The following is a 435,718-nucleotide window of genomic DNA, read 5'->3' as shown; positions in this document are numbered from 1 at the left end:
TTTAATCCTAGCACCCCCTCCGCCCCCCGAGAGATACCATTATCCTAAATTTAACTCTGCAGAAACTGAGTTTCCAAGAAAACTTGTAATTTGCCCAAAGTCATAAATTACTAGTAGTAGCTAAGTCAATATTTGAACTCAGGTCTGTCTGTCCTCAAACTCTTGCACCTTCCATTAAACTTCAGTAAGTTTTACAAGGCAGGAACGGTTGGAAATTCAGCATAAACAATCGCACTGCATAAAGGGAATGGTGGGGATTTAGGAAGAGAGCAGAAGCAACAGGGAAGCCCAGAAAGAGCAAAAAGAATGAAAAAGGAGCTAGGGAGGCTGGTTACTGGTGCGTTCAGTGTAGCAGAGTAACTTCTGCAAGCCGGCATGCCTTTGATCTTTCTTTCTTTTCCAGTAAAGCCTCTTTCCCCTGTGTCCGTTGTTCACTCTGATGTGTTCAAATAAAGCTAGATTATTGAGAAAGGCGGACAGCTAAGGGGAAAAAAAAAAAAAAAAGGAGCGTGACGGCGGCGGTGTGCGCCTGCGCGCTGGCGGCGGCGGCGGCGGTGCCCGGCGGGGAGGGGGTCCGGAGTGGGCCGCCGGACCCAAAACTGAGGGGGACCTCGGGGAGCCCCCTCCCTGGGACCTTGGTGGCCTGATGGAGTAAGAGGGGTCGGCTGTGAGTGTGAGTATCGAGTGGCCGGGCTGCGTTGAGGCATGCCGGAACGGCGGGGTCCTGGTGGTCTGCTCCTAAGGTTTCGGGCTGCAGGACGCGGCCGGGTTTCTGCTCCTGCAGGCTGCGGCGCAGCGGCATCCCGGTACTCCCCTCTCCCAGAGCCCGCGCGGTTTACAGGCAGGCGGTGCTTCTGGCTTCGGGGTACAGATTCTCGCGGGGGCGTTCCGGCTCGGCTTCTAGCCCCAGCAGGAAACGCGCCTGCAAGAACCTTGACCTTTAGGGGAGGCCGCTGACCTCTTTCGGCCCCCGATTCCGCAGGGATCTTGTAGACCCAGGTGCTTAAAGGCCTACGGGTCACAGGCCAGGGGCACCTTTCGACCTCTTGTGACTGACAGGCTCCGTTCTTTTGCCTCCTTCCGTCTCCTCTCCCGGTGGGATGCGTCTTAATAATAGCTACTAATTATGGAGCGTTCACTACGTGTCAGTTTAATATTTAGTCCGAATCTCGGTGCGTAATTATGGGGGAGGAAATGCTTTGCACCCCACTCCCCGTTGAGTCTGCTCAATTTAATCATACTTGAGAGTTAGAGTAAACCATTTTATTGGGAAGTTTGAGATTTCCATGGCTTTTAGAAACTTGGCACTGCCATTCTAGTTAAGGGAAGTTCTCTTACCTGACAGGTGCTTTATCCACCATAATGGTTTATATCGAATTTACTCAAGCCGAAATAACTTTTTTTTTTAAACACTAAGAGCCCAATACTATTCTAAACCCCATGGGAAATCTTAAAGTTTGTCTAAATCCCTGTTCTCCAGTTCGGTTGTGAATGAAACAATGGAAGATAATACTTAGCTTCAGTTAGGATGTATTTAGCACCTACTGCATAAGTGCCAGATACACTCAGGTTTGTCACAAAAATTGATGAGATACTGTAATGGAAAGTGGCTTTTTGAAGCATATTTCAGATTAGGTCACTAAAAGTTTGATGGTAATTTGCTCAAGCTAACCTAGCTAAAGTAAGTGGTGAAATTCACATATGCCAAGGCTCATCATTTTCCTGTTACACCAAGTTAAGTATCCTAAGCATTTTTGAGAAGCAACTACATTGCAGTTTTAGTTTCTAGAGTTAACTCCTGAGTCTAGAAAATGGTAGGCACCTTAAAGATACTAGAACTTCAGAGAGAACTTCAACGTGGCTTGGAAGGTGGTAAGAGGGTGTGTTGGAATCTGATCAAGTTATTTCAGAACCAATTACTTTGATTAAAAGGATGATATTTAAAAAGGAAGAACTGCAAATGGTAATTTTTTATCTGGGTTGGAGCACAGCACATGTAATGTACTGTAGAAGAGGTTCCTGTACAAAGAAAGCAAGGAATAATGGTAGATGCTAGCTGATTTCGTTCTGGGACCAGGAATGGCTCTGTGAGAAATATACATATTGTGTAATACATAATTTGAATATTTTAGTGGGAAGTTTAGGATTAATATGTGTATCCATTGAATAAGAACATGTAGACAGACAAGTTGCATAGGAATACTCCAGTTGCACACTAACCATGCTAAATCTCTAATTGAAACTTTACAGTCAGTGGGTTTTTCTTTCCTCTTAGAATCTTATCTGAAAGAGACTATCAAGAAATGAGAGTTCCTAGGTGTTCATCAGTGGAGGACTGGTTAAATCAATTTTGCATTTGTTAGAACGAACCAGCCCTCTGTGTGCTAATACTGAGTAATAACCAAGATATATCAAGTGAAAAAAAAAGTGCAAAAGAGGCTTTATATTCTGCAACCATTTGTGTGTGTGTGTTTTATAAAGTTTATGTATTTGCATATGTATGTATAGAATATATCTGGAGGTATATTTAAGAAACTGGTAACAGTGACTAGAGTTGCACGTGGCTGGGAAGCAGGAATGGGAAGGGAATAATTTTCTGTATTTAAGATGTATGTGTGTGTGTGTACGTGTGTCTGCACACCAGCACAAAAAAAAGGTGGTTTTATTAAAGCACAAGGACAGGACCGGTGGGTAGAAAGAGTTGCCCTAGGGTCATGAGGCCCATCATATACTTTCAAGGGGGGAGGAGGTTAGGGATAGTGTAAGCCTCCTAGCTATTTTGGAAACAAGGTTTCCAGAATCCTGAGGGGGCTAGCTATTGTTAGAAAAAGTCTTATGTTACTCTTTAGTAAAAACTCAGTTATGAGACCCTTTAGATGTATATGGGTGGGGGATGATTGCCAGCTCGTATGGGGGGGGGGGTAGAAAAATGGAGTTTCCAGAGGAATTTTATATGTTAAAGTAGACTTATGGGGTGGGCTAAAATTGCCTCTTGCCTTTAACAAAGTGTAAACATTGACGCAGCTGAGTTACTAGAGGAAGGTAACTCTGCCTGTTTCAAGGACTGTAGATAGTAGTCATGGGCTGTAGATAGTAAGGAAATTTAATAATTTTTTCTTCTGCCTTTGTTTCCCACATCATGTTTTTAAGAAATTTTTTAATAAAACTTAAAAATATCCAGAAAACTAGAGAAAATACTATAATGAATCTGTGCAAGTTGATCATTTTAAAATCTGTTGTTACATTGCTGTATTTGCTTTTATTCCTGAAATCTCTAAACACTTTAATACATGTCTCTAAAAAAAAGAACATTTTCCTGCGTAAGCCAGTAGCACAATCATACTGAACTAATTTTTGTATATTATGTAATACCCAATCTTTATTAAAATTTCCCCAAATTGGAGGCACTTGGTTGACTCAGAGGAACATGCAATTCTTTTTTTTTTTTTTTTTTAAGATTTTATTTATTTGGGGCGCCTGGGTGGCTCAGTGGGTTAAGCCTCTGCCTTCGGCGCAGGTCATGATCCCAGGGTCCTGGGATTGAGCCCCCCCCATCAGGCTTTCTGCTCAGTGGGGAGCCTACTTCCTCCTCTCTCTCTGCCTGCTTCTCTGCCTACTTGTGATCTCTGTCAAATAAATAAAAAAAATCTTAAAAAGTAAATGCATGGAAAAAGATATATGTTTTCATCAGTAAGCATAAGAAGGCTGGAGTGGCTATATTCATATCAGATAAAGTAGAGTTCAAGGTAAAGTGTGTTGCTAGAGTTAAGGGAGTCGTTCATAATGATAAAAAGGTCAATTCATGACCTAATCATAAACATGTGTGTGTAATACAGAGGTTCAAATACATCAAGCAAAAATGGATAAAATTTAAAAAAGAAATAGACAACAATCAGAGATTTTGGCACTCTTCTCAACAACGGATACAACTAAACAAACAAAAAAGTAAGTATAGATCTCCACCTGACTACCACAGAATATATTTCTTTTCCCAAGTATACTTACAGACCAAATGCTGGGCCATGAATCAAGTCCTAATAAATTTGAAAGGATTGAAATAATGCAGAATATGTTCTTTGGTCGAGATGGGATTAAAGTAGAAATCAAGATGTCTAAAATAACCCACACATACTTGAAAAGTCCTGAAACTTCTAAACCTACGTATGAATGAAGAAATCACAAGAGAGAAAGTAATTTGAACTGGATGATGAAAATAGAATCAGAATTTGTGAGATAACGGTCATAGCTAAGAGGATCCTGGCTGAGGATACATCACAACCTGGTTGAGATCCTGGAAGAGAAAAAGGATACTTGGTAAAAAATGAGGGAATAAAATAAGGACTTCAATTAATAATAATGTATCAATATCCATTTTTTAATTATGACAGGCTATTTTACTAATGCAAGATTTAAATAATATGGGAAACTGGGAGTGGGGTTTAGGGTACTTTACTATTTCTGCAATTTCTATGAGTCTTAAACTATCCTAGAATAAATAGTTTATTAAAAAGTGCTTTAAAGGGGTGCTTTAGGTGCTCAATCTTTAAGCATTTGCCTTTGGTTCAGGTCGTGATCCCAGGGTCCTGGGATGGAGCCCCACGTCAGGCTACCTGCTTGGCAGGAAGCCTGCTTTCCCTCTCCCACTCACCCTGCTTTCCTGCTCACCACCACCACCCCCCCCCCCGCCCTCTCTCTCTCCTTTTTTTAAAGTGCTTTAAAAATTTATAGGATGCAGTTAATGGAATGTGTAGAGGGAAGTTTATAATTTTAAACACCTATGTTAGAAAAGAAAGGTTTAAAGACAGTGGCCTGAAGGTTCTACCTTATGAAGCTAGTAGAGAGCAAGATATTCCCAAAGTATATAGAAGGAAAGAAAGAAGACAACAGAAGCAATCAGTAAAATAGAGAAAGACAAACAATACACAAAATTACAAAGTTAGAAGTTGGTGCTTTGAAAAAATCAATAATGTTGCTAAATCCATAGATATACTGGTCAGAACACAAATTACTAGTATCAGGAATAAAAGGGATTTACCAGAACGATAAGAGGATATTGTAGGCAACCTTATACCAAAAAATGTGGCAACATAACTGGACAGTTTCTTGAAAATAGCTATATACTAAAGCTGTCACAAGTTGAAACAAGATCTGAAGAAGCTTATATTAAAGAAATGGAATAATGATTTAAAAATAACTTCTCATAATGAAAACTCAGGGCCATAATGATTTGATTGATGAATTCTATCAAGTATTTAAAGGAAAAATAACATCAATCTTATATAAAATTACAGAAAACAGACAAAGGGGAGTCACCTCCAAACTCATTTCACTAGGCCAGCATAACTCCAATAACTAAAACCTGATAAAGACATTACAGATTTAAAAGAAAATTGCAGAAGTGTGCCCTATGAACAGAGACCCCATATAATTCTGGGCAAACTATTAACAAACCATAGTACATTATGACGAAGTGATTAAGGGTAGATGGATAGGTATCTGTCTGATAAAACAAATATAGTCAATTGCTAATGGTAGCATCTAGGTGGTAGATACAGGGATATGTGGGAAACTGGGTGTGGGATATTCACTGTGAGATTCTTTCAGCATTTTTGTGCTTGAAATTTTCCAAACTACAGTACAGGGACAAAAGGGAATATTATGAGCAGAAATGTATATTAAAGAGATTTCTCCTGCTACAGTGTAAGGATTAGAAATGTACAGGATTACCTGAGAATAATTTGAGAGAGGATGCTGAGACCATTTAGGAGTGTATTATGTGACTGTTCTTTTTACGTTGGCAGTTTCAAGGTAAATTTGAGCCCTGGGAAAATTTCCAAGCTGTTGGAATGCTGAACTTTTCAATAGTACCAAATTTTGTCTAAGCCTTAATTTTTTTTTACTACCTACCTGCTGAGATGTTTGGCTGTATCACTGCCTCATGCACAGTATGCATGAGAGTTTTAATTATTTTAATTAAAAATTTTTTTTAAGATTTATTTATTTGAGGGGCATCTGGGTGGCTCAGTCAGTTAAGCACCTGCCTTCAACTCAGGTCATGATCTCGAGGTCCCAGGATGGAGCCCTGCACCAGGGTCCCTCCCTGCAGTGAGTCTGCTTCTCCCTCTACCTTTCCCACTCCCCCTGCTTGTGCTCTCTCACTCTCTCTCTGTCAAATAAACAAAATCTTAAGGAAAAAAAATTTTGTTTATTTGAGAGAGAGCGCCTGCGTTCCATGGCTTGATGGCTCCATATCTCCATCCCACAACCCACGCGATCAGGGCCTGAGTTGAAACCAAGAGTCAGACACTTAAGCGACTGAGCCACCCCAGCGCCCCCATGTGAGCTTTTAGTGAACATTAGACTTTCAACATTTACAGAGTGATGATGAGCATTTTTTGCAAATTCCAAAATTTGCAGTACTGCTGCTTTTGCAGCACATAAATTGCTCTCTAAAATCTGATAAAATATATGGTGACATTTTCAGAGACTTTTTAAAACCTTGTTTTGGTGGGCAGCAAAGCAAGATTTATTGAGTGATAGCAAAGTGATGGTACAAAGCTCCCAAGGAGGGAGGGGACCTGAAGGGGTTGCCACCCAAGTTTCTAAGTCTAGGGGTTTTTATGGGCTTGTTGGCCGGCTGTTTTAATCTGTCTGATTAACCCTCCCTGCTCCTGTCATCCAGTCAGGTTTTTGTCATCTATCATATGGGAAAGGGTGGTATAAAATCCTTTTAAGGGTGGTTTCCTCTAGGGCAGGGACACCCTTGTAACTGCCATTAGGGAAGAAGGGCTACGACTGATCTTAGCTCCTTCCTGCTGGTCACAGGGACATTGGATGGGGTGGCAGTCAGGGTTCCTCTTGTCCAGATCAGGGGGTTCCCTGTAGATGTTTGGTTTGACTTCCACGTGAGGCTCCATCTGAACCACTACCATTTGGAGTTTGATGTCCTTTATTGGTTAGTTGTCCTTAACGATGGTGGATATCCTGGATGAGCCCCCATTAGTGTTGCAGGATTTTTTCTCTGGTGCCCACGGTTCTTGGTCACGCCACTTCGAAGAATGAGAAGGTAGACCAGACGGGGTGGTGGGCAGCAAAGCAAGATTTACTGAGCGACAGCAAAGTGTTAGTATAAAGCTCCCAAGGAGGGAAGGGAGCAAAGGGGGTTGCCCTCAGAGACTTAAGTATACTTTTTAAAATATATGACAGAGGCATTTAGGAAGCTATCCATATCAAAATGCTGAAGTAAATGCTTTACTGTATTACACCAGGGTTGTAGTCAATGATTAACTCATTGTAATCAATGATTAACTGTAGTCAATGATTAACGATTTTATAAAAGGAAGAAATAATGAAGATGATTGCTATTATAGTCCTATTTATATAAAGTAGTTGAAGATTATTGAATGTGTTGTTACCAAAAAGATGCATGGAGAATGGCTAAGCTTTTTGAGGAGGTATTGAGCAGTTAGCTAGACTCACTCATTAGCTTGCAGTGATTGTAGTTCATTCACAGAATTTTTATTTTTATTTTTTAAGATTGATTTATTTGTTTTAGAGCACATGTGAGCAAGCCTGGGGGAGGAGAGGCAGAGGGAGAGGGAGAGAGAGAATCCCAAGCAGATTCCCCGCTGAGCATGGAGCCCTACATGGGGCTCCATCCCACAACCCTAAGATCATGACCAGAGCTGAAACCAAGAGCCAGACACCCAACTGACTGAGCCACCCAGGCACCCCTAGAATTTTTTTTTAAAGACATATTTTAATATTTATTAAGCATCATGATCAGACTATTACACTTAGCAGTCAAACCACCAAAAACTACATTAAAACAAAAAAAAAAACAAAACAAAACCAAAAAACCTACATTAAAACCCATTGTTGGAATGCTTTACACTTTCCATAGGACAGAAACAAAAATAACCTGTTATACAATTAGTCGCAATTAGAGTCTTCAGTTTTTTTTGCCTGTACACATGGTATTGTCTGAAACATGGCATCTTTGCAGCAGGTAGGCCCTGCCACCACTGTGCTTAGCTGAGTTCACAAATCTGTTGTAACCTGTAGCTTCCCTGTCACTTCTCTGGCTCTTCTCTCCTGCTAAACTCTGTTTCCTGGCAGTGATTAAAACCTCCTGCCACTGCTGTAGCTACTGCTGCTGCTGAAACCACCATAGCCACCTTGGTTTTGTGGTTTCGCAAAGTACTGACCTCCACCACCATGGGGTCCAGAGCTTCTGCCTCCAAAATTTGAGGATTGATTGTTGTAACCGCCAGAATCATTATAACTTCCACCACCTCTGAAGCTGCTGCTTTCATTACCAAATCTGTCACAGCCATCCCCCACTGCAACCGTATCCACCACTACCTCTACCACCACCAAACCACCTTGCCCACTGAAGTGTCCTCCACGACCAAAGTTGTCATTCCCATCAAAACCACCTCCACAGTTTCCAGAACCACTTCAGCCTCTTGGAATGAAGCACTAACCATCATTTGCTGAGATAGGGCTCTCCTTAGTTCACAGTTGGGGCCATTCACAGCATGGGATTTTGAATGACAGTCTTGTCTACAGAATCATCGTCATCAGATGTTACAAAAGCAAAGCCTTTCTTTTTGCCAGTGCCTTGGTGAGCCATGATTTCAGTCACTTCAGTTTTCTGATACTGTCCAAAATAATCCCTTAGATGATGTTCTTCAGTGTCTTTTTTAATGCCATCAACAAAAATCTTTCTCATAGGGGCACCTGGGTGGCTCAGTGGGTTAAGCCACTGCCTTCGGCTCAGGTCATGATCCCAGGTCCTGGGTTCGAGCCCCGCATCGGGCTTTCTGCTCAGCAGGGAGCCTGCTTCCCTCCTCTCTCTCTGCCTGCCTCTCTGCTTACTTGTGATTTCTCTCTGTCAAATAAATAAAATCTTAAAAAAAAAAAAATCTTTCTCATAGTTAAGTGGGCACTGGGTCTTTGAGACTCTTCTCTTGGGACAGCTTTCTTTGGTTCCACAACTCTTCCATCCATCTTGTGTGGGCTCGCGTTCATGGCTGCATCCACTTCCTCCACAGTGGCATACCTGGCAAACCCAAAGCCTCTGGAGAGCTTGGTGTTTGGATCTCTCATTAACCACACAGACTATAAGCTTTCCCCATTGCTCAGAATGGCCGCTCAGACTCTGATCAGTTGTTTCAAAGCTCAGCTCTCTGATGAAGAGCTTCTGCAGCTGGTCAGGCTTTTGGGAGACTCTGACTTAGACATGACAGTAGTGGGAGGGGAGACTCGGCAGGGTCCATGGGCAGAAAGCAGTAACGAACGTATCTCCATGCCACAGAATTTTAAATTTCTTGTCATGGAATTTAAATTTTTTTTTGAATTTTAAATTTAATATCAATGAAAGATATATTAAGTACAGGAATAAAAACTTTTTAAATTGTTAAATAAATGCAACAAGCTACCAAGTTACACTTTTTAAAAAGTGTTTATACAAGCTATCTTTGGGCTTAAAACTTAGTCTGTTATATGATGACGACATTTGCTAGTATTTTACTATCTTATTAGGGTTGGTGTTATCCTATTCTGTCACTTCTCCCTTTAAGATACAATGCTTGCCAAGTTCCAGAATTTAGTAAAGAATTGGAACCTGGCGGTAGTTCTAATTCTGAGTTAAGGGATCAGTGGGCCACCCTGTCCATTTCCTTGCCTGGTGGTGGACAGTGTGAACAGCTTCATTTTGAGGGGCACAACTTTTAATGCCTTTTTCTGGTCACAGCCTTAACTTCCTGTGCTTATTAAAAAAGAGTGGTTGGTACATGAACTCTTGGTAAGTGTTGTGTTAGGGCAGATAATATAAAAAGTAGGAATGCCAGTGAGTAAAATGCTGATAAGCTTATGCTCAATCAGTGATATTGAATGCAGGAAATCACCAATCACTTGCCTGGGGAAGCAGGAGGCAGCCAGAACTTAGAACTAGCAAATACGACAGCTACCCAGAATAAGCCTTTGAAAGTTGAGAGAAAGTACTTTCTGACCTCTGTTACCAGCTTACTCCTTCCTTAGCTGGGAGCCTTGAAACTTTGTCAGGAGGCCCACTGACCAAAGTGAGGACCTCCCAGAAGTGCTAGACATATCTTTGCTCCATAACCTTCTGGGCAGCCTAGGGGTAGTGGCAAAAATTTGTTCTGTCGCTGAGTACTGTCTTTCTCTTGCCCTGTCTTGCTCATCAGAAATCTGTTAGTTTTTTGTCAGGGTGGAGGTGGAGGCACTGGAAGTTCTCTATGGGATTTAGAGAAGGGATTCTAATTTGAGTACCACTCCCCCAACCTCAACTCAATAATTAAGCTTTGTTTTTTTCTTTAAAGTTTTTATTTATTTGAGTAACCTCTACACCCAACGTGGGGCTTGAACCCATGACCCCAAGATCAAGAGTCACATGCTCCTCTGAGCCAGCCAGACACCTCTAAGCTTTTTTTTCTTCTTCACAGTTTTACAGTATATCATTGTCCTGGAGAGTCTGAGTTGATTTTAACTAAGTCACAGTTCAAATATCTTAAGCATTATTTGTTTTACCGTAATGAATTTTAAGAGATTTGTAAAAAGACTGATCCCTTCCTTATGGTAAGGTCAGGAAGCTCAGATATAACCTATCATCAGACAGCCTGCACTTACTTGTATTGCTGGGTGTTTGAACAGTAAAATGAGATAACATGACAATGTTTCACATAAAGTTCTCTGACACTATTAAACAGTGTTTTCCAGCCTTGAGTTACATAATAAATATTTGGAAAAATATTATAACATTGATATTTGAGATGGGCTACAGTATTATGAGATAGTGATTACTTGGAAGTGTGTCTTTCTGACCTATTTAAGTCACTTTTGAGTGACTACCCTTGCATAGGGATGGGGAGAGCATAGTCAAGTACAAAAATGGAGATTACAGTGCAATAATTCTGCCTTCACAACTGTATTTCTTTTTACTAGTAAGTTATGTGGATGATTCTGTTGTACTGCTTGGGTTTAGAACTTCTTTATATATTGGGGGCAGGAGTCAAGGCAGGAATCTTTAATGAGTGGAGCAGTTGGGTGAAGGAAGAATAGATGTAAGGTCTTGAAGGCTTTTATCCCATTGAGAAGAGATAGCAAAAATGAAAAATAGAAATCGATTAGGACTTGAAGACTAAATACAAGATTCTGAAGGAAAAGAATTAATAATAGGGTTTTTGCCCACCAACGTGGTAATGTATTGACAGAATAGTAATTAGGATGTTGAGAAAAGGTACTTATTATAGGATTTTAAGGCTATTATAGCTAAGAAATATCAGCTATTTCTCACAGTTGTTTGGAGAAAATTTGAAAGATTTCATAGTGGGTATTTTTTTTTTAAGATTTTTATTTATTTGACAGATCACAAGTAGGCAGAGAGGCAGGCAGAGAGAGAGAGGAGGAGAAGGCAGGCTCTCTGCTGAGCAGAGCCTGATGTGAGACTCGATCCCAGGACCCTGGGATCATGACCTGAGCCGAAGGCAGAGGCTCTAACCACTGAGCCACCCAGGGCGCCCCCCATAGGTGTATTTTTAAGAGATATGGGAGGAAAACGCAAGGTCTTTGAAATAAGGACAGCAGTAGTTGAATTTTTATTTACACTTACTTAACTTGTAACCTCTTAAGCATTTCGAGATTACAGAGTTGGGTGGTTTCTATTTCCTTGGCTTCTAATAATTGTTAAGACCTTTATTTTTTTTTTAAAAAGATTTTATTTATTTGACAAACAGAGATCACAAGTAGGCAGAGAGGCAGGCGGGGGTGGGGGGGGGTGGGGTGGGGTGGGGAAGCAGGCCCCCTGCTGAGCAGAAAGCCTGACATGGGGCTCGATCTCAGGACTCTGGGATCATGACCTGAGCAGAAGGCAGAGGCTTTAACCCACTGAGCCACTCAGGCGCCCCGAGACCTTTATTTTTTATTTTTATTGATTTTTAAGAGAGCGAGTGAGAGAGGGAGAGAGCACGTGAGTGAGCAAGCTAGTGCAGGAGGAGCAGGGGGAGGGGGAGGAGAGAGAGAATCCCAAGCAAGACCCGACAGAAGACCCTGAGATCATGATCTGAGCGGAAGTCAGAGTCAGTTACTTAACCTACTGAGTCACCCAGGTGGCCCCTTGTTAAGTAAGACCTTTAAAGAGAGCAGTCGTTCCATCTAGAAAGCTGTGCGCTTATTTGAGTATTTCAGAAAGCTTGATGGAAATCATATATTAACTCAGACTAAGGATGTAGAAGTTAAAAATTCCTTTGTCTTTGGCTGGAATCCCATCAACGTAGTGCTTAAATACTAGGTCTTCTTTATGATTAAATGCTTTGCTAGCAGTCGTATTTTTTTATATTTTTACCAGAATGAAAATGAATTTATTTAATTCATGCAGATTAGAAAACAGAGCTTGTGAAAGGAAACACTAAATAAAAAGAGGGAGTCTTTGGTTCAAAGGTTGATAGAGAATATTTTTTTATATGACTTTATTTACTAGGAGTTGATGCCTTGGCTTTACTAAATAGAAAACACAGTTTGTATTTTTTTTTTTTAAGATTTTATTTATTTATTTGACAGAGAGAGAGAGAGGGAGAGATCCCAAGTAGGCCGAGAGGCAGGGGGAAGCAGGCTCCTTTCTGAGCGAGAGCCTGATGCGGGGCTCAATCCTAGGACCCTGATATCATGACCTGAGCTGAAGGCAGAGGCGTTAACCCACTGAGCCACCCAGGCGCCCCGCAGTTGTATTTTATAGCTCAGTTCTCAGTTGACTAATATGTGAAAACACCATAGTAGCTGTTGCTAATGCCAGAAAGTCAGACTTTTTCATTGACTTCATTGTTTCTAAGTTTTTTTTTTTTTTAAGATTTTTTTTATTTATTATTTGACAGAGAGAGATCACAAGTAGGCAGAGAGGCAGACAGAGAGAGAGGAAGGGAACGCAGGCCTTCCTGCTGAGCAGCGAGCCCGATGCGGGACTCGATCCCAGGACTCTGGGATCATGACTGAGCCGAAGGCAGCGGCTTAACCCACTGAGCCACCCAGGCGCCCCTGTTTCTAAGTTTTTTTGTTCCTGTTTTGCTTTGGTGGTTAATAACATGAAGCAAGTATTTAAAAACACTTCTGGGGCGCCTGGGTGGCTCAATGGGTTAGCCTCTTGACTTCAGCTCAGGTCATGATCTCAGGGTCCTGGGATCAAGTCCCACATCAGACTCTCTGCTCAGCAGGGAGCCTTCTTCCTTCTCTCTCTCTCTGCTGCCTCTCTGCCTTCTTGTGATCTCTCTCTCTCTCTCTCTGTCAAATAAATAAATAAAATCTTTAAAAAACAAAAACAAAAACAAACATTTCTGGACATGGGGGGCCTGGCTGGCTCAGTCCAGTGGGGCATGCAGCTCTTGATCTCAGGGTCATGAGTTCAAGCCCCATGGTGGGCATGGAACCAACTTAAGAAAAAAATAACAACACATTTCTGGACATATCTTCTTTATCACTGTTTCCCCAACTCTTAGAACAGTGCTTGGTGCTCAATAAATGCTTGTTGAATGAAATAAAATATTGCGTGTAAACAGTAAAGTTGAAGTAAACATTAAGATACAGGGGAATTAAAAGAATAATTATGCAGTGACGCTGAGCACCAGAGTGATTTATGTTAATTTTGAGATTTAGGTGATAGTAGCACTACTGGGAGCATGAATAATACTGTATTTATCTCTAAAGGTCTGTTTCTTTGTTGTATTAGCCAGTTGACATTCAGCTTCCTCAAATGGCCAGAGTTTTACCCTATAATCTTATTTTGGTGTTTGTCCTTTGTTACTGAATAAAATTGTTTCAGAAATTCAGGAGTTATATGAAGTGGGTCACAATAACAAGGAAACTGCTGAGTGACCAGGAGAAGTGGAAAGTCATAGGGCTCTTCCTCACTGGTTCTGCCACCATGTTGTCTAGGAGTTACAGGTTAAATTAGGGTAGTTTATAACTTCATTACCTCACAATTTTTAAAAATTTATTTATTTTTTATTTTTAAAATAATTTTATTTATTTATTTGACAGAGGGAGAGATCACAAGTAGGCAGAGAGGCAGGCAGAGAGGGGGGGGGAAGCAGGCTCCCCACTGAGCACAGAGCCCGACGCGGGGCTCGATCCCAGGACCCTGAGATCATGACCCAAGCCAAAGACAGAGGCTTAACCCACTGGGCCACCCAGGCACCCCCATTTCCTCACAATTTTAAGTCCCCTAAGGAATGAACAGGAGAGGAAGCAGATCTCCATTAGAGGCTGGTGGTATGTGTATAGAAGGGAAAAGTGCTGCTTGGGAAGTGAAATTAAATTCTCATGTAGGGTATCTTTGCAGGGACGCAAGAGGAAAATAGGCTAGTGCTAGAGGATTGTAAAGGAGAAAACCTTCTGATCTTAGTCCAAACCCCAGTATTTACTCAGCTCTGTCTCACATTTGGTACCCAAGGTAGTTCCATTTGGGCCAGCTCAACAAATGCTAATGGGGTGCCTGTATTGTCAGACAGTGATTTAAGTGCTAGATTTATACTAGTGAACAAAATACACCAAGTCCCTGGAACTAGAATAAAGAGTAAAGAAGAAATTTATACTATATGAGGTACTAAGATGCTTGCTTCAGGGTATCTCAATATTTAACCACCCCCAAATTTACTGGTTATTTTAAATAAATATTTTATTGTTTCTTAACACTGTGTGGGTTGAAAATGGCTCATCTGCATGGTTCTTTAAGTCTTCCCACTTGGGGACCCTCATTGGCAGCTGGGCTTGGAATACTGACAAGGCTCACTTACTCAACATGGCTTCAGATGGTGCTGGTTGTTGTTGGGGTGCTCAGCTGGGCCTCTGTTCTTTTCCCCTCATCCTCTCCTGGTGGCTTGGGCTTCTCACAGCATGTGACTAGGTTCTAAAAGGGAGTGTTCCAAATGTGCAAAAGCAGGAGCTACAGAGTTTTTAAGGCCCCATCTCAGAAATTACTTTGTCACTTCTACCAAATTTTTTTCCCTTTAGATTTGTTTATTTGAGAGAGAGCAAGCATGGGGAGGGGCAGAGGGAGAGGGAGAACCTTAAGCAGACTCCCTGCAGAGTGTGACCTGAGGTAGGCCTCCATCTCACCAGCCTGAGATTGTGATCTGAGCCTAAATCAAGAGTCGGATGCTCAACTGACTGAGCCACCCAGACCTGCCACATTCTATTGGTCAAAACAGGAAGGGAAAATGAACCACACTATTTGATGGGTGGTGGTGACAAGATCATATTGCAAAAGAACACATGGGGTGGGAGGTAGTGTTGTGGCCATTTACAGAAACAGTCTACTGCAGTGTTATTAAGCATTTAAAAAATAGGGGCACCTGAGTGGCTCAGTGGGTTAAAGCCTCTGCTTTCAGCTCAGGTCATGATCCCAGGGTCCTGGGATCAAGCCCCACATCGGGCTCTCTGCTCGGCGGGGAGCCTGCTAACCCCTCTATCTCTGCCTGCCTCTCTGCCTACTTGTGATCTCTGTCTGTCAAATAAATAAAATCTTTAAAAAAAAATGTAGGAAGCATGCCCAGTGGTCCCATGGATCTCTCTGTTGCTTCAACAGTATTTGGATGAAACACCCAGGGACACCCCTTCTTCCAGTCTCCTACCATTCCAACCTTTTTTTTCCAATCGCAGCCTTCAGAACCATCTTCTAAGCTGTCCCCTGCCTCTAAGACCAGCCAACACCGTTTTTGAGCTCAGCTCCTTATTGCCAATCAAACCTGAGTTCCCAGTTCTTCAGAATTATTCCACCGAGGTGGGGGCTGCTGTCAACCATTCGGTCCACCTGTATCTGCAGGCTTCCTACACCTCCTTCCCTCTGGGCTTGTATTTTGATCATGATGTTGTGACGCTGTGACTTCTGCAGTTGACTGAGAAGTGTGAGGGTGCCCAGTATCTCCTGACGATGCAGAACGTGGGCAGCTGTGCCCTCTGAAAGGACATGTAGAAGCTGTCCCTAGAGGAATGGGGTAAAGCCTTGGACACTGTGGAAGCACTGTGGTCCTGGAGAAGAACCTGAACAAGGCCCTTTTGTATGTGCATGCCTTGGGTTTTGCCCACATAGACCCTAATCTCTGTGACTTCTTAGCCATTTCCTCTACGAGCAGGTGAAACCCACCTAGAAGATGGCCAACCACCGACTAATCTCTGCAGGTTGACTGGCTACTAGTCAATAGATACTGGGCAAGTATCTCTTCCAAAGGCTCACCCTCAAGCATGCCTAAGAGCCTCTCAAGCCCAGTAGCCTCTGAGGGACCCCTTGGTATCTCCCTGGTGTCAGGTCTTCTGCCTGAGCCTCCTCCTGCAGCCACCAGGCAGCTCTTTTTTAACAACCCTGGAGCTCTCTCCCAAGCCACAGACCAAATGGAAACAATAAAGCTTTTGTGCAGCAAAAAAAAAAAAAATATTTATTTATAAATAAATAAAATAATTAAGCAGTTAATAGGAGGATAGAAGGAATGGGGAGTAAAAACAGTATTGTGTAGGTCAGGAAAGGCCTCCTTGGTGAAGCCACATTTCTGATACTGATGGAAACGAGGGAATAAGCTGTGAGGACCATAAAGACATCTTAGGGAAGCATGTTATAGGCGGAGAGAATAGGAAATGTAGAAACCCTAAGGTGGGGAAATCCGTGCTGTGATCAAGGACTAGCAAGGAGGGCAGTGTGACAGGAATGAAGTGATAGAGGCAGTGAGGTGGGGCGTGGAGTCAGAGAGTGAGAGAGGAAATAGATTTTGAGGCCCATGGCAAGGGAAGGACTGGTTGTTGTATGAGTGAGATGGGACTCTGTTGGAAGATTTTGCACAATAACCCGACTTAAATTTTAATAGAATCCTGTTGTGAGAATCCTTGGCTACTGTTTTGAGAATAGACTAAGAGGACAAGAGTGGAACGAGGGAGGCAAGACAGTAGGCTGGTGGCTTGTGAGCGGACAGGTGAGCTCAATAGTGAGGAGGGGTTGGATTTGGGATGTATTTCAACCAGGGACTGACAAGATTTGATGATTGAGGGTGGATATGGGGTGAGAAAGAGGGATCAAGGTTGACTTCCAAAGTTTTTGCTCTAGGTACCCAGAAAACTTGAATTTTCATTCACCAAGATGGGAAGACTGGGAGGAACAGGGTGGAGGTGTGGGAGTTGTAAGACTGGGATTTTTAGCTCTGTTAAGGGGACTCTATGAAGTCATCCCGGGGGAGAAAGGTTACTAAATGTTATTTCCTCATTGCAGGTGTGACGAGTGCTTCAGATCTGGTCACTATGGTACGAGAACGAAAATGCATATTGTGCCACATTGTGTACAGCTCAAAAAAGGTAATACATAGAAGAGGGAGAATCTGTGGCTGTATGATGGATCCTTTTTTTTTTTTTTTCAGAGACATGTGGAATTTGTAGATGGGTAAACAGTGTAGATGGGTTAATAGTGTCTTATTTATGCTTATTTCCTATATCAGAGTCTCATTCTGCCAATTTCTTTCTCTTTAGTGCCTCATAAAGCCAGTAACTATATTATTAAATCTCTACCCAAAATTTGAGGGTACTCAAAAGTCGATAATGGTAACTACTTTAGTTATACCAGTTATAGAGAAAAGACCTTAAAATTCAGTTTATTTGGCATTATACTACTTTCTGATGAACTAAAGATATTAGCATTTTTTTTGTCTGTACCTGCATTCTGTTTTCTGCCTTTGCCTGTGAAAAGTGCCCCAGAGCAGAAGTGGTTTTAACAGTACACTGGATGTCCACAAGGTGGGGATGTTGCTCAAAGAAAAACCACATTTTTAAGCGCTTAAAGAATTTACCTGCCTGTTAGGGAAAACGCACTTTTTTTCTTGCCTTTGTCCTTTGCTTTCAAAGTAGTGCTGCTATCTTAACTACTGAGAAATTGTTTTCTAAGCTTTTAAGATGCTGTGGATTGTCACTGAAAATTCGGAGAACTGGGAAAATTATCATGAACTAGGTTGGGGGGGAGGGCGGGGGTTGAGTGAACCTGGATAAATGTTTGGGAGTAAGATGGTTTCAGAGAAAGAGAAGAGAGATATTGTAGGTGGGATAACAATATGTACAGAGATGCAGGGGTAGAATGGAGTCTAAGAGTTCTAGGAGTTCATGCGAAGGCTTATCAGTTTTGTACTGGGGATAGTGGGACTGCAATAGAATTTGTAATTTAAATGCAGACAGTCATAAAATGTGTTGAATGCCAGACTGAGGGGTTCAATTATGATCCATCCAGTAGGCTGGGGAGAATTTTTTTCCCCCAATTTAGGATTTCTGTTAGTGATGGAACAATCAGTTGAGATTCTAAAACCATGTTTAATAATATAGGGGCTGCCTTTTACAAAAGTAAAAGAACTCTTTTAGGGTTTGTTTTTTTTTAATAGATTTGTTCACATATATTTTTTTAAATTTTTATTTATTTATTTGACAGAGAGAGAAAGATCACAAGTAGGCAGAGAGGCAGGCGGAGAGAGAGGGGACAGCAGGCTTCCTGCTGAGCAGAGAGCCTGATGTGGGGCTTGATCCCAGGACCCTGAGATCATGACCTGAGCTGAAGGCAGAGGCTTAACCTACTGAGCCACCCAGGCGCCCCAAACTCTTCTGGTTTTAAAAATTTTGACCAGGGTTTATGCAGATTTATAATAAGTAAAAATTCCTTATGGCTCCTTTCAGATTGGGGGGAAATGGGAAATTAAGAAGGTGTGAGAAGGATAGGCTGACATTCAGAGGTGTGGTGTCAGATTTTCGTGGAGTAGCAGCCTTGTGTAGTGATATCTCATAATTTTGCCATTTTAAGTCTTTCTGCATTTCTTCTACTCTGGTTTTTGTGTTTGTTTATTTAATAAGAATCACCTAGGATCCTTACTTCTTCTTCTTCTTTTTTTTTTTTTAAGCTTTTATTTATTTGCGGGGAAAGAGTGTGACTAAGGGAGGGAACACAGGCACAGGGAGTGGGGAGAGGGAGAAGCAAGCAGGCTCTCCACTGAGCAGGGAGCCAGAGGAAGGGCTTGATCCCAGGATCCTGGGATCATGACCTGAGCTGAAGGCAGACGCTTAACTGACTGAGCCACCCAGGTGCCCCTCTACTCTGGTTTAAAACATGTTTTCATTTCTTCATATTTTTCCATGGATCATCATGAAAAATCAAGAGTTGGAATTCTCCAACTTGATTTAAGTGTTAAGGTTGATGTGGTCTGGGGAATTAGCAGAATGGGTTAATTAAAAGAGATAACTCTGATACTGAGTTTTAGATTATCAACAACTAATGTTAAAGCAGTGCTTTCTGCTAGTCTCCCAAACTAGTGTAACCCTGATTTCTCCAAATATACTGTGGAGAAGAAAAAGAATCTAAAGTGCTCTAGGTGTGGGGAAAAGCTGTGTACTACATTCCTAAGTATTCTGATACTCACTAATTTATTTTTTTACTTCAATTTTATTTTTTTAAAGATTATTTATTTATTTATTTATTTGAGGGATGCCTGGGTGGCTCAGTGGGTTAAGCCTCTGCCTTCGGCTCAGGTCATGATCTCAGGGTCCTTGGATCAAGCCCTGCATTGGGCTCTCTGCTCAGAGGGAGCCTGCTTCTCCCTCTCCCTCTGCCTGCCTCTCTGCCTGCTTGTGATCGCTGAGGCAGAGGCAGAAGCAGGCTCCCCGCTGGGTGCTCATTAATTTATGGAAGACTGAGAAGCCCTGGAGTTAAAAATACTAAAAAAAAAAATTCTGTTGTATTATTCAATGTTTTATGAATTTGTTCAACTGCCAAATCTTAAAAAAAAAATTTCCTTCCTCCTCTTTCTTTAAAAAAGGGGATTACTCATTAATATTACAAGAACTAAATAGAAGCTTGGTAACTGAGCATTTGGGGATATTACTTTAATTCTTTACCTATGGATCTTTCCTAGCTTATTTTGAAAGCTCAGGTCCTTTATTCTTGAGCTTTTTTGCATTTATTCCTTAGAGCCAGGTGGGAGAGAATTTTGCATGTAAATTTAGGAAAAGATTTGTGAAGTGTCTAAATCAGAAATCACCCTAAAACAAATTTTGAATAGTAACATTTTTATAACTGAAGTAGGATACAGAATTGGTTTTTATATCATAGCATAACTTATTTCAGTGAATCCTGTCTTCATCCAGAAAGGTTTCATTGTAAGAAACAGAACCAGCTTAAATTTAACTCAATAAAAGGGGATTTGGCATATGTAAATCTAAGATTAGATTCTAAAGATCAAACAAAAGGATTCATAATGATTTGAGTAGGTGTTGTATATTGTTCACGGATTTTTTTCATTCTTGATTATGTCACTAATTTGATTAGGCTTTCAGCTCTGTATGTGTTCATTCTGGTTACTGGCCAGTCAGCTGTAGGTGGGGAGGGATCACAAGTAAAGGTGTCCCCTCCAAGTGAAGCATTTATACAGATAGAAGGAAATGATAGTTTTCTTCAGTAAGATTGTCATTTAAAGGAAGTGTTTGGAATCACAAAGCTGTTTGTCACACTGTAGTAGATAATTTAAAGTAAGAATAGGTTACTGGGCTGTTGTATTCTTTTTGACAAATGAATTGTATATAATGAGAAATCTCAGTGCATTAAATGGTTACAGTGTGACGTGGTATTTAAAACCTTGGCTTTGGTGTCATATATTTCAGGGTCTGAGTCCTAGTTTGACCAGTTGATTATGACTCTGAAAGGGCAAGACTGAATATTTTCACACTTATCCCTTCAATGCCTAGCTAGCTCTGTACTTGGTATTTAACAAGCAATGATAAATACGAGTTAGCTTCTGTGTATCCTTGTATCCTTATGGAATTAGTAATATTCCCTCAGCAGTGTTTTTTAGTTCATTTGAGGAAATGTTTGAGGCACTTATCACAGGGCACAGTTAATAGTAATACTCAACAATTACAGTAACCCTTTATTATATATGTGAACAGCCATTCTCTAATTATGGCGTTCTGCCTATACATATGTCCCCGTGACAAAAGGATAGACATTTACAGCTTTTTTAGTTTTTTGAGGTGTGTGTGCATGTATGTGCACATTTTAAGTGAAACTCTTCCCACAGATTCCGTTTTCCTCTCACTAAGGATGGGATGGAGGGGGGCACCTGGGTGGCTCAGTGGTTAAGCCTCTGCCTTCGGCTCAGGTCATGATCTCAGGGGCCTGGGATCGAGTCCCACATCGGGCTCTCTGCTCTGCAGGGAGCCTGCTTCCTCCTCTCTCTCTCTCTGCTTGCCTGTCTGCCCACTTGTGATCTCTCTCTGTCAGATAAATAAAATCTTAAAAAAAAAAAAAAAAAAAGGATGGGATGGAGGTACAGGAGACCCTAGCAGATTTTCAAACAGTTCATTAGAACCAAACAAATCAGTTGCGGGAGAGTGGGCAGTGAAGATGAGGGCATGATTGAGCTGTGTTCAGAGCAGTTTTAGAAAACTGCTGATCAACCACAGGGAAGTTCTGTTATATCCATAACTTCTACCTGGAATTAATATATCCATGTGTTCATTCAGCGAATGTTGACAACTGTATGCCAACCCCTGGCCAAGACTTGATTAAGAGTTGCAGCTTATTTTTGAGAAACTCTCAGTGGAGTGGGAAAGTATGGAGAAAAGTAACCAAATGGTTGAGAAGTTAAGTGATTTCAGAGTTCTTTTTTTAAATAACTTTAGTAAATTCTTTAACTTGGGATAGAATTTAATAAACCCACATAGGTTTTTTTTTAAATCTTTGGCCTCCTAAAGACAATATACTTTCTGATCTTTTTGGAAAGCTATTTAAATAGGTTTTTCTTAATAACTCCTTTATTTAAGAATGAAACAATATAAAAAACATAGCTGAAGAATTACGAGGAACTGATTTCAATGTTGAATTGAGAAGGGTAACCAGGACAAACACTTCTGAGACAAAGAACTTGAACCCCGATTATTGATTGAATAGAAAGAGAGGAATTTCTTTTCCCAAAGCAATGCCCCTTAGTTTAATCTGCTTTCTTTAATTTGAAGGAGATGGACGAACACATGCGGAGCATGTTGCATCACAGGGAACTTGAGAACCTGAAGGGCAGGTATGGGAACGGCTCTCTTCCATCCACTTGTGACTGTTGGGGGATCTGAGTGCTGAGGGTGCCTGCTAGCTTATTTTGTAGTAATCCTTCATGAATGAACATGGTCATATGACAGAACTATCTTCTAGAATTATTAACAACGACAGTGGTTGTTTGGTATTCCAAAAGGATAAATCTTGGTGCGTCTCAAGTGTGTAGAATTCACAGCAGCTCTAAGTAGTAGGTTGCAACAAGGTGGTTGGGGATGAGCTAGTTCTCTAGTTACTGATGAGCTAGGTGGTTGGGGATGAGCTAGGTCTCTAGTTATTACCTTTTCTCATTCCTCTACCCCAGCCTTGAAACTAAGACATTTCTATGTTACTGCCTCAGCAGTGTTACAAATTATTACATTCCAGAAACCTGTAGTGTTGTATAATAGTCCCGAGTCTGCTGAATAGCACTGAATCTCATTAGTGTAAATAAAATCTGGTTACAAACTTTGAATATCTAAGAATGCTATTTTGTGATGCAAAACTTGAGATGTTTAAAGGAAGAAAGTCTAATAAGTAAGCACCTTTAAAAAATTAAATGTAGCATATGTGTATATTCCTTGTCTTTTTTTTTTTCCAATCTATGGTTCTTTTTTGATGTTTTTGATTTGAATTTGGAGATAGTATGGAACAAAGAAACATTGGGAAACTGAGAAATATTAATTTTACTTTATTGCATGAATAATAGATACAAGCTTTAATCGTGATGCCAGGACTAAGTAATTTGAAGTTATTTGTATTTAAAGTAATACAGTTTTAGATTGTTTGGGGCAAATTAATATGTTAGTAAACTTTCAGCGAGTATTTAGCATATTTGTGGAATTTTTCCGTGGTCTCAGGACCTTACTATGTGAAGGTTAGGTCTTAGCAGCAGCATAAAAGAGGGTTTCATTCAGATTTAGTTTGGAGAATCCTTGTCATAATACCTTGAATACATATGATCTTTAACTCATTATCATTGGAAACCTATGAAATAGTCAACCTTTAATTCTCTAAATGGGTATTATCTTAATTACTTAGGCCATTTCCAGCAGATTTCCTGTTGGAATTCACCTTTTTCTGGGCTCTTTACCTGCCACCTGACTGTATTATAAATCAAACGGAAATATATTGAGGTCAGTAAATCTAGTTGTTAGGAGACAGGCACACTTTTATTCCAAGATTAATGCCTTATTTTTCTCCATACATCCACTAGTCAGCTATTTAAAAATTGTTAAAAAGATGTTTGATTACTTAAGATTCATGTTCATAATGAAGACAGAATTAAATGTATAAATAAAAAAGGTAGAAGTCCTCTCAGTCCTATATGCCCCAACCCCCAGTCCTGTTCCATTCTTACAGGAACGTCAACAGTTTGGTCCAAACTCTTTCTGTACGTGTATACATAGATTTCTGTTTCTATATAGACACATTTAGTCTTGTCTTATTAACATAACTGAGCTACATGCCATATACTTCTTGTTCAGTCACTTTTTTCCTCTCTCTACCCCTCAGGTTAACTGTACCCTGGAGATTGTGTGTATCATTTTCAGTTTTTTGGAGCACAGTCAAATGATCAAGGAGAAAGCATTTAGAAGCCTCCGAGTGACAATAAAAATGTCAACCTTAGCATCCAAACTCATTTTATTTAGAGGGGAGCACCTTAGCACTTGGCTTACTTGTAGTTTAGATACGGTACGAACAGGTTTTCTATGGTTTCCTGGCCTATAATAAATTATAAGCATGAGGGCAAAGCAAGTAGCAAGGAAAAACAACTGACAAAACTATAAAAAACAAGATCTCAAAAATCATTTACTTACTTGGAGCACTTACTGTAGTGACAGATGGTGATCACTAGTTTGTACCATAGGGACAAATAATTACTGGTCATCATTTTTCCTTCCTCTCATCAGTTTGTGATTATTTTCTGTGAAATTCATGTTTAATTACTGCTTTTTGATGTTAAAGTTTTCTGTTTCTCTTTATATTTGTATCACTCTAATTTTCAGCTGTGATCTGGTTAAGGAATTTAAAGAGCATATTTTTAAGGTTTAGAATACAAATTTGAGAAGAAACTTCCTTTTTATTTTAATTAAATTTATTTTTATTTCAGTAAGAAATTTTCTTACTTGGTTCATAATTCTGGACATCTGGAGCATTTCTCTCTTTTTTCCTGTGTACTTATTCAGATGTGTGGCCTGTTTCTACAGATAAATGCTATTAAAAGGACACAAACCTTTCTTTATCGACCAGCTGTTGTGGTATAGTTAGAGCAGGCTTAATAAAGAAAAGCTTATGGGTAGAATATCTTAAGGCTTTGCCTTCCACACATGAGAGGAAATTGTGTGGTAACAGGATGGAGTTAATTTTGGCCCTCCTTTAAATGTCCTGAGGACAGTTTTTGCCTTTATTAGTCAAGAAGTAAAGCAGTACATGTTCCCCAGTAATTACTTTATATAGTAATACAAAGCAATAAATATTTTAACTAGTTATTGATAGAGAATTAGAAAGTAGCATCATTAAAATATTATTTAATTTGCCATTTACTTTTTAAATATGTGGTTTCCCTAACATCATACATAGAAGCATGAATGCCTATTGTATGTAGAACAGGTAATACACTTTCCTCCAGACACGGACACATTTCGGTTATAAGAGATGTGGTTGTCCTAATCCATTCTTTCCCTGGATAAATGTGAGTTCTCTCTTTTCTCATTTTGACATTTCTTGTAAAGATTCTCTCTCTCTTTTTAAACTAGAATTCATTTATGTTATACTTACTGCCTTTACTCTTGTGCGCCAGATCTCTTTAGGTGTTTTCTATTAAATATAACTTTAGAGGGTGCCTGGGTGGCTCAGAGGGTTAAGCCTCTACCTTCAGCTCGGGTCATGATCTCAGGGTCCTGGGATCGAGCCCCCAGTTGGGCTCTCTGCTTGGCGAGGAGCCTGCTTCCAACTCTCTCTCTCTCTGCCTGCCTCTCTGCCTACTGGTGATCTCTCTCTGTCAAATAAATAAATAAAATCTTTAAAAAAAAAATATATATATATATATATATACCTTTAGAGCGCTGGTTAATATCCTTTCTTACAAGGAAAGCACATATGTTTTAAAAATCTGTGTTTGGGTATTTGTTACATATCCAACATATGCCTGTGCTTTGGGGATTGCAGAGTGTGTGGGTTTATGATTATGGATGTTTATTTTTAACAGAGTTAAATATTGTCTACACTGCATTCCTTAATATTTTAAACAGTGTGGTCTTCTAGTTATATCTGTAAAGGGAGAGAGATTTTGATGGTTTGAACATAAGAAAAATTTTTTGCATTTTAGAAGGGTATAAGCAGGAATTTTATTTAAGAATGCCTTTAGGAAAGATGTCCTTGGATCTGCAATATATGGTTTAGAGTTCTCTAAGTTTTTATGTAGAAAAGTGGACTAAAACATTTTCCATAGTTTTAGACCTTAAAGCCAAAAAGATTTTCTAACCAGAAAATACAGTTGATTTGAATTTTCTTTTTAACTTTATGTTTTACATTAAAAATAATTTTTTTTAAAAGATCTTATTTATTTCTTTGACAGAGACAGATCACAAGTAGGCAGAGAGGCAGGCAGAGAGAGGAGGAAGCAGGCTCCCTGCTGAGCAGAGAACCTGATGTGGGGCTCTATCCCAGGACCCTGAGATCATGACCTGAGCTGAAAACAGAGGCTTTAACCCCATGAGCCACCCAGGTGCCCCTAAAAATAATTTTTTAAGTGAAGTGTAGTTGACACACTGTTACATTAGTTTTAGGTGCAAGACATAATGATACAACACCCTGCACGTTAGGCTGTGCTCACCACAAGTATGATTCGATTTTTTATGATAGCGTAAACCATCTGTTCTGGGTTAGTTGCAGTTTTAGACTCTTCCAATGCTGGGCAGATTTATACTGATTTCTAACTTCTTTTTGTGTTACCTTGAGAAAAGATTTCTGTTACAAGTAAACACTTCATATGAACTACCATAATTCTGAGGGAAGAGTAGGGGTATCCTTGGCAAACTGGAGGAATTTGAGGATTATTCTTTAGTGGAAAATACTCAGTGAAATAATAGATTTAAGCTTTTTGGAGGATTAGAATGAACTAGAATAATGATATACAGGTTAATAAGATGAGGTGTTTGAGGGTCCCTGATCAGAATTCGTTAAATGAATCTTAATATCAGAGACTGTATTGTATCCAGAGCATTTGAGGTTACAAATTTCAAAAAAGTTAACAACTTAGGAATTTTCTCCATTTTTCTGAGGTGTTTTCCATGATTCTTACAAGGTGAAAATCTTTTAATTTTTTTTTGGAAAGATTTTATTTTTTCATGAGAAACAGAGAGGAAGGCAGAGGCAGGGGGAGAAGCAGGCTCGCGGGACTTAATTCCAGGACTCTGGCATCATGACCTGAGTGGAAGGCAGACGCTTAACCCGTTAACTGAGCCACCCAGGCGTCCACGTTTTGTTTTAATTTACTGGCTATTATTTCTACTTTGTCATGCTAGACAACTGTAACCATATAGTTAGCGTGATGCCCAGAATTTAGTAGGTATTCAGCAAGTTTTTTTGTTTTTGTTTTTTTTAAATGAATGATCAGGTCATCAATAATAGAAACCATCTTTTGGTAAATGAAGTGCTCAGTTTTGAGGTTCTCTTCTGGTTAATTGATGTGAATTCCACCGTGTCTTTTTAGATATATGTGAGGGAAAGAAGGAACAGTGTAGTGCATGTGTGTGTGTGTGTATGTGTATCTGTCTTATCAAAGACAGCATGTCTTTTTGTGTTGATTTTTTTTTTTTTTTAAGATTAGCGTAATGGGGAGAGAACCTTATCAGTGGAGAAAGCATCAACTTAAATCTACAGAACTACCCTTACCATTGTTTTTCTTGCATTTCCTGGTTACCTCCAATAACTGTTCCTCCTTCATGCTTTTCTTTTTTTTTAATTTGCCTTTAGCTGAAAATGGTATTTAAGTTGGTGGCTTAGGTTACCTAGAAGAGTTACTCGTTTTTCCTGGGTGTCTCTCAAGTATCCATGGGATATACATTGTAGTTAGCTTCTGTTGGTAAAATAAATGAGTGAGTGAATGAAAAATAGATATTGGCATAGGAAATGCAAAAATATCACTAGTGTAAACCCAAGAGAAGTGATACAGAGTTAAGCCCACTGAGCCATTATTGAATGGCTGTTACTGTCTGTTCATCACACTTAGGGCCACAGTGTTCACATGTTTCCCATGGCTGCACAGACAGCTGAACCAATCAAGGGATTTCAGGAAGCTAAAAAAGCTGTTAAGTCATTCATCTACTACAGCTCTGGGTGTTGATTTTGGCTTCTTAAACTGGGCAAGTATTTACTATTGACTGTGTAAAGTAAAAGGGAAAAAAAAATCTGCTCAGTTTCTTTCTGAACTTAGAACCCGGTTTTGCTTCTCTCTGAACTTTTGCATTTTCTGAAACTTGAGAAAAACCATTTGCCTAGCACAGCTGTTAACTTCCTACAATTGAAATGCTTTCCATTCCCTTTTAAATAAGCCCTTCTGAAGCAGAATGTAGGTCACATGTATCATACAGACCAAAAAAGTCTGCTGAGCTGACTCTTGTCATTTGCCCTGGGGTCCGGAATCTTCACATTCCAGGCAGAGCTCCCGTTGTTCCGATTTAGCTGCACGTTGGGATTGGCTAGGCTGCCTACCCTTCTCTCCACCCCTTAACTGTCACTGGGAGAAAGCTCTTGAGCCTGGGATAAAATGTCAGCGCTGTCACCAGGCTCCTGAGTGCAGCTGGCATCATGGGTGTGCTCTAGAGCAACTTCTGTTTGCTCTGAGCCCCCTGCCCTGCCTCCCCTTTCACCATGTTTCCTCTGGCAAGATTTTAAGTACAGCAATTCAAGAAGATTTCTCCTCCTAAACTACAGTATTCTGAAGTGTGTTGCCTCTTGATTGCTGGAAAAGAATCTTAACAATCATTTCAAAAATAACTTACGAACAAACTTACTAAAAGTGATGAAAGGAGCATTGAAATTGATTAGCACTAATCTTTCACTGTGCCAAAGTGTTCGGTGTTTTTCAGAGGAAACCGTAAGAGATCTGTTGAGTGTGCCATGCCAGTGGGGAGAATTGAATGTCCTTCATCTCCCTCTTTCCCTAGGGACAGTAGTCATGAGTGCCGAGTGTGTGGGGTCACAGAAGTGGGTCTTTCTGCATATGCAAAGCACATTTCTAGCCAGTTGCACAAAGATAATGTGGATGCCCAGGAAAGAGAAGATGATGGAAAGGGAGAAGAAGAGGAAGAAGATTATTTTGACAAGGAACTCGTTCAGTTAATAAAACAAAGGAAAGAACAAAGTCGGTAAGTAATGATTTTGATTTTTTAAAAGGCTGTCAGAAATAGGATATAATAGAGAATACATTTTCCATCTCTATACTTTTCAGCCTGTAGCTTTCAGACTTACCTTCATTGCAAAGGGTAGCTTGAGGTTGCTGTCTTATGCATAAAAGGTCAGTGGAATCCTTCCTTGAACTACCGTACTGTCTGTTTTTAAAAAAACGAACTCAGGAAAAAAAACAAACAAACTCAGTATTGCCTCTCTATAAAAATTAGCTACAGGTGCAAAATATCTGAAATTTTTATTGTGTTGATAACTATGTATATAACTGTTTTTGTTGGTTCCAATTTTTTTTGGACACCAGTGAGCTATTTTATTTAGTATCCAAAATTTCTAGTGGAAATGTATTAGTGTAGTATTTCTTATTACATTCATTAGGTAAAAAATGTTTTGCCTAATATGAATTAACATGGTGCTTCTACCAAATTTGATTTATCCTTTATAATTTAGTGCTTCAGTAAATATTTATTGAATAAATTTGTTTTTTAAGTATTTTACAGTGCCAAAATCAATATAAGTTTTCCAGCTTGTACTGTGTAATTTGATACCTACATCTATAATTCAGGTATTAGGCTTTTGTATTTTTGCATTACTGAGTTGTGATCTAAAGAGTTTAATTAACGAAGCAGAAATTTTCAGATTTCTTTTTCTTTTCAGTGAAGGAGAGAGCTGGTTAAGTGGTTGGATAACTTTTTAAAGTCTTAGAATATAATAAACATTACAAATTCTAAAATCAAATTTCGTTTTTTTAATTTTAAAGATTCTTTTTGAATACTAGTTTTATTTGGTATATACTTCATTTTTAGTTAGAGATTTAGCATAAAAAGTAGTTTTTCACTGTACATGCTGCAGGTGTTTTGAATAAGTGTTTTGAATAAAGAGACTTTCTTAGTCTCAAAATGTCATAACAGCATGGTTCTTAAACCCCTTTAGTTGCTTTAGTCCTTCAAATGACATTGTTACTACTTTCAGTATTGCTGTAGTTTACTCGTTTTAAGGCTGTTGTAAGTCTCTAAGAGACTAACATTTATTTTTTCCTTACACACTCGTGCCATTATTAGCTTATCTGTATAGATGACTAAAATTAAATCAGATACAGCTTATCTATATAGATGACTAAAATTAAGTCAGAAGGTAAAAGAGCTTCTCAGTAAATTAGACATTTATATCACAGTAAATATTCTTTGAATATTCTGATACCCTTCTTTGGTGATTTGTATATAGTCATCTACTTATTTCTGTAGGAAGTTTTTTTTTCTTTTTTCCTTCCTGAGGTTTTTTGATATAGGTTGCTTTTTCTGGGCTATGGATTTGGCTGCATGCTGTTGTTCCCTTGATCTAGCTAACTCAGGGCCATCTAGGAATTCTACTTTGTGACAGATTTATTGCCCGATTCTCTCATTTCTGGATCCCATAAGTGCAGCCAAGTCAGCCATCCAGTCTCCTTGGATGTCAAAAGTTGTATACTGCTTAGAAACAAAAGAGAAAAACGATTTGGTCAATGGTGCTACAAAAATCCTGCACATGTCTGTAATAACACTTGTCACCTGGGGACTTAGGGTCTCCTGTCTAGAAATGGTTGTGATTCATAATGTCAGTAGATGTTTGAACTTTGAGGTGAATTAACATTTAGTTCCATCTTGTGAAAAAGGAAGAAATTCAAAATTTCCAAAATCTTAGAGACATTAGAAGCTTTTAGAACCAGTTCAAGTTAGTATTGCGTTTAAGTCCGATTAAGAGGAGTGAGCCCAACAGCAAAAACTTAGTTTAGGGATTTCCAGTCTCTCTGAGCTGCAGCGGAGAAGCATGTAGATGCTAGAGTCAGACTGCCAAGGTCCACTTCTCCACCGTGCTGCTGCCTGGCTGTCTTACTCTGGGTAAGCTACTCAGCCTCTCCAGTGCTCGGTTTCCTCATCCAAAAGGTAGGAATAAGAAGAATGGCTTCAGGGCCGTGAAAACTCAGTGAGATTCTCTATATGAAGTGCTTCAGAGGCCTGACAGTTGGTCGGTCCTCAGTATGTTTTAGCTGCTATTACTCTGTGTTTCGAGCACTCACCGCACGCTAAGCCCTATGCCAGGCGCACCATGGGCAGTCTGTAGAGGAAAGTGGTTTTACATCTATTCCTGTGATGGTGACTTAGAATTACCCACGTGTCTGGGGACTCCATGGCTAACACGAATAGTTGAAACAGCTGCAGCTTTATAAAGCCCTCCAGCTCACTGAGCTCCTTATAGCACTGATTGCGGGCGCTGCTTATTCGGTGTGTGCTATTTTACTCCTATTTGTGATCTCACTTTCTCAGCTAGGCTGTAAGCCTTTCAGGAATGGGAACTATACATAAGAGTTCTCTTCTGCTCCAAACAGTCATTGGATGTGTGCCTGGTAAAGTGTTTATTAATGAAGGTGATGATGCAAAGTGAGATCTTAGCATTTAAAATAGGTTAAGAAACTGGGTTTTTGAGAAAGAACCTACAACTGCAAAAATCCATAGTATTAAGAGCAGCTGAACTTAAATTGTATTAACTCTGATAACTAGCCAAAGCCACACATAAAATTGTGCTTCTTTTCAGAAAGGGGCATAATGTAAAAACAGTAATTGGATGATAGGGACAAAAGTCCCAGAACCTGCTAAGAAAAATAGGAGCAGGAAAGGTGGATAGTATAAATGTGTTAGATTTTTAACATTTCTGAGGTGATAGCAGAAACAAGATAACGTTTAATGTCTAAATCAATGGTGAAAAAAAAGTTGAGCTGTATTAAAGATAGGAAAGCAGCCACTGTTAGAAATAAAAATAGACTCTATTATATATTCTAAGTAACTGAGGAGATAGGTAGTGGGGAAGTTTGATGTGCTCTGCCTCTAAAGGAAGCGTGATCATTTCTTTCTATCTCTAATGGAAAACTGTTTCTCTTCCAGACAAGATGAACCTTCCAACAGCAACCAAGAAATAAACTCTGACGACAGGCGACCCCAGTGGAGACGAGAAGACCGAATCCCTTACCAAGACAGAGAGAGCTACAGTCAGCCCGCATGGCACCATCGTGGACCTCCTCAGCGAGACTGGAAGTGGGAGAAAGATGGCTATAATAATACTAGGAAAAACAACTTTCCACATTCTTTGAGGAATAATGGTGGACCAAGAGGCTGCTCTGGGTGGCATAAGGGTGTTACAGGAGCCTCCTCAGCTTGGTTTCACAACCATAGTAATTCTGGAGGTGGTTGGCATCCAAATAGCGGAACGGTAGATTGGAGTCATAATGGTACAGGAAGGAATTCCGGTTGGCATTCTGAAGGAACAGGTGGCTTTTCCAGTTGGCATATGAACAGCAGCAACGGAAACTGGAAATCCAGTGTACGTAGTACAAATAGTTGGAATTATAGTGGCCCGGGAGACAAATTTCCAGCAGGCAGAAACAGAAATCCTAACTGTCAGATGGAAGACCTTGCTATGCTGTGGAACAAGAAATCTAAGTCCAGCAAATACAGTCAGGAGAGATATAGTTGGCAGCGGCAAGAAAGTGACAAAGTTGGTACGGCTGCCGCATATAGAGGTCCTTCGGAAGGATTTACAAGTGATAAGTTTCCTTCAGAAGGCTTACTCAACTTTAATTTTGAGCAGCTGGAAAGCAAAACTTCTAAACAAACAGATCCCATAGCTTCCAAAATGGGTGGGAAGAATGGCAGTATAGGGAGGGACAAGCTCCATCGCTGGACTCCTTACCCTTCCCAGAAGACTCTGGAATTACAATCAGGAATGAAGGAAGTCCCTGGTAACAAGGCAGAAGTGATAGAGAAGCCTTTCTTTGACTTCAGCTTGACAACTACAGGAACACCAGAGCCCCAGACTGACGAAACAAAGAATTCCCCAGTGCTGAAAACACAAAAAGAAACACAGAGTGGATCCCTTACTCAGAAGGCCCCTTCTGACTGCGTTGCTCCTTATGAGGCGGTGAGGGATTTCCCTGTTACAGAAAAGCACGAACAAGAGCCTCACTTAAGTAAGATGCCGTCACTAAAATCCGCACTCCTTCCAATCCCAGTCACCAAGTCAGTTCCTCAAAAGCCAGATTTAAAGAATCCCTCAAAAAACACCAAAACAAATTCTTTTTTTCCTGGAGAACACTCCAATCCCTTGAACAAACCCACTATGGAAGACAGTCCTGGGTCTTATATAACCAAACTGCGAAGTTCATGTCCTCATGTCTTAAAAGGGAATAAAGGTACATTTGGCACTCAGAGAGAACCTGACGAAAATTTCAGTGATACATTACAAAAAGCCAAAGAGGTGCTACAGTGTCATGAGTCATTGCAAAACCCACTTCTTGGCACTTCTAAAAGGACCAGGAACTTTGCAAAAGCAAGTAGGAATGTTGAAGAGTCTGAAAAAGGATCTTTGAAGATAGAGTTTCAAGTACACACGCTCGAAGATGAAAGCGATGGGGAGCTCTCTGACACGGAAAAGCATGGATCAAAAATTGGAACCTTGGGCTCTGCCACTACAGAAATGTTATCCTGCAGCACTCACATCGCTGATGAGAAAGAGGGGGATGACCCAAACGTGAAAACATGCAAAAAACTCTCCACCAATTCATGTACAGCTCATCCGAAAGAACCTGAGTTGCAAATGGCCTCTGCAGCCAGTCCATCCTCTGGCTTACTGCTGGACCTGAAGACGTCTCTAGAAGATGCGCAGGTGGATGACCCCATTAAATCTCACGTATCTTACGAAACAGAAGGTTTTGAGAGTGCTAGCTTGGATGCAGAGCTCCAGAAAAATGATCTAGGTCAGTCCTCAGGCCCTCTTCTGCCTGAACTCAGTAAGCTTGGCTTTCCTGCCTCTCTCCAGAGAGATCTAACCCGGCACATTAGTTTGAAGAGCAAAACTGGAGCACACCTTCCCGAGCCAAATCTCAATAGTGCTCGCCGCATTCGCAACATCAGTGGTCATCGAAAGGGTGAGACGGAGAAGGAATCTGGGCTCAAGCCAACCCTTCGACAGATTCTCAATGCATCTCGGAGAAACGTCAACTGGGAACAGGTCATCCAGCAAGTAACCAAGAAGAAGCAAGAGCTTGGCAAAGGCTTGCCCAGGTGTGTACCTCTTTTTAGTATCCCATTTCTTTTTCTTTTAAACTCACCCTTTGACCCTGGTCAAGGGAATTCTACTTACTAATTAAATGTTTATAAGAAATAAATGTTGTAGATGCCTGGTTGGAGTATCAAAGAGCAATTGCTACTCTGTAACAATAGCAATAGAGTGTTTCCTGCCAGGGAGTTCAGGTCACAAAGAAGCACATCAGCCTCTAAGGAATGAGATGGGGATGCACAAAAACTGATCAGAAATCCATCACTTTAGCTACAGGGGCCAGAGAGTGACAGCATGAGAGAGTGTATCTGTGGATCTGTATCTACCTCTCACTCTTTTTTTTTTTTTTTTAAAGATTTTATTTATTTATTTGACAGACAGAGATCACAAGTAGGCAGAGAGGTAGGCAGAGAGAGAGGGGTAAACAGGCTCTCTGCGGAGCAGAGAGCCCGATGCGAGGCTCGATCCCAGGACCCTGGGATCATGATCTGAGCCGAAGGCAGAGGCTTTAACCCACTGAGCCACCCAGGTACCCCTCTACTTCTCACTCTTAATGAGCGGTGTTTTTAAGTGTCACTATCTTGTTACCTATAAACCGTTACCCTTCTGTATATACTCTGGGCGTTGTATTTGTGATCACAAAATACTTGCTCTTAAGTACTTGTGTGGTATTCTGGTATTCCTAGGTGGAGGAGCTAGACTTTTCTGAACGGTAAAGCAGCATTCAACATAGGTTTGCTGTGTGAAAATCGGCCCGCTGTATTATAATTATACAGCCCTTCAGGCTCAATTTTTATCCCTGTTGAATAGCATATTATTGTGCACCTTTTCCATCACTCGAATATTGAGATTTTAAAGTTCTTGTTCTTAGCCTAGTGCCTGGCACTCGTGAATGCTCAATGAATATTTTTGTTTGTTTGGCTTGGACTTATGAGCTGTTTAAAAATTTTTTGTTGTTGGTTCAGAAAAACTCCAAACTAATAAAACTCCGAATTTTTACTTCCTCAAATGTATTTTCATAACTAGGCACAAATCTCCAATTTAGTACTGGTTACATGGTAGTACTTACGGATGGTTATTTACTTTGTGTCTGGAACACTTACTAGACTGTGAGCTTCTTGAGGGCAGAAATCATCTTATGTATATTTGTAATCTCATTAAGTGGTGCCCCCTCTCCCCTAACCATGTGTGATTTGCGGGCTTTTTCTTTGTTTTTTTCCTGAAGGTTTGGCATAGAAATGGTGCCCTTAGTTCAAAATGAACAAGAGGTCTTGGATTTGGATGGGGAGGCTGATCTGTCCAATCTAGAAGGATTCCAGTGGGAAGGCATTTCCATTTCTTCATCTCCTGGCCTGGCCAGGAAGCGAAGCCTCTCTGAGAGCAGCGTGATCATGGACAGAGCTCCTTCTGTGTATAGCTTCTTCAGTGAGGAAGGTACAGGTAAAGAAAATGAGCCCCAGCAGATTTTTTCACCTAGTAACTCTTTGAGGGCTGCCCAGAGTCAGACAACAACCATGGGCCTTAAGCAGGAAGTGACACCTGTGGCTGCCTCGCTCAGAACAGGTGAAAGGGCTGACAATGTCACGAGTCCAAGGCGACATAGTGCGCAGTTGTCTTCTGACCGAATAATACCTTTGATGCACTTGGCCAAAGACCTGAACAGCCAGGAGAGTTCTACGCCATCTTCAGAGAACCAGAATACCCAGGAGAGTAATGGAGAAGGAAACTCGTTGTCATCAAATACATCCTCAGCCCTCGGAATCTCCAGTTTGGCAGACGCAGCCACAGACAGTAGCTGTACCTCTGGGGCTGAACAGAACGACGGCCAGAGTGTGCGGAAGAAACGAAGGGCCACTGGCGTGAGTATGATTGCCCATGCTGGTTGTAGGGCATTTCATGGGGTGACTTGGCTGTTATAGGAAAGATTTAACTGTTTAATTTTCTCTGGGTAGCTGGGCTCCCTCTGCTTCCTGCTCTGACATAGGTTTGTGAGGCTCCTACTTTCATGTTCTTATCCTATTTGTGTCTTTCACTGAGTAATTCTACTAAGTGGGATGTCATCAAATATGAATGTATAGTACTAGGAAAATATGAAGTCATCTCTAAAACTAGTCTCCAAGCCAGTGATTCTTTGTATCACCTGACTAAGGAGTAAGCCACGTCTTCAGCTATAACCCTATTTTCACCATGCATTCTGAACTGCTGCTCAAGAAAGGCACTCTAGTGTTGCATTTGTAGGCCGTGAGTGCTTGTTAGACCCAGGACTGTTGGGCTCAACGCTAAGGTAGTTTTCATACTACTAGAGTGCGTCTATATGAACAGAGTCTTAGAAATATTTTTAGTCTCTGTTACTCAGTGTTTTGTACCTCACATACCCAGCTTGGCCCTTTCAGAAGCCATTCCTTAACTGACACTACTTCTCTTCTGTCATCTCTGTCACTAATACGGCCTAACCCTTTCAGGAACCCTTTCTGAAAAGAAGAAAGTTATTGGTAGTGATACAGTCTGGAATGTGACACTGGGAGAAAATGGGCTATGTCCTTTATTTTTTACTTATTTTATTTTTAAATTTTATTTTTTTCACCTTCCATTTTTTTATGTTTGCATTTTTTTCCATTTTTAAATTTAAATTCGGTTAATTAATGTGTAATGTATTATTGGTTTCAGAGGTAGAGGTCAGTGATTCATTGGTCTTACATAATACCCAGTGCTCATTACATCACATGCCCTCCTTAATTAAGGGGCTGAGGTAGTAAAGCAGAGTAGTTAAGGGCTTGGCTTGTAGACCTGGGTTCAAATCCCACTTTGCTTTGCTCCTTTGAGTTGAACACTGTAGTGACATTGTTCAATGAAAGTTTGTACTGTAACAAAGCTCATATCTAAGGGCTTGTCATGTAGACTGTGTAGCTTTTTGTTGTAAAGATTCTGTTGGAAAGATTTCCTAGTAAAGTAGAAACTGCCACAGTGAAATGAGGTATATGCATTGTTGGCTTTGTCCATACTTCTTTTTTTTTTTAAGGTCTTATTTATTTATTTGACAGAGATCACAAGTAGGCAGAGAGGCAGGCAGAGAGGGAGAGGGAAGCAGGCTCCCCGCTGAGCAGAGAGCCCGATGCGGGACTCAATCCCAGGACCCTGAGATCATGACCTGAGCCGAAGGCAGCGGCTTAACCCACTGAGCCACCCAGGCGCCCCGCTTTGTCTATACTTCTAACTAAACTTTGTTTTACCAATGTGAAATGCTTTGCCTTAGCCCCAGTGCTTCACCACCTCTAGGATGCTAGGAAGGTGCTTGACCTCAGGTTCTATTCTGGGGGTTTTTTGTTGTTTTTTAAAATTTTAATTGATTTTGGGTACCTGGGTGGCTCAGTGGGTTAAAGTCTCGACCTTCGGCTCAGGTCATGGTCTCAGGGTCCTGGGATCAAGCCCCACATCGGGCTCTCTGCTCGGCGGGGAGCCTGCTTCTCCTTCTCCCTGCCTGCATGTCTGTCTACTTGTGATCTCTCTCTCTATCAAATAAATAAATAAATCTTAAGAAAAAAAAAAAGATTAAAAAAAGATTCTAATTGATTTAAAGGAGGGAGGAAGAGGGAGAGAGCTCAAGCTTGCGCACAAGCAGGAGGGACAGAAGGAGAGGGAGAGACAATGCCCAGGCAGGCTCCATGCTGAGCACAGAGCCTGATGCAGGACTCAGTCTCACAACACCGAGATCATGACCTGAGCTGAAACTTGAAGTTGGACGCCTAACCGACTGTGCCACCCAGGTGCCTGTTTTATTTAGTTTTTTAATCATGTACATTCAGCTAATTTTTTAGTTCAGACCTTGTGCATGAGATTCCTAGTGTCCTGTTAGAGATGGTAGTAATAATGAAGAATATTGTATAATGGTCTTAGAATTGTTTTTTTTCCCTTCCTGGGTAATGGCCTTTACACATTTAATATTACTCAGTTTTTTTCTCTTCTCAGGATGGATCTTCTCCCGAACTCCCAAGTCTTGAAAGAAAAAACAAAAGAAGGAAAATCAAAGGAAAGAAAGGTATAATGTGAAATATTCTGACAGAAATTGTTCTTATAGCAATCAGCCTTTTTACACCTGACACAGAGTATAGCTTGTGGTTATCAAACACTCATCCCCCATTTATTATTATTTTTTGACATTTTTGTTGTCCTGCTTAAGGGCATAGAAAAGTTTGATTTTCTACCATATCCAGTTACAGCTATAGGAGAAATATTTGATGCCACATAGACCCATAAGCTAATTGAGTTCAGTATAAAGTCAGAAAGTCTCATTGGTCTTTTTCAGTGATGGAGAGGAATAGCCATTTAGTAAAGATATTGTCTTCTCTTGGTAGTTTATAGCCATTTCTCTCAATTTCCATTTCTGAGATATCTTTGTTGCTTCTCTTACTTGAATTGAGGGAAGTTGTTAGAGTCGCTCTCTCATGATATACTTCTATGATACTTGCTTTTTCTGACTCTGAACCCTTTCTGGTGTAAGGGTTAGTGTGGAAAGTAATTGGATGAACCTTGGGTGGTTGGATGTGATAGATAAGGTAGGATTTGAGGATGACCCCAGTTTCTGGCTGAGGTATCTTTGGGGATGTTGGTATCATTTGTAGAGCTAGAAAAGTCCATGAGAGGAGCAAGTTGAGGGTCGAGGAAGATGACAAGTTCCCTTTTGAATTCTTTGAGTGAAAGGATCTTAGAGACACCTCAGTAAAGATATCAAGGTAATAGTTGGGTATGTGGATTTGGAGTTTAGGGTAGAGGTCTTGATTTCCTGAACAGGAAGGAGACAGACATTTAGATGACAAATACATACACGTGGTAGGACAGTTTACTTAAAGTAATTTAAATGTACTATTTTGAAGCTATATTTTCTTCAGGACATTTTCTCTAATAAAGTTAACTATTTTATGTTAGCTAAGAGACTAGAAAAATATGAATTGGGAAGAGAGGGGAAGCCATTCACATCTGGAGTCTAACCTAAGCAAAAATCATAGGGAAGAGGGTGGTAGATAAAGGAAAAATGGGAAATGAAATGTACAACAGTTGCTTTGCCTGGGACAAAGATTTCACTTGGGAGGGAAGTGGTGGAAGATGGTGATAAGGTAAGATGGTACTATGTCGTGGCAAACTTGAACCTATGAGTTACTTCCATCTTACCAATTCTCACTTTTGGGTTGGCTCTGACATCAGTCTTGACTATGTGATTTGTGAGATTGGATGAGTCTCCAGTGACCTATTGGAGAGAAAATAAAAGTTTCTCCTAGAGAATTGCTATAGTTCTACCTTCTGAGGAAGCTATCTTACTAAGAAGAAATCTCCAGTATTAACTGAGCCTTATGGTTTCTCTTGGCAGAACGTTCTCAGGTTGACCAGCTGCTGAATATTTCTTTGAGGGAGGAAGAACTGAGCAGATCCCTGCAGTGCATGGATAACAACCTTCTGCAAGCCCGGGCAGCCCTTCAGGCGGCATATGTGACGTTCAGAGGCTTATGATGCTCAAGCAGCAGGTAACAGCTGATGGAACATTAATGAGAACAGATCATCTCTAAAGTGGATTTCAAACTGCCTAACCAGTTACTTTATTTTTAGATAACTATGGAGATGAGTGCGCTGAGGACCCATAGAATACAGATCCTGCAGGGATTACAAGGTATTCGGAGAGCATCTGATGGATGGATCCTCTGTAGCTTGTTTATTTCTTCATTGTCTATACAGGGGTATTGAAGTAGTCATGGACAAGGTCGTATGTTTTCTCTCCTGTCTCCTTGCTTTTGGGGTGATTGTACACCCCAAAATGCTTAGCAGCGGGGGGCAGTATGTCGCAGAAAGAGCCTTGGTTAGGAATCAAAAGACCTGGGTTCAGATCTTGGCTCTTCTATTAGTAACTATATGACTTTGGGTAGGTCACTTAAATTTAAAAATGGAATACTAATGCCTGTTCTGCTGTGTCCTTGTTGGTCGTTATAGATTTTATGACAACATATTTCAAAGAATTATCAGGGACTTCAGAATTCTCTTGTAATGTTTAGGAATACAAATTGGCTCTGAAATGAGTGATTTTTCAGAAAACATTTTTGCATTTATACTTACGTATGTTTCCCGTTCTAGAAACATATGAACCTTCCGAGCGCCCAGACCAGGTTCCTTATAGCCTTCCACGAGAGCAAAGGAACAGTAGATCTCAGACATCTGCTGATGCCACACTGCTGCCTACTCCCTTTTTCCCAGTTTTTCTGGAGCCTCCATCTTCGCCATGTCTCCGTCGTCCACGGAGTCCCTCTCCAAGTAACCACATCTCCTACTTTCCAAGCTCATGGCAGTGTTCCTGCTCCAGACTCCTCAATTCAGATTAAACAAGAACCCATGTCTCCTGAACACGACGAGGGTGTGAATGCTGTGTCACAAGGCTCTTCTGGCAATGTGTCCAAGGAATTACCACAAGCTAATAGTATGTAAGCTTTTCTGTGGGTTAAGGGCAACCCGGAAGTGGGTCTAGGGCAGTTTAGGTCAATGATGTAGTCATATTTGCCCCATTAAAACGGAAGTTGCTAGAATTAATTTTTCTTGATTTCCTTCATTTAGGAAGGATTGCTTATTTATTTTTGAGAGAGAGAGAGAGAGAGGTGTGTGTGCTTGTGGTGGGGGAGGCACAGAGGGAGAGAGAGAATCTTTTTTTTTTTTTTAAAGATTTTATTTATTTATTTGACAGAGATCACAAGATCACAAGTAGGCAGAGAGGCAGGCAGAGAGAGAGGGATGAAGCAGGCTCCCTGCTGAGCAGAGAGCCAAATGTGGGGCTTGATCCCAGGACCCTGAGACCATGACCTGAGCCGAAGGCAGAGGCTTTAACCCACTGAGCCACCCAGGCGCCCCAAGGAGAGAGAGAATCTTAAACAGGCTCCATGTCCAGTGCAGAGCCTGACTCGGGGGTTGAGCTCATAACTGTGAGATCAGTACCTGAGCTGAAATCAAGAGTCCGTCACTCAACTGACTGAGCCACCCAGGCATTTCTATGACGATTATTTAAACATCAGTAATTTTCCCTCAATTTCCCTTAATTGGGATTACTAAATTGACTTTGCATTAGCACCTAAAAAGTTCCATAATGAGGATTGGTGCAGAATTATTTTTTTTGTAAGATGAGTGGAGTTGAAGTTACTCAGTCAACTTCCTAGATAAGCTATATCCTCTGAATTTCTTAGCACTTACCTTTACCATTTAAAGGCAAGGCAGGTTTAATTTAAGCCTGAGAGAGGTGCTCATGATGAAAGGCAGAGGACAATGGAGTTGGAATCATTAACAACTTGAGTGGTTTTGAGAAATAGCCAGTTTTTACTCTTTTCATAAACTACACCCACCTGGTCACCATTTGAGAATAACTTCTAAGCTATTTTTAACGTTACCTGAAGTTTGTATAACTGTAGTGGTGCTATATTGACAGTTCAAAAATAAACTGGCACTGTGTGATCTGAACAGAAAAAGTCTGAAGAATTACCCTAGATTTTGCTACCTGTTATAACACTAAACTAGATATCTACCTTGAATGTATATTATCTTTCATCTGGAATTTTGTTGCTGTTGTGTGAGTAGTATTCAATTTTTTTTTAAAAAATTGGCAAAGGAGTATTATAGTGACTTTTTAAGCTAAGATTTTTTAAAATGTCTTTTATTAGATTTCTTCCTCTGCAAAATAATTCATGTTCACTGTAAAAAGATTGAAGACTGGGCACCTGGGTGTCTCAGATGGTTAAGCATCTGCCTTCAGCTTAGGTCATGATCCCAGGTCCTAGGATCGAGTCCCCACATTGGGCTCCCTGTTCCACAGGAAGCCTGCTTCTCCCTCTACCTCTCTCTCTTTCTCTCATGAATAAATAAATGTATTCTTAAAAAAAAAAAAAGATGTAAGAATAAAAATTAGGTGTTATTTTGTTATATATTATTTCAGTCCTAAATTATAAATGTTTGTGTGTTTATCCATAGACTTTATACAAAAGGAAAATCATAGTCTGTTATAACCTTTTTTTACTTGATTTCTCATGATCATTTTCTTTTTTTTTTTTTTATTATTTTTTTAAGATTTTATTTATTTGACAGAGAGAGAGAGATCACAAGTAGGTGGAGAGGCAGGCAGAGAGAGAGAGAGAGAGAGAGGAGGAAGCAGGCTCCCCACTGAGCAGAGAGCCCGATACGGGGCTCGATCCCAGGACCCTGGGATCATGACCTGAGCTGAAGGCAGAGGCTTTAACCCACTGAGCCACCCAGGTGCCCCCTCATGATCATTTCCTGTCATAAAAATAATTTATCTGAAATACTTTAATTTATAGTTGAATAATACTTGAGGAGTTGCATAATATGGATACAGTTATTTATAATCTTTGAATATTTGCTTTTTATCTTTTTTTTTTTAGTATTCTTTGTAACACTACATTGTGTATGTCCTTGAGTATGTCTGTGATTATTTCATCAGTTTAAATTCCTCCACATGAAATAATAACTAAGTCAAAGAAAATAGACATTTTTAAGTCAGCGGACTTTTTAACTACTGTTATGTAGCCACACTGGCTGATGTACTGGTAAAATAGCATTGTGAAAACATCGGAGAAATTAAGGTTAGCTGAGTAGATATTTAAATGTCTACCAAGAATAAAACATGATGTTAAATATGTGAACATGTCAAACAAGAAAGAAAAGAGATTGGTAGAAACAATCTGTGCCCATAAAGAGTTGTTTTTTTTTTTTTTTTTCCCCCCATGAAGAGTTTTTGTGTGGTATAAGACATGCATGTTATTTGTGAGATCAGTGCAGGGCCAAGTGTAGTAAGTGCTATCGTAGAAATTTCTGTAGGTTATGGGAAGCTGAGGGGTGAGATAACCGCTTTAACAATTGTAGCTTTGTTCACATATCACTGAAAGGTCATTATTTGATAGAGATTCAATCGTTGATAAATAATGGCAGTTTATGGGCGCCTGAGTGGCTCAATGGGTTAAGCCTCTGCCTTCGGCTTGGGTAGTGATCCCAGGGTCCTGGGATCAAGCCCCACATCGGGCTCCCTGCACGGCAGGGAGCCTGCTTCCTCCCTCTCTCTCTGCCTGCCTCTCTGCCTACTTGTGATCTCTCTCTTTCAAATAAATAAATAAAATCTTAAAAAAAAAATGGCAGTTTAAAATGATAAACAGCAGACACAGAAGAAGATGCAATAATTTTTTTTTCCTTCTCAATTCAGGCGAGAATAGTGACAGTTGTTCAGTCTCTCCACTCATCACTGCAACATTGTCCTTGTCAGAGGTCACAGAAAGTTTCCACGAGCCCAGCCAAGAACTGAAGTTTCCACGGAGCAAGGAAACACCAGGAACAGAGGAAATGTGCCCTCTTCCCAACCAACTGATCTTCCAGGCATAAATAAAGAAGAGAAGAGCCAGTCAAAGGCAACAGCGGGTCTGAGGCCCTGTACGAGTTCTTTTTCCAAGATTGTCGTTTGTTTCTGAAACCCCCGTAGAGAGGGAGCCCCACTCTCCAGCTGACAGCCTGAGCAACAGGCAGAGTCTACCTTGACATCGGCTGAAACTCGGGAAACAAGAAAAGAAGAAACTTAGGAAGAAGAAAACACTTCGGGCTGCTCATGTTCCTGAGAACAGTGATACTGAACAGGATGTATTTACTGCTAACCTGTAAGGAAAGTAAAGACTGGAAAGTCAACTAAAGGGGGAAGGTGACAACCTCCACCTGGGAAGATAGCAGAACTGGCCCAGAACAAGAGAATGTCAGGGATGAGCCAGATAGTGACTCGTCTCTGGAAGTCCTAGAGATCCCTAACCCTCAGTTGGAAGTGGTGGCCATTGATTCTTCTGAATCTGGAGAAGAGAAACCAGACAGCCCATCTAAAAAGGATATTTGGAACTCCACAGAGCAAAACTCCTTAGAAACGTCTCGTTCTGGCTGTGATGAAGTTAGCTCTACCAGTGAGATTGGCACTCGTTATAAAGATGGTATCCCTGTAAGGTGAGGATGTTGTGCCAGTCCAGTCAGAACAGCTTTTACCCTTATTCGTTTCTTAAAAGATAGAACTTTTGATTATGAATTACTGTTTAAATGAATCAGATGAAAAGGAAATCAGTAGAGATTCTGGGTATGGAAGAATCAAACCTTGCCAATGGAGATTTTCTGCTTTCTCATTTGTGTTGTAAATATTTACTGTACTTACATTTCCTTTCATATAGAAATCCCAGGTGGAAAAACTGATTGCTGTGTTGCCCATTTTATGTCAGGAAAATTTAAGTTTTACGGCCTCCTATTCACAGATGCTAAAAGACGTTTGCTATTATTTTGTAGTGTGGCAGAAACTCAGACCGTGATCTCCTCCATAAAAGGCTCAAAGAACTCTTCAGGTATTGGTTATTCAGCTTCATTTAAATTAGCTACAGAAAAAGAGGCTTGTAGATATTAGGGCCATGGTTTAAGTAAGCCTATAGAATGGTGTTGGGGGGGTGATTGTCAGCAAGAGGATTGCTTTGACCAGCAATTATGGTATCTGTAAATCCCAAATCTGGCCTTTTTAGTTTCTTATTCCCATCTGTCCTATCTGTTCAGCTAATGACTATTAAGGTTGCATTGCCTCCCCCGGGTTTTTGCTTTGAGAAGGAACTGCATAAAGAATAATGTCTTATTCAACCGAACAACTTGGCAGCAGAAGAAAGGATATGGAGAGAGATTTGGTACTTTCCAGGTTCACTCAAAAATTAAGTATCTATCTTTTCTCCTACGTGAGAGACCTTCTCTGCCTTCTCTTGTTATAAAGTCTTTATAATGAAGATCATTAATGAAAAATGTGTTTTGCTAGGGGAAATAAGTTTTAAGGAGAATCCAGGGACCACTATAATCTGTAATGGTTTTGATTTTTTAGTATCTTTTCAGACAAAAGCAGGCACGTCTCTGAAACATACTCTTGTTTTCCAGAAATATCTTCCGAGCCAGGAGATGATGATGAGCCCACAGAAGGGAGCTTTGAGGGGCACCAAGCCGCAGTGAATGCAATTCAGATATTTGGGAACTTACTGTACACCTGTTCAGCAGATAAAACTGTCCGAGCTTATAATCTGGTGGTGAGTTGATAAATCAGTTGGAATGTCTTTGCAGGACTCCAGGCCACACTCTCTTAGACAGTAGAGGAATCCATTTTCTGTCCAAAGATGAGGTGAGTTTTAGACTATCTATAGATGAGGTTGATGCCATGGCTTAGCAGGGTCACTGGGGACTTAGCTTCTTCCTGTCTGTCCATTCTGCTTTCTCTGTTGTCACCTCTTTCTAAAGCTAGTTCTCCTCCTGCTCACAGACAGATTTCAGAAGGCCCTGGGGTTTCTTTTTCCTCCCAACCCTGTAAAAATGGGTCCTATGCTAGACCGTGAACAACCGATTGGCCCGCAGTAGGGCTTGTCCAATTGGGTTCTGGTCCTCGTGTTGCCGATGAGGTCCTTCATGTAGCTGCGACATAATAGGTTAGAATGAGTATCAGGGAAGTATTAGAGGAGGCATTTTTCCTCACAGTTGATTAATTGTCCCAAGTTATTAAGGAGAGCAACAGTATTCTTGTACCCAACACTTAGTATAATCTGATGCTCATTGTCTCAGTTTCATAGAATGAACTTTTCATAGAATGAGTTTGAATTTGGTGTGTGTCAAACTAATTTTGCTTATCAAAGGTGATAGCCAAGAAGCTTTAGGAATACTTCATTGTCAGAATAGACACCACAAAAGCATTTGAATTGCTGAAGTCTTGAAAGTCAAAAGGTTAGATAATGGACCATGAAAATGTGTTCACTCTAGGCAACAGGTGTCTAGGTTCCATTAGGCGAGTGATGGGAAGGGGCAACAGGGACGACAGAAGGAAGGAAGCAGTGGTACCAGGAAATAGAAGTGTAACATTTGGGGGATTGGCTCTAATTCTAAATTGCAAGATAAATGTATGTATGCACATTCTAAGTGGGTCTCCATCTTTGCACAAAGGTAACATTTAGGATGCTCCCCTGTGAAACCATCCCTGGACCACTGCGGCCCGTGATGGCATAGGACACATCTCTGAATGTTGTGGAACATTCATAAGTTGCTGATGAAATGCAGGAACTTATTTGGGAAATCAGCTGCAGTTTGGATTTGTCAGAGCTTTGGTCCTAAGTTGGAGAACCTTGCCCCATGCATTAATTAAAATTCTGATCTATCTTACAGCAGATCGCCCTAAGTATTTTTGGAATGGCTCAGATAACAGAGTTGCAGATATTTAGTTCATGTGACTGTTTACTGGGCATTTAGTAAACAGGTATTTACGGTATATTTATATACCCTTCGTTACCAGGCACTAACCGAGGCACTAAGGATACAGCAGCAAACTGTGTGTTTTGGCATTTTTGCTGTTGTGGAGGAAATGTGTTCTCGAACGCTTATGTATCCACAAGTAATGATCTGATACGTGCTTGACTTAGAGTCGGAAGTGCATTGGTGTCTTTGAGGGGCACGTCTCCAAAGTGAACTGCCTCCTGGTTACCCAGATCTCCGGGAAGAATGCTGCTCTTTACACTGGTTCCAGTGACATACCATTCGCTGCTATAATGTCAAGGTGAGTGAGTCCAGAGAAGTCAGAAATGATCATATTAAGCTGCTCTGGCTGTTATTTACTAGGCAGAGTGGAGACAGATGGTTGATTCTGCCCACTTTCTTATTCTTTGAGCCAATTTTGGCACAGACATACTTCAAAGATACTGCAGGTTGGGTTCCAGACCACTGCAGTGAGGTGTGAACATCATAATAAAATGAGTCAAAGGAATTTTTTGGTTTCCCGGTGAACATAAAAGTTACGTTGATGCTATATTCTGTGAGGTGTGCAGTGGCATTTTATCTGAAAAGACAATGTATGTACCTTAATTAAGAAATACTTTTTTCTCTCCTCCACAGAGAGGGGAAAAGAAGGAAAAATAAAAAAGAAGAAAAAGAATACTTTATTGCTAAACAAATGTTAGCCATCATCTGCGTTTTCAGCGAGCTGTAGTCTTTTTGCTGGTGGGAGGTCCTGCCTCAGTGTTGGTGGCCCCTGACAGATGTGGGGGTGGTTGCAGCATTTTCTTAAAATAAGACCACAGTGAAGTTTGCCTCCATAATCGACTCTTCCTTTCATGAACCACTTCTCTGTTGCGTGTAGTGCTGTTTGATAGCGTTTAACCCCCAGTAGAACTTCTTTCAAAATTGGAGTCCATCCTCTCAAACCCTGCCGCTGCTTTATCAACTGAGTTTACGGAATGTTGTTATTAATCTTGTTGTACCTTTCTGTTGGAGTTTGTGGGTGACTAGATGCTTGTCAGTGACCACTCATATCTCAAAAGGACTCTTCTTTTTTTACTACATTATGTATCTGATTGCCCTATAAAAACTATGAAAAGATCTCACGTGAGTTAACCAGAGGCAACATGAATTTTAACATTTGGGCATATTTACTGTCTTTTTCCTTTATTTCACAGTTTATACGTGGCATTTATATTTGTAATTTTATGGGAGAAAATTGAATAATTTCGGAGACTGACTCTTTATAAAAGAAGGTTGGGAAAAGAGGTCAAAAGCTTTGACAGCCTATAGCTTTTTTTCTTTTTTATTTTAACTTTACTTTCTCAGTGTTCCAAGATTCACTGTTTGTGCATCACCGGCCTGTAGCTTTTATCACCCTAACCCACAGCTTGTCCATCCTTCTAACCATCATGATTTTAACATCTGTTTCCAGTCCTGTCTAAAAGCTATACTTGGGCCTTTCATTGGTTAGTGTCATTCAGTAACAAATCTTGAGTGCTCACCGTCTTACTAGCAACAGGGTCAGATTACCTAGGTAACTAGAATTGCTAGTATAAACCAGGTCGGGAAATTCATGGAAATCATTTCTTGAAAGTGAGATCAAACAGTACTTATTTAACCTGGATATGCATTAGAATTAGTAAAGAAATTTTTTTAAAAAGATTTTATTTATTTATTTGACAGACAGAGATCACAAGTAGGTAGAGAGGCAGGCAGAGAGAGAGGGAGAAGCAGACTCTCTGCTGAGCAGAGAGCTCAGTGTGGGGCTCAATCCCAGGACCCTGAGACCACAACCCGAGCCAAAGGCAGAGGCTTCACCCCCTGAGCCACCCAGGCACCCCAAGAAATTTTTTTTTTAAATGCACATTCCAGAGCCTACTGAATTAGAATCTCATGGATTGAGGAAGAAGCTTGGGGTTCTATATATTTTAAAGCTGCTCAGCTAATTATGGATCAGCCAACCTGGCTTGAAGGAGGCCTGTCTGTTGAAGTAGACAATCAATTAGAGGCAAACACATACATGATTAATAAAAGTGTCAAATATACAACTGTAATCTTTATTTTCCTTTTTAGATGTCAAAGGCAGCTTTCCTTTTGGCTACTTCATTTAAAAGTTTAAGACCCAGGGGCGCCTGGGTGGCTTAGCGGGTTAAAGCCTCTGCCTTTGGCTTGGGTCATGATCCCGGGGTCCTGGGATTGAGCCCTACATTGGGCTCTCTGCTCCGCAGGGAGTCTGCTTCCTCCTCTCTCTCTGCCTGCCTCTCTGCCTACTTGTGATTTCTCTCTGTCAAATAAATAAATAAAATCTTAAAAAAAAAAAGTTTAAAGCCCAGTCCTTTTTTTTTTTTTAAGTTTATTTTTTTGACAGACAGAGATCATAAGTAGGCAGAGAGTGGAGGAAGCAGGCTCCCCGCTGAGCAGAGAGCCCTGTGTGGGGCTTGATCCCAGGTCCCTGGGATCATGACCTGAGCTGAAGGCAAAGTCTTAACTTACTGAGCCACCCAGGTGCCCCTAAGGTCCAATTCTTAGTGTCCTTTGAAGAATTTCTACATTCCAAATTAGGAGCATGAGTGACATTATTAGAGTCGATATTTGTTTATAGGTTGAGGGTCTTTGGCCAGCTCTAAGATAGTCTTCTACAAGATAGAGGATGCTACATTTTCTTCCTCACAAAAATCGTTTCACACTCTGCTGTAAGAAGGATTGCTTTCACATTTTACTTGCTGTTAACCTCTGCTGATTAGGTGTTGTCTACTTTTGTCAGACACGAGAGTGTGTGGAGCAGTTACAGCTGGAAGACCGGGTTCTCTGCCTCCACAGTCGATGGCGAATCCTCTATGCAGGACTGGCAAATGGCACTGTGGTCACCTTCAACATCAAGGTCAGTGTCTGGCGGGAGAACACTAGAAAGTAGTGTGTGTGTGGAAAGAAGGAGAAGGCAGACATTTTCCTGTTTTCTTGTGTGAGAAAACAACAGAATGAGCTGCTACTCAAAAACTGTTATCTTCTGGTGTAAGTAAAACAAGATCCTTCATTCCGTCTGCTCAGGCCTAAGTGTGCCAGGACCAAAAGGTAGCTCTACTAAATTAAACCAAGCCTGATGATTTGGAGCCAAATAATGAGTCATGGGTTTAAACTAGTCTATCTCATTTTAAGAATGACACCATGAAAAATAAGCTTAAATTCTTTTGAGTATGACATTGATGTGGTTTGGAACTGATTTAGGGTTTCATGAGGATAACCTATTCTGTAATGTGAACCCAGTCATAGGTTTGCCTTTTGTTCATGTGGCCTCATTCTTTCCTAATCCAAACGTAAATTCATTTGTTGAGCAAACCTTTACTGAGCATTTGTTATGTGCTAGGCCTTAGGTTAAAGCTTAGGAAGTGAGGAGGGACAAGTTCTTGATAGCCCTATATGCTTTGTTAATGTAGGTGGACTTCCATCTTGGTGGGCTTTAAAGTAAGAGAGATACGATCCAATTTGTATTTTAGAGAAAGTCATCCTGCAGTTGATGATAGGAAAGTACTGGTACTAGTAGAGGCAGGAAGATCATTTAGGAGGCTCTGTCATAGAAGATGATGGGAACGGTCAGTCTAAGAATGAAGAGAAGAGAATGGATAAAAGATGTAAGAGGTAGAGTTGACGGTTTGGTTACTAATGAGTTGTAACTCTATATCCCAAGGTCATCTGGTCATCTTTTTCTTTTCTTTTTTTTTTTTGAAAGTGAGTGCGTGAGTGTACTGATGCAATAGGCAGGCAGAGGGAGAGGGACAGAGAAAATCTTAAACAGGCTCCATGCATGGAGTTGGACGTGGAACTCTATCTCATGACCCTGAGATCATGACCTCAGTTGGAATCAAGAGTCAGGTGCCTCACCAACTGTGCCACCCAGGTGCCTCATGGTCATCTTTTGACAGCATGTTATGGTGTTTATTGTGTTATGCCCAATTACAGTATCATTCATATGTTAGGAATACCTACCAACTCTCCTTCCACACGTGAGCTGGAACCACTGCTTATAAGGGATACAATAAATATCTCATGGCCTCTGCCTTTAAGGAGCTTAAAATCAAGTAAGAACAATCTGGTCCGTAGATAATCAAGTGCCAAGTTATATGGGTCACTTGATAGGAATAGATCACAGAAGGGTCATTAGTGAAAGTTGTTGTATTCTGTATGTGAAGTGTTAAAAGCCTACATTAGATTTGGCTAGGGCAATAGAAATGAAGAAGAAAGAATAGATTTAAAAGTTTTTAAAGGATAAAACTTGATAATGACCTCATTCCTTTTTTGGGAGAGTAATGTTATCAAAGGTGGATAGAAGTTAGGAGCAGGACGTTTGAGGCAGGGTGAGAACAAAAAATTCAAATGGAAATGGTCCCTAACTGGTTAACAAGCCCCAGAGAGGATGGACCTTGACAGAGAGATTTGAGAATCTCTGCAGACATGGGAATTTTGAAGTCTTATGAGGGCTGGGCCCTTTTTGGTTTGGCCACACACCTAGAATGCAGTGCTTCTGAGATCTCAACAGAAAGCCAGGGTTGATTCTCTGTGCCTGGCCCTGAACTCCCACCAGCCTGTCTCCCGAGCACCTAAGGTGGTTGGAGTCATTGCTTAGCCCTGGACACTCCCAGCTGCTGCTTTGTGCTTAGTTTCTGGGAGTTTCACCACTTGTGTGCACCTGAAGTTCCTTTATTTATTTATTTATTTATTTTTAAACTCTTTTTTTTTAACATAATCTCCACCCAATCTCTACATAGGGCTTGAACTCATGACCCCAAGATCAAGAGTAGCATGCTCCACCTCCTGAGCCAGCCAGGCACACTCCCCACACCCAAAGATCCTTTTTAGAAGTTTTGGGGAAGTGGGAGACTTTAGGAACAAGACTGGTATGGGGATGAGGGAAGTAAGTCTAAGATCTGAGGTTAAGGAATGTTTGGGAATTCAGGATGTGACTATGCCACTCCGACTGATGTAAAAGTCTTCTGTAGTTCACTAAATGATGTCATGAGAGATGACAATGAACGAGAAATCAGAAGAAACTGAGAATAACAGAAAGGTAGAGAATGAGAGACTCTTACCAAAATTAGACCTCAGTAAGTAATTCTCAGTGGAGAAATTTGGAAATGTGACTAATTGATTGCAAAATTTTTGATGAGAAAAAAATCAGGGAAAGAGTTTTTGGGTCTAAGGCATGGAAGATATGTTAGAATGTGAAAAAAAAGTTGATCATTTGTTATCATTAATGTAAGGGAAGTGAGAGAAGGCATAAAAAGAGAATCAAGTACTAATTATGATCAGATACGTAGTTTAAAGTTAGAAATGTGTTTATAATGCAAGAGTTTGCTGTGCCCCCACTGGATTGGGGGAGGAGGGAGTCTTGGACACAAAGAGAGTTGGAATGAGAATGGCAGAGGTTGGGAAGTTAAAGACAGGGATGCAGTATGAGAACTTAAGTACAGGTAATAGAATTAGAGAGTTCGTATCAAGGTAGTGATTTGGGTTAGTTGATTTTGACATTTACCAGCTGAGTTTCCTTTACTTCATATAATGGTGGCTTATTTTTCAGAACAATAAACGACTTGAAATCTTCGAATGCCATGGCCCTCGGGCTGTTAGCTGTCTTGCCACAGCACAGGAAGGAGCCCGAAAGCTGCTCGTTGTTGGGTCTTATGACTGTACCATTAGTGTTCGTGATGCACGGAATGGACTCCTCCTCAGAACTCTGGAGGGCCACAGCAAAACCATTCTTTGCATGAAGGCAAGTACAGGGCAAGAGAAGAGGAGTAGGTTGTCTGGCACACATAGAAAGGTTTGAGTGGCATTTCCCTTGTTGTCTAGTGCCTTGTTTAGAACACATCATCTTGAAAAGAGCAAGGAGATTACAGTGCTTGGGTCACTGTACTGTATTTTAATGTATTAACAGAGAGGTGTATTTTATTGTAGAATGTAGATATACTTCAAAGCCCTCTTGGCTATTTCACAATCATTCTGAGGAGGCAGCAAACCCAATAATACATTTTCGATTTATCCCAGTACCTGGTGGTAGAACAGAAGTTTCACTTTAGAAAATTTGAGGAACTTATTATTTTGTCCCTAGTTCATGCTCATCTCAAAGTAGGTTACAAATTAGAATTCAACTATGTGCTTTACAGGTTACAGAGAAAACTCAGACCCTTATACCAAATCTAACTCAATGAATTTTTTTCTTTAAGGTGGTGAATGACCTTGTGTTCAGTGGCTCCAGCGATCAGTCAGTCCACGCCCATAACATTCATGTAAGTTGTGTTGATGTAAAGAAATCTTTAATGGAATGATGGTGAAAGCTTGAAGGATTCCTCAGACCTCCTGCAGTTCAAATTAAAGCACTTTTTCCAGTGAAAAGCTTAATAACAGTCTGTACCTGCATGAGCTCTTGGAAGGTAGTGAGCAATCTGGAAATTCTGACCCGATCAACATTTTTAATGGGGGACAGATTCAAAGTTATGTAAGGTTTAGTTTGTTTCATTTGAACTTGAGATAAATTGAGCAGCTGAGGCTCCAAGAAAGTGGGTATTTTCTGTAGTTTAAAATAGAACAAATAAAAACAGCCAAGAGACTCTGCTCGGGTCCAGAGGCAGCTGTGGGAAGCTCAGTGCCTGGCTATAAACCTGGGGACAGTGCAGCCTCAGGGACTTGTCCAGGTGAATTGGGATGAGAAAAATGGAAATACGTCAACATCTACAAAATACATGCAGATAGAGTTGTGGGCCTTCCCTTTCTGTGACACCAGCTTCTCTCCGTCAGGATGCATTTTGTATATGTTGTATACCTGTATTGTGATAAATGCTTGTGTGAGTACTTGAGCTGTTAAAATTAGTTCAGCTCCCTTATTGTACAAGTAGCTTCGGAATTACGACTTACGGAATAATGGAACCAGAAATCTGAAAAGTCAGAAGGAATCTTGAAAATCAGTCTAGTGACTTGTCTCTTTTTGGATGCAGACTGGTGAGCTCGTGCGGATCTATAAAGGTCACAATCACGCAGTGACTGTGGTGAATATCCTAGGAAAAGTGATGGTGACTGCTTGCCTGGATAAATTTGTTCGTGTCTATGAATTACAGGTAGAATTTAGATCTACTCTTTTGCTTTAACAATTTGGGGAGAAGATCTGCCTGGGTTAGGTGTTAAATTTTTTTTTAATATAGTAAGGTTGAGGGTGGGCCCAGAAATCTGCATTTTTCAGAAGACCTCTAGATAATGAAGTAGATGGTCCGTGGACTACACTTTCAGAAAAATACTCCGAGGCTTGTGGTGAGGCTCAGGTCCATACCGGAGGGTTACAGGCTGCAGCGGTAGTCTCTAAAGCCTGCCTAGTGCTCCGTGTGCAGTTTCAGGTTGGGGACTTTGACACGACACAGAAATTAGTTCTCTCATTTTCAATGGCCAGCGCCGCCTCTGAGGACTTACTAGAAAAATAGTCAGATTACGTTTCTGTGAAAATGCTCCCGTTGCCTCACCATAGTGCCTCGGGTATGGTTTTAATCCTGCCAGAGGCCTCTGTGTTTAATATGCTTATTAAACACAGGGTATGAGTAACCTTAATTCTCTTTCTGTTTTCTTCCTCCACCTAAGTCCCATGATCGACTACAAGTTTATGGAGGACACAAAGACATGATTATGTGTATGACCATCCATAAAAGTATGGTGAGTATTATTAGCCATGTCACATATTGCTTTAGAATATGTTCACTAAAAACTACAAACTGATGATAATGTTCCTCTCTATCACTCCCAAAGATGATATCTGTTTCTGATACGCCTCGTTATTGAATCCTTTATCTTTTGGTGTAGTATCACTGAGAAGTAACCCAGTGATATTGTTGAATATTCTCTTTGCTATATTGATAAGTGAAAATAATTACAATAAAAATCTGATACCCCCATGAAAGAGAAAATAAGTTTAAGACCTGTCCCCTAAAAATTGAGTGGTGCTTTTTCCAGAGCCATTACGATCCAAACAGAACATTGGAATGGAGTCAGGAGACCTGGCCAGTATGGCGAAGCGAAAGCAGTCCTAAAAGTAGAAGCTAATTCACTCAACCCTGCTAAGCCTCGATTTATGTTATTTTTAAATTATGGGGTTGAGGCAGAGTGGATGTTTATCAGATTCTGAGCAGTAGCACCCCTTGTAGCAATGGAACTCAGCTGGCTCCCGTGTAATGCTTAGTGTAGCGTGCCGTGCTCAGGGGCCCGGGGTCCGGGGGCCTCCAGCCCTGCACTGCTGCTCTCAGCCAGGCTCTCAGGAGTGGCTCCCTAAGAAGCGGAGCTTCACAGTACCCGCGCTAGAACATACTTAGCCATGGTAGGACTCAGGGCTGGCTTTGGTTTTGGTTTGTGTTTTCTTACAGCCAGCACAAAGAGCTTTTGACACATATTTTGAGGATGTTTAGTTATTGATTTTTTTGTGTTTTGTTTTGGTCTAATATGAGAAACCACTTTTTCCAGATTTATACTGGCTGTTACGATGGCAGTATTCAAGCTGTGAGGCTGAATCTGATGCAGAATTACCGTTGTTGGGTAAGGAGTGAAACTGTTCTCCTAGCGAGACTTAGGAGTTGCTTAATGCTAGGCTAATTTATAGATCTTCATTAGCATCAATTAAGCATTTTTATATTTGAGCATCAACTTTTTGCCTCCCACTGGAGGACAAGGAAGCTTATTTTTATTGTTTTATTTTTTATTTTTAAAAAAGATTTATTTATTTTAGAGGGAGGGGGAGAGAGAGAGAGCATGAGAGCGAGCATGAATGGGAGGGGGAGAGAGAGAGAGGGAGAGAGAACCAAGCAGACTCCACACTGAGCATGTAGCTTGACATGTGGCTTGATCTCACCACCCTGAGATCACAACCTGAGCCAAAACCATGAGTCGGATGCTTACCCAACTACGCCACCCAGATGCCCCAAGGAGACTTATTTTTTTAAAGCTATTCATAAAATGTTTCCATACTTCTTTCATGAATAATCTAAGATTAGATATAAAGTATGTCTACATATTATCCCCTCAGAGGTCATCCCTCTGGTGACTTTTGCTTGTTTTATTATAAATCAGTACATTTTTACAAAAATATCAATTGTTACCAACGTACAGTTGACCCTTGAACAGTGTAGGGGCTTAGGGGTACCAAACCCTGTGCAGTTGAAAATCCACATATAACTTTTGACTCCCCAAAAGCTTACCTGCTAAGAGCCTCCTCTTGATCAGAAGCCTTACCGATAATACATATTTTGTATGTTATACGTCCTATATACTGTTTCCTCACAATATGGTAAGCTAGAGGAAAGAGGATGTTACTAAGATCTAAGAAGTGGTGCCTGGCTTCTTGACATGTGATTTGATCGCAGGGTCTTGAGTTTGAGTTCCATGTTGGGCCTGGAGCTTACTTAAATAAGTAAATAAAATCATAAGGGAATGAAGATACATTTACAGCACTGGACTATATTTACTGAAAAAAGTTCACATGTAAGTGGGCCCGAGCATTTTGAGACCATGTTGTTCAAGGGCCAACTGTATGTGAAATAAAACGTGGAAGTGCTTATTTTTGTGACCTGCCCACTGTCCTATACTCATGTATTCATGGTTTGGTTTGCTCTTTGGTTTTCTCAGTGAAAGACACAAAATATAGTACAGCAGGATCTAGAATACAGAGGGTTAATTCACCTAGAGAAATGGAGAAAATACCATCTGGTTTTAAGGCTGGAGGGGATGGAATAGTGCTACAGGAAAAACTCAAATTTGCATTACTTTATAGAAATGAACCTGTTAGAATTGTAGGGTTTAAGACAGGCAAGCCTGGAGGGGAAAAACCAAGACAAAGAGTCTTGATGCTTTCTGACTAACAAGTGAAATTGAGAATTGAGCCACATTTTTAGTAAAGTCGGAATTAAAAAAAAAAAAAAAAGGAGGGGCGCCTGGGTGGATCTGTTGGTTAAGCATCCAGCTCTTGGTTTCAGCTCAGGTCATGATGTCGGGGTCGTGAGATTGAGCCCCAAGTTGGACACCATGCTCAGTGGGGAGTCGGCTTGAGATTCTTTCCCTCTGCTTCTCCTCTCTCCCTCTCTCCACTTGCATGCTAAATAAATAAATAAACGAATAAATAAATAAATAAAATCTTTAAAAAGAAAAAACAAAGATTGTTATTCAAGTGATAAAGATTCTCTGTAAAGTCAGGCTTCCAGGGTGTAGTTTTCTTTGTCAGACATATTTATTGTCAAGTTCACGAGTCAGCAGTTCTCAGAATTGTGAAACACAGCCCCTTCAGTATTATAGAGAACTCTTACCCCCTTTTTTTTTTTAAGATTTTATTTATTTATGTAGAAAGCAAGCAGTGGGAGAGAGGTGAGGGTGGGGAGGAGAGGGAGAATCTCAAGCAGACTCCCGGCTGAGCATGGAGCCTGACTCAGGGCTCCATCTCACGATCCTGAAATTGTGACCTGAGCTGAAATCAAGAGTCAGATGCTTAACTGATTGAGCCACCCAGCAACCCCCTTTTATAATAAATGGACTAAGGAACTCATTTTATGATGGCAAGATAAAAAAATAAACGTGGCTTAAACTGAATTTTATGGTAACATGTCCATCAATATTTGCTAACCTTTTCCTCTAACAATGTGGCTATCTGGGTGCCTCACCTTCTCAGTAGAGCAAAGTGTTGAGACTTTCGTCACCTCAAAATATTGGTGATTGATGTGGGTGCATCCAGCTTTGTTATATTTTCTAGCCAAGAATTAAAGAATAAGGGGCTTGCTTTTTACTTCTGCAGTCCATACAGGATACAAGCGAGGACTGCTCTAATTGTGATTGCATGGTTCCTGTACTCTTTCCCCTTACCCTTTCATTCCCTTTCTCCCTAGTGGCACGGCTGCTCTCTGATATTTGGTGTTGTGGATCATTTGAAACAACATTTGCTCACTGACCATACAAATCCAAACTTTCAAACTCTGAAATGTCGCTGGAAGAACTGTGATGCTTTCTTCACTGCAAGGAAAGGATCCAAACAGGTACATGAGTGGGACCAGAGGCCGACCTGGGGTCATTGGACTCCTCAGAGCAGGCAGACCTTTAGGCCTTATTAGAATGTTCAGAATTGCAATAAATAGAGTTTAGGGATTTTCCTTTTTATTATTATTCAGAGATTTGGGGAATAGCTTAATGAGGTTTCAAATGATGAATTAGGTAGTCCTTTTGAGAGTTTTTGAGAAAGAGCCTTAAGAGAATGTTTTTAAATGTTTCAAATCTAATAACTGGACCTGGAGGATTATTACAATATTTTTGTGTGAGATAAGAACTCATCTTTAAGTGCACAGTTTCATATAAATCGCCTTCCATGTATGGAACTTAGAATGTACCCAGGAAGCTGTCCTTGGCTTGAATTTTCTCTTGTCTTACTACCAGCTTTTCTCTCACGGGCCCTTTTCCCTTTATTCCTAGGATGCTGCGGGACACATTGAACGACATGCTGAGGACGACAGCAAAATTGATTCGTGAAGTTTTTTGCCTCCCATGTTGGGAAGTTATTGTTTGAACTAATTTTACATTGGCCCTTCTCAGAGGCCACAGTCTTCCCTTCCCCAGAGAAGCAGGGAAGGAGAAAATGGTTACTAGCCAGGCTTACCACTAGTGTAAGTCTGGGCAGCTCTATGGGATGATAGATATACTTTAAGTTCTTACTGGAGGTTTGTCAGATTTAAACAGATTTTAAGGAACCATACTTCTCTGGGACAGCATGGAACATAGTAATCTGTGCTACTAGTATTCTCCAGATGTTGATTAAAGATACAGATCTTAATTCAATACCCAGTCTGACCCTAATCATATCTATTTTTTTTATTGCTTTTAGTTTGTGATTTTTAGTTTATGTTCTTAATGATGGTTTAAACCGTAGTCCAGCTTTTACGTACAAGTTTGTGCAAATGCTAGATTTTTAAGGTCACTTTTATTTTTTTTAGTTCTAATAACTGGGTATTTAAATTAGAAGCAACTAATTTCCTTAACAATTATGTGCAGTGTGTTTCACTATTCTCTTGCCTTGTAGATGGACAGAGCTGGCTTTATATGCCAAAGGGACACACAGTAGATTTTCAACAGCTAGAGTGACTGCTCTGCTGATTATATTTTAGGAATTCAGCAAATCACATAATGACAGGTCCTCACTGACAGCATTTCCTATCAGACATCTTTGCACATTTGGCTGGGAGTGCTCAGTTCAGGACAGTACACAGAACTAACATCTACCTTGCAATGTTGCTGTTAGGCCCCGGACGCACACGGTGTAGGTATTGTCAGGCTGTTTGAACTGGAGTGTAGCCTTTATTTCCCTTTCCAGTTTCTGACTCTTAGGCCTGTTGTGGGTGTGAAACCCCTTAGTTTGCTCCATTGCCAAACCCTCTCCGTTCTGCTCTCTGGCTGTGCCTAGACTCTTGGCAGCCATCACATACTTCCTCTAGGCTCCCAGAGTGCTTATCCCCCACCTGCAGCACCCAAGATGGGGGAGTTAAGATAAAGCATCTGCATACAGTCTTTAGGATCTCAAGCAGGCTTCTTAGAAACTGATTTCTGAAACTGGAGTCTTGCCTTCACCTCCCTTCTAGCTGGCAAAGAAGAGTAAAGTATGAGGAAGGTAAAGACTCCCAATTTTCCTCTGAGAGCAGCCAAGTTAACACAGCCTAGTGAGACTGCTTTGTTTTTGGAATTTCTCTGGACTCTTGAGAGAAGCTGTAGAAGTGTTGCTTTCTAGCCTTTTGTTTCTGGATTCTCAAAACTATGAAAGAGTCTCTAGAGAGCTAGAAGGGAGAAGAGCCCAGTGCCACATATGAGACTTGGGGATGTGATGCATACTGTTTTCTGGGATTGCAGAGCACACAGGTTTCTCCAGCCCTGTTTGTGTGCACACATCTACTCACAGCTCTTCACTTGGGCTCTGGGGCTGGGGATTTCACCCAGCTTTATGGATGGATTTCAGGAGGGTATGATAGTGAATGCAAAAATAAGTGTGTGTTCTTTTTTTCCAGGAAAGGCTCTAGCAGTTCTTACTGGAACCATAAACAAAGAACTAATCTAGGAGGTACTACCAAATAATGAATGGCCCCACAGACTATTTACTTCTATCCTTATGAACAAGAAAACTTTTTTTTTTTTTTGACCACACTATTGATAGTTGCATCATACTTGAGAGAGAACAGAGCGAAGATTCTCTTGCATAAAATGTATCTGTGCTGTTTCTTTATGAGATTCAGAAGGTTTCTTACCTCTCCTCTCCATTTCTTATAAGGATGACCAGAGCAGTCAGGCTGTTGTGTGGGTTTGGGAAGGGTAATTTCCCAGGAAGGCGTATTGGAATTTATTACTAAACCTGGTGTTTTACTCGGGTCCATAGTGAAGCCGCATTCCATGGTGACTGGGCAGTGTGCTATGAAAGTCTTGCACACTCTGTTGCATGGGTGCCCTTCTGTCCTGCCCGAGGACATGTCTGAAAAGAGGAGAGTGGTGGAGCTTTGGTACAGCAGGAAGGGGTTATGTGAGGTGTTGGGCAGTCGTGGGGAAGGTATGAGCAGACTGATAGAATCAGTAACAACCGATTTGGGTTTAATTTTGGTAGAATTGTGCACGGTCTTTCTGCCTTTGTGTGTGCAGCTGTGACTGTTCCTTGTATGTGTGTATGGGTATGGGCACCTATACTTGTAATACTTTTCCTCATTTCACAAACTTTTTTTTTTTTTTGAAGCCATGGTAATACCGTCTTTCTTTCAAGAATTTGTAAAATTCTTTTACCCCCAGGTTGGTATGTTATCCTAAATGCGTGGTTCTAGCTGTCTATTTAGAAATAAAGGCACCATAAGCATCTTGGCTGCTTATGGTTGTGTTATTGCTTTTAAGAGTCTTGAAAGTTACGCAGAACTTAGGCTGCTTTCTGTCTTTTACAGTGTCTTAACTGAGTCTAGCCTTCCGTCTTCCCTTAGAGAGGAGCTGTGGCTCAGGTTTTTGTGTTGACTTGGTGTTTAGTACTTAATGAAGGAAGGGAAATGTTCCATGACCTGATAAAACCCACCTCGTTTCTTATAAGGGGTTGGAGGCCATTACGAGAATGTTATCCTTAGTTGCCTGTGCCTACTTCTAATGGCCGGAAGCCAAGAAAACCATAGTATCCGTCCTTTGATGTGCATATGATAGCGTTTTAATGACTGTTTACGGCAAACTATCAGTCACTTCGAGTTTTTTCCTAAAGTTTTTAATCAGGTTCAGAATGTGTTTTAACACACTCCTCTGCTGAGGGATAAAGCAGTTACACACATAAGAGCAAAGAATTATCTCCACCTGATGTTACTTGAATTTGAGGGAATGCCATTGCTACTACACTCCTGCTTTTGTGGGGGAAACTGTTTTCCTGCATCAGAAGTTAGCAGTTGAGTGTTTAGCTCCTGACCTACCTATAATGTATAGGCATTATCATTGCTGTTTAAGTGATCATTTGCCTAACAAAGGGGCTTTTTTGTTTTGGTTTTGGGGTAGATAATATAGTAGACACCTTTAGTGACTAGGTATGTGGATGGTGTGGTGGGAGTAGGTGTACAACACTTAGTGGAATGGCATGATATATTTTATGGAAGAGAATTCACTGGAGGGGAGATCACAGTCTATTGTGAAGTGGGATTTAAACAGCACATACCCTCTGGTTTGTGCAAACGACTGTAATTTGTATACGCTGACTTTCAAATTTTGTTTCTGCTGCCAAAAGGAGAGCTCCTAGAACTGTTACGAAGGCCATGCCTGCCACATTGGAAAAACTGTGATTTCATCCCTGCCCAAAATCATCATGATCTTCAGGATTTCAGAGTGACTGATAGGGTAGAAGCTATGGTGGAGGTGATTTGGACTATACTGAGTTCCATGTGTAAGTGGATATGAAATCCTGGTGTAAACCAGACATAGTGCTTATTAGACAATAATCTCTAACCTCACCTCCAGGCCCCAAGTATATGGCCCTGCTGGGTCACATGGCAACTAAAATTTCCTAGATTTGCTTTATAGTTGAAGGTAGTAGCCCAGTTGAATTGGTGGGGGAGGAAGTCAAGGAGGAAAGCTGTTGAAGAGCTTTTCTCCTACTTAAAAGAAATATATGCCCTAGAGCTGCTCCAGTACCCTTGGTATCTGAATTTTTTTATATATTGAATATGGATTAGAAGAATGAAATCAGATGACATTTGACTGCGAAAATGTTTATAAGCAAATAGCTTAGCCTTCTTACATTTTGGTATAAAGCTGTGAACTTCATAACTTTGTAAAGCAAGATATAAAGCAAATTCAAGAGGAAAATAAAGTACTTTTACTAATTGTTTACTTTTGCTACCTTATCTGCATATTAATAGCCAACCCTTTTTTCTCCATGTTGTGATAGACAGCAAGAAGGAAATTGGGTGGAAGGCATGAGATGGCTATAGATATACCACACACCGTGGTCTGGATAAGTTTGGCAAACAGCTACATTTAAGGATTTGTCCAAGGTCATAAGACTGTTAATTAGTTAGTGAAGGAGCTAGGATTAAAACTACATCTTTGGGGTTCAAGATGGCTATGTAAGAAGATCTTGAATTCACCTCCTCCACAGAAAACAAATTTACAGCTATATAAGGAATAATTTTTCTCTGCAGATGACCTGGGAACTAGATAAACAGCACCTCTACAACAAAAGAGAAAAGAGATGCATTGAGACAGGTAGGAGAGGCAGAGACTCAGTCTCCCTCCAGATCCTACCTGAGGTACGATGACCCACTATCAGGAAGGGATCCCATAAATACAGAGTTTTTTATCGAAGAGTGAAGTGGATATGCCTGCACTTCAGGCATCCGGACCCTTGTGTCTGGAACCAGAAAGACAAGCTCCCAAAACACATGGTTTTTAAAATCAACAAGGATTAAGTTCAGGGGAACCATATAACTGTAGAGAACAAAGAACCTGCTCATAAAGGGCTCACACGCCCATCCACTCATCCTGAAATCCACTGCAAAAATAATTTGAAAAGTACCTAGACTACAACTGAGGGAGAGACCCATTTGCTAATCCTAATGTGGCTGTAGGACACTTCTCACTGCAGTGACTTTCTCTGGGAATGGAAGCACTGGCTGGTGCCTTTTTTGCAATCTCATTCTAACTAGCTGGTAACAGAGCTGGTGGGCACCATATTTGGGGCCCTCCCTTTAGCCTGCCAGCACTGGTAAGCATCCTTCTTGTCCCGCTGAACCTATGCAAGCAGCCACACGACAACTGGGCCAAGTGAGTATATTGCATCTGGGCTGGGCATGTTCCATGTCCACCCTCCCCCCTTTGCAACAGTCGTGCCACAACCAGATGGACTCCATAGATAGGTACAGAACATTCCATTCAAGCAGCAGAATACATATTCTTATCAAGTGCACGTAGAACAATTTCCAGCATAGATGAGCTGGGCCGCAAAGCAAGTTTCAATAAATTCAATATTGAAGTTATATCAAGCATCTTCTCCAACTACAATGGTATGAACCTAGAAATCAGTTATAATAAGAAAACAGGAAAAACCACAAAAATAAGGAGATTAAACAACACTGAACAGTCAATAAGTCATTGAAGAAATCAAAGGAGATATAAAAAAATACCTAGAGACAAATGAGAACAGAAATATGAGATACCAAATCTATGGGATACTGCACAGGCCTACCTCAAGAAAAGATAAAAATCTCACATAGTCTAATGTTATAGCTAAAATAACTAAAAAAAAAAAAAGAAGAAGAAACAGGTCCCTGGATGGCTCAGTTGGTTAAGCGGTGAACTCTATAGATTTTAGCTCAGGTCATGGTTTCAGGGTTGTGAGATTGAGCCCCAAGTCAGGCTCTATGCTGGGTGTAGAGCCTGCTTAAGATTCCCTCCCTTTCCTCTTCCTCTCCTCATGTGCACGCTCGCTCTTAAAAAAAAAAAAAAAGGAAGGAATGAAGCCCAAAAAGTAGAAGGAAGAAAACAAATATATTTATATAAAAAATAGAGACTACCAAGATAGGAGAAAGATAAATGACTAAGAGCTCCTTCTTTGATAAGATAAAACTGACAAACCTTGAGCTAGACTCACCAAGAAAAAAAGAGAACTCAAAATCAGAAATGAAAGAGGAGACATGATACTGATACCACAGAAATATGGAGAATCGTAAGAGACTACTATGAACAATTACACACCAACAAATTGGGTGACCTGGGAAAGATAAATTTCTAGAAAAACCTACCAATGCTGAATCAAAAGGAAATAGAAAATCTGAACAGACTGATTGCTCCTAAGGGAACTCAATCAATAATCAAAAACCTCCCAACAAACAAAAGCCCAGGACCAGACAGCTTCACTGGTGAGTTCTCCCAGACATTCAAGGAAGAATTAATACCAGTTCTTAGCAAATTCTTCCCAAAACACGGAAGAGGAGGGGACATTCCCAAACTCATTTTACAAGCCCGTCATGACCCTAATACCAAAACCAGACAAGGATGACACTAGAAAATTATAAGCCAATATTCCTGATGAATATACATTCAAAAATCCTCAACAAAATACTAGCAAGTCAAATTAAACAATGCATGAAAAGGGTCATACCCTGTGATCACATGGGATTTACTCCACGGATACAAGGATGGTTCAACATTTGTAAATAAATTTAACTACATTAACAAAAAGAACAATAAAAACATGTTCATCTCCATAAATGGAGAAAACGTTTTTGACATAATTCAACACCCATTTATGATAAAAAAATCTCAAAAGTGGTGGGTACAGAGGGAACATACCTCAACATAATAAGCCATATATGACAAGCCCACAGCTAACAACGTAGTCAATGGGGAAAAGCTGCAAGCTTTTTCTCTAAGATCAGGAATGAGACAAGGATGCCCACTTTCACCACTTATTCAACATAGGTATCAGAAGTCATAACCAAAGCAATTGGCAAGAAAAAGATATAAAAGTCACCCAGATTGGAAAGGAAGAAGTAAAACTGTCACTATTTGCAGATGATATGATATATATATATATATATAGAAAGCCCCAAAGACCCCACAAAAAAAACTTAGAATAAAAAGAATTCAGTAAAGTTTCAGGATACAAAATCAATATATAAAAACATGTTGCACTGCTAAACACTGATAATGAACTATCAAAAAGAAATCCAGAAAACAATCCCATTTACAACTGTATCGTGAAGAATAAAGTGCCCAAGAATAAATATAACCAAGGAGGTAAAAAACGCATACACTGGAAACTATAAAACTAATGAAATTGAAGACACAAATAAATGGAAAGATATTCAATGCTCATGGATTGGAAGATTAATATTGTTATGATGCCCGTATTACCCAAAGTGATCTACAGATTTCAGTGCAATCCCTGTCAAAACCCCAATGACATATTTCACAGAAATAGAACAGATAATCCTGAAATTTTTGTAGAAGCACAAGAAAGCCCCAAACCCCAAAGCAATCTTGACAAAGAAGAGCCAAGCTGGTTATTCCCTGATTTCAAACTGTTCTACAAAGCTATAGGTATCAAAACAGAATGATACTGGCACGAAAACACAACCAGGTCAATGGAACAGAACTGGGAACCCAGAAATAAACCTACACTTAGATGGACAATTAATTTCTGGCAAAGAAACAAAGAACATAAAATGAGAAGGGACACTCAGATACACAGTGTTGGGAAAACTGATCAGCCACATGCAAAAGAATGAAACTAGACCATTATCTTATGCCAAACATAAAAATTTACTCGAAATGGATTAAAGGCTTGAATGTGAGACCTGAAACCATAAAATTCCTAGGAGAAAACATAGGTGGTAAGCTCCATGACATCAGTCTTCACATTGTTTTTGTGATCTAACTCCAAAGGCAACAGAAACAAAAGCAAAAATAAGTAGGACCCGATAAGTTAAAGGGTTTCTGCACAGCAAAGGAAACCATCATCAAAACGAAAAGCCTGGATGGCTCAGTGGGTTAAAGCCTCTGCCTTTGGTTCAGGTCATGATCCCAGGATCCTGGGATGGAGCCGCGCATCGGGCTCTCTGCTCAGTAGGGAGCCTGCTTCCCACGCCGCCCCTCTCTGCCTGCCTCTCTGGCTACTTGTGATCTCTATCAAATAAATAAATAAAATCTTTAAAAAAAAAAAAGAAAAGTAAAGGTAACCTACTAAAATGGCAGAACACAATCGGAAACAATACATCTGATAAGGGGTTCATATCTAAAATATATGAAGAACTCACACAACAACAACAACAAAACCTATTAAAAAATGGAGAGAAATAGACATTTCTCCAAAGAAGACATTCAGATGGCCAGGAGGCATGTGAAAAGATATTCAACATCATTAATTATTAGAGAAATGTGAATGAAAACCACAGTGAGTTATCACCTCACATCTGTCAGAATGGCTATTATCAAAAAGATAAGTAGTAGCAAGTGTCAGTAAGGATGTCGAGGAAAGGGGACTGTCAGACACTGGTGGGCTAGAAGTCGGCACAGCCACTATGGAGAACAGTATGGAGATTGCTCAAAAAATAAGAATGACCGTGTGGTCCAGCTGTGGAACTACAGAGTATTTATTTGAAGGATACCAAAACACTAATTTGAAAAGATATATACGCCCCATGTTCACTGCAGCATTCTTTGCAATAACCAAAATATGGAAATAACCGAAGTGCCCATCAGTGGGCATGAATAAAGAACCTATGGCGTATATGTATGGCGTACTGCTGAGCCATAAAAAAAGAATAAAATCTTGCTATTGGCAACAGCACAGCTGGACCTTGAGGGTATTAAGCAAAGTGGAATAACTCAGAAGGACAAAGACAAATTCTGTACGGTTTTGCTCCTGCGTGGAATCTAAAACAAAACTCAAGATACAGGAAACCCATCAGTGGTTACCAGAGGGGGAGGGGTTTGGAGGGCAGAGGGTGTGTGGGTGATAGGCACGAAAGGGGGTCGCCGGTAGGGTGATAGATAGTATGCAGACTTTCGGGTGATTATAGTGTATACAGATGTCAAATCACAGTGTCGTATACCTGACACTCCTCAAAGACAAAACCCACGCATACATCTCTGTTCCATTACACTCAGGTGACTGGCCCCTCTGGTGACAGGGCAACCCATTTATTCTTGATACTCTATACACCAACAGCTCTTCCCTTTCCTTTCCTTGTTGATCTTGAGACGTGCCGGAGTGATTCTCATGTTTAAGAAATACCAATTGACACGGTTACCAGGGGGTCCAGGTTCTGTTTGTGTGTGCATAGGTGTCTTTTGTTGTCTTCTGAAACTTGGGCTCTCTGCCTGACAGTGTGACTATAACACTGGAAGCCACTCTGCCCTGCTCTGGCTGATACTCTGAATGTGAGAAGACAAAACACAACTGAACCAGCCATACACATGCCTTTATTTAGATCAACTCTTTTTTCAGAATGCAACTTATGGGTCAGACAGCCCAAAGTACCCAGCCCTCTTCCACTGAGCTTGTTTATGCTGGGCAGGCCCCTCCTGAAACAACGAGACAGAACCAAGTGCTAGTTGGGTTACTGTCCCGTGGGTGGGAGAACTTGAAGGAGGCTAGCACAGGAAGCGTGGAGGGCCACTGCCGGATGCTTCTGTGAACAACCTAGGGCAAGCTAAGGAGAGCATTTGCTTCACAGCTGAGGCCACTCAGATCCTGAGCAAACCTCTCAGCTGGGCTCCCATGAGCTGAGACAGACAGACACTTGGCTCCATGTATGTGGCGAAGGGACAAAATTGTGCTCTCTCATTCCTTAACTGAAGGGTCGATGTGTTTGTGACAGATGGACAGATGCCCTGAGGCCGAGTGGGGAGCGAAGTAGAGGATGAATAAGACAGATGAGGCACATGGAGGCTTGCTGGGGGCAGGGCGGGGCACAGCTACTGTGTCCTTTGAGGTAAGTGGCTCTAGATATATTGGATGAAATGGCAATCCTGAGTGATCTGTAACGGCCTTGGACGAGGCCAGCTCGGTTCAGGCATACATGGTGAGCTGCAGCCACTGAAAGAGTTAAGTCCCAAGATCAGAGTGCAACCAAGGAAAGCGAGCCCAACCCTAAGGGTCTGATGGGGGAGGGGGGAAAGGGACAGTCCCAGCATGCCCAGTCCCGGGAAGATTTTCTAAGAAGCGGTTTAGGGCCTGCTCCCCTTTTTCTACTAGGAAGGTATGTTTTCCAGCAAAAAAACCCTTTAGAATCTGAGACCCCTTTGGAGTCTTCCCCCTGGTACCCATTCCCTATGAGCTTGCCTTTCTGTTCCTTTCCTAGCCCATCCCTCCCCCAGCATTTGGAAGTGAGGAGCACACAGGCCCCAGTCGGCCTCACTGGCTTCCCACCTGAAATTTTAAGGACAGGGTAAATCGACTGCTTCTTTTATGCTTTACCTCTAGAACGTTGAGTTTGATGATACCATCTCCATCCTTGTCAAATGCATTAAAAGCTCCTGTGGGAAGAACGCACAGGCCAGAAGCGAGTTACAGACTCACTTCCCCTCCACTGTTGTGACTTTTCTTCAGAGGACCGTGTACTAAGTGGTGTCCTTTGGCACAAAACCGTGCCAGGCAGGGTATCCACAATCCCCCTCCCTTCACCAGCCCGTCTGAGCTTAAAGCGGGCCTTTGCCTTTGTTCAGCTTGGAGAGAGGAGACTGGAAGGTGGTCAGGCCGAGATTCCTACCGCTGCAGCCGTCCGGCCCCAGAGCACGAAAGGGCGGCCCCCCACTTACTGAACATGCCCTCTAGCCTGACGAAGCAGCAGATGAAGCTGTCGAAGTCGATGTTCATGTGCTTGTCTGCATAGCGCATGGTAATGATGTCATAGAGCTGGCTGTTGAGGTGGAAGCCTGTGGAGGGTGGGGTGGGGGAGGAGGAAGTAGTCTGAGTCCTTGCCTGCATTCTGTCCTGTTCCCTACCTCACAGCCACCCTGTGTCACCAAGAAACACTCCTTCTTCCCCCCACCAATCCTCTGGTTCCACCAGCCCTTGTCCCTGCCCCCGCCAGCCACTGCTTTCCCCAGCACCTGCATCATTGACTGCGTTTCGCATCTCGTAGCTGTTGATGGTGCCGGAATGGTCTGTGTCGTAGTGTTTGAAAATTTTCTGGCAATTGAAAATTTATGGACAGAGGTCACACAATAAAACACTGAATTAGCCCCCCGCTCCTTCACTCCCATGCTTCCTTCTCTTCTCACCTGCCAGGCTTTAATCTTCTTCCAGAGGTGATGGAACTCTTGCAAGTTCAGCCTCCCAGAGCCGTCTGTCTGAAGGAAGGAGGTCAGGGCTACAGGGCACACATAGCGAGATCCCCCTGGACCAGGAGGAGGGGTCCCTGCGACTTCCTCACAGGAAGGCTCTGCCCCAGGTAGCCTCCCATTGCCCTGTCCTGGTATTTAACCCTCCCTTCCTCACCTCTGCAGTCAGAGTTCGTGTCTGCTCTAAAACCCAGGGGACCATTCTCCTCAGGACCATTTTGGCTTGGGCCAGGCCTTTGGCAGAAACCCAGGCCTGAGGTGAGGGCAGAATTTAGGGGCTGGATACAAACCAATGCCCTGCCCAACTGTGCCTCGTCCAACAGCCCCCTTCAGACCAGTAGCCTAGGACCTCAGGTCCTCCCTTAGGCATGGATTTGGGCCTTTCTGACCGCCCCCCCCATTGCCTTGGCCCCCGTGGCTGCACAGGGGCTGATGACAGAGAAGCATGGTGGGGAAGGGCGGCCGGAAGGATACATCCATGAGAGCAATCATGCTACGGCAGGACTCCAGCGTGAACCCTTGTGTCTTCAGGTCCTTATCTGGGAGGTAGGGAGAAGAGTGAGGAGCTTTCTTCAGGTAACTGGACCTCCCACTCCTGCCTGCCCGCCTCCACATACAGTGTGAGCCACTCACGTTTGTTCACCACTGTGTTAAGGATATTCTTGAGCTCATCTGCACAGACCTCCATGTCCTGAGGAGGAAGGGAGTAGAGAATAACCGTTCTAGAGGACAGCTCCTGATGGAGCACGTGGTTTGCAAAACAAGAGCCAGCTGTCCGTGTGTGTAAGGTCTCTGTCACTGCCACGCTGTCATGGGTAGCAGGGACTTTTCCAAGGAAGACACGGCGCCCTCCGCATCCAGACTGTACTGGGCAGCTCAGGGTAGGAAGGCCTCCGAGCCACCCCAGTGGATGGTGGTCTCGGACCTGACTGGTGGACTTCTGTGCTACCCATACACAGCCCCTGCTTCCACCAAAAGCCAAACAACCCCTCCTGAGCAATGGTGAGATAACCAGTCATTTGAGCAGTTAGTGGAGGAGAGGAGTCAGGGCCGGTGGTACTCACCTCGCCTGCTATCTGCCTGAAAATGTTCCGGAATTGCAGCTGCTCCTCACTCTCTTGGTCAGTGTTATCAGGCCGGGGCTGCGGAAGCATAAAGGAAAACTGGTTTCCAGTGATCCGGGAGATGGGCAGACCCATGAAGGGCTGAAGGAGCCAGGGTGCCTACCTAGCCCTAGGTGGCTGCAGGAGCTGGGTACAGCACAAAGGCTTTTCTCCCTGAGCCGAGCCTAGTGAGCTGGAGTGAGACTCCTCTAGGCCCCAGTGACCCTTCCTTCCAGACATGCTAGCCAGAGAGGTTACAGCAGCCATGTAGACGTGTGGACAGCCCCCCGTGTCCCTCTCTCCCACCCCCACCAGCTCGAGCCTCCCCACCATTTTCAGCTTGACCTTCTCAACCAGATAAGTCCCAGAAGGACAGAGGGGACCAGACCATCTGGGTACCTCCAGCCACCTGCGTCATCAGGGTGAAGTCCTCAGAGGACCCCTATTTCACTGCAGGGACACTCAACATCGAGGACGTGGCCGGGGCTTTGTCTGTGGGCTTTGGTCCCTTAGCCTCACTTCCACTAAGCTTTAGATGCCCTCCTCTCCCCACTTCAATAGAATACCCTTCCCAGGGCTCTGCAGGCCTCCATTTCTGAGGTCCACCCCCTTTTCTGCCACTGTCCTCTATCCTCTCACTGTCAAGAGCTCAAGGATACCAGGAAACAGGCGTTGCTCTGTCCTGGGCCCTCTCAAGCTGGTTGCATCTCAGGCTTTGGCTCCCGTTTCCTTCACTGTCCGGGCTGGGGGCTCTCGTGGGCAGACTCAGCCTGTCCCTCCCAGGCTGGGACTGGCTTGGCGTGGTTGCCAACCCCCAAGACATTAACCTAAGCATCACCCCAAATTTTAGGAAAACTTGATGCGAGGAAAGGTCAGTGGGATACATCTAAACCTCCAGATGTTATAGAGACACCCCCCAGAGCCCCTCCAATCCAGAGGACCCCAGTGTGTACTGGCCACCCCATTCATGCCACATGCTCAAAAACCTGTGGGGATTTCTCTTGCTTATCAGGGCTCATTTTGTCTTTGCCCTCCTCTGATTCCTGGTCCACACCCAGTTCCTTGTTGCTGTTTGCTCTGTCCGAAACGAAGATGATGGGCTGGAGAGAAGAGGGAAGTGGGGAAGGGGCAGGAAGGAAGCAGGGGTTACAGGCTGAGCGGGCACGTGGACACAGCCCCCCTCCTGGAGCAGCTTTGTCCAGTGAAGAGAAGAGCAGAGTTGGGAGCTCTTGAACCTCAGTCCAAGCTCCATCCCTGCCACTAGCAAGCTGTCTGGGACTTGGGGAAAGACGCTACGTGTCTCAGACCTCAGTTCCTTAGCTCCTGATGGTGGGAGCTCTGAGGGGTAATCAAGGTTGTTAGCACACGTGAAAGTGCTAAGAATGCTCAAAGCAGCGTGATCTAGTGCAGTGATTTTCAAATATTTTGTAGGCTTTTTTTTTGAAATGGAAATATTGTTCAAATCAAATTTCCCCAGAAGCCCAGTGTGTATGAAGTCATTAAAAACCAGCTGCTCTGCTCGATGAAGAGGGTAGAGCTTTTTTCCCTCGGCACACCCACGTCATCCATGGCAGCTGGGGGGCACTTCCAAGGAACCTCTAGCACTCCGCAGAGGACAGACTGAACAGAGGGCTCGGATTAGTGGCATGGCCAGTGGGGGAGAGGTCGGAACACTGAGCTGGAAGTCCAGCCTTGCCCTCCTGCACAAGAATATCCTCTCTGGCCTCAGGTTACTCATCCATACGTATGGATGACAAAACCTGCTTGAACTTTCCCATAGGGCTCTTGGGGGGAAGGGGCAGGATATACCGATTATAAAATTGTACCACGAAACATTTAAGATGCTGCACAAATATAAGGGATATTTTCGAGACATGCTCATGCAAGTGAAGAGGACACAAGAAGAGTAGAGAGCAGCTGCCATGCTATGCAGATCCTGGCTGGAGACATATGCCCCACAGGGGAAGCCAGAAGAAGGCTAAGCCGACCGAGCTTATGGGGGCAGTGCAGAAGGCAATGGGAAAACCAGAGTCTCTGACCAGTTTCTGAATCCCCATCCGCCTTTCCATGCTATGCATCTAGAACAGCACCCATGGGCAGACTTGTGGAAATAAGCTTCCAGAACTTTGGTTCCCAGCAGGTCCCAAAGCCCCTGTCTTGCCCTGCCTTTCAAGCCAAAGGTCTTGCACAAGCAACTGATGCTTGCAGGGATCCTAGAGCAAGCATGGGTCACAGATGGAGGTGGAATGTATGCCTGTGGACACGGGGTGGCCATGGGCCACCTTTGCTAAGACACACATCTCTGGGCCCAAGTGTGGGTCTGGATAACACAGGCCTTGGCATGTAAGGAGCCTGAACCAGATTGGTGAGAGCAAGAAACTTGGGTCTGGAGCAGACAGACATGGCTTCCAATTTCCCCACTCATTACCTGTGTGTCCTTGGGCAAATTTCTTCACTTCTGTGAATACGTGTAAAATAGCTATAGAAAGGGAATGATGATAGCAGCTACCTTATAGATTCTGTTGTAACAGAAAGCAATGCATGTTTTACCCCCAGCACAGTGCCAAATCTCTGGTAGGTGCTTGATTAACATCAGCTCTGGTGTGTACCAGCATTAGTACTCAGAGGACCTCAACGTTGAATCCTTCCAGGAACCACCATAAACACTAATACTGAACCCTGTCCGATGGCCTATGGTTACTACCTCATGGGCTTGTGGATGCCCAAATGTCAGTCATTTCTGGATGGCACTCAGAGTTGTCAACCCAAAATTCAGAAAGGGTTAGCCATCACGGTAGACCCTGGAGACCATGGGAAGGTTATGGGGTAAATGGAGCAGGGATGTAGGAGGGAGTTTGAATTGCTCGACAACTATAATCTTGAATTCTAAAACCACACAAGGAGAATAGTGCCCCTGGTCCCAGATGACAGCTTTGCTCTGAGACCCCTGAGCTACTCTTAGCACACATAGTCACCATCAGCAATGGTGTCCTTACAGCAGAGTGCTTATAACCAGGATACTTAGGAGGAGATCTTAGAGGTCCTGGTGACTCTACCACAGCCTCCCAAGATCCCAAGGGGAAGCTGTCCAGGTAGCTCTCATTTCTCATTAAACCAGCCTCTGGGATTATGAGGGTGAAGATCTCTTCCCTCTACCCCACTGCTGCCTGGACAGAGCATGCAGAGTCCGTTGGTTCCCATGGCTTAGAGGAGCCTGTGCTTGGAATGGGAGGTCACTTGTCTAGAAGGGGCTTAGAACAAGAGCTTCCCCTGGAACAAGAGTGCCAGCAGTGACTTAGCCTCTCTGGGTATCCTCTTCCACCCCAACCCCAGCAGGCCAAGAAAATAGGAGGAGTGGGGAGCAGGCAGAGGAAAGGAAGGAGGGAGAAGGAGCAGTCCCATCTACAGAGCAGGCGGCTGGCATCCCGAGACCGTCTCCATGGAAACCCTCTCACACCTATCTCACTGTACCATGAGAAACAACCGTTGCCATTCCCCCCAAGAATCAAGTCTTGCTTAGCAGAGCCAAACCCACTTCTGAGAAAGAAGGGGTGCTCCTTTTGGCTTTTGCAAGAGGCCTATTTTCATTGGCTGGCCATCCTCTCCCTCCCTCATAGGAGAGGTCGGCCTGGTGGTGCCCAGAGGACTCTGGGGCCAGATGGCCTGGCTCCCAGTGCTGGCTCTGCAGCCTGGGACAAGTCAGTTCATCTGTCTGTATCTTGGCTTCCTCTGAAAGTGGGAATAACAGTACCAATCTCACAGGGTCATTGTGGGGATTGAGTATACCCATGTGAAGCAACCGAAAGAATGCCTGACACGGGGGCCCAGGAAGGCAGGTTCACACACATGCATGCACAAACACACTCCGTGTCTACCCACTCACCCTGTTACACCCACCTTGGTTTTTTTCTTTTTCTGCATAAGGAAAGGAAACAATAAATGCCGAATAAGTGAAAGTCAAGTTTCTAGAAAACCCAGTGCCTTTTGGCTTCCCTGTGACTTGGTCCTCAGCTTGGGGTGAGGTTCTGGGGACCAGGAATCTGGGCTACATAGAGCCAAAAGAGGCCTGGGAGTTGAAGGGAGGTGAGAAGTGTCTGGGTCCAGAGCCTGGCAGGTGCTCCAACAGCCACTCTGCTTTTATAGCCCATTCCTACCCTGGACACCGCCAAGGAAAGGGGTCTTTTGGCTAATGTTTTGTATTTTTAATTGAAGTTAGTTACTAAAACACCAAAAGAAGTGGCTTACCTAAATTGGCCTAAAAATGAATGTTGTCTGATTTACAGAGTTTGGGTTTTGTTTTGTTTTGTTTTGTTTTCTGTTGTTGTTGTTGCAAACATTTAACATAGAGACTTAATATGGAAATCTAGGTTTGGGGCTTTAAAAAATAAATAAAACTAGAAGGTGTGGCAGGCTTCATGTGCTGGTTACCTCTATGGCAAAAATCTGGGGAGCTGAGAGCAGCTGTTGTCTGCACCTTCCAGATGCCGCAGTCACCACCATTCCCATCGTCCCTCCAACACTGAAGCTTAAGAATCAGTTGAGAACTACAGGCAAATATGCCTGTGTGGGGACATCCAAACCCCCACCTTCCTGCCCTAGTCAGGTGGCACGCCAGCTCCCATACACTCCTGAGTTTGAAATTCCTGGTAAATACACTACTTGGATGATTAGTGTTTTAAAAGATAAGAATAGGGCACCTGGGTGGCTCAGTGGGTTAAGTGTCTGCCTTTGGCTCAGGCTGTGATCTTGGGGTCCTGCGGATTAGAACCATGAGTGTGACTCCCTAGAAGACAGTTTGGTGGGACATTTGCTGTCCCCTTATTGGCCCAAGTCATGCAGAGCACAAACCAGGGCCCAAAGGCCCAAGGCCGGCACAAGACTCCTTAATACAAGGAGACAGGACATATGCCAACTCTATGCTTGAAACTCTGGGATCCCTAACCCTGGGAGCAGGTCTCCGTGTGGCGACCAGGGAAAGAGCCTGAGTCTGGGCTCCAAGAACCTGGATGTCAGTTCCAGCCCTGCCGCCTGTGAGCTTTGGGAACCCAAGGGAGCCATTTAACACCGAGCCTCTCCTTCCTTACTTTAATGCCAGCGATAATAATAACCTTACTATATCTCAGAAATCTTGCAAGGGTCAAGCGAGGTAAGGCATGAGAGAAAGACCTCATAAGATACAAGGCACGTGACTAATAACAACCGTGTGGGAGCCCGTGCTATGCCAGACACTTCACATATATGATCTCACTGATTCCCACTTCACAGAAGCCTTGCAAGGCACCTCTGTTATCTCTATTTTACAAAGTAGGGAACTGAGGGGTTACGTAACTTGTCCCAATCACCCAGCTGATAGGTGGAGGACCCAGCTTTGACTCTGACTCCAGAGCTGGTGTGTATTTTCTGTATCTGAGATGGGCCCTTATAATCCAAGCCAACTGCTGCTGCCCTTGTTGTCCCTTCCCATGGATGGCCTTGACCCCTCCCTCTGGAGGCTCAAATAGCTTCTCCCCTCCAGGACCCTCTTCTGTGCTTCCTAGCCCCTGGGCAGACTGCATGGCCCCAGCACCGCGAGGTCTGTTACTCTAGTCACGACAAACAGAAATTGCAGGAATATGGAAGAATTGCTCTGCATGCCTCAGATGCCCATCTTCCTCTGCCAATACCACCTCTCCCCTCCACCACCCATCTGTCCCCTGCCTGGATCGGGGAATATGACCCTCGGGGCCTTTTCACACATCAGAACCAAACCACTCACCACTGGCCGGTCCACAGAGATGGTGTTTTCAACTTCCCTGTGAGAAACACAAACGGGAGGGATTGTCAGTGTCACCAGGAGTGGGCAGGAAGCACAGAGAGGATTTGCTCAGGACACTCAGCTTCTCAGAGCCAAGTCAGGACTGACCTCAAAGGAACCCCAGGGACTAATGTCTCCCACCACGGGGACCAGCCCTGTGTCGGCACTATCCCCAGCAGCCAAGGGCACACACCTGGGTTCTTGTTGGCTTTGCCCTGAGCGTCCCAAAGTCAAGCCCAGCTACCTACTCATGCCTTGTGTTTCTTTTGGGACAGAGTTCAGAGGATTTGGGCTTTATGAACTCATCTGCAGTGACCAAAAATGCAGGATATGGCCATGCTGGCTTCCCCAGGCCACCTTACCTAAGAGCTCCATCACCCCCAATGCCTCCTATCCCTGTTCCCTACTCTCTTTCTTTCTTCTTCGTCTTCTTTTTTTAATTTTAAAGATTTTATTTATTTATTTGACAGAGAGAGACACAGCGAGAGAGGGAACACAAGAAGGGAGAGGGAGAAGCAGGCATCCTGCTGAGCAGGGAGCCCAATGCAGGAACCTGGGATCATGATCTGATCATGACCTGGGATCATGACCTGCGCCCAAGGGAGACTCTTAATGACTGAGCCACCCAAGCATCCCTCTCTTTCTTTCTTCTTATCACTTATCTCCCTCTAACACATGTATGTATGTGTTTCCCCAGGCCTCGTTGTCTCCTCTTAGAATGTTAAGCTCCATGAGGGCAGGGATTTCTTTGTTCAATTCACTGCCCTATCTTCAGTGCCTAGAAGAAAAGTGCCTGCAACACAGTAGGTGCTCAATAAATACCTGTGGGATGACAGACTGAATGGAGATGTGACCAGTGGCTCAGGAACAGAGAAAGAGTGGTCTCCTGGTCAGCATATCCCAGGACTCCTAGAGGGGACCGGTCCAGCCACCCCATGCCTCCAATCTCTGAAATGGGCTGCATGGGCTTTTAGGGACAGGTGGCGCAAAGGAGGCTGACTCACTCTGAGAGGTTCCTCTTTTCGGAGAAGACTCGGAGGATGAATTCTCCCTCCTGGTGGGGCTCATAGGTGGAGGGCACGATGACGTACTCGCTGGGAGGCAGGCGGAAGCGCTCGGACACCTCTCGCATGTTGATGTAGGTCTTGCTCCTGGCCTTGGAGGCATTGTACAGGAAGAAATCCTTCTGCAGGTGCTGCTTGTTCCCGTGCATCTGACGGAGAGAAGAGCCAAGGGATGGAGCTCCTTGAGAAGGATGCCCTGTCCTGCTCACAGTCCCCCTCCAGGGGTCTCTTCCCGGCTCTGGTCACCCGGTTCACAGTCATGATTAAGGCCTCAAATAGCTCCACATCCCTGGAGCTCCCTACCCCATTTCCTCCTCCTTTTCTGTTGTGATTCGGAAGTGAAAGTCAAGTCTGTCATTCCACCACTTACCAGAACTGCTGCTGGTCAGCTCCAAATCACCTCCAGGCTAGGGAGGGACCCCAAGGAGGCAGGAGGGGCCTTGGCTGGGGTCTGAGGGAGGCGATTCCTCCATCCCAAAGAGGGCAGTCACCCTCAGAATGTGTCCGTGTGGCGGTGTATTAATTGTAAGTGCGAATGTGTATGAGTATGAGCGCGCGCGCGCGTGTGTGTGTGTGTGCGCGCGCGCACGTGTGTGTGTGTGAGATGTGAATGTAAAGGTCTGAAAGCATGTGTGTGACGGTCTCTGGTGGGAGAGAGGGGCACATCGTGACGGTGACAGTCGGGAGATCACCCTGATGCACCCTCTCTGGATTTCGTGACACAGGCAAGACACTCCCCTATCATAGTCCTGCCCTCAAACCCCACCAGGAAGCTTCCCGATGTGCCACGGATGGACACAGGACACCCGGGCAACGCTGTGCACAACTGCTGGCTGCTGCCGCTTCTATACCTCTTTGGGGACCTTGAGGAAAAACAGAAAAAGAAGCTGTTCAGATTCTGTGGATTTCACATCTGCACAGGGATGAAATGCATGCGGGAAGGGAATGCCAGCCACTGTGGAATGCATGCAGAAGCCTGATTTCCCACCACCGATCCGGCCAGCCCCAGCCCCACTCCACTCCTCCATCCCGGGTTTTTTCCTCCTGTGACAAATATCTAGGAGATTCTGACACAAGTGGGCCTGATACCAGGAGTTCTGGGAGGGGACACTTAGTACTGGGGAGGTCCCCAAACCCTCCGCTCAGAGGAATGTATGTGTGTCTGGGGCGGAAGCCGGTCAGCAACTGCACACCTCGTAGATGGCAAAGCCAATAGTGAAGAGGTTGGCCCCCAGCTTCCGGTCCTTCCGCCGGTTCTTCTGCATCAGGGCCACCAGGAAGCTGCAGATCACCTCCGAGTCGTCGGGGTCATCGTCCTCCTCCAGGAGCTTCAGACGGTACTGCGGGTTGGTCCAGAAGGTGTCTGTGCCCCCCAGGAAGGAAATGTACATTCAGATGTGCCTCTCAGGGAACATGCAGGAAGAGGAGTAAGACAGAGGGGTCCTACTGATCTGCTGCCCCTAGCTGCTCAATAAATACAGAAGGAGTGATTCAGGCATTCGTCAAACAATGTGGGGGGAGCAGTGGGTAGCCCACACCTTTCTGCAGATGGACCCCCCCCCCTGCTTGGCTGTGCGGCTCCTCCTCCCTCTCCGAGCTGTGATTGTCATTCTCTGCTGATGGCTTCCCTTTCCTCACCTGCCCTTGAAATGCTGTTGGCCCCTGGGTTGTGGTCTCAGGCCTCTCTCCCACCCCACTGTTCTGCGCCCCCTCTAGGCTGTCTTATCAATTTTGTAACTGTCCCTGCGTAAGGATGATGTAGACCCCAGCGTCCATCTCCACTAGACTCCCTCCGTCCCTCCTTCCCTCCCTTTCTCCCTCCTGTCTTCCTTCCTTCCTCTTCCCTTCTTTCCATCCTTCCACAGATACATGTTGACTTCTAGTCATACCACCAAGAACCATTCTAATCTGTGCAACCAATTCTCTACGGCACGTCTTCACCTGGCTATTCTACAAGGGCCTCAAACTCCCCAGGTCCCCAACTCAACTCCCCTCCCTACAAGCCCACAGCCAGCTCCACCGTAAAACCAACAACATGCCCAATTTTTTCTCCTGTGTGTCTTATGCTGTGACACTGACACCCTCCCTTGGGCTGCCCCAAACTGGGAAACTTGAAGTCACTCTTCAGGGACTCCACCCAATATCCTGTCTCCTGAATCTGCCCTCTTCCCTCGATATCCTCCACTGGGACTTGCTCCAGCTTTCCTCATCTCTGGCTTGCAGCCTTGCAGTTGAGGCTAACTCTGTGTTCAGTTCCAACCCTCAGCATTCGGAATGCAGCACCCTCCTGACACGGTGTCCTGCTTAAAAGTTGTTACCAGCTCCCTACTGCACACTCCTCGGCATGGCAGTTTCCTTCTTGGTAAAATGGGGAGGGTCTCGTAAGATCAGATACCCCCAGGACTTAGTACTGACTCAGTTCCGCCTGGAGCCCTCCTACCCACCCCGAGCCTCTCCCACCTGGGAAGTTGCGGCAGCCTCCAGCAGAGCAGCCCCTCACCCAGCGGCCCTCGTTCACAGACACTGTCCAGGTCTGCAGCTTGTCGGACTCCAGGGCATCAGCCGTGAGGTTGCAGATCTCCAGCTTTGTGAAATGGTAGATGAAATCGTCATAGGACATCCTGAGAGGTTGGAAAAGAGAGGCCCGTGTGGGAGGCTGGGAAAGGTGAGACTCAGGGACAAGCTTAGCACAATCAGACCATTCAGACGAACTTGCGCGTGGTGCCAGAGAGGACCCTGTCTCTCCCCTCTAGGGTGAACACTATCCACTCTCATGTCTCCACCCCATACTACCATCTCTTCTGGTAATGACTCAGTCCTTGGTGGGAGAGCTTGGCAGCAATCCAGTTCTCCAATGGAACCGTGTCCCTCTGCACTGGACCCAGGCACTGCACTGGGAGACAGTTTAGGGGAGGACAATGAAGCAAGCAAAACGGAGATCCTGAAGAAAGTTCCCTTTAAGCTGAGAGCTGAGGGCCACTTAGAAATGATCAGAGTGAGGGTGAGCGTGACGCTGGGTGAGCAAAGGAGAGCTGCCTTGGCTAGAAGACAGCTCTACAAAGGCCAGGGAGCAAGTGCCTGGAGCGGCATGCACCACAGAGGGGCACGGGCGAGGCAGGAGCCACATCATGCTGGCCTGGTCCCAGGCTCAGTCACCGCGGTGACCAGGCTGGCTCCTCGCAGAGACCCATCCTTGCTGGGCCTTGGACTAGAGGAGAATAGGGCCCAGATCTCCTGGGGGCTGCGGTCTGATGGCCTCTTTCCGGGCACTGAGGTTTGAGAAATCAGCTCCCCACCTCATCCCTTACCCTCTGGGGCCCTTCTGGGTTCTGGACTCACCAGAACTCTCCATCCTCAGTGACCTGGTGCTGCAGACGGGCCTTCTCGGCTTTGTCCACAAAGCTCCAGTCCTTCCAACTGGAGGGAAAATGGAGGAATTATGGAAGGAAGAAGAAGGGGAGGCCTGATGTAGGTTGGGACAGGAGTAGCAAGAGAAATATGAAAAAACTGAAAGAGTAGTTCACCTTCTAATTGTAGCAAGCATGAAGCATCAAATTGGAAATCTGATCTGATCCCCTCAGTGTAAAACCCAATAATGGCTTCCCACCATCCACAGGAATAAGACCTTAAATGGGTTTGTAAGGGCTTGATCCTTCTGAGGGCTGAGGTGTTTTTTTGTTTTGTTTTGTTTTGTTTTTAAATCCCTCCTCACGCTTTAAGAGTTGATCTCTGGACATAGAATGACTGGATTCCACTTGGTTTTAGATTTTTTTTTTTTTTTTTAAGTAGTCAGGGAGCCCAACATAGGGCTTCAACTCACAACTCTGAGATTAAAACCTGAGCTGAGATCAAGAGTCAGATGTTTTACTGACTGAGCCATCCCAGAGTCCCCCAGGATTCCATTTAATATTACCAGTACTAGCTGTGTAACCTTGGGAAAGTCACTGAACCTCTCAGTGTCTGTTTCCCCAACTGCAAAAGTGGAATGAGTATTATCATCTATGTAGAGGGTTCCAATGAGCAATGAATGAAATTATGCATGCAAAAGTTTTAGAACAGCACCTGCCCTCTAATAAAGTAACTGAGTTCTAAGAAAAAGACCAAGCATGTAAACATTTCCTTTCTCCTACCACCCCAGGAAATAGCCTGGCTGCGTGTTTCTAAAGGCTAGCTGGTCTTCCACACTCTCCCCAGGAGGGAGGAAATGAAGCGCATTTGTGTTTCAGGCATGCTGAGGAGAATAAAGCTAAACCGGGTTGTCCTTGGCAAGGTGAAGGATTGAGGAAGGGCTTGGGGTCAGGGAATGCTCGAGGGAGAATGGAGGTTCCGGAGAGCAGAAGGAGGGACCGAGAGCAGGGAGGATGGTCTCCTTGAGTGACCTAGAGATGGGCCCCACTTGTCAGCAATCCCTGTGTGGAGGCATTGGTAGGATGTGGGTTAAGCCTGGACACCAAACTATGGGGCTGGAGAACACAGTGAGGGTCCCTGTGGGTGGCCTGGGCCAGTGGACAGCTGATGGGGCACCAAGGGCCTTCCCAAACCAGAGAGCCCAGATCCCATGCCAATCTCTCCCACAACCTTTTTCTACTCTTCCTATCCCACCCAAACTAGGTAAGGGGCGGTTTTATCTTTGGGAGCTTTATCTTCATTATTAGTGGTTGTTTTGTCCTTCCCACTGGAACTTGACATTCACAGGGGCAGGGCCTATGTTTCCCTGTTCACTTCTAAGTCCCCAGGTAGTAGCGTGGGGCCTGCCACCTTTTTGGCACAGAAGAAGTGGGGATTTGTCTCACTGCTGAGGGAAGGAACATGGTCAGTGTCTGCAAGAGGCCGTAAAAAGACTAGAGTCAGCAGATTAGCCCAGTCTCTCCAGGGAGGCTGCCTGTTCAGGGGCCAGCCTCAGTGCCCAGACCTGTGCCTGCTGTCCAGCTGGTGCTCAATGACGCTAAGTGAAGTAGAACCGAGTGAACCAGCAATGATGGCTCCCTGGGTGGAGGTAAGCCCAGAGGCTGAAGAGCACAGGTGCAGCTACTGAGTCCTGCTATGTCCTCTTGGGAATGAAAGAGCTCAAGGGGCTGCCCCGCCCTCCACTCAGTGAAGCAATTGGGAACCAGTGATTGGGTGCCCCCTAGAAGCTCTGTAAATGTTTTTGAGCCATCATATAACTTTCCAGTGTTTGTTATTTTTCCTACACCAAGTTCGTTCCTCTCGGTGATAATTAGCAAGCTCGTTCAGGGGCACTGTGTACTTTTTATGGGGACACTGAGGGAGAGGAAATCTTAGCACTGGCTAGGTACTCTCCAGCTTACCACGTGAACGGTAACACTGTTCCCATTTTACAGATAAGGAAACAGAAGGGAAATCCAGACCCCTGCCTTCAAACTTTGTTTCTACTGGACTTAGCCCACGCTTTCTAGAAAGTTTCCTTTCCAGCCAGTGGCCATCTGTAGGGTCTCTGGATCCCTAGCTCCCCTGGCTCCTCTGTGGGCCCTTCCCTGGAGCCCATGTCCCCTTTTCTCCTCTGCGGATCATGAGTTTTGAGGGTAATTTTAGACCAAGCATCTGTAGTACTCTCATGGTGCGGTATTCAGCGAAGCCTGACCCCAGGCTCTGCGGGCCCCCCTCACCTACCCATCACTCCACGAGCCGTTCCACTCCACCTGGCCCCAGGGGTTCCGGAGCCGCACCAGCTTCACTTTCTCCCCCTTGAATAGGGCCTTGGACAAAGAGAAAAAGCTCTCTTGGTTTGGGCCTTCCTAGAAAGAAGGTTTTCTGTCTTGCCCTGAGAGCTAGGGTGGGGATAGGGAGAGAATCTTGTACAGGGGCTGCCCTGCCAGGTCCTGGTCAAGGAGATTCTGTGGAATGGCAGGGGGAACGTCAGAACCCTAGGGCTGAGTCTGCAGAGGTCAGGGCTTGACTGTCTGCTGAGAAGTGATTTTCCTGGCCATTGTGAGCTTTGGGCGAGAACGGGAATGGTGAATATTGTGGGGCCACTAGAACACTCTAGGTGTCTTTGTTTGAATTAGAAAAAAAAATACACCCTGCTGGCCAAGGAACTACAGACAAATGGCCCCCATAGGTGGACCAATTCGAAAAAAGTGCCCCTTTCTCCAGTCTCTGCCTATCCTTGTGGATGGGGGCACAGCCTCCCCAGGCGTACGCAGTAGTTCTGACAAGTTTCCTGTCTCCAGCCAGATGTCCCAGGAGGAGCAAGATATTGTAACTGTTCACCTCCCAGAGAACAGGAAACACGAGAGCCTGTGAAATCAATTCCATAAAACTAAAGTGATTTCTATTTGTTCCCTGGAAATGTTGGGAAAACTGCCATCTTTAGCACTGAAAGCAAAGATGACCTGAGCACCACCTGGTGGCAAGATCCACCTTGACAGTTCCAGGGGCCCCCTCCAGCCATAGGCTCTGGACTCGGACCTTGAGCAGAACCCCTGAGAGGAGGCAACCCTGCAGAGGTGAAGGGGCTCAGGTAGCTAAGTCCTGACTTCGGGAGGTGACCCAAGTGGCTCCCAAGCCCACCTGCCCTGCCAACCTCACCTCCTCCAGCCCAGTGACCGAGTAGGCATGGCCCTTGACTAGCCCACATGCCATTCTTGTTTCATACTGAACCGGAACAATCGTCTGTGGAGCAAAAACCAGACAGCCTGTCAGGGGTTGGATGGCAGAAGTTCTGTCGCCTCTGAGACAAAGCGCACATGAGATAATTTTCCAGGTTCTGTGAGGACAAGGATTCCTCCACGCTCTGAAAGGGGGCTTCCCGGCCACGCGAGGACCACTGCTGGCCCTTTTAGGCAGTCAAGAAGACATAGCCCAGAAGAGTGGTTTCCCTCAAGCTGGTTGCCCTGAAAAGGTCCATTCTGACCATCGGAGATCCATGTGAGGGTGGGACAATGTCGAGGTAGGTGAGATGACCCCTGCCCCTCGTTTCTGGATCTCTTGGGGTCTTCAAAAAAGAAACAGGACAGATGGAGGCTGTCCTGGACTCAGGCTTCCCCTTACCCTGAGCCCACCCAGAGCTGACTCTTCCCAGCAGAGAAAGGAAGTGAGAAAAGAGGTTAGATGAAACATATAGGTCCAACCTCCTTTCTGTATGTCCCCTCACTTCCTCCAGACCCACCAAGAACAATACTCAAGAAATCAAGAGTCACAGAGTCCAGGGAGGGAATCTGGAGGAGACCAGAAGCAAGTCCTGCTCAGACGTGATAGCCTAAGGGGGCAGGGGAAGCTCTTCCATTTTCAGAAATCCCCAAGGGGCAGCCCCAAGAATGCTTGGCAGAGTGTAGGATCTCCAATGCCCAGGGAGCCCTAGACCATTTCTCTGTGGCTTCACATGAGCTCTGGGAGCCATGCCGGACTGGGCAAATCATGAGCCTTTTCAAGTTCAGGGATGTGGATGGAGCCTGGGCTTTTTGGCACTTAGCCTCTTCCATATCTCAGTCCTTACATGACCCAGACCATGCTGAACAGAAAGGGATAGGGCAGGAGATCCACACGTCCCTCACATCTAGACCTGGGAAACCACTTGAAACGACTCCGTTGGTATTACTTATGCACACTTCCACCGGCAGTCTGTCCCAAAGGATCATCACGACACACACAAAGATGTATTTCATAGGATGTTCACAATAGCATTCAAGATGGGATCAGGAGGGAGACAAACCATAAGAGACTCTTAATCTCACAAAACGAACTGAAGGTTGCTGAGGGTGGGAGGGTAGGGAGAGGGTGGCTGGGTTATGGACATTGGGGAAGGTATGTGCTATGGTGAGTGCTGTGAAGTGTGTAAGCCTGACAATTCACAGACCTGTACCCCTGAAACAAATAATACATTATATGTTAATAAAAATAATTTAAAAAATAACAACCAATACAAGAAAGGGAAACAATCCCATTTTCCAATAAGAGGGTATTGGGTTAATAAACTATAACCTATTGGTATGTTGGCATACCGTACAGCCACTAAAAAATGTTTTAGGAGACACATTAACAATATAATTCATATTGGCACATTAAGAACATAAGGCTAACTGAACAAAGCCTAACTGCAAAGAGGTACATAGACTATGAGATTTTAAAAATAAACATTTAGATGAACTGTATGCAAAGAAAAGTCCTAGATGGATTTTACTAAATACTTAAGAGTTACTACCTTTAGACGAGAGAGAATGTAGGTTAATTTTTCCTCTGTTCTTTTCTGTACGGCTCAGTCAGCATTCTTCAGTGAACATGCATTATTCCAAAAGTACTCGAATATAAGACTGTTCTAGTGAACAAAAACTATTTTGTTTGTTTGCTAGAAGACTGTCTGGCACTCACTAGGAGCTCAATAAATATGTGTTGAATGAACAAATGAATGAACTAGAAGAGGAGAAGTATTTTAGAATACGTGAAGTCTCTCTTGTATTTCTACTTGTTAATTTGTTATCAGAGAAACTGCCAGGACTGCAGGATAGGAAGGAGCTCCCACAGACATTCCCTCCAAATCCGGTCTCTCCCACCTTCTTCAGGAGCCTTGGAGAGGGCAAGATATTCCAACCCAGACCCTTGGGAGGCCCATGTAGAGGTCAGTGTGCAAGGCACTGTCTGTTGAGGGGAGTCTAACACCAGGAGGCCCCGGTCATGCATGCCGGAGGGATGGTCAGTCCTGACAATTGGAGGTGTACACACCCGGGTCGGTCTGTCCTCTGAGCCTCTGGGGAGGAGGTCTGAGTCCCTGAGCTGCGAGTTATCCATATTCCTCACCATCCGTGCAATCAACTCTCCCATTTTCAGTCCAGAAGGAGAGGTTCCATAGGTCATGTTTGTGCCATCCTGAGGCCCAGTGGGGACAGGGACAGACAGTCCAGGAGAAAGAGCGAGAGCAAACAAGGGAGGGCGACAGAAAGGGAAGGAGACAGAATGAAGGAAGGGGACAGACAAGGAAAAGAGGAGAGATAAACGGTGTGAATGGAGACAAGATGGAGAAAAGTGATACAGAAAGAAAATGTTCATCTGTGGGTGTTTAATGCTAGCTGATCTTCCCATGCTTTCAGACCCATTTGGAGTATGGGGAAAGGAAGGAAATTCAGGAATTCTGCTTGGGTCTCTTCCTCAGCGATGGAAAGCACCAAGACTGTTACACACTAAGCAGGCCCCAAGGGCAGGTGTGTTTCCTGGCCAGGAGGCCTGGCCAGTCTACCATCTCCTTCCCCTTGGCCCCAGTCTCGGTTCACACCACTCCACTGCACTGAGACGGTACCTGCTGGCCAAGCTTCTCCCAGGTGACAACACAAAGCCCACGTCCCAAAGCTCGGTGACTAGGAGGCTGTCTTAGGGAAAGGCGGGCGCTGGTCCAGAACAGGTATGTGGTCAGCTTAATTGGGCCGTGTTGGGGCTGAGCAGCACTGACCACAGGAGGCCCTGCTGACACAGGCCTCTGGACCTATTTCTACCTCAAGTTCTGGGCTTGGAATGTCTTTGCCCCATCTCTTTGGTGAAACTCCCCAGAGACGCTTCTTCCCTGAGAAATTTTCAAAGTTGAGAGCCAGTTCCTGCTTCCTAAAACAAAACATCCACCCCATCCCAGAGGAAAGCCCTACGCTGCTCTACATCACATGACGGGCTTCCTGCACCGTGGCTGCTCCTCACCCTGTACCCCACACCCCAGACTTACATCAATGGAGCAGCCCATGAGGGAGCCTCTCTCGATGGCTTTCTTCATGATCTTGTACATGTCTCTGGGAGCATCCTTGATCTCAAAAAACTCGGTCACCCCTCCTGTGAAGTCCTCCATGGCCTCCGTAGTGTTCCCACCTTTCAGAGCCTCATAGGAACCGTGAAGCCTTGGAGAGAGAATGAAGACCAGTCCCAGGTCCCAGCGTTTCAGGAGACATGACCCAGGAGCCATGCCACCAGGACTTTACTCTCAGGTCCTGTGCTGTCTTCTTGCCTAATTCCCCAACAACTCTGTAAGTTAATGGGATGGATACTGTGATTCCCTTTCTTCACGTTGTAGAAACTGTGCTCCAAAGGCTAAGTGGCTTACCCAAGGCGCCAGAGACCCGGAAGCACTGGGACTGGAACCCAGCTATTCCCACTTCCTGGTAGTTCTCTTTCCACCATATTCTATACCCTAAGGAAGGGTTCCATTAGATCCATTAGTAATGGCTGGGGTGGAGCTTCCAAGGTGAGAGCAACATGACTTTATTCATATACTACAAGATCAGGAGGTTGAGCCAAGCCAGACCCTGGGACGTGAGCTTCAGAGATACAATGCTCAGATCCAAGACTTGCAACACCAACCTTTAATTCTGAAGGCAGAATTAAAGTGCTCACGATAGGAGGCTGAATCCAAAGATCTTCTATACATGACTTCATTCTATCCTTAAATATAGCATGTTTAGTTACAGCCATTTAGTTTATGTTTAGTTACAGTCTCGGACTCTGGGTCACAGTTGAACACACACACACACACACACACACACACACCTCCTCTTGTGACAAGACTTTGGGCTGGATTTTACAGCCGCCCCACTCCCCACCTCTAGTCCCACTTCACATCCTTGAGCATTGCCTTACTTAGCATAAGCCTTCTCCAGCAGAGCACTCCAGAATTCATTGCGGTGGTTGGATTTGGTGAAAACCAGTTGGTTGTTGTAAGTTGGCAGGCAGTCATCAATAACCACATCCACCCAGTCTCCGTAGCGCCAGAACTAAAAGCGTCAAGGACAGAGGCACATCGTCAGATCACCTTTGGGAAATGTATCTCTACTCCAACATTCCTTTGAGTCTCTTTGGCAAGCAGCCCCATTTCCTCTGTTTGGCCTCTTGGTGTTTGTCCATACTCTTGGGTTTAGGGTGTGTGCATCCTTCTCTAACTGGACTGTGGCATTCTTGAGAGCAGAAAGTGTGGTACATACCACTTTATCCCTTCCACACAGTCCAGCCCAGTCCTGGGGATGGTAGGTGCTCCGTGCATATCTGAGGACTTGAGATTTTCATTCTCCTGCTCTCCTGGGTCTACGTATTATAGTTTAGGTATCTTAGCTGACTTTAATGTGCAGTCAGGGTTCAGAACTACTGGTCTAGGTGAAGGTGACGTATTGATTATAGATTTCTCGATGACATACAGGTAGAAATTGCTGCTGAAAAAGAAAGATCGACAGGGAAGAGGGAAGCGCCCCAGAATATATTCTGGCTATAACAGGAACATTGTCTAATAATTCCAGTTCTGGATGTTTTGTTTTTTCTTTTAAGGTTTTATTTATTTATTTGAGATAGACCATGAGCTGGAGGGAGAGGAAGAGAATCTGAAGCACACTCCATGCTGAGCGCAAAGACATGGGACTCGATCTCATGGCCCTGAGATCATGACCTGAGCTGAAATCAAGAGTTGGCCACTTAACTGACTGAGCCGCCTGGGTGTCCCTGGATGTTGTTCTTTCTTGAACAAATCAGTTTTAACTGAAGAAGGCCAAATAGGGTTTAATTTCCTTTAATGACATTTTCTCCCTACTGAAAAGAGAGCAAAAATCTACCTGGTTTTTATATATACGGCCCTTGAGTCATAAGACCTTTTAAATATCAGAGGGAAACTGGCAGCTTGATGGCCCAGGAAGGAAACAAAAATGGGGACCTGGCTGCTTTACCCATGCTATGGGGGGGCGGTGGGGGCAACAGGACTGAACCTGATCAGAGGCCTTTTCTGAGGCCTTCAGTGCTGACATATAAGATCAGGAGGAACATCAAGTGATGCTTTGGATTGGTTCTGGGACATTAGGAGCTTCCGGGGCTGGAAACAGGATGCCTCAGAACCCCAGACTCTGCTAGATCCCAACATGTGGAACTTACTTCAGTTCTGGGTCAGCACCAGGATTTGGCTCTCTGATAGGACAATCTGGATCTAGAAAATTTCCAGTGGTTTCATTGAGTCTGGAAATGAAAGACTCACTTATGGGCTGAACCAGAAGCCTGTGCCCAGACTGACCAAACTTTCCTTCCAGGGCCTAGAAAAGGTGAGTGCGAGACTTCATGCAGACCTGCCTTCAAGGGCAACAAGGAAGGGAGCCATAGTCCGGCAGGGCGCAGGTCTTTCCTGTTGTGAACCTACAAATTCCCAATGCTAGTATCTTAGGGACCTACTTGAGAAGGGCTGTGGGTAACAACACAGCAGCCAGCCAGCTGGAGAGGCAAAAATAGATCCACAGGCCAGCAAACAGGATGACTTCCTGCCTTTCTGGGGCATAGCGGAAGGTGGGGGGGTTGGAGGGGGGATGGGCTTAGGGGGCAGAGTAAACAACTGCTTCCTCAAAAGGCCTGAGGCCTTAAGGGGGTCACTGCCCACAGCTAAGGCTGGGAGGGTGGGTGGAAACTTTCCTGAAGCTGCTGGGAGGTCAAGGCCAGGAGGGAGGGGGTGCAGGGGGCGGGGGGGATGGTGGCTGCAGGGGATGTGGATGGCAGCTGGCCCTCTCAACTACACTCCAGTTCCCTCACCTGGAAGTGGAAGATCCCTGCGTAGTTCTTGGTGAAACTCTGATCATGGGGTATGACTCGGAAAAGCAGGCGCTCATTCAGGGTCAGGCAAGCAATAGCTGCGAGAAACCAGCAGTCCCCTGCAGGCAAGCACAGGGCAGAGGTCACCTCCAGGAAAGAGAAAGACCGGATTCCAGCTGATGTTTTTATGTCTTCGCCAAATGAGTTCATTTAGTGTTCACTGTCCTGCTTCCAGAGGTGTCCACCTAGAACAGCCGGCTAGCAGTCCCTGGATAATTCGGTCAAGGTAACTTCTGACTTTTGACTGGTTTGCCTGAAGGTTGTAGGCAATTCCTCCACCTGTAATATAAGCTCACTTCCTTTTTGGACCTCAAGGAAGACAGAGCAGTAGGTCAACATTGGGTCATTCTTCCTAACACCTGTATGAAATCTTTGCAGTGGGAGTACATTTCCCCCCTCGGGGTGGAGCCTGGGCATCTGAGGGCCACCGGCCAAGCCCCCTGGTACTGGAAGGAAAGTCTGTTAGGCAGCTGCCTGGCAACCAGTTTATAGGTGGCACGAATATATTACTCACAGTGGAAGGAGATGGGGACATTCTCTTATTCCCTGAACTTCCTTTCTGGCAGAGTATGGTATATAGTCATTTTGCTCTGTGTGTGTGTGTGTATGTGTGAGAAAGAGAGAGAGAGAAAGAGAGAGAGAGAGAGAGTGGGAGACAGCGAGCACCCAGGGGGCACTGACAGTCACAGAGATGCCCTCTAGGGAGGCTGGTTTAAGTTCTGCAAGGCCCTTGTTTTGCTGTGTGGACCTGATGGCATCCTTGAGCTGGCAGAGGGGAGACCAAGAGCAGTCAGAAGACCTCCTCTCCACTCTGTCCTGCTCCCCACCAAGAAGAAGCAAGCCTCCCCTTTGAAACAGTTTCTGTTCGAAGGTCCAGACTATGAGCTCGCCCAGGGCTCTATAGGCAGCCTTCCCCGAAGTATAGGTACCCAGATACTGAAAACCTCTTCAACCTCTCTTTCTGGGGCCAAATAAGCCAAATTTGTTCCACTGGGTCTTGGATGCTCTTTCCCCTCAAGTTGTAAACTATATCTGTTGATGTTGTCTCCCAACTTTGCCTCACAGAGCTTTCCCGCGGTCCACACTGAAGAGGCTACTTCAAGAAGAGCCACGCTAACCACCGAGACAGAACACTGGACGTGCACCCCTGTGACAACTGTCATCTATGTGGAGACTCCTTTCATATGGAGTGCTGCTGGGGCAATTTCAACAGCAGTTTGGGTTACAGGTGTATTTTCTGTGTGCAAACAGATTCCATACAGATCTCCAGGGACGTGCTTGGTGTGCAGACAGTTTCAGAGCTCTCTTTTAAGGGAGTGGGTACAGTTAGAAGCAAGGTTTTTCTCTTGCGGAGTGAGGTGTGCAAATGGCTTTGAGACTCTAGGGAGGCCTATCTCCCATGACATGAGGCAAAGAACTGATGAGGGATGTGGAAGGAACAGAAAGTAAATGAAGCCATCACCAGCACACAGATACACCGGCATGAAGTAGTGTTCTAAAAACCTTCTCTTTCAAATGCTTTAAGACCAAAACCAGATTACTGTCTCTTCACTTCCTGTAAAGGACCACACCTTTATTGTCCCTTTACTTCCGGTAAAGGGACAACATGTAATCACCCCTTGATTGGCTGGAAAATGACCAGTGACCCCAGGGGACTTGCCTACCTAGATCTCCTTGACAGATGTCAGTTCTGTTGGCTCCACCGATGATAAATCGTGGATTCTCGCATATTTCCTGTGAAACAGAAAGGAAATGACAGTAGTAGGAGCTATTGTTTAGTGAGGCCCATTATGTAAGGTCCTACTGACATCTCACATCGGAACCATTGTGTATACTACTCAGATAAGCCCCCAAACACAGCCTGTGAATTGGACTCCATCATTCTTATTTTTCAGATAAGAAAACCAGGCCTCAGAAAGGTTAAGGAACTTGCCCAAGGACATACAGCTAGTAAGTGGTGGAAGCCAGAAACATGCCTCCTTTTCCCACTGTTCTACATTGTTCCCACACACTGACATACAATCTGCGTAAGGATATACCTGGAGAGAGCAGTGTCATTACCGCCATATTTTTGGAAGGGACAACAGAAAGCATGGCTGTTGTTTTTTCTTTCTTTCTTTTTTTTTTCTTCTATGCCAGGAAAATAAGTGCAGGAAGGAAAATAAAGACTTTCTTGTCAAGATGTGGTAACATAGCTATTTAGAGTCAGCATATATCCCAGGGTCTATAGGACTCAAGAGCTGGAGAGAGCAGAGTAAATATATGTTCCCTGGTCAGTTGAGGGTACTTTTTTTTTAAGTCGTCACCACACCCAGTGTGGAGCCCAACTCAGGGCTTAAACTCACAACTCTGAGAGTTCTAGACCTGAGCTGAGATTAGGGCTCCCCAAGGGTACATTTCTTTACACAAACTAACCCATTAAGCACCACTGCCCGCAGTTTCCGGTTACTACAGATTATGTGCAGTCCACCAGCGGCCAACAGAGGGCGCTCTTGTCTCTCCTTCTATGTCTTTTTTTTTTTTTTTTTTTTTAAGGTTTTTATTTATTTAACAGAGAAAGACACAGCATGAGAGGGAGGACAAGCAGGGGGAGTGGGAGAGGGAGAAGCAGGCTCCCCGCCAAGCAGGGAGCCCGATGTCTCTCCTTCTATGTCTTAACGCTTTGTTTTTTAACTTGGGAATTCTTTTTTTTTTTTTTTAAGATTTATTTATTTATTTATTTGACAGACAGAGATCACAAGTAGGCAGAGAGGCAGGCAGAGGGAGAGAGAGGAGAAAGCAGGCTCCCCGCTGAGCAGAGAGCCCGATGCGGGGCTCGATCCCAGGACTCTGGGATCATGACCTGAGCCGAAGGCAGAGGCTTTAACCCACTGAGCCACCCAGGCGCCCCTTGACTTGGAAATTCTTGAAATAATTGTAGATTCTTTGTTTTGGTTTTAACGCCATTCCTCAGAGTTTGAAGAAATATTGCTATCTCTGTGACCCAGCCCTCCCTCTCTCTGTCTCTCCTTGTGTGTGTGCGCGTGTCTCCCCCCCCCCCCCCCCCCCCCCGCCCCCATGCCCGCTCCCATCATGACAATGAGTTGAAGCTCCCAGTGCTCTGGGATATCTCTCTCCCTACTGGATGGAATGTCTTGCTTAGATCACACCACATGCACCTCCCGTCTGAAACTTAAAGCAATGGAAGGATAAACCCTAAACAAGAATTCCTAAAAAGGTTACCTGTAGGGGGAAGGAGGGAATAAGGCGGTGGGAATAGTGATGGGAGTAAAACTGAATATAACTGAAAAAAGTTTTGACTTAGGAACCGAGTAAATTTGTACATAATTAAAAGCCAAGCTGTGTCTGGCTAGCTCAGTCTGTAGAGCGTTGCTACTCTTTCTCAGGGTGGTGACTTCAAGCCCCATGTTGGGCATGGAGACCTACTTAAAAAAAAACTAAAAAATTAAAAGCCAAAATTGAAGGAAATGAAATTTTAAAAAAACAGTCTGTAAAAGCTGAAAGCAAACTGAAGCAAAGGAGCCTAACTGCATATCAAGTTGGTGACATAACCTTGCACATAAAAAGAATTCTTTCGAGTGACTTAAAATATAGTATTTTGACTCTTTACTCCTCTTGGGATATATCCTAATGTCAAAAACCTAAGCCATAAAGAAATATGAGTCATAAGAAATAATAATAATAATAATGTCATTATTTCAAAACTTTGACATGGATGCTATATGATAGATAAGAATTTATATTAATATCATTAGGTACCAAGATTTTTTTTACCATAGAGAAAATATGTAATATTAAATAATTTAAGTAACAATTCTGCAATGTTAGAGTTGAATTAGATATATAAATATAACTCATGATTTATTTTTTCCCCTAAGAAAATATTTCCTATCTCTCTGCATTAAAAACTAAACAACCCTCCACCAAAAAAATCTCCCCCCAAAATTAGAAGCAGTAACTATCTGGTAATAAAGAGAACATCACAACCAGATTGTGTGTGTATGGGGGTGGTTGTTGTTGTTTTTAAGATTTTGTTATTATTTTTTAAGTAGGCTCCTTGCCCAGTGTGGGGGTAGAGCCCACAACCCTGAGATCAGGAGTCACATGCTTTACTGACTGAGTCAGCCAGGTGCCCCCAGACTGTGGTTTTTAAAAACCATTTCCCACAAAGAAAAGGTAAAACTCATTATTCCAGACAAGACTCCTTCCTCTCTCTCTCTCTCTCTCTCTCTCTCTCTCTCTCTTTTATTTTATTATTATTTTTTAACATTTTATGTACTTGAGAGAAAGCATGCCCATGCGGTGGGGTTGGGGAGGGGCTGAGGGAGAAGGAGAAGCAGACACCCCACTGAGCTGGGAGTCAGAGGCTCGACTGGATGCCAAGGTGTCAGGATCATGACCTGAGGCAGATACTTAACCAACGGATGCAACAGGTGCCCCAAGACTCCTTCCTCTTAAAAAGAAGCCAAGTAAGGTATAGCAGACATGTTTTTTGGTCTCCCCAGTATTTTGCTCCTTGGAAAATACCCCCTTCTTCCAGGATTGTACCTCACCTTTTCACTGGGGAACAGGTCCACAGTCAAATGGCCCTTCTGGTGAGATTTCCCTTCACCCAGCTCTAGCCAAATAGTCGGGGCAATTAGTGAATGAGAGAGACTGGGTCAGGGATGGGCACGTGACCAAATCTGGGCCATTGAGGTAGGCTAAGGCTTTTGTTGTAAGTATAGAGAGAAAAAAAAAAAAACAGTTGGCCCTTGATTTACCCTGGGATGGGAGGCATCGGCCCCTGCACAATCAAAAATCCACATATCACTTTTGACTCCCTAAAAGCTTAATACGGGTAGCCTACTTTTGATTGGAAGCCTTACCAATAACCTAAACAGTCGCTTAACACATATTGTGTATATTATATGTATTCTGTACTATATTCTTACAATAACATAAGACAAGATGAAAATATTAAGAAAATCATAAGGGAGAGAAAATACATTTAAAGTGCTGTACTGGATTTATATATTTCTAAAAAAATCCGTGTACAAGAGGACCTGTGTGTTTTAAACAGGGGTCAACTGTACATTCTTCTGATAGAGTTGCTAAACTGATAGAATGTCAGTCTGAGGCTGCCAAGTGGCACATCTGCCCCTTGCAAAGTTAGTCTGCTTGAGCGTAAAGCCAGCTCAGAGGGAACAGATGGGAATAGGGGGAGAGGAAGGAGGTGATGACGGATAGATAAACAAATGATAGATCTACAGATAGACGCTATTAGGGACTGTGTCTTGATGACAAGGTTTGAGGGCTGGATTTAGGTGTGTCTGAATCCAACATCACCCTTGAACATTCAAATTCTATGAGTTTTTTTTTCTCTTTGGTTTAAGCTATCTTGAGTTGGGCCTCTCCTACTTGCCAGCTGAAACCCTTGACTATTGGATGTTCTGCCCCTGTTATAAGGACTGTATTATATAGTGACTCAAACACCAGACTTGTAGCTACATTTTTTAGTTGTTACAGGTATAGCTTCCTCTCCTTGGGACTATGCATTCAGACGCTGGCTTCACCTATTCCAGGGCTGGCTACTTGGAAAGGTAGCAGCAACTACTAACTACTCTGGTCGTTCATTATCTGTTTGGAGGTCCAGGTATCGGAATGGAGTTACATTTTTTACAGTAGTAGATTCCCCAATATACCACACTTACCTTCAACACTACCTTAGCTATGGTTCACCAAACATGAATTGAGCCCCCAAGTATGTACAGAGCTGGGGGAATTGATACAATACAAATGGGAGATCATCCAGCCTGCCCTCTGGGGAAACCCACAGCCTAGGGGCTCTTAACTGTTTGTCCTCATAAAAGATGTCCGTTCTGTGAGGATCAGTTGCCAAGCTTATTGAAGGTTAATTCATAAACAAGCTTTGGTTTGGCTAAATACCTTCTCCCTACCACCTACTTCTTCCTCTCTCCTTACTTAAAAACACTGCATAAATATCCCCCAGAAGGTCTAAGACCTGCCTATGTTGGGTGATAGGAACAAAAGGTAAATTATCCCAGCTCTGTTATTTTAGCTTGGGGACCAAAGGTTTCTAGCTCTTCCTTTGGTTATAATTTAGCCTGGAGACTGGATCTGTCAATGATGGAGTCCCAGCAATGAGCAACAGATGACCATTTCCTCAGTTCTTGGGTACCATGGTTCACACAATGACTACAAACTTTTATTATTTACCTCCATTGGTAAAATATTTTGAACATGCAACCCTATGTAAGTATTCTTACTGGTTTTAAGTTATATATGTGTATATTGATTGTCCTAACATATACTGTGCATTATAAAATAAATAGAAACATACACTTAAAAAGGTGGGATAAAATAGATATATGTGGACTTCCGGTTTAGTTCCAACATGTGAAGAGCTTGGAAGTCATTGCTCTTGTCCTCACCACAAGAAAAAGCTGAACAAACTGACAATCAGCATCTTTGCTTGGACCCATCAGAGAACTTAGATTGCAGGGCAATCCACCACCCTGCAATATGGACACAAGTGAAACTAGAAATTTACAGCTGAGATGTGCTTATCTAGAGCAGAAGCTGCTGAAACCATAAAATGATGGTAACACTTAACAGGTATTTTGATGAATTTCTGGAGGCTGAGTGTGAACTAGTATGAGAGTGAGAAACTTCTTGAGATCAAACCTGGAACAGTCCTCCTCACCTCCCACCCACACATTCATGGTTTTTTTTTTTTTTTTAAAGATTTTATCCATTTATTTGACAGAGAGATCACAAGTAGGCAGAGAGGCAGGCAGAGAGAGAGGAGGAAGCAGGCTCCCTGCTGAGCAGAAAGCCCGATGTGGGGCTTGAACCCAGGACCCGGGATCATGACCTGAGCCGAAGGCAGCGGCTTAACCCACTGAGCCACCCAGGCGCCCCACATTCATGGTTTTTACTGCCAAAAATCCCACCAAGTTCTCATGGTGAAGGTCTATGAAAGATCCCCCTCTTTTCCAGAGTCTTATATAAGTTGGGGGAAGGACACTGAGTCCCTTCCAGCCCCCTCTAGCCTCCCTTTCTCACCTAAGAAGGGGTGGATGGGAAGAATGCTATAGAGTGGGGAAATGTGTATGAAGGTCACATAGGCCCATTCAAAGATGGAAACTTAGTCATTAGATTATGGAGCACTTCCCCTCCCCCTTAACACCCCATCAACAGGGTTTCATTGTAATAACAGCCACTTAGAGCTGAAGACCTTCAAGGTGCAAACACTGATGGGGAGGACTTAGGAAAGCCCAAAGGCAAGAGGAGGGTGGGGCGAGGGGGCAAAACAAAAATACTAGAGGAATTTGAAGGTCTGGTCCCTGCAGCTATTGGAGGCATTAAACACCACACAACTCCTAGTCAGCCTAACATAAATCTTCACACCAAGGGCTTCTCCATCTCATTTCTTACTACCGCACACAACTTGTCTGGCTTTCAGCAAAAACTACAAAGATTGCCAAAAGGCAAACAAAAATAGTCTGAAGAGAGAAAGCAGAACTAGGGTAGGATATGACACAGATGTCAAAATTACCAGGCAGGAATCATTATTATAATAACCATAATGACTATGTCAAGGAGTCTAATGGAAAAAGTAGATAATGTGCAAGAAAAGATGGGTTAATATAAGCAGGGAGATGGAAACACGAAGAAAGAATCAAAAGGAAAGGATGTAAATAAAAAACACTATAACATATATTTCATCAGCTCATCCACAAACTGGGTAAAGACAAGGAGGAAAAAGCAGTAAGACTGAAGGCGAGACAACAGGAACATCCCAAAGTGAAATGCAAAGGGAAAAATAATGGAAAATCCCAAAGCCCCAAAAACCAAAGCAGAACATTCAAAAACTGTGGGTTAATTTCAAAAGTTGTAACACATGCATAACCAAATACTAGAGGAAAAGAAAGAGAGAAGAAATATCTGAAGTAACAGTGGCCAAGAACTTTACAAAATTAATGACAGATACCAAACCACAGATTCAGGAAGCTCAAGGAACATCAAAGGGTGTAAGTGCCACCAAAATACAACAACATAAAACTGTACTTAGGCATATTGTATTCAAACTGCAGATAATCAGAGACCGAAAAAGTGTTGTAAAAAGCCAAGAGGGGAAAAATACCTTTCCTATAGAGGAACAAAGATAATAATTACAGCAGACATCTCTTCAGAAGCCATGCACACAAGAAAGACTGGATTGAAAATAATTAACTATTTAATTATTAAGTAAGCTCCACACTGGGGCTTGAACCCCTGATCCTGAGATCAAGACCTGAGTTGAGATCAGGAGTAGGATGCTTAACTGACTGAGCCACCCAGCTGACCCTGGATTGAAATATTTAAATTGGTGAAAGAAAAATCCACCAAACTTGAATTCTATATGTAAGAAATTATCTTTCAAAACTGAGGGAGAGGAGCACCTGGGTGGCTCAGTGGGTTAAGCCTCTGCCTTCGGCTCAGGTCATGATCTCAGGGTCCTGGGATCGAGCCCCACATCGGGCTCTCTGCTCAGCGGGGAGCCTGCTTCCTCCTCTCTCTCCCTGCCTGCCTCTCTGCCTACTTGTGCTCTCTGTCAAATAAATAAATAAAATCTTAAAAAAAAACTGAAGGAGAAATAAATACTTTCTCAGACAAGCAAAACCAGAGAGAATTCATTGCCAGTGGACTTGTCTTGCAATACATGTTAAAAGAAGTGCTTCAGGGAGAAGGAAAATGATAGAGGTGAGAAACCTGGACCTACATAAAGAAAGGAAGAAAGAGCTCAGAGAAGGAATAAATGAAGGTAGAATAAAACTTGTATTTTTCTTATTCTTAATCTAAAGATAACTTTATTTAAAGTAATAATAATAACAACAACAGTGTGTTGAGTAATGATAGCGTATGCATAGGTGAAATGAATGAAGGGAAGCCAGGGAGGAACTGGGCATTTTCTGTAATAAAGTGTTAGACTGCATATATGATGGCATAGTGTTATTTGAAGGTGGAATTAGATTAGTTGTACATGTATATTGGAAACTATAGCATAACCATTAACATTAAAACAAGTATAATCGATACACTTAAGAGAGGGGATAAAATGGAATCATGTAGAATATTAAATTACTAAAAAAGGCAGAAGGCGGGGAGAGGAGAAGCAAAGAACAACTGTAACAAATAGAAAACAGTTGCAAACATGGTAGATAGGAATCTAGCTGTATCATAATCACTTAAATACGAATGGTCTAAATCTGCCAATGAAAAGATAGAGATTGTGAATGTGGATAGAAAAGAGACCTGTCTGTATGTTGTCTACAAGAAACTCCCTTTAAGTGTAAAGCCTTGGGGAGCTAGAGAAGGATATGCCATGCTAGCACTCATCAAAGGGAAACTGGAGTAGCTGTATTAATTTCAGATGAAGCCGACTTCATAGCAAAAAATATTAGAGATAAAGAGGTGTGTCACATAATGAGAAAGGAAGCAATTCTCCAAGAAAACACATAATCCTAAATGTGGATGCATCACATTGCTTTGTGAGAAGTCTGGCCGGTCAGCACGGACCTTCCTGCTTAAACAGAAGCAGCGCATCCCTAAGGAGACAGCCTCAGGCGCAAGATTCACAAGGCAACTCTAGCCTCCCACAACCTCCTGTTTCTTAACGGTTCACCACCTTCCATGGAACTCTCCTTGAACTGTGAGCCTCAGGGCTCATAGCCACTCCACTTTCCCCTCCCCAGAACACCTGCTCTCAAGAAGACATGATGATCAATTACGCCTTACTATTTTACTATGCATTAAAGCCAACGCGTTAGCTCTCTTAAAAATATTCACAGGCTCCAAGACCTCTAGACCGTTATAGTAATCTCTTGTTCAGGAATAGAAAATAACATCTCCAGTTTCAGGAGGAAGCAGGAAAGCATTCTGGGGGCACATGGGTCAGAGAACCTTGATGAACCCCTCACTCAGGTCGAGAACCCACGGCTTCAAGGCTCTGGACCACCTGATCTCCTGTCCCCAAGAACTGAGTCCTGCAGCCCCATCCCTCCCATCCCTACCTTTGGCCTTTTCCAGGTGATGGCCTTCATCTTGGTTTTCTGGCTCAGCTCATGGGAGCCCAGGGCCTGAACCCCTGCTGGGAACACACGGTCTTCAAAAAGGCACTTCTGAGCTAGGCACCGTCGTCTGAGAACCAGGAAATCCTGCCCCCCAAACTTGAGGGGCTGTGTGACAGTGCCCTCTCCATTTCTCCTGTCCCGCTCCCTGATCACTCGGTCACAGAAGAACCCTGGCAGCAGGTAGGGCATGGTGACCGCTCAGGGAGTAGAGCTGGGCCTTCACTGTGGCCTCTCTCCCCCTGCACCCTCCATCCAGGCCTAATCCTCCCGTGAATGGGCCGAAGCCTATATAGCTCCTCCGCCCTCAGCAGCGCGATGCAAATGAACACAGCCCAGAGAAAGGCCGTGGTCAGAGTCAGCAGCTTTGGCTGGAGGCCCCTGAGCCCACGGTCAAGGGGCAACACCATGCCAGTGAGAGAGGGAGCCAGCAAAGGGAGTGAGAGAGCCAGGGACGGCCCCAGGACAGGCCATAATGGCTTGGAGACCTGTAGGCTACTTCCACCAGCCTTGCTGGGATTCTTTCTTTAAAAAGAAAAAAATATAATTACCAAGAGGCTTACCCTGCCTCAGCAAAAGACATTCATGCCTTTGACACGGGCGGCCAATGGGATATAGCATGGGGCCTTCCAAACATGCTGTATACACTAATCGTATACGGGCTGCTGAATGCATAGAAGGAATCTGCTCCAAGCCATTGTCTGAGGTTAACGAAGCCTTCATTCTCCCGATGTCCCTGCCCCATCCCCCCAAAGACCTTGACTGGCCATTCAGGGACTCTAATCAGTGGAGGGTGGGTAACTCGACTTCAAACGCAAGTCCCTGTTGGAGTGGGCCCCATGGCAACAAGCAGGCTTCCACGGCCACAAGCTCAGGACCTTTGAGGCAGAAAATGCAGTTGGGGAGGGAAGGCTTCATGTGCGTCAGAATTCCGTTCACAAGAAAGCCCAGATTTTTCAAAGTTTTATCGTGCTTCGATGGACAGCTCGAATGAAAGCTGGGAGGCAATGCGGGGGGACATTGGGGCCTGGCAGTCTCCCCCAGGGGGACACTGGCCCTGTCCTGTCACTGACTCCTGCCAGCCCACACCTATCATGGGCTGGGTGGTCTTTGTACAACCTGCATCGGAATCACCTGGGATGCCTGTTTAAAATGCCTCCAGATTCTCAGGCTTCACCCTGGACCCAAGGATTCAAATATTGTTGGTAGGGGTCTGGGACTCTTCAGTTTGAAGAAGGATCCCAGGAGCTTCTTATGTCCACTGGGGTTTGATCCATGACATTAGCATTACAGAGTAGCGTAATAGCTCAATATAATTTGGGGGTCAGTTCTTTTAAGAAATAAGTATATTTTTATTACATTTATATATGAACAAAATTTTTAAAAAAAAATCAAACAATACAAAAGGTACATAAAGGAATAGCAGTCTCTTGCCCTGCAAATCCCTCTCCTCAGAGACAGCTGCTTTTAATCCTTTTTTTCTTTTAAGATTTTATTTATTTATTTAGAGAGCAAGAGTCGGGGGAGGGGCAGAGAGAGAGAATCTTAAGCAGACTGTGCTGAGTGTGGAGCCCAACTTGGGGCTTGATCTTATGACCCTGAGCCAAAATCAGGAGTCAGACACTTAACTGAGCCACCAAGGCACCCCCACTTTTAATTCTTTTAGCAATTTTTCTGGTATTTACCTCTATATTTCTAAACAATATCTTTATATTATTACTTTTAATTATTGTTATTATTTTTTGAGTCCAGTCTTTTTTTTATTAAAAGGTTTTATTTACTTATTTGACAGAGATCACATTATTTTGACAGAGATCACGAGTAGGCAGAGGAGCAAGCAGAGAGAGAGGGGGGAAGCAGGCTCCCTGCTGAGCAGAGAGCTGGATGCAGGGCTCAACCCCAGGACCCTGAGACCATGACCTGAGCTAAAGGCAGAGGCTTTACCCACTGAGCCACCCAGGTGCCCCTAAGAGTCCAGGCTTTCATCATGGCTCTCTCTTTACTTTTTTTTAAAAAAGATGTATTTATTTATTTATTTGAGAGAGAGAGAGAGAGAGAGAGAAAGCATGAGCACAGTGGGGAGGGGCTGAGGGAGAGAGAAAGAGTCCCCAGCAGACTCTAGGCTGAGCACAGAGCCTGACCTGGGACTTGATCTCAGAATTCTGAGATTGCCACCCAAGCCAAAACCAAGAGTTGGAGACCCAACTGACTGAGCCACACAGGTGGTCTTAATTTATTATTTTTAGAAACTATCTGCAGCATTCCTATTCAGACAAATGAGATTTAATTTTCTCACATTATGCTTTACCCACCATCTTCCCAAAATAGTTATGCCATAAATTTTGGTTAAGTTAGAATTCAGTATTTACTTGAGTATGATTAGTTGTCTATTCACTTCTTAGCTAAGTGCTATGCTGTATTAGATTTCCTCTCTGTAGAAATGTTTCTTTTCTCTTATTCTTTATAATTCTCTGATTTTCTATGTATTTATCAATGCTTTTCCTCAGCAGCAGTTTCTCCAAATACTTAAACTCATCAGGTAACCTAGTGGTTCCACTGCTCTCCCGCTAAGGCCTTCCTTTGCAGCTTCATTCTCCCATACAGGCTGGACTGGCTGCCCTCCAGGTTAGGAGCAGTGGCCTGGGACTGACTATCCCTTTCTGGGTGGAATTCCATTTCCCGGATCTTAACTCTTCTTTGGTTTACTCCTTGATTGGATTGGCAAACAACTTGGAGCTTCCTAAGAAAGTATGTATGGGAGGTAAGTGGCTTGTGTCCTTGCCCAGCTAACTCTGATTTCCACTTTTTTTATATATATAATTTTTAATTTTTTTTATTAACATATGATGTATTATTAGGCCCAGGAGTTGAGGTCTGTGAATCGCCAGGTTTACACACTTCACAGCACTCACCATAGCACACACCTTTCCCAATGTTCATAATGCAACCATCCTCTCCCTACTCCACCCCCCCCCCCGCAACCCTCAGTTTGTTTTGTGAGATTAAACGGTTTGTCTCCCTCCCCATCCCATCTTGTTTCATTTATTGCTTTCCTACCCCCCAAGCCCCCCACATTGCCTCTCAACTTCCTCATATCAGGGAGATCACAGGATAATTGTCTTTCTCTGACTGACTTATTTCGCTCGGCATAATACCCTCTAGTCCCATCTGAATTCTACTTTTGTACGCGATTGAGAATTTGGCTAGGGATTTTAAGTTGAAAAGCACTTCCCAGAATTTTTACGGAATGGTAATTGCTTCTAGCATATGGTGTTGTTGAGAAATATGGTATAACCTGATGAGCATTCCTTTGTATGTGACCTATCATTTCCCTCTGAAAGCTTTAAGGGTTTTCCATACTTCCCTCCTATTCCTCCTTCTGCCAATTCCTAAAGCCACATTTATGTGCTTTGGTATGAGTTTATTTTTTAAATTCTTTGTGCTGAGCACTCAGTGACTCCTTTCAATATAGAGATTTTTGGTCTCAGTTCCAGAATATTTTTATATTATTCCTTTTCATTTCTCTCCCTTTCAATTCTTTCTTTCTTCCCTTCCTTTCTTCCTTTTTCCTTTGTTTTTTTTGAAACTTCTAAAAATCAGATGTTAAATGTCCTCTAATTTTATTGTATTTTCCTAATTTGGTTTGTTCTGCATCCTAGATTTCCTTGATTTTATATTTTAACCCTGTTAATAAAACTTTAAATTTCAACTTTCATAGTTTTCTACTGTATATTATTTATACTACATATTTATATAATGAAAAATTTCAGAATTACAGAAAAGTTTAAAGAACATACATCCACATAGTTTACATTTAGATTCAATAATTGTTAACATTTTATCATCTTTGTTTTACCTATCTATATATGCATATATAGATCTTATTATTATTATTATTTTTTTTTTGCCGAACTATTTGGAAGAATGTTGACAGTATCATGACACTTCACACCTAAATACTTGGAAGTATATATAGGATACAGCAGGCATCTCCTAAGGACAAGAGCACTTCCTACTGATTGTAATGCCCTTATCACTAAGAAAATTAACTATGATTCTCTAATATTATCCAAGATCTTTATCCATATGCTAATTTCTTCCATTGTTCCCCAAATCTTTTATAGCTTCCTTTTAAAAAAAGATTTTATGTATTTTTTGAGAGAATGAGAGAGAGAGAGCATGAGCAGGGGTGAGGGGAGGGGCAGACGGAGAAGCAGACTTCCCGCTGAACAGAGAGTCTCACATTGGACTCCATCCTAAGACTCCTGAGATCACGACCTGAGCCAAAGGCAGATACTTAACTAACTGAGCCACCCAGGCATCCCTATAGCTGCTTTTCTTTGAACTAGAATCCAATTAGCTGCACACATTGAAATTTAATAATTTAATAATCAGATTGGAGGAGCCTGGGTGGCTCAGTCAGTTAAGCATCTGCCTTCAGCTCAGGTCAAGATCCCAGGGTCCTGGGATGGAGCCTCATGTCGGGCTCCCCGCTCAGCGGGGAGTCTGTTTCTCCCTCTGCTCCTCCCCTCACCCCTGCTCATGCTCTCTCTCTCATTCTCTCAAATAAATGCATAAAATCTTTTTTTAAAAATTGTAATATTTTCTATTTTTTAAGGTTGTAAATCAATATAGAACTAAAATTATGCACAACAATAGCAGATGAATTGGTAGAGGAGTTCTTGGAGTCAAAGTGCCTCGTGGTCCTCATACTGTTTGAGGAAAATAAAGCTTTTGATCAATTTCAGGCTTTGTCAAGATGAAATTTATGTTAATCATTTAGGGCAACTGAAAAAACAGAAATAGTCAATAACTTCTGAACTTGTAGAAAGAAAAGAAAATAATAAAACACTTTTTATATTATTTAGGGGAGGGGACAGAGGAAGAGGGAGAGAGAGACTCTTAAGTGGGCTCCACACCCAGCATGGAGCTTGACCTGAAGCTTGATCTCATAACTTTGAGATCTTGACCTGAGCCAAAGTCAAGAGTTAGACACAGGGACGCCTGGATGGCTCAGTCATTAAGCATCTGCCTTTAGGTTAGGTCAGGTCATGATCCCAGGGTCCTGGAATCAAGTCCTGCATCAGGCTCCTTGCTCAGCTGGGAGTCTGCTTCTCCCTCTGCCAGCCATTCCTCCTGCTTGTGCTCTCTTTCTCTCTCTCTGGCAAATAAACAAATAATAACATCTGTAAAAAAAAAAAAAAAAAAAGAGTTGGAGACTTAACTGACTGAGCCACCCAGGCTCCTGGAGAAAACACTTTCAATACATTTTTTAAAAGGCAGAGAGAGGAAAAATGAACATTTAAGAAGCACTATCAACAGAAAGGTTATGGTTAAGATGATAGAAATAAATCCAATATATATCGATGTTCATAATCAGTTTAAATGGACTAAAGCCTTCAGTTAAAAGACAAAGGTTTTCAGATTGGAAATTTTTTTTTAAAAGTCTAAGCAGTTTATAAGAAACACAACCAAGATATGAGGCCACAGAAATCTATAGCAGGTCTATTCAACAGTGAAACACTAGGATTGACTGCCCTTTAAAACTGGGATTCTGTTATTTCCTTATTATTTAAATAAATTTAAAGTAACCAATTCTGTTATCTCCTTTATTATTAACATGATGCTGGAGGGTTTAGCCAGTGCACTAAAACAGGAATTAGGTTGCTGAATACAGTTGTGCATAATGTACTGGGTCACCCTGTCATTATTTACAAATGACCTAACTATACAGAAACAGAACTTACTGACAAATAACTTGGGATCTACAGTTAAATTGTTAGAATTACTAGGAGTTTAGCAAATATATTGGATATAAAAGTCAAATGCATGTTTATGCCTGAGAAATTGAGTACAATTTTAAGAAAGAAGCCCTTTCTAAAAACAACAAAAATAAAAGATGCCCAGGAAGAAATCTGACAAAGGATGTTCAAGACCTTTATGGAGAAAATTATCAAAGAACTTGATTAAAAGGTACTAAAGAAGGGATGCATGGGTGGCTCAGTCAGCTAAATGTCTACCTTCAGGTTGGGTCATGATCTTGGGGTCCTAGGATAGAGCCCCACATCAGACTCCCTGCTTAGTGGGAAGCCTGTTTCTCCCTCTGCCTCTGCCCCTGCCTGCCACTCATGTTTCTCTGTCTCTCTCTGTCAAGTAAATAAATAATATCTTTTTTAAAAAGATACTAAAGGAGACCCAATTAAATGAAGAGACATCCCTTTTTCATGCATAGGAAGACTCAATATTGTCAAGACATGCATTTTTTTCCAGGTTGATTTAATGCAATCTCAGTAAAAATCCCCTCAGGAATTTTTGCAGAACTTAACACCTTGATTCTAAAATTTAAATGGAAAGGCAAAGAGCCAGATAGGGTTAAAACAATACTGAAAAGGAAAAACAAGTTGGGCGTATTTGCTGTACTGCAAGACTTATTGACACAAGGTGTGGAGTTGGTACAAAGACAGATCAATAAACACAAGTAGAACACGGTAGAGAGCACAGAAACAGAACTACACATTGTTAGACATTTGATCTGTTTAAAAAATGACATTACAAAATAGCAGAGAAAGGATTTGAAAAAAAAAAAAAAGGTGTGCTGGGAATTTTAATCATCCACATGGAAAAACAACAAAATATGATCCCTGTCTTATATAAGAAAAATCATTTCTAGATGGATTATAGACCCAAATATAAAGGCAGAAAAATTGTTTCTAAATGATAATAAAGAAGAATGACTTTGGTTTAAGAAAATTTTTAAAAATTTTTAAAATATTAATTTTAATTTTTTTGAGAGAGAGAGCATGTATGCAAGCAAGCAGGGATAGGGGGTAGAGGGGCAGAGAGAGAGGGAAAGAGAGAATCTTAAGCAGGTTCTACACCCAGAGGTGAACCCAGTGTAGGCCTTGATCACACGACCCTGCGATCATGACCTGAGCCAAAATCAAGAGTTGGAAGCTTAACTGACAGGGCCTCCCAGGTGCCCCTAGGAAAAACTTTCTTGACAGAACATAAAAAGCACTAGCTATATAGGAAAAATATATATATAATAAATTAAGAATAACTTAGAACTTTTAATTAAGAGATTTTTTTTTAAAGATTCTATTTATTCATTTGACAGAGATCACAAGTAGACAGAGAGGCAGGCAGAGACAGAGAGAGGAGGAAGCAAGCTCCCCGCTGAGCAGAGAGCCCGATGCCGGGCTTGATCCCAGGACCCCGGGATCAAGACCTGAGCCGAAGGCAGAGGCCCTAACCCACTAAGCCACCCAGGTGCCCCTAATTAAGAGCTTTTAATTAAGAATTTGTAAAATAGGGGCACCTGGGTGATTCAGTGGGTTAAAGCCTCTGCCTTCGGCTCAGTTCATGGTCCCGGGTCCTGGGATAGAGCCCCACATCGGGCTCTCTGCTCAGCAGGGAGCCTGCTTCCCTTCCTTTCTCTCTGCCTGCTTGTGATCTCTGTCTGTCAAATAAATAAATAAAATCTTTTAAAAAAATAATTTATAAAATAAGAAAACCCTTAAAAGAGTGAATAGGCAAGTCACAAAGTGGGAGAAAATATATTTTTTAAAAGATTTTATTTATTTATTTGAGAGGGAGGGAGTGCACAAGCAGGGGAGGGGCAGAGGGAGAGGGAGAGGGACAAGCAGACTCCCTGCTGAGCATGGAGCCCTTTGCAGGACTTGATCCAAGGCCTCTGGAGATCATGACCTGAGCTGAAGTCAGATGCTTAACAGACTGAGCCACCCAGGGACCTCGAGAAGATATTTATAACACATCTAACCAATAAGCAATCAGTATCCAAAGATGTCTACAATTCAAGTTGAACAAGACCAACTCAATAGAAAAACTAGCAAAGACAGGTACTTAATGGACAGCGAGATAACAAATGGTCAAGAAATACATGAATATGAACAGATGCTCTGCCTCATTCATAATCAGGAAAACGCATCTTTTCATACATTCCTTGGCTATTTCTGTCTCTGACCCTCCCATTTCCAGCATTTTACTGCTAAGTTATTTCAGCTTCCTCACTATAGTATCTACAGCTCTGTCACAGTCAGGAGGAGCTGCTGTCTTGTGGAATATAAGGGGAGGCAGTCCTAATTATTTACTGAATTTTCACTTTCACCAGAACTTACCTCCCCCACCCCACCGCACCATGGTACCATCATGACTACTCAGTTGAGAGTGGGCTGACTCTCAATGGGGTACCTCATTTTGCCTTTGATTTACCATCATCATTCTTTATTGATTCACTGTGCTCAGTATGTCATTTACAACATGCCATTTAATCCTTACAACAACTCTATGGAAGAAGGATTTTCTGGTTTTCTATATTCTTTTCATAGATGAGGAAACTGAGACCTGAAAATGGTCTGCTTCACTCTCTCCCTCTGCCCCTCCCCGCAGCTTGTGCTCTCTCTATCTGTCTCTCACAAATAAATAAAATCTTAAAAAAAAAAAAAAAAAGATGACTGGGGGCACAACAAATGACACAGGTAGCTTGTAGGGGCCTCCCACTGTCCAAAGATGAAACAATTTGAACATCAAAAAAATCATGACGTAATGGATTAAAACATGTTGTAATGTTTCCTGCTAATCATACCCTTAATAGGGTATTGTTTTAAGTTGTGATGTTTAAGAATACAGAGAACAGGGACGCCTGGGTGGCTCAGTTGTTAAGCGTCTGCTGTCGGCTCAGGTCATTATCCCAGGGTCCTGGGATAGAGCCCCGCACTGGGCTCCCTGCTCCGCTGGAAGCCTGCTTCTCCCTCTCCTACTCCCCTGCTTGTGTTCCCTCTCTCACTGTGTCTCTCTCTGTCAAAAAAATAAATAAAATGTTTTAAAAAAAGGATACAGAGAACATAGAAATTACAATCCATTCTTGTTATTCGTGGTAGTTATGTTCTATAATGGTGCTGTGAATGCTGAATTAGTGAGTACGGAATCATTGCTCTTGGAGGGAATACAGGATTAGATTCCTGTGAGTGTCTAGCCACAATTTTATCAACCGATGAGTACACATTCTTCAGTGTGTTTCTGTTTAAAGACACCTTATTTAATATATTTTACTGAGTCATTAACTTTGAACTCACAGCCAACAGCACCAAAATTTCAGTGTGAATGACTCTAACACATTTCTTTTCTCCCTAAGGCACACCCTGGCTTTCTTGCACTTAGGAACATAAGACAGCACTTCATATTTTAAACAGAGGAAATCACCGATAAGAAGTGCAAAAAATGTGAAAAACGGGACGCTATGTAGACTATGAAAAGGACACCCGTTTACAGTATGAGAGCTAAGATGAGAAAGCCCAGTGTCACCCTAATTTCATCTGGGAATGTGCCTAGGGGGCGACTCAAATTTTTCACTGCCCCATGCATGTCTGCAAATGACCACAGAAACACCATAAATGCTGATTTTTAGGGTTACAAATTAATTTTAGTGAGTAGGTAAGTTCAGAATCCGTGAATAATGAGGATTGGCTGTATATAGATCATGGCACTGACCTCCCCCGCGTTGGAAAAACCACATTTACAGGGTAAAGTTAGAGATTTATAACTCTTTGATCTAGAACATCTAAAGGAAAGATAAGATTATTCACAAACAAGGAGTATGACTATGTACAGGAAATCTGCTGACTCTATTTCACTATCTTCTGGGTCAGACTAGAGAGAAGGTGCAAAAGTTGTGACCAGGAGATTTCTGGCTAGAAGTAAGGATGAACATTCAGGCCGTGAGAGGTACGCATAGAATATAGGCAGGTTATCGAAGGGGCTGAGGGTGTCTGTTTCCCTTCAAAACTTTGAATTCAGGGAAGGAACCCATCTACTGGAATGGCTGAAAGCTATTACCAAACATCCCAAACCATCCTAACATTTATAAGTTTTTGATAGCAGTTTCAATACTGTGTTCTGGGGGATATAATAAACTTCTAAAAGTTGTGATGGTGATTATTTAGACTTGAAGTTGGGATGAATATGGTAAAGGAAGTGTCAGCTCCTTCTTCTTTTTCTTCTTCTTTTTTTTTTTGCTTTGGCTTTTTAAGTTTTGCTCTTAATTCCAGTTAACATACAGTGTAATGTTAGTCTCAGGTGTACAGTACAGTGGTTCCACAATTCCATACATCACCTGGTATCCATCACGACAATTGTCCTCCTTAATCCCCACCACCTATTTTACCCATCCCCCACCCACCTCCCCTCTGGTAGCCCCCAGTCTGTTTTGATAATTGAGAATCTATTTCTTAATTTGTCTCTTTTTTTCCCCATTTGCTGATTTGTTTCTTAAATTCCACATACGAATGAAATCATATGGCATTTGTCTTTCTCTGACTTATTTCACTTAGCATTATACTCTCTAGCTCTATCCATGTTGTTGCAAATTGTAAGAGTTCATTCTTTTTTTTTTTTTTAAGATTTTATTTATTTATTTGACGTACAGAGATCACAAGTAGGTAGAGAGATAGGCAGAGAGAGAGGAGGAAGCAGACTCCCTGCTGGGCAGAGAGCCCGATGCAGGGCTCGATCCCAAGACCCTGAGATCATGACCTGAGCCGAAGGCAGAGGCTTAACCCTCTGAGCCACCCAGGCGCCCCAAGAGTTCATTCTTTTTTAATGCTAGAATAATATTCCGTTGCATATATACCCCACTTCTTTTTCCATTCATCTATGGATGGACACTTGGGTTGCTTCCATTTCTTGGCTATTGTAAATAATGCTACTATAAACATAGGGGTGCATGTATCCCTTTGAATTAGTGTTTTTGTATTCTTTGGGTAAATATTCAGTAGTGCGATTGTTGGGTCCTAGGGAAGTTCTATTTTTAACTTTTTGAGTAAGCTCATACTGTTTTCCCCAGTGGCTGCACCACGTGTCAGCTTCTCTTAAGCAGGGCACTCTCCAGGTGTTAGCTGGGGCTCACAGATTCTCAGAAATCTGGAACTCCCACTTCATAGCCTCTGAAAGGAGAGAGCCTCTTCCCCCCACCAGCATTCAGGGGGGTTCCAGGCAGTGTGCTTCTGTACGCCTCTCTCCTTCCCCACTACTGTGCTTTCCACACTCTGGTTTTTGGGTGTGCTGGCTCATCCTGTCTGTGTAACTGAAGGTATTAACTTCCTCCCTTTACCAGTAAGTTACTTTTTACTTGCCTCAGGCTTTTCACAAGTTCACAAGTAAAGATGTCTTTGGGTGGCAGGGCACCTGGGTGGCTCAGTTGTTTAAACATCTGCCTACAGCTCAGGTCACCATCCCAGGGTCCTGGGATGGAGTCCCACGATGGGCTCCCTACTCAGGAGGGAATCTGCTTCTCCATCTCCCTCTGCCTCTCCCACCATTTGTGCTTTCTCACTCGCTCTTACAAATAAATAAAATCTTAAAAAAAAAAAAAAAGATGGGGGCGCCTGGGTGGCTCAGTGGGTTAAGCCGCTGCCTTCGGCTCTGGTCATGATCTCAGGGTCCTGGGATCGAGCCCCGCATCGGGCTCTCTGCTCAGCAGGGAGCCTGCTTCCTCCTCTCTCTCTGCCTGCCTCTGTCTGCTTGTGATCTCTCTCTGTCAAATAAATAAATAAAATCTTTGGAAAAAAAAAAAAGATGTCTTTGGGTATCAGGTCAAGTGGAGGGATGACCCTGGGGTATGTGGCCTCTTGCCCTGTTGCTCCCCCCCCCAACCCCACTTTGGTTTCTATTCTGACTCCTTCTGTCTTGTAAATAAACTAGCATTTTTTTTTCTTTTTTTCCCCCCACTAAACAACCATCATGTCCACCTCCAGAGAGAAACTATTCTTTCTGTAATTATTAGAATCTTCCCAATTTTTCTTTAAGAGTTCTCTTCATGAAGAGAAAAGCTAGAGTCTGTCATGCTAAGGATTCATATTTTGTTAAGGACACTTCGCTAAGTATCTATAAAAAAAAATCAAGAGCGCCTGGGTGGCTCAGTGCGTTAAAGCCTCTGCCTTCTGCTCAGGTCATGATCCCAGGGTCCCTGGATTGAGCCACTCATCGGGCTCTCTGCTTAGTGGGGAGCCTGCTTCCCCCTCTCTCTCTGTCTGCCTCTCTACCTACTTGTGATCTCTGTCAAATAAGTAAATAAAATCTTTAAAAAAAATCAAAGGTAATTTTGTAGCGGTGACAAGACCTGACTTGAAAAATGTAATGATTTATTTATTATTTTTGCTATTTTAAAATTTTTATTTATTTAAGTAATATCTACACCCAGTGTGGGCCTCAAACTCATGACCCAGAGGTCAAGGGTCACATGTTCTTCCAATGGAGCCAGCCAGGTGCCCTTATTTATTATTATTATTTTGTGTTTTTTAATTGAAATATAATTAACATACAGTGTTATATGAGTATCAGGCTTACAATGTAATGATTCAACAATTCTATACATTCCTCAATGTTACCTCATTAAGTGTCATCACCATCTATTACCAAACAACAGTATTACAATCTTATTGACTATCTTCCCTATGTTTTACTTTTCATCTCCATGACTTACTTATTTTATAATTTTATAAATTTTACTTATTTTACCTCTTAATCTCTTTTATCTATTTCACTCATCCCCCAACCCACTTTCCTCCTGGTAACCACCAGTTTGTTGTCTGTATTCAAGAGCCTTTTTGTGTGTCTCTTTATTTCTTTGTTTGTTCATTTGTTTTGTTTCTTAGATTCCACGATTGAGGGAAATCATTTGGTATTTGTCTTTCTCTGTCTGACTTATTTCACTTAGCATTATACTCTCTAGGTCCATCCACATTGTTGCAAATGGGAAGATGTCATTCTTTTTTTATGGCTGAGTAATATTCCTGTGTGTGTGTGTGTGTGCATGCGTCTGTGTGTGTGTGTGTGTGTGTGTACACTTGGGTTGCCTCCATAACTTGGCTATTGTAAATAATATGCAGTAAACATACAGGTGCATATATCTTTTTGAATTAGTGTTTTTGTTTTCTTTGGATAAATACTCAGTAGTGGAATTACTGGATCATAATGTATTTCTCTTTTTAATTTTTTGAGGAAGCTCCATACTGTTTTCCACAGTGACTGTACCAATTTACATTCCCACCAACAGTGCACAAGTGTTCCTTTTTTTCCACATCCTCGCCAACAACTGTTATTTCCATGTCTTTTTGATTCTAGCTGTTCTAACAAAGTGATATTTCATTGGTTTTGATTTGCATTTCCCTGATGAAATTGGGCAAGAGTAATCAGTTTCCCAGAGGCCCTGTTCTAGAAGCCATTCTCTTCTCTCTAAGGGTTTGTAATCAAGAAAATTTGGCTCAACAATTGGAAAGTGTTGTATGGTTTGCTTTTGGATTCCAGAAATAGATCATAGGAGGAAGGGCAAAAGGCATCAGTTTGGAGACTCAATGCATGAACCTCTCTAGTACAGGAGGAAAAGCAGTGAGGCAGTATTGGTGAGTGAGTGAGAAGATATTATGGGTGTGCCTGGACAGGTGACCTGGCTGTCCCCTCTTTGAAGAGGGAAATGCTGAAAATGCAGCCTCATCTTAACTAGAATTTTAGCTGGCTTGAATAGTTCTCCCCTTATCACCACCACTACCATCCAATTGTAATATGTACTGATTGCAAAGAAATATTCTCACTGGCTTTCAGTGATTCTGTGCCTCAGATAGTAAAAGCAGGAAGGGCCTCTCCTAGGACACAGTCTCCGTTTCAGACTGCTTAAACCTGGTAAAGATTATGATGTATAAGGAATGCATGGGAAACTTACATCTCCAAGAAGTGCTTTACACTTCAGAAAGTTCTGGAATCATTTCACTGTTTCAATTGCAACCAACTTGTGTGGTTGCCCTTTCTGGACCTTAATCACTTCACTTGTACGTGAGGGGGTGTTGGTGATGGGAGCACAGGTTGAAACAGGTCTTCTGGTGCCCCCAATGTCACACTAGCAATGACAGCATAAATTTTAGGACTGACTTAGCACCTAGAACATAATAGACCCTTACATTATTCTTATTAATATGCAAGTCTAGCTTTTAAGACTAAAATCCACTCATGATTTCACTAAAAACAGCACTTGTAAGGGTTTTTTTTCCCCCCGTCTACAGTTGTATTAGAAAAGGTTTTTAGGGGGTACCTGGGTGGCTCAATCGGCTAGTGTCCAATTCAAGCTCAAGCTCATGTCTGATTTCAGGGTCATGAATTCAAGCCCTGCGTTGGTTTCCACGCTGGGCATGGAGCCTACTTTAAAAAAAAAAAAAAGATTCTAGGAACACCCCCTCCCACTTCTCCCCTCCACCGCCTTGGAGTGCTGGGCTGCCCTTATCTCTTGGTGCTCAACACCCTCAGCTGTGGGTTTTCATTCATCTTCCGCAGCTGATTACCCACTGTGGGCCTGGTCCTTTCTTGGCTAAGTAGGTCTGGAGATGACCAGGAATGGTTCTTGTTCTCAGCAGATGGGGAACAGATGTGTGAAAGCTTGAAAGAAGTGATAACTGAGCAGTGGAGAGAGGGTGAGTGGAGCAGATCAGATAAAAACAAGAAGATCATTCCAGACAGCATAAACAAAGGCCTTGAGGTACAGGATCTGGGAAAAACAAAGCAGCTGAATGCATCAGGCTCCAGGAGGAAAGGGTGAAAATGACATGGACAGGTAGGCTGGGGCCAGCATGGGAGGGCCTGTAGCTCATCTAAGGAGTTTGGACTTATCCTGAAGGCATGCAGGGAGGGGAGAAGAGTGTCACTGAAGATATTCCAACAGGGATGTGACATGTCCCAGTTCTCTGGCAGCAGGGCAGTGACTGGGCTGCAGAATGAAGCTCTTGCTAGTCCTTTCTTCCAAACTGAGGATCCTCAGGGCAGTCACAGGCCTTACCACAGAATTGTTAGGAGAGGAAAGGAACCTTGGGGAACACATAGGATGAGTACAGCATTGGACATTTGATCTCAGGTTAGAAAGAAAAACATGGCTAATCAATGACACCAGGTCCCAGAGTAACTTGATTAAGCTAATGAATAGCACTGGGCCTCAGCTTCAGTGATCTCCTGGGGGTGGGGGCGTGGTGTCAGTTTTCTCCCTGAGCGGGGTTAGCTCCCCTTGCCTTCTGATCCCATAGCAACTGAATGTTCTCTCTTGACAGCCTTCCCTTCAGGATTCTGGAGTCCAGGAGAGCAGGAATTTTTATCTTTCTTTCTTTTTTAAAAATATTTACTTATCGGGGCACCTAGGTGGCTTAGTGGGTTAAGCCTCTGCCTTCAGCTCAGGTCATGATCTCAGGGTCCTGGGATCGAGCCCTGCATCGGGCTCTCTGCTCAGCAGGGCTCTGCTTCCCCTCTCTGCCTGCCTATCTGCCTACGCTGGTCTCACTCTCTCTCTGTCAAGCAAATAAATAAAATCTTTTTTAAAAATTTTATTTATTTATTTGGGATGCCTGGGTGGCTCAGTTGGTTGGACAACTGCCTTCGGCTCAGGTCATGATCCCAGAGTCCTGGGATTGAGTCCCGCATCGGGCTCCCGGCTCCATAGGGAGTCTGCTTCTCTCTCTGACCTTCTCCTCCCTCATGCTCTCTCTCACTGTCTCTCTCTCAAATAAATAAATAAAAATCTTTTTTTAAAAATTTATTTATTTGGGAGGGAGAGGGGGCAGGGGGGGTGGATCTCAAGCAGACTTCCCGCTGAGAGTGGAGCCCAGTGCTGTGGGGCTCCATCCCAGGACCCTGAGATCATGACCTAAGAGGAAATCAAGATCAAGCTTAACCGACTGAGCCACTCAGGTGCCCCAATTTTTGTCTTTCTTGTTCACTGCTGTCTCCCCAGTTGCCCATTTTCTGGCTCTAGCAGATGTTCCCAAATTCCTTGAATTAAGAATAAGAGTCATATGGGAGGTCTGATCAGAGAAGGGAGTGGGGGGGATAGGATTTTCCATCTGATCACAGTAAATGAAACCTGCAGGCTGGAAGAGTTACCTAAAGAGAAGGGATTTTAATCCAGGCTATCATGCCATCTCTCGATGTACTTCCTTCCCTCAGTGTGCCTTTCTCATTTGTGGGGTGAGGTATGTGGACAAAAATGATTACTAGGATTTCTCCTTCTCGCCCCAACATTTTATGCGAGGAAAACAGGTCTTTGCCAGCTACTCCCCTCTTCCCAGGGCTTCTGTGTTGCAGAAAGTCATGGCTATTGACAAACTAAGGAACAACCTCATGATTTTAGCCCAAGAAATGGACTCTTAAAGAGACTTGTTCTGAGAAAAGGATATTTACTTTTATAGGATGAATTATACTGGGTTCCCACTATACAAAGCAAGATGTTTCTCAGAAAAAGAGATGAACAGAGTAAGAATGGACTCGGCTTCTAAGGACGGGGGCCCGCAGGCCTGCAGCCAGGAACCTTCCCCCTCCTGCCCATGCGCACTGCGGACCTCCGGCCCACACGCACTGAGGACCTCCTGCCCATGCGCACTGTGGAGCTGCGGGGAGGTGCTGAGGGCCAGGACTTCTCTGAGGGAAAAAAGCCAAGTCTTTGAGCTACTCACCGGAGGTCTCTTCCAGATGAACTGGATGGGGAACTTCTGGCTGTAAAAGAGAGAGGTCTCATCGGGTGGAAACTCAGGATCCAGATAAAGAACCTTCTTTTCCAGACATTTCTTGTGAAGCTGCTCAAATGTCTTCTCTTTAACTCCAATAATGGGGAAATTGCGGCTGATGATGGCCGAATAGATGCCACTTGGGTTTGTGCCCCCGGCCTCGGTGGTCTTACCTTCGCCTGGCGGGGGAATCGGCCCCGGGGACCTGGGCTCAGCCCCCGTCCGTGGGGCCACAGATGCGCTAATGACGGTTGGCATGGCAGGCAAATTGGGGAAAAAATGTTTTGTTTTGTTTTGTTTTTTCAAAGAAAACAAGGTACAGCTCCCTGCAGGGGAGGGAAGCAACGGCCAAGGGGAAGTTGGAGTGATTCTGTCATCTGAGAGAAAAACGTCCACATCCACATTCGGAGCTATAGCCCGTCAGAAGGTCATCCAGCTTCTGTCCATCCTTAAAGCCGAGTGGTGATCCCGAAGTCGGAGGTTTTCCCGAGGCAGGAGGCAGGAGGATTTCTGGGGGCTCCTGCCGTCAGCTCGCATGGCAGAGGGAGAGGCAGAGGGGAGAGAGAGGGTTGTGTTTCAGGGGCCTGGAGAAGCTTGAGCCAGGAAAACTAAAAATAGACATGAAGGAAGAAGAGGAGTATGAGAGCCAGGGAGGCTCCCGGGCAGCCAAACGACGCATGAGGCAAGAAGGACCCTGCTGGGGACGTTTCCGCGTGGTCATTGAGTGCTGGTGTCGTCAGGAGGCGGAAGGGGAATATTTGAGGAGGTTGGATGCTGAAAAGTAGCAAAGAACTGCTCATGCGTTATTGAGTCGGGACATGGACTTTGTCCACCCATCAGCCACCAAATGAATGGAGAACAGTACTGAGAAAAAAGGTAGCCAGGGTGAATGTGAGATCCTGAATTCTGGGGGAATATTCTAGACATGGTTGAGAACATAATTTTTACTTTCTAAAACTCTAGGATATCAGATTATTCAGCTGGATTTGCATCTCTTACAGAATGTTATGGTGTCAGCATTGGGTGGAGCTGTCTGGGTGGAAAATGCTGCTCAGCAGAGTCCCCAGTTGAGAAGAATGTCTGTCTCTTTCTTGCCCACTTGACCTAGACACCTCTTGTCTCTCCCCACCCCCAAAATAAACACTGGACCAAATTTGCTACAAAAAGTGCACCTGAGTAGACTGTGCAGGCACACCACATTAGGCAACTGAGTCAGAAGTGGAATTGGTTACTGAATCTGGTTCCCTTTTGAGTCCCAGGGGAGGTCATTCCAAAAATTGGTTTCAGGGCTCTCAGATAAGAACACAAGCGGCTCTGGGGAACAGAACTGCCTGCCTGGCTTCCGCTTTGTGTTGAACCCAGGGTAGCTATGCCTGGGCTGTCAGATGGCTACATTCCACTTGTGGCTCAGTGGCCGCTGGTCCTAGACTTGTAGCCCTGCCTCTTCCCACGTGACCAGTCTCACCGGGCCAAGGCTAGAGCTATGAGAGGAGGTGGGGAGCAACTGCTGAAATAGGGAGGATTACCAGGCTCATGATCGCTAGGGCTACAGCTTTAAGGAGACCTGTGTCTGGAGCTGCTGCATGTAGGGACCCTCAGCCTGTTCTCCTGTTTCCTAAGGAAATGCCCAAGGACCTTTACTACTACTCTTGGAGAGGCAGGATAGGGGAGGGCAGCCTTAAGGCTGATTGCCTGGGTTCAAAGTCTGGGCTTCCTGCTTGCTGGCTGTGCATGTGTAACTTTAGGTGAGTTACTTCTTCCTTTTTTCCTATGGCTCAGTTTTCTCACTTATAGAGTGGATATGTGGATAGTCAGTCTGTTATTATCATAAAAATTAAACAACTTGGGGCACCTGGGTGGGTCAGTGGGTTGAGGCCTCTGCCTTCAGCTTGGGTCATGATCCCAGTGTCCTGGGATCGAGCCCCGCATCAGGCTCCCTGCTCAGCGGTGAGCCTGCTTCCCCCTCTTACTCTCTGCCTGCCGCTCTGCCTACTTGTGATCTCTGTCTGTCAAATAAATAAAATCTTAAAAAAAATTAAACAACTTAATTATGTAAAACATTTAAAATAATGCCAGGATTGTCTTAAGCACTCCATAAACGTTGTTAGAGGGGACCTAAATTTGACATTACTTTGGGGTTAGATCAGGCTGGACTAGAGTCACTCATTGGTGCAGAGCAGCCTTCAGTTATGAGCATTTACTGAATATCTCCTGTGAGTCAGCCCTGGGATAGGTGTGAGCTGCTCAGGATCACATGGTCACAGTGTTTCCAATCGGAGCATGCCTATCTGCCTACACTAAAAAAGCCTCTAAAAAGACTGACTTCCACTCTCAAACTCACCCCTACCGTGGAAAGGAGATTGGGGGAAGTTTCCTTTCTTAACCCTCAAACATTTGAGCCCCAGCCCATTGCTCTATACCATCTTGAAATTCATAGCTTCCACCCACATTTTATTGCTTAAGCTTATAAATGAGCTTCCTGTTTGCCCTACAAGACAGTAAGTTCCATGAAGGTGGGATCTGGGTCCCCAGTCGACTTTCAGGGTTAAGCACATAGAAAGCTTTTAATAAATGTGTTGTCTGCCTGTTGAATGAATTTTCCCAATGTAAGGAGAAATTTCTTACCCTTCTGTTTTGCTAATGCAATCAAAGTATCTTGGCTGATTTTGCCCTTGGGGAGGAGTCCTCTCTGGGCCACACACCAGCTGACTTTTTTCTTTCCTTGGCTGTCTCACTAAGTAATTTAGTAACTAAGATGAGTGTGTGATAAGATGAGCCTATTGTTACAATAGGATGGAAATATCAAATGTGCAGAGTGCAAAGTGCTCTTCATTTTGCTTTTTTTTAATCAGTTGCTGTGGATAAAACCTCTCTCAGATTAGCAGGTCTGAAAACAAGGTTTATTCCGCTGCAAGGGTGTGGAAACTCATGCTATCAGGGAAAAACCCAATCTGAGCCCTAGAACAAAGGACAGAGAATGAGCATATGAACAGCTGCACATTTCAATTCCCAGAAGTCTCTTCAAGGATAGAGAACTAGTTTTTATAACATATTTCAGCCAACAGCATGCAATATCTGTGATTGGAATGGTTTCTCTTGACACCAACAGGCCCAGTTAATGGCTTCATATCACTGTCTTTCCATCAATAAATCTTCCTTTGATTCAACTCTATTGGAAGCAATGCATTTGCTTCTAACACCCATCATTCATTAAGTGCCTACTGTGAGCTAGCCACTGCACATAGTTTTCAAAACTTTTAATTTTAGATTTACAAAAGAGTTGCAAGGTCGTACAGAGTTTCTGTATGCCTTTCATCCAGCTTCCCCTAATGTTTACACCTTACATAACCGTAGTATTAACTATCAAATCTAAGAAATTAATGTTGGTAAAATACTATTAAGTAAACTACAAAAGACATATTTTGATTTCTTTAGTGTTTCCACTAATGGTTTTGTTTTTTCTTCTTCTGTTATGATCCAGGATGCTGCACTGAGTTTGTTACCTCTCCTCAGTATCTTCCCATCTCTGCTGGTTCCAGTCTTTGTCTCTCAGGACTCGGGACTTGTGAAGAGTACTCGGCAGGCATGCTGTGGAATGTTTCTCAACTTGAGTTTGATGTTTTTCATTTGATTAGACTGAAGTTATGGATTTGGGGAAAGAATATCACAATGTCATATGCCTTCTCATTTGGGGATACATGGTAGAGATGTGTTTTATCGCAGGTGACATCAATCTTGATCACCTGGCTGAAGTGGTATCTACCAGTTTCTCCAAAGTAAAGTTACTCATTTTTCCTTTCCACACACATAGTGTTACAGGATTGCCGCGTTCTTGTCTCACGGAATTGAAGAATGAATCTTAAGGACACAAAAGGGTGAAATGAAGTGAGTTTGTTAAGTGAAGGGGGGAGGGAAACAGAAAAGAGAAAAAAAGTTCTCTAGAGTGAGAGGGGTCTCGAATGGGTTGCCACTGTGAGCTTTCACTGGCAGTCTTTTTGAGAACTGACTAGGAAACTTAAATCTTCTTGATGTCTCTACCACTGAGCACTATGTTTACTTTTTCTTTGAAGCTTTGTAATTTTCAGTGGTCCAGCTGTAGCTGTTATATAGATATCTTGTCTCTGATAAATGAGACAAACGAGGTAGTCTCATTAATCTCATTATATTCACTTATCTCTGGTTTTGTATGCCTTAACATTTTCCACATCTGGGATTTTTATGAACCTGAATTCCTAGCCCCCTGTGTGAGGCTAGTCATGTAGCTGCCTACCTATCTCTCCCCAGCTAGCTCCAGCTGTCCCTTACTAAGTAAGATACATATTTTTTTTTTCTTAAGTAGGCTCCATGTCCAGTGTGGAGCCCAACATGGGGCTTGAACTCATGGTCCTGAGATCAATACCTAAGTTGAGATCAAGGGTTGGTGCCCCCACATAGAATATTTTAAATCTGTATGAGCACCTTGCAGGTTTGATTAGCATTATTTTACATGAGGAAACTTGAGACATCTGCTGTAATTTTACAGTGAAGTCATGGAAAGCTCACAGAACTTTAGAAATTATCTCTTCTTCAACAAATGGGGAAGCCAAGGCCTGGAGAAATTAAATGACATGGCCAAGATCAGTCAGCTACAGAACCAAGCTATACCCCAGGTTTTCTGATTTCTAGGGAGGGACTTGAATGTGTAACTAGGACTCCAATAATGTGAGCTAGGCTTAAGATCTCTGGATCCTTGCATATAAGTAGTGAGGGCTCCCCTTCCCTTAGCTCTGACTAGAGAGGAATCTAATACCACAGCCCTGCTGGAAACAACTGTCAAGAAGCAGCTGTCGAATTCTGGCTGGCCTTTCTGTGGCACTGTAGTCTTTTGCGAGGCTGGTCATAAGACAGGCAGATCGGATATCAGATGCCATCCTTTATTTCTCCTAGAATGCTAATTATATGGCCTCCACTGTCTGTGGTTAATATGGTAATCTGTTTCTAGTGGAGTTGCTGGTGGCTTTCTATGTCCTGGGCTGAGAAGTTATTTTAGTCTGGAGTGCTGCCCCTGGAATTTATATGCAAGGTATTCAGAAGGTTTGATAGGTGGAAATCTTACGAGACCAGTGCTCTAACTCCTGAGCTACGGAGCCAGATATGTGGAAATCTTAAAAGCAGAGTGGAAAGGTTGATAACTGTCATAGGAATTTCATGTCCCAGAAGGCTGTTAGGATGGTAAATTATGGGTGAAAAACCATAAAGCTCCAGGTATATCTATTTTAACTGTGTTTCCACTGCCTATCATTATGATAATCCAATACGGAGAGAGGTATAAAAAAGTGAAAGAACCCTGCCCACAGACCAAACTGCAGAATTGCAGTCTTCTCTATGGCTCTGGTGATCAGATTCACTGTTTTGTTGTTGTTGTTTAAGGTTTTTATTTATTCATTTGAGAGAGAAAGAGAGTGCACGAGCGTTCGAGTGGAGGGGAGAGGCGTAGGGAGAGGGAGAAGCAGACTCCCCACTGAGCAGGGAGCCCCACACAGGCTGATACCAGGACCTGGAGATCAGGACCTGAGCTGAAGGCAGACACTTAGCTGACTGAGCCATGCAGGCATCCCAGGATTCACTGGTTTTAGTTGACCAGGACACAGGGCTCAGCACAACTTTAAGACAAACTCTTGGCGACAATCTGTACTTTATTCTCAAGGGAGCCTTTAGGAGAATGGCCTGATCTGATATTGGCCCTGGTCGTGTTGACACATGGGAGTTCACCTATTCTGAAGTGAGCTGTGCCCAGAACATAGTCCTATCCATCAATCTCAAGTGCACCCAGCCTCCTTGGACAGAGAATGTCTTGGTATCTAGTCAAACTGGAACCAAATCTTGGGATCACTCTTAGGAACCGATCATTTCAGATTTACCAGAGCCAGGATCTTCTGGGTAACTCAGATCTGGGAAGAGAAGGATGGTGCTCAAGCCGGCCTTCCAAATGCGTGAAGGACTTTCTCTGGCTCCTGTACGGGTCATCTGCCCTAAATAAATGCCCCCATCAACATGTAAACATGTATTCTGTTTCTTAATGTGAAGCCTCCTGAAGGCTCCTTGGTCAGCTCCTGTCGTCAGGTGAGACCTCCATGGTGACACAGCTGCAAAGTGCTGCCATGGCGTGGGTATGGAGGGCCGGGGTGGGGCGGGGGGGGGGGGGGCTGGCTCTCAGAGTGTGACAACTCAAGGGCTTTGCAACTTGGTGTGCATTAAATTGAACACAACCCAAGTAAGTTGAAAACAAAGACCTTTTCATTACTTGTTACAGTAAGGAGACAGGAAGATAGCTCTCAGAGTACTGTCTTCCTGTGGGGTTAGTACAAGAAGCCTTTATTCGGTGTATTAGGGGGCAGGGCAGGGAGCTTATATATATATTAAGAAACTTAGAGATATTCTGTGCTTAGGCACTTTGGGTCAATGGAGCATGCCCAGCAGGTCAACATGCTAGTGCCTACACTGTATGTTCAAAAAATGGCAGAAAACAGCCCATAGGAGATCTTAATATTATAATAATAAGCTACACTTAACTTTAGGAGAATTCAGGGGGGGCTTCTATGGCAAGTCCTCAGCTCCAAACTGGCCTAAACTGGCTCACATAAGAGGCATAGCTGGAGAAACACCAAGCTGAGGAGTCTCCTTGGCGGGCTGCTGGCTCTGCAAGACAAAACACATTACTTCCCTGTTTTTTTCCTTCACCCTCTTCCCTTCTGCTGATGGCTTTCAGCCCTCAGATCTGAGTAATTCCCCTTTGCATCCCAGCCAAAAAGAGGATGGGATTTGTATTCCTGAAGTAGAGGACTTGGCATGGCCCTGCGCTGCTCAGGTGAAGAAGACCTTATCTGAGGAACATTCTAAAGTGGTCTGCAGTATTAGAAACAAGGTAGGTTCTTGTATTAACTCAGTTTGTTTCATCCTATTTTATATGCCATAGCTTACAAGCTTTTACAGTGCTAGAAAGCAAACATTTTAAAGTTGTTAGATATTATAGAGATATGGCCCAACTTTTTGTTTCTTAAATAGTTTAAAACTTCTAGAAAAGTGGAAAATATAGCATAAAACATTCCTATATACCCTTCACTCAGGTTCTTTAACATTTAAACTCATTTTGCCTTTTTCTGTCTCTGTCTCCTTCTCATACATGCAAACATTTTCTGAGCCATTTTGAGAGTAAGTTAAAGATACTATGATCCATTATCCTTTAATACTTTAGTATTTCCTAAAAGCAAGGAAATTCTTCTATATGATTATAGTATAACCCTTAAAATTAGGAAAATAACCATGTAATCAAAAGATGCCATTCAAATTTTGCCAACTGTCCCAATCACGCCCTTTATAGGCCCAGATTCCAGCCCAGGATCACACATTTGTTGTAATGTCTCTTTTGTACCCCCGTCAATCTAGAACATTTCTTCAGACCTCTTTTTCATGGTCTTTACAATGTGAAGAGTACAGGATGTCCCTCTATTTCAGTATTTTGCTGTATGAAAGGGCTGTATTTAACCAGCCCCCTGTTAAAGAACACAGCATATTCCTAGTTTTCCACAGTGTAAATCACACTGCAGTTAGTAGCTCTGAGCAATTTATCTGATTTTTCTGAAGTGGAATTGCTGGGTTAGAGTCTACAGATTTAAAGTTTTGACACTATTGCCAGATATACATCCTGAAAGATTATACTTATTTATAATTTCACCAGTGATGGATGAGAATGACTACTCCCCACACCAGCATCAGCACTGGACATTTTCACTCTTCTTCATCTTGGCCAGTCAGGAAAAGGAAAAAAAAAAAAAAAAACTTATGGGGCCCTTGGATGGCTCAGTTTGTTAAGGGTCTGCCTTCAGCTCAGGTCATGATCAGGGTCCTGGGGGCGAGCCTGCTTCTCGCTCTGCCCCTGCCCCCTGCTCATGATCTCTCTCTCACGCTCTCTTTCTCTCAAATAAGTAAAATCTTTTTTAAAATTCATTTTTTTTTATTATTAATGAGGCTGAGCACCCTTCATGCTTGTTTTGTCTATTTTACTTTATTTTGCAAATTACCTTTGTCTGTTTTTCTGTTGGGCAGTTTCTGATTTTAAACTAATTTGTCAACTCATTCCTTGGCATTGAAGCCTTAAGTAAAGACACATTATGCATTTGAGAGCTTTGTTTCAACCTCTGTGGATGTTATTCAAATTCTTACATGAAATCCCATTTCCTGAGTGAACGTGTCAAGAATTACCCACAACAAGGTAACCAAACACCTGCAGGTCAACTCACCCTGACACAGTGCTCTGGGGCACAGCTGTAGGAACAGGAGGTGGGGGAAGGGGGAGAAGCAGTAAGGACAGAGAACAATTAACACCTAGACTATTTCTTTCCACTCACTGTCTCTAGGTGGCTGTTTCAGTATAATTCTGGGTCAAGGTAGAGCAGTTTACCACTAATTTACTAGTTCTTATTCATTCCTTCCCTCCAAAATATCTGACATGGAAGAATAAATGCAATAAATATTAATCTAAAGATAGGTCTTAATTATTCAACTTTAAATGCTATTAAAAGCCATCACTTATATTAGGTAAAAGTACCCCATTTTCAGGTTCTTACTGTAGGTTGCTAAGGGAAGTATGAAGCTGGGAAACACTGCTTCAGCTAATGTCGCCTTCCTCCTTTCTCCTGAATTGCAAAACTTATTTACAGGAAAATGTAATGTAAAATAATGTAAAATCTGCAAATGTCTATGTGAGCCTATATGTGGTGCAAAGCCCAAATCTCAAATGATATCAGAAAACATGTCCACAAGAAAATGCACAAGGTCTACTATGTCTAGAGGGAAGAATCCTGTCAAAAAAGTAAATCAGAAACAAATACATTCAGTTCTCATTTTTTTAATCAACCAAACCCACCAGTTAACCACTTGTAGCCAATAGTTACCGAAAGCCAAGTAACCGACTGGGCCTCCCGGGCGTCCCAGATATAACATGCTCTTAAGGAACATGCAATCTAGGGGAGGAACAAGATAGACAAGACTGAAACATTAAGGGGCCATCCTTGAGAAGGTGAAGGAGAACACACATTTTAAGTGGAGCAACAGTTTAGAGATGGGCAAAACCACTGCTCATGGTACAGGGGCACGGGCCTGTTAGGGGAGTTAGAAAGGCTTAATGGAACGGTGGCATTTGAGTCGGGCCTGAAGGGATGGTAAGATTTGCACAGGCTGGGGGGAAGGCGGTGGGTATCATGGCCCAGAGAACACAAGGCACAGAGGTGGCAGTCAGCAAGTTGCTCAGTGAAGGACGTGTGAAAATGTGCATTGATTGAGGCATGCTGAGGACACGAGGCTGCCCCACAGATGCTGTGGCGGGCAGCAGGGGTCACCAGCAGCTCCAGAGCAGCAGCTCCCCCATGAGGGACTGGTGTTTTGTAATGTTCTAGCCCATGCCAAACCATACTGGAGCCTAAAAGAAAGGAAACCTCAATAATACCGAGCCTATCTTGATTTAAAAATCTTGATATTTTGTTCATTTTTTTGGCATTAATTTTGATTTTTAAAAATATTGCATTAAAATATCATTTGTTTGGATGATTGCATTTTTCCATACCCCCTTACATTTTTTGCTCAAGGCAGGTACCTCGCTTATCTCACCCTCTTCCAGCCCTGTGTTCTATTTCTGAAGTTCAGTAGTGGGAACATGGGTATTCATTTTATTTTTAATTATACGCTCCAGTTTACTCATGCTACAGATATTCTATGGCTAGTAAACAGTACTTAATAAAAACAACTGATATAAATTAGGATTTTAAGAAGATGAATTATGAACTTTGAAGCCTAAAAAGCACAACAGGGAAAAGAATCCTTTGTGCTTCTGAGTCGATATGTAGGGGAGAGTAACTCTCTGTTGCTGCGGTGTATGAACTGCAGCAGAAAAGGGTTGTTTTGCTCACGTCTAAGTGGGTGAAGGGTAACTGTGTGTTGGTGGGGGTGGGGTACCAGAGGCTGCTGTCCACTTGGAGACAGGTCTTGAGTAACTCAGCTGCTGTAGCCCTCCTGACTCTGCAGGATGGCCTGAGGCAAGCTTCCACAAACGGGCCACACAAGGTGGGCTTGGCCCACATCCCACATACAAGAGACCCATCCAGGGGTACCTGGCTGGCTCGGCTGGTACAGTACGCGACTCTTGATCTCAAGGTTGTGAGTTTGAGCCCCCACTGAAGATAGTTTCCTTAAAATGACAACCACCACCACCAAACAACAAACCAATCAGCTGTCCTCAAAGAGAAGCTACTCATTGGGCCATAGCATTTACCACAGCGCCATGGTTCAAGAAGCAGAGGAAGATTAATGAACTCTATAAATGTCTCAGGGCTATCTGCATTGAGGAGAAGTAGTAGTGTTTGACACAGAGAGTGTAACTAGTGCCTCTAAAAATGCAAAACCTGAAATCTATTCTCATTAGTAAACCGATGATCAATGAAGGACACTTTTTAGCCAGAGAAGTCAATTAGCATGCAGCACAGATCTCAGAAAAGGCCAAGGGCAAGGCTGAAAGGCGCAGGCCGCTTCCCATGCTTGCCCGGGTGCACCACACCATCATCGGACATGGACCTCCCAGTCAGCACCGATGTTCAGTGAGAGCTTCTCCAGCCGCAGGGTGGACATCTGGGCACAATATGTAAACGCCACAGGCTCATCTTTACCATCTAAATATCAAGACAGTAACAGGAAAAGTTTGATGAATATCTAGGAGAGAAAAATCTTTCCTTTGAATCTATAATATTTCTGACTCGGTCATAAAACCTGATACCCCACCTAGGAGAATCCAAGTTAATAGCACTTTTACGCATGGATGTCCATGAATTTTTTTTTAATTTAAAAAAAATTTTTTTTAAAGCTTCTTTGAAAAGAGACACTTTATAATGACAAAGGCAAAACCTTATTCTTTTCACTCCCTCGGAAAAATCATAGCTTCGGAACAGAAAGCCACAGCAGAACAGTTTCCACATAAACCGTTGTCTCCCGTCTTCGGCTGAATTTTTTAAACATTAAACACTCCATCATTTTGAATGCAAGACTGGTTGAAAGGAAATTGTAAGGAACAAAGTGATTTACCTAAGAAATTCAGTAGGTAAGAAATGATACAGCCTTTTAAGAAACTCCATAAACATGGGTAGGATTCTCTGGGGCTTCAGCTATCTACAGTTAAAAATACATTCAGAGAAGCTACAATATTATTTCAAGGCCCAAATAATCTCCCTTAGAAAAATATCCACAGTTTACAGTTCGCAGAAGGCCCAGTTGATGAGAGAAGCAGGATCGTCTTGCTCCCTCTAGATACTAGTATATTTGACCTCCATCAGAAAGTGCAGGGTCCACTTGGCTAAGTGTGCTGTATCAGTGTTAGGACTAATCATTTCTTTGTGGCAGATACTTCCATGTTTATAAAAACAAATGACCTGTTTCCTCACCAGATGAACGGGTAGTCACAGAAGATGGCTGTTTCTTGAGGCCTAGGACAAAGATCTGCTCCACCACACACTTGCTGGGATAATGACCTCTTTTGTCAGCACAACTGGAATAGATAAAAATGGTGTTAGGAAAATGAGAGAAATAAGAATTTGGACTGGTTATTAGGTCAATATCCTAGCCTTGGGAGTTCCCCTCCCATCCCTCCCTATGGAGGCCTGAACCATAAGGCTGTCATGTTTACTAGGATGAAGGGATGCAAACAAACGATTCCCTGTGCCAAGGAATGCCTAACCAGTAGACAAGCCAGTCTCCCTTTAACAGGGCATTTGGAGAGAAACCATCTAAGGACACTGAAGTCTCAAATGTGACTTGGACACTGACTGCAATCAGATTTTAAGAAATCAGATACTTAATGAATTGCTGAATGGGTGGATAAATGGGACTAATCAAAGCTTAAATTGAATTCTCTTTTATTTTTTAAAGAGTGAAGAACAGGAAGATGGAGACGATAAGGAAGAAGGTTCATAGAGTGATTGAAAAATACTTCAGGGAAATTCCAGACCAAGATGGCAACATTTAAGAGGCCCCTGAATTTCCTTCCTTCCATGGATGCACTGAATGTAAAGCTACATGTGGAGCAATTCCCTTTTAGCAATACAGAAACTAGCTGAGTGACTCTTGTATATCGGGTGACTGAAGAAATAGCCGTATCAAATCAGGTAGGAAAGGCTGAAACACGGTAACTTCCACCCCCACCAGGACAGTGCTATACTGTTGGGAGGGGAACTCCCAACTCCCAACTTCTCTCTGAGAAGAGTGAAAAGTTTGGACAACACTTCTGTTGCCCCAGTTTTAAGGCCCCCATCTGAGGTATGGACCCCAACCAATCAGTAATTACTTTAAGTGTATTTGAACTAAATTCTCCAATCAATAGAGATAGAGTTGATGAATGGTTACAAAGTCAAGACCCAACTATATGTTGCCTATAAGAGACCCACTTCAGCTTTAAGGACGCATACAGACTGAAAGTGAAGGTATGGAAAATGATATTCCATAGAAATGGAGACCAGAAAAAAAAAAAAAAGCAGGGATAGCTAATATTTATAACAGACAAAACAGACTTTATACCAGAAATTGTAATCATAGACAACAAAGATTGTTATATAATGGGTCAATTCGCTAAGAGGTTATATAACACTTGTAAATATTTATGCACCCAATATCAAAGCACCTAAATATATAAAGCAGGTATTAGTAGATCTGAAGGTTGAAATAGATGGCAATACAGTAATAGCAGGGGACTTCAATACCTCCACTTTCAACAATGGATAGATCATCCAGACAGAAAATCAGTAAGGAAAACGTGAACTTAAACGGCATGTTAGACCAGATAAATTTAACAGATATATATAGAACATTCCATTCAACAGCAGGAAAATTCATATTGCTTTCAAGAACACATGGAACATTCTCCAGGATAGATCATATGTTAGACTAAAAACAAGTCTTAACAAATTTAAAAAGACTGAAATTATATCAAGCATCTTTTATGACCATAATGGTAGGAACGTAGATACCAATTATAAGAAGAAAACTGGAAAATTCCATATATATGGAGACTAAACAACATGCCCCTAAATAACCAGTGGGCCAAACAAAAAATCAAAAGGAAAATAAGATATTTTAGACAAATTAAAATGGAAACACAATATATAAAAACTTATGGGATGCAGCAAAAGCAATTCTAAGAGGAGAGTTTATAGCAATAAATGCCTACATTAAGAAAAAAAATCTTAAATAATCTACCCTTATATCTCAAGGAGCTACAAAACGAAGGACAAACTAAGGCCAGAGTTACTAGGAGGAAGGAAATAACAAAGATCAGAGTGAAAATAAATGGAATGGAGGCTGAAAAGATCCATAGGAATGATCAATGAAACTAAGAACTAGTTTAAAAAAAATAAAATAGACAAATATTTAGCTAGACTCACCAACAAAAAAAGAAAGAGGACTCAAAATCAGAAACAATATCATTGTATGTACTATACTGGAATTTAAATTAAAAAATCAGAAATGAAAGAGATGTTACATTTGATACCTCAGAAATCCTAAGGATCATAGGAAACTACTATGAACAATTACACACCAATAAATTGGATAAACCAGAAGAAGTGGATAAAGTCCTAGAACATACAACCTGCCAATACTGGAATCAGGAAGGAACAGAAAATCTGAACAGACCAATTACTAGTAAGGATACTGAATCCGTAAACAAAAAACTGCCAACAAAGGAAAGTCCAGGACCAGATGGCTTCACTGTTGAATTCTATCAAACATTTTAAAGAATATCAATCCTTTTCAAATTCTTCCAAAAAATGGAACACTTCCAAATTGATTTTATGAGGGCAGCATTACCTTGATACTAAAACTAACAAGGACAGTGCAAGAAAAGAAAATTATAGGCCAATATTCTTGATGAACACAGATGTAGAATTCCTTAACAGAGGACCACACACCATGATCAAGTAGTATTTATTTCTGGGATACAGAGATGCTTCAACATAGGCAAATCAATAAATGTGATATATTACATTAACAAAAAGATAGGGGTGCCTGGGTGGCTCAGTGGGTTAAGCCACTTCCTTCGGCTCAGGTCATGATCTCAGAGTCCTGGGATCGAGCCCCGAGGGAAAAAAAAAAAAAAAAAAGAAAAACAAAAAGGATAAAAATAATATGATTATTTCTGTAGGTATAGGAAAAGCACTTGACAAAATTCAACATCCTTTCATGATAAAAATTCTCAAAAAATTGGGTACAGAAAGAATGTACCTCAGGGTGCCTGGATGGCTCAGTGGGTTAAGTGTCCAACTCTTGATTTCATCTCAGGGCATGATCTCAGGGTCATGAGATCCAGCCCAACATCCGGCTCCATGCTGAGTGTGGAGCCCACTTAAGATTCTCTCTCTCCCTTTCCCTCTGCCCCTTCCCACTCCCATGCTCATGCTTTCTCCCCCTAAAAAAAAAAAAAAAAAAAAAAAAAGCAAAATAAAGAATGTACCTCAATTTAATAAAAGCTGTCTATGACAAGCCCACAACTAACATCTCAATGGGGAAAACTGAATCAAGATCAGAAACAGGAAAAGGATGCCTACTTCTCACTATTTTTGTTTAACATTGTACTGGACATCTTAGCAAGAGCAATTAGGTAAGAAAAAGAAATAAAAGATATCTAAGTTGGAGAGGAAGAAATAAAATTGTATTTGCAAATGGAAATAGGGAGAAGCTGGTAAAAGGATACAAACTTTCTATTATAAGATGAATAAGGTCTGAGTATCTAATGTATAAGATGGGGACCACAGTTGACAGTACTATATTGTATAACTGAAATTTGCCAACAGAGTAGAAAAAAAAAAGTATGAGAGGTGATGGATGAGTTACTTAACTTGATGGTGGGATTCCTTTTATAGCATATACATATAGTGAATCACCGTGTTGTACACTTTAAATATATTACAACTTTACTTGTTAATTATTTAGTGAAGCTGAAGAAAAGTACTCCACAAATGGCTTTCATCATTAATTTCTTTAAATAGTACCTTAAGATATTAGCTGTTTTTGAGGATCACATATTTAAGAAACCACACGGCTTTTTAGCTGCCATTACCTGTTGATCAAAATTCCTGACAAGAATGAAAACTTCCTGTGCAAGAATTGCTTCTGGTGGAGGTACCGGAACGAATGGCCATCGTCGAGATAGAATTCACCCATGGCAGAATCCTGGAGAGTGAATCATAGAGAACGTGTTTATATAATACCTTACTAGGTTAAAGAATGTCATTCACTAAAGGGACTAAAAAATTTGTGAAAAATTTTATTAAAAAAATTAATATTCAAGCTGTACAATGTAGTCATATAAATATGTACATTCAATACTCATTAGTGAAATAATATGCATAAGGAAGTCACATAAGAGGAGCTCAAAGAGTTAGATCTTGTTGAAAAAAATTTAAACTACAAAATATGGTCAGTGGCATAGGTGGCTTCTTTGAAAATACTACCCTAGAATGTGATGACAGGTCAAGAAAAGTTCCCAGAATGAAACTAAAGTTTAAAAGATTTAGTATATAATGGATGAGATCAGCTATTTTCATCTTTATCCTCCATTTAGAGGATAGCATCTAGTTCCTACCTCCTTTCAGAGGACCCCTTTGGCAAGTCAAACAAAGACACAGCACTCCATATGGCTGTTTATTATTTATTGACAATGCTTGATGTGCTATGGATCTCTTGTATTTATTATGTGGTCTGAGGCTTATAATTTGGCCCAAAAAGAATGTCTAAGTGAAACAGATGGAAAAGCAAGTTTAATTATTCTATATTTGCATAAGAGTATGAATTTATGTTCAGTCCTGTAGAAGAGTAAGAGTTTGTGTTGGTACTATAAGTGGGCAAATAGATAGGATGGGAGTCTGCTATAGGTTTCATTTGGCTCAAAAGATCTTCTAAAAGGACATACAAATTCTGGATCCTTCTGAGCTTTACCCCAGAAGATTTTAGTTGTTTCAGCCAGCTGATGAGAACAGAAGTCATTGTGTGGGGTTGTTGTTCCTGAAATGCTGCAAAGATAACTGCCATCCTTTTATAGGAGACTGACTTTTAGGGCTAATCCATGTGGCAGGCTGACTAGGCCCAATGGGCATTTGGTCCAGTGGTAATCAAGGCCAAGCTGCAGGGCACCAAGGGTCACAGTGCCCCAGAGGAAATTTCTATCATTTCTAATTCTCGGAGTTCTCTTAAGAACAATTCCAAGGAAAGGCAGACAAGCTGGACAATGATTCAGAAATGATTCAAAACTTTGATTTCGAGAAAAACATCAGGAGCACCTGTTCCATCACTGGGGCTTATTATTTTTATATAGTGTCCCATACTCAAAAGACCACTACTCCTATAAATTGATAAAGTAATAACGAATGAGATGTGTAAAGGTAACATTTTCCAAATACCTTAGTGCTTAGAGCCACCTGGAGTCCATATGGGGAATCGGTCATGTAGCCTGTGGATTTTCCTACAGTCGTCTTTATTGGTACTATACTTCCACCTCGCTGAAATACCGGTATCTATAACAGAACAGTACTCTCAGGGAAGGATTATTCATAGAAAGCGATTTCAATGTAGAATCTAAAAATATTTCATTGCATGAGACTCCCATTCTTTGCAAGTATACACTCAGAGGCAAAAGAAATCTGTGAGCATAGAGATGGAAAATATGGAAGTGATAGCATTAAAAGGAAAAGAGTTCAAAGATTAAAAATTGTCCATTTTTTAATTATCAGGGAAACTTCTCACCCTTCATCAATTTGTTATCTATTCTGCCTATCCTATCAGTAGTTCCTATTTGGTATTTTACATTTTCTTTCCTTTTTTTTTTTTTTTGAAAGATTTTATTTATTTATTTGACAGAGAGAGATCACAAGTAGGCAGAGCAGCAGGCAGAAAGAGGAGGAAACAGGCTCCCTGCTGAGCAGAGCCCAATGCAGGGCTCGATCCCAGGATCCTGGGATCATGACCTGAGCCGAAGGCAGAGGCTTTAACCCACTGAGCCACCCAGGCACCCCTAGTATTTTTAATTTTCTTGTCAACACAATACACATGTTTATTTCTAGGGCCCTGTTAAGGAGTGAGTTTTTATGCCTGTTTAAGTAGGCCCACATATATGTACATGTGCATATAAAATATTATAATTTCTTGGTTTCAGAGAGATGACTCTGTCCTTACTACAGTCTATATACCCTTCGTGCTCCCTGCTTCCCTGAATCACCAGGATGATGGACTCAATTCTGAGAGTAAATTTGTGAAACTTCTGTTGTAGAAGCCACCAAAGACACATGAAGTAACTCTAAGCACAGTGTTATAGGTATGGCCCATACCTATGGTTCTTCTGGAATGGCATTCCAGCAAGGAAAGCCCAGTAAATTTCCTGGGTCCCCATACTGTCCTCTGCAAGGAAGCTCTTTGAATCATATGGGGGCTTGTACTTCGTTCTGAGTAAAGTACAAGAGGGAAAAAAGTACAAGAGTATAAATGAAGGTGGGAGTGAAGGTGGAGTAGTCAAGCACCCTCTGCTTGACTCATAGTTGGCAGCAAGAAATAACGCACATTTATCTCCCCCTCATCAACCAATCACTTCTTTTCTTTTTTTTCCCCAAAGACCGAGGTAGTAAATTAGCTAAGTATGGGCTGTGAAGTGGGAGTGGCGGACCTGGGGTCTTATCTGCCACAATCTAACCACAACCCTGAACAAGTAATTGAACTTCTCAGAACGCAGTTTCTTCACCAGTAAGCACAAGGGATTGAAGTAGATGAATGTTAAGGTCTTTTTTAGTTCTGAAATTGATATCTGAAATTGTTTTATTATGGAGATCATACTACTGATAACAGCTTTAAAAAATAATGTCAATATATCTTTATTAATTTGAACACTACTTAGGGCCTGTGGCATTGGTTGTGATTTAGTGGCAAGAGCAGACTTCCCTTCACAGGTTCAGTCCGGATGGGTCCCCTTGACTCTACCATCGTTAACTGACAGCCTTCCCTTGGGCGTAGAGGGCCAGCCAGGGTTACAACTGAAAACTCAGGTTTTGTGACTTGGTCCTACAGGAGGACATTCTGTATGGTGTGTGTGGTGACCACCATTTTTACTCTGCTTTTAGTGTTATTATTTTTCTTAGACATACAAATAGAAATATATGGAGAAGAGTTGTTTGTCCTTGATGTTTCATACTGTGAAATCAGGCTCTATGCGGATACTTTTTTCTCATGTTTCCATGGCTTTATTGGTATAATTTGCATGCTACAACTCATCTATTTAAGGTGTACAATTAAATGTTTTTTGAGTATATTGAGAGTCATGCACCTCTCATTGATTGTGATGTTACCACAATCAATTTTAAATCATTTTCATCATCCCCAAAAGAAACCTTGTACCCATTAGCAGTAATTTGCCATTGCTCCCAAACTCTCTCCCTGCCTCAGCCCTATGCAACCCCTCATCTATTTTTTGTCTATGTGGTGTTATCCAGAACACTAATGTCCCTGGTTCCTTCTATGTAGGCACATGTTACGGACTAAATGTCCGTGTCCCCCCCCAATTCCTATGTCGACGCCCTAACCATCAATGTGACTGTATTTGGAGATAGGGCCTTTAAAAAGATAATTAAGATAATTAAGGTTAAATAAGGTCAGAGAGTCCGGCCTTAATCTGATAGGATTAATGTCTATAAGAAGAGACATAAGAGAACTCACTCTCTCCCTCTGCCACATGAAGACACAGCAAGAAGGTGGCTGCCTATATGTCTGGAAGAGAGTCCTCACTAGGAGCTGAATTGTTGGCACCTTAATCTGGGAAATCTAGCCTCCAGAACTGTGAGAAAACAAACTTCTGTTGGTTAAGCCACTGCATCTGTGGTAGTTTATTATGGCAGCCCAAGGAGACTGATACTGCACAACAGGTAAAAATAACAGCCTGAAAATTACTTACGGTGTCTAAGGCTACCTGGACCTTCACAGTACGTGCTCCTTCCCAATGAGCAAATGTTTTAGAGTCATACCAGACCTGGAAAGGAAGAGATCCTAATGAAAAAGAGTATAAGAGCAACTCTGCTCACAATTTCATTATTCAGCAAAGCATTCATTTTATCTGGATTTTGAATAAGTAGAAGGCTAAAATAAGTATAGTTAAAAAAAAATCTTGAGTAGGGGCACCTGGGTGGCTCAGTGGGTTAAAGCCTCTGTCTTCGGCTCAGGACATGATCCCAGGGTCCTGGGATTGCGCCCCACATCGGGCTCTCTGCTCAGCAGGGAGCCTGCTTCTTCCTCTCTCTCTCTCTCTCTCTGCCTGTCTCTCTGCCTACTTGTGATCTCTGTCAAATAAATAAAATCTTAAAAAAAAAAATCTTGAGTAGAAGTTAGGAAGGACAAATATTTTTAAGAAGATCCCAAAGGAATAACCTAGTACTGTGATGGATTAAGTTCACTAAAAGGCCATTCATTTGTCCATCTGTCCATCCAGAAGTTATTTGTCCAACAACCTACCACATGCCCAGCACTGCTAGGTATGCATGAGTGAATAGAAAGACAGACTTCCTGCCCTCATGGATTTTATTATAGCCTGGTCGTCTCATAAACTTAATGCATTTAGAGTAAAAAAGATGATGGAAGAAAGAAAAAGCAGTAACAAAGAAGAAGAGCACACTGTGAGCAAATAAATTACAAACGAGGCAGGAGAAAAGGAAAGTGTCAGAGAAGGAAACAGATCCAGGAGAAAGACAAATGGAAACTTGGATCAGTACCATAGTTATTTTTTAGCACAGTTCAATTAATAGAGGAAGTTCAAATTCTTATCTGGGATCCTAATCAAGGCGGTTTAGTTGCTGAAGTACCCAAAAGGTCCTATAAAGTAATTTGATAGGATAAATCCTTAAGACACTACCAACAGCAGTAGCATGGAAACAAAAACCTCTTTTTCTCTCTTTCAGCCCAGTATGATTTCTGGCAGCGACAGTCTATTTCACAAGGTCACCTCCTGGGATTACCATATCCTTTCTAGAGCTCCTGTCCCTGCAGTGAAGGTGAGAGGGCTGTGGCCTATCTCCAACCCCAGTGACTCTCAGTTCAACAGGATCCACCCTACCTTGTCTCCATGTATTATCCTTGGCTAGATCCAATTTGCTAATGTTTTGTCAAGGATTTCTGTGTCTGTGTTTATGGGGGATATTGTCTTAGCTTTCTTTTTTTTTTTTTTTTTTTTTTTTTAGATTTTATTTATTTATTTGACAGAGAGAAATCACAAGTAAGCAGAGAGGCAGGCAGAGAGAGAGGAGGAGGCAGGCTCCCCGCTGAGCAGAAAGCCCGATGTGGGGCTCGAACCCAGGACCCGGGATCATGACCTGAGCCGAAGGCAGCGGCTCAACCCACTGAGCCACCCAGGCGCCCCAGCTTTCTTTTCTTATAATGTCTTTCATTTGACAAATTCTAGTAGCTTTAGATAGAGTAGTGAGAGTGAAAGGTAAAACAAACAAACTGAATTAAGTAAGATTTTGAGATTACCTGTCTACCATTTCCAGAACTAACTAGAATAATTAGAATAAGAGGTATATGTATAGGGTGTGTCCTCTGGTGCTATATACAAAGGTCTCCAGCCTTGGAAGGGTAAAACTGGCATAAAGTCCTATATAGATCAGACCTAGTGCTCAGTCACCAAGCTCCTCAGCAAGTATGTACAGAAGGCCTACTGCCTGTCAGGTACCTGTCTAGATGCTGGGGATAGAGAGTGAATGTAATAGAGGAAAATCACCTAAGAAGCCCTTAAGAAGCTAATATTCTAATGGGGGAGAAAGGTCATCAGCAAAACATATCAGTAAATACCATGAATGTTAAAGATGTCAGGTTCTGTGGGAAAAATGAAGGATGAAGTGGGGCTGGACAGTGGGAGTGGTCTGTAATCTTAACTAGGTAGTCACGGAAGGCCTCACTGAGAAAAATCTATTTGAGCAAAGACTTCAAGTAGAGGGAATGGGCCATCTAGAAAAATGGGGAAGAGTGACAATGAGGGACTGTAGGTAGCCCCCTTGCACAGTGTGATGTGGTACTAGCTAACTGGTGAAGTAAAAATATGGCAAGAAATAGCTTGGCTCATCTTCCTAGGGTTTTGAAGATATGAGAGAAACAATCACAGAACACTTTGGGAAACAGTGTTGAACGAATACATTATACAGTCATTGCAGTGTGCTTGCAATGATGATAGGTCATTAATAAAAAGTTTTTGTTAATTAAATTAATTTAAAAATTCATTTGTGGCTATGTCAGAAGGAGAGCTAGCTCTTCTTAATGGGAGCCTACTGCTTTGTTAAAATTGACTTGAGAAATTCTCAGTGAACTGCTAGGCAGGACAATTTATTTAGAAGTTGTTGTACTTAACCTTTTTCTCAGATTTTTACTTGGTGGGGGAAACTTTATCTTCATCTTAGATGAGGGGGAACCCTCATCTAAGAACTACACATTACTGGAGAAACCAAGAGGGAAGAACATAATTGATGAACATTCTGGAGAAAAGCCTGGGTATCCTCCTATCAGTAAAGACAAGTGTACTGGGCTGAATGGTGGTCCCTCCAAAAGTTATACACACTTCCTAATACTGGGAAGGAGTGAATATAACTTTCTATGGTAGCAAATTTGATTAAATTAAGGATCTCAAGATTAGAAGGTTATCTGGGATTATGCAGGTGGGCCCTGAATGTCATAAGTGTCCTCATAAGAGAAACAGAAGAGGAGACACAGACATACAGATGAGAAGGCGTGTGAAGACAGAGGCACAGACTGGAGTGATGTGATGTGGCTCTGTGATGTGGCTACAGAGCCAGGAACCACAAGGACCTCGGGCAGCTGCCAGAAGCTAGGAGAGAGGCATGGAAGAGATTCTCCTTCTGGACCTCCAGAAGGAACTTACCCTACTGACACCTTGATTTTGGGCTTCAAGCCTCCAGAACTGGGAGAGGATACATTTGTGCTATTTCAAGCCACCAGATTTGTGGTAATTGCGGCCTTAAGAAACTAGCACAGGCAAAAGTGTAAAGCTGGATGGACAGAGAACACTTGGGTTGATGTATGGCATATTGCTTCGCCAGTACCTGACAGTACTAAGCATCGAGCATGGCCTGGCTCAGCCACCTCATCACCTGCCTAGACAGTCCAAGCGTATCTTTTTTTTTTTAAATTTAAACTCTAGTTAGTTAGCATGCACTCCAACATTGGTTTCAGGAGTAGAATTTAGTGATTTATCACTTACAAACAACACCCAGGGGTCATCACAAGTGCCCTCCTTAATGCCCATCAGCTATCTGGCCCATCCCCCACCCACATCCCTCCATCAACCCTCAGTTTGTTCTATATAGTTAAGTCTCTCATGGTTTGCTTCCCTCCCCCCTCCCTTTTTTCCATCCCATATGTTCTTCTGTTTTTTTTTTTTTTTTTTTAAAGATTTGATTTATTTATTTGACAGAAATCACAAGTAGGCAGGGGGGCGGGGTGGGTGGGAAGCAGGCTCCCTGCCAAGCAGAGAGCCCGATGCGGGGCTCAATCCCAGGACCCTGAGATCATGACCTGAGCCAAAGGCAGAGGCTTTAACCCACTGAGCCACCCAGGCGCCCCATGTTCGTCTGTTTTCTTTTCTTCTTTTTTTTTTTTTTTTAAGATTTTATTTGTTTATTTGACAGACAAAGATCACAAGTAGGCTGAGAGGCAGGCAGAGAGAGAGGAGGAAGCAGGCTCCCCGATGAGCAGAGAGCCCGATGCGGGGCTCGATCCCAGGACCCTGGGATCATGACCTGAGCCTAAGGCAGAGGCTTTAACCCACTGAGCCATCCAGGCTCCCCCTTCTGTTTTATTACTTAAATTCCACATATAAGTGAAGCCATATGCTATTTGTGTTTCTCTGACTTATTTTGCCTAGCATAATGCACTCTAGCTCCATTCACATCACTGCAAATGGCAAGATTTCATTCTTTTTGATGGCTGAGTAATATTCCATTGTATATATACACCACATCTTCTTTATCTATTCATCAGTCGTGGGACATCTGGGCTCTTTCCATAGTTTGGCTATTGTGGACATTGCTGCTGTGAACATCAGGGAGCATGTGCTACTTCAAATCACTATGTTTGTTTCCTTTGTATAAATACCCAGTACTGCAATTGCTGGGTCATAGGGTAGTTCTATTTTTAACTTTTTGAAGAGCCTCCAAACTGTTTTCCATAGTCAGTCCAGGGACATAGGGGCCTCAAATCAGTTTGGTAACCTTGATGGTAACCTTCTCCCCCTGCCTGCAGAAGCCTGTGGTGATGCTCAAGGACTCTCTCCAGGGTCTGTCTCCTCCTTGCTCTCCATTCCATACCCTCTTTCCCTGGTCTGGTGCCCCAAGTTTCAGCCCTGCCTCTTCTCCTGGCCCCTCTGCATATATCCTTGGTCTGTCTCTGGAGGTTGTTGCAGTTATTCTCCATGGCCCTCTGCTCTGTAGCCCACGGGCTAATCCCACCTCTTCCTGGGGCTCTGCCTAGGTTCAGTGCTGTGGGGTCTAGCAGAGGAAGATGATATTTTATACTGCGATAATAATCAATGACAATAACAAACAAAAGGGCTGGAAGGCTCGCGGAGCATAAAGGGAAGTTGCCACTGTTAATTTTTACCCACTTTGGTGAGTGTCCAGAGACCAGATTTTGGTACCAAAAACTTAGGATTTATTTATTTATTTATTCTTTAAAATATTTTATTTATTTATTTGACACAGAGAGAGAGAGATCACAAGTAGGCAGAGCAGCAGGCAGAGAGAAGGGGGTGGGGGAGCAGGCTCCCTGCTGAGCAGAGAGCCCGATTCGGGGCTTGATCCCAGGACCCTGAGACCATGACCTGAGCCGAAGGCAGCGGCTTAACCCACTGAGCCACCCAGGTGCCCCAAAACTTAGGATTTAGACAGAGCCAGAACCAAAGAGCAAAGTCTCTTTTTACTTATGCTTCCCCCCCAAAGACCGACACCTCTTACAGACTAAAGATTTCTTCCTACTCAAAGCCTCGGTGTGTTTATAAGGAGTCACTTATACAAGCCCAAGTGTGAAGGTAAAGAACCATGCTGACTCTCCTTGGGGTTCTTACCTATTCATCTTTCTCCCTGCTCTTCCATTAAGTTTCTTGACCTCCGAGGTCATGACCTACAAGAATCTTCAGTATTTACCTGAATTGGGCTGTCTTTACAACTGCATGATGCAGAAATCTATTTCCTAACAGGGGCTAATGCATTAGAATGAAGGGAGGAGACAGGAGACATGCAAGATATGTGGCTGTTTGTTATTTATTCTTACCTCGTTTGATCCTGGCAGAAACACATCAACTGTGCTGGCTTTTGGTTCTGTGACTGGATGAACCAATAAAGCACTTCCTGAAAAAAAAGAGAAGAAATGAAGTTGAATATCATTCTAAGAGGTCTGAAAACATCCTTCTCCTTTCAGTGCTTTTGTGGTGTTAGAGACCACTCAACTATGAACTTGGTGAAAGTAGAGACCTTGGTTAGTTGAACCAATAATTCATCAGAGAGATGCATTGTAAGATAGAGGACTGGTGCTCAAAACGGTGACTGTATTATTACTTATCATTTATCCACTTAGGGTATATCAGGATAATAGGGAGGGATCCTGACACAGTCTATCAGTCTCATTCGCACATAGCTGCTAGTGTGCCAGGAGTCTGAAAGAGCCGTCACATTACTCCAGGTACATCACTGTCTGCTGTAAAGTGATTTTGCAAATGGTGAGCCTACAGCTGTTATCCAGAACCATGATTAGCACAGAGTAGAGTATATCCATGGGCAGTTATTAGGAAGGCTGTAATTCTCTTAAAGGCAATCTAGGTTATTAATTTTGTTTTGACTATGGCACCACATGTATGTAAATTTCATCCATTTATGAATTCACTCTTTAATTGTACAAATATTTACTGAGTTCCAGGTGAGTGCTAGGTATTATGCTAGGCTCTGGAGATACAGTGGCAAATAAGACAATGTCCCTGTCCTCATGGAGTTTGCAGTCAGTAAAGACAGATATTATAATTTATTTAGAGTTAGGACAAATACCAAAAAGGCAAAAACACAAAATGGAATGAAATTTATCTAATAAGAGGGACTGAGTTTGACTAGTTAGGTGTAATTAGCTATTAGAAGCAATTCTGGTCAGGGAATTTTTCTCGAAGGGAGCAGCTATTTAAACTGAGACCCAAGAAAGAAGGGAGAGGTAGCACTAGGCTTTTTACATTTTGATTTCCACTTTTTAGAAACAGAATGCATCTTTTGGGTAACTCTCTGTTCAGCTTGGTTTTTGAGTCCTATTTCCGAGATGATAAACTTCCATATCCTGGATTTGGTGGTCAACCCTTGTTTAAAAAGAGGCCATCACCACCACCACCACCAATTACTGTATTTTACCTATGAAATAAGCTCTCAGTCTTTACTGTGACCATCTGGTCTACTGTTTTCTACTTCCATAGGGGTATCATTAGGCTCAGGAGTGGACCCAGAACAAGAATCTCAAATTGTGTCCACAAATAGAATGGATTTATATGAAGTTAACAACATGAGAAGTGAGAAGAGATCTATCATTCCACAGAAGAGAGCTATCATTCCACTAATATACTAAAAATCTTAATGACAGAATTTCTTTTACTTTTATTTTTTAGTTTTCTTGAGACTAGGGATTTATTTTTCTTTAGTGCTCTTATACTAGGAAATGTAACAAAAACATAATTACAGCATTTATCATAACAATAATTAATCAAGAAATGCTCACCCAGCATGTATTCATCTTCTACCCCAAAAGTGTCTAATTCCTCTGGGAACTCTATCCACAGAGGTCTGTGGAAAGAGAAAAAAAATTCTTATTTCAACATCATTAGATGTTTTATTGCGGTTAAATCACTTATAATTTCAATTTTATAATTACTCAAAGGAAATTGGAAAAACCAAATAGCCAAGACTCTTCATGATTTAAGATTTTATGAGCAACTGGTAGGATTACTATATATTTTCTAATGTGAAAAAGCTATTTACTTGCTGAAATGCTCCAATGAAAGATTGAGAATTCTGGTACCCATAATTTTTCCTTCTGATTGTTGAGTACTAAGTACTACTCTGAAGGCAGAATTAAGAGTTCTGTACAAATCAAATGTTTAACACATTCAGCATGGAACAAATTGTTTGTAAAACCATAGTTTATAATGATACAAAATCTGTGCCATGTTTTCATGCTGCCACAGCCTTTCATGTATCCTTAATCATTATCTATTTAAAAGAAAAGAATTGGTATTACTTGTTTTCAAGCAGGCAGTGGTTTTGGAGGGTTGAGAAACTTGTGTGTGTGTGTGTGTTTTTTTTTTTTTAAAGATTTTATTTATTTGTCAGAGAGAGAGGAGAGTGAGCGAGCACAGGCAGACAGAATGGCAGGCAGAGGCAGAGGGAGAAGCAGGCTCCCCGCCAAACAAGGAGCCCGATGTGGGACTCGATCCCAGGACGCTGGGATCATGACCTGAGCAGCTGCTTAACCAACTGAGCCACCCAGGTGTCCCTTTTTTTTTTTTTTTAATTATTGTTTTACACAACTATCTAGGAGGCATCTGGGCTTAAAGGATAATAAAATCTTCAATATCTGTGCATCTGGATATCAACCTAATGGTTCTAATATTTTTTTCAACCTCATGAGTAAAGGGTATTCTTTAGTAAGAGAAACTTACTTTTAGTTTATTCACTAGCCTTTGTAATAATGTATCCCTTTCCTACTGAATAGAAGTAACGAAGCAGTAGTCTCAATCTGGTCAATGTCTAGAATCACGAGGGAAATGTCTAACAAATCTAGATCCTGAGACCTACCCAAGGAGATTCCTAGTATATCTGGAGGTGTGGCCCTGGAATCTACAGTTTTAAAGAGCTCCCCTGGTGATTCTCATCTGAGCCAGGTTTAGGATCAGCTGATCTGGAAGCCTCATTGTATTATGTGTGTCTCTGCATTATTCTCTAACCTAGAAAATTGCTTTTTCACATCCTGCCTCTAAAATAGGATCAGAATATAATTTACACACTGGGAAAAATGTTCACCTCAAACTTGGAATGGTTTAACCCTAAGGTAAGATAGAGCCTAGACTGGGAGAATAAATTATTCTTCATGAGAGGATTCTTGTGGATTAAACAGCAAATTCAGTTACGGTCACTTCTTTTTCTTTGAAAAATCGGTCTCCTCTCAAATATTAACACTTGAATCACAAAGTAGCAAGGGATGTGGTTTTTCTTAGACCTTAACTCTTTGGCCCTGCTCACAGTTGGTGCTCAGTAATCTGAAGGGTACTTGATGAAACACATGGCTTTTCTCTTGAAATCACGGTGTAATTACTCCATTCCCCAATGGCCAGGGGGTTTTCTGGTGTTGCAGGCTGCTGGAGCCCGCAACCGGTGAAGCCTGTTTACCTCATGACCGGCTGGGCTGTCACGTGTGCGCAGTAGAACAGAGAATACCAATAGGGCAGGAGGGTGTAGCGCTGCCTGATGGCTTCCCGGATGAGCCGGGTGTATTCCTCCCCAAAGAGCCAGGGTTCCCGCCGCTTGGTGTTCATGGTGGCGTGGCCACGGAAGAAAGGCTGGTAGGCTGCAGCCTGGTACCATCGCACTAGCAGCTCTGCCTCCGGATTCCCAATGAAGCCGCCTACGTCAGCTGATTAGACAGTGAGAGAGAAGCTGAGTGAGGCAGAGAGGCCCAGTGAGGCAACCAGGCTTCTAACAAACGTTGCACCCAGGTCTTGAAGACTGCCAGGACAAATGTGCTGTATGTGCACTTATAAAATCCCAGAACAACACTGTGGCCTGAAATTAGGGGGCACATATTTAAAAACTTTGCCTGTTTGGGGGATCTGACTATATTCTCTTTGAATCCTCTCTTATCAAAAGGTCTGAGGTTTGGGGAGCCTGGGTGGCTCAGTTCCTTAAACATCTGCCTTCCGGGGTCCTGGGATCAAGCCCCTCACTGAGCTACACACTGGGCTACCTGCTCAGAGGGGAGCCTGCTTGTCTCTCTCCCACTGCCCTTCCCCCCTGCTTGTGCTCTGTCTCTCAAATAAATAAATACAATCTTAAAAAAAAAAAAGTCAGAGGTTTTACTACAAGATCAACATTTCTGTATGTTCCCAAACCCAGAAATTGCAAAATGTTGACCTGATTCATTACGTCTGTGTTTAGTAGTGTGGTGGGGGTTTTGGCAATTGATTTTTTTTTTTTTTTTAAGATGTTATTTACTTGACAGAGAGCGAGCACAAGCAGGGCGAGTGGTAGGGAGAGGGAGAGAGAGAGAGAGAGAGAAGTGGGCTCCTTGCTGAGCAGAGAGCCGGAGGTGGGGCTCATTCCCAGGATCCTAGTCCAAGGCAGACACTTAACCAACTGAGCCACCCAGGCACCCCTTGATTTCCTTTTGAAAGCAGTAGCTCAAGCAAGATAAAAATTGTAGAACTAAAGAAAAACAATCAGAATTAGAAATTTTAGGTATCATTTCATGTTTAGTCCTTAAGCAGGATACATATTCCTTGTATGTGGACCAATGCCATAAGAAAAACATCTATCAAAAAGTGATGTTAGGGGTGCCTGGATGGCTCAGGTGTTGGGCGGCTGCTTTCAGCTTGGGTTGTGATATTGGGGTCCCCCATAGGACCCACATGGGGCTGCCTCCTTGGCAGGAAGCCTGCTTCTCCCTCTCCCACTCCCCCTGCTTGTGTCCCCTCTCTCGTTGTGTCTGTCAAATAAATAAAAAAAAAAAATCTTAAAAAAAAAAAAAGTGACGTTAACTTCTATTCCTACAGAAAACAAGGAGCAACGGGAACTTCATATGCTGAGCACCCTCCATATTGAGATTTCTCATCTGCAGAGAATTACTAGGATTTAGGGAAGGCAGTCCATCAGGGAATCGTATTTTAACTAAATTTATCTTTCCCAAGAGAATATATTTTTTTTAAGTTAAAATATGTCATAGAATTTTAAACCTGCTGAGTAAAAAGCATTTCTGTAAGGCTGATTTCTGATTTGCTAAATTCTTTGTACTCTCCATTTTTCTCACTTTGAAGAAGAAAAGGTATGTTTCAGGAAAAGAAATTCAGTTCTCAAGAGCATCTAAGGAGGAATCAGAAAAAGAGGGAAAGAAGCACTCGGGCTCTCTGATGACTTTATTTCATGTCCTCATTTCAGACAAGACAAACTGGAAGCGTCCTTTCACTTTCCTCATTTTCTTGTTCCCACAGTTATCCCTCCTGGAAACTGCTAATGAGAAGGCACTTATGACCAGCCTTGACGGAAAACACCCTTGCTTTTTATTTTCTCTCACTTCAAGCCTGTAGATATCATCTTACCTCCGCAAAAAGAGATCCCAGTAATGCTGAGGGTGAGTAACATCGGGATAGAAATTTTCAGGTAGCTCCATTCTGCTGTGTTGTCACCTGTCCACACAGCACCTTGGATCACCAGTAACAAGGTATTAAAAAAAAAAAAAAATCACAAATCAGCCCATGCAGTCAATTTCATAGATTCCTTATTTGAAATAGACAAGTTAATATAAGGGAAAACATTTCTTTCTGACCTTAAAATATATAAATCTGGTTTCTGCAATGAAAATATATTAATCTTCTAATGTGAAGTTCTTAAAATCTTTTCACATTTTGTGAAAAATGTTCTGAAATGGCACTTGTTTTTCTGAAGTATAACTCCAGCCTGATTTTAGGAGAAACATTTAAAAAATCAACTTTACTGGGAGCGCCTGAGTGGCTCAGTGGGTTAAGCCTCTGTCTTTGGCTCAGGTCATGATCTCAGGGTCCTGGGATCAAGCCCTGCACTGGGCTCTTTGCTCAGCAGGGAGCCTGTTTCCCTTCCTCTCTCTCTGCCAGCCTCTCTGCCTACTTGTGATTTCTGTCAAATAAAGAAATAAAATCTTTTTTAAAAAAATCAACCTTACTAAAATATAATTTACCATATAATAAATGTACCTATTTTAAGTGAAGAGTTTGGTGAGTTTTGAAACCTGTAACTGTCACCACAGAGTACAGAACCATTTCCTTAATTGTAAAAGATTACATGCGCTTCTTCGTAGTGAATAATCCTCCACTTTACCCAACTGTTGATCTGAGTTCTTGAAGTCTTTTCCAGAATTTCATATAAACGGTAACATAAAACATACTATTTTGTGTTCTAGTTTTTTTCACTCAGCATGATGGTGTAGCTTATTTCTTTTTATTTGATTAATAGTATTCCATATATGGATCTACCACAAGTTGTTTATCCAATCACCTACTGAGGGACATCTGAATTCTTCCCAAGTTTTGGCTATTATGAAGAAGCTGCTATAAACATTTGTGTCTTTGCATGACGTACGTTTTTGATTTCTCTTGGGTAACTAGTTGGGAGGGGAATTGGTGGGTCTATGTTCAGTGTATGTTGAACACTTAAAAAACTCCAGCGGCACCTGGGTGGCTCAGTGGGTTAAAGCCTCTGCCTTCGGTTCAGGTCATGATCCCAGGGTCCTGGGATCAAGCCCTGCATTGGGCTCTCTGCTGGGCGGGGAGCCTGCTTCCCACCTCCCACCCCTGCCCCGCTCTGACTGCCTCTCTGCCTATTTGTGATCTGTCAAATAAATAAATAAAACCCTCCAAACGGGGGGTGCCTGGGTGGCACAGTCGGTTGGTTTCAGCTCAGATGGTGAATTCAGGGTGATGAGATCAAGCCCCACATCAGACTCTGTGCTCAGTGTAGAGTCTGCTTAAGATTCTCTCTCCCCATCTCCCCACAGCACCCTGCCCCCCACCCTGCTTGTGCTCTCTCTCTAATAAATAAAATCTTTTTTTTTTTTTTAAAGAAAACTCCAAAGTGTTTGGCACATGGCTATACTGCTTTTGCAGTATCAGTACATGACCATTTCAGTCACTCTACATTCTTGGCAACAGTTGGTAGTATCAGTCTTTTTAATTCTAGCTATTGTAATGGATGTGTAGTGATGTCTCCCTGTGGTTTCAATTTGTATTTCCCTACAGACTAATAAGGTTGAGCATCATTTCATGTATTTATTGATCATTCATGTGTCTTCTTTTGTAAAGTGTCTATTCAAATCTTTTCCTTATTTTTGAAAGTAGATTATTTATTTTTTAATATTTTATTTATTTATTTGACAGAGATCACAAGTAGACAGAGAGGCAGGCAGAGAGAGAGAGAGAGAGAGAGAAGCAGGCTCCCTGCTGAGCAGAGAGCCCGATGCAGGACTCGATCCCAGGACCCTGAGATCATGACCTGAGCCGAAGGCAGCGGCTTAACCCACTAAGCCACCCAGGCGCCCCAAAAGTAGATGTCTTTAACTGTAAAAGTTCTTTATATATTTTAGATACAAGTTCTTTGACAGATATATATGTATATTGCAGATATTTTCTCTAATCTGTGGCTTGACTTTCATTTTTTAAATATCTTTGAAAGGGTAGAGGTTTTTAAGTTTGATGGAAATACAGATTAGCACTTCTTTTCCTTTTATGGTTCATGCTTTTTGTGTTCTATCCGAGAAATCTTTTCTATCTCAAAATCACAAAGATTTTTTTGTGTTTCCTTTTAGAAGTTTTTTGTTTTAGCTTTTATAGTTTAGGTCTATATTCCATTTCGAATTACTTTTTGGGTACTGAGAGGTAAGGGTCGAGATTTTTTCCCTCTCCTTCCTCCCCCCAACTCCTTATTCAGTGTTCTGACACTGTTTATTGAAAAACTCCTTTCTCCTCTGAATTGCCTTGGCAACTCTGTTCCTAATTAATTGATCATATCTGTGTTGGACTCTTTCTGGATTCTTTATTCTGTCCCACTGATTTATATGTCTATTCCTCTACCCCCTCTCAAAAACAAACAAACAAACAAACAAACAAACAAACCCCTCTATAATTTAAGAGGAGTGGTACAGACTACATAAAGGAGACATCATAGTAGCAAAAAAGATAGTTAACACTTACAAGCCCTTACTGAGCCAGGTGAGTCTACCTTGCCTGTAGTAGCCCACTTGAATCATCACAACCCTACCGGGTAAGCACTATTTAACTTCATTTTACAGATGACATAAATATGGCAAATAGGGGTGGTTCTATTATACCCCCAGTAACATAGTTACTATGTGGTAGAGGCAGGACTAAGCTCAGGCAGTCTGACTCTAAAGCCACTGCTCTTGATTCTGTATAATAGAAAAGAATTTGTGAAGATAGATTATATACCATTAAAGAGATCCACAAAAGAAAAAAAAAGTCTTGTTTTACTAAATCTAGATTAGTCCTGAAGCATTTTTGTCTATCTTCTATCAAAATAGCTTTGGTAGCTATTTTTGTTTTAATCTTCCACAGAAATTTTTGGCTGTTATATGGGCAGCAAAGAAGAATCTTTTCGAGTGATTGTTTTTTTGTTTTTAAAGATACTCTAATAATTTCGCCTTGACTTCAAATGAGATAAAATGATTTCGAAGTCGACACGGTGGTATTCTCATTAAGAAAGAAAGTTCAGGGGCGCCTGGGTGGCTCAGTGGGTTAAGCCGCTGCCTTCGGCTCAGGTCATGATCTCAGGGTCCTAGGATCGAGCCCTGCATCGGGCTCTCTGCTCAGCAGGGAGCCTGCTTCCTCCTCTCTCTCTACCTGCCTCTCTGCCTGCTTGTGATCTCTCTCTGTCAAATAAATAAATAAAATCTTTAAAAAAAAAAAAAAAGAAAGAAAGTTCATGTAAAAGCATGCAGATCTTTTCATGTCTCATATGGTGTTCAGTCAGAAGCGCTCTCTATCAGTCTAAGCTTTTAACACTTGACACAGTAGTGTTCTCTGCAATGGGTCACTTGCCACACTTCGGGGCAGGCTGAGTTTCACACTGAGCACTGAAGGCTAGGCAGTAGGCCAATATTTAAGGGATCAGAGATTACTTAGTATGCATATCTTTTATCATCTTTTTTTAACTGCCACTTAAAAGTGTTTTCATTAAAAACACTTGACTTTTTTTAGTGATTAAAAATGACACTTGTAGAGAACATGGAAAATAGGGATAGGTAAAAAGAAGAAAATTTAAAAATCACTCATAATCACCAAGGTACTAAACTTACTGATTTTTTTTTTTTAAGATTTTATTTATTTGACAAAGAGAGATCACAAGTTGGCAGAGAGGCAGGCAGAGAGAGAGGGGGAAGCAGGCTCCCCGCCGAGCAGAGAGCCCGATTCAGGGCTCGATCCCAGGACCCTAGAATAATGACCGGAGCCAAAGGTAGAGGCTTAACCCACTGAGCCACCCAGGCACCCCTAAACTTACTAATTTAGATTCCTATCTATATTTTTAAAACAAAATCATGATAATATACTACAAACACATTTAAGCATTCTGCTTTTTTCCCCCCACTTATCATGATGTCACAAACATTTGCTCATGCAATTGAGGCTACAATTTTATTTTATTTTATTTTATTTAAAAGATTTTATTTATTCACTTGACAGAGATTACAAGTAGGCAGAGACACAGGCAGGGGTGTGGGGGAAGCAGGCTCCCGGCTGAGCAGAGAGCCTGATGCGTGGCTTGATCCCAGGACCCTGAGATCGTGGCCCAAGCTGAAGGCAGAGGCTTTAACCCACTGAGCAACTCAGGTGCCCTGAGGCTACAATTTTAAATAGTCTTAAAATAGTCTATCATATGCATATATCATATTTTTATAAATATTCCTTTATTTGTATTTTATTTCATTTTTTGCTTCAGGAACCAATGTGGTGAGCATCTTTCTGCACATGAATCTTTGCCTGAGATGACAGTATTTTGGCCTTTTGAAGGGTGCCCCAGGGGCTGGTTTTCAGGGTTGGAAAATAATAATGTCCATAATACAGTAAAGGCTGGATTCTTCAAACTAGGACCTAAGCTCCCAGTTACTTAGGTAATGGGCAGGGGACTTAAAATACTTAAACAACAATATTAATTTAATTTAATTAATTTAACAGTATTAATAACTAAAATACTTAACTAACTTAACTAAACAGGGGACTTAAAATAGCCTTCCTGCTGAAAGGTGGCTAAGTTGAATTAGATCTGCATTAGCTAGTAAAATGAATCCAGTTATAGATGACCCAGACCAGAAGCAACAGCCAGGTCTATTTTAAGTCATGGCTAAGTGAAACAGGTGGTTGAGGGAATGTCTAAGAAGTGTATTTTCCCTGGTTTAGACAAATTGAACAGAATCAGAGATGACCATCCCAGCAAACTGAGATACTATGAAGTCATTCTCCCAGCAACTAAGTGGCCATTTCTTCAATGGGAAATAAGTAACTAAGCTTTATTAAAATAGATGTGTCTCACAGGACAAAAGGCATACTTCAGGGCATGTCACTTGCTACAATCAAAGGCGTGCCCAATTGCCACAAATGGTTAAAAAAAAAAAAAGGCTGCTAATTTAGGTTTAATTCTGATCGTATGTGCCATTCCTTACCATACTTTTGTGATCCAGCAAAGAAAGAACGGGTAAGAACAAAGGGTCTCTCCTTTCCCTTAGATCGTTGTATTAGTCCTTCTGCGGTAGCCATTTGCTACAAAGACAAAGGAGAAAAAATTTCAAAGGGATGATCAGATTAGAGCATTGTGCAGACATCCCTAATAAGCTACTGGACATACAAAAGTAAATAGGTGGGAAGGTAACATGGGAAATATGAAAATAAATCCACCAAATAATTTTCATGATGTAATGAAACTACTCTAAATTCCCCTATTAAGAGTGGAAAATTATCTTTGATCAAAATAGAAATAAAAATAGTAAATAATATGCTAACATATTCAATGCTTATTATAACTAGGTATTTTATAAAATTTTCTCATATAATCTATAGACGTCTGAGATTGACTATTTTCATTGATAAAAAAAAAAAACGAGAACAAAAGACTGAGATTCAGAGAGGTTAAATGACTGGACCTGGCTTACATAAGAAAATTCTCTGTAGTAGTTTGCAGTTATAGCAAGAGACTTTTAAAGAAGTAAACACATACTATCTGAACTGTGCTATGTGTAGCCAGTAGCTCACACTGGAAAATAGACCAGTTGGTGGGAGGGCCACAGGAACATAGTCACAGTGAAAATAAGAAAGAACAATGGATATCAATTAGGGCAAATAATAACTGACTAATGTTTTGGATGTGATTGGCAAATGGAAGACAATTCTACCACCTTCTAATGGGAAGGCTAAGTAGTTAATGAAGGCTTTCTACATTTAAAAACCCGTTTTTAGGGGTGCCTGGGTGGCTCAGTGGGTTAAGACTCTGCCTTCAGCTCAGGTCATGACCTCGGGGTCCTGGGATTGAGCCCTGCATCTGCTCTCTGCTCGGCGGGGAGCCTGCTTCCCCCCAACCCTCTGCCTGCCTCTCTGCCTACTTGTGATCTGTCAAATAAAATCTTAAAAAAAAACAACCCCTATTTTTAGAAATTCTACATCTATGTTCTAAATCTTTTAAAATAAGATTTTATTTATTTGACGAGAGAGACACAGAAAGAGAGGGAACACAAGCAGAGGGAGTGGGAGAGGGAGAAGCAGGCTTCCCACTGAACAGGGAGCCCAATGTGGGGCTCCATCCCAGGATCCTGGGATCATGACCTGAGCCAAAGGCAGATGCTTAACGACTGAGCTACTCAGGTGCCCCTCTATGTTCTAAATCTTATTCCCCTGGTATGAGACTTGCCATTTTAGACATTTGTGAAATTTCATTTAAAAAAAAAAAAAGATTTTATTAGAGAGAGAGAGCAAGAGCACGAGTGGCGTGGAGTGCCAGAGGAAGAGAGAGAAACAGATTTCCTGCTGAGCTGGGAGCCTGACTCAGGGTTCAATCCCAGGACCCTGGGATCATAACCTGAGCCAAAGGCAAATGCTTAACTGAGCCACCCAGGAAGCCCCATTTGTAAAATTTTAAAACATTTGTTTTAATTGCCTTTGTTTATGTATTATACATTGCCTACTTTACTTCAAAAGAAGTTTTGAGGTATCCAATGCTATTTATTAATGACTCCTGTCAAGGAAGATCTTTCATGGTACCATTAATCTCCTAACTCATCAAGATCATTAGAGAAAGAAAAGGGTGCAAAGAAAGAAATAAGTCCTGCATTGGCTACAACCTGGTAAGATCCATTGCAGTCATCAGAAAAGTCACACAAAAAGAAATGAACAACATAGTACGGCTATTACAAATGACTTTCAACCCAAAAGGCGGGGCACATGGGTCCAAGTGGCTTCTTTATGGATGTTTTACCTGATAAAAACCATAGATGTTGTGAAGTTCCCTGTGCTCCCAATTGCCATGATGAATGGCATTCTTCTGCATGGTTAGCTCTGGCCCTCTAAATACGGAGGGCTCATTCATGTCATTCCATATGTAGAGGATGTCAGTAGATCCCTAGGAAATAAATGTCTTCTTTGGTCAATGCAATACTCCTATACTGATGATGTTAATATGAAAGCCACCCTATTCCTCTTGTATACTCCATTTAATTTATTATTACTGTGTTTCTTATCTACGCTCTCTCTTTTGTCCCAGTGCTACAATAAAAGATCCACAGGGCAGGGAATTTTGTTCATAATAAATTCCAAACACCTAGAACAGTAGCTGAACACAGAAGGATCCCGGTAAATATTTGTCGATGAATGAAAAAATGCTGTGTGGTATTGTCTGTGAAATACAACTGCCCAGCATGCCCACTCCAAGACTTACTCTGGCGAACCCTCATACAGGAAAGGTTGTGAATGATGACATTTAGATTCTAGAACATCCATCATCTGCTACAACTCTTAACTAAAGGCAATTAAAGCTTTCCATGATAAGATTCTGCCTTCCTTCTAATACTTTGAAAGATTGTTTTTTAATTAAAGATTTTTATTTTTATTTGCCAGAGAGAGAGAGTGTAAGCGCACAAGTAGGGGGAGCGGCAGGTAGAGGGAAAAGCAGGATCCCTATTGAGTAAGGAACCTGATGTGAGACTTGATCCTTCGACCCTGGGATCATGACCTAAGCCAAAGGCAGACACTTAACCGACTGAGCCACCCAGGTGTCCCTACTTTGAAATGGTCTAGAGTTTGTGTTCTACACAGAATTTTCAATTTAGAGTAGGAAGGGGCTGCTGAGTCATCTAGTTAACATGGTGTTGAAATCCCTTTTATAGACTCCCTGGGCTCTGAGCATGTGACTCAGTAGCAACAAGGACAGGGAGTCCCTCAGGAAGCTCATTCCATTACTTTCTAAAAGTCCTGCCCTTGTAACACCCTCTTAGTGGGCCTGGCTTGCCTTCTGGGATGCCACAGAGTTCATGGGCTTTCTCACACACATGCCAGTTGTTCAAATGCCTAGGGGAGACTCATGTATATTCTTTTGACTCTTTATATTCAACTATTTCTAAACATGTATACTTTTTTTATTAATTGTTTTTACTAACATACACTGTATTATTTGCCCCAGGGGTACAGGTCTGTGAATCGTCAGGCTTATACACATGAACAAGGCTATATGCTTTCTAAATATTTAACTACTTTAACTCCCTTTCTGTAGCACTCTCCAAGTCAGGGGTTGGCAAATGTTTTCTGGGAAAGGCCGGATAACTTTTTCTACTCTGCTGACTATAGGCCTCTTTTTCAATAACTCAACTCTGATATAGTGTGAAAACAGCCACAGACAGTAGAGAAATGAGTGAACATGGCCAGATTTCGCCTGTTAGGTATCCCTGCTCTAAGTTGTTTTCTGTGTCCTAATACACGATACTGAGAACCAGAGTTTAGTGGTTAAGATCGGATGTGAGAGACAAACAGACTGAATTCAAATCTTGGGTCCACCACTTACTGACATGGGTTAACTGAGCAGGGTTCTGTTTGTTTTTTTCTTAAGATTTTATTTATTTGACAGATCACAAGTAGGCAGAGAGAGAGGGGGAAGTAGGATCCCTGCTGAACAGAGAGCATGATGCGGGGCTTGATCCCAAGACCCTGAGATCATGACCTGAGCCTAAGGCAGAGGCTTAACCCACTGAGCCACCCAGGCACCCCTGAGCAGGGTTTGAAACTTGTTCATATATCAATTTCCTCATCTGTGGGGTTAGAATTATAGCTCCAACTTCAGAAGTATTTGTGAAGATGAAATGGTAAAATGTAGAGAAACTGCTTAGCACAGAGTTTGGCACATAGCAAATAATTCAATTTATAGGAGGCATCACTATCCTCTTCAAAATTGGCTGAAAACCATTCTCTCTGGGGTGACCTCTCTGGGGTTCTTAGAATATTTTAAGGATTGATTTATTATTATACCTTTTTAATTTCAAGTTTTATTACACCTTTTTAAAAAAGATTTTGTTTTTTTATTAGAGAGAGAGAGAGAGAGAGCAAAAGCAGGTAGAGGGGCAGAGGTAGAGGGAGAGGGGGAAGCAGGCTCTCCACTGAGCCAGGAGCCTGATGTGGGGCTTGATCCCAAGACTCTGTAATTATGACCCGAGCCAAAGTCAGATGCTTAACTGACTGAGCCACCCAGGCACCCCTAAACCTTACCTTTAATGTCACATTACACTTTGCAAGATATTCTCATAAATACCCTATCATCATCTTTAAATAAGCTATAGAATATTATTTTATGTAAAATTTATGTATTAATTTGAAAATACAAATGTCTTATTAAGTACTTTGATATGTCACAGAGTCTATTATAATGGAGGTAAAAGTCACAGCTTTTGTGCATTTGGTAATTAATATGCCACCTTTCCTGGCCATTAAAGTCTATAATGTGGGTGCCATCCTTGTGTTTTCATCCAAGTATTATTTATCAAGAGCTACTCAATAGAGTAGTTCTTTTTTTTTTTTTTTAAAGATTTTTTACTTATTTGACAGACGGAGATCACAAGTAGGCAGAGAGGCAGGCAGAGAGAGAGGAGGAAGCAGGCTCCCTGCTGAGCAGAGAGCCCGATGCGGGGCTCGATCCCAGAACCCTGGGATCATGACCTGAGCCGAAGGCAGAGGCCTTAACCCGCTGAGCCACCCAGGCGCCCTAAAGTAGAGTAGTTCTATTCAATCATGTTTTTTCTTCTTTCATCCTTCCAAGTAACTAGGAAAGAGCAAAAGAACAAAAACAAACCTGATAAGCAGAGAAAGTGAAAAGACCTGAATACCACTCTCTGACTTTGGGATTGGTGAAATCCAGGTAAGAGGAGAGACCTGTAGAGGCAGAAGAGTAGACTGTGAGAAACAGTGGTGCTCATGCTAGGATGTGTGGTAAAGATGTGAAAGTTGGCTGATCATGGGGCATCTCAGACATAAGACAGATGATGCAGAGGCACCATCTGGCAAGAAGCGAAGGCAGGCCATGCTGGACTCCAGTGATAGTCACTAGACCTCCCAATCTGAGAGGCCCAGGGGAAGGCCAACGAACAAGCATCCATATGGAGCTTGTCCCTCACAGATGGCCCAAGACAGCCCAAGTAAGCATGGCAAATATCCTAGAGTGACCCTTCTGTCCTTAAGAGAACGAAGTGTTCATGAGGTGGTGTAAGGGGAAAGGAATGCATGGGGTGTCTCTGCAGCACATGAATTTGTGACTGAGTGCCAGGATATGACGGAGTGGGGATTCCTCTTTGTCCTCAGGTTACTACCAAGGCTTGAAACTAATAATTTCTGAAACAAAGAATCCAGAGTTGCCGGAAGCCTCTGAGGTCCCTCATGAAAACCTGGAAAGTCACAACTGTGGGCTAACAAGGCTCAGAAAATTCACAGGGAGAGACTGTGAGAACTCTTTTTATTTTCTTCTCCTCTCCGTTTCTTATTCCTTGGCTTTTTATTTTTGTTTGGTTAGAGAAATAGAGTGCTTATTTTTTTATTCATTTACTGATAAATGTATACAAAGCACACTGTACCAGATGTTAGGGCAGAGAGAGAAGAAGGTAATACCCTCTCTTTCTTAATGGTCCTTACACTGTGGCAAGGGACATCTTTAAGAAATGAGGGTGATGGTCATGCAACCTTCATTAATTGGGACTAAAGAAGTGAAATTAAAAAGTGCATAAAGTGCTATCTTACCAGGCCAGCAAACCCCTTCAAAGTCTCCTCCTTCATGATTCTTCACAAAGAAGCCCTGTTCTTTGGCCTTAACATACACTGAGTAGTCAGGATCAATCTTGATGTGGGGGTCACTGATGACCACAAGCTGTCCAGACATAGAGGTTTGAAAAGCTCATCAGTTTCATATGAGTTATAAGTTTCAGGCTTTCATCATAGTTTTGGGGTTCAAACTTTATTCAAATAATTACTGGGATTGAAATATTTTAAGACATCAGTAAAACCCTATCACTTTTCATGCTTATGGAAACTGAACTGGTATCAAAACCAGGCCAGTGTTCTTTTATAATTATTGCTGCCCAGCCAATACATGTTCTCAACATAGCAGTTACTAAGCTTCTGTCTGAGGTACTGGGTGCTATACCTAAAGGAGTCATCCCTGCTCCCTAAACATCTAGAGGCTAACACTGACAAAAGCAAACATTAAAGAAAAGAAAACAAAAACAACCCAAAACCCAATGGTACAGACTTATTTAGGAAGGAGGTTTGAGAAGAGCTGTGATCACAGCTCTGTGTCTTTATTATCGCTATACCTTTCTAATGCCCTCACTTCTGAGTCTAGGGCCTCAAAACTCTTTATTTGGTTAGAACAACATTCTCATCATCCTTCCTCAAGTCTATTCACATTTATTCTACACACTGAAGTTTTTTATTTTATATATTTTTTCTTTTTTTAAAAAATTTTTTAAATTTATTTTCAGCATAACAGTATTCATTGTTTTTGCACCACACCCAGTGCTCCATGCAGTCCGTGCCGTCTCCAATACCCACCACCTGGTTCCCCCAACCTCCCACCCCCCACCCCTTCAAAACCCTCAGATTGTTTTTCAGAGTCCATAGTTTCTCATGGTTCACCTCCCCTTCCAATTTCCCTCAACTCCCTTCTCCTCTCTAACTCCCCTTGTCCTCCATGCTATTTGTTATGCTCCACAAATAAGTGAAACCATATAATAATTGACTCTCTCTGCTTGACTTATTTCACTCAGCATAATCTCTTCCAGTCCCGTTCATGTTGCTACGAAAGTTGGGTATTCATCCTTTCTGATGGAGGCATAATACTCCATAGTGTATATGGACCACATCTTCCTTATACTGGGTATTTACCCTAAAGATATAGATGTAGTGAAAAGAAGGGCCATCTGTACCCCAATGTTTATAGCAGCAATGGCCACAGTCGCCAAACTGTGGAAAGAACCAAGATGCCCTTCAACACACTGCAGTTTAATTCTCCATTGCTCAAACCCTTAAAAAACTTTTAATTGTGGTAAAATATACATAACATAAAATATACCATCTGAACCAATTTTATGTATACAGATAAGTAGAGTTAAGTATATTCATGGTATTGTACAATGCCCAGAACTCTTTCCATCTTGTAAAACTGAAACCCTATACCCATTAAAAATAACTCCTCATTCCCTCCTCTACCCAGCCACCATTCTTTCTGTCTCTATGATTTTAACTACTGTAGGTATTACAGATTAGTGAAAATTATATAGTATTCATCTTTTTGTGAGTACTTTATTTCACTTAGCATAATGTCCTTAAGGTTCATCCATGTTGTAGTATATATCAGAATTTCCTTTCTTTTCAAGGCTAAATAATGCTCCATTGTATATATGTATGTACCACATTTTGTTTACCCAATTGTCTGCTGATGGACACTTGGTCTGCTTCTACCTTTTAGTAATTGTGAATAATGTGGATATGAACATGGACTTATCTGCATGAGCACATCTGCTGAAGTACTTGCTTTCAGTTTCTTTGAGTATATTCCCATAAGTGGAATTCCTGGATCATATGGTAATTTTATTTTTAATTTTTTAAGGAACCACCATACATTTTCTGTAGTGGCTGCACCATTTTCTGTAGTTTTCTGTAGTGGCTGCACCATTTTACATTCCCATGGTTAGTGTTCCAGTTTCTTTACCTCCCCTCCTCACTTAGTATTTTCTGGTTTTTCATAGTAGCCATCCTAATGGTATGAAATGTTATCTCATTGTGGCTTTGATTTGCATCTCCCTAAAGATTACTGATGTTGAGCATCTTTTCATGTGCTTGTTGACTATTTGTATATCTTCTTTGAAGAAATGTCTATCAAGTCGTTTTCCCAATTTTTAATGGGGTTGTTTGCTTTTTGTTGTTGAGTTGTAGGTGTTCTTCATATATTCTCTATACTAACCCCTTATTCAAAAACTTTTAATGTCTCCCAAATGTATACAAAGCAGCCGATAGTAAGTTCAGATTCCCCACTACTCAAACCTTGCACATGCCTTTTCTTGCCAAACCAATCTGTGCATGTCTTTTAAACAACACTGGCTGCTTCAGCCTCTAGCTGCACTGTCTCCTCCCCCTCCCCACTTCTCAGCTAGAGACTCATCCTTCAGGGCTCATCTAAAATGCACACGCTCAGCGTGAGTCCAGCTGGATGCAATCTTCTTTCTCCTAGGCTACTCCTGACCCTGACCTTTCTTTGGCTGTTATATTATTGCCCAATATTGTGGTTGCTATACACCCACCTCTCCCCTACTCACTGTAAGACCCCAAGGAGCTCATCTTTGCATTCCCTTCATCTTTAGAATAGCATTTTGAACATCTGATGGTTTCAATAAATAGTTGCTTGTAAGAACATGGGTTCTGGAGTCAGGCAGATCAGAGTTCAGATTCTTGCTCTACTACTTACATGCTTTTGTGCAAAATACAAAACTATTCTTAGCCTTAGCTTCTTCATCTGAAAAATGGGCTAACAAGATCTACCTTTTAATCTTGGGATGACTGGATAGAATAATGTATTCTCTCAAACTCTCTGGCCCATAGTAAGTACTTGCCAAATGGTAGCTACTTATTAATTGGGAAATTAGGAGAATGGGAATGAAGAATCTGACTCCATTTCTGATTGACTGTTAAGAGCTTTCAAGCCCTTCCATCCCCCCTCACATTCTGCCCACATCAGACAAAGAAAGCCCTAATGCTTCCTCCTTGGGTGCCAGTGGGAAGTTCAAACCACACCAGCCCTGGGCACACATAGGAATCCCCACCCCAGTCCAACCCTCTAACCACTGTAAAAGCTAGCTGTTTCCATTCCCAGATCTCTCAAGCCATCTTCAGACCAGCCTGGGAGTCAGCCCTACTCTCCAGAATGCCTCACTATGTGACTACTTAACCTTTCCAGACCCTGTGGTGTTGACGTGATGTCCTCAATCTTGAGATTGATGCTGACATCAGAACCACATTTTGCTTTTGGGGTATCCATCATATCCCTACAGGTGGCCACAACAAACGGGACTGAAGGCTAGACCCTGTTATCCTGTGGGGCCCTAGACAGCTACGGCAGGGATGATGGTGAGGCCATCTTTCCATCACTGCTTTCCTGTTATCACAGTTGCAATTATATTATAAGGAACTATTTTCATGGCCATTTTTTATCTGGTGGCTCTACTCCACTATTGTGCCAGAGCAAGTTTTTTTTTTTTTTTTTAAAGATTTTATTTATTTATTTGACAGATCACAAGCAAGCAGAGAGGCAGGCAGATCGAGGGGGAAGCAGGCTCCCCGCTGAGCAGAGAGCCCGATGTGGGTCTCAATCCCAGGACCCTGAGATCATGACCTGAGCCAAAGGCAGAGGCTTTAACCGACTGAGCCACCCAGGCACCCCAAGGCAAGTTTTAAAAATTAAACAAGTGCTTTGTAATTAAGAGGTTTCCAAGGGTTGGCTTATTTTACCTTACGGTTTTTGCTTCTGAGCAGCTCTTGCATCCCTTTGGGGTTTGGGAATCTTTTCTTGTCCCAAGTGAAGTACCTTTTGCCCTCGGTATGTTCTATGTCCAGCCACATGACATCATAAGGAATGTCATGTTCATCAAATCCTGCATCCACCGCCTTTACATCCTGCTCATCCTCGTAGTTCCAGCGGCACTGGTGGTACCCCAAGGAGAAGAGAGGGGGCATGGCTTGTGTGCCTGAAAGGGGAAGATGACAACTGAGCTGGCTACCACTACAGTGATTATTACATATTTGATAAACATTTCCTGAATGTCTATAGAGTCTAAGCACTGAGTTTGGTACCCAGCATATCAAGGAGAATAAAACACAATCCTTACACTCAAGAAAGTGACAATTTGGTTGGTGAGGCAGACATGTATATTAACTGCTCCACTCTGAGGTGTAACTGCTGTGTTAAAGGTAGCAGCCTAGTGTTATGGGAATACAGAGCCTGCAGTAAAGTGTGGAGTCTTAAAATACTTCATAGAGGTAGTAACACTTGGTTGGGCCTTGAAGGTCAAATAGGAGGAATCTACCAGAGACAACAGATAGAACACTTAGGCACAGGGAATAGAAAAGACACAGACACAGAGGCAGAGAAGTACATGATAAGCTTCTAGGGTGGTTACACTGTGAGAGAGACCAGTAGAAGATGAAACTGGAGAGAGTCAATTTGTAAGGGGCTTGGTAGTTCACTCTAGGAATTCTAAATCTCTCTCTCTCTCTTTTTTTTTTAAAGATTTTATTTATTTATTTGACAGAGAGAAATCACAAGTAGGCAGAGAGGCAGGCAGAGAGAGAGGAGGAAGCAGGCTCCCTGCTGAGCAGAAAGCCCGATGCGGGGCCCGAACCCAGGACCTGGGATCATGACCTGAGCCGAAGGTAGCGGCTTAACCCACTGAGCCACCCAGGCGCCCCTAGGAATTCTAAATCTCTTATGGGAAATTATCAAAAAGTTTGGTAATATGTAACCTTAGCAGGCCTACATTTTAGAAAAATTAGTGAGGGAGCAGTATTGAGACTGACTTAAAGGGAAAGAGACTAAAGGCAAGAAACACTCAAATTATTATAAAAACATTTACTGATAATATGGAGGACTTCTGGTCAACCACTTGCATTTATCTCCTTTCCCTCCTAAATTCCCAATAAAATCCGAGTAAAAGAAAGAAAAAAAGAATAAAGCTACAAGAACAAAGAGAATGAGAGAGGAGTAATTTCAACAAAATTTTAGAAGGTGGAAGGCAGGGGAGGAAAGGTAACCACTGAGCAAAGTGAGGGAAGCTCTCACCAGAGTGCTTGTGAGGTGGATACTGATGAGAAGAGATCACCCTGCTCCCAGCACACTAGCAGATGGGAGACCATTCCCGACACCCACCCCAATTTCCAACCCTAGTACCAGAGTACTTCTAGGCAGAACCTTATTCAAATCCTTGAAAATTAGAAGGCCCCACATATAGAAATACAATAAAAAGACCTCTGAGAAAACAAAGACAATACAAGAAAACAAAATAAATATCAAAACGTTATCATCAGGGGCGCCTGGGTGGCTCAGTGGGTTAAAGCCTCTGCCTTCGTCTCAGGTCATGATCTCAGGGTCCTGGGATTGAGCCCTGCATCGGGATCTCTGCTCAGCAGGGAGCCTGCTTCCTCCTCTCTCTCTCTTTGCCTGCCTCTCTGCCTACTTGTGATCTCTATCTGTCAAAAAAATAAAATCTTAAAAAAAAAACAACAATGAAAAAGTTATCATCAGTACCTTCGGGGAGATAAAAAAAAAAGATACGGCACCCATGAAATAAGACTAGTATAAGATACTGGGAACAAGGAATAGTCAGAGGATAAGAAAAAGTATGAAGAAATTATAGACATATAACATAAATGGAAGGTCTAGAAGATAAAATTGAGAAAATTGTTCAGAAAAAAAGGGAGATTATAAAATCTGTACAGTTGAAAGAGATAAGGGAAGAAATTGTCAAAAGAATAATGATTGCTTTCCAAAATTGAGGAACACATTTCTCAAGACTGACAGAATCCACATCTAATACCCAACACCATAATTATTTAAAAAGATCTATATATAGGCATTTTATTGTCAAATTTCAGAATTTCAGAATATCAGAAATTTCAGAACATATTTCAGAGAGAAAAGACCTATCATAAACAAACAATTCAGAGTGATTTTCGAGCAAGAAGATAGAAGGTAAAAGAGAAATGCCTTCAAATTCTGAGAGAAATAATTTTCAATCTAGCTAGCCAAATGATCAATCAAGGGTGAAGGTAGAAAAAGAGATGTAGTCTACGGCCATACCACCCTGAACGCGCCCGATCTCGTCTGATCTCGGAAGCTAAGCAGGGTCGGGCCTGGTTAGTACTTGGATGGGAGAAAAAGAGATGTTTTTGTACCTGCAAAGATGCAAAAAGTGTACCTCTAATGCACACTTTCTTAGGAAACTCCCAGGATGACAGCTGTGCAGGGAGCCCAGAGAGAACCCCAATGGGGGCAGGACAGAAAGATCTGGGATGGAAGTCTCTGGGGAGGAAAGTGAAATGAATACAATATGACACTCTTGATTATTTGAAAAGTATAAGCACTAAATATTGAGTTAAGCAAAAATAAAGATGTAACTGTAATGATATTGGGAAAGAAGAAAGAGCGATCTGATTGAGTTAAATCCTCATCAACAGATAATCTATAAACTTAAAACTTGGCTTTCCTTGGACATGGTGGTATATCCACTGTTTCTGAAGCATTTTCCTATAAACTAGGCTTAGAATAGTGTTGAAAGGGGCCTGTAGGTGGGCCTTTACAGTACTTTTTTCCATATGAGTGTCTTTCCATATCTATAAATTTTTGGTCATTTCTTCCATCAAAGTTGGAATCAAATTCTTCCTCCTCAACATGGGCTGGATCGAGGGACTTTTAACAGAATGCAGCAGTAGCAATGCTGCATTACTTTTATTTGTAACAGCTTTATTGAGATATAACTCACATATCATAAAATTCAACCAATTAAAGTATACAGTTCAATTTGGGGGGATATATTACACTACCATTTTTTAAAAAGTGGCAAAAATATATAGTACATAAAATTGGCCATTTTAACCATTTATTTAGGCCTTTTAAATTTCTTTCAGCAATGTTTCATAGTTTTAACCACCTACTTGGTTAGAGATATCCTTAGGTAGTTTATTCTTTTGGATGTTATAAAGGGAATTGTTTTCTCAATTCTTTTTTAGATTGTTCATTGCTGGTCTACAGAAACACAACTGATTTTGTGTGTTGATTACAGACCCTGCAACTTTGGTGAATTTCTTTATTAGTTCTGGTAGTTCTTTGTGGATTCTTTGGGATTTTCTAATATCTTGGATCACATCATCTGTGAAAAGAAATAATTTTACTTCTTCGTTTTCAATTTGGATGCCTTTTATTTCTTTTTCTTGCCTAACTTCGCTGGCTGGAATTTCTAGTACAATATTCAGTAGGAGTGGTGAAAGTGGGCAGCCTTGTCTTGTTTCTGATCTTAGGGGAAAGCTTGCAGTCTTTCACCCCTGAATAGGATGTTAACTGTGGATTTCTCATAAATACCTTTTATCATATTGAGGAAGCTTCCTTCTATTCCTAGCCTTCTGAGAGTTCTGATCATGAAACAGTGTTGGATTTTGTCAAATGCTTTTTTCTGCATCAACAGAGATGATCTTTACATCTTTTAAAGATAAAATGCTTTAGTGCTAAAGCCAGTGGTATGTTTTAATGGAGAAGAGAACATAGAAAAGTTCAGGTTGGGACACTGATTGTCTGAGATGAAGGCAGAGAAAGCCCACAACTTAAAGGGTCTGAGGAAAGCAAATGGAGAGTATTATGGATCAGAGAGTAGAGCACTCTAGCTCCAGGATATTTTACCAAGCTGAATGGGATGAAGGTGGAAGGAGAAACGTTTGCTTCTTGAAAAGCCTGGGTAAATTGTGTATACATTCTATATGGGTGCAACAAATATTAACTTACAGTGATGATACATATGAGAGAGGAATTATAATGGGATAAGAGGCTAGCGCTTCCACATGCAAGTACCTGTAAGGTATGAGTACTGCTTGAAGACGTCAGAAGGCGTAGGTCCTGTCAGCAGAAAGACATCAATGATTCCACTCTCTGACATCCAGTGCACATCAGTTCGACATCTGACCTTTTGCTTAGCTGCAACAGGGCCCATCTGGGTTACCGTGTACTAGAAAAAGAATGGAATGAAGTTCTAAGGAATTTCCCTCATATTGTAATATGTAAGTATCATCCATAGGTCAGTAACAGGTACATATTATTAACTTTCATTGATTATACTGCAAAGGCTTTGGTGGCAGAAAATTGTCACTACAAAGTCCAGAGCTAGAACTATACTGGTTTTGTTTCCTACATGAGCATGGCATACAACCACGATCCATAAGCTCACCTTTACTGCAGGCTCCGTATTGATCTCCACTAGAGTTTCGGAGGCATTGAGCCAAAAAATGCCTAGAGTTCTGCCTAGTTTGTGGGCCAGGAGATAAGGCACTGAACCATAAATACCCATTTTGTCATGTATTTTATATCCATAGACGTCCAGGTTATAAAGACGGTAAGCATCACCATCACTGAAACACACAAAGATGGACTCTCAGTAGTTATAATCACAAATATATTATCAATGAATAGCATAGCTCCAATCTCCCCTGCAAACACTCGAGTCCTATGTATCTTTCAAGGCTCAACTCTTAACACTTCCCTAACCCAAACATGGTTGATATGATTCCCTCCTTTGATTCCTTTAGTCTCCCCTCCTGTGACAATTGGCATGCACAGCCTCATATCTTAGATATCTCTTTCGAATATCTCTCACAAGGTGAGGACTGTTTCCTGTGACTTCTCCACAATAGCAAGAACAGAGCAGATATAATTGGCAAATTTTGTATTTCTCCAATGCCAGCACAAAATGACAGTCTCTTAACATACTTCCACAGTGCTGAGTAGGGAAAGATGGGGAACTGAACTGGGGTGGGGAGGCCAAAGCTTGGCTTGGTGTGTGAGCAACACAGTTTCTGATTCGCTTGTGACTATGCCCACCTGTTGACCAGTTGTGCAAACAGCATCTCAATCCAGCAAACTTAATCAGACTCTTCTTTTTGGTTTGGCTTCCTCTCAGTCTGATACCTCTGGCATTTACTTGTCAATAGTGTTAGTTTGAAATGATCTCCCTGAAGGAATCAAAGGTTACATGAGATGCAACACTTTTCCATTCTCTGGCTCACTGTCCTTTTTTGGTAGGAGACTTTTTCTAGGTCAGTGATTTTCACAGGATATTCTCTCAGGTTCCACAGAGAGGCCTTGAGGAGTGAAAGCAAAACCTGGGGAAGTGGTGTGATGAGGCTATCTCCCCTATTTTAACCACAATTGTTCCGTATTTTTATTTCCTTTGTATATTTTAGGTTCAGCATTACAGTTTTTAAAATGTTCAATTTTTTGCCGAAAAAATTAAGATAAAAATTAAGAACCACTGCTCTTAAAAATCTACAAGCAGTATCAAGGAGGAAAAGGCTAGGCACATAATGGCCCAGGCTCAGACAACTCAAATGTTTTCCCTTCAAAGTTTTCCAGTCTAGAAACCAGAGCATCCTCTAAGAATTTTTCACTTTACCTAGTATTTTTAAGTTGGTGTGAGTCTGCATGTTGCGGGATCCCGTAGAGATGCTCAAATCCATGCAAGGAGAAATCCAAACCAATGGAGGCAGGACCTATAGGGACCAGAATACTGAGTTTTTCTTCTCTGTGGGACAATCAATTAAGGAGACTCATTTACCTGTGACTAGGGATCGAGAGACCTGAACTTGGCCAGATCAGTTAGCAAATCACGTGTGTGCTCTTTCTCAATTAGCAATAATCGTGCCTCGGATAAACCTCATTGGCTACGATACTGCCACTGCGCAAAGCTTGTGTGCCCTTTCTGTAAGATGTTACATTCAGGTACTGTGGGGATGCAAACATGCACAAGGCAAAGTTCTGGTGACTTAGTAGTGTTTCTTTAGCTATGTGCTGAAGCTCTTCATGTCCTCATTTATAGTAAATCTCCTTTCTATCTGTAAAATACGGCTATGAAGTTTTAGATTTTTTTCTAATCTAAAGTTTCCTAAAATGTATTGCATGCTTCTTTACATTAGGAAACAAAGGATATTGAGCAATTTTAATCTTCACTAGATAAAAGACTGGTTGTCTTCTTATGATCGTTTATTCTTATTACATACAGGGACAGTAATGTAAAAAGTACCAGAAAGATCTTTTCTGGCTCCTCCCTGTGATTGTAGATAGGTAAATTTTTTTTTAAACCAGAGACAAAGTCCTTTATTTAACAATTATTTTAGAGATATGGGGAAAAATGCAAGTAACTAGGAGAAATAAGAGACTTAAATTCACTCTTAGGGAAAAGTAGTGGATGTGAAATGGTCTTTATTTAAAGGAATTTATGGAAAAGGGGTGCTATTGAGAAGGTAAAAGAGATTATGATGTTACAGAAAGGAAAGCCCGATGGCCCCCCTACTTATAAATTTTGGACATGTTGTCAGTCCTAATCATTATCCTAGGCTATAGATCCAGATGCTAGAACAGAAATTCTCAAGTTGTTAGGGAAGATCTGTTATCCTACTGGTAGGAGGGAGGAGGAGAGTATTTTTTCCAACTCGATAAGCCCCAAGTGTTTGACCTGTATTTCCTAAGAGACAAACTCCACCCCCACCCCCACTATCACTAAATCTAGTGAGAAATGTCACAGATGGGCATGTGATAAACATGTGAATGATGGGGAGGCCTGGAGAAGGTTGAGAACCAATGGCTTGCAATATTGGAGCTAATGAGCTCTAGAACTTCATTTCTCATCACTTGACTCTCATAAAAATAGAATGTGAAATTTGTGGCTGTCTGATATACTGAGTAGTACTAGCAGTGTGCTGACCTAGGCCCCTAACATGAGATCATCAACTCCATGAGGCCTATACTTCTCTTACATTCCCCACAAAAGGTACACATGCACTCTTTCTCTGTTGCAGTGCATTACTGAAGAATAAAGGACCCAAATCTGAGATTTCTGTTCCCCTTACAGAAATCACTTGTTTGGGCCAAGGCTCAGGGACTTTAGGTAGCAATATTTAGCCATTTTTGGCAAGATCTGTTTTAATACTACAATTTCAACTTTACCATTAACTTTGATATCCACAAATTTTCCGAATTTCTCCTCCCACAGGCCCAGATCGTCTTGGTCTTCCTGATGGCATAAGGAAATTGAGTTTATACACTGCAACAAATGTGATTACCACAATAGCACATTTTATTTGGATTGTTAAAAAACTAGACTGAGAGGGGTGCCTGGGTGGCTCAGAGGGTTAAGCCTCTGCCTTCGGCTCAGGTCGTGATCTCAGGGTCCTGGGATCGAGCCCCGCATCGGGCTCTCTGCTCAGCAGGGAGCCTGCTTCTCCCTCTCTCTGCCTACTTGTGATTTCTGTCAAATATATAAATAAAATCTTTAAAAACAAACAAACAAAAAAACTAGACTGAGAAAATGAGTATCTTTTAAAAGACCTGTCCGTGATGACAGTATTTTTGACAAATTTGATCTGTGTTCTATATAAATCCCAGCAATCATCCTCCTTATGAACTGCAGCTGACATGAATATGACTTTTTATTGTGGTAGACTAGACATAAAATTTACAATTTTAACTATTTATTTTCCATTTTAACCAGTTTACTTATTTTTTATTTTAAGTAATCTCACACCCAACATGGGGCTTGAACTCATGTCCCTGAGATGAGGAGTCACATGCTCTACCAACTGAGCCAGCCAGGGCCCCCCCACCATTTTTTTTCATTTTTTACCATGTTAAAGTGACATTAAGTACATTCACATTGTTGTGCAACTATCATCACCATCCATCTCCAGAACTTTTATATCCCAAACTGAATCTCTATGCCCATTAATGAAAAACTCCCCATACCTTCCACCCCCAACTTGTGACAACAACCATTCTACTTCCTGTCCGTATGAATCTGACTACTGCATATATTGCATATAACTAGAATCATGTACTATCTGTCCTTTTCTATTTTTGCTTATTTCACCTAGTATCATGTCTTCAAGATTCATCCATTTTGCAGCATGTGTCAGAGTTTCTTTCCTTTTTAAGGTTGAATAATAGTCCATTGTATGTATATAACATATTTTGTGTGTGCATACATCTGTCACTGACCCTTGGGTTGCTGGACGGCTTTCGCCTTTTGGCTACTGTGAATGATGCTGCTAAGAATACAAGCATACAAATGTTTGAGTACCTGCTTTCCCTTTTGGATATATATCCATAAGTGAAATTGCTGGACTATATTGTAATTTTATGCTGAATTTTCTGAGTAACTGCCTCACCATTTGACATGAGTATCTTTTTTTAAAAAAATATTTTATTTATTTGACAGATAGATCTCAAGTAGGCAGAGAGGCAGGCAGAGAAAGAGGAGGAAGCAGGCTCCCTGCTGAGCAGAGAGCCCAATGCAGGGCTCGATCTCAGGGCCCTGAAATCATGACCTGAGCCGAAGGCAGAGGCTTAACCCACTGAGCCACCCAGGTGCCCCTGACTTGAATATCTTTACACAGTTCAAAATGATGTGAAGGCACTTGAAAAACACAGTCTTTACAGAAGTCATATTTTTAAAATTCTTTTTTTTCCTTGTAAACGTGTGAGGCAAAAAGTTAGAATCAAATAACTTGAGCCCAAAAGCAAATGTTTTGGATGAGATGAGTACTTCCCCGCCCTCCTTCAATTAGCCAAACCAAATGAGAAGTCAAGACTGCTCAGGTTCACAATCTTTTGATACAGAGCTAATGAATTTTCTCGGCTTTACAAGTTTCCTTTCTTGGCTTTACAAGTTTCATTCTTCCTCTCTGGTAGAATGAAAAAGTTTGCTAGAAATTGTGTGTGTGTGTGTGTATAATGCATGTTTCTTTAAAAAAAAAAAAAAAAGAGCCCTTGCACATTTCTAGGTGTTTTCTTCATAATTACAAGCTTCTATAAAGTGAGCCTCTCTGTGTGTGTGTGTTTAAATCACATCTGAATTCTTAATGTAGGGATTATTATCCTTGGGTCTGTGGATGGGCTTTAGAGTTTGGGAACTCCTTCAAACAGTATGAAAATTTTGTTCTACAGAGATGGTTCATAGCTTTCATCAGATTCTTGCAAGGACATCAATGACACAAACTCACTAAGCTATCTAATTAGAGGTCTCCCCAAAGCTGATTGGACATGTTACAAAACTGTGTAAGGCTATGTCTTAGTTGTCCTTCTCTATTTGAAAATGGGAAAAATATTCTCTCTCATATTCATTAGCACGGGTCAGTTTTCAAGAGGAAGAAGCATGTCCTTACTGCACTGGAAATATTTTTTTTACCATTCCTGGTAAAGGGGTCGGGGTCCTTTGAGGATGCATGTGGCTTTGGATGAAGAGATTATTTCTGGAATGCCCATTTCCCTTAATTTAGCTAAAATAATTTTTTAAAAGCAGACACCAGACCACATATCTCTGCTGCTTACAACCTTTCCATAGTTTTCCTTTGCCCTTAATCCAAAAAGTCCAAAAAGGTCAACGAGACATCGAAGAATGCCAGCTCCATGGTAATGGTGGACTCTGATTTACTTAACAATATATCATCAATTCCTCGAACAGTAACTGGCATATAGGAAATACTCAATGAACATTTATTGAATCCAAGAATTATTACAAGACTTGCCACAGAACTGCCCTGCCTATCTGTCTGGCCTTGTTACACAACACCTTTACTTTGCTCTTCTTTCTCCCACTAAAAAGTATATATATTTTTAAAATTTCTTCAGATGTGCTCCTTCCTACCTCAAGGTCTTTGAATATGAAATTCCCTCTACCTGGAATATTCATTTCCCACCTTTTGACTAGCTAATGTAACTTCATGCATCAGTTTCAGTTGGAAAACCCATTTCCTTCAGGAGGTCTATCTTGAACCTCGTCTTGGTCAAGCTCCTTGTTATATTCTCCTACAGCATTCTTCTGTAACACTCCCCCTGCTTGTACTTGGTCAGTGTCTATCTTTCCCATTAGATGCTAAGATTCATAAGGACAGGTTGGGATTTGTTTTATTCACTGCTGATCCTTCTTGCAGAGTGTAATTTTTTGAGCTGGCACAAAAGCAGGCACTCAGGAATTACCCGTTTTATGAACGAATAAATACATGAATAAACAAAGGAACGAAAGAATGAGATGACAAGGTGAGCAAAAGAGATAGGTGGTCCCATATTTATGCAGTAGAATGTTTATCAAGTACCAACTCTGAGAGGAAGGGAAGAACAGAACCGTTGTATTCCACATCATGATAATGATGGTGAAAGAGATTTTTAAAAAGATAAATCGCTCAATCTAGATTACCTGAGAAGTGTCCGCTGATGTGTCCTCCTTATTTTCTTTGGTAGCTCTGTTTTAATAAAAATAAAATTGTTTCACTCATGGGAAGATTGACAGAATTTTGTTGAACGATGATTTCAATTTTTAAATTTTGAGGACCCATTAATTATATCTTTTAACTTGTTAAAAACAATGTCATTACAAAAATAAGTTTATGAAATCGAACATTTATGTTGAACATCAATCCAACAGCTTGATTTATTAAGAGGTATTTATTTTTGAATAAATAGAAATGTATTATATTTACATATAATACATTTTTATACATTAAACGGTATTCCTATTTTTTCTGTGAATTGTCTACCCATCTGCATTATGTGTTAATTTTTTTAGTGTAAAATAAAGTAGGAATATGGAAGGGTATATAATGTAAGTTCAGAATTAAAGAATAATACGAAAGTGAACAACTGTGAACCCACAAAAGCAGCAGAGATGACTTACTCCTTTGGAGTTTCTGTGTGCCCTTCCTCAAATGTATTATCCACTTTCTTCCCCTGCACTTCGGAGGTAACCACTTTACTAAATTTTGTGAGAAACCATTCCCTTGCTGTTTTTTATAGCAGTCCCACAAGTGTATGAGTCCTCAAACATAGATTTGTACTTGCCTTTTAAAAACTTTCAGAGATGTACTGTAACGTACTTTTTTCACTTTTTGAGGAAATCTTGTTTTAATCTGCAATTTTTGGATGATGTTGAACATCTTTTCATGTGTTTACTTGCCATCTGTATATCTTTTTTTGGTCTGTTCAGCTCTTTTGCACGCTTTAAAGTTCAGTGTTCATTTTCTTATGTTGAATTTTAAGAGTTCTTTGTATGTTTTGGGTAGCAGTCCTTCATCTGATGCATCTTTTTTTTTTTTTTTAAGATTTTATTTATTTATTTGTCAGAGAGAGAGAGGGAGAGAGAGCGAGCACAGGCAGACAGAATGGCAGGCAGAGGCAGAGGGAGAAGCAGGCTCCCTGACGAGCAAGGAGCCCGATGCGGGACTCGATCCCAGGACGCTGGGATCATGACCTGAGCCGAAGGCAGCTGCTTAACCAACTGAGCCACCCAGGCGTCCCCATCTGATGCATCTTTTGCAAATATTTCTTACAAGTCTGTTGCTTGTCTTCTCATTTTCTGGACATTGTCTTTCACAAAGCATTAGCTTTTAATTTTCATGAAGCCCAATTTATCAGTTATTTCTTTCACGGATTGTGCCTTTGATGGTGTAATAAAAAATCATTACCATACCCAAGTCATCTCAATTTCTCCTATGTTATCTTCTAGGAGTTTTATAGTTTTGTATTTTACATTTAGATCTCTGATCCATTTTGAGTTTATTTTTATGAGGTGTAAAGTCAGTGTCTAGATTAATTTTTGAAATATATTTATTCAAGTATAATTAGTAGGTGGTAACATATTTGTTTCAGGTGCATAGTATGTTTTAACACTTCTATACATTACTCAGTGTTCATCATGGTAAGTGTACTCCTAATCGCTTTCACATATTTCACCCATTGCCATTCCTACCTCTCCTCTGGCAACCACTAGCTTACTATATTTAAGAGTCTGGGGGTGTTTTTATTTTTGTTTCTTTTAATTTGTTCATTTGTTTTGTTTCCTATATTCCACATATGAGTGAAATTATTAGGTACTGTCTTTCTCTGATTGACTTATTTCACTTAGCATTATACCTTCCAGTTCCATCCATGTTGCTGCAAATGGCAAGATCTTGTTCTTTTTTATGGATGAGTAATATCCCACTGTGTGTGTGTACATACACCACATATACATAATATACATATATACCTGTATATACCACATCTTCTTTATCCCTTCATCTATGGATGGATACTTGAGTTGCTTCCATATCTTGGCTACTGTAAATAATGCTACAGTAAACATAGGGGTGCACATATCTTTTTTTTTTTTTAATAGTGTTTTGTTTTCTTGGGTATATACCAGTAGCCAACACCATTTATTGAAGAGATTGTCTTTTCCCCATTGTATGTTCCTGCTTCCTTTGTTGAAGATTAATTACCCATATATGCATGGATTTCTGGATTCTATTCTGTTCCATTGATCTGTGTTTTTGTTTTTGTGCCAATACTATACTGTTTTGATTACTATAGCTTTGTAGTATACTTTGAAATCAAGGGACATGTACCTCTAGCTTTGTTCTTTCTCGAGGTTGCTTTGGCTATTTGGAGTCTTTTGTGGTTCTACACAAATTTTAAGGTTATTTGTTCTATTTCTGAGAAAAATTTCATTGGTATCTTGATAGGCACTGCATTCAATCTATAGACTGCTTTGGGTAGTATGGATATTTTAACAATATTAATTCTTCTAATCCATGAGTACAGTGTTATCTTTCCATTTATTTGTGTCTTCAGTTCCTTTCATTATTGTCTTATAGATTGTTAGAGTTCAGGTCTTTCATCTCCTTGTTACCTTTATGTAGGTACTTTATTCTTGATGCAATTGTAAATGGGATTGTTTTCTTAATTACACTTTCTGATAGTTCATTGTTAGCATATAAAAATGCAACAAATTTCTGTATATTAATTTTGCATCCTGCAACTATAGTGAATTCATTTATTAATTCTAGTATTTTTTTTTAAAGATTTTATTTATTTATTTGTCAGAGAGAGCAAGCGAGCGCACAGGCAGACAGAGTGGCAGAGGGAGAAGCAGGCTCCCTGCTGAGCAAGGAGCCCGATGTGGGACTCCATCCCAGGACGCTGGGATCATGACCTGAGCCGAAGGCAGCCGCTTAACCAACTGAACCACTCAGGCGTCCCGGTTCTAGTAGTTTTTTAATGGAGTCTAGCATTTTCTATATATAGTATCATGTAGTCTGCAAATAGTGACAGTTTTACTTCTTTTCCTATTTGGATGCCTTTTCTTTCTTCTTTCTTCCTTTCCTTTCCTTCCCTATTTGGATGCCCTTCCTCCCTCCCTCCCTCCCTTCCTTCCTTTCCTTCCCCACCCGCCCTCCCTCCCTCTTTCCTTTTCTTTTCTTTCTCCTTCTTTTCTTTTCTCTTTCTCCTTCCTTCCTTGTCTTATTGCTGTGGCTAGGCCTTCCGGTACTATTAAATAAAAGTGTCAAGAGTGGGCATCCTTGTCTTGTTCCTGTTCTAAGAGAAAAAGCTTTCGGCTTTTCACTCTTGGTATGATGTTAGCTATGGGTTGCCATATATGGCATTTATTATGTTGTGGTACGTTCCTTTTATACCAATGTTTTTGCAAGTTTTTATAATGAATAGATGTTGAATTTTATCAAATTCCTTTTCTGCATCTATTGAGATGCACTTGATCATGATGTATGATTCTTTTAAAGTATTGTTGAATTTGGTTTGCTATATTTTGTATAGGATTTTTTTAAATTAACATCCATCATGAATATTGGCCTGTAATTTATTTTTCAATGATAAGTAATGTTGGCCTTATAGAATGAGTTTGGAAGCACTCATTCCTCTTCAATTTTTATAATACTTTTAGAAGAACAGGTATTAACTTTTCTTTAAATGTTATATAGAATTCGCTTATGAAATCATCTAGTCTTGGAGTTATGTTTGCTGGGAGTTTTTGGATTACTGATTCAATTTCATTACTAGTAATTAGGTCACATTTTCTATTTCTTCTTGATGTAGCCTTGGAAGACTATGTATTTTACGATTTATCCATTTCTCCTAGGTTCTCCTATTTGCTGGCATGTAATTATTTATCATGGTCTCTTATGATCCTTTGTATTTCCATGGTATTGATCATAACTTCTCTTTCACTTGATTTTGTTTATTTGGACCTTCTCTTCTCCTTGATGAGTCTGGATAAAAGTTTATCAATTGGGGTGCCTGGGTGGCTCAGTGGGTTAAAGCCGCTGCCTTCAGCTCAGGTCATGATCCCAGGGTCCTGGGATCGAGCCCCGCATCAGGCTCTCTGCTCAGCAGGGAGCCTGCTTCCCTTCCTCTCTCTCAGTTTATCAATTTTGTTTATCTTTTCAAATAACCAGCTCCTCATTTCATTGATCTTTTCTATTGTTAAGTCTATTTCATTTATTTCCACTCTGATCTTTATTATTTCCTTTCTTCTGTGAATTTAGGGCTTTGTTTTGCTTTTTGTAGTTCCTGTAGGTGTAAGGTTACAATGTCCTTTTGAGAGTTTTGTTTCTTGAGGTAGCCTGTTTTGCAATAAACTTCCCTGTTCAAACTACTTTTGTTGCAACCCACAGATTTTGGACTATTGTGTTTCCACTTCCATTTGTTTCTAGGTATTTTTTTTTACTTCCTCTTTATTTGTTGACATATTGTTTAGTAGTATGCTTTTTAGCCTCCATATGTTTGTGGGGGTTCCCCCCCCCAGTGTTCTTCCTATACTTGATTTCTAGTTTTTTAATATTGCAGTTGAGAAGTATGCTTCATCATGATTTCCACCTTCTTAAATTTATTGAGACTTGTTTTGTGGCTTAATGTGTGACCTAATCTGGAGAATGTTCCATGTGCACTTGAAAAGAATGTGTATACATGCATATATGTGTGTATAAAGTTCATCTGGTCTAATGTGTCATTTCTTGTTGGATCTTTCCCTTTATCATTAATATGTGATGGTCTTGTTTCTTGTTACAGTCTTTGTTTTAAAGTCTGTTTGGTCACTTAAGCTAAAGCATATTCTAAATGCACTACATTTTTACTCTTCCCATACCATGTTTTATGTTTTTAATGTCATATTTTCTATCTTATTGTTTTGTGTATCCCTTGACTAATTATTGTAGGTCTGATGCCTTTAAAAAACAATTTATTTACTTGAGAGAGAAAGAGAGAGAGAGAAAGTGAGAGAGAGAAAGAGAGAGAGCATAAGAGGGGGGAGGATCAGAGCAGGGAGCCCTGATGTGGGACTTGATCCTGGGACTCCAGGATCATGACCTGAGCTGAAAGCAGTCGCCCAACCAACTGAGCCACCCAGGTGCTCCTGGTCTAGATGGTTTTATTACTTTTGTCTTTTTTTTTTTTTTTAAAGCCTTTATTTATTTGACACAGAGAGAGAGTAGGGGTAGAGGCAGGCAGAGATGCGGAAGCAGGCTCCACGCTGAGCAGAGAGCCAGATGCGGGGCTTAATCCCAGGACGCTGAGACCACAACCCGAGCTGAAGGCAGAGGCCCAACCCAGTGAGCCGCACAAGTGCCCCACTACTTTTGTCTTTTAACCTTATACAAGCTAAGCAGGTGGTTTATTAGACACTTATCTTTACCAGTGAGATTTTTTTCTTTTATAATTTTCTTATTTCTAGTTATGGACTTTTCTTTTCCATTTAAGGAAGTCCCTTTAACATTTCTTGGAAGGCCGGTTTCATGCTGATGAACTCCTTTTGCTTTTGCTTATTTGGGAAACCCCTTATTTCTCTAATTCTGGGGAATAACCTTGCCAGGTAAAGTATCCTTAGTTATACGTCTTTCTCCTATCAGTACTTTGAATACATAGCGTGACTCCCTTCTGGCCTATAAGTTTAGGGGTTTCCTTTGTATGTAACTAGTTTTTCCCTTGCTGCTTTTAAGATTCCCCCATCTTTAACTACTGATACTTCCACTATAATGTGTCTTGGGCTGGGTCTTTCTCTGTGCTTTCTGGACTTGGATGTCTATTTCTTTTACCAAATTAGAGAAATTTTCTGCTATTTCCCTTTTTAAAGAAAAATTTTATTTATTTATTAAGAGAGAGAAAGACAGAAACAGAGAACAAGTGGGGGGAAGGGCAGAGGGAGGGGGGGAAGGGCAGAGGGAGAGGAAGAAGCAGACTCCCTGCTAAGCACCGAGCCCAACACAGGGCTTGACCCCAGCACCCTGAGATCATGACCCAAGCCAAAGTCAGATGTTTTAACCATCCAGGTGCCCCCATTATTTCTTTAAATAGGGTTCCTGTCCCTTTTTTCCCCCTCTCTTCTCCTGGGACCCCATAAAAGATGAATGTTTGTATGTCTGATGTTCCAGTGGTCTCTTAAACTATCCTCATTTAAATTTTTTTTTCTTTTTGCTGCTCTGATTGGGTGATTTACAATACCCTGTCTTCAGACTGCTGATCTGTTCTTCTGCATCATCTAATCTGTTGATTCCCTCTAGTGTATATTTCACTTCAGTTACTGTATCCTTCAGCTGATGGGTTCTTTTAGTATTTTCTACCTCCTTGTTGAAGTTTTCGCTGTGTTCTTAATCCTTCTTCTGAGTTTGGTGAGCATCTTTCTGGCCATCAGTTGCTTATCTCTGTTTCTTTAGTTCTTTTTCTGAAGTTTTGACTTGTTTTTTTCATTTGGAACATATTCTTCTGTCTTCTCATTTTGCCGAAGTCTCTGTTTCTATGTATTAGGTAGATGAGTTACATCTCCTGATCTTGAAGGAATAGCTTTATGAAGAAGGTATCCTGCAGGCCCAATAGTGTAAACCCTCTAGCCACCCCAGTCAGGTGCCCCAAAAGTGTTCCCTATGTGGGCTGCATGTACCCTCCTGTAGTGACTGGGTTGCAGTTGTGCAGACTCACAAATGTGTAGGGCTATCCTCCAGCATGACCATCTGTCAGGTCTGACTTTGACTGCTACGGTCATGCTGGTTAGTGGGGCTAGCCCCTGAGAGACCTGTTTATGACTGTTGTGGATATGCTGGTGTGTGGGGTTGATCCCTGGCATGGCTGGCTGTGAGGCTGGGTTACGACAGCTATGGATACACTGGTGGGTGGGGCATGTCTCCTGCGTGGCTTGCTAAGAGGTCCAGTTGTGACTGCGATAGGTGTTCTAGTTTGTAGGGCTGGCCCCCCTGGGTAGAAGTGCTTAGGAGGGGTTCTGGTCCTAGCTGAGGCTCCCTGCTGCAAGTGCTGGGGTTGAAGTCTGCTTAGGAGGAATTCTGATGCTAGCCAAAGGCACCCACAGGGAATACCAGGGTGCAGAGACACTTGGGAGAGGGTACAGGCTGGGAGGTGGCCTGGGTGGAGAAAATCTGCAGGGGAACACTGGACAGGGTGAGTGGCGCTCTAGCATAGTAGATACAGAGTGCCAGAAATGACACCCACCAACCCTGGGCAAGGTAGAATAGTACCCATAGTGCATCTGTCCCTGGAGGACAGTCCAACAGATTCCTGCCATTCTGGCATATGCCCTAAAATTAGTCAATGGACCTCCTTCACATGTAACCCAGGTGTTTTTCAGGTGGTTACCTCTGTACTGGAACTCAAAGCCAAGTGTGATTGTGCACATGCCATTTGAGAGCACAGTCAGTTTTCTACCCTCTGACTCTCCGGGACATAAGAACTGTTGGTTTTCAAAGCCAGACATTGTGGGCTCTCATCTTCCTGGTGTAGGTTCCCTGGGATATAAGCCTGATGTGGGGCTCAGACCCCTTGTCCCTCAGGGCAGGCCTCTTCAGTTGTGATAGCCTTCTCACTTGTGGGTTGCTGCACTGGGGGTGTGGGACCTGACTAAATCATGTCTCTGTTCTTCTGACCCATCTGGATGTGGTCTTTTCTTTTTATCTTATTGTGTATGATCTGTTCTGCTAGTCTTTAGTTCCTTCTCAGAGATTTTCTTTTTTTTTTTTTTTAAGTAGGTTCCATGCTAGGCATGGAACCCAGTGTGGGCCTTGAACTCACGACCCTGAGAACAAGACCTGAGGATATGTTAAGAATATCAAGTTGCAAAAATCTGGGAATCATTCTTGTCATCAAGCCTGTTTTTACTTGCACAGGTGAAAAGATGAAATATTTGAGAACACTATCTCAGCAAATAAAGCGACCAATTTTCCATGGCAATATATCAACTATTTAGGCAATTAGTAATCACAATCAGGTTTCCTGAAGTTCTCTGTACGTCAAGTAATGTGCAAAAATACCTTTGCTCAAGAGGAATCTGCAGGTGCTCAAAGTACAATTGGCCCAGGGAGTTTATGCTCATCACTACTTCTTCTTCAGACACCAAATCTATCTTGAATGGGTTTGCTGTGATATGACACTTCAGTTCTCCTTTTCTGTCTGTCAATACCAGACTATCTGTATCCCCTGCACATGAAATAAGCCTAGAAAATAAAACAAGAGAAAAACAGGTTTACATGGTTCAATGTGATTCTCAATTTCAATTAATATGTAAATGAGGCACCTGGGTGGCTCAGTCAGTTAAGCTCCTGGCTCTTGATTTCAGCTTAGGTCATGATCTTGGGATTGTGAGATCCAGTGCTGTGTTGGACTCTGTGCTGGGTGAGGAGTCTACTTGAGATTTTCTCTCCCTCTCCCTCTGCCCCTCCCCACCGACCCCAACCCCACACTGCATGAACTCTCTCTCTAAAATTTAAAAAAAAAAATTTGTAAATCAATATTCATGTGACATAGCATAGATAAGACAGTGGAAAGCAGCGACTGAGAACACAGGTTTTGGTGTCAGAAAGCCTGGATTGAACATAGCTCTATCATGCACTAGGTCCATAACTTTGGACAAATTAATCAGTCTACCCAGTTCTCAGTTTCTTCATCTGTAAAGTAGAAATAATAAAAGCAAGAACAAAATAGAGCTTTTGGGGAGAATTAAATGAGATCACGCATGCAAAACACCTGGCAGTGGCTGGCACATAATAAACACTCAATAAATGTTAGCTATCATCATCATTACCTTGGTCTGGACAGTCTAGTAACACTTCAGTGCACTAAACACTTTGCTTTTTTCTCTCATCCCAACCGTACACTCAGAAATTAAGGAGATAACCTAGATTGGATTTTGACCCACTGAGTCCAGTGAGATGGAATCTCTCCTGACTCCCATCAGTCCCCAGTTTGATAGGTAGACTGTTAGGATATTCTGGATCCCCACGAATTATGTAAGCTCAGAGGTAGCATTTAAAACCCCTCAGAGGTCTAGATCTTTCTTTCTCTGGTGCATTGTCATTTTGGTAAATGGTCACATGCCTCTTTAGGGAAGGTGAAGAGGGATATTTTATGTTCTTATTATATCCTTATCAAGTCCTTCTCCGTGGGTTCTAAACCCCACCCCTCAAGCAAGATGCCTGGGCTCTGGAAACTGTCTGGAGTTGGGTGAGAGGTTGTATCTCACTGTTTATCAAACTGAGTTCTTTTGGTTGTTCCACTTTAGTGCATCTATTTCAGTCCAATGCATCCTTTGATTGGGTATTTTGGGTACCATCCATATACTGCTGCACCTTATGGAAACATATTCCCTTGTCTCTACCTACTAAATGCTGCTACTTTCATTCTGCCACCTGGAGTCTCATGGTCTCCAGTGAAATCAGGGAGCCCCCCCCCATCCTTTTTTAAGAATTTATTTATTTGATGGGGCACCTGGGTGGCTCAGTTGTTAAGTATCTGCCTTAGGTTCAGGTTGTGATCCCAGGGTCCTGGGATTGAGCCCCGCATCGAGCTCCCTGCTTGGCAGGAAGACTACTCTCTCTCCCACTCTCCCTGCTTGTGTTCCCTCTCTCACAGTGCCTCTGTTAAATAAATAAATAAATAAATCTTGAAAAAAATCATTTATTAGAGAGAGCAAGCAGGGGGAGGGGAAGTGGGAGGGGGAGGAGGAGAGGGAGAAGCCAACTCGCTGAGCAGGAAACCTCCCATGACACCGTGCTCTCTCTATCCCAGGACCCTGAGATCATGACCTGCACTGAAGGTAGACACTTAAGCACCCAGGCACCCCTCAGGGAGCCCATTTTGATGGCATCATTTCCCACCATTATGTCTCGCTCACAAAAGATATTCACTCACTACAGTGCTTTCCAAATGTTCCCTTACCAATTTATTTCTCAGTGAAGGGAGTATCTTTTGGATCCTCTTAGAGAACAAAATTAGGAGCTAGATGAGCTGTTGAGTATGATATATCCACTTCAACATCTTTACCTCCCTAAGTCTATGGATCATTTCTTCTACTCTGTGCCAAGGAATTTCTGGTATCTCAGCTTCATTCAGCAGAGTCCATAGCTGAACACAGATTATAATTAACCAGCCAAGCAAATAATTAGATCCACTCCCAGCTGTTCAAGCTAGCATATCAAATCTAGATTCTCTGGTACATGTACCCATGTCCGTAAATTTAATGCGGTCCTAAAATTATGTTCCTTCCTTCGGTCTAGGAGCCCCTCAGAAATTATTTCCATCCATATACCAGGTTTTTGCCAAGAGAAAATCTTATAATTCCTTAGGGATAGGGTTTGACTGTAATTAGCTCTTTAGGCATGCTGGACCCGATAGCGGTTTTAAAGGCAGTGAAGGGTGGTGTGAGGCACAAGGAGCACTAGAATCCCTCTGCACAATATATCTTAGGTGAGGTCAACACAGGGTGTCCAAGTAAGGTTGGATCAGCTTTGTTAGAGGAAAAGGAGTTGCTTCTGCTGGAATAGGAGGCTTGATGGAATTCTGAGGTCTGAGCACTCGTTATTCAAATCTTCCCAAATGCTGCTATATAATTTTCCCTTTTCCCAATTAGTGCTCTAAATTCACAGAACTGATGAGGCTGTGAATTAAACTCATGGTCTAACTCAGCAAACCACAGACAAACTCTGTATCTGGTTTTCAGCTATAAGGACTCTGTAATCACAACAGATACGAGAGACTTTTAGGACTGTCATAAAAACTTACTCGGTTTCTGACAAATACCTAAGCTAAGAATTTAAAACCCGAGACTCTACTTTTCTTTGAGTTCTTCAGTTAAATTAATAAGAGGCCACTCAGAGTTTTGAGTTCTTTATGAAAATTGCGTTATGCTACGTCCCTATTGCTTCATCTGCAAGGGCCATACTCTCAATATGCACTTTATTTCAGTTGACCATGGGTAGTAATTTAAGTAACTCTGCCATGGAACGCTGTGGTTTACTGCCAGTTGTATTAATTTGCTAGGTTTGCCACAACAAATGCCACACTGAGTAGGTAGTTTAAACTACAGAAGTTAATTCTCTCAAAATTCTAGAGGCTGGAAGTCCAAGGTGAAAGTGTCAGTGTTTGGTTTCTTCTGAGACCTTTCTCCTTGGCTTTCATCTTCTTGCTGTGTCCTCCCACAGTCATCCCTCTGTCTGTGTTACTTGTGTCCTAATCTCCTCTTCATGTGGGGCACAAGTCATATTGTATTAGAGCCCATCTTAATGACCCAATTTTAACTTAGTTACCTCTTCAAAGGCCATACCTTTTTTTTTTTTTTTAAAGATTTTTTATTTATTTATTTGACAGAGAGAGATCACAAGTAGACGGAGAGGCAGGCAGAGAGAGAGAGAGAGGGAAGCAGGCTTCTTGCTGAGCAGAGAGCCCGATGTGGGACTCGATCCCAGGACCCTGAGATCATGACCTGAGCCGAAGGCAGCGGCTTAACCCACTGAGCCACCCAGGCGCCCCAAAGGCCATACCTTTAAATACAGTTACATTCAGAGGCATGGGAGGTTAGGGTTTCAACAAATGAGTTTGCCGGGGGGGGGGCATGCACATGATTCAGTCCATAACACTAATATCTCATCCTAATGATAACGATGTCCTCGCTATCTCCTAATCCAGCCAAATCAACTAACCAATCTCATATTCCCATCCTGGAGGTTTGTGGCCTATACTCACTTCTGATACTAAAGACTATATCAACCCAGAGTCAATGGTAGATTAAAGAAAACACTCTATTTTAAGTAGAAAATAAGTGACTTAATATGGGGAAATTAGGAGCTTACAACATCATGGGAAGTGTTGTGGTAATAGTAATGACCCATAGAACAATACTGCATAACTGTATGGTCAGTGGAACTTCTATTGCAGCTAGAATCAGGAAGTTGGATAATCAGAAGTCACTATGGCAACTGCTGGGCTCCAGGATCATGCCACGTTAGCTCTGGAGATCAGGAAACTACTGCTCTCACTAGTATACCTCTAGAGAGACATTCTATGGCGGCCAAATCCACAATAGCAAAATGGGAAGCTCAGTTCTGAAATCAAGATCCCTCTAAGTACAAATCATTGGTAGATCCTGAAATATACCAGAAACTAGCTGCACGGGAATAGAAGAGATGGAGGAATATGGTTTTTAGCTTTTTAGTTACTGCAGTAGTAAAAGGCCCTCTAGAAAGAGGTTGGAACAGAAGCAGAATATGCCATATTTACTAAACAAAGCTAGTTATCGCCCTGACCCCAAAACATGGCAATGATAACACAGAAAAAGAGAAGGAGAGATGAATTTGTAAAAATGTTAAAGGATCTACCAGGAAAGCAAATCCTCCAGGATAGTAAAAATAATATAGCGTGACCAATAATATACACACCCCCCCACAACCACCCACCTACACACAAGCATAAAAACAAGTGCACACACAAACTGCGAAGTCTTAAGAAGAGTCTCTCTTTAATTCCTGTTTCCTAAGTTCTTGGCATATAGTAGCAGCTCAATGAATAGACAGACCTATTCTGAATTTATGATGATTCTACTATAATTGAAATAATTTATCCCTATAATTTACTGACTTTATTAAATTTTTATGGAAAAAATAATCTACATAAAACTATGATAATAATATAGTGAAAATTAAAGCATCTGGCATAATCTTCTATTCCCTTGGTGAAATAATATATAAAAGAAATAACAGGAATCAACAGGCAGAACCAAGGTGAAATATCACTGGAAGGTGTGCTGAGAACTGAACAAGATGCTGCAGTGACATGGAAAATACTTTTTAATCCCCAAAGATTTTTTTTTTTCACTTAGACACTGATTATTAATTTATCTCTGACTCTCAGTCAAATTACATGTTAGACTTCTGAGACTACCATTAATTAAAAGTGAGTCAGCCTAACTGTATAAATTACAGTAAGCAAGTTTGGCTAGTGCATTAGATCTCCGGAGCCCTGCCGCTAAATTGAGGAAATTAAATACCTCTGCTTCTACTTGTTCCCAAAGTCAGGTTAATGAATCCTTTTCTTTGTGAAAAGGACAGCAGGCATCAAAAGTTCTCCCTCTCCCCCTTTATAAGGGCCGATCAATCACAGCACAAGAAGAGAAAACAGAATGGATAATATACAAAATGGATAAATTTATTGCCAAATAACTGAACACAAACTTGGCAAATGATGGTAGCTTTGAATAGAGAAAACAGGAGGCACATACAAAATCTGCTACTCAGTGTATGATAAAAGCCCATATTGAGGGTGTATCCAAGTTCTCTTGTTCCTTGGCTTACCTTACAGTGCTGGGCTTGCTTGTGAGTACATCGGGAACCTCATACCTGGTTTTCAGGGGCATTTCCTCATTGATCTTAAGCCTGAAAATATTTCCCTCTATACCATAAATTTCAGCCAGAAGGGGAACCTGGGAACAGATACGGATTAATTTCAATAGGTTGGTTCTACAGTCAAACTGCAATAATTAGAAAATATGTTTGGGGCACCTGGGTGGCTTAGTTGGTTAAGCATCTGCCTTCAGCTCAGGTCATGATCCTAGGGGCCTCACTGACAGTCAGCTTTTCCCTTTGCACCTCCCCCTGCTCGTGCTCCCTCCCCCTCTCTCTTTCTCAAATAAGTAAAATCTTAAAAAAAAAAAAAAAAAAGAAGCTATGTTTGAATTATTATAGGCCAAGTAAACTGGAGAACAAAGGGAATCATGAAGGAAAAAGCTCCCCAAACTTTGTATGTACTTGTTTGGCTGTACCTGGTGTAGAGCAAGAAATACCTTTTATGTGTGCCATGGCTAGGCAAACATGTAATTGTCCATACCAGGACCTTCAGAGATGAAAGAGGTCTCTATTAATAATTATACAGAATGATGGACATAAACTGAAACTGCTTTTGGAAAACTGGGACCTCTGGCCCTGTATCTATGACAAACTGCAGCTATCTTAAGAACTTGATCTTAAAACTAGGACAACTGGATTCCAGCTGAATGGAAGATGAAGGATAACAAGCCACAGAATGGAAAGGAATAGAGAATAAAATAGTGGTCACGTGGGTTCCCTAGGATAGATGATTAAGCCTTGCTGTACTAAAATCAAGGGATTTCCTGTATACCTGGGAATAAGGTCTGGGGAACTTTGTCAAGAGGTTGGAATATTCTCAGCTTTCTTAAGAGGCTGGGGAAGTCTGGTAAAATTCAACTTTCTCAAGAGGTTGAGATACTCTCAGCTTTCTTTCTTTCTTTTTTTTTTTTTTTTAAAGATTTTATTTATTTATTTGTCAGAGAGAGAGAGAGAAAGAGTGAGCACAGGCAGACAGAATGGCAGGCAGAGGCAGAGGGAGAAGCAGGCTCCCTGATGAGCAAGGAGCCCGATGTGGGACTCGATCCCAGGACGCTGGGATCATGACCTGAGCCGAAGGCAGCTGCTTAACCAACTGAGCCACCCAGGCGTCCCTACTCTCAGCTTTCTTAAGAGGCTGGGGAATTTAGGTAAAATTCTGCCTACAGTGGGACATGGAAGCAACAAAGAATTATAGAGAATACAGGAATTGAGAAATAAAACACAAAACATCAAACCTCAAGCGAATAGAAGTGGCTAGTTTTAGGTTACAAAATGAGGCATCTAGATCAGAGATATATGTATTTTTTAATATGCAGTCATCTTTATTTATGTATACACTAGAATCAGACATGGATTTTTTAAGAAAAAAAGTCTAGGGGCACCTGAGTGGCTCAGTGGGTTAAGCCTCTGCCTTTGGCTCAGGTCATGATCTCAGGGTCCTGGGATCGAGCCCCGCATCCGGCTCTCTGCTCAGCAGGGAGCCTGCTTCCCAGCCCCTCTGCCTGCCTCTCTGCTTACTTGTGATCTCTGTCTGTCAAATAAATAAACTCTTAAAAAAAAAAAAAAGAAAATCTAGGATCTCATGGACTTTTGTTTTCCATTCATTTATGTAGTTAGAAAATCCAGTTTACTTGAGAATAATGGAAAAGGCCAAGTCATATCTCAATTTCATATGACAAGTTTTCTCCTCATAGATATTCTGTGGGCATTTAATGAACCTGCCCATTTTTCAGTGCCTTCTGCAATTCCTTAGAGATTTCAATGGGCACCTGACCTATGGAACATTCTATTACTCTACTGACATTTAAGGTAATGGTTAATGGGGCTATGCCTGAGAACTTGCTTTTCTAACCTATGGTTCCCCTTTGATTTATTATCTAATGGGCAGTTTTAAAAAAGGGTCAGATGTGACCAAGCTTCCAAACCTCCATGCTTATCTTACAAAAATGCTGTTTACTTTATAGTTAACTTTACCAACTTTCCCTGCCAAAAAAGGACTCAAAAGTATAAAGTATCACCTGCCAGTGTTAGATGAGGCTCCTCTTCTTTCCCCAAATCAAATTATTTGGGATTCTGCGAGCAAGCAACTCCCAACACAGAGCTACAGTCTTTCTCAAAAAAGCTTGATCAGATAAATATTTTGACAGTTTTCAACCACTCTGCCATATAGCAGTGATTAATAGCAAATCCTTCATTAAATCCTTCATATGATACCAAATTCTGGTTACACTTGGGTACATGTATCGTTACTGTAACATCTGTTCAATGAAAGGCTAACATGGGCATGCTGTGTGACCCTAGTCCAGAACAGGTACACTGTGGTGCAAGTAAGATAGGAAGCAAGGAGACTATCACACTAAAAAAAAAAAAAAAAAAAAAAAAAAGATTTCTCTGGAACTTTGCCTCTTGGGAATAATAGGAAAGTAGTCAGGGCACTTAAGCAGTGACATTACACATAAGAGTGACCAGATAAAAAGTACAGTGGCTGTAGCTACTTTTACAGATAATTCTTAAGATAGCACAATAGTAGAGTAGTAGTGAGCAAAGCATAATTATTTTTTCTAATTTTATTGAGATACAGACATATTGTACAAATTTAAGGTATACACTGGGTTGATTTGATACTTACATATTGCAAGATGATAATCACTACAGCATTAGCTAACAACTGCATTGTATCACATAATTACTCTCTCTTTTTTGTGATGAGGACATTTATGATCTACTCTTCTAGCAACTTTCGAGTATATAATAGAGTATCATTAGTTATAATAACTATGCTGTACAGGAGAATCCCCAGAACTTATTTCATGTACAGCTGGAAGTTACTCTTTGACCAGCATCACCCTTCCCCCGACCCCAATCATAATGTAATTATTCCTTTCATGTCTAATGTTCTTTCGTAAACTTAATGACTTCAAGTGTGCCATCAGAATTCTAAGATTTAAAAATGTGCTCAAACACAAGTATAGTTGAAATTCTGTTAGATTATGTGTTCTCTCCTAAGTGAGACCTGTATTGCCATTGCTCTCAAATTCAACTAACATTTATTTGGCATCTGATATTGTGATGTGCTGTGAAAAAGATGACCAAACTCTTAGAGGGAAATTGCAATTTACAGATGAAATACAGTAAACATAAAACATGCTGTAAGTGCTGAGGGAGAGGGTCAAGGGAATACTGATGATGACTGTAAAGACAGGGGTTCTGGGCTGTCTCTGGAGGAGCAGGACCTTCAGGGACTAGCAGGACTTTGGGGGAGGCAAAATGAGCATGAACATCCTAAGCAGAGGGCACACAGGCTGCCTACCTATGATGATCAACTACACCCCATTTCTGTACTCAGAGATTCTCCCAGTTTTAGTAGCTCTCACATTTAAAAGAATAAAAACAAACAAAGATTGGTCTGTATGTTCTGTTCTTGAGGCTGCAACTCAGTAAAGAATCCTAATTCTATGAGGAGATACTTAATAACCCTGCTTTTACTTTTACTATAATGACCTTTTATAACCAAACACACAAATCAGAGTCAAAGCTCCATTTTGTTTTCATTCTAGCTCAATTAAGCAAATGATTTTTTTCCCAATGGGCAATCCTTTTCAAGGTTGATATTCAGATTCATTCATATCTCCTACCATTACCGACATGTCTTTCATGTTCCAAGCATATAATCTCCTTAGACATTAGTATGCTCTATTTCTATGATCTGGCTCATGTTTTTTTTTTTTTTTTCTCCTTTAATCAGTATGTTCTAATTTTAATTTTTTAAAAAGATTTTATTTATTTGTTTGTCAGAGAGCAAGAGCACAAGCAGGCAGAGTGGCAGGCAGGGCAGGCAGAGGGAGAAGCAGGCTCTCTGCTGAGCAAGGAGCTCAAGGAACCTGGGATCATGACCTGAGCTGAAGGCAGCTGCTTAACCAACTGAGCCACCCAGGCATCCCTGGCTCATGCTGTTTTCATTGACTTAGAAACTTTTTTTTAAACAGCAACAGATTTTCAGAAGTCCAATAAACAAAGCTACGTGGGTTAAAGACAGTGGGGAGTAGCTTGGAGCCCCCACCTTTGAGCCCCTCCCTGAATTGAGCCCTGAGACACCTCCACGGAGCCCTGGGCTCTGTGGGTGACAGTTTAAAAACCACTTCTCTGAGTTTCTCAATTGCCAGTTATTGCCCAATTCTTGCTCATGTCAAAAAGCCTGGATATGAATGTTACATTCTCCTATCTAACACATTAAGAATTTCTCTAATTATTCCTTTTCTTTTCCTGTCTGGACACTTATGAAAAAGTAATATACAAATAAATGATGATATCTCTTCCTCCTGTCAGTGATGACTGTAAATGACAATGAAAAGATATGTTAACTTACAGAAGCTAGACTGTGTAAACTAAAAGTTAGTATGAATACTTAGATCATAGTAGCAATTACACTCAAGTTGCAGCAAGATGGATTTATGTAAACTAAGTGAAGAAATGTGTAACAGAGCATTTTAAATAATGACACAGTATGGATTTTGTTTCCTTAAAAACATTTAAAATCTGTAAATGTCCATCTACACAGAGAATGAGATTAAATCCTCAGAAAAAGGGACCCATTTAGAGGTTCCTTTTAATACTGCAAGTCTCCATTTGGTTTTTCATAAAGCTTTATTTATAGATTTCTTTCTCATAGGCTGGGAAAGAGTATTAATTCTCTTTTTTGTACCTGATTTCTTTCATACGTAATAAAAACAAAACCTGGTAGTCTGTCATCCATAAATTTAGCTTCTTGTTGTTTTTGGCCACATGGGCAAAATACCAGGTTGTATAAACCATGGTGATAGAAACAGACTTGTCTCTGTATTCAAGTAGTGGACTGGTCACAATTACATGAAAACAAAACCTGTTATTTACCCAGAACTGGGAGTCACAACTAGTAGAGACTGACAAGAGTTAACAGAACAGCCCTAGAACACATGTTAAAAATAGCAGTGGGTATTAGGAACGGAAATTATGAGCCGGCCAACTTCTCCTTGATGGATACAGATCTTGCCTTTCCTCTGGCACCAGGTGTCTTCACTATACTCTAAGGAATAGTTCATCTAAAGGGCCTACAAGAGTTAGCAAGTTGTTGATAAACATCTCCCGGGATTCAGAGAAGGTCTAAGAGTTCATTACATTGCCACAGGGCACTAATTGCTCCTTCCATTGTTGCAGCCAGTTGATTTACTGCAAGCACGGATTCTCTACAGAGAGCGCTAGCAAGTTCACGCTGGGCATTAGGCTGTTCCCTAAGGACAGTTAGCCTGTCCAGGTTTGCTTCTGGGTGTTTGGCTAGTTCCCAAATTAGCTGCCTGTTCATGGCCGTTTCTGCAGAAACACTACTGGCTAACAAGTGGTAGTTCTTCTTCATCAGCTGAAGGGGTGGCTGGTTGGGCAAAATCCCATTTCATTGGGCTCAGAGGAAAAGGCAAGGGGGAATCATGGGGGTGCTCAGAGATATCCCTGCATCCTTGGAGATGCTGCCAGAAATGGAGTCTCTGGTGAAAACTCGCCAACAGGCTGCAAAGGGAAATAAATGTGGAAATAAAAGTCATCCATGTCATGAGAAAGCCTCAAAACTGGCAATATAAAAGCAGATCAAAGACACAGGTCTGTTCCAGATAGCCTTGCTAGCACTGTTTTTTTGCTAGACTCAGAGGACAGAATAAACTGCTCTGCTCTGAAGTCACAAGACTGGGTCTTCCCTGTTTCTCAATCTAGGTCAAATTTTCACAGAAAGTAAAAAAAAAAAAAAAAATTGGTAATAGAAAAAAACAGCTCTAAAAAAACAGTCAACATTTTACTGTTAGCTTTCTTTTGGAAGTCTCTTTATCAAATATCTACCTGATTATTTCTTCATCAGGAATAGGCAACATACTATCCTGGGACCCTGTGTGACAAAACTTGGGCAGTTTAACTCACAACTGCCTTTTCTTCAAAGCCTAGATGTCCTGAGCTGGAGACAAGTACACAGGGCCACCCTTCGGCTTGTTCTGTAAATGACCATATCCCAGGAACATCATGCTTGCTACAGATTGAATTGTGCCTCCTCCCCACCCCCATCTCCAAATTCGTATATTGAAGCACTACCCCTCAATATGATGGTATTTGGAGATGGGGCTTTTGGAAAGTGGTTAGATTTAGATAAAGTCATGAGGGTGGGGTTATGATGGGATAATAAGTGCCCTTAGAAGAAGAAACCAGAGAATTCGCTCTCTCTCCACTATCTGAAAATACAGTAAGAAGATGGTAGTCTTCTGAGTCTTCTAAGCCAGGAAAAGGGTCCCGAAAGATACCTTCATTTTGGATTTCCCAGCTCTAGAACTATGGCAAATCAGTGTCTGTTGTTTAAGATACCCAGTCTACAGTATTTTGTTATGGGAGCCTGAGTTAAGACAATGTTGAATGAAGCTCGGTTCTGTTTCCTGGTTGCTTATGTTGGGGGAAGGGATTGAGAAGATTTAAAAAATTAACAACAGATCTTGACAACCAAGTTACTGCTTTAAGAGCTGTAATGGTGTGGGGGCAGGCAGAGATAGTAAAAACACTGTTTGTCAGAATCTGCTGGATCAATGAAATCTGAGAACTGCAACTTTGAGCTGAATATGATCCTCTTAGACTTTGGATTCTGTCTCTCTGAACCTGAAGTAAAAAGCTATCATTCTGAGTAAGTAGACATGTGCAGCTTATTTTAAATCTCCAGACTATACCAATACAATGCCCTAAAGTGAAATCTCCCATGAAATACCCATTACATCCCAGAAACCACTTCAAATGGAAGCTGTTTGTCTATACAGTGAGCTGGATACAAGGTTCAGACAACTTTAGAAATTACTGTCTGGGTCCTCATTGTCCCTACCACGCTGACAGAGGACATGAAATCCTGAGTCCCTCTTAGTCATCTCAACTCCAGGTGACAAGGAAAACATTAAATTGGAATTAAGCCCAGAATTTCAGGGTGACCCCCTAAACCTAGAAATTTGCCTGAGATTAGAGCATGTAGATTCTCTATGCAGCCCCAATATTTCTAATACCTGAACATAAAGTCTGTTCCAAGGGGTCTTCAAAGTTCTCAGTCCTGGGAGCCATGTTGCTGACATCCTGGATAACCCGCCCTTGCTTGCTGGGCTTCTCAACTTCCTTCCGAGCTGTGTGCTAGCTTATGCTGAGATTCTATGGGTTGTCCTGGATTGTCACTTCTTTTCCTTGGAAGGATCTAGATCTGGTAGACTCTGGCTCTGGCACCTGACCGAATGGCATTGTCTCTCACGTTTTCAGGCTCCAAAGAGGCATGTGTGTAGAGAACTGATCTACAGTTTTGTAAAACGTTGAGTGTGGGGATCCACCACTAACTGCGCTGGTATCAAGATGCATGGACATTTGCATTCTGGCCCACAGAGTGCTTTTGCCTCATTTTCTTTGCTTCTTCATGAATCTTCATGATGGTGGATGTTCAGATGCTCAATATACCAAGGGTCCCCAAGGATAGAAAGTGATTCTTGCCCTATCAGGTAGCTACAACTCTCTGGGTTTAGACACAGTGGAGACAGGAAGGAAAAGGAGCAAATGACATCAAACAAACAAACAAACAAACAAAAACCCCAAACAAAAAAAAAAACAAAGAAAAGAGAAAGGTACCTAACATCTGGTGGCAGGCTTAATGACTATGACTCCTGGAAGGTTTCTAGTGGACTCTCTGCATTTCCTGGAGCCAAGTGTTTCTGCTGACACTGAATACAGAGGTTTGGCTGGGTGTCAGGCTATTAGACCACATGCAAATGGCAGGTGGCTCTCCAGGAAGGAAATCAGTGCTACTCCATGTCTTCCCATGAATAGCTATCAAACTATGCTAAAAAAAAAATGATTAGTATAGACTTGGATCAGTTGTAGAGGATCTATGTATGAGGACCTATTGTGGTGGGGGCGAGGGAGAACCATGAGCTGAGAACTCAAAGACAAAAAAATGCCAAGCAAGGGGGCAAATTCCTCCAGAAAAAAATAGGTGGTATAAAAGCAGCACGAAGTTTCAGAGAAAGGTTAACCATCCCATCTGTGTAGTTAAGAGACATGAACTAAGTATATAGCTACCATAATACACTCTTAAGTAACAGGAACTTGGGGACAGGGATAGAGAACACAGAACTATTGATATGATTTTAGCCCTTATTTTGAATTCAGGCAAGAGAAGTATGTTAGAAAATTCCACATTTATGAAATAGTGAAATTTCCTAAAACTTCATAAGGAAGATAGCCTTCCTCAGCATGCAACTGATCCTCCTGTCTGGGAATAAAGTTGGAACCCTTTGCTAAATTAAAGGTCTTACAAATGTTCTAGAGGACCCGCTGCTGTGGAGCAGTTTTTATTCTGTCTTCCCTGAAGAGGTTCCCCAGTGTAGCACCATGGGACGACAGCTATGCCACAGGGAGAGCTCTCACAACTTTGCAGGAAAAGGGGGGATTTCTTCTCAATCGCCTGTTAGGGAACCTAGACTGCATGGCTTTAAGTATGTCCTTTAGTTACATGAACTACCAATTAAGCCAGATTTGTTTGAGATGCCTTAGAAGCATCCGAAGCTTCTAATGAGACAGTGAGGGTCAGGCTGGGAGCATGGGTACTTGGGCACAGCCATACTTCCTGGCTTAGTCCATTGTGCACTTCTTCTGTGACTGGCCCTTCTGAAGTAGCCTGATGACTTGGCAAGTGAGAAAAAGTACTTAATATACTGCTCTCATCCTTTCAGTATGTAATAACCAGGATGATCTGCTAGTGAAGCAGCCCAGGAAGATAGCACATTTGTGACTTAGGTTTTCAACTATATAGTCCCTTGCTCCCCTGAAGTTTGGACAGTCCCTGAATCCATACCTTGCTCATTTGCATGCTCAACTGCACACTGTGTAACAGTAACAGAACATGAGTACTTGATAGAGTTGAAGATGCAGGGGAAAACTTGACTCTGACTTTAAGCAGGTGACTTTCTAGTCACTTTTCTGTATTATGAGGACTAATTAAAAGGAAATAACGTTTGTAAAACATGTAGGAAAGCATATGATACAGAGGCAATGGGTAAGTTAATATTTACATTACTTTTAAAGTAGTATTAGTATAGATACAAAAAGGATGACATTACTTCTTCAACAAAGTTTATTTTTGAAGCATACATAGTTTTAATTATTAGCCTTTGTGGAACTTTACTTCATTCAAACCCAACTTAATATAGGAACAAATAATTCTCTGTAGAAAATACTTCTCTCTCACCTTGGTTGTTTCATTGATGATTCGGAACTTGGTGCTGTCTTTGCCTGTCGTGGCTGAGTCTAGTGATGCCTTATAGGTTGAGCTCCTGGAGAGCTGCTGTTTCTGACGCCTGCAGATATACAGAATATATATACCCAAGAATTATTTGTGACGGTCAGCATCCAAGAGTATATTATCATGTGGAAGTCATTAAAATTCACTATGATGGTAAATGAACTGGGTCCAGACAGTATTAGTACTCTCATAAAGTACTAACAGGAGTACTTTGTTACTAGAGTGCTAATAAAATTAGTACGAATAAGAATAATACGAATGTAATTGCTCAACAAAGCACTGTCTGAGAACGGCATTTCATCCCCTTTATTGAGAAGGTGGGGCAGTTTTCATAGATGACATTTATTAGTTTGTTAATTTCCCTCCCTCCTTCCACAAAATGTACACTTTAATAGAAACTCAATAAATTTTTATGGAAATCCAATATAATCCAGTGACTTTACAAAATGATCAAGAGTTCCCTATAGAATTCCTTCTAAGGTACCTATTCCGAATATAAGTGATCTGATTTTCTTCCTTTAGAGCAGTGTGAATAAATTAGAAATTTGTAACATAGGATACAATTTTTGGTGGTTTCAGGTTTAGGATCACACAAAGACAGATATTCAACAGAAGAATTTTAAAGAAATATTTTCTGAAGCTCTGGGGAAACAGGTAATCTTATACAGTGGTGATTAGGGCATAAAAGCGGTATAATCCCTATGGGGGTGTCTCTGGTAATAGGTACAATTTTTTTTTAAATTTTATTTTTTATAAACATATATTTTTATCCCCAGGGCTACAGGTCTGCGAATCGCCAGGTTTACACACTTCACAAAACTCACCATAGCACATACCCTCCCCAATATCCATAACCCTACCCCCCCCAACCCCCCTCCCAATAGGTACAATTTTAAATGTATTTATTCTTTGATGCAGTAATACCATTCCTGGAAATTAATCCTATAAATACACTTGCAGGTGTAGGAAGTGACACATGTTTAGCTTTTCATTATGGCATGACTTTATAGCTAAAAGATTAAAAACTCAAGGATCTAGGAATAGGAAGGAGAACAAATAAATCATGGTACATCTACCCAATAGAATACTACACAGCCATAAAAAGAGAGGACAATCTCTATACACTCATGCAGAGCTCTTCAGAATAAACTATAAAGCAGAAAAAAAAAACCACAACAACATATATAGGAAGTGACTTGTTATAAGAAAGGCAGTGATATAAGAATATATGTATTTACAAAAAGAAATACTGGGAGGATAAATAAGAAACTAATAAATCTGGTTACTTACAGGGATAATATGTGGAATGGGGTGAAGGGAGACAGGCATGGGAGTAACCCTTTTCAAAGTATATCTTTTTATATTATTTGACTTCTGAAACCTATAGAAGTATTATCTGTTCAAAGATATAAACACTTTTGGGCACCTGGGTGGCTCAGTGGGTTAAAGCCTCTGCCTTCGGCTCAGGTTGTGATCTTGGGGTCCTGGAATTGAGTCCCGCATCGGGCTCTCTGCTCAGCGGGGAGCCTGCTTCTCTCTCTCTCTCTGCCTGCCTCTCTGCCTACTTGTGATCTCTCTCTCTGTCAAATAAATAAATAAAATCTTAAAAAAAAGATATAAACACTTTTAAAATAAGATATGTATTTATTTAGAAATTAAAAAAAAAAAAATGGCGGCGCCTAGATGGCTCAGTGGGTTAAAGCCTCTGCCTTCGGTTCAGGTCATGATCCCAGGGTCCTGGGATTGAGCCCCGCATCGGGCTCTCTGCTCAGCAGGGAACCTGCTTCCTCCTCTCTCTCTGCCTGCCTCTCTGCCTACTTGTGATCTCTGTCTGTCAAATAAATAAATAAAATCTTAAAAAAAAAAAAGAAATTTAAATAAGACAGTAATAAGTGTATAAAGATGAATGTCTCCTGTCTGATGAATTTCTTAATGACTATATTTCCTAACTGACCCTTTCCTTAAAAAGTCTACAAACATTGCAATATTGAAATGTTTTGGTCAGGTAATACATTTCCTCTTCTTACCTGTAGAAAGCAATCTTGTTGCAATCTTTGAAAATGTTTTTATCCACAGCTTCATCTTCAACACTAAATAAAAAGACATTTTAAGAAATTTATTTTCTCCAAAGTTTGTGAATCCAATTTTGTTCCTTCTCTAACTACAGCATGAACTTAGGTAATAAACTTCTGCAATGCAAAATTGTGTTGTGACCATAACATAATATGATAGCCTGTGTGCTGCAGAGTAACATCCTTTTGTAAATCACACAAGGTAAACAACAAAATATCAAGTTCTGGGAATACACTGAAACACTGGAAAAAGAGTACTGTCACTTATAAGGAAGGATTCTTTTAAAATAATGACTGAAGGCTATGACTACAATAATAAAATCAGAAGAAGCAAAACCACAAAAAACCCAAACGAAACAAAAACAATCCACCCACTTATTCGATAAAGTATTTTCAAAATATTCTTACTGAGTGCTGGGCCCTGAGAAAGATAGGAAGGAATGTGTCTGAGCTTCCTATAAGAGCCTAACCAACAAGTACAAATCAATCTGACAAATACTTCAACAGAGGTATGTGCAAGGGGCTAGAATAATAGAAACAGATGTAAAAGGAAAATCTTTTGCTTTTGAACGATGCTGGCAATTAGGAGTCAACGCTTTTTAAAACCAAGTTCCTAGAATAGCTGTTTCTGGAACAGACCATGAATAAGATACATACATATTGCTGCTAGAGAATATGTATTTAAATTAGCCTCCAGTGGCACCTAGCTGGATTACTCAGTTGGTCAGTGAAGCATCTTGGTCTTGGGGTTCTGAGTTCGAGAGCCCCATGTTGGGTATAGATTACTTAAAAACAAAATCTTTAAAAAAATAAATTAGCCTCCATATGATTAAAACAACTATAGACTGTAAGAAGGGGGAAAACCACTGGCCTTCAAGCAGACATGTTGCTGAATACAGCTATAGTCAGCATGTCTACGAATATGTAGGAAACTATGGCTGAACACAAATTTCCAGATAGGAAAACAAGCCCACACAGATACACTTAGCTGTACTAAAAAATTATTTTTTTGGAAGTCATCAAATCCTTCACTGATGCAGTCTTTGTCAGTGTTTCTTTTAATCAAGTCTGCAAAGATTTGAGAAATTTAGTCTTTTTGCTTTCCAGCTTAGTAGAATGAGCTCTGTTAATACAGGAAGATGGGGGTACAGCTGAATATGGAAAGCAACATGCTTGAAATTCACAGGTTACAGTTCTGATCACAACTCTTCTACTGTTTTGTAAACCATCCTAAAAGTATTTTATGAGGAGCTGGAGAATTGAGAAAAAATTATAAAGATTAAGTACGTAAATATGAAACATGCAACTAACAGGTCATTCAACAATCAGTAAAGCCTTCAAAACCAGAATGTTGCTTTCAGTTACTATCTATCCCCTGCTGTCTAGATTCAGCCCCTGCAGGACCACTGGGCCTTTACCTGATTTCCTCTTTCCCAGCAGCTTCCATGGCTTCCCAGGCAATTCGACCCGCTTTCAGCGCTCAGGCCAAGGCCAAGCGCGGTCTTTTTAAAACTATTGGCCGTCTTTCTAAATTATAACCAGGACTTCACCACGGTCAGGTCCTGGGAAATGGAGTCCTCTCCAGGTCCTCAAGGAGTAGTAAATCTGCACTTACTCCTCGGTTTTCCAGGCCAAATTAGCGCTTCTACATGGATTTAGGTGGCCAAATTTTCTTAGTTACGGATGCCCGACGAAGAACTGCTTTCTTGAGGAATCAAAACTGTCTTTGCGGTGGAGGGGGCGTGTACTCAAAGAGCCCTAGAGGAGAAAAGTCAAGAGCGTGAGAAACAAGAAATACAGAGACCGCTTGCCTGACCCAGGCCAAACTTCTGCAGGTTTATCTCCGTGACCGTCACGCCACAGATCCTGAAAACTGACCCACTCTCAGTTTTTAGTAGGAAGTGCCGGCCTGCTCTGCGCTGAAGCTTGGTGTTACCCGGTCAAATTCTGCTTTCCCCTTTCAGGGCTAAATGGTCTTATAAAGGGTGTATCTACTACAGTAGATACAGTTCTGTAAGTGCTTATACTCTACCACTGCCAAATTCCGTCTTTGCTTAAATATCTCCAGAAAACCGAGAACTCACTACTACACGCCAAACAGGCGAACTTACGGCTTTCCCAGACTTCGGCCCCAGCGACTGACTTTGATCTAGAACGGATGAAAGTCTGGGGCGAAGGAGAGGAGGAGAGAGCCAAACGCCACACTGGGGGCCTGCTTGGTCCCCAGACCCTTTAAGGGCCGGGAGAGAGAAGAGCCGACAGAAGCGGAGGCGGCTTTTAATAAACATCCTAACGCTCCAAGGTGACCGGCAAACCACAGGACTACGTCTGCGCTGTACGGTCTAAAACTCACACGAGGTCGTGACGGCTGGCTTAGGGAGGGGCTGCTGGGTGGCCAAACAAACAAGCCCCGGGAGGTTTCGAGGACCCGGATGATCCCGCCCCCAGAGCAGAGCCGGAAGAGGGCGGGGCGAACCGGAAGAAGGTGAAATGCTTTTGGTAGGCGCTCCATGGCTGTGAAGATGGCGGCGGCTGCGTGGCTTCAGGTGCTGCCTGTCATTCTTCTACTTCTGGGGGCTCAGCCGTCCCCACTGTCGCTCCTCGGTGTAGGACCGGCACCTGTCGCCGCTGCCGACCGATCCAAGTGGCACATTCCGATACCGTCGGTGAGTGTTCACTTCTGAAGCAACTGAGCCTGGAGGAGCAAGGGGTGGGGCTACGGCGGCCTTAGGGGTCCATGAAGGTTCCGCTGAAGTCAGTTTCCAAAGGAGTGGAATTGCCTGGAGCGTCTGTGTCTCTGGTTAGCAGGGACCCACCTCCCTGGAGCGGACCGCTGTGCACTTCTGTGGGTAGGTTAGCGGGAGTGCCAGGGCCACTTCAGGAGAGGAGAAGAATGGTGAAATGGTATCTTAACAGCGAAGTCAGAACTTTGAATGCCTTGAGACGGGAAAGTTGATGAAAAGGTGGAGAACGGTTTCCCTTTCAGCTGAAGTTTCACAGAATCCAGTGACCCCGAGTTGCATGAGAGAGATCTGGAAATAGGTGTCTTTCTTTCTTTCTTTCTTTCTTTTTTTTTTTTCTCTGCACTTTTTTGTTACTGGATGATTCTACTTAACGAAGTTGTTTGATATCATTGGAACTTTGGAATGGTTATTCTAAGCTTTGCTGTGTGATTAGGAAGCCTAGGCATTTAAAAAATGTATTCTAACATGAGAATGGCTGAAATGGAAGGAATTTTATTCTAAAATTTGATACGGTAAAGGTATCCTTTCTTTTGGATGATTTACTAGATAGGTTGACCCTTTTTGTCCTCCTACTCCCCTCCTTTAAACCTCATTTGAGTAAGCGCTGTAGTCCTGCGAGCCAACAAATCGGATGCATCCAGGAAATGCCAGAAAGCATTTAGTCCTGTTGAAACCACGGTGGCCTTTTTGTTTCATTCTGCTCTGCTCACTGGCTCTAATGTCGAAATTTCATTTGAGCTTTTACATGGCAAGCATTAATAGCTTTTGTTCATTCGGTGAAGATCTTCAGGTTCTGACTTTTAGGTATTGTTGGTAAAATGGTTACTAGTTAAGTTCATCTGTCTGCTCATAAAATAGCTTATTTGAAGAAATGATTGGGTTATTCTGAACAGTGATTAGTGAGTGAAGGGAATTTACTTGAAGATTTAAGTTGAGATTTCTAGCAGCTTCTATAGTCCTTGCTTTATGGTCTGTTGGGGGAAAATTGTGTCTCTTCACCAAGCTACAAACTTCTGCAGTTTGGATGCGGTTGAATTTTACTAAAAGGAAGGATATTCATGTATTTTTTGTTGTTCTTAAGAAAACTAACTTAAAACATTTTATAAATTTAGGTTTTGTAACAATTATATTCTGCCTTGGGAATTAAAGTGATCTGATGCTAATTATCTTTCTCCTTTATCTTTGCAGGGGAAAAATTATTTTAGTTTTGGAAAGATCCTGTTCAAAAATACCACTATCTTCCTGAAATGTGAGTTTTTGCATTTCATGAAGTTTTTATTTGAGTTTTTAAGTGATCCTTAAACTTTTAAATTACCTAGTTTCTATCTCTGACCTACTCTAAATGTAAGCTTTGAAATTTAATAGTCTGGCACTATCTAGGCATAAACATCTTAGTGTAATTAAGGTCTTTTCACTGAGTAATCTTCGGAATACTTGTGTGAACTTTATTTTCTTCTCTTGTTTTTCTGGTGTTTATACAGTTAGACCAATTAATGTTGTTTGATTGTCTGCATGGTGTTTTAATCTGTCCTGTGTCAAAGAGATATCACTGACTTGGCTTTTGTGTGCTTGTTAGATGTTTACTGAACACATGACTTAGGTTTGTCAGACCTTTGGCTCTAAATGCATATGTTCAGTAAACCTTTGTTTACAGAAGGTGTATTTTCTTATTTGGATCTTTGAAAGAGGAAACTCAAGGCTATTACTGGAGAATAGGGATTATGTAGAACAAAACCAGTCTGTCCACTGAGAAAAACCACTGTATCTGAATCCAGAATATCCCATTGCGTATTAAAGAAAGGCTTCCTTTTATTTTTGAAACTGGCTTTACTTTAGGGAATAAGTGATCATGGGTAAACTCTGTTTCAGGATCAGGGATAAAAGTTCAGGTCATCCATTTGTGCTTCTTTGTCTATCTTTCTCCATGAAAGTGCAAAGTTATAAGTTGTAGTTGGTTGATTTTGTTTTAATCATTTACTAAGTAGTTATTAAAAACCTACATGCTCCAGGCATTGTTTTAGATCGCAAGGAAGTGATAGAAAAGGCCTTCTCTCTTCCTGAGCTTACAGTCTAACAGGAGTGAAGGGGGCCAGTAAAATTTCTATGAAAAACAGACTATGTCTGAAAATACAGTTTCTTGACTAAGGACTTAAATTTGGTTTAAATGAGATTACTGAAACAAGCTGGTCTGTCTTGTGAGGTTGGTGTGCTAGAGAAGACTTACTTTTCAGGATAGCGGTATTTGGTTTTTTGGAATAGCCTGACAGTCTGCACGCTATTCTACCTTTTTATCATCTGTAGTCTTTTCTCACCTGTTTTTTGATCAACTGGTGCTTTGCCACCTTACGCAAGCTGCTATTTTGCAGTGTTTACATTTCGTTTTTGGGGAGAATTTGAGACTCCTAAAAAATTATACTGTGTTTCCTTTTGTTACTTCTCTGTTTGCTCACGTTTACCTTGTCTCCGATTTTATACGTTTAGGGCTATGGTATAGCTTTCCATGAAATTGCCGGGGCCATTTTTGTCTCTTAATGCCATCTATACAAAGTTCTGAATGGTGTCCTTTAACATATAGTAGTATTTTTGCAGCCAAGTCTTTCTGAAGATCTTTTGTTTAGGGGTTTTCTTATTGGCTTCTGTTTAGTTAATAGAAGAATTTGTATGGTTCTTCTGAATAGTTTACAGTGAGATTGCAAATATTCTTTTTATCATTTCCATAAATTTTATTTAGCACATCAGAGTTTTGTGTATTTTAATTGAGCCTTGTGTCACTTGAAAATTAATTTGAGAAAACAATTTAAAACACAAAAGGGAAGGTTATAATTTTAGGTGTGCGCCTTTTGTTAAGAGCCAAAAATAGATTCCTAGATACAGTCATGTTTATCTTTGTCACATTTGCATAAAGCAGGTATCTTGTAGTATATTTTCCATAACGCAGCTGGAATCAAAGATAAACTGACTTCCAGGTGGGACAGCTGATGAGTGATACAGTCAGATTTATGCTCTCAAGTTTTCAGACTAATGCCTTGGCCCCCTAGAATATTGTTTTCCAGACATTGTTAATGAGTTATGAGGCCACTCTGACTTCTTGGGATTCCTTGAGGCCTCTCTTAAGGTGGTTTTGGAAAGAGTTTTTCATTTTTGCTTTTGCTCTTCCTTCCTTCCCCAGGTTTGCTTTTTTTTCCTTAGTTCTTTCTGTCTAGTTTTGATATCTTTCAAGGTGTAAGCCATTAATTTTTCCCTCAGCGGAACTATTTTTGAATACTGCCTTATTATGTCCCTAATGTTACTCCTTGTTTCTCCAACTAGAATGTAGCCTCCTTAGGAGTCCTGTTCTCCAGCCTGACACAGTGTCATGTAGCTTTGTATGCCTAAGTGTTCTGCACAGTAAATATTTGAATGATAATAGAAGACTGGGTTTAATTGAGGACTGCTTTATCGCTTCCAGGTTTTTTCCAACAGAGAACCAGGAATTGAGGTTTTAAGGCATAAAAGTAGCTACACTTAAGCAGGTCAGAAACTTCTTCTGTGAACAATAGTACTTTTATCTGAAGAATATCCACTTCTTTTTACGTATATTATCTTACATTTGGAGAAGAGATGGTCTTTGAATACCTAAAGTTAGCAGGAAAAATAGAATGTGGGGTAACAGCCTAGGAAAAATGCTTTGTTTGGGAATCATCTTTATTCACAAAGTTTTCTTCTTTTATAGTTGATGGAGAACCTTGTGATGTATCTTTGAATATAACCTGGTATCTGAAAAGTGCTGATTGTTACAATGAAATCTATAACTTCAAGGTAAGAAATATAAAATTAACAGACTTCTTGGACTTTAAATATCATCGGGTCCTACCTTATAGAGGAAGGAGTGTCATGTAACTAGGAGGGAAAGAGCTGAAATTAGAATCTTCTGTTTTTCCCAGTTTGCAGACCTACAATGCTAGCAAACTTTTTGGTCTCAACCCTTAAAAATGACTGCATACTCCTGCTCACTTTAGCAGCACTGTAGAAGTGCTGACAGTACTGATTCCCATCTTTGGCCCCCCATTTTGTTCATTTGTCAGTTACTTTTCTTATGGGGCTGTGTGTTCCAAGCCCCTTAGAGATTATTATACATAACCTTAGGGATATCCAAAATCTATAAAGAACTTACCAAACTCAACACCCAAAGAATAAATAATACAATCAAGAAATGGGCAGAATGCATGAACAGACATTTCTCCAATGAAGACATACACATGGCCAACAGACACCTGAAAATTTGTTCAATGACACTCGGCATTGGGAAATACAAATCAAAACCACAATGAGATAACACCTCTCACCAGTCAAAATGACTAAAATGTGTAAGTCAGCAAGCACTGGATGTTGGTGAGGATGTGGAGAAAGGGGAGCCCTCCTACACTGTTGGTGGGAATGTAAGCTGGTGTAACCACTCTGGAAAACAGTATGGAGGTTCCTCAAAAAGTTGAAAATAGAACTACCCTACTACCCAGCAATTATACTACTAGGTATTTACCCCAAAGATACAGATATAATGATCCGAAGGGGCACCTGCACCCAAATGTTTATAGCAGCAGTGTCCACGATAGCCAAATGATGGAAAGAGCCCAGTTGTCCATTGACAGATGAATGGATAAAGAAGATGTGGTATCTACATACAATGGAATACTATTTAGCCATCAAAAAAAAAAGAAATCTTGCCATTTGCAACAATGTGGTTGGAACTAGAGGGTATTATGTTAAGTGAAATAGGTCAATCAGAGAAAGACAGTTACATGATTCACTCATACGTGGAATTTAAGAAGCAAAACAAAGGATCATTAGGGAAAAGAGGGAAAGATAAAACAAGATGAAATCAGAGAGGGAGACAAATACAGAAGATATTTATAATATATATATATGATATAATTTGTAATGCAAATACAGAAGAGACTTTTTTGTTTAAAGATTTTATATATTTTTATTGTTTGAGAGCTAGAGAGAGCATGAGCAGGGTAAAGGGTGGGAGGAAAAGCAGACTCCCTGCTGAGCAGGGAGCCCAATGCAGGACCTGATCCCAGGACTCAAGGATCATGACCTGAGCAGAAGGCAGACACTTAACTGACTGAGCCACCCAGGTGCCCAACCATAAGAGACCCTGTAAAGGGTGACTGTAAGAGTAGTTATAGGGTAACTGGGTGATGGATATTAAGGAGGGCCTGTGATGGATGATTACCATCCATCACATATAAGACTGATGAATCACTGAACTCTATCCCTGAAATTAATAAACACTATATGTTAATTAATTGAATTTAGTAAATAAGCAAACATTTTAAGAAAAGAAAAGGGAATGCCTACTTTGAGAAATGCCTACTTTGAGAATGCCTTCTTTAAGAAAGAAAAGGGAAAGCCAGGATTGGGGGAGGCTTGTTTTGGCCTTCCATGAATCTGTTAGAGATAACATTGTCTTTACCCTTCCTGATGCACAGGTAGTGCCACAAGATCTAATTAATGATTAGCTGTTTATTATGTGCCTGCAGGCCCTTTTCAGGTGCATGGGAATCCTTTGATCTCCTTTGATCTCACTACAGTGCGCTTCTTTGTGTCTGCTCACTGTATAAAATCTATGGAGTAGGGTCTGGATTTTGCAGAGAATAACACTTCAGCTCCCATGTATTGTCCTATGCCCATTTCCCTCGCCCTGTCAGTAAGTTACCCTGAATAAAATTATGCATAAACTGTAGAGAGTTGCGTCCTTCATTTTCTGGTCTCAAAATACCTTCTCAGTTTGTGGAATACTTTATTGTTCCTCCTCCACCTTCTAACAAGCACATATACTAAAATTGGAACAATACAGAAGATTAGCATGGCCTCTGCACAAGAATGACACATAATTCATGAAGCATTCCATATTAAAAAAGAAATTACTATAGTTTTCAGAAAACCTTTTGTTCATGTGGTTTAATGCATTAGAAATTAAAACAGAAAATACAGAAATATGTATTAATTTATTTTACAGTAGCAGTAATAAGTCATTGCATGTTAATACAAAAAACTTTCTTTTAGTGAAAAATAGATTTTTCCAAAAACACAGAAGAGGTATTATTTTGTATTTTTCCAAAGCCCTTTCTTCATTTGATGTTGGATATAGTAGAAGACAGCTGAATTCTTATATCTTCTTCACTCAGTTTATTGTGATGTATTATTTTGGTTGAAGTATATGCACAAAATATGGCCTCATAATACAGATACATAGTTGGAAAAGGGGATGATATTTTAAGTGTTTTCAGATAATTGTAGGTAGTGTTCTTTGATTTTATACCAAAATGTAACAAGTAGAGTTTCTTAAAGGTTGGTGGCAGTGTGGTATCTGAGAGCACATCAGTCAACTTTATTCTTTCTCTTTTGTATTTAAATAAGTTGGTGTGTCATGCACTTTGGTCTTTTATGTATGTCTAATTTTGGTTATTTTGAAAATAGTGCTTGACTGAATTTTATAAATCTTTAAAATATTAACTAATTTTACAATTAAGTTGAAGTGTTTTTTATATATATGTGTATATATATATGTACATATTTTTAAAGATTATACTTATTTGTCAGAGAGAGAGCATGCACAAATGGGGAGCCGCAGGCAGAGGGAGAACTAGGCTCCCTACTGAGCAGGAAGCCATACGTGGGGCTCAATCCCAGGACCCTGTGTTCATGACCTGAGCTAAAGGCAGATGCTTAATCCACTGAACCGCACAGGTGTCCTGAAGTTATATTTGTTAATATCACCCTCCTGTCACATCAGAAACTCCTTAAGTATTAGAGACTTAAGTATTGTGAGGAAAATGCAGTTTGAAAGCTCAAATTTTATCATTGGCAAGAAAACAATACTTTCTGTTGTCTTCCTTGAAGTAACAGCCTCCCTTCGCCCATTTTCAAGAAAGTATCTCCCAAATAACCAAATCTGAATAACCTATAGTTTGTCAGTTATTCTTGGAGGTAAATGGAAAAAGTGGATAGTTCAGGTTATAAGTCATAACAGTTGTAAAGTGTTTTATCTTTTTTATAGTATTTTGCGTATTTCCCATTTTGTCTCATAGAATATTAAAAAATACACACAAAGTCCAGATTTAATAACATTAATAGATTTTACTGTTTGTTAAAGACATTCTTAGTAAAACTGGCATTTTTTTTTTTTTTTTAAGCTGTGTATGACTGACTGCAATGACTGCTGGTGCAATTAGATTTCACTGCCTTGATTCCTGATAAGGGGCAGCAGTTTTACCCATCATTACTTTTGCATTGTCAGTACAAAGCAAATAACCTATTACTTTATTAGTAGTAGTGTGGAATTAGTTTTAGATCTCATTTCACAGTTGACATAGTACACTGTACTTTGGGCACTGAAGATACATGGCTCCAAGATGGATTTTTCAGGACTTTTCCATTCTGTTTCTAGCCTCCATTTATTTCTTTTTTTCCATTTCAAAGATATTCTGTTTTTTAAAAAAATGACCACCATCTAGTTGGTTTTTCAAACCTTAAGGATTTTGAATTCCTGCCTTGTATTAGGGTTTTATATTACCTTTTTTGTGGTGTTGGTGACTGTTTTTTGCTTTTGTTATACAACATTAGATAGGAGGTAGGATGGGGGGAAGGACTGAAGAATTTTAAAGAGAAATGATAGTATGTCCAGAGTGTAGTTTGAAGCATTATTGATCTTTTGCTCTTAATCAATCACTAATTGAATTTACAGTTAAAAACTTCGTACATTTGATACTAGTGATAAACTGGTCAAGAACTTAAGCAGATCTGGTCTTTATAGGTAAGATAAGAACGTAAAAATTATCTCGGGTTGCCACAGGACAGAATTCTGGAAATGACATGCAGCTAGTTGGAGATGTAAAACTGGAGCTTAGGGAAAAACGGGAAAGAGTAGGGATGTAGGTATAGGAGGAAAATTGCAGAACTGATGGATGCAGCCACAGAAATGGTGAATTTTTCTCAGAATATCCACAGTGGGCTATGAATAGCTACAGCAGTTTTGTACTCTATCTTAGCTTATGAGCACAAGTATATCTTTTTGTTGGTGTTGGCAATTTAGTCTCTTAACTCTTGTACATATATTTTCTTGTGACAAAACCTTCTGGACTCTGACATTTTCAAGGTCTTCCTAGAACTTTCAGAACTACTCTTTGTAAGCAGTGGACTAGAATTCTAGTACTTGAGAGTCTAATACTGTTAGATTCTTGGATACTGTTACACAGTTTTTATCTGATGCTGTTAACTTTTAAAATAGCAAATTCAACAATGTGTCTGTCCTGTAAGCAATCTATTTGTTGTCTTCTAAATACCTTCCTTGTGAAAAGTAAGTTGTGTACTTTGTATTTTCTGTTTTTACAGGCAGAAGAAGTGGAGACATATTTGGAAAACCTTAAGGAAAAAAAAGGTTTGTCTGGGAAATATCAAACATCATCAAAATTGTTCCAGAACTGCAGTGAACTCTTTAAAACACAGGTAATATTTAATAGTGGTTGGAGGGAAACAGAAGAGGTGAAATGTGTAATATCTGTATTTTTGGTGATTCCCCATTTCCCACTTCCCAATTCTTTGTTCTGACAGAATTAACTTGCATAGTCAGCCATTTAATATTTATCTCATCAAAAAGAGGATGTGCCTTCCTTCATGTGTAAAAAGCAAATCCCCATTTTTTTTTTTTTTTTTTTTTTTTTTTTTTTTTTTTAGTAAACTTGTTTTTTTTTTAAAGATTTTATTTATTTATTTGACAGAGAGAAATCACAAGTAAGCAGAGAGGCAGGCAGAGAGAGAGGAGGAAGCAGGCTCCCTGCTGAGCAGAAAGCCCGATGCGGGGCTCGAACCCAGGACCTGGGATCATGACCTGAGCCGAAGGCAGCGGCTTAACCCACTGAGCCACCCAGGCGCCCCCCCATTTTTTTTTTTTATGGTAAAAAATTTTTTTGCCATTTTAACCATTTTCAAGTGTGCCCTTGGGGGGCATTAAGTACCTTTGTATTATTGGGCAACTATCACCAGTAGCCATCTCCAGAACTTTAATCATCCCAAACTGACACTTTATAACCATGAAACAGTAACACTACCCTCCCCTTCCATCCCTGCTAACAACTATTCTACTTTGTCTTTATAAATTTCAGTATTCTAGATTCTTCAAAGGAATGGAATCATAAAATATTTGTTTGGCTTCTTGTGAAATGTTTTCAAGGTTCATCCATATATCATGTATCAGAATTTATTTCTTTTTTTAAGTATGAATTGCATATATATACCAAATTTTTTTTATCCATTCATCCACTGATGGACATTTGAAACCCCCAATTTTCAGTTCTCTTGTCATCTCATCTAATTGATATGTTTTCAGAAAAATCAGTGTTTCTAGATTTTACTGCTACAGACCTGAACTCAAAGAGTTGAATTTCATACTTTTTCTTGAGTAAAGGAGAAGAGGTAAATAATGTGTATTTTTAATGCTTACACATATGTAATCATGTAATTGGAATTTATCTTCGAAATTTTTTTTTTCTTAGAAATATGATCTAGCACCAGTTTTTTGATGGAGAAATTATATATTTTATGGGTGTTGAAAATAGTTCTTGTTAACTATAGCCTTTTTGTCCTTACTGTGTTTATTGCTTTGGAATATTTAGCAAATTGCCTTGAAGAGGCAGAGCTCACCAAAAACTAGGTTTTCTGTCCAATTACTAGGAGTAAAGTTGGTTTATAAGAAGACCTTAATTTAATAATTAGTGATTAATAAGCAAATGAGGTAATTGATAATCTAACTATAACAATTGATAGTTCAGTTCTTGTTATAGCTTAGAGTTTATGGATTGGAGAAAAAAGATATCTTTATAATGGTGGAAGAATAAGGAATCTAGAAACAGTGGAATGTTGAGTAAGAGACTTTCTGTTAGTTTTCCAGCCTGGGAGGATTGGTTGGCCTTTCTTGGATTTTATCATGGAAAGCTACCTGTTGTATAGTGTTGCCCAAGGTTCACTTTGAGATCTGCTATAAACTTTCCAGGGTCTTGGCATACACCCCTATTAGTAAGCTTACCTCTCCTCCTCCAGTCTAATGTAACAGAGTTGAAATACATGTTCTAATTTCTCAGGAAGGTAAATGCCTCATCTGCTGATAACTGATAAGAAAGGTAGTTAGTGCAGTTTTTTTTAATAGGCGTGAGTGTGTTGTGGTGGAAGGAACACCTAACTCAGTAGACCCAAGAGTTGAAAATCCTATGTTCAAATCCCATTTCTCCATCTGAAGCTTTATAACATGTAGCCATATTTTTCTCAACTGTAGCAGGAGAGGGAACCATAAGCTCTCTCATACTAAGCATATACCTTCTGTTTAAGGTTTTTTTTTTAATTCTTAAACATCTTTAATTCTTAATAGAAAAATTGAATGGCCAGTTTAGTCTGATACTATTTTTTAGTTCTCAGTTTAGTTTACTCACTTGTTTATGGTTCATTGGAAATCTTTTGTCTGTCAGTGCCATAATTTTTTATTGTTACAATAAGTTTTGCTTTAACCATTTCTGTGGATTTTGAACTATGTTTTACTGCTATACTTCCTTAATTTTAATGTTCTATTTCTTTCATAGAGCTTTTCTGGGGATTTTGTACATCGATTGCCTCTCTTAGGAGAAAAACAGGAGGTAATTGTTTGCATTGTTATGTATTTCTGAGAGTAAAGTAAAAATTCTGAATTAATTTTCTTTTCCTTTTTTTAATGTTTAAAGGCTAAGGAGAATGGAACAAATCTTACTCTTAGTGGAGACAAAACTGTAAGTATAGTAGCTAATTTGGAACAATGAACACATATTTCAGTTTCTTAGGTTTATGTGTTTTGAATCTTATTGATATTGTACCATTTAAAAAAGAAATTTAAGAATGGAAGTTTAAACACAAAATGCTGAGGCGCCTGCCTGGCTCAGTCAGTAGAGCGTATGACTCTTGATCTTGGGGTTCTCAGTTCATATCCCACATTGGGTGTAGAGATTACTAAAAAAAAAACAAAAAACAAACAAACAAAAAACCTTTAAACCCCAAAGTGTTAGTAATGGTTGTTGTGGATAATATGAGCAATTTTTATTTTCTTCTATATATTTCCTGTATGTTCCCTATTTGCTAAAGTCTGTTGTTTTTTGTAATCATCAGCCAATAGATGTGACTCATAAATAGGAAGAACCTTTTAAGAAAGAACCTCAAACTACGTCTAAAGTTATCTTATGATAGAGTATAACTGGAAGACAGTTTGGAAAGCTGAAATAAGGTTGAAAATGATAAATATGCCTTTATTTTCATAATTCACTTTCTAATTCACAATAACTAATTCCTCAAAACTTTATCTCTTAAAAATATAGAGGAAATAAGACTGTTAACCATGTTGGATCATGCTTTTTACAAAACCGATTAAAGTTTTAAATTTTATAATGACTTTATTCAGACATACATATCTTAGAATTCAGCTTTTAAAAGCTATAATTCAGTGTTTTATATAGTATATTCAGAAGTTGTGCAACCACCAATCAGGATCTAATTCCAGAACATCTTTGTCACCCCAGAAAGTCACTGTTTTGATTATAGGAAAGCCATTAGCAGTCACTTCTCTTCCCACCCTTGTCACTCTTGAGACCACCTGTGGTCATCTCATTTCCAGTCTTTCCTTTTAAGTTTTTAGTCAGCCTCTTGATAGCCCAGCCTGCTAACATCAGCTGAGGGAGGGGGGTAGTTATGATCTGTCACAGTTGCTGCTGAGTGCCTTTGATGGTGCCTTGAGTATAGGATCCTATATGAGGATGGATTAGGTCATATAAAAAGATAAGACCTGGGAAAGGAGCTTTTCAGCACCTGCCAGAGAGCTCTGCCACTGGGTTTGAGGGCAGCTCCAAACCGGATCTGTTTTTTCCAGTGGCTGCCAAACTGCTGTTTTTCACAGCCATTACAGTTGTGAGAACTTTGGTTTTAAGGTGTTTGGAAGAGGGATTTGGGATTAGGATGAACAAAAACACCACCAGCTTGTTTTTCTTAATGACACCCAACTGTTTTTCTTAAGGAAACACATTTAGGGTTGGCGCAAGTTTTTAGCTAATTTCTGGACTTGGCAGAAATGTTGATTTGGATCATTTTGCCCATGTTCTTGTTGCTTTGTGGGATAAGTGTCTTTTCATAGGTCCTCATTCTGCTCTTCTGGAAGTGTCTCCCCTTTCCCTGCCCCGATTTATAGTTTATGGAATTTTAACCTAAAGATGAGTTTGGCACTGCAGACTTCATTAAAAATTTTTTTTTTTCTTATTGCTAACCTGGATATATTCACTATCAAAAATTTAGAAAACATACATAAATGCAAAGAAGAAATAATCATCTAATACTACCACACACTGTAGAGTATAAATATATTTATTTTATAATCTTTTGTCTCTGAACATACTTCTATTTATTTAATAATGGGAATCCTACAATATATATTACGTTGTAGCGTTTTTTTAGCTTGGCAGTATAACATGTACTTCCTTCCAGTTCAGTAAATATTATATGACATCATTATTTAGGTCTCTGCAGAGTATTTTATTGTATTCATACGTTGTAATTTGTTAGCAAACGATCCATTGTCAGACATTTATGTGTTTCATTATCTTGCAATTTTAAATAGCATTTCAGTGATTAATTTTGAATATTTAAAAAAATTTTTATATTCTGGTTTCAGAAGACTTCCATGTTGGCATACATGTTGCTTCTATACACTTAAAAGTAAATCCCTTGTAATTTTATTTTCTAGCAGTTCAGTGTGATTACACAGAACAGATATTTACTGACCAAAGTGAGATTATGTTATATATACTGCTATATAATTTTTTGTTTTCACTTACTAGATTGGTACATTGAGTGCTATTTCACTTTTCTAATGGTTGCATACTTTTTCATTTCACCATGATTTTTATACTTAACTCCTGATTAATGTATATTGTTTTGTTTCCAAATTTTCCCTATTATAGATAAGGTCCCATTCCTAATGTGTTGCTATATCTTTGTGCACATTTTTTTTTTTAAAGTAGGCTCCACACTAGGGCTTGAACTCATGACTCTGAGATCAAGACCAAGTTGAGAACAAGAGTAGGAAATGCTCAACTCACTGAGCCACCCAGGTACCCTGAGCACATTTATTTTCTTAGCCTAAATTCCTAGAGATTGAATTGCTGGTTCCAAGTGTATGCACAATTTATAATTTTTAAGTTTTTTTTTTAATATTTTGTTCTATTCTGTATGTTCTATGTATATTTTGTTCTATATGTTTTTATTTTGTTCTATATGTTTATATTTTATTCTAGAGAAAAATAACAGCAATTTATTGTCCTAAGAAAAGAGGATTGAGTTTCCCTCTGTGCTCACAACAATGACTGTTATAATTTAAAACAGATTTTATGCAGTTTGTCAGATTAAATTGTTGTAAATTATATTTATAAAAAATTATTGTTGAAGCTAAACATTTATTTGTATGCAGATAAGTTGTTTATAATTGTGCTTTTATTTGGTCGCCTTTTGTGTATAGCAATTTTTAATGATTTTATTTTTTTATTTTTATTTATTTATTTATTTTTTTAAAGATTTTATTTATTTATTTGACAGAGAGAGATCACAAGTAGATGGAGAGGCAGGCAGAGAGAGAGAGAGGGAAGCAGGCCTCTTGCTGAGCAGAGAGCCCGATGTGGGACTCGATCCCAGGACCCTGAGATCATGACCTGAGCCGAAGGCAGCGGCTTAACCCACTGAGCCACCCAGGCGCCCCAATGATTTTATTTTTTTAAAAGATTTTATACTGTATTTTATTTTTGTTTTTTTTTTTTATTTTTTAAGATTTTATTTATTTATTTGACAGAGAGAGACACAGCAAGAGAGGGAACACAAGCACAGGGGAGTGGGAGAGGGAGAAGCAGGCTTCCTGCCAAGCGGAGAGCCTGATGCAGGACTCGATCCCAGTACTCTGGGATCATAACTTGAGCTGAAGGCAGAGACTTTAACCCACTGAGCCTCCCAGGCGCCCCTTTAAATATTCTCTGCACCCAACAATGGGCTTGAACTCAGAACTCGAAGATCAAGAGGCACATTTTTCATCAACTGATCAGCCAGGCACCCTCAGAGCATAGCATACTTCTAAAATTTGCTCAAGGCTTGAGCCCTGTTACTAATGATTAAAGCTGGCTGGAAGATGACCCTGATGAATATCACAAGTAGTATTTATTTAGAGATATTTAGTCAGATTATAATAAAAAGTCAGAGATTTATCTGTCCTTTGATCATTCTTCCTGAAAATTGGGCCTAAGAGGAGAATACTTTAATAATACTATTTTTATTTATTTATTATTTACTTACTTAAAAAGATTTTATTTATTTGAGATAAAGAACAAGAATGGGGGAGAGGGAGAAACAGACTCCCCATTGAGCAGGGAGCCCGACATGGGGCTTGAGCCCAACACCCTGGGAACATGATCCGAACTGAAGGCAGATCCTTAACCAACTGAGCCACTCAAGGTGCCCCTAATAATTCTATTTAAAGGGTAATCACAAGTTCAGCACCACCTTCTTTTTTTAAAGCTCTGATAAAACAAGTTTTTTAGACAAAGGGGCTTTTCTCTGTCTTTTCTCCCTAAGAAGTATTAATGTTTCTATTAATTCAGTTTTATGGTTTGATTTAAGCAGTAATGTGATATATTTACCATTGTAATGTTTTTTAAATTAGTAGATTTCCTTTTTTAGAGCAGCTTTAAATTCATAACAAAATTGAGCAAAGGGCAGGGGTCCCACATAGCTCCTTCATAGACGCACAATCAGACCCCCCCCCCCCATCTTGCACCAGCCAGTGTGACACATTTGTTACAGTTGATGAATCAACATTGACACGTTATTATCAACCAAAGTCCATAGTTACATCAGCGTTAGTTCCTTGTGTTACACAGCGTTTGTTTTTAGTCAAATGTAAAATGACCGATATATACCATTATAATATAGGGAATAGTTTCATTGCCCTAAAAATCCTCAGTGCTCCCTCTACCTAGTCATCTCTCCTTCCCTTCAAGCCCCTGGCAGTCATTGATTTTTTTCTTTAAAGATTTATTGATTTATTTATTTTGGGGGGGCGTTATGCAAAGAGAAAGGGTGAGAGAATCTCAAGCAAACTCCCTGCTGAGTGTGGAGCCCCACAGGGGGCTCAGTCTCATATCCTGAGATCATGACCTGAGCTGAAATCGAGAGTCGGATGCTTAACTGACTGAGCCACCCAGGCACCCTGATTGTTTTCTGTTGTTGTTTTACTGTCTCCATTGTTTTGCATTTTCCAGAATGTTTTATAGTTGAAATTGTGTGATATATAGCCTTTCAGATTGGCTTCTCTCACTCAGTATTGTGAGTTTAAGGTTTCTCCATGCATTCTCATGGCTTGATAATTCATTTCCTTTTAGTGCTAAATAATATTCCATTACTTGAATGTATCACAGTTTATTTTATCCATTCACTTTTTTTTTTTTTGAAGATTTTATTTATTCATTTGACAGAGATCACAAGTAGGCAGAGAGGCAGGCAGAGAGAGAAGAAGGGAAGCAGGCTCCCCGCTGAGCAGAGAGCTCGACGTGGGGCTCGATCCCAGGACCCTGAGATCATGACCTGAGCTGAAGGCAGAGGCTTTTAACCCACTGAGCCACCCAGGCACTCCTATCCATTCACTTCTAAAGGACAGTTATGAAGGAGCTAATTAATAGTAGTACCTATCATACGTGGTGGTTGTGAGGATTAAGGACTATAATAAATGTTAAACCTCTGTCAGAGTGCCTGGCATATCTTTTAAGATTTTTTTAAGAGTTACTTATTTATTTAACAGAGAGAGACACGGTGAGAGAGGGAACACAGCAAGGGGAGTGGGAGAGGGAGAAGCAAGCTCCCTGCTGAGCAGACAGCCCGATGTGGGGCTTGATCCCAAGACCCTGGGATCATGACAGGAGCCGAAAGCAGACGCTTAGCAACTGAGCCACCCAGGCACCCCTCTTTTAAGATTCTTAATTGGTATTATGTTCTCAGTATTCTGAACTAGACTTTAGACTTGTCAAAACCTGGTTACGAAGTCAAAACTTGGCATATGGTTATTTTTACAGGCTCAGAATAATATATATCCCAGGGTTAGATGGAAACTTTGTCAAATCCTGGAATGTGAGAATTAATGAGTCCCTTCTAAAATTTGTAAGAGGCAGTTTTAAGGTGTATAGAATTAATTAATACCAGAGCAGCTTATTACACCAAACTAAGTTTTATTGGTTAATGCACACATAAGTTGAGGGAAGATTCAGTTAATTATGGGTAAAGGACATGATGTACCTATAACTTTGAAGCTTTAAATTTTTCTCATAAATAACTCCTTAATTTTGTCAGAAAGAGGCCTTCAGGCAGAGATAAAACAATATGTGATTCAGTATGGCATTTATGTTCTTAAGTTACTAAGATAACCTAGTAAATGAATTATAGCTGTAGAATCGTTTAATCTACTTTGACACTTGTGATTTGGGCATGGAAGATAATTTTTGAACTCTTGTTTTGGCCTTTTCTTGGGTTGTAGGATAATTTGAACTTTTGAGACAACCTGTGGCTCCACAGGAAAACACATAAATATGTAAACTCTGTTATCCACTTTGAGGGATTTCATAGATCGACGACACTTACCCAGAGGTGTCTGGGTAAAAGTTTCTTTTAATTTTAAGACCAGAAGATAATAAATTATAAGTCTAAGCAGTGATACCTCCTTTCACACAAGGAAAAAGCCAATAATTTTCTCCTTTAACTTTGTGTTTTAGTATTGTGTTTGTGAGGGTCCATAGTCCGCTAGTAAGTAGGACAACAAATCCTTTGAAAGCTTTTTGCTTGGGCTATGAGTAACTGGTCTTGAAACAGATTCTTCCCAAGTAACTTGTTCTGTATACATGGAGGCCGTTACCTCCACTTCCTTTACTTTGACAGACAATGATTCCACATAGACTAGCCATGATTAAATTTTTGATAAAAATGTGAGTGCTTTTCACTAGAAATTCTGGTAGTCTTGAGAAGGACATTGAACAAAGGAAATTAAATTCAGGTGTTAGTGTTTATAATATAATTCACTGTCAACATCATGGGTGTTTTTTGTTTTGAGGTGATTTAAATCTCCTTACTTTATCTATGTAAAATATAACCAAGTATCCTAGCATGGCTTAATGAAACATTCAATTTAGTGATATTTAGCTGAGGTTTTCCTTGTTAAAAAAAATATGCTAAATACATGATTTTTGTGCATAACAAGATCTAAAATGTCCTGTCATATAATAATTTGTAGTCTGACGTACTTTATGCACTACAGGCCTGTTTGTTCTGTTGTACCTGCTATTTTAATGAATGAAAGTGAAGAACTCAGCTATGTTTCTAGGCACATTCTGGAAGAAGATTTTCATATTGACACATGTTCTTAGTTCTTAAGACTTATAGATTTGATGTCTTTTTTTTTTTTTTCCAGGCAATGCATGATCCACTGAAAACTTGGCAAGATGCACCATACATTTTTATTGTACATATTGGCATTTCATCCTCAAAGGAATCCTCAAAAGAAAATTCACTCAGTAATCTTTTTACCAGTAAGTACATTTTGTTCCTCTGTACCATTCATATTATCTAGTTGTTTCATGCGTGATTAGTAGTGTAAAATTGCTGTAAGGGAGGGAATAATTAAGAATGTTTGTTGTGAGGGTGGCTCAGTCCATTAAGGGTCCTGGGATCAAGCTCCTGGTGGGGCTTCCTGCTCAGTGCGGAGCCTCCTTCCCTCTCTCCTTCTGTCTGCTGCTTCCCCTGCTTGTGCTCTCTCTCTCTGTCTAGCAAATGAATAAATCTTTAAAAAAAAGAAGAAGAAGAAGAAGTAGTGTGTTGTGTACCAGACATAGTTTCAGGCACTTCACTTACGCTTTCTTGTTATGTATTATAGATACCAGATTTCATTTTCCGTCATTTGATCCTCCTGCTTTTAAGATTCTTAATTGGTATTTGTTCTCAGTATTCTCAACTTGACTTGTCAGAACTTGGTTACCAACTCAAAACTTGGAAATTTTTGAATTTAATTGACTTTGTTAAGTTTTTAGTGTCTCAGTTTTTCTTAGTGTTCTCCTTTCTATTCTTATCCAGTTCCTAGAGTCATCGTCTCTTGGAATTTTGTGGTCACTTAACTAACCAGTCTTATTTTCTTTAGTTTCTATTTTATGTTTCTTCCACCTTTGCAGTTTTCTTCCCTCCCCTCCTTTCTTGAGTAGAATATTGAATGAAACAATGATGATGATCATCCTTATCTTGTTACTGACTTTATTGGCACCCTTAGTGCATTTCACCATTAATTGTGTTCACTGTGGACTTTTCAGAATATTCTGTGTTTGGTTAGGATTTTTTTTCCCCCTCATTTACTAAGTGTATTTTTATGCCTTTTTTTTTTTTTATTATGGAGAATGAGTGCTCAGTTTTATCAGATGCTTTAATTGTATTGATTAAAATGATCATGTAGATTCCCCCATTTTTAATCTGTTAATGTGTTGCATTATATTAACCAATTTTTCTAATGTTAAACCATTCTTGGGGGCACCTGAGTGGGTCAGTCAGTTAAGTGTCTGCCTTCAGCCCAGGTCCCTGGGATCAAGCCCAGTGTTGGGTTCCCTGCTCAGCGGGGACTGCTTCTCCTTCTCCCTCTGCCCCTTTCCCACTCATGTTCCCTCTCTTTCTCTCAAATAAATAAATAAGATCTTAAAAAAAAAAAGGAAAAACCCATTCTTGAATTTCTGAGATGCCAGTATTGGTCTTGATATACACACATATATATACATAGCTGACTTCTGTTTTATACAATTTTATTTGGAAGTTTTGCTCATAGTAAGATTGGCCTATAATTTTCTTTTCACATACTGTCATCTATGGGTTTTGGCATCCAGATTATACTAGTCTTATACAATGAATTGGCGAATATCCCCTATTACAAAATTCTGTAGAGTAGTTTTTGTATGGGTAGGATTATCCATTTTTTGACTGTTTCATAGAACTTATAATAGTGTTTTGGCCTGATGTTCTTTTTTTCCTCCTTTATATAGATTTTAAAAGACCGTAATTTTCTTTCTTTCTTTTTTTTTTTTTTTTAAGATTTTATTTATTTTTTTTTGACAGACAGAGAGCACAAGCAGGCAGAGAGGCAGGCAGAGAGAGAGGAGGGAAGCAGGCTCCCTGCTGAGCAGAGAGCCTGACTTGGGGCTGGATCCCAGGACCCAGGGATAGTGACCTGAGCCAAAGGCAGAGGCTTTAACCCACTGAGCCACCCAGGTGCCCCTAATTTTCTTTTTTAATAGTAATTCTTTTTTAAATTTTTCTGTTTTTATTTGAATCGATGTTTTTTTTTGTTTTTAAGAAATTGTCCATATCACTCAAGATTTCAGATTTTATTGGCATAAAGTTATGAGTAGTATTTCTTTTTTTTTTTTTTTTAATTTATTTTTATTTATTTATTTATTTAAATTCCACCTATTTTTTTGACAGAGAAAGAGAGAGATCGCAAGTAGGCAGAGAGGCAGGCGGGGGGGTTGGGGGACAGGCTCCCAGCTGAGCAGAGAGCCCGATGCAGGGCTCGATCCCAGGACGCTGAGATCACGACCCGAGCTGAAGGCAGAGGCTTAACCCACTGAGCCACCCAGGTGCCCTTGAGTAGTATTTCTTTACCAAAAAATCTGTATCTGTAGGTTTTTTCATTCTTACTGCTTTTATCTTCCCTTTTAACTTTTGAAAAAACTTTGTAGAATTGTATTTTACTATATTTTTATCCCAGCAAACCAACTTTTGTTAGTTTTCCCAACTGTGTCTTTCTTTTCTATTTCACTCTTTCTTTTGTTTGATTCAATTTAAAATTTTTGTTTTTTGTAGATTGTTGTGTTGAATGCTTTTAATTCCCAAACCAGAAATGGGTCTTATGCTCTATAGTTATATGGGATATAGCAGTTCTAGGTAAACCAATGGGTGACCCTGCATACTTTCTGGACCCAAGATGTAGGGGTATTCCTGTATTTCTAGGCCCATAGCTTTCTAAAGAATAATAGTCTAAAGCAGCAGTTGCCAGCATTTACTTTCAACATTCCTTCTTGGAAAAGGATGGAAAAGAAGTCCTGTTCCGTTCCACTTCAGCCTCTTCATGCATCAAATCTGGCTCTGCTCCTGGTTTTCCTTAGAATCCTACTAATTTTGGTGATCCCATAGGAACTACACTCCTGACTATCATAGCTTGCTTTTCAGGCCCAGAGTCAAAATGACCATAGCTTCAGTGTCATACACTGTTCAGAGTTTCTGTTCAGTTTTGATATTTGGAGGTGTATATCTTGTTTTTGAACTTATGTCCTTGTTTTGTTTTATCCATCCATTGTTTGGAGATAAGAAGGTACTTTATTTTTATTTATTTATTTTGAAAGATTTTATTTGAGAGTGAGCAAGCACGAGAGAGAAAGCATATGTTGGGGGGTTCTCTGTCTTGCTTTCCTACTTTCTCTCCCTTCTAGCTGGTTTTCTGCGAGCTGGTGGGAAACATTCATCTTTTTATCTCCTCTTTTTTCTCTAATGAGTGTCACATAGTAAGTGCTTAGTAAATTTAGTTTATATTTTGGCATAGAGCAAGTGTTAGCCAAATTTTCTTTCTTTTCTTTTTTTTTAGCCAATTTTTTTTTGATTTAGGTAATAACTGAGACTTTATTAATAAAGGCTACAAGTTCTGAGTTCTAAATGTGCTAGTTCCCCAATAGCATTATTTATGTAGGAATTCTAAGAAACAGAAACATTACATTAATTCACCATTTGAGGAATGGAATATAGAGAGTGGAAATTTCTGTATTAGCTAATATGAAGAAAAAAAAACTTTTGAAGGGAAATAAAACCGTACATTTTCTCATTTTAGGAAGGTGCTTTGTTATCTGATGAAGTTATGGAGTCTCAATTTTATAAGATTACAATTAAAGCCTCCATGACATTGGAAAACATAAACCAGAAAATGTTAGAAATCTGTCTTCAGTGTTCCAGGAATTTCTGCACAAAACCCCAGTGTGCATGCAACTGCCCTGACTTACTTCTCCCATGATGAAAAACAGAATTTACAAAGTGCTTAGCATAGAGTTTCTCAGAAATAGGGAGATTTCCCCAGGGTCCTCACAGCAGCAAAGAAGCTTTCAGATTATGTAGGCTCTTCCACTCCAAAGGAGAGTCTCCTGGCCTTCACTGTGGACTACCACAAGCTGAAGCAGAATCCCTAGAGAAATCTAAGAACTTGATAATCTTGGATAGTAGATGTCCCTCTGGATGGAAGGTTCCTGTCTCCTTTCTTTTCGCATCCCAGACTGCTTCTCTTGATTCAAAAACATGATCAGGTCTGGCTTTGACACAGTGAGACCCAAGAAGAGGGGGTTTCCATGGTTTTCTAACATCGCATCTCTGTATAGTTGCCACTGAGTGTGGTTCAGGCATACCCACTCCTTCTGGAAGAATTCTGTGGCCACATTCCTGAATGTCAGCAGTCCCTGAGAATTGGCCATTTCTTCTTTTGCTTCATCCTCTAGATTCTCTCTCACAGGGTATTTGTGGAAAAATATAGCCAGATTTTCTTAAAGAGCCATATAGTAAATGTTCTCTCTACTACAGCCACCCAGCTCTACCATTGTTGTGTAAATTTGTAACCATAGATAATATGTAAGTGAATGGATGTGGCTGTTTTCCAGTGAAACTTTTTATAAATAAAGTGGGTGACCACATTTGCCCATGTGCTGTATTTTGCTGACCCTTGGCGTAGAGTAAGCAAAGGATATAATAAATATTTACTAATTATTTTGTTTCCTGTTTTATTAAATTAAGAAGGTGTAGGTTTAATAACCAACGTGCTTAAAATTTTTATGATTGCTGTTATGGGGTGCTCCTTTTGTTCATATGAATGTTGGTTTGGGTTTACTTTTTTTTTGTTTGTTTACTTTTAATAATCTCATGTTCCTTTTGCTTGGTAAAAACTAGGAAATTTTTGTTGACTAAGCAATTGTTAGTCTGTCATCACAGACTAACACTTCTCACTTAAGTATTTATCAATCAGACCTAAGATAGTTTTATCAATTACAATTTTAAAAGTTGTAGTTTTGCTTCAGTAAGGTAGATCTGTCTTTCAGATTCTTATTAAATACTTTGTAAAAATTAACCAGTTTGTTGTTGTTAAGTATTTAACGAGAATTAAACATTAATGTAGCAAAGTCCCATAAAATTGACGTAGATAAAAAAAAAGTAATAAATAGGAGAATATAGGTAAGGTTAGATAGAAGACAAAGAGAATAGCAGAAAGAAAGAATGAAATTCTATACTTTTCAAAGCACATCATTGATTTATTGTAAGAAAAAGTACATATGAAATACGTTTGGAATTTAGAGGATCCGGGCTGTGGTTCCAGTTGGGGTTTATGGAAGAAATAACTTAAATCTAGTCTTTTTTTTTTTTTTAAAGATTTTTTTTTTAATTTATTTGACACAAAGAGAAGGAGATCACAAGTAGGCAGAGAGGCAGGCAGAGAGAGGGGGAAGCAGGCTCCCCACTGAGCAGAGAGCCCGATGCGGGGCTCAGTCCCAGGACCCTGAGATCATGACCTGAGCTGAAGGCAGAGGCTTTAACCCACTGAGCCACCCAGGAGCCGCAACTTAAATCTAGTCTTTCCAGGATGTGTGTCTGGGAACGAAGGACTTTTCCACTTAATATACTGTTGGGAGCAGGAGTATGGAGGCCTGTCTGGGACACAGCATGAATCATGAGAACACCTCAGGAATTTCAGAGTGCTCTATAAATGTAATATTCACCAGAATTGAAATGGTTAAAAGTAAATAACCCAATGGAATTTTCATTAAATTTCACCAGCCAAATCTTATGCAATGTTTTTGTTTAATTTCTGCATCCTTAACATTAATTTTGAGGACTGTGTTTTTGGCAGTGACTGTTGAAGTGAAGGGTCCCTATGAATACCTCACGCTTGAAGAATATCCTTTGATGATTGTAAGTGAACTTATGTTCTTAACCTTAACATTACATGAGTTTAACTAAAGATTGTTCATGTTTTGTGTCAATATTCTTCTTTCAAGAATTGTTCCTGAATGGTTCAGAAAACACTGCTTTGTAGTTTTGTACTTCTTACTAAAATATGACCTTGAGAGTGTCAGTAGATGACTCTGCCTCCTCTCATGTGTAGAATGAAGAGTTGATAACTTGTGCAATTTCAGAATTGGAAAGTACCTCAAAGATAATTTCAGATCTCATATTCTGTCTAGAATTCAAAGTGGGGCACTTCTTACCTTCCTGTAGTTTCTGATTGCATTTAAAGTAACTAAATGATGACACTTCATCATGTGTGTGTTTGTGTCTATTGGAATAGCCTCACTGTTTTCAAATTTCCTTTGTTCATATCTTCTTTTCCTTTCATAGTTTTCCCACATTGTGTTTCATTGCCTTTAGGTGTATCTTCACCCTGCCATGTCTTCTTTGCTCTTTAAGTGTTCTCCTCATTTACGTACTTTCAGATTGTGAGCTGAAAAGACACTTTATTTTTTTATTTTTTTTTATTTTACTTTTTTCTTTTTAACTTTTACTCTTTCCTCTTTTAACACTTTTAAGCTAGTTTATCTTAACAATACCTTCATTTAAAAAAAAAACTTTTTAAAATCTTTGTTTTTGTTTTATGTTAATTTTTTTGTTTTGTTTTTTAATTTATTTATTTTTATTTTTATTTTTTATAAACATTTAATATATTTTTATCCCCAGGGGTACAGGTCTGTGAATCGCCAGGTTTACACACTTCACAGCACTCACCCCAGCACATACCCTCCCCAATGTCCATAACCCCACCCCCTTCTTCCAACCCCCCTCCCCCCAGCAACCCTCAGTTCGTTTTGTGAGACTACGAGTCACTTACGGTCTGTCTCCCTCCCAATCCCATCTTGTTTCATTTATTCTTCTCCTACCCTCTTAACCCCCCCATGTTGCATCTCCTCTCCCTCATATCAGGGAGATCATATGATAGTTGTCTTTCTCCGATTGACTTACTTCGCTAAGCATGATACCCTCTAGTTCCATCCACGTCGTCGCAAATGGCAAGATTTCATTTCTTTTGATGGCTGCATAGTATTCCATTGTGTGTATATATACCACATCTTCTTTATCCATTCATCTGTTGATGGACATCTAGGTTCTTTCCATAGTTTACCTATTGTAGACATTGCTGCTATAAACATTCGGGTGCCCCTTCGGATCACTACGTTTGTATCTTTAGGGTAAATACCCAGCAGTGCAATTGCTGGGTCATAGGGTAGTTCTATTTTCAACATTTTAAGGAAGCTCCATGCTGTTTTCCAGAGTGGTTGCACCAGCTTGCATTCCCACCAACAGTGTAGGAGGGTTCCCCTTTCTCCACATCCTCGCCAGCATCTGTCATTTCCTGACTTGTTAATTTTAGCCATTCTGACTGGTGTGAGGTGATATCTCATTGTGGTTTTGATTTGTATTTCCCTGATGCCGAGTGATGTGGAGCACCTTTTCATGTGTCTGTTGGCCATCTGGATGTCTTTGCAGAAATGTCTGTTCATGTCCTCTGCCCATTTCTTGATTGGTTTATTTGTTCTTTGGGTGTTGAGTTTGCTAAGTTCTTTATAGATTTTGGACACTAGCCCTTTATCTGATATGTCGTTTGCAAATATCTTCTCCCATTCTGTCAGTTGTCTTTTGGTTTTATTAACTGTTTCCTTTGCTGTGCAAAAAGCTTTTGATCCTGATGAAATCCCAATAGTTCATTTTTGCCCTTGCTTCCCTTGCCGAAAAGACACTTTAAATGCAGAAGAACGGTTACTCTTGAGCATAGGTCCTTAGGTAGTTTCTCTCTGTGCAAGAGGAGATAATTTTTTTGTGTTAGTATTGAACTTCAAAGAAATGAAATAATAATTCTTAAAGTAGGAGGTAGAATATATATATTTTTTATATAGTTTAGGACTGTGTATTCAAAATTGGCTCTTCGCCCTAATCCTCCTTTTTTATTTCTTACCCATTTGGATGACAGTTTTTCATGGTGATGTGTATTGTATATGTCCTGTTTGGTGTTCTGTGGCTGGCATGGTCTGCCTGCTATTGGAGAGATCTCCTGAGAATCCAGTTTTGGATTGGTGCTGTCATCTTCCTGGGAATGCTCGAGAAAGCTGTTTTCTATGCAGAATTTCAGAACATCCGATATAAAGGCGAATCAGGTATGTAACCAAAGAGTGTTCGCCTGTCTTGTGAGTGATTGGCAGGTAAGATGTGAGTTTTCCTCATGTCAGCAATCGTTAAGTGGGTTTAACTTTTCAGTTTCTTAATTATTAGAATTACTTAAGCATAATCACTATGATCGTAACTTTTGTTTTTAATCTTATAATTTACGGGTTCAGTGATTTAAGAGTGAATTGTGCTGAAAGAGATTCACACAAGTTACAGCAGCACTGGCCATTTTGGTTAAGATTATCACCATTGCTGCATCTCAGTTGCCATGATTTTTAAGGTACCATTATTATATTATACATCTAAGGAGAGAAATAAATACTGCCAACTTAATAGTAAGATGCCATTGACCTACTTTGATTTCAGAGATTTTAAAATATGAGGGAGAAGTACCTCTAAGAATTGGTTAAGCACAGTAATACCAAGAAAATAGGAGGGTGTTTATGGTTCACTGAAGTAAACAGCTAATGACGAATTATTTTGCTGAAGTTTTTTGTGATAGCTTTGGTTCTCTCTCATCAGACCATTTGATTATGAATGATGATGATGTAAGATTACTAATTAGAGCTTTCCCTATCTTTGAAAAGGCTTGAAAGTAGTAGATGTGAAAATAATTTGAAAACTGTGTGTGTGTTTGTGTTTTGTGCTTTTCAGTGTATATGTATTTTTTCAATCTGTATTCCCCAGTTTTTAAAAATGGGAGAAAAGTTCTGTAGGTGTTATAAACTGTCCATGTAGGTGAGGTATTCTGCTGAGGTTTTAGTGAAGTGGGGTTAGGGAGGAAAGGTGATTCAAGCACACCCAGACTGCTATTCACATGAGCAAGGTAAGTGAAATCAGCTTGTGTACTTACTTAGAAGAATTGCAGGAGAGGTATTTTCTTTGAACAGGACTAATCCCAATGCTTATTCTGAAGAGCATTAGTTATCTAGATCCACATTCTGGTTCTAGAGTCACACCTTTTCCCAACCTAGATTATAGTACTCTTTCTTTCTTTCTTTCTCATAGTCCAAGGTGCCCTGATCCTTGCAGAGCTGCTTTCAGCAGTTAAACGCTCGCTGGCTCGAACCCTGGTCATTATAGTCAGCCTGGGGTATGGCATAGTTAAGTAAGTATGGACTTTTTATATGGAAGGACATATTAAAACACTGATTAAATTGAAACAGTATTGTAGGTTCCTATTGTAATTCTGAAAGAATTGATATAAGAAATAGTTTGCAGTAAGACAGGTATCTAAAAAATGTTAAGTGTTTCATTTCACTTCTGAGAACTCGAGCATTTGTAGGAAAATCAGCAATGTAGTGAATGATGTTAAAACATCAAATTTTTAGGGTGAACGTAGAGTGACTTTTAATCTTCAAAATGTTTTTAAAATCAATTTTTTTATGAGAATGTCACTCAGTCTGAAAAAAGTCTGAAAATAATTTCTTTTTCAAAAATTTTATTGAGTGCCTTCTGTATACTAGATATTATTCTAGGTGCTGAGGACACAGCAAGTAAACAAAAGACTTGGAGTTTACATTTGTGGAGGGAGGGGACAAAGATACAGATAAGTAAGTAAATATCTAATATGTCAGTGGTAAGTGATATGGAGCAGATAAAGCAGGGGAAGGGTGTAGAGAGTGCTAGGCAAGAAGTGAAGCTTATAGTTGTAAATAGGGTTGCCAAGGAAGGCTTCACTTAGTGACATTTACACAGAGATCTAAAGGTGGTGTGGGGACCATATGTATACCTAGAGGAAGAGATGGTAAGATGTGGTCAGATTGTATATATATTTTGAAGATAGAGCCAATGGAATTTTCTGGTAGATCAACTGTGTGATGTGAATGAGAAGAGGAATCAAGGATGATGCCAACTATTTTGGTCTGAGCAATGAAAGGATGGAATTTATAAGTTAAGGAGAATCGTAAGTGAAATAAGTTTGGAGTAGAGGCAAAATTAGGAGTTCAGTTAGATAACCAAATAGAGAAATAAAGAAGAGGGGTAGACGTGGGGTAGAGATATGAATTTGGGAGTCATCAGGATATATATGTTTACCTAAAGCCATGAGAATGAGATGCAGTCACTGAGGAAGTAATTGTATATAGACAAGAGATCAAAGGATGGAGCCCTTGAACATTTTCAGTTATTTAGAATTCAGTGAGGTGAAACAGAATTAGAGGAATTTGAGAAAGTCCGTTGTGGTGAGAGGCAAACCTGAAGAGTTTCACGGAGGGAGCAATTGTATCAGGAGGGTTAAATGATGACCATTGGGTTGAACTACATGGAAGACATAAGTGACCTTAAGATGGTTTAGGGAAGTGCTAGGATAAAAGCTTTACTGGAGTGAGTTCAAGAGAGAATAGGAGCAGAGAAATTGGAACTAGCCGGGTATAGAGAGTTATTTCAAGGAGTCTTGCTTTAAGTGGGATTGAAGAAATGGGTTTAACTTTTTAAATTATTCTCTGAAAGGAGTTTTGTTTTCAGTGGGGTTAGGGAAATGGGGTGGGTTTCATTTTTAAAATTATTTAATTCATTTAACAAATATTTGAGGGCCTCCTATATGCCAGGGCCTAGGTTTCAAAAATACAACATTGGGGAGAAAAATCCTTGCCCATATGGACCTTTGCTAGCATATAACAAAAAAATACAAGGACAAATATTACTTAGACTTAGGTAGAAATGATTTAAGGCAGTACATCTCAAACATAGTGCAGTAATGAATCACTTGGAGATCTTGTTATCAATCAGAATGCAGATTCTGATTGAATGGCATCTTGAAGCAGAAGCTGCTTGAAAGACTTCATATTTTGTTGGATTCTGAGCTTGCAAATGTACAGTTTATCTAATGGTTTGCAATAGGATATTTGCTTATATCAAAACTTTTAGATTTGATAATGGTATTGTGTTTATGTATTTAAAAAGTCCTTGTTGGGGGCGCCTGGGTGGCTCAGTGTGTTAAAACCTCTGCCTTCAGCTCAGGTCGTGATCCCAGGGTCCTGGGATCGAGCCCCACATCGGGCTCTCTCCTCGGCGGGGAGCCTGCTTCCCCCCCACCCCTCTCTGCCTGCCTCTCTGCCTACTTGTGATCTCTGTCTGTCAAATAGATAAATAAATCTTTAAAAAAAAAAAAAAAAAAAAAGTCCTTGTTGGTTAAAAACACATGCTGAAATATATACAAATTAAAGATACACTATCTAGGATTTGCTTGAAGATAATATGGGAGGATAGGAAGTGGATGGGGTTTATATGAGGCACAGTTGACTATAACTTAGTGGTTATTGGGATTTGATGTTGGACATAGAGGGGTTCATTATACTGTTGAATGTTTCAGAAGTCTCTGTAATAAAAAGAGTTTTTGTTTTTGTTTTTGTTTTTTGATACAGTAACCAGGGATCAGATCTACAGTTCTAGTAGTTATTAACTTGGTTTAAGACCATATGTTCTTCGGAGTTTTTTTTTTTTTTTTCTTATGTAGATCAAGTATGTCTGACTTACCTCTGTTAAGTTATTGACCAGTATTTTAATTAAATGAATTGCTTTTAACTTATTTTGGAGTTTGTGGCATTGATGCTCAGCTCTTTCTTTGCTTCCTGTTTAGGCCTCGCCTTGGAGTCACTCTTCACAAAGTTGTGGTAGCAGGAGCCCTCTATCTTTTGTTCTCTGGCATGGAAGGCGTCCTCAGAGTTACTGGGGTCAGTACTGCTTAATCGAAGTATTAATGATCAGTTCAAATAACATTGTTTTTGTCTTGAGAGGGTGAATTGGAAAAGTCTGTGGACTTCTTTACTATTTCTTCTAAATCATTTGTAACTCTGATTTTCAAAATGTATATATAATTCGAATTTCTTTTTAATCTGTTAGAACTTCATAAGTTTAATAAGTGACCAGGAGTGAATGCTTTCCCACCTGTCCACAAATTGCTACTTACTTGTTTCCTCCTCCCAGACAGTGGGCTCTCATTCTTGTATAAGTGGCAAAGATTATAATCTTGCTTAATAGTATACTTTTTTAAAAGATTTATTTATTTGAGAGAGATAGCATGTGTGCATGCTTGTTGGGGAGGGGCAGGGGAAGAGGGAGAGAGAATCCCATGCAGACTCCAAGGAGCTTGGAGCCTGATGAGGGGCTCCATCTCATGACGCTGAGATGAGGATCTGAGTCCAGACCAAGAGTCAGATGCTCAGCTGACTGCCCCTCCAGGCACCCTCTCTTTTTTGTTTTAAAGTGATAGTGCTCTTTGCTTAATTAGTACTTGAGTTTCAGAGGCTTTTCTAAAATGCAACTAATTGTTTCACTTTATTCTTAAGAATTATAAAATCATGCCCTTTGTCAGGGAGGGAAGCAAAGCACTAAGTATAAATGATAAATTTTGTCAGAGCTGGATTAATGTGAATGGTCATTCCAGCTGGATTAATAACTACTGGGCATTCTAGTAGTTATTTATTTAAAAATCACTGTCAGCAATAACCCATTAGATTCAAGGTGGTAAATGCTGTAAACTTGACTTACTGAGCTCAGTAAGTTTTGTAATAAATTGCCCCTTAAATAAAACATTTTATGGATACATACTGTTTTTCACATCACACTGTCCTATATGTAATTTCCTTCAACTTTTAGCAACTCTAACCCTCTGTCAATTTCATTTTCTTTCTGCTGCTGCAGTATTTTTCTTACTCATTGGCTCTGATAGTAAACCTGGCCCTCTCAGCAATTGATGCCTGTATTATTTTATGGATATCCTTTAAGTAATGCCCTGATGTCTGGGTAATCAGGGTTATATAAATAGCACCTTATATATATAAACTCATGAAACAAGCAGCATAGTTTCAGGGACAGATACTTGCCTTACATCTTATTTTGGGATGTGCTCTTATTTGTAGAATTATATTGTATTACAGTTCTGGAAATTATAACTATGTATTAATGCTGTAGTACTTTGAAATATGAGAAGGGTCTTTTTAGACTTGTAGCCAGAAATCACAGTGATGGGAGATGATATGTTGGGATGGGGGCTTGTAACACCAAAGCTTTTCAGTGTGGTCACTTCTTAACATGGACCTTACTTAGCATGCTAGGAGCTCTATGGTGGTTGCCTTGTATTAGTAGCACGTTTTATTGTATTGAGACTGTGATCAGCAGTTTGTATGAAATGCTTATAGCTATGTATTCTGTGTGATTATTTGTCAGAAAGGAAGAATGATATAGGTACAAAGTATTATTCCTTATTTTCTTTCAGTTCAAATGCAAAATCATTCTAGATGATTATGTAAATGCAGAGTCATTTTCTGGTTTCTTCGCTGTGCTCTCTAGACATCTTTTTTTCACCACCTTTTTTTCTTTGTCTGCAGGCCCAGACTGATCTTGCTTCCTTGGCCTTTATCCCCTTGGCTTTCCTAGACACTGCCCTGTGCTGGTGGATATCCTTCTCATTGGCTTGTTTGATGGCGGTCCATTTTCTCCCCTCAGAGTTGGGTTTCCATTGATCTTTCTGCAAATGGTTTTTGCCAGTTTCGTTGATCACTCCTTACTTTGGGGAATAGGGTATTTTCAGTCTAACAACCTGGGGGCTCAGGTAAGCAGTTATTTTGTTTTTAATTTTAAAAAATTTCTTCAAGAGTTGGTGACTGCAGCCTGAGAACAAGATAAAAAGCTTTTGGCCTTTTCTTTAAATGAGCATTTCACTTCGGTTTTGGATTTACTTGCATATCTCACTTTGTGTTAGAATCACTGGCCGCTGTGGTCCTGCTCTTTCTTTCAGCCTTGGCAATTAGTAAATGCTTTGAAAATTATGTAAATGTTTTGATTCTTAAAATATAGTTTCAGGAACTGTATGAGGTTGTTTGACTCTCTTAAAATTCTAAGTAGATTCAGCAGATTTTACCCTTATGTAGTTTTAAGTGTTTTATACGCTCATTCAAAAGCTGACTTGGGATTATTTGAAGATGTCACTCTTTGAAATAAATCTTGCTTCATTTACAGGAAAATCAACCAGCAGGTAACAAACAAGCTTCTATTTGAATAATCTTATCTTCCTGCTTTTCAAGAATAAACATTTGTTTATTAGGACTTGGCCTGTTGGAGGAAGGATTCAGGTTTTTGGAGTTTTATCTTTTGAGGATTTTTAAAAATTTATTTTGTTTTTTTAATGTCATTTGGTCCTATGTACAGTTGTGCAATATTATTGTCCTGATGGACTGTGACTATTATGAAAGGCTGAGTATAAATAAAATTGTAATTTTGTGAATTTGAGGGGATTTTCATATATCAAAAGTATTTGAAATTGAAATGTCCTGCATCCAAATGGCCAAAGCTTTTCTAGGTCAGTATCTTTGTGAACCTCTACTATGCATATTGAGAGGAAGAGGAGAGGGACTAGACCATACAAGAAGATGACCCAATAATTAGGTAGCTGCGAGGGCTCTGTTGAAAGGCAGGTATGAGCTTCAGCTCACTTGCTTTCATATCTTCTCCTCATTTTGAAAGTTGAACATAAGAGCAGATAATTGTGTATAGTAGTCATTAGCTCTCCCCTGTCTTTGTGCAGCAGCTTATACCTGAGATAATGACTTGAAAATAGAGAGTTGTTGCTTTTGAGCCTGCCTGTGGTTCTCAGCCAATTGTAATCGTATGGTAATTCATTATAGTTCATGATGGCAGGTTGCTTAGCATGGCACAAGGGGACTGAGTGTAGAACTCTGGGAGGTTGTAGGCATGAATGTAAGACTCTAGACTGGATTAGCTAGGACACCATTACCTCACAAGAAGAAAGAGATGATGATAATTCCTGTTGCTTTGCCTCTTACTCATTTTTATTTCATTTTTCTTCCATTTGCTTCATTTTCTTTGTTTCTCTAGAAAGTTTACTACCTTTATTTCTCCTTTATATTTTTCTTCTCTTTTGCATTCTCATTTTATCCTGGTTCTGTCTTCTCTTTAAGTCTCATTGAAAATGAGGACTTTCTAACTAATGGTGGGGTTGGAGTATTTTTAAAGTTGAGAGTAAGAGCTGTAAGGCCTGGCATCCATGGCTCTGTCATTATGACCTGAGATCCTTAAAGAAATGTAAGGGTTAATTTACTAGCTTACTGTTTTTTTCTGAATGTTGATTTCCTTGACCTGCAAACACATATTTATTAGCTTGACTCAAACAATGAAGCTGTTAAAACTTCGGAGGAACATTGTAAAACTCTCTTTGTACCGACATTTTACCAACACCCTTATCTTGGCAGTGGCAGGTAAGTCGGGACTTGCTTCCTTCTATTTAAATGCATTTCCTTTAGAACTAAGATTCTTAACCTGAGAGGCCTTGGATGGACTTTCTAAAATTACATAGAAAGTTTTGTGTGTTTCACTTAGGGAAGGGGTCTTTCACTTTTGTCACATTCGCGAAGGGGTCTTTGGTTCTAAAAAGTTTGACAACCACTTATTTTAATAGCTGAAAATCAATTACATATAATTTTAACTCTCCCTCTCCTGTCTCCATTCTTTTTCTGAGACTTTCTTCTTTTTTTGAGGCAAATTAGCATTGTGTCACACAGCATTTAGATTTCTTTTAGAAGACATTAATATTTGCTTATTTGGTTTTATTGAAATAAAAAATTTTATATAGATTTTAGATCAGTGTACATTGCTGTTGTATTGCCTTTACATGTCATTAAACATGCATGACATATACGTTATGCACATACATTAGGATAGACTATAGCCCCACATAAGGGTAATTTGCCTGCCTTTTTTGACTTGTGTACCAGGAATAGAGAGGTCTGGCCTATGATTGGAACCAATAATTCTATTTGTCTTACAGTCATTTTATCAACCTTTTTCCATCTGACCAGGCAAAGAAAAATTAATGTTATACTAAAGAGGAAAGGGAAAACAATCATATTATTGATAATGCTGGAAAAAGCCATGTTTCTCATACCCTCTTTCCCACTTCTGAGGGTTGCTAAAGTAGTGAGATGATAAGTAAAACTATTCTTTAAGTATAGAAAGGGTTGACAAGGGTACACATTGTACACTTTGCTTATAGCAGTTGTTAAGTAAATTTGTGTTGAATAAATGTGTTAACAATAAGTGAGAGAAAATGATTGTGATATATTGAGAGTTAGGGATGTGTGGGATTCCCCTTGACGAGAATCAGAGAACGTTTGAGGATAAAAACTGACATTCGTATTCTGACCAGGTTTTTCATTTCCTGTTAGCATCTATTGTGTTTATCATCTGGACAACCATGAAGTTCAGGATAGTGACTTGTCAGTCGGTGAGTTGTAAACACATGCATTTATGAATAGTGTTTTTAAAAATACACAGTGGTGTTAATGATGGTGGTAAGGTTCATACCTTTTAAGAGATTAGGGCTAGATCCCCACTCTGAGGGTTAGAATGCTTTTCTCCTCCTAAAAATATTTTGTATTATCACAGTGCTTGGTATGGTAGGTTTGTTTTGTGGATTTTTTTGGGAGAAAGGACTGATTCTGTATCCCAATAGTGGGAGAGAACATTATAAATGATATCACAGTTTTTCATAACCCAGTCTTGGCCTTAACTAAAAATTATTAACAATAAATCCGAGTCCTAAATGTTAAGTGTGTATGAATAATGCTTATCTGAGCAGAAGCCATGTACTTAAGAGTTGAGCAGAGACTGGCCAGTAACATTTCTTAGGAAGCTAGAGCTAAGCTGTTAAAAATAAATAAACAAAAATGAAACTCTTAAAAAAAAAAAAAACCATAATGTTACTTTCTCTTACCTTGTATAAAAACCTTTTCTAAATATTCTCGGAGCTATAATGAAGTCTTAATGAAGTGCTCCATTCAGTTGGTGCCTTTTCTTGAGCAACAATTAAACATTAGCAGGGAAGAAACTCTGTTCATTCATTTTTTATTCCCAGCACTTAGCACACTGCCTAGCACATAGCAGGCTCCTAGTAAATGTAACTTGAATGAATAAATAACATTCTTGTTCTATGCCAAGGGCTTTGTGAAGAGATAAGATTATGTATAAAATGTACTTCTCCCCCTTTTGGTAGGATTGGCGGGAGCTTTGGGTGGATGATGCCATTTGGCGGTTGCTGTTCTCTATGATCCTCTTCGTCATCATGGTTCTCTGGCGACCATCTGCGAATAACCAGAGGTTCTTGACACTTCTTATTTATATTGCTAACCACTGAATGGCCTTGTCATTTATTTAGGGGTGATTGAATGGGTGACAGTGTCAGGGCCTTGTCAAAGTATAAAGAATATTCACTGGGTCTGGAATCTAGTGAATGGGTTCCTGGGTTCCTGCCCAGCTCTCCTATTTGCATTGTGATTTTTGTCATGGTGCCTCTTTCCACTTCCCTGGGCCCTAGTTTCCTCTTCATATAACGGGAGGGAATTGAACCAATTCGTATGAGGTATTTTTCAATTCTGACATCTGATAATATATGAGTAAATAAGAGTAGATAGATAGTGATACTTGTAATGAAAGTCTCACCTGTCTAGCCTCAGGAAGGAAAGAATAATTTTTATAGCCAGTAACCCAGCTCACTTTGTAACAATAGGGTAAAATAAAAACTTATGTGACAGACTTTGGAGTTAAAAATTTATATGTGAAGGGGCGCCTGGGTGGCTCAGTGGGTTAAAGCCTCTGCCTTCAGCTCAGGTCATGATCCCAGGGTCCTGGGATCGAACCCCGCAACGGGCTCTCTGCTCAGCAGGGAGCTTGCTTCCTCCTCTCTCTCTGCCTGCCTCTCTGCCTACTTGTGATCTCTGTCTGTCAAATAAATAAATAAAATCTTAAAAAAAAAATTTATATGTAAATTTGCTTTGTTAAGCTATTGGCAAATCTCAATTATTTAGGAATTGACTGTCTTTATTCTGTGTATATCCATGTCTTTGGCATGCCCTCCCTTTTGTGTTTAGACAGTTAAGAGCTTATATTACCCAACCATATCACCAAAGAAGGAAAAGGATGAGGTGGCATAACTGAGTGGCTAATTTTATAATCAGACATACCAATAAAAGAATTAGAAAATAAGTAATATCTTTTTACCCCATGAAAATAGCCTCTCTTTTTATTCATTTATTTTTATTTTTTTTAAAGATTTTATTTATTTATTTGACAGAAAACGAGAGAGGGAACACAAGCAGGGGGAGTGGGAGAGGGAGAAGAAGGGTTACTGCTGAGCAGGGAGCCCAATGCAGGGCTCGATCCCAGGACCCCAGGATCATGACCTGAGCCGAAGGCAGATGCCTAATGACTGAGCCACTCAGGCACCCTTAGTGTGTCTTTTTAGTATACATATGTTTGTGTTCTTTTAAAAAAAATTTAAAAAATAGAGTAGGCTTGGGACTGTTGGGGTGAAGGGTAGCACATTTGTAATTTTCAAAGTATTAAAGTCAGAGTGCATTAAATAAAATCTGAAACAAATTGTATATGTACCTCCTAAATTCCCATTATTCAGTTTTTGCAGATCTGGCAGATGAGAATATTCACTGTTATTTTTAAAATGTTACATTTAAGGCTGAATTACTTTTTATGGCTTTTATGTGCTTATGGTCATTAGTTCACCTGTCAATCAGCTTTTTATATTTTGAGTTTTTTTAAATCAGGTTATGGATCAGTTTGTATCGATTTGTAGGAATTCCTTATATATTTTAGATACCAATATTTTGTTCTAAGCATTCCAGATATTTTCTTCTCGTTGATTGTTTTTGAACATTTTAATGGTATTCTTGGCTATAGAAAATCTTGAAAGTATGGTGTCAAATTTGTCAGGGTTTTTTTTTCCTTCATGTATTGTGTATTTTGTGTCTTGTTTAAGAAACTTTCCTGGCTTGAGGTGAATTCTGAAATTATAATTTTTTTCAAAATTTCACAGTTGAACTTTCATTCATCAAGAATTGTTTGACTGTGGGTTCTCTGATTTTTTCCTATCCCTCTGATCCTGCATCAGTAGTATATTGTCTTACCTTAGTTTACTCTTATGTCTTGGTATGTGCCCTTCCCTTAGTCTTCTTTTTAAAAAAATATCCATTGTTACTGGATCTTTGCTCTTTAATGAAATGTTTAGCTTGTTTGTTTAATTCTAGGAAAACCTTTATTGATTTTAATTGGAATTTAATTAATAGGTTAATTTGGGAAATTATATATATTTTTTCATCCTTGAATATGTTACTGCTCTACCAATTTTAGTCCTGTGCTTTAGTCATAACTTTTATTGAAATATTTTTTTAGGGCGCCTGGGTGGCTCAGTGGGTTAAGCCGGTGCCTTCGGCTCAGGTCATGATCTCAGGGTCCTGGGATCGAGTCCTGCATCGGGCTCTCTGCTCAGTGGGGAGCCTGCTTCCCTTCCTCTCTCTCTGCCTGCCTCTCTGCCTACTTGTGATCTCTGTCTGTCAAATAAATAAATAAAATCTTAAAAAAATATATTTTTTTAAAAGATTTTTTATTTATTTGATAGAGAAATCACAAGTAGGCAGAGAGGCAGGCAGAGAGAGAGGGAGAAGCAGGCTCCCTGCTGAGTAGAGACCCCCCCCCATGTGGGGCTCGATCCCAGGACCCTGGAATCGTGACCTGAGCCGAAGGCAGTGGCTTAACCCACTGCGCCACCCAGGCACCCCCTTTTATTGAAATATTTAAAAAATGTTATGGCTCTTATGGATGCAAACCACCCCCCCCACACTTTTTTTTTTTTTAAGATTTTATTTATTTGTTGGAGAGCCCAAAGCAGGGAGAGTGGCAGGCAGAGCAGGTAGAGGAGGCAGAGGAAGAAGCAGAGGAGCAAGGATCTAGGTGCGGGACTCCATCCCAGGACTCCGGGATCAGGACCTGAGCTGAAGGCAGGTGCCTAACCAGTTGAGCCACTCAGGCATTCCTGGATGCACCCTTTTAAAATAATACATGTGGCTTTGGCAAAAATGTAGGAATGTTACTGAATTTTTTCTAATTTTATTTTATTTATTTATTTAAAAGATTTCATTTATTTATTTGACAGAAAACACAAGTAGAGAGAGAGGAAGGGAAGCAGGTTCCCCACTGAGCAGAGAGCCCAATGAGGGGCTCAATCCCAGGACACTGGGATCATGACCTGAGCCGAAGGCAGAGGCTTTAACCCACTGAGCCACCCAGGTGCCCCCTTTTTTTTTTTTAATTTTAAGTAGCCTCCATACCTGATTAGGGTTTGAACTCATGACCCTGAGATCAAGAGTCACATGCTCTACAGGCTGAGTCAGCCAGTACCCTTTGAATGCTATTGATTTTTATATATTTATCATACCCATCAACCCTCCTACATTGTTTTCTCAGTTCTCTCTCTCCCTCTCTCTCTCTCTTTTTTTTAAAGATTTTATTTATTTATTTGACAGACAAGTAGGCAGAGAGGCAAGCAGAGAGCGAGGAGGAAGCAGGCTCCCGGTTGAGCAGAGAGCCTGATGCGGGCTCGATCCTAGGACTCTGGGATCATGACCTGAGCCGAAAGCAGAGGCTTTAACCTGCTGAGCCACCAAAGCGCCCCTCTTTTTTTTTTTTTTTTTCCCTTTAAGATTTTATTTATTTGTCAGTGAGAAAGCGTGAGAGAGTGTGACCACAAGCGAGGGGGAGGTTGGGGAGGTTGGCAGGCAGAGGGAGAAGCAGAGGTTTCTTACGTTGGCTAGGCCCTCCTGTATAATATTGAATCGAGGCATTAAGAGTGGGCCTCCTTATCTTATTCTGACTTTAAGTGCTTAAGTATCATTAGCTTTGGCATCTACTGTTATTTTTTGCTAGTTACTCTTTAATAGGTTATGGGTGTGTTCCCTATGATTCCTAGCTTTTTTTTTTAAGATTTTAATTATTTATTTGCGAGAGAGTGAGCACAAACAGCAGGGGGGAGCACCAGGCAGAGGGACAGGCGCCTGATGTGGGACTTGATCCCAGGACCCTGAGCTAAAGACAGGAGTTTAACCAATTGAGCCACCCAGGTGCCATATTCCTAACTTTTAAAGAGGTGGGGGTTTTTTGTTGTTATTGTTTTTTAAATTGATAAAAGGGAGTTTTACAAATAAGGTAGAATGAAAATAATAGGCAACAGTAAGTACAGAGTGAGTTCAAAGCTAATTGTAAGAATTACCTATATGGGGGCACCTGGGTGGCTGTCAACTGAATGTCCTGACTCTTGGTTTTGGCTTTAGGTTGTGATCTCAGGACCATGGGATTGAGCCCCATGTTGGGCTCCATGCTCAGCGGGGAGTCTGCTTGAAAGAGTCTCTCCCTCTGCCCCTCCCTCTGCTTTCTCTCTCTCAAATAAATAAAAATTAACAAAAAACAGAATTGTCTGTCTGGCAGCTGCTTTGCTGAATCTGTTCAAAGTTGGAAAGGTAAGATGAGGCCTTCATCTTCTCAGTTCCCCACTGGGAAACAGATTTTTAAATCACCTGGTACATATAAGGTCAGGTCTTCTGTCTCTTGACCCCAGATTCAAAGGCTAAGATTTTTTTTTTTTTTAAGATTTTATTTGTTTATTTGACAGAGAGAGATCACAAGTAGACAGAGAGGCAGGCAGAGAGAGAGGGAAGCAGGCTCCCCGCTGAGCAGAGAGCCCGATACGGGACTCGATCCCAGGACCCTGAGATCATGACCTGAGCTGAAGGCAGCAGCTCAACCCACTGAGCCACCCAGGCGCCCCCAAAGGCTGAGATTTTAAAGCACATGAGAATTTACTTCCCTTTGTTTGATTATATATGCTTATAAATGCTTACTATGTGTGAGGTATTATTCTAAGCCTTTTTTGAAATGTTTACTTTTTTCAGAACACCTCTGTGATGTTTCATCATCCCCATTTTCAGATGAGAATACTGAGGCACAGAGAATAAGTAACTTGTATCAAGTCATAAGTAGTACGTGGCTGAGCCTGCACTCATCAGTGTGATGCTTTCCTGCTTCTCTTGCTCGTATAGGCAATCAAGAGCTTTCTGAAGGGGAAGAGTTGCTCGTTTTCACTGAAATAATTTTATGAATGACTCATTGCAGTTTCAGTAGTAAAACCTATAAAATCTAGTTAGTGGACCATTTTTTGTAGTTTTCTAAGTTTTTTCCTTCTGTTCTATCTTTGTTTGGTCAGGTTTGCCTTTTCACCGTTGTCTGAGGAAGAGGAAGAGGATGAACAAAAAGAACCTATGCTAAAAGAAAGCTTTGGTAGTGATAAAATTTTATTTGTGCTTTAAATATTTTCTGGTTTTTAGAAATAGAGTAGAGCAAGTATAATGGTTTGTGAGTATCCAAATCAGGATACTTGGATATAGTTTATTATTTTACACCCGTTTTACACTTGTGTCTCAGTTTGGCCTTTGGTAAATTAGGGGACAGCAAAAATAAGGGTATAAATTTTCAGGTGAAGCTGTGGTAAATTCAGTAAACAGTTGTACATTAAATGTCCAGTTTGCTTACTGGAGGAGCTGAAAATCTGGATTTGAACTTCCTAGCATAAAGATGGAGAAACATTGTTGTATAATTCAGTTTGAGTAAATTTAACATTCTGAATTCATGTTTGAAATCATTGCTGGTCTACTAATATACTTAACCCCATCTACTTTGTATTCGCTTTACAGAAGGAATGAAAATGAGAAGTACTAAACAAGAACCAAATGGAAATAGTAAAGTTAACAAAGCAGTAAGTAGTTATATACAGGCCTTCATGATTTTTTAAATCTGTGCTTTAAGCTTGCTTTATAAAAAGATCTTTTCATATATAATACATTCACATTTATAAAATAGCAAGTGATTCTAAGACCTAGTAATCTTTAACTAGATGGTTTGCTACTATGTCTTGCAAAGGTTCCAGACTAGTCTGATGGTTCTTTTTTTTTTTTTTTTTTTTTTTTTTAAGATTTTATTTATCTGTTAGAGAGTGCACATACAAGCAGGGGGAGTGGCAGGCAGAGGGAGAAGCATTGCTCCCTGCTGAGCAAGGAAGCCCAGTGTGGGACTCAATCCCAGGATTCTGGGATCATGACCTAACCAACTGAACCACCCAGGCAAGCGTCCCTAGTCTGATGGTTCTATTTAGTTGTTTTCATTAGTGGCAGTTAATAGCCCTTTTAATAACCTAAGGTGTTTCTTGTAGTAAAGATCAAGATTTTTTTCATTCAGCAGTTTTTTTGTTCTGTTTTGTTTTAAAATAGTACATGCAGTCTACATTAAGGGCTTTAGAGTTTAATCTCACGCTTAAGGAGCAAAACTTACATGAGGCAAACTCTTAGGTATTAGACCATTGAGAGGAAAGCATTTAAAGACATCATTTTATATTTCACTTACATGGTTTTTTAAAGTATTGGATTATATAGTTTTAAAAATTATTATCAGTGCCATTTGTTATGAATATACTCCTTAAGAATGCCCAAAAGATTAAATTTAAGAATTTTGAGACTTCTATAGATCCTTACTTGGGATGTATTATTTGGGGCATTTTAGTAACAACTGATATTTGTATGTTGCCAGCAGGAAGATGATTTGAAGTGGGTAGAGGAGAATGTTCCTTCTTCTGTGACAGATGTGTAAGTTTTTGAATCATTACCATGAGAATCGTATTTCAGTATTGCTTTTATTATTTAATTGAATGAGCTGAAGAACATCCTAATGAGAATGCTTATAGATTAAATTATTTAAATTAAGGAATATTAAAAATGTTTAAAAGATGTTCAATAAAAATTACAAATGATATACAACCAAAAGTAATTGGAATTATTTGTTCAGATGACATTTCTGCTTAGAAAGTTTTAGTTATCCATCTTCCTAAAATCATTGGGATAATTCTTTGGAATTTTTTAGTTCTTTCCCATGACTGTATTTTTATTTTTTTAATTTAATTTTTTTAATCTTTTTTTTTTTAAAGATTTTATTTCTTTATTTGACAGAGAGAGAGAGACGGTGAGAGAGGGAACACAAGCAGGGGGAGTGGAAAAGGGAGAAGCAGGCTTCCCATTGAGCAGGGAGCTCGATGCAGGGTCGGAGCCCAATGCAGGGCTTGATCCCAGGACCCTGGGATCATGACCTGAGCCCAAAGGCAGATGCTTAATGACTGAGCCACCCAAGTGCCCCCATGATTATTTTTAATTAAATATTGGCTCTGTCACAGCGCAAAACCTGTTTGTTTTCTGTACACTTCCAGTAACCTTCTGTTTTTATATTTGCTTTTATTCCCCTGAAATGGCCATTAATATGCAGATCTTAGATAATTATAAAAAAGGCTTTAAATTGCATTCATAATCTACTTTCCTTTATGAACTATTTATGATGTTACATTGTTCATTTTGGTGTTTTTCTCTCTGCAGAGCACTTCCAGCCCTTTTGGATTCCGATGAGGTTGGTAATCATCATGTGCATAAACTATGGGTCTGATGATTTAATAGGGAATCATAGGTCCTTTGTTCAGGGAAGTTTTATTTGACTCAGTAATGCCCTGAAGAACTATAGTTGATATAGTTGAAAAAGGATGAGAATAGAAATACTAAGATACTAAGAGGAGAACCCACATACTCAAGAATGTTTTCTTTCTATACACTTTCTTTTTTTTTTTTTCCTAGAAAGAGCTTTCTTTCTATCCCCTATTTCTTTTCGTAGGTTACATGGTTAGACTTGAGGACATGTCTTTCATTCTGAATATTAGGTTATTCTAGATTCTCTTAATTTTAGAAAGCCCTTTGAAAGCATATGCCTGATTTCTAACTCATTGTTGTGGATTGACTGCTGAAAAATGATTTGTTCATTTCCCACTGACCTGCTGTGTGATGTAACACACAATATCAAATTCCATAGCAGTTTTGTGTATTGAAATAACTGAGAACTCTATCATGCAGAATTAAACTTATCTTTCTTTGTAACAGTTTGCATTCTGTGGTGTATTCTCCAGTTACCCAAATCTCTTTCTTGAGGGCTTCTGCTAATAGTTGTCCTCAGGGCTTCCCTGTGACTAGCTCTCAGCCACTGCTGTATTTCAGGCAGAGAAGGTTGACTATGTAAAACCCTGTTGGGCCATTCAGGGCAATACAGGTTTATTATAGTTTTTTTGGTGATAGTGACTTTACCCCTCTGTTCATATTTCCTTGTGTGAAAACCTTTCAAGAACTGAGTAAGAACTTAACTATAAGAGAAACAAATTTTAAAGGACTGGGAATCAAAATAGCATCAGACTCTTCAGCCTCAGCTTTGGAAGCTAGAACATAGGAGAACAATGTCTTTGAATTGTGAGGAGAATTATTTTCAGTGTGGAATTGTATATTCAACTAAACTGTTGTAATGAGGGCAAAATAAAGACGATTTTAGTCATGCAGGAAATAAATTAATATCCTACATGTGCTTTCTCAGAAAAGTAGTAGAAAATATTCTTTACAAAATGAGAGAACTAAAAAGAAAAAGATTTGGGATCCAGGGAATAAAGGGTCCAACAGAGAGGCAAGGATAAACTCCCAAGATGATGTAAGAAACTCTGAGAGTAATAGCTGGGCAACAGTCTTGGAGAGCATCCAGTCCACAATGGAAAAGACCAGAGAGCTTCAGGAGGAGTAGTTCTAAGAAAAAAAGTGAAAAGGATAGATTAGCTGATATAATTGATCATTTTGAAAAAAAATTTACAGTTCTAAGTTCAGTATATGTGATATGTGGTATGTGCTTTTAGCAAATGAAGCAAAACAAAAATGAAAAATATTAACTCTAAGGTAAAAAATTATATAAGAAAAGAAATTTAATGGTAGTATATTAATTTTCTTAATTGAAATGGCATACTATAAATACTATTTTTTTTAATAGTATTTATTTGAGAGTGAGAGCAAACATGCTCATGAGCATGGGGGTGGGGAGGGACAGAGGGATAGAGAGAAGCAGACTCCTCCATTGAGCAGGGAACCCAACAGGGGCTCAATTCCAAGACCCTAGAATCATGACTTGATCTGAAAGCAGATGCTTAATGGACTGAGCTACCCAGGGACCCCTAAGTACTGTTTCTAATCGGACGTAATTCTTAACATGCTTTTTATTTTTAAATTTTTTTAGATTTTAGATTTTAGATTTACTTGTTTTTAGAAAGAGCATGAATTGGGAGAGGGGCCAAGGGAGAGAGAGAATTTCCAGCATATTCCCCACTCAGTGCAGAGCCTGACGTGGGGGTTAGTCTCATGACCCTGAGATCATGACCAAGAATTGGATGCTCAACAGACTGAGCCACCCAGATGCCCCTTAACATGTTTTTTAAAAAAAATTATGAAAATACATAAAATCTACCATCTAATTATTCTCAAGTGCAAAGTGTTAATTATATGCACAGTGTTGTACAACAGATCTCTAGAGCTTTTTTAAACAAATGAATATGTAATATTTCATTATGAGCATATATCATAATTTTGTTTATGCAGTCCTATATTTTTGGACATTTAATTTTGAGTTTTGCAGTAGAAATGTTTCTGGCTAAATCTTTGTACACATCCTTGACTTTTTCTTCAAGTTATATTCTTGAATCAGAGGAGGTAAACATTTTCATTAAAGTTTAATCTGAAGTAGATGTTTATTTCTTTCTCTTCTTTGACTCAGAAATACACAGTTCCTTTTAATCTGTGGTTTAATGTCCAGAAACTTAGAGATTTTGATTTCAGTTAGTCTTGGGTGGGGCCTGGACATCTATATGTTTCAATGTTTCAAAATCTTCATAGGACCATTTCTTTCTTTCTTTCTTTCTTTCTTCCTTCCTTCCTTCCTTCCTTCCTTCCTTTCTTTCTTTCTTTCTTTCTTTCTTCTTTCTTTCTTTCTTCCTTTCTTTCTTTCTTTCTTTAGAGAGAGTGCAAGTGGGTTGGGGTGGCAAGAAAGAGAATCCTAAGCAGGCTCCACGCTCAGTGCGGAGCCTGAAATGAAGCAGTGCTTGATCTCACAGACCTGAGATCAGGACCTGAGCAGAAATTAAGAGTCGGATGCTTAACCAGCTGAGCCACCCACGCGCCCCAGTTAGGAACCATTTCTATCTCGCGCCCCAGTTAGGAACCATTTCTATCTAGTTAATGGACACAAGAGTACTTGTGTGTGTGCGCGCGCGCGCGCGCGTGTGTGTGTTTGATCTTTGTAGAAGATATTTGGAACGTAGACCCATTTAAAATGCTTAGAAAAAAACTTTTTCTTTTTTACCTTAGGAACGAATGATTACACACTTCGAAAGGTCCAAAATGGAGTAAAAAAAATGGGAAGATGTGCAGTTGAAGATGGCAGTATCTGGGAAGAGATCAGCTTCTGTGTTAATCTTCTACACTCCTCCATGGAATTAAAGGAGGCAGTGAAACCTGATCTGTTCCTTGACCTTTGTGCATTGGAGCTGGTGAGAGGTGTCAGAACAAGGAGAACATCTTACTGAAAACAAGTTCATAGGATGAGAAAAATCTACAAGTGTTTTATTTGCAACATTGATGCCCCTTTCCTTCCCATACCCTGACATGGATGTTTATGCAACTTACATGTGTTGTTCCTGAGCCTTCTATAATGTTTCAATTGTTTAATCTATCAAACTAAAAAGTTTAACATCTTCTAAAGAACTATGACATCAACGCCATAATATGTAATCTCCAGGAGCAACTGCCTATAATTTTTATTTATTTAGGGAGTTACATAGGTGATGGGGGAAATTGTTAATTATTTTTCCATTTCCTGAGAAGCCAAGGTTATATCTCGCAGAGGTAGTTTGGAGACAAAAAGAGTCCTGACTTCTGGAGCCATGGTTCTGTCGGTGATTTAAAACAAAAAGAAGAGCGCGCAAGAGAGAAACCTGTTACAGTATGATTCAGATCATTTAAAAAAAAAAATCAAGTGCAATTTTGTTTACAAATGGTGTATATTAAAGATTTTTCTATTTCAGATGTACTTTAGAGAGAAATATTAGCTTAACTCTTGACATCTGCTTTTGTGACACATCCCATTGCTGGCAATGTGGTGCACACTCCAGAACTTTTAACTACTGTTTTGTAAGCCTCCAAGGGCAGCAGCATTGTGGAATCCTAGGCAATGCTTTGTTTGCCTTCATGCTATTCACTGGGTGTTGCACTAGATGCAGAGAGGCACTCCATCTAAGTGCTTGTGAGTGAGCGCCCTGCTCAAGGAACTGTACTGCTTAAGCAGGAGCCTAATACAAAGGAAACAGGTCCTTCTGGCTTAACTGAAACAGTTTTTCCTGCATGAAGTAGTGTGGAGGCCCTGGACTGCTGCTCATTCTTTAGGATTGACTGTTCTTATACCTGGTGTTGGTTTAGAGACTTTATAAGAGACATCACAAGGTGATGGGATTCATTTGAAGCACTATTTTCCTGTTTTAATGGTTTTGTCCAATTTTGCCTTCCTAAGATTTTTGTTCTACATAGAAAGTTCATGCCACTTTTTAATATAAAAAATTTTAACAAAATTAATATATCTTCCTCATTTTTTCCCCAGACTTGCCTCTAAAGACCCTTCTTCCTAAACTCTTGTGGAATTTTCCTTTCATGGTTTTTGTTCTACATCATCTAATTGTGAAACCAGTGACCACATGACCACAGTCTTCACTAACTCATTCAATAGTGAAAGTGTTTTAAAATCTCTCTATAGCTGTTTGCTATGGTTATTTAAAAAAGAAAAAAAAATCACCTAGGCAGTATCTCTAAGGAACAATATGAAGGGCTGACTGTATTCTCAGGTTAACCCACTAGCAAAAGGCTAGTGGTACTACTGTGTGTTTCTCTTCTTCCATACTGAAACTTAGCAAGTGAAAAATAGTTATAATGCAGAAAGATGGTTGGTCAAATATTTTTTGATGGTGGTTAGATGTTGACTTAAGACTAGGGGAAAAATCATTGTGTTAAGCAGGAGTGTATAGTAAATTATGTAGACTGGTAATTCTTTCTGCTTTCTCTTAATGGGTTATGTCACTGTGATTAGATAGTGTATCATTTCTTAAAACTGGTTCAGAAGTAATTTGTAGTATCACATAGATCTATTTAGTTCTTAGTCCTTGGGCCTGAAACTATTAGGTATTAGGCCTTCGTCCAGTACAGCAAGCTGGCAATTCTTCAATTTTCGAGGTGTTTATGTGGTGAAAATCAGCCATAACACTTGGTTTATTTAGCAATTTTTGTGTTAGTATTAACACCTTGAAAGTATTTCACCGGATTATCAGAAATAACATTTGGTAAAGATGGGACAACTATCCTAATTTACAAGTGAAGAAACTGCCATTGTATAAAGATGAAGGGGGGGTGGAATAAATAAACTGACCAAGTCCATTTTTTAAAAAATATTTTATTTATTTATTTGTGAGGGAGAGAACACGAGAGGGGGGAGGGACAGAGGGAAAAGCAGACTCCCCACTGAGCAGGGAGCCCGATGCAGGAATTGATCCTGGAACTCCAGGATCATGACCTGAGCTGAAGGCAGTTGCTCAACCTAGCCACCCAGGTACCTGAGGCTATTTTGTTTATTTATTTTAAAGATTTTATTTATTTGCCAGAGAGAAAAACAGTGATGGAACACAAACAGGGGCAGAGGGAAAAGCAGGCTTCCAGCAAGCAGGGAGCCCAATGTGGGGCTCTATCCCAGGCCCCTGGAATCACACCAGAGCAAAGGCAGATGCTCAATGACTGAGCCACCCAAGTACCTATTTACTTTTTTAAAGACTTTATTTGTCAGAGAGAGAGAGATGAAGAGAGGAGCACAAGCAGGGAGAACAGCTGGCAGAAGCAGGCACCCTGCTGAGCAAGGAGCTGGATACAGATGTGGTATTGGATCCCAGGACCCCAAGATCCCAGGATCATGACCTGTGCTGAAGGCAGACTCTTAACTGACTTGGCTCACCCAGGCGTTCTTTTTTTTTTTTTTTTTTAAACTTATCATAGACTCACCCTTTTTTTCATTTACATTTTTGCTTTAGACCCAAATGCTTACTTTTATGACCTACCTCCTATTTCCTGCGGATGTTTGGGGGGGGTGTCAGAGGGTGGGGGTGGGTTTGCATCATTATTGCAGTGGTTTTCCAAATTTTAAAGTGCATGGACTCACTTTGGGGACTTACTAGAGCACAGACTGCTGACACCTACTTCTACTCCCCGCCCGCCCCCCCTGCCATATTCTGATTCAGTAAGTCAGGAATGAGACCCATGACTGCATTTCTAAGAAGTCACCAGGTGGTGTTGATGCTACTGGCCTAGGGACCACACTTTGAGAACTACTGCCCTGGAACAACCTTTAAAAAAGGGTAAGGTTGTGATTATAATGGTAATGCAAAAACCATTTACTGGGTGTTTAGAGTGGGTCAGGAGTTGCTAAGCGCCCACAACGCTGAGTTAGTACGGAACACTACCAACCGTTTGCAGATAAGAAAACAAAGCTTCTGGAGATTGATTAAACGTCACAGTTAATTTCCTAAATGGCAGAAATTAGCTATCCAGGCTAGCAAGCCAAAGCCCGAGTTAACCACCATGCTACACTGCCTGAGGCAGTTTTAAGAACTCCCCCCGCCCCCAGCCCCGCTTTTTTGTTAACCCCATTGCTAGTCGGTTCCATGACAGAGAGGCTCTGGGTCCCCAGTAGAGGTGGTGGCCCAAACGCCACAGCATTCCTCGAAGGCGCGTTAGAAGCTGGGGCGGAAGGGGCGGGGTTTCTGCTGCGGAAGAGGCGGGCTTAGCTCGGCAGGAAGTCCGGTGTTGATGGCTGTGTTGTCGTATGGCCTGTAGGTAGGGTCCCGGTCCAGCATCACGGTTGGCCCTTCCACTGGGCTGGTCCCGGCTGAGGCCTGGCCCGGCCCGACCCATTACGGGTGAGGCTGCTGAAGTGACTGCTCGCCGCCATGCACGACGCCTTCGAGCCCGTGCCGATCCTAGAAAAGCTACCTCTGCAGATCGACTGTCTGGCTGCCTGGGGTGAGCTGAGGGTTCCAGGGGCCGAGGCGGGGTCGGCGCAGAGGCTGTTCCGACCTTTCACAAGGCTGGGAAAGTGGACGGGCATGTGGCTGTATAAACTCCCGTCGGACACTCTCCGAAAGACCTGGGATGAGGGAGGGCATTTACGCCGAGCGCAGTGGGACTGTTGGGGCAGTTCTCCGGAACCCAGTCATTTTAAGTACGTTTACTCTTGCTTTCGGTACAGAGTTGAAGGTTGAGCTTTTCTTATTAGCTGTACTGAGCTTTGGCTCCTTTCGAGACCCAATAAGTCTTCAGTTTGGAGGGGCAAGCAGTGGGGAGTTTTCAACTTGCCCGGGACTTGAACTTGCCCGGATGATTCTCTTGTTTTCTAGATGAAGAACAACACTATTTTAGGGGCACTGAATGCGTTAACACCATATGCCTTTTTTCCTTAGTGATCACTCATCGTTCACTTATTATTATTGTAGGTAACTCACGTTGTTGTTCTAAACTCAGTCTAGCCAAGTGGTTGACTGCATTATATTCAAAGTGCCCAAGCTACTTAACTATGTGGGTAGAAGAGCATCATTCGAGGCTGTCATGAAATCTAACCTATTAAAAATTTGTGTGATCCTCTTGGGATCGGCCAGTACAGAAGCAGGGCCGGCATCTCTTGTATGCTCTAGAATAGAAATGGTTTCAGGGGTCTAAACCTTGACTCTTAATTATGAACATTATGCTTTTAGAGTGGTTGTGTCTGATAACAGTCACCAAAGACCAAACAAATAATTTCAGTCTTTCTTGTTAATGTCCAGGTACTAGAAATAAGGGCCATGAAAAGATGTCTCAGAATGCTTCATCAGATCTTATACTAAGCTATACCCAAGATGGGCCTGATGGAATCTGGTGGTGCCTGGCATCTTCTGCATTGTTTATGGACATTGCCACCCAGGCAGTCTTGCAGAGTTCTTCACAGGCTTTTCAGTAGGGTGCTTTCACTACAGGTCTTCATGTTAATGTGTACAGTCTTGCCTCTAGCAGCCCTGGGCTTCTTTAAAATCATGCTTTCACGGTAAGCTGTCCTAGTCCCTTGGGTTAAGGAGAGAATCTTGCTTCCTCCGAATATCTCAAGAAAACCTCCATTTTCTGTTATTAAGTGCTTAGCAAAGATAAAAAATAAATAGAGGAGAAAAAGAAATTTAAAAAATGAAAGACTTGATGCTGCACAAAGGGACACATTCCCCTAATTCTTCATCAGATATATATTCAATGCCTATATGGCGCAGTTTCTCTGCTGAAAACAAGGATAAAGGGATGAATAAGAAACAGTGTCTGTGCTCCTAGGACACACAGTGAGGGACAAAGTCATAAGAACAGATTATGATACAAGATAAATGATACTGAAGGCATATGCTGCCTATTATAGAAGCATGGAGGAGGGGTACCCAGCTCAGCCTAGGACATATGCTTCTGGAAAGGGTGAATGCAGCTGCTTAACATGCTTTACTTAGCTTGCCATAATCCTTGACTGATACACTGTGGAACTAGTAGTACACGTATCTTATCCTCTCAACAGTCCATTTTGTCACACTATAAAGATTCCCTGTACTTTAGCTTTTCAGAAAGATAGTTTTGAAATGCTAGGTAGTTTTTTCTACATCTCCCAGCCTACAGGAGAAATGCTTATACCTTCTAGGATGCTATGGTAGGTATTGGTCTGCAAGAGGCTATTTACCACCTCTTGACTCAGCTGTTTTCAGACTTAAGCAGCAGTGAATATTGGTATATCTAGTTGTTACCCCTTTTACCTAAAATTCATCCAGGATCCTCCCGAAGCCAGATCACGCAGGGCCAGACAATATTTGAGAGACACCATAATCCATCTCTTGGGAAATGGAAATGGGGATACTGATGATGATGATGATGACTTCTCCCTAAACTCCAGAGTTGTAGAATCCAGCTGCCTTTTCAGCACTTTCAAATGGTGTCTAATGGCATGACCATAATGGTTCTTGATTCCACTCTCCCAAAACACGCTTGTCCCCCTGTATCCCACATCTCAGCAAATGACATTTCTGTTCCCATTTTCTGCTGATGATTTTGGAACCATTCTTCACTTCTCTTATACACCACATCCAGTCTGTCTGCAAATCTTATCTGCTCCACCTCCAGGTAAAGTCTAGAATTCAGTCACTTGTCTCTATCTGCACTATTTCTATTCTGATGAAAGCACCACCTCTGTCATCTGAATTACTGTAGTAGTCCTCTGACAGATCACCCTGTGTTTGTCATTGTGCCACTTTTAGTCTTTTATCCACACAGAGGAAGAGTGATCCCTTGAAAACTGGATCTGATTGCATCTCTACTCAGAACCCTTCAGTAGCTCCTTGTCACAACTAGAATAAGTTCCAAAGTCCTTTCTGTGCTTTCTACATCTGACATCATCAGGCCTGTGGTTGCTTACCCTCATCTACCTCATCTGTGCTCTTAGCTCCTGCTCCGTTCTACTAGTCACACAGTCTTCCTTGTTCCATAACACACAAAGCACGTACCTACCTCGGGGCTTCTGCGCTTATTCTTTTCCTCTGCCTGGCACTCTCTTGCTCTAAATATTACAGAACTCATTCCTCATTTCCTTCGGGTGTCTGCTGAAATGTCACATAAATCAGCAAGACCTTTCCTAACGATGCTATATAAAAGAAAAGGTGCTATTTTTTTTTTTTAAGATTTTATTTATTTATTTGACAGAGAGAGATCACAAGTAGACGGAGAGGCAGGCAGAGAGAGAGAGAGAGAGAGGGAAGCAGGCTTCCCGCTGAGCAGAGAGCCCGATGCGGGACTCGATCCCAGGACCCTGAGATCATGACCTGAGCCGAAGGCAGCGGCTTAACCCACTGAGCCACCCAGGCGCCCGAAAAGATGCTATTCTTACTCAGACTTATCTTTCTTCTTGTCATGGATTGTCACCTAATGCTATTTTATGTTATATTATTGTCTCTCTCCATATTAGAATGTAAATTCCTTCAGAGCTGGAACTTAGTTTTGTACATTGCTTTTATTTGTAGTTCCTGGAATAGTTCCTTATAATGGTATTCATTAAATCTGTTGAATGAATGAATATTAATTGATATTAATAGTAACAGCTTCCATTTATTGAGTACTAATCCTTATTAAACTTTTATGAAATAATATCTCCATTTTACAGAGGAGTAACCTGAGAATCTGAGTGATTTTTCCAAGGTCACATATCCAGTAAATCGTGTCTTATTCTGGACCCTGGTTCCCAAAATATAATATATATTCAGAACCCGTTAAAAAAAAATGCAGATGTGCGTTTGTATCTGTGTATCTGTATGTGTGTCTACACATTCATTCTTCTATTTTCCAAAGAAACAGTAGGATAAAAAGGACTAAGATGGTTGCCTGTAGCAGATGGAGAAAACAGGGAGAGTGGACAAGGATGCAAGCTAGACTTCCTACAGTTTTAGCATTGGAACGACATAGATGCATCATATAATTAAAAAACTGAATTAAAAAATGTGGGTTTCAGGTCACCACTGCAGAATTATTGTGTCAGAATCTCTGGGAACAGCACTATGCAATTTGCATTTTTAGTAAGTTCGGTGATTCTGATGCAGCTAAACAGGCTTATGCTTTAAGAAACACTGTTCTTTGCTCTATGACCTCAAAAAGGGAAGTGACCACTACCTGTTTCATTTCTGTATTCCCTGCAGTGGCCAGCATTAGGCCAGGAATGGAACTGTTTATCACATGAGCTTGGACTAGGTTGTAGTTGGACGAAGTTTCATTAGGGTAATTATGAGCAAGATGGCCCAGCACTTATTCATTCTGCAGGAGGAAAAAAGTCCAACCTTGTGGCTCAGCATTAGGCTGTTAGGAGTTTTCTAGGGCTGATTCACATTTGTTTATGTATATGTTACCCACAGACTACACCGTTTTTGTAGTATGTCCCACTTTCTGATTTGCTGTATTGAATCTTGGAAGGGACTGTCTATTCCATTCTGTGTCTGCTCTGCAAACCTCTCATTCTCTGTGCTTTGCCTCCATGATTGTATTATATGATGACATGTCATAGACTGTGGAGGCCCAAACATGGGTCAGGTCCTGTGGTCACCTGAGCCCCCACCGACTTTTTTTTAATTAAAAAAATTTTTTTTCTCAAAGATTTTATTTATTTGAGAGAGAGAGACAGAAAGAGAGAGAGCAGGAGTGGGGTGAGGAGCAGATGGAGAAGCAGGCTCTCTGCTGAGCAGGGAGCCCATGCAGGGCTCCATCCTGGGACTCTGGGATCATGGCCTGAGTGGAAGGCAGATGCTTAACAGGCTAAAATTACCCAGCGCCCCCCGCCCCGCCCCTGACTTCTCTAACCAAATCAAGCCTCTTCAAGGTTGTGTGCCATGAATGCATCTGGGTAATGTGCTGTTTTCCCTTGAGTGTGAGGCTAAGTAATGTGTGTGTGGTGCTTTTACTACTTAAAGGAAAGTTGTTAAAATACTTTATATGTATAATAAGTGGTTTTTCCTTCTTAGCACCTTCAAATGAACATGTGAAAAGGGTTAAATAAAACCTCAATTAAAAATTTTTAAATTTGGGCTCCTGTGTGGCTCAGTTGGTTAAGTGACTTCCTTCAGCTCAGATCATGATCCTGGGGTCCTGGAATCAAGTCCTGCATTGGTCTCCCAGCTCCACAGGGAGTCTGCTTCTCCCTCTGACCTTCTCTCCTGTCATGCTTTCTCTCACTCTCTCAAATAAATAAATAAATAAATATCTTCAAAAATTTTTTAAAAAAATTTTAATGAATATGTCTGATTCTGTTTTCTGACCAATAGATGTTTGATAAATAACATCTCTTGGCAAGTAAACATTTCAATAAAATGGAAAGTAGACCCTTGAATGTCATGCTTATGAGTTTGACTTCATATTTTGGTAGTGCTCCTGAGGATGTAAGCACCAGTGTGACAGTCTCACAGATGTGCTCTAGGTAACCTACAGCAAACACGGAAAGACACATATAATGAGACCAGTTGAGGCCATCACAGGGGTCCCTGGAGGGACTGGGATATGGCTTTTGCAAGCTACCTTGTAGAGCTAAAATTGATAGGAATTGCAGACCTGAGTGTTAAGATGTGGCTGTTAAAAGAGATAAAGGAAAGCAGGAGCTGGTAGGGATTTGGGGAGCAGAGTAGGGAGGGAAGAGTGGGGAAGATGGTGAATATTCTTTTGGCCTTTTGGTTATAGATTTTTATGTATGTTATAAGTGAGTTAAAAAAAATTTCCACCTCATTTTATTTAAATCTGAAATAGCAGTGGGGGTCCTGGAAATCAACTTCAGTATTACCAATTGCTCAGTGCAGTGATAACTATAAGTAGAATTCTAAGCACAATATCTTTTACAGAGCAAGCATTGTGAACTTGTTTCTTTGTTTTCTGTGTTCTGCTCCAACATAAGTCTCCAACATTCCTTTAGAGCCAGTGTTATTTTTGATTTCTCTTAATGTCATTAAGAGCACATACTGTCTTACTTTCTGTGTCCTGCCTTTGCTTTAAAACACAAGAGAAGTCAGAATCACTATATTTTTTTGGAAGACTGAGGACATCAACCTGGAAAAATGTTCCTGATGTGGCCTCTGGCCTATTTTTATAAATACAGCCAGTGCCTTGCAGACAACCTCTGGCCAACACCCATTCTTTTGACATAGGATGCCTTCATAATTGCATCACAGCCTGTAGTTACATCCTGACGCTTCTACACACATCTTCCTACATGTATGACTCTGGACAAATTACTTATCCCCTAGGCCTCAACTTCCTCATCTGTGAAATGGAGATTTATAAGAAGGACATACCCCAAAGGATACTTGTGAGGATTAATGAAGTAGCATGTGATATGTGCTTAGCGTTTCCGGGAGCACAACACATGCTCAATAAAGTTTATCTGTTTGTACCATTATCCAAGAGGATCAAGAGAGTTTATGAAAGGAATGAATGACCTTTTATAGTGTCCAAAAGCTGAGGAAGTATCTGTACATGCTTAACTTCCCTGAATGAGTTAATATAGATCTGACAGGGTAATTATTTAAACCCTATTGGAGCCTCTTTTAGCATAGACCAGTGTCTCCCAAAATGTAGTCCTTGAACCAGCAGCATTACCGTCACCTGGGAACTTGTTAGAAATGGATGTTTTCAGGCCCACTGTGAGACCCGCTGAATTGGAAACTGAGGGCAGGGTCTAGCAACCTGTTTTAACAAATCCTCAATTAATTCTGGTATATACCAAAGAACCGCTGGGGTAGACCAGTTTTCTTTTTTTAATAAGAACTTTATTGAGATGTAATTCAACAACCATACAATTCACCCAGTTAAAATGTACAGTTAAGTGGTTTTTTAGTACAGTGCAAGTCTTGCCACAGTCAGTCTTAGAACATTTCATCACCCTAAGAAAAACCCCATACCCATTGGTATTTACTCCCCCGTTTTCCTGTAAACCCACCAGCCTTAGACAACCACTAATCTGTTTGTCTCTATAGATTTGGCTACTCTGATATTTCATATAAATAGAGTCATAAAATATGTAGCCTTTTTCATCTGGCTTCTTTCATGTAGAATAATGTCAGGTTCATCCCTATTATATAGGAATGTATCCCTATATAAGCATGTATCCACACTTCATTCCTTTTAATGGCTGGTTAATATTCCATTGTATGGATGGATTTGCGGCATTTTGTTTATCCATCCATCAATTGATGTACTTTTGGCTGTTAGAGATGCCGCCGCTCTGAACATCTGTGTACAAGGTTTTCTGTGGGCATATGTTTTCATTTCTCTTGTGTATATGCCCAGGGGTAGAATTGCTGGGTCACATGACAACTCTATGTGTAATCTTTTGAGGAACTGCCAGACTGTTTTCCAGAATGGCCGCACCATTTTATATTCCTGCCAACAACATGTGAAGATTCCAATTTCTTCACATCTTTGTCAACACTTTCTTTTTATATCTGCTAGACCGTCATTTAAGATAATGAGTTCTGTAAGCTTAATATTGGTAGCACTTCTTATTTTCCCTAAAGTAAAAGCATTAAACCTTTAAAGGATGCCATTTAGTTTTGTTTCTGCTATTAGTTACCTAGTTTCATGTTTACACTATCCATTTTATGATTTTATAAATTTGCATCCTATTTTTGGTTAGTCTAATTTTGAAACACTGAAGGCAAGGACATTTTTTATTCTCTAATATGTCTGGTAATGATACTTTTTTGATGGGTTGCTTCTCAAACATTTCTGGAATATAAATAGTCCTTAGCTTTGCAAAACACCTGCTATCAAAAGAAACTCATTTCCTGGCCCCTTTGATTTCTGATTACAAGCCCCAGCTCAAGAAATAGGGTTTTGCTAAAGCTGACTGACCTTTTTCTCCACTCTTTTCTCTTCCAGAGGAATGGCTTCTTGTTGGCACCAAACAAGGACATCTTCTTCTATATAGGATCCGGAAGGACACTGGTAAGTGGCAGCTCTCCAGCCTCAAGAGAGAGGTGACTTATTACTCATGCAAAAAATTGTGATGGTCAGCCAGTATACAGCTGTGAAATCAGTGATTCCTGGACCTTTAAAAATGATGGGGGTTGAGAGTAGTACAGTGGGAAAGTAGGGAGAAGCATGAGAAAATCTCTGGCATTTTTGTTTTTTTTCTGTTTTTCTGTTCCCCTACCCTGATCTTGTAGGTGCAGTTGAGTATTCCTCCCCTCTTTGCTTGCAGGAGAGTCACTGTCAGAAATAAGAAGTATTACTGATGTGAATAAGATTTTTGCATGAATGATGTGGTAGTAGGAAACAAATTAGGAACAACAACTTTTGTTAACTTTTGAGGGGTGGACTAGGAGAGAGGAGGCCCAGGTTTGGGCCCAGCTTTCCTTCTTCTTGGCCAAATGACTGAGTAGGTCCTTTCCTTTGTCATTTTCCTCTTCTATAAACTGTCTATCTCACAAAATTGTCAGGGTCAGATGCAAGGATTTTGAAAAGTAAAGCTCCAATCAGATGTGACTTTGTTAGTAAAAATGTAGACTAATAACTTAAGTATTTGAAACTTATTTTGTTAGGGTTTCCTCTGTTGAAGGGAAGAAAGCACCGCACTTCCTTTTCCTGATTTTATTTCTATAGTCTCTTTATGGAAAATTGATGGGTTTGGATAATATACATTGGAGCTACAGAGTCTTTAGAAATCTGCTGTTAATGCCAGAGTGTGTTGAACCATATGAAATTGTCATTATTTGGCTATATTAGGAAAAACAAAATTTCATGCCTTTCAACCCAATAAACTTTCTGTAGTAAATAGCTTAAAGTAAGATTGGAAATAGATACTTCCTTTTGGAACCTGGAGCAAGAGTAACATGGGAAAAAAGGGCATCTTCCTAGGGCATGTGGAGGGGAATTTCATTCTACCCATTTTAGGTTCCTTGGGTGGGAACATGTAAATTGGACTGACAAAAGACAGACTGACAAGAGAAAAACAAGTGTATTAACATGTATTACACATACACATGGGAGCACTCAGACATGGGTAACACAGAGGGGTTGTGGTTGGAATTTGGGCTTATATAACATCTTAACAAATGAATAACAAATTTTTAGAAAAGTGGTAAGACAAAGGAAAAGGACTTTGAGTTTCTAGGATGGCAAACTGTTAAAAGGCAGACACATGGGGGAACTAACTAATGGAGTAAGGATGAGTAAGTAAAGTTTGTTAATAGATTGTTCTGGTGTCCTCTCTAGGCTGATGAGGGTCTAGAGCTATCTCTGCTGATTAAATGCTGTCCTTGGTAGAAAGGGAAGGAGGGTCACCTTTATAAATGTGTATGTTCTGTTTTTAGGCAAATTAGAGGGAGGGAGAGAGCCTTTCTTTATCGGCTTCTTCCCAGTTGCCTTCAGCTCAAAATAATCCTTATCCCAAAGTGGCATAATTTGGGGGGATGCTATTCTGCTACCTATCACCAGTGGAGTAGGGAAGAGGAAGGCACCTGTTCAGAAGAGAAACCAGCAAAGGGTATATTTCATTTCTAAGTTTTTCAACTTTCCTTTAAATCAGGGGTCAGTAAACTTATCCCAGAAAGGGCCAAAAAATAAATAGTTTAGGCTTCATAAGCTCTGAGATCTCTGTTGTGACTACCAACTTTGCTATTTCAGCAAAAAGCAGCCATGACCATATGCAAAGGAGTGACGTGGCTGTGTTCCAACAAAACTTTATTTATAAAGACATGTCAAGGGCTGGATTTGACCCCAGGGCAGGACTTTGCTTGCCCTTGCTATAAATTTTAGTTCTCAGGGCCAGAATATTTCTATTTTGTGACACTTATTAGACTATAATTTAAAAATTAAGCTTGCCTTGGATTTTATTCAGCATTTGACAACCATGATTTGACTGTCCACTGTAGGCTCAGATACTGTGCAGGACGGGAGATAAGAGAGCTTAATATTCTTTACCCCAACAGATGAGCAGTTCTTTGTAGCTTCAGATACTAAATGCTATGATAAAGTGATTTGTTTGATAGGTCATTTCTATATAAATGGTAGGGAATTGAAAACTAGACCAGAAGAGTAACTCTCAACATAGTGTAGTCTCAAACTGATAATATTAGTGCTAATATGACTTGGAACCCTGGTGCTGATTGTTCATGCCCTGTGATGGGTTCACCATGGGACTTTTGAGATATTCGTTCCTGGGGCTCAATTTCTGCATAGGTAACTTGAGTAGCAGTGTGACCTGCCTTAGACAATTGGGAATCAGACTCTGATTAGAAACTTGACTTCTCCCTGTATCCTTAGAGAACAGTTCAGTTCTGGCTCAACTCTGGCCTATTTATGGCCTGAAAAAGAAATAGACTTGGGCCTCTATGAATCAGCCATGGAACTAAGTTGGTTCCTAAGTTTGAGATATACCAAACCTAAATTAGGCTGCAACCAGACTGTCTTTCTGAGGAAGGAGAGAGGGGGATAAGGTGTCATGGAGAGACTGGAATTAGGGGTACCTGAGATCAGATGTTAGTCATTTCTTTGAGCTCGGAAATGCTTCTAGGCCTCATTTTACTCCTCTCTTAAACAGAGGCGTTAGATGAGCTCACATCAAATATCTTAACAGCTTCAGGTTTACATCAGTGCCATCACCTTAGAGCAGTTGTTCTCAAAGTGTGGTCGGTGGACCCCACGGTGTCCCCAGGATCCTTTTAGAAGGTTTACCAGGTCAAAACTAAGTTCACAGTGCCACTGCACCATTTTTTCACTGACATTTATTGACATCTGCACTGATGGTAGCTAGAACTGCGGGCCCTTAGCATAAGTTCAGGCCATTGGTTAATGAGCTTGTTGGTATGTAGCTGTTCTCATAGTAGTCGTAGTGCTCTCCAGCTCGCTCTCACTGTGGTTTCTGGTTTGTTTGTTTGTTTGTTTATTTATTTATTAAAAAAAAAAGATTTTATTTATTTATTTGACAGATCACAAGTAGTCAGAGAGGCCAGCAGAGAGAGAGAGGAGGAAGCAGGCTCCCCCCTAGGAGAGAGCCCGATGCAGGGCTCAATTCCAGGACCCTGGGATCATGACCCGAGCCAAAGGCAGAGGCTTTAACCCACTGAGCCACCCAGGTGCCCCGGTTTCTGTTTTTTTTAAACCAAGTTTCACCTAAGGATGTTCTTTGTGCGGCAATAAAATTATTTTATTATATCCTGATCTTTGACAATATTTCTTTTCTCGTTTTTAAGATTTTATTTATTTACTTGACAGACAGAGATGACAGGTAGGCAGAGAGGCAGGCAGAGAGAGAGGAAGGGAAGCAGGATCCCTGCTGAGCAGAGAGCCTGATGCAGGGCTCGATCCCAGGACCCTGGGACCACGACCTGAGCCAAAGGCAGAGGCTTTAACCCACTGAGCCACCCAGGTGCCCCTTGACAATATTTCTTTTTAATAATCTCTGATGTAGTAAGAAGTGCTATGTGCCAAGGTGTAAAGCACAGTGACTGCCTTGAGAAAAAGTTCTTGTTTGAGTTCTGAGCTGAACTGGCCACTTTTTCATGAAACATCATTGTTGTTTAAAAGAATGACTGACAGACTATGGTTTTGCACACCATTTGGGTGGTTGGTGCATATTTTCTTAAAAACCGAACAAAGGAATCTGTCACTTCAAAGAAAACAACTGGAAGTATCTGTGGCTAACAGTCAGGCTAGGGCTTTCAGTAGAAAATTAGAATTTGTGGAAAAATTATATCCACACCATGAACTCGACAGCTTCTCAGTACTTTTCTGATGATATGTGTGTCCTAGAACAAAATATGCCAACATTTGGAAAATCTTTGTGATTCAGTGAACAATATTTTCCAGTGCATGAAGTTTCTAAATCATTCATGAGTAAAAAGATCCATTCAAAGTCTAAGACAGAGGGTGCCTGGGTGGCTTAATCAGTTAAGTGTCTGACTCTTGAGCTCAGCTCAGGTCTTGATCTCACGGTCATGAGTTCAAGCCCCACGTTGGGCTCCATGCTGGGTGTGAAGCCTAGTATTAATTTAATCAAATAATTAATTAATTAATGTGTAGGGTAAGCTAATTGACTTCAATTTGACAAGAAGTTTCATTAATAGGTTTCAGATTCCACATTGTTAGAAACTCCATTTGTCAAGTTTCGTATGGTATCAAAGAAGAAGATGGACAGTTATCTGAAAAAACTTTATTTTTTTATTAATTAATTTATTTTAAAGACTTTATTTATTTGACAGAGAGAGAGCAAGCACACAAGCAGGGGGAGCAGCGGAGGGAGAGGCTCCTCACTAAGCAGGGAGCCCAATGCAAGACTCTATCCTAGGACCCTGGGATCATGACCTGAGCCAAAGCAAATGATTAACCGACTGAGCCACCCAGGCACCCCATGAAAAAGCTTTAAAATATTCCTCCATTTTCCAGTTCTGTATCCATGTGAGAACAGATTTTTGTCATATCCTTCAATCAAAGCAGTGTATCAAAATAGTACAGAAGCAGATGTGAGAGTCCACCATGTTCTATTAACCCAGACATTTAAAAGAGATTTACAAAATATAAAACAGTGCATTTTTTTTAATTTGGAAAAATAGTTATTCATTAAAATGTTATTTATGCTAACATGTAATGGGCTTATTACTAATATTTTAAAATAAGTTAATAAATACAGATTTTTAAAATTTCTCGGTCTTAATTCCCTGGTCTACATTGATAACTACAACCCATGTTAAAGTTTTGGGATTCTCAATTTTTAAGGTTGTGAAGGTGTCCTGAGGCCACAAAGTTTGAGAATCTCAGTCTGAGGTAATTCAGCTTATGAAGAGAATTGTTGGAAGTAATAATAAAGCCCTTTTCAAATATAGAACTAGTTACCAAGCAGGAAGTAGCTGAATTTTTTTTTTTCTCGTGAAATGTAATGGCAGAATACAGGACATGTTTATGAATCTCCCACAACTCCCGAGCCCCTTCATCTCCTCTGCTGAGGGACAGGTGGAAGAAGTAAAACCAGCTTTGGTGGCATGGGCACTTGTGGCTGCCTTGGAGACGCTCCACCGATTTCGGGGCCATGGACCCCACTAGCTGTGGGGAGCAGCTCGGGGTCAGCAGTGTGAATAGTCTTCTTCACAAGCTAGGAGGCAGGTGGCAGAGGATCGGCTCAGCACCTGGGGTTTACAGTCAGCCCTGAGTTTGCTTCTGGGCCGTCTCTCACCCACTGCTACCTAACTGCATGACCTGTCAGGTCCCTCACATATGAATTGGAATAATAATAATATCTACTCCTTGGGGGTAGTTGTGAGGATATTTATATATATGTGTACATATATATAATTATATTTATATATATTTTTAAACATATATGCTCAGTTTGCGATAGCTGCTATAATTATTGTGATAATTATTCTCTTTTTGACCTTTTGGTGACTTTTGAGGCTAACTGTTTTTGTCATCCCCATGAGGCTGGCATCACATTTTTATGGTCTGTAACTTTCTTCCCTTTTTGTAATGTGCCAACCGATATGGCATCTCCTGAGAGCAGCAGTAAGGGTAGACGCACTAAATTACTTTAGCCGAGGGGGATGGTGTTGAGTGTTTGCTCTGTCCCATGAAGCAGGATGTAGGGTAGCTGCTGGGCTTTTGTTGGTCTAGATCTAAGGATGTTTCGGGCTGGGTTTCATTGCTTGGGCTCTTACATTTGACCGTTACTTTTACAAGCACTTAGCCAAGGTGCTGTTTTGTAGGAAAAGACCTTCAGACCCACAAGTACCTTGGCAGCTTCAGTGAGCTTCTGTGGTATGATTCTTTCCGCTAATGCCAAGTCAAGGTGCATGAAACCCTCTGTTCTAAAATGGGAGTTGAAGGCAGCTTCCTGTACTTAGTGAAGACAGCTATCTAGTGTAGATCTCCAGCTTCCAGTCTTTTAGGAATATTTAGATTTCTATAGAAGAGCCATGGGAGCAGCATTTTTTGTTGTGGTTGTTTTTACATGTTTGGAACTGTGAATGTTTGTTTCTTTTCCATAGGTTGCAACAGGTTTGAAGTGACACTAGAGAAATCCAATAAAAACTTCTCCAAAAAGATTCAGCAGGTAGGCAGTGATGATGGTCACTTCAAGAATGTTTGACTTCTGTGAGACCCTGTCAAAGCTAGAACTTTGATAACATTATTTACGAACTCTGAATTCTGTGCTGTCTGTTCTCCCACTTATTAGGGATCTGAGTTCATCTGTCATGTGCCTGAGATCCTCTATAATGAGCAGAAATTGCAATTACACATAAATATCCATCAGATCCCTGTCATTGGCCTAACTCTTTTATTCCCTCTTTAGTACTGTTCTTAAATGAACATTTGTTAAGCCTTGTTGGAAATGTTTAATTGAGTCTAATGATTTGTTCTTTTCCAGATCCATGTGGTTTCCCAGTTTAAGATTCTGGTCAGCTTGTTAGGTAAGAAAAGGAGTTGCAGTTGTATTCCCTGTGTCAAAAACAAAAGCTATGACTTGATTAATCACTCTTTCATGCTTAATTTGATAGACATTGAAACTGACCTGTTCCAAACCAGACATAGCAGGGTACATGGGTATTAAAGGCAAGAGTATCCCTCATAAACTTGAGCTCTGCTGTCTAAGAAATGTCATTCATTCATTCATTCATTCATTGGGCAGATATTTATTGAGCCCTGTTCTAGGCATTGGGGATACCAAATTGAATGAGACATGTTTTGAGATTTATGTTCTGATTGTGAAGACTGAAATGACAGAAAGTAATCTTGATACAGTGTGATAAGTTAACAATAGAAATTTATAAAAAATGTTGTGGATCTTAGTAATGGGAGGGACAACATCTTCTAGTGGATGATTAGGATTTTGGCAGGAAGAGAGAGGGAGGCAAAGCATTTTAAGCAGAGGCCTTGTGGTCTGGCCAATTTAGGATGTGTGGTAGAGAGTGGCACAGTGGCAAGAGATAGGGAGAAACAGATCAAGACCAGACTATTCAGGCCTTGATAGAAAAGCCATAGACTCAGGGTGCCTGGGTGGCTCAGTGGCTTAAAGCCTCTTGCCTTCAGCTCAGGTCATGATCCCAGGGTCCTGGGATCGAGCCCCACATCGGGCTCTCTGCTCAGCAGGGAGCCTGCTTCTCCCTTTCTCTCTGCCTGCCTCTCTGCCTACTTGTGATCTCTGTCTGTCAAATAAATAAATAAAATCTTTAGAAAAGAAAAGAAAAGCCATAGACTCAAGTGAAGGCAGGCAGCGAGGCCTTTTCTTAACAAACCGAGGACTAGAAACTTGCCTCATGCTTTGTACTGTTCAGCCCAGGGCCCAAATGGTGGAATCATTTTAAACTTAGTTTGTAGGTGGAGGGAGAAATAAAGTAACTAAACCTTCATTAGTAAAACTAGATAGGAGGCCCAAGTGAAATTATTTTGCTTGCTTTGCTAGTAAAGAAATCCTTGCCACGAGATTATACCAAATCCACAGAGGATTTCCTTTCTTTACTGAGGCTTCCAGTGGAAGTAGTTTTGAAAGCCTGTTCTTGCACAAATATTGCATCACAAGTTTCCAGACTCGAGAAAGACAGAGTGTGAGAGTGCTTTGGTAGCAAAAGAGCTCTTCTGCATAAGCAGCCCAAATTTAAAGGCACGAAAGTGACCTCTATCATTTTGTCATGTAATTCTGATAACAGACTGGAATAAATCATTGTTAGTGAAACCAAAGATACATCTTCAACCAACACTTGCCAATTGGTTCTTCTCTTTGTTAGTTACTTTTGTGTGTGGAGAATTGTGATAATTTATACTATTGTTATACCTTCTTCCAAATAGAAAATAACATTTATGTCCATGACCTATTGACATTTCAACAAATCACTACGGTTTCAAAGGCAAAGGGAGCCTCACTGTTCACATGTGACCTCCAGGTAAGTGTAGGCAAGATGAAAATTGACTTCGTGTTTTAATAAATATGGTCTTTCTTAATATTCCTACCATTAGGTGGGAAGAATAACATTGATATACCAACCCAGCAGAGACTCCAGAGAAAGTGTTTGATTTTGGATTGTGTTAGAGAAATTTCCCCCTTTGTATGTGGTCAGAAGGGGAAACATTTGGGTTCCCTATGTGTGCTAATTAGAGCACCAGACATCTGTCTTGGCAGGAGGCAACTAACCCATGATAAAAGTCTTTGCCCATGGATAAATCATTAGTGGGATAATCCAGACTTACTGGTATCATGAACATGGGACATTAAATTGACCTTGTTCTGAACAGGTGATTGTATTCTTTGATCTTAGGGGGTTTTTGGTCATTTGGGAAAGACATTTCTTCTTACTTATGCCAATTCATCATCCTTACATTATTAAGAATCTGCCTTACCCTTTTACTCAGCTTTGATCACTTTCTAGTCTTTGTGGTCTACATTGACCCTGCATTGTTTTATGCTTAGACATTTCTTTTCTCCTCCCTCCTTAAAGGTTTGAAAGTGGCTACTGACACATGCTGATCCCTGACCAGCATGTACTGACAGCCATGAGTGGACAAACATTTAAGAAAAAAAGGAGTAAGCGGTTACATAGGTGAAGGCCTTCCCTGGGCTTTTCCTGTGTGAATTATGAATGTCCGAGAGATTTGCCGGGGTTGGGGTCTTTGGCTGGCAGCCCTTGGAGGGGAAGCGCTTCTCAGCCTATTGTTTCTAAGAACGTCTTAGAAAAAAAATGGTGTTCTTCCACTCAGTTTGTCTGGCAGGGGTACTTTATATTACAGGGAATTTTCAGATTAGTAGCCATTTCAAGGCAGAAAATCTCAAATTTAGCTGTCACTCAGTTACAGAGTCACCACATACACCGCCTCATTTGTCCTGGGTGTCTCTTCCCAGCACACAGAGACTGGTGAGGAGGTGCTGCGGATGTGTGTCGCTGTGAAAAAGAAGCTCCAGCTCTACTTCTGGAAGGACAGGGAATTCCATGAATTGCAGGTGAAGTCCCTGTTCCCTGGTCTGTGTTGACTCACAGCTTGAAAGGCTTCCTGTTCAGTAACACTGAAGGTCTGGGCTCTGGTCTTGGAGTTCTCTCCACATGAAGGCTCTACCGTGAGTATGTGGGAACCTATCCATGGCCGCTCGTCAGAGTCTCCTGGTCTTCAGAGGCAGTGGTCATCCAGTTCTGCAGCGCTTATATGGATTGGTTTATTTCAAAGTGGGTTTCACCTTTTCTAAAGGCGTCTAGTCATCCAGTTCATGGGTGAATTAAATTTTTGTTACAAGTGGTTTCTCAGCCTTAAGCTTACAGACTTGTGCTTAGATGAGGGTGATGGTGATTTTGAAGAGGTGGGGTAGAATAGCAGGAAAGTCATGGTTTTTTGTTTTGTTTTGTTTTTTCTTTTAATACCTTTCCATTTGAACTCTTGGTCTCTTTCTTCAGGGGGACTTTAGCGTACCAGATGTGCCCAAGTCCATGGCCTGGTGCGAAAATTCTATCTGTGTGGGTTTCAAGAGAGACTACTACTTAATAAGGGTAAAACTTATTCTTTTGCATATATCATCCATTTACTTGGGGGAGAGGATCATGTGCTTTTGAACTACAGGTCAAGAGACTGCCTGTTTTGGCATAACAGGGTTTGTGTTTGTACGTTTGGCTATTTTTTTATGCTTCTCAGTATCTCTACAAATAGATGTCGGGTGCCAGGCAGCATGAACTCTCAATTCTCTACATAATGAATTATCCACATCATGTATCTAATTATTGGAACAGATAATTAGGGCTGCTTGCCTCCATTCAATAGCATTACCAAGGACTGTCATCTTAAGGCTTTGGTGCGCCTTATAAACTAATTTTAGTATTAACTTATGTATTTTTCAGACTTTGAGTTTTCTGCGCCCTCAAACCTTTTAGTATAGTTATTTTAAAACTTTATTTTTTTTTATTTCAAAAGCCACATATGTTAATATAAAAAAAATAAGGAAATATAGGTAAGCAAAATAAAGGAAGTACAAATCATCCATAAATCCTTCACTCAAAATGATCACTGTTAACCTTTTGGTAGATGAGCTTCCACCTGTTTACAAAAATAGCATGTTATACACATTGTTTTGTAATCTGTTTTTCTGAACCTAAGTGGTAAATATCCATGACATTTTTTTTTCCTCCATTATGCGTACTGTATGTAGAATAGGTTGATATACCATGCATTTCATAGCATAATCCAAATTTCTTATCCCTCTCATATTCCAGACTTGGCAGTTCTAGAAGCCTTTCTCCCCCATCTCCATTTCTCCCCACTTTCCTACCACCCACTGTGTTAGCTCTTCATTATTTATCTAGTTAACATATTTGTTCCATATTTATACTGTTGACTGTCCTGGTTTGATCAGCCTCAGAGTTGCAAACTGGTAGAGGAGTCGCCCGTATCCAGCTGATGGATGCGCAGAGTAGCAGCTAGGCCTGTGGGTGCTGAAAGAAGTCTGTGAGGGCTGGGGATACAGAGCCAGAAGCTGGAGGGTAGGCTCTCAGTACTCTGACTACCTTTCCTCTTCTTGAGGGTACAATCTTTTGAGGGTGGGAAATCTTGGGTTAGGCCCAAGCTATTCAAAAATTACTCATTTAGATCAGACAGTAAAATTCATTCTTTCGGGTGTATGGTTCTAACATGGTTAGAGTCACGTAACCACCACCACAATCAAGATTGAGAGCAGTTCCATCACCCAAAAAATGTCCTCATTCTGCCCCCTTGAAGTCAACCCCTTTTCCTATGCCCCAACTTCTAGTAATCAATGATCTGTTCTTCATCTCTTATAGTTTTGCCTTTTCCAGAATGTCATATAAATGGAATCCTACAGTATGTAGCCTTTTGAATATGGCTTCTTCCACTTAGCATAATGCATTTGACATCCATCTGTATTGTGCATGTCATCATATTCTTTATGGCTAGGTAGTGAGTGGTCCATAGTATGGATGTACTATGGTCATTTATCCATTCATCAGTTGAAGGACAAAGTTGTTCCCAGTTTTTAGCCATTATGAATAAAGCTGCGATAAACACTTACATACGGGTCTTGGTGTAAACATAAGTTTTCATTTCTCTTGAGCAAGTGCCCAAGGAATGGGATTATTGGGTTGGATGGTAAGTATATATTTCACCTTAGAAGAAGCCAGCAAACAAAATGACCGTACCATTTTGCATTCTCACCAGCAGCGAATGAGAGTTCCAGTTGCTCTGCATCCTCACCAGCACTTGACATTGTTAGTTGCCAGCCTAGATGCTTGTCTCTGTGTTAGAGAAAAAGAGAACTGGTTCTATGTTGTGATGACAAAATTTGTCATAACAAACTCTATAATATTTCCTTATGCCAAACAAGGAATATTATTGGCTTCTGTAGGCTCAGGGTTTTATTTGGATTTTTTAGGCCTTGTTCATTCCTCTGGTGAGAGAATGCTGGTTGACTCATTTTGTGTCTTCCTATAGGTGGATGGAAAAGGGTCCATCAAAGAGCTCTTTCCAACAGGAAAACAGCTGGAGCCGTTAGTTGCACCTCTGGCAGATGGAAAAGTGGCTGTGGGCCAGGATGATCTCACCGTGGTGCTCAATGAGGAGGGGATCTGCACTCAGAAATGTGCCTTGAACTGGACAGACATACCAGTGGCCATGGGTGAGAACACCATAGCAGCTGCTTCCCACTCTGGGCTGGGATTGTGTGCCATCCTTGCAGAAGGGAATCCCATTCATGGCTTTCACAGACTGTGGTTTACATTGTCACTTACTCTCAGTTCCCCTTCTTAGAAGTAGACAGGTGTTTAAGGTCATTAAAAATGAGATATTCTGGTCTTTGTAAGAAGCCAGGTTTTGTCCCAGAGGGGGAGAAATTTAAAACTGAGTTATGTGTTTTAGGAAGTGATTGTCTGTTGCCATATATTTTTATTTCTTAGTCCTTGTTTTACTTTCTGTGTAATGGTTTTAATGTGTCCTCTGCCAGATCAACTACATTTGGAAATTAGTGACAATTCTTTATTTATCCCTGTAGTACATGTAACTCAGTATTGATGTGCTTTTGACTTGGTGGGTATTGCTTCTCTTTTGTAGCTTGGAAGTGCAGATTGCGTTTAGATGTCAGGCTCTGGCCTGCACATTAGGTATTTCTGCTCTCACCCTGCCCCAGGCTCTCAGCAGTGGTATTGCCTGGAAGTGTATAACCACCCTCACAGCAATTCATTTTCAGTCAGAGGAGTGAGCATTTTAAAAATAGTTACTGCTGTGGAGTGGGGCATAGAGACATGCCATCTTTAAGGACTCTAGCTGGGGAGGTAAGGATAACATCTTGGATAAAAAGAGAAAACGAGGCATTGCTCAAGGTGTTCAGTTGGATGAGTTGAGATTCAGTCATTTAGAAAGTTCAACTTGCCAGTAAGAAGTTCCATTGCATAGTTAAGGTTGGACTAGACCAGGCAGGGAGTTTATGACTTGGCTTAAAGAAAAATTCCTTGCATTCTAGGCAGAAAAAAATAGTTAAAATAGTTAAAAATGATCGGAAATGTTCCTTTTTGACAGAGCATTAGAGGGACTGACCTGGTTGAAACAGGTGGTCTGAATTACAGAGGAATAAGAGTAGGGCTGGTTTTTAGAGGCCCATGCGAAGGTCAGAGAGGCCAGTAGATTCCTAACTGGTAGAATGTTTTGGTAAAAGCATCATGTTCTAGAGTAATTATTCTGGTTGTGTTCATTGATGAACAGATCAGGAGGAAGATAATCAAAAGGACAGTATTTTGTAAGGCCCAAGATTATGTATATGAACAAGTTTGAGGGGCTAAAAACTTCATGAGAAGCTTTGTGGTCTTCTGTGGGGTGCTTGTGTTCCCTTCAGAAGAGGGGCTATGGTAGAATTGATGGAGATATGTGTAATACGTGTGAAGAGTATGCTTCTCATTCCCTAGTGTGAGAGTTTCTGTTTTAAAACCTTTGTCAGTGTCCAGTGCCTTTGGCAGTGTGTCTTAAAAATATTTCTGTGCCTTAACATACTGAGGAAGGGAAGAGCTGGGCATTCTTTCTAGATAGGGTGGGAGAACCACCATCTGACAAGACGAAGACTGAACTTCTTCAGTGGTGTGCATGTTAAACTTCATTTATACTTCTCTCAACTTTACCACTTCACCTGAACTCCAGTCGTCTTGGACTCCCCCTCATCTGGCCATGATCTCCTGGGCTCTTCTTGCCTCTTCCTCTCTTCTCTTGCCCGCAATGTCCTGCTCACATGACAAGGCCCTGTTCAGTGGCACTTCCTCTCTGAAGTCTTCTGACGTGCAGGCAGAATGAATCACTTCCCCCTTGGTGCTTCCAAAGCCCTTTCAGGTTTATTTCTTTGACAGAGACAGATCAGAAGTAGGCAGAGAGGAAGGCAGAGAGAGGAGGAAGCAATCTCCCTGCTGAGCAGAGAGCCCAATGTGGGACTCAATCCCAGGACCCTGAGATCATGACCCGAGCCGAAGGCAGAGGCTTTAAGCAACTGAGCCACCCAGGCGCCCCAGATTATACTAGTTTTTAAAAATGAGGCCAGCATTAAAGGAGAAGTAAAAAAATCCAATGCAAAGCAAGTTTTTAAATTTTTTGATAAGATGAAAAATATTAGCACAGTAACAGCAATAGCATTCAAAGTGATGAAAATATTAGGCCAGTTCCCTTCTGGCTTTAAAATTTTTATGGTATTTAGAGTATAAACTGTATTAATGTGGAAAACTTTTTGTCAGAAAATACATGGCAGAAATAAATCCGTAGCACATTAGCCACAAGAAGAAACTCTTTGAGTGTTTGAGGTTAAATTTCTATATGATTATTATGCCATCTAGTGGTTGATTTTTTACTTTTTTTCTTTCCTTTTAAAAATTTTCTATTTTAGGGGCACCTGGGTGGCTCAGTGGGCTAAAGCCTCTGCCTTCGGCACAGGTCATGATCTCAGGGTCCTGGGATCGAGCCCCACGTCGGGCTCTCTGCTCCGAGGGGAGCCTGCTTCCTCCTCTCTCTCTGCCTGCCTCTCTGCCTACTTGTGATCTCTGTCAAATAAATAAATAAAATCTTTAAAAAATTTTTTTCTATTTTAATTGTAAAAAAATAAAATCTGTCATCTTAAGTGTACAGTATTTTTTAAGTGTACAGTTCAGTAGTTACATATATTCACATTGTCATGCAATAGATTTCAGAACTTTCTCATCTTGCAACAGTAGAAGTCTGTATCTATTAACCCTTTTCTCCCTCCTTCAGCTCCCAACTTTCAGCTCTAAGTTTCAGAACTTTCTCATCTTGCAACAGTAAAAGTCTGTATCTATTAACAACCCTTTTCTCCCTCCCCTAGCCCTTGGGGCCAACCATTCTACTTTCTGTTTCTGTGATTCACACTCCAGAGACCTCGTGTAAGTGGTAGAAAACTGGCACACTAAGAAGGCCAGCCAGTTGCTTTCTCTGGGAATCACTGAGCATCAGGTGGAGTTTTGCATCTTTTCCCTCTGAAAATCTGAAGCAGAAATAACCTTGGCCAGAAATGTGGAACTCTCTTTAGCCTCATTTTAGGGAAGAAAGAAGTTGCCTTCATCTTGTCCTTCTCATTTAACCTTCTCCCACTGATGCATTGTTAGGGGCAGCTGGACTTTGTTGGCTTGGTTTTGTGACTGATGAGAAAGGGAGCAGCTGAAGGACTGCTTTCACCCAGTCCTTTGGAGGAGATGGTCGGAGTGGGATCAGGTCACTCAGCAAAGCTGAATGCGTCCTTCTTGTGCACAAGATTCCTCTTAGGGTCACTTGGACAAAACAAATTTTTTTCCCTTTGGATATCACAGCATGGGATCCTGGCTTGGTATTTGAGTGTGGACTATTTAGAGATCTCATCTGAATGCAGCATAGAAATGAGAAACTGAAGCAGCCCATAGACCTAAAGCCTGAGACCAGATCCACAACTGGAAGCGTTCTTTTCTTGTGCAGAGCACCAGCCTCCCTACATCATTGCCGTTTTGCCTCGATATGTGGAGATCCGAACATTTGAGCCAAGGCTTCTGGTCCAGAGCATTGAACTGCAAAGGCCCCGCTTCATTACCTCGGGAGGGTAAGGAATTTCCTTTTTTACTGTAGCTGCCATATTATTGCAAAGCTTTAAAATCATAAAGCCTATGCTAAAGCTTTGCTAATATCCTTATTCCTTCATCCAGATCAAATATTATCTACGTGGCCAGCAATCATTTTGTTTGGAGACTCATTCCTGTCCCCATGGCAACCCAAATCCAACAGCTTCTCCAGGACAAGCAGTTTGAATTGGCTCTCCAGCTTGCAGTAAGTATTATTCCTGAGATTTAGATGCAAGTCTGCCTTCCTCATTGTTCTCCAAAGCAAGTGCTTTGGGTTTAGATGGTTATATTTAGTTTGGACTGGTAGAATAAGCACAGAGCTGCAAGTTAAGGGACTTGGATTCAGGGTCTGACTTGGCCATAGAATATCTATGTAACTCTAAATAAATTTCACTTTTTCAGATGGCCCATCGGTCGATGTAGAATGAATGCCAGTTGAAATAATAATAACTCCTAGAATTTAGAAGACAATAAAGTAATTTAATAGATATGGTATAGCCTTGAAAAATTAGACCATGCAAGTATTTAACAGTCATAATGTAAGATTATAGTCTGATTGAATGCAACAACTAGAGGGCTTTTCACAATTCCTTTCAGCAGTAGATCCCGGGGTCTTTGGATAAGCAGGCCTCCTTCAGGTTTCTGAAACCAGCTTGAGTTGCTGCATTCAGTAGGGCTGCACTCTTATATTTATGGCTGCCACTCTTCCCTGAACATTAGCACCAGGTATTGTTCACAGCCATAGTGCCCATGCTTTTGCTTTTGCAGTTCTCTCATTGCTAACACACTCCGTGGAGACTGACTTCTGAGACTTGTCTTATTCTCTTAAATATTCCCAGTGGTGATTATTGTCTGTAGAGAGTAGATTTGATTTTAGGAAACAACCAAGGTCATTCTGATCCTAGACCTTTAAACTGGACAGTGCTAGTTTAGTGAAAGAGAAGAGATTTTTATGAATTTAAAAAGCTTAGTTTTGAGAGTATCTTGTAAATTATTTCTGAGGGGAAAGCAGTGGTCACAAGTTTTGGAATTTATAGTCACATGTGATAGATACTTTTTAAAAAAAAATATTTCATTTGTTTATTTGACAGATAGAGATCACAAGTAGGCAGAGAGGCAGGCAGAGAGAGAGGGGGGAGGAAGCAGGCTCCCCAATGAGCAGAGAGCCAGATGTGAGGCTCAATCCCAGGACCCTGGGATCATGACCCAAGCCGAAGGGAGAGGCTTTAACCCACTGAGCCACCCAGGCGCCCCATGTGATAGATACTTTTGAAGGGCAGCATTTAACTTGGATGTATACATTTTGGATTTAAAACAAAAATCCAGTCTGAATAGTTAGAGATGTTTAGTATCCCAGAAAGATTGTTTTTTTTTTCCTTGGGGTATTTAATTTCAGCATCTGACTACTTTATTTCTAATTTTTTGCCACTTTTAAATTGCCCTCCATTATTTTGTCCCTCCATTATTTTGTTTTCATTTTTAAAATACTAAATACCCATGAGCCCACCATCCTACCCAAGAAAAACAGCTTCCATAACTTATACGTACCTCCCCATCTCATTCTTCTGCCTCCCCTCCAGACACACCATTATCCTAAATTTGTGTTTATTGTGCCCTTTAAAAATATATTTCTTGTTGAAAAAAATCTCAAATTAACAACCTAACCTTATACCTAAAGGAGCTAGAAGAAGAGTAAACAAAACTCCGAACCAGCAGAATGAAGGAAATAATAAAGATTAGAGCAGAAATAAGTGAAATAGAAACAAAACAAAACAGTAGAACAAATTAATGAAACCAGGAGCTAGTTCTTTGGAAAAGATCAGAGAGGACTCAAACAAAATTATAAATGAGAGGAGAAATTGACAGCCCAGAAATATAAAAAGGATTATAAGAGAATATTATGAAAAATTGTATACCAACAAATTGGACAACCTAGAAATATAAATAAATTCCTAGAAGCAGATAACCTCCCAAAACTGAATCAAGAAGAAATAGAAAATTTGAACAGACTGATTACCAACAATGAAATTGAATCAATAATCAAAAAACTTCCAAAAATCAAAGTCCAGGACCAGACAGCTTCACAGTTTTAGAATTAGAATTTAGAATTAGAATTCTAGAATTCAGTTTTAGAATTAGAATTTAGAATTAGAATTCTACCAAACATTTAAAAAAGAGATAATGCCTATTCTTCTCAAACTGTTCCAGAAAATAGAAGAGGAAGGAAAGCTTCCAAATTCCTTTTATGAGGCCAGTATTACCCTGATACTGAAACCAGGTAAAGATACTACAAAAATAAAAGAACTATAGTATCCCTGGGTCAATGTCCTTGATGAACACAGATGCAGAAATCCTCAATAAAGTACTACCTAACTAAATCCAGCAGTACATTAAAAAAAAACATTAACCATAATCAGGTGGGATTCCTTCCTGGGTTGCAAGGGCGGTTCAGTATTTGCAAATCAATCAGGTGATATATCCCACCAATAAGAGAAAGGATAAGAACCAGGATGATCATTTCATTAGGCACAGAAAAAAGCGTTTGACAAAGTAAAACATCCATTCATGATTAAACAGAGAACAAAAAACCTCAACAAAGTAGGTTTAGAGGCAACATACCTCAACATAATAGAGGCCATATATGAAAAACCCATAGCAAATATCATCCTAACTGGGGAAAACTGAGAACCTTTCCCCTAAGGTCAGAAATAAGACAAGGATGTCCACTCCACCACTTTTATTCAGCATAGTACTGGAAGTCCTAGCCACAGCAGTCAGACAACAAAAAGAAATAAAAACATCCAGAACAGCAAGGAAGAAGTTAAACTTTCGTTATTTGCAGATGAGATGATACTCTATAGAGAGAAACCTGAAAGACTCCACTAGAAAACTGCTAGAAGTGTAAACCAATTCAGTAAAGTTGCAGAATACAAAATACAGAAATCTGTGACATTTCTATACCCTAACAAAGAAATAGGGGAAAGAGAAATTAAGAAAACAATCCCATTTACAATTGCACCAAGAAGAATAAAATACCTAGGAATAAACTTACCCAAGGAGGTGAAAGACCTGTACTCTGAAAACACCGTTGAAAGAAATTGAAGATGACACAAATGGAAAGATATTCCATGCTCACAAATGGAAGAATTAATATTGTTAAAATGTCCATACAAACAATTTATGAATTCAATGTAGTCCCTATCAAAATGCCTGTGGCATTTTTCACTAAACTAGAACAGTGCTAAAATTTGTATGTAACCCACAAAAGACCCTAAGTAGCCAAAACAATCTTGAGAAAGAAAAACAAAGCTGGAGGGGAGGTATCACAATGCCAGATTTCAAGATACACTGGAAAGCTGTGATAAAACAGTATGGGGAAAAAAAAAAACCCAGTATGGTACGAGCACAAAAATAGACACATAGATCAATGAAGCAAAATAGAGCTGCCAGAAATAAACCCAGGATCAGATGGCCAATTAATCTGTGACAAAGGAGGCAAGAATATGCAATGAGTAAAAAACAGTCTCTTCAACAAATGGTATTGGGGAAACTGCACAGTAATAAGCAAAAGAATGAAACTGGATCACTTTATTACACCACACAAAAATAAACTCAAAATAGATTAAAGACCTAAATGTGAGACTTGGAAACCATAAAAATAATAGAAGAGAACACAGGCAGTAAAATCTCTGATACGGGCCATAACAACATTTTTCTCAGGCAAGGGAAACAAACACAAAAATAAAGTATTGGGACTACATCAAAATAAAAAGCTTCTGCACAGCAAAGGAAACCACCAACAAAACTAAAAGACAATCTGTGACTGAATGGGAGAAGATATTTACAAATGACATATTCAGTGAAGGTTTAGTGTCCAAAATACATAAAGAACTTACACAACTCAGCATCCAAAAAAATAAAGAATCCAACTACAAAACAGGCAAAAGGCATGAACAGACATTTCTCCAAAGAAGACATACAGATGGCCAACAGACACATGAAAAACTGCTCAATATCACTCATCGTCAGGGAATCACAAACCAAAAACCATAGTGAGACATCACCTCACACCTGTCAGAATGGCTAAAATAAAAAACACAAGGAACAACAAGTGTTGGCGAGCATGTGGAGAAAAAGGAACCCTTGTGAACTATTGGTGGGAATGCAACAGTTGGGAATATACATGAAATTTTCAGACGGCAAGTACATATTAAACTTCGCCATTGACAAAATGTGGAGGCAAATTTTAGCCAGAGGACAGTTCCCTGTGGGCTGGACAAGACATCCCACTGTTGGTCCCTTTCTGAATAGGTGAGATCAGGATCAGGTAGGGAAACAGGGAGCATTAAGAGCGTGAAGAAGCTAAAGAAGTGAAAACAAGTGTAGAAATGGCATGGAGTCCATCCTAACTGGAGTGGAGGGTAATGCTTGAGTGTCTGGGAATAAGCTAGAGAAGGAGGCTGTGCTGGATTCTGAAAGCCTGCAAAGCACCAAGAGGACTTAGACTGGATGCGACCATGTGTTGATTGTGGTCTAAGGGAAAACTGGAAAGACATTTTGAAGGAAGAAATTCAATGTAGTAAAGAGTGGTTTAAAAGAATTTAAGGGGAATAAAGGTTATGGAAGAAACAAAGATAATAAATAGCTGCATTAATTTAGCTCTTACTATGAACTGGACCTTTCCCAGCTGTGCCAGCAACATTAAATCCCCTTCATTCCTTGAGCACGCCATGTTCCCTCTTTCACCTTAGCTCCTTGCACGTGTGATGTCCTTTTCCCTTCCATCTGTTCTGGACTCCCCTGGTTAATTCCAGCTTGGCCTTACACCCCAGGCTGTATTCCTCTTGCTTCCTTCTCGCACTCACCGCTCAGACTAGATTGGGTACCTCTCCCAATTGCTTCTGTCCTCGCTCACCCTATTTTAGTTTTGACTTTTTCATGTTTGTAAAGTGAACTCTAGACTTTATTCAGATTTCACCGTTTTTTCCATTAATGCCCCTTTTCTGTTCCAGTTTCAAATCCCGAAATTACATTGTATTTAATTGTTGTGTGTCCTTAGTGTCCTCTGATCTATGACAGTTTCTCATTCTTCTGTTATTTTTCATGACCTTGACAGTTTTTTTCAGGAGGACTGCCGAGGTATTTTGTAGAAACCCTGTTGCATTTTAATTGCATAGTTTCTTCTCAATCTTGTGGTTAGAATGTCGGGACAAGTCTATGAGGGCAGGTGCCATGTGGTTTGTCTTGTAAACTTGGGCATGCAGATCTCCTAAGATGTTGTCTGATACGTAGTATATACTGAATAAATATTTGTTGAGTGAGTGAGCTCTTACCTATTCTGCCCTCTCACTAGGAAATGAAAGATGATTCCGACAGCGAAAAGCAGCAGCAGATCCATCACATCAAGAACTTGTATGCCTTCTACCTCTTCTGCCAGAAGCGTTTTGATGAGTCCATGCAAGTCTTTGCTAAACTTGGCACAGGTAACACATGAGTTTGGCCTTGGTTGGAATTCATGGAGGGAGGGGAACCTGGAAAGGACAGAAGAGATAGTACTAGACATCTGAGATCAGGGAAAGTTTCTGCTTATCTCTTGATCATCGTGCCTCACAAGATCCTGTGGGTGGCCACAGTGTTATGTATTTACAGTCCGCATCTTGTGCACCTGGTCTCATCCATAAACAGACTTCCAGTATCCCTTTCTTTATTTACAGTAGAGAGGCTAGATCTCTTTCCAGTGGCTTGAATATTCATTACATGGCACCCAGGGCACTCTATGTACATATATCAAGGTGCAGGCATTTTTGATATGAGGCCTTGATTGAAGGTAGTCCTGCAAAAACCTTCTATTCTATAATTAATCCTCATGGGAAATAACAGCTTATTGGAAGAGTGAGGTTGGGGCAGACCACTCCAGACATAGGCAGCTTTGTAAGTGGATCACTAATGAAAACAATAGCAATCCTACTAACACTCAATTCCCACTACTGTTGGTACTCAGCACAGGCTGTGCTTTGCAGTCCTGAACCCCGGGGCGATGCTTTCTCCTTTGAGATACAAATCTTTGAGAATATATTTGCTTCCAATAGAAACCAGTTTCATCAAAATAAAAAGTCTGATCCTGGGTATAGACTTCTTTATGAGACCCGCTACCAAAAATGAATATGGAGGAACATCTTTGCTTTATTTTTACTCTCAGCTTTTCCAGGTGGTTTAACTTAATAGAAAGTATAGTGGGTTTTGAAGCTGCTAAACCAGCCACTCCTCTTTCAGTTCTTTTCTTTAGGTCCCCTGTATAGTTACTGAGGAACCTTGCCTGGTCACTTTAAAACATTAACAAGCTGGGCAAATTTTTTTTTTTTTTAAAGATTTTATTTATTTGACAGAGAGAGAGAGAGATCACAAGTAGGCAGAGAGTCAGGCAGAGAGAGAGAGAGAAGCAGGCTCCCCGCTGAGCAAAGAGCCTGATGCGGGGCTCGATCCCAGGACACTGAGATCATGACCTGAGCCGAAGGCAGCGGCCCAATCCACTGAGCCACCCAGGCGCCCCAAGCTGGGCAAATTTGCATACAAATCAACACCACTTTTTTTTTTCTTTTTAAGATTGTATTTACTGGAGAGACTACAGAGCACACAGAGAGCACAGAGGGAAAGGGAGAAGCAGACTCCCCACTGAGCAGAGAGCCTGATGCAGGGGTTACATCCCAGGACCCTGGGATAATGACCTGAGCCCAAGGCAGATGCTTACCTCACTGAGCCACCCAGGCACCCCAGTTTTTATATTTCTTGAAACCCATATTTAGATCTTGAAATTGAGCCTTAGACTATTGTATTTGTTCAGATACTATATTCATTACTTACTTAGTCAATAAAAATTTTATCAAGCTTCTACCATGGCTAGTTGGAGACTATTCCTGGGTATCAAGTAGTGGGGCGTATATTCTGTTGGAGACGGGGCAGACAGCCAAATAAATGAGCAAATTTATAATATATTGGGACGTGGTAAGCTCTAAGAAAAGTAAAGCAGGGAAATGGAGATAAGGAGTACTGAAGATAGGTATTAGGATTATAATTTAAGATAAAATAGGGAAGGCATCTCTGAGAAGTTAGGGCCTAAAGGAGGCTATTTAATGAACCGGGCAGTTGTCTGGGCAGGTGCAGTGCAGGTAGAAGGAATGGCCAGTGGCAAGGTGATGAGGTTGGAATACTGCCTAGTCTCTTCCAGGAGCAGCCAGATCCATGTGGCTAGAGAAGAGTCGATCTGTATCCTTTGTTCTGCATAAGGAATATAATCCCATTGTGAATTGCCTGTCTCTCTTACTGAGAATTCAATGTGCAGCATAATCCTGGACTCAGTGAACATCGCCCCACAGGCAAATCAGATAAGCGATGGCAGTGGCAGCTGTATCTTTGATCCCGGGCTTCGAGGATAAAATAGGACATGTTGTTTGTCCACAAGGTGCTTACATGTAAAACCACTCAGTGAATCATGGGAATAAATGTCTCCAGGATTGTGGAGAATTAAGTCAGGAGTCTCAAGAGGCAGTGACCGGGCTCTGGAAGATAGAAGAAAAAGCAGAGTGTAAAGGAAGGTGGGCGGAAGGAGACACCCAGTGGTGGCTGAGGGTCTGTAAGCCACAGCCCAGTGTGATGATGGTGGTGCTTGATAGATCGCATGGGAAAGAGATGTTGGGTCTGAATCCTAGAGGACCTTGAATGCTGCCAGGGAATTTGGACTTTGTATTGTAGGCTTCAGGTGACATCACAAGGTTTTAAGTAGAGCGATGTGATTAGAGCCTTGTCTGTAGACACGCACCGTGGTGCGGGAAGCCGCCAAAGGGCAGCGGATGCGCTCCGGGTCCCCAGGAGTTATCTGTGTTCCTCAGACAGCGCTTCTGTAAGGGAGCCACGCGGAATTGCCAACTACCTCATTCGGTTGCCATTTCTCAGGAGTGTCTCTTTCACATTATCTCAGGTTTTGAGGAACACAATCTTCCTGGCTTGGCAGAAATACTGTAGTCAGACACCAGTTTCTTGGGGATGATGTGCGTTCTGGAGGCTTCAAGGCAAGGCTGGGTAGCATTTCTCTTCTGGTCTGCTTGTCTGGAGCTCAGCTCCTTCTAGGAGAAGGACATGGCCTTCTCCTGGCCCCCCAACTTTTTTTTTTTTTTTAATTTGAATGAAAATCATGTTAGGATGTAACATTAAAGTGTTAAAGGAAAAAAAACCTTACTCTAGATCTAGCCTTGACTCTAGTTTTGTGTCTTTTTCATCCAAGCTTTTCCCACATGTGTACATCTCAGTGTAATTATAACAGTATTCATTTTTATAGTTTTTGTTACTTAAAATTATTAGTGTTTTTCCATGTTGCTGTGTGCCCTTCATTATTAAAATTTGTATTGATTGCATTACTGCCTCTTAGTTGACGTAGACTATAGTTCTGCTACTGAAGGAATTCCACATTGTTTCCAGAACTGCATTGTTACAAATAATGTTCCTTATGTGACCTGCTCATTCGGATGTGTCTTCCCCCTCCCATCTTTTAGACTGTTTCCTTAGGGTAAACTCCTAGAAGTGGGATTGGTGGGCCCAAGTGCTTTTCTCCTTATTGAAGTAGCAGTATTTTTTGCCTTGGCATTGTAAGAGTGATTCAGTTTCATAATATAGCAAGCTCTGGGTAGTATCATATAAACATTTTTCTACAGATGTTACTCTTTAATGTACTGCTCTGATTCTTAATGTAGCAGAACGTTTTCCCACTTATATTATTTTCTTGTCAGTTGTTTATGTCTTTTGCCTCTTTATCATATGAAATCCCTTTTTTTTTTTCCAACTTACATTTTATATAATTAATTTATTAGCTTCTTGCCATGTATCCAGCAAATATATATGCCCTAGACTATTGTCTGGCTTTGTTTTAGTAATAGTAATTTGTTTTAGTAATATTCTTTTCTTTATATACAATCCTTTTATTTTTAGGCTATTGATTATTCAACTTTAATGTCTTAGCAGTTTTTCCTTGGGGAATTTTTTCTTCTCCACTTTTAGAGAATTCATGAATTTTCCATTCCAATTCTGGATATGTGTATGTGTGTATGCCTTGGAATGTAGAGTCAAACCATTTTTGTGATGGTTTAGAGAAATACACATGTTATTAGTGCTCAAATTGTAGAAGTGTAGAGCTCATTGACTCTTTATGAACGTGGAGTCATTTAATTAAAAAAATGAGTCTGAGGGTGCCTACCTGGCTGAGTTGATAGAATATGTGACCCTTGATCTCGGAGTTGTGAGTTTGAGCCTCGTGTTCGGTATAGAGATTACTTAAAAAATAAAAAAGATCTTTAAAAAAATTAGTATGGAACTTATTTTGCTGTTATAATGGTCTTGTTTTATTTGATCCTTAAATTGCTGGGGAATCGTGTTTCCCTTCCATGTAGATCCTACCCATGTGATGGGCCTGTACCCGGACCTGCTGCCCACAGACTACAGGAAGCAGCTGCAGTACCCTAACCCGCTGCCTGGGCTCTCGGGGGCTGAGTTGGAGAAGGCACACTTAGCTCTGATTGACTACCTGACACAGGTAGGTATGGTACAGGGCTGTGTGGAAGAGTTCACCTGGGAGTTCCGGTGCCTGCTTTTCTATGGCAGAGAAGGGTGGGCCTTCTCCGATTCCACAGGCATTCTGTAAATGAATGCCTTAGAAGTTACGGCTGGCTGGGCGCATTTCTTTCTCCTTCAGCTCCCTACTCAGTTATACCACTGAGCTTTGATGCTAAATCTTGATAGCAGGAAATGTACCTGATTTCTGGCAAATTTACATGACGCTCTCCTAGGAACTCAGAAGAAGAAATTTTAGTGGATAGAAAATAATCAGTTTTTTGAAACACTCTTTTGGAACATACATACTTGTGGGAAAATACATGCTCTATGCAGGAAACCGGGCAAACACAAAAAAGTATATAGCAAAAGTGTAAAAAAAAAAAAAAAAAAAAAAAGTAAATAAATCTCCTGTAACCCTATAACCCAGAGAAAAGTAACCAACATTATAGTTTGTCCTTCTAGACCTTTGGAGGCATACCTCCTTTATTGTGCTTCACAGATGCTGCTTTTTTTTTTTTTTTTTTTTTAAACAAATTGAAGTGAGCAAGTCTTTTGGAATCATTTTCCCAACAGCATTTACTTACTTGGTGTCTTTGTCACGTTTTGGTAATTCTCACATCATTTCAAGCTTTTTCATAATTAATGAATTTATTTTTGTGATCTGTGATCTTTGATGTCACTATTGTAATTGTTTTGAGATGCCACCAGCTGTTCCCATATAAGATAGCAAATTTAATAAAATGTCTGTGTTCTGACTACTTTACCAGCTGGCTGTTCCCCTGCCTCGCCTGCTCTTTGGGTTTCCCTACTCCCTGAGACACAATAATACTGAAATTAAGTCTGTTAATAACCCTACAATGGCTTCTAAGTGTTTCAAGTAAAAGGAAGAATCGCTGTTTCTCACTTTTTTTTTTTTAAGATTTTATTCACTTATTTGACAGAGAGAGAGATCACAGGTAGGCAGAGAGGCAGACAGAGAGAGAGGGGGAGGCAGGCTTCCCACTGAGCAGAGAGCCCGATTCGGGGCTTGATCCCAGGACCCTGGGATCATGACCTGAGCTGAAGTCAGAGGCTTAACCCACTGAGCCACACAGGTGCCCCTGTTTCTCACTTTAAATAAAAAGTAAAGATTATTAAACTTAGCGAGGAAGACATGTCAAAAGCCAGGATAGGCCAAAATCTAGACCTCTTGTGCCAAGTTGTGAATGCAAAGGAAAAATTCTTTTTTTTTTTAAGATTTTATTTATTTATTTGATAGAGATCACAAGTAGGCAGAGAGGCAGGCAGAGAGAGAGAGGGTGAAGCAGGCTCCATGCTGAGCAGAGAGCCCGATGTGGGGCTTGATCCCAGGACCCTGGGATCATGACCTGAGCTGAAGGCAGAGCCTTTAACCCAATGAGCCACCCAGGCCCCCTCGGCAAAGGAAAAATTCTTGAAGGAAATTAAAACTGCTACAGCAGTGAACATGAATAAGAAAGCAAAGCAAAACAGCCTATTGCTGATTTGGAGACAGTTTTACTGGTTTGGATAGAAATCAAACCAGCCACAACATTCCCTTTCCCCAAAGCCTAATCCAGAGCAAGGCCCTAACTCTCTTCAAATCTGTGAAGGCTGAGATGGGTGAGGAAGCTGCAGAGGAAAAGTTGGAAGCTAGCAGAGGTTGGTTCATGAGGTTTAAGAAGGAGGCATCTTTGTGACGTAAAGTACAAGGTGAAGTGCTAAGTGCTGATGGAGAAGCTGCAGCAAGTTCTCCAGGAGATCTCGGTGAGATTGTTCATGAACGTGGCTCCACTCAACAACAGGTCTTCAGTATAGATGAAGCAGCCTTCTATTGGAAGGAAATGCCAACTAGGACTTTCATAGCCAGAGAGGGGAAGTCCATGTGTGGGTTCAAAGCTTTTAAGGACAGGCTGACTCTTCTTAGGGGCTAATGCCGCTGGTGACTTAAAGTTGGAGCAATGCTCTTTGACCATTTCGAAAATTCTAGGGCCCTTAAGAATGATGCTACACGCCTGCCCTGCCAGTGCTCGGTAAATGGAACAACAAAGCCCAGATGACAGCACGCCTGTTCATAACATAGTTTACTGAACATTTTAAGCCCCCTGTTGAGACCTGCAGCTCAGAAAAAAAGATTCCTTTCAAAATATGACTGCTCACTGGCAATGCACGTGGTCACCCACGGGCTCTGATGGAGATGTACAGTAAGATTAATGTTGTTTTCATACTAACACAGCATCTTTACTGCAGCCCATGGATCAAGAAATACTTTTAACTTTCAAGTCTTCTTTATGAAATACATTTCACAAGCCTCTAGCAGCTATAGATAATGATTCCTCCATACCTGGGGAAAGTAAATTAAAAAAAAATAAATGAAAAATCTGGAAAGGATTCATTATTCTACATCCTATTAAGAACACTCATGATTCATAGGAAGAGGTCAGAATATCAACATGAACAGGAATTTGGAAGAAGTTGATTCCAGCCCTCAAGGATGTCTTTGAGGGGCTCAAGACCTCAGTGAAAGAAGTAACTGGGATGCAGTGAGAATAGCAAGAGAACTCGATGAGAAGTGGAGCCTGAAGATGTGAGTGACTTGGTGCCAGCTCATGAAAAACTCATGGATGAGGAGTTGCTTCTTACAGATGAGCAAAGGAAGTGGTTTCTTGAGATGGAATCTACTCCTGGCCAAACTGTTGAAATGACAACAAAGGATTTAGAATACTCCTTAAAATAGTTAGTAAAGCAGTGGCAGCTTTACTGAGAGGATTGACTCCAGTTTTGAAAGAAGTTCCATGGGTAAAATGCTATCAGCATCACATGCTACAGAGAAATCATTCATAAAAGGAAGAGTCTGTTGATGTGGCATACTTCATTGTTGTCTTATTTTAAGAAATTGCCACAGCCACCCCAGCCCTGAGTCACCAACATTGAGTCAGGACCCTCCACCAGCAAAAAGATTACAACTCACTGAAAGCTCAATGATGGTTGGCATTTTTTAACAATAAGGCATTCTTAAATTAAGGTATATACATTATTTCATTAGATATAATACTACCATACTGTGTAAGCATAACTTTTGTATGCACTGTGAAACCAAGAAATGAATTTGGCTAGCTTTATTGCTATACTTGCTTTATTGAAGTGTTCTGGAACCAAACCCATAATGTCTCTGTGGCATGCTTGGGTATGTATTCATGAATTCAGTTTTTTAAAAATTTATTGGGGCCCCTGGGTGGGCTGATGAAATCAAGATGATGATTCTTGATTTCAGCTCAGGTCATGATCTTGGGGTCCTGATTTGAGCCCTGCGTTAGGCTCTGCACTCAGCAGGGAGTCTGTTGGAGGATTCTTTTTCCCCCTCTCCCTTTGCCCCTCCCCCTGCTCACGTGCATGCGATCTCTTGATCTCGCTCTCAAATAAATAAATCTTTAAAAAAATAAAAATAAAATTTATTTATGGGGTTACTGTTGCCAATGGATATCAAACTAAAGTTCTCTAGCTTACTTTTTAAAAACTTAGCTGTATATTGAGAAAGCCTTTCCCTGTCAATAAATACTCTTCTATAACATGGTTTGTTTTTTTTTTTAGAGGGAGTATTTAGATGTAAGTTTTCTTTTACAGTTTACCATTATGGAGAGATAAGTGAAATTCTCAAGTGAATAATAAAACTAATGTCTCCGTTAAAGACTGTTCACTCCAAACTTTTGTCACACTGGGCTATTACATATTCCCTGGGCACTTACCCAGAGTCAGAGAACTTAGTAAATTTTTTCCCTGTAAGTGTTCTGAAGACCTCTGTAAGGCGTCCCCTGGGCAGACACTGAGAAATACTGCTGGGAAATTGTAGGCCGGCTACCTGTCACCTGCTTTGGGGTTGGTGAAGGTCCCACAGGTCTGGTCAGGCACACATAGCCTCGGCACTTCCTTGACATTGTGCTCCAGTGGTACCCAGCTATGGCTGGCAGATGGCGGGAAGTACACAGACATGCCTCTGTCTGTACCACGTGAGAAACATTCCAGGGGGAGAATGTCTCCTAAGCCTATGGCACTGAGGAAAGCCCTCTATTGCCTGTGTCTTTCTTTGCTTTAGGACTTCGAGCACATGTTTTCCCTGGACCTCTCCGCTGCCATTTGGAATGTCTGAGGTTAGCTGAAACTAGTCCTGTGCCAGAGAGATGGTAGAGCATACAAAACAGAGGGCATTGCCAGACACTGTATAGTACAGACTGGATGATTCTATTTATATGAAGTTCTAGGATAGGTAAAAACTGATCTCTAGTGATAGAAATCAGATCTGTGGTGTCAGAGGTGGGTGGGATTCTTTGAGAAGAGTCCAAGGGAACTTCCTGGGTGATAGGAAACATTCTGTTCCTTGATGGGGGTCATGGTTACATGCATGTACATATGTGTCAAAATGGATTTCATGCTTTAAAAGGGTACATTTTATTGTATGTTACTTATACCTCAAGACAGTTGTTGGGTTTTTTGTTTTGTTTTGTTTTGTTTTTAATAAAAGAACATGGGGAGGCACCTGGGTGGCTCAGTTGGTTAAGCAGCTGTCTTGGGCTCAGGTCATGATCCCAGGGTCCTGCGAGTCCCATATCGGGCTCCTTGCTCAGCAGGGAGCCTGCTTCTCCTTCTCCCTCTGCTTATGTGCACTCTCTCTCTCTCTCCCTCTCTCTCTGTCAAATAAATAAATGGAATCTTTAAAAAATAAATAAATAAACAAAAGAACATCGGGTTTGGAATTAGACCTTAATTTGAAACTTGCCTCAGCTGCTTCTGAGAGATGTAGTATCTGTGCCTTATCTTCTTCATTTGTAAAACGGGGATGACAGTAATGTCTGCATTTGTTGTAGGTTTACAGTAAGATGACGTAAAGTTCTTGACATAGTGCCTGGGATGTAGTAACTACCTGATAAGTAATTGTTACTGGATCTGTGGCAATTTGGCATTCATCTGTTTTGATCCCCAAGAAAAATGATGTGCTAATGTGAGATCAGGGTGGATAGGCATGTGCTGTGTTGGCAGTATTTGGAATTACGTGGTGGCCCAGGTGATAAGGATGATTGAGTCCTGGCCTTAACCCCACATCTTTGGGCCTTGGCAGAAACGAAGCCAGTTGGTAAAGAAGCTGAACGACTCTGATCACCAGTCCAGCACCTCCCCGCTTATGGAAGGCACGCCCACCATCAAATCCAAGAAGAAGCTGTTGCAGATCATTGACACCACCCTGCTCAAGTGCTACCTCCATGTGAGTTCTCCAGGCGCTCGCTACCCACAAGGCTCTGGTCCCCAGAAGCTGGGAAAGGGCTACTTTGGGGGACCTGCCATCAATAAGAGTGACATCTTGGATGATGGCAATCACCCAGCCTTGACCTGACACCTCTGAGCTTCTGGAAATTAAAAGGTTAAGGCAAGATAATTGCCCCGGAATTTGCAGTGGGCTGGTCTTCTCTGGTAAGACGGGTTGATGCTACCGGGTGAACAGGAACAGTGTTTTCTTCCCCCCCATTCCCTGTAGTCCTAGAAAAGGGCAGTTGGCCTTCTCTGGCTTGTGTTCCATCCATGGCCTTCCAGCCTGAAGCAGGCCTGGGCTGGGTAGGGGGTGGGGGTGTCCCTTCACAACACGGTTGCCACAGAAGTCGTGCTTCCTCTGCAGACGAACGTGGCCCTGGTGGCCCCTCTGCTCCGCCTGGAGAACAACCACTGCCACATCGAGGAGAGCGAGCACGTGCTGAAGAAGGCGCACAAGTACAGCGAGCTGATCATCCTGTATGAGAAGAAGGGGCTCCACGAGAAAGGTGGCTGGAGTAGGGGCTCAGCTCTGGGAGGGTGGTCTGTGGAGAGGGGAAACCCACCGAAGTACGAGGACTTTCCCGTGGGCATGTATTTCCTGGAAGAGGCTAATGACTTTTTTGTTGGGCGGGGGCTTCCTGGCCAGCTCTGCAGGTGCTGGTAGACCAGTCCAAGAAAGCAAACTCGCCTCTGAAAGGCCATGAGAGGACAGTGCAGTATCTGCAGCATCTTGGTGAGGCCAACTTTTGAAAGGGAAGGGGGAAAGGATTGTGTTCAAATGGACCTGATCTCCCTCCATTTCTGATTCTGGTGGGTTAGGACTCTCCCTCCCTTGTGCTCACCCAGCTTTGTTTCTCCACTTGAGGTTAGAGTCCCCTGCCCCCCGTGGTGGAATGATGACAGCCCTTTAGCATGTAACCGGCCCAGTAGGGGCAAGTATCCCCTGAGTGACTGGTGTTTGGACAGAACCATCTCTCCTGGAAAGTAAATTCAGGGGCAACCTTTGCACCTGCCTTTGCAGTCCTCTGGTCAGGTTGGGCCTCACCTGCCAACCAATCTTTTCCCTCTAGGCACAGAAAACCTGCATTTGATTTTTTCCTACTCTGTATGGGTGCTGCGAGACTTCCCAGAGGATGGCCTGAAGGTAGGTCACAGGGATCTCTTGGATTTATCTAGTACCACACTGGGTCCTAATTCTACTTAGGCAGTGGTGGCTGGAGGTGCGGGGAGGATTCATGCAGTTTCTCTGGCATTCAGAGGAGTAACCTGGGAAATAGGAGACAATGGTGTAATGTAGAGGAGAGAGACTTCCACAGACGTCGGTAGACCAGCGCCTTCGACCTAGTGTGTCACACGAGATGGCACACAGGTGCCATCTGGTAGACCCTTCCCCCTTCAGAAGTCCACTTGAGCCTCCACTGTGTCCGTGTGTGCATGTGTGGTTGGCAGCACTGCAGTCAGATGGTTCTGCTTCTGGAACCCCGGTTTGTTCCCACAGATCTTTACCGAAGACCTTCCAGAGGTGGAGTCTCTGCCACGGGACCGAGTGCTCGGCTTCTTGGTGGAGAATTTTAAGGGTCTGGCTATTCCTTATCTGGTAAGATCTTTTTTTGGTCTGAACTAAAAACCTTTAAATGTGGGATCCAGGACCACGTGGGACAGTTGGGCAATTCAGTACTGGGCAATTCAGAATGGGGTTTATGTCATCTGGGGACTGGTAGAAATTTAAGGAAGATTATTTCTGCCTCCTCTGAAGAAAGATCTTGGTAGATCAACCTGGAAGTGATACTTTTGATGAATGCCTTCTAAATCTAGATAAAGTACAGAGGGATAGAAGAGAATGGCGTTTGAGAAAAACATCTCAAAGCCATGTTTGTATGGCCATTGATTCAGCCAGGACCATAGGACAACCAAATTGGTTTTAAGTAGCAGAATGCAACTATGTAACTGTAATTGCATGGGCAGATGTGAGAGTTTAGAGGATTATGGGACAAAGTTAATAAAGGAGCTTAGACTACAAATCAAGAAAATAATCCATGGGGCGCCTGGGTGGCTCAGTCAATTAAGCATCTGCCTTCAGCTCAAGTAATGATCCAGGGTCCCTCGGGCTCCCTGCTCAGTGGGGAGTGTGCTTCTCCTTCTCCCTCTGCCCCTCAACCCCTCTTATGCGCTCTCTCTCAAATAAATAAATAAAATCTTTTAAAAAAAAGAAAAGAAAACAATCCCTGATGTTTCTGGGTTGTAGTCCAAGATTGCCTGGTGGTTTTAAAAGAGCTATCGCTTCATTAGGAGACCGTCTGATGGGACCTCTGGGGCCTTAAAAATGTGAGGGAGACAGGGAGACAGAGCTGGGTCACAGCATAGAGGGTACCAGGTAGACCCATGTCTTGCCTCAGGAACATGTCATCCACGTTTGGGAGGAGACAGGCTCTCGGTTCCACAACTGCCTGATCCAGCTGTACTGTGAGAAGGTGCAAGGTCTGATGAAGGAATATCTCCTGTCCTTCCCTGCAGGTACCAGTTCTTGTAGAAAGCCAAGTGGCCCTGGGCCTTAGAGGTGACCTGGGACCCGAGGGTGCCATGTGGCATAGGGAAGCAGAACTTACTCTCCTCTGCGGGGCCCAGGTGGGTGGGAAGTTCCTCAGAGGCGCCAGGGCAGCTAAGTGAGCCAGCACAGGAGACTCAAGAGCTCTTGTCTGGATCTGGGCATCTCTGAGCATCGTCCGTAGGGGAGGGGGAAGGAACAGATTTGTCTGTAAGATGGCAGCTGTGCTGATAAGAAACAGGTTTGCTTACAGGAGCGTTTGTGCAGCTTGTTTTTCTTCGTATCTCAAGCCGATGTTTTGGGGGTCGTGCAGGGACCATAAACTAAGAAAAGTCCAGCTAAAACCCACTTTGGGGGCCCTTTCTGATCACTGTGGTGATATCATGAACCCCATCCCTTTCGTTTGTCTTGATGACCCCATATTGCCGTCCAGCAGCAGCCTTTCATACTGAGCTTGGTTTCCTTTCAAGGCAAAACTCCCGTCCCTGCTGGAGAGGAAGAGGGTGAGCTGGGAGAATACCGACGGAAGCTCCTTATGTTCTTGGAAATTTCGGGCTACTATGATCCAGGCCGGCTCATCTGTGACTTTCCTTTTGATGGTGAGTGTCTGGTTCATGGCCAGAAGCCACTTCAGCAGAAGGTAATGCAAAAACTCATCCTACCCTTTTCCCCAGTTCCCTACTCTTCCCACAAGTCAGGGCTGGAGAAAGCCCCGTGTTTCAGGCCAGGGCTGCAGTTCTGTGCCATCTGAAGACTCACTATTGTACCGTGACTAAGAAGTCTCTTTTGGGTGTGAACCACTTGGCAGTTGCTGGCCAGGTTGAGACCTGTTTCCTGCATCAGCACATGTTCTTGGGCAAGTTCATTATTTAGCAATATTTGTAATCTGGCATCGTTTGTCTGAAAAAGACACACATTTGTGTGATGGATGAGCTCCGGGAGAGCAGAGACCAAATGTTTTCAAATGCTTTCCTTAGCGGGAGTGCTTGGCGCCTTGTGGGTGCTTATTATGCACTTGGTCTTTGGATGAGAGTTCTTAGCCAGTTTAGAAGTGATCACAAAAAAGATAGGATAAAGTACTTTCTAAAATAGCTCCCTTCGCCCATTTCTAATTTTAGCAGTTTTCTCCTTGAAAAAAACCCCAAGTAATACAAATACTTTCACACAGTTGTGTAACAGCTTAGCTTCCCGGCCTGTGCCTACGCAGTGGTGGTGAAGGTTACTCACGCTCCTTCTTCTCCCAGGCCTCTTAGAAGAGCGGGCACTGCTGCTGGGCCGCATGGGGAAGCATGAGCAAGCGCTCTTCATCTACGTGCACATCCTGAAGGACACAAAGATGGCCGAGGAGTACGTTTCTCCCCCCCTTCCCACCCCCCCACCCCACCACCATCACACCGCCCAGTGAGCGACAGCAGGCCCCACAGAGGGAGGAGAGGCGGGAGAGCAAGCTGCCTCCCCTCCACTCTGCCTCCCCTGCTGGCCCCCAGTTGTGGCGCCATCATGAGGCTGCTCCTGCAGGCTGAATCGATGACCTCTCTCCATGTGGCTGCTCTGGCCTCGTCTCACCACTTTCTCCCTTTCAGGTACTGCCACAAGCATTACGACCAAAACAGAGATGGCAACAAAGATGTAAGTAGTGACACTGGCCCCAGGGAGCGTGTGCACTTTCCATTGTCCCTCACAGCACAGCCCACCCCCTCGGGGGTGGTCACAGGGGACCCTGGTAGGAGTGGCTGAGATCCCTGATTCTGCACGTGTGTATTGAGGAGAGGCAGGATGACCGTACATCCTGGTTTGCTCGGGATGGTTCTGGCTTACTGTGATGGTTAGTAGTGTCCCTAACACCCTTCGCTTTCGGAAGAGTCCCAGCTTGTATAATAAGGCCCGACAGTTGCGAGGAGGTGCACTTTTGTGCTCTGTCTAGAGTGCACATGGATTTGTCCGTGTCTGGACACGCTTTTGACTCTCATGCCTGGGGCGTGGGGATAACTGGAATCTAGGCGGTAGAGGCTGGAGTCGCTGCTAAGCAGTGCACGGGCCACCCTCAAAGAAGAATTAGCCAGCCCGGAGTGTTGAGTGCTGTGTTACTGGCCCCAGTAAGAAAGATGGTGTCTCATTTCAGGTTAAGCCTCGTCTGCCAAGATGGGATAGGGTCACAGCCTCAAAGCCAGATTTCTGGGAGGGATCTTTTTGAGTCATTTTGCAGTATTGGTGTTTTGTCAGTAGTATGATGCTTAATAAATGCAAGGCATTTGGGGTTGTTTTTTTTCTTTCTCTCATGAAAAACAGCCCTTAATTTTTTTACCTCTTCAGTTGACTGACTTTACCAAGAGCTTTTAAAATGTGACAAATGATGAATTTTATAGGCTCCAGGGCAGCTCTTACTAGAGCCCAACCCCTCTTATTTTTAGGTGTGGTCATGCTGGGGGGTTCTGGAAGGCTTACCACCAGCCTGATGTATGTGACTTGTGTGAGACAGGTATATCTATCCCTGCTCCGGATGTACCTGTCGCCCCCCAGTGTGCACTGCCTGGGACCGATCAAGCTGGAATTGCTGGAGCCACAAGCCAACCTCCAGGCAGCCCTGCAGGTCCTCGAGCTGCACCACAGCAAGCTGGACACCACTAAGGTCAGGAGCTCTTCTGGGGAGATGAGAGGCACTTGGGGGCACACTCAAGAGAGGACAGGACAGAGAAAGGGACTGAGGTTGGAGAGCTGTGTGGCTTCAGACTTCTCCTCAGGCTCACTTTTGTTCTGTCTCACGCTGTTCCCATCTCTGTTCCTGTCCCTAGGCCATCAACCTTCTACCAGCAAACACTCAGATTAATGATATACGCATCTTTCTGGAAAAGGTCTTGGAAGAAAATGCACAAAAAAAACGGTTCAATCAAGTGCTCAAGAACCTTCTCCATGCAGAATTTCTGAGGGTATGAACCTTCCAGACTAGGGTGGGGTTGTACTTCTTTAGTCTGAGACAGTTACCACATATTCCCCAGAGGCAAAAGCAGAGCTTTGTGTTCCTTTAATGCTGTAGCTCAAACTGATGTCATAAGCAACTTGACAGTTGCTTGCAAGTGTTTCCATTAGAGGTGTCTGTGGGGGCTGGGGGATGAGGCAACACCAGCCTCTGCCTTCGGTTCTGTGTGCTGGACGCTGGGGCTTCTGTCCCAGTCACTCTCCTCTCACAGGTCCAGGAAGAGCGGATTTTACATCAGCAGGTGAAGTGCATCATCACAGAGGAGAAGGTCTGCATGGTGTGTAAGAAGAAGATCGGGAACAGGTGAGCCTCCTTCACAGCTGTGTGTGGGTCCCACGCAGGATGGATTTCTGCCCTTAGCTGATGGGGAAAGCATGGCTCTTGGCTGTCTCAGCCACTGTTACTTCTTGAGCTTCCAGAGAGCCGTCCTGTTGTGTATTGCGGGTTAGCTTTGGAGATTTAAAGACATGCAGCATATGGCACAGGGCTCTTGACTTCATGCCTGTAGAACCCTTACCTTCTGGCACCTAGACGTTGTGATGTAACCAGTGGGTGTGTATGAGTTGTATGTGGGAGAAAGTTCTTATCTTTTGGGGTGTGCCTGTGAAGGAAGAAAAAGATCTTTCCATCTGCTGCCTCATGACTTGAGTAAAATCCTGGGCCGGCATCATTCTGTTTGGTGCATATACTCCAGTCTGTCTCCTTGCTTGCAAAGCAGGGCACTTTGTCCCTTTTCTTACATGAGTGGAAGAATCTTTTTCTTTAGAAAGACCTAACCTGCTGTCTGTTGTTTGAAGTCATCTAAAACTTGCTCTAATGAGCAGAACCATCTCCATCTTCCATGTATTTCACAGTGATGACTTAAGAAGAAGCATTCCCATGCCTTCAGACTTCATGGAGCTCGTGCTCTGTTTGGTTATTTGACGGAGATGGTGGCTGTGTAAATTCAGAAGACCCTAGGGGTGTGCCGTCCCTTGTGGTTAGGGTGGGTCACTTTTGGGAGGGCCCCCGAGTAAGGCACCTTTTCCAGAAGTGGTCTTCTCCCCTGAGCTGTTTTCCTTTCTACAGCGCATTTGCAAGATACCCCAACGGAGTGGTTGTGCACTACTTCTGTTCCAAAGAGGTCAACCCGGCTGACACCTGAGCCCAGCATGCCAGGGACTCTTCATACGGACAGTTGGCTATCCCAGAGTGGGGAAAGAGCACCGGCCTTAGGAATGGGGGGCTGTTTCCACCACCAGCTGTCTCCCCATTTGGACACTCCTGGCTATCTTGAGCCGTGGAACATCTCTGAATTTAATCAGACTTGCGGTCTGGTGTTACCAGCTTTTTGATAGAAAAAGAGATTAGCTACACCTTATATACCATTTGCGTTGCAGGCGGTTTCCAAGAATTTACTACCTGCTTGGACGGGAGGAGGTGGGGAAGGGCATTGTCCTGCCTTTGCACACCAATCACCTGAACAAAGAAAGTGTCTCAAGTGTCTGTAACCGCGAGATTGTTTATGCAGTTTTCTATGGAGACACGTGCAGGCCTTGGTGCTGAGGCCCCTGCGCAGTGGCCTGGCACCTGGGAGGAGAGCCGTCCTAGAGCTCCTCTCACCACACGGGCCGGCCCTGGCTCTCTAAGTGATGACAGTCATTTCTCCATGGTCACACGTCCCCCGTTCCCTGAGTCCTGCCCGTTCCCTGAGTCCTGCCCGCTCGTCATGTCCTGTTCAGTCTCCCTTTCTTCCTCACTGTTGATTTTCTTCCTCAGTCTCTCCCTTCACTGCCCCCCACCAGGCTTTGTCTCCCATTTTCCCCACACCGGGAATAGTTGACATATAAGCAAGGTAAATGAGAGGTGAGGGGAAGTCTCGGTTTCCAGGATACGCTGATAAAACTGATGGTCAGGTGTGTTGTAAATAGGTCCTCCTTGGACTGAGAGCTCTGTGCCTGGAAGCTTAGGAGAGCATCGTCCTCCGTCCCCTGGGGCGAGTGTGACGGTGGCTCTGAGGACGGCTATATGACCTCTGAGGCAGACCTGTGCAGACACACCTGCTCCTGGGTCACCCAGCAGCTGCCCAGGGTAGGGTGGCTTGGTCTCTGTGAGCACAGTGCTTTGTGCTTTGGCATCTTTCCCTTCACAGCTAGTGTCATCTGCTCGCCTCACAGTTGGCCTGGCTGTCCTTCTAAGGCAGCTTCATTTTGCAGGGGTTGGAGGACTACGCTGGCCTTTTGTAGGTAGGTGAGTCTCTGTCACACATAGGAGCGATCAGATCAGGAGCTGACAGGGACGGGAGGTGGGCGTGCTGGTGAGGTGTGTGGCAATGGCAGTGGGAGGTGGCCACGGCTGCAGCGCACGGGTTTGTGAAGGAACTCACTGCCAGATCCCTGGAGCACTTGTAAGGGGCAGAAAACCCCCCTTCCCTGCCCAGGCACTGGACGCACCCAGAAGGAGTGTCCAGCATGACAGGCAGAAGACCTACGGGAGCGCAGGCCCTGCCCCCTGTCCTCCCTGGGGTCTTGCAGACTCAGTCTTGATGCTGCTGTGTTTCTAATGGTGGGAAGGGTGGGTGATGGTGCCCGGCCCTGACAGTGTTTTCGGCTCCTGGCCTTGACAGGCCATGGTTCTTCTTAAACTGCAGCACCACACCATGTTGCGGGTGTGTTGGAGGCTGCGCGGGGGGTGTTGTAGACTCGGCTCCTCCCAGGCACAGTGCCCACAGAGAGTCTGAAGTACAGAGTGCGTGCCCTCAGCATCACTCATGCAGGCAGGGACTCTGCTCAGGTTTGGAGGCAGAGCAATGCTTCGGAAGAGCCATGTCCCACCTGGCCATACCAACCTATGAGAAGCCATGCTGCCCTTGGACCTGTTGGCACCAGCTGGAAGGAGCTTCCACTGGAAGCAGCACAAAAGTCATCGGACCAACCCTCCCTCGGTGCCGCGGAAACCCGCCCCACCCCACCAGCCCTGTCTCCCTGGCTTGCTGTGTTTGTATCTTCCATCCTCACAACTTGTGTGGCACATCTGTTTGAAGCAATAGAATAAAGAATGTGTGTTTTCCTCCTTCTGGAATACATAACCCCATTTTCCCAAACTCCGTTCTTCCTTCCCTCCGTTTGCCCTCTGTGGAGGTATGAGAGACAAAAGCTCTGTAATGACTCATGAGGATCTCGTAATAAATGTCATAAAGTAAGACAACAGCCTATTTGAGTCTCTCCCCACCCTTTTCTGTGAAGTTGGATGGAAATAACAATGAGGAGAGAGCAATTTAGCTAAGAATTGATAAGAATAAGCCAATTAATGATAAAGAAGTCAGAATGACACTTCTGTTCTCTACGTCTTGATCTGTGCCATTCAGCACAGCTAGTGTGGCTGGCTGCCCATAGTGGGACAGTGCGGACATGGAACATTTCCAGCCTCACCAGGTTCTGCTGGACACAGACCACCTCCAGCTAGTCCCAACTCTTACCCCCTGCACTTCACATATGACGGCCTCCTGCCTCTTCCTGCAGCTCCTAGGGACTGGGAGAGTCATGAAAGGTATGGAATTGGTGGGATTGAAGGACCCAAGTATGTTTGAGAAGGTTGGTCCATTTTGGCCAGCACCAGAGAAAGGCAGTCTGGTCCTTCTGTGTCCCCCTCTTTAGCCATCTGTGGTCATCCTGAGTTTTCTTCAGAGGCACAGGGCATGTGACTTCCAGGAGACGGTATCGTACAGCACAGAGCTTGGGATGCCAGATGGCTGTGTGTGCCGCAGCCAAGTCCGTGCTCCCACTCGGGCCCCTCCAGCATGGAGCCTGCACACACCATGTGTAGGTAACACCAGTGCGCTGGCACTCGGCATCTCTGAGACCCCGGCACAGGTCTTGGCTCTGTGTTCCTAGTTAAGCAGAAATAGGCCCTCCCCTTGGGGCCCAGCCAGTGGCAGTCATCCTCTTCTTTTCTAGCAGGTTCTCATCTCAACGTGCGGACAGGGTTCATTCTGGAGTTGAATCACCTCTTTTTTTGGATGTTGTTTTTCTTTAGTCTCCACCTCAGGCCTGGGGGAGGAGAGTGGAGATGACTAAGTCTTGGTTGACGAACAGAAATTATCTCCCAACAGTTCCCTGCCCCAGAGATCTTTTCTTCTGGAAACTGCCTTTCTCGGCCATCCAGACCGCTGTGGTTCACAGACAGTCACGTACCATCTCTAGCCTAAGGCTTACGATGATCAAAAGAGGACTCTCTAAAGCCTTATCTCCAGTAGCATAAGGAGAGGCAGGCCCGCTTTTTAGCAGTCTGTATTGATACCACCTGATGATATCCCTACTTGTTTACCTGGACCATCCAGGCACATCCGCCGATCCAGGAAGAGGGCCCTGGGCAAAAGTGACACAGAGTCATGAGGCTGTGAATTTCCTCAGGATACAGATGGATCCTCCTCCCCTTTGGTTGCAAGGCCTAGTGTAAGTCTGGCACACAGCAGACTGTCAGTGTTTGATGAATAAATGAGGGAGGTCACAAGAGATGAGAAACACACTTGGGTCTAGATAAAACTGAATCAGAGATGTCCATGTTTCTGCTTAAGAGCTGTGGGCAAGGTGGGACTTGAAGGGCAGATGGTTTCAGGACTAGCCGGAGGAGACAAGGCCCTGTTGCAGCATCTTCCATCCCCTTCCATCCCCTCCTCACACCTGCTGTGTCAGCATTGTCTAGAAGGCTTGTTGGAAGTCATAACACCTGGGTTCTAGCCACGCCCACGAAGTCTAATCATCTAGGGGGTGAGGCTCAGATATCTATTTTCCATAAGCAGCCGGAGGATAACCAGGAGCTAGGGTTGGGAATCAGAGTCCCAGTTCCTCAGCCTCTCGGAGGAGGACTGAGCTGTCTTTTGCTTGAGGGAATTGTCACTTCCAATCACTTCCTGGAGCACACCAAACCCCACCTTCAGCCCCAGCAGGCCACCCAACCCTGAGTCCTCAGGAGAGTAGCCAGCTCCACCCTCCCCACCTGGACGTTTCCTGTCAGACCTGAGCTAGCAGTGCGTGTAGCCAGAGGAGAGTAGGGTGGCTCTGGAAAGCACGCAGGGCTTCCAACTGAGAACTGTGCTGCCTGGCCATGCACCTTGGGCCAAGGTGGCTGGCAGGCAAGGGGCTGCCCCTCCTGGGGGCAGTGCTGCTGCGCATGAGAGGGAGGAGGGGACCTCAGTGGAGCCAGTGTCAGGTAAGTTACCTGGTCTTGCCTGGGAAGCGTGGACTGCAGAAGCCCTGTGAAGACTGAGGCCAGCCTGGGATTGGCTTCTGATCTAGGCTGGGACCCACTGGCTCTGGCCAGCCTGGTGGAGTTTAAATTAAAAAGGTTGGCCAAAACCTTGCCTTTTGGAAATGATACTCCTTCCCCGAAATTAGGAATGGAGGGTGAGGTCCTATGATGCTTGCAGCTGTTGACTTTGCCCAGAATGCCCCAGGTTGGCTTAGAGTGCCCCAAGGGGATAGGGGGAAGGGGCTTCCTGGGATTTTGAGGGGTAGCCTCACTCCCAGGAGAGTGTGGTCTGTTGTTAACCTCTCTTGGGCCCAAGCTGTTGTCTCCTTCAGGACTCACCAGACCAGTACAAGTTGGGTGACACCTGGTTTCCCTTCACCTGCCGCCTCCTAGGGGGTGTGGCCTTTGTCAGTGTCCTGGTGGGTGGGGTTGATCACCACTTTCTCTTCTAATCTTTAATCTCTGAGGTCTAATACTCTAGCTCTCACTTAGGCTCCCAAGCTCTTGGCCGGGGCAGGAAAGTGAGGAGAGCTGCCCATTTGCGGTGGTGCGTCACAACCGTAATTAGTAACAGTAGCTACATGTATTAAGCACTAATACCAGCCACTTTATAGAACTTCTCATTTAAAAGTCAGCACAACCCTATGAGATTATAAACCCCTGCATATAGATGGGGCAAATGAAGCTTGAGGAAATCAAGCTATTTGCCCAAGGCCATTCAGCTAAGCCATGGTGGAGCTTAGATTTGAACCCAGCCTGACTGATTTCAAAGTCCAGGCTCATCAACGACTTGTTGAACTCCCAGTGTCCCAAGTCCTCTCTGGTCCCAGGCACAGTGACTTCTGTGACCCCAGGCCAGGCTGCTGCTCTGTGAGGGGATGAGGGAAGCCTGAGCTGGGTACCACCGCAGGGAGGTGATCAGGCCCCCTACCTGGCTTCCCAGAACTGAGTTCCAGAGTTCTATTGTTTCAGCGGGAAACCCACCCATACTATGACCTCCAGGTGAAGGTGCTGAGGGCCAGAAATATCCAGGGCACAGATCTACGTGAGTGATGCCTAATTCCACCCTTTCTCCCCTTCCTTTTCCTGGGGCTTCCCCCAGAGCCCAGCAGGAGCTGGCTTAAGGGGGGGTGGTGGTGGTGGTGGTGGTGGTGGTGGTGGGGGTGTGTGTGTGTGTGTGTGTGTGTGTGTGTGTGTATTTGTGTATTTGGAGAGGGGTAGCTAGTGTTGGCCTTGGAGGGAGAGAGCCCTCCCAGTGAGGGAGCTCCAGGGCAGGCAGGCAGGGGCTGGACGGGAGACTTGTGCAGACCTCTGACTCCTCCTCGAGTCTAACAAGTAGAGCAGTGCAGCCTGGGTGAGCATGTGAGGCTGCTGTTGTCAGAAATCAAAGTCTGTTCTCCAGCTGCTTTTCACGCCAATGCTCACCATAGAAAGGGACTTTGTTGCCCTAATCAGGTCCTTTCAGGGGATTGATTACTCAACAGTCTGTGCGGCCATGTGGTCTTCTAACTGGCTACTACAGCCTTCAATTGTAAGTGGTCCAGATGGAGTTAAGGACATTGGCTCTCCCCACGTCTCCTCATCCCACACAGGCAGCCTCCTCTCCCCCATTGGCTCCTTCCCCTCTTGCCCCAGCCTCCTCCAGGGAACCCTTCCAGCAATAAAAGCTAGACGCTAGGGGCACCTGGGTGGCTCAGTGGGTTAAGCCGCTGCCTTCGGCTCAGGTCATGATCCCAGGTCCTGGGTTCGAGCCCCACCCACATCGGGCTTTCTGCTCAGTGGGGAGCCTGCTTCCTCCTCTCTCTCTGCCTGCCTCTCTGCCTACTTGTGATTTCTCTCTGTCAAATAAATAAATAAAATCTTAAAAAAAAAAAAAAAGCTAGATGCTGAAGACCCCTCCCCCATCCCACCTGCAGTGTCCAAAGCTGATTGCTATGTGCAACTGTGCCTGCCCACTGCGTCCTCTAGCCCCACCCAGACAAGAATGGTGGCCAACTGCAGTGATCCCAAGTGGGATGAGACCTTCCATTACCGGATCCACGGTGCTGTGAAAGTGAGGACCAGCAAAGCGCCCAGGCAGTGGAGGGAGAGACCTCCTCCAGGGGAGGGAGAGGGCTGTCTGCCTTCCCGCCCTGCCTCAGGCTCCCACCTCTCACCTGCCATTCCCAGAATGTTCTGGAGCTCACCCTCTATGATAAGGATGTCCTGGACAGTGACCAGCTCTCCCTGCTACTGTTTGACTTGAGGAGCCTCAAGCTTGGCCAACCATACAGACACACCTTCCTACTCAACCATCAGGTGAGTCCCCCCTGCCCCCTACAACCTGTGCCAGCAACGAACTGAACTCAAAGAGAGGAAGTCTGGCACAGGGTATTGAGGTGACGGCTCCTGGTCAGAACAGGCCAGGCCTCCAAGACAGACCCTCCTCTGTCCTATACCACTGACCCTACAAAGGCTTCCCCTCATATATTTTTTCCCTTAATGGAGCCAACATGTGAGCTCCTTGAGGGCAGAGCATTTTGTCTGTCTTGGCCACTGCCAAACCCACTGAGGGTCCAGCACACAGTCCTAAAGGCATGAAGCCCCTCATGGAGATGTTCTCCTTCCTATGCCCGTGAGAAGCCACGATAATCGTCACCTCTTCTAGTCCCTGGAGCTGAGCAGGGTAGGAGGCCGGGACGGTCTCCGATACTTTTAGAGCTCTTGAAAATGAATGCTCCCTTGCTTCTTTCATGTAGGACTCGCAAGAGCTGCAGGTGGAATTTGTTCTGGAAAACAGGTAAGTCCAAGTGACACCCATGCCCTCCCGTTTACACCAAGAATCATGGACAGCTCCTGTTGTCAATCACCAGGCTCTGCACTGGCCTGGCCTGAGAGGAAATGTCCTAGTCCAGACACCCATTTGACTGTTGGCGACAGGCCCACTCCTACCCCCAAACCTGGCCATGCTCCCCAGGCTCTTCCAGCTGCTTTAGTCACATTATTAGAGTAACAGCTGTCTGGCAAGGAGCCAGATGTCCCATGAGCCCCTCATCTTTTGCAGTCAGGTGCCTGCATCTGAAGTTATCACCAATGGGGTCCTGGTGGTGAGTAGGGAAGGCGAGCTTGGGGCTGTCCAGGGCTGGGGGTGGGGAAGGACTGTGCTGAGTCCACAATTGAGCCTATCATGCCCCCTTGCCTCTGAAGGACACTTGAACCCTCCCGAGAGGGGAAATGTGCTAGGGAGGCATCTCCAGGGACCAGGAGCAAGAAGCTCCCTCAAGTCAGAGTGGACAGCTTGGAAGCCTTCCTTCCTCCCCTGCGCCCTGGGGCCCTTGGCTGCTGGGACGGCTGAAGACACTGCTGTCCAAGCCCCTTTCCCTTCCCCTTTCCCACAAGTGCCACTTCATCTGAGTCCTGGGTGGGGGCTGTTACAGAAGACTCCTACCCACAAGGCACAGGCCCTAGCAAAGTTGTTACCTGGGCCCTGCCCCAGACACCCCTCCTTCTGCTCTGGTCTGGGCCCCGTGGAGGGAGGGCCCTGTGAACTGTCGGCTCCTAGCAGCCTCTACTTTCCTCAGGCTCACCCCTGTCTGAGAATCCAGGGCACCCTTGGGGAAGACAGCACAGCCCCACATCGAGAATATGGTGAGTGTGGTCCATGGCTTTGGGGCTTGCCTTCTCTCCTGAGGGGTGGGGGGACTGCTGAATTCTAGAAGGTGGGTCCAAGGCAGGCAGTTCTTATATGTTTCAGCACTCAAAGCAGACCAAGGGTGGAACGGATTGCTCCTGAAAGTAGTGACTTTCCTGTCCCTGGAAGTGTTCATGCATAGAGGTTGTATCAGTTCGATTACTGCTCTGCCAAAAGCAACCCTGAGTCAGATGGTCAGCTGGTGCTTGGCTGATCTAGGTTGGGCTTGGCAGGAGGGATCTGGCTGTGTGCCATATGTCCCTATCCACCTTCTGTGACCCATGGGCTAGTTGTGTTCCAAAGGTGTCAGCAGTGGCATGAGAGTGAGCCAAATGAGCAGGGGGTTCTCAAGCCTTTGGTCATATCACAGCCACTAACTGACATTTTACAAGCCAAGACACGTCACAAGGCTGTGACCCTGAAGTCGGAGCCCCAGCAACTCAGTTTTGGCCTCTCAGCCTGAAGTCGCATGGCAAAGCGTGGGAGTTCCAGGAGCAAAGAACCACGGCCACTGATGTAGTGTGCCACAGGGGGCAGCCACTCGGGATGGGGGAGGGGTCCGGATGCAGGAGCAGAGCAGAGGCTATGGGGCGGCTAAGGTCCCCTCAGATGCTGAGAGTCTGAGCCCGCAGGCTGAGCCCATGTAATGTTCCAGCACTCACTGTGAGCTAGGCACTGTGCTCAGCATGTCACATTCTTTTATCTTTAATTCTCCTAACAACCCTGTAAAATATAACTATTAGCCTCTTACGAAACTGTGGCTCAAACAAGAAAACCACTTAAGGTCCCGCAGCCTGAAAGTGAGAGAGTCAGGACCAGACGCAGGTGGGTGGCGCGTGGGGGCCTGTCTGCCTCAGACCAGCACATAGCCATTTCCAGCCACAAACCACAGTTTCCTCATATTCTCTAATTCCCACCCATCCGGGGGCATGTCCCGTCTCCAGGTCTCATTTAGTGCCAAGGAGGGTGTGTCGGGCAAGAGATTCCATGTGGACCTCTGTTCCCGAAGCATCTGTCACCTTGGACTGTTTGGGTGTCTGTTACTCTCAAGTCAGGTTTAGGGTCTGGGGTCCCCTCTAAGTGTCATGCACATTTCTCTCCGGGGTTTTACCTCCTCCCCAGAAAGCTGCTTGGAACAGGGTGCGCCCATAGGCCTCCCTCTTTACCTCCTTCCAGCCTAGGCTGGCTCTCCCTGCTTCTCCAAGCCTCTACTTACCCACTTCTTCCTCTCACCTCCTCTGCACACCCTGTGTTCTTGCAAGATCTTATAATGGAAATAAAGGGCAGGACAACTTGTTGCCTATTTGTTCTCTCCCCGGCCACAAAACTTCCCCACAGTGGTGAGCACAGGAGGCAAGAGATGGGGCAACTGCCAGTTGAAGACTGCTAATTAATGTATAATATGTGATAATTATAATTATTATAGAATTATACTTTATATACTTAATATAATAATCTCAAAATCTTCGGCCCCATAAACTCTGGGCAGGGAGCTCTCTCCCTCCCTGCCTTTCCCCCTTCTCTAGGCATTGTGTGTCTCCCACCCCATCCCAGGTTCCCAGTTCTGACCCGGGCAGCTTATAGGACCCTGAGGATCCTTCATGATGCCTTTGCTATGGGTCATAGAAGCAGAGAGTGAGTGGGGTGAGGAGTTGGCATTTCTAAGAGGAAAGAAAGGGGAGTTGCTCTTCAGGGTGCTACCATCATGGACCAGCACCCCCCCCATTCTCATCCCTTCATCTGGTCCCTCACCTGGGCCATCTGCTCCCAGGCTCTAGGCAGATTCAGCTGACAGTGCCTGGGGCCTATGAGAAGCCACAGTTCTTGCCCCTGAAGCCCCCCAAAGAAGGAGGCCACCCAACCACCTTCACCTTTCATGTGAACCCCATGATCAGCTCCAGGCTGGATGTGGAGCTGGGGGAGAAGCTCAGAGTCCTGGAGGTGAGTGAGCCCATAGTCTGGGAAGGCGTGGGTAAGAGAATCAGTCCGGTCTAGGGGGGCGTCCCAGGGCCACCACGGAGGCATGTGTTCCTTTGCCATGCAGTGTCATGAGGGGTGTTTGCTTCTCTGCAGAGTGGCCCAAGTGCTGAGCTAGAGACCCAGACCAGCCAGCTGGGTGAAGGGGGCATCTCGCTCTCTTCTTTGGCCATAGGCCAGGAAGAACAGCGTTTCGTGGCCCTGGGGGAGGTAAGGCTCTCTCTGGATGCCTGAGGGACTCCTGCCTGCTCTGTGGCCCCCAAAAGAGGGCTGGGGGAGGGGCCTGAGAGGGAGGAGGTGAGGATCAGGCCAGCCTGGAGTTTGGTCCAGAACCTCCTGAGTGACAGGGGCTGGGGGGGGGTGGGCGGTGGAGAATCCCACTCCGGGCACTCAGCAATAGGGCTCTTTTCTCTTTCAGGACCAGGCAGTGGTTCTGCAGATGAAGGCAGAAATGAGGTGAGCTAGGCCGGCCTCGGGAGGAAGGCTCTTGGGCTAGGCTGGAAGTCGGGGGGCTCTTCTGCCTCCTCGACTCAGCCTGGGTGGTAGAGGCCTTGTCTGGTTCTGGTGAGGTCTTTCTAAGGGGTTCCATGGAATGTGACAAATGGGTCTGAGGCTCTCCTCCAGTAAACAGTTGCCCAGCACCCCACCCCCACCCCCATCTGAGGCAGCACTGGAGACCTTGACCTGCGCCTTGGCTTTGGCCTGTGTGACGGGGAGCAGGAGTTTCTGGACAAGAGGAAGCCAATCGTGTCTAAGGCCCTGCAGCAAGTGCTGGGATTGAGCAAGGCTCCTGATAGTGGCCAGGTATGAAACGGAGGAGGTGGCCCCCAGGGTCACCAGGACCAAATCCAGCCCCTTTCCATGAGAGGACTGTGTGTCCAAGAGGCAACAGGAAGCCTTCAGGGAGGGCAGGGAACAGAGGAGGAAGGGGCAGGCCTGCTCACCTGAGTGCATAGGCAAAATCAGGAGAGGCAGGACCCCATGTGTAATGAGAGACAAGCAGCCCTGGCCAAGTAAGAGGTATTTAAGTCCCCTCAGGCGGCCATGACAGAACACCACAGACTGGGCGGCTTAGACAACAGACATTTATTTTCTCCCCCGGAGGCTGGAAGTTGAAGATTAAGGTGCCATCAGGGTTGTTTCTGGTGAGGCTTCTCTTCCTGACACGTAGACAGCCACCTTCTTGCTGTGTCCTCACATGGCCCTTACTCTGAGCATGTACAGAGGGTAAGGGGCAAGTTCTCTCTTCCTCTTCTTATAAGGACTCCAGTACCATTAGATAAAAGCCCCACTGGTGTGACCTTACGTAACCTGAATAACCGCCTTATAAGCCCTTTCTACAAACGAAGTCAGCCTGGGGTTCCAGACACATGCATTTCCAGAGGCGGGGCACAGTTCAGTGCGTAACTATAGACAAAGGGATTTGGAAGTGGAGGGTCTGTGGGAACCTGTGGCTGGGAGGCAGGCGGGAAGGCAGTACCAAGGGAGAGAGCTCTAGCGAATCAGAAACAAGTTGGCGGCTTCCTCCTGGCTGCAAGTGTGCTCAGGATTTGGAGCCGTTCCTGGTGCTGACAAGGTAGGCAAGCCCAGGATGGTTCCTTTGGTAATGCCTGCTCTGTGCCCGCTCCCCGCTCTGTAGGTGGAGGGTAAAGAGGGCACAGACCTGGCTTTCAGGGAGCTCTGTGTCCTCCAGCCCTCCGAAGGCACGGTACACTTGCTGAGCACTGGCCATGGAGCATTTCTTTCAAGACAGAAGAAAGGAGGGCTGGGAGAGGAACCAAAAGTATGGGGGCAGAATGAGCCAAAGCATTGTGGAAAAACTGAGCAGCCAAAAAGCTTCTAGTCTGCTCCCACCAGGCACCTCTGATGCTGAAGAAACATCTGGGAGCCTCTCATGTTTGGGGCAGGTCCAGGCTGGTTGGTGGTCTTTGTCATTTCAGCCTAGTGGTTCTCCCCGGGGGGCCGTTTCACCCCCACCCACCCAGAGGACATTTGTCACTGTCTAGAGACATGCTTTTTGGGCATCACTAGAAGTGGGTGAGAAGGAAGCAACTGGCATCTACTGAGTAAAGGCCTGGAATGCGGCTAACCATCCTACAACCTACAGGACAGCCCCCTTGCGACAAAGAATTACCCAGTCCCAAATGATCATTAATGCCAAGACTGAGAAACCCTGCTCTGATGGCTTTGGGTGAAATCCAGTCCAACTTCCAGTTACACATTTTCCTGGTGCCATGGTTAAGAGCCACCTCCGGAGTCCTACCGCTTCGGTTTCATAGCCCATCACTTACCACATGTGTGACTGGGTCAACCATCCTGTGCCTCAGTTTCCTACTCGATAAAATGGGGATCCCACTGGGTTGCTGTGAGGAGGCAGTAAGAGAAGACATATAAGGCTCTTAGACCAGTGTCTGACCATGTAAGCGATAAAGGACAATGGTGGCCAGTGTTGTGATTGTTGTGCTCAGGTGCCTGTGGTGGCTGTGCTGGGCTCTGGAGGTGGAACCCGAGCCATGTCTTCCCTGTACGGCAGCCTGGCTGGGCTTCAGGAACTTGGCCTCCTGGACACCGTGACCTACCTCAGTGGGGTCTCTGGGTCTACCTGGTATGTGAGGTGGGGGCGGGGGGCAGAGTAAAGGAGAGCCCTGAGGGAGCGGGAGTGTGACCAGTGGTCTGGTGGATTCCCTGAGAGGGGGCTGGGTTCCTGCCTCCAAGGGCTCCAAGGGCAGAACGGCCCCACGTTCCCAGGCCTCCTTGAGTGGGTGGGGCAGGGCAGTGGGTACAAGGAATGGAGACTTGGGGTACCCACAGACACACCCATCACTCTCTCCCCTTGCTGGGCCTCCTGGCCCCACTGCCCCTAATGTGCTCTCTATATCCAGGTGCATCTCCACACTGTACCAGGACCCAGCCTGGTCCCAGGTGGTCCTGCAGGGCCCCATTGAGCGTGCCCAGGCTCGGGTCTGCAGCAGTAAGATGGGGGCAATGTCCCCGGAACGTTTACAGTACTATGCCCAGGAGCTGGCAAGCCTGGAGGGCAGCGGCCACAGTGTTTCCCTCATTGACCTCTGGGGTCTCCTCATTGAGTATTTCCTCTACCAGGCGGTAAGAGAAGAGCATATAACAAATATACCTGGCTCCTTCCCAGCCCGCCCCACCAGCACACCCTTCTGCCTTCGTGGCTAGGCTGAGATGGAAGGTTTCAAAGCCAGCTCTTAGGTCTGAGCTCCCCGAGGATGAGAGGCAAGACCCCTGGGCAGGCTGACCACGCTTCCTCTTTCCTGGCCCTAACCCCTGGGAAGGGAGAGGTGGGTCTTCAGTTCTCGGGTCTGTCTGCATATTCGAATTACCTGCACAGGTTCTCAAAAACGCTCAGCCCTTGGCTCCACTTACGGAGATACTGACGGGGGTCAGTCTGGGTTTGAGCACTAGCACACGTGTGTTTTGAAAGTATCCAAAATGTTCTAACCTGTGGGCTAGGCTGGCTGCCACTCCTGCCCACTGGCCAAGCCGCCTGCTGCTGGTAGGGCTGCAAGCCTGGCACGAGCTGGGAGAGGAGAGGAGTCAGAGCCGAGTGAGGGTCTCAGCCCTGGGGGGGGTCTGGCCCACTGGTGTGTGGATATAAATCACAAGTGATTTCTCATGTCTAAGAAAAGAATCCATCCATATTTTTGAATGATTTATTTTTTAAAGAAAGTAAACTGGATTTTTTTTAGTATTTCCTTTAAAAAAGCTCACTGATATGCTTTCTGAAACAGCAAAGAAGTGGGGAGAGTGTTCCCAGTGCCCCTGGAATTGTACAAAACTCACAGTAGCCTTACCTGCACTGCAGCCTAAAGCCTGGCCCTCAGAGAGCTATCTCTAGAACACTGGCCTTGGCAGCCCCAGTCTCTGGTGGGCACGCTGTCCCTTGCAGGTATCGGGCCTTAGGCCATGGGAATGGGGGAAGGGAACTCCCCAAAAGCCAAGTGCCTCCCTTCCTGCCTGCCAGGAAAACCCCGCCAGGCTGTCTGACCAGCAGGAGGCCATCAGCCAGGGCCAGAACCCTTATCCCATCTATGCCAGCATCAATGTCCGCACCAACATGAGCGGGGAAGACTTTGCAGGTGCCTGGGTTCAGGGAACCGGGAAGGTGGAGGCGGTGGTTGCTAGAGGGCGTGAGAGGCCAGTGCTAGGAATGTGCAGACATGAGCCCTAGAGTCCAGTGGGCTTGCTGCCTCCTGCTCTTAGCAAGTCTAGTTCCTGCTCAGGCACTCAGGTGTGAGGGGAAACCTTGGGGTCCTGGTGGAAATCCCCGGGTAACATTCCCTTCTCTCTGGGCCCCCAGAGTGGTGTGAGTTCACCCCCTATGAGGTCGGCTTCCCCAAGTATGGGGCTTATGTTCCCACTGAGCTCTTTGGTTCTGAGTTCTTCATGGGGCGTCTGCTGCAGCCCCGGCAAGAGCCCCGGATCTGCTACCTACAGGGTGAGTCTGGGCTGGAGGGCTGGGGACAGGGCAGGGCCAGGCTAGGCCCTCAGATGGGCTGCAGCTGTGAGGACCCAGGGCCTCGCCTTTCCCCTTAGGTATGTGGGGCAGTGCCTTTGCAGCCAGCATGGATGAGATCTTCCTGAAGATGGCTGGCTCCGGCCTCAGCTTCCTAGACGGGCACAGAGGGAAAGTAAACATCACAGGTAAGGGTAGACACCCTTGATCTCCCCACACTTCTCTTTCTGGCCCCAGGGACCTGGCTGAGGCTCAGAGGATGAGGGAAGGGATGGTGCAGGAATTGGCTGTCTCACTGGGTTCAGAGAAGTCCTGAGGGGATGACTTCTAGCTTAGGGTCTCCAGCTGCCCTAAGGCCTGCGGATACAGTGTGCCTTCGGGTCTGGGGGAAGGCCCATGTCAGAAAAGCCAGCGGGAGGGATGCCTGGGTTGCTCAGTTGGTTAAACATCTGCCTTTGGCTCAGGTCATGATCCATGGGTCTTGGGATCGAGTCCCACGTTGGGTTTCCTGCTCAGTGGGGAGCCCGCTTCTGCCCTGCCTGCCACTCCCCCTGCTTGTACACTCTTCCTCTTTCTGACAAATAAATAAAATCTTTTAAAATATATATTAAAAAAAAAAAAAAGCCAGTGGGAATTGTGAGTGCTCTATGATAAGACCATAGCTTAGAATTCTCTGCTTGGGTTCCAATGATGTCGATTCAGCCCAGTGCATACCCCTCGGGGTTCCCTTGGGCCTCCTCTTGGGCCTGCTTCTTAAGTGTCCTGTGAGCTCCCTGATGCACAAAATACCCTATCCACCTTTCTTCCCTGGATAATGTCTATTCATCTCGTAAGATTTAGCTCAGACCTCATTTTGCCAGGGGGCTTCTCTATTCTCCCCCATCCCTCCAGGCTGACCGAGGGTCTTACCACCAGAGTCCTGTAGCCCTGTGTACACCCTCCATCATTACCCTTGTCTTGAGGCATTGTTACGATTTATGATCTCTTTATGTGCCTCTCCCCTAAGTAGGCCATGAGCCCTGGGGGGCTGGGGCTGGGCCCTATTCACCTTCCCATCCCCCATTCCTCACATAGTGCCCAGCACATGGTACTCCTCAGTTGGTATTTAATGGGTGAAATTCTGATTAGAAGTTGTATGCTCAATTTCATTTTCGAAAGGGGGAAATAAAGGATCACTTAATAAATACAATGCCATAGGCAACTTTGAAAATAGAGGCAACCTGAAAGAAAAAGGTCATTTAAAAGAGGTTCTGGGAAGCAATGGTCTGAGGCTTAGGAGCTGGGGGGGAGGAGGGGTGAATGTGAGGAGGAGATAAAGGGGGTCCGCTGAGCTATGAGGGCCACTGGACAAAGGAGGGCCCCACTTCTCACTGTATTTCACCTTCCCAACCCCATCTAGATGATTGCCAGAAGCTCCAGCTACATGACCCCACATGTCTGCGAACCAGGCTCTTCACCCCCCAGGGTCCCTTCTCCCAGGCTATGCTGGACATATTCACCTCCCGCTTTACCTCCGCGGAGAACTTTAATTTCACCAGGGGCCTCTGCCTACACAAAGACTATGTGGTTGGCCAGGAGTTCACGGCCTGGAAAGGTGGGTGCTGCTCTGGGTGGGGAGCCCCCGCCGCCTGGGGCCTGCGCTGCCTTTTCCCCTAGGGACTGGGCTGTGGGCTCCTGCTGCCCAGTGGCTGAGGGGGAAGGACTGGGATGTCTGCGAGAAGGCAGGGCCAGGGGCTGGGGTGGGAGACTCTGGTGCCATCAGAAGCAGTGGAGGAGAGATCTCTACAGAGAGGGGTCATCCCAGTGTGAAGAGAAGAGCAAGCAAGCATCTGTCCCTGTTGCAGCCACGCACCCTGACGCCTTTCCCAACCAGCTCACTCCCATGCGGGACTGCCTGTGCCTGGTGGATGGGGGCTTTGCCATCAACTCTCCCTTCCCCCTGAACCTGCTGCCCCAGAGAGCGGTAGACCTCATTCTGTCCTTTGACTACTCCCTGGAAGCCCCTTTTGAGGTAAAGTGTGTGGTGGGGAGGAATTGAGGTTCTCCGTGGAGGAGGCCTGCCTGGGCATTTTGGGATTGCCCTTTGTGCGGGACCTGCGTTCCAATCTGCGGGCCTGTACCTTGTGAAGATTTTAGTGATACTGGTCTCCCCAGCTGGAGGAGGGGGATTGCTGAGGCCATGGGATGGAGTGGGATTCAGGAGAAGAGGCCAAAGGTGGTCCTTGGAAGTCTTCCAGCCTGTTCTGGCCCCTGCCTGTTTCTGAAAGCATTCTTGGCTCCTGTCTGGACCTGTGTTGGGGTCTGCTGTCCCTTAGTTACTGTGGTAACAACAGAGCCATCAGCTTCCCAGGGGCGCCTCCAGTGGCAGCTCCCTCAAGCCCTGTGGGGTATCGGACAGGTTCCATCATCTGGATGAGGGATCTGGTTGGGCTGCTGGCTTCCTTCTCCTCCTTATCCTCCTGGGTCTAAGGAGAGCCTGGGATTAGACAATGGATAAAGCCTCTTCCCATGGGACCTTCTGTAAGCATTCCATCTCCACCTGGTGACATTGAAATCAGCCCCTAAGAGGGAGGAAGAAGAAGGAAAGCAGTAGGTGGTTACGGGAGAAAGGACCGTGAGGACGTCATCATTGGTCTGCACAACCACCCCACTAGAGTTAGTCTGTTTTCACTTTGTAAACAAAGAAACAGGCTCAGAGAGGCCGGGTCACCTGCCTGTAGTCATTCAGCAAGCAGGGGTCTGCGTGAGCAAAGGTGGTAGGAAGCGGGGTCAGAAGCTGGCCTTCCTCCCAGGTCTTACAGATGACAGAGCAGTACTGTCTGGACCGAGGCATCCCCTTCCCAAGGATTGAGGTGCTCCCTGAGGACTTGGAGGAGCCCCGCGAGTGCTACCTGTTTACCAAGGCTGAGGACCCCCGCTCACCCATTGTGCTGCACTTCCCCCTTGTCAACCGGACCTTCCGTACACACCTGGCCCCAGGTGAGGGGAGCCCCTGAGCTGGGGTCTGGTAGTGGGGTGTTGTGCTGAGAGCAGACTTCTGGGACAGTGTCCTAAAGCATGCCTCTCGGAGGGCCCGAGCCGGCCACTGCTGCCCTCTGCTTCCGGGGCCTCAACATTCACACCGGCCCAGCTCCTCCTGATGGTCGGGAGAGACAGGAAATGTGGATCCAGCCAGGTCTCTTAGGGCCATGAGGGAAGAAGCTTCTGGGCTGGCAGCTCCTAGCCCCAGAGCGCCCCCAGTGTGGCCTTCACTCCACTTCCCACCCACAGGTATGGAGCGACAAACAGCTGAGGAGAAGGCCTGCGGGGACTTTGTCATCAACGGGTCAGACACTCCTTATGGCATGATGAACTTCACCTATGAGCCCGAGGAGTTTGAGCGGCTGGTGGCTCTTAGCCGATACAATGTTCTGAACAACGCGGAGACCCTGAGGCATGCCCTCCGGCTGGCTCTGGAACAGCGGCAGGCTGGGGACAGGGCTGGGGCCTGACAGGGCTAGAGGGGAGGATCATGAGAGAGGGGAGCGACCCTGGGCTCCAGATCAGGGCTGGAGAGAGAGGAGTGGTAGACGATGAGGGGTTCCTGCTTCCCATATTACAGGGACCCGCTTTAGGCCCTCCAGGCCCCAGAAATCTCCTGCCAAACGGCAGCTTGGCTTTGGGGCTGGGCCCTCCTCATAGGTGTTTCTGGGTGATGATGGCTCTGTATGTCTCTCCGGGGCTCTTGGGAATGGGGGACAGAGGTGATCAGTGCTCATTTTGCACTGGAGTGTAGAGGGGATCAGGCAACAGTCTAGCCCCAGAGCCTGCCCCAAACTTAGAAGGACCTTAAGGGCCCAGGTCTTCAGACCCTCACCAGACCGGGAGCTGTGAGTGCTGAGGCCCAGGTTCCTCTCCTTAAGCTGAGACCGAAAGCAAAGATTCCTCCATCTAACCCACACTTTTGCAAATGGTCAGGCTCCTGGATGCAGGGCTTGTGCTATTATGAATAAATAATTATTATGAATAAAGCCTCCCGGGCTGCCAGTTTGGATCCCTAACTCCATCCTTCAACCTGCTGAGTCTCCTTTGCCTCTAGCTTCCCTGTCCCCCTCACTGCTTGCCATCCATCTTTGCTTAGTCTCCTGAAGGCTGGGGGATAGTGCCCCATCCTGGCGGGGCTGATAGGTGTGCTGGTGTCTCCCTGTTAGTTACTGATGCTTCAGTCTTCAGACTTGGGCCACACTCTCACTTTGTGTACACAGCTGCCACTTCCTCCAAATAGGCTCGCCATTCCCACAGGCTCACTGGGTGTGTCTGGAGGGTATGTTTGTTGAAGAGGGAGCAGAGGAAGTGTGTGCCTTAAGTGTGTGTGCGTTCCTCGTGACGGTGGGGCGGGTGAGCACCTGTCTGTTGGCCAGGGTGGGGCAGTGATAGAGGGTGCCTGGCTGGGAACTCAGAGGCCTGGGTTCCTGCCTCTTCCATGGACACATGCTATGGGCTGCAGCCTTCCTCCTCCATCCTCTCTAGGACAAAAGTCACAGTTGCTCTTTCAGTCAGGGACACCTATTAGAAGAAGCCACACCCATCCCGACTCTAGGAAAAAAATCCTTATTCTGGCTCCCAGCTGGGAGGAAGGTAGTTAGATCTCAGCCTGTATCCCCAGCCTGGCCTGACCAGGGACCACCAGGCCTCCAGCTGGACATGAGCAGGAGGGCTGAAGGAGCCAGGCCTCAGAAGGGCCAGTGCATTGGGCTGGAATGGAGTGGGGGGCAGTTTTGTTCTCTCCTACCTCCTCACCATCACTGCCCTTCAGAGACTACCATTGCTGTCTTGGCTCAGCAATGAGAGGTTTCCTTTGGGGTAGCCCCAGGCTGGCCCCTGAGCTCCCGCTATGGCCCCTGTCATCACCCCTGTTGTGATGACATCCTCAGTAACTTATTAAGACCCCCACAGAGTTCATAACTTAGGACTTTGTAGAGTTCTTAGAACTTGAAGCTCAGAGAGTTCTGAGTACTTAGATCTTCGTTGAGCTCAAAACTTAGAACCTTCAGTCAGTCTGCCTTTAATGCCTCAGATAGCCGCAGGCTGTCTCTGGCTCCCAGGGAGTAGAGATTTCTGTCTGTTTTGTTTGCTGCTGTATTGTCAGTATTTAGAGCAGTGGCTGGCAGGTAGTAGATGCTCAACAAATATTTGAAAATACATGAATGGGATCCTACACTCTAAAGGGATGGATCATTAACCCCCAACCATGAGAAGATGTACATCACTGTCCTCCATTTGTTCTTAACCCATTTGGACCTTTTGGAAAAGCTGATGAGAGCCATGGACCCACTCCCAAGAAAATGCACACACATATGCAAAATTGCCTACAATGAGATCTCTATTTCACTATGTGATCAGCACCCTGGGGTTGGGGCTACTGTTTGCTCTCCCAGGCCAGCAGGTTTTATGGAGAAAGCAGGCATGTGGGCTTATACAGAGCTGGGAGGTACCTTGATTCACACAGAGGTGTAGAAAATGCCACCTTCTTTCAGATTAGGTTCAGGAAGACGTAATAAGATGAGGGTGGGAGAGACTGGTCAGCTGGGGCAGAGGTGAGCTCAGCCAGGGAATGAGGTGAGCTCAGCCAGGGAATGAGGAACCATCACCAGGATTGACTCTGGGAGCCAACCAGATGGAGGAGTTGGGGCTCGAAGATGATCTGGCCAATTTGGCTCCTGCTCCGAGGGGAAGAGAGACCTAAGTCTATTTCTACTACATTTCTGCCCCATTTCCAACCCTGGTGCAAGGGCCAGAAACATGTTTCAAGGTCCCAAGGGTGACCAGGTTGGAGGGATAGGGCCCCCATGAACACAGCTACAGGCTTGATTTGCTCTGAGGCTGGGCAGAAACACAGGAGCAGGGATGTCATTCCTTAACTTCTCAGACCCTCTCAGCAGGCAAAGGAAGAAAAGGATGGCCACCAAGGCTGCCATGTACAGTTGCACAGGTTGTATACTATACAATTCCAGGGGTGCCATTCATACAAAGTGAGGATATGAACTTGCTCTGTGGGGTTGTACCATGTGGCAGCTCTGGGCCCACAGTCTTAGCTCAAGGTGTGTGAGAACAAACACTGGTTTAAATATTAGGCCTCCTGGTTTCTTCAGATAGATCTCTGGGCATTCACAAGAGTCTCTTGCAGAAAAAAAGAAAGAGGTGCCAGGCAGATGTGGGAGTAGGGGGAGGGAAAGGAAGAAAGAAGGAAGGAAAAGGAGAGACAGAGAAGAAAGAGAATCATTTTTTTCTTTCATTGGCTGGCACAGCACTGGGAGGGGGCTTCTGGTGTTGGCAGGTGGCTGCTTGATGTAGATGCCCCTGACCTTCTCCAGAGCTCAGTCCCTGCAGCTAATTGCCTCATTGCTGCTCCATTCTTTTGCTCAGAGTTGACATGAAAACTCCCTCATTTCAGATGGATTCATTCTTGGAGAGTAGGGAAGGAGGATTACTTGCATTACCCGGCATGCATCTGCTTTCCCCCCAGTCCCCACACTACAAGCGGTTGAAAATTCACAGGAACACAGAACAGGGCAGGGAGTCCAGGACTCTTCCCCACACAGCAGAGAGGGGTCTACGCTGGGGCTGTCCTGTGAGTCAGGGAGTCTGGTCACCAGAGTTCCATTTTTTGTTTTTTTTTTTTGTTTTGTTTTGTTTTTTTTTTCTATTAGGACAAATGAGGCACAGGAAATACTAAGCAAGTAAGAGCCCCACACATATTAAAAAATTTTTACTTTATGGGCTGCCTGGGTGGCTCAGTTGGTTGAGTGTCTGACTCTTGGTTTTGGCTCAGGTCATGGTCTTGTGGTTACGGGATCAAGCCCAGCATTGCGTTCCGCACTCAGTGGGGAGTCTGCTGGAGATCCTCCCTCTCCCTCTGCTCCCCCTCCACCCATGCATGCACTCTCTCTAAAATAAATTAATAAACCTTAAAAAAATAAAAACCTTTTACTTTAGTCAGATTTTGGTTTTGAAAAAATATATGCAATAGAAGTCCATTTAATTAGACTTTCTAAAAGTCTAATTGCTAACCCCAGGTGGCAAGCTTTGGGAAAGTGAGTGATAAAAGGGGGCAAGGTTGGGGGAAAAGTCAGAGAAAGATGGAGGAAAAAATGAATCAGGAAGAGGGGCAGTGGAGGGGAGGGGGTAGGCAGGCGGTGGAAGGGAGATGGGACAATTGCTTTTTAGATAGGCTTTGGTTGCTTAGCTGGTGTTTGCAAGTCTTCTGTGGCTCTTTATTCTTTGAGCTCAGAGTAGTGGTCTCTGCTCTGTAATATGGCTGCACAGCAGAATCACCTAGGGAATTTAAACGGTACAGATGTCTAAACTGGGTCTGCTCTGGTCTCCTGCAGGCCATGTGCCCTGTTCTACCCACCCCCATGCAGTCCTCTCGACCTGGGCTGAGGGCGCTAACCAAGGCCCGGATACCCCTTTATCTCTGGTTCAGGCAAGTGCCATCTAAGCCTCCTGTTTCTTGCTTTCTGATTCAATTCTCTTTCTTCCACTATCCCCCTCTGCTAGTATGAAAGTTGTGCTATTTCTGGAGTGCTGATGGTTTTCTTTGTCAATTTTAGTAGAAGTGTGATTTATAAGTAATATAATGCACCCATTCTAAGTATACAGTAAATGTATAAAATTAAGTGTACAGTTTGGGGCGCCTCAGTGGCTCCATTGGTTGGACAACTGACTCTTGATTTCGACTTGGGTCATGATCTCAGGGTCATGAAATTGAGCCCTGCCAGGCTCCACGCTCAGTGGTGGTTGGGGGGGTCTTCTCTCCCTCTGACCCCTGCCCCCAGCTTATGCACTTTCACTCTCTCTCAAATAAATAAATCTTAAAAAAAAAAAAAGATTAAGTGTACAGTTTAATGAATTTTAGCAAATTTATGTACACATGTAACCATCACCACAGTCAAGATAGGGAATATTTTCATCACCCCAAAATGTTCTCTTGGGTTGCATCCCAATTAATCTCCCACCTGTGGTCCCAGTGCCTACTGATCTGCTTTTTGTCATTATAGACCAGCTTCTTCCCTTCCAGAATTTTATTTAAATGTAATCATATAGTGTGTACTCTTTGGGTCAGGTCTCTGCCACTCAATATAGTGCTTTTGAGATTCATCCATGCTCTTGTGTGTACTAGTGGTTTCTTTCTTTTTATTGCTAAGTTGGAATTTTGTGGGTATACCACAGATTGCTTATCCATTCACCTGCAAATGGAAATATGGGTTATTTCCAGTTTAGGGCTCTCATTAAGCATTTATCTTTTTTAAAAAAAAATCTATATATATATATATATATCTATATATATATTTTTTAAAATCTATATATATAAATATATATATATATATATATATATATATTTAAGGTTTTATTTATTTATTTGACAGAAAGAGCACAAGCATGGAGAATGGCAGGCAGAGGGAGAGGGAGAAGCAGGCTCCCCACTGAGCAAGGAGCCTGACCTGGGGCTCGACTCCAGGACCCTGGGATCATGACCTGAGCCAAAGGCAGATGCTTAACTGACAGAGCCAACCAGGCACCCCTCTCATTAAGCTTTTAAACTTTTATTTTTAAAAAGTCAGTCAGTCTCCATGTTCTCTCCCCAAATAAGACAAAAATCTGAGCATGTTAGCACATTTTCTAGTTTCTGCCCTATATCCGACTCCCCAGCGACCCAAACCTTCCAGACTCCCCTGGGGCCCTTGCCTGAATTTTATTTTCAGTGTTTTAGAAACTTCAGAATACATGGGGTGCCTGGGTGGTTGAGTCAGTTAAGCGTCCAACTCTTGGTTTTAGCTCAGGTCATGATCTGAACGTCATGATCTGAGTGTTGTAATGGAGCCCTGAGTTGGGCTCTGTGCTCAGTGGGGAGTCTACTTCCCCTCTCCCTCTACCCCTTCCCCTGCTCATGCACTTTCTCTAATCTCTCTCGCTCTCTAAAATAAATAAATCTTAAAAACAAAACTTTAAAATAGAGATATTTATTTCAACTTTACAATATGTTTTACTGATTTATTTGCTCATTGTTGCTTCTTATAACTCCTTTTTTTCCTTTTGGGTTTATTTTTATTTCTGTTGATTTCAAAACTGAATAGGTATTTAAAGGAGGGTCTATGGCTGGTAACCTTTCTGAGTTCTTATATGTCTTAAATTATATTTTCTTGCCCTAACTTAAGAATAATAGTCTGGATGAATATGAAAGTCTTGATTTAAACTTATATTTACTCAGATTTTAATGCCTTCTTGATTTGGTATCACTGATAGGCAATTTGATATTGGTCTAATTCTCATCCCACTGTAGGTAATTTGTGTTTAACTTTTTAGGGCTTCCTCTTTGTCTTTGACTTGCAGAATTTTCCCTATGATTATTCTAAGGTGTGTCCTTAAAAAAAATACAGGTGAACTCTTTCAATTTCTGGACTCCTATCTTTTTGAAGCTCTAAGAAATTGTCTACCAATTTTATCAAAACACTACTCTTCTTCATTCTCTCTGTCTCTGGAATTCCTTTCAAATGAATATGAAAGAATCTGAATTGAGTCTCTATATCTCTCAACTTACCTTTTACGCATTCTCATTTGTGCTATGTTCTTGAGCGCATTTTCCTCACATGCTTCCCAATTTACGAATACAGTCTTTCTGTGTTTCCAGTCTGCTCCTTATCCATCTGTCAGGGATTTTTGCTTAACGTTTGACTAACACATCTTTCAATTTAAATTCTCTAATAGGATCTTCAAAACTATCTGCTTTCACTGCACTGGTGTGCTTTGCTCCTTTAACTCAGATGGTGTTAACATAGGAATTTTTAAACATTTTCCTGAATATCCTGTGAACTATTTCCTTTGTTGCACCTCCTTCATTGACTTTGCCTGCTTTATATAGTTGGTAATTCTTGGTTGTAATCTCAGCTGTGAGAGGGTTCTTCTATACCCGCTCTGGGCTATGATGGTTCCTGCTCCTCATTGGCCATGCAATTGGTAATGGTGACCTCCAAGTGGCAGTGTGGGGCTGGGGAGGAGGTGGAAGGGGTGCAGGGGCGGCAGCTGGGAGAGCCTTGAGGCCAGGCTGTTTGTAGCCCTTGGCTGATGGTTCAGCCCCTGCAAGGAGGGTGTCCCATACTGCTAAATTCCAACTTGCCATCTTATTTAGGGTTGTCTCGGGGTTTCTGATTTCTTTTTGGTATCACTTTAATATTTTATTCAAGTAAGGTATGTATATGATCTCAATACCTCATAGGTAAAACAATGGTCCCACTCCTGATCTACAAGGAAAACATTTCATAGTATTTTACCACTTTTTGTTTCTATTTACCCACGTATTTTTTTTATTCTGTTATGTTAGTCACCATAAAATATATCCTTAGTTTTTGATACAGTGTTCCAAGATTCATTGTTTATGTACAACACCCAGTGGTCCATGCAATATGTGCCCTCCTTAATACCCACCACCAGGCTCACTCACTTTTGAAACATAAGGAATAACATGGAGGACATTAGGAGAGGGAAAAAATAGTGAATTGGGGGAAATTGGAGAGGGAGGTTTTCTGATTCTTAAACAACTCCCTTTCTTGTTTTGAATCATGGCTTCTGAATTCGTTATATTTATATATATTTATATCTTCTCCATCATTAATCTGATGGGTTTGGTGGTGGTGGTAAATAAAATATTACAAAGGAGAATTTCCAATTTCCCTTCCCAACATTAAAAAAATTTAATGATTTTTAATTACACAGTAAAATTTACTAAATTTCTTTTAAAGAAACAATTTAGGTTAAATTAAAACTGTTGTACATCTTAGATAATGAAGAAATTTTAGGCATTATTATGACATAAAATGTTATTCTATTAATATCTGAGGGGGTTTTTTGTTTTGTTTTGTTTTTTTTAATCCCCAAAGGAACCATCAGTCCAAACTACTGTCCTCTCTTCTGAGGGCTCAGTTGGATCTGACACATCAAAGAGTAAGGAGCCTCCTGGTCTGAGAGCTGCCGGCCGGCCTCCCCAGGGCTCTCCAGAGGCAGCTTGCCTGGTGCTGTGAGGGAAGATGAATCAGCGTGTGACATGCAGCAAGTGTGGCTGGCCTGCTCCGTGTCCTCAGTATGGGCTCATCCCTCTTAAATGGGGTGCTGAGAGCTTTGAGCTGCTGTAAGTGGCCTCTTGGCTGGTCCTAAATGATGCAGTCCTTGCTGCTCCCCCACATTGCCAGGTGCACATAAGTAGCCCGGCTCAGACCTGGGCTTCTTGCTGCCACACTCCTGGGGTGGTGGGGGCTGGTTACGCCAGGCAGAGTGACCAAACTTCCGGTCCCAACCCTCCTGGGGCCAGCGGGGAGGACCCGGTCATCAGGGATGTTTCACAGGACTGGCTTCTTGTCTTCAGCCCATGGATATGACCCATTTCCCTCCCTCCTCCAGGACTGGGAGAAGTTGTCCCACCTTCCTGTGCCCCTGTGTGTACATGTATGTACTTTCTCTTTCTTGTATTAATTGTACCTAAGGTTCTTGGTGCTGGCAGACCTCCAAGAGGTAAGGAAAAAGCCCTTGGCATGGGCGCCACCCAGAGGGTGGAACTCCGATCTCACAAACCCCTGCCTCGCTGAGCTAGAAGATCACTGCCACCACCCAGGGCGCTGGGCTCTTTGTCAAGAGATGGTCTTGGAACAGACCCAGGGCCCAGGCAGGAGAGACTGGCAGGGTGAGCCAGGAGCCGAGGGCTGGGCTTCCCAGACACTGGCTGCTATTCTCTGACATTCTTGAATGGAGACATGGAACCCCTCAGCCTTCTAGGTGGCTGGAAGGGCCTGGGTGTCTGGAGCCCTCTCAGCCATTCTCCCCCAGCTCCCTGCAGACCCGTCGACTTACCCTAGTGTGTGCCCAGTTGGCGACTGTGCCAAATAGGAGACCTGCAGATGGAAGGAACTGCACATACAGACCAAAGGCACCATGTGGCCTTCCTCAGTCATAACATTCTCAAATCACCTGCTAGGATCACGAGCTGAGGCCAGAGCCTTTACACAGGCTCCCTGCCCTGCCCCCACCAGGCTGCCTAGAGGCTCCCAGTTGCACCCACAGACTTCCAAGTTCAGTAAAACCCTCATGGGCCCCTCTCCGGATCTGCCTTCCTCTGAGCGAGAACTACTGCAGGCTGGCTGCTTTCTCGAGTCTTCTGGTGTCCCCTACGCTGGCCTACATGCGACCAGGGCCATGATCCTGAGGCTCCTTGTCCCATTCCCAGACTATGCCTGGTTTCTGGAGCCCTGACTCTGGAACCTAGGCCTGATCCGGGTCTAGACAAACAGCTTCCGAGTGGAACTCCCAGAGACGTCTTGCTTGTGGGGTCAGGATGCCCCTGGGGGAATCCAGAATGGGAGGCAGCTTGGGGTCCAAGGGCCAGAGATCCCCCTTGTTTTGAGGGACAGTATGGCTAGGGGCTTGCCCCCACAGCCTAGAGCAGCCTGAAGTTCTGGTGTTTCCAGAGAACATGGTCCCTTAGCAGGTAGACGTGCCCTCTGTAGTCTGGAGATAGAAATTTGGAAATCACCAACGCCAAGAGACTGGAAGAGATTGTTAAGTGAGTGAATATGGACAGAGGCAAAAAAGGGGGAAAAAAAGAAAGAAGTTTAAGACCAGAGTCATGGGGACTCCAACATGCAGATGTCAGGAAGGTGACCAGAAACAACCGTGGAGAGACACCGGGGTCAGCGTGGGGTCCGGGAAGCCAGGAGAAGAAGGCACTTGAAGTGGGGGAGCATCACTGACAGCTTCACACGCAGCTGAAAGGCCTGGGAGGGTGAGGACTGAGGACCCATTGTCATGTCGGCAATGCAGTTTCCCTGGGGGGCCTGGACAAGCAGTTTGGCAGAGTGGTGGGAGAGAAACCTGACCGGTTCCAGAAAGAATGGGAGGAGACAGGTGGATGACAACACAGATAAATCTTTTGAGGAGCTAAGTTATAAAGAAGAACAAAGAAATGGGGAAGTAGCTAAAGGGATGAGCTATGGGGAGACAACGAAGGATTACTGCATCTTTAGTCACTGATGGGTATGATCCAACAGGGAAAGAAAAACTGATGACGCAAGAGAAAGAATGGAAATTTTCTGGACCAGTGTCCGTGAGGAGGGGAGAGAGAGTGGAAACTAGTGGACAAGTAGAGGGTTGGCCTTAGGAGATAGATGACTGACCTCCGGTTACAGAAGGGAAGGCTGGGGTCACAGGTTGGCTACAGATAGTTGTGGAAGTTTTTTTTCTAAATTATTTCTGTTTCTCAGTGAAATGGGGATGGAGGTCATTGGCTGAGACCTTGGAGGAGGTTTGGAAGGTTTACAGATGGAGGAGGAAATATGACCAAGTGGTCTGAGTGGGAGAAAGAATGGACTAGAACATGGGCTGGACCTGTAGGCAGCACAAGGATTCCCCTGAGGCTCATGGTCATGGTGTTAAAGTGGGACATTCAGCCGTGAGGACGCAAGTGGTCCAAGAGTCGGATTCCTCCAGGGTTGGGTGTTATCAAGTGGGTATAATGAAGCAAATGAAGGGCAGGCAGGTTGAGAGTGGATATCAGTGAATGACTATAATGATGGACCTCAGAACTGATGACTGTTCTTATTCCAGGAAAAAGGGAGATAAACAGCAACAGCCCCCTTTGAATTCCCAGGAGGGACCAGCCCCCAAGTATTTCCAGTTCCAAGCAGGATGGCCAGCCTGTGCCCAACCTGGAAGCCCCCTCTTACCAGCTGAGTGGGGGGTTTTCTGGGACCTATTCCTAACCTCCTACTCTCCCCACTGAGGCCAGTGTCTTGGGCAACCAAGTAAACATTTTCACTTCTTGTCACACTGTTCTTTTTCCTATATGATGTCCAAGGGGAAAGATTTTGACTACTTGTCACCTTTGAGACCACGGTACAGCCACAGACCTTGAGGCCTCCCCGATACACTGGGCCCTGGAGAGGGTGCAGAAGGAGGCCCCCAGAGGCCCTGAAGGCCACATTTCTGACCATCCAAGGACTGGAGGTTTAACCCAATCTACACTGAGCACAGCCACACACGTCCCCCGGATGGCATTTCTCAGTTCTCCCAGACCCCGGCCACCTCTGCAGCTGTCCTTAGGGCCTAGGACCTGCAGCCCAGCTAAAATCCTCCCTTATGTCCATGGCTGGTTTGAGAGGAGAGGGCAGTAAAGTCCCCCTCAGGCCTGTGTAGAATATTGGCCAACCAAACAATATTCACACGAGCTATTCTCATGCCTGAGCAGGATAGATTTAAAACACAGACCTGAGGGTCCGTCTGGGGAGCGGGGTCAGCAAGAGTCAGAGGTTGCCTGGTCACCTGCTCCCCCTTCTAAACTCGGGAACCGCACTTACTGCTTGCCAAGCGACTCCAGATTCACTCTGGCCTGGATGAACCAGCAAACTTCTCTGCCATCTGGGGGGTTGAACCCAGCTTCAACGATGCTTGGAGACCGTGCAAAGTTTCTTTATATCTTATAGTTACTCGTTTACCGCAACTAACCATTTTTTATATTAGAGTGAACTACTCTTGATTGGACCCAAACTACTACACTTTCTATTTCTGGTTAATCAGGCTTTTGCTTTTTTGATTAAAATGAGAAAGAGTTTATAGGATATGATGAAACCCTCTCATTCTGTCCCCTGCCAAATGGGCTCACAGAGCCTTCGTGAAGGATTGCATGAAACACTCCCTGTGGATATGCAAAGTACAAAAGCAATTGTCTTTCTGGGCTAGCAAATTACAGAGACATCTCTTCTGGGTGGATAAAATACAAAATGTGCCCCTTCCTTAATTCTGACCCAGACCCAGGCTAGGGCACCAGCTGTCCATTAACCTTCACCCACCCCTCAGCGGGGTGCCTTTGTGCAAGGCAGAGCAAGGCACAAAGACTGGGGAGAAGGAAGATTGGGAATGGGGAGGTCTAGGGGCAGGATGGATAGGATGGCTAGGGAAGTGGGTGGACTTAAGGGTGTGGACTCAAAGGGTGAGTGTCTGTGCGCTAATGGCAGTGCCTATCACTGGCAGGACTGAACAACCCACCAGATGATTACAACATCCAGTTGTAATCAGCCTGAGTTCTCAGGCATCCCAATATTTGGACGCCATTACTTAGCCAAAGGAAAGGCAGCTGTTGGTCTGGTTAAGGGCTTGTTTCCAGATTTATCCATCAGCTCTACCCCCTAAATTTCTCATAACTAAACTGATTCCAACAGAGTTCTTTCCCCAAGCCCATGCACCTACTCCTTACTTTGGATTTGGCTTTGCAATTCAGGGCTTATTCTACACCTCTCGGTGAGAGACTTCTGCCCCTGGCTCTGAGTTCAGCATCCCCTCACCTCCCTGCCCCTCCACCCACGCCCTCCTGCTTGACCGTCATTGCTTTGGGCAGTCTTTCCAGGCATTTTGTAGATTGAGATTCAAATAAATGTCTTTTAGTCTCATCGAAGGTGAACTTTGCGTTTCTATTACCATTTTATTCTGTTGCTTTTGGACAACTTCCAAAGAGAAAATGCTGAATTTACTGTACCATTTTTAAATCTTATAATCTTGAATTTTGCCAAGTGTGATGTGTCTGAAATAGTATCTCTATGTGGATTTAATTTGCATTTTGAATACTAGTGCAATTAAACGTATTTTGTGTGTTTCCTGGTATTCAGGTTTGCTCCTCTGTGATATGCCTGTTGATATACTCTGCCCATTTTTCTATTATTCTTTGTCTTTGACTGACTTGTATTCATATATGAATATTTTTTTGATCTAATACTTTTTTGGCTAAATACATTGCAAATATCTTCCCCTCAGTCTGTGGCTTATTTTCTCAACTTTGTAAAGTGTCTTTTATTAAAAAGAAATTTTATCTTTTAATATAATTGAGTGTATAATTATTTTCCTTTATGGTTTGCGTTTCTTGTCTAAGATACCTTTTCTTATATATTTTTTAAAGATTTTATTTATTTGTCAGAGAGAGAGAGCACAAGCAGGGGAGCCGCAGGCAGAGGAAGAAGCAGATTCCCTGCTGAACAAGGAGCCCAATGTGGGACTTGATCCCAGAACCCTGGGATCATGACCTGAGTTGAAGGCAGACACTTAACCGACTGAGCCTTCCACACATCCAACCCTTCCTTATTCTGATGCTGTAAGTAATCTAACTCTTTGCTTTTAAAATAAAGGGACTAAATTATGTTTTTTCAAGCACCATTTAGTTCATTTTTTTCTGTTCTGATCTACACTGTCACTTTTCCTATCTAATAAGTGTCCAATATGGGTGTTGCTGTTCCTGGGATCCATATTCTGCTAATGTTTGTGGATTTGTCTACTGTACCAAGACCTAACTGCTTTAATTAATTTATAGTAAGGCAATTCTCTTTCGTGTTCCTCTTTTTTTTTTTTTTTTTTTTGTTTATTTGACAGAGAGAGATCACAAGCAGGCAGAGAGGCAGGCAGAGAGAGAGGAGGAAGCAGGCTCCCTGCTGAGCAGAGAGCCCGATGCGGGGCTCAATCCCAGGACCCTGAGATCATGACCTGAGCCGAAGGCAGTGGCTTAACCCACTGAGCCACCTAGGCGCCCCTCTTTTGTGTTCCTCTTTAAAATTTTCTTGGCTATTGTTTTTTGCACCCTCTATACAAATTTTAGATTCAGCTTGTCAAATTCCATTGAAAACTCTTCTGGACTTCATTTGGAATGTATAGATTATTTTTAAAAGAATTGATGTATTTAGATATAGAATCATCCATGGGCTGCCCAGGCACCCTATCAAGTCTCTAGGTCTAATCCAGTCCTATCTTCACTCTAGTCATCTGTAAGTCCTTTTTCAACAATAAACTAGTAGTTAGGGCACCTGGGTAGCTCAGTCAGTTAAGGATCTGACTTCAGCTCAGGTCATGATCCCAGAGTCTTGGAATCAAGCCAAACATCCGGCTCCCTGCTCAACTGGGAGTCTGTTTTTCCCTCTCCCTCTGCCCCATCCTCCTGCTCATGTTCTCGCTCTTTCACTCTCTCTCTCAAATAAATAAAATCTTTAAAAAAAAAAAAGAACTAGGACTCAATGAGTATGAACTCACTTTTAGCTTGCTACAGATACAGATAGAGAAAAAACAGAAATAATTTTAGATATGCGTATACACATGGCTTGATATATGTAATATACATACAGGTTTATATATACATATATAATATATTAAATAGGGAAAACATTACATACACATACATTTGAATAACAAAATAACCCAGTATTTATAATCCAAAGCATAAAATAAATAATATAAATAAATGATTGAATAAATAAATCAATAGGAGAGAGGAGACAGATCAAAATTTCCTGTGCAGAAGAATTCCAAAGGATTTTTTTAAAAAGAATTTATTTATTTATATGAGAGAGAGAGAGCATGAGCAGGGGTGAGGGGGAAAGGGAGAGGGAGAAGCAGACTCCTCACTGAGCAGGGAGCCTGATGCAGGACTCTATCCCAGGACCCTGGGATCATGACCTGAGTTGAAGGCAGACACTTAACCAACTGAGCCATCCAGGTGCCCAATTCCAAAGGATTTATATGGATACTCTCTGCTGAAAGAAATGGAACCTAGTTCCCTACCCCTTAAGCATGGACTATGTTTAGTGACTAAAGAGTACAGTATGAAAAGGAGGAATCAAATGACTTACAATAGGGAACACTGACAAATGGTTACCTCAGCCTGGTGATCAAGGTCAACAGCAACAATGGAAAGACATGTTGGTGTTACATATCCTAGGTGTGATGTGAGGAAAATGGCACTTAACTCTGTGGTTTTCCTCACCAAAAGCCATAACCCTAATTATGAGAAAAAACATCAGACAGATTTCAATCAAGGGACATTCTACAAAATTCCTGACCAGTACTCCTCAAAACTGTCAGGATCATCAAAACCAGGGAAAATCAGAGAAGCTGTCATAGCCCAGAGGGAGGCTAAGGAGACATCACCAACTAAATGTAATGTCATATCCTAGGTGGAATCTTGGAACAGAAAAAAGACATTAGGTGAAAAGCAAGGAAATCTGAATAAAGTAAGGATTTTGTTAATAATAATGTATCAGTATCAGTTAAGTGTAACAAATGTGTCACAGTAATATGAGATGTTGATAATACGGAAATTGGGCACAAGATAAATGAGCACTCTGCACTATCATCACAATTTTTCTGTTAAAGTTCATTTTAAAAAAACAAGTTTATTCATGTTTCCATGTGGAAATGTGCTTCATGTTTTTCAAATCATAGATTTTTTTAGGCATGTTTTTGTAAATGATTTCTAGTTTATTTGCATCTTAGTGAGAAGATGTTATCTTTATGCTACCTCTGAGACTTTTGAAACTTATCATAAAGCTTTGTTCATGATCAATGTTTATAAATTTTCCATTGTGCTTGAGAACAAAGTGTATTCTCTAACTGTTGTGGCTGGAGGCGGGTCTCTCTATGTCCAACAGACAAACTTGTTAAGTGTGTTATTCAAATCTATATTCCTTCTAACATTTTATATGTCTTATTTCTCTATTAGTGAGAAAGATGTGATTGTGGATTTTTCAGTCTTGTAATTTTTTCAAGTTTTGCTTAGAAGATTTTAAGGCATGTTACTTAGGTACATGCAAGTTTCAAACTGTCATATCTTTGGAGTTAATTATTCCTTTTATATTTACTTAGCAATTCCCCTTACCCCTTAATGACTTTTGTGTACTTCAGTTTTCTTATAATCAGGGTTTGCTTGGTGTAGCTTTTTCTAGATTTATTTTCAACTTTTTTGTGTCCTTATGTTTTTAATGTACCCTTTTAAAAAAAATTTTATTTATTTATTTTTAATTTCTTTTCAGTGTTCCAGAATTCATTGTTTATGCACCACACCCAATGCTCCATGCAATACGTGCCCTCCATAATACCCACCACCAGGCTCACACATCCCCCTACCCCCTCCCCTCCAAAACCCTCAGTTTGTTTCTCAGAGTCCACAGTCTCTCATGGTTCATCTCCCCCTCCAATTTCCCCCAACTCACTTCTCTCCATATTCCCATGTCTTTCGTGTTATTCCTTATGCTCCACAACTAAGCGAAACCATATGATAATTGACTCTCTCTGCCTGACTTATTTCACTCAGTATAATCTCCTCCAGTCCTGTCCATGTTGATACAAAGTTGCGTATTCATCCTTTCTGAAGGAGGCATAATACTCCATAGTATATATGGACCATATCTTCTTTATCCACTCGTCTGTTGAGGGACATCTTGGTTCTTTCCACAGTTTGGCCACTGTGGCCATTGCTGCTATGAACGTTGGGGTATGGATGGCCCTTCTTTTCACTACATCTGTATCTTTGGGGTAAATACCCAGTTGTGCAATTGCAGGGTCATAGGGTAGCTCTATATTTAATTTCTTAAGGACTCTCCACACTGTTTTCCAAAGTGTACCCTTTAAAACAGCTATAGGTGGGGTTTTTTTCTTAGAAACTGTAGACTGACAATCTCCCTTTTAAAAATGTTTTATTGTGATCAACTTCAATCATATAGAAAAGTAAATTTATGTTTTTAAACTGACGAATATAGTCCAGTAACATTTTTTTAAAGATTTTATTTATTCATTTGAGAGAGAGAGAAAATGAGAGAGAGAGACCACGAGAAGGAAGAGGGTCAGAAGGAGAAGCAGATTCCCCACTGAGCAGGGAGCCTAACGTGGGACTCGATCCTGGGACTCCAAGATCATAAGCAGAAGGCCGTCGCTTAGCCAACTGAGCCACCCAGGTGTTCCAAATTTTGTCCAGTAACATTTATTATGATTATTGAGATGATTGGATTCATTACTTCTTATTTCGTGCCCTCTATTCACTCTGCTTTTTCTCAGTTTTTTTCTTTCTGAATTCTTTTTGCTTCTTCCCTCCCCCTCCATTATTTTGGGATTTATATGTTCTGCTTTTATTCTTTTTATAGGGATCCTGAAATTTTAACCTGTTTACATGTTTACCTGTTTAACCTGTTTAAATGAACAAGGTTTAAAGTTGATCTTTTTTTTTAAAGATTTTATTTGTTTGTTTATTTATTTATTTGACAGAGAGAGAGAGACAGTGAGAGAGGGGACACAAGCAGGGGGAGTGGGAGAGGGAGAAGCAGTTTCCCCACTGAGCAGGGAGCCTGACACAGGGTTCAATTCCAGGACCCTGAGATCATGACCTGAGTTGAAGGCAGATACTTAACTGACTGAGCCACCCAGGTGCCCCAAAGCTGATCCATTTTTTCACTCTCCTTCACAATACCATGTCTTCAGAATTCTTCAGCTCCAGTCACAACTTTTGTTTCACTTGTCATTGCTTTGTAATTTCCTTCCTTCTTTTTTTTTTTTTATTCCCCATAGTAGTCATCATCATGATTATTATTTGTGTAGTCAATATTTTGGTTTACCATATGCTTACTAACTTATTTTCCCATCAATACTTCTTTCATGTCATCCTTTGTTCTATTTCCTTCTTCCTGGAGTGATTCTTTAGACATTCTTGGTGAGGGCTGTTGTTGATAGATTTTCAGTTGTTGTCGATCTGGGAAGTTCTTCTTCATTATACACTCAATCCTACAAAATAGTTTGGCTGTGTTAAAATTCTGATTTGGTAGTTTGTATCTCTGACTTTTGAAGATATTTTACATTCTTCTGGCTTCTATTATAGCTATTGAGAAGCCCACTGTAACCTAATTGTCTGGGGGGGTTTTTTGGTTTTTTTGTTTGTTTGTTTGTTTTGTTTTTTGTTTTTGTTTGTTTGTTTGTTTTTCAGATCTTGTCTCTTTTTCCTGAAAGCTTTCAGTACTTTTTTCCTTTATCTTTGGTGTTCTGCAGTTACACTACAATGTATCTAGGATGAATATATTTATTTGTCCTCCAGATTTATGGTGATTCCTGGATAATAGCTTATAATAATAGCTAATATCTACTGAGTGTTAGCTGTACATCAGGCACTATTCAAAGTACTTTTAAATGTTAACTCAGGGGCGCTGAGTGGCTCAGTTGTTAAGCATCTGCCTTTGGCTCAGGTCATGATCCTGGGGTCCGGGGATTGGTCCAAGGATCCAGCCCTGCATCGGGCTCCCTGCTGGGCAGGACGCCTGCTTCTCCCTTCCTGCCCACCCAACCCCCTTCATGCTCTCTCTCTCTCTATCTCAAATAAATAAATAAAATCTTTAATTTTTAAAAAAGACAGAAAAGAGGAATCTGAGAGGAAAAGACCAATAGGGCAGAATGGGGGGGCAGGCTAAGCCCCCCAGAGATAGAGGAAGCCAAGCAGGGGAGGCAAAAGAGTCTTACAAGGAGGTTAGCCCAGTTACATCAGTGGTTCTTGAGACATGCTCTTATTTCTTAACTCAACCTGAAGCTCATGCTACGACTGCCTCCAGACAAATTAATTAGCTGAATAATGTTTGTTTATAGCTCTTCCACGGCTCTTTATTTCAAAATTCCTGAGGCTCTCTTCTGGGTCAGGTACCGCCCCCAGCACTCCAGAACTTGCAATGTAATGTCCCAGGTTCTGAGACACTGATGTGTTCCATTGGCTGACAGACATGGTGTGGAAGACAGATTTACACCTGACAGAAGCTTCCTTAGGTGGGGATCAGCCTTTTTTACTCCCCTGGCTCTCCCTCTCTCTGGGACATGGTAGATACTCAATAAATACCTGCTGGATGAATGAGTGGATTGGCTGGGTCCATTGCTTAGAGAAAGGCTATCTGTTCCGATAGCCCTAGAATGAGAAGGACCAGTGCTTCTTTCCTGCTTGGTCCTGAGCAGTCCTGGATAGGAAATGGTCCTTTCTCTTTTGTCAACAGAATGAATAATCACTTCCTCATGAGGTAAGAGAGCAGACCTGCCTGGGCCTTGATCTTGACATGTTAATTAGTGCTGAATGCTGAAGCATGTGTCATCCCTGCTTCACACGATAGATCTTGGCCTCTGTCTCACCACCCGCTTGAGGACTTTTGCCTAGAACTGAGACTCAGCTGGGCATCAGCTCTGTCTCCTCCTCCATCCCATCAGGTACCCCCTCTCCACCATAATACTGTCATCAAGTACTTTTCTAGGGGAAGGTAAAGGAGAGGAGTAACTGAATCCTTCTTTCCTGGAGTTAAGGTGGGTGAGGGAGGAGCTGAGACCCAAATGAAAATCCTAGAACTAGGTCTACTCCTTCAGGCAAAGCTGGATCCAGGGACTCTCTCATGATCCCCCTTGCCTATACTTCTGAGGGAGAGAGACCATCTTGCAAGTGGTGGTTAAGAACATTGCCTCTGGACTAGATCCTCAGGGAGACCTGAGGACAGTCCCTCAAACAATTTCTGCCTCAGTTCTCTAATTTGTAAAGTGAGGGTAATAATAACACCTGCCTCATTGAGTTTTGGGGGATGAATAAATGTTATATATATAAAGTGCTTTGAATGGTGTGATATATGGCTTAGATCCATGTTCCATGGAGCCTGAAGCTGATACAAAATTAGGTATGAAAGTATTTATTAGGAATGATAAAAGAAATCACACAAAAATACAAATTTTAAAAGGCTGATAAGTGCCAAGGCATCACAAAATTTTTAAAGTAATGTACTATTTAATCTAATTAATTGCCATTAATTAAACTCTGTACCTTTCCTTTCTCTGTTTGGTTGCATATTCTTTTATTCTCTTTGTTCAGCATTGATTTTATAATATCATTTTCTTTAGAACAAATAGAAAGCAATCTTCTCTCTAGCTCGGTTGATTGAAGATTTTTAAGAATTGTTGACCATAGGGTGTGGGGATGGGTAAAATAGGTGGTGGGAATAAAGAAGTATCCTTGTTGTGAGGAGCACTGGGTGTTTTGCGGAAGTGTGGAATGACTACATCACACACCTGAAAATAATATTGTGCTGTATGTTAACTAGCAGAACTTAAATACCAACTTAAAAAAAATTGTTGGTCATATAGTTAATTATCAGTAGTTTGTTTCTGCTTCACTACTCTTCTTTGGTATTGTCACATCAAACTTTAGGATTGTTTGCAAATTTGGGAAAACCTCTGGTTTAGTGACCATGGCTCTGTAACAAGCCCCCACCCCCAAACCTAATGGCATAAACAGCAACCACTTTATTAGGCTTATAGGTTCTGTAGGTCAGAAATTCAAAAAGGGTACAGGCTGGGGGTGACTCAACAGTTGGGCTGGATCCATTTGAAGGCTCATTCGTCCCCAGCGTGGAGCTGGGCTGAGAGGATCTGGAGACAGTGCTGGCGAGTCCAGCCCCAACTCATGGCCTCTCCACAGCAGTTGGTTTCTTCACCGTGGGGCAACCACAGGGGGACTTTGGTGTCTTCCACAGCTTTTAGCCAGAGGAACTGCATCACATTTTATGACCTAAACTTGGAGTCAAGCAGTATGAGTCCCTCAGATCCGATCAGAGATAGTCTGCACACCCCAGATTCAAGAGGAGGGGAATTTGCACCCACTCCCTTCTTGTGGAGGGAGTTGCAAGGTTTTGGAAGAGCAAGAAGGATAGGAGATGTTGTTGCAACCCTCTTTTTAAAAAAATTAATCTGCCACATCTCTCAAGGTTCTCTCATATCTGAGTACTATGGATCTGCTAGTTACTTATAGCACAGGAATATGGTAACTTCCATCTCTTCAGATTCCCATCAAATAAAAGAAAAAAGACATTGCAGACATTGAAAACATTTTCTTTAGGAGAGACTTCTATTTTCATCAGGTGTCAGTGAAAACTAAATCTTTTATCTAGGGCTTTATGTGTTTGATTGGACAAACTTTCCACAGTCTAGTTTCTGGCTTCATATATTTCAGACCTTGTTTGTCTTCCTCCACCTTATCCTTCTCATACCTCAGGACAACCTCTGGTCTCCTACCTCTGTACCACATTGCCAGAGGAGTTGGCACAGTGGGAGATAGGAGTCTTTTTGGAAGCTGTTCCTAAGTCACAAAGGCTAGCAGCAACTTCAGTATACATGAAACTGACTGCAAACCATATAACTGTGTCCCAATAAATAAAAATTAATCGGCTCTCCAATTCACCTTCTCCTTAGCCAGACCCTAAAAATACAGTCACATCAGTGCTAACAGAAGACATGAAAGAATGTGAAGACAGGGGTCTCTACCCATTGTAATTTAAAAAGCTTACTTTTGGAGCGCCTGGGTGGCTCAGTGGGTTAAGCCTCTGCCTTCAGCTCAGGTCATGATCCCAGGGTCCTGGGGTCGAGCCCCGAATCGGGTTCTCTGCTCCGCAGGGAGCCTGCCTCCACCTCTCTCTCTGCCTGCCTCTCTGCCTACTTGTGATCTCTCTGTCAAATAAATAAATAAAATCTTTAAAAAAAAAAAAAGCTTACTTTTGCAAATTTTACTAACCCCTATGAGCGAGCATGAGAACCTATGGCTAAGGTCTTCTCAGAGCCTTGGAAGGGCATGTGCGAGAAGCTTACTCAACATTACCTTCACAGTAAACCCACCTCTGCCTGCCTAGAGTAAGAGTTGCTTAAGTGTCAACTATTATTGTTGGCTCCATTTTTGAACAGTCTTCCCCTTGTGACAGCAAGATGTCTACCATCAGTGGCTCCCCTTCATATCCTGTCAGGTGCTTACCTGGCAGGAATGACAAAGCACCTCATTCAGTATTTCACGTACCAGGATTTCCTTTGTGACAGCTTGAGTCACGAGTCCAGTGAACTGTGCACCACACGTTGCATTCCTGTGGCAAGAGACAGAATAAGACTACCCAGACCATGGGGGCTAAGCGTGGAGAAAGAGCTGCTTCTACAGAGGAGATATGAGAAATTTAAAGGGTCTGTGAACGCAGAATGAAGAAAATAGATGTCCAATTACCGTGAGTGTAGAGCAAACTCTGAGAGGAGAGAGTGGAAGGAAGGGGGAAAGCCAGGGAAAGGGTGACAGAATGGAAAATGGAGGTGTCCAAGCTCTCATCCATCTTGGCAGCTGGGGCGGGGCCTGCCCTGATATGCTCAGCAGACATGCCCTGCCCCTGAGGATCCCATTGGCCTGAGTGAGGAACACGTGGGCTTAGCCAAACCCTGCTATACCTGCTGCCCCTGCTTCAGAATGACCACCCCCAAATACTCTTTGCCTCTCTTCTGTCCTCTTGCCCTGGCCTTTGTCCTTCTTGGACCATCTCTCCCAGTCTCTGCTTCTTAATCACAGCCTTTGCAGGGAGGCTTGGGGATGGGGGAATCAGAAAGACTTACACCAACAACTTTGCTCCCTTGCTTTCCTGGTCCTTCCCCTTTCCCACTTGAGTGTGAACCAAATAAAATTCTAAGTCTTGGCACATTATTCATTTCCTCTTGTCCTTGCCGGATTCTGTGGCACCTCCATAACCCTGCTCCAATAAGGTAGCCACTAGCTACCTATGACCACTCTATTACATTTGAAATGTAGCTATTCTGAATTAAGATATGTTGTAAGTGCTGGGAAAACTGGAAAGCTACGCACAAAAGAGACCCTGGCCCACTTTCTGACACAAAAATCAACTCTAATGGATTAAAGACCTAATGTGAGACCCAAAATCATGAAACTCCTAAAAGAAAATGCAGGCAATAAACTCTTGGATATTGGCTTTTACACTATTTTTTGGAATCTGTTTCCTCCAGCAAGGGCAATAAAAGCAAAACTAAATTATTGGGATGACACTGAACTAAAAACTTTTGCACAGTGGAGGAAACAATCAACAAAACTGAATGAGAGAAGATACTTGCAAATGATATATCTGATAAGAGGCTAATATCCAATATAGACACAGAACAAATACAACTCAACACCAGAAACACAAACAGTTCAGTTTAAACAGGGGCAGAGAACTTGAACAGGCACTTCTCCAAAGAAGACATCCAGATGGCCAACAGACACATGAAAACATACTCAACGTCACTCATCATCAGGGAAATGCAAATCAAAATCACAATGAGATATCACCTCTCATCTGTCAGAATGGCTAGTATCAAAAAGACAGGAGATAACAAGTTCTGACGAGGATGTGGAGAAAAGGAATGCTCGTGCCCTGTTGTTAGGAAGGCAAACTGGTACAGCCACTGGAAGACAGTATGCAGTTTCCTCACAAAATTAAAATGGAACTACCATATAATCTAGTAATCCCACTTTGGGGTATTTAACTGAAGAAAATGAAAATGCTAATTAAAAAGATACATGCCCACTTGTGTTTTTTTGCAGCATCATTTACAATAGCCAAGTATGGAATCAACTGAAATGTCCATCCACAGACAATAGGTGAAGAAGTTGTGGTATACATACATACAATGGAATATTACCCAACCGTAAAAGAGGATGAAATCTTATCATTTGGGAAATCAGATAGATGGACTTAGAGGACATTATGTAAAGGAAAATAAATCAGAAAAAGATGGATACCATGTGATCTCACTTACATGTGGAATTTAAGAAACAAAACAGATGAATGAACAAACAAAAACAGAACAAAATCATAAAGACAGCAAACTCTCTGTTGGGGGACTGGGGGAGGGGCAAAATAGGTGAAGGGTATTAAGAGGTATGAACTTCCAGTTATAAAATAAATAAGTGATAGGGGTGAAAAGCACAGTCTAGGAAATGGGAACAAAAAGATAAGCTTTAAGTGTAAAACACACAGTGGATTTTGAAGACTTAGTATGAAAGAAATGTAAAAGATCTTCTGAATAATGTCATATGTTGCTTACACGTTGAATTGATAATACCTTAGATTTGGGGCTCAATAAAGGCATTATTAAAATTAGTTTCTTCTATATCTTTTTACTTCTTTAAAATGTGGCTAGTAGAAAATTTAGTATGACATATGTGGCTTGCATGACATTCCTACTCGACCGTGCTGCTCTAGACCCTTTTTCCAGAAGCATTCACATACATACCTACCCACATCATTCCATATATAATTTCCAGAACAATTGAGAGTGCCCCAAATCCCATCCAAGGGCCCCAGCCCCAAATTAAGAATCTCTGAGTCGGGAATGTCATGGTTTTTACCAGGCTTAGCATCAACCCCACCGTCACACAGATGGGGAAACTGAGTACCAAGCTCTCCTCTGAGCCCGACCAGCTGAGCCCTGGGCCCCAGTCCTCTGGGAATGGTGGGGGCGGGTGCCTGGCCCTGCTGGCACTGGGGGTTACCTCTTAGAAGGTGATGCTGCAGCCTGCCTCTTCAGCTCCCCCCCGCCCCTGACTATCTGGTGGTCCCAGATAAAGTTCACATCACTTCAGGGAGACGTTAATTCACTCCTCAGTGAGATGTACTTCTCAGGACTCCTACAGTCCAGGGATGGCTCTAGAGGATGGGCAAGCTCCAGGCTAGGCTAAGCCCAGACTGGGGAAGGGGACACAAACTTTGACTCCAGAGGACATAACCCTGGGCTCGGCCACTCACAAGCCGTGTGAATTCGTGAATTGCTTCATGCGTGACCCATTTTGGAAGAAGTTGTTCTTCATAGTTTTCTACCTTTTACGTTTACTTTTTCATTAGATTAGACATCAGGCTTATGCAAACTAGAAATATTTCCCGTTCAGTTATTTTTCACATTTTTCATAGACTATTAGTAATTTTCTTTTTTTGGCCAATTCTGTAATAATACTTTTTATTTTAGTTTTTTTTTTTTTTTAAGATCGTATTTATTTCCAAGAGAGCAAGCAAGCGCAAGCAGTGGGAGAGGCAGAGGGAGAGAGAAAGGGAGAAGCAGACTCTCTACTGAGCAGGAAGCCCAACACGGGACTTGATCCCAGGACCCCAGGATCATGACTTGAGCCAAAGGCAGATGCCCAACTGACTGAGCCACCCAGGTACCCCTGTAATAATACTTTTTAGATCCATTTGTATTAAGTTAACATTAATTCCGTTTCATCTGCCTTGCAAAATAAATCCTGTCGTTCAATTACATAGTGGATTGACAACGAAATAACTGAATTCATGTCATTTTAGGAGAACACTTAGTGTTGCTGCGGACACTGAATAGTTTAAACAGGTAACTTCACCAAGTTTTCTTCTGTAATATTCATAGTCTAAGAGCGTCCTGATTGGTCTCTCTTACCTATATTAGAATGCTTGCCAATTGAGTCTAAAGGAAATCTTCTAAACTCCTAGGATCAGCCAAAGGGAAGGGGAGAGGGTAAAGCTGAGGGTGAGGGGCTTAGAACCAGAATCCACAGCCCCCCTGTAGCACTCTGAATTCTGCTCAGTGCCTGCCACTCTGATCGCCTTTATTACGATAACCAGGATCCTGGCTGCAGAGAGCTGCCAAGGAGGTCTGGTCTCTCTCGTCCGCTCCCATATGCTCAGCCCTCAGCAAGCCCTAAGAGGCTTGCCTGGCTCAGGCTGGGGCTGGGCTGCAGGGTTTCCACAGTTCTGCCCCTACCCTGTGCCAGACCTTCAGCCTCAGGGGAACCAGCTTCCCACTACTGCTCCTAGGACTTGCTCCCCTCCTTGGGGCATCTGCAGTCTGAAAGGGGTGCTCCATCTGTGGGTCCTGGAGCCCTGCCAGAGGTTTCTGGAGATGCTGGTTGGCCCAGCCTCTTGGGGAAGAGGGGAAGATGCTAGGCTAAGGGAGTGACCCAGGGGTGGAGGCCCAACCTGTTTATAGGATTGCGGCTCCTCAGAGGCGGGCAGATTCGTGGCCCCATCCCATTAGCATAGTTGCTGACAGCCGTCCAGGGAGCTGGCCTCTTGGCAGGAGCTGGATCTGAAGTGGAGCCAGAAGGGTTGGTATGGAAAGACTGACAACTAGGGGACCCCCTGGCCATCCTCACCAGGTAACAGTGTTGCCAAGCTCATGGGTATCACTCAGGGCAGGACCTGGGGCCGGGGTGCATTCTGAGAAGCCTGACTCAGTGAAAACCAAGGTGATTCTGGCCTCAGGGGAAGGCCTGGCTCCCAGGGCTGGGGTCTCTGCCCAGGCAGGGGCCAAGGGCGGGAGGCAAAGGGTAAGAGAGTCTGTGCTTGGAAATGGGGAGTGGGGGAGGGGGTGGATGGATGATCGGCATCCATAGAAGGGAGGGCCTGGAAGAACAGAACCTTCTCCCTCTGATCACTGTGAGTGATCCCCTTAGAGGTCCTTACCCTCCTCCCTGCCAAAGCTTGCATACCGCCTCAGAGAACACAGTGGCTGCGTGTCACAAGAGGACACCCCACCAGGCCCATAGTTCACCTCTGCAGGTAGTGGGCCTCCTGAACTGGCAGGGGCCAAGAAACCACCCTGTGTGTCCCCAGAGCTTTGCCAGGCCAAGTCCCCATCCACTGCCAGTTACTCACTGGGCCAAGAGAAGAGGTTGCCACCAGGCCAAAGAGATCTATAGACTGCTAGCCCACTCCTTTCACGTGCTTCTCTCAGGCAGATTTCTCATCCTGTGCTGTGGACCAGGGCCAGAGGGACTGTCTCTTTGGGTCTTCCCTGGTGCCGCTGCCATGAAAGAGGCTAAGTGTGCCAAGCTCACCATCCTGAGGCATTTGCCTCATTCTCAGACTTTGCCAGGCTTCTGGAGCCTTGGCCCTGAGACCCAGGCCCGAGTCAGATCCAGCCAAGTAGATCCAGACGGGTGCTCCTGGAGAAAACTTGCCTGGCTCAAGTCAGGTACCAGGCCATCCTGGGAAACATAGAGAGGGACCCCTTCATTGAAGGACAACACCTCCTGCCCCAGCCCCTGTCAGCCTGAGATCTAGAAGACTTCCCCCCCAAAACAAGTGGACACTGATGAAAATGCCCAGATGCCAGTCTGGAAAGACCCCAAGGCTGCAGGAGCCGGGCGGTGGAGGGGCTGGACAGCTCGGGCTCCATCTGCTCCTCCCATCAGCAGCTGGAGCCCCAGAACCCAGCCCTGGAGGTTTCTGTGTACCTGTGTTCATCCTCATCTCCCTGGAGAAGGCTGGGCATCCTTTTCCTCTGCCTGCTCTAGACCCAGCCCAGGGGCAAAACTGAAGCCCAAGGTGCAGCGACTCTGGGGGCTTGAGTCTGCCCACATGCCTGGAAAGCACGTAGCCCCAGCAGATGCTGTTGGGAATGGTTGAATCCCCGAGATCGGACCCTCAACACCCAACCTTCAAGTCGACTCCCGGGGCAGCCTCAGCAGTGGCCTCGCCCAGCCTCTTTCCTGCTGGAACAGGGGCCTGGAGCCTGTCCCAGCAGCAGGAGCAGGGCGGGCAGGCCAGGCCAGGCATCCGGACTTGCTCTGGGACTTGCCTGCTGCAAGACCCGGGAGCATCGGCTCAGCACGACTCAGGAGATACAGGGCCTGAGGCTGAGCCTGAAGTGTCCACTCCTCCTCTCTACAACCTCCCTAACACAGCGGGTTGCTGGGGGCCCGCAGGGGGAAAGGCAGCTTGCTCATTTTCCTTCTGCTGGTGAAGATCCCATGGTTGGACTCCTGTATGGGCAACTCCAGCCACATCAGATTCGCTTGGGTCATATCTCCGGTGATGGGCAGGGGCCAGCACCGAGCCTCTCCAAAGAGAGGAGGCTGGAGGATGCCCTGGGGTCCCTGCATAGGGAGAAACACTGGCTGAGACTCCCCGCAGGGAGGTACTCCCAGGAGTCTATGGGAAGGGGCAGGGGGCTGGGGAGGGGTGCGGGGAATCCCTGCTGGAGAAGCCCTTCACAATTTTCAGGGTCAGTCATCAATTAAGGCAGGACATTTCAACAGGGGAGGGGAAGACCCAATGCCCTCAGGAGAATCCTATTAGTTAGTTAGTTCAATATCTGTATTGGTCTAGGACAAATCTATGAAATTCTACTGTTTAGATATCCAGAGGGCGGTGGGGGAAAGTTGCATGCTTTTACAAAGGAACAAAGTCCTGGGGAGATAGAACAGTACGGGAGGTGTGAGCTCTGATCTTGAAGACCTGGGCTTGAATCCTATCTAGGTCACTTGCTAACTCTGTGACCTACAGCAACCTTTCTAAGCCTCAGTTCTCTCATCTGTAAAATGGGAGGAAATGAGAGTACTCTCTTAGGAGAGTCAAGAGGATAAATCGATTTGGAATACATAATCTGCTTAGTACAGCACCTAGAAACAGAACAAGCCCTTAATAAATAGTAATAAATAATAATTATCTAGAAACTGCTTACTTTTTTGCTAAGCATTCTGCAGACATTAACACATTTAGCCTCTATTAATTAGTCCCACTATTTATGAGGAAATGAAGGCTCTAAGAGGTTTAGTGACTTGTCCAGGGTCACATGGCAAGTAAGCAGAGGACCAAGGTTTAGATCCAGATATCCCCTTGCCTACTCCACTCAACCTCCCCGAGTAATGACCCATCATTGTATCTATTGTCACAGCCTATCCTGTGATGCTCTGTGTTAGTGATGGTTTTAGAGGTGATGAGAAATGGGGCTTCACCCTGGGAAAAATACCCTGCTAGGGGACAGTGGGCTTTCTGAGGTTGAGAGGCTCTTGGTGACCAGAGAGAGAAATGGGCAACGATGCTCAAATTAGATATGGTGACTGGCTGGAAAGGAACAAGTGGGGACACTTTGTAGCCCACACAGGCTGTGGCCTCGGGGATGAGGGGGAGTCTGGGCTGCCTCTGTCCTTCCCCTGTCCTGGAGTGCACACAGAAGCTCAGAAGCAATTCTGTCCCCGGAGGGTAAGGAGTCCCACATATTCCACCCCCGGTTGGTCTTCCATGCCCTTACTGCTGCCCAGAAAGCCCAGGACCACAGCCCCAAGGGCAGTGGTGGGCGAAAACTGTTTGGTCCCAGAATGCCTGGCAGCATCACTGAGTGTGTCAGGAGAAACCTCAGCACAGAGGGGGTGGGGTTGGGGACCGAGCAGGAGGGACTGAGCAGTCTGTTCTCTCCCTCTAGGGGAAGGCCTCTGCCTGCTGGAGGCTCACGGTGAGGGTCCTGGAGGCACGGAACCTGGGCTGGACTGACCTGTGTGAGTTTCCTAGGCTCCAAGGGTGTAGAGATGACCAGGCCCTGTGGGAAAGGCCCAGGTGGGAACTTGGGGGCTGGGATGGGCTGCCCGCAGTGGCCGCCAAGGTCATGGTAGGAACCATGGTGAGGCCCCTGGAGAGGAGTGTAAGGAATTCTCTCTTACTCTGTTCTCTTAACGTTGGCAGTGAGTGAGGCAGACCCCTATGTGACCCTAGAGCTGCCAACCGTCCCTGGAACAAAGTTCAAGACCAAAACAATCACCAACTCCAGTCATCCTGTATGGAATGAGACCTTCAGTTTCCTAATCCAGAGTCAGGTCAAGGTAAAGGCCCGGACCACCCACCTAAGGACAGGCTGTATCCTCCTATCAGAGCACACTTTTCCTCCAGGGCTCAGTCTGAGACACTGGGGAGGAGGAGTGTCTTTGTTCCCAGCCAAGTGTGCTGTGTGGAAAAGAACGTGTGACCCACCCTGTGTCTGAGAGCCTGATCTCTGGCAAGTTGCTGGTCCTCTCTAAGCCCATCTGTGGAACCGAGGCAGTAAGAATCCCTTCCTAAGGGGGTTGTTGAGGTCAAATGAGATAAAGCGTGGAAGACTCCTAAAACACTGCCTGGTACATATGGTGCCTTGGGGGCAGCAAAGGGGGAAAGTGTGCAGTGGTGGGGAAACATTGAAAGAATTTTATTTTCTATAAAAACAAAAATTAGCAGGGGAAGATGAGGAACTTTGCTGGATTTCCTTTTAATGCTTTTAATTTTTACTATTATTTTTATTTTGAAGTACAAGGTATGGAGGCATAATAATCTTTTCCGACCCTGGGCATCAAGCAAGGGCTCAACAGGTATGAAGTATAGTAATGAGTAAATAATGTGCTAAGTTGCTGTTCTCGGGTCCCTAGAATGTTCTGGAGCTAAATGTCTATGATGAGGACTCAGTCACAGAGGACGATGCCTGCTTCAGGGTTCTCTATGACGTCTCAGAAATCCTCCCAGGCCAGCTGCTCCGGAAGACCTTCTCCCTGCGTCCCCAGGTGAGTGGGGAGTCCCACCCCTCTGCGCCCCGCCTCTCTGCCCTCCAGGCTGAGGAAGTTCCCCAGCTTCTCCCTTCTGCTGGAATGCTGCTGTGTTGAATGTGTTCACAAAAGAGGGAAGCCCCTCCCAGAGATATTTATATTGTAGTAGGAAAGGAGAAGGCTTAACTGACTGTTGCAGACTGAATCACTCATTGCAGAGATTTTAGTCACGGGAGGGAGGTTTCTGGTGGTGGTGAACTTACTGATATCAATCAAAACCTGCGTAACTAACCCTTGGGGCAGTTGGGGGAGGGGGCACTCCGTCACTCCTGCTCACTGCTTGCCTGTGGTGCCCAAGGCCTGCTTTATGAAGGTCTCTGCTTCTTCTCCAGCAGGGGAAGGCTGGGGAATGGGAGGGCGGGTTTCTGGGGTCAGGTCCCTCTCAAGAGGACTAGGGCATCCTTAAGCCTCTTTTGGCTTGTTCTCCTCATGTCCTCCTTCAGCCCTGCCAGGGAGAGAGGCCTGTTCTCTTCAGACTCATCAGCTGTGGCTAACTTGGGTAGGCAGCCCCTCTTTCCCCCAATTCTCAATTCCCACATCTGTAAAGTGGGAAGAAGTGTAGTAATTGCGCCTCCCTGAGCTACTGCTCGAGATGAGACAATGCATGGTCAAAGAACTATGTCACCTCTAAAGATGTATAAATGTTCACGACTTGCTCATCATTGATTTCAGGGACAGGAGGAGCTGGACGTGGAGTTCAAGCTGGAAAAAACGTGAGTAATAATCACACAGCCCAGGGAGTGCCTCAGGACCCAGGCTTTATATAGGGAAATGTTTTTGACCCAGATTCTCTGTCCCTCCTGCCCCCACCCCTGCCAGTCTGGGTGGGAGGGGAGGGGTCCTCTTAGAGCAATGAGGAGAGGAAGGTCACTGCTTCCTTGTCCACACTCTCCCTCTCTCTCCCACATGGCAATCTTCAGAAGCCCCTCCCTCCCCCTGAGTGGTATCCAGGACTTAGGGTCCCTCGGCATCACCCAGGGAGGCCCCATGGGGGCTTGAGACTGTGCTGTGAGGGGCAGCTCAGTATAGGGAGCTTTTGCATTTGTCAGGCTGAGCTCTGGATATTCTGATTTTTCCAGGTCAGACTCTCCAGAAAACCTCATCACCAACAACGTCCTTGTGGTAACCCACCCTCCCCAGGCTTGTGAGGGGGAGCTGAGGGAGGGGCCCCAGAACCAACACTGAGGTTGGGGTTGCCAAAGGGACAGGCAGAGACAGGGCACTGTGGTAAGACCACCCTGGGCCACCCACCTTGGTGGTTCCCCTGGGGCTGTGGTCAGGGGTTGGGGGCTGGGAAGGGCCAGGGCCTTAAGAGAACATGGAGAAAGGGAGACCGAGATTCTGCTGGGGGTAGATTTGGGCCCAAGATTGGATGGCTGAGGGAGGCTCGGGGCGAATTGTAGGTGCTCCCGACAGGGTTTCATTACCTATGATGGACTCCTAGCTCTTAGCCTCAAAAGATGGTGGGCGACAGGCCAGCCATGCCCAGCTGGGGTGTTAGCACTGCATAGCAGAGGCCCAGAGGAAGTTTCCAAAGCACTGCACTTCCAGCCAGGGGCTCTGGGACAGAGTCGGGGGTCAATCGGCTCCTCCTTGAGACAGTGGAGGGTCTCGATCAGCTCTTCTGAAACAGTGCAAGCTCACAACAAGTTCACAGCAACAGGAACAGGTGGTAAACAATGGACTAGAAGCTTTCCACTCAAAGGTCGCCAGCCTGTAACACAGGCATGACCTGGCAGCAGGGCCTAATGCGAAGGAAGGAGGCCTCTACCCTCAGGGTCATACCAGGACCTGCTTGATGGGCTAGTGTTACTTTTACAAATGCACGTTAAAATCGTCATACCTGTGGCAGCTGCTTTTTATCTGAGGTGCTGGAGAGCGGTGGTGGGCAGGTAAACTCAGCCAGTCTGAGGGAGAGAGTCAGTCAGGAGCTGGGTGGGCTGTGGGCATCAGGTGACAGGCATGACAGAGAATGCAGTGGACTCCTTTGGCAAGCTGGTCAGCTGGAGGACAGCTGGGACATTGGTCCATCATCCTGTAGGCCAGTGGTTTGTGTGCTACTGTTTGGGAGCAGTTGTGGGAGAAGGCACTCTCCAGGCTGAGCCTGCAGAGAAACACGGAGAGGAAAGAATGGTGCCTGGGGGTCGGGCAGCCTTCAGAGATCCCCCAAGTTCAGCAGATCTTTGAAAGCTGGGGGGTGCACTGGGCGGAGGTGGGGCTCCCCCCCCGGCTGCTCCAGAATCAGAGGAGGGGGGTGGCAGTTCTCCTTCCGGTCCCACTCTGGTCCCACTTCCTGTTTAGTGTGTGGTGGATTTGGGACAGTGGGGCTCAGGGGGTGAGGTTGAGGGGACCTCAGCCTTCCCTGCTGAGCCCCAGGCCCACGATGTGATCTGCCCCAGGCCCGAGAGCTGTCCTGCCTGGATGTCTGTCTGGACCATGCTGGGAGCACCACCACAGTCACGGGTGAGGCCTACTCAGTGCTAGATGGAGTGGCTGGGACACCTGTGCAGGCCCTCTTTCTTCTTGCTCACACAGCACGAGGGCGACAGGTTCTCGTGTGGACTCAAGGGTCTCCCTGACCTGGGGGAGGGTGTGTTGCAGGAAGTGGGAGTCCCATGGGGGCTGGGGGCCCAGTGGGCTGGGGAGAGCCCATTCCAGAATCCTGGCTCTCATGGTCCAAACTCCCAGGTCTCGCCCACGTCCAAGCAATACTGCCAGTTTCCTGGGGTCCCTGCTTGGATTCCTGGCTCTTGTTCCCCTCATGCTAGTCTGCCCACTCTCTGCCTAGACCAGGGCAAGCTGGAGCTGGAGCTGGTGCTGAAGGGGTCCTATGAAGACACGCAGACATCCGTGCTGGGTCCAGCCTCTGCCTTCCGCTTCCATTACATGGCAGCCCAGGAGGGAAAACTGAGTGCGCGTCTGAGGGTGGGTCCTGGCTTTGCAGCTCTCCCTGCCCTGGGCCAGCTCCAGCTGCTGCAGTCCCCTCTTAGGCCAATGCCAGGCCCCTGTGGCCTCGCCAGCCTCCCCCAGAGAGGCACCAAGCTCTTGGCAGATAGGGAGAATGACCAGGAGCCTGGAGTGGGTGGGGGGACTGCCCTGCCTTGTCAGACTTTGTTTGAACTTTTCGGTGGCATCTGCCTCGATGCTCTTAGAAGAAAACCCCATCTCTGTGCCTCCAAGGCCCTGCATGGCCTGGCCCTTGCCCAGCTCTGCCGCCTCACTTTGTTCTGTGCTCCCCCTCTTTCATGATGCTCCAGCCTATATGTCTCTTCTTGCTTTCCCAACACACCAGGGGCCTTCGGGGTTCTCCTCTGGCTGCTTCCAAGGCTGCCTGCTCTTCCTCCTCCTCCTCTTCTTCCTCCACTTCCTCCTCCTTTGGATCTCAGCCAAGAGGGGCTCTCCTTGACTCCCCATCTTAAATAGACCCCACACACCACACCTTTGGTTATTTTTTCATATCACACTGCTTAGGACTTCCTTTACCACATTTTTTCTCCTGTATAACATTTGCTAACATCTGTTCATTACCTATTTTGTTATCAATTCATATACACAACTCAGAACAAAAAATGTCAGCAAGTATTTTAATAATTAGTCATTATAAGTGGTATAATTATAATAACTGTAAATATTGTGATTATATTATTAGAGAGGGACTGTGTCCATCTGTCTAGATACTCAGTAAGGATTGGTTGAATGAATGCATATTTCCTTCCAGAGCTCTGCAAGTAACAGCTGGAGTTCAGACAAGTCAGCTTGGCATCTCACTGTGCCCCTGAGGTCCTTGGCCGTAGGAAAGGAGGTGACCTTTCACATTCCTACTACAAATGTAAGTGGCCTCAACTGGATGGGAAGTGCCAGTGAGAATAAAGATGGGGAGCCCAGGCCCCCAGGGGATACCCACATACCTCTCAGGGTTGAGAATATTCTAATCCAGTCTCTCATTTTGATTTCAGACCCCAGGAGTGAGGCTGCAGCTCAAGGCTGAGGGCTGGTAAGGGACATTCATATCTGGGGGGGACGGTGTGTGGTGGTCATGAGGCAAGGAGTGCTGAGGAATGGGTGGCCCTTGGGGTTGAGAGCAGGGAAGGAATATGGCAGCTATCCTGGGCTTGGCCAGCCAGTGGCTGAGCTATGCAGTGCCTCCCTGACCTTCGGATCCTCTACTGGCCCAGCCCTAAGGAGCTGGATGTGCACCTGGGCTTCGATCTGTGTGCAGAGGAGAAAGCCTTCCTGAGCAGGAGGAAGCAGGTGGTGGCCAAGGCTCTCAAGCAGGTCCTGCAGCTGGACAGAGACCTACAGGAAGATGAGGTTTGGGAGTACAGGGGAATGTGGGTGCAGTATCTTCGACTGGCCTTAAGGAATTACCTGATCCTCGCCCTCTCTAGACACTCCAGTCAACAGAGATGAGAGTGGCTGTGTGAGGGAGGGCGGGGGGTGGTAAGCTGTGGGGTTCTCACTCCCTTTCGGGCCCCATCCAGGGCCCAGAGCTGTCACTTCCTGGGAGAGGGAGGCGTTGGCTGCTCTTGGTCTAAGACTGACTGCATCAGGCTCTGGCCCCGAGGTCCCTTCCCTCCATCCTGGCCCTGGTTAAGCTGGCCTGTGTCTGTGTCAGTCCAGGTCCCCATTGTGGGCATTATGGCCACAGGAGGAGGTGCCCGGGCCATGACCGCTCTCTACGGCCACCTGTTGGCCCTGCAGAAGCTGGGCCTCCTGGACTGTGTCACCTACTTCAGCGGCATCTCGGGCTCTACATGGTGAGGGGGCCTGGGGACTGGAAGAGCAGAGATGATCGGGTCCTAGAGGAGAATGGAGCAGACACCAGGGGAACCCCTCTATGTGTCAAGAGGGAAGTCAAGAGGGTGTGAGCACTACAGTCCGATGGGTGCCAGGTGGCTTTCTCAAAAGGGAGGAAGTAGGTATTACAGAGGTCCTCCTGTGAGAAGCGGTTGGAAGACACCCATTCCATGCTACCAGAGACGCTAAGGCAGCTGATTCAGGAGGAGCTGGGGTTTGAGTCTCTGCAACACCCCTTACTGGGCAACCGATTTCCCTTGATTCTCAGTTGACTCATCTCCAGAATGGGGTAATAGTAGTTCTTACTCCATATGATTGTCCTGGGGCAGCCCAAGTAAAACACCTGATCTGACATGTATCAGGAAATCCAAGTCAATAGATCTTTTTTCTTTAAACATGATTATCTCATTTAAATCCTCATAACACTCTCTAGGGTGTTTTTTGTTTGTTTGTTTGTTTGTTTGTTTTAATTTTTACTGTCCCTATAGAATAGATGGAGAAATTGAGATGAAGAGGTACTATCTTAACCTCTTACTTAAAGACAACATTGCCTTCCTATATACCCCACCCTGCCTATGATGAGGTGGGACTTCTCACTTTTCGAGATTCATTTCTTTGTGTCTTACTGAAATGTGACTTGAAGCAGTAAAAGGAGAGTAAACTCAGAGGATTTTAGATGACAGCTGTGGGTAAGCAGTCTGCAAGGGCTTCAGGACAGGCCCATGAAGATAGGTGTAGGGTCTAGATCTGTTCTGTACAATGTAGTAGCCACTAGTCCTGTGGTTATGGACCACTTGAAATGTGGCTAGTCCAGATTGAGATGTGGTATAAAGATAAAAATACACAGAGAATTTTGAAGACTTGTTTGGAAAAAAAAAAAAATTATGTTAATTTTTTGTATTGATTACATGTTGAAGTGAGAATTTGGGGGTATATCAAATTAAAATAATACCATTAAAATTAATTTTTATTGCTCTCTTCTTACTTTTTCAAAATGTGGTTACTGGGAAATTTTAGATTATGTCTGTGTCTCACATTATGTTTAAGTTGGACAGCGCTGATCTGAGAGAAAGCCCCGAGACACATTTTCCAGATGGGCAGGGCCTTGGCTGCAGGAGCATCACCTTGGGAGAAGTGGGAGGGGGGAAGGAGATGTCGCAGTGACCCAATCCGGGGCCTCTGCCTCCTGTCATACTGTCCCTTTATTTTCCCAGGACAATGGCCCACCTCTACGGGGACCCCGAGTGGTCACAGAAGGACCTTGAAGGACCCATCAAATATGCCAGGGAGCACCTGGTCAAGAGCAAGATGGAGGTCTTCTCCCCGGAGCGCCTAGTGAGCTACCACCAGGAGCTGGAGCTGCGCGCGCAGCAAGGCTACCCCACGACTTTTGTGGACCTGTGGGCTCTCGTGCTGGAGTCCATGCTGCACGACCAGGTAGAGCACCAATGCTGGCAAGGCTGGACCAGCGTGCACCTGTGGTCCTGGGGCAGCCGCGCGGTTAGCTGCTGCGCATGTGCATTTCCTTCTGGGTGAAGGAGGCTGGGATCTGTGGGGAAAGGACGCAGGGTGTCTCCCATAGTGTCTCAGTGCCTGCTGTACTTTGGGATCCTGCCTTTTTGAGTCAGGCTATTTTTTAGTTCATGGCCATAAAACAGACATTTCTGAATCTCTCAGGAGCTTAGGGACGAGTCAGTGCCAAGGTCAGTTAAGCAAACAGAACTTTCACTATGCTTATGTTGGCAGTGAGATTGCTCGAATAATTTTTATTTTATGAATACTGCAATATAGAATATCTTCTTCTATATCTTCATGGTAGTGTTAAAAGCACAGACTCTGGAGCCAGATTGCCTGGGTTTAATCTCAGTGCCCCTTACTAGCTCTGTGTTCTTTCACAAGTTACTAACTTCTCTGTGCCTCAGTTTTGGCCTCTATTCAGTGGGGATGAGTGAGAATAGTACTTATTTCACAGGCTTGTTGTGAACACTCAATGGTTCTTTGGCGTAGAGTTAACATTATTAGCTATTTTATATATATATATATATATATATATAAATTTTTTTTTTTTTTTTAAAGATTTATTTATTTATTTGACAGACAGAGATCACAAGTAGGCAGAGAGGTAGGCAGAGAGAGAGGAGGAAGCAGGCTCCCTGCTGAGCAGAGAGCCCGATGCGGGGCTCGATTCCAGGACTCTGGGATCATGACCTGAGCTGAAGGCAGAGGCTTTAACCCACTGAGCCACCCTGGCGCCCCTATTAGCTATTATATATATTTTTTAAGAATTTATTTAATTTATTTGAGAGATAGCAAGTGAGAGTACAAGCAGTGGGGAGAGGGAGAAGCCAGCTCCCCACTGAGCAGGGAGCCTGGGATCATGACCTGAGCTTAAGGCAGAGGCTTAACCATTGGAATCACCCAGGGACCCCAGTTATTATATTTCTTTACTGTTTATTGTAACACCATGAAGACCAAACTGAGCAGATAACATTTTTTATAAATTGCTTCTTTAAGGTAAGTTTAGTAAGTCAACTGCTTCATCTTACATTAACTGATACAATTACTGAAATCAGTTCTTTTGTTTCCACTATTGTTTTACCACATATAATTATCTGAATGTTTCTTTTAAAGCACTTGAAACAACTAAAACACACAAAAAAGTATCCTTAACATTCCTTATAAAAAAGTAAACCATCAAATACATTAGCAGAGGAATGATTCATACCTTCCTTATCTTAGGGCATCAGAAGTTTGACCAAGAAAGATTATTATGTAAACTAACCAAAAATGAATTGCATTGGATTTTTTCTTTAATTTTTATTCTTGCTGGTAAGAGCAATGTTCCCTGGAAGTTACCAACCATTCTTATTTTTTATGTATTAGTTTAACAATATTTATTATATAAACAATATTTATCATTAAATATTATAATACTCTTCAGACCTAAGAAAATGCATAAAGCATAAAGAATAATGTAATGAATATGCCCAATCTCACCAACAAGCCTAAGAAATAGAATGTTACAGAAAGACTTGAAGCCCCCTGTGGATGCTTCCCCAGTCCCATTTCCCTCCCACCCCCAGAGGCAACCACCATCCTGAATTTGGGTTTCTCATCACATTTATATCTTCAGTCTGTATACATGATTGGATTATATAATACATAACATATAATTACATACCATACTTTATTTACCTCTATTATATATTTTATTGTATATACCTGTTATTGTACATCCTTAAGAAAAATACAGTGTTACTTGCAGAGATGGTTTTGAACAAGTCTCTTGTTCAGAGATGTTAGAGGTTCTCTGCACCTCGAAGATACATACCCAGGGTTCTGGTTCTTAGCACATTGGGTAAATGCATCTTCAGCTTTCCTGCCTATTGCCAATTGTTATCCAAAAAAGGTTTCATTAATTCACATTTCCACTCTAAGTGTATCCGTTTTTTTTTCTCTACACGCTCTTCAGACTTTTAATTTTTTGTTCATCTTATGGGTGTCATACAAAATTTTATTTTAGCTTTCCATTTCCTTGATTTTTAGTGAGACTGATCATATTTTCATGTATATTTCTCATTGGGACTTCCTCTTCTGTGGATTACCTACTGCAATCCTTTTCCAGTTTTCTATTAATTCACCTCTAAAATTATTTTGTGAAATGCCTTATAGATTTTAGATATTAATCCTTTATCAGTTCTACTAGATTTTCATGCATCATTTTAATATAATATGGTCTATCATTCTTTTCCTTTATGGTTTGTGCATTTAGAGTCTCCCGAGAGAGATCTTTCTCTCTCCTAAAGTTATAATCTCCTATATATTGTTATAAAAGTTTTAAAGATTTGTTTTTCACAATTAGGACTTAGTCTTTAATAGATCTTCAGGTATTATGTGAACACGAACCCAGTTTTATTTTTCTTCCATAGGGATAGCAAACACATTAAACTTAATACCACTTATTCTTTTTTCTCCACAAATCTGCATCACTACTTGTATCCTGTGTCAGCCTTCATATATTCATGGAACTCTCTGAGCTCCCTTCCATTCTAATGGGGCTGATTCTCCAACATGGGCCAACACTGCACTGGTTTAGAGACCCTGGGTTTGTAATGCATGCAGGTATCTAATAGAGGAGATTTACCCCCATTCGCCACCTTGGTTTTTCTCAGCATTACCCTGGCTCCTTCTGGCCCTTTGCTCTTCTATACATGTAATAGAATCAGCTAGTCATATTTCATGAGAGATGTTAGCATTTTTGTTGAGAGGGACCTGGGTGGCTCAGTTGGTGAGGCATCAGACACTTTGTTTCAGCTCAGGTCATGATCTCAAGGTCCTGGGATGGAGCCCCATGTGGGGGTCCCCACTCAGCAAGATGTCTGCTTATCTCCCTCTCTCTGCCCCTCCCCCTGCTCCCATGCACACTCTCTAAAATAAATAAGTAAATCTTTTTAAAAAAGAATTTTTATTGAAGTGGCATTTAATTTTTAAAACCCATGTAACTACTTGAAATATTATTTTATTAATATATCCTATGTATTCTTCAGATCTGCTTTTAAAGTTCACGTTCAGTTGTGAACTTCTGCTAATTCAGTTGTGAATTATTAATGACTTTTCTGCCTGGTGGTGGCAGTTAATTACTATAGAGTTGGGAGAAGCTTGTTTTAACAGTTTACTTTTGAGGTGCTAAAAAATGCAGTTTGATCTGAGGCTATAAATAAGACTTTCATTTAATTACCATTTGATCCTCCAGTAATGACCTAACAAGGTTTAAGGTACAAGGCACAAGGTTCATAGTCATTTTTTTTTAAAGATTTTTATTTATTTATTTGACAGAGAGAAAGATCACAGGTAGGCAGAGAGGCAGGCAGAGAGAGAGGGAGAAGCAGGCTCCTTGCTGAGCAGAGAGCCCAATGCGGGGCTCGATCCAAGCACCCTGAGATCATGACCTGAGCTGAAAGCAGAGGCTTAACCCACTGAGCCACCCAGGCGCCCCCATAGTCATTTTTTAAAAGACAAACTTAAGGTTTGGGGTGTTTTTGGTTCACAAGAAAAAAATCTTGTGGCATGAGCACCCATGTGGCTTAAAAAAATTTGTCTCAATGTTAAAGCTTTTCAAATATTTTCTTTTTAGTTATCATGCTTTATGTCTTAAAGCTAACATTCATTGTATGCTTTTTAAAATAATTCTTTAATCAGATAAATTTAGTGTGTATTTCAAATCTAAGTTTTTTGGTAAAAGCATTTATTATCTCTATTTTATGCCAATATACAGCTCCAAAAGTCATTTTAAATGTCAGAAAATATAAATCCATAAGAAATCACAATTTCATTAATATTATTATTACAGAAATAGTATACCCTGAACTTTACACAGAGTTTTATTAGCCTACACACCTCTAGAATACTGCTTCAGGCTTTGAAAACAAAACAAAACAAAAACATGCTTGTAAAATATACCAGTTACAATCAGTGCTTCTCAAACCATGTCTATCAAACTTTTTTCTTTTATCTTTTGCTGGCAAGCCCTGAACTGCTTAGAAGTTGCTCACCATCCTCAGGACGAAACTCATAGTTTTTCTCTTGTCTTTTTTTTTTTTTTTTTTTTTAGATTTTATTTATTTATTTGACGCAGAGTGAGAGAGAGAGAAATCACAAGCAGGGAGAGCAGGCAGAGGGAGAGGGAGGAGCAGACTCCGGGCTGAGCAGGTAGCCTGATGTGGGACTTAATCCCAGGACCCTGGCACCCTTTTTCCCCTTGTCTTTTCCTGAATTAAGGTCTTACATGTTTTTCTTCAATTCTGGCCAAAAAGGTTTTGGCTTTAGTCCCCCCTGCCCATACAGTACCTAGACCATGTCAACACATCTCCAACACCACACCCAGCTCCCACATCTTCTGGGGACACTTGAGTCATCAGAGCAGTGACCTGCAGGGCTGGGAACACTCATTTGAAAATGGGGGTGGGGGGATGGGGGGCGGGGCTTGGAGCACCTGCCGCTGCTGGTGAGCTATTAAAAGGAAAAAGAATACAGTATTATTTAAGTAATACTGTATTTCAGTATTTCATCTATTTCAGTAGATGGAGGGAGTGAGCTGACCCTTTTTCCCCACGTCAGAAACGGAGCCTCTGGAGTAAAAGAACACATTTCCCCTCGTCTTACATGTCAGAAGAGCAGGCAAACAGGATTCCCGAATCAGAAGACTTTGAGAAGGGAAATCACAGTTATTAATCAAGCTCCCTCCCTCTTCAGTACCCACACACACTCACACCTGTGGGTCTGACTTGTCGCTATGGTACAAAGCGCCAGGGGCTTGAGCTGCATTGGGGGATTTTTCCTGCGGTTTTCCTGTAACTCAGGTCCCACAGAGTACTCCTGCAGAACCTGGGGAGGGGGCGCAGGACGAGGACCCATGAGTGACAGAGGGCTGCGGGAGGAAGGCATACACCGGGGAATGCAGGGTCCTTGCCATGGGTATGGGAGGGGGACTCCTCATTGGGAAGGTGGGGCTAGAATCCTGGGACACACACTTGGCTAATCATCAGAATCATCTGGGGAGATTGAAGAACATTCCTCAGTGGCTTCTGCTGATTCTCAGAAGTAACCTACTCATCTATTTAGCACATTCTCTAGGTAAATCAGTTGATAAGGGCAGATCAGGCTGTTTGGGAACCTCCGAGGTCTAGTTGCTGAGTGAGGTGCCTTCCAGTTCGGAGAAACCCGAGAGAGGGCCTGTGGGTCCGTGCTACGTGTCTCCCTCTGTCAGAAGCAGCCACAGCCTGGGGCAGGCTCTCTCCTAAGGGTGGCTTCAGGCAGCCACCACCATTAACCTTGCTGATGCTGGACATGAACCCTATTGGCATCTCTGGCCCGGGAAGGAACGAGACCTTTCTCTGCCCCTAGAACTCTGGAGTGCTGTCCCAAAAGGCAAACCATAGTCTCTGCCATCAAGGAAGAACTGGGTATTTTATTGAAGAGAAAATTGGAAACAGAGGCAAGAATAAACAATGGGGTACAACTTCATACTGTGCAAAGCAGGAGAGAGGGGGGCAGGTAAGGGAGAGGCAAGGATGCCTGGAAAGCATTTTGGAGAGGCCGAGACTTGGACTGCATTCATGTAAATCTAGAAGGGGCAGCCTATCCCCTGATGGAGCTTATAGTGTATATTGTAAAAGGGGATCCCTGTGTCCTTTCTGGAAAGCAGTGTGTGTGTGTGTGTGTGTGTGGTCTGTGCATCAGGGTCCCCATCCCCTCCACCCTTCAATCCATAAAGATGGGGCCACAGACCACAGGAGCAGAGGTGTCACTCCTGACACCATAGTCCTTGTGAATGGCATTCTCTTGAGATACGCAGTGTGCAACCTCCTTAGCCTTATATGGCAACCCCTGCATTTGGTCAGAATATGGGAGTGGGAGTGAGAACTGGATGGGTGCACCCACCCATGCCATCCAAAGTCCAATGGAGAGCTGCCTCCTCACCCTCAGCCTCTGCCCCCCGCCCCCCACCAACTCCACGCAGTCCTGGTGGAGTTGCTGCCTCTAGGGTCTCCCAACCACATCTAGGCCCTCATGCCTCCCACCCCAGGTGATGGACCAGAAGCTGTCAGAACAGAGAACAGCACTGGAGCAGGGCCAGAACCCTCTGCCCCTCTACTTGAGCCTCAATGTCAAAGAGAACAATCTGGAGACCTTCGACTTCAAGGGTACAATCTTTAGCCCTGCCCACTAACCCTCCAACACATACACACACACACACACACTCATGCACACACGCATACATGCATACCTCCCTGTGCATGGGTCTTTAGAGAATTCAGACAGGGAATTCTTACACAGATTGCTCAGCCTTCTGGGAAGAGAGGCGGTTCTGATGGGCTGATGAGCCAGGCCGCAGAGCTCATGGACCTGGTGGGGGTTGGGGGTGGGGATGTGGTCAAGGGGCTGGGTGGGGGGGGATGGTCAGTCCAGGAGTCAGCCAGGCAGGGAGAAGGCTGGGGCCAGCTGGGGCTGGCTGGGGGCAGCATCTTTGGCCCCTGTCAGAGCTGGGGCGCTCCCCACCCCACTTGCCTCTCATTCCTGCCTCTCACTCCTGTTCCCATAGAGTGGGTGGAGTTTTCCCCCTATGAGGTTGGGTTCCTGAAGTATGGAGCCTTTGTCCCCAGCGAACTCTTTGGCTCCGAGTTCTTCATGGGGCAGCTGATGAGGAAGCTCCCTGAGTCCCGGATCTGCTTTCTGGAAGGTGAGTGGTGGTTACTCTGAAGATTGTGGCTGGTCCCGAGCCAGGCCTCCCTAATTGGGCATGATTCCTGTACTCAGGTCTGGCAGAGTCCCTGGCAGAGGGGGTGGTGGGACAACACTGGGGTGGGGCTGTGAGAGCAGCCCACCTGCCTCCCATTTTGCATCCCCGCCCTCTGTGTGATGGGAGGCCAAATGCTGAGGCCTGAGGCTGACTTTTGTCAGGGGGTTGGCCTTCAGGTATCTGGAGCAATATTTTGTCCCTGAACTTGCTGGATGTCTGGTATGACTTCCTCAGCTCTGACGATACCCGGAAGCAGCACCTCAAGGACAAGATCAGGAACCTGGGTAAGAAGTGAGGCAGGAAGGGGAGCCTGGGCTGAGGCAGCTTCCTCTTCAGATGCTGGGGGAGGGGCACTCTCCGAGGGGAAGCAGGCCCAGGCATTTCCAGGCCTTTCACCTGACCAATATCTGTTTCTCTGAGCCCAGAGGTGTCTCCTGCCTCCTTGAAGACCTCCTCGTGGCTCGAGGCCTCATGGCTACAACCCGGGACGGCACTGGCCAAGGCGTTTAAGGGCTTGCTGACGGGCAGGCCTCTCCACCAGCACAGCTGCAACTTCCTCCGGGGCCTTCAGCTGCACCGGGACTACTATAGCCAGAAAGACTTCTCCACCTGGGCAGGTAAGGGCCCACGCCATGTCTCCCTAGGGAATAAGCTTGGGCTCCCTCGGGGGCGACGGGGACCGTGGTTAGGACTGGCAGAGGACTTGGGGGTGGGTGAGTCATGGCATACCCTTCTGGGGTCGGCCTGCAGAAGGTCTTGGGAAGGGCTGGGGTGGCATGTCCTCACAGAGAGTGACGCCAGAGGACAGAAGGGGACATGGAGGCAATTGCAGTGTGAAGGGTAGAAGACATGTGGCCAAGGAACTGACTGTCAACTGCCTCCCCCATCAGACTGCCCGCTAGACTCCACCGCTAGCCAGCTGACCCCTCAGGAGCCCCAGCTCTGCCTGGTAGATGCCGGCTACTTCCTCAACACCAGCTGTCCCTCCATGTTCCGGCCAGGCCGCAGGCTGGACCTCATTCTCTCCTTTGACTACTCCCTACCCTCGTCCTTTGAGGTGCCTCTGGTTGCCCCACGGGAACCCCAGACACCCTGTGGTCAGGCCATGCTCCAGGGGCAAGCCACTGGGCCACTGACCCTGACCTCCTGGGTCCCCAAGGGGAGGGAAGGGTGACAGGCTCTGACTCACAGACTCCTGCCAGGGCCCTTGGTTGGGAAGGGCTATGGAGGTGCTGGGGCGCTGGGCTCCCAGGACAGGTGGACAGGGAGGAAACACCCACCCAAGAAGAATCTGCGAGGAGATCCTGGCCTGTCCACAACCATTCCCTGAGGGGGTCTCTGGGCACTCAGGAGTAGGGCGGGATGGGGGCAGGAATAGGGCTCTGGTATAGAAGTGGGTCCTTTACTGAGGCCCTCAAGGCTCTGTGGAGTTGCATAACCTAGCAACAGAATCCCAGATGGGAGCAGAGTGCTAGGTCTCTGCCTCCCCTGAAGATACTAACCGAACAACATTGGCCGGCCACTGGACTGCTTCACCTCCCTCTGAGAGACACTGGGTTTCATAACTGGACCACACACAGGCTAGGACCAGGTTGTCCCAACATGGAGCAGTCCAGTTGGGCTGGAGCTCTAGCATTTTCTAGAGCACTGACCTGAGATGACCAGGAAGTAGCCAGTTCTCTCTGGGCCCCCTACCCCCAACCAGGCACTGCAGCAGACTGAGGCGTACTGCAGGGCCCGGGGACTGCCATTCCCTCGGGTGGAGCCCAGCCCTCAGGACCAACACCAGCCACCAGAGTGCCACCTCTTCTCAGACCCCTCCTGCCCTGATGCCCCGCTCCTGCTGCACTTCCCACTGGTCAATGCCTCCTTCAGGGACCACTCAGCCCCTGGTAAGGCATCTCTTCCCTTCCTCCCAAGCCTGGCAGGCCAGACCCTCGGAGGCATGGCCTGCGAGCTTCCCGGTGTTCCCATGGGGGCCAGCGGGCGGAGGGGTCATCAGGCTAGTTCCACACAGTTCTGGACCTGGCAGTGTGCTGGTCTCTGTTGGGGACGCCATGTCCCTGCAGAGCTCTCTGCTGGCAAAGTCACGGTGCTGCTGTCCTGTCCCCACACATCCCTGCTCACCTCAGCTGTACCTGGGCTCCTCTGCTCTCCTGGGGTGGTGTGTGGGAATCTGGGCCTCCAGAGGCCTTCCTGCATCATCCCCATCTGCAGCCATCTCCACCCCTGCTTGGCACCACGTTGTTGGAGGGCCAGGCAGCTGGGACCAAGAGGCCCCCTGCCCCAGGCTCTCAGATTCTCCTGACGTTTCCTGAGATTTCAGTTGGCTTCTCCCTCCTACCCCAGCCCTTCCTTCTCAGGAAGCTGGGCCTCTACTCTAGGGGTCCCTGAAATGTAAAACCTCATCACTATGCCTTCCAGTCCTTGCCTCCTGCCAACTGGTCAGACCTTTCAGGTGGGGAAGCCTCACTTCTTCTGTGTGTTATTCCTGGCTTTCTGGTTCCCGCTCTAATTCCACACCTTCCAGCTTTACCCTTAACAGGCTCAGCCTGCATCTTGGAATTCTCTCTCTCTCTCTCTCTCTTTCAACAAAGACTGCTTCTTACAAAGCAGAAATCCCTTTGGTTTTCAGACTCCTGTTTCCATCATGAGTTTTAAGAACTCTTCACTAGGCTGACTGACTCTGGTCCAGCTGTTTGCTCCTTGCCCGGGAAGGTGAAACAGATACCATGGTGTTGCCTCAGGAGTGGGAGTGCATTGCCACAAGGAAGTGTGGGGAGCAGCAAACCCTTCATATCTCCAAATAGTACCTACTCTCCACATTTCTGTTTCTGGGCAAAGGACACAGAGAGCTGGGGGGAGAGCAAGGAGCCCTTCAGTGAGGAGCAGCCCACCCCTTTGCCCAGCCGCAAGGCGTCCTCCTGCCCAGCTCTGGAGGCCTCTGGGTCCTAGTCTTAATCCCTCTCACCCCTGGGCAGGTGTCCAGCGCAGCCCTGCAGAGCTCCCGGCGGGCCAGGTGGATCTCACTGGGACCGCCTCGCCCTACTACCTGTTCAACATGACCTACAAGGAGGAAGACTTTGATCACCTGCAGCAACTTAGTGACTATAATGTGCAGAACAGCCAGGGCGCCATTTTGCAGGCCTTGAGGACTGCCATGAAGCACCGGGCCCTGGGGGCCAGGCCTTGAGCATCGCAGAATTGAGGCAGCTCAGGGACCCCAGCTCTCTGACAACCCTCCAGGGGCTGGGGGTTTAGCCCAAGCACTGCTGGGTAGGGCCACAGCCCTCACTGGGCTGTCCACCCCTGGGCTGCCTCTGCAGCAGTTCTCACGGCCCAGAAGGGCTGCACGGCACCCCAAGTTCTTCCTCACTTTCATTGCTGGCTTGAGAGGAGCTGGAAGTAAACTCACCAGACCAGTGTGCAGCATAGCTGGTCTGACTAGAAACATGTTCCCATGCAATGACTCTCATGCCGAACACAACAGATTTGGGGTACAAGCTGCCAGTGTCAGACCAGGGGTAGGCAGGTCAGGGCCTGACTGAGAGGTGGCTCCAGACATCAGGAATCACACTGTGTCCTGAGAACCTTTTCTTCGTCCCCTCCTCCCCTTTCCCACTCTTCTTTGATACTATCTTTAAGCAACTATAGTGACCCATAGTCCACACACAACATGATTCATCCTTCTAGAAAGTATGACTCGATGGTTTTTACTACATATTCAAAGAGTTGGGCAAACCTCCCCACAGTCATTTTGAGAAGATTTTTGTCACCCCAAAAAGAAACCCCTCACCTCTTAGATGTCAACTTCAACCCTCCTTCCCCAGCCTTAGGCAACCACTAATCTACTTTCTGTTTCTATAGATTTGCTTCTTGTGGGCATTTCCTATACATGGAATCATACAGTATGTGGCCTTTTGTGTCTGGCGTCCTTTACTCGGTGGGATGTGCTCAAGGGTCATCCACGTAGTAGCAGGCATCAGTGCCTCATCCCTTTCTGTGGCTGAATAAAAGTCCCACACTTACCTGATGGTCACTGGATAATGGACCCTTGGGTTGTTTCCACTTTTTGGTCATTCCAGATAATGGTTCTATGAACAGTTGTGTACAAGTCCATATGTGGAAAGTGTTTTTCATTCTTCTGCATGTCTACCTAGGAATACATTTGCTGGATTATAATGTAATTCTCTGCTTCACCTCTTGAGGGCCTGCCAGCCCATTTTCCAAAGCTGCTGCCCCATTTTTCTATTCCTATCAGCCTTATACTGGGGCGCCGACTTCTCCACCTCTTAGCCCCCACCTGTTGTTGTCTGTCTTTTGATTTCAATCATGGGAGTGGGTGTAAAGTGGTATCTTATCAGCATTTCCCTAATGACTAATGATGTTAGGGACCTTTTTGTATAATCTAGGCCTTTTGTAGATCTTCTTTAGAGAAATGTCTATTCAGATCTTTTGCCCATTTTCATTGGATTGTCTTTTTCTTATTAAGAGTTCTGTATATTTTCTACATACAAATCCCTGACCCAATGTATGATTTGCAATTTTTCTCCTAATCTGTGGGTTACCTTTTCACTTTCCTAAGGCTATCCTTTGAAGCACAGAAGCTTTCTTACTTTGATGGTGCCATTTACACACACACACACACACACACACACACACACACACACACATATATATATTTTATTTTATTTTATTTTTGCTGCTTGTGCTTTTGGTGTTGTATTTAAAAAACCACAGTCTAACCCATGGTTATGAAGGTTTACACCTGTTTTCTTCTAATAGTTTTATGGCTTCAGCCCTTAAACTTAGGTCTTTGATCCATTTTGAGTTCACTTTTGTATATGGTGTGAGATAGGGGTTCAATTTCTTTCTTTGGCATATGGGTATCCAGCTATCCCAGCACCACTTGTTGAAAAGGCTATTCTTTCTCCCATTGAATGGTCTTCAGGGAGGGTTCCCTGAAAATCAGTCACCTGTGGATGTGAGGGTGTATATCTGGACTTATTTCATTGATCTGTTTGTCTGTCCTTACGCTAGACCACACTGTGTTGATTACTGTAGTTTGTAATCAATTTTAAAATCAGGAATTGTGAGCCTTCCAATTTTGTTAGTAGGCATGAACAAGGCTTAAGAAGTTTGCTCGTCACTAAGCTCAAAAGTGGCAAAGCCAGCACTGGAACTGGAAACTTTAAAATCAAGCCAGGCTTGGGGCATGTGGATGACTCAGCCACTTAAGTGTCTGACTTTAAGCTTAGGTCATGATCTCGGGTTCCTGGGATCAAGCCCTGCGTGGGGTCCTGGGGTTACGTGGGGTCCTAGGGTCGGGCTCCCAGCTCAGTGGGAAGACTGCTTCCCCTCTGCCTCCCTCCCTCTACCCTTCCCCCGCTCATCCTCTCTGTCTCTTTCTCAAATGAATGAATAGAATCTAATAAAATAAAATAAAATAAAATAAACCTACATAGGCTTCTAACTGCTATGCCACACTGCATCTTTGGGTCCTTACTTCATAGCATGCCTTATTGTACAAGGAAGAATTAACCTTACCTAAAGAGCGGTCTGGCCTTGGCTCTTGGCTACTGAGAGGGTGATCTCTTCACCCCTCGAATGGCCTACCTGATAGGAGTGTCTTTTTGTGTGCCTGGGGTTCTGGCTGCTGGACAGCCTCACAGTGATTTGTGATGGGAACTCTGAAACAGTTGGTATACATTCTCACCTCCAGAGGAACTGGAATTAAAGCCATGAGCCTGACATCCCAGAGGGATTGGAGACCAAAGGTCAGCCACGTGGGCAGGATATGATTGAGCCCCAGTAAAAACTCTGAACACCAAAGGGCCAGGGGAATGTTCTGTGGGTACTGTCACACACTGTTGCTGGATGGGGGCCACACCACCCTTGACTCTGTGGGGAGGGAATGACTGGGAGCTCCATGTTTATTTAAACCCCTCCTGGACTCTGTCGTGTGCATCTCTTCCTCTGGCTGGTTTCAGTCTGTGTTCCTTCACTAAAATAAACATTAATCCTAAATCCAGAGCTTTCCTGAGTTCTGTGAGTCATTCTAGCCAATTATCCAACCTGAGGTCCCAGGGACCCTGGAATTGGCAGCCAGCTGGCTGGAAATGAGGGTTGTCCTGGGACCCTGAACTTGTGGCTGTTAGTCTGAAGCCAGGACTCGGTCGCATGGTGGCTGTTCCCTCAGGCGGTAGTTTGGTGAGCTCCCCGGGCAGGTGGGGTCAGAAGGCCTGGGCAGACTGGGCAGTGGGGAGGACTATCCCTCAACTTTGCAGCTTGGGTAATGCAGGGCACCTATGTTCTGGGGAGTGAGAGGAGTACAAGTAGGAAAAAAATAATAATAAAAGATTTGTTCCATTTCAGGAACTTTCCCTAAAGCCAGAGAGAGGGCCGAGGAGTTCCATGCAGAGTGGGCTGGGCTGAGGCTTAAGGCCACACCTGGTGCATGAGGGTGCATGTGGGCATATGAGTGTGTCTGTCTCCACCTTCCCCCTCCCTTCTTACCCCATGATGAATTGCTGTTACCCCAGGTTCCCTGACTGCCTGAGGTCTCATCAGCCCATTCTAACCTGAGTGAAGACTGCAACTCAGGCACCCACGGACTCCAAATCAATTGTGCAAGGCTCTTGCTACAGCCTGTGGGCCCCTCCTGGGCCAGGTCCAGAGCTTTCCTCAGGGACAGGAAGGCCCTATAAGCTGCCCCATCACAGTCCCTGGGCCTGTGCTGGCAAGCTGCTCTTTGCCCAGCACAGGTGGTGGCAATGGGAACACCAAACAAAGAGTGAACTGAGAGATAGTTCATGTTCCTGTCATATCCCATTTAACAATGCATAGAACAAATGAGAATAATAATATAAAAGAAAATATTTTAAAAATTGATAAAATTCAATACAAACCCAAGATTGATGAAAAGTTCTTAACAAATTAAGAATAGAAGGACATTCACTTAACCTGATAGGGGGTATCTCTGAAGGTTAATTCTGTCAACTTGGCTGGGTCACAATGCCCGGATATTTGGTCAGTGTTCTAGATGTTTCTGCAAATGTGGGTTTTGGATGAGATTAACATTTAAATTGGTGGAGTTTTTTTTTTTTTTTTTTAAGATTTTATTTATTTATTTGACAGAGAGATCACAAGTAGGCAGAGAGGCAGGCAGAGACAGAGAGAGGAGGAAGCAGTCTCCCTGCTGAGAAGAGAGCCCAATGCAGCACTCGATCCCAGGACCTTGGGATCATGACCCGAGCCAAAGGCAGAGGCTTTAACCCACTGAGCCACCCAGGCGCCTCTAAATTGATGGAGTTTGAGTAAAACTGATTATTCTCCACAACATGGATGAGCCTCATCTAATCAGCGGAAGGCCTTAATAGGACATCTACTGAATCCCCCAGCAAGAGGGAATTCTACTAGCACACTACATTTGGATGCCTTGAAACTCTTCCCTGAGTCTCCAGCCTACCAGCCTTCCCTGCAGATTTTGGACTCCCAAATGCTTTATGAGGCCCAATTATATGAGGCAATTCCTCAGAGTAAATAATTATCTCTCTCCCCCTCTACCCACTCTCCCCCCTCCTCCTCTCTCCCTTTTTCTCCCTCTCTTTGTCATATACATATATTTATATGTGTATCTCCTGTTGGTTCTGTTTCTCTGAATAACCCTGACTAATACAGTATCTACGAGAAGAAGAAAAAATGCCCCGTCCTCCTGAATGGGGAAATCTTAGACTCATTTCCTTATAGTTCAAAAACAAGATAAGGAGTCCTGCTGTCTCCATTTCTTCATAACCTTTTCATGGAGCTCATTCTGCATCTGTGGGCTCGAATCCAGGCAGGATGTAGCTAGCTTTCTGCAGACACAGTGTTGGCCACGCCATCCATGGCAATCAGCTCAAGGCCCAGCTGGGGAAGGGTCTGCTTCCAAGCCAACACATGTGGCCACTCGCAGGACTCAGGTCCCTGTGGGCTGTTGGCTCAAGGCCACCCCTGGTTTCCTATCACTGGGCCTGTCCACAGGGCAGGTAACAATATGGCTGCCAGCTTTGTCAATGTGAGCAAGCAGGGAGAACCACAGAGAGGGTCTGAGGGACGTTCTAGAGAAAAGAGATGACCAAACTCTATGACAGATCAGATTCAGGGGCATCATGGGGGTTAAAGTTCCACAGAAGATGTTGAAGGAGTTTGTAGCCTAAAAGAATGGGGGTGGTGAGCATGGTGAGGTGCTTTAGAAAGGCTTCTGGCCGTGGTGGTGGTGGGCTTGGGTTGAGAAGTCATCCTGTGGTGAGCTACCTCCAAAATCATGTTGTCCACCAGAGGAATGTGCTCAGAACCACAGTCTGGCATTTTTGACCCTTAAACTAGGGAAATGTTCTGGAAGACGGGAGCAACAAATGCCAATGTACAAAGTTCTGAGGAGGTCAGGCCCAGCTGTGGTTTTATTTATTTATTTATTTATTTATTTTTTTAGGTAGGCTCCACACCTAACATGGGGCTTGAACTCATGACCCTGAGACCAAGAGTTGCAAGAGTTGCTACAATGCCCCACCAGCTGTGTTTTTAAAAGGCACAAGAATAGCAAGGATGAGAATGACAAGGCGGCCAGAGCCCACAAAGGAAGAGTCCAGAGGCCAAACCAGATCTCAGACCTTTAGCTCATCACTCTCACCCCCAGATAAAGAAAGTAACACCTGAGGATGTAATGGAACTTGGCCAAAGTCACACGACAAGCTCAGGACACTTGCTGTTCATCTTGTGGTCATTATCCTTCTTTTAGGAATGGTACCCATTTCCTTGTGAGGAACACCCCTCTCCTCCATTCTCAACCCAGGACCTTAGGGCTCTGACCGGCCACCCCCACTCGGGGGTGGGCGTGTGACTGGGCCTGGCAGTCAGACCCACAGAGCAGGCAACAGAGACTGGCTTAGAGACAAGTAGGTGAGGAGCCAGAGAGACACTGAGAGACTTTTTTAGGACTACAGAGATGGGCACTTTCTCCCACTGGACTTGAACTTGGGCAGACCTGAGGCTGAAATGAGTGCCACCATCCGGCCATGAGGAGGGAAGAGCCTCTCCAAGGATGGAGGGAAGACAGAGAGGCCAGGTCCAGAGCTGTGTCAACAGTGTCAAGTCCAAGTTTAAATCAGTCACCCTCCTGACTGTTCAATCATTCATTCTAATATGTTCCTCTCCTCTCCCCCCATTTTTTGGCTTAATCTCACCTGAGTTGGCATTTTTGTGGCCCACATCGTGAATCCTAACTAATGTGTAAGAAACAAGAGTTTAATGGAGAGGAGAATGTTGGGCTCAGAACCTTGAGGTGAAGAAAAAGTAGGCCTTTGCTTCTGAGCAATCAACGAAGAATTTTAGGATCAGGTTTATACCCTGGAGCCACTTGTGCATGTGTGTCCCAGGAGACATGTACGAGGCTCTGGCAGCACTAGTCACGTTCCCCAAAAGCTAAATCCAAATGTCCATCAATAAGGGAATGGAGAAATAAATTAGTATTCTCAGACAGCAGAACACTATACAGCAAGGGCAAATAATGAACTATGAACTTTGATGAACTATGAACCTTAATGAAAAATGAACTTTGCACAGTGATCTGGATGAATCCCCAAAAACAAAACATAGAGTGAAACCAGAAAGTATAGTTGCATTTGGATTAGTACCCAAATATCCAAAACTTAACAATATCTTATTTAGAGTCATACATGTATGTAGTAAACATATAACTGACGTCAGGAGAATGATAAACACAAATTCACATTAGTTGTTACCCTTGCAGGGAAGTTATGATCACTGAGGGGCACACCAGCAGCTTCATCGGCAATATTCTGTGTCTCCAGCTAGGTGGGGGTGGGGGGAGCCGGGGTTGGATAGGGGTGGTGAGTACTTAGATATATGTGTGGGTTTTTTTTTTTTTTTAAGATTTTATTTATTTATTTGTCAGATAGTGGGATAGAGAGAGAGAGCACAAGCAGGGGGAATGGCAGGCAGAGGGAGAAGCAGGCTCCCCGCTAAGCAAAGAGCCCGATGCAGAACTTGATCCCAAGACCCTGGGATCATGACCTGAGCCAAAGGCAGATGCTTAACCGACTGAGCCACCCAGGCATCCTGATTACTTTTGACGTCCTACATGTGAATGTGTAGGATATCTATTCTTTGGTATTATGAAACATCCCATAATAAGAATAAATAAAAGAACTAGGCTCACTACCTGGGATACCATCACAGCTTGCTGTTCTCACAACTGACACAACAACCAAGGGGACCAGCAATGGCCACCATTTATTGAGCATGACCTGTGAGCCCAACTCTTCACGTTTTCTTATTTAATTCTCACGCTAGCCCGATGAGGTAGGTGCTGTGCTGTAAGTTAGGCCGTGAGGCTGGAGGTCATGAAATCACTTGCCCATGGCCATGGAGCCAGTGAGAGGTGGAGCCCAGGTCCAAACCCAGGCCACCTGCAGAACCCACGTGCCACTAAAGCCCATCTTTGGAGGCAGGACAAGCCCCCTGATGATTCTCGCTCCCAGTGCAGAGCTCGGGTAGTGACCTGTCACAAGCCAGGAGGCTTAAAGAATGTCTATCCACCCACAGGCTCTTGAGCTGCTGAATCCATGGCACGACTTGGGTCCTAACTGGCCAGGATTGAGAGGGGAAGTCAACTTGCTCAGGACTGAGGGAGTTCCTGGGACTTGGGAACATCAGTGCAAGAACACAGCAAGTACGGGCATACCAGGAAAGATTGGTTGTCCTAGCACCTTGTCATGAGCAGTAAGCAAGGGCAGAGAATAGGCCCTGACATCCTACAGATGCAGGGAGATGGAGAAAACCCCACCTGACTCTTGACTTTTGGTGTTTTAACCCATTCCCTAGTACAAGACCCAGGCAGTTTCTCGAGCTTCTTCTTTTTTCTATTTTTAAAGATTTTATTTATTTTTTTGTCAGAGAGAGAGAGAGTGTGTGCACAAGCAGGGGGGAGGGGCAGGCAGAGCAGGCATGGGGGGAAGCAGGCTCCCCACTGAGCAAGGAGCCCGAAGATGACATGGAGCTCGATCCTAGGACCCTGGGATCATGACCTGAGTCAAAGGCAGACATTTAACTGACTGAGCCACCCCGGCGTCCCAATGTCTCAGGCTTCTACTAATGAAAAAATTGTATCCCCCTTGTGTAAATGGACAAGGGAAAGCAGGCATGCCTGTCACCTCCTCATGGGCAGAGGGAGATATAGGAAGAGGAGCTAGAAGCATTTGCCTCCCAGCAGAGAGCCACAGAAGGGAGCACAAACTCTTCTCCAGCCATCCTGGGGAGGGGTCTGGTCTAGAGAAATGAACCTGGAGTGTAAACTTGAATAGTGAGGCACCTCGTCGTAGAAGGTGTTAGAAACCACGGGGCACCTGGGTGGCTCAGTGGGTTAGACCGCTGCCTTCGGCTCGGGTCATGATCTCAGGGTCCTGGGATCGAGTCCCGCATCGGGCTCTCTGCTCAGCGGGGAGCCTGCTTCCCTCCCTCTCTCTCTGCCTGCCTCTCTGTCTACTTGTGATCTCTCTCTGTCAAATAAATAAAATCTTAAAAAAAAAAAAAAAAGAAAGAAACCAGGACCATGGGAGAGCTGGAGTCCAAATCCTGGTCTGTGTACCTTGAGATGCTTATTGAATTTGTTAGTCTGTTTTCTCATCTCTAAAAGCAGACAGCAGTAACTACTTCGCAGCCTTGCTTAAGGATTACACAGAACACCGTATGTGAAGATGTTGCCATAACATCAGCACACAGGTACTAATAAATGAGAGTTGTTATTCTTAACATGTTATCATGATTTTAGAGATGGACCTGTATCCTGTTTGTAGATTAAGACGGAGCAGTTTTATTCACGTAAGTGATACTTACTTGGCTCAAGTAAAAGTTACATCCTGGGTTGTGATACTTAATGCAATGCTTGGTTTGAAAAGCAGGCAATTAACTTCCAGGAGGCATGGTTGCAGTTTAGGCAGCCGCCACCAGGGGGCTTTGTTGCCCAATGACAAAAAAAAAAAAAAAAAAAAAGGCGGGGCGCAGTGGATTGCAAATCCATAGCACATGCCTGTCGCTGTAAACCATTCCACAAAACATGCTTTAAAACCCAGGCAGCAACCTTAAATATTAATTACTAACCAGCACGTGCATATATATTCAAGGAAGTACATAATTCAGAGTACTGCAAAAAGCTTCTCATTGAACTACTATCTCCATCCCATAGGACTTGGAATCTCTCTCTTTATGGCTAGGATGTCCATCAGCAATAAAATGGATAAATGAATCTTGGTGTAGTCATGCAACCAAATACAGCTGTAAAAATGAACACCGTGCACCTACACACAACAATCTGGTTGGATTTCATCAACATAACGTTGAGTGTAAGAAGCCAGGCATAAACGAAGAATACTGAATGATTGCTTTTTTTTTTTTTTTAAGATTTTATTTATTTGACAGAGAGAGATCACAAGTAGGCAGAGAGGCAGGCAGAGAGAGAGGGGAAGCAGGCTCCCTGCTGAGCAGAGAGACAAATGTGGGGCGTGATCCCAGGATCCCGAGACCGTGACCCAAGCCGAAGGCAGAGGCTTTAACCCACTGAGCCACCCAGGTGCCCCTGAATGATTGCATTTTTATAAAGTTCCAAAATAGATGAAATGAATTGAAATATTAGATATGCTTACTGTTGACCTCCGGTGTTCAGGAGAGCAGTGCATAAGGAGGGTTTCTGGGATGCTGATAATGTTCTGTTTCTTGATCAGGGTGCTGATTCTGTAGGAGTGCTCAACAGTGAAAATGCATTGAACCACACTCTTGGGATTCATGCCCTTTTTTGTAGGTACATAAATCTTCACTTGAGAGTTTATTTGAAAATGCTAGGGATATCAACATCTGTATAGTGGACTCTATTACTTTTTGATTTGTGCTCCCCTAACGAGGGTTCCCATCACTCTTCTCTGTCAACAACCGGGCCCAGTGGCCTCAGGCAAGAGGGTGTGGCCAGAGCTGGCCTATCACACAGTGTGTCATCTTGTTGACACCGCAGATTAGCCCAGGTACTGAGACTGAACTCAAGCAAGCTGATCAGAGCCCTTCTCTGGGATAAGGGTACTCAGTTAAAAAACAAACAAACAAACAAACTTCCCCCTTGATGTGGGGCTTGCTAAATTTGGGCTGCCAGTGACTATATCCCCCACAGGTGGAAGGGGACTGTCCACATTAGGAGAGAATGAGGTCAAGGGCAAAGAGAAGCAGAGGAAGAGGACAAGGGAGCCAGACAGTTTTATTGCTTCAAATCCCACATTCCCTCCTTCCTCGACTTCCCAAGATGTTCATTTCTCAATTCTCTGAACTAACCCCGTGTCTCTCCCAGCCAGATGAGGCAATAAATTACTCTTGATCCTTAAGCTTGCTCCTAATACCTACAACTGAAACAGTCCTGACTAATCCATTGAGCAATTGGGTGGATGACAGAACATTTACTGGAGTAGGCAACAGGAAGGGGAGGAGCCCTCTCTTCTGGAGAAAGTATGAGCATTCATGAGTCCATCTCCTCTGGGAAGGGGATGAGAGCTCTTCCGGATGTCAGGAAGTTTCCATAACTTGACGTTGGTGTTTGACATGATCTTTAGCTACACAAGGGGGTGATGATTAGTGCCTGAGGTAACAGCATATAATCATTCCCCTAGTTTGGTGTTCAAATTGAGATTAAATTGTTTTTAATTATCAATGTAGTTGACTTCAAGCTTCTACCTAGTCCAGCTTCAAAATGTACCACACAGGGGTATCTGTGTGGTTTAGTGTGTTAAGCATCTGACTCATGATCTCAGGGTTGTGAGTTCAAGTCCAAGCTTGGAGCATACTTTAAAAAAAATAAATAAATGTTTTTCCTCCCTGGATTTCTTCCATCAGTGATCACCACAAAACCTCCAGGGACGCTTGCTAGTCCAAAGATGGTGGATCGTGGCCCTTAAAATCTTGAGGAAACAGGACAACCTCCCTTCCGCCAAGATTCTCAGCTGTTTTTGCTCTCAGTGCCACATGGTGTCACTGTTGTAGCACGAGCAACCCCAGCATGGGCCTGCTTCCAACCCCGTGCTCACCCCAGGGCCGAAAAGGTGAACTACAGATGCTCCTGCTACTCTGGGGTTGTCCTCTGCCCACTGCTGGGTGGTCTGGGCCAGCTGACTGTGGACCCCACTGACAGCTGCTCTCTGACATGCCCCTGTACTCGCTCGGGAAATGAAGCTGAGGGGGCTTCTCGGCGCGCGCACGCACACACACACACACACACACACACACACTCCACTCCCCTCCCCTGGGGCACGTGGTTTGGGCTGGTCCGCCATTTTCCTGGTTCAGGACCCACTCTCAGTTCCTCAGCTCCTGCCGTGGGCACCAGCCATAGCCACTGGCTGCAAGGCCTGGGTGCCAGGGTGCTAGGGTCCAAAAGGTTTCCTAGACCATAGCTTCAGGCACATGCCAGCCCTGAGCTACCTTCCTTTCCAACTCTGTCTGCATTCTGGCCCCTGGAATGAGGGAAATTTTAACTCAAGCCAAACCCTGTCCCATTTCCTGCTCTTCATGAAGAACTCCTCAGTGTGTGTGGAAGGGGTTAGGAGGAGAGCATAATGCTAAGTGCACACCCTTAAAGCTGGTTCTTTTTTTTTTTTTTTTAAGATTTTATTTGATAGACAGTGAGAGAAGAAACACAAGCTAGGGGAATGGGAGAGGGAGAAGCAGACTTTCCACTGAGCAGGGAGCCGGACACAGGGCTCAATCCCACGACCCTGGGATCCTGACATGAGCAGAAGGCAGATGCTTAACAACTGAGCCACCCAGGCGCCCAGTGCTCTGTTGTTTTGAGTAAAAGGCACTTAAAAAACAACAACAACAACAACAACAGCTGGTGCAAGATGGATACCAGATCTTTCTCTTCCGAAAGCTGGAGGTAAAACTCCCAAGTGGAAGATGCCCTCCCAATACCAGGAGAAAGAAACTATTATGCCCCAATAATGGGTCCGTGATTAAAGGAGCGAGGGAGCGAGACTGATACAAAGCAAAGGTCAAGCAAAGTTTATTTCGCGCCAAGCATCAAGAATCTAACCGAACAGGGCGCCTGGGTGGCTCAGTGGGTTAAAGCCGCTGCCTTTGGCTCAGGTCATGATCCCGGGTCCGGGGATCGAGCCCCACATAGGGCTCTCTGCTCAGCGGGGAGCCTGCTTCCTCCTCTCTCTCTCTCTGCCTGCCTCTCTGCCTACTTGTGATCTCTGTCAAATAAATAAATAAAATCTTTAAAAAAAAAAAAAAAGAAGAATCTAACCGAACGTTCGGGGCCGCACCTCTTACAAGAGAGGGCGACCCTTCTCTGTTTCACGGTCTAGCCTTTAAGGACAAAGGCCATGCGGTCAGGCCTGGCCACACACAGGTGGCCAATGAGATTGTAACACACACAGGAAACTCCACAGTGATGCTAGGTGACCAATTGAGTTACAATTTACCCTAGTAGACATTTGAACTAGCCTATTACACCTTGATTAGGATTGGCACCAAAAGGGCGGGGGCCCATACTCCTTGGTAGCTAGGGAGACAGTAGGCGCCCCCACTGATCGATGTTTCCACCTGGCCTGACCCACCCTTGTATCTGGGCTTTGTTACTGGAGCTGGTTTCCGGGACTTGTTTTTAAGTAGGTCCCCTGGGGGAAGGGGAGCAGGGACAGTTTAAGGGTTAAACAAGGTTTTTGTTTAACCTCAATGAAAGCCTCTTGCTAAAATATAAAAATATAAAATAGGTCCTTACAAGATGAGGCCTTGAGGCAGAGAGGAATCTGTCCAGCACACCTGGTTAAATGAGCTAGTTACTTTTCCAGAATTAACTGCCCTAGCTTAAGCCCCTTTGTCTTGCCACATTTTCACTATTTACTACCCTTTGTCTGACAGTATATCTACCCTTTATCTGACAGTATATCTAAGTGTTTGATCCTCATTTTTCTTTGTGAGGGTTCCCTTGTACATTTTTTTTTTAACCTGTTAAAATTTGTGTTTTTCGGGGCGCCTGGGTGGCTCAGTGGGTTAAAGCCTCTGCCTTTGGCTCAGGTCATGATCCCAGGGTTCTGGGATCGAGCCCCGCGTCGGGCTCTCTGCTCAGCGGGGAGCCTGCTTCCTTCTCTCTCTGCCTGCCTCTCTGCCTACTTGTGATCTCTCTCTCTCTGTCAAATAAATAAATAAAAGCTTTTTAAAAAAAATTGTGTTTTTCTCTTGTTGATTTGTCTTTTGTTACAGAGCTCCAGCCAAGGACCTAAGACGAGGAGAAAACCTTGTCCTCCCCTCCACTGTAATAGGTAAAGTTTCATGATCCATGTGATTAAGTTCGAGAACCTAGGTGAGGTTCGGTGGGCTGAGGTCCGGAGCCGATGACCAAGAAAGAATTCTTGAAACGTCTTTGGTGCAAAATGGTGGTTTATTAAAGCACGGGGACAGGACCTGTGGGCAGGAAGAGCTGCAGCTGCCCCGGGTTGTGAGGGATGGCAGGCTATGTACCCTGCGGTTGGGGGAAGGTGAGGGAAAGGGAGGTTTCAACGGAGTTTTTCTTTTTTGAAGATTTTTTAATTTATTTGACAGAGAGAGATCACAAATAGGCAGAGAGGCAGGCAGGGGGGTGGGGGAAGCAGGCTCCCTGCTGAGCAGAGAGCCCGATGCGGGGCTCGATCCCAGGACCCTGAGATCATGACCTGAGCCGAAGGCAGAGGCTCAACCCACTGAGCCACCCAGGTGCCCGCAACGGAGTTTTCATATGCTGAAGAGGGCCTACTAGGAGCCGGGAGACCACTGTTGTCTTTTAGCAAGCCGTTAACTTCAAGATAGTTGGGAGAGTCCTGTCTTGCAGGATTGTGATCTCTGCAAGTTAACTATTTGTTTCTCGTTTATGGCGGTCAGGGGTGCCTGAGGAATGTTACACATATTACTGAAGGGAGCGGGTGGAGAGGGGGTGCAAGGTGCCAGCTTTTGCTTTGTCCGCAGCCAGCCTCCTGCTCCCTCATCACATGGAAAAGACTTGATCCCAATGAAAATAAGTGGAAAACAGCTCAGTGTTACTCTATTGAAAATCAGTCAAGACATTAAATTGGTGTCATTGAACTGGCTCTGTAAAATACTTTTCTCCCTTTCTCTCTTCAATTTTAAATTTACATAAATTTTAAATTTAAAAAACACATTCCTGTTACCAGCAATTGGAATGAAACAGGAATATACAGCCTCTCCTCCCCTACTCTGATTCCCATTTCCCACTCCCATTATCAATTTTAGGCTTTTTTCATAAAATATTGTCTAGATAAAAATTCATCAACATGAATATGCTTCTCATTAAAATGCTTACATTTCACAGAACGAAGTCAAAACTTCCTCCACGTGGTAAAGCAGATGCATATTAATGCCACACCGAGGGGCCAGATACCCTGTCGCCAGGAATTGCTTCAGTTGATTCCAGCCCCTCCTCCACAACTGTTCCTTCCTCGAATCCTCTTCCGCCTTTCAGCAGCATTGACCAAGCCCCTGCCCCACACCACACTCAAACCCTGCCCCTCCCTCGATGAGGGAGAGGACCACACAGGCAGAAATGAGTCCAGTGAGGCCAGCACTGTCATGGGCAGTGGTGGGGACCTGTTATAAATATTTGTGTATGTATTTAAGTTCAGAACTCACAATGCTGATTGAAGCCATTCCCCGCCAGCATTCACCAAGAATGCTGGGGGGAGGGGTGCCTGGGTGGCTCAGTGGGTTAAGCCTCTGCCTTCAGCTCAGGTCATGATCTCAGGGTCCTGGGATCAAGCCCCACATCTCAGGCTTTCTGCTCAGCGGGAGCCTGCTTCCACTTCCCCCTCTGCCTGCCTCTCTGCCTCCTTGTGATCTCTATTTCTGTCAAATAAATAAATAAAATTTAAAAAAAAAAGAATCCTGCGGGGAGTGACCGAGTCTCCTGCAGCCCAGGGGAGTGGGGCGTTTTGTAGGACTAGTGGGGAGGGGACGGGCCCTCGCCCTTGGGGATTTCTGGGCACAAGCCCCCCAGGGCAAGAACTTGTGTTTTGGCTGAGGTTGAAGTTCACTTGCTTGCCTTTTATTTGTAATATGCAGGAAGTGGATTTTGCAGGGGACTAAGCTAGAGGAAACCTGGAGACATTCCTCATTTCTAAAGGGAAAACACATTCAGATACTCCCTGACACAGACTTGTGCAAGACTTGAAGGCTTCTCCCGGGCTGTTCACTGGGTTAAGCCCCTGAGGGTCTGCAGGGAAGGAGCTTCAGGACTCAAGTAGAAGCCACCACAGAGGATGGCAGTTCCAGCCAGTGTGACACTAGGGACACTGTCCAGTCACCTTCAGACTTGCTTCTATTTTTCCAGCTTCATTGAGATGTGATTGACAAATAAAAATTTTATATATTGGGGTGTCTGGGTGGCTCAGTTGGTTAAGCAGGTGCCTTCAGCTCAGGTCATGATCCCAGAGTCCTGGGATCGAGTCCCACATGGGGCTCCCTGCTCCACCCTAAGCCTGATTCCCCCCACCTCTGTCAAATTAATAAATAAAATCTTTAAAAATTTTTAAATATATTTAGGTTGCTCAATGTTCTTATTAAAAGGTGTACAAGGCGGGCGCCTGTGTAGCTCAGTCAGTTAACAGTCTGCGTTTCGCTCAGGCCCTGATCCCGACCCTGATCCCAGTCTCTGGACAGAGTCCTGTGACCCACTCCCTGCTCCGCAGGGGAGTCTGGCTCTACTCCACATGGAGTCTGCTTCTCCCTCTGCCCCTGCCACTCAATCTCTCTCTCTCAAATAAATAAATAAAATCTTTTTTTAAAAAAAGGTATACAACATGATGATGAGATACACATACACGCTGTAACCTGATTACCACAATCAAGTTAATTAACCCATCAATCACCCACGTGGTTACCAGTGTGCACGTGGGCGTGCATGCGCATGCTCCAATTACCACAATCAAGTTAATTAACCCGTCAATCACCCACAGGGTTACCAATGTGGACTTGGGCGCGCATGTGCATGCTCTTGGGCAACAGGATGGGATTTACTGTCTTAGCAAGTTTCAAATACGCAATACAACATTATTAACTATAATCACCACTTCCCCACTTCTTTCCAGAGAAGTTTAAGACGTAAGGCCCTCTACCTTGATTTCACACCCTCTCCACAACTGCTTCTAATAGTGTCCTGACCAAAATGGCACTCTGAAAAGCAGACTGTTGTCCCAGCCTCTCCCTACCTCACAGACACCCCCACCCCCACCCTCGCTGAAGCAGATAAATGCTTGCAAGAGCTATAGCTCCTGAGGTTTGAGCTCAGGGAGACACGGACACAGATGACCAAGACCAGGAAGATGTGGTCAAAATTGGCTTCATCTTCTTCTCTCCTGGAAGAAGAGCTGTGTCTGGCATTTCTTTCTGGGAGCTGGAGCAGAGTCCTGAAGTGAGAAGCAGGTGTGGACTGGGGTGGGAGGGGCTCAAGTCTTCTATACTTGGAGGAGGAGAGGAGGGCACTATGGGGCGGGGGGGGGGCGGTTCTGCAAGATGTTGTTTTGGAATGTTGAGAGGTCCTGAGTCCCTGGCCAAGAAAGAATTCTAAGACGTCTTTGGCGCAAAAAGGTGGTTTTATTAAAGCATGGGGCCAGGGCCTGGCTGGGGAGGGGGAGGGGGTGGCGGGTGAGAGGTGGGCAGAAAGAGCTGCTGCTCAGGGGTTGTGAGGAGTGGCTGATTATGTACTTGGGAGCTGGGGGAGGTAAAGAAAAAGGGAGGTATCCAAAAGAACTTTTTTTTTTTAAGATTTTATTTATTTATTTGTCATAGAGAGAGAAGCGAGAGTGAGCACCGGCAGACAGAGTGGCAGGCAGAGGCAGAGGGAGAAGGAGGAGGCTTCTGCCAAGCAAGGAGCCCGATGTGGGACTCGATCCCAGGATGCTGGGATCATGACCTGAGCCGAAGGCAGCTGCTTAACCAACTGAGCCACCCAGGCGTCCCCCAAAAGAACTTTCATATGCTAAAGAAGACCTCAGGATACTGGAGGCCTGGCTTGTGTCAAATTAAGGTTATTTTTCCTTCTAGTAAGGAGCTTCCTGGAGGAATGTGATCCTCTCTCACAAGTCCTCATCAATAGGCTGAAGGTCATAAAGGAACATAACTTTGTTTACATTTCCTTCTGCCTTGGTTTACCCACATCACTCATAGTAGGGAGGGTGGTATTAGGGCACCAGGAAATTGAGTTATGGGTCTCTGAATGTTATACTATTGATAAGAATGCTTTTTCCTTGTAAATCACTAAGTCATTAGAACATTCGTGTCTTTCAGGGCTGTGATCTCTAACCTTTTACCATTTGTTTTTCCCTCCCCTTAGTCTAAGGGCAACTAGGAGGGCCAGAGGAATGCTGCGTATGTCCCACTGGGAGAGGTGGGAGGGTGAGGTGGGGGGTGTCAGCTTGTGCTTCGACCTCAGCTTGCCTTCTGCTCCCTCATCGCCCATCTCCTCCCTCACCCCGTCTCTCCTGTCACCATGCTTCTGCCTTGGAGCAGCCCTGAAGTTGGGACTCTGGAAAGTCACCAAGCAAGGAGAGGGTCTTGGAGGGCAGGAAGAAGGGAGGCAGGGGAAGGGAAGCTCTGGGTCCCCTCTCTGCAGCCCCACATCCAGGCCTCTCTCTGATAAGGCTGCTCTCTCCACTCACTTTTCAGGGAGTCCTGGCTTCTACGCTGCACCACCAGCTCTGCCACCACCAACTAGCACCGGGTCAGCCTTGACCCAGGATCTGACGGGTCGGCTGCTTAGAATCAGCACCCATTCTGGGTCCCACTCCCATTCCGTGAGCCATCGCAGCCTCTTCCAGGTACCCTCCAGGATGCACTGCGCAGGGCAGAGGACTCTGAATCGCCATGCCTGGGCCCTCCTTTGCCTTCGCTAAGCCTGAAAAACACTGACCAAAAAAAGTTTTAAATTACCCCCTTCTGATATCTATATTTTATCTTTAAAATTTCATTAAAATTTTAAAATTTCTAAATTTTAGGGTAAGATTAAGGAAATGAGAACAAGGGGCTTCTGGGTGGCTTGGTCAGTTGAGGGCCAACTCTTGGTTTGGGCTCCCATCGTGATCTCAGGGTCATCAGATCCAGCCTCACATTGGGCTCCAAGCTGGATGTGGACCCTGCTTAAGATTCTCTCTCTCTCCCTCTTCCCACCCTACCCTCTCTCTCAGAAAAAAAAAAAAAAAAAAAAAAAAAAGCAAGAGAGAAAGAAGAAAAAGAAAATGAGAATATGTAGGTACAGTTAGGTATTTAATTGACTTGTGTTCAATCATCACCAGCCATTACCTGATCTAATCCAGGTTTCCCCCAGCATTCTGAAAGTTCTCCTGTAGTCAGAAGTTCTTTTGGGTCACACAGATGGCTTTCTCTTAGACGTCGAGGAAGCTTGGCTTCCAATGTCCTTGTAGACCAGATATCTTCATCCACAGAACTTCTTTTTCTTCCAACCTCGAGCTTCTTCTCTTTGTGGCAAAATAAAAAGTAAAATATTATAGTCATATCTGGCCGCTGCCCATTTACTCTACAAATATATACATTTCCCCCAATCATTTGCTGGCATCGGCTTCTAATAAAGATTTCCAGAAACAAGCTCCCTCATAAATGGCCCTGCTTAGTAAACGGCCGAATGCCATGTTGACAAGAGATCCAGCGACTCTGCAGGTCACCTTCCAAATGCCTCCTTTGTGGAGCGTCCTGTGTGCATGTGTGTGCATGCATGTGTGTGTGTGCTTGCTTTTATCATTATTATTACTGTCATTCACGCTATGTTTTCCAAATAGCACAGCAGGAAACAAAAAAATCTCTTCCTCTACCCATCTCAGTTTCTCTGCCTGCTGTCCTGTGAATTAGAGGGACCAAAGACAGAAAGTCACCAACAGAAGTACATTAACATGTGTGTGGTCAGGGAACACGGGGACACTTGGTCTGGAGTAACTAATGGGGTGCTCAGTGTTTTGGATTACATAGCACCTTAGCAAAGGAGCAATACATTTTTATTTAAGATTTTTTGTTATTCATTTAAGAGAGAGAAAGAGCACAAGCAGAGGGAGCTGCAGGTAGAGGAAGAAACGGGGTCCCTGCTGAGCAAGGAGCCCAATGTAGGGCTCGATCCCAGGACCCTGGGATCATGACCCTAGCCAAAGGCAGACACTTAACGGACTGAGCCACCCAGACACCCGGAGCAATGCATTTCTAGAGAAGTGACAAGATAAAGGAAAAAGACCTTGAATTTCTAGGGTGGCTAGTTAGTCAAGTCTGTCAGGAGAGTTCCTCCGGTGCTTCTCTGGGGTGATGAGGTTCAGGTGTTGTCTCCGCTGATTAACCGCCATCCTTGCTGGCAGCCAGGGGAGGACAGACACATCAGTAAACGTTTGTCCCACTTTTAGGCAAAGAGGGGGAGGGCAGAGGGCTTTTCTCCTGCTTCTTTTCAGTTGCCTTCAGCTTAAAATAATCCTTCCACCAAGGGGCATATCTGGGGCAGGGAGAGGTGAGGCCAGACTGTGCCACTCTTCAGCTTTCTCCTACTCTTAGTCTTCTTACAGAAAAAGGCAAACAGGGGAAATGACGCTTTCTGCACAGGCCTCCGGTCCTTGAGATGTGGGTCCAGCCGCCGCTGGGTTTCTGATTCGCCGGCGGCTTAGGTCAGAGTCTCCGCTTGGAACACCACAGCCTCAGGAAGGACAGACTGGAAACAGGGGAGCTCACGGGGTGTCCCCAACTAGAGACGACGCCGGGTCATTCAGAGCCCACACGCTCAGAGACTAAAAGACGCACCTTCGAATGGACATTTTCAAACCCTGATCAACAGGACGCACCGAGTGTTTGGGTTTTGTCTTTAGGTTAGCGGTTACAGAGCTATGAGGCATTCTCTCTCAGCTGCCAGACACAGCATGTGTTAAACCAACGGAAGAGCTCAGATGAGAGACAGAGTGAATTTTTAAATTCTCTTCTGGCCTCGGGGCCCCCCTCCGTCGGCCTGAACACAATGCCAGGTATTTATTTCGGGGGCTCAGTGGAGCGATGTGGGGGTGTCAGCTAAGAGCCAGAGAGTGGCTTCTCCTCCCTCAGGAGCTAGGACAGCCTCAGTCACCTCACCTCCAGCCCTGTTCCACCCACTGACAGGCTGGGTTTCACAAGTTTAAAAATAGCTGCTGAGCCGTGAGCAGCCATCTCTGAGCCTGCATCCAGCTCGGAAAGGCAGGCCTCCCCCGGCCAAAAGCGTCATCCTAGCTCCCTGCTTTCCTTTCACACAACACACGAACATTCTCTCCACCAAAATAGGCCCAGATTGTTTGAATATTCACAGAGACGTGGGATTCCTTCAGCTCAGCCCTGACATCTTTCACCTCCTTAATAATTCATCAGGCTCATTTATCTTCTCGAGGAGTCCAATGGCATTGTTCCACATTTTTGCAAAACTCCCTTGACATTTCCCGAGGATGTCCAGACGCTTCAATGTGAACAACCAACCCCAGCTCCACACAGCCCGTCCTGAGGCCCAGAGAGGGGGACGCACCTGGAATGACCCTCTAGAGCCTATAAGCAGCTGAAGAAGACAGCAGGTCAGAAAGAAAGGTCGGTGAGTTAGAGCATCCACGGGACCCGGAAAGCTCCTTGTCACCCACCTCTGCTTCCCATGGCCCTCTGGGGTGCTCAGGTATGTCTGCATTCCTGGGGACAGGGCTCCTACCCCGTAAATTTTACCCCCACTTTGCTGACCCTGAACGAGGTCACCTGCATCGCTGGGGAGTTAAGAGGTTGAGGTTTTGTTCATTCCTTTCCTGCCCAGAGGAATCTCTTCACCCTCACCCCCCTCACCTGTCCTTTCCTGCCTCCTTGACCCGGTGACAGCTGTTCCTGAGGGCATTCTAAGTGTGGTCAGAGGGATTAGCATTTCTGTTTGTTGAGAAGGCTGAGGCTCAGAGGGCTCTGGTCCCCCAGCTAGTCCACGGGAGACCTGGGCAGGAGGACATTTCTATTGCTCTGATACTGAGGAGAGGGGGTGCGGAGGTCGTGGAGTGTGTGGCACGTGGCAGGCACTCAAACCGGGCAATAGTAGTGGCAGGGCGGGGTTGTAAATGTTGGGGGGAATGCGCTAAATCGGCCTCCCTCAGGAACCCCCTTCTCCATTGGTCAGTGAAGAGAAAACCTTGAATAAGTAAATGCCGTTGGTAATTTAGTGGGCTAAAAAAAATTGAACAGTGTCTTTAGGTAGTTATCAGTGGGTCCAGATCTGCCCACCAACTCCCAGTCTGCCTGCGTGTGTGAGCTTCTTGGAGGCACCCAGCAGTTGGAGAGGAGGCAATGTTCCTGTGTCCTTCTGGCAGCCACGGTCTCATCAATGGTGCCAGGCTGAGCTCTGGAGGGGAGAGCCTCTTCCTTCTGTGGGCCTGGGCCTTGCTCACAGGGAGCACTGGCCATGGTCCCTTGGCTTCCTATGGACCCCTCTGTCCCTGCCTCACCCTCTGTCTGGCTTCAGGGTTGGTGGGTGGACCCTGGGCCTTGACCATAGGGTCCCCTTGCCTGGCCCCCATGGGCCCCATTTCATAGCTGCAGTGGTTAACCAGCATCCATAACATAGGCAGTGAGGGCTACTGGGGCAGGGGGTGACGAAGCCTCCCAAGGACACCACTCTACCTCTTGACCAGGATGACTGCCCTACAGAATCACTAGGACCCCTGCCCAGTGACTTCTGTCAGAGTCACAAGTGAAGAGTGGCCAGGGGTCCATTCCAGGGCTTCCCTCAATCTCCCTGCCCCACACCCTTCCCACCCATCCTATAATCCTCCCCTGCCCTCCTCAGTGAGCAGGCTTTCTTCCCCTCTTCCTGACTCTATCTCCTTTCCAGAAGTCTCTGTGGTCTGATAGGTGACTCCTGCTCTTAATATGCTGCCGTGGGAGGAGACACACTCAGCTCTGGCCCTGACAGAGGTGTCAGCCCCTGCCTCCCCTGGTATCAGAAACCTCCTGACTCACACTTAGAGGCAGCCGGCCTTTAAAACATAATGGTTCAGTATTTGTAAGAGTGTTGTCCTCACTGGTGAGGTGCAGAGGGCATGGGCTGTGGAGTCACACTAGGGTTTGATACCTTTCTCTGTCCTTTGCCAGCCCTGTGACCTTAGACCAGCTTCTTAACCTCTTAAGACTTGAGTTTCTTCACCTAAGGGGAAAAAATTATGAGTAAATAGCGTGTGCTTAGCAGATGCTTGGAGCGTATGAGGTTGGAGCAATGTTGACCATTATTGATTTTATGATTCTTTCTTCCCTTATGCCTGTGTCATCCCCACGCTTGACGTGGTTCAGGAATGAGGCTGCATGGTTGAGAACTACACAACTACACAAAGACATTGTATTTAATCTTAATATTTTCATATGTGTGTGTGTGAACTACACAACTACACGAAGACATTGTATTTAATCTTAATATTTTCGTGTGTGTGTGTGTGTGTGTGTGTGTGTATAAAATCATTTCAGAAAACGTTTGGAAACATAAAGGAAAAATCCTTCACAATCCCTTAATACAGTAACTGTCCCTTTTCATCTTTTTTCTTCTTGGATAACTTTGACATAGTGGTGCTTATAATATTTATACCAGGGGAAAACCTAAAATTATAGTCATAAATATTTTCTAAGTCGGTCCTTAAATTTCACAGTTGTCACTTCAGTGGATAAATCCTATTCCATGGTGGGCCTTTACTCTAATTTATTAAGATTTACGGTGAAATTCTAGAGTTTTTATAGGTGCTTTGTTTTTGCAAACTTCGGTGGAATTCCTCAAACTGGTCAGTTGGTCATTCCCTAAGTCCTTCTGAAATATCTGAACAAGATAAGAAGAAACCCAGCTCTGCAAGGGTGGGGGGGTTAACGTTAGGGAGTGTATGTCTTGGGGGGGGTCACATATGACTGGGGAGGATGTATGTGCATTTGGTGATGGAGAAGTCCTTGATTACTTATATGACAAATTTAGAGGGAACCACAAGAAACCACCTCCAATCTTCAAACAGCTCCTTATCTGCCCTCTGTTTTGGTCCTGGAAAGACTACCACATGGACCGTGTCTTTGTCTTTCTAGAGCCCCCTTAGAGGCCAGCATCACTGAGAAGCATATTGTCATCCAGCAATACTTCAGCAAAAATCAGTTTATCAGATAAGCTGTAAATCAGTTTTCAGAGTCACCATTTCCTCCATTGCATTCTTGGGTAACTCTTCCTGTAGGTCGCCACTTATCTCTCATCTCAAGAAGACCAGGAACCACATGCAAAGCATTTATTCATTGGTTAAACAAATATTTATTGAGCTCCCACTGTGTTCCTAGTGTTGTTCTAGGAGTGGGAGATAGAGCACTGAGCAGGTCAGGCAAGATTCAGCTCTCTTCCAACTTATATTCTAATGGGGGGGGGAGACAGACAATAAGCAAATAGATAGCTATTTCTATGTCACAGGTAAAAGAACAAAATAGGTGATAATGAGGGAGAGCAGCAGGGGAGGAACATCAATAGCATGGTAACACTTGAACCAAGACCTGAACCATGAAAAGACTAATGGGAAAATGTTCCAAAGAGAGAGAAAATTATAAGTGCAAAGGCCCTGAGGCAGGTACAAGGTTGATCTGTTCTGAAAACAGAAAACCAGTATGTTTGGGGAGAAGAGAGCAGGGAAAGAGAGGAAGAAATCTGTGGTGGAAGATGAGGTCAGAGCCTTATGCTGGCTTGGATGCCACAGAGGTGGTTTCTGTGTTGTTCTGAAGCAGTGGGGGGCCCCCGGAGGATTTTCATTGGAGGGACAGCTTCATCTGATTTGTGTTTCTCACAGATCCTTTGGCTGATCTGTGGAGAATGGGCTGCCTGGCAGACAAGAGGGGAAACAGCCAGCCAAGTGAGGAGGTGTCTGCTGTAGTTCAGGACACAGCTGGGCCTCTACTGGAGTGGTCATGGTGGGCAGTAGATGTGGACAGATTCTGGATTTTTCTGGAGGTGGGACTTACAGGACTGACTGTTGCTTGGATGTGAAATAAGACATCAGTGATGCCTCCTCAGTTTTGCCTTAATAAGGGGAGGAGTGAGTGTCCGCACTCTGCTGGGGAGCACCCAAGTAGAAATAGGTCCAGGGTGGAGGGCACTGGAGGTGTCTATCTTGGACGTTTTTTTAAATTTGAGATGCCAGATATATACCCAAGTAGAGATAGCTGTCAGATGGGCAGTTGAAAATACAAGTCTGGGCCTCAGGAGCCAGAGACTTGCTCTGTAAACACCCCATACTATCATTGGATTGGGTTGTCAGTAAAAAGCACAAACTTTGTGCCACTCACTCATGTCTTGTCTGGCACGGACCTGGGATGTTGAGAGGTGGGCCACTGGCAGGCTGGCTGCTGGTAAGAGCACCCACTATCTGCAACATCAAGGCTGATGCCTCCTGGCGACTGCAGGGAACTGGCCAAATCAGGCCCCACCCTTGCTCCCCTACTCATGTCACACACCCTATGGCTCCATAGGGCTTGCTCACTCCCTCACTCACTCCCTCACTCGGTGCTGCCCACCTGGCATGAGGCAAGCTCCTTCCCACTTCTTCCAGATTCTGCTGCTTCCCCTCCTGGAAAGCCCTTCCATCCTCCTACTTTTCCTTCCAGGCCCGGCTCAAGGCTCAGTTCCCCAGTCTCTCCCCGCCTGCCCTCCACTTTGCTACTTGGTGGACTTCCATTCAGGACCTCCCCTATGGTTACACCTTTCCCCGTCAGGTGACTGAAGCCACTCCATGTCCTTTCCCCACCCTTCATATCTAACCCACCTTCCTCCCGCATAGGGTCTGTCCCGAAGACCCTCTCAAATCCCACCTCTTTCCATCTCTGCCTCTCACCCTGGCCCAATTCATCATTTCCCATCTGACCCACTGCAACTCATCTTCCTACCTCCAGCCTTGTCCCCTCCATTCCATGCATGGCAGCCAGTGACCTTGTTCACATCACTTCTCCGTTTCACATCTGTCAATGGCATCCAATCCCATAGGATAAAATACCAAATCCTTGCCAAGTCTTCAAGGCCTCATGTGATTTGGCCAACTGCCCACCTTCCCAGGCATTTCTCACTTCATCACTCCCTACTTACGATGCCCCGGACACACATGGTCATCCCCTAAATGCACCAGCTTCGACCACTGCTCGGCACCTTGTACATGCCGAACCTGTAGCCCATGTGGGGCTACCTCAGATCTTTCTTTACATTTAGCTTAAAGGCTGCTTCCTCCAAGAGCTCATCCCTGACTCCTCCCCCCGGGCGAAATCCGGTATCCTCTGCTAGGGTCTTTAATAGCACCCTGTGCTTTTCCTTGATCAGACAGGTCAGAATTTATTATTATATATTGCTTTTCACTTATTTGTACGTTGCCCAGCAACTGGATTTCACCGCTCCACAAGGGCAGGTGCCATGTCTGACTTGACACCCAGAACCTACAGTATAGCGTAGCATCTAGCACGAACAAGTGCTCACTGTCATTGCCTTCAGCGAACAAAGCTTTCCTTCACTTCTCTTCTTCAAACTGACTTTTAGGTTCTTTGCCTTTAGTTAGTCCTTCCCAATTTATTTGTCTCATATCAGAAACATTAAAAATAGCAATAGCTACCATATATTAAGATTTATTCTATCCTAGACTCTGTGTGCCCATCGTGTGTGTGTGTGTGTGTGTATCTTTACAATAATCCTGTGAAATAGATACTATTAATCCCATTTTATAGATTAGAAAAATGAGTCTCAGAGAGAGAAAGTAATCTCCTAGTGCTACCCAGCTAGTAAATGTCACAGACCAGGTGTTTATTCAGGCCTCATGGACTCCAAAACTCTTATTCTTCCCTCTACATTTGTCTGTGGGGGTGTTGTCTCCAGCTGGTCTGTGAAATTTTGTTGTTGTTGTGTTTTGTTGGTGGCCTCTTGGGTTTGTGGTGGTTGCTGTTTCTCTGTTTTGTTTTGTTTTTGGTATCTTCCATCTCTGCACTGGAAGTCCCCATAAGTACCTACCACTTATGTGTCACGTTATGATGGTGCGTCAGAGGACAGGTGAGAGCCATGCAGGACGGAAAAGGTTCTGTCAGAGTTGCCATGGGAGGCGCGTTTCAGGGCTGGGTCTAAGAAAGACAGGGCAGACGGCATCCGCAGAGTCTGACTTACGGGGGCCCAAAGGCCCAGTGTCTCGTAATATCTCGCCAATCAGGCCAGTCTGGCTCTGTCCCATCCTCTCCTCCCTGCCCAGTGAAATTCCCATCACGGGAGCTGCTTATGTGTTTGGCGACAAGGGTTGTTGGCCTGACCTTCAGAAGGCCTCTCCCGTAGACACTTCAAGCAGCAGAAGGGGTTAGTTAGCGAATGGTCCCAGGATCAAGGGTGTGTCTGGATGGGGAGTAATAGACTCTCAAAAGGGAAGCAGATGTTCCTGATTCTAGAACCATCTCCGGCATAGTAGAGGACTCTCTTCTGTGTTCCCAGGCAGGTACCCCTTGCATAATTCCAGCAATGGAAATTTCATACCTCCCCTGTGACCAAGTTCTTTCTTACCCTGAGGTCAAACCAACCCACCCACAGAGGCCCACTTCCACCGCCAGGTGTGACACAGCATTGGTCTAACCCTTTTCTGTACTTGACAGCCCTTTACGTACCCTGAGTTAGTTTCCGTGTTTGGCAGTGCCAAGACCCTGCTGTCCTGGGCTCTGCTTTGCATCCCAGTCAAGTTTTCAGTGAGCCTTGGGTTTGCTCCCTGCTTTGTCCCCTTGGGGATGTTCCAGCTGGGGGAAAGAGGAGGATCCAGATGGTGAACGACAGGCCAGCTGCTAGATAGGAGGAGGAGAGGGGGCCTCTGGGCACTTGAGGAAAAATCTGCCCCTGACCTTGTCCTTACTCAATGCTTCCTGCTGCTCTCAGAGAACAGGCCCAAGAGAATACGCCTGCATACTTTTTACAATTAACATATGTAAATATCCAGTATGGTGACAGCACAGAGTAAGCTTGAAATCCAGTAATTTTCCTTCCCTTGTCTCCTTATTTACTTAACATATAAGTTATTTAATACACAATCACTTTATCTATTTAACATATAATAATCCTACTTTTAAAATTATTTATTTATTTATTTGACTGGGGGGTAGCGGGGAGGGAGAGAGTAACAGAGGGAGAGGCAAGTTTCCTGCTGAGCAGGGAGCCTAATGCAGGACTCCATCCCAGGACCCTGGGATCATGACCAGAGCTGAAGATAGATGCTTAACTGACAGAGCCGGCCAGGCGCCCCAGTAATATTACTTTTTAAAAAAAATTGGTTTTCTGTCAAGAACATGTAAGATATGTTCAGGATAGGTACTAGAAAAATTTTTAAAGTTTAATAAAGAAAATAAACATTCCCAATAATCTCATCATCTAGAGATAACTTCTTGAACCCTTAAGACAGTTCCTTTCAGTTCTTTTTTCTAGGCACATAGATACTTAGAAATCAGTTTTATTTACATACGCATGCAATATTGAGCTCATATTGCAAAACTTTTCAGCAAATAGTAATCGTTTTCCTTTGCCATTAGAAAAAAAATATTTTAAAAAATAGTGACAATTATCATCTTACCATCTAAGTGTGATCATATCCGTCAATGTTTGATGCTGTATTACCTCAAAGCCTAGAAAACATGTCATTAATATCCAAATTACAATGATTCCTCTCTCCTATTTGCCGAGTTGGCAGAGATTTCAGTATTTCCCCAAGATTTCTCTCCAAGCAATTCAGAGAATTCCCAGGCTGTTGTCCTTGTCCGTGAGGTGGTTCCCGTATCACTTTTTTGCTGACTCTAGACTTCTCTACAGAGGTATCTCTGCTGACTTGCCCAGGCGAAGGAATGGACTTGCCTGCTCAGAATTAATGAGGAGAATCCCCTAGAAAAGTTATCAGGTTATCAACTAGCACTTGGGAATGATAAGGCTCTCTCAACGCCCCCAAACACAGAATCAGTCCCCACACCCCGCCATACACCCATGGCAGGAAGTTGATAAAAGAACTTTCAACATCATTCCCGAGGCTTAGATTCTAATAAGCTAAGCCCCAATACTGAATCCCAGACACCAGTCCAACCTTCTCTCCTCTCTAGGGGCGTTTCCTCCCTGGGACTCCCAGTGTCCTTCCCTGCCACTGACCTCAATTGGTCTCTTGAGGTCTCTTCAGTTCATTATAGACATGTCAGTAATTTGAATGCCAGTGGGAAGGGGTCAGGGTCCTAAACTCCTTTTTCCACCAGGTGGCTTCTCTGCTCCTACATAAATCTATGGATGCAACAGGATTCCTAAAAGAGAGTGTAACCCAGTTGCCCTCAGCAACACCTTAGATCCAAAAGCCATGGCTATATTATGACGGGAATGATTGCTATTTCTGTCTGTCAACAACTTCCAAACCATAACCCTTGTTAAGCTCACAAAAACATGTTAAACTAACAATGAACTGCCTCATGGACACAGACAACAGCCCAGAAATTCTCAGAATTGCTTGGAGAGAAATCTTGGGGAAATACTGAAATCTCTGCCAATTTGTCAAGGAGGAGAAAGGAATCATTATAATGTGGATTTTTTTTATTGGTTTCATTATATTTAACTCTGTAATTACTGTAACGAGTACAATGGACACAAAGAGGTTTGTAAAAACATTACAACTTACTATTGGGGAACATATACCTTAAATGCTGAATGCCAAGTTCAGCAAAGATTGTGAGGAGTTGATGCATTTGTACTGCGTTAAGCATATCATTTATGATCAGCTGGTCTATTAAAATGAAGGTCCTTACTGATTTATGTGATAATACATAGGGCTAGTCTTCCAATGACTCCTACCACTTCTACCTTCTAATACTTACCCAACTGTGATATTGGATGAAAATTTTTATTATCTTGGGATTTGGCTAAGGTTACAATAAATCTCAGTTTATCTTGGTGAATTGTAATTTGGATATTAATGACATGTTTTCTGGGCTTTGAGGTAATACAACATCAAAAATTAATGGGTATGACCACACTTAGATAATGAGATAATTGTCGCCATTTTTCAAAATCTTTTTTTTCTAATGGCAAAGAAAAACAATTACTATTTGCTGATAAATAGAAAAGTTTTACAATATGAGCTCAACATTGCATGTTAACCTAACAACCAACAACAAAAATGAAAGGCGGTTACCGGAATAATGCTACATCGAACATCTCTGAGGTTTTGTACAAGAGTTTCTGTATAATCAATTCCTAGAAATAGAATTGCTGGATATAAGTTCATGCAAATTTTAAATATTAATAAAGATTACCAAATCGCCCTCCAAAAAGTTTGTGCCGATTTACATTTTATCAACAAAGTCTCCTAGAGTCTCCCCCACACCCTGACCAATGTGCAGCCTTATCAACTTCTCATCCTTGCCAACCTGAGAGATGAAAAGTGACATCACTTTGTTGTTTCAATTTACATTCTTGTTATTCGTGATAATCTCTTACAGGCTTATTGCACATTCCAATGATCCCGACTTTGTCGAACGTTGGAATCACCAGGGAAGTTTTAAATATCCCAGGGTCCAGGTCACATGTCACACCAAGTACATCAGAATGTCCAGGAGCTGGGTATCAATACTGGTTTAATGATCTCGAGGTAACTCCAGCATTGACCATAGTTGGGGAGACGCTGACGTAGGCATAACTACCCGTGTGTATCTTTTGTCAATTTTTCTACCGAATTGTTTGCTTGTTAGTATTTATTTGAAAGAGCTTTTTGTTTACTGCGAAAATTAGCCCTTAGTCCTGCATTTGACGAATATTTTTGCATATGAGCCTTTTAGTACTGTCTGTGTTTGTCTTGACACAGAGAAGTTTATTGTGTCCAGAGTCAGAATTATCAATTTATTTTCTTCATTGCATCGCAGTTTTGGATCTCATTTCCTCAATAATGATGATAAAACAGTAACTAATTAGGTTTTATTTCATTTTGGAAAGAGTAAGGTATGGATCCAGTTTATTCTTTATCCATATGGCAAGATCGTTACTTTTTTCAGAAACTACTTAATTTTCCAACATAATATTAGCGCGCCTGGGTGGCTCTGTTGGTTAGGTGTTTGCCTTCGGCTCAGGTCGTGATCCCAGGGTCCTAGTATTTGCCCCTAGTATTTATCTCAAATAAATAAAAATCTTTAAAAAAACAAAAACAAAATCTCTTTTTCTGGGGCACCTGGGTGGTTCAGTTGTTAGGTGTCTGCCTTCAGCTCAGGTTGTGATCCTAGGGTCCTGGGATCGAGCCCCTCATCGGACTCCCTGCTCTGCGGGAAGCCTGCTTCTCCCTCTCCCACTCTCCCTGCTTGTTCCCTCTCTCGCTGTGTCTCTCTCTGTCGAATGAATAAATAAAATCTTTTTTTAAAAAAAGCACTTTTTTCCAACATAATATAAAAAAATCCATCTTTCCCCTATTAATCTGTAATGCCATCATTTTCACAGGTAAATTTCTTATTTATTTGCCCCCAGGTTTACCTACTATATATATTTTTAAAGATTTTTATTTATTTATTTGACAGCAGAGGTCACAAGTAGGCAGAGAGACAGGTAGAGGTGGGGAGGGAGATGCAGGCTCCCCACCGAGCAGGAAGCCCAATGCGGGCTTGATCTCAAGACCCTGAGATCATGACCTGAGCCGAAGGCAGAGGCTTTAACCCACTGAGCTACCCAGGCGCCCCTACCTACTATATTTTTATTGCTATTGTGTATGTGATCTCATTTTCTCTGGTGGTTATGATTTTTATAGGAAAATTTAAGATTTTTGCTTATTTTTTAATTAAAAAAAAAATTTTTTTTTCTCTCGTCTGAGTTTCCAAGAGTAGAATTACTTGGGCATCAATAGTTTTATAACTTCTGATAATTCCTACTGTATGCTGTTAAATATCGCTGGTCATTGGTTTGACTATGATAAAGAAGGACTGAGACAGGTATACTGATAGAGTCCCAAGAATATAGGTGGGAGGAAGTAAACGGTCTTGAAAAGATACTCACGATTACTAATAATCAGGGATATTCACATTAAAACCACAATGAGATACCATTTCATACCATTGGATTAGCAAAACTCAGAAAGTCTGCCAATACTCCTGGGTATACCTCAATGGGAGCCCTCTTCAATGGTCATGGGAGTATAAATTAGTAAAAATATTTTGGGGAATAATTGGCAATATCTAGTAAAATTGGTGGTAATGTACATTATAACCCAGCAATTTCTACTTCCAGGGGAATATATACACTAAAGAAACACAACACCTACAGGAAAATTCACAGTAGGGTTAGTGCTACTATGTACTTTATTGAATTTAGGGTTCATCATTCACTAAGGGAAAACATTGCCAATTAAAGTATAACACATCATTGGTTTTAATAAGTATCTCTTAATTCAGAGATTTTTAAATGTGAAAAAATGTAAGCCTTAGAATTGATGAAATATAGTAATTATAAAAACTTAGACACAGCCCCCTTCCGCAGCTATAAGGGCCTCGGACCGTACGCTTCTTTACCCGGAGCCTGTCCGAACACGGAGCCGCCTTCACCATGGAGCAGCTGAGCACAGCCAACACCCATTTCGCCGTGGACCTGTTCCGCGCTTTGAATAAGGACAATCCTACTGGGAATATCTTCATCTCTCCCTTCAGCATTTCATCAGCACTGGCCATGATCTTTCTGGGGACTCGAGGCAATACTGCAGCACAGGTGTCCAAGACTCTTCATTTTGATACGGTTGAAGAGATTCATTCAAAATTTCAGAGTCTGAATGCTGATATCAACAAATGTGGAGCTTCCTATATCCTGAAACTTGCTAATAGGTTATATGGAGAGAGGACATACAATTTCCTCCCTGAGTTCCTAGCTTCAACTCAGAAAATGTATGGTGCTGAATTGGCCAGTGTGGATTTTCAGCAAGCCTCTGAAGATTCGAGGAAGGTGATTAATGAGTGGGTCAAAGGGCAGACAGAAGGGAAGATTCCAGAACTGTTGGAAGCAGGTACAGTTGACAGCATGACTAAACTCGTGCTGGTGAACGCCATCTATTTCAAAGGCAGCTGGGAGGATGAGTTCCGGAAGGAAGACACTGCGGATACCCCATTCCGACTGAATAGGAAAGACAAAAAAACCGTGAAAATGATGTATCAGAAGAAGAAACTCCCATTTGGCTACATCCAGGACCTTAAGTGCCGTGTGCTGGAACTACCTTACCGGGGCAAAGAGCTCAGCATGATTATCCTGTTGCCTGATGACATTGAGGATGGGTCCACGGGTCTCAAGAAGCTTGAGGAACAGTTGACTCTGGAAAAACTGCATGAGTGGACCAAAGCTGAGAATCTGGATTGGGTTGAAGTCAACGTCCACTTGCCCAAGTTCAAACTGGAGGAGAGCTATGACCTCAACTCCCACCTAGCCCACCTGGGTATAGAGGATCTCTTTAGTCGCAAGGCTGATCTGTCTGGCATGTCAGGAACCAGGGATCTTTTCATATCAAAAGTTGTCCACAAGTCCTTTGTGGAGGTGAATGAAGAGGGCACAGAGGCGGCAGCCGCTACAGCAGGCATTGCCACCTTTGCCATGTTGGTGCACGAGGAGAACTTTGTTGCTGACCATCCATTCATTTTCTTCATTCGGCACAATCCCTCATCTCACATCCTGTTCTTGGGCAGACTTTCTTCCCCTTAGAGACTGGAAATACGAGGTCAAGCTTAGAGCTTTGTTAGCTGCACTTTTAATGGTGTCAAGTTTCACACATCTTTGCCAATACCACTACCATCCCTAAGCAGATCTTTAATTTCACTTGTAAGTTCAGCTCTTTCCTGTTTACATACTCCCGTGAACTTTGGCACAGATATCTATTTTCCTATTTTTTTTTATATTGACAAAGTCCAGTGATTGCTTTTGAATGCAAGTAAAAAAAAAATCAAGAAATGAGATGTGTTAGATTCTTGACAACATAGTAGTGTATGAAGTTGCTATGCTCTCCTGATAGCCAAAGGAAACATGGTAATTCTGTAATTTATTTTACGCACAGAATTTTGAAAGCCCATATCGAGAGATGCATATTGTAGAAAGGAGGCTTAAAAATGGATATTCAGTGGAAATATAGGGCCTCAATTAAGGGCCTGGTTTATAAAGATAAAATTGCCTTGGCCAATATTTCTGATCCCTTATTCTACAAGATTAGTGTTTTTGGTGGTTGTTCTTATTCTTTCAAACTGTTAAAGAGCCACCAGGCTATCCAGATGATAGCCTGCCTTCCCCTTTTCATTCTTCTTTATCCTATGTGATGTGGCATTGGTGTGGGATTACATGGAGTCAAAAAGTAGGTGTCTTATCATAAAAGATGCTAAGAAATGACAGAAAGAATAATATAGTGGGAAAGACTATTAAGCAAAGGGGGGTGCCAACATCTCACTTGTTAACTGTTTTCTTGCATGTTTTCTGATGAAGGTTCTTGACTTCAGTCATGTGATACTGGTATTTGTGGCAATGGGATGGCTTTATGAAGGCTGTGGGGGGAAGTAGGGGGCGGACTCTGATTGATATACATGTACTGCTTGGAATGAGGCTTGAAATGCTGCATTTTCTTGTTCCCACAAAACTAGTTGGCTGGTTAATAAATGTTCCTAAGATTCTATAAAAAAAAAAAAAAAAACTTAGACACAACTTAAATGGCCATCACACAAAAATGTGTAGATAAATTGTGGTCTGCTTTACAGCTATGAAAACGAATGAGACAGATCTATACTTAGCAACATAAGCAAATTCTATAAACGTGATATCTAGCAACCAAGTTTGCTATAGAATACATATTCATTATGTGATATTGCTTATATAAAGTTTAAAACACGTAATGGGATACAAAATGGAGCTCAGAAACACAGACATATTTAGAAAAAGAATGAAGAAATGCCTCGGAATGATGGCTAGAAATCTAGGATTGTGGTTATGCCCAGGAGAGAGGGGAAATGACCATTCGAGGGGCACACAAGGGGACTTAACTCTGTTACCACTGTTCTATTTTTTTACTCTGAGTAGTGGGCTTATGGATGTTAACTTTATTATTCTCTATACATTTCGTATGTCATAAAATTGCTCATACTTTTTTAAAAGGAGAAATTCAAATTAGAAGATAAGCCAGGGAATATGTGCTTTGCTGGGAGGCTCATTTATGTGGGCAGGAAAGCAGTTTCTCCCTCCCTCCTCCCATCCTCTCCCAGCTGGATGGTTTGGGATTAAAAGGTCATCCTGAAGGTCAAGTATTGAGCTCATTTGTGAATTCTTATCCCGACTTGCTTAGGATATGGTTTCCATTTCCTGTGGTCTTTCTGCCATCTGCTTCTTCCTATGCCTGATCTCTGGGCCTGCCCCATCCTGCCTGCCTTTCCCTTCAGTCCACTCAGCCTTACTCACTGGGAAGGGATGGCTGCCTCTTTCACTCCCAGCCCGAAGACAGAGTGAGCCTCCTCTACGCCTGCTCTAGGCAGGGACAGTAACCAATGCTCTCTCTCCACCCTAGTTTACCTGGTGTTGAAATGGAATAAGGACGGCAATGGTTGGTCCTCCTATGACTAGGAAAGGCTTTCCTTATGCAGGGATGTCACAAAGGCAAAAGGTATGTGAGTGGGAGGTAGATGTATGATAGGGTTGACTTCCAGAGTCAAGGACCAACATGAGACTTCAGCAGATCCTTGAAACAAGGGGAGGGATGGGAGCAGATAAAAGAACTTGGAAGAGCTCTTGCCCCAGTATCCCTGAAGGAGACCCTTGAAGATAAAAGCACAGACATGTACCTCCGACCTTAGATGTGTCCTGGAGGAGATATTGTTTCCCTAATCTAAAGACACAAGGGACTCAGTGCAGGAGGCAGAAGAGGATATAACCCTGGATAGGCCTCCCCTCCATCTCCCTAATGGAGAGCCCCAAATGTGCTTTTATCAGAAGAAGGGGAAAGGGATTCTTGGGGTCATTATGTCCGCATACCTGGATCTCACACACAGACTCAATCATCTCTTAACCTCAGAACTGGCTTGAATATATGAAATTTTTCCATATAGATTTTGCTTATGTACTCTGAAATAAAGCTAGCATACAATCAAATTATTTAATCTCAAATAACTATAAAACTTAAGAGTAATTATAAATACTTATAAATACGAATAATTACAAATTGCAGGTCTGGCACACCAAGTTTGTCTCTGCTTTAAAAAATACTTTCAAGGGGCCCCTCGGTGGTGCCGTCGTTGATCTTCCAACTCCTGGTTTCAGCTCAGGTCATGATCTCACGATAGTGGAATCCAGCCCCACAGTAAGCCACTCGTCGGGCTCAGAGCTCAGTGAGGAATCTGCTGAGGTTTCTCTCTCCCTCTCCCTGTGTCCCCCCCTGCTCACTCTTTCTCAAATGAAAAAAATCTTTAAAAATAATTTCTTTCCAAGAAAAGTTAGAAATAATGTAACCAATCATCCTAGTTTGCCCAGCATTCTGGTTTTAGCACTGAACGCCCCTTGTCCCAGGAAACCCCTCATGCCTTGGCCAACCGGGTCATCTGGCCACCCTAATTGAGCCTTTAGTTATTGTTTGCAGCAAACGGGAGCTCAGGGCTCCAAGCCACATACAACAGGGGCCTGGAACCCAGAGTCCTTCCCTCCGAGGATGTGCATCACCAGAAAGAGGACTGGCACCCCCTACTCCCTCCTACCACATGCCTAAAAAGGCATGTGCACAGAGGGAGGAGGGAGGTGTCACCTGCACTTGGCAGGAGATGGCTACTAGATGCAGGGCCCGCTCTGGACAGAGCTGGAAGACCCAGCTAGCAGCAGGAGGTGGCTCTACTGGAAGGCTTGGGGCAGGCAGGGAGAGGGCTCCCACCCTTCTCTGCTCCTCACAGATGCAAGGGCCCCTTCTGCTTGCTGTGCTTGGAACACACCCATCTTCAGGCTTGCCCAGACACAGCCTAGATTCTAGCGCCCCAACTCCAGAGTCAGCCCCAAGGCCCGCCCCCACCCACCCCACCGCCAGGAATGCCCTTTGGCCCCATACATCTTCCCAGCAGCTCCCCTCTGCTCTCCAGGCCCGGGGTCCTGAAGCCCACCTTCCACCAACCCGCCAGCACTTGTAAGGGGGTGGGGCAGAGGAGGGCAAGCCACCAGGTGGGAGAGGGCCTCCCAGAAGCCTTGAATACATGCAATTCTGTGCAATTCTGTGTCTGTCACCGGTGCCACTCACCACATCCTCAGAGCAAACCTTTAACTTAAACCCTGGTCATGACATCAACATCAACCAAACAGCACTAAAAAAATCCTCAGGATATTTTGCCTGAAGGAGCTACAAGGCTCACACAAACCCTGAGTCTGGCAGAGCAAGAGGGCTGAGGCTCATGGGGACAGCTGGAAATGGGACTTTAGGGTCGTGTTCTAGGATCCCCAGGGGCTGATCCAGTTCAGTACAACAGGAGTTTGTTCTCCAGCGAGGGCTCAGGGTCTCCCGGCCAATAAGAAAGAGCACATGTGTACGCCCCGCAAGTGCACACCCCTCCCTGCCCACCCCCCCACACATGCAGCTGGGAGAAAGAGTTGGTAAGAGGAGTCACCAGCCCTGGATCCTGCTGAGAACAGCCCCAAGGCTGTTTCACTCACCCCCAGTGCCCTCCTGATCAGGCCTCCCATCCCCCTCACCAAATGTCAACCTATTTTTAGTCACTTTTAGCTCTTCCCTCACCGTATCCTTGGCTGTTTCTCCTTTCTGGCATCAAACTCACCATTTTCACAGTGTGTGACTGTCCTATTTTATTCAGAAGGACCCTAAGAGTCCCTCATTCTGATTCTGAGCTGAGGCCCAAGCACGGTGAGGCCTCAGTGGGCCTCAGGGCAGGACAGACCCCTGAAGTTAGCAGCAGCCAAGGACTCCGAGGCTTCCCAGTTCTGTGGTCTTGCCATGGCTGCATCCCAGACTCACCTGAGATGAAGGTTCCCTGCTGGGATTCGGGACTCACCCTGTCCAGCCGCCCATTGTACAGAAGAAGAAAGTGAGGCCCAGAGAGAGGAAGCCATTTGTTTCATATCATCCTGCAGGGCTGGACCTGGAGCCCACGGCTCCTGGCTTTCAGCCCCAGCGCTCTGCCCAGCACCAGAGGACTTTCCTGAACACGAATGGACACTGACCTTGAAATCGATAAGGAGCCAATGCGTGCTTCAGCTCTGCTGGGCCTTGTCAAATTTGGTATGAAGGCATCTCCTGCTTATAGACCCTCGCAGGCTAGTACTGTGTGGTCTTCCTCTCCTCTGCTCTGAGATGTGGTGGGGAGCAGCTCTCAGAAAGGGACTGCAGACCCTTGGCTCAGGGGCTTGATCCAGAAGGAACCAGTGGGGGAATTATATTCCTCTGCTGGAACTTGGCTAGAGCCAAATTCAGGTAAAAGAGCACCAGGGGTGCCTGAGTGACTCAGTTGACTGAGCGTCTGCCTCTTGATTTCAGCTCAGGTTATGATCTCAGGGTCGTGAGATTGAGCCCTCCATCAGGCTCTGTGTTCAGCAGGGAGTCTGCTTGAGATTCTCTCTCTCCTTCTGCCTCTGAAATAGGTAAATAAAATCCTTAAAAAAAGAAAAAAGAGAAAAGAGAACCAGTGAATGGGATAGACTGGATACAGTTCTTAATGGCAACAGTACAAACTCCGCCCTGACACATTACCCCAGGGCTGAGCATGCTAGAAGACTCCCCACCAGATCCTCTCCCTATGGGGTTTGGGGGTCCCCCCAGTTTCCCTCACTGAGAAGCTGATGTCAAGAGACTTAGAAGAGTTTGGGGGATGCTTGGTCAGCCGGCTTTAGACCAAGAAGTGAGGGCCTCTTGTCACCCTTCTGTGGGAGAAGCCAGGAGCTCCCCCCACATCTGTCCTGTAGGTTCCCTCAGGCCCAGCGGGAGAGGCCTGTGGGATGGGAAGGGCAATGGGAAGGGTGAGGGGAGATATATGGTGCCTCTTCTTTATCCATTCATCTATGAATAGACCCTGAGGTTGATTCCATATCTTGACTATTGTCAATAACACTGCCCTGAACACAGGGGTGTATGTATTCCTTCTGACTGGTGTTTTCATTTTCTTTAGATAAATACTCAGTAGTGGTATTACTGGATCATACGGTAATTTTACTTTTAAGTTTTTGAGGAACCTCCTCCCTGTTTTCCCCAGTGGCTGCAGCAGTTTACATTCCCACCAACAATGTATGAGGGTTCCCTTCTCTCCACATCCTTGCCAACACTTGTTATCTCCTGTCTTTTTGGCAACAGCCCAACTGATAGGTATGAGGTGATCTTTCATTATGGTTTTGATCATCTTTTTTTTTAAACCCCTTGGTAAATCTTTGATCCTCAGGAGAGGATAATTCCCAGAGAGTCCCTCACTCGCAAGCAGTGTCTGTTCAGGATCCCTTTCTCCAGAATCAGAGCCTTGTGAGGAGCAAATGTTCTCTCCCAATGTAATGTCATCTGTTGGAGGTACCTGGTGCTACCTGGGCTCTGTGGCCAGTTGACTTTTGCCCGACGTGGCTTCTGTCTCTATCCAGGCCCTCCCACCCCTGTAAAGCAGCCATAGGGAAAGGCAATATCATGCCTATGTGGACTTAACTTCTACCTAACCACAGACAGACTGGACTATGCTCTGGCCTGGCAGGGTTGACTGAAGGCAAAATGAAGAAATGAATAGAATTTGCAACACCCCTCCCCACTGCTCCCCAAGCCCTACCACCACCACCACCATCTTCCCAGCAGCTTTCAGTCCTGCTCTGGAGTACCTCCCCTCCTCCACAGATAAGCAGATCTTTATCTTTCCCCAGTGGCAGCTAGAGAATCCTGGGCAGGGGCCTCTCATAGGCTTCCCCCGGGGGCCCACACTGGGCTGATAAAGAAGGACAGCCTGCCTTCCAGCACTAAAGACCGCACAGTGCTGCTGGTCGCTGTTCCACGGGGATGGGGGAGGAAGGGCTGCTATCTTTCTCAAACATTCTCCACTCAGAAACTTTCCCTGAGTTTTACACTGCCAACAAAAGACCATGATTCTTATACTTGATATCCAAGACTTTCTTTTGTCTCTTTTCTGAGCCTTCATACCTTTCCTCATGCTGGCTCACCTGACACAGATATCCCTTCCTGCTTTATTCATCAGGTCCCTACCCTTCCTTCCGAGGCAAGTGTGAGGTCTTCCTGTGCCAGGTGGCCTCTTCCAACATTCCCCGCCCTGGGTGGCCATGCTTTCTGAGTGGCATATTTTCACGCCTCTCCTCATACCTGACAGGAGCATCCTAAGACCACTTGTGTGACCTTTCCGACTCACCCAAATAGAAAGGAGCTCCTTGGGCAGGGATGATGTCTTGGTGTCTCTGGTATTACTGTGCCTCACACCTCTGTGGTGAAAGCATCACTGACTAACCGTCTGCCATGTGCTAACCGCTTTATCTCCTTCAGTCTCCATAACCGCCCCATGAGGTAGAAATCATTATGCTTTCCATTTCATGGAAACTCAAGTATATAGGGATAAATTCACCCAAGTTCATGCTGCTAATAGATAGCAGAAGCTGTGTTCAAATCCAGGTCTATGAAACTTTGAAGTCTAGACCAACTCTGTCGTATTCAGTCAGGTTTGAGACAATGGCAATGTCATCCTCACAGAAGGAACTGGTGACAAAGAGTAAACCGCAGTGTATGAAAGGCTCCAGGCAGTCTCGCTGCATGAGAGAGAGTCAGGAGCCGGAAAATAAAACCTATCTTCTAGTTGAAACCAGAGACCACAACTGTTAGGAGCAGGAACTTCATAGGATGGAGAAATGTTGAGCTGTGGACACAAGCGCTTTGAGGATGCAAAGTGCTCAGCTGGGCCTTATACATTGTGTTGTAAAGAGGAAGGACAGGGGACGCCGGGTTGGCACAGTTAGTTAGATACCTGCCTTTGGCTCAGGTCATGATCCCCGGGGTCCTGGGATTGAGTCCCGCATCGGGCTCCCTGATCAAAAGGGAGCCTGCTTCTCCCTCTCCCTCTGCCTGCTACTCCCCCTGCTTGTGCTCTCTCTCTCTGTGTCAAATAAATAAATATTTGAAAGAAAACAAAAAGAGGAAGAATGGAAAATACTTGTGAGCCAGATCTATTGACTGCACTAAGAATATTACCTACACTGGAATGAAGGTCCTTTCTTGTTCTGTTTATGCTTATTTTGTATCTCCCTTCATGAAATGGAGTCACGTCTAGCTTGTTGGCCAGAGATTCTGATACATCTCAACATATTAACACGTATCTCCTGATGGTGTGTGTTGTTAGAGCCAGACTGACTTGCCTCTCAAACCTGTCACTTACCATAGTGACCCTCAGCTAATTACTTATTACTCCATATTTCAATATAGTGAGATAACACTATCTATCTCGCAGGTAATATAAAATATGTAGCATAGTCTTTGTCGCTTTGTATACATTCAGTAAATGTTAGCGACTTGATTTGTATTGACACCTGTAATATTCCAGGTGTGTGAATGTGTCCTAACATTCAAAACATTTCCTCTACTAGTGGGGTTAGGTGTTTCCAGCTGATGAACAAGATAAGCAATATCTTTGCCCTATAAAAGGTTATAGTCTGATAGAAAGAGTCAAAAAGAATCAATGAAAAAGATAATCCAAGATACGATACATTAAATCAGATCAAATAAGCAGAGTGACCCAGAAGCAAGTTGGTGGGCCAGAGGCATACATGTTCTGGAGAGTGGTCAGGCAAGAGTTGCTGGAGAAAAGGACATTTGAGCAGATCCGTGACCATGAGAAAGAACAGCAACAATTAGAGTCAGGGTGAAGGATATCAGGCTAGGGGGGCGCCTGGGTGGCTCAGTGGGTTAAAGCCTCTGCCTTTGGCTCAGGTAATGATCCCAGGGTCCTGGGATTGAGCCCCGCATCAGGCGCTCTGCTCAGCGGGGAGCCTGCTTCCACCTCTCTCTCTCTCTACCTATCTCTCCGCCTACTGTGATCTCTGTCTGTCAAATAAATAAATAAAATCTTAAAAAAAAAAAAAAAAAGGATATCAGGCTAGGGAACGGCAAGTGCAGAACCCCTGATGTAGGAAAGAGCTTGCCATGTTCCAGGCATGGAGGGCCGGTGTAGCTGGTGATGGGGGGAGTAGAACAGATGTAAGTAGCCAGACTACCCTGGACCTTTCAGGGCCATGGCAAGACGTGAGAGTAGCCAGGTGCTGGGAGGACACAGAATGTAGCTGATGTTTTTAGGAGATCACTTGTGCCTTCAGCAGAGAATAGCTTGTAGGAAGGCAAAAGTGGAAGCAGGGAGACCAGTCAGGCTAACTCAATCGTTGAGATGAGAGGAGGTGGTGACTGGCACTAGACCAGTGGCCGTGAAGCTGGGGAAAACTGGAGGGAAAAAGTCTCCTCTTTGTGCAGAGGACCGAAGACATGGAGCACATCTTCTTCGGTCCCATGAGCTCCATGCTTGCTCCTATGATTGGTTATTTCCCTGTACCCACATATCCTTCCCCATTCTCTCGTCGGGAAAGGCAACCACGACTCAGCCTTCTCCGTGTTTTCCGACTGAATAGCTGCAGTGAAATCTCATTGGTGTTTCAATGTGCCCTTCCCTGAATGTAGATGATTTTAAGCATCTCCTCAAATGCCTGTTAGCTTTTTGGGTTTCCCTCCAAGATAAACTGTGGGTTCCAATCTCTGGTCCGTTTTTGCGCTGGTGCAGCCATCTTTTTACTTGTGGATTACATAAAAATTCTTTGTGTATGCCAGATGTCAATCTTTTGGTGATTTGCGGATGCATTATAAATATCTTTCGTCATTCTCTCTTCCATCTATCAACTTTTTTGGGTGTGATCTTAGTTGACAGAAATCCTTAATCCTTATGTAACGACATTTAGAAATGTTTTTGCCCTAAGGTTCATGGTTTCAAAGTGCTGTTTAAGAAATCCTTCTCATCCCCAGATCACAGGTAAGAGTCTCCTACATTGTCTTCTATGAACTTCGTCGTTTTCCGTGTCAGGTGTTGATCCCATTTACAGCCCTTTTATTTAGTATAGAACTAAGTGGAGATGCTGTTTAATTTGTTCTATTTAGTGAGCCACTCATGTCCACGTCATCTGTTAAATAGCTGTTCTTTCCCTATTGACTTGTGGTGCCAACTTTATCATTGATGAAGTTCCCTTAACAAGGTGTATCTCCCATCCCTCTATTTCATCCCATTGGTCCGGTTCTTACACCAACAACATACTGCTTGTCTAAGTATGCCTTTGTAGTTTACTCAGAATCTGGTAGGTCAAGACTCTCCTTTTTACCAGTATTATTATTATTTTTTTTAGATTTTTGTTTATTTATTTGACAGAGAGAGATCAGAAGGAGGCAGAGAGGCAGGCAGAGAGAGGCGGGGAAGCAGGCTCCCTGCTGAGTAGGAAGCCCGAATGTGGGGCTTGATCTCAGGACCCTGAGATCATGACCTGAGCCAAAGGCAGAGGCTTTAACCCACTGAGGCACCCAGGCGCCCCACCAGTATTTTTTTAAGGGTGAGTTTGTTACCCATGGATATTTATCAAGAGGAAGAAATTTGGGATATATTTTGCAGATAACAGTGTCCTTGTAGCATCCTTTTGCTTTCCCGAAATTTTATATGTTTCTCTATATTCAAATCTGGTGATATATCCTTATTGGCTTCTAGGTTTTGTACCTGATTTAGGAAGATTCTCTCCATCCCAGTATTATATAAATATTCTCCAATATCTTATTTTAAATCTTCTGTAGTTTTATTTTAATGGTTAGATATTTAATCTGTCTGGAATTTGTTTCTGTGTAATTATGAAGTTGGAATCGAAGTATTTTATTCCAGTGGCAAGCTAGCTTTTCCAATAACGAATAGCCCATCCCTTCACCCCTATTTGAAAGACTTCCTTTATCATATTCTAAAATTCCATATATATGCATAGGGCTGTTTGGGGGCTTTACTTGATTTAAGAAAAGTGCTGGAATCCAAAATTTGTTGGCAAAGGATGGGTAAGCATTGGATACATTTGAGCAGGAGAATGGCTGTTCAAAGGGGTGTTTCCAAAGCTCCCTGGCCAGCCAGGTGTGTGGGGGATGAATCCCTGAGAGAATGAGGAGGCTGAGAGACAGATGTCATGGACAGGATAGGAAGGGAGGGACAGGCACCAGAAGCCTCTTGAAAGAGGAAAGGTGAGGAATTCATCCTTGCAGACTTCTTGGGCTTCTCCGGGGAGGGATGTCAGCTGAACCATTGGACAAATGCTTTTCAGTGCTGGCTTCCCCAAGGTCAAGGGCTGCTGGCGAGAGGAAGGTCCTGGTTGCAGTAGTCAATTGGAGTCACTTAAGAAGGCCCTGGACATTGCCACAGGCAGAGGCCTCCCAGGATGCAGGGTTTCTGGGGGAGATCTCAGGCTCCCTGTGCATCCAGGAGGAGAGGAGCTGGGTGGGAAGGAACTCAGTGCCTTCTGCTCTGTAGCAGCAGCTTTAGAATTTCCCCATGAAGTGACTCTGGGACAAGATGAGAAAGGGGACCTGGCTTGGAGCATCAGCTGTGTACCAAGAACACTGTTTAAGCTTCAAATGTGTGTTCATTTGGAGATGTATTAGGTGCGAAGGGGAGGCTGATGCATTCCTTATTTGGTCACATGGACTGGCACTCCATACTTTCCCAGCACACTTCGCGCCATCCCCACGGAGGCCCCTCTCCCCTTCCGCCCTGCTTAAAGTCCACGCTGTACCCTTTACCCTTGAGTTCAGCTCTCTCTTCTCCTCTCACTAGATTGTAAATCCTTGGTGGTTTCCTTCCAGATCCTGCCCTGAGCAGACAGCACAGAGCGGGGCACACAGTGGGCAGTAAGGCTGTGTTTGCTTCTGGAATGTTCCCTCGGTTCACCACTGCACCAGCTCCAACCTGGGTAAGAAGCCATGCAAGGAGTGGGAGGAAGGAACTCCAAATCACCTCCTCTTAGCCTCCTACTCAATTTGATTTCATTCAGCTGAAATGAGACCCTGCTCTTGAAGCATTTTGGACCATGAGGAAATAAAGGGGTTGGAGACCTAGATTTTTCCATGTGTTACCTTGGATGGATGGAGCGGGCTGTGGCTGGGCTTCTTCGGTGAGGAGAGGATCATGTACCAGGCTTTGGGAAATTCCCTGGAGTTGGGGGCTTGCCCTGGGCTTATTTGATAGGCAAAAGGCAACAGAGTGGAGGGAAGGGACAAGCAAGAAGGATCCCCAGTGAGGAGGTTCCCCAGAACTCAGCATATCCCTCACACCTTACTTTCAGGACACTGTAGTGCTGTGGGCTGGGTTGCCCACAACACCAGTCAGCATTGCTTTCTTAAAGTTCAGCTCTGATCATGTCACTCTCCTGCTCAAAAACCACCGATGGCTCTTCACTGCCTTGGGAGTAAGTTCAAATTTAAAGCTTGACCTCTGAGGGTCACAACTATTGGGCCCTAATATATCTTTCTGGATTTGTTCTTTCACAAAGCCTCCCTCCTCTCTGCCCAACTTCCACATTGCCTGTGTCTCACAGTCCACCCCCCCACATCTCCTTCCACACCTTACTCCAGACTACTTGCATAGCTGAGCAGACCCTGCTTTCTGGCCTATTTTTGCACATGCTGTTCCCTTCCTCCTAGCATACTTTTCCCACCTATCATTAGCTTTTGAAATCCTAGCCATCTTCTAAGACCCAAATCAGGTGCCACCTCCTGCATGAAGCCTTCCCAGATCTGCTTTTTTACTTCCAGCCAACATCTGCCTTCTATTTTCTGGGCTCCCTAGCCAGTTATTAGCTATGTGAACCACAGGTTTATAAACGTGAATTTGTATTCCTCCTTCTAAGATGCCCCCTGTTACCTTGGGAGACTTGGACCTCTGAGCGGTTGGATGCATTTGCCCCCCCCCGCCCCGCCGGACTATCAGCAACTTCAAGCCTAGACTTTCCTCTCTTAGCAGCATGTATACAGTTGGTGCTCACTAAGTGTGAACTAAATTGAATTTGGTGGATTCCACTGAGGAGTGTGGGTGCTGAGTCTGTGTCCTTGGCTGAGGGGTAGATGGCAGGGAAGGGGAAGGATGCAAGCTGAGAGGGGTCCACGCGGAGGCCCCATCTGCCTTCTGGAGGTCCTGAACAGCAGAGGGGGGCGGGTGGGGCGGAGCGGGGCACCTCTGGCGGGCACAGAAAGGCGTCTCACAGATACCACCAACCAGGTTCCATCCCTGCATTTGGGCCTAGTCAGCCCTGTGTTCAGATCTCACCCTCAATTTCACAAAATCACTTTAATATGTGGGCCAGAAAAGCCGGTTGTAGGGCCTCGGGCGATGGCTCAGGCAGGAAACTCCCAATGTACCCAGCCGGGCAGCCAAGCCGGCGAAGTCACCCCACCAGGCCCCTGAGTGAGGCAGCCATCAGGCCAGAGATAGGAATCAGATGGGTGGAATGGGAGCATCCTCTAAGCTATCCTGAGATAGGCAGAGGCTGGGCACACCCTCTCTCCACCTGGCCTCCCAGGAGGGAGAGCTGGGGACACTTGCACTTGACCCTTTCCTCACCAAGGATTCGGGCAATTATTTTTTTCTTCTCCCTCTAACTTTGGGAACCCTGACCATCATGCCTGCCTCCCACGTGGTCCCTGCCCACAGCTCCTGGGTGCCAAGGTGTGGGACTATGTGGAGTTAGGAGGGACGGTACTATTCTCCATACCTCTCCCTAGATGCCCAGAAGGGCATGACTTTGATAAGCTGAAGAGAGATGACTTATCCCAAATCATGGCTGGGCTAGTCTAAGGTTGTGAGGGTCCAGCATGCCCTTCTTGCCACCCGTTCCCTTGGACCACCAGGTGGTTCTGAGTTTCTGGGGGCAGCAGCCTGCTGACCTCAAGGGTTGGAGCCCCCTGCTGCTTCCTGCCTTTCCAAGATCTGAAGGCCTCAGGGTCCCTTGATACCAAGAGGTCGAGGCCCCCCACCACCTCCATCTGCCTACCCACCATAACCCCTCCCCATGCAATCCCAGCAGAGAGGTATCCAGAGGGTGGAGCTCTGAGTCAGAATATAAATTCCCAATCTTGCCACCCAGCTGGAGAGCCGCCACGATGCTGCACAGACAGATGCCCGCCTGGCTCTCGCACTACCTACCAGACCTATGCCAAGCGGAAGATGGCAAGCCTTCAGCCCCCCGGGCCTCAGAGGTGAGGGAGCCGCACTGGGTAGGTGGGGCAGGAAGCTGAGCGCAGGAGGCAGGCACCGGGAGGGCTGTGAGTACTGCAGACTCCAGAGACACGGAGCATCTGGGCTTGGGCCGCCCTGACCTGGCACCTGGGGATGTGGTCTGGCCCGGATGGGGCTCCTGGGTCGATGGTCCAGCTAAGGGTGCCCACAGATTCGACCAGGTGCGATGGTGTGGCTCAGGGCCTTCTGGGGCCAGGCCAGCACCCAGGTAGATGGTGCTCAGTACTGCCAGGGGTGGATCCATCCTAGCCCATCCTAGCGGTGAGCCAGTGTTGACTTCGTGGACATTCTAAGCTTCCATGCTGTGTGAGTGTGTGGTGTGGTGTCTCAGAAGGATCAGTGGCATTGCCAACCTGCCACATGGGCTGAGAAGCCCAGCTGGATCTGTGGTCAAGACTCCTGGGTCTGTCAGACTCCCCTTAGCCCCCTAGGGAGATCCTGGGTTCAAGGGTCAGGTTGCCAGGGCTCCAGACCAGCTCTGCCTCTGCTTTCCCATTTACCTCAAGCTTCCAGTTTGCCATTGGCACGACACGGCCAGGCCTGGCAGCAGCATCTTCTTCCTTGTTCTCCTCTTCAGGCCCCTCCCCCAGCCCACACTGAATCAATGAGATGAGTGAGACCCCAAAAATGTCTTGCCCTTTGGGGGTAGAAGGTAGATACCCTGCTCAGCCTCCCAGGAGCCCAAGGAGGGGAGCTCCAAGCTTCATGGTGCCTGGTGCTCTGCTATCCTGGCCAGGATAGGTGTCACCTTCTGGGGTGTCCCCACATTTCCCCACAGCTCTCAGGGGGCTGGAGAGCCTCTGGTCAGCACTTGTTCCTGCCTCCCTAGTCTGGTGGAGCCTCCGAACCTGGGCTGGGTGAGGGGAGAGCTTCCACAGAAGGGACAGAGCACCTTGAAGGGCGGTGTGGAGCAGCTAAGAAGTGTGCCTGTCCCTCTCAGGTCCCCAAGGCTCCATGACTCAGAGCTGGACTTCTTGCCCTGACCCCTCACCTCCCCTGTGTGATAAAAAAAGAAAACAGCCATGTTAGCTCCTCCTGGTCTGGGATGGTGCTCACACTAGCTGGGTCATGTCCTGAGGTCCCATGAAGTCCCCATCCCAATGGTGTCCTTTTAGGGAGGGCCCACACGTCCTGGAAGCCACCGCCGGGCTGTTGGGAGCTCTGACACAGGTGTTGCAAGGAACCGGTGGGATGGATACACCCAGCTCCCCGGGGGGAGGAGGAGGTGGCCTCACCGGCCAGGCCTGCCCCAGAAGCCTTGGTGAGGGAGTTCCCACAGGCGCCCTCGGAGCCGTCTGCCCTCTCCTGCACCCCAGACCTTGTGGGCTGGTTTGGTTAGGGTTGCCTGGCCCCGGGAGATGGGTATCACACCCACCACTTCTGAAACCCCACGTGTCAGACCCCCTCCCCCTCTCCCCACTCCTGATGTGAGAGCCCGTTGGTGACAATTCTTCTGACCAATTTGTGGTGACAGCCAAACCTGGGGTGCAGGGAGAGCCCTGAATTGGCCGCTGAGGGCTTACAACTGCCTCTGCTATTAAGCAGTCCAGGGCATGACCAGGAGCAAGCTTTTAGCGGGTTTGGTTAATTCTCCGTGAGAGCCAGCCCCCAGGCGGATGGAACGCACGCTGCCCTGCGGTCAGGGAGATCTGCGCCCCAAGTCCTGGCCCTGCAGCTTCGGCGCTGGGTGCAGGCGTGAGAAGCAGTCTCTCTAGACCCAGACTTCTCCACAAAGTAGGGGGTAAGAGCACCTTCCTCGGAGCGTGGCTGGGGTGCTACATGAGAACAAATGCGGTGCCCCCTGGGGCGGGCTCAGGGCCCGGCGCGCTGGAGGAGGACAGAGAGTTGTGCTCCGCGACCCGCACCAAGGTCCTATCTACGAAGTTGGGGGTGGGCGGGGTGGGGTGGGGGGCGTCTGTTGAATTGCCTAATAGCCAGTCCTGAGAGTCAAAGAGTCTCATCTTGTCCAAAAGAGCTGGCAAGATCCCCCTCTTCTGAGTAGGTCTCAAGGGGAAGTAGGGTCCTGCAAGCTCCGCCCCAGGAATCAAGGTCAGGGAGGAGGGCGGAGCCAGAGCCGCCTGAACAGTAGAGCCCTTTCTCCCACATGGCTTCCACGAAACCGCTCAGGCCCACCTTCCCTGCACAGCTGTACTTACTGGTTATTAATGCGCTGAATACATTTCTTTACTGTTTGCCCAACAGTTCCTGCCTTGAACTCCAGCTCCCCTGGGTGCTCCCTGATCCTTACCCAGGACCCTGCAAGGCCCCCATCAATGTCCATCCCAGCTCGCGGCCACAGCCCAGCTGGCATGGTGCCCAGCCATGGCTGCTGTTCAGTAATTTTATTTTCAGTCTGATAACCAGCCAAGGCATCCCGTCCTAGGGTCAGGCTTGTTCAAGTCCTTAAAGTGTTTATCCTTACCACACTGTAAGCTACCCTGGAAACTTGGGATCTGTAATGTCCCCGGTTTCTGGTTCCCATCTGCACAGCCACAGACACTGGTACTTTGTTCCACTGGATCTTTCTACCATGTTTCAGTTACCTCTGGGGCCATGAAGTTTTGCTTCTCTCCAGCACTCCTTCCGTTGAGCTGGTTATAGCAAGAGCAAAACAGGTACATTCATTTTTATCCAAGACGGTCATTTTTCACAGACCTGGGTGTCGCACTCATCTGGGCCCAAGACTCAAGTCCCATGTTCCCACCTCTTTCCTCCCAGCATGACCGCTCTAGGCTCTCTCTCGACACCCCTGCCAGGTTCTGCCTCCCTGCTGGCGAAATGTCAGAGTCCTTTGAGGAGTGCTTTGGAACTGGTCTCTCCTGCAGATTCCTGAGCTAGAAGCTGTGATTTGAGACTCCAGATAGACCACAGAGGAGCCTTCTCCTTCAAGAACTCTTAGGCTCTTGTGTGTGCTGGCTCTTTAAAAAAGAGCGAGATGGTGGAATATAGTGGCAGAAATATAGCTCGTGAAAGCATTGCAAGTAGAAGGACTATTAGAGTTTGGGGGTTATTTTAGAGTCTTGGGGGAATTCCCAGTGAAAAGAAGAATCTATCAGGGAAATAGTTTCTAAGAGGAAAAGATGAAGGAGGAGGGGGTGGGAGACAAGTGGCACCTGTCTTTGTGTTTAATGTTAATGCTCGGTTCCAAGTAAGGGGATACCATGGTCGTGGTTACACGCTCAGGCTGAAGAATTAAAATTGAATTCAGACTAGGGCTCCTCCGATTCTAGCTGAGGGCCCAACATCCAAGGACTCAGACTCAGATTCGCCATCTGTAAAGTGAGGCTAATAATAACTGCTCCGTGGGGGTGTTGTGAGGACTGAGCAAGATGGAATGTAGAGATTACACACACCACACTTAGCACATGGTGGACACTTGACAGGTTGCCACTGAGGGGGTTGGCGCTGCTGAGGTAGAGTGGGAAGAGGTGGGCAGCCTCCCTGGAGGGTGTCAGTCTTCGATGGCAGCAGAGGACTTTTCCTGGAAGGCAGGGGGCACCTGGAATGAGGTCCTACGGGAAGCCGTGAGTGCTCATGCCCTTCCAGAGAAGACACATGGGACGGCGGAGGGGGGGTGTGTGCAGTCCAGCCCCTCTGGGAGGCAGGAGAAGCCCTTCAATGCTATGAAATGTCCCTGAGGACCGACCCTGGCCCGGGCTGAGGCCTTCGGCGGTCCATTTGAACTCTTGTTGCCCTCTGAGAAAGTAGGCCAGTGGGAACAGGCTTTGCCACAGACGCTCTCACAGGTGAAACCCGACTCTCTCTTCCTCACCAGATCAGACCAGGACACCCACTCCGCTGGAAGGGGGAGTGAGAAATGAGGAGCCCACCCTGCTTAGAATGGGCCTGACCAAAGACCCAGCCCTATTTCCAGCCCCGGGGGATGGGGGCCGGGGAGCGGGGGAGAAGCCGTGTGCGTGGCCTTTGGCCGAGTCACTCAGCTCCAAAGAGATTCCTGTGAGATCGAATTACTCTGAAGACAGCCTCACACCCTCACCTTCGTGAGGTTGGCTATTTCAGAGCCAGCCTCACACGAAGGGATTCAGACCTATATATAACTATAAACTATAAAGACTATTTATAACTATCAGTTTGGCTTCTGCTCTGATTCTGAGGCAGCTAATGGGGATTGAGGAGGAAGAGGCTCTAATTCTATCTCAGGGTCTGTGGAGCAGCCCCCTGGGTATTGTTCTGTTGTTGCTGCTTAGAATGGAGCTCTGGAAGAGGCTGGAAGGACAGACATCAAAATGGTGACAGTTCTCATGACAAGAAAAAAGCTCATTGTCACCCTGTATGGTGATGGGTGTTAACTCCTTGTGGTAATCTTACTGCAGTATCTATGTATATCAAATCATTACATTGTACACTTAAAATGATTACAATGTCATGTCAATTATATATCAATTTAAAAAGATAGCAAAACCTTTGTTATAAAGGTCTTATGAAGATTTAAAAATGTAAGAAAAGTGTCTGGCAAATAGTAAGTGTTCAGTAGATGCTAACTATAGGTCTTATAGTATTATTACCTTTGACGACACCCAAAGCACATAAATGATCTGTGTACAGTCTTAGTTGAAAATCAGAATAATTATAACATTTATTTTTTTTAAAGATTTTATTTATTTGAGAGAAAGAGAGCAAGAGAGAGAGAAAGAGAGAGAGAGTGCACGTACAAGCAGAGGGGAGGGATAGAGGGAGAGGGAAAAGCAGACTCCCTGCTGAGCAGGGAGCCTGATATGGGGCTTAATCCCAAGACTCTGGGATCATGACCCAAGCCAAAGGCAGACACTTAACAACTGAGTCACCCAGGTGCCCCTAATTATAACCTTCAAAAAAACCCCAAAAAACAAGAGAGTGATTACAGTGATCGTCTCTGAATGGTGGGATGCTGGAGACTTTTCTTTTTCTTCATACTTTTATGTTTTTCCCAAAACCCCAATGATATTTTAAATAGAGAATTGCATCCTCCTAAAAAGGCATGATGAGATTTTGATAGCATAGCGTGAACTGTGTGGAGTGTAAAAGGTTCTAGTTCAAAGGCCTCTGTAAATATGGTCATTTGGTCAGTGGGAGGGGTCCCAGGGCATCTGCCATGGGCGCAGGCTAGGAGTGAATGGTAAACAGACTCCTCTATGCCTGGGTAAAACTCTCAGGGGAGGGTCTTCAAATCCTGTGATTCAACCAGGAAAAGCATGAACAGAACAGGCCTGAAGCGGTCTCCTTCCAAGATGTGCTGGCTCATAGTGGGGGGAGGAGAAAGCCTCTCACCTCAGTGGCCTTGGGGGCCAGTGATATCCTCTGGAGCCCAGAAATGCACATTGTCAGGAGAGGCTTCTTGAGTCTGAGCAGTGGGAGCCTGTGGGTGGCTTGAGCTGCTCTCTCTGTCAGCGTTGTCACCTGAAGACTGAGCCCGCTATCCTCTCCATCCACAGGGCGGGCTGTCTCCATGCCACATGCTGACCGTGAAGGTCATCCGGATGAGAAATGTCCGACAGGCTGATAGGGGTGAGTATCCTGCCCTGTCTTGCCTCCTCTGCTTGTGGGACCTGGCTGGAGACACATCGGAGGTGTGCAAGGTGTGGGGGTGTGGGGGTGTGGGTGTGGGTGGGTGTGGGTGTGTCTGCTATACTCGGGTTGTATTTCAGACTTTGGGGGTTATATCATTTTTCCAGGTCTCTCCTCTCACCTATAACCTTGGCACGATCAGCCCCTACAGTCTGCCTGGGTCTGAGAGCCCCGTTCACCTTACTCTCTCCTTCCCACTCCCCTAGCACCCATTTCCAGGGGCAGCAGCTTCTCCTACACTGGGTACTCCTTGCTTCTGAATGAGTTGGTGGGCCAGTAGAGGTGAAGGAGAGGGAGAGGCCCATCTGTCAGCCTAGTCCTAGGGCTCCTTCTTGGTGTATGGCTCCTACACTGGGTTCTGGAGTTCATGGCAGAAGCTGCACAGCACCAGCTTGGCAGTGTAGCCCCATGGACGATGCAGTTTGACTCACCAGGGCTGGTTGTGCAGTGTTTTCTCGCAGACGTAACTTTACCTTCGTCCCAGCCCCCACTGCTTCCCAGGTTATGGGGGTCCCGGGAAGTCTCTGGCTTCAGTGAGAAATGAAGGCATCTGGGCGGTCAGGATGCTCTTCTCATGCTTATCTTTGGGAATTCAAGAAATCAGGAGAACCCAGATCCCCTCCCTATGCCACCCTCAAGTTGCCCCATCCAGAGAGAAGCTTGGCCCTCAAGGAGGAGAAAGCTCTGTGTCAAGGCCCCATGGCTGGGGGCGTGTCCCCCCTCACTGGTGACCACACAGGAATGGCCCAAGGGCCACCAGGGCTCCCCAGAGCTCATGATATTCGTACTGCCCTCACCCTGAGATTTAGGCTAGAGAGGTCCTGGGCTGGTGGGGGGGGTGGTGGGCAGAGAAGGCAGAGAGCTATGATACCAAGTGTACATTTTTTTAATATTTTATTTTTATTTATTTATTTATTTGAGAGAAAGAGAGCACATGAGAAGGGAGAAGGTCAGAGGGAGAGGCAGACTCCCCACAGAGCTGGGAGCCCAACGCAGGACTCGATCCCTGGACTCCGGGATCACGACCTGAGCCAAAGGCAGTGGCTTAACCAACTGAGCCACCCAGGCGCCCCCCCCGCCAAGTGTACATTTTAACAAGGGAGACATTGATACCCAAAGCAATTATAGGCCAGTAACAGGAGATGGCATTCTAATCTTGTCAATATAGAATTTAGAACTGGGGGCGCCTGCGTGGCTCAGTCAGTGAAAAACCGTTAAGCCTCTGACTCCTGCTTTGGGCTCAGGTCATGCTCCCCTGGTTGTGAGAGCCAAGCCTCATCAGGGTCAGGGTCTCAGGGTCAGGGTTCAGCTATGCGCTCAGCAGGGAGTCTGCTGGAGATTCTTTCCCTCCCTTTGCCTCCCTCTCTGTTCCACCTCCTGCTCATGCTTTCTCTCTCTCTCTCAAATAAATAAATAAATAGATAAATAAATGAAATTAAAAAAAAAAAAAAAAGGACTGGAGGAGGACACCAAAAGCCAGGAGTAGCTAAGGAAGGCCACTCTGACGGCCTGGGATCTGAGAGGAGCATAGTGTGAGCGTCCGCAGGTCCTGGGAGCCTGATGTGGGGAAGAGGCCATCTTGAGGGAGGGAGAGAAGTCGCTGGGCATCTGGGAGCACCTGCAGGGGGCAGCTTGCTCCTCTGAACGACCTGAGGGTAGTGCTGATGCCCACTGGGTGGGTGAGGGCTGATAATTGCCTAAAGGTGGAAGTAGTGTTTGATCCCAGGTCTGGTCCTTGGGGGGCGTGGTGGGGGGGATGACAGGACAAGCAGGAAACGGAGGCTGGGGCCAGGCAGAGGAGGAACAGAGATCCAAGGGACAGGGCAGCTGGGCTCCTGACGGGTTCCTGAGGAAGGGATTGTGTGATTTCCTGAGGAGAGCAGCAGACTGTGCTGGAGCACAGGTGGGGAGAGGCTGACGAACTTGGTGAGATGCTGTTGCCACAGTGCAGGCATGAGTGTGTAGGGCAGAGGAGGGAGGGCCCTGGGGCTGAGGGAAAACCAAGGGGTGGGGAAGGACTCCAGCTGGGCCCCCTGGAGGACAAGTGTCCAGAGCCCATGCTGGCCAGTGTCCAGTTTGGGCCTGGCTTTGCTAGGGACTTCTCGGGTTTCTCGGGGCCTCCCAGGCCACCGGTGAGTGATCTGAGGAGAAGTGTTCCCCGGGCAGGGCCTGGCCACCTCTTCTGCCTTCCTTGCCCACGCCATGGTGGGTTACTCGGACATTTAACTCACCCCTGGGCAACACTCATCCACTCCCTGCGCCCCCAGGATACCCACAGCTTGCACACGCCCACAGCTGCCCTCACCTGTCTCCACTCCTGAGGTGTGTCTGTCCCAACCCTGTGGGTCATCCGGGCTGCACACTCTCGTGGCATGCCTGCACCTGTGTGTGTAGACCTTCCCTTGGTCCAAGCCTCTTTCTTCTATCTTCTCCTGCCACACCCGTCCCCTGCATATCCCAGAGGTGAGAGGATAGGGGAACAGGCAGCTAACAGATGGGCTAAAGTCTGACCCACCGCCCTCTTCTTCCCTTTCCCCACAAGCCCCTCTGGCACACAGGCTGACTTTGGGAGGTTTCCAGGTTCCCCTTGTTGTTTATGTTGTTCTCATTTCCCCTGAGAAACAGGGCGGGAGGCATACATGGTGTCTGGGGGTGTCAGCCTGGGGCATGTTATGTGTAGACCCCACAGAGGATGTAGGCTGGACTCTGTTGCCACCTTGCCTGATGTGGTTGGTGACTATCCTGATGTCTTCTGGGTCCTAGATTACTCTTGCTCCAAACTGTTCTCTTCTAGCTTGGATCAAAAATTCGCTCCACTCTGGTTCAATCCTCTAGTGTGTGTCTGAGTTTCCCAAGATTTCAAGTAGCCTGAAAGGGACGAGACTCAGGGATCCACCCATCCCCGGGCCAGGACTGGATGGAGTAGACCTGGAAACCTCCCAGTGGCCAAGAACTTTTATTCCTCTTGGGAAAATCAGGTTAAAATTCAAACCAGTACCCTAAGGGATGCGAGGCAGGTGTCTCCAGAGGTATTAAGAAGGTAGTGTTCTCAGCATTTGTAGATCTCATTGAGTCATTCTTTGCCACCCACATTCCGGGAAAGGAGGCATGTCACTCAAATGACCAAGCCCTCTATCACTTAAGAGGAACAAGGATTAGAACCATTAATGCCTAGGAAATCCCCTGCAGTCTCTGAAATCCTCAGAACTGGGTCAGCATTGCTTAACCATTCTTCATTGCCAGCATGCTGGTCACTTTCCTTCCAGTCAGAGTATCATCCAGGCCCCTACCAGCCTTGTTGTATCAAGTCACCTCTCTCCTCCCAGGATTTCCCCCTCCTTTGGCTGCTCTCTCCTTCCCAACCTTGTGGAGAGCAGTGGCACCAGTTCTCTTAGAAAGAACTGAAAAATCAATCAATGCTGGAAGTGTGGGTGTCTGATCGATCCTGTCTCTTCCAGGAGTATTTCTATCTTACCTAGCGATTTAAGCCTTAGGCCAAAAATACTGAGATTTTATTTAATGGGCTTAATGGGAGAATTTTAGGCATGGACTGAAAATAGGAAAGGGATTTTAGAGGCAAAGGGGCCTCTACGGGGTTGATGAAATCATGCTAAGTAAATGGGTATAGAGTTGGTGGGGTCACTGCCTGCAGGCTCCTTCCTCTATATAGGAGGCAGACCTGAGGAGAATGTCTCAGGCTGAGACATTCTGGCGGGTGTCCAGGAAAAGCCAACAGAGGGGTCCCAGGAGATCCCTGAGGAGTCTCCCTATAGGCAGACGAGTCAGAGATCCAAGTTGCTTACCTGTATCTGTGGTGACAGCCCAGAATTTGATGCAGTGCCCTCAAGCAGGAAGTTGGGCTTTTCCATTCAGTTCATTTATCCAACAAATGTTTAGTAAGTGCTGACACATAGTCTCCAGGCCCTCCCAGCATCCAGAGTGCAGTGGAGACAGGTGCTCTGACACGCACTGTGGTGGAGTGTAGCTAGTGCCCTGCCAAGAGAAGGGCAGAGACTCTAGGCTAGGAGGAGGGAGGGGCACCTGGCCAAGATGTGGGGGCTCAGGAAGCCTTCCAGCGGTGGTTCCTTCTGAAACCTGAAGGGGCTAGCCAAGGGAAGGGTGAGGCGAAAATGGAAGAGAACGGTGTTCTAGACAGAAGGAATGGCAAGACAGCATGGCACTCCTGAGACCCACAAGTGACTGGGTTTGTCTGGAGTGTAGGGGGTGAGTGCAAGCGCTGTGTGTGTGTGCGTGCGTGCGCCTATGTGTGTTTGGTGACAGAGCAGGGGCTGGGTGGTAGGGAGGATAGAAGGAGGAGGGCTGAGGCTGGGGAAGTGGGAGAGGTATCCATGTTGAGTGGTGGGGACTCCCTCCTGAGGGCAGATGGGAGCCACTGAAAGATTTTAAACTGGGAGTAACACAGTCAGCTCTAAAAAGATCCTTCTGGTTTCTTCTGAGAGAAAATATGAGAATAGGGCAAGACAGGAGCCAGGACGCCCAGTTGGGAAGCGGTCACAGAGGAGACAGTGGCCTGCATTAAGGCAGTGGTGGCGCAAATGAGGTGTGGGTGGGCTGGAGAGGTCAACAGAGTTAAAGTGACGTTACGTAAGAGCCAAGGATGGCACTTGAGGTCTGGCCTGGCCACCTGAATTGATGGCGAGGAGGAGCAGGTTGGGCATGGAGGGGATGGGTGGAGATGATGAGGTTATCATTTTCTTTAGATTCCTCTGGGTTTGGTCATTCTTTGTGTCTGGATTAAGCAATTATGAACTCTAAAATGCAGTGTCATCCTACCTTTATCGAGTGGGAGGAGGGCCATGTTTTCCAGTTCACTAAATGTAAAGCCCTCAAAGATTAATCAGATATTGGAGATGAAATCAGAAGCTAGGGATGCTTATGATGCAAAGTGTGGTTCTTAATTCTGATAATGTTCTCAGTGGGGTGACAAAGTAAAATTAGCCAGTCCAGGGGGACATCTTGGGTTTTACTCTCATAGGACATTACTACTAATAACTATGAACTAGTTTTGGTCAATCCTACTAGAACAAAACTCATATCTTCACACCAGCTCCACCATCGAGAGGATTCTCTGACACCGGAGACTATGTTGACTTTTGCCATTTTCTACATATCTGGTGTGTACCCTGGAACTTACCCCAGCACATTGCCAGGAGAGGGACTAGGGCAATCACATCCCCTCTTCCTCCCTCCTCCCAGATAGTCCCTTTGGGAGGGACTTTTAAGAACAAAACCTTTGGGATGCCTGGGTGGCTCAGTTGGTTGGACGACTGCCTTCGGCTCAGGTCATGATCCTGGGAGTCCCGGGATCGAGTCCCGCATCGGGCTCCCAGCTCCATGGGGAATCTGCTTCTCTCTCTGACCTTCTCCTCGCTCATGCTCTCTCTCACTGTCTCTCTCTCAAATAAATAAATAAATAAAATCTTTAAAAAAAAAAAAAAAGAACAAAACCTTTGCCCCTTCCCCAGAGCACATCTAGCAACATCACCCTTGGGTCATTCATTTCAAATGAGAAGGAAAAAAAAAAAAAGTACATGGCCTCAGATGTGAGGGTTTCTTGGGTCACATGCCTCGTGTTGGGAGACTAGTATAGGTATGAAGAACCTGCCTAGATGCAGTCGAGACATTAGTCTTATGTAAATGGTGGCCCCTGCTTCTAGATTCTCTTAAACTCTTATTCCACCCAAGCCCTTCCCCATTCTGGCCCTCTGAGCAGATGCACAGCAGACTCTGACCCCCTGCTTCTCAGCAGCCCTGAGGAAGAGCAGAGCCCTACTTTGGTTTCCCTGGTACCTTGGGCTAAGGCAAGAGTTAAACTGGACTCTGTGGGGCTCATCCTCTAGATCTTCCATTGGCAGAGGAGAAATTCTATAGGCAAACCTTGTCCTAACCTAGCAGGTGTTTGCTCAGAGAGCTGAGATGCTTCTGAAAAGAATCAGAAGCCAGGGCACCTGGATAGCTCAGTGGGTTAAGCCTCTGACTTCAGCTCAGGTCATGATCTCTGGATCCTGGGATTGAGCCCCGCATTGGGCTCTCTGCTCAGCAGGGAGCCTCCTTCCTTCTCTCTCTCTCTCTCTCTCTCTGCCTGCCTCTCTGCCTACTTGTGATCTCGCTCTGTCAAATAAATATATAAAATCTTAAAAAAAAAAAAAAAAAAAAAGAGCCAGAAGCCATCTGTGTCCATGAGAGTGATCAGTGGGATCTGAATCCCCCTCTGTGAATTTTCTGGCCTATAGGCTGTGACCTTCTTGGGGTTCTAGGACAAAGGTCTCTGAAGAGTCAGACCCATGAGTGAGGAGGGGAGATGAGGGTTTGTGCTGGAAGTAACTTGCCTGAAGTTTCCTTCTAACTCTATATTCTCCACTCTGGACTTGGGTTGGTTCCCCACCCTTCCCTCCAACCCTTGTCTTCCTTGGACAGTGAGCCAGACAGACTGCTTTGTGAGCCTCTGGCTGCCCACTGCTTCTCGTGAGAGGTTGAGGACTAGGACCATCTCCAACTGCCCAAACCCAGAGTGGAATGAAACCTTCAGCTTCCAGATCCAGAGCCAAGTGAAGGTGAGACTCAGAGGATGCCTTGTGTCTGTCAGCCTTGCCTACATTTCTATTCCCTTCCATGACTGCTTGTCCTTCTGTTTGCTTATGTGTCCCTCTTATGTCTATTTGTCTTTCTTCCCACCTACTTCTTCTCCTCCCAGTGACCCATCTTCCCACTCACCACTCCTTTATAAGGCCTGCCTCATGTTTGTCCCTCTGAGTCTACTTATCCTTCTACCTTCTTTCCTTTTTCTCTTGTCTTTCTACCTAATTGTTGCTAGAATTTGTGGTTCCTGCTGCAAAACCCAGCGTGCTTGCCGAACATGCTCCAAGTAGGAGAATACAGGGAGGGGGAAGGCCATTTTATTCACTAGGTCTGAGGCCAGTCTAATTCTAGCCAGAGGGCTTTCCCTATCTTAACTCCTTTTTAGAAGGCTTTATTATTTCTAATTCTTTGAATGTCTATTCTTTCATTTGTTGGGCTACTGTTTCATGGTGTTGGCCTTTCTCAGATATATGGCAGTTTTCGTACTGGAGAATTCTCCTTTGAGCTTACTGAGCTGTGGACCAACTCAGTATGGTTTTTTTTTTTTTTTTTTTTGGCCTAACATGGGGCTGAAAGTCATGACCATGAGATCAAGCTGGGCCAAGATCAAGAGTCAGACACTTAACTGGCTGAGCCATCCAGGTCCTCCCTCAGCAGAATGCTCCTAAAACAAACTTGGTCCTCATCATAGGGGTATCAACACTATTCTTGGGGCACTTGAGGCTTGATATCTCCAGCTTACTGCTTCCATGTTTTAGGGTAATGCTTTATTTCTGGTTCATAATAAGTCCTTTTTTTCCTTTCAAGAAGGGCTTTGGGGGTGCCTGGTGGCACAGTTGGTTAAGTGTCTGACTCTTGATAACAACGTGGGTCATGATCTCTGTGTCATAGGATTGGGCCCCATGTCAGGCTCCACGCTCAGCACAGGGTCTGCTTGGGACTCTCTCTCCCTCTCCTCCTGCTGTCCCCTGTGCTCGCTCTCTCTCTCTCTAAAGATAAATATTAAAACTTTTTTAAAAAGTATATTTGTTATTTATTATATTTGTTATTTATTATTTTATTTTTATTATTTTTATTATATTATATATTATATAATATATAATATTATACATAGTATATATTATTATATATTATTATTTATTATTATATTTTTATTTATTATTTATTATTGTTGTTATTATATTTGTTATTTATTAAAGTATATTTATTATATTTGTTACTATAAAAATATCTCTTATATCGTATTTGTGATTTTGGTGAGGTAGGGGGATTTTGGCATGGGCTCAGTCTGCCATCTTGAAAACAGAATTTTGACTTCCTTTGTCTAAAGATCTGTGGGGCTGCTCATATGAATCAATGGGATTGGTTCTGGGACATGTCTGTTAATTACAAGGTCAACAGGTCTCATTCATCAAGGAACCCCCAGACCACCTTATGTCCACCTGATAAAGACCAAAGAGTCAACCCAGCCCTAACCTGCATCTCCCAGGTTCCTTGAAACAAGAGAACTCAAAGCTAATCCAAGTCACCCAAAACTGCTGACCTTATCATTCAGCCAGATGTCAGGGTAGGTGCTCAACTTTGGGACCACCCATGAGCCCTCTTTATGGGCTGATGGACGGAGGGATAGAGTTCAAACACCTCACCCTAAGCCAACCAAGTATGAGAATCCCTGTAATCTGCCACATCACCCCCCTGGAGCATTAAGGTGTTAACTTCCCTGAATTGGTTTTTCTAGCATGTAATGGGCTGTCTTCAGCTCTGGGGCCCCAGTGCCGAACACAGTCTATGACTTGGCAAGGGTCCTGCTTTTCTGCCCTTCCATCATTCCCCCAGGTGAAATGATATCTCCCACACTTCACAGGTCCTTGCCAACCTTGCAAAAGAGCACAGGTCTCCAAAACAATCAGAGCTGAGGGTCAGGAAGTCTTCAGAAAGAGAGTTTAGACACGATCTCCCCCCTCCCGCCAAGTTCATCATTCTACAATCTGTCATGCTTGAGCGGAGACCCTCTGTGCTGTTCCACATCCCTGAGACCCACCTCCTTGCTAGGAAAATGGTCCATGCAAACACAGTAACCAGGACTTGCACCCTCCTTTCCTCCCCTAGAACGTGCTAGAGCTGAGCGTCTGTGATGAAGACACACTGACACCAGACGACCATCTCTTGACAGTCCTCTACGACCTCACCAAACTCTGCTTCCGAAAGAAAACCCACGTGAAGTTCCCACTCAACCCAGAGGTGGGTGCTGGTGTCCAGGCCCTCAGCCTCCTGCCTCATGAGGAGCAGCTGCTTATGTCTGGTGCTGCTCTTCGGGCTTCTCTCTGTGTCGACAAGTCAGAAAACGACAGTACTGCTGGCTCAGTCCCAGTGCTAGGCTTACTAGCTGTGTAGCCTGGCAGGATGGATTTAATTCCTCTGCTCTCTGTTTCCTCGTCTGTCCAATGGCAATGGTGATGCATACCTCGCAGGGTTGTTGTGACCCTGAAAAGGAAAAACCTAATTAAGGTCCCTAGCACTGTTCATGGTACAAAATGGAGATGGAGTAAGTGTTGGTTCCCTTTTCTCCCCTCAGAGTCCTTCTGCTGAGATAGCCCAGGGGATGGAGGGCAGATGAGGGTAAAGAAGGGTAAATCTGCAAATCAGAGAGAGTCAGAGCTGGACAAGACCAAGATGTTAATCAATTCAATCATCCAACAAATCCTTGACTTCCTACTATGGTCCGGACACTGTTCCAGGCCCTGAGGATACAGCAGAGGATGAGTCTCTCTGCTTTTGCCTGTCTTCCATTCTGGCACGGAAATTAAGGTCCACGAAGCCACAACTTCCTGAAGTTACACAACAAGAGGTGTGAAGGAACAGATGAGGGAAGGGGACTCTGTCCTTTGGTGGTTGAGTCTCAGCTCTCCCTTGCCCCAGGTGCTGAGCCCCTTGGGAAGGCAGGAGAGCAATGGCAAGCTGGGGGTAGAAGCTAAAGGGACATGTCTGGGGACAGATAGGGGCACCCCCGTCACAGCTGCCTTCCCTTTATTCCCCTGCCAGGGCATGGAAGAGCTGGAGGTCGAGTTCCTGATGGAGGAGAGGTGAGTAGTCCCCGTCCTAACCCCACCACGGTCCTAACCCCTCAGTGGCTCTGAGCAGGCATTTCAGAGCCTGTTCTGCTCTTTGGCTAACCTCCCTCTCCCACTCTCACCTCCGGCACCCCACACTGTGCCTCAGAGTCATTTGCGAGCTTCTAAATACTGCAGGTAACTGGGCCCCAGCCCTGCTCACCCTGTTCCACTAACATCAGTTTTGCTTCCGGGATCTAGAACTCTGGCCAAATTGCCTGCTTCAGCCCCTTGCATTCCTGAGAGTGACCTTTGGGAAGAATTTCTGCCCCATGGTGATGGGGCCTTGGAGAGGCAGGCTGAGAAAGAGGTCAGGACCCAGGGGGTTTCCTCCTTGACCCTGAACTGTTAAAACAAACTGCCCCGGGGTTGTCTGGGTGGCTCAGTTGGTTATATGTCTGCCTTTGACTGAGGTCATGATCTCGGGGTCCTGGGATGGAGCCCCATGAGCTCAGCAGGGAGTCTGTTTCTCCCTCTCTTCAGCCCCTCCCCACTGTTCATGTGCTCTCTCAATCCATTTCTCTCTCGCTCTCTCTCTCAAATAAATAAAATCTTAAAACAAAACAAACAAAAACAAAAACAACAAACAAAAAAAACCTGGCACTTCAGCTCCACATCAGGCTCTCTGCTCAGCAGGAACCTTCTTCTCCCTCTCCCTGCCACTCCCCCTGCTTGTACCTCTCTCTCTGTCAAATAGATAAAAATCTTTTAAAAAAGGAATAAAAATGTTTAAAAGGAACTCTTCTTCCAACCTATACATTTATTTTTTCATATTCTATTTAAAATGTATGCCACTTTTCACCTTGACAATCCCACAGATATAAGGTTGCTTTTTTTTTTTTTAATACTGTATTATTCACTTGAAAGAGAAAGGACAAGCGAGCAGTGGGGATGGTGGCAGAGGGAGAGGGAGAAGCAGACTCCCCGGCGAGCAGGAAGCCTTCATGCAGGGCTCAGTCCCATGATCCCGAGATCATGACCTGAGCCAAAGGCAGATAGATGCTTAACCAACTGAGACACTTATGCACTCTGTGATCTAAAATTTCTTGAGCCGTGACTTTTGATAAGGATCAAGGAGACTCTGCTATCTCATTATTGACCCTATTTAGGTTCTTTAACGCCTCTTGAGAAATCAGGCAAGAATGATATAACTGACCAGGAGTTCTTATTTTGTTTTCCAGTCCCTCTCCACCCGAGATCCTCATCACCAACGGCGTACTGGTGGTAATATGTCCTTCAGGTTCCTGTAGCTCCAGAGGCCACACATGGCTGCTGCTCCCAGGGGAACAGAACCGTGGGAGAGAACACAGCCCACCCAAGCCCTTGTCCCAGAGCCTTCCAGGAGTCAGACTAACTAAAGCAGGCCAACGGGAACTTGGGCGGGTGGGGTGGGGGCCCAGCCCCTGCTTCTGGGGAGGCAGGGGCTGGAACATCCATCCCATATCCCACAGAATGACCCCTCCCCTTGGGAACCTCCCCAGTAAAAGCATCTCCATGGAAGCAGCCTCCTCCCGGATTCAGCCTCCGTCCCATCCCCCCCACCCCCCACCCCAGCTCCAATTCCTCTACAATTACAAACTTGGTGTTTTAAGATTGTCATAATTCAGCTCTGGTACAGACATTTCAGCTAAATAAATGCATCTCAAGCCTCAGGATTCAAGGAGATCTCCCCCACCCCCGAAAATCAGTCTTTGGGAGGCTGTGGTAAAAGAATCTGACTTTTAGAAGACGATTCTGTTGCCGGTTCTCATTCTAAAGCCCCAAAAGAGGAATGTCCCTCTTTTATTTGGACCAATCCTGTAGCTTCCATCCCTGTCCTGTAGCTGAGAACATGACTCCTGGTATATAGAAACCATATAGCCTAGATTTTTGAGGATAGCTTCATTTTCTTTTCTTTTCTTTTCTTTTTTTTTAAGATTTTTTTAAAGATTTTTTTTCCTTTTTTTCTTTTGTTATTTATTTGACAGAGAGAGAGGGAGATCACAAGTAGCAGAGAGGCAGGCAGAGAGAGAGAGGAGGAAGCAGGCTCCCCGCTGAGCAGAGAGCCCGATGCAGGGCTTGATCCCAGGACCCTGGGATCATGAACTAAGCCAAAGGCAGAGGTTTAACCCACTGAGCCACCCAGGCACCCCAGGACAGCTTCATTTTCAAATACTGCATCTCTTAATGAGATGACAAGCTTTGATTGGGTTCAGAAAATGTGGTCGGCACACCATGGTTCCCGGGAGCAGCCCCAATTCAGACCAGCGCTGTATTTATCCCCTGGTTCTTCTCCTCCATTTGGCCTGACAGAGGGAGGGGGCAGCCAGCGCTCAGATGGACCCCACTTCCTTTGTTTCAGTCTCGGCAAGTCTCCCGCCTGGAAGTTCACGCAGAGTGCAGGAGGCAGAAGAAGAGGAGGAAAAGTGAGTCTTTTGACTTCCTCTGGGGGTGGTGGACAGCGTTTCTTCCACAGCAATCCTGTCCATCATCCTGACTGAGCTTGGCCATGGCTTCTCGGGTCACCTCCCCTCAGGGGTCATGAACCCATGGCCCTCGGCCCGCCGCTCGATAGGGAGCATGCTCTTCCATGTCACCCAGGGGACCTTCAGCGCCCTGGGCTGGGGTCAGTGGCACAGCATGGCACTCTCTGCCCACACGTGTCAGCCCTGCACGCCTGGTTCTGCTGCAGTGGTCCGCACCCGGGCAGGTGGGCACTGACAACCCCCACGTCCCCTTCTAGCTGTGCCCCTTCCTCACAGAGGGTCCTAGCATTTCATGACCAGCAGGGACCTAAGAGATCCACAGTTACAAGTTGCTTCTGCTTACCATTCCATCCCATCTCAGTCATGCAAAGCTTCCAGCCCTGTCCCAAGAGAGGAGAGCAGCATAGCTGCCTGGACATGGGAGAGGGAAGGAGGAAGAAGCTGCACCCCCAAACTGGTGGTATGGAGAGGGCCCGTCTTCGATGCAGGGCACCTCCTGGAGAAGCAGAATCTGGGGGGACCAGTCCAGGGGACTCAGCATCTCGAGGCCTGCTGGGGACCTTCTTTGTCCTCATCATACACAGCCGCACTAAATACAGATTCTAGGGCCCTGCCCAGCCCTGCAGAATGAGACTCGGAGGGCTTTTAACCTGTGCCCTAGATGCTTCTGAATCCCTGCCCCAGGTTCTTCCAGCTTGGCTTTCTCTTGGTGCAAGCTGGGGTGGAGGAGTGAGAGGCTCCTAGGGGCTCAGGCCTCTTGTCTTCTCTTCCAGTGAAGGACCTCCTGGTGACAGTGAAGGAGTCCTTCGAGCACACCCAACGTGTCCCATGCCGCCAGGAGCCCTGCTGCCCAAACCCGGCCTGCTTCCACTACCCCAAGTATTTCCAGCCCTGCATGCATGTGGACGTGCCCACAAGCCAGTGGAGCTATGGGGTACACAACAATGATGGTGGGGGGTGGGGTCAGGGGGGACTGGGGCAGCCGGATCTGCCAGAGGAGCCCCTCACCCCTCACCGAGCCTGCCCATCCTTCCAGCTTTGCTGCTGCTGTGCGCACAGCAAGAACAGCCCTGTCCACCAGCCCCTTGACTGCCTCTCTGATGGCCAGACGGTGACCCTACCCGTGGTAAGGGGACCCTGAGCAGCACAGCCCGAAGCTGCTGTGGGAGGAGAATGGGAAGGGTTTGGGGGGCGGTGACATGGGAGGGGGTTCTCTCAGACGGGGCAGAGGAGTCTGCTGGGGTAGGAGACTGCGGGCTGTGCTGTGGGGCCAAAGAGAGTGTGTAGAGGCTGAGCTGAGGGTCATAGAAGGAATGAGGTTAGCATGTGTGTGTGTGCACATGTGTGTGCTGAGTCAGATCAGGGGGTACCATGTGGTGAGACGCCCCTCCTTTGCTTGGTACCCCTTGGCTCTAAATCGTCATCCCTGAAAAGTTGTTCCTCTTTCTCTTCCCAGGGCGAGGACTGTGAATTACACATGAAGTCTACACCCTGGTAAAGCACCCTCCTTCTGTCTGTCCCTCTGATTTACTAGAACCGAGGGAGGGAAATGAAGTTTTGACTTGCATTGCCCTGATGGCTGACCAGGCTGAGCATCTTTTCATGGGCTTATTGGCCATGTTTATATCTTTTGGGAGAAAATGTCTATTCAGATCCTTTGTCCATTTTTAAAGTGGGTTACTTGCCTCTTGTTAAGTTGTAAGAGTTCTTTTTATATTCTGTATACTAGTCCCTTGTTGGAGATATGATCTGCAAATATTTTCTCCTATTCTGGAGGTTGTCTTTATACATTCTTGACAATGTCCTTGGACACAAATGCATTTGAACTTTGGTGATGTCTAGCACATGCGTATTTTTTCTTTTGTCACCTGTGCTTTTGGCTTTATATTTCAGAAATTATTGCCTCATCCAAGGTCATGAGGATACCCTGCTTTCTTTTAAGAGTTCTTATGGCTTTAGCTCTCACATTTAGGTCTATGACAGATTTTTAGTTAATTTGTATATATAGCATGAAATAGGGATACAGCTTCGTTCTTTTGCGTGTGAATCTCCAGTTGTCCCAACACTATTCGTGGAAAAGACTATTCTTTCCCCTCTGAATTGTCTTGGCACCCTTGCCAAAAATCAGTGATCTGACGAGAGGGACACTCAGCAACTATCAACCAGTGTTGTTATTACTGTTGTTTTATTATTTATTTTTCATTGAGGCCAAGGAAAGAAGTATTTCCTCACAGTTGTGTCTGTAGGCCTACGCACAACATGGAGGAAACGCCATGGCAAGGCTCCCAGGCTCTGCTTTCAAGGACATGTGATCTGGTTGGTGACTCGGGCAACTGAGTAAGATTCAGTTCCGAAATTGTCCATGGTCAGTCACCCAGAGTCCTGGGGAAACTGAGCCTGGAAGGACACCAGGGACGGACATAGGCAGAAGGAGGAAGGTTCTGGTGAAGCCAAGGGCTGCACAAAGTCTCAGAACCCGGACTGCTTCGGGGATCTGAAAGCCTGCGGCCCCTTCTAAAAAGTAGCAAACAGCGAGGGTGCACAGAGCAGCTAGGTTTTTGGCTGCCAGGCCAGGAGCCTGGACGTGTCCAGGGAAGGGAGGTAGTCAAAAGAAGGCAAGTGTTGGACATGCTTCGGCAACTCCTGCTCCACCTGCCTTGCGGACCTATAGGGATGAGAGGGTGACATCAGGAATACTAGGGTTTTCATCAGTTGCACAAACACACAGAAGGATTATTTACTCCAGGAGCAGGGAGAACTTACCAAAGAACATGAACTCCACAGGAAAGCCCTTACTGTAGAGCCTGGTCCAGGGACTGGCCAAAAGAATCCCAGGGCTCCCTGTTACCCATGTGTAGCCTCAGGTCATAGAAGATACCTGGGGGAAGACCTCCTGGGCTTTCCAGATCAGGCTGAGGATGCAGAGGGTTAGATGAGCCCCCAGTTTTGCAGAGGACCTGCCTAAAGTGTGTCAGAGAAGGGTTCATTGGCTTTCCGTTTGTCAATCTCCTTAAGTGCGGAAGACAGTGCTGGGAGGTAAACACGACTAGCCCCATTTTACAGATGAGAGAGGAGAGACTCTAAGTCACAGGAAAGGTATATGGCAGAATCTGGCTTCAAGCCTATGACCCACTGACCCTTAAAGCCATGTCTTTGTGGTGGTGAAGTCTGCAAGCCCGCTTCTCAGGATCCTCTGTCCCCATAGCCCTCAGACGCTGGACGTGCGGCTGGGCTTCAGCCTGTGCCCTGAGGAGCAGGAGTTCCTGGAGAAGCGGAGAGTCGTGGTGGCTGAGGCGCTGCAACAGGTTTTGCAGCTGGAGGAGGACCTGTCTGCAGATGAGGTGGGTAAGCAGGGGCCTGCCAGCCGGGGCTTCATGCCCCTCTAAGCTGAGCTTGTCCTGCCCACACCGCACCCTGCCACCTGCCCCCAAGCCCTTCTCTGCTCCAGGGTGGCTTCTCCACTGCCTTTCCTGGGTCCCCAGCAAGGGCTGTGCCTAATGTGATTCAGTTGTGTGTTTGCAGGGGGAGGGGCTGGGAAGGCAAAGCAGAGAGAGAAAGGAAGGAGTGTCGCTCCCCATCGCTGCTCCTCCCCAGGCACTAACAGATCCCAACGGGACTTATGAGGTCTTACTTACACAGGACACAATGACCTCCTCCCTCCAAGCTGGGAAAACAGCTGAAGCCCTACTACCTCCACTCAAAAGGCCCTGGGCTCTTTGTTCCTCAATTCTCTCTTCCCCTCAAATAGACGCATATACAAAACTCCCCCAGAAAAAACAATGGTCAGTGGCACACTACAGAGAAGCCCCTTCCCCTGTAGGGCAGACTTCTTCCCACAGGGTAGACAGTGTGCCTTTGTTAGAGCCCTTTGTCATCTCCCAGGTATGGACTGAGGTCCACACCCCGCCCTCCCCACACCAGGCAGCAGGTCACCCTCCAAGTGCAAGAGGATGGAGACCTTGTGCCCGAGGACGGTTGCGATGGGGCTTTAGTGGACAGAAGGATCTTACCATCCCTGCTCAAATAGGGTACATCTTGGCAAGGATCCCCCTCCCCACTCTCCCCTCTTTAGAGGAAAACCCTAAGACCATCTTCAACCTTTGCGAATCCAGAGGTGACAACCCTGCTCCTTCCCACATCAAGAATTCAGTGATTCCAGCAGTTGTACATACAGTGTATACTGAGCGCCTGTCACGGGCCACGTCTGGGCCAGGTGCCCCGATAGCACATCCTTGCATAGGAGGAGCCGTTAGGGAATTGCCCACTCGCTGGGTCCTCGAGCGAGTCCCTCAGCCCTCTGGATCCTGGTGTCATCACCTGTTAACTGAGGGCTAGACTAATTGTGCAAAGAACTCTTCCAGCTACCACGTGCTGATTGACCAAGCTGTGTGACGCCCCAGCACCATTTATGCTCACCAACTACTGGGTTTGGAGGGAAGATCTAATTCTAGCCCTCCCAGGTGGCCCATCACTCTGAAAGGCTGTTTTCAGGTCACTTATTGCCTTGTGCTCTGTTGTCTGTAGCCAGTCCTCCCGCCTCCACCATTCTTTCTAAGCTTCTGTGGGTCAGTCCGTGTCTTATCCCACCCCGCACAGCCCCAACAGTCTGCCTCTGTACGCTCCCAGGTACCGCTGATCGCCATCATGGCCACTGGGGGTGGAACAAGATCCATGACTGCCATGTATGGCCACCTGCTGGGGCTGCAGAAGCTGAACATCCTGAACTGTGCCAGCTACATCACTGGCCTGTCCGGGGCCACCTGGTAAGGAGCTGGCTGCCACTGCCCAGTGGAGCCTAGAGTAAGCACTAAAGAGGCTGGCCAGGGTCTCTGGTGAAGCTTTCCCTGCCCCAAGGTAGTGTGACTCACAAAACTGGGTGGCTCTACCCCTTACAGCTGTGTGATGTTGGGCAGCGGCTTCACTTCACGGAGTCTCAGTTTCTGAATCTGTAAAATGGGTATAACTAGTACTGACCCCATGGGGTCATTGAGCGAGACTCTCCCAGTCCTGGTGCCTTGGGCTGTGGCAGGGATCTAGGAACATGGTGATTAGGAGTTGTGACCCACTCCTGCCACCGACCCATCCTATCAGGAAGAAACAGCTGCCTACTCCGAACTTGCCAGCTCTCCTAGGCTATGTGGAGCTGACCCAGCTGCTCTAGCTGCCCTGACCCCAGCCCACCACCCCCATCCTTGCCCCTCCCTCTGTCCTGGTGCCTTCTTCACTCTCTGCTGGTAAGCAAGGAGAGTGATTCCCCCGAACATGAGGCCAGTAGCCATATGCCTAGGACCCACAGTGCTTGTAGAAGCCCAGAAAAATGTTTTACCTTCTTTTAAGATCAGGAAAAAAAAAAAAAAGGAACTTCTTGCCCAAGAACAAATATAACATTATTATATTTATTTTTATACAACAATCATAAAACATGTTTCATATTTTTATGGTGGAAGGGGCCCACATGAGGTCTTAGCACAGTCCTGGCAGGGAACCCTTGAACAAAATGGCTGCATCTTCTGTCAGGGACTGGTGGACCTCTGAGCCGTTAAGGTCCCAAGGTGGCCCCTCACCATGGAGGAGCTCTAGGAACTTACATTTGAGCAGTAGATGTGAATTTGCCCTAGGAAGGCCAAGGGCTGCTAGCGTATCAGGAACTCCGAGGCTTCAGCCCAGGTGGGACAGAAGGATAGCTGACGTTTGTTGGCATGGCCCGTGGGTAGTACAATAAGGAGATAAAAGCTGCTTCTATCAGGGTTGAGGGGCATTTGCATCCTTCTGGCCCTGCCTGACAAGCAGGAGATTGGGAGGAACTTGGTGGGTGGGGAGGGGGTGCTGTAGGGGAAGAGGGAAGCATCTCCTGGCCTAAGAAAGCACTGGGAAGTATCCTTTTAAAATCAATCATTTGTGATGGTTTTGAAAGCCTTTAAACATGTAAAAGTAAAAAAAAAAAAAAAAACAGAAACGGGGTGCCCGGGTGGCTCAGTTGGTTAAGCGGCTGCCTTCGGCTCGGGTCATGATTCCAGGGTCCTGGGATCGAGCCCCGCATTGGGCTCCCTGCTCAGCGGAGAGCCTGCTTCTCTCTCTCCCCCTTTCCCTGCCGCTCTGCTTACTTGTGCTCTCTCTCTAGCTCTCTGTCAAATAAATAAATTAAAAAAAAATTTAAAAAGAAGCTTTAAAAAAAAAAAACCAGAAACAAAAACAAAAACAAACAAAAAAAACATGTAAAAGTAAGAGTGAATCTTACGGAGAGCCGGGTGCTTTTTGTCCATGAAATCTCTTGACCAATCCCTACCTTCCCGGACCAGAAACAAGCCCTGTGAAGGAAGACGCCACTGTTCAGACACAGTGACACTGCAGACAAGGTCACCCAGGGCACGGGGTTCCAAGGTGCTGTCCTGACGTCAGCAGAAAAGCTAGCTCCAGGCCAAGAAGAGACCCAGGGCTACAGGGGTCACTGTTTTTGTTTTATTCCTTCCCACTGCCCATGTATAAGTTCAGACGAAGCAGGGGAAATAAATCTTTAGCCAGAATTGTAATTATGGGAATGAATGCAGTGAAGTGGAAAGAGTCCAGGATTTGGAATCAGCCAAACCTGGGTTCCAGTGTTGGCCTCACCACTCCATGACCCAGCACACACTTTGTCCTGGCCACTTTAAATTGCATTAACTCATGCAACCTTCACAATAACTCTTTGAGGTAGGTGCAGTGCTAATTCTCTCCATTCCACAGATGGGGAAACTGATGGACGAGCAGTTAGATAACTTGCCCAGGATTATACAGCTAGTGAGTGGCAGAGTGTGGTTTTGAACCCAGGAAGATCTTGGTCCAGAATCCTTGCTCTTTTTTTTTTTTTTAAGATTTTTTTTTTCTCTATTTGAAAGAGAGAGTGAACACAAGCAGAGGGAGGGAAGGGGGGAGAAGGGGAATCGGACTGCCCACTAAGCAGGGAGCCCGATGCAGGCTCCATCCCAGGACCCTAGGATCATGACTGGAGCTGATGGCAGATGCTTAAGTGACTGAGCTACCCAGGCGCCCCCAGCAGCCTCACTCTCAAGCAACATGCTATACCTGGCCCATGGTAGCCATTGTGACTATGATTAAAAATGTCCACCCCTTCCCTCCAAGCTCCTCTCCTGATGAGTTAGGGTCTCCCACGATCTGTCCACCTTCTCTCTGGCCAGGGCCCAGTGTTGATTGGACCAGGACTGGCTCAGTTCTATCCCCGTGTGTGTCTCTCTCCAGGACCATGGCTACCTTATACCGTGACCCTGACTGGTCCTCCAAAAACCTGGAGCCTGCCATATTGGAGGCACGGAGGCATGTGGTCAAGGACAAGATGCCTGCCCTGTTCCCAGACCAGCTGGCCAAATTCCAGGAAGAGCTTCGGCTGCGTAGTCAGGAAGGCTACAAGGTCACCTTTACAGATTTCTGGGGCCTGCTGATTGAGGCCTGTCTGGGTGATGAGGTAGGTGCTTAGCTTCTTCTGAGGTCCAGCCTGCCCTGGCTGATGACCAGCTCTCTTTCTTCATCAGGGGGTCCTGGACTTACTTCTTAGCAGAAGGAAGTTAGCTTAGACCTGCAGATTCAACTGTGGGTCATAGGAAGCATGAGGTTCCCAAGCGCATGATGGAGGAAGATTGTGGAATTGGCTTGCCACATCCCTTTAGTGTATGACTGAGACCCTTGGGGTGGGGATGGCTTAGGAACAGTCCTGCAGATTGGCAGCATGTCCTCTGGGCCATGCCAAGTTACCACAAAAGAACATAGGGAGGGAATTGGAGGAGGCTGGACAGACATCAGACTGATACAAGTCTGACCCCAAGTGGAGGAGAGAGGGAAGAAGGGCTGGGTGGAAGCATCCAGGACTGCTGGTCTAGAAGGTTCAGTAAGGCCATTGGATAGGCCTCTAGACAAGCTGTCGGTCAGAGGAGTTTGGTGCCCTCCATGAACATGAATGGGCATGCCTCCTGCTCTCAGACATGTGCTGGGAGCAGCCCAAGCCTTGTGACCCCAGCACAAACTCAGCGCAAACTGGGAGGCCCTTAGTTGATTATACTCCTTGTAGCTGAAGATCTGTAGGGCCCTTTCTCATGGCTGCCTTACAGAGGTTGGGCCCAGAAGTTCCTCCCTGCTCTGAGATCCAACAATCCGAGCACCGTGTGCCCAAGAAGAGAAATAGTCTGTGTTGGGGGCTCTCAGCTGCTGGGGCAATCTGTGCAAGGTGGTGGAGCAGTGGCATTGAGGGGAACACCCTCAATGGCTCAGCGAACACCCAGACCCTTCCAGCTGCACAGGCCCTGGGGAGGGACCAGCTGTGGCTGTCACTTGTCCCCAAAGCAGAGCTTCCCACCTAATTTCTCTCCAGACCTGCAGTTCTCGGGCCCACTCCCAAAAGGTTCTGAGGAGTTCTGAATTCCAAACACAACTTGCCAGGAAATGGAAGGATAACAAATTATTTTCTAGGTGGTCTGTAGAGAGATGAAGGTCATCTCTGAAGTGATAGATGACCTGAACTTCATCTTCGAAGTGCATTCATTCCTTCATTTTTTTTTTCTTTCAAAAAAATTAAGACCTCTGGCATGTCAGAAACTATGCCAGGCAATGGGGGTTTGGAACTGAGGCACTCACAGCTTTTGATGGGTCCCACCCACAATCCCCCTCTAGATAACCGCCATCTAATCTGTGCTTATGAGGAAGCAGGACAGGTGGAGACTGAGGGCGTAGGCAGGTTGGGGTTTATTTTTATTTTTATTTATTTATTTATTTTTTAAAGATTTTATTTATTTATTTGACAGATACAGATCACAAGTAGGCAGAGAGGCAGGCAGAGAGAGGAGGAAGCAGGCTCCCTGCTGAGCAGAGAGCCCGATGTGGGGCTCGATCCCAGGACCCTGAGATCATGACCTGAGCCGAAGGCAGAGGCTTTAACCCACTGAGCCACCCAGGCGCCCCCAGGTTGAGGTTTAAATCCGGGTCCTGCTCTGTGCTATTCCTTAAATGGGAACTACATCAATAAGGGGTAGTTAATATTTCAAACAATACTTAGTGCCCTGTGTGATGAGGAGGAAAGCACCCAGGCTACTGACAACAGACGTCTGAGTGTTGCCTGGGGTGGAGTAGGAGGAGGAGCCAAGATTCCCAGGAGGGCAAGTGTAGAATTGAAATTTGGAGGTCTCTACTGTTCCACTCTGGCCAAGGCAGGAGCCTCTTCCCCTTGGACTCCTTTGACCGTGAGTGTAGACCGCATTCTTCCCTGAGTCTATAGTTTTCTCTACTTCCAGGACTCAGCTTTGCAGTGCCCAGATCTCTGGGCCATTGTGAAAGGCACCCTGCTTGCCTTTCAAGGGAGGCCCAAGACTTCTTTGCCCCACGTGTGTGTTTAGCATCCCACACAAGGTCAGAGGCCTTCACACGCCTGAATAACCCTGGATGGTCACCCAGCAGGCAGCTGCATAGAGCCTAAGGTCAGAGTGTGGCCCTCTAACCCCTCAACTGGCCTGTCTACAATGGTTAATTCATTTCAGTAGGTGGCGGGTGGCCCTGGCTGTTCTGCAGGGACAGGGAGGCCGCAGTTCCCCCACGGAGCACAAGAGGGCACCCATGACTGGCTACTGCTGACTCCCCTCTGATTTGGCAGCACCATGCTCTGGGGACTCAGAGGGACCTTGGCTGCCAGCTGACCTTGGCTGCCAGCTGGTGCACCGTTTCCAAGCCTTTTGTTTAGATTTTTAAAAAAAGATTTTATTTATTTGACAGAGAGACACAGCAAGAGAGGGAACCAAGCAAGAGAAGTGGGAGAGAGAGAAGCAGGCTTTCCACCAAGTGGGGAGCCCGACGCAGAGCTCGATCCCAGGACCCTGGGATCATGACCCAAGCCAAAGGCAACTGCTTAACTGACTGAGCCACCCAGGTGCCCCTGTTCAGATTTTTTTTAAAAGCAGCTTTTCTCCTCCTTCCCAAACAAATTTTATGAGGGAGCCCAACATGCAAAGCAGAGAAGAAAAATTCACCTGCTCTGGGGTATGTTGGGTGGAAGATGATGGGGATGGAGAGGGACAGTGGTGGCCTTTTCCCTTCTCTGGTCCTTGAGACACTAGGAGAATCTTGAGACTCTGAGGGGCAGCCCTAAACTGTAGATTCACTCCCGTGTACGTGTCTGGGATGGTGAATAGCCCAGGGACGAGCGAACATTCTCTGGGTACATTTTAAGAGCAGGTTTGACTGGTGTCAGCTGGGATCTGCACAGCGGCCGGATGGGCTCAGGAGCCAGGCAACGGCCTGCTGGAGGTCCAGACCATCCCCCTTACTCTGCACTGCCTCCAGGCTGTCTGTGCTCCTTCACCATTTCATGTCCCCACAGAGAAATGAATCCAAACTGTCAGATCAGCGTGCTGCTTTGTGCCGGGGCCAGAACCCCCTGCCTATCTACCTCACCATCAATGTCAAGGATGATGTAAGCAACCAGGATTTCAGAGGTAACACTGGCAGCTAGTTTATAAGGGGGTCCCTTCTCAGCAGGCAAAGGTACCCAGGGCCCCAGCACATGCCCAACCCACCACATTTGCCCCCCTCCACCTCGACTTGGCTACCCCTTCTGTGTGGATGGATCAGGCTGGTGGGGGCTTGTGGCTTTTCTAGGAGCAGAGGTTTGATGGGACGGGGGTAATAAAGTTAAAAAAGGGAGGCGGTTCTAGATATTTCTCAAGGTTCCCAGACTGAGGTACTCTAGAAACCTGCTCTGCCTGCTTCTAGGTCAGTTGTGATCTCGGTTTATCCAGTTTGGTGGAGCAAACGAGTCATGCAGGTGGCAAAGCAGTCTGACTGGCCAGCAGTAGCCAGTCTTGGGCGCCCCCTTGTGCCCTGTGGGGGGGAACTGCGGTCTTCCTGTCCCTACCCGCCCCTGCCCTCCGTGCCCTTGATCTGTAGGAGCCCTGAGGAGGGAGGGTGGGGCTGTCAAGGCCTGAGAATGACACGCCACCCTTCTGCTCCCCATGCAGAGTGGTGCGAGTTCTCCCCCTACGAGGTGGGCCTGCAGAAGTACGGGGCCTTCATCCCCACCGAGCTCTTCGGCTCTGAGTTCTTCATGGGGCGGCTGATGAAGAGACTCCCAGAGTCAAGGATGTGCTACATGCTAGGTGACTCCTGGCCCGGAGGGGTCGGGGAGGGGGCAGGGGAAGGCCCGCTCCTTTCCCCCAGGATCTTGTCCTGGGTTCGGGTGCTGGTTTGGGTGATCCCTTGAGAATGGGACCCTCCTGCATTTGCTGGGGCCGGCGGGGGGTGGGGGGGAGTAGAACAAAGTCTGTCTCACCCCCTGAGCAGCCTGACTGGGAGGGAACATCAAGTCAAGGGAGAGGCAGGCAGTGTTTGGGTGGCTGGGGCTCTGGGGCAGAGCCACTCACAGCTGGTCCTGCTCCCTAGGCTTGTGGAGCAGTATCTTCTCCCTAAACTTGCTCGATGCCTGGAATCTATCCCAAAGCTCGGAGGAGTTCTTCCACAGGTGGACGAGGGAGAAAGTTAACGACATCGGTGGGTGACCCCACTGGCTTCTCCTCTTTGGTTGGGGGATGTAGGGGCGAGGGGTGGATAACAAACCGAGGCCCAGTCTACCTGGCCACCGGTTTCAACGTCATGTCTGTGGTTCTGAGATGAGAAAGCAGCTAGGATGAGGTCATCCTTGCCTGGAGCAGAGGGAGAGGGAGGCTCCATCACAAGCTTCAGGGGCCAGCCCTGGCCTGACTGGGGGGTGAGGGTGGGGGAGGGCCCAGCAGAGGGGCACAGTGCCCTGGAGAGCTAACGGGGTAGGGATCCATGAGTACAGTGACAAGTGGCTCTTGTAGATTCCCTGTCTTCTCTGGGACCCCCCCCAACTTACCTGTCATCACCCCTCTTCTCCACCACCCTGTCCCTGATCTCTCACCTGGGTCCTCCTGGCCCCAGTGCCAGGGGCTTATCATCTCAGCAAGGAAGGTGTGAGCCTCACTTCCAGTGGCTGAACCCTGGGTATCACGTAACCATGCAGGCTTCGCCTGGGACGTCTGGGGACCCCAGCTCTTGTGACCTGCCTTCCGTCCTCCCTCTCCCCTGCAGAAGATGAGCCACTCCTGCCTGAAATCCCCAAATGTAATGCGACTGTCCTGGACACCGCGGTGGTGATCCCGGGGTCGTGGCTGTCCAACACTTTCCGCAGCATCCTCACCCACCGGGCCTTCGTGTCTCAGTTCCACAACTTCCTGCTGGGGTTGCAGCTGCACACTGACTATCTCCAGAACAACCAGTTCTCCATGTGGAAAGGTAACCCTCCCTGGCTGCCCACGTTGGCCTGGATAAAGGGGAAGGGCATGTTGAGGCTGCCATGGAGAAAGGCTGGTGAAGCCTCTCTGGCCATGTTCGCTGGCGTCAGGGGTTGGTGGGGAGGCAGACTCTTTCCAGGGTGTCTTCCATGTTTGGCGAGGTTCTGAACATAGGTGCTATACTGTTGGTATGTAATTACTTGAATCTGTACAACAATCCCAGCAGGTAGAACTTGGGGAAATGTGGGCCTTGACTTGCTCTCGTTGTGCTCTGGGGGCCCCTTTTAATGGGAGCAGTGCCCCCTGAGGGTGTGGCAGGGATGACCCAGCTCAAGAACCCCCAACATGGTAAGTGGCGGGGCCAGGTCTTAAATCGTGGTCACGCAGCTTCAACTCGGTGCCCCCTCCCCTTCCTGCTAAGGCTTGAAGATTGACTTGCCCCTGTCTTTGGAATTTTCCTTGGCTACAGCCTGCCAGTGGCTGCTTTGGCCTGGCCTAACGATGCTCATTCTCCCTGTCTGGGGCAGAAAGGGCAGCTGGCTCTGGGCCCAGTGTGTGCACTGATTTATAAGATATTCTTACACCCCTGCAACCCCAAAACTCTGTGGCTAAGTCAGAAGGGTTTTTAATCTATGTTGTAGCAAAGACTTGCTACAGGCCCCAGGATAATAATCTTCTGCATCAGCCCCCACCCCAAGGGGCACTGGGACTCATTGGGGGGGTCCTGGCTGGAAGGGGTTAGGCCCAGGGCCCAGGCCCAGATGGAGGAGCTCCAGTCAGGGTGTTCTGTCCACACGGGCCACCTGTGTCCATCCTCTGAGATCAGGGCACCAAGGCATGACGGTAACTGTAAATCCTGGCTTTCAGACACAGTGCTGGATGGCTTCCCGAACCAGCTGACAGAGTCTGTGAACCACCTGTGCCTGTTGGACACTGCCTTCTTCATCAACTCCAGCTACCCGCCCCTCCTGAGGCCTGAGAGAAAAGTGGACCTCATCATCCATCTCAATTACTGTGCTGGGTCCCAGACAAAGGCAAGTGTGACAAAGAAAGGCTCCTGCCCACTGGCAGGCCACTCAGTCGTGGGGGCTCCCAGAACCGAGCCCCCACAAAACTGGGAAATGGGAGAACAGACATTCCCCCACAGGCCCCAAGACTTAGCATCTGAGAGACTCAAGCTGTTCTACCTGGCGTGAGGTTAGCCATCCAAACCTCTTGGGGTGGCAGTGGGGGGGCGTTGTTGGGCAGCCAGCTGGCCCTCACATGCAGGGTGGGCTTCAAGGGGACCCATGGAACAAATTCTAGTTTTATTTCAGCAATTTTATGATCTGAGCATTTGCTGTATTTGGCCATTCATCAGCTGCAAAAAAGGGAGTTTTTTAAAATAACTTTAATGGAGTCCAGTCCATTCTAAAGTTTTGTACCACTCCAAGAGTTTATAATGTCCTATTTTAAAAATAATCACATTGCCCTTTTCTACAGGAAATAGGGCCCTCCATGAGATTATATGAAAAGCCAGGATCAGAGGTTTTTATTTATTTTTCTCTATTTACCTTTGAAAAGTTCTGGCCTTTTAAGGGGAAGAAACTGTTTTTTGGTCTCCTTTACTATAGTCCTAGCCTGAAGCCCAGGAAAGGGGCTTACAGACAGAGCACCAGCATGACACCAATGATAAGGACTCAAGTGTATAAATGAGTAATGCTGTGCTTTCCTATCTGTGCTCTCACTTGATCTTTACCCCAGCTCTTTGAGGTAAATGGCACAGTCAGGAAACTGAGGCACAGAGAGGGGAAGTGGCTTGCTTGAGATCGCACAGCTAGTGTGCTTGGAACACAGGGTGAGGGCAGAAGTAAGGGGATTCTTATGTTCTCAGTCCACTGCTCTTTCTGTTACATCATATTTTATAAAGATGCCCTTTCAGAGTCCTTTCCAGCCTTGTGGCCCTTTGTCCATTCCAAAGGCCATGCCCATCTCACAGAAGCCTGGCCAGACATGGCCTAGCTCCAGTCACCCTCAGGCTGCCTCCCACATCTCCCCAGGTCTGTGTTTTGGGTGAAGCATCCTTGAAAGGGCTTCTGTCCACCTTCAGAAGGAGCTTACAGTTGGACACACACCAACCTACCGCCTCAGGCCCTTTGTTCCAAAAGTAGCACAAAGAGGCAAAGCCATGTGAGACCTAAATTGTTGGCTGGGGGAAATCAGGAAGCTGGAACTAAGAACTCCGTGTTGCTTACCCACCCCACCCCTCATTCCAGCCCATGAAGCAAACCTGTGAGTACTGCTCCGTGCAGAACATCCCCTTCCCCAAATACGAGCTGCAAGAGGATGAGGAAAACCTCAAGGAGTGCTACTTGATGGAGAATTCCCAGGAGCCTGACACCCCCATCGTGCTTTTCTTCCCACTCATCAATGACACCTTCCAGAAGTACAAGGCCCCAGGTAAGCTGCCTCCGAGCTTGATTCCCACCACCTGCTTGCTGGCCTTGGGCTGAGAGCTCCTGTGTTTAGCCTGGCCCCATCTTCTGACTGTACTAGCAGGGAAGCCCAGTTCCGCTTTACTCTGAACCAACCTTGGCTTTGGGAAGAAAGCAAAGCCCCTCCCTGCATGAGCCAGCAATGTCATCCTCTGCTCTTTCAGTCATTCAGCATTTATCCATATCCCACTAGGTGCCCCATGCTGTGTCCTGCTAGGGTGGCCCTAAGATGGGCAAGCTGCATCTCTCCCCTGGGGAGCGTGGAGGTGTGCACGTGTGTGCGTGTGTGTGCACGAGTGCTTGTGTACGTGTGCGCCCACGTGTGCGTGGTTTTCGCACAGGTGTGAGTCCCCACGTGGGCCGGGACAGGCCATGGGAGGGGATACAGATGCAAATCGTTAACAACCCTCCGTGTATAGCAAGTCCTTCTGCTGCCTCCAGGTGTGGAGCGAAGCCCCGAGGAGATGGAGCAGGGCCACGTGGACATTTATGGCCCCAAAACCCCATACGCTACTAAGGAACTCACGTACACAGAGGCCGCCTTTGACAAGCTGGTGAAGCTCTCTGAGTACAACATCCTGAATAACAAAGACAAGCTCCTTCAGGCCTTGAGACTGGCAGTGGAGAAGAAGAAACGCTTGAAGAGCCAATGTTCCTCCTAAGTCCCAGCGAGCCTCACCGATCCTTTGTCTGCTTCTAGGGTCAGAGGCGCCGAGCCCATGGGGGCTGACCGGCCTGTGCTGCTGGCTCTGCTATCTGGCGAGGGGTGTAGGCAGGCTGACCTGGGCTTTCTATCAAAAAAATAAAAATTTAAACAAGTTGAGGGAGATAGAGAAGGAGACAAAGGAATACAACGTAGGCAAGTGTTGGGATTTTAGACCCGCAGGAATTTTTTTTTAAACCTATCCCTGCAGGGAAGGGGGTCCCATAGCCACAGGGTCCCACACATGCCCAACGTGTGGAGAATGAAATCGTGGCCTATGGAAGAGACTGGTTCCCCCAGAGACCTCAGCCTGCAAACCGGAGCTCAAAACCTCCTTGACTTGACTCCTCCCGGCCTCCTGGCATAGAGGGCCTCCAGGAATAAATAAGGGGAGGACCTGAGGAGTACGGCGGGCTCTCTGGAAAAATGCCTTTTAAAATTAAAGGCAATCATGATTTTTATAGGCTATTATATTTTGTGGTTTTCATTGTTTAGAATCAGGGTGTTCATAGATAGTGTGAAGCCAGAGGATCTAGACCGAGCACTGGTCTCTTCAACAACAAAGCCAGACCAGGTGGGTGACGGGTCTCAGCGGCCCCTCTCTAGCCGCTCTGAGCCCCAGAACCGGTGATCCCTGGGATCTCAACCAGTCAGCCTCATCTGAGCACCCGGGAAAATGCCAGGCAAAGCCCGAGTTTGCAGCTCAGGCTCACCAAACAAGGATCGGGGGGTGCAGCTCAGGGACGTCTGAGCAGGTAAATGGAGTCAGGCCTTGGGCCCGCGCTCACCGACCAGCCTGCTCTAGGAGCACTTCTCGGTTCCCTTCTCACCTTCCTCTCCTATTTTCAGGTGGGATTATTTATTTCTAAGTGGGATTCCTCTTATTTATCATGTAAACGCAGTGGCCAGTATACCCAAAGCTCTCGGGGAGAGTCCAGTCACGGAGAGAACAAACGAGGAAACCCTTCAGGGAGTAGGTTAGCCCTAAGGAAGAAGCCTGTCCATCCTCGTAGAGCGCCGGCAGATAAATCACTGGGAAAACCCTGGGACACAGAGAAGCCCAGCAAAGTGTCCAGGCCTCCCATCAGGCTAGGAACGTGACTAAAGAAATAGGTCACCTGAGTCATAGAGAAGCCCAGGCCGATGGAAGGTGTGACCAGAAAGGCATGTGGTCCCCACGAGGCCCAGCAAACCTGGAAGACTTGGTCCTCTTTCCTGGCCTCTAGGAGATGACGAGTGGTGATAGGTAACGGAAGTTCAGAAAGATCGACTTCCAAAATCCATCCTTACTACTCAAAGTGTGGTGGGGGACTCATCAGAAATGCAAAAGTTCAGGCCCCACCCCAGGTCTGCTGAATCAGAATCTGCATTTTAAGGAGATTCCCACCTCCCCTCTGCACCTGTCTCTGCTCTATTTCCACGAGACTACACATATTAAATTTGAATGGTGTAGATTTATGCCACACTCTCTTATAAGCTTGGAAAGCAGGAATCCATGAGCGCCCCTAAGCCACTGGTAAACAGGGCTCCTGGACCTGTGAAATTGGTCCCTGCCCAGATAATGCGGACCTGAGACACTGCCCATGCCCTCCGCTGGAGCAGCCAACAGCCTCGACCTTCACATCTTTTCTCTCCATCTGCAACAAACAGGCTCTCCTTAAATTAGAGTGAGCCATGCCGTAAGACCTGTTTGCTGGCCGGTGAAGACAGCCCTGCCTTGGATTCATCAAAGTGCGTACAATGAGGCTTGTAAAACCATTGTATTATTTGATCACAGAATAAAATGGCCCTGTGAGTAAATGCTGTTGACTCATCTTCGCTCATTATCCAGTGCTACAAAACCAGCCAATTCCTGCCCTCACCCCTGCCTGGGCTTCTCACACACCACTGTGTTCTGTCCCCACGTCCCTGTGAAAACACTTCTCCCCAAGGTCACCACAGTCCTAATTGCCACAGTCCTGAGCCAAATGGCACCAGCCCTTTACAGGCCTTATCTTACTTGATTGTTCTCGGTATTTGGCACTGCAGACCACTCCTGCTTCCTGAAACCATCCCTTCCCACGACTTCCTTGCCAACAGCAGTTCAACTCTGTTCCGCCTGTAAATATTTCTTGCCTTCTCACTACATGCCAGTCACTGTGGTAGGCACTGGGACAATAAAAATGATTAACAATTGACCCCACACTTCAAGGAGCTTCCTTTTGGTCCCACGTAGAAGGGCTTCATCAAAACAGAGCCTTGCAAGACAAAGGGAAAGTTCCATATTAGCTGTATACACATGGGGAATGCATTAGGGGCTGCCAACTAGGCTTCCACCTAGAGGGAAGGGGCACGGTTTGCTGGACACCATCCATCTTGGTTTCCTTCCCACTTTCCAGCCCCTCCTGTTGTCTCACTGCCCCTGCCCTCCATTAACTCCTGGTATTCCCTGAGGTTCTCTCCTCAGCTCTCCTCTCTTCCCACTCAGTACTCTCCTTAGGCAATCTCATCTACACCCAGGACTTCAACTACCACTTCCATCTTGAAAATTCTCAAACCTTTAGCTCTAGCCAAGCCAGTTTCCTAAGTTCTTGATTCATGGATTCAAATTCTATACCAGTTAGCATTATTTTTCATTACATAATCAAAAAGGTCAAGAAACTTTTGATCTTTTGATTCTTAAGAGTGTCTTAAAGAAGATAGAAGAAATTGATTTCTCTATTTCTTAGCAGATACCCAGGTTCCTCTTAGCTCTTGCTTCTGCCATCCTCAAGTTTGCCTTCTGGTCCAATATGGCTGCTAGAGCTCCACCCATTGTATCCACATTCCAGACAGCAGGGAGGTTAAAGGGTTCTAACTCCTGCTGACAGTGAACACACCAAAGTAGCCCTGGTCTGCCTACCTCTGAACATCTTTTCTGTGACAGAAAACTAAATTTTTACCTTAACAAGATAATGAGAATTACCAGTTGTCCCAATTTTCTATTGCTGAGCAAACAAACAAAAACAAAACAAAACCCAGAATATAATGGTATAAAAGAACCACCATTTGATTATGCCTACAGATTCTATGGGTCAGGAATTTTAAAAGGGCATAGCAAGGACAACTCTTATTCATGCTGGGAGGCCTCCGCTGAAATGACTTGAAGTGCTTGGGGAGGCTCAGAGGGCTGGGGTCTGGAAGAGCTGGAGCAGAAGGATCTACCTCTGAGATGAGCAGTGCCTGGGTGAGAGAGGCTGGGACGGCTGAAGGAC

The 435,718-nt window shown here is 43.9% G+C and overlaps 9 protein-coding genes, 3 long non-coding RNA genes, 1 other non-coding gene and 2 pseudogenes across 38 annotated transcripts; 9 read left to right on the top strand and 6 right to left on the bottom strand.

The window, feature by feature from the left end:
• The first annotated feature begins 523 nt into the window (after window positions 1-523).
• Window positions 524-61,313, top strand: ZNF106 (zinc finger protein 106). Its single transcript, XM_047737619.1, is given in 31 exon segments — window positions 524-673; window positions 17,267-17,349; window positions 22,033-22,094; window positions 28,276-28,476; window positions 31,432-33,606; window positions 34,827-35,460; window positions 37,568-37,637; window positions 38,964-39,083; window positions 39,086-39,117; window positions 39,200-39,260; window positions 39,719-39,861; window positions 39,863-40,058; window positions 42,834-42,935; window positions 42,938-43,074; window positions 43,076-43,130; window positions 43,133-43,175; window positions 43,177-43,271; window positions 43,274-43,315; window positions 43,318-43,609; window positions 43,940-43,995; window positions 44,564-44,709; window positions 46,084-46,186; window positions 46,189-46,217; window positions 48,702-48,818; window positions 51,510-51,701; window positions 52,156-52,218; window positions 52,924-53,043; window positions 53,555-53,626; window positions 54,428-54,499; window positions 56,833-56,979; window positions 57,410-61,313. Coding segments are annotated over 30 exon segments (5,688 nt in total). The 5' UTR covers window positions 524-673; window positions 17,267-17,295; the 3' UTR covers window positions 57,467-61,313.
• Window positions 61,314-66,387: 5,074 nt separating this feature from the next.
• On the bottom strand, window positions 66,388-116,007 carry CAPN3 (calpain 3). Of its 2 annotated transcripts, XM_047739036.1 has the most exons (24): window positions 115,391-116,007; window positions 90,441-90,510; window positions 88,717-88,835; window positions 86,803-86,936; window positions 85,898-86,066; window positions 84,913-85,056; window positions 82,783-82,866; window positions 81,865-81,950; window positions 79,573-79,650; window positions 78,694-78,854; window positions 77,427-77,596; window positions 77,085-77,096; window positions 76,174-76,382; window positions 75,131-75,167; window positions 73,273-73,290; window positions 70,362-70,475; window positions 69,337-69,414; window positions 68,906-68,963; window positions 68,747-68,811; window positions 68,213-68,281; window positions 68,042-68,120; window positions 67,748-67,864; window positions 67,407-67,465; window positions 66,388-67,025 (listed from the first exon to the last, which is right to left on the bottom strand). In XM_047739036.1, the coding sequence occupies exons 1-24, from the start codon at window positions 115,697-115,699 to the stop codon at window positions 66,999-67,001; spliced, it is 2,466 nt and encodes an 821-aa protein (XP_047594992.1). In that variant the 5' UTR covers window positions 115,700-116,007; the 3' UTR covers window positions 66,388-66,998. The 2 variants fall into 2 exon arrangements, with proteins under 2 accessions (XP_047594992.1, XP_047594993.1); XM_047739037.1 differs by lacking the exon at window positions 73,273-73,290.
• A 757-nt stretch (window positions 116,008-116,764) lies between these two features.
• On the top strand, window positions 116,765-128,032 carry LOC125105498 (uncharacterized). Of its 2 annotated transcripts, XR_007128917.1 has the most exons (4): window positions 116,765-117,186; window positions 118,923-119,326; window positions 122,225-122,345; window positions 127,391-128,032. It is a non-coding gene; the product is annotated as an uncharacterized LOC125105498 (long non-coding RNA). The 2 variants fall into 2 exon arrangements; XR_007128916.1 differs by having other exon boundaries at window positions 118,923-122,345.
• Window positions 123,429-196,983, bottom strand: GANC (glucosidase alpha, neutral C). 6 transcript variants are annotated; one of them, XM_047739033.1, is made up of 25 exons: window positions 196,595-196,823; window positions 196,099-196,241; window positions 194,439-194,501; window positions 192,358-192,466; window positions 183,033-183,160; window positions 177,723-177,905; window positions 169,838-169,883; window positions 166,594-166,660; window positions 165,044-165,140; window positions 163,823-164,003; window positions 163,450-163,603; window positions 159,345-159,580; window positions 155,583-155,709; window positions 154,645-154,724; window positions 151,789-151,932; window positions 149,987-150,083; window positions 144,882-144,983; window positions 142,960-143,203; window positions 141,293-141,357; window positions 139,817-139,893; window positions 134,445-134,519; window positions 131,911-132,024; window positions 130,572-130,684; window positions 126,907-127,010; window positions 123,429-126,141 (listed from the first exon to the last, which is right to left on the bottom strand). In XM_047739033.1, the coding sequence occupies exons 5-25, from the start codon at window positions 183,092-183,094 to the stop codon at window positions 126,032-126,034; spliced, it is 2,478 nt and encodes an 825-aa protein (XP_047594989.1). In that variant the 5' UTR covers window positions 183,095-183,160; window positions 192,358-192,466; window positions 194,439-194,501; window positions 196,099-196,241; window positions 196,595-196,823; the 3' UTR covers window positions 123,429-126,031. The 6 variants fall into 6 exon arrangements, with proteins under 6 accessions (XP_047594989.1, XP_047594987.1, XP_047594986.1 ...); XM_047739030.1 differs by lacking the exon at window positions 196,595-196,823 and adding an exon at window positions 196,837-196,983 and having other exon boundaries at window positions 123,431-126,141; window positions 195,902-196,241; XM_047739029.1 differs by having other exon boundaries at window positions 123,431-126,141; window positions 195,902-196,241.
• On the bottom strand, window positions 165,205-165,337 carry LOC125105720 (uncharacterized; annotated as a pseudogene).
• On the bottom strand, window positions 167,168-167,241 carry TRNAR-CCU (transfer RNA arginine (anticodon CCU)). Its single transcript has one exon. It is a non-coding gene; the product is annotated as a tRNA-Arg (tRNA).
• On the top strand, window positions 196,937-242,946 carry TMEM87A (transmembrane protein 87A). Of its 4 annotated transcripts, none has more exons than XM_047739040.1 (20): window positions 196,937-197,149; window positions 198,416-198,476; window positions 200,940-201,025; window positions 205,607-205,720; window positions 207,844-207,897; window positions 207,982-208,026; window positions 214,770-214,887; window positions 220,269-220,330; window positions 222,381-222,564; window positions 223,583-223,682; window positions 226,155-226,248; window positions 227,219-227,290; window positions 229,683-229,791; window positions 230,758-230,816; window positions 231,585-231,688; window positions 236,637-236,710; window positions 237,124-237,185; window positions 238,016-238,068; window positions 238,846-238,876; window positions 241,687-242,946. In XM_047739040.1, exons 1-20 carry the CDS (start codon window positions 196,994-196,996, stop codon window positions 241,726-241,728), a joined length of 1,680 nt encoding a protein of 559 aa, XP_047594996.1. In that variant the 5' UTR covers window positions 196,937-196,993; the 3' UTR covers window positions 241,729-242,946. The 4 variants fall into 4 exon arrangements, with proteins under 4 accessions (XP_047594996.1, XP_047594994.1, XP_047594997.1 ...); XM_047739038.1 differs by having other exon boundaries at window positions 196,938-197,149; window positions 238,013-238,068; XM_047739041.1 differs by lacking the exon at window positions 227,219-227,290 and adding an exon at window positions 227,905-227,973 and having other exon boundaries at window positions 196,939-197,149.
• On the top strand, window positions 203,031-203,129 carry LOC125105779 (uncharacterized; annotated as a pseudogene).
• A 2,255-nt stretch (window positions 242,947-245,201) lies between the features above and the next one.
• On the top strand, window positions 245,202-291,635 carry VPS39 (VPS39 subunit of HOPS complex). Its single transcript, XM_047737462.1, has 25 exons — window positions 245,202-245,430; window positions 252,865-252,930; window positions 258,966-259,030; window positions 259,346-259,388; window positions 260,764-260,858; window positions 261,812-261,910; window positions 262,356-262,448; window positions 264,397-264,580; window positions 267,895-268,015; window positions 268,119-268,239; window positions 273,388-273,517; window positions 277,472-277,614; window positions 282,745-282,888; window positions 283,297-283,438; window positions 283,579-283,665; window positions 284,003-284,076; window positions 284,431-284,529; window positions 285,329-285,446; window positions 285,948-286,076; window positions 286,722-286,824; window positions 287,061-287,106; window positions 287,957-288,106; window positions 288,270-288,404; window positions 288,666-288,757; window positions 289,523-291,635. The coding sequence occupies exons 1-25, from the start codon at window positions 245,358-245,360 to the stop codon at window positions 289,596-289,598; spliced, it is 2,628 nt and encodes an 875-aa protein (XP_047593418.1). The 5' UTR covers window positions 245,202-245,357; the 3' UTR covers window positions 289,599-291,635.
• Window positions 291,636-293,420: 1,785 nt separating this feature from the next.
• Window positions 293,421-307,844, top strand: PLA2G4F (phospholipase A2 group IVF). The gene is made up of 20 exons (XM_047739025.1): window positions 293,421-293,644; window positions 294,656-294,728; window positions 295,600-295,736; window positions 295,853-295,981; window positions 296,422-296,462; window positions 296,727-296,769; window positions 297,244-297,310; window positions 299,125-299,294; window positions 299,427-299,540; window positions 299,749-299,786; window positions 299,999-300,134; window positions 301,799-301,935; window positions 302,213-302,435; window positions 303,322-303,436; window positions 303,658-303,795; window positions 303,894-304,001; window positions 305,213-305,407; window positions 305,658-305,824; window positions 306,606-306,792; window positions 307,084-307,844. Exons 1-20 carry the CDS (start codon window positions 293,540-293,542, stop codon window positions 307,302-307,304), a joined length of 2,544 nt encoding a protein of 847 aa, XP_047594981.1. The 5' UTR covers window positions 293,421-293,539; the 3' UTR covers window positions 307,305-307,844.
• Window positions 307,845-314,654: 6,810 nt separating this feature from the next.
• Window positions 314,655-315,844, bottom strand: LOC125105636 (uncharacterized). The gene is made up of 2 exons (XR_007128967.1): window positions 315,694-315,844; window positions 314,655-315,087 (listed from the first exon to the last, which is right to left on the bottom strand). It is a non-coding gene; the product is annotated as an uncharacterized LOC125105636 (long non-coding RNA).
• Window positions 315,845-332,489: 16,645 nt separating this feature from the next.
• On the top strand, window positions 332,490-359,788 carry PLA2G4D (phospholipase A2 group IVD). 6 transcript variants are annotated; one of them, XM_047737836.1, is made up of 21 exons: window positions 332,490-332,623; window positions 335,674-335,746; window positions 335,931-336,067; window positions 336,644-336,775; window positions 337,490-337,530; window positions 337,897-337,939; window positions 339,217-339,280; window positions 339,606-339,742; window positions 340,536-340,646; window positions 340,774-340,811; window positions 340,993-341,128; window positions 341,438-341,574; window positions 342,829-343,051; window positions 349,200-349,317; window positions 349,716-349,853; window positions 350,090-350,197; window positions 350,339-350,530; window positions 350,804-350,970; window positions 351,619-351,805; window positions 356,289-356,366; window positions 358,391-359,788. In XM_047737836.1, the coding sequence occupies exons 1-21, from the start codon at window positions 332,579-332,581 to the stop codon at window positions 358,477-358,479; spliced, it is 2,394 nt and encodes a 797-aa protein (XP_047593792.1). In that variant the 5' UTR covers window positions 332,490-332,578; the 3' UTR covers window positions 358,480-359,788. The 6 variants fall into 6 exon arrangements, with proteins under 6 accessions (XP_047593792.1, XP_047593793.1, XP_047593794.1 ...); XM_047737837.1 differs by lacking the exon at window positions 356,289-356,366; XM_047737838.1 differs by lacking the exon at window positions 358,391-359,788 and having other exon boundaries at window positions 356,289-356,518.
• A 13,726-nt stretch (window positions 359,789-373,514) lies between these two features.
• Window positions 373,515-434,285, top strand: PLA2G4E (phospholipase A2 group IVE). 11 transcript variants are annotated; one of them, XM_047737841.1, is made up of 21 exons: window positions 373,515-373,665; window positions 399,133-399,244; window positions 404,717-404,789; window positions 411,288-411,424; window positions 413,559-413,690; window positions 414,492-414,532; window positions 415,741-415,783; window positions 416,901-416,964; window positions 417,798-417,958; window positions 418,061-418,150; window positions 418,481-418,518; window positions 420,230-420,365; window positions 421,651-421,787; window positions 424,261-424,483; window positions 427,379-427,493; window positions 428,016-428,153; window positions 428,437-428,544; window positions 429,106-429,309; window positions 430,176-430,342; window positions 431,564-431,747; window positions 432,224-434,285. In XM_047737841.1, exons 2-21 carry the CDS (start codon window positions 399,149-399,151, stop codon window positions 432,442-432,444), a joined length of 2,508 nt encoding a protein of 835 aa, XP_047593797.1. In that variant the 5' UTR covers window positions 373,515-373,665; window positions 399,133-399,148; the 3' UTR covers window positions 432,445-434,285. The 11 variants fall into 11 exon arrangements, with proteins under 11 accessions (XP_047593797.1, XP_047593801.1, XP_047593802.1 ...); XM_047737845.1 differs by lacking the exon at window positions 399,133-399,244 and adding an exon at window positions 396,857-396,963; XM_047737843.1 differs by lacking the exon at window positions 373,515-373,665 and adding an exon at window positions 387,681-387,820.
• LOC125104916 (uncharacterized) lies at window positions 378,787-387,597 on the bottom strand. The gene is made up of 3 exons (XR_007128760.1): window positions 387,556-387,597; window positions 379,650-379,775; window positions 378,787-379,329 (listed from the first exon to the last, which is right to left on the bottom strand). It is a non-coding gene; the product is annotated as an uncharacterized LOC125104916 (long non-coding RNA).
• On the top strand, window positions 384,535-386,108 carry LOC125104915 (leukocyte elastase inhibitor-like). Its single transcript, XM_047737853.1, has one exon. The coding sequence runs from the start codon at window positions 384,577-384,579 to the stop codon at window positions 385,711-385,713; it is 1,137 nt and encodes a 378-aa protein (XP_047593809.1). The 5' UTR covers window positions 384,535-384,576; the 3' UTR covers window positions 385,714-386,108.
• Window positions 434,286-435,718: the final 1,433 nt, after the last annotated feature.

Source organism: Lutra lutra, chromosome 7 (assembly GCF_902655055.1).
Source record: "Lutra lutra chromosome 7, mLutLut1.2, whole genome shotgun sequence".
NCBI classification, from domain to species: Eukaryota; Metazoa; Chordata; class Mammalia; order Carnivora; family Mustelidae; genus Lutra; species Lutra lutra.
This window is presented reverse-complemented; position numbering and strand designations above follow the sequence as displayed.

Coding starts and splice junctions, on each gene's coding strand:
- PLA2G4D (XM_047737834.1), top strand. CDS start 332,579: ATGGAAAGACTGACAACTAGGGGACCCCCTGGCCATCCTCACCAG. Junction 339,281..339,605: donor GAGCACCACCACAGTCACGG/GTGAGGCCTACT, acceptor CTCTCTGCCTAG/ACCAGGGCAAGCTGGAGCTG. Junction 350,198..350,338: donor GGACAAGATCAGGAACCTGG/GTAAGAAGTGAG, acceptor CTCTGAGCCCAG/AGGTGTCTCCTGCCTCCTTG.
- TMEM87A (XM_047739038.1), top strand. CDS start 196,994: ATGGCTGTGAAGATGGCGGCGGCTGCGTGGCTTCAGGTGCTGCCTGTC. Junction 223,683..226,154: donor CTGGGGTATGGCATAGTTAA/GTAAGTATGGAC, acceptor CTTCCTGTTTAG/GCCTCGCCTTGGAGTCACTC. Junction 229,792..230,757: donor CCTTATCTTGGCAGTGGCAG/GTAAGTCGGGAC, acceptor ATTTCCTGTTAG/CATCTATTGTGTTTATCATC.
- GANC (XM_047739030.1), bottom strand. CDS start 195,930: ATGGAAGCTGCTGGGAAAGAGGAAATCAG. Junction 139,894..141,292: donor AGAAGATGAATACATGCTGG/GTGAGCATTTCT, acceptor CTTTTTTTTCAG/GAAGTGCTTTATTGGTTCAT. Junction 130,685..131,910: donor AGGTGGCTCTAAGCACTAAG/GTATTTGGAAAA, acceptor TTCACTCTCCAG/GATTCTGCCATGGGTGAATT.
- PLA2G4E (XM_047737841.1), top strand. CDS start 399,149: ATGCTGCACAGACAGATGCCCGCCTGGCTCTCGCACTACCTACCAGAC. Junction 416,965..417,797: donor GCAGAAGAAGAGGAGGAAAA/GTGAGTCTTTTG, acceptor CTTCTCTTCCAG/TGAAGGACCTCCTGGTGACA. Junction 427,494..428,015: donor AAGCAACCAGGATTTCAGAG/GTAACACTGGCA, acceptor CTCCCCATGCAG/AGTGGTGCGAGTTCTCCCCC.
- PLA2G4F (XM_047739025.1), top strand. CDS start 293,540: ATGCACCTTGGGCCAAGGTGGCTGGCAGGCAAGGGGCTGCCCCTCCTG. Junction 301,936..302,212: donor GGGGTCTCTGGGTCTACCTG/GTATGTGAGGTG, acceptor CTCTATATCCAG/GTGCATCTCCACACTGTACC. Junction 303,796..303,893: donor CCGGATCTGCTACCTACAGG/GTGAGTCTGGGC, acceptor CTTTCCCCTTAG/GTATGTGGGGCAGTGCCTTT.
- CAPN3 (XM_047739036.1), bottom strand. CDS start 115,699: ATGCCAACCGTCATTAGCGCATCTGTGGCCCCACGGACGGGGGCTGAG. Junction 90,511..115,390: donor TCATCTGGAAGAGACCTCCG/GTGAGTAGCTCA, acceptor TCTGTTTCACAG/GAAATATGCGAGAATCCACG. Junction 82,867..84,912: donor CAGAGGACAGACCGACCCGG/GTGTGTACACCT, acceptor TTTGCTCCACAG/ACGATTGTTCCGGTTCAGTA.
- LOC125104915 (XM_047737853.1), top strand. CDS start 384,577: ATGGAGCAGCTGAGCACAGCCAACACCCATTTCGCCGTGGACCTGTTC.
- VPS39 (XM_047737462.1), top strand. CDS start 245,358: ATGCACGACGCCTTCGAGCCCGTGCCGATCCTAGAAAAGCTACCTCTG. Junction 277,615..282,744: donor TGATTGACTACCTGACACAG/GTAGGTATGGTA, acceptor GGGCCTTGGCAG/AAACGAAGCCAGTTGGTAAA. Junction 288,107..288,269: donor GCAAGCTGGACACCACTAAG/GTCAGGAGCTCT, acceptor TCCTGTCCCTAG/GCCATCAACCTTCTACCAGC.